The sequence below is a fragment of the Amblyomma maculatum genome, chromosome 11 (assembly GCF_055883805.1).
Source record: "Amblyomma maculatum isolate TAMU_Amacu chromosome 11, ASM5588380v1, whole genome shotgun sequence".
Classification (NCBI taxonomy): domain Eukaryota; kingdom Metazoa; phylum Arthropoda; class Arachnida; order Ixodida; family Ixodidae; genus Amblyomma; species Amblyomma maculatum.
This window is the reverse complement of record NC_139354.1, coordinates 116860191-117436906: the sequence shown is the minus strand read 5'-3', so window position 1 is coordinate 117436906 and position 576716 is coordinate 116860191. Positions and strand designations below refer to the sequence as shown.

The window sequence follows — 576716 nt, the reverse complement described above, 5'->3', positions numbered from 1 at the left end:
CTGCAATGCCTTTTAGACCGCACTCCCTCATCAGACGTCCTTTTTCTCATTGGAGACTGGAATGCTAAGGTGGGGAGTGAAGAAACATCCGGAATTACAGGCAAGTTTGGTCTCGGTGAGGCAAATGAAGCTGGGCAGAGGATAGTAGAGTTTTGTCAAGAAAATAACCTGACCATAGCAAATACTCATTTTCAACAGCACAAGAGGCGCCTGTACACATGGACTTCACCGGACGGTCTGTACAGGAATCAGATTGATTATATTCTTTGCCGACAGAGATAGAGAAGCGCTATACAAGCAGTAAAAACAAGGCCTGGGGCCAATTGTGGCATCGATCGTCAGCTTCTTGTTGCCAAATTTAAGCTTCGATTGAGGAAAACGCAGAAAACTAGAAGGCCTTTCAGGTATGATATGGATCAAATTCCATCAGAATATGCTGTTGAAGTGAGGAATTGATTTCAAGAATTAGATCTAGAAGACAGAGAGCCTGAAGAGATGTGGACTGATGTGCGTGATATAATACAAGAAGTTGCTACTAAGGAATGCATTTCCAAAGCAAAAGAAATGCAAGAAAGCAAAGTGCTTATCTGAAGAGGCTTTGCAAATAGCTGAGGAAAGGAGGATGGCAAAAGTTATGGGGGAAAAAGAAAGATACAAGGCTCTCAATACGGATTTTCAGAAAATCGCAAGAGATAAGAATCCCTTCCTGAACATACAGTGCCAAGCAGTTGAGGACAACAGCCAATTGAGGAACACAAGAGCTCTGTATAAGACAATCAAAGATATCAAAGGAAGTTTCTGTGCTAAGCTGGGCGTGATAAAGGACAAAGGAGGCAGGGACCTCACGGAAGCCTCAGAGATAAAGAAGAGGTGGCAGGAATACACAGAAGAACTGTACAAGAAGGACCCGGATGTGCAAACCTAACATAAGACGGCTGATCTCGAGCCGGGCATCCTGAAGAGAGAAGTTGAATGGGCCTTAGCCAGCCTTGCTAAGAACAAAGCTAGCGGAATTGATGGCATTCCAGCTGAGTTGCTTCAAGACCTCAATCATGATGACGCTGTTAACGTTCTGCATACATTATGTCAGCAAATTTGGACAACCCTGCAGTGGCCACATGATTGGAGGAGGTCAGTTTACATCCCTATTCCAAAGAAAGGCAGGGCCAAATTTTGTTCCAACTACCGCACGATCACGCTTATTTCGCGTGCTAGCAAGGTTGATGTTGAAAATCCTCCTAGGTAGGCTGCAGCAGTATGTGGATCGGGAGCTTCCTTACGTGCAAGCTGGGTTTCGCAAGGGCAGAGGAACTAGAGACCAGATTGCCAACCTTCGCTGGATCATGGAAAAAGCAAGAGTTCCAGAAACCCATCTACTTCTGCTATATTGATTATGCGAAAGCGTTTGACTGCGTAGATCACAGCAGATTGTGCCAAGCTCTCCAAAAGATGGGAGTCCCAAATCACCTCATCTATCTCCTCAGGAACCTGTAGGAAGGCAAGAGGCCACAGTCAGAACTGGGCATTGTCTTACTGATTGGCTTCCGTTTGAGAAAGGAGTGAGACAAGGCTGCATACTGTCGCCCTGCCTATTTAACCTATATGCTGAGTGCATTATGAGGAAGGCCGGTCTGGACGAGTCTTCAGCTGGAGGAAAGATTGCTGGGAAACGTATCAACCAACTTAGATATGTGGATAATACCACTTTAATGGCAGAAAGTGAAGTGGAACTCAAGAGACTTCTGATGCGCGTACAAGAAGAGAGTGAGAAGTTTGTTCTTAAACAGAACATTAAAAAGACAAAGATCATGGCGTCTTGCCCCATCAAGTCCTGGAGCATCAATGGACAAGAAGTGGAAGCTGTGACAGATTTTCTCTTCTTGGGCTCCAAGATTGCCTCGGAAGGAGACTGCAGCCATGAAATTAGGAGGCGCCTGCTTCTGGAAAAGAGAGCCATGGCTAGCCTTGACCGCCTAGTAAAGAGCAGCGACATTAGTCTGCCAACCAAGATCCGTATAACTCGTGCTATGGTATTTCCAGTTGTGATGTATGGATGCGAGAGTTGGACTGTGAAGAAGGCTGACCGCCGAAGAATTGACGCGTTTGAATTGTGGTGCTGGCGGAGAATCTTGAGAGTTCCTTGCGCGGCCAAAGATCAAGTCAGTCGATATTGTCTACCATAAACCCTGACTGCTCAATGGAGGGCCAAATTCTAAAGTCAAAGCTCAGCTACTTTGATCATCTGATGAGAAGAGAGGAGTCGATGGAGAAAGATTTGATGGTGGGAAAGGTTGAGGGTCACAGGAGGAGGGGTAGGCAGCGAACGCGATGGTTAGATGGCATCCTCGAGGCTCTGCAGATGAACTTATGTGATGTTAGGAAGATAGTGAGAGACCACAAATCGTGGCGTGATATGGTCCATAGGGTCACGAATAGTCAGACATGACTGAACGACTGAATTTAACTGAAGGCATAACAACTGTTTGATTGCTAAAACACGTTCCTCAATGTTCTGCTCGGACTGTGGACTTGCATTTCAGAAAAAACAATCAACGCGTTATGCCCAAACACAATGAGTCAACATGGAAAATGGACGAGTGTGAAGAAAGGGCAGGGCCATAAAAATGCAATTTTGTTTGACATAAAACAATGACCTCGATAGTTTTCATTCATGACAGGGATGTGTAAGTCACACAAGCAAATTTCGACAGGAAAGAGCCAACTTGAAGCTATGGTGAATAAAAAGCTAATTGAATTTGACCACCCGTGTGCGTGACAGTTTTTGCTTGAAAACCGCAAAAACCCCCTTCAGAAACATCTGACGAGACAAAAAGCAGTTCGGGTAACGCACACAGAAGAAACATATTTCAACAGGGACTGCAGCTTAAAAAAAAAGGCGATAAGTTCAAAACAATAGGTTCTAGCATTGTGTGCACCCAGCTAGGCGATCATTCAAGAAGGTTGAGAGTGGCTGCAGATGTTACATAAATGCACGGAAACCGAAATGATAATTACTCCTGAAATTGCCTAATTGATTACAAATTCTGAAAAGCTATCACTGCTGGCAACAGCAAACATCAGTGAAGACATATGAGAAGACTAGCACAAAGCGCGCGAGCTGAGCTAGGCAAAATTTAACGCATGTTATACTTCACTGACAATGCACTAATGATGCGTCGTTCGAACGCAGGCGTATAATCATGTAAATAACAAAAGCAACGAGGCCTCAAAACAGTATATCTGCCCTAGTACGCCTCTTTATTCTGTAGCACATTGAATCGCTCTTGAGTACCGGCTTGACGCGATTAGGACGCAACACGGAAAAATAAAATGACATTTGCCGCCCCAAACAGACAAATACAAAACATGTAAAGTGGTATTTCCTGCCCAGAAAGGCACAAGACTGCGTTTCAAGCATATCCTTCAGGTCAGCCATATCAGGGCAGAAATTATCCGCAGGTCAGGAGCGCGACAAAAGGCGCACAAGAACTTGCACCGGTACGAACGCAACTACGTCGTATCAAAGCGAAGCAAAAAGCAACACACCGTTCACGACTGCCCATTCAAGTGAACAGGTCACGCAGGCGTCTTTTCTTTCTCAGTCGCACTTGTAAAAGGTTGGAGGCGGGCGCGATGGTGCCGCCGCTCACGTATCCATTTCAACAGTGGCCGCAGCGAATTCGGACAGTTAGCCGAGCTCACCATGGAGGAGCAATTTGAGAACCTTAACATTAGAACGTTAGGCTTCACTCGATGCAACACGATCCTTAGTGTCACTCACGCAGGCGTGTTTGCACTCTGTCTCATGTCAAACTTGTTGGATGAAAACTCGAATGCGCCGCCGACGATAACTGTTTCAACCGAGGCTGCAGTCAAACGGTGCATGCCACCAGGCTCCATTCAGCGGCGCAATTCAAGATGTCAGGCTTAGCTCTAGGGAGGCTTGCTGATTGCACCGTCGGCCTCGCCGGCCGCGCAACACGATGCCTGCGCTGTCTGCTGTTGAGTGCATCTCTTGCCGAAAACAACACCTAAACTGATAAAACAAATACGCCAGGAAGCTTACTTTCCTTTTGCGTATAGTTATGGAACACAGCGTCACATCGGCCTTTCTTGATCTCAGTTGCCATACGTTCTTTTCCATAGACCGTTAAAATTTAGGATTCAGAGCTCTGTCTAACCTCCGCCAGAGCTCCGCGGAAGACCAGACGAAGTGGCTTCGGGGTTCAGAAGGTCCTGTGCTCTGATAACAGCAGCAGCCGCTGCTATTACGCTACTACCACTACTACTACCACCACTACTACTACTACCAACACTACTACTAATATTATTGTTACTATTGCCGCTGCTGCTGAATTACTGCTCTAAGTACAATGTCAGTTTTACGCAAAATCAAACTTTGCTTTTCTTATTGGCCTAATCCATGTAAAGCTAAAACACGGGTCACGCGCATAGAATTTCACATTTGTTATTGAAGTGTAATTTTGCACGAGAATATAGCTTGGATGTACTGAACTTCCTTTGCCGCCGTTAATAGGACACCCCTCTTTGGCGCATCTGATTATCGATAATATCAGGGACAGTCTGGCGCTTTCGAGAGAGAGCAATGTCGGTGGGTTCGTTTTTTGCCTTTAGTAATGATGCACTATCGGCTGCATGCAGCAACTACGCAGTGTCTGTTGAACAGCTTCATGACAGAGCATGAATTTGGAGCTTGTTCGCTGTGACGGCAGTTTACAGAAATAAATCTTCCTTTTGCAGGTCTTGGAGACAGGTGCACTCACAAAATACTGAGATAATTTGAAGGAAGGGCATAGATTGGTCACTGTCAGGGAACAATGATGAGGCCTGCACGTTTTCGCTTGTTGAATGCAAGAAGCCACTCATGCGCATTGGTGTAAATTATCTGCATGTGGACAGATATTTCACGTTATTTAGTTTGAGGACGAACGTGCTGACTGCTGTTCCTCCTGATCGCTCGCTTGATTCATCTTTTTTTTTTACATTTCCATAGTACAGGGCAGCCAACTGGAACACCCATCTTTAAATTTACTCCTTTGCTCTTTATCTCTTTTGGAACTGTGTTCCGCGAATGCACAGAGTGCTAATGATGAGTCGAACTCAGTAAACGGGTGGGGTTTTCGCAGGTTTCTTTGCAACAGCCGCTGGAATCAGCACTGCAGGGAGCACGGCAGATTGTGCAGTGCCTGAGCCATGGAAGCCTGGAAGTCCAGGATCTCCTGCGGAACGAGTGCAGCATTGTATTCGAGTGTAAAGTCTGCCACTTTTTCTTCCGCAGTTTGGCCAGCCTTCTAGCTCACAAACGTACCGACTGTCAAACGCATCTGTGCGCCAACACGTCGCTCACCATCTCCACCGAAAACGGTGAGAAACAGCCTCTCAACGAGCAACGGCCTGCTAAGTCGACTGATGAATACATATTGGGACTTAACCAGGACCTACAAGAATGCTCAGAAGCAAGCAGAAGTAGCCTATCAGAGTCTCACGGCGATAAAAAAAGCGGGGGCATGTCGTCTCGCCAAGGCAGCCCGTTGGCCCGTCGCTCCTCGAGGGGCCATGCCGACTCATTAAGCCAGGGTTGCTCGTCTGACACAGATGAAACCTTGCCACGGAGCCCTCCATCGAGCTCTAGCGCCATATCAGGAGCACAGCGACTGTCAGCTAGAGAGCAAGGGCTAGAGGACAACCTACTGGTTGACGAAGATACTAAACCTCCTATTGAGCTGCTGCCATCTGCTCGCCCTGTAACGCGCCAGGTGCGTAAACGAGCATACAAAACTGAATATGATGTTGTGCCTGCGAGTCGGCGACTCTCCGCTAATGAGGGAGGGCTGGAGGACAACCTACTGGTTGATGAAGATACTAAACCTCCAATAAAACTGCCGCCATATGCTCGCCCTGTAACGCGCCAGGTGCGTAAACCAGCATACAAAGCTGAATACATATACTATGATGTGCCTAAGCGTCTGCGACAGTCAGCTAGAGAGCCAGGGCTGGAGGACAACCTACTGGTTGATGAAGAGTCTAAACCTCCGGTAGAGCTGCTGCCTTCTGCTCGCCCTGTAACGCACCAGGTGCGTAAACGAGCATGCAAAGCTGAATACGATGTTTTGCCTACGCGTCCTCAACTGCCTAGAGCTGCGAAGAAGGCATCCCTTTGTTATAGGCCTTTTATGCGGTCACAAGCCAAAAGCCGAAAACGGAAGTCTCGTCATCACAAAGCTTCGTGAGACCCTCGAAGGTCGGTCTCGGGACAACTGCCACAGCCAGAGCCAGAGCCACAGCATACACATGCACCTTCACTTTGCATGTGATTGTGGATTCCTTATTATTTCATCTTGTAATGTTCCCGTGCAACAGGTGGCTCTTTGCCTTCCAAATTTTCGTATTCTGAAATAAAGTCAACAGTGCGCGAGCTTCATGTTTGCCTCGTTTTTGACATTTTCACTTTATGGAACTGGCATTTGTGAAACCTGGAGATTTTGATGCTACGTTGGTGAGTAATTGTGTTCTATTTTAATTTCTCTACTGTTTCGACAAGTAACACGCATTATTATCAACATTCCACGAGTGCCTACAGATGTGCCTTGCAAAGCCGCTACTTCACGACATCTAACCGGCTTACCATTCCCTATGCCATCGAGCAGGCAGTCGTAGACAACTTGAGCTTCCCCAATAATGTAGAATGAGACAAAAACCAGCCTTCTAAGGTCATTCAGACCCGAGTTAGATACGCTTTCCCTAGTGCCCGCAGAAGCGTTCGTACTGCGTGGTTTATGCGAGTCTTTATATCTGCATTTCTGGTACCAACTTGGACAACCTGTATCAGGGTTCTCCTCATGAGCATACCTCTGGCAGGCGACGGAGAGAAGACAGCGACAATATATATTTATGTCTAGAATCTGTCTATATAACTATGCCAAACTACTGCATGCTCATATTATACTGGGTTTGGCCATGTTAAAATTCTGCATTTGATCTCGCTGTTTATGAATGGTCTGTGAATCTTACTCCATGTCGCCTCTTTCGTGTAAGCCACTTTAGCACCGTGCGTGCCTTTCGTTCAGTACCGCATGTATGTCTCTCCAGTAATTCCAACTCGGTTAAGCCCTGTCGCTGCTCACTCAATGGCCCCAGTGTGTCCAACAACTGGGAAAACTGGGAATCGTCAGGGAATTTTCATGCACCTGGAAAAATTCAAGATGGTTTAGCTCTGCTATGGCTGGATATACGTAGCGAAATGCAGTGACTACCTCCAGGTCAGAAGAAGTTGCCCACGTTGAGCTATAATGTTTTAAGTTATACATATGTCTGACGCTTGGCTTGCCAAAAATAAAGTGATCATACTGCTGTTGATGTCCAATGGTTGCTTGTGAAGCAAAGGTGCCCTTGCTGTGGGCCGACTTACAGCCTAATTTTAGGGCAACAAGCCTCTTTCAAATAACACAAGAACCTAAGCCATTGTCCTTGTGAATTGTATTCATTGTCTAGATGTGATAAATGTTAGAAGTGTGCATAAAAATTGTAGGCAAGGCTATCTGCTGCTACTGATGATAGAGAAAAGAGATTGTATTCTATACAGCCAATTGAAAGGAGCTTGTTGCCCTAACATTAGGCTGCAAGTTGGCCGACAACAAGGGCACCTTTGTTTCACAAGAAACCACTGTACGTCAACAGCAGTATGATCACTTTGTTTTTGGCAAACCAAGCGTCAGACATTTGTATAACTTTAGAAATTATAGCTCGACGTGGGTTAAGCTGCTTGCAAACAAGTGTTCACATGATGCAGTACTATGGTGAACGCTATTGATTAAGATGTCATATTTTGTCTGTCTTGAGAGCTGCTTGTTGCTGTTAGTTGTGTCGAGATGTGTATCTTAACCTAAATAAAGGCTAGAAACATGCCAACAGCAAGGACATCTTTGCTTCACAAGCAGCCACTGGACGTTGACAACAGTTCCTTCACTTTGTTTTTGGCAAACCTAGCATCAGACATTTATATAACTTTAGAAATTATAGCTCGACGTGGGTTAACCTGGTTGCAAACGTGCTCACATCACGCAGTACTACTGTGAATGCTATTGATAAAGATGTCCTACATTGTCTCTGTTGAGAGGGGCTTGTTGCTTGTAGCCTTTGAACTAGGCTAGAAAAAGACTGACCGCATTGGCACTTTCCATGTTACAGGCAATCACAGGGCCTCGAATTCCTGGACGTTGTCGCCAGCTGGCCTGGCTCAGCCCACGACAGTTGCATTTTTGACAACAGCCATACTAGAGCTCTGTTCGAAGATGGTACTGTGCCAGGAATCTTGGTTGGAGACTGAATATGCATGTCGCCACTATCTCATGACTCCATTTAATTGACCTAAGAACAGTGCAGAACGATGTTGAGCTGCGACTACAGTAGCATTATGTGGAACATTGATGCCATATTGACCACTGTAGTATTTCAGACAACACTTTCTTTTTAAGTACAGCACCTCAGTGATGAGGATCTGGAACAGTTAGAGAGGATTTTCGGTATTTGAAAAAGGCGCTTTCCATGCCTTGATATGAAATTGCAGATCAAGACATCCACTTCTGCGTTAGTTATAACAGCATGTGCTGTTCTCCACAACTTGAGCCTGCACCTATAGGATCCAATCCCTCCCAATGTCCCGCCATATACAATCACACTGCCCTCTCCTGCTCTGCATCCTGCTGGACCAACTGTGGGGACAGCTGCACAGCCACATCCACAGGACACCCAAAATGGATTCAGATTCCGTAACCGGATTGTTCGGCAGCACTTTTCATCCCCATAATGGACATCGAAGTTTGTGCCACTTCATAAAGGGCCAAGGTATTTGTATGGTAAGGAATATTGCTGGCTACATACCATCTATATTAACTTATTAGTCAGACACTTTACGGGAAGACATCCTCACAAAAAACTCGGAATATATATTTTTGACCCTTCTGATACATGTTGTAAAGAATGGTAATTTGGTTTTCAATATCATCGATATAGGGTGAGACAAGCTTACAGTAAACTTTTTCATTTAGTGAATCTTTGGATTTGCTGGATCCTTGATTGATATAAAATTACATGCATACACAACATCTTCAAGCATCACAGGGTTTCATTGTGTAATGTATATTATTGCAAGCTTCTCATGATGAAGGCTGCTGCAAAGAATGAAGTTGGAATAATACAGATGGATCATTGCTTGCTGCCGCACAATCAAGATGCACTCAGATCAAACAGCCTGAACTTGACTTTTTGCTTAAGCAATCATTTATTCAATTTGCTTTTGCTGCAACTGCAACTGGAGCTGCAACATGCAGCTTTTGTTTGTGCATTAAGCAACCTTTGTGTGTTTATTGCTTTTTTTTCCTTTCTTTTGGCACGCATCATCCGCATGCGAAGAAGGTGCTCCTTTTGCCTTTGCTGCTTTTTATCGGAAACAGCTTGCAGCCGTGCTTCAAGCTCTTCTTCAAGAGCTGTCCGGCGTTTTTTAACTTTGCTGGGTGGGGCTGTGCTAGCACTCTGGATGTTGGAGCCAGCATTGTGCCGTAACCTTGTGGTCGGAGCAATAAAATAGGTTGCGGAGTGGAATGCCGTGGTAGTTGCAGTACCGGTCCATCTGTTGGGTCCTCATTGCTGAGTCAGACCTCTGTATCGCCCTCATAGAGGAAGTCTGCTTCATCAGCATCTGGAAAAGAATATCTTGCTATGAGGACCTTGTTCTTGCTCCTTGTTGAGGATAGCACATAATAAAGCATGGTGCCATGAGCAGCCTTCTGTTAGGGATGATTTTACGTGATATAGAACACAAAAACACCACACTATAATGCCATGACAGAATGATGGCAGTGCAGCAACTTGCACTGGCAGCATTTGTCATTTCCATCTTTTTCAATAATGGAGCTGCATATGTGTTTTGAAGGCCAGTCACATGCTTATCTTTCATGCAGATAACAGCATTATAAAGGTATTTTAATGCACTGTTTACTTCAGCCTAATACACTTTCATTTGTCACCTTTTGGCTATAGAGCACGAGGCCATACCTGTAAAATTTCTGAAACATGAGTTACATTTTCTTAGAAACTATGTATTAGCAATTATATGCACCAGCATCCATTAAAATCTATCTATGCAGATATGCAGAACGACAAGGATAGAGAACAAGCTTGGTGCTTTGTATGGTAACCTTTTCGGGTATTTCTGGTTTTAGCTCTTCGGGGAAACTGCCGAGAAATTTGTTCTGAGTCAAATAGTGCAGTGTTTTTGGTGCAGTATAGTACACCTACAAGCTGTCAGTAGATGCATTGCCATTGCATATACAAATAATGCCACAGTGTGGTATTTGAGTTTGCTCGTTTTGATACTGAAGTCAGTGTATAAGAAACTGAACATATAGAATTGATCCTCAATTACAAGTGGATGCAGTGGCTATGCTCCCTGCACCATTGATGAATCAAAACAGTCTTTGTGCGCATTGCCTGAAATGATTTTATTGCTCTGCAGTGCCTGCTTGGTATGCGTTACACATGGTATCCTTAAATAAACATGTGTTTATGCTACATGAAGTCTTTTCATTCAGAAGCAGTACTATCTGCATTCTTGGATTTTTGCCTGGATGGCTCCTGCAAAAAAAAACAAACTCCAGTCGGCTTTGAATCTAGGCCAAAAGAGTGACCAGCGTATTCACAAACGGGCCTTATACTTATGCCAAAAGTGGCATTTTCATAAGTGTATGGTAAGTATAAGGTTTAGGCAAAGCTGAAGTGCATTTCGAAAACCCGTCTTTACGTACCAAAAAAAACCTTATGAAAGTTCCACTTATCGTGGTGGAAAATAGGCCTGAGAACTTGGGAAGGAACTGTGAAAACAAAGTGAAGGAACTGTTGTCGATGTCCAGTGGCTGCTTGTGAAATAAAGATGCCCTTGCTGTTGGCCTGTTTCTAGCCTTTACAGACACATCTCGACGCAGATAACAGCAACAAGCCACTCTCAACGCAGACAATATATGACAACATCTTTATCAATAGCATTCACAATAGTACTGCACGATGTGAACACTTGTTTGCAAGCTGGCTAAGCCCCGTCGAGTTATAATTTCTAAAGTTATACAAATGTCTGATGCTTGGTTTGCTAAAAAGAAAGTGAAGGAACTGTTGTAAATGCCCAGTGGCTGCTTGTGAAACAGATGCCCTTGCTGTCGGCTTGTTTCTAGACTTTATTTAGGTTAACAGACACATCTCGACATGGCTAACAGCAACAAGACACTCTCAACACAGACAATATATGACAACATCTTTATCAATAGCATTCACAATGGTACTGCGTGATCTGAACATTTCTTTGCAAGCTGGCTGACCCCCGTCGTGTTATAATTTCTTAAGGTATATAAATGTCTGACGCTTGGTTTGCCAAAGACAAAGTGAAGGAACTGTTCTCGACGCCCAGTGGCTGCTTGTGAAACAAAGATGCCCTTGCTGTTGGCCTGTTTCTAGCCTTTATTTAGGTTAAGAGACACATCTCGACACGACTAAAAGCAACAAGACACTCTCAACACAGACAATATATGACATCTTTATCAATAGCATTCACAATAGTACTGCGTGATATGAACACTTGTTTACAAGCTGGCTAACCCCCGTCGAGTTATAATTTCTTAACGTATACAAATTTCTGATGCTTGGTTTGCCAAAAACAAAGTGAAGGAACTGTTGTCGACGCCCAGTGGCTGCTTGTGAAAGAAAGATGCCCTTGCTGTTGGCCTGTTTCTAGCCTTTATTTAGGTTAAGGGACACATCTCGACATGGCTAAAAGCAACAAGACACTCTCAACACAGACAATATATGACATCTTTATCAATAGCATTCACAATAGTACTGCGTGATCTGAACACTTGTTTGCAAGCTGGCTGACCCCCGTCGTGTTATAATTTCTTAAGGTATACAAATGTCTGACGCTTGGTTTGCCGAAAATAAAGTGAAGGAACTGTTGTCGACGCCCAGTCGCTGCTTGTGAAACAAAGATGCCTTTGCTGTTGGCCTGTTCCTAGCCTTTATTTAGGTTAAGAGACACATCTCGACACGGCTAAAAGCAACAAGACACTCTCAACAAAGACAATATATGACATCTTTATCAATAGCATTCACAATAGTACTGCGTGATCTGAACACTTCAAGCTGGCTAACCCCCATCGAGTTATAATTTCTTAAGGTATACAAATGTCTGACGCTTGGTTTGCCAAAAACAAAGTGAAGGAACTGTTGTCGACGCCGAGTGGCTGCTTGTGAAACAAAGATGCCCTTGCTGTTGGCCTGTTTCTAGCCTTTATTTAGGTTAAGAGACACATCTCGACACGGCTAAAAGCAACAAGACACTCTCAACACAGAGAATATATGACATCTTTATCAATAGCATTTACAATAGTACTGCGTGATCTGAACACTTGTTTGCAATCTGGCTAACCCCCGTCGAGTTATAATTTCTTAAGGTATACAAATGTCTGATGCTTGGTTTGCCAAAAACAAAGTGAAGGAACTGTTGTCGACGCCCAGTGGCTGCTTGTGAAACAAAGATGCCCTTGCTGTTGGCCTGTTTCTAGCCTTTATTTAGGTTAACAGACACATCTCGACATGGCACTCTCAACACAGACAATATATGACAACATCTTTATCAATAGCATTCACAATAGCATTGCGTGATCTGAACACTTGTTTGCAAGCTGGCTAACCCCCGTCGAGTTATAATTTCTTAAGGTATAAAAATGTCTGACGCTTGGATGCCAAAAACAAAGTGAAGGAACTTTTGTCGACGCCCAGTGGCTGCTTGTGAAACAAAGATGCCCTTGCCGTTGGCCTGTTTCTAGCCTTTATTTAGGTTAAGAGACACATCTCAACATGGCTAAAAGCAACAAGACACTCTCAACATGGACAATATATGACAACCTCTTTATCAATAGCATTCACAATATTACTGCGTGACGTGAACACTTGTTTGCAACCTGATTAACCCTCGTCGAGCTATAATTTCTAAAGTTATACAAATGTCTGGCGCTAGGTTTTCCAAAAACAGTGATCATACTGATGTTGACGTCCAGTGGTCGCCTGTGAAACAAAGGTGCGCTTGCTGTTGGCCAATTTGCAGCCTAATTTTAGGGCAATAAGCCTCTTTCAATTAACACATGACTCTAAGCCATTGTCCTTGTCAGTTTTATACATTGTCTATCCGTGATAAATGTTACAAGTGGGCATAAATATTGTAGGCAAGGGACTCTACGACTACTGATGGTAGAGAAAAGAGATTGTATTCTATACAGCCAATTTGCTAGCTTTTATATAACTGGGACACTTTGATATGACTTGATAACAAACCAGTCACAATGCATAACATCAGTTTCAAAGCACTATTATTTACATCACTTAATGCCGCTTTTCGAAGGAGGTGGAAAGCACGGTGCCCATGTGCTGTGCGATGTCAGTGCACGTTAAAGAACCCCAGCTGGTCGAAATTTCCTGAGTCCTCCACTGCGGCGTCTCTTATAGCCTGAGTCGCTTTGGGATGTTAAACCCCAAAAACGAAACCAAACCAAACCAATTAGAAGGCTGAATAATAAATATTGCAACTGAAAATTTGTATTTTAAATGTTACTGTTTTCAAATTACATTTCACTGCATCTTGAGTTAAAAGAACAAGCGTTTGAGTTTTTTCGAGTAATGTAAACTCAACTGAAATCGGAAATGAAAGACAAACGCAATATTGTTCAAATTTACCCCGTCACGAACATGTAGGAAGTGAGCACATACTTGAACATTGAAAGAAAAGTATTCTTTTCTGTTCCTGAACACTTCGGCATCGTCACCTTTGGGACTCTTGATGCGGACGTGGGTACAATCCAGACACCCTGCCACTCCAGGAAAACCTCCCATCCTGTAAAGTTCCCGCATAACTTGCAGGGCTTCCGTGAACTCTTGGAGCTTTACGAGGGCTGGAAACAGTCTGCCCGCTATCATTGTTGTGACGCGCTCAACAATTTGAGATACCGTGGGCTGTGAAATGTTGACCAGGTCTCCAATGACTACCTGGAAGGTTCCGGCGCCTTAAAAGCGCAATGTCACCAGCACTTGCAGGAGCGGTGGCACAGGGCAGCCACGGTCATCTGTGTTCGCTTGAAGCGGCAGCATTGCCAGCAGCTGCATAATGGCCTCTTTTGAGAATCGGTACCGAAAGAGGAACTCGTCATTGTCGTATTCTTCCATTGGGTTGGTGCGGTCCCTCAGTATGCGCCGTGATGCTGTCTCATGTGGGCGACTTTGCGGCTTTCGATTTTTCTTGCGAGGGCTAGAAAGTCTTTCAGAGTGGGTAGCCATCTTGGATCTCGTAAGGGGCGCATTAAGATAGCTCCTAAGCTAGCTTGAAAATGGCTACTTATTGTTAAGTTTAAGATCGCAGAAAGGTTCGGTTTAAGTAGAAGTTCGGTTTCTGAAACACATTAAGCCACTGTAAGTGCATGGCGTGAAAAGATAAGTGTAAGGCCAGTTTGTGAATACGGCAGTCACTAACCACCGTATTCACAAATGGGCCTTATACATACGCCAAAAGTGACACTTTCATAAATGTACGGTAAGTGTAAGATTTAGGCAAAGATGAAGTGCGTTTCGAAAACCCGTCTTTACGTACCAAAAGAAACCCTTATGAAAGTTCCACTTATTGTAGTGGAAAATAAGTCTGGGAACGAGGGTACAACAAATTTTCATGCTACATTGCAAGCTTTTTCATAAATGAGCAGCTTCCAGCAACAGTAAAAATAAAAGAAGTTTTGATTCTCACGTTCAAGGAAGTTCAATGCAAAATTTGGAAGCACGTTTGCTATTTTTAGCCAATCTTCATTTTCACTCTGGCCACACTTGTTGCGGTTCTTTTGTTGCTGCTGTTCTTTCCCGTTCCTGTTCTTGCTTTTTGATCGTACTTTGCGCATGTTGTTACTGTTCTCCTTTTGTTTTTCTTCCTCCTCGAAGTCAGCTGATTTCGCCGAGTTCAATTTTTTTTTATACTGTACCCTGTCAGTGTATTTTTTCTGCAATGGCATTAAAAAGGAGAAAGATTAACTTTACTGAAGAAGAGCAAGCACTACTAATCAATCTGGCGACACAAAAGAAAGACATAATTGAAAACAAGCGCACGGACGCAGTTTCTGTACAACAGAGAAAAAACTGTGGGCGGAGATCACCCTTCACTTGAACAGCCAGCACGGTGAGCGGCCCCGCAGCAGCCAGCAGTTCCGGAAATGCTGGGAGAACCTAAAAAAAAAAAAAAAGTGGCGTAGAGCTAAGGCCAAGGACACAAAAGAGTTCTGTACAGGTAAGCTGCCTTCTCATCGCATGCTAATAACGCCAAAGTTAACTTGCTTCTCTCTAGTGGGTCCAGATATCATAACAGCTACGCATTCGTTGAGCTCAGTTACTGTCGAGTGCAGTTGTCAGGTAAAATTTATTCAGCTGATCTAACAATATTGAAACTTGCTCTTGATTTTTCAGGTTGTAGCTCAGCGGTCCTGTCATTGCTGATGGAGGAATTGGAAAGGGTTGGCGCGGTGGCATCGCATATGTCTGTGAAGATGGAAAATCCTTTTGATAGTGATAGTACACAACACACCGGTGCCGGAGGGGCCAACGCTGTCGAAGCAGCCTTCGCGGACGAATGTACGGCAGCTGTGGCAAAGCTGTTGGCCCCAATGCAAACCGCAGCAATCGCTGCATTCAATGGAAGCGAAGGTGAGGGTTTGCTCGTGCATTGTGTATTACGCGCACTTAGCTATGCTCTGCATTGGGTTCGTCTGACTGACGAAATGAAAGCATTATAATAAACCAGGGCAGGATAAAAGCGATAACGTGTAGCCTTCTGTAAATTCTGCACCACTGTTGTAGAGTGTGTGAGTGAGGCAAGAAGTGGCTCCTAAATTAGTGTAATGATAGCAGTGGCTGGCAAAGTTGGTCTTGCTCTTTTGGCAGAGGTTCAAAGCCGACTGGAGTTGTTTTTTTTTGAAGAAACCATCCAGGCAAAAATCCAAGAATGCAGATAGTGCTGCTTCTGAATGAAAAGACTTCCGGTAGCATAAACACATTTTTATTTAAAGATACCATGTTCAACGCACCCCGAGCAGACACTGCAGAGCAATAAAATTATTTAGGGCAGCGTGCGAAGAGTCGGATTTCATTCATCTACTGTGCAGGGAACATAACAATAGCATCCAGTTGGAACTGAGGATCAATTCTATATGTTCAGTTTCTTATACATTGACTTGAGTATCAAAATGAGCAAAATCAAATACCACACTGTGGCATTATTTGCATAAAAATGGCAAGGCATCTACTGACAGCGTGTAGGTGTACTGTATTACATCCAAAACACTGCACTATGTGACTGAACAAATTTCTGGGCAGTTTCCCTGAAGTGTTAAAACCAGAAATAACCGAAAAGGTTGCCTTACAATGCATCAAGCATGTTCTCTATCCTTGTCATTTTGCATATCAGCATAAATAGATTTTAATGGGATTCTGGTGCATATAGCTGCTAATACATAATTTCTAAGAAAATGTAACTCATGTTTCAGAAATTTTACAGGCATGGCCTCATGCTCGTTAGCCAAAAGGTGACATATGAAAATATATTAGCTGAAGTAAACAGTGCATTTGCATTAAAATACCTTTATAATGCTGTTATCTGCATGAAAGAAAAGCATGTAACTAGCCTTTGAAACACATATGCAGCTCCAGTATTGAAAAAGATGGAAAATACGAATGCTGCAGTGCAAGTTGCTGCACAGCCATCATTCTGTCATGGCATTACACTGTCGTGTTTGTGTTCTTTATCACGTGAAATCATCCCTAACATAAAGACTGCTCATGGCACCATGCTTTATTAGGTGCTATCCACAGCAAGGAGCAAGAACAATTAAGTCCTCATAGCAAGATATTCTTTTCCAGATGCTCATAAGCAGACTTCCTCTATGAGGGGGATACAGAGATCTGCGTCAGCAACTGGGACCCAACAGATGGTCTGGTAATGCAACCACCACGGCATTCCTCTCCGCAACCCATTGCTCCGACCATAGGGTTACGGCACAACTGTGGCTCCAACAACCAGAGTGCTAGCACAGCCCCACCCATCAAAGCTATCAGATGCTGGACAGCTCTGGAAGAAGAGCTTGAAGCATGGCTGCAAGCTGTTTCCGATGAAAAGCAACAAAAGGCGAAAAGAGCACCTTCTTCGCATGCAGATGATGCATGCCGAAAGAAAGAAAAAAAATGAAATCAACGCACAAAAGTTGCTTAATGTATAGGCAAAAGCTGCCATTTTGCAGCTCCAGTTGCAGTTGCAGCAAAAGCAAATTGAATAAATGACTGGTTCAGCAAAAAGTCAAGTTTGGGCTAATTGATCTGAGTACATCGTAATTGTGCGACAGCAAGCAGTGATCCGTCTGTAATAATCCAACCTCATCCTTTGCAGGAGCCTTCGTCACGAGAAACTTGCAATAACATTCATTATACAATGCAACCCTGTGATGCTTCAAGACGTTGGGTATGGTAACTTTTATCAATCAAGCATCATCCAAGCCACTCTCAACAAAGATGCTATATGACAACATCTTTATCAATAGCATTTACAATAGTACTGCGTGATGTGAACACTTGTTTGCAACCTGATTAATCCATGTCTAGCTATAATTTTTAAAGTTATACAAATGTCTGACGCTAGGTTTTCCAAAACCAAAGTGAAGGAACTGTTGTTGTCACATATGGTGACCTTTGAGGGCTTTCGATTTCTCTTACGAGGGCTAGAAAGTTGACGAACGCCGAGAAACATTCAGAGTGGGTAGGAATCTTGGATCTCGTAAGGGGCGCGTTAAGTTTGCTCCTGAGCTAGCTTGAAAACGGCTACTTATTGTTCAGCTTAAAATCACCGAAAGGTTCGGTTTAAGTAGAAGTGCGCTTTCTGAAACACGTTAAGCCACTGTTAAGTGCATGGAGTGAAAAGATAAGTGTAAGGCCCGTTTGTGAATACGGCGGTGAGTCTGGGAATGAGGGTACAACAAAATTTCACACTACATTGCAAGTTTTTTCATAAATAAACAGCTTCCAGCAAATGTAAACATAAAAGAAGTTTTGAATCTCGCGTTCATGAAAGTTTAATGCAAAAATTGGAAGCAGCTCATTTGCTATTTTAGCCAATCAACATTTTCAGTCTGGCCACACTTGTGGTTCTTTTGTTGCTGCTGTTATTTCCTGTTCCTGTTCTTGCTTTTTGATCGTACTTTGCACGTGTTGTTGCTGTTCTCTATTCATTTTCTTCCTCCCTGAAGTCAGCTTATTTCGCTGAGTTCAATTTTTTTTTATACTGTTGCCTGTCAGTGTATTTTTTTTTGCAATGGCATTCGAAAGGAGAAAGATTAACTTTACTGAAAAAGAGCGAGCACTACTAATCGATGTGGCAACACAAAAGAAAGACATCCTTGAACACAAGCGCACGGACACAGTTTCTGTACAACATAAAAAAAGTGTGGGAGGAGATCGCCCTTCACTTCAACAGCCGGCACGGTGTGTGGCCTCGCAGTAGCCAGCAGCTCCAGAAATGCTGGGAGAACCTCAAAGAAAAGTGGCGTAGAGCTAACGCCAAGGATACGAAGGAGTTGTTCCGTACAGGTAAGCTGCCTTCTCATCGCATGCTAATAACGCCACAGTTAACTTGTTTTTCTCAGGTGTGTCCACATATCATATTAGTTACGCATTCGTTTAGCGCAGAGTTACTGTCGAGAGCAGTTGTCAGGAAAAATGTATCCTGCTGACCAAACGTTGATGAAATTTGCTCTCGATTTTTCAGGTGGCTCAGCGGTTCCGTCATTGCTGAGGGAGGAATTGGAAAGGGTTGGTGCAGTGGCGTTGCATATGTCTGTGGGGATTGAAAATCATGTTGATAGCAACTGCGTGCGACACACCGGTGCCGGTGGAGCCGACGCAGCTGAAACAGTCTCTGCAGATGAATGTTCGGCAGCTGTGGCAAGACTGTTGGCTCCAATGCAAACCTCGCAATTGCTGCATTCAGTGGAAGCAAAGGTGAGGGTTAGCTCGTGCATTGCTTATTATGTGCACTTAACTATGTTCTGCATTGGGTTTGTCTGGCTGATGAAATAAAAGCATTATAATAAACCAGTTCAGCATAAAAGTGATAACGTGTAGCCTTCTGTATATTCTGCAACCACTGTTGTCGAGTGTGCAAGTGAGGCGAGGAGTGGCTCTTAAATAGGTGTAGTGATAGCAGTTGCTGGCAAAGCTGGTCTCACTGATTTGGCCTAGGTTCAAAAGTGACTGGAGTTTTTTTTTTTTTTTTAATGTACTTTCCAGGCAAAAATTCAAGAATGTAGATAGTAGTGCTTCTGAATGAAAAGGCTTCAGGTAGCATAAACACATTTTTATTTAAAGGTACCATGTGTAACGCACACCAAGCAGGCACTGTAGAGCAATGAAATCATTTCAGGCAGTGCACGCGAAGAGTGTTTTGATTCATACACTGTGCAGGCAACATAGCCACTGCATCCAGTTGTAACTGAAGATCAATTCAATATGTTCAGTTTCTTATACATTGACTTGAGTATCAAAATGAGCAAAATCAAATACCACACTGTGGCATTATTTGCATATGCAATGGCAATGCATCTACTGACAGTGTGTAGGTGTACTATACTACACCCAAAACACTGCACTATTTGAGAACAAATTTCTCGGCAGTTTCCCTGAAGTGCTAAAACCAGAAATACCCGAAAAGGTTACCATAAAATGCACCAAGCTTGTTCTCTATCCTTCTCGTTCTGCATATCAGCATAAATAAATTTGAATGGCATGCTGGCGCACATAGCTGCTAATACATAGTTTCTAAGAAAATATAACTCATGTTTCAGAAATTTTACAGGCATGGCCTTATGCTCGTTAGCCAAAAGGTGACATGAAAGAGTATTAGTCTGAAGTAAACAGTGCATTTGCATTAAAATACCGTTATAATGCTGTTATCTGCTTGAAAGATAAGCATGTGACTGGCCTTTGAGACAAATATGCAGCTCCATTATTGAAATAGATGTAAATGACGAATGCTGCCCATTCAAGTTGCTGCACAGCCATCATTCTGTCATATCATTATACTGTTGTGTTCTTGTGTTCTATATCACGTGAAATCATCCCTAACATAAAGACTGCTCATGGCACCATGCTTTATTAGGTGCTATCCACAGCAAGGAGCAAGAACAATTAAGTCCTCATAGCAAGATATTCTTTTCCAGATGCTCATAAGCAGACTTCCTCTATGAGGGGGATACAGAGATCTGCGTCAGCAACTGGGACCCAACAGATGGTCTGGTAATGCAACCACCACGGCATTCCTCTCCGCAACCCATTGCTCCGACCATAGGGTTACGGCACAACTGTGGCTCCAACAACCAGAGCGCTAGCACAGCCCCACCCAGCAAAGCTAACAGACGCCAGACAGCTCTCGAAGAAGAGCTTGAAGCACGGCTGCAAGCTGTTTCCGATGAAAAGCAACAAGAGGCAAAAAGAGCACCTTCTACGCATGCAGATGATGCATGCTCAAGAAAGAAAAAAAAAGCAATAGACACACAAAGGTTGCTTAATACACAAACAAAACTTGCCATTTTGCAGCTCCAGTTGCAGTTGCAGCAAAAGCAAATGATTAAATGACTGCTTCAACAAAAATACAAGTTCAGGGATTTTTATCTGAGTACATCTTGATTGCGTAGCAGCAAGCAACAATCCGTTTGTATTAATCGAACCTCATCCTTTGCACTAGCTTTCGTCACAAGAAATTTGCAATAAGATACATCATAAAATGGAACCCTGTGATGCTTGAAGACGTATGTGGTAATTTTTTATCACTCAAGGATCAACCAAATCCAAAGAATCACTAAATGAAAAAGTTTGCTGTAAGCTTGAGTCACTCTTGATCGATCATATTGAAAACCAAATTACTGTCCTTTACAACATGTTGTATCGGAAGGGTTACAATATATATTGCGAGTTTTTTGTGGGGATGGCTTCCCATAAAGTTTTTGACAAGTAGGTTAATATAGATGGTATGTAGCCAGCAATATTCCTTGCCATACATATATCTTGGCCGTCTATGGATAGTGGCACAAACTTTAGATGACTAATATGGGGACGAAAAGTGCTGCCGAACAATCTGGTTACGGACTCTGAATCCATTTTGGTGTCCTGTGGCTGTAGCTGTGCAGCTGTCCCCACAGTTGGTCCGGCAAGATGCAGAGCATGAGAAGGCAGTGTGATGGTGGATGTCTGGACATTGGCAGGGATTGGATACTGCAGGTGCAGGCTCAAGTTCGGGAGAGCAGCACATGATGTTATTACCAGCACAGAAGTGGATGTCTTGATCTGCAATTTCATATCAAGGCATGAAAAGCACCTTTTGCAAATAACAAAAACCCTCTCTAACTGTTTCAGATCCTCATCACCGAGATGCTGTACTTAAAAAAAAACGTCTGAAATACTACAGTGGTCAATATAGCATCAATGTTCCACACAATGCTATTTAGTTGCAGCTTACCTTCGCTCTGCACTGTTCTTAGTTTCCTTAAATGGAGTCATGAGATAGTGGCGACACGCATATCCGGAGTCTCCTAGCAAGATTCCTGGCACAGTACCATCTTCGAACAGGGCTCTAGCATGGCTGTTGTCAAAAATGCGACTGCCGTGTGCTGAGCCTGGCCTTATCTTGCTATGAGGACTTAATTGTTCTTGCTCCTTGCTGTGGATAGCACCTAATAAAGCATGGTGCCATGAGCAGTCTTTATGTTAGGGATGATTTCACATGATATAGAACACAAAAACACAACAGTATAATGATATGACAGAATGATGGCTGTGCAGCAACTTGAATGGGCAGCATTCGTCATTTACATCTATTTCAATAATGGAGCTGCATATTTGTCTCAAAGGCCAGTCACATGCTTATCTTTCAAGCAGATAACAGCATTATAACGGTATTTTAATGCACTGTTTACTTCAGCCTAATACACTTTAATTTGTCACCTTTTGGCTATAGAGCATGAGGCCATACCTGTAAAATTTCTGAAACATGAGTTACAATTTCTTAGAAACTATGTATTAGCAGTTATATGCACCAGCATCCCATTAAAATCTATGCAGATATGCAGAACGACAAGGATAGAGAACAAGCTTGGTGCTTTGTATGGTAACCTTTTCGGGTATTTCTGGTTTTAACTCTTCGGGGAAACTGCTGAGAAATTTGTTCTGAGTCAAATAGTGCAGTGTTTTGGGTGCAGTATAGTACACCTACAAGCTGTCAGTAGATGCATTGCCATTGCATATGCAAATAATGCCACAGTATGGTATTTGAGTTTGCTCTTTTTGATACTGAAGTCAGTGTATAAGAAACTGAACATATATAATTGATCCTCAATTACAAGTGGATGCAGTGGCCATGTTCCCTGCACCATTGATGAATCAAAACAGTCTTCGTGCGCATTGCCTGAAATGATTTTATTGCTCTGCAGTGCCTGCTTGGTATGCGTTACACATGGTATCCTTAAATAAACATGTGTTTATGCTACCTGAAGTCTTTTCAATCAGATGCAGTACTATCTGCATTCTTGGATTTTCGCCTGGATGGCTCCTTTAAAAAAAAAAACTCCAGTCGGCTTTGAATCTAGGCCAAAAGAGTGACCGCCGTATTCACAAACGGGCCTTATACTTATGCCAAAAGTGGCATTTTCTTTAGTGTATGGTAAGTATAAGGTTTAGGCAAAGCTGAAGTGCATTTCGAAAACCCGTCTTTACGTGCCCAAAAAAAAAACCTTATGAAAGTTCCACTTATCGTGGTGGAAAATAGGCCTGAGAACTTGGTAAGGAACTGTAAAAACAAAGTGAAGGAACTGTTGTCGACGTCCTGTGGCTGCTTGTGAAATAAAGATGCCCTTGCTGTTGCCCTGTTTCTAGCCTTTATTTAGGTTAACAGACACATCTCGACATGGCACTCTAAACACAGACAATATATGACAACATCTTTATCAATAGCATTCACAATAGTACTGCGTGATTTGAACACTTGTTTGCAAGCAGGCTAACCCCCGTCGAGTTATAATTTCTTAAGGTATACAAATGTCTGACGCTTGGTTTGCCAAAAACAAAGTGAAGGAACTATTGTCGACCCCCAGTGGCTGCTTGTGAAAGAAAGATGCCCTCGCTGTTGGCCTGTTTCTAGCCTTTATTTAGGTTAAGGGACACATCTCGACACGGCTAAAAGCAACAAGACACTCTCAACACAGACAATATATGACAACATCTTTATCAATAGCATTCACAATAGTACTGTGTGATCTGAACACTTCAAGCTGGCTGACCCCCGTCGTGTTATAATTTCTTAAGGTATAGAAACGTCTGACGCTTGGTTTGCCAAAAACAAAGTGAAGGAACTATTGTCGACGCCCAGTGGCTGCTTGTGAGACAAAGATTCCCTTGCTGTTGGCCTCTTTCTAGCCTTTATTTAGGTTAAGAGACACATCTTGACATGGCTAAAAGCAACAAGTCACTCTCAACAAAGACAATATATGACAACATCTTTATCAATAGCATTCAAAATAGTACTGCGTGATCTGAGCACTTGTTTGCAAGCTGGCTAACCCCCGTCGAGTTATAAATTCTTAAGGTATACAAATGTCTGACGCTTGGTTTGCCAAAAACAAAGTGAAGGAACTTTTGTCGATGCCCAGCGGCTGCTTGTGAAACAAAGATGCCCTTGCTGTTGGCCTGTTTCTAGCCTTAATTTGGTTAAGGGACACATCTCGACACGGCTAAAAGCAACAAGACACTCTCAACACAGACAATATATGACAACATCTTTATCAATAGCATTCACAGTAGTACTGCGTGATCTGAACACTTGTTTGCAAGCTGGCTGACCCCCGTTGTGTTATAATTTCTTAAGGTATACAAATGTCTGACGCCTGGTTTGCCAAAAACAAAGTGAAGGAACTGCTGTCGACGCCCAGTGGCTGTTTGTGAAACAGAGATGCTCTTGCTGTTGACCTGTTTCTAGCCTTTTTTTAGGTTAAGAGACACATCTCGACACGGCTAAAAGCAACAAGACACTCTCAACACAGACAATATATGACATCTTTATTAATAGCATTCACAATAGTACTGCGTGATCTGAACACTTCAAGCTGGCTAACCCCCGTCGAGTTATAATTTCTTAAGGTATACAAATGTCTGATGCTTCGTTTGCCAAAAACAATGTGAAGGAACTGTTGTCAACGCCCAGTGGCTGCTTGTGAAACAGATGCCCTTGCTGTTGGCCTGTTTCTAGCCTTTATTTAGGTTAAGAGACACATCTCAACATGGCTAAAAGCAACAAGACACACTCAACACAGACAATATATGGCAGCGTCTTTATCAATAGCATTCACAATAGTACTGCGTAATCTGAACACTTGTTTGCAAGCTGGCTATCCCCCGTCGAGTTATAATTTCTTAAGGTAAAGCAACAAGACACACTCAACACAGACAATATATGGCAACATCTTTATCAATAGCATTCACAATAGTACTGCATAATCTGAACACTTGTTTGCAAGCTGGCTAACCCCCGTCGAGTTATAATTTCTTAAGGTATACAAATGTCTGACGCTTGGTTTGCCAAAAACAAAGTGAAGCAACTGTTGTTGACGCCCAGTGGCTGCTTGTGAAACAAAGACGCCCTTGATGTTGGCCGGTTTCTAGCCTTTATTTACGTTAAGAGACACTTCTCAACACCCCTAAAAGCAACAAGACAGTCTCAACACAGACAATATATGACACCTTTATCAATAGTGTAAAAACTTACAGAACTTCGTTTGGTGAACAAGCATTAGCTAATAGACTACCCCGACTGCTTAACAACTTAGCACAAAGCAATACCTGTCTTCCCAGGGCTGCACGTCGGAATTTGTTTCAGTACTTTTTCCATTCAATAGAACAGTTTTGTTCATGTCTGATTTAACCTGTTTTTTTTTTGTTTTTTTTTTACTCGCCGTAAGTGTGGGCTTCTATCTGCTTGTTTTCGTTGTGTACCTTGCGTTGATAACTGTAAACTGACATGAGCTGTATTTATTATCTCAATGTTTCCTCACCCTTTTTTTTTTCTCACCATAAGTGTGGGCCTCTATCTGCTTGTTTTCATTGTGTACTTTGCGTTCATAACTGTACACTGACAAAAGCTGTATTTATTATTTCAATGTTTCCTTACCTTGTGTTTAAATTCACATGACATGTGCTTTTTATATATGCCTGACTACTGTGGTGCTGCCAAAGCGGGGTCCCGTGGCTCTGTCAAGCTGTCAAACGGCAGCTTTTACACCGGGCTCCCGCCATCATTTGTACCAGGATGGCAAATAAATTGAATTGAATTGAATAGCATTCACAATAGTACTGCGTGATCTGAACACTTGTTTGCAGGCTGGCTGACCCTCTTCGTGTTATAATTTCTTAAGGAATACAGATGTCTGACGCTTGGTTTGCCAAAAACAAAGTGAAGGAACTGTTGTCGATGCCCAATGGTTGCTTGTGAAACAAAGATGCCCTTGCTGTTGGCCTGTTTCTAGCCTTTATTTAGGTTAAGAGACACATCTCGACACGGCTAAAAGCAACAAGACACTCTCAACACAGACAATATATGACAAGTATCAATAGCATTCACAATAGTACTAACCCCCGTTGAGTTATAATTTCTCAAGTTACACAAATATCTGATGCTTGGTTTGCCAAAAACAAAGTGAAGGAACTGTTGTCGACGCCAGTGGCTGCTTATGAAACAAAGATGCTCTTGCTGCTGGCTGTTTCTAACATTTATTTAGGTTAAGAGACACATCTCAACATGGCTAAAAGCAACAAGACACTCTCGACATGGACAATATATGACAACCTCTTTATCAATAGCATTCACAATATTACTGCGTGACGTGAACACTTGTTTGCAACCTGATTAACCCTCGTCGAGCTATAATTTCTAAAGTTATACAAATGTCTGGCGCTAGGTTTTCCAAAAACAGTGATCATACTGATGTTGACGTCCAGTGGTCGCCTGTGAAACAAAGGTGCGCTTGCTGTTGGCCAATTTGCAGCCTAATTTTAGGGCAATAAGCCTCTTTCAATTAACACATGACTCTAAGCCATTGTCCTTGTCAGTTTTATACATTGTCTATCCGTGATAAATGTTACAAGTGGGCATAAATATTGTAGGCAAGGGACTCTACGACTACTGATGGTAGAGAAAAGAGATTGTATTCTATACAGCCAATTTGCTAGCTTTTATATAACTGGGACACTTTGATATGACTTGATAACAAACCAGTCACAATGCATAACATCAGTTTCAAAGCACTATTATTTACATCACTTAATGCCGCTTTTCGAAGGAGGTGGAAAGCACGGTGCCCATGTGCTGTGCGATGTCAGTGCACGTTAAAGAACCCCAGCTGGTCGAAATTTCCTGAGTCCTCCACTGCGGCGTCTCTTATAGCCTGAGTCGCTTTGGGATGTTAAACCCCAAAAACGAAACCAAACCAAACCAATTAGAAGGCTGAATAATAAATATTGCAACTGAAAATTTGTATTTTAAATGTTACTGTTTTCAAATTACATTTCACTGCATCTTGAGTTAAAAGAACAAGCGTTTGAGTTTTTTCGAGTAATGTAAACTCAACTGAAATCGGAAATGAAAGACAAACGCAATATTGTTCAAATTTACCCCGTCACGAACATGTAGGAAGTGAGCCCATACTTGAACATTGAAAGAAAAGTATTCTTTTCTGTTCCTGAACACTTCGGCATCGTCACCTTTGGGACTCTTGATGCGGACGTGGGTACAATCCAGACACCCTGCCACTCCAGGAAAACCTCCCATCCTGTAAAGTTCCCGCATAACTTGCAGGGCTTCCGTGAACTCTTGGAGCTTTACGAGGGCTGGAAACAGTCTGCCCGCTATCATTGTTGTGACGCGCTCAACAATTTGAGATACCGTGGGCTGTGAAATGTTGACCAGGTCTCCAATGACTACCTGGAAGGTTCCGGCGCCTTAAAAGCGCAATGTCACCAGCACTTGCAGGAGCGGTGGCACAGGGCAGCCACGGTCATCTGTGTTCGCTTGAAGCGGCAGCATTGCCAGCAGCTGCATAATGGCCTCTTTTGAGAATCGGTACCGAAAGAGGAACTCGTCGTTGTCGTACTCTTCCATTGGGTTGGTGCAGTCCCTCAGTATGCGCCGTGATGCTGTCACATGTGGGCGACCTTTGCGGCTTTAGATTTTTCTTGCGAGGGCTAGAAAGTCTTTCAGAGTGGGTAGCCATCTTGGATCTTGTAAGGGGCGCATTAAGATAGCTCCTAAGCTAGCTTGAAAATGGCTACTTATCGTTAAGTTTAAGATCGCCGAAAGGTTCGGTTTAAGTAGAAGTTCGGTTTCTGAAACACGTTAAGCCACTGTTAAGTGCATGGCGTGAAAAGATAAGTGTAAGGCCAGTTTGTGAATACGGCAGTAGCCGCCGTATTCAGAAACGGGCCTTATACTGATGCAAAAAGTGCTACTTTCATAAGTATATGGGAAGTATAATATTGAGGCAAAGACGAAGTGCGTTTCAAAAACTTGCCTTAATGCACCAAAAGTAAGCCTTATAAAAGTTTCACTTATCGCAATGGAAAAAAGTCTGGGAACGAGGCTAGAAAAAATTTTTCACACTAAATTGCAAGTTTTTTCGCAAATAAACACCTTTTAGCGACTGCAAACGTGAAATACATTTTGATTATTGCATTCATTGAAGCTTAATGCCAAATCGGAAACCGCAAACACTATATTTAACAAACTGTCGTCCTCAGTCTGGCCACCCTTTTTGCCTTCTTTCGCCGTTTCTGTGTTTTGTTGTTCCTGTTCTTGCTTTTTGGTCGTTTTTCGCATGCGCTTTTGATCTGAAGCTTTTGTTTTTCTTCTTCCTCCTGAAGTCAAGTGAAGCCGAACATACGCAAACATGGCAGCCGCCGACGCGACGACTTCTGTAACTTCTGCAGCCACCTCCGCTGAAGGCACGGTTCAGGCTCGAAATCCTCGACGGAGGTTTCGAATCGGCGAAGATCTGTGCCTCCTGCGCGAGGTGGTATCGCTTAACACCTTCCAGAATCCGAGCCTATGGCACACCGTGCTCAAAAACGTGGTGGTCGCCATTCAGCGCAAGCTAACTCTCCGCGGTGTGCGCGAGAGAGTGGATTTGCTGATCGGCTACTACAGGCAGCAGGACAGAGCAAACCTGCGAAAGTAAGTTATCTGCTTATTTTGACTTGCTTGCGCTTATAGCCTTGTGTGTTGGTTGTCTAGCCTTCTCGCAGCCGACCTAGTTGCTTCAGCGCATGTGGTGGCTACGGCACACGTGTTTTTTCGTCCGTCCTTTAACCTGTTTTTTCTTTACACTTCCTCTCAATCGCATGTTCGCAGTTATAGTGGTCCCATTGATTGTAGTCGACAGGTTCATAATGCAGAGTATGATGGAATCCCGTCTGGCCGGGGGGAGGGGATACATTTGTAGAAACAATACGCCGACCACAGATTGTGAGCCGTCTTGGGAGCCGAACGTCGCATTTTGTAGTCGGCGGCGTCTCTGCCTTTTTTTTTTCCTTTTCATACAGTCGACAGTTTCGCGCTCTTTCCTTTTCTTACTGCCCTTTTTACTACTGCTATTTGACCTTCCTGTGTTTCTCCCATTTCCTTCTCAGGTCCGGCACAGAAGAGGATTATAATGAGCTGGAACAGCTGCTGCAGGAGATTTCAGATTTGGCGCGCGAGTTTGCGCATACGCCAAAGGCTCTGCCAAGAAAAGGCAATGGATCGGCGCCGAAACCAAGAGCGCTGACAGCGCGCACATCAGCCGCTGCAGAGATGAGGCTGGCGCAGCAAACTAGGGACGCGGCTTTGGCAGAGTCCGCAGTTGTGGAGCCCAGCCAGACTGAAGACAGTCAGACGAGCGGCAAGTGTTATGTTCTTGTTCACGCATATTCTAACGCGAACCCTTGTGTAGAGCTCGACGGCATACTTCCCTGCATAGAAATCGACGCCTTGTCGCAGTTTTACGATTTGAAGTAAAGTAGAGGAACATGGATAGGCTAACAAAGTTGGCGAAAGCACCTTGCTTGGGGATAGTAGGCTGCTTTCAGTTGTTTATTATTGCGTGATGCACACCGTTTGAGTACTGGAAACGCGGGTGATGCAGACTATGCACCAAACTTGTGCATCTGGAAAAAACTGTGAAAGGTTTTTGTTTCTTGACTATCTCAGCTTACTATCACTTAGCAGCTTTGTTATTTCTTTTATTCACACATCCGCACTGTTGTTTTCTTGTAGGGTCAAGGGCTTCCCAACTGCTGGTGTCCTTGTGCGAGTCGGAGCTGCACCCGCCACATTCCCCACAGAGCCCAATGTCATCGCAGCTTAACGAGCAGGACGACACCACGGCAGATGAGAACGAGGTGCCAGAGGTCCAGAACAGTGCTGTCGCCAGTGCAGCGCATGGAAGGCAGCAGCTTCAACGAAGGCGGCAGTGTATTCAAGGTGGGAAAAAAGGTAAAATAGAGCTCTGCAAAATGACCTAGAGTAGATTGTGAGCAGTATGTTTTGGCAGTAGCCTGAAGCATATCTGCATACATTACCCATGCGGGAAGAGCTTTTCACTGTTAAGAAAGCTGTACATTGTATATTTAGAAGGTGTACCTCGACGGTGTGACACCGTGTCACACCCATGTGTTCCACCTTAAAATTTTAACACTTTGCCAGTTCTTGCATGTATAATACTGTTCCATGTAGACCTACTGTAGTTTAAAAAATCCAGAACGGCACATGAAACAGCTCCTGCAGATTTGCCAAAAATTGTAATGCACACCTCATTACATTCATTTTTCATAACTTGAACAAGCAAAAGTGTTATGGGCACTGATGGAATTTTCTTCGCTGTGGTCAATAAGGCTACTTATTTTCCTTGTTCACATTTCATTCTAGTTGGCTAGTACATCTCTTGTCAGAAGTAACGCCAAAAGGTTTTCTAAGATATGTATTGCAAGTCTCATAGCATTTGTCAAATTCATGGCTTGCCAGGGTTGAGAATAAGGGTTTGCAACACCTTCAACAGACTGGGAAAGCTGGTGACTCTTAAGTACAGTTGAGACTTTCCAAAGAAATGAAGCAAAGTATACAAAATTCAGCACTTGAAATTCACATTTCACCAAAAAATGTCAGTTGAGTATACACAGGCAGTGCAGTTATGCGATTTGAGTTATTGCTCTTCTAACTCTCTAGACCAGACAGACCCATCTCCTTGCAACCTGCCAGCCGAGCAGTGTTGGTTCACGAACATCACCCATTTAAGGCATTTTTTTTATTCGAAGGCTTGCCATGGGCTATAGAAAGAGTCTGTCTTAAATTACAGGAAGTCATGCAGTCTATTTTCTTCAAGGAACTGGAGCAATCTCCGGCTTTCAACAACCAGCAATATCCATAGGATCTTCACAAAAGGTCTCAATATCAAACGTCACTTTTGTACACCCATGAGATGTCCATGCGTCCATTATTAAAAGATCATCTTTTAGTGGATATCCTCATGACCTTACCTTCGTGTGGTCGGGAAGATATCACACAGTGTACATAACTTCGATGTTTTAATGTGACTTTCAGTGGACATGCATAGTTCAGCAGATTTCTGCTTTAAATTTTGATTCGGACTAAGTGGAAAGGCAGACAGCGTCTTCAAGTAAAGCCCCTCAATTTCATCTTCAAGACCCTGTTGTCCCTTCTCTGCCCCCCCCCCCCCCGCGAGCGAGAAGACGCCGTTCACAGATGACTCATGCCGTAGCGCATGATAAAAACGTGGGCAGCTCGTTGCTCGTGCCGGAGAGGTTGAGGAGGACGTTGTACTGGCTGCCTACATTCGCGATCAAGAAATAGTGCATTCTTTGTGGCGAGCGAAAAATATTAAATGGTTTGCCTGCAGGCTTGTTGTATGATACATTTGTTATGAACATGAATAATGCGTTTATTGGGCGACGCGCTGTTACTTTCATATCTTCGGCAACTCTACCACAAAATTAGCGCAGAGTAGCACGCCTTTTTTTTTTTCTTTCATGGCGTCCTTGGCGTTGGTGCAGCCACCACAACACAATCGCACAATGCACGTGTTGTCCTTGCGAGCGAGAAGACGCGGTCAATTTAAGTGCAACGCGGACGTGTGTCCACAAATGACTCATGCCGTAGTACATGCCTATTTCAATACACTCAGCGGTCGAGTGGCATTGTAGTATTTTGGGAACCTCTGCTAATCTTGGCGCTTCCGAGTATTGCAGCTCGCGCTTGGTGCAATAGTTCTGCACCCTACCAGTACATTCCTGTACAACCGGAAGCGATCCCCGGAAGCCGGAAGTTTCATTGTGCCTGGCATGCATATGTTGCATAGCTGACACAAGCTCACATCGCCTCAACCGCTCTCCGAGGTGCTGGCAGCCGCATATCGTCGCACGCGCGTTACATGGCCACATCTTCACTGACGAAGTTGATAGCAGCAGTCATTTCAAGTTGTTAATCGCCCTGTGCATTGCCTTGTTCGTGGAGTATGTACGTTTCTTCAAAGGTACGTACGTTTCAGCTAAGAGCATGACTTTTTCTGCTATGCCTAAAGCAAGAGCAAAGACATGGGCAGCACGCGCAGCTGCGAGGAATACTCGTGCCATGTTTTCAGCTCTTGGTGAACCCGACGAGTGTGCAGAAGTGCATAAACCAGAAATGGTAGTTGTAAAGCTAGCCCGCAATGACAGCCCGGAGCCCACCTCTGTCATGTTTGACCCAGAGTTTATTCCCGCAGCGCAAGGATCACCTGCGTCATCGGAACCTCTAGTTTTTTCTTTAAGCGGCGGGCCATTTTGTGCGCGTCGCCTAGCAAATGTGCGAGCGACATTGCTGATATTGACATAAAGTGCATTTTGCGGGAGTGGATACTAGAAGAGAACATTATGCAGAAGGCCGCGACCTCCCTGCTATATTATTTTTTTAACATCACTTTTTGCATGCCTTCATCGCAGAATGGGTTGCTGCTTTGCCATTTTTTGTTCGTTTTTTTTTTTGTGAAAAGCTAGGCTGGCTCTTATTAGATCACTTCAGAGAATAAGGTTGTTGTCTTGCCATGCGTGAAGTGCCAGCTTGTTCACACAGTATATTTTTCTGGATATTATGAAAAGTGTATAAAACTATTTTCCTTTCTTGCTGTCATTACGCTCTACTTGTCCGTGTTTCCTCTCCTGGTTCCTTTATTTACACTGGCTGCAGCTCAGTACTCAGGTGCTTAATTGGCTGGCAACAATTTTTCCTTCTTTTTAGTATTTTAATAATGAACCACAGCTACTATACTGCTGTATTTGTTTCAGTGGCTGCAAGGTCAAACATGCGGAATGTTGCAACAGTGGATGATGTGCAAGCAGAAAGAAATGGCTCCAACATGCTCCATGCAGTTAAACAGCAACAGGAAAGGCTTGCAAAACAAGGTATGAAAATTTAGCCACTATTTTGTACAAAACTGTGTGTGTACATACCAGTTAGATGCCTGTTTAAGCATGGCTTGAACAAATTTAAATGAGCGAAAGCTCAAGCATGATTTTGCATGGTTTACCAAGGCTGTACACGGTTTGAATTAGGGGGTTGCTCAAGCTTCTCATGAAAAGTAGATGCGAGAGTGCATTAATACCACCTTTTCATTCCGCTATTTTTTTAGTTGGTTTTGGGGGAAAGGAAGACACAGTATGTCTCCCTTTTTAGTGGACACCTATGCTTAATTAGGTTGAAGTCATTCAGTCCCAGCGAGGTGAAATCTGAAGTTGCAGCCTGAATAGTACAGCTTACACTCTAAAACAACTTCCAACCTTAACTGAAAAAGAAGTGAACACAAATTGTTAACTATCTTTGTTACAGAGACAACAGATTGTGAATTTTTTACATTCCTTTAACTACGGGCCCGGTGGAACTACGGGCATGTTAATAGGCTTATTTTCTTCGCACATAAAGGTTTTACATTTTTTTTTTACTGTTGTATAGCTGTAAGTTCTGCTGCCAGCTTTCAGGCAAGTTTGTTTTGTGCATGCGGCATTTTTTTGTGTCTATTTGCTGTTACCTGTCAATTTCTTAATGCCTCACTTTATTGTTCACTTCATCTTTCATATTTTCCAGGAGGCACAAGCACGGACGCAAACTGAAACCCATGGAGAGGGGAAGGTGTTTGAAAGCTTGCAGTCTTTTTGTGAATAAAACTATAATTCACGCTATGTGTTTTGCTCAACAGCTAACCCTAGCTCTGCTAAAAGTGCATGCTTGTACATCTTGGCAATGTCCATGCAATGTCCAGAGACTGATTTAGCAACGTCCTCTAGACATCATAATGAATGTCCATGTGGACGTCCACTGTGAGGCAATAGGGACATCTCTGGAATGTCCACTGGACCAATTGTGGATATTTATAGAGATCCTCTGAATATTAAATATTTTGAGGGGTACATTTTATGGACATCTCCTGGATCTGATATGGTTTCTGGGTAGTGTGTTAAGTATTTATCAACTGCATTTTCCCATATTCTTAACTGCCCTTACCAGGGTCATTTCAGTGAGGCCTTCTACATCTGGAGTTTCACTGTCGACGTTATTGCTTAATCTTTCACTGTACACTGGGACACATGCAGTCTTTGTATGTATTCCAGTGTAGGTTGAACATGAACGTCAAGCCCACATACTTGCTCTCGTGGACTGTTAATTTGCGTAGTGGTGATTAAATAACAATATTGCATTTCTTTTAGTAGCTGAAATGACACTTCCCTGAGAACACTATGGCGGGCAAGTTTATGTAAAGTGGTGGGGAAGGGTCTTATGGGGGGAGGGGGGCATGGACAAAGACTGAAGTTTTACAGACTTGATTTTTTTGTGTGTGCTGTTGCACTGTTTCACTGTCATATTCTTTCAAGGATAAGCACAGCTTGCCACTCAGTACACCAATTTTCTATTCCTTTTGGCTTTGCATTTGACTTGTCTCCTTCAGTTTTGTTCACAACACCATTGTTGGCAAATGGTGACTGCAGCTATGGCGTGTTTCATCAGATCATTCATTGATGGCAGTCAAGAGTAAAAGAGGGCCTGAGATATCTCCTTATGCCACATATTTCGGAGCACATTTAAGTGCGACATTTTGTTTGCTGCACAATCGTGTCATTGCAGCCGAGTTGTGAAGTAACACACAGTCAGTAATATGGTAAATGAGGACACAGACACAAACACAGTAGTATGTCCTGCTCAAATTTATTGAGGCTTAGATGAATGCATTGTTAGGGTGCAATGATGGGTCGAGAAAAATATGAACCACACTAAGAACCCAAAGTAAGGACTAAACATCTACAAGTTAGTACTTGGACATGATGCAGAGTTTAGAATAATATGCACTATTATGGATGGCGTGTACATGTCACTATTACTGACATTACTATTAACATCACTGAGACTTGTGGTGCTCGAAGTGGGGTGCAGCTGGAGAGTGGAAGGGGCGAAGTGGCAACCAATTACTCTGCTAGAACACAGACATGCACAGGATGCCTGTTGCGCAGCAAGCCTTTCATCACCACGCACTGACCATAGAAACGAAGAATGCAGTGAGAAATGAGTTGGCAGAGACTTTTAACGGCGGAATGGAGATGTCAGAAGCGTAATTTAGACAATGCAAAGTAAAAGTATTTCATCTGTGTTGTGTTAGTCTGTGGCTGGTGAAAGGCTCTGCTAGCCCTGCGGATGTGATTGTACAGTCTAACATTGTTGTAGTTCACTGTTCTTCTATTTAAAGTCATTCCTATAAATGCAAGTCCAGTTGTTTTATGGATTTCCAAAACATTAAACGGTCCTTATGTTGAGTTGGTAAAAGCAGTGAAAACAATATTAACTGCAAGATGGCACTTTCTTTGTTTCCCTCCAAACAGGAGTTCGAGGGCTACAAGCCATGGGCCTAGAGCTTCTTCAGTTCAGTTCAGTTCAGGCGTTCAGTCGTGTCCGACTCTTCGTGACCCTATGGACCATGTCACGCCACGCTTTCCGGTCTTTCACTATCTTCTTAACATCACATAGCTTCATCTGCAATGCCTCGAGAATGCCATTTAACCATCGCGTTCGCTGCCTACCCCTTCTCCGGCGACCCTCAACCTTTCCCAACATCAAATCTTTCTCCTGCGACTCCTCTCTTCTCATCAGATGACCAAAGTAGCTGAGCTTTAACTTTAGAATTTGACCCTCCAATGAGCAGTCAGGGTTTATGGTCGACAATATCGACTGATTTGATCGTCTGGCAGTCCAAGGAACTCTTAAGAGTCTTCGCCAGCACCACAATTCAAACGCGTCAATTCTTCGGCGGTCAGCCTTTTTCACAGTCCAACTCTCGCATCCATACATCACTGGGCTAGAGCTTCTAGCCCGCCGGAAAAAATATGAATCCCGAATTAGGGATGGAGAACTGGTTTTAGCTAGGCAACGTCTAGCGCACGATGAGAAGCGCCTGGCTCTCGAAGAACGAAAAGTCCTTCTGGAGGAGGAAAGGATGCGTGCTGACAATCAAATTCGCAATGACCAGCACAACCACCTGCTCAAACAGCTGAAAAGAGTGGAAAATATTCTAACTCTGCAGAGAAGCATTCCTGAATAGGAGCAATAAAAATGTGTTGACTTGATACTGTGTACATTTGTCATGCAGCTGCATCAGGTAGCTTTTTAATTTTATCAAGGAATGTTTATTGACTGCTTGGTGATATTAATGGCATACAGGATAAGTATTACAGACTCAAATGCGATACCTGCTGTAGGTTTCCATGATAAGTGCCCGCTGCAATGGCACCTTTAAAAACAAAGCATGCATGGAGTGGTATGTGCTCGTATGAAACACTAGCGGGGAGTCAAGTACACTTCCAGCGATGGTGGTTCCAGGCCAAAATACTGTGACACTTGGGCACCGTACAGACATGTGTGGCAGTTAGCCAGCAGAGCACTTGCCTTAAATATGCGTGGCACATTTTGGAGAAAGAGCTTCTGATTTTTTTTAAAGTCAACGAAAGCAAAAACTCCAACTACTTTCCCAAAGCCCCATTCTACGGCCTGTCTCACAGCACTCATGGCCTTATTGAAAGCACACTGATGCGCTGTTAAGCTGGCACCACCATATGGCTTCAGAAGGAGGGGTCGCAGTGGGTATGCTGGATCTCCATATATGCAATAGTTGTGTCCTTGCACAAGTTTTTCCAGTTTGGCATACACATTGCTCTTCCCGAAGTTACCTGCAAAGGTATAAAAAGAAATGGTGCATTGAGGCAAAGATGACATCTGGCTTCAAGCTGCAGGAACAGGCAGACTAGCTTGTCCAGACAACTATACTTTTCAATGTTTTACTACTACTAGTTGCATACTTACCAGCGTCATGTTTGCTGCCGGGATAAGAGCCATCCAACTCGCATATTATGCCATTTGGGCACATAATGGCCTGGTATTTCAGGGCATGAAAGCGCTTGTGGCCGCTGAAATACAACTTTTGCTCTCTGGACGGCCGGCATATTGCACGCGCCGTGCCGTCAATAAACCCCCAGCAATTCTTCAGCGGGGCTCCTTTTGCGTGAACAGCCTGAAAACGGAAGTGCGAGTATGTAAGAAATTTTAAGGAACATAAGAGGTCGCTAGATTATGTTACTTACTTGCGAGAATTTCTCCAAAGTGTTGAGATCCAGCCACGAGTGATTATTGACGTCATCCAAAAGGTGGAAGAATGTTTCATCGATGTGTTTCAAAACAATGTTCGTCACCGATGATATTGTTGAACTGTGCCGCCAGAAAAAGTTCTCGAGGTCCAGCAGCCGATTCGGATACGCGAGGCGACGCAGGGTAATACACAGGGCCTCATCCCCAGGCACTATGACTCTTTGGGGTGTGACCACAGCCTCTGGAATGAGCAACGCTCTTTGCAGCCTGTGTATATCGCTTTTCTCAAATTGGAAACAAGTCCGAAATATGCCACTTTCCATCGTGTCGATGTTCAGGAGGCCGTGCACGGAAAGAGGGTCACGGCGGTTTTCTCCGAGCACTTCTAGGCACAAGTCTTCGATATCGGACCACTTCAGCTGAGAGAGCAGAAGCGGGTCCTGAAGAATGCTGTTCGGCATCGTGAACACGGCGTCGGGGGCTTTCAGGACGAACTACAAACTCGCACGAGATGTTTGCCAATGACGCGTAGCAGCTCCAAGCAAAGGCTGGCGAGCAAGGTCAGGTAGAGTCTTGGCTTGACTCGCACTGGCACTTTTTTACATACAGAAAGTTATAACTGGTAACCTAAGTGCACATTTATTATAAAACAGTGCCTAATAAATACTACACAACATTATTCATATATTTAAATATAGAAAGTGAGGCTTACTTATTATTTTTCTAGTAGGTCCGATTATGAATACTAGATAGCGCAGCGAGACGCCCCGCTTGCGCGGACGGTAGATACGCGCCGCTAAAACTCTTGTCTTGCGCGACGTTCCGCTAGCGCTCTGCTGAGGACTGGGAGCGGAGTGAAATGTGAACCCACTCTGCTAAAGGTCTCTACTGTTGTTCCGGTAAGCGATCAGAACATCGTCCTCATTTACACCTCACACCCGAAGATTGCCGATGGGGTCATAGGTGATTTTGCCATAAACTCGCCATGCGGTGTGGTGCCTCTCGTCGGACACCTCCGTTCGGATGATCGCAACACCTGCTACGGGGTAGTCACCATCCGAAGCACCGATACTGAAGCCATGCTCCGTGAGAGCCTCTATTGGCGGGATGGAGAAATCCTACACATAAGAAAACTGGGCGCTTCGAACAAAGCGCGGCTTACCTTCGCCGGCAAAGTGAAGCCGAAGTACGTGCACTATGATGCATTACTTATTCCGGTCCAAACCTATAAAAGAACTGTGCCTGCATGTACACTGTGTGGTGCCATCGGACATCGACAGGACGCGTGCCCAGGCCCAAACACTGAAGCATGCGGACTTTGTGGCTCGGCCGCTAAACTCGTCGACGGTGTGCGCGCACCGCATGAGTGCACGCCAAGATGCTTGTTATTCGCCGGCCCTCATGTCACCGGGGACTGCGCGTGTAAGGCCAGATACCGTAAACCCGCACTTTCGACCCCGGCCCCACCAGGGCCCAACAACAAAGGCAAGAAAAAGAAGAAAAAATCAAGAGCAAAGAAGAAACCGAAACGCGATGGGGGACGCACCGACGATGACCCCCCGTCCAACTCGCTGCCCCAATCCCAGGACCCGCCACCAGGCGCGGGGGAAAAGGAGCAGGCCCGACACGGGCCAAATCATCGTGGACCTACCTCCAAGGTGACAGATGGGAAGCAGGGTCCACCTCCACCTGCTCAAGGACGAGCGGGTGCCGCCAACAAGGCATCCAAACCGGGGAACCAGCAATCTTGGGCAGACCGAGTGCAGCAAGGATCACAGGTGAGCAGTACGGACAGGGTAGCCCCCCCTCTGAACCCCCCACCCCCACCCAAAATGCCATCCAAATCACAAGAGCAACTTGAAATCGCGGCCTTACGCGAACAAGTAGAAAGCTTAACCTGCAAACTGGCTTTGACAGAACAAAGCCAGACAAAATCCGTTCCACCCCCTACCTCTCGGACAGCCGAGACGGGGGAAACCATCCCTTCGGGGCAAGCGGCTCTGCGGCCAGATCAGTGCACTATAGAGGCGAGGTTGAGCGCCATAGAAGCCCAGATCGCGGCACGTTTCAATGCCCAAGAGGCACAATTCACAGCTGCCCTTCAAGCCATAGTAGATGGGATCCCGAGCCTCATAGCAGCTCAGCTTCCTAAACCGCCTGCTAAACCTGTCAGCAAGACCCGCAAGCCGAGGTCTGTTAAGCGCATCTCAACCAACGGCACGCACAGCAAAATCGCCAGAATTCAAACACCCTCGGAGGACGAGGACTCATCGATGGAAAACGAGGCCCTACATACGGCACAGTGGACCGTGGGGCAAACCCTGACGGCTCCCCTCTCCTCCAGGGTGTGTCGCAAAATTTAAGTGAGCAACGTGGCGGGCGACAATAGTAAACGACGGTACTCGCACAAAAATTCGGTCTCAACCACAATTCTTCAGTGGAACTGTAGGGGTTTCCGCGCACGCACTAAGCAGGCCGCCCTTCGGTTACTCTTAACTACACTCCCAGAAATGCCCGCGGTGGTAGCCCTCCAGGAGCCGGGAGAGGGTGCCACACTGACCAATTATACGGTCTATCAGCGGGATGCACAGACTGCCCTCTGCGTCAACAAAAATTTTACGGCTACCCCGGTCGATTTGGACTGCACTACGGCCTGTTCATACGTTATGGTGACCCTCCTTCCGCTTAGGAAACAGGATCCTTCACTACACATACTCAACAATACAGGTCACCTAAACTTCCCAATGTAACATGCACCGACATATTTAGCAAAGCCCTCAAAGTGGCAGGAAGAGAACCCCTCATAATAGCTGGGGATTTCAATGCACCCAGTACTCTCTGGGGCTACCGTAGGGAGAAGAAACGCGGACGAAAGCTGGCGGAGCTTATTTCCACGTTGGGCCTAACCCTCCACACGGATCACGCTCTGCCCACTCGGATAGGTAACTCAGTGACACGGGACACATGCCCAGACCTTACATTTACCAAAAACATAAGATATGCGGAGTGGCACAACACCGAGGAAACACTTGGGAGCGACCACTGCATCCTCATCACAACACTCCGCACTAAGCCTCTTACACGCTCCCACCAAAAAGCTAAACTCCCAGACTGGACACGTTTCCGATCGGAGTATAACTCTGAGCCTATAGCCCAAAAGGGCTATGAATCCTGGTCTCAAAATTTGGTGGCCCAGCTTCATAAGGTTGAAAAACAGGTTCAACTCTCGGAGGCAACGCCAGCGGTGGACAACCACCTCTTGCACCTCTGGGAGGCCTGGCATAGCCTCATCCGCCGATGCGCCGGCAGAAGCATAACCGCAAACTCAAAATTAGAATAGCGGCACTCACCCAAGAGGCAGCCGAGTATGCGACCCAACTCGCTGACTCAAACTGGGTAGACCGCTGCAACACCGCGGCTCGACAAATGTCGAATCGGAGCACATGGCGCCTGTTCCGCGCATTGATTGATCCGAACCAAACACGCAACGAAACCCAGAAACACCTTCAGAGAGCTATTCACGCTTTCCATGGGGACACCACTAAATTGGCTACAACGCTGAGAGACAAATATCTCTGTAGCATCCAGGACTCCCGCGGGTCGGCATACTCATATGCAGGCTCTGAGAATGAGGAGCTGGATAGACCATTCCAGCTCCACGACCTAAAAGCGGCACTGGCAAAAATGAAACGTGGCACAGCCCCCGGACGGGACAGAGTGACGGTTAAGCTCCTTGCTAACCTCCCGGACTCGGCATACCTGAGCCTTCTACACTATTTCAACGCCATATGATGATGATGGACTGATTTTTTATGGCGCAAGGGCATCTTTGGCCAAAGAGCGCCAAAACAAAAGGTGAAGTCACAACTGAATTTAATAAAATGTCCGAGGTGAGGTGTTTAATGAAGTACTTAAATACGATGGTGTATAGGGCCTAAAAGTTTTTCCGGAGTGTGTAGTCTAAAAGCAGTGGTGTATAGGGCCTAAAAACATTGAGTTGAGGTGTTTAGTGGTCTGAGTAAAACTGCAAAGGGTGAAAAGTATGTGTTAAAAGAATAAGTTGCCTCAGCAACAATTTCTTTAAAAGAAAGCCATTTAATTAAAAGAAATGGGCTGCCGCCCATGTTGATAAATGACTCCGTATAAAAAGCCTACTTTTAATAAATATTTAAAAAGTCTTTCTAAAGGAAACACTGGATGGTCGCCAAGAAAGATGGATGGATGTGGCGGTATTTATTTCGTGTATAATTCAGGGAAATGACGTCTCCTATGCTGTTCCAGTCTTTGACATTCAATTAAAATATGGAGTACTGTGAGCCGGCAACCACATCTCGAACAACGTGGTGCAGGAGAGTTCGTTAAAATGTATGAATGTGTTGTGTATGTGTGACCTATACTCATCCTGCACAGAGCTACTTCTTTGAATCTGTTTTGTTTTTCTGTGGTGTATCTGCCTATCCTTGGTTTTATTGTGTGTAGTTTATTCTCCGTTGCCATGTCCCACTCCTCTTGCCATTGTTGTCTGATCGTGTTTTTGATGTGAGGCTTGAGATCCTGATATGATATGTTGTCAGTGTCTGTAGTGTTTCGAAGGGCAGCTGATGCAGCAAGCCTATCTGCTGCCTCGTTTCCTGGTATACAGCGGTGGCCTGGCACCCAACACAGTGTAATATAAGTTCTAGATTATGGGCAGACATAAGGGAGTTATAAAGGGAATTCAGGACTGGGTTCTTATTGTGCCACTTTCGAAAGGATAGGGACATTAAAACACTGAGGGAGTCTGTGTAGATGATCGATGTCTGTATTTTCTTTTCTATAATGTGTCTCACAGCTAAAAGGATACCATGGCATTCAGCGGTAATTATACTAGTATGTCTGTTCAGGGTTTTTGACTGAAAACTGTGGTCCATGTGCTGCGCAGGAGACTTGAGCAGACTTCGAAGCTTCAGTGTAATATTCATCACAAGTGTACTTCTCCTGAAGTGACATGAAGTGCTGCTGTATGGCAATAGGGGATGCATGTTTGCCCACTTCAAGAAACGACAGGTCGCAATTAACAGCATGCATTTCCCAAGGGGCAATTAAGTCTTTTGGTGAAGTTGTATGAAGGCTGTTAATCGGAATGTTCAGTTGTTCAATATGCGTGGCAACTCTGACTGGATATGGCGGTGTTAGAGATGGTTTTCTTGAAAAGAGTGCTGTGCTAGTTTTGTCAAGCAGGAGGCGGCGACATGGATGGTTCAGTTGGCATAGTACCTTCATAGCATAAGTTACACAAGTAAATTCTCTCCTTCGTTGCAGTGACCATAGGTTCGCCTCGACATAAAGGCTAGCAATTGGGCTAGTTCGAAAAGTGCCCGTAGCGAGGCGAAGGCCGAGGTGGTGCACTGGATCGAGTAATTTTAGTGCAGAGGATGATGCTGACCCATAGACCATCGAGCCATAGTCTATGCGTGATAGATCTACACTATTCAGAAGGCTCAGAAGGCAGTCGCGATCTGTACCCCATGACCGGTGAGAGAGAATTTTTAGCAGATTCATTGCTTTGAGACACTTCAGTCGCAACTGTTTTATGTGGGCAATGAAGGAGAGTTTTTCGTCAACAACTACGCCAAGAAATTTATGTTCCTTTTTAAAGGCAGGGCTCTGACCATTCAGTGTAATGTTGAGGTCAGGTCTGACGCCATGCTGCTTAGAGAAAAGTACACAAACGCTTTTTTCAGAGTTAAATTTAAACCCATTGTCATCAGCCCACCTGGACAGTTTGTTAACACCTAGCTGAATCTGTCTTTCACAGATGGCCAAGTTGCAAGATTTGAAGCTTCTCTGAATGTCATCAACATATACAGAGCAAGAAATGGTTTTTGGCAACACACTTTTTAAAGAGTTCATTTTGACTATGAAAAGTGTGCAACTGAGAACACCACCTTGAGGGAGACCATTTTCCTGTATGTACTGCTTTGAGTATGCATTGCCAACACGAACTTTGAAGGCCCGCTCAGACAAGTAACTTCGAATTGTATTCAACATGTTCCCTGTGATGCCAAGAGAGAAGAGGTCGCGGATGATACCATAGCGCCAAGTGGTATCATATGCTTTTTCGAGATCGAAAAAGACAGATAAACAATGCTGTTTATGTACAAAAGCATCCCTTGCGTAAGACTCGAATGCAATGAGCTGATCAGCAGTTGACCGCCCAGCTCTAAAACCAGCTTGGTTTGGATGAAGAAGACCATTGTATTCAAGGAAATGTAGGAGGCGGCGATTTACCATTTTTTCAAAAAGCTTGCATAAGCAGCTGGTTAGAGCAATAGGCCGATAACTGGCAGCAAGAGTAGGTTCTTTTCCGGGTTTTAATATCGGGATAATGATCGCTTCCTTCCATGCTTTAGGAAAGCGTCCTGTGGCCCATATTTTATTATACAGGCAAAGTAGGGTTTCAAGCGTGCCCGTATGCAGGTGTTTAAGCATTCCATATGTGACCCTGTCAGGACCTGGTGCTGTGTTCCCACATGTGCCAAGTGCAATCTTCAGCTCCTGCATGGTGAAAGGGCTATTGTACCCTCCTGTGCACGGTCTTTTATCACATATAGGCTTCCTCTCCTCAGTTACCTTGTGCAGCAAAAAAGAATCTGTATAGTGCGCTGAGCTGAATACATATTCGAAGTGTTGCCCTAGTGTGTCTGCTTGGTGTTCAAGAGAGTCACCACTAGTGCTGACAAGGGGTGTTGGGAGAGTGTTATTTCCTTTGAGTGCTCTTATTCTGTTGTATACTTTGTGAGAATCAGAATAAGAGTTCACAGAAGAAAGGAATGATGACCAGCTTTCTCGCTTGGAGATGCGTCGAACACGTTTGCCATTTGCCTTTGCGCGCTTAAATTCTATTAGGTTTTCAGCCGTGGGGTATCGGCGTAACTTCGACCATGCCTTGTTTTGTGTTTCACGGGCAGTTTTACATTCTGCATTCCACCACGGCCTTCGTTTGTTTCGTGGCTTACTTGATGTTTGTGGAATGTGTTTTTCTGCAGCATCTATAATGTGCAGCGTGATCAAGAGTTGAGATTCGTCAACGCCTAAGCCAGTAACTGATGAACAGGGCAGAGCTGAGTGTTCCCTGAACATCTCCCAGTTGGCCACATATTCTTTAAATTTCCTGGGACTAGATGCATTTACATTTTTATTGCCTCTGTACTTCACAGAGATGGGAAAATGGTCGCTTCCATATAGATTGTCAATAACAACCCACTCTGTAGCTGCCAAGAGCATCGGAGAGCCAATGGCTAAGTCAATGGCTGTGTACGTATTATGAGCTGAGCTGTAGTATGTTGGCTGTTTTGAGTTGAGTAAACATGATCCTGAGGACAACAAGAACTTTTCAATTAGTGCACCTCGGAAGTCCGTTCTTGTACATCCCCATAATGGGTGGTGGGCATTAAAGTCTCCGACCAGCAGCCATGGTTCTGGGAGTTGGTCAATCAGCTTTTCAAAATTGTTGTTGCATAGCCTATGATCTGGCGGAATATACAGCGAACATACCGTTGTTATTTTACCGAATATTAAGGCTTGTATTGCCACTGCCTCTAAGTCTGTGTTAATCGAGATGTTTCGACAAGCGATTGACTTTTGTGTTATAATGGCAACGCCACCGGAGGGGTGAGTACTGCCTTGCCTATCTTTCCTGAATATACGATACTGTTTGAGAAAACTTGTGTCTGTTGGTTTCAGATGCGTTTCTTGCAGACAAACTATGTTTGGTTGGTGTTCGGCGAGGATATCATATACGTCATCCAGATTTTTTAGGAGTCCTCGACAGTTCCAATAAATGATACTCTCGGTAGTCATTTTGGTAGGTGTGGAAGGAATATAGAGTAGGGTTAGGACTCGCCGCCCTTATCAGGGGGCTTAATTGGTGTATGTTTTTTTGATTTGAGACGGTCCAGCAGGCCCCGCCTCTCATTGGCGGACTCCCTAGGCGCCGCTGACGCTGCGAAGTCTCACCTCCATCGCCTCTGGTGAAGGCATGGAGGCAGGAGGTTTTTCAAGAGGAACAAAGTCCCTCTCAGATGTCTTTGGTGTCCCGGACGTCTGGGGGAAAGTGACCTCCGGGATTGCAAAGATTGGTGCAGCCGGTGGCTGCTTACTGAGGAGCCGTGGTGGGAGCACGTCAGCAGCATTGCACTGAGTGCCCACCGTTACTAGACGCGGCCTGGCCCCTCTGCGGGCTGCGTTAGCATAGGGAGCTGAGGAAAGCATTCTGTGCTTTTTTCGGGCCTCTCCGTATGTTATCTTCTCAGTTATCTGTATATTGATTACTTCTTTTTCGGCCTGAAAGGCTGCACAGGACCGTGAGTATGCAGGGTGGGTGCCCTCACAGTTCACACATTTGTAGTCAGTTGCACTGCATTTATTGGTTGCATGGTCATGCGCGCTGCATTTTGCACAGGTAAGGCGTCCTCGACATGTCTGGCTACCATGCCCGTACCGCTGACACTTGAAGCACCTGCGGGGGCTTGGTATGTACGGGCTAACTTTGCATCGGATAAATTCCACATTGACAAATTCAGGAAGTGTGCTCTGGTTGAAGGTGAGAACAATATGTTTCGTTTTTATTTCTTCGTTCTTTCGCCTGATTGTTATTCTTCGTACTGCTGTTACACCTTGGTTCTGTAGGCCCTCAAGGAGATCTGATTCTGTTTCGTTTAGGAGGTCTCGCTCAGAGACAACTCCCTGGCAGCTGTTAAGACTGCGGTGGAGTGATACCTGAACGTCAAGGTGAGCAAACGTTTTTGTTATGAGAAGGTTGTCAGATTGACTTTTGTCTGATACCTCTATTAGCAGGTCACCAGATCCTAGTTTTTTCGCTTTGTAGTTTGCCCCAATGATGGCCTTCAGAGAGTTGGCAATCAGAGACTGACAGTTCATTTACTGGTTGAGATTCGGTTACAGAGTGCAAGACAGGAAATTTCGGAAAGCTCTCAGTTGGTGTACTGATTTTTTGCGTCACTTCGGTGCGACTCCTTTTCGGGGGTCGATCAGGTTTTTTTAAAGGTAGTTTTTCCATGCAGTATGGATTGTTTTAAGGGGTCCTAATATATGTCGCCTCTGGTTCACCCTTATACGCAGAGGAAGGTCCCGGAGCCCCTCGCCTGGTGGACAGGCGAGGAGCCCATCGGCCGAGGCTTGACCATGGCCTCGACCGCCACCGTTCAAGGTTTCTTCCCTTCACCTCTCAACCTATCGCCACGGTACGGATTACAGCTTCGGTATGGGGGCTCAGGGTCCGTGGTGGCACCAAGCACCAACACCTAGTTTACACAAGGTGCCCTTGCGGGATTTCAACGCCATATGGGAAGGGGGCACACCTCTCCCAATGGATTGGAAAACTGCATTAGTCACCTTCATACCGAAACCCAGAAAAGCCATCAACATCGAAAACCTTCGACCCATTTCATTGACTTCTTGTGTGGGGAAGTTGATGGAAACCATGGTCAGGGACCGACTCTCTCAATATCTAGTTTAAACCCGCCTTTGCGGACACAATGTGCGGTTTCCGCCCACACCGGTCCGCGCAGGACGTCCTGCTCCAACTTCACAAAGAAGTCTTGGCTCCGGTCGAATACCCCAGTAGAGACAAGGTGGTCCTCGCCTTGGACCTCAAAGGGGCCTTCGACAATGTAACCCACGACATCAAACCCACGGCAGACAAACTGTGAACACAACACGTTTAGGTACATCCGACAGTTCCTCACTGATCGGCAAACCTATATACGTATCCAAGACCAGGAGCATGGCCCTTACCCTTTGGGTACGCGAGGAACTCCACAGGGAGCGGTCCTCTCTCCCCTCCTCTTTAACCTCGCCATGGCTCACCTCCCCCCATTGCTTAATGATGTCCCAGGCATCAGGCATGCTCTGTATGCCGACGACATCACACTCTGGACAACACATGGGTCGCTAGGGCAGATCGAGGCCAACCTGCAACAAGCGGCGACTATCGTGGACGGATATGCTCGTCGCTGTGGCCTGGAATGCTCTCCGACCAAATCAGAATTCGTACACCTCCGGCCCAACCCGAAGTGTACCACTAAAATTGCCCTTGCCCTTGCTAGCGGCCCCATCCCTGAACGAAATGAGATAGGAGTGTTGGGACTCTTTATTCACTGCAATCGCAAGATTGACACAACCTTGCAGAAGCTCCGCAAGATTGGAGACCAGGTGGGCCGCATGGTCCGTCGGGTATCTAACAAGCGGGGGGGGTTATGATGCAAAGACGCCCTGAGGCTGGCCAATGCATTCGTGACCAGCCGGATACTCTATGCGGCACCCTACCTCCACTTGCGGAAATGCGATGAGAGCGCCCTAGAGGTGATCCTTCGCAAAATTTATAAGCGCGCCCTCGACCTCCCCATAACGACGTCCAATCAAAGGCTCATTGCTCTAGGAATGACCAACACGTTTTCAGAGTTGCAGGAGGCGCACTTCAGCAACCAATACTTGCGGTTAAGCAAATCACCTGAAGGCAAACGCCTCCTAGACCACCTGCACATTGCTTACAATGCGCGAACAGAGGAACGAACCGAAGTTCCAGAGGACTGGCGCTATGCGATCAAGGTTCGACCTCTGCCACAAAACATGACAAAGGAGACTCACGAGGGGCGTCGCATAGCGCGTGCGGCGAACCTAAAAGAGCGCTACGGCTCTCGTCACGGAGTCCTCTACACGGATGCTGCTGGCCCACACCATGGAGGGTGGTACACGGCCGCGGTCATCCACCAGAACACATACATTCAGGGACTCACTTTCCGCGCCCCAAACATCACACATGCAGAGGAGGTCGCCATAGCGCTGGCCGCTGCAGAGCATGACTCCAGGGTTATCATCACTGACTCCCGGGGAGCTTGTCGAAATTTAGAGCAAGGGCGCATTTCGCAACGTGCCGCCGAAATCCTCCGCAGATGCGAGTACCGGGATCGCCCGGACACACGTGTCGTCATCTGGGCCCCAGCACAAGCGGGACTCGAGGGGAGCGAGGCCGCAGACGCCTCAGCCTGCGCGCTTAACCACCGGGCATCACCTCAACTCCCGCCGCTTGAGGAACTGGAACCCAATCCGGCCATTACCTACAAATTGCTGACTTGTGCAAAAATCGACAGTCTTTTTCACCCCCCCCCGCTAAAGGACTAACTAAAACTGAGGAGCGCAGGCTCCTTCGTCTATACACCAATACAGTTCTGTGCCCGGCAGTACTGCAGTATTTCAATCCGGCTTTTAATGGCGAATGCCAGCACTGTGGGTGCGCATTTTCAGATGTGTACCATATGGTGTGGGCTTGCCCCTCTAACCCCGCTTACTCCCCTTTCCCTTCACCCACCCGAGAGAGCTGGGAGGCTGCCCTGCTCGGCTGCTCTACCTTGGAGAGCCAATGTGCTCTCATGGCTAGGGCCCGAGCTGCCGCGGAAGCCACAGGAGTCCCGGACTAGGGGCCCCTCCTAAACTTTGTAAGAGGCTGGCCCTTAAGGCCTGCCTCCCACTTTTTTTTTCTCTCTCTCATGTAAATATTATGTAATAAATGTTTTTCACCACCACCGGCACAGCGGGGCGATCGCAGCCTCCGCCGACGATTGCACAGCAGCTGTGGCGCGGCTTTTGGCGCCAATGCAAACTAGAGCAGTCTCTACATTCAGTGCAAATGAAGGTAAGGGTATCTCTTCACTGCGCGTTATGCGAGCTTTGCACTGTTTTACAATAGGTATGCCTGGCTGACGAAATGAAAACGTGATATTAAACCAACAGCAAGAGTGTTTTGTCAGTACATTGTGTACCTGTCCCATACCAGTCGGTAGTAAAAAAAAAAAAAGAATGCAGCCTTCATTAAATTCTGCGCCACTGTTGTGGAACGTGAGAGTGACTCGAGAAGTGAATAACTTTCGGGTGACAGCCAAACTCGTAGTAATGGTGGCTTTTATTTTTTTTCTCGAACATATTTTGATATCAAAGCCTGACAATAAAAAAATGAACATGAGGGAAAGATAGCACAGTTGCCGGCAAAGGTGGTATTTTTTTCAGCCCAAGTTCGAGACCCACTGGCAGCTAGATTTTTTTTTGCTTGTTTTTCTCGAAAGAAGCTTGAAAACCACTGTGGCGAAAATCAATAAATGTGAAGAGTATTGCTTCTTTATGACAGACTTCTGGCAGCACAAACACGCTTTTATTTCAAGGTAACATACATTATGGTTACACAGCAGTAAACTCGTTTCAGACAGCATGGGGGATGAATTGATTTATCATTTTCAACTGTGCAGGCAGCATATGATTGCATTGTTTTAATTCATTATCAGTGAATAATGTTCAATTTCTTATACATGGACTAGAATGTCGAAATGAGAAAAATAAAATGTCGCACTGTGGCAGTATTTACATACGCAGTGGTCATGCATCTACATACAACATGTAAGTGCACTAAACTAGACCCATAAACACAGAATTGTTGGAGCTGAGAACAAATATATTGGCTAAGTCCTGTCAGAGTTAAAACCACAGACGAGAAAAAGCTTCTCAGATGTCTTTGCAATTCTGCATTTTAATATGAATTCTGATCTTTAATGGGATGCTGCTACATATACTTGCTAATACATAGTTGCGTTAACATGTTAATAATGTAATGACTAACTAAAGGTGTATAGCAGGCTAAAGTAAATAGTGCATTTGTATGAATATACCTTAATAATGCGTGAAAGATAACCATGGGACGGATGGGGCCTTTGACACATCTATGCAGACCCAGTGCTTAAAAAGATAGAAATGGCCGATGCTGCCAGTGCAGGTTTCTCCATGGCCAGTCTGTCATGGCACAGTCTACCATGTGATACTGTGTTTTCGATATCACTTAAGGTTAGCCCTAACAAAAAAAGACTACTCAAAGTGCTCACAGCAAGATTTGTCCTTTCCAGATGCCAGTGAACTGCTTTATGAGGCTGATACCGACATCTGGCCCAGCAGCGAAGGCCAAGACGATGAATCAGTGCCAACACTGCGGCAGCCATCTCCGCAACCACCTGCTCGAGCCTCAGGGACAGAGCAGAACGGTGGCTCAACCACCAAGAACAGCAGCGCAGCCCCGCAGCCTAGAGGGAATCCACGGCGCACAGCTATTGAGGAAGAGCCCGAAGCAAGGCTTCAAGCTGTGTCGGAAGAAAAAACCAGAGGAAGAAAGAACACCTTCTCAGCATGCGTTTAATGCGTGCCGAGAGGAAAGAGAAAAAAGCACTTAACATGCAAAAGCTGCAAAATGCACAGCAAAAAGCTGCCGTTTTGCAGCTGCAATTTCAGTTGCTACAAAAGCAAGTGCAGTAAATCAGCTTTGCAGCAAATATCAAGTTTTGTCTATTTTATCAAAGTACATCTCGGTTCTGTGGCAGCACGCACTAATGCTGACAGCTAACCATATGCATTTTTCAGCCTCCCACTTTGTTGGAAGCCGTTGTCATGAGTACATTGCAATAATGCACATTGGGCAATGACACCTTCTGATGCTTTAGGAGGTTAGCATGCGCATGTAGCATGCATATGCTAACCGTATGCGTATAAGCATGTAACGTCTACTAAACCCAAAGAATCACTAAATGAAAAACTTTACTGCAAGTTTTTTTTTATAGATATATACTGGAAACCAAATTACCATACTCCACTCCGTTATATTGGAAAGCCTATAGTATACATAAAGTTACTTTTGAGTTTTTTATGATGGTCTCTTTTCATAAGGAGTTTCTTTTGTAACAATACTGATTGCCTGAGGACATCAGTAGGGTATGAGATGGATGAGTAAATGATTAAATGAATGGAAAAGGTTGGTTGTTATGTTGGAAAGGCTGTAGTATACATAAAATTGTAAATTTTTGTGCTGGTCTCTTTCCATGAGTGTGACCTAGTGAATGCAGACGATATGCAGCCAACAATGCTCCTTGCCATACATGTACCTTAGCCCTGTATGATTAGTGGCACAAACTTCTGTGAACTCTGTGAAAATGTGAACTCTTGTTTGCAACTTGGTTATCCCAAGTCGAGCTATAATTTCTAAAGTTACAGGTGTGTGAGGCGTCCGGTTAGCCAAAAACAAAGTGAAAATACTGTTGTCGACGTCTAGTGTTTGCTTGTGAAACACTGGTGCCCTTGCTGTAGGCCCATTTCCAGTCTACTTTGAGGGCAAGCGGCACACCTCGGCACGGTTAATGGCAACAAGCCACTCTGAACACAGGAAATGTGTGACATCATCTTTATCAATTGCAATCATAATGGTATTGTGTCATGTGAACTCTTGTTTGCAACTTGGTTATCCCAAGTTGAGCTATAATTTCTAAAGTTACAGGTGTGTGAGGCGTCTGGTTAGCCAGAAACAAAGTGAAAATACTCTTGTCGACGTCGAGTGTTTGCAAGGAATTATACATTGTGACAAAGTCGCCAGAGGCAACAAGGACGATCTGGAACAGTGTGAAACCAGTCAAGCATGGCTACAATTGTTCACGATAAATTTGTGCACAAGACGCCATCAAAGCGAAATATATGTAGGAAAAAGAAAATTAGTTGCTTCACGGCCAATGAAGGCACAAACACAACAAGGAAGTATGATGCTTATGGTGTTTTATTCATGTTGACATACTGTGCAATGTTAGAGAACCATAGGTGGTTTACATTTCTGGATATCCAGGAAATAAAGGTAGAGCAGCGACTAACCAAAAGCTTGATGCAATTGACAAAAAGTTGGAGGGCTTCGGTATGCTTGAGAAACAAGTCGACGAGAGGAATGAAAAAATAGCTGCACTAGTTCTCGACATCTGTGTTCCTCAAAACCTGAGTTGCTTTAGGGCAATGCAAACCAAACCAAATGCATTAATAAATCCCCAGGTGGTCTAAATTCACCAGAAAACTTCTAACATTGGCATAAAAAAAATTGAAATACCAAGCAAATTATAAAACTGAATAATATTCAAAGCAGGACATCGGAATATTGTAATGATGCTGGGGTACAGAGGTTATTATGGATTAGAGATATAAGAGCAAACGTATAAAATTTCTTTACACATCTTGTCGCAAAACAGCTAATCAGTGTATGATGATGATGATGATGGATTTTATTGGCGCAAGGGCGACTCAGGCCAAAGAGCGCCAAACTCAAGGTTAACGGTGTACTCAAGTTTATATAATGGAATAGTTGTGATTTTCCATGAAGGGATAAAAAACACTGGTGTATAGAGCCCAAAAATGTATTCGCTTTGTAATATCACTAAAAGCAATGGTGTATAGGGCCTAAAATTCATTTGCGATATATAATGGATGTGCAATGTATAAGTAGATGTATTAAAAGATCTCATCCGTCCTCTCAAGGAGGAGCGGGCTGAGAGCCACGTCGATAAAAAATTACATGTAAAAAGCCTGCTTGTGATAAAAATTTAAGCACCTGTTTTAAAGGAAACATTGGGTTGTCGCCAATAAAAATGGATGGGTGTGCAGGTATTTGATGAGTGAACAAGGAGGGAAAATGACGTCTTCTTTCTGGTTCCAGTTGTGCACATATGATTAAAACATGAATGACAGTGAGTCGATCACCACATCTTGAGCAGTGTGGTGCAGGTGAGTTGGTTAAAAGATATGCATGGATTATGTATGTGTGACCAATTCTCAGCCTGCACAGGGCTACTTCTTTAAATCTGTCTTGTTTTTCTGTGGTGTACCTGCCTATTTTTGGCTTTATTGTGTGTAGTTTATTTTCTGATGCTGCGTCCCATTCCTCTTTCCATTGTTGTAGAATCATGTTTTTTATGTGTGGTTTGAGGTCATGATAAGTTATCTTATCAATGTCTGTGTCATTTCGAAGGGCAGCTGACGCAGCTAGCCTATCAGCTGCCTCATTACCCAGTATACAGCGGTGGCCTGGCACCCAACACAGTATAATTTTAATTTCTAGTTCATGGGCAAACATAAGGGTGTTATAAAGAGAGTTCAGGACTGGGTTCTTATTATGCCATTTCCGAAAGGATAGGGACGTTAAAACACTGAGGGAGTCTGTGTAGATGATCAACGTCTGTATTTTATTTTCTATAATGTGTCTCACAGCTAAAAGGATACCATGGCATTCAGCGGTAATTATACTAGTATGTCTGTTCAGGGTTTTTGACTGAAAACTGTGGTCCATGTGCTGCGCAGGAGACTTGAGCAGACTTCGAAGCTTCAGTGTAATATTCATCACAAGTGTACTTCTCCTGAAGTGACATGAAGTGCTGCTGTATGGCAATAGGGGATGCATGTTTGCCCACTTCAAGAAACGACAGGTCGCAATTAACACCATGCATTTCCCAAGGAGCAATTAGGTCTTTTATGGAAGTTGTATGAAGACTGGTAACCGAAACATTCAGATATTCAATATGCGTGGCAACTCTGATTGGATATGGTGGTGTTAGAGATGGTTTTTTTTAGAAAAGTGCTGTGCCAGTTTTGTCAAGCAGGAGCCGACAACATGGATGGTCCAGTTGGCATAGTACCTTCATAGCATAAGTTAGAGAAGTAAATTGTCTCCTTCATTGCAGTGACCATCGCTTCGCCTCGACATAGAGGCTAGCAATTGGGCTAGATCGGAGAGCGCCCGTAGCGAGGCGAAGTCCGAGGTGGTGCACGGGATCGAGCAATTTTAGCGCAGAGGATGATGCTGACCCATAAACCATCGAGCAATAGTCAATGCGTGATAGAACTACACTATTCAGAAGGCAGTCGCGGTCTGTGCCCCATGACCGGTGAGAGAGAATTTTTAGCAAATTCATTGCTTTGAGATACTTCAGTCGCAACTGTTTTATGTGGGGAATGAAGGAAAGTTTTTCGTCAACAACTACGCCAAGAAATTTATGTTCCTTTTTAAAGGCAAGGCTCTGACCATTCAGTGTAATGTTGGGGTCAGGCCCGATGCCACGCTGCTTAGAGAAAAGTACACAAACACTCTTTCCAGAGTTAAATTTAAACCCATTGTCATCAGCTCACCCGGACAATTTGTTTACACCTAGCTGAATCTGTTGTTCACAGATGGCCAAGTTGCAAGATTTGAAGCTTATCTGGACGTCATCAACATATACAGAACAAGAAATAGTTTTTGGCAGCACGCTTTTTAAAGAGTTAATTTTGACTACAAAAAGTGTGCAACTGAGAACACCACCTTGAGGGACACAATTTTCCTGAATGTACTGCTTTAAATATGCATTGCCAACACGAACATTGAAGGTCCGTTCAGACAAGTAACTTCGAATTGTGCTCAACGTGTTTCCTGTGATGCCAAGAGAAAAGAGGTCACGGATGATACCATAGCGCCAAGAGGTATCGTATGCTTTTTCAAGATCGAAAAAGACAGATAAACAATGTTGTTTATGTACAAAAGCATCCCTTGCATAAGACTCAAAGGCAATGAGCTGATCAGCTGTTGATCGCCCAGCTCTAAAACCAGCTTGGTTTTTATAAAGAAGACCATTATATTCAAGGAAATGGAGAAGGCGACGATTTACCATTTTCTCAAAAAGCTTGCATGGACAGCTGGTTAGTGCGATAGGCCAATAACTAGCAGCAAGTGTGGGTTCTTTTCCGGGTTTTAATATTGGGATGATGATCGCTTCCTTCCATGCTTTAGGAAAGCGTCCTGTGGCCCATACTTTATTATACAGGTAGAGTAGGGTTTCAAGAGTGTTCACATGCAGATGCCTAAGCATTCCATATGTGATCCTGTCAGGACCTGGTGCTGTGTTACCACATGTGTCTAGTGCAATCTTCAGCTCCTGCATGGTGAATGGGCTATTGTATCCTCCTGAGGATGGCCTTTTATCATGTATGTGCTTCCTCTCCCCTCTTGCCTTGTGCCGCAAAAAGGAATCTGTATAGTGTGCTGAGCTGAATATGTATTCAAAGTGTTGCCCTAGTGTGTCTGCTTGATGTTCAAGAGAGTCACCACTGGTGCTGACAAGGGGCGTTGGGAAATTGCTATATCCTTTAAGTGCTCTTATCCTGTTGAACTTTGTGTGCGTCAGAATAGGAGTTCACTGAAAAAAGGAATGATGACCAGCTTTCTCGCTTGGAGATGCGTCGAATATGCCTGCCATTTGCCTTTGCACGCTTAAAGGCTGTTAGGTTTTCGGCTGTGGGGTATCGGCGTAGTTTCGACCATGCCGTTTTGAGTTTCACGAGCAGGGGCCCGATCCTCGACATTCGCCTTTTCGGCCATGTTGTGACGTACCCGTGACGTGTAAATTGGGGCGGTGCTAAATCGCGTGTACACAGAAATTGATGACGAAATTTAAAAAACAGGGAAAAAAGTTACAAAAAATTAACGCCGTCGTCTGCTACTTGGCGCCGATTACAAAAATGCCAACGCTGCGATGCCGAGAAGCTGAAGGGTCGGTGCGAACCGTGTTTACGCTGCAGGGTAAGGCTGAGGAGATAGTGAGATACTTACGTATACATTGCGGCTGTACTGTACTATTAGTTACGGTCGTTGCGACCACAGTGAATCATAGTACACACGCTGTCGGACGTCCAGCAGCAGCTAGGCTGAGCGAACGGCGGTACTCGACGCAAACCCCACAAACAGCCGGTCGTCAAGTGTGAGCGATGCCTTACTTGAGATGCGTGCATGTGGTTAGCTGTGCGTAAGTTTCATTTATGGACTTAGTCACGCAAAGAAATCGGCGAGTATCAGGATCGAGCTTTGCACATTCACCTCAGCTAGTGGGTATAAAGAAGTTGTTTACGAATACTGAGAATTGGAAGCGTCCAGCAGATTTTCGGGCTGCAGTTGCCACTAGAGAAGAGACACACCTGTTCGACAACAACGCTGACCTTCTCAAGGTATCACTGCCGTTGGAAACTGCCTGCGGCAGCCCACCGTTTCCATCATGTTAAGTCTGTTACGGCTACGTGTCGGCTTCAGTGGCGTAGCGTGCGGATATCGGCCCGGTGAAGCGGCGTAGTGAAAACACGCATAGTGGAGAGCTCGATTAGGCCATATACCTGGCGATCTTAGCCTGCGCTGACATCGGACCACCTTTAGGATGGAATTAACACGCTGGCGTGTTAATTCCATCGAAATGCGATCGTCGTGACTGGGCTACGCACATACTGCGGGTCAGAGCCGGCGTCTGCATGGTTACACTTTTTATTGAGCCATCGCGGCGGGGACGTTTTCACGCAGCCGCAAAAATAAGCAGATAAGATTTTCTGGCAGCAATGAAAATGCAATAAAAAGTGTAACCATGCAGATGCCCACTGGCAGCAACGGGTTAGCTTTCACGCTGATGGCATTTAATGTGCCCTGAATTAGACGTACATAGCACGTTGTATGCACATTTCACCGCATGCAGAGTGTCACTGTGTTGTGGCAGATGTATTAATTATCTCGTTAAAATGAAATAAAAAATCTGTCGGTATTATTGTCCTTGGTTTCTGAGCATGTTGCATAAAAACATTTTATAAAAGTAGCAACACTGCTCGTCTGATGCAGGTACACATCACACCACAATGTCACAAGTGAAACAAAATTTGTCAGGTACAGCCTGTTCCTTTGCTACTGTTTACCAGTTTTGCACTTGCAATAGCATCTGGCACTTTCTTTCAGTGCAGCAAGATTCTTCAGAGGAGAGAAGGGTGAAGAGGTCAGCTAGAGAAATGCCTTCACTTTTTTTATTTGACGCTCAGGAAGTGAAGGAACAGACATGAAGAGTGAATATGATATATGATGCCTAATTACAATGAGCTAGATGCAGTATGGAAACCATTTTCTTGAAGCAATTGTCATTGAATGTAGCATTCATGCACACATTAACCAGTGCACATGCTACACAAAGCCCGAACCTGTCTCTGAGTGAAGCATGGGAGCCAAAGGGGAAAACAAGCGTGACTTTAAGGACACCGTAAGTAAAAAGTAACAGCAACAAAAAAGGAAAACAGAAGTATGCACAGGGACAATATTAGACAAAAAGAAACATGAATTGCAAGGCTGATGTGGCCTGCAGTACATTATTTTTAGGAGAGACAGCAACGCAATCGGGTGGTGTTCTGGATTTTTTGGCAAAGGGTCATTATTGCCAGGTGATAATACTGTATGATTTGTATTGGCTTTGCCATCCCCTGTGTGCTCTTCCAGCAATGCATAATGTCCAACGTGCAACTAACATCCACTCTCTACACTCTGACTCAAAAACATGCTCAAATGAACCTCACCTGAATACGGGCATAAATATGGGAATAAAGCATGGAATTTACTTTTTCGATATTCTGATTGCATATCATTGGAAAACTAAACGTGATGGCTTGTTTAAATGAGCGTATGATTTGCAGCTAGTGTGTCTTGTATGCATGGTTTTTCCAACAGGTTGCAGTATAGCTTCTGTCCTTTATTTTGGCAAAACATGCACACTTTAAGAGGCCTGCTACTCACGCAACACATTCCCTGTAGCTTTAAACAGCTCGCCATTGACTAACAATTGGTGTATTATTTGCTTTCGGTACTTTTTGGCATTTTTTTTACATGCACCTGACATCAAGCCTTGCTTATAAGAAAAATGAAAATTACAATATACAAAACAATACAAAATTTATTTACAGCACTCCACACTCTACAATACACAGCCTAAAAAATGAAAGGCTGTCACACATTCAAGTAATTACAGTATTGTACTTGTACAGCTCATCGCCATATCTGAAAGGTGGCACGGCCTTGGAAACCAAAGAAGAGAAATTAGTTATACAAAGCAAGGGAACACAAGATAGGGTCAAAAACCCATTCTCCAAGTGTTTGGCCCAAGATAACCCCAGCACCAGCAAAGCAAGCACCCACTGTTTTACCAAAGAGTACCCAACACCACTGAGGATTGGTCCCCAAATGCTCAAACCACTAGGCTGCAACTACAGTCAAGGGATGCTATGCGTTCCGCAGTATTACCAGTATCAAAGTGATGTCGTATGTGCCAAGAGTTGATGTATTTAAATTTTCGTTTCTGCCTAAAACAATCATTGAATGAAACAACCTTGACCGAACCGTATTTGAAAAAACTTGTTCTTTAAAACTTTTGATAAAGAGTTGGAAATTTGTTGGGCCGCCTAAATGTACATTACCCACCCTGTAACAGCCCGGAAGGGCTAACAGTACTTGCAAATAAATAAATAAATATGGAACTCGTCATTTAAATGGCAGTCGGCACCTGCGACAGAGCAAGTATTCCCTGATTCTGTTATGGACAGGGCAAAGGTAGTTATAGTGTGTGTAAGAATGATTTTATCTGTGCATAAATGCCTGCCACACCTAGAATGCTCCCTTTATGCAGTCTACCAAAAAGCAGAAATGTTTGTCTCAGGAAGACAAGCCTTAAGCATTATTTCAGCAAGTCACTCAGTGTGACGGCTATCAGGCAAACCAGCACAGCACTTGAAAACTTCATGCTCAAAAAACAATTGTGGGGACACGCAAGCTCAGCATTTACCGCTATGACACAACAGCTTTTATGGCTCCTGTCTGCAGACTCTCATTCGTGTGAATCGACTTTGCTACTGCTAACACCTAGTATTTATTCTATGATACATATCAGTAGCATATACCTGTAAGTTATCCAATTATGTGGAAGACCACTTGTCTAGATACTTATAAAGCCCACTGTAACCAAGCTGTACGGATGCGTTTCCATGGCCTAAGGGTTGCCTGTCCTATTACTCAAAGATCCTGCAAGGTTTATCACCTCACACATTCATCTCAAAGGTGAAGCCAGAGACATCACATTGAGTACTCGGCCATGTCACCTGTCTGAAATGTGCCCAAGATTTTCCCCTCACAACGTCACATTTTGTGCAGAAAAGAGGCTTTAACGTTGCTGCATCAAAAAAAAATGCAAGAAGCCAATAGCTGAACATCTACGCTACATTAGGCTCTGCTGGCTCGCAAGACATTTGACCACGGTGCCAACAGCCAAGTTATAGATGTAGCTGTGGCAGAGGCTGTACCACAGAAACAACAGAAGAATGTGGTCAAGATAAAATGAAATCGCTTTGTTCACAAATTCTTCAATACATCATGAAAAAGAATGGCTCACTTATGGATAGTATGACGTCTACTGTGTTCAATAGGATTGTATCTTCAGGAAGTTATCTTTTGAATGCAATCTTAAGAATATATTGTGGTGTTCAATTTAGGCTGTACACATAGCAGACGTGCAAAATATGGAACACATTCTGAGGGTTAAATGCAGAGGATTGCTGAAGCTGATATAATAGGAAAGCATAGGGATACTAGATAACGTAGAAAACAAATGTGACAATAGGATAGGTGTAAGTGAAACTAGTGCAGCTGTCACTTATGAGAGCACAAAGTTATACAACTCAGTACTAGCACAATGGTACAAAATGTTGAAAAGTGAGGATGAAACAAAAGTGTCCTTGAAAGTGCTTCCACATAAATGAGATGAAAGTGATTGGCATAAAATGTCTGCCCCTTCCTTAAAATTCTCAATTTAAAGCTGACAAAGAACAATGAAGATAAGGCTACAAAAGCAACTAACAGAAAAAAAAATAATGAAGCAGTTATACACAGCTGCAATCATTCGATAAACATCTCGAGTGATGAAGCCATGCTTCAGTGGCTTAGAGCATGAATATGTGAGCTTTACCAACCCTCCTTTAACATATGTGAGTGCCGGAGGGCATGTGGCAGCAGCAAGAATGTGTCAAGAAGCAACTGGCCCAGATAGCAGCCTCATAATAGGGGCATGGAAGGTCTACACACAACGCTATCATGGAGGGAGATATTTTATGGAACAAGATATGTAGCAATGTACAAAAGGAGCAAAGCATTTTGTAGAGCTGCAGTCAAAAATTTATGAAGGACAATCTTATCAAAAAGATTTTATTTCATTCCTGCGCTTGTGCATCATTATTGTGACTATGGGTTATATAGTGAACATGAAATGTCAAGAAATTTATCTCGTACACAAATGAATGCATTCTTTCCCCTGCGAAGCCACCTTCAAGAACTTTTGCCAGTGGGTGCACATGCACATCAATATCACCTAGTTACAAAACAGAGAAGTCAATAGTTGCCTTTGTAAAAAAAAATGAATACAAAAATGTTCATTGATAGCCGAGCCACACAAATGATGCAGAGGTTAAACAGGTTATCTGGGATCTTGATTAACATGACTAAAAAGCATCGGTAATTGCAGTGCAAAGTGAAAATGGCAAATTTTGCAAAAGTGGAATCTAAAATTGCCAAAATGGGTTGACAAGTTGGCGGGGCCCTCATTTTTCGTGCATACAACAATGAAAGACAATGACCACCAAATAGATGCACAGATTAGCCTTGGGAAAACTAGTTGATTGCTGTTCATCTACGTTCAGCATATGAAGGAAGCAATAGAAAACAAGCATAAAGGCAACCAAATACAAAGAAGCACAGCTCGCTTCACTCTACAGTTCGTGGAAAAACACAGTGGGCACCTCACGTTTCACCCTAGTAGCACACAAGATAGGTGTAACGAAATGGACTCTGCTATGGTAAACGACTGCAGACACATCCACCAGGGTACACGTATGTCAAATATTCTCACTGAAGTAGTATGTCGCAGACTGCTTGCTTGCCACAAACACCAAAGTGAATTGTGAACTATATGTGCACGCACGTCCTACTCAGAATGGCACTTCTGGAGGTAGAAGGAGAACGTTTTTGTACCTTCCTGCGTTTCATTGACATGAAGCACTTAATAAAATGCACACTGAGTTTAAGCAGAACACAAAAAAGCAAAGTATACAACAAAGAATGACAGCTCTCAGCGAGGGCCACAGCACTTGTAGAATACACTCAGTATGTCTACAGATGGTAGACAAAAAATTATAGCACCAAAGAAAGGTTTGGTTTGGTTTGTGGGGTTTAACGTCCCAAAGTGACTCAAAGTGACATTGATCACTTGTGGCATATATCAAAATCATGACAGCGAGTGAAAATCTCAAGTGCAGGTGATCAAGTTGTTCTTGTCCAAGTTAATATAAATGTTGCATGTCCTCTTCCTTGTACTTGTCGATGTTCCTGCTGCGATTACCATTTGCAGGTGGCGTCAATGTCATGTGATCTGCACACACTACAAGCTGTAACGATCTTCAAAAAGAGCTGTCCATCTGCATAGCACTTCACATCTGATGTGGCCGTCCAGGGACAAGGCGTGGCCTCCCAGATTCTAGCAGAGAGGTTAATGATGTTGAATATGGCCCCAGGACTTCTCGCCCACATGATGACTCGGATCGGAAGTGCTGCAATGGCTGCACAAGGTCCACACGATCACCTGCAAATGTTTAGTGCCTAAATTATATGCGAATAAAATATCAAACACGCATGGCACAGGAACATTCAAAATCATCAATGCTGCAAGCTAAGCTGCGGTAAAGTGTAATCTATGAATGCAAGAAATGGTCAGTGCAATACCTAAGTGAACCATTTCCGTAACAGGTAAAGACGGGTTGGTGGCGGAAATTGTAGTGCGAAGGTTAACTTTTTTCTATTTTGCAACTAAAGGAACGACTTATATCAGGCGATTTCACATTACTTTCCTTTCTCGGTCGTCGAAACCATTAGCCAAGAAATCTTGACAACTACGAGCACACTCAGTTTTTTTTTTTTTTTTTTTCGCCGCATGCGCCCTGTAAGTATTCCTTTAATCTTCAGTCATTTCCCGCCTGCGCACAACTTGAATGCGAATGACGCTGTATGAACAGTCACCTTTGCAGGTTTTCCTATTGCGCTTACCTCTATGATGCTCGACGTGCTGCAGCATTTCCAGCAGATTGACTGCGTTGCCTTGCTGGCCGACACCCATCGAGAAGCCCGACACATTCCAGGAGCTCGTTGCTCGGCCGAACGAATACATTTCGTGCCATCCTACATCAGAGGCGTTCACCACTGCCGATTCCACCCGAAACACCCGAGCGCAGAGCAATTCTTGCCTCGGAGTTTGCAAAGCCGCCACACTACACTCCTCAGATCTGACTGTACTGACGAGCTATCTTTCAAGGCAATTTGACAGCATTGCTGTGCTGCAGCAAATCCTCGATCACTACTTGCAGACGACGAACTGCACGAAGACCACTCGTAAGCGTACCTCCCTCCATGGCCGCCGCCATTGCTGGGTTATTATAACCGCGCAGACCAATAATTTCTTACCATGGAAGAAAGGGTTTGAAATAAGAAAGCAGTTAGCGCCGTCACGCGGCCGCACGCTTCTGCCCCATTAGAGATTGTCTCAAACATCCTTTATTTCATACGCGCTCATAATTTGCCTTTCTATTCCGTTTAAAAAGCCATACAAGGTGTATATAAAGTTATCCTTTTACTTTTAATAACAAGCTAAGAAACTACGGTAGGCTAACGGCTGCATAAATCAGCTTGCCTGTCGCCATAGTCTCATTAGCATAATTCGGGCACCTCGCCACTCGGCGAAATTATGGCGGCCAAACGTCAGCATTTTCGGTAATGGCGGCACGTCAGTTACGTCATGACGCGTCAATTTGACGTAATCTAAATATGCCTGCGTATCACGTGTTTCACGTGACATAGCTCCAGCCAATCAAATTTGAGCATCCGCTCCTTCCCAGTATGCCATTATTTTCATCACATTGGTTAATCGAGCGTAAGTGTTCTCCAAACCACCATCAGTAACTTTGCTTCCAATCCAAAATCATTCGTATTTGTCATCCAGGCAACAAGGATAGCTCCGGTTGAAATCAATTTTCACGGCTACGTCATTTTGACGTAACCGCTAAAAGTGCTTGCCTCAACTGATGGTTTCGCGCCACAAGTTTGAAGCACGTGACTCTTTTCTGAGCCAATCAGAAAGACAATATGGCGCCGCCAGGGGAAGGCGAATATCGAGGATCGGGCCCCAGTCTTACATTCTGCATTCCACCAGGGTCTTCGTTTATTTCGTGGCTTACTTGACGTCTGCGGAATGTATTTTTCTGCTGTCTCTATGATGTGCAGCGTGATTAAACGTTGAGTTTCATCACCGCCTAAGTCAGTAACTGGTGAACTGGCCAATGATGAGTGTTCCCTGAACAACTCCCAGTTGGCTGCATATTCTTTAAACTTTCTAGGATTAGACGCATTATCATTTTTATTACCTGCATACTTTACAGTGATCGGAAAATGGTCACTTCCATAGAGATTGTTAATTACAACCCACTCTGTAGCTGCTAAGAGCATTGGTGAGCCAATAGCTAAATCTATGGATGTGTATGTGTTATGTAGTGTGTTGTAGTATGTTGACTCTTTTGTGTTAAGTAGGCATGATCCAGAGGACAATAAGAATTTTTCGATTAGCACACCTCGGGAGTCCGTTCTTGTACATCCCCATAATGGATGGTGTGCATTAAAGTCTCCGACCAGCAGCCATGGTTCCAGAAGTTGATCAATTAGCTTTTCAAAACTCGCTACTTAACCTATAATCTGGAGGAATGTACAGAGAACACACTGTTGTTATTTTACCAAAAATTAAGGCTCGTATTGCCACTGCCTCTAGGTCTGTATTAAGTGAGATGCTTCGGCATGGGATTGATTTTTGAGTTACAATGGCAACACTGCCAGAGGGGCGAGTGCTGCCTTGCCTATCCTTCCTGAATACGAGGTAATGCTTGAGGAAACTTGTGTCTGCTGGTTTTAAGTGGGTTTCTTGCAGACAAAATATGTTTGGTTGGTGCTCGGCAAGGATTTCATATACATCATCCAGATTATTTAGTAGTCCCCGACAGTTCCAATAAACGATACTCTCAGTAGCCATTTTTGTAAGTGCGGGATGTGGATGAGACAGTGGGTTTAAGACTCGCCGCCTTTATCAGGTGGCTTAACTGGCGTATGTTTTTTCAATTTGGAGCGGTCCAGCAGGCACCGCCTCTCATTGGCGGACTCCCTAGGCGCCACTGACGCTGTGGAGTCCACGCTAACCTCCATTGCCTCTGGTAAAGGCATGGAGGCAGGAGGTTTTTCCAGAGGAACCAAGTTCCTCTCAGATGTCTTTGATGTCCCGGAGGTCTGGGAGAAAGTGACCTCCGGGACTGCAAAGATTGGGGCAGCCGGTGGCTGCTTAGTGAGGAGCCGTGGTGGGAGCACGTCAGCAGCATTGCACTGCGTGCCCACCGTTCCTAGACGCGGCCTGGCCCCTCTGCGGGCTGCATCAGCATAGGGAGCGGAGGAAAGCATTCTGTGCTTTTTTCACGCCTCTCCGTATGTTATCTTCTCAGTTACCTTTATATTGATTACTTCCTTTTCGGCCTGAAAGGCTGCACAGGACGGAGAGTATGCAGGGTGGGTGCCCTCACAGTTCACGCATTTGTAGTCAGTTGCACTGCATTTATCGGTTGCATGGTCATGTGCGCTGCATTTTGGACATGTAAGGCGTCCTCGACATGTCTGGCTACCATGCCCGTACCGCTGACACTTGAAGCACCTGCGCGGGCTTGGTATGTACGGGCTAACTTTGCATCGGATGAATTCCACATTGATAAATTCAGGAAGTGTGCTCCGGTTGAAGGTGAGAACAATATGTTTCGTTTTTATTTCTTAATTCTTTCGCCTGATTGTTATTCTTCGTACTGCTGTTACACCTTGGTTCTGTAGGCCCTCAAGGAGATCTGATTCTGTTTCGTTTAGGAGGTCTCGCTCAGAAACCTCTCCCTGGCAGCTGTTAAGACTGCGGTGGGGTGATACTTGAACGTCAAGGTGAGCAAATGTTTTTGTTGTGAGGAGGTTGTCAGACTGACTTTTGTCTGATACCTCTATTACCAGGTCACCAGATCCTAGTTTTTTCACTTTATAGTTTGCCCCAATGATGGCCTTCAGAGAGTTGGCAATCAGAAAGACTGACAGTTCATTTACTGGTTTAGATTCGGTTATAGAGTGCAAGACAAGGTATTTTGGAAAGTTCTCAGTTGGTGCCGCGATTTTTTGCGTCACTTCGGTGTGACTCCTTTTCGGGGGTCGATCAGGTTTTTTTAAAGGTAGTTTTTCCATGCAGTATGGATAGTTTAAGGGGTCCTAATATATGTCGCCTCTGGTTCACCCTTATACGCAGAGGAATGTCCCGGAGCCCCTCGCCTGGTGGACAGGCGAGGAGCCCATTGGCTGAGACTTGACCATGGCCTCGACCGCCACCGTTCAAGGTTTCTTCCCTCCACCTCTCAACCTATCGCCACGGTACGGATTACAGCTTCGATATGGGGGCTCAGGGTCCGTGGTGGCATCAAGCACCAACACCTAGTTTACACAAGGTGCCCTTGCGGGGTGCTAATCAGTGTAAAGGAACTTCATGATTGGCAGAAAGAAAGCATAAATATGCGGTCATCACACATGAAAGGAACACAAAAGATTCAAGCAAGAGCTTCAGTTCAGTGATGAGATTGTATTCCTTGCTATATGACGGCTGTATGTTGGTGCGTTCTATCTGCAAATAAAGCAGCTGTGAGCTGCTCAGTCGTGTCTTCCTTCTGTCTGTGTTTCCCACCTTTAATCAAAGATAAAGAATATGGGGTCTAGCATATTGATGCCGCTCAGTGAAAATACCGCGCAATGATCCTTTCTCTGGTTCTGAAACCACTTGTTGTGTGCACCAGTGGCACCAAGGGGGACGGCTGAGCTCCTCCAGAGTTAGGATTAGGCGGAGTATTGTCACGAGTGGCATCATACTGCGCTGCTGGGGGGTTGGGGTCTTTGAGCAGCCTGCCCAGGTTGTGCAGTGCTGCACATGCTGTGATTACTATAGGCACTGTAGCTGTTTTAATCTGCAGCATCATATCGAGGCATGGAAACCTTCTCTTCCATACCCCGAAGGTTCTCACAATGGTGCAGCGTGTCTGTGTTTGTGACTTGTTGTACCTGCAGAAAAATAAGTTTTTCTTTACTGAGCCACTGCACTTGCCTTTGTTAAAGCTACAGCTTCAACTTGTGCTGTGGACTCCCTTGTTGCAGGTAGTGCCTGCACGCATAGCCCATATCACCAAGGAGGACACCAGGAATATTGCCCTGCTCGTACAGGACCATGGCTCGACTGTTATCAAAAATACGGCTGTCATGAGCCGAACCAGGCCAGCTGGTTACCAGGTCCAAAAATTGGAGGATGGGCCCTGTTATTGCCTGCAAGAAGTAAAATGGCTCTTGCAAAATGTACTCCACTCGCATTGCTGCCAGTAATTATGGCCTATATACGAGAACAGTAGTGGTCAGATGAATAAAAATTAAGGCTACTTGCGTAGTGCAAACGTTTGCACACTAGCCCAAGTACTGCCTGTTTTAAGATATTTATATACATTTTAGGTCACTGCACAAAAATGTGGCAACGACACGGGAAATTCGTATAGTACTGTTTTGTTATATCGATGTATACTGACACGAACTGTGAACAGCCTGTTGTATTGCTGAAAGCATGCACAACATATGGAAACCAAGAAAATATGGAAATAAGTTACATTTTGTATCTGAAACAGTGAAAATTATTACTTTATTTATTGCCAGGCAGTTATGGTGAAAACATTTAACTATGCTTAAAATCATGAATTATGCTTGCATACTATAGTTCACAGCTATCACCCCTACTTTTCTGCAATTACTGTAAAATTCGTTGCTTTTGGCACAGTCAACAAAATGAAAAGCTGGCTTCTCCTATCAACTCGCAAGCCTCTTTAAAACTGGTTTATAGCTACCATGAACATATAAAAAAATAACGGTACATTTCGCACTCTTTTCATATCTTGGTAATGAATGAAGCGTGAAGTTCCTTCAGAGCTATCAAAAAATATTGCGTTCTTTTTTTTTTTACTCGATTCGCTGAAATTTAATATTTTCGCTGGAGACATACCTAAACATTGATGGAAAAGTAGCCTTTCCTGTTCCGAAACACTTCCGCATCTTCTCCTCCCGGGCTTTTTATCGGGATGTGGGTGCCATCAATGCACCCGGTGACACCGGGAAAGTTTGCCACTGAATAAAACTGCTGCATTACCGCAAGGGCTTCGGTGGTGCTTGGCAGCTTGACGAGCGTTGGGAACAAAGTGCCGGCGATCATAGACGAAATCCGTGCTATTATGCGGGACACTGTTGGTTGCGACCCATTCACAAGGTCATCGGTGACAACCTGGAAGGTTCCAGCTCCGTAGAACCGCAGGGCCACAAGTAATTGCAGGAGCGGCGGCATGGAGAGACCGCGTTCGTCGCTGTTGGCGCGAAGGGGAAGCCTTCCGAGCAGCTCCATACCGCTTCCTTGGAAAAGCGGTACCTGCTAAGGAATTCGGCGTCGTTGTATACCTCCATTGGGTTCTGCCGATCCCTGAGCACTGGCCGCGGTGCGCGTGCGTACCTGTACGCTCTGTCTTCGGCGATTTCAGTTGTGCGAGCGCAGTAGTCGACAAAATCGGAAAAGCAGCGGTAGGAGTCGGCCATTTTGAATGCGAAAAAGCTGCACTTAAGCTAGGTAGGGAGCTACTTTTGGAAAGTTACCGCCGTATTCAAGAATGGAACTTACACTACCACTTAAGCCTGCATTCTTAAGAACGCGGAAAGTATAAGTGTAACTTCTCTGTGACGAACGTTTCAAAAACAGCACTTATACTCAACTTATCCAAGTAGCCCTTTTAGAAATACAGTAGAATCTCGGTGATACGAACTCGGCTGATACGAAATTCGGTGTGATACGAATTCATAAAATTCCCCGGCCGAATTGCATTGCGTTCAGTGGGCAAAAAATCGGATGTTCCGAACACTTTTTCTTTTCGCTACGGGTGATACGAACTTCAGTATCACGACCGGTCGAGGCCCACGCACACACGCACAGCGAGAAAAGCGTGCGCAGCACTGATAGCACGGATCACGCACACGCGTGCGAAAGAAGAAAAAAAAATACAGCGAGAAAAAACCGGCTTGGCAACCCGCGGCAGCAGCGAAGTTGGCGAAGAAGGCAGCGATATCTTGCCCCCCCCCCCCCCCTCCCGCTCTCTCTTTCTCTCCCCTCCCCCCGCATTTTTTTTTTTATCTCGTTGTTGCTTTCTGCTACTGGTGTTGTGCGCACGGCCTTGCGGCCCTCTCCACATTTCTCCGCCGCCCCGCAGGCCACGCTCTTCCGCTTTCCGGAGTCTCCGCTGCAACAGCAACACGTTGCTTCGTTTTCTCGTTTGTTGAGGCTGACAACGCGTTGATAGCGCGTCGTTTTGTGATCATCTCAGCAACGCGAAAAGGTACATCATACTGCAATGTCATGGAAGAGAAAGGCGCTGACCTTTAAAGACAAATTGGAAATTTTAAATAAGGTGGACAAAGAGCCCAAGAAAAGGCGCACTGACATGGCCAAGGAGCTAGGCCTGCCGCTGTCAACGATCGTTGGTCAGCGCGACCAAATTATGCAGAATGGGCAGCACTTCGCGATGAATTCTAAAGAAGCCAAAACTGCCCACCATGTGAAGTTGGAAGAGGTTCTTCTAACGTGGTTCAGAGAGGTCACGGCGGCCGGCGTCAACATCGACGGAAAAGTGCTTCGTGAGAAGGCAGCGGACATCGCACTCACACTTGGAATTGATGATTTTCAGGCCTCCGGTGGATGGATTCACCGGTTCAAGGTGCGTCATAATCTTTCATACAAGACCGTTTGTGGCGAAGGAAAAAAGGTCGACGCCTCCGCCGTGGAAGACTGGATGACAACCACACTGCCGTCTTACATAGCGGGATATGAGGCACGTGATGTTTTTAATGTAGATGAAGCAGGGCTGTTTTACAATCTCCAGCCCGAAAAAAGTTTGTGCTTTAAAGGCGATGCCTGCCGGGGCGGACAAAAGAGCAAACAACGTATCACAGTTTTGTTTTGTTGCAACGCCGACGGATCGGAAAAGATGCCGCTGACAGTCATTGGCAAATATCAAAAGCCCCGATGCTTTAAGGCAGCCGGTCGATTGCCCTGCGTCTACAAGGCGAACAAAAAAGCATGGATGACGTCTTCTTTGTTTATGGAATTCGTCACGTACCTCAACCGCAAGATGTCTTGCCTCAACAGAAAAATAGTTTTGCTGCTGGACCAGTGCACCGCCCATCCAAAACAAATGACACTACAGAGTGTTAAGGTGGTGTTCCTGCCCCCGAACGCAACAAGTCATTTGCAACCACTGGATGCTGGGATTATAAGGAATGTTAAGCACCATTTTAACCCTTTGTGAGACAGTGGGATCGTGGCATCCCACTTTTTCGCAGCTTGGAATAACGTTCGGAATTCAAATCTCGCGGTACATTCGCACTTTTAGATACCTTGCGCCATCTCTTGAGGAGCTTAGGAAGCTTTTTATATGTTTTTTGATACTTTCCCAACAGATGGCAGCACATTTTTATGTTGTTGTTTTGAGCGTTCCGAAGGTCGCCACAGCGTTCATTTGTTTGGGATTTTCGTCGCTTTACTGCGCAAGTTCTGAATGAAGGGTAAGTGTCAAAAGTTTACTTTTTACTGGTAGCACATTCTAGAGTAAATATAGCCGTATTTTGTGCACCATATTCTCCAAGTTTCATTGAAAATTTGAGCAACGTGTTGTTCAGTGTGTTTTCGGAGGGTATATCGCTAAGCCTAACACTGACACTAGGTTCCCTGGCTTATTCCGCTTTGTTTACATAGCTAGGAAGCAGTGTTTTGACACAGATAACTATTTTTTTTTTACAGGGAGGTCACTGTCAGTCGAGGAGGCAGTGGAGCTCATTTTCAGCCTTCCAGATGATCCAATCCAGAGTGATGTAGAAGTAAGTAGTGATGAAGAGTTCGTCCCCGTGCTTGCGCCTGTGGATAGCGATAGATCCTGTGATGATATTGAGGAACCTTCGACAAGCACAGGAAAAAAAACGGAAGAAATCCTATGTGAGGAAAAAGCCCAAGAAGCGAAAAAGGCGCGTAACTTCTCCACAGCCAGACGAAGACCAAATGACACAAGTGAGCGATGAAGGCACGGAAGGGATTCCCGATCCCTGGTCTACAATCTCGCCAACCATTTGTCGATCTCCTCGTGTGTGGAAGCCGCAATATTCTGATAAGCTCACTGCCGCATCCAGACCATCGGAGGTATTCCAGCTGTACTTCGATGATGAAGTCCTGGACATGATAGTGGTTGAGACAAACCGCTATGCAAGCCAGCGGGCTAGGAAAAGCTGGCGTGAAATAACAAAAGATGAGCTGAAAGCTTACTTAGGGCTCCTCATTCTCATGAGCATCAACCCATCACACCATTTGTACCTCTACTGGAGCAGCGACCCATTCTTCAATGTCACAGAGATTTCAAGTGTCATGAGTTTCAAGCGATTTCAAGCTATTACAAATTGCCTGCATCTCAATGATGACGAGAAAATAAAGCGCAGGGATGAAGGGTTCGATCGCTTAGCCAAAATACGGCCACTAGTGGATGCGATGAACAGGCGCTTTCTATACGAGTACAAGCCATCCAGTCACCAGGCAGTTGACGAAAGCATGGTCCGATTCAAAGGCCGTTCTGCTCTAAAGCAGTATGCACCAATGAAGCCCATAAAAAGAGGATACAAAATATGGTGCCGAGCTGATTCCGCTACTGGGTACCTTTGTGAATTTCAAATATATGAGGGAAAGTCCACAGAACGTGAACCTGATCTTACATTAGGGGAGCACGTTGTTCTGGCCCTTTCAAAGAATGTCAATGCGGAAACTGAGCTATTCTTCGACAACTTTTTTACATCGACTAGGCTCATGGAGAAGCTATCTGAGAGAAACATCCATGCCGCAGGCACAGTTCGTTCGAACCGGAAAGATCTTCCGAAGGAAGTTATGAATGCCCGGCAACTGAAGAGGGGAGAATATGTTTGGCGAGCAAAGGAGCAGGTTTCTGCTTATCAGTGGCGAGACAACCGGAATGTCACAATGCTCTCAAATTTTCATGACCCGTTGGAAGTGGTGGAAGTAAAGCGCACACTTTCGAATGGATGCAAGATAGGCGTCTCGTGCCCTAAAGTCGTGGCTGACTATAACAAGTACATGGGAGGTGTAGACCGCTTTGATCAGAAGCGAAACGCTTATATCGCTGATTGCAGGTCGAAGAAGGGTTGGCACAGGCTGTTTTATTATATCTTGGATGCAGCTGTTGTTAATTCTTTTCAGTATTGTCACCACAAGCCCGTGCAGTACTTGTGGTTCCGTTTGATCCTTGGACGAGAATTAGTCGGGGGCCAGACATTCAAGTCCAGGAGAGGAACACCGGCCTTCAAATACAAGAAAAACGGCCGCCAGAGTGGACAAAAAATGATGGGTGTGCCACATGAAGTCCGTTTTCAAGGAAACGAACATCACCCCATAAAGGTTCTTGGCAGGAGGAGGTGCCGGTGGTGTTCCACCAAAGAAAAGGAAGTGAGAACGGCATTTGTATGTCGAAAGTGTGAAGTGCCTCTTTGTGCAGCTTGTTTCCTGCCATTGCATAATGAAAAGTGAGATGTTTCTGCTATTTTGGCTTGACCTCTTCCTTGATGTCCAAATAAAATGTGTTATTGTGAGCAAATTACAGTTGATGTTATGTTCTTGCTTGCGGCTAGTAGGACGGGGTCGTTCTACTTTTCGCTCAAGGTATTCAAATGCACAACACAATCATCAGCCTCAATGCACCTGAGATAAAATTATTAAAGCAGTTATACATATAGCTTGATAACTGAATATAATTTGCTGAAAATAAAAATATATATACTTGATTACGTCAGTGGGACAATAGCATCCCACTTTGAAAAGTGTTTCATAGGGGCAGTGGGACACTTATGTCCCACTTTTATTATGAAAACTAGAGGGTGTAAAATGATAATTCTTTTTGTTTCCAGTGTAAAAGAAGCCACAGATTTCGATATTGTGATCGAATTGCATGTGATATCCACAGGCACCTTTTGTCCCATAAAGGGTTAAAGCTTTGTTGGTGCGCCGCCTCCTCGCGAAGATTGAAAGGAAGGACGCGAATCTCCAGATCACTCTTCTGGACGCTGTGCATTTTCTTGCAATTGCCTGGGATCGCGTCGTTCCTACGACCATCGCCAATTGTTTCGCGAAGTGTGGGGTTTTCAAATCTGCTGTGGCTACTGCCTCGCAAGTGCCAGACCCGATTCCCATCGATGTCTGGAATCAACTTGACGTCGACTGTTGCGTCGACGATTTCGTCACCGCGGACGACGACCTCGCCACCTGTGGTCTCCGCACGGTTGACGATATTGCGGAGGAAACGTCATCACAGCCTGGCATTCCATGCAGTGACGAAGATGACGACGACCAAAGCGTTGATGACCCACCGCCGACGGCAGCAGAAACGATGCACGCCATCGATGTTCTGCGGCGCGCCGTGACCTCCGAGTCTGTGCGGGAGAAGACAGCGGCCCAATTTTTCAGTTTTCAAAATTCTCTGTTATCAGATCTCGCGGAAAAAAAGGTGCAGAAGGATATACGCGATTTCTTTCAACGAAAATAAATATTTCGTACCTGTTGGAAGGCTTGAAAACGAATTTTGCTCGTTTTTTGGTGATACGAAATTTCGGGTGATACGAAAATTTTCGTCTCCCTTTGAATTTCGTATCACCGAGATTCTACTGTACGTAATCGCCATGGGAGCGAGGGTAAGCAAATATTATTGCATACACAATAAGTTTTTAAATTAATAAGAAACGTAAACGGTCGGACATTATCGAAAATAGGTAGCAAATGTCTTAACTTGCAATTTGACAAAAAAAGAAGTTTATTGGGCTAGATTTACCGAATTATTGTTGCTTGTCTGGCCACAAATGGAGCCATCACAATAGTAGCGCGTCTAGCAAAGCTCCCGTCGAAATTGAAACCACACTTTTTGTTCGCCCGCATTCATCGCTCGCAACGTTCTTCTTTCGTCTCGCTCCCCTGCCCTTTTATTCTAGCTGTTTGTTTTTATTGTATATATTTCGAGTTTTGTATTCATTGGTAGTGTATTGACGTTTGTAGTGTGTTTTATGTTCTCTCATTAACGTAGTTTGCTTCGTGTTCTGTGCTGTGTCACGCGTGGTCGCGATGGAAAAGAGAAAAGCGAACTTTTCAAAAGAGGAGCGGTCCATTCTCCTGAGCATCATTGAAAAGCACCGGCCAGTGATAGAAAACAAGAAGGCTGACGCAGTGAGCGTGGCGAGAAAGTGAAAAGAGTGGGAAATGATGGAACGAGAGTTCAACTCCCACCATAACGTGCGCCCGCGTACATGGCTCCAACTCAAAAAGTGTTGGGAGAACTTGAAAGAGAAGTGGCGGAAAGGAAAAACGGACGATACAAGGGAAAATTTTCGGACTGGTAAGTCCTGTTTTCTTTTATCCTGCGTTTTTTCGTTTTCTTTTTTTGTCTTTGTTGCTGTACCACTGCTCCAATTGCTTGCTGCGTGTACGTCCCGCCTAGCATTCAGCGATAAGCTGCCATGCAGTCTCCTGCTTCATCTCACAAGCTCGAAACTAGAGTATTAAAGGCGTGCAACAGCATGGAACCTCACAAACTACATGAGGAACTATTTTGCTACGATGTAATGCTTAAAGTGGTGAGCACAGTAACGTAGCACAGCGTTTGAAAACAGCTGTAATCTGGATTTTCCTAGCTTTTACTCAGCTGAATAGGGGTTGAAAAGCTTCCACACACTCGCTTTTGGAACGAGTGCTGTTTTACCCCACGAATTACTATGAAACGCACACAAGTATCGTGTGCCTGCTGTAGAGAAAGAATAGAAAGTGAATAGTAAACTTGCATGAATAAACAATTTGCGATTTTATATGTTTTGAGCGTGCCCCAAAGTAACAGCTTCACAGTACAAGCGCTGTGAAAACCGCTTCATTTCTAAACCTTCTTATCGCTTAAGGATTTTCTGTGTAGAATTGCTCCAACTCTACTAACAGCGGTTTCTGCGATTTCCCAGGCAGTGGTTCAGCACCACCGAGCCAGCTGACCAGATGAACTTCAGCGGGTCGGCGCTGTCGCCTCCCACATGGGAGTTAGATTGCCAAACCCATTTGACAGCGACCGGGAGCGCCACCAGCAGGCTACTGAATCTACAGCAGTAACACCATCTGTGGCCACCTTGCTGTCGCAGACACAAGAAACTCCACTAGCAGGACCTAGTGGTATGCCTTTTCATTTTTTTGTACTCGTACTGCAGGAACCGAAAATAAATGCGCCACTAAAATTCGAAATATATTTTTGCTGAGATAACGAAGCTGGTGGGCATGCACTGGTATGCATAACTTTTTCAGCCATTTCCTTTATATAGTAAGAATAGGCTGTCCAGAAAAACAAATTGTAGCATATCCTTGCCTTTCGTGTCTCCCCAGATCTCCTCAGAGCTGGGGAGCTGCTGCTGTAGCTTCACATTTTTTTTTCTTTGCATATAAACTTTTCTTATCAAAGTGTGTAAAGCTGCTCTAACATTCACAGTGCACACCCATGAGCATTTTTACTGTGGCATCTGTGTGGTCTTATAGTATACCTGTGCAACCTTTATAACAAAAGATACATCTAAGTTTCAGATGCTTTACTATAATGGCCTGTGGTCCGAGCTGGTTCATGACTTGAAAATCATTACGGCGCAAAAAAAAAACAATGCAAAACAGAGCATGTGATGTCCTTCTGCATATTGTGTTGTTTTCTTTGCACCGTAGTAGTTTTCAAGTTGCAGATGCACTACATAAACGTATCTGCCAAGCCATTGTCGGTCATATATATATATACGAGAACCATATTCTAGAATTGATTCCCTCCAAAGTATAGACAATATGCCTGGTTTATTTCCATTGATATGTCGTATAAATTGGCTCTAACTGAAACATTGCTTGAGTTACTGCACAATGTAAATGATAAAATGTCTTCTGTAGAACACTGCATCATTGTAAACATGAAACACATCTCTCAGGCTGTCAATGCATTTCACATACTCATTTATTATGAACCATTGAAAGGTTTAAGTGAACTGCTGTGAGAATTGAAGTGTTTCTTGATCCAAAGTATGCACCCTCACTGCGACATCTAATCCCAAGCACTTCTGCCTAAGATGATGCAGAGGACCCACACTGGTCCTGGCATTTCCATCAGGATGAGGTGTCAGAAATGGAGGAGGAGCTGGCCAATGCAGCTACGAGTACCTCTGCTGCTTCTGCCGAGCAACCGAGCCAGGCTGCGTCAAGCATTCTCCCAGCCATCCCACCTACAAGGGCCGTGCCAGCAACATCTGCTGCTCTGCTAGCTGCACTACCTATGACAGCAGCAGCATCCGCTTCCTCAGAAGTGAGGGTAGGAGCGACCAGTCGCTCTGCCAATGCACACAGACAAACACTGATTGAGCGAGAGCTAATGGCTCGCCTCGCAGCCATTGAAAGTGACAAAAAAGATAAGACGCGAGAGCACTGCTTGAGGGTTCGGCTTCTGAAAGCTGAGCGCAAAGATCGGTTAGCGAAACGAGCCCAAGCTCATGACATTGAGATGGAGAATTTAAACTTGGATAGGGAATTGAAAAGGAAAAAAAAACTCCTCCTTGACCTACAAATCAAAAAGCTTAATGGAAAGGAAAACTGAAAAGATCGGGTCAGAAATGGGGTAAGTATACAGAAAGTTTTCAATGAAAGCAGTCAACAGTCTGCGAGCCCAAGGTAAATGTAGGGGATACCTTTTTTATGCTTTTCTAGTTGATATTGAGAATATTGGTTGGTTGGTTTGTGGGGTTTAACGTCCCAAAGCGACTCAGGCTACGAGAGACGCCGTAGTGGAGGACTCCGAAAATTTTGACCACCTGGGCTTCTTTGGCGTGCACTGAAAGTATAAGGAAAAACAATGCGCAAATGGTGGGCTCATTTACAATCGACGCATTGTTTTTCTTTCCACTTTGCATTTAATAATCTTTCTCCCTAAAATCATCACATGACTAATTCAGGTAAATATCAACTACAAACATAAAAAAATATATATCCCCTTGTTGACTTCAGACTTGCAGACTGTTGAATCTTTTAATTGTATCATAACGAGCCTCTTTTTTTCGCTAAAGAGTTTTTTAGTAAAAAGATATCACTGCAACAATGGCGACAAGAGAGAATATTGAACCCGCGCTGACTAGCAACTGAAGATTTTATTAGAAAGAGCACAAATTGCACTCCATCTACAACCAAGAACACGTATGAGCAGTACTAACACCACACTTGTGGCACAAGGGACAAATTTCATTATTGATTTATCTGGCATGCTTTTTTTGTTATTCCTCTTTTTCGTCTTAGTTCTTTTTCTGCCTTGGATATCCTATCAACCATGTTGTAAAATTTGCCTAGCTTATTAGATGCAGAAAAAAACAAAAACATTACACCATATTTGCGGCCTGGTGCGGGTGGAATGTATAATTTTTCCTTCACGTGTGAAAAAAGATGTATAGGTCATACGGGAAGGTGCGTGAATACCCGCATATGTGAGCACAATACTTCTTTGGATGGGGCCCCTCCCTCAAACTTGGCCTTGCACCACTGGGAATGCCACCGTAAAACTCCTAATTCTAACAAACCATGCTGTGTGCTCTTTAAAGATAATATAATCTTGTACAAGCACCACAATGATTAACCAGAGAAACAGCGAAGCCCCCCCCCCCCATTTTGAATTCATAAAAACCGCGACACATGCATTAGCACTCCATCTGTTCTCGTTCGTGACTGTGAACTGCGGTATCTTGATAGTTCAGATTCAAGTTTTTAGGTATCGGTGCTGTTAGTACTCATGCATGCTCTTGGTTGTAGATGAGAGTATATTTGTGTTCTTTACAATAAAATCTTCAGTTGCTAATCAGTGCTGGTCAAGTTTTCTATCTTGTCTCCATTGTTGTGCTTTTCTTTGTCTAAATATGCACCAACTCACTCAACTCGCCATTTTACTGGAGTTTTTTAGTGTTTTGTACAATGATTTTGTCAACTTAGTCTGATTTATAATGTCCATTTTTCTTCATCTTAATTTCTTGCCCATGGTTTGTTTGATAATTTGCATATTCAAGAGTTCAATGGATTTGGACCATGCATTGCAGTGACAAAATGCTGTTACAGATTCCTTTGTAGTTGTTTGGCTGACATGTATGCGAGTGTTTAGAAGTGATTTTGACCTTACCTGAGATGCACTCTACCAAAGGGTTCTCAAGTAAATTGGGTCAAATTACCACTTAATAAGCCACATTCTGAATGTGTATATACTTTTAATGTTCACATAATGACAGTGATGCATAAAAATGTGTACATGCATAGTATACACATGAGGTGTGTCAAGTCTGTTAGAGGCCCCTCAGTGGATAAATTGCAGATCTACAACAAAAAAAACTGAGAACATAAGTTAGTATACAGAAAAGTGTGTGAATAAGAGAATGAACCATGATACAGTGTTCACAGTACAGTAATATATACTATGAAACCAGAAAATGTGTTGTCACAAGAAAATCAGTCTTTCTCTGGTAATAAGGGTACAAATGCAAGCAGCACAGAAATCCAGTACAATGCCTATGAGATACTAATTTTTTCAGCGTAGTGTACAATTTCAGTCAGTGTTAAAAGATTCCAGGTGGGCAAAATTACTGCACATAGCATGAAGGGCTTTATGGCTTTAAATGCGTCAAACAGGCATGATAAACAATCTCCAGGTAACCTAAATTCATATGATGCCTTCCACTAAGGAATTCCTCATAACACGCTACGTCATTTGAAAAGGCATCAGACAGCACATTTTGCTATTTTTTAAATAACACATATTTCATGTACCATGCATTAAAACAAGTAGTATTCAAACCAAAATGGTGTAATCTTAAGGGCCAAGGGGCTACATGTTGAACATGTTGATGCCACTCATTGAAAATACTGTGCAATGATCCTGTCCCTGGTTCTAAAACCACTCGTTGTATCTATCAGTGGCAGTACGGGCAGCGGTGGGGCTCCTACAGAGGCAGGATCAGGTAGAGTATAGTCACGAGTAGCATCATACTGAGCAGCAGGTGGGACAGGGTCCTTGAGAATGCGGCTGAGGTTGTGAAGTGCCGCACGTCGTTATGACAATGGGCACTGTGGACGCTTTAATCTGAAGGGTCATGTCGAGGCACGGAAAACGTCGCTTCCACACCCCGAACGTTCTTTCAATGATGCAGCGAGTCCTTGTCTGTGATTTATTGTATCTGCAGAAAATAGTTTTTTTTTGTATGAGTGCTGCATTTGTGAACACTGCAGCGTCTGCTTACTTGTGCTGCGGGCTTCCTGATGGTACATCATCTCTCAGAGGTGTCAAGTAGGGCCTACATGCGTAGCCCATGTCACCAAGTAGGAAACCGGGCATGATTCCTTGCTCATATTGGACCATGGCTCGACTATTATCAAAAATGCGGCTATCATGAGCCGAACCAGGCCAGCTGGAAACCAGGTCCAGGAATTGGAGGTTGGGCGTCGTGATTGCCTGCAAGAATAATAAATTAGGCTTATAAGACAGACGACCTGCATTACCGCAAGTAATGTTCTTGGCATTTGAAAATAGTGTTTGACAGATTAATAATTGCACTGACTACTGTCAATCAACATACATTTGCTCACCGCACAAAATTATTGCAACAATTAAATATACATTTGTCTCACTTTCATTTTTTATACCTATGTTGACAATATAACTGAACAGCCTATCATATTGTTTAAGGGACGTGGTATGCATGTAAGGTCAGTATTACAACAATTGTAGTTTGACGAACAAAAAGACATTATTGCGAAGAAACAGGCCAGGGAATTGTGGTAAATCCTGGCTCTGCCTTAAAGAATTATGTTTGAGTAGGACACAAAGGACTTCTAGGGTATATAGTTTTGTGCTTTGAAGCAAATTACCAGATTTGAGGATCTCTGATTACTAGTAACATTTCTATGTTTGCTTCCTAATGTTATGGGCATCGGCAGTAACTGCAGAAAGTTGGGAAAGTGACTGATTTATCTTATTTCCGTAAATACACCGAAAAAAAGATGCTCTTAAGAGATCAGAAGAATTTTAAAGCAAACACTACAATCATTGCAATCAAACTACATTGGTTGCCTTCCGACTAGTTATTGCTCGGTAGATAGCTGATGCTTCCCCTAAAAATAAAATGCAAAAATATGAATGCGCCTCTACTCTTCCAGAGCTAGGGGCACTTGCGCGCTCCAGAACCAATCAAAGAAAAGGTTTCGAAATGTAATGCTCGCAGTTATCGCCGCAACCAACCTATAATCTCGATGTTTAAGGCTGCGCAGCACTACACCAGTTTGTTATTCCTTTCCTTGTCTACTTCTTCGAAAAATTCTTGTATTTCTCGATCAGCGGCACGCACTGCATTTTTCTCATATTCATTGAAGCTGTATGCTTTTGCTCGCCGCTTGTTTTGACCCAAGTTGATTGCAAAGCTGGCTTCTCCAACAGGCTTGCACTATATTCTGAAACCATTTTATGATGTTCCACACAATGTATTCAAGGCCCTTGGCACCCATTTCGCGGCGCAGATATACCTGAACGTTGATGGAGAAGTATCTTTTCCTGCAGCGGAAAACTTCTGCGTCCGCACCTCCTGGGCTCTTGATGGGTATGTGCGTGCAATCGATGCAGCCGGTAACGCCAGGAAAGTTCGCTATCTCATAAAAGTCTCGCATCACAGCCGGCGCATCGGCGGCGCTTGGGAGGTTGACGAGCGCCGGGAACAACGTCGCGGCTATCATACCTGAAATTCGCGCAATAATGTGCGACACAGTAGGCTGTGAAACATTTACCAGGTCACCGGTCACAACCTGGAAAATGCCCGTGCCATAGAAACGCAACGCCGGCACAGGATGTCCACGTTCATCAGTGTTGGCATGCAGTGGAAGCCTTGCAAGCAGTTCCACAACAGCCTGCTTGGAGAAGCGGTACCGGCCTAAGAATTCGGCGTCATTATAAATCTCCATCGGGTTCTGACGATCCCTCAGCACAGGCCTCGGTGCACGAGCGTACTTGTAAGCTCTATCCTGGGCGATCTCAGCCGCGCGAGCACAGAAATTCACGAAGTCTGCAAAGCTGCGGTGTGAGTCGGCCATTTTGAATGCGAAAAAGATGCACTTAAGCTAGATAGGGAGCTACTTTTGGAAAGTGGTCGATAAGTGCGCTTTTAAGTGCGGCGTAAGTGCAAGTGTTGTTCATGAAACGCGTTAAGTGCCGATGAGTCACTTAAGTTGCAAGTTTAGTTCAAGTTGCGTTCTTGAATACGGCGGTTAACTTTTGGGGCCGATAAGTGCGGTTTCAAGTGTGGCTTAAGTGCAAGTGTTCATGACATGCGTTGACTCATCGGCACTTAACTTGTAAGTTAAGTTTAAGTTTAGTTCTTGAATAGGGCCCTAAGTATTAGATATTCTACAGTGCTAGAGCTATGTCCGTCACTGTTTCATGGGCCTTTTTTCAGTGGTGCATGTTTGTTATTCTGGCTTGTACAGCTTACATCATTGAAATGCTGACTTTTTTTGCAATGGAGTTGAAGCTACAAAGTCTGAATGTGCTATCTCTTCCTTTCCTGCATAATATAGTACATGGCTATTTTCAGTATATTTTGCAAAAAAAAAAGGTAGCATTTTAAGATACGGCATATTCCTAGAACATTTTTCAGTGCTAGAGTCACAATGAAGACCTTTTCATTACTTAAAATATTTGCTATGGTATGATCTTTCAAGGAGCTTCCATTCATGCCAATAGGGGCTATGCACATGACGTCAGACACAAGGGGCGCTAGTGTCGGTGGCAACTGCGGCCATTTTTGCGGTCGTGACGTGGTGGCGCAGTGCTGCTTGCAGTGAGACGCGCGCAGACGCGACGCCTGTGCCTTCGTCCCGCGCTTGTTACCCTCCGTGAGTGGAATTGTGGATTTTGCACAAAATGCGCTTAAGTGCCTACGCACGCGAGCTGTGTGATGCAGAAAAAACTCGCTACTTGCAAAAGGTGCGTCTTTGTGACGGCGTCGATCCGCTGGACCTTCGAGGCGAAGAACTTTGTCGCGATGTCGCTCTCTACCCGCGCGTCGATTTCACCGATATCAAAGACTACCTTGTTCACACCACAAGCTTTGTGACGCGAGAGGAATTCAAAGCTTACAAGGCAATGGAGGGTCATAACTTCCTGACCAGCGGTTGGGTCCAGCAGCCGTGCCTGAAGGTGCTGTCCGACAACCGCGTCGTCATCGTTTGTCAGGTAAGCGGATTGCCTTTCTTAGTCCCGACGCCTGCAAAATGCTTGTACGATGCGCGTTTTTCGCTGTGAAGCTTACACGTGGCGAGAGCGGGGTGAACAGCAAAGCTTAAATCTAAGAGGCATTGTGACTGATTTCACACAGTTTGCTAATGCAGCGCGCGTAGAGCACAACCTGTTATCACATGCCTGGCCGTCACACGGCTCGGCTTTTTGCGATTTTTGCTATTTACCCCGTTTTACCTCATCGTTTTCGTCATGCATACTTTGCTTTTGGCTTTTCTTGCTTTCTCGTTAGGATCACGGCATCGTTACTGCAGTACACGTTTCAGTGATAGAAAAGCCAAAAGTGTGTAAAAGAGTTCATGTATCGTTCCTAGTTCGCTTTGCTTGTCTGTCGAAACGTTCAGGTGCACAATGGATAAAAAATTTTCAAGGGTGTATGTAGTCTCACGCGCGGAGACTGCGTAAGCTTGCGAAATTTATGACTGGCCCACCTGAATTTTGAAGGCACAACTAAGATGATCATAGTGAAATTAGGTTGAACACCAGTAAGGTAATATGTCAAATTTTGGACGTCTGTTGGGTCAAATTTTGGGATTGGCTCCCTTCAGTTGTGAAGGACACCATTGAGTTTGCCATACTTGAATTAGTTTGCACGCCAAATTTCATCAAATCAAATTGCGGGGTTCGGAGAGCCAATTCTGGGGGTGCGAGCATTTAGCACCATGAGCCTGTTAATCAAAAGCCCTCTGCAAATTACAGTTGGTTAAAACAGCAAAGGAAACATTGAATAAGGAGGTTTCACTAACGCTGTGATTTTAGAGAAAAGGTTAAAGATATGCAATAACGTTTCGGACATTTTTTTTTTTTTTTAATTTCAGTCTCTATTGTAACTGGTGTTTCTAGGAGTAGTTTGTTCTGTGGCATTCAGCACATTTCCATCCTTTATGCAGGTCCGGCATTCCCAGTCAGTCAGTGACAAGCCATTGACACCTTGGCTTATCATCAAGGAAGACGGTGAAGTGCAAGCTGCGCATTGTACATGCAAGGCAGGCCTCGGAGAAGCCTGCTCTCATGTTGCAGCAGTACTTTTTTACATTGATGCTGTTGTCAAGAGACGGGACGGGCAAGTATGTACGGATAAGGAAAACTCATGGCTGCCTCCAACAGTGCGATCCGTAGAGCCAAAAAAGGTTTCGAATGTAAATTTTTCGTCATTAACAATGAGGAAAAGGCTAATGGATGGGGAAGAGCCTCTTCGCAAGAAGAAGCAAAGAAGAGCTGTCAAGGAGACCACAGATGCAGAATGGGCAGTTTCTTCAAGCCTGTCATAGCAGCGGAAGACGGCCGGCACTTCTCTCATTGGAACCCAATTACGCACATCATTATATTCCTGTAGCAGTGAGGTTTCCCCAAGTCATCCTTACAAATTTACAGGAAGAGGACGTTCCGGGCACGTGGAGTGAGACAAGAGAGAAATGCTTTTCCCTGGCTGAAGGCCTGTCAATTGAGCAAGAGGTACAGTAGCTCCAGTCAGCATGTTTCTTACTCTTAGTGAGCTGTTTTCCTGCAGCTGTACTACCCTGCAATATCAAAAATTACTGGGGACGCTTAAGTCTCCTTATGTACTGTGAATGCGTAGTATTGTCATTGAAAAACATTGCTGCTTATCTTCACTGTCTTTCAGGTTGCTGAGTTGATTGAAAAAGAAACCAGAGAGCAGGCAAGGAGCTCCAAGTGGTTTGCCTTTAGAGCTGGCCATATCACAGCTTCAAATGCCAAGGCTGTGTGCAGGACTTCAACGACAAACCCCTCGTTGTCTCTACTAAAGAGGCTGTGCTATCCCGAAGATGCTCAATTTTCAAGCCCACAAACAGCATGGGGAAAGGAACACGAACAAAAGGCCACACAAGCTTATGTTGCTGCATCAAAGAATATTCATGTCAACTTTAAGTTCAGCCAGTCAGGTCTGCATATCTGCAAAGAAAGACCATTTCTTGCTGCAACGCCCGATGGCATGGTCAGCTGTGACTGTTGTGGCCAGGGAGTGCTTGAGGTGAAATGCCCATATAACAGTAGAGAAGAGTCAGTCAGGAGTTATGCAATGTCTGACTCATCATGTCTTTCCATTGAAAATGACAAAGTGATGCTGAAAACAGACCACAGTTACTTCTACCAGGTTCAAATGCAGATTTTTGTGTGCAAGGTGAGATACTGCGATTTTGTTGTTTGGACACTGAAGGATTATATTGTTCTTCGAATCTATGAAGACACACAGTTTTGCAGTAGAATGCTGCAACGTTGTGCGCTTTACTTTAAGCTGGTCATTTTGCCAGAATTATGCTACCGCTATTGGACTGAAAAACTTTGTATACAGCCACAAGAGGTTAGTGATGAAGACTCGGCACCACAGGATGAGGTGTACTGTGTATGTAGCGGTCCCGAATCAGGCAGAATGGTCATGTGTGACAGCAAGACGTGCAAACGTGTTTGGTTCCCCTATCAATGTGTTGGTCTGAACAGGGCACCTAAGGGGAAAAAATGGTACTGCCCCGAGTGCACAGAGCAAAGTGAGAAGGCCTAATTTGTTTGTAGCAACTGACAAACTTTCATCTTTGTGTAAAAGTGAGATGCACGTGGAGAACATGTGAAGGAAATAAACAGTGTGGTATCTGCAGTGTGCATCAGTTTCACTGCTGAGTGCGATTCCCTCTGCCTTTTCGCAGGGAAAGTAACAAAAAAAATTGAGAACACCTTTATCTACAGCCATTTTCTAAGTGTACTTGCATCACTTAAGAAATAAATGTCCCACCATTGCTTGGTGGGACATTGTCATACATAATACAAACAATGGCACATAGCAAGGCTGTAAATTCTTCGAACTTGTAATCTGTGTCGCACAGATTAAATCAATCAGAATCCATGCAGAGAGAATGATGGGACACATTTTATCCTAGCTCACTCTTAGGAGAAATGCACTGTTTTGTGTGCTTTTTGTCCTTCAAATGACTGCTTATGTGAAACAATGGTGTGTGATTTCACCCAAAAAGCACAGTTGAGTTGTTCATATTGCACAGTGCTGCACAAACAAAAACAGTCTTGTCGAGTACTGTTGGCCCATTTTCTTCCGCAGCGAGTACTTCTACAGGGAGTGTGTGCTTTAAGATTTTATACTTGTTACGCACAAGTCCAATCACTCTTTCGACATGGATCCTCACGTTTGCTATTTTTCGAGTCTTTTCTACATCAACAGCAGATAGTTGCTGCTTACCTCTAGTGAAAGCAGGCATGGCCAGCTTTGCACAATGTAAACCTACACTGTCGGCAATTGTGAATCCCCGATCAGCTAGAACTATATCCCCTGGTAAAAGGTTGTTGAGAACACCACATGTCTCTGCAATAACTTTATCGCTAGTCCGGCCGCACCATCCTCTAGATATAAATGTGACAACACCTTGTGGTGCGATACCAATGAGATATTTTACAGTATTGTGGCTTTTGTAGTGTGAATAAGTATGCGATCGGGGTAACATAGATGAAGGCCGCTCAATGAATATCTCAAAGCAGTCGAGGACAACAGCCACTTCCACACCAAATGACTTGCGAAATGTCATGGGCATGGTTGTCCGAAGTGTCTCGCGTTCAGGCCAGTGCACAGTACGGGAAAGCCGCACGTAGGCCATGTCCAGCCACTTGTTGAAAATCCTTGATACTGTGGATTGTGACACATGGAACCTGAAAATATAAAGGCTGTCAGCAACTTGCATCACAAGAAAGCAAATAACAAGGTTATACCTGTAGGCCAAATCTTGAAGAGGAGTGTTGAGCCGAAGGCGGATTAGAAAAATGAAAAATTCTTGGAATGCCGTTAAACTGTTCCGGCTTGAGTGCATCACACCTTCCTTTAGTATGTTGAAGAAGGCAAGCAGTATTGTAAAGTCGGGCAGTCCAGTGTAAAACTGGACCATGTCCTCTCTTGTTTCTAGGATGTCTTCTGATAAAATGTGCATGCCAAGCTTCTCTTTTGTGGATGCAAGCTCTGAGAGGAGATGCCTGTTTTCTTCCTCGAGCTGTCCTAGGTTAGCCATCGTTAACTCGGTGACTTGACTGAAGTCAGCCTTCCCTGAAAAAATGCAGATAAGCATGATCATAGTACCAGGAATTTCTTCCAAACAGAATACATTTCATGCCATTACTTGAACATATGTAACTATCGATTCAGAGTTTGCCAAAATACAGTGCTACTATAAACATGTTTGTATTTGTTGCTACAATAGGATCTTGTTGAAACCTTTATTCCTGTTGACGTAATTCTATATTATTTGAATGTGTACACATTGTCCACTATTGCCTGTTTTTTTTTCATTGCTCACATATCAGGATGCATTCATCAACTGACTTATTTTTATGGTACTTATCTTTATGCTTGTAAAAGGCTACACAATTTTTCGTTATTGACACATGGGTACGCAATTCTGTGCATTTATTGCATGGTCCCAAACTAGCAGCTTGCTAAGGTCGCAGGGGCTTTTGTCACCCGTTCTTGTACCACTATTTCCAAACGGAATAGAGTGAATTGAATTGATATACAGAATAAAACTTGTATTACTTATTACCTGTACTTTCACAGACTTCCATAGAAACCGGCGGCTGAGCCGATTCTTCATCCTCGGCAGATGAAACTGTGTCCTCGGAAAGAACATTATCCGTCATTGTGTTCGGGCTCACTTGACATTCTCTGAGGGGACTGGATCTTCTTTCTGAGCGTCTTTGCTTTCTCTTGTACCTGGAAATATTAATGCATAAGCATGAACAGACTCATGGTGACTGAAAACAGTGCTGCTACACAAGCCCTTCCTCTCGATGAACCAACTAGCCCAACATTTTTTTTTCTTGAAAGTGAAAGTTAATGACCTTGAACATATTTACACAGTGCATAAAAATAGGCAAGGGTCCCATAGCCAGAAGACTGCACTGGAGCCCTCGGCAAAGAAGAGTGCAGGAAATGTCTGGCCGCAACCGCAAAACTGGCCTTCAGGACACACAAAATTTGATTTGATCAAATTAGGTGTCCAACCTAATTTTAGTATTAGTGATAATCTCAAAATTTGGGTGGTCTGACCCCACCCGCAGAATTTGCCCCCTGGTTAGCCAAAATTTCTCCTCGTCATATGACTAGGTATTGAAGTGTTGGTCATAATATGACCAACACTGATGTCTAACCTAAATCAAGTAAGTCCACTGACTTCCATATTTAGGTGGGCCACCCCCAGAACTTGGCCTGCTTACACATTCTTTGTGCAAAGGAGGCTACATACAACCCTAGAATTCTTATCGTCAGTTAAACATGCATGAGCCACCAAAATTAGTGAAGTCCTCAATAATTTTGTGCTGAAGGCATAAACCACTTGAACATAGGAATATTTTTGTAGGGTAACTGGCACCTGGAGAAATAAGAACACCTACCTGGAAGCCAAACTTCCAGAGTCCACATGTTTGCCATGCCCTAAGTGAAGAGATGGTGCCCAGTCTGGGTCTGCCTCGGCCATTGCATATGCTGGTCGGCCTGCAAAAAATAAACTGTCAACCTTTAAACAACTGCATTCATCAGAGTGTTCCATGTATGCTGGAATTTTACATACGAAAACTACAATAAAGTAGAGAGGTCTAGCTTATTCTACTGCTCTAGGTCTCTTTATCGAGTTCTGCACTTTTTCGAGTTGTGCTCATACGTGTTCGCGGAAGTGCAGTCGCGGAAAACGCGAGACGCACGGGTCATCAGTAGAACCGACAAATCTACAGCGCTGGTTCAGAAAGACGCAGTCCGATCTCCTGCCAAAATTAATCGAAACGCGTTTCTCCTTCTACCGTGCATATGTGCACACGTCCGCACAGTGCTACTCAATTGAGGCATAATAACAACGTTTGCTACATTCGGCACAGAGCTTATTCCTTTTTGAAACAATGTACAAAACACAGCAATCATTCAAGCGCTAACATCAATAAATTCGACGAAAGTGCCGTGTCGAGGTCGTCGCGCGGATGCTAGGTTTTAGTAGCGACTGTCGCTGACCCTTGCCACCTACGAGACGGTACTGCTGAGCTGCGCTGGTCATCGTTAAATGTACATCGAACTGGCAATAACTCATCTAGGCATCTTAATTCGCTCACCTGAGATGAAGTGCTTGCCGCAGACTCGGTAGTGATTTGCTGAGTGGTTCAAGTCCTTGCGGTTGATCCGGCGAAACCACTCTGCCCTCCAACGAGCAGTCGTCTCTTCAGTCTTCTGGCACTGGTTTTTTACAACCTTAGGTATGGAAAAGAAGCCCACCTGTGCGACATTTTGGTCGCCAGGCTTCTTTTTTGTGTGGTTGCTGCAGCCAAACACAACGCAGTTCACCATTCTCGCGTGTGCAACACACCGGCACCACAGGTACTCGTGAACATGCAATGATAGTTTTGACACTCGTAACAACCAAAGACGGCAGCACTGCGAACACGTTGCTCACATTGACGGATGCGTGCACGCTAAGACAGGTTGAATGATGAATCCGCGGGCTCCAAAAACACAGCTAGCTCATCCGGACGGCCATATTGCCGGATAACTGGAACGGAATGACCGTAAGCATGGCGCGCAAGCCGGAATGACGGTGGCGCCATCTCGGGGATCAGGCCCCAGTGCATACCCCCTATAGCTACACGGTAAGTCAAGCAATCGCCTAATGGGCAATCAATGTGACAGGTGGCCTGGCCCACACCCTTGCAACCATTTCATTTTGCAGGTTGGCACATTAGGGATGTTATGCATTGCTATCCTTGACCAAATTTTTCTGCCAAGGCTATATTAAGGCACCTTACTAATCTTTAAACTGCAGTTGCCTCAGTTTTACCTTAAGTATATAAGAAGCTTAATTATGGTTTCGTTCCGGGATTTAACATCTCAAAGCGACTCAGGCTATGAGAGACACCGAGTGAAGGGCTCTAAAAATTTCGGCCATCTGGGGTTTAATGTGCACTGATATCACACAGCACATGGGCGCCTAGCTTTTCGGCGCCATCAAAAAGTGGCTGCCGAGGCCGGGATTTGATCCCACATCCTTGGGCACAGTAGTCAAGATCTAAACACTGCACCTTTCTAAATATGAATATTGGCCACAGGGTGCAGCTATTGTTTGCATTAAAATTGGTGTAATGTATTACAAACACCTCAACCCAAGCCAGCAGCTCCTGGAGTCTTGGTTAATGTGGCAGAAGCCCCTCTTCGTGGCTGCCCAGATAACCATGAATATTCAGAGGATGTCCACAAATGATCCTAATGTCCAATGTCACTTGTCGATATTGTGTAGAGATTGAGAGGATTATTCGATGAAAATAATCATTTAGTGGATATTCTGAAGATATTATTTCGTGGATGTTCTTTCAGTGTATAGAAATCTGGGTAAAGTGCTTAAATGCTTTGAGTGGATGTATATTTAACTTGAAGTTATAGCACAAACATATTGCGCATGTGTCGTCTCATACAGGGGAGAGATGTTTACTTAAGGGGGGAGGGAGACGGCTTCTGTGAGCAAAAAAATCGCGAAAAAAATCGATTTTTCAGAACTAGAATTTTTGAAATCTCCACCTCTTTTTCTACTGGTTTATGAATTTTCAGAGCGCTGGAGTCAATATTTCGGTTGTAATACGATTAAAAAATAAATATCCGCGCACACTCGGGGCAGATATTGACGCGAAAACTACGCTCTTTCCGCGATGCGCAGTTGTCATTCCCCGGTAATGACTGCCACCATCTTGGTCTCGTTTGAAAGAGCAGCTTTTCATCTTCAATTTCGCGCCATTGCTGCGCGTTTACGACTATTGGTCGTGGAGAAAAGGCGCCAAAAGAGAGTCTCGACGTGCGCTGCTATTCGTTAGTCGGTGCATGTGACTAAAACCTGTCACCCGATTGGCTGACACGTTTTTCGTCGTCTGCTTCACGCCTGTGGCAAGCGTCAGTGGGCGCCATCTTGTCGGAGTATCGTCGCTGGTGCGTCTTGCAACGATGTCGGCACCGAAGTTCCGAACGACGCACAAGTTCGGAAAAAAGAGGAAGAAATCGCTCATTGACAACTTCAAGAGCAAGAACTCCGCGGAAACTGCAAGCATCGCTGATGTGTCACCGGTTGCATCTAATCGTGATGTGCTGACCGGGTTAGGCCTGACGTCAACGTCGGCGGCGGACGCAGAAGCTTCTGACAGCGGACGCGTTCGCCGCGACACACCGATGCTGCAACCTTCCGATATCGAAGCAGTCGGAAGGAAAGCGCAGGCAAAACTTCAACTGATGGCATCGACCCCTGCAACGGAGCGCAAGGTAGCTTTTGTCGGCGGAACCGAAGACACCGCCGAAGATGCCGCAGCTGCCGAGCCTCTCGACGACGCAACCTTCACCGTTATCAGCTTGAGTTCCGTGAACGCGCTACTAGCGTGTGTGAAGTGTAAAGTGTGCGGCGGTGATGTCAACATCGGTAAATGTGGCAGCGAATATGGCCTTGCAGTGAAGTTGACGATTTCATGCGTGAATTGCGGCGACATTAATTGTGGCTGGAGTTCACCGCGTGTGATCGGCGGACAAAAAAAGAATCCGTTCATTGTGAACATTCTTGCCGCGCGCGCAATGCAAGCAACCGGCAATCAGCGCGGTGCGCTAAATGATATATTGTCAACATCGGTAAATGTGGCAGCGAATATGGCCTTGCAGTGAAGTTGACGATTTCATGCGTGAATTGCGGCGACATTAATTGTGGCTGGAGTTCACCGCGTGTGATCGGCGGACAAAAAAAGAATCCGTTCATTGTGAACATTCTTGCCGCGCGCGCGATGCAAGCAACCGGCAATCAGCGCGGTGCGCTAAATGATATATTCGCAGTGATGAATATATCTCATCAAGGTTTGCATACAAAAACGTGGCAGAAATATGTCAAGGAGAAGTTGACGCCCGCGGTGGACCGTGCAGCCAAAAAGATGACAGCAGACTGCGCACGATCCGTTCGGGAGGTGTACTCCGAGCTGAATTTCGGTCACCCCGGAAATATTGCAGTTTCGTTCGACGGCTCGTGGATGACACGCGGGCATTCATCTCACATCGGAATTGGAACTGTTATCGAGCTTTTCAGCGGACTTGTGCTCGATTACGTCGTGCTGAGCAATTTTTGCGACGCGTGTGAACGAGGCCCAAAAGAGGATGACCCGGCGTATCCGGCGTGGAAACAAGGCCACAAATGCCAGAAAAACACCACCAAGAAGGCTGGTGAAATGGAAGTCGAGGCTGCGCTTATTTTATTCCAGCGGTCCCTACAACAGCACAACCTCCGCTACACGACCATGCTCTCTGATGGGGACAGCCGAACCTTCCTTGCTTTGCAAGAAGCAAAAGTATATGGCTACATAGCAGTTACAAAGGAAGACTGCATAAACCATGTGCAGAAGCGCATGGGAACTGCTCTGCGCAATGTGATCACGAAACAGAGAGGTTCTGGTGGAGAATCCCTTGGTGGCAAAGGAAGGCTTACAGGAGATCTAATTTCCAAGTTGAGCTCTTACTATGCATGGGCTTTGAAGTCACACACTGGTGATGTGGAGGCCACACAGAAGGCTGTGATGGCCACCTACCATCATGTTACATCTAATGATGTAACCTACAATCACAGCTTTTGCCCAACAGGCCCCGAGTCTTGGTGTAAGCAGAATGCTGCAGAGGCCAGAGGTGAGACCATGCCGCATCACCGACACAACCTGCCTCTTCATGTTTGTGAAGCTTTGCTGCCAGTCTATGAAAGGCTTTCTGACAAGAGGCTTCTGGAGCGCGTACAACGAGGCAAAACACAGAACAATAATGAATGTTTGCATTCAATGATTTGGGCACTGGCACGTAAGGAACGCCATGCTTCACTCTTCACGGTCCAGGCCGCTGTGGCTGAGGCTGTGATGAAGTTTAATGCAGGGAGTGAAAGAACTGCTAAAAACGTTCTGAAAGAGCTGCACCTGACTGCCAGCCCCCAGACAACAAAACACATGCAGGAGAAAGACAAGCAAAGGAAGAGTGCATGTGCACAGAAGCAAAAGTCCTCAGAAAATGTGCAGCGCACTCTAAAAAAACACCATTTAAATGCTAATAAGCAGTCTGACTACATTCCAGGAGGCTATTAGTAACTTTCTAAGGTGGCTGGATGGATAATTTAGTACTTTTCCTCAATAAACATCACTCTGCTTGTTTTTCTCATTTTTCTCAGAATGCAAATTTTGGACTCGGAGTGACTTTCAAAGTAGCATATCTCAGCATCTATAGCTGAGAGAACCACAATTCTTTTTTTAGCATGTAGCTAGGTTACCCAAGCATGCAATGTTGGGAGCAGATTTTTAAATTAAGGCTCATAAATTTTTTTAATGATCTAGTTCTTAATTTCATATTAGTCACAATTTTTTGCACAAATTTCATTCTGATGTAAAATCAGTAATAATGGTAAAATTAGAAAATTGTTTCCAACATTGCGTTGCATTTCCTTTCTAGAGTCTAACCATGTGCAATTTGTGAGCTTTTATTGTTTACTTTTCTCTCTATTGTTCTTGTGAATAGGGGGCTAATTAATTGTACCTTGAGAACCAATAGTCCTATCAAAAAACTAATCACATTTTTGAAATCAGCATGAGAAATTAGATAAGGATATGCAATTTCATTGAGTTTGGCGAAGAAATAGAAAAAATTTCTCCAGAAGCAGTCTCCCCCCTTAATGCTTGGTCCTCTTTTTTTTTCTGAAGGAATTATTTAGGCTATCGACTGGCACATTTTTTTTCATGCATGCCAACACGTGCGGAAGACCAAACTTTGTAGAGACTCCTCACGTTGTGTTCACAGTCCCAAACGCCAGTTCCGAAACGAGTGCAGTCACAAACACCAAAGTTCCGAAACGAGAACCAACAACAAAACTCTATCAGCTGGCGGCAGCCTAGTAGCCACGGTCATCGCCACCGGCCGCGCCGCTAGCGCCACAGCCAGCATTGCTGTGGCAGCCGCCTCAGTTAGCTGCGTTGTATTGGTGGTTCGTTCGCTTGTTTCTTTTTTTTTCATTCACGTGTTTGTGTTGTTCTCGCAATGGCGGCCTTTTTGTTGTGTGCTTCACGTAGTCCCATGCCCAAATTCGGCCAAGCACAAGTCAACTGTGCGGGAGAACAGCTAAAATGGCGAGTGTTGATGTTACTGTTTGGCAAACAAAGTGTTAAGGTTCGTTTCTGGTATTATGCATTTTTAGTGGCGGTGATTTTACCAGTCGATTATCATTTCGGTTGGGGGCATACATCGCTAAAAATACACGACGTTTAGTTCGAGCTGAGATGATTGAACCGTCCATGTGGGCAAAATACTCAGTGCCACTTCTTTGCCTCTAGAAAGCAACATGCGTGCGGGCAGATGAGAATTTGGGTGTCTAGAACAGCCTGAACTTAATTAAACACTTTGCAGGGCAGTCCCGCCGCCTACCATATACATTACCTCTTATTAGTAAAGTGGACAGCTTCCTAGCGCAGCTCTAGAAAACAGTTCCGGCCTTGTTTTGTGATAGTGAAAGACTGCCAAGAGCCGCTCTTTCATTGCTACTCTCGAATATATAGCAGGCATTCAAGGGCTTGGGTTTTGATAGCTATTAAATTTCTTATCTTTAAATTTGCTATGTTTTTGCTCTTCTTTGGGAGTCAGCTGCGGTTTTCTGAATTTAATCATTTTTTAAGTCTAAATTTTTCTTGTGTTCATTCCTTGAAATTTTCTTTCGTTCAAGTTGTCATACTTACTGAGATCCTGGTGGTCTTGTATGTTTTTTCTTACACATGTTGCTTTTTAATTTAAGCTGAATGTTGCCCCGGGAACACTGGAAGATTACATCAAAATCCTTTCTACTGTTTGCGAGGCCCAGCATATGCTTACGTTGTACGTATGTGTATATTGTTGGTGTAATTACACCAATGAATAGTTTCCTTCCAGGATACCCACCAATTCACTTTTTTTTTTCCTGTTTATATTAAAAGGACTGTCTTTACCACTTCTTGCAGTGTGTTTACAATATGAGTTTTTGCCATGGCTTTTCAAAATATTTTGTGAATAGAGTGCTGTCTCCACAAGTGTGCTTGTTTAGGATATACTGCCAGTGCATTCCGACTGCTGCTGAGTTCATTTTTCCAAGCTCAGATTGCATCAATGAGCATGCTTAATTTACATCATACCCACCATTCTACTTTTTTCATGTTTGTGATAAATGTGTTGCCGTTACTGTTGTCATGTATTTATATATGTGCATTTGTATATTTGCAGGTCATCAATGTGCACCCGGACCTGATATCACAGAGGCAAAATAAAACATAAATGACCAAATAAACATGACTGTACAACAATAATTTTTCTTGGTGATTTTCAGCAGTCGCTGCAAAGTATGAAATCAATTACTTAGTGCACTCTAAATGTATTTAGGGCACTTCCCCCGAAGAGAAGTATATTTGCAGGATGGTAGTAGCTGCACAGTAACGTCCACTCACCCTACTTTATAATAAGCGAGTAATTGCTCAATAATATCCACCCAGGTGGAGCCATATGGTGCTTGCGTGGGCATTATTGAGCAATTACTCGCTTATTATAAAGTAGGGTACTCCTAATGCACAACTCACAGCACGAAAATATATATTGGTTAATGTCCACACAATATCATTTAATGTCTCATCAATATTGTGTGTGGACATGCTGTGGGCATTATATGGGGGTCCACAAGTGTCAAAATGGACATTCCATGGATGTTATGTCAACATAATATCAACTTCTGTAAACATCATATGGACATCGGATATCTATTGGTGGATGTTCATTGAATGTTCATTGAATACGATATTGCCGCGAAACCTTCAAAACAGTATTTGTTGTTTTTTAACAGCCGCCGGCATACAGGCTTATCACTCTGATTCTGGACCGCGTATCAGTTCCGTAATCTTTGTTTGTTAATGCTCGATGTCGCGAGTCACACCTTTATCAGTTTTGTTGTAGCGCAAGATGCACCGAGATCTGTCTCGAAGGTTCCGGCCACTTGGGTGTCTTTCCACAATGTTTCAGCCCGTGCTGGTAGCTGTTTGCGACGTTATCTAGATTGCTCTGTGCAGCCTTTAAATTGAGCGTTGCCGAGTGTGACGAGCATTCTTTGTCTGACGACCGACGAGCACGTTTGTTGCTATCGCCGCCGCCGAGTTGCTTAGTTCTTTTGCAGGCGCAAGTCAGCCCAATAAAGAGTTTCTTCAGTGCAATCATCGACCCTTCATTTGTGTCGTCGACCTTGTCACCCCTACGTGACAATATGGATTTCTGGGTGTAGATGGAAAGGCAAGTTAACTTCTATGCTCCGTAGTAAAATGCTTTCTACATATTTTTGCTATGGTTATGGTAAAGGATCTAGGGTCGCAACAGATCTTTATTTCATGTTTTCTTCTTGGCGCATTAGTATGCGCAAGACGTTACTATATATGGACATATGAAGGAGCACTGAACAAGGGAAAAGGGGGGACGAGACGCCTTTCGACAAGAGGACTTTCATTGGTTGCCCTGTCTCTTCGATGTATGTTTATCACAGGAGCATTCTAGAAGGTGAATTTAGTATATTGAATTCTAGAACTCCCATGAATATATTTGCTTAAGTTGGCGCAAATGGAGTACGCATACTGGTTCCAAATAACTGCAAATAATCGAATGAATCAAACTCAAAATGTTAAAATTTCTTATTATTTGCAGATATTTGGAACCAATATGGGTACTCCATCCTAATTGTGGCTGACACATCATGGGCACTTCACCTCTCATAGCTGCTGTGAGCGCTTTCACTGAGGTTTAATTATTTCACAACCATATCCTACTCTTCATTTCTTTACTTATAAAAGAGGAACGATCAAGATTGTACAATAGCTAAATTGATTTCCTTGCCATTTTTTGACATGCATGACCCTTCAGTTTTCTTCTAGTTGCATGCAAATATTTGTCCTTCGATGTAACATGACTAAAATTAGCTTTCCATTTTGTATTCTTTATTTGCAGGGGCATATGGTGAATATGTACGAAATCACTCAAGCGATAAACATTCTGAGGAAGACCGGCTAGTCACTCAACAAGCACAATCAATGCTCAGGGATGTGCAATAAAAGAAAAAGCCTGCATCCCATGGCAGCTTTTCAGTCCTTCAAGCTAAGCTTTAAAGCCACTACCTTTGACACACCTGTCATGCATCAGCACTATGATTCATATTTTCAGAACATATTGATGCAAATCAAGAATTGTAATGCTGATTGAAAGGACGTCCAGACATAAATTGTGACATTCCACTCCTGCTATGTGTCAAGGTTCACACTTGACTATGTCGAATTCAAAACAAAAGGCAACGCATCTTCCTAATTCAACCTGCAAAGGTGAAGGTCAAAAGAGGCGGTGATATCCTGAACAAACTTTGAAATGCAGCAGACCTCAATAAGCAGAAGAAAATAGGACGTGAAACATCTGGCCCACAGACTAGTGACAGCTCCTAGGCCCACTGTCCACCCTCCGGGTCAAAAATATTCCCTTCCCCGGTGACTATGAGACTATGCCCCCAGAAAGCAAGGCCGCAAAATGTTTTTGAGAAGAGTAATTAATAACACAGGTACAGCTACCACAATCATCCAATTCTGTCGTGTTTGTCTCCTCCTGTTCCCTCGCAAAGGTGCTTCCCTCTCTCACCCGGTCGTCTAGTCTCCGCAAGCCAAATTCCCCTTCCTTCTCAGAGTTTGGCGGGAAGTAGGGCGTGGTCTCTGCGTGCGCGAAAAACAAAAAAAAGGAACAGGCGCGGGAGCGCACGCCGCTGCATTCAGTTCAACCGTGGTGAGGGAAAAGCGCGCAGCAAGCGGTGGACACAGTGGTGTACGCCCATCCTTCACCCGTCAGTAACGAGATGGACGAATGGATGTCGTTTGCAACTACGACGTCATCCTTGCGGCTCGTAGAGAACAGGGAAGCTGGTTTCCCGAAGGGAAGGATGAGGGAGCTTTGATTTGTATTTTTGCTGCTTTGCGGCACGCGTATCGCTGCCCATTTTGCACAGACTATCTCCGGTACCTAATCTAAGCACTGGGCTCCTTTGCTTAAAAGGTCATTCCCTGGACAGTGGGCCTTGAACATAGAGCTCTGCATCATTACCTGCTTAGTTTTGTGATGGGATTACGCAGTCGTGCATGTCATGTATGTCTCGTACACTTCCCATAGGTTGTACGACCACGTTGGATGTACGTTCACCTAAGCTGTACGTTCTGTAGGTGTACATTCACGTAGGTGTATGCAGCAATAATTGCATGCAGTAGTCTCGTACAAATCTTGTACAATTTTTCCAGCAGGGTCCGAAGTCGAAATAGTTCATCAGTTGTTCTCTAGGCAATAGGAAGACAACACTTTGGATGTCATCGCATGGCGAAGGATACCTATCAGCAGAGCGGCCCAAAGAGTGACCGGAATTGTGCGGCATATGTTCAGGTACTTATCTGTGTTCTTTATATCTGTTGCGTTCTGTAACCAGGAAAGGTAGTTTTATTCGTTATTTAACTGCGTTTTGTAGTTAAACGGGAGCACACGGCCATATCAGCTACACTAGCACAATAAAGATTTCTCTGAAAAAGAGTGCGATCGTGTAGCTGTTTTCGTGACGTCTGAGATTCTTCTCACTGCTTTTCGGAACTCATCTCGAGAATCGTCCCCATGAAGATGAACGCGGCCAAGAGCAGTGCGGTGATTTTGGTATTCGAGACAGCCCAGGCCAATGTATCCTGGACTGAGGAAACCACCCACGCTATTCCGCTAAACAATTAAAGTTTACTCTCTCTCTGCTTTCACCTTGCTATGCTTAACGTCATTGCAGAGGCGTATTCACCCTTTGTTGGCTCGAGTTTACCAAATCACGTGTATTGGCTTGCGATTCATGTGTCCACGGCATCATCCACAACCACCATGGCATTATTTTTGCTGCGCAGTTTAAATATCAATTCATTTGCTTTAGCCAGACATTAAATAGTTGTACAATGAGGTAAATAGCATGAACTGAAGCAAAATAATTCCCTGCCGAGGTAGTCCTCGATCAAAAACTGCATTAAATAAAGATGAATCAGTGATCAAACTGTTGTGATGGTTAGGCTGCTCTAAAGTTCGGCTTTTTGTTCATGTGATATGCTGGGAACTTGCATTTGCTAATTTAACTGTCTGCTTAACGAAATGATTAAGGTAAAGTTCTGGTGTGAGTAATATATTTCTGCTGGTTTGATATTTTAGCCACGCACTACCAAAAGGCTGTTCGAAAGATGTGGATGGAGTGGCGATGCTGTTCCTGATTCCAAAGCTTCGAAGAAAATACGGGACTGGAGAAGTCACTGTCTTGAAAGGTGTACCGTGTCTGTACCAAAATAAATGTTTTTGCCGTCTTCTATATTGCTGCTAATGTGCATGCTGTTCAATTTTACTGACTGCATTTTTTGCGCCGTTTGACACGCACCACGCATTTGGCAATACACACTGGGACAAAACCCACTAGCAGGCCCTATAACTGGTCCCAGCTGGGACCAGCTAGGACCCGTTGGATTTTTTTCATGTGGGCAGTGTCCCCCATGAACCTTTCCTACGTCGAATGAAGAAGCTCAGTATGCCACAGGAGTGGACTAACCTGCTGGACCAAAGTGGTGGCCAAACTCCAGGGCCGGACAAATCTGGGGATGTGTAAACAGAGAATTGTATGTCACTGGCTGATAAGCCCTCTCACAGAAGCAAGACAATAATGAGGATAGGGACATTGGAAGCTACGACAGACATTAGAAGCTGAGCAGGAAACTCACGAAGGAGAGCACTGCCAATGGCAAACCTAAGAGCTCCCCAAAGAAGTTTGCTGGTGAGGAGTCATTGGAACCCAAGAACACTGAACAAACCTCGTGACCAAGCAAAGACAAGTCTGAAAAGGAAAAGCCGCAGAAAAAACGACAAAAACAAACTGCACCCCATGACAAGGATGGGATTACCAAGGCAAAAGTTCGGACTGCATGTGGACGGCAAGAACATCTTTGTCAACAGCTGGGGCGTCAAGCCACCATCGACTTCGCCGCGGCACGCATCAACAAAGCGGCTGTGGACAGCTGTGAACAGAAGGTGCCCTATACGTGGCACGTGAAATGCACCTAAAAGTGAAACCCACCTCTACATCTAATATACTAATCGATATGTTTTGGTTCGTGACCTATGGAATAGTGTGCATGTGCCAGGCCTGACTTGCCAATGCCATCGTGTGCCTCTCTGCCCTCATAAGAGATTGGATCGAGAGCAGACAGCACAAAGTGGGCCAGATAGCGTTGGGCTGTCACGGTCGAGTTGCTGTTGACGCGATTCGGGCGACATGAGATGATCGACTTTCAAAGACCGTGAAGCCCACAGCTAAATCGCATATTAGGCACGCCTACGCATCATTAAAGACATCCGCTGGGCATAGAAGGTGTTCTGCTATGTGCACCTAAAGGGCATCCACACGCAGTGGTGTACCCGCATACAGTCCCTGTGCCAGAAATACGGCTTCTGGTCAAACAGCATAATGGAGGCCACCGAGCGCAAAACTGCCCTGCAGACGCATGTACGCCAAGCGGAGAACACCATGTGAAATGCTTCAGCACAGAAGACACTGACGATGTACCCCGAGCTCAAAGGAACAGTATCCACGGAGCCACTCTACGTCGGTAGCAGGCTGCTATTCGAGGCAGAGGCAGGAGCACTCCGCCTTTTGGCCTAACGCCATCGCTTCAACCCCTCCCCAGAAGTGTGTTGTGTTGTGTTTTTTGGCGCATAAGCAACTAAGGCTATCATGCACCAAGAGCAAGGTTAATTTGTTTTGTGAAAAAAGGGGGAAAACGGGTGTGTTTAAACTAGTTTGTTTAGACAGTCTCCTTTAAGGAAACGGGTTGCATTGGTTTTTATGGCGCATAAGCTGCTAACACAATGATGTGGAAAACCTGAGGTTTTAATTTGTTTACTGATGCACACTTGATTTATTCTACAGTTCGTGTAAGACATTTGCTTCCCTTAGAAAACTGAAAACACACGACAAATCTACAAGTCCATCTTCGCATAAAATCAGTTTTGGTTGAAAAGGAATGCGTTGTTTGTAAAATGGGTTAAAATATTTTTTTCTTAGTATTTCGAGACCTGTGCATGAGAATAAATGGTGGTTGAAAGTTAGTTCTCCACATTCTTCGCATTCAGGTTTGTCTTTTTTTGTCAGCAGAAACTTATGTGTCAGGTGTGTGTCAAATGCAGAGGCGGCATAGTATTACTTCTATGAAACGTTCCTGATGCCGGCACAACATCTATTCTCCCAAAATGGGCTTTACTAAGTGTAGTTTGTTATCCACTTTACTATTCCAGGAAGATTGCCATTTTTTTTTTTGTTCAAGTCTCGGACATTCAATTAAAACATTGAGCACTGTTAGCCGGCCACCGCATCTCGAACAATGTGGTGCAGGAGAGTTTGTTAAAAGTATGAATGTGTTGTATACGGTGACTATTCTCAGCCTGCACAGAGCTAGTTCTTTGAATCTGTTTTGTTTTTCTGTAGTGAAAGATGCGATATAAAGGCGGCTGTCCCCGGTAAATGCACAATGATATATTGCTGCCAACTGACTGTGTGCAGAGCATGATAGCTGCATGGCTTGAGCAATGCAAGAATTGAAAACGACCAACCATTCCAAAGTGTGGATTAAGCAGTGCTTCATGCAGAACAAGTAATCTGGCAGGCAAGCAGACTTGAATATAAGACATGCATGTGCGTAGTCATCGCCCAGCGCAGCCTTGATGTGAACACTGCACCATCTGGTGCAACTTGGAACCAGAGGCAGCTTGGAACAGCACTGCAGCATCTCACAAATTTTCTCATGACCGTATAAGCATAACGAAAAGTCCAGCAAAACTGCTAAGCAGTAATAAAGCAAATGAAGTTTCGAGACTGAATATGGGTGTAAAACACTTGCAGGGCAACATGCCATTTTACGACTGTGGGCCCTATGATCTGGCTTTTTGCATTAAACTGAAGCCATACTAAACACTGCTCCATGTTTACAAATGCGAGTGCATTTAACAGCTTAGCCAGCTGGAAGGTTATTATTGCTGTCAGCCATCGTGCGGGCAAGAGAGCCAATATTTTTAAGAGCAACTTGTTCATATGTAACAGGTCGATGTGCCTCAATAATTTTGCATTGTTGGTTGTACTATGGTACAACTGAAATGTGAGTTTTGTGCGAGTAAGCATGTCATGCATTCTCTTTATGTTGCTTGCTTTCTGGTAGCCTTCTCCAAAAAGCATACAGAAGCAGTGGTGCACTGGCTTCTCGGCTCTGCATCTTCTACCATAGCTTTTTACACTTGCTTTAAAAGCACCTTTACATAGAAATGCAGAAGACCGGTTGCATTTAAATACAGATTGCTTTGGTGCACTTTATGAACCATAAAGGAGGCAGCCACATCTGAAAGCGAACATGAAATTGAAATGTTAAGATTAATAAAAAATGAAGGCAATAAGCCATATGTTCAGTTTTAAAATTCTAGGTAATGATTCCCTGAACTGCGCTATTGCATGGTTCTGAATACAATGTCCAGGGGAGGGGGGAGCTAAGTTTCCAGGAAGAGGTGAGAAATTGCCAGCAGCAATTGTCATGGCTGCCACAGAATACACTGCCTTTTTTTTGTATACAAGGAAATAGCAGATTGTTCCATCTCTGAATGAAATGCATCATTAAGGCTTTTTTGCACACCCCCAAATATTGTGACAAAATTACTTTTTTACAGTGCACATGGCAGACCTCATCAATAGAATGACAAAGAAGAGGAAGCCGATTCCTCGGTCTATAATTGAGGAAGCTGGCTACCAGGGCCCCATTGGAAGTAGCCCTATTAGTCATGTGGTGTATGTAGCATTTGAATCAACATGCTACTGTAATTTTGTTTTCATCTTTGCTTTCCTTTACCAGGCGGACCTCACTGCTAAAGAATAACGGCTATGAATAGCACATGCAAAAAAGCAACAATGAGACGCTTTGCAGAAAAGCGAGCACGAGCTGCTGAGTCGGACACTGACAGTGAAGGTGAGCTAGTGCCAAAAGGCTGCTCCGCAGAGCGGAAAAGAGAATAGTCTCTTGAGGAAAGGTTAAAACTATCTGAAAAGAGCCGGCTTGAGGAAGTGAGGCGGAACCATCGGCTTCAGGACCTTCTGGACACGGGCATCAGTAAGTGGTTGTTACCGCACAAAAATATTCCTAGTCAAAAGAGGAGGAAAACATTTCAAGTAAATATTGAATGCTGTATCCGCTAGATAACACAAGAAAGGTTCACCAGATACATGCTAGCACAAGTATGTGCGCTACTTAATGTTTGGTGAAGCTGGGTCACGTCTCCAGTACTGTTTTACTGCTATTTAGTTGTTCAATACTGTCTAGAAGTGCATCAGGAGGTCATTAAAGCATCCTCTTGTAGTGAAGGGGAACCGCCTGTGAAAGCTCTTGCTGAGTGGGGTTTGTGGCTATTAGTGATTTCTTAGAAATCCACCATTTAATATGATAACATAAAAGCCTAGAGGAGCAAAAAATTGCGGGCATGCCTTGACATGACAGCTCGCAGCTGACATGTCAGGGCACTGATCGGTTGTAGGATTGTGTCAGGAAGTCGATATGACACGACATGGCTGCATTGGCCTGAGTTGCCAAATCAGCTTCTGCCTTTAGATGAGAGGGTGAAGGGAATCGAATCCTCTAGTACCCTTGTATCCAGAGTCACAATTGATACCCATATGCCATGCTGGCACATTTGTAAGGCTTGGTTAAGTGGGGCTTTGGCTTTATATCTACTGAGTGCTTGCACATCATGTGGTAGCTTACAACTATGTGTTAAACAGTATGTGTGAGATATTAAAGGATAAGAATCAGTGTTTGTGAATGAACAGCTATTAAAGTGCACATAGGCAAATGAGGATTCGCAAGAGAAACACAGGAGGAGGTATTAATGGTGTTGCACCATACCTTTAGAAACAAACATAACACCTAATTAAAAATGCACCATTTTCAATAGTTACTTGCATATGTGTTGCACTCTGCAAGCCATACTTAGTTTATTTCTGTGCGGAGAACCTCGGATTGATCTCATTCACATTACCGATTACAATGCTTAGCATGCACTGGTGTACAAAAGCTTTTACTGTGGTGTGTCTGAGTTGTCAGTGCTTTGGCGGCTTGTGCAGAAAAACTGGATCAAAACCTTTCAGTTGCTGTCGAGTGTATGAAAAAATGCACAGACCAAAGGCAGCCTTCAGAGATATTCTTTTCTTTTCTTTTATAGCTGAAGTTAAGTTTGTAGTGAGGACATTTGACTTTTCAAGTACAATTTGTTTTCTTGTCATTTATGAACCAGAAGGTGACTTCATAAAATGGGGTGCAAGAAAATGTTGCTTGCTGTTGAACAATGCTAAAGGTGCTGCATGGAAATTACCGGATGTCTTCCACATGTTCTAGAGCAATGTTCTTTTTATTCTTTTCTGAGCCTACTTTTCAGAGGCAGACTTTATATTTTAGGACAAGTTAAAAAGTGTGCTTTGGAATCTTTAGACCAGGACAAGAAGGCTTACCAAAATCTTTCTTCAAGTCTACATCTTACATATACTTACCATACAGCACAGCAACAGTGCATTCAAATTATTTCCATTTGGTTTTTGATGTGTGCAAGGCTTTCTTCATACTGCTTTCAGGATGCTGATTACGACAAGGTCGTCCCAGGCACAGACAGAGGAATGGCGTGCTCTTTGTGTGTGAAGAGCCACATGGAGGAAGCGGTCTTCCGGAGGCCTGTTACACGCGGACCACCGATTCCACTACTGCCTCTTGCATGTGCGAGCGGAGCTGCAGGCATAGTTACTGAGCAGCCAGATGTCACCTTGCCCTGTGTGTGCTGCAAGAGGATGGGCTAGTGGGTTATGCAGTTTGTAGAATGTAAAAGCAAGGTGATTTATGAAATCCCTCTGACTTGCGGTGCCACATACGTCGGCCAGACCGGGCGATGCGTAAACGACATATTAAGAGAGCACGCAAATGAGGTGAGGACTAGCAAAGCAATAACTCTTGCAAAACACGTGTCTACATGTGGGTGCATTCTTCAGTTCGGGAAGTGTGCAAAGTACTGCACAAATATAATAGCCAGCTAAAACGGGAGCTTTATGAAGCCTTCGTTATCCACTGTCTGAGCGAACCATCTCTTCACTTATCGAGGAAAGAAATAGCCTTTTTAGATAATAACAAATCATATCAGCAGTAATTTTGTGATTTCTTCTGCTTGCTTTCTGTATTTACATTCTTGCACAAAATACACTCAGTTGTAAGTCAGCGCTCGTCTCTGTGCTTCTTTCCTGCCGTCCCATGGTTTTGCACTGTTTTGTTCTAAGACCTGTGTGCTACCCTCCACAGATGGAGATGGCAGGCAGCGTAGCATGCAAGAACCTGAGGTGTGCCACTCCCCACCAAGGAGACAGACTGAAGGGCTCCTGTTTTGAAACATGTATGTCTTTCTGTATTTTTCTCAGGCTGTTAAGCACTTAATGATGGCATACCTACATATATATAATATATATGTATATACTGATTAAAATTTTACTAGTTGGTTGGTTGGTTTGTGGGGTTTAACTTCCCAAAGCGACTAAGGCTATGAGAGACGCCGTAGTGGAGGATTTCGGAAATTTCGGCCACCTGGGGTTCTTTAACGTGCACTGACATCGCACAGCACATGGGCGCCTTGCCTTTCGCCTCCATCGAAAAGCGGCCACCGAGGCCGGGATTCGATCCCGCATCCTTGGGAACAGTAGCCGAGCGCCGTAACCTCTGTGCCACCCCGGCGGGGCAAAAATTTTACCAGAATTCCCTTGGGTGCAGTAGGTGTGTAATAAGGGGTAATTACTTGAGCATCCACTCGAGAGCAGCTGTGCATGCATCTGTGGAGGAAACAAAATGTATACAGCTAGCATTCTCAAGAAATTTGCAGATTAAACAAAAAATGATACCTCAAACCAGGACGAATTTTTAAACCATAAAGTTTCCAAGGAAGCTGTATACTTTGGCTGGCTATTTTTGAGAAAACAAATATTGTGCTAGCAGTTCACAGTGCCAGCAGCCTGTTCCACCCTTTTCGCGTGCTTTGGACACTGTCCGAAGCTTTGGGGCCAAATGGGCAGTGCTCTAAAATTACGCTATTGGCTATTGCACAGTATGAACACAGGGTCGAGGCCATTTTCTTGGGGTTTGCAAAGGTCAAAGACCTTTCTGCTATGAAATCCATACAGGTGTTAGATCTGTTTATCGTCACTATTAACTGCCTCTGGATGCACATGCTGCTTGGCTAGGTAATGTGTTCCTTTCCAAGGTGAAACCGACATGTAGGTGCCTTGACGAGCTATGCCCTACAGTGCATGTAAAACTGAGCACTAGTTGGTGCAGTCATGTTCGTAGAGGTGTGCCGAGCCTTAGGCCTTACCAATTTGTGTGAATCTTTTATGATGTACTGCATTTGGATAAAGTTAGCACAATGTACTCAGCTAACAAGGGTTCTGAAAAAGCTGCAAATAAAGGAGTAAGAAAGAGCACATCATTGTGGCCACTTTTTAAATGCATTCTTAAATGCCATGTAGTAAGATGGAAGTTTGTTGCCATAATTGATTCTCTTTCCTTATGAGAAAACCAAGACAAGAAGTTCTTTGTCTTAAACCTATACCAATCACCATCCATTCTGCCAGCGTTATTTTGCCATCTTTGATCACCCGATCAAATGTCATAGACATTTTGAAATTTAACTGAAGGTGTATTTCCTAATCAGTACAGTAGTGAGAAATGTTTTTTAAGTGGCTCTTGACAAACGAGAAAGGGGAGAACAGGGAAGAGGGCTGGCATTTCCACAAAAACAAAACATTGAGAAGTAATAAGGGGGAATGAAAGCTTAAGAACGCTCTGTGGTTTATAGAGGTAAACCTCAATACAACAAAGTAGGTAAAATCCGCAGTTTACTTTGTCAAATTGAAATTTCGCAGTCAAAAATTCTCTTGGCACGTAGAGAACCCTTTGGAAGATTTCATAGTATTCACAAGGAAAACTAAGTGTGGGGGAAGCGGATATTATGTGCATGATGGGGTGATGAGCCTGTATTGTTTTGGTTTCAACATCGCCATTGGCCTTTTGAACTGTGTCTCCGATAATGTCTCTAATTCATCAGCATTGCAGGAGTAGCCGTGTAAAGAGGAGTCGGGGAAATGAAGGCCGGCAGCAGCAAGTGATGCCGCCTTTCCTGCCTGTCCAGAATGGCAAAACCATTTGCTGTAGTAAAACTTCCCACTGAGGACGATGCGTTGCTGTAGTCCCAGTTGTGTGGCTGAATTCAGATTGGATAGAATGTCAGTGGCCTGTGACCAGGAATTCAGAAATCCCCAGGTTTGCAAAAGAGCAAGCGGAACACTCTGCTGTGCCTGGATGCAGATGGCAAGTCTGTCAAGTGGCAGTTGTCACACCATCTCGTAAGTAGCTGCATTATAAGCAAGTAAGGTCTATGTGATTTGGTGCCTCTGCATGAAGTGTTTCACAATGCTCCACCTAGCCATTCGTTTAAGCAGTGCAGCATGGCACCCTCTGTATCATTCTATTCAATTTAAAAGAGCTGCAGATGTCATGCTGGTCCATTATAAGAAAAATGCACTTCCTTAGCGGTCATTGTTGAAACTGCAGCTCCCACTGCCATGTGAGTAGGCATGATTTGCGTGCTGGCAAATCGGAGAGTCATTGCATGTTGTGAACCAGATGGAAACACCGAACACACACATGACTGCAGGTCTCCGTCTGCCCAGCCAACAGCGACCTTCTGAGAAAAGGCGAAGCCGACAGAGAGCCTCGAATACGAAAAGGGCGTTCCCAGTCATAGGGACAAATGGGAGCGCTTTCCATGAAGGCTACTCACCACCGCCGTTCTGTAAACAGCCGCGCTTATAAATTGTGAGGCCGCGGCGCCAGCGCAGGGGCTGTCGGAGCTGAAGAGGCCAGCGCCTGCAGTAACAGGGAAAGGAGGAAGACGGCGGCCAAGCGTTCAAGTCGGCGACACAAGCCAGAAGCTCTTTGTACCCCATCCTTTTAGGACGTACCATGTATTCGAGTGCAATATAGTCCTCTGTTTTGTTTTCCTCAAAAAACGTAGTTGTCTCTTCACTTATGCCTAATGTTGAATCTAAGTTCAAAAGTTATCTCACATATTGGTGCTGAAACCCGGGAATTAGATCAAAGTTTCGAAACCCACCGCCGGACACCCATCGGTAAACATGGGTACAAGCGTCTCCCGGCCTGGCGCTCGGCTTTTCCAGGAGTGTGCGTTTGGGAGAAGCTCCGTAAACCCCGCTGCGCGCCCCTCCTCCGCAGTGGGCCCAAACCCAGTTTCGAACCTCGCAGCCTGCAAAGGTGGTTCTGTTTGTCTTGCAAAGGTACTTCCTTTGACCCTCACCTGAAGTGCTCCCTTAGAGCCTTAGCTGCAGCACCCTCGTTTATTCGGAAACATGGGAAAAATTACAAACTTCTGGGATAGCATTTATGCTGGAAAACAGTGGCTTTCCACTGTGGGTTCTAGGCCCCTTGCTCATCTAGTTGTGGCGGTGGTTGACGCCACGTAAAAACTAAACCAAACAAAACCGATGGAAAGTACAACACAAGAAGCCAAGTTAGATGAAAACCAGGGCCTGCCTCTACAACTTGCTCAAGCATTTGGGAGCAGTCTCCCACAGGCCATGGAACTTAATGTTGGGGACCCTCCTCAACTAGACCAAATGATCTGCCAGAACATCGCTAAAACACCATCCCAGATGACACCCTGGAGTTGGGCAGATCCATTGACTGTAGGTGGCATCCGTTATACTGCCGATGCTGCTTCACCCCTATCCCTGGTGTTAACATCATATGCCGAGACTTTACCAATGCGATTTGTGAGGGTGAACCCACAATCGCAACCAGGAAAACCCGAACTTGAGACAACTGAAAGGTTCAACACGATTGCATCAATGTTATCGAAGCCAATCGGTGACTTTCAAGCCAACCGTTTCTTCTCCTTCCCTGCCTCGCTTGACACCAAGTTCATGGCAGTAATGGTTGAGGCCGTCCGCTCCTCCCCCGGGGGGCAGTGCGATGAGGCAGCCTATTTACGCTGTATGCCAATGGGCGAGGCGATGGTGAACGCAGGTAAGATGCGAAGTTTGACTCATGTGGCAACAAGTTTTGCCACAGACCTACATGTGTCCAACGTTATGTGCGGGATGGGCATGTACGGCAAGGCGGCGCCTGACGGGCAGGCCGTGGCTGTCGACCTTGCTTTGTTCTCTCTTCTGCTAACGCGGAAGAAGGTCCTTCCCAACTACAACACAACATTTGGAATTGACACCTGGGATGACACAACAGCCGTCATCCCAATCAAAGCCGAACACGGGGGGTCACACGGCATCGCGCCTTACGCCCTCAGTTTTTTGACAACCTTGTACTGGACTCAGCGGGTCCGGTATGCGGTAACTGCCTCCCAGGTCGAGGGTGAAGAGACTTTCATGCTAGACCTCATGTGCACGCCTCGAGTGGCACAGGCACTGGTGCCGGGGCCGGTGAACATTCTGTTCGTCGTCCTCGACATGGAAGTGCATGGAAAGAACGAGTTCAAACTCGAGGTGGCGGGAAATCAAGAAGTCCCGGTCTGGGGGAAGAGCTCATGTGACGGGCCGCCCATCAGGGTCCGTGCTATCGTCGACAGTTGGATGGGCCCTGCATCCACAGACGGTCAGCCGTGGGGAAGGCAGCGCGACGTCTATGAAGCGCTGGACATGCTAAATGCATTGGTGGGGACCGCCAATGCATACGACACCGCTCTGAACCTGACGACAGAGCTGGCCCGGGTGTTTCACCTCGGCGCGAGTGTGTCCCCGGATGGAACAAACACCTGTGGGCTGACTTGCGTCGGGGATGACTTCACCTCGGGTGAGTACTTCGGCAGGGGAGGGCCAAAGGTCAAGAAGATCGGGCCTTTTAAAGTTATTGTGTGTGAGCGGGCGACATCATACCGGCTGCCCCTTTGGAAAAGCCTCAATGAAGACAACGGTGAAGTGACGGAGAACCATGCAAAAACTTAAATAGATGAGGATAGCGCGGCGTGGGCAGAATACAGTCCTGATCAAGGAGATCACAACACCAGTCCAGAGCCGGGATACCAGCGTCGAGACTCTGACGACTCTGTTGTACCGACTGGAATGCAATAATAACGAACTGCAAAGAATCAACGAGGCGTTAGAAGCTTCTATCTCGGAAGAGACGTTCGAGTCGGAGTGCATCGAGACCATCCAATACAACAACAGAGCGATTCACACCATCAGACAGCTGAAAGGAAGAATAGCTGCAGTGGAGACGACTACAGCTTCATCGCGCGACGTGGCTACGACACAATCGATACCATCAGCGCCACCACAAACCGGGATCAAGCTTCCAAAGCTGCAACTAGACATTTAACGATGAGCTGTCCAATTCGCAACCATTTTGGGAATGCTACAGGAGCGCTGTGCATGACAGTGAGGGCCTCTCCAAAGATGAGAAAATGAATTATTTGAGAATGCTGCTCTCCGGATCCACCTTGGCAGCCATCAAGGGACTGTAGGCAACAGAAGCATGCTACAGCAATGCTGTAGAAATACTCGCAAAAAGGTTCGGCGACAAGAACAGGATTGAGCAGGAGCACCTCTCAAGATTAAGAGCATTGCCAGCTGTTTTGTCGTCAAGTGATGTACAGGGGCTCCGCCGTCTGCATGATCACGTGCAAGCTCACTTAGCGGACTCAAAGGACTAAGAGTCAGCCAGTCAAAATATGCAGCAATGTTGATTAAAATCATTTTGTCGGTTTTGCCGATGAACTAGTGGTTGAATTTCATTGGCAGGCTAGCTGAGCGACAAGGAAAAATGTCGAACTCGAACTGGCCACTGATTCCTCAGCTACAAGTGAAAAAAGCGAGGAAAGACTTAGTTTCTCCTAATGGAAACAAAAAGTAGAGAGAGATGCATGGGAAATGCCAATGTTGTGCATGAAAGTCACAAACCCAAGCACAGTGCCCAAGACGACTGTCAAACCCGCGAAAGAAATTCTCCCCGACTGCAAGTGCTGCGGTGCTGCATGCTAATTCCTCCAGGGCTGAAAACTGCTTCTTTCATGCATCTCAAGAGCACATTACAGAAGGTGAAAAAAGGAACAAACTGGCAAAGGCGACGATGCTTTCGCTGCAGAAAGTGGAGCCACCAAGCAAACACTGCAGACGACAGATTAGTTGCATGCACTGCAAAGAGCGGCACACGTCGTCAGTTTGTAATCCCACTTGGATATCGAGGAGCAGCATCACGAAAGCAGAAGACAAATATGGCACCTGCTCATACCACAGCCAACATACACGCTGCTATTGACAAAGAAGAAAATACAGAATTGGCTCTGCAGATGTTCCGCGCATGGGCTGTTGGGGACAGTATGCAGGGCTACATATGCGGAGTGTTGGATGGAGGAAGTCAGCGCACCTTTATCCGAGAAGACGTCTCACGAACGTTGAAACTGAGTCTTGGGAGGGAAGGACTTCCAACTAAACACATTCGGCGGTGCTAACACAGATGTCCGAAAATGCAGAGTTGTCGAACTTCGTCTACGGGGACAATATGACAAAAAAGAAACAAAGGTGGACGCTGTCGAAGTACCATTTATATGCAGCGATGTTATCCAGGTCCCAGTGGAGTACAACTTTGTACTGGGGCATTGATAGCCGACAAATTTCGATGCACCGGCATGCCAGCAGTGCCTGGTATTGGGATACTAATCGGGTAAGACCACCTGTGGAGATTCGTAACACAACCTCGCCATTCCAAAGAGGATGAAGGATTAACTGCCGTGAACACCATCTCAGGATGGACTTTCCGAGGTCCTTTCAACGTCACCAGCGCATTCACTTTGGTAACCAACGTGTGTGTGCTGAAAATTGAAATCGAATCCGCAGACCAAATTACACTACAGAAATTTTGGGAGTTGGATGCAATCAGCATTAATGACAAGCCCGAGAAGCAAACATGTGCACCTTCAGTTCTACATATTGCACGGACAGGCGACCACTACGAGGTTGCACTGCCATGGAAAGAAGTGTGTGCCGAGCTGGCGGATAACAAAACTATGGCGGTACATCGACTACGCAGTTTGACAAAGTGCCTTAGTCGCAGCAAGGAAATGATGGAAAAGTATAAGTCATTGCATGTTGTGAACCAGACAGAAATGCCGAACACAGACACATGTAACGGCTGCAGGTCTCCGTCTTCCCAGACAACAGCGACCTTCTGAGAAAAGGCAAAGCCGACAAAGAATCTCGAATATTAAAAGGGCATTCCCGGTCGTAGGGAGGAATGGGAGCGCTTTCCACAAAGGCTACGCACCAATGCCGCTCTGTAAAAAGCCGCGCTCAAAAATTGTGAGGCCGCGGCGCCGGCAGCGGGCTGTCGGAGCTGAAGAGGCCAACGCTTACAGTAACAGGGAAAGAAGGAGGACGGCGGCCAAGCGTTCAAGCCAGAAACTCTTCGTACCCCGTCCTTTTCGGACGTACTATGTATTCGAGTGTAACATAGTCCTGTTTTGTTTTCCTCAAAAAACGTAGTTGTCTCTTCACTTTTGTCTAATGTCGAATCCAAGTTATCTCACATTGCACTCATCAGTGAGACTGGTGCCCAAATTCTCCAAGGAAACTCCTACACATACTTCATACGATGTTTAAGCAGACATGTGCACGCAACATAATGCGTTTCGTGAGAACATGTGTGTTTCATTAGAGCTGCCATGAGGAGCAGATGTACTGGGGCAGGTTCATGGCGACACTTCAATTGTGGTGTGGTTTTTAAAGATTGGTCAAGTGAATCAAGGTTTTGGCAGCTATTAATGTGGGTGGGACACACCTGCCTAAAGTTAGTCACTTCAAGGCGAGCAGATGAGTAGGTGCGTACTACACATTTGTTTTGAAAAAAGCCAGTACCAACCTGCACTTAACTGCCTGAATAGGTGCTGCACACCTGCTGCAACTCAGAACTGATATAGCAAGGGCAGCTAAATTGTGCTGACCTGCAACGTGGACATAACCTAGCAAGCTTAGGCCCACATTCAATGTCTTAATCTGCAACCTTTTGATTTCTCAAGCTGCAAATCCAACCAAGAAATTTGGTTGAAGCTGTTTATAGGTAATAATGCCGCGAAACCTTCAAAACAGTATTTGTTGTTTTTTAACAGCCGCCGGCATACAGGCTTCTGGACCGCGTATCAGTTCCGTAATCTTTGTTTGTTACTGCTCGATGTCGCGAGTCACACCTTTATCAGTTTTGTTGTAGCGCAAGACGCACCGAGATCTGTCTCGAATGTTCCGGCCACTCGCTTGTCTTTCCACAATGTTCCAGCCCGTGCTGGTAGCTGTTTGCGACGTTATCTAGATTCTTCTGTCCAGCCTTTAAATTGAGCGTTGCCGAGTGTGACGAGCATTCTTTGTTCGACGATCGACAAGCACGTTTGTTTCTATCGCCGCCGCCGAGTTGCTGAGTTCTTTTGCGGGCGCAAGTCAGCCCAAATAAAGAGTTTCTTCAGTGCAATCATTGACCCTTCACTTGTGTCGTCGACCTCGTCACCACTACGTGACAATATTAATATCCCGTCATACAAGCACTTTCAACTAATTGTACGCAAGGGCCGGTTTTTGTTACTCTGCAGCAAAGGCTAAGCAGGAAAGAGAAAGGGATAAGCCTTGTATGTGTGCTGCGGCATATATTATTTGGAACAGGGCGTAGTGGAGTGCAAAGTTGGCCTGGGCTGAGGTAGCCAATTCCTCACAGGGCAGGCACAAAAGCCCGCCTTCCCTTTCCTTCCTATGCTAGAGCCATAGAAAGTTGTCCACAAGTGTAGGGAACTGGGTAATTGGTAGCCCAGTATAAAAGATTACAATGCAAATGGAAAAACTACAAAAAATCTGCTCTGGAGAGAAGAGCTGATGCTTTTGAAAAAGAGAAAAAAAGGAGGAGCGCGACATTGATGTCCTGAAGAAAGCTCTACAGTGCTCTAACAAGAGGGAAAAAAGACTCCTGCCTGGGCTGTCGAGCAGTGTGGACGTGCGTCGCATGGGCTCCCGCCTCGAAGCCAACTTTTGGCGGAACGCTTCGGTTCTTGGACCTGCCACCTATTGGAACATCTCTGAGGGACCACCCAGCACTCGTGGATACCAATTCTTGGCAAGACGACGCCCAGCTTCTGTATTTTTCGGACGTTTTACCTGGACCAAGTGACGGAGGGAGCTAGGCCTAACGCGTAGGCCTTGCTCGGCCCCGTGCCGACGGGTTCCGTGAGCAAGTCAGAGACCTTGCTAACCCCGAAGATGCATTACCCCATCGAAGGGGAAGACATAACGCCAGAGGAGCTAAAAAACTGAGTATGGGAGCCCGTTCTCTGTCTTCGCACCAGACGCTTGAAACAAAGCGCTAACAGCCACGTCGACGAAGCTAGGCTTAAGACGGGTCAGGCCGACGGGAAGTCGAACTCCGACACTATAGCCAAAAAGCAGCGTGGACCATCCGTCATTAAAAACTGGGTACCGTCTCCGAGACTACCAATGGACGACTATAAAACCGTTAGTCGACCGAGAAATTGGGACCTGAGCAGTGTCGCCCCACGTGCCCTCGAGCGTTCCATACGGGCGGCAGCGAGCGTGGCGCCATTGGAGGCACAACGCGTGGACACTACACGTGTAAACATCGTGAACAACACGTTCACCGTAAGCACACCGAACCGCCAAAGAGCATCAGCTTACGCCGGCATGAAAGTCCTCAAGCTTGAAGGGCATGACAAGCAAGTGGCGTCGTACGTCGCGGCGCCGGACGACTCGATTAGAGGAGTAATCTACCGAGCATACGATGGATCCTCGCCTGATGAAGTCCGAGAAGGCTTCGTGAGGAGCAACAAGGACATCAGCATTGTCGACGCAAAACGACTAGGCAAGCCAACAACCCTCCAGATTACTTTCAAAGGGAACAAGATTCCAAGACAAGTAAACTACTGGAACACAGTACTTTGCGTGTTCCCATACAGAGAGCAAGCAACTGTTGCAAGGTCGGCCACAGGGCTGACGTCTGCTACCAACCAAAGGCAAACTTATGCCGCCGCTGCGGTAATGACCACCCGGTCCCTCCAAAAGGGGAACCTTTAACATGCATTCCAGACTGCATAGTGTGCCATGGGGCGCATCATACTGGGAGCTGCAACTGCAAACATCGTCTTGTGATCCAGAAACAAGCGAACAAGCAAAGTGACAACGCGGGGCGACGCCATGCGGAACATCAACCAAGGGACAGAAAGAGGTCCTCGAGCCGGACGAGACGACAGCAAGCCTCGAAACCGATCCAGCTCCTTCCCACCGCTAACGAACAAGGAAGGGGGCAGGTGCAACAGCAAAGAAAGAAGCTCGAGCCGCAGAGGAAGCGGAGACAAGCCCGATAAGGTGAACTGGCCGGATACTGCCTCCCATACTAACAATACTCAAGAGAAGGAACTACAGAAACAGATACAGGCACGCAATGATAAAATTGCCAAACTGAAAAATAGATGGCGGTGCTCCGCCAATTTAGTTAAGAATACTAGGGCGCTAGAACACCCAATAAGTAAGGAGACGCAAACCCCGCCACCGGTGCCGCCGGTAGGGGTGGTAAAGATGGAAACGGATGCTAGTGCCCCGATCAAAAGGCCACCTCCCCTGAGCGGAGAGGAGAACAGTAAACGTGTAGCAGAAGCCTCAGAAACTGACATGCCGCAGCACACGAGAGCCCCGAACAAACTCAGACCGATGTAAATGCACTCACAGAAAGGGTGGACACCATGGAGGTTAAAGTAAACACCCTCTCGGCTAGGGTGGATACACGCACTAATAGGATGGATGTCTTGACCAACGAATTCAGGGTGTTCCAAAATCAGGTAACCATGTCGTTCCAACAAATGCAGAGGCTTCCGCCGTAAGCGGGGGAACTTGCAGCTCCACATACAAAACCTACAGCGTCCACCCGACGTTATTGCTCTACAAGAAGCTAGTGGTGCCATAAAAGTTCCGGGCTACAAAGCGTTCCTACCACCGGGATACGACGCCGGTACCGTCACAGGTGCGTTCAATGCAACGCTGGTGCAGCACAATGTCACTGCAATACAGCACAATATTGACAGCTCCAAGGAAAACTACATTCTCCTCAAAATAAGTGCCAAAAAGTCGAGATGACAAAAATCTCTTTATTCTAAATCTATACAGCTCACCGAGAGATAGAGGAAACGGGTATTCTGGAGCTACTGGTCAGAAGCCTAAGGTTGGCATCCAAAGCGTTGTCAACTTCAATGCCCCGCATCCGGAATGGGGATACGTTAAAGCCAGTCAAAAAGGCAACATAGTATGGCAAGCGATACAGAACATGGGTCTTTCCGTGTTAAACAACCCACAGGAATACACGAGGCTAGGCAATAGCATCAGCGTCGACACATCACCGGACCTCACCCTTACTAGGAATATAATGGGAGCCGAATGGCTAAACACAGGTCACACACTAGGTAGTGACCACTATATTTTAGCCACCACCTTCGTAACGGCTAAGCACAAAACAATAATCAGGAAGACACATATTACGGATTGGGATAAATTCAGGGACCTAAGAGAGCAAACAGCCAAAACAGAAATCACGAATCTCGATGATTGGACCGAGTCACTTAAAAAGGATATTAAGCAAACCACATCGGAGGTGCCGATAGAACAGGAGGGCCAAATCTCCGACTCGCGGCTACTCCATATGTGGGAAGCCCCCCTCAGCCTGCAAAAGAGACTGAGGAAGCAAAAACACCTAAGACAGAGCAGTAGAACGGAAATCTGAGCTAGTTGGTGCATTGCAAGATCAAAAAACTCCGTTATTCTCCTCTCTAAAACACAGCGCTTGTCCGTTATTCTCCTCTCTGTTGGTCCCAAGTAGCCGCGCTGTTTTTTGCTCTTGCAAGACAGAGCAGTGTGTGAGCATCTATACAGGGCTGCCAAGCAAAGCACTTTTTCTCTTTTTTTTGTTTCCCTTTTTCAACATGTGCCAATGTATATCCCCACTGTAGCCGATGTTTTGCTAATTGTACTTATGGAACTGAGGCTCACACTGCTGAACATTGACATCAGCTGCCGTTTTTGGGCTGTCAGAAGCAACAGTCGCAAGGATAATGGTAAGGAATATTCCAATCATCGCTTCAGAACTGAAGCGCTTTATTATTTGGCCTTCACTGGAAGACACATGCTGAACAATGCCCATGATGGTGCACAGAAGATATCCCATATGCAAGTCCATTATCAACTGCACCGAAGTACAAATCGAAAGACCATTAGGGTTTTCTGCTAGATCTAGAACCTATTCACATTACAAAGGCTCCAATACTATCAAATTCATGGTAAGCATCACTCCATGTGGTGCCATTAGCTTTGGCATAAAATGCTGGGGAGGGAGGGCATCCGACAAGGAATGTAGCGATCGTGGAGAACCACGCATCCCTCCGAAACGCCGCGCGCCGCGGAGGATGAAGGGGACAAAAGTATTCCTTCTCTTCCGAGGTTGAGTAAACCAAACGGATTGCTCGATAGCGCCGCGTTTCCCTCTTCCCTCGCCGGGCGCAGAAGCGCACCGCTAGACGCCGCAGACGCGACGCTCATTGGCCGAAAAAGGACAAAGGGCAAGATGCGCCGAGATCGGTGGGGACCGACTACGGCCGCAGAGAGGCGACAGCGAGCCGCGACAACGGAAGGACGCAAGGTAAATACCTCCCCGCTATACTTCTTTGTTGTCGCCATCTTGCCCTTCGAAGTGTCAGGCCCCATCCAAAAGGATAGGGTCGCCAGCAAGAGCTTCACCAGCGTTCTTTTTGGGAAAACCCAATAAACATCTGGTTCCGGGCAAAGTCCTGTTTTGTGTTGTGTCGTACTTAGCATTACCACTTTGTGCCCGTGAGAACAGCTGCCCGCGGTGTGTGATCGCGGGAGCTCTGTGTTTGCGGCCTAGACCTCAGAAGAGGCTCGACGGCTTAGTAAGAACCCCCACAACTGGCGCCCAACGTGGGGCCCGAACCCACGACCCTGAGATTAAGAGCCTCATGCTCTACCGACTTCTTTGCGACGGGCTCCAGCGGCGGCGGCTGAAACGTGGCAACGGCAGTTCCGGTCCGTGGCCACCTGGACGAGCCAGGAGGGTGCCGAGCCGCCGCGACCATACGTAAGCGTGGCGGCCTGGGCAAACCAACTCCAGGTGGCGGCGGACCTCGCCCTGGATCGGGTGTCGCGAGTCTTCCGCGGCCGCACAGTGCGAGAAAGCTTGGCGGCGCACCCGACTTTGGGGATGGCCCCCGATCCAGGTGCCGTCTACTGCGGCACGTGCGGCGTGCTGCTGGTGAACGAGGAGGTGCACAGGGCATCGGCTGTCCACCGGGACTTCGCGGACCGCTGCGACGTGAGGCAGGAGGCGGAGGCGGTACGAGCCAGGATGGCTCACGACCCTGAGTTCGCCGCCCTCATACTCCGGGTGGACGTGCCAGGCGACCAGAACCCGGAGTCCCTCCTGCCTCGCCTCGAGCCCACGTAGGACCGGCTCGTCATCGACGAGGATGGGATAGCTCTGGAAATGGACCTGCTGGGGGGTTTTTAAAGGGAGGCGAGCCTTGACAACCCCCCCCCCCCCCCCCCTTCCCTCTCATCTGGAAGAAGGCGGCAAGGAAGTCGTTGCCGGCCTACCGTCGCCTGAATTCAGGTGACGTTCGGTCTTTAGGGAGGAGTGTAGCGATCGTGGAGAACCACGCATCCCTCCGAAACGCTGCGCGCCGCGGAGGATGAAGGGGACAAAAGTATTCCTTCTCTTCCGAGGTTGAGTAACCCAAACGGGTTGCTCGATAGCGCCGCATTTCCCTCTTTCCTCGCCGGGCGCAGGAGCGCACCGCTAGACGTCGCAGACGCGACGCTCATTGGCCGAAAAAGGACAAAGGGCAAGATGCGCCGAGATCGTCGGGGACCGGCTACGGCCGGAGAGAGACGACGCGACAACGGAAGGACGCAAGGTAAATACCTCCCCGCTATACTTCTTTGTTGTCGCCATCTTGCCCTTCGAAGTGTCAGGCCCCATCCAAAAGGATAGGGTCGCCAGCAAGACCTTCACCAGCGTTCTTTTTGGGAAAACCCAATAAACATCTGGTTCCGGGCAAAGTCCTGTTCTGTGTTGTGTCGTACTTCGCATTACCACTTTGCGGCCGTGAGAACGGCTGCCCGTGGTGTGTGATCGCGGAAGCTCTGTGTTTGCGGCCTAGACCTCAGAAGAGGCTCGACGGCTTAGTAAGAACCCCCACAGGAAATCATATTAAAATCAGGTTTCTCAGACAAACTTGAGGAAGGTGACGTTTTGGCCAACAGGGGTTTTTTAATCAAAGAAGTTACCCAGCGAGGTGCCAGATTAGAAGTTCCCGCGCTGGCAAGGGGCAAAAAACAACTTTCCGCAAAGGAAGTGGAAGATGCTCGGCACATCTCCAAAGTGCGTATTCATGTGGAGCGAGCCATTGGCCACATTAAAGTGTTCCACATTCTTAGGGACCGACTGCCTATCAATATGCTGCAGCATGCTACTGACATCGTCGTGATTTGTGCTGCGATTACGAACCTGAAGCCCCGACTGGCATAAATATGCACAGCAGCACAGCAGCTTTAAGCTGTAGAGTCAAGCCCACTTATAATGAACCGAATAGTCACATAGATAGGGTCGGGTTATGGATTACAGGGTTTAATTTCCCAAATCAACTCAGGCTATGAGAGGCACTATAGTGGAGGACTCCATAAATGTTGACCACGTCGCTTCTTTAACATGCACCGATATCGCACGGTACATAGGTGCCTCGCTTTTCGCTTCCATCGCAGAAAAGCTGCCACAAGCACGGATAGCATTCATTTTATCCAAAGCTCACAGTGTAGTGCACGGCCGAAAAGCCAATGGCAAACAAAAGTGACATTTATTTCTTTGAAAAGTGTGTCCTGCAAATTTCATTCTTCGAAGTAGACCCCTAAGCCATTTTATAAGCTCTCAGGCTCGGTTGTATGGTTCGGGTCGAGCCCTTTCCTGTGGACTAAACTCCCGAAGGACAAGCTTCATTGGACTTTGTGAAGGAAGCCTTCAAACTGGACAGTGATTCGGTAACTTTGAAGGCGATGCCAGGTATCACCACTGTTCACTTAGCTCCCAACAACTTTGAAAAAATGCGAGCGAGTTATGCCTTCCAGCTATTCGGGCACGGTCCACTGCAGGCATTTTTTTTTACCGTACGCAACTTGATAGGCCGTGTGGCAACATTCAAGCTACAGAGAAATTCTTTATGAGAATGAAGTCTTTGATAGCTGTTATGACTGGCAGATATGCCGCAGAAGCCCTGCGGCCAGACTCTGCTAACGTCGAAGTCATAAAAGAAATGCTTGATTTCCTAAATAGATGGGAGGCTCATGCCAATAAGCAGCAGTTTCTAAGTGCATCCACTGCAGAAGGGCTAAGAGTGACCCTTACTAGTTCACTTGAGCTGCTTGACTACCTGAATAAAATGGCTGGCTTTAGTTATGTGCTGACATCCCGGCTCAGCCAGGAGAAGATTGAGAATTTTTTCAGGTGGGCAAAGGTACATGGAAGTTGCAGTCGATGACGAATGGACTTCGAGGCAATGCTTTGCGAAATGATGTTAGCTTTGGACAATGAAGAGCCTCTTAATGGCATGTAATTTTAGTCAAACACATAAGGTGCAGTAAATAAGTTAGATTCGAGTTCATCGTCTTTTCATTGTCTTCAATGAATTTGGTGAACAGTGTTTCAAACTGCAAACTTTGTCGACAGCTGCAGAAGCCAGTGATATGGCAGTGATTGAGAATGCTGCTCAAAGAGCACCAAGGCCAACTATGCTTGAGATCGAACAACTTGCACTGCCCAGCTGCCTTGCACCAGCAATCGAAGATTGACTGCAATGCTAGGTATGTTGTCATTGCTCTCCCAGCATGCTTGTGCGACATCATGGGTCATATCAAGGCTATATAAGAAGCTGCACATTATCTTGGTTGTTCTTCGCGTGCCAGACAGCATCTGAATAAACCCAGGCATATGTCGTGCTCTTGTCATGTGTGTTACTTGGTGAAGACAACAGTGTTTCAAACTGCAAACTTTGTCAACAGCTGCAGAAGCCAGTGATATGGCAGTCATTGAGAATGCTGCTCATCAAAGAACATCAAGACCAACTATGCCTGAGATCGAACAGCTTGCACTGCCCAGCTGCCTTGCACCAGCAATCGAAGATTGACTGCAATGCTAGGTATGTTGTCATTGCTCTCCCAGCATGCTTGTGCGACATCATGGGTCATATCAAGGCTATATAAGAAGCTGCACATTATCTTGGTTGTTCTTCGCGTGCCAGACAGCATCTGAATAAACCCAGGCATATGTCGTGCTCTTGTCATGTGTGTTACTTGGTGAAGACAACAGTGTTTCAAACTGCAAACTTTGTCAACAGCTGCAGAAGCCAGTGATATGGCAGTCATTGAGAATGCTGCTCATCAAAGAACATCAAGACCAACTATGCCTGAGATCGAACAGCTTGCACTGCCCAGCTGCCTTGCACCAGCAATCGAAGATTGACTACAATGATAGGTGTGTTGTCATTGCTCTCCCAGCATGCTTGTGTGACGTCATGGGTCATATCAAGGCTATAAAAGAAGCTGCACTTTATCTTAGTTGTTCTTCGCGTGCCAGACAGCATCTGAATAAACCCAGGCATATGTCGTGCTCTTGTCATGTGTGTTACTTGGTAAAGACAACAGTGTTTCAAACTGCAAACTTTGTCAACAGCTGCAGAAGCCAGTGATATGGCACTCATTGAGAATGCTGCTCATCAAAGAGCCCCAAGGCCAACTACGCCTGTGATCGAACAGCCTGCACTGCCCAGCTGCCTTGCACCAGCAATCGAAGACTGACTACAATGCTAGGCTCGACTGGGCAGTGAAAATGGTTCAGCTGAAGAAGGCATTAAATTTAGCCATCACAATTCTGAAATCAATACCCATAATGTTCAGTATCTTTCTTGTTGAATTCTTGACCTGCTAACAGTAAATATCAATAAACAAACTTTCAGTTCGAAGGAATTTAAATTACTATTCCCAATGTAGAAGAATGCTTTTAAGACAGTCGCAGTGCGCAGTTGCTACAGCTCCGATGATGTTGATTTCGATCTGCTTCAAGCTTTGTTCTGCAACTTGTTTTGCAGATATCTCATGAATTCGCAAAATGAGTGGTGCACATCATTCTGCACTTTGCGAGTAAAAACATTCTTTTCAAATTATTGCGCCGATGGCGATAGATGCACCTTGGCACTAGTGTGGTTTACAGCCTGTGTACAGAGATATCACTTTTTTTTAAGGTGCAAAATGCAAGCTGAGGTCTCTTAATATAACATATCTTTCATAGACTGCAATGATAGTAGCGTCACTTGCTTTTCCCAGGACGGTAACTATGATAGGAGTACAAATGAGTACAAACGTGCCTCTGGGGAACACACTGACGTTGCATGCAATTAAAGCTTTCCGCTGATCACTATTCTTTGACCAATGTGAACAACGCTTGATAATAAATAATTTTATCCAGCGTTATGTTCGGCTAGCATTTGCAGTAATTCAAACAGCTTAGAATGTGTTTCGCAAAAGACTCAAATCACGGCTGCTGGTCGTTTGCAGCAATACTCAGCAATCAAGTCATACTGGCATTTCCTCCAGTTGTGCAAGCCTCCCTGCCCCTTACAAAACTGCCTACTTTACATCACTGTGGCCGGAACTGCATCGCGCCAGCCACCATCTCCATTCATTAAAACTTCTAATTCGCTCCGGCAACCGCTGAAATCACACTAGCGAGTATATAAACATTGTTACAAAGTGGCAATTGGCAAAACTAATTTATTTACAAGGTATCGAGAGGTTGCAGAACGGTCAACAAATGGTCGGCTTCTCAGCCCGCGTGCCTACGCTCTTTCATCTCTTCATCTTTATCCCACTGTTTCCGAGCGCCATATATCAAAAGATGAAGAGGTGATAGAGCGGAGGCACGCGGGCTAAGAAGCTGACCGTTACGCTACGTCCTGATACCCGGTATTTAAATAAATCAGTTCTCCCAATTGCCACTTCGTAACACACACACACACACACACACATATATATATATATATATATATATATATATATATACACTTATAAACAGCTCTATTTTTCTATTTGTTGCAGAAGGGGCTGGGAATCGACTATTTTGGTCTGAAAGTATTAAATCATAAACACGTCCATATTTGAGGTTGCTGCACGAAGCAAGAACCATAATACAAGTAGTACGCTGTTGAAGAAAAGATTGAAGCTTTACAACTTTTCCCATGTTTGCTGTGCTCGTATTAGCGTTTGCTGTGTGTATGTGTTTGCAGCTCCTACTTTCTACAGGAGTGTACAACGATAGCTATCCTCGCATCCGGCATTGAGGTAAAACGGCAATGCAGAACATGACCTACGCTTTCTCTGGCTCTTGACGAAAGTGCCTAGAAGCTAACTAAAGCTGCTCTCCACCGTTGGGTCGCAAGTATCTGGCAAGTAACCTTCGACTGGTACTGCAGTGAACAAACCATTCGTCTTGCCCCCCTCCCTGTATATCAACAAACTGAATTGTGTTGGATGTGAGCTTCTTAGATGGGAACTTTCAACGTGAGCAAGAGTGGTGGTTTTGTAATGATTGTGATAGTGGTGATAGACTGTTCCTGCAACCCTCAGGGGGTGCCATCAATTGATACCCGAAGACAAAGACTGCCTGCACGTACTGTTGCCCCTATCAACCAGCTGGACACACTGAAATCCACACGTTGCTGAACCATAACCAATATTGCAGCCACATCGTTCTCATATGGTGACCGGGTGCAGGTTGCTACTATGAACACTCTTTTTATTTAGTATTGATCCTTTGAGAGAAAGGATGAGGGAGTACAGCGGTTGTCCATCTTTCAAGCTTTACCATTTAAAGCTATTCTGATGTGTAGGTATGTACCAGGAACACCCATGTGTCCCTCTTAGCTGCACTGTCAGTTAAGCATTTCTTGGCAGAGTGTAATCTGCTTTAGTGTTGGCACCAGGTTTCTTATTGTCGTTGTGCTCCAAAGTGCTAACAAATCACTGAGCAGTCAGCAAGGATAGAAGTTGGCAAGCCTAGGAGGAGTAGCAGTTTTTGAAAGGCACCTTGCTTCATGAGGACCATATATTGAGGTTCCAGAGCAAGTGACATGGAAAGTAAGCTCCTAGGTTTAGGTGACTGAAAGGATGTGAACTTGGGAGCGTTGGCGAGGTCTCAGCCTCAGTAAACGTTCTTTGATGCAGACAGTTGAAAAACTGCGTGGATCGAAGTGGGCCAAAACGATCGCCGATCAGGTGTGAGTTGATCGCAAAGTGACAGCAGCGCCCCTCTCGCCCGCTGTGGTAGATTTGTGAGGCCACAGAGCTACTACACAGGCGGAAATTTTAAAATACTACTAACCACTTCTTTTAGCAATGCAACAGAAAATAAAATTGCACTTACATTTTTTAAATACATCTTTGTACGCATGAAATGCCACCATTTCCAGGCATATCTCAAGCAGGCAGGCAGCAGATGATCCACTTGAGCCATGTCTCTTGCTTCAGATGCCTCAGTAAACACAGTGGTTTTCATATGCGTACAAAAGTGTGTTTAGAAATGCAAATGCAATTTTATTATCCATTGCATTGCTACAAGAGGGTTAGTAGTATTTTAACTAGAGGGGAAGGGTGCAAAGTAGCAAGTCGTGGGAAATAGTTTGCTTGGTTAAATCATGCAGGAAAAAAGGAAGCCCTGAACTGCGGCAACCAAATACCATCACTGCTTGCGCGGAAGGAGGTTAGCGGTAAGTTGAGTTGAGGTTCCGGCCACATCATCATAGCATACAGGCTTGAGGTGGTGGTGTGCTCACTGGCTTCAGTGTGGGCACACACACAGTGGCGCTAGGTCGTAGTGCATGTCTGTTGCCAGCATGAGGGGAAGGGTGAGCTTGTGCAGTCAATACCTAGTCACTAGATCTGTCAGAGCTGGTTCTTCATCTTATCTCTGACAGGGTTAAGTTTGCAGGAGTCAAGGGGATGCAGCTACCACAGCATCAAGTTCAGGAATACCGGAGAGGCCTTCACCCTGCATTGAGTATAGACCAGCTGATGGTGAAGGCTGGCTCTAGCTGCCTGGCTCATGCCTCTGGCTCTGCCTGGTTCTAGCCCTGGCTGGCTGTGTCTGGCCAGCTAGCACTGGTTAGCTGACTCTGGCTGGCAGCTCTAGTTCTTGCTGACTAGCTCTTGCTGGCTACCTGTACCTCTCATTGGCTCCAGCTGGATCTTGCTGAATCTTTGACATTTTGCCTCTAACTGACCGCCTCCTTGCTGAGAACTTTCAAGGAGGGCCTATTTTTAAAGTTTTCCAATATGATAATTTTTCAATGAACAAGAACTTTACACCCCTTGAACATGTTTCACTGGTTTTGACAACTTTCATTCAACTAGGCAAAGATTTAGTTTTAACTTGTGAACTTCCAAAAGATCAGGTGTTGTACTTTCTTGACCTTAAGCTGATGTTCTGTGGAAACCATCTTTGCTAGGTTTACTTGCCCCGAGCCAACAAAGAGTTGCTTAGCTATGATTCAGCATATCACAAGGTAGTTAAAAGAGCTATCGCCTCACTTTGCTTAGATTTTGTGCTTCAAAAATCTAGCCCACATAGAATGCAACAGAATGAAGTTCAGGTTTTGTTGGAGCTGTGCCTGGTCCACACCTAGCAAGAAGAGAGGGAGGAGGGAAAGGGGTGAGGCTGCCAAGTGGGATCTTGCAGAACCCACGAAAGCAGCTCGCGGAACCCAGTTCGAGGACCTTTGATATACAGTAGACTGTTCTGAACTGCGCCAGTTTTACTCATGCTAAATATATGTGCAGTGCCCTCAAAGGATAAATAAAATACTGCAGATGAAGGAAATGTCTTGAAAAGTGCCTATAAATTCCTCATTTCCCAGTAATGGAAAGGGATCAGTCGACAGGAGCCCTCCCAGTGCTTGACATTATTCATGCAAGCCCATGAAAAGACAATGAGGCCCTGGGTAAACCCCAACCTATATTGGTATTATGTGGCCTCATATCAGCTTTCATGGAAAGCAGCAAGACACATAAGGTGATTTTGTTCTCTTGTTTCCCTTGAATGTTCTTGCAGCTACAGCAAGAACATGGACATTTCATCATCCAGGAAAAAACTGATTAAGAGATGAACAGAACTTGTGGATCGAGACACGTCAGCATAAAGGGGTCAAGTCTATGAGTACTAACGTGCCATGCCTCGCTTCAGACGGACCTGCCAACTGTGCATGAAAAACATGAGCAGTGCTCGAGTGATCTATTCAGTGCCATACTTTTGGATTTTGCATTGCAACATGCCTCAAGTTACAACTGACGTGAAGGAGAAAGTGACTGGTGGTGCTTTAGAAAACCTAGATGACTACCAGGAGAGCCAAATATAAACTTAAATCCAATGTGAAGAAAAAAGAGGCCGGAGGTGCACATATCTGACAAGATCGGAAATATTTTTATCTGCACCGAAGAACGGAAGGTAGGCCACACTTACTGTATATATACTTGTGTGTAAGCCACACTTTGTTTAATAAAATTTTCTTGGATGTGAGTTATACGTGATGAGGCCTAACTACACATACAGGTGTCACTGAGACTACTGTCACATAATAAAACAATTTCGACACATACAAAAATAGCACCCAAAGCTAGTCGTTCTCTGTGCCATCCTTAGCGTTTGACAACCCTATGACTCTTTTTCTTTGAGATATGTTCACTGACAAGGAACGCCACACATGGATAATTCAAGCACACACTTGTTGGAAGAACGCTCGTTTCAGATGCCCTGTCAGAGTTGTTGCAAGGTTGCCTGCGGCCATCCACTCATAGTAGCACACTCAGTCTTTAGTTAACACAAACATCAAGTGGCTCTACCATGCTTGTCAGGCCATTAGGGATTATGGCCAAGTCCGTATGGCAGTCTGCCTGCCGAGTCTTCACTCAGTCTGTTATGTGCCCTCTAAAGGTGTCAAGGACAAGGGCTTTGCGGTGAGTAGGCCTCTTGGCCAATTATGCCCTACTGTTTTCAGCCAGTCTCCGGGCAATTCATTGGATATCAAAGCTTTTCCTTGCACCCGGACTACAATACCCAGGGGGAACTATTCTCTTGAGTCTTTCTCGTATACAGCGTAATTATGCTTTGCATCACTGTGGACCTTTGCCGTTCAGCACTAATAGTGAACATGACATTTCTGGTTTCAACCATGCAATTTTCAGGGCATCAAACCAGACAGGGGGTCTGATCAGCATTGCCTATCTGTGAAAGGCATACTCGTGCTCCTTCTGCAATTGCTAACAGTGATGAAACTTCATTATTTGGTCCGGGTATTCAGCTGGTAGCTTCTGGCACATCGTTCGAAGACAAATGGAAAGTTGGTGCCATTTCATAAAACATTAAAGCCAAGTTTGACTGACTTTACACACTTGCTGAGTGATAGCGATTGCTTTCATGCTGACCATTTCCATGAACACTATGAAGCCGTTGCTACTAGCAGTTTGAAAGTATTTGACAACATCCTCTTCAAGTTTTTAGAACTTACAGTTTTCCATAGAAAGCCTTCCGGGTTCGGGTAGTCTCTGTGAGGTCTTGCATATGCAGACAAGCGAGCACAATTTTCGTCGACATCAAACTTGTGCCTGGCCTGCCATTTACAGTCAAACCCGGATATATCGAATTTTGGCTATATCGAACTCGCAGAATATCCCCTTGAAAATCCCATGTAAAAGTATGGGAAAGCTGCGTCGTATATCGAACTCCAATTCACTGGTCGTTCGATATATCGAACTCCGCCCCACGCACTGGAAGGCGCGCTGCGCCGTCCACAAAGACTATCGCATCATCCACGGCCGTTTGCCGCATGACGCTTTTCAAGCCGCCGCGCGCGGAATGAGAGAGAACCGGTTCGGCGACGGCCGATCTAGAGCAGCGCCGCGCCCTTTCCCGAAAGCCGCGCGCGTCTGCGGTGACCCGCGCGGCAGCACGTGACGTCTGCAAGCCATGAGCGGGAAGAACAAGAGGGAGCCGTTTTGACGACGGGCGGCCGGTACGGAGCAGACGCAGCCAATGCAGCCGTGGCATTGCGGCGAGGAGAAACGACGGGATAGAGCGAAGCGCAAGGGTGTACCCGTGTACCCATTCTTTCCTTCCTCTTTTTCGGTCTCCGTTCGCTGCAGCGCAGCACGCGCTACGCATGCGCCGGCGCGTGACAGACAGAAAGTCAGACTACCGCCTGATCGTTATCGTGTCGGATGCTATCTGCAGCGCGCGTTTCTCTTTCTTTTGTTTCGCGGCGGGGAGTGTGCGGCGTCGCGTAAGCTATGTCGGCTACGAACGTTAAAAAGCGGAAGAATCTGGATTTCGCAACCAAGTTGGCGGCCATACAGAGCGTCGAAGAGGGCAAGAAGTCATCGGTGGCAGATGCATTTGGCATTTCAAAGAGCACTCTAAGCACGCTGCTAAAAAACAAAGAAGAAATTAAGCTCAAGGCAGGTGAGCAAAGTCGTTCCAGAGTGTGCCGTGTGCGCCCTCCGGCTTTTGAGAAAGTTGAGCAGGCCCTTTATGCATGGTTTCTGGAGGTCCGGGCTAAAACATCCCCGTAGACGGGCCCATGTTAATGGAAAAGGCGCAATGGTTCGCTACTGTTCTCGGCGAGGAAAACTTTTGCGGCGGAACTGGGTGGCTGCACAGGTTTAAAAACCGCCACAGCATCGTGGGAAAAACGATTTCAGGCGAGAGTGAAATTGTCAGCAGCCAAGGAATGCAGCAGTGGCTTTCCGAAGAGTGGCCAAAGATCGCCGAGGAGTTTTCTCCCGCAAAAATCTTTAATGCAGATGAGACTGGCCTTTTTTGGCAGATGTTGCCAAGCAAGACGCTTGACCTCCGAGGGAGCACATGTCACGGAGGGAAGATGAGCAAAGTGCGCATCACTGTTTTGCTTGCGGCAAATATGGACGGATCTTGTAAGTTAAAGCCATTCGTGATTGGGAAAAGTATGTCGCCTCGGTGTTTCAAGAACTGCAAGCAGCTTCCAGTACGCTACGGCTTCAACAGGAAAGCGTGGATGACGCGTCAACTTTTTTCTGAGTGGCTTCAGGCATGGGACACGGAGTTGGGCAAGTCAGGCCGCCGAGTTTGCCTTCTCGTCGACAACTGCTCGGCCCATCACACCACGTGCGAGCTGCATCATGTAGAACTGAAATTTCTTCCGCCTAACACGACAGCGAGGTTGCAGCCACTGGATCAGGGCATTATAAAAGCATTTAAGGTCGGCTACAGAAGGAGACTTGTTCAGCGGCTCCTAATTATTCTTAGAATGGGAGTCGATCTGAAGATTGGCTTGCTGGGGGCCATTCAAATGGTCACTGGCGCCTGGAACGACGTAAAGCAGGACACAGTGGTCGTTTTCGCAAGGCAGGTCTTGCAGTGGCCGCAGGTGACTGTCCAGAAGTTTCGGAGTTCTCGGACGAAGACGGAAGCTTGCATGCGGCATTCCGCGATCTCTCACGTTTTCCGGGTGTCGTCCTGCCCAAAATCACAGTTGACGATTTTGTCAACGTCGAGAGCGACGTTCAAGCCGTGGCCATCTTGGCTGACGAAGACATTGTGGCGGGAGTAGCGAGCACTCACGAGGACGGCGATTCAAGTGATGATGACCACCACTGTGATCTCGATGAAACGCACCCATACACAACCGCGGAGCTGGCTTCGGCGTTCAATTTGATTCGGCGCTGTTGCGGTGAGATGGAGGGCACCGGCCTTTCACATCTGGACAATCTGGACAAGATCGAGACCAGCGTTTTCCGCTTTATTGCCCAGAGGAAGAAGCAGTCGAAGATTAGTGATTTTTTTTCTGTGAAATGAAGCGCATCTTCACGTTGTGTGTACAACTTCAATTCTTGAATGCTCCGAACGGTAAGCTGCCAATATATGTACTCGCATAATGAACCCATTTTTTTTTTTTTTTGAATTGACATCAGCTCGAGAGGAAGGGTTCATTACGGAGGCTTGTTTTTTTTTTTTTTTTTTTTTTTTTTTTTGCGAGAGTCGTTTATTTGGCCATGAATCAACGAAAGCACCCGGCTCGCTGGAATCGCGATGCCGGATTTTAACATCGTTCGCTTCAAATGGCAGTTGCTGCTGTCATGCGTTCCAATTATTTTGTGGCAGTGACGCTGTCCACCCTTAGCGTGACGTGATTAAATCGAACTAGCTGTGCAATCAAGCCATCATGGGCACTCTGCCAAGTTCGCTTCCCACCACTGCAGGAGCTAACGATAAAAGTATAAAATAAATACGTCGTGACGTCTGCACAGCAGCTTGGTGCGTTGCTAACAAAGGCTGTGACCTGTGGTGAAGTGAAATGGAGGGACGCTCCGCCAACTTTTTTTTTTCACATTCTCGGCGGCGAAAGTAGAGGGTGAGTTCATCATTCAAGTGGGTTGGTTACGCGACAAATACAGTATCATTTTTCATGATCGCAAGTGGCATCTTAAGCCGATTTCTGTATATCGAATAGTTCGATATATCGAACTATTTCGCGATCCCCTTCGAGTTCGATATATCCGGGTTCGACTGTATAGTGTTCCTCAGTGTAATATGCAACTTAAGTTTCAAGCCTGCTGTGTAGGACTACCTGTGCTTGCCTACTGCTTTAAATTCATGTTCAAAAGAATGGCAGCCTGCCACATGACAGCACAGGAAACACAACAGATTCTGTTAGGAGTCGGCACACACTTCCAAAAGCAGCACTGGATAACAATGATAAAATGGAATTTGGCAAAGAATCGTGAAAACTGGGAACAGAAAGCCACAGAAATGTGTTGCGCAACAATGATAATGGCGACATCTTGTAGCAGTTTGTGGGACTATGCGTATATTAGATTTTTCAAATTGCGAGTGGCATAGGAAATTAATGCACCTGTGTTCGTTGCTGAAAGATGGTGTGGACGAACTATCGCGCAACAGCATAATTTTTTATCTGTTTCACTACGAAATTAATTCGTTTGTAAATCTGTTAAAAGACTCGCCGTTCGAAACGTTTGTGGACATTGAAGACCAGCGGCGTGTCGTCATGCAATTACCATCGAGCCGAACAAGTGAAAATAATGAAGCAAACATTCACCACCATGTCGTATGAACAAATCACACACTTATTGCTATGGTGCAAAAGCATGAAAGACAGAAAAGACACTGAATATTAATAGTAACGCAATCACTCGGTAAGCAGACATTGCGCGCCGTTTTCTTCGTTAACCCAGCACCCCTGATCTTCGTAATTGTCACTTTTTACGTTAATAAACAAAGCTGACACCCTGAGTTGCCTGGTAATCATCGATCATGCACTGGAGTTCGTCGTATGAGATAACTTTGAGGTCGCAATGCTTTAGTTCGCCGTCAAACGCGTACAGAGTGTATTTGGTGCCGGTTGTTTGACTAAATTCCCCCGTTGTGATTTCTGCAACATTGCTATGAACAATGTAATTATATAAGTTTATAGTACACTGGCAGTTGCCTTTGTAATACTCCTTGTCATTAACGATAGAATCCAGATTTTCGAAACAATTCTGAGAGAATCTACCAGTACTTTGCTCTGCATCACTCCACCACATACAAGGAAACAGAATAATAGCGTCGGTGCACACGTGACAACAGTTGTACATGTGATAGGTATCAATGTTAATGTCATACAGGTAAGTGTCGTCCGTCCAGTACACTATCAAATTATTTAACGAGACTGCGATGCCAGTTAGAGTAGAGTAGTGCATTTGTAACATGAGTACAACTCGTTCTCATAATGCATCCAATTCAAAGTCGGAAACATATTGAATTAACCCGGAAGAGCTTATGAGCCATGTGATCACATACTTGCCTGTCAAATAACTACCTATATCCTTTCTGTGGTTCCACGTAATCGCAGCTTGAATAAAAGCGGTTGGATCGACATACTTTTTGATAGAACCAGACAATATGCAATTGTTACTGTCAAATTCGAACTGAGACATTAAACACACACATGCGATGAGAACCGTCTACCACAGTCAATACACAGTTCTCAATGTCTTATTCGGAATCAGCGACATGCTGGATGAATGGCACGAACGTGCCACCCATGGACTCGTGAGTCACGGTCACTACATTGCAGATGCACTGGAGGACACACGAAATCTTCACCATTGTCGGGATTGTTTGTGAAAAGGGCCGTTTCATCGTCACTGGCACTCATGTGAATAGTATAGTTCTTGTATCTGAATGACATCAAGTAATCCGGTGCGTTCTCAAAGGTCTGCTGAAATACGGACTTGTACTTGATGGTAAGCAGCTTGATTGCGTCGAATGGGGTCGCAGCTTACACGTAGTGCAGGCGACAATATAATCCTTAACGTCATCAATGGATCCGTAACACAAAGTCTCGACAGCATACTGCGCCAGTTTTAGATCATTTCCGCCGGGCTTGAATTTGACTAATTCGTAATCGGTGTAAAACATCGGATTGTCAAACATGTCCACGGTGATAGCAGAAGGCGAGACACGCGGCCCATGCGGTCGTTTGTTGACGACTCCGACAGTCGAATGAGGGGCTATGATAATGCGTTTGGGTTACACCAATTCTTTGGTGCACATGCGAACGGGTATACTAACGTTGCGGTCGAAACGTGCTGAGATTATGTGATTATACTTGTTGCAAGAAGATAATGGTAGCAATAATAGTATTACAAAAATAATGGTAATCATTCTAGAAAGAATGAATAGAAGCTAGATTTTTCCTTACACGACGAAAGGAATCGTTGGCAGCGACCTTAACACTTCCCACTCCAGTCAGTCTGCGTTTTATTCCACATTATCGCGCTCCTAGTAACCACAGAGAAGGGAACAAGATAAGGAAACAATGCCACGCCCAGGGGTGATATAGAAATAAAAATAATATATTGCCACTAGCGTAGCCAGGTGGCGCATGACTGAGGAGTGAAGGAAGACGAAGTTGAAAGGACAACGAAGTGTCGCTTGCACCTTTGCGTCTGTCCTGCTTGCTGCCATTGTGTCTGGGCTAACCCTCATCATAATAGCTATCCTTGGCATCCCGAATCACTGTGTACGTGATATTCTGGTGGAGGTGCTGGGTAAAACGATTACCTATGCAAGAGTCTCCATCTGAAAGATGTCGCGCCAGCCCTGTGCCATTGGACACTCCGGTGCATCGCTCCAATCGACTGCTCCAGGGACTGTCTCCAGAGCTTCAGCCACGTTTCTGCATGTGTCGACAAAGTTGCCATACCTCGGCAAAACACTGACATATGCCCGTTCATTTCTGCCAAAAACAAGCCGCGATTGGAACCGCTTGCCTGCTGCCCTGGTCACTATCGACAACTCTCACTTTCACGCAGCCCTTACAAATATCCTTTAATTATTCCTTTTACACTTTTTCTAGCTTGCGCTTGTTGTTCGGTCTGTTTGCCTTCGACCATTCTTTTAGTATTTTCCATTTTGCTGTTGTAGCCAACTGCAAATTTTGTAGTATCTTTTATTGCTCTGAATATGCGCTATCATTTCCTTTTCTGTTCCCTTGTTTAATTTCTAGTATTGAAGTCAGAGTGTATTTTTTTATTTTTCGCACTCCCCTCTTCAATGCAAAACCTGAGGGTAAAATAAATATGTGAATAAATAATTTTTATGGGACTGGATTACGCAAATGGTTTCCAGTCAACAGCAAGAGAAAGTGGTGGAAGATGATTGCAAATAGAAATACTTGTTGTCGAGCACTCTCTTCACTCTGGACTGAAAGCAATATTATTTTCCAGGACGAGGATCAGCGCCTGCTGCTTTGGACCTTCTCATTAAGTGGGTGGGAGCAGTGGCAGGCCACATGGCCACCCGAATTCACAACGAATTTGACAGTGAAGCAGCACAGTACCAGCCCCCCGTCGACAGTTTACCCGTTGTGAGGCTGCTTCAGGCAATGGTGGACGGCGCTGCTGATGAGGCAGACTTCAACTACACAGGTAGGTTATTTTGCATCAGGGTGTACTGGAGTATCGAGAAAGATGTTTCTTTCCCTGTGCACTATTTTTAATATCGCTGACGGCGTGTACTTTGACAGTTGACATTGTGCCGAGTGTTGCAGCTGTGCAGGACAGAGCGAGTTGCTCCTCGTGGGCAATAACAGTGTATAATTGTTCAATAACGTGAAAGTTTGGGCGTTTTCGTACTTGTGAAAAATGGTGGCTTGCACCTCGACAAGGATGCATGAAGAACGGTATAGATGCGAGAACATTATTTTCATGTATAAAGGTACTGAGCATTGCATTAACGAAAGTGCGATTCCTATGCAGAAAGTTGGGACACTGGTTACAGGAATGTTGCAGTCTGTGGAGGTGTTACACAACACTGGATCACTACTCAGTTGCTTTTTAATGCAGAAGTGGAGCCATAGCCTTGTGTACATTTGGTGGAAGTCAGGAGAAACATTGCACAGTAGCTTGTGCGTGGAGCTAAGAAATGAAAATGGTAGTGTTTCTTGACCTTAGAATTACCTTGTTTTGCATATTTTCCCTTTTTGTCTATTACAGACCAGTGGGAATCCGGCAGCCTCGTGGGACATGGAGGCCACTGTGAACCAGCAGTGAGTGCGGCTAGCTCAGCTCCAGAACCAACTGTGGACGACGACAGCAACTTACTGCCCGTTGTACGGTCTGATGCTGCTTTTGCCAGCACAGTTGATTCTGGAGCTGATGCCAGCTGTGCCACTGCCCTGGAAGCTGCTGCCCGTGGCCACAGGGCACCTTTTAGAGAAGTCGCTGGGAGACGAAAATGAAAAAAGAGCCAGTCTTCTCCAAGAAGAGCACACCGTCAGTCTTCGATTAATGGGCGAGGACCACCATAGTGTGCTCAAACAGTGGGAAATTAAAGCCACACTCGAAGAAAGGGAGCCTGCAGCCCGAATACAGCTTTTAAGAGATGATCACGATGATATGCTTGAAGAGAGGCGCAAGAAAAGAAAATTTGAAGACCAAATGCGTGACATGGAACTGCAGCAGCGCCAACTCGACCTGCAAGAATGGCAGCAGAATCCAAAATACTGTCGCAGCATTATGAAGACGTGTGCAATCCCACCTCCAAGGTAAGAATGCAGCTGCTTTGTCGGAAATGTTCTTGTGTATTGCACATTCGTGAAATCACCTAGTTCATAACGCGTTTTTCTACTCTTTTACAGCACCATTTCGTGGATGCTGCGAAGAGGCCGAGGCTTTCTTTGTACGCAGCAGACCACTACCACGTGGCGAGGGATCGCAGCATCAATCAGCTCTCCAAGATTATCGTCACTGCCCTTGTAAATGTCTACAGTGCAAGTGTTGCTTCAGCATCCAAGGCGGAACCAGGCGCAGTGTACCAGTATCGACAGTGAACGGCAAAGGGCCACAAGACGGACGAGTGCAGGGTGCTCTGTTCACCACTCTGTCACGGTGCTGCAAGCCACCAATAGACTGCAGCGCATCCAAATGGCCCTTTTCAGGGCCATCCCATTCATTCCTAGCAGACCTGCAGACCCGTACTCGTCATCCCATGCTCTCTTTAGAAATGCTGCATGTAGTACTGTTACGTAATGCTTTGTATCATTCGGCCCTAGCCATCAAACTTCTTGTGATAGGCCTCTTTACTAAGTTCATCGAGTGCTGCTGGTACGTAAAAGTACATACTTCATATAACATACGCGTAACCCTGCCTAATTTTGCTTCACGAAATGCTGCGCTTCTTACCTGCTCTGCTCGCACATTCCTCTAAGAGTTAATGCCGCAGGTGTAAAACACATAGCATCACTCTTGTTTGCTGCCTTGACGAATGTTAGGCCTTTGCAAGAGGGTTAACTGAGAACAGGCTTTGTTCCACCGTTAACAGAACCATCACCATTTTATATAACAATACCAAATCATCTCAAATACCACTTCATGTATGTATTGTACCGCTTCATTCCCACTAACCTTGTGCACTCCAATGTAGGACCTCATGCAACAGCTGCAGCAACACATGGCCAGCGTCCTCTATAGCGCTGCCGTGACGACCAACAAGGCCTCGCTACAGGAATATCTTAGAGCGCCTTTGTTACGTCGCGATTTTTTATAAATGCATCACATTTCAAAGGTTACCATAGCTATTCAAGAATCACTTTGACTGCATGGGAAAAGATAGCAGAATTCCATGCAGACTTTTTTTTAATAAATACATTCGATGCGCTACGCCTCGCTATACAAGGATTCAGCGCAGTGTGCATTTGTATTGCAACAATGCATATGGGATGAGGCATTGCCATGTTCTAAGTTCACTTTGGTTGGCTGTTTTTTAAATACAGTAAAAGCTCGTTAATTCAAACTTCAACGACCAAGGAAAAGGCTCGAATTTCCCGATGGTCGAATGGTCTCGAAAAAACTGACACGAATCACTTGCACTGAGGTGAATTTACTGTATTTACTCTGTAACGAGGCCACCTGCATAATGAACCCACCCACCCCCGATTTTTGCCCAAGAATTTGAAAAAAAAAAAAAAGGGGGAGCATCAGTCATTAGCGCGTCCCCCTGTTTTGTGCCATCACATACACAGCGCATTTCTAGGCAGTGCGTCAAGATGCTGCGCAGTGATGACATCATAGTGTGTTTACCTTTTGATGTTGGCTCTAGCAGGAGGAGGGGAAGGGGGGGGGGGAGGGGGGCGATCTTGGCAGAGTGCCAGCGCTTTTCAGTATGTTCACTTCATCACGTCATGGGCGACTGGGGCAGGCGATTTACTGCCACTCAATTATTGGAAGGTTGTCTGCACGTGGATCGCGATCACCTCAAAGTTGGGATGTCTCACTTGAGCAACTGTGGTTGATTTAAGGTATGAAGTGGGTGGTGGTGTGCTTTTCCTATGATGTGTACTGGATAATGCTGCGTGCACTCATGACGTTGAAAGCGCAAACATGTTTTGTTCATGTTTTCCAGGTCCAGAAGACAGAACCTGCAAAGCCAAAGCCTCCCTTTTCGGACCGCCTAAAGGTGCAGCTCAACGCGAACTGTGGTCATGCAATATAAAATGCGCTGACAAGGAGCCGACAACCGAGTGTGCCGTTTGCGAATGTCACTTCGAATTGAGGTAGAACATCGAAAGGACCTTTCGGCATGTCATAAATGAAGACATCGAAATTACACGTGATCGGCCGCAGCCGACTGTTGATGCTATTCCAATATCCTTTCCTGATGCCCTCAAATACTTCACCAAGAAAGTGCCTGTGAAACGAAGGAGAAGATTTGTGCAACCAAAACACACATCCTCCAAAGCAGAAAAGGATAAGTGTAGCCAATGACGCTCAGTCGGCCCAGTCATCAGACTTAGACTATGTAGCTGACTTCTCATCAGGTCTGTCACCAGCACAGGACAAGACAGACAAATGTAGGAAGCATTTGCCAAAATCTTTGGCTGCCTGATAATTCCTGGAGTAAACAGATTTGCAGCAGAACCGCACATTGTTTTCCTTTGGTGTCTGCGAGCTAGACAGAGATGAGATCGGTCACTTGCGGCTGCGAAAAGTCATAACATTCCAAGAAGGTAGCCAGCTGAGGTCAGTGCTGTGCTGCGTCTATGTGCGAGCTGCAAGGCAGTCGGAGCGCATCGTTAAGTCATCTAGTGAAGCACAATCAGTCCTAGAAGCTACGCACTCGCTTGTGATCTGCACAGGTTGTGGACTGACACAGGCAAAATCAAGCAACTGTGTATCGTTTGCTGGTGCCCACTTTTCTGACAAATGCACTCACATGCAAGTGCTAGGACCTTGTATCCATTGCAAATATTTAAGAAAACTGATTCAAAACAAGCAACCACGAAGGAAACTTCCTTCTGCAGCAATCGGCCAGCTTTCTCTGCAAAAGTACTGCTGAAGGACTGCACGTTACCATTCGCAGCCTACAGTCACTTCTGACATACCTGGTAAAACACCTTGTTGGACTAGTTGGTGCACTGCATGAAGAAAGAATAACCAGCCAAGAAGACTTTATTTCCTGTGTGCGTCTTGGCTGTTGGCTGGTTAGCCTTTCTTCATGACATACCTGGTATCTGTACATTTTAAATATTTACCTACTTCAAGGCTAAGTTAGGACAAGTTTGAAAACTTGTTCGGTATTATCAGGCAATACTCGAGGACTAATGATCACCCAAGTCCAGGACAGTTTCTTATAACTGTCAGTTGCCTCAGCTTTTATAACCTTGCCCATCCGCCCAAGTCAGGGAGCAGTCCAACCCAGCTTGTTAGCGCCCTTGTTAGCTCAGCAACAGCTGAAAATAATTACACTTTAACACGCAGGATATAATTGTGGACATGCTAGAGGTTGGAAACCAGCTGTGTCTCACTTTAGACCACGACAGTTATGTGGTTGAGACAAGTGATAGCCGGCTCATTTTTTACATGGCTGGTTAGGTAGCCAGGAGATTTAGAAGAAAAGTTTCTTGCCAGAATTGTGCTTCTGGCCTTACAGTCACCAGAGGAGCAGCTGAACTCAAAGCAGATAGCGTATTCACACAACATTTTGACAAGGGGGCCTATTGTACCCTGTAGCTGATTTGGCTGGGCTTATTAGGGTGTTATAGAATGCATTCACATGTGCTTTTTTTTTTCACAATAAAAGCTCGATGCTTTCAGTATGCACAATTCTGTGCAGTTTCTTAGCAGTGTAACAAGCTGCATCGCAAAGAGCTGATTGCAAAAATTATCCATTTTGTGGTGATAACTAAGCTTCACCTTTTTACTAAGTCTGAATAAGGACAAGGCTCTTCAAAGGGAGCACCACAAACATTTGAAGTTAAGGAGAATGAAATAAAGTATTGTTTTACTCGGTCTGATGTGTGCATCTGGATTACTGTACTATTAATAAAAAAAATTCCTTTATGCTCTTGTGGACATTTTGTACATGTGGATTGCTTTGCTGTGTAATAAAGTATTTCCTCTGGTCTTGCAAACTAGTACAACAAAAGCAGTGATAAGAAATACATAGTGCATGTTGAGGACATGCACTCAAATATGCACCTATATTTTTTTAAAAAGCTACAGCTTCCATAAACGGCATGTTGCCTGCGGATGCAAACGCCAAAAGTGAACAGAGCGATGAAGACAATGTCACTGCCCCGAGTTGTCTCGTGCAGATTTTCTAGTACGTCTTATTTTCCTGTGGCAACTCGCTATGTTTGCGGCGGATGGCCAGACGACAAAGTTTGCATTCCGAATTCTCCTTGTTCAATGTCTACATTCACTTGCACTAACACCAAGCCTTTAACGAAAACCCGCACGTCCAGAACTCAAATGCTATGTTATCTTCCTTTTTTAAATCACATAGCTGAACTTGTTTCGCGTTCCAACAGAGCAAATAATGCATCTTTTCAATCCCTGTTCTAAGCAGAAACTTTGCCCTTCCTCGTAATGCATCTCTCAGCTGCAGACTTCTCATAAAGGCTGCGCTACTTAGTTGGACACGGACAAAGTAATTGGACAAACGCTGAGGTTAAGCGCAACCCGTGTCCAACTAAGCAGTGCAGCCTTTATGAGAAGATGTTCCAACTAACCCAGTCCCAAGCACTTCTCAGCTGCAGAACTTTCGTGATGTTTGCATCACGCATCACAATAAAAATTCAAACGCAATGGAAAGTTCACGTGACACGCGTGCTAAGTGCCGTGCACCGCCCCCTTGAACCGCCGCAACACATGCATGCACACCAGTTGCAAGTAGCGTCATCTACTGCTTTCATCGCTCCCCTGTGTGCCCCGCCGGCCCTCGCCCGTCACACTGCCTCCTTCTAGCCACGATACCCATGCAGCGCAATTTTTCCGTGTGAGGACCAAGTGTTTGTCCGTAGCTATTTGTATGGACCTAAGTGGTTGCCAGGCATTGGTGATGCTGATATGGGGCCCGTGTAGCAGTTGGTTGTTACTAGGAATGGCTGTCTATGATGACGATGTGCTGACCAACTCAAAAGCTGTTCTGCCAGCTGCACATCTGAAGAATTCACTTCCAAAATGTGGGGAAAGGAGGGACTGCTGACCACACTCTGCACCTGGAATTCTGTCAACAAGTCTTAAGGACCGAGAACAACTTGATCAAGGAGAAGCATCAAAAGAGATCAGGACTGCTAGTGCTTAACGGAGTTCCAGTGTGGTGGACCGTGAAGGAAGCGTTCCCAATGTCGAGCACCCAAAGTGTCAACAGTGTCCCATGTATCTGAAGGATTAAGTACTTTGGAAGAAGCAATGTTATAGCAGGATAGCTCAAGAGGCAAAGCCACATGTGAAGTGCGAGGTCACGCAATAGCGGCCTCCCCAACAGTCTGTACCCTGCTTCCAACAATAAATGATGTAATAATGTGTGATGTTCATTGCTAAGTTCAGCGCTGGAATGCCACAAGTGCACTTGAATCCAAGGAGGTGTGAATGGGCCCATTACTAGCCAGAAAATGAGTAAAGGCTAGTTGGGACCTGTTTACTGGTGCACACTCACCTGACAGGGCTGCTCATCAAGGTTGCCTTACCTGTGGTGTGAAAGACATATCCACCCCAATCCCGACCATGGAAGCAACCTGGCTCCTTTATCGCACAAGACTTTGCCAAACCTGCACAGATGCACATCTACTTTAGCAATGAGAGCCGCCGGGGAAAGTTCTTGGTGGAAAGTAGTTTGAAACATAGGTCAGTGTGAGAAAATTAATGCAACAATTTCCACTTGGGTCGAATACACGGCCTTTGTCATGCATGTGTTTGTTTAAACGACAATAACTGGGGCCTTGCACTACGTGCCAACTACGTTTTGAACCAAACTATTGTAAACGAATTGCAGTAGAAAATATGCAAGGTATACTCGGTAACCCGTCCCGTGAATTGTCCCGTTAAACGATGCGGTACCGGAAAAACGTAAATTCCAGTTTTCTTCATTGGAACGGTTTTGCAAATGGATTAACGTTTTTTGTGTACTATCAGAAACGAGCACCCTCCTAAAATGGCACCCGAGAAGTAACAAGTTGACCAACATGTTACCATTCTTTGGGATGTCCACGTTGAAATTCACACAAGACCTGAATGGGACGATGTCCAGCAATGCAGGTGAGGCCAGCACTAAGCGGAACAACATCACTTCTGAGATGCCATGCTTTCCGCCTTTTTATCTGCTGTTCTCAAACGTCTTGCCATGCTACTTCGTATTCAGAAATGTGGCGCAACAAACACACACACAAGAGAAGATACACAACACACGCGCACACTACCATGCTGTTCCTTGGAGTTAGCAAGCCACACCAGGTGATGAATATCAGATTCTTGTGTCCCGAGTACGAAGTGGCACACGTGACAACCTTTGTAGGGACCAAGAGAGAACACGCGCGCATCGCGCACCCCGCATGTTGCTAAGACGATATGACGAGGCTTCCGTGTAGCATCGGTTCACTCAGGCGAAGATTTTAGTTCATGGCTGAAAAGAAACGCAAAGGCCAATGTTTTCCAAATATCCCGCTCCGCACCTCGCTAACACGCCAACCAAGCTAGAGGCCTAGTGATACATCAATGGATAATGGATTGGTCTGAGCGGGTCTGAGGGAGGGTCTGAGTATCATGGGCGGCTGAAAGAACCAGAGTTCTTTGAATCGCCAGCCAGGCGGCGCACGCTACCTAGCCAAGAATAAAAATATATATTTTTGCCATTTCTCACTTAAATGTCGTATACATATTTTGAGCTTATTTTGGCTATGTTTCTTTCACGGAGACACCAAGGTCAATGTACACTTCTTTATTCTTGTTTACCGTTCAATCTGCGCATTGGGTAGGTTATTGGCCTGTGGCCCCTCTGGCGGCACCATAGCAAAGCAGATGTAACGATAGGACGATAGGCCGGATAGAGGGATTGGTGGGGGTCCAGGCAACAACAGCAACTACGTTGTAAACAACGCAACGCGTTTCCTTGCTGCGCGCTTTGAAAGCACGCAGTGCGCGAGCGGTCATGCCGTCCAGAAACTGCGTCGACGAGTTTCAGAAGTTTGTGCTGGCGCATAGAAACCAGCTCGAGACCTCCGGAATACCGCCTCACTTCTGGCCCACTTTGCATTGGAAACTTCAAGAGAGCGTGCGTCCCTCTATCATTTCCCTCCTGACTGCCTCGTGCGCATCGCGATTCGTTCGTTCACGGCGCTGTTCATCGCATGTTTCCTTGCTTCGCAGGTGTTCGACGCTGGCGAGACGTTTCAGATCGTTCAGGTATGTGCAAGATCACTATTCTTTGGTGCTGGTGATAAAGGGCAGCCTTTCTAACGCACGTGGTCGTTGCTCGTGCAAGTTTTTCTCTGCTGGTGCGACAAAACAACCGATTTATTTTCACTCCGTGCGTACACTCCGTAGCGACTACCTGTCATCGTTGGTGACCGAATTTTTCTGGTGATGTTGGAAGCCAAGCTGAAAGAAACCGTGGTTTGACGTCACGTTTTGTGGCATATTCCGCATATAAAGTTCGTAGGCTGTGGGCCAGAGCGCAATTTAGCAGACATTTCCAGCACCATCGGCGTGCCGCGGTATTAAAAAAAGTGAAAGGAAAAAACAAAAGAGCTGGACCGCCAATGCCTCACAGGCCCTGCCCACTCCGCATATTCTTTTTATTCACCTTGTGCTTCATCTCCAGCGTAGCGTATCACGTCCGATTTACGCTTCAAGTTCAATTTATTCAGCATAATGTCTGGATGCTGGAAGGTTTTCAAAGAGGGAACAAAGTAGGTGGCTAGACACCTGTGGCGATGCAGCGACGCCGCATTTTGTTACTGTTAACAGATGGTTGGAAAGCAGAAATCCAAACCAAATCAAATAATGGAACAAGCTGGTGTAATATGCAGGGTTAGTGAAAAGCTCCCAAACCCCAGGGTCTACACTCTAGATATGGGGCAGGGCAGTTATGATGCTGCCATGTCTCGGGGTGTATCAAGGGGTATGAGGAGCAACATTCTCCCCTCTGAACACCTTGGCAGTGTCTAAAGTGCCTGACTATTCGCAACTCTGGAAAAACTTGTGTATCTGGAAACACTGCTCAACAGTACTGTACTATGCGGTACGGTGCTTCTCATTGACAACGTGACACATCGAAAATAGCACCACAGGCAGTGGCTTCCTGTGCAAACCTGTGGCTGGCGTGCTGCTCACCCAATCACTTTGAGTCAATTTCTCGCCTAGGCTGGACGTGGCATCCCCCTAGGTCTGTATTCCTAGTTTTCGTCGTTTTCAGAAATGTTATCTCACCAGTCAGATGACTCAAGGTAAGAAGATAACGACATTTTAAAAACAATGCAAACTGGGAATACGGACCTCAATTTCAAACTGCTTAGGAGACAATGCAGCATATTGTGCTTGAGTGCCCACATCTAACACCACTGCCTCCTCCAACCACACACTCCATGATGGAAGTGGAAGGTGACGGCACGCTGGCAATTCACTCGGGAGTGCATGACACGAATAAGAACAACAATGCAGTGGAAATGACCAAACGACATCTTAGGCACTGGCAGCATGGACAGCTCGCATGAGTCTTACACCAAGGTAGATGTAAAACTTATGCAAACACTGCACTGACATTTTGTGGAAAGCTTTTTGTAGTCTTGACCCAGGCTCTACGGTGATCACCCGATAGGCGATCACCCGATAGAAAACGTGAGAAGCAAAAGATAGTATGAGAAGCTGTAACACCAGAGGAACAGGCTGGAGGCTGACCCCAATACCTAGCTGTTTACGGATTAGTTTGTTGCTCTAAATTTTTCTGGGGAGATCCTTGGCTTTGTTTGCTTCCCTGATAATGTTTCAAAAGATTACTCAAGACATTTTCTTGGAAGGTTTGCGCTTGTTGTTCTACTTGCTTTTGGCAGAAATTTTGCCCTTTCTGTGATATGCACTTGGTGGCCACATTGCCTGGAGACACCACACACTCTGGGTGTCTCTCAAGGACATTCACAGCCAGACAAATCGTTGATGAACTCACAAGAGCAAGGTGGTACTGGCCGTACTATCTCTTGCGCTCATCTCTTCCTAAAGGATCTGTTTCTTTATGTTTAGTCCAGTTTTCGCATTTTAACCCGGCAGCGTTAAAGGCCCTGTTCACCAGTAAATACGGTGGTGGAGGCATTGATGTCAGCGCTGCAACTAAAACATTGAGCATGCGACTGTCAGTTGGTAGCATGCAGCTCACATTGCTGCACACTGATTGGACGTAGGGTTGCCTGTCATTGTGTTTGGCAGGAGCTGCCAACTTGAGCTTCTCCTGTCATATCAGAGGGTGATGTCAGAATCAGCTTGCCAAGACCTTTGCATTCACGTTATTCCTAGGCCACACAGGCACGCTCATGTGATTTGGTTAAAGTAGGGCTTTATATAGGCGTGTAGCCTACATATCTATCATACCCTTATAGGGTCACTGTCCAGGGAATGACCGTTAAAGCAAAGGAGCCCAGTGCTTCAATCAGGTACCGGAGAGAGTCTGTGGGAAATGCTACAGTAATATGCGTGCCTCAAAGCAGCGGAAATACAAATCAAACCTCTCTCATCCTCCCCTTCAGGAAACCAGCTTCCCCGTTCCCTACGAGCCGCAAGGCTGACGTCGGAGTAGTAAACAACATTCATTGTTCCATCTCGCTGACTGAAGGGTGCCACGGCTGGACTGAATGCAGCAGCGCGCGCTCCCTAGCTCATTTTTTTTTTCTTTTTTTTTTTTTTTCGCGCTCGCAAAGTACCACACCTCACCTCCTGCCAAACGCGGAGAAGGAAGGAGAATATGGCTTGCGGAGGCTAGACGACTGGACAGGAGAGTGAAAAACCTTTGCGAGGGAACGAGAGGAGAGAAACATGACAGAATCGGGTGATTGTGGTTGCTGTAACTGCGTTATTAGTTACTTTTTTCAAAAACATTTTGCGGCCTTGTGTTCTGGGGGCGAAGCCTCACAATCACCGGGGAAGAAAATATTTTCGACCAGAGGGTGGACAGTGGGCCTTTAAAGGTGGCGTTTAAGTGTCCCCCATAATTTCATTAACTGTTTGCAAATTGTGTGTATCTCTATATTAGGCAACAGCCATCAAGTATGGAAATGTGAGAGTAAAAATAGACTGAGTGCTTCGTTCTTCCCTGCTCTAGTGATGCCGCTCCATAGCAGCTGATGCCAGATGCATTTTGTACCAACAGAGAGCTGCATCTTTGTTTTTTGCCTTGGCCGATTGGAACTGGCTGTTACTTGTGAAGAAGACATTTTGTGCTCAAGTCCACTGCTGTAAGCTGCAGATATGGTCGAAGGAAAGTGCTGTGATAATTGCAATTCCACGTTTTTTGAGAAGGCAGTGGTGTAATTAAATTTTATCCTCGGCTAAGTTCAACTCTGTGACTGCATTGATGTTGCCAGTTAGTAGCAGAGAACAGATTTCCTGCTGAGAATATTAAGGATCAAATTTAGGGCCTCAGTTTTAAATTAAAACGAATCTATGATCACCAATACTTGGAAGTTGGTAGTGGCGTACCCCAGCCACGGGTATCAGCACGTAAAAACAAAAAGAGTCTTGGCACAACCACAATTTACCTGATGGACAAGCATGCGGTATTAACAGCTGTATTTATGTGTGCTAGCCTTTTCATTTAGCTTGTTCTCGGTGAAAAAAGGTCTTTATTCCGAAAATGCGGTACTGCAGGAAGAAAAAGAGTTTTTTGTCCCTTTGTTTACTACGCCAAGAGAATGCCCACTATGCTCGCCAGTCCGTAGTAGAGCTTATGTATTTTTATAATAGCTGGATGGAGTGTGTAAATAGCAAAATGAGTTTAGCAGGAAGGTCTACAATTGGTGAGGGGGAAAAAGAAGACTTTTAACCATTGGCTCGAAACATTGAGAGGGAAAGAAAATGGGTGATTTGCAACCCAGGTGGAGGAGTGCAGTGATGATGAGGACGGCAAGGAGTGCGGAGACTTGGCAGCCCCTGAGGAGCCCATGGAGACTGCCGAGGAGGGTGCCGAGAAGGACTTGGCAGCAGGGGACGTGGCCGAAGCACACAGTTACTCTGTCAAGGTGGTCGTCACACGGGAGGATGGTGTGCACTGCCAGGACTCGGAACAGTCAGTGTCTCATGCCAAAGTACCTCTTTCTGTTGTGGTTTGAAGCAAGATTCTGTTTTTTTTTCTTTGTTCCCTGCTTGATCTAGTGTAGTGTTGGATGTCGTAGCGGACTGTTTCTTCTCGGCACCGATGGATTGACAATGCCCAGTTGATGTGGCTATCAAAAAAACTCAATTTTGTGCGCTAGGTGCCTACTTTCATATTTCTCAGCAGTGTCGATCGTTGTCACCTGGAGGTCCCCACCATGGCATCTGTCATAACCCATATGGCATTTCAGAACGTTAAACCTCACCTAGCATTCTATACTAGACAAATATCAATTGCTAGTTTAATGCAGGTTGTGTCACGAAAAGAATTGCGACTTGATTTTTGAAATTTAGCAACTCCTGTTAGTGGCTATCAGTCGCACACGCATCCATATCTGCATATCTGTACTTAGGCAAATCCATTTGGTTCCAGCAAGCTGGTTTACTAGGCGCAGTATTGTTATGCTATAGTAGAATCTTGATACCATAAACACGTATGGATATGAATCCCGAAAATTCACTGACACAGAATATTGGATATTCTGAACATCTGTGCTACTGTAGATATGAATGCACGAGCCGTGACTGCGCCCTGCCTGTACACGTCGTTGAAACTACAATTGCTAGCTCCGTCGTGCGCAAAGCGGTCGGTGAACAGGGGCTCGCAACCCGCATACCACCAATGTTGCGATTGCCACTCGTGCTGTACGCATCGCAAGTGGTTAGCAGTGGCCATACAGCCATAAATGAAGAGGTCTGTTTGAATGCATTTGCCATTCTTCTGTATACATATTTTCTTGGTTCAGATGATGCAAAATTTGAATGGTACAGAAATTTCTGCACGACTCTGGGATGTTTGCATAATCGAGGTTCTATTTGAGTGTTGCAAGAAATAAATAATGGAAGTGTGAGTTTATAACCTGCCTGCACACTTGCTTAAAAGGTGCATCTAAAGCTTTTAATAGTCAGCAGCGTTAACTGCTGTGTACCGCTTCAGAGGCTGTAGTTAAAAGTTCACCGCATCCAAGCTGTTTGTCCAGACTTCAGGAGCTGTGCGTTGCATGAGTGTATCACCTGATTTGTACAGCTTCAAAATAAATCTTATGTGACTTTAAAGCAAAAAATAAACATGTTTTCAATGCTTCCAACCTGTTCAAAATGGCAGTCTTACATAATGCTCCCGGGATGGTGGCGAGACTGGCAGATGCAAGTGCCAATCGCAGCCATGTAGGGAAATGAAGTTAAGGAAAGTGTTACCAAAACTACATGACAGCTGTATCCCGACCGCCGGTGGCTGCGTTTTGATGGAGGCAAAAAGAAGTGGCATCCGTGTACTGTACGATTTCAGTGCACACTAAAAATCGCCAGGTGGTCGAAATTACTCCGGAGCCCTCCACTACAGCACCCCTTTCTCTCTTTCCGCTTTCTCTCCCACCTTCCTCCCTTCCCTTACAGGGTGGTTCAGGTGTCCACAGAACAAGTGTGACAGATACTGTGCCTTTCCTTTCCTGTGAACCAATTAATATTATTTTGGAAATAGCATATTTCCGGTCATTGTTGTGCCTACCATAGCGCGCTTGGAGTGGGAGAGCACTACTGTTTCATACAATTCAGGTGTGGGAGTCTATTTTGATGATCGATGGGGATCGCAATCTCACGTCCCAATTAACCGTACTGAGCTTTCTTCATGCCCAAACTAACAAGCATTCAACACCATAATTGTCAGCCAGGGCCACACTCCTAGTTTGAATTATCTCAATTAACATAAATTGAATTAATGCATCTCTATTAAACTTGGAAAACATTACAGAATGATGTTTATTTGAGGAATTTTCCCAATTCTCTCTTAAGATTGTGGTCAAGGAAAGAAATCCTTTCTCTGATGCACCAGCTTGTCATTTTCAATGATAATGATATTCTTAAAAAGTGCAGCCCATGTGAATGAATGTTAGGTGAGGAGGGACGATGGTGTCAGTGCACTGTTGGGGCTGCATGCAGCGTGTACCTGGTGGACCACGCGTGGACGTGCCGGCCCCAGCAGGCGCGTCAGCAGCTGCGAGAGATGCCCCGGCTGCTGCAGCGCATGGCCCAGCTCATGAAGGTTCCTCTGCCCCCGGGATACATTCTGGGACAGGTACACAGCTGTCATTGGAATTTTGCATGAACCTTTCTGCCCATAGCTGTGAAGGGCCATCTTCCCACTTGACATCACCTCACCTGAAAGAGGAGGCCTTCTTCATATTCTAGGTCATGGGTTCTCAAACTCGAGTTCTGAGGGTGGTTTTCTTCCACTCTTTGTGGTAGGCTTCTTGCAGGCGTGTGTGGACCAGAGATCTAGCATTTCACTCTCAAGTTTACGTTCATTATTATCAACCTGCATCTGCATTATCAGCCTTACCACCATGCAAGCTGAGCCATTTTTCAGGCTGTTTAACGACATGGCCGATAAGCCCATCTGTGCCAAAAACCCAGTATCTATCGAAACAAAAGAAAAAGATCACTACGTGCTGTCATCGAAGTGAGAAGTGAAAGGAAGGCAACAGGCAGAAAAACTGTGTTCAGATGAAGGGATTCAAGGCACGCAGGTCCCTGCACGATCCTGCACTAAAGTGTTATATTCCCAATGTTCGCAGCACTGGTAGCCCAGGTTGTGGGGATGGTCTGCATGGCCGGGTCTTTCGAGTGCAGTAGAGTCTCTCAGCCTCTCTCTCTCTCTCTCTGGGGAGTACTCTGGGCCCCACAGAGGAGTATCTGCCAAACATAAGAGCGAATGGGGAGCAAAGCGGCTAAGGATACCGGGCACAGGATACAGGCAGGAGGGATAGTAGAGCTTTAAATGAGGCTAGTTGGTGGTTCAAACTGGCATATAGGTGCGCTTAAACGACTACACAGAGCAATGAGTGCAAACTGTGAACTAGTGTTTATTTTCGAGAAATGCATGTTAATATACCCTTGTTATCTGAGCAATGCACATTCAAAAAAAGTGGAACTGCACAGGTGAAAGCAAAAAAAGAAAAAAACTATGCCAGAAAAATATATAAAAAAAGCAGATTAGCCATCATGAGACAGACCTAGTTATGACGTGCGATGAAGGGATATTCCACTTCTTTTAAAGGTGCATTGCTCAGATAGCAAGGGTATATTAGCACATATTTCTTGAAAATAAAAACTAGTTCACAGTTTGCGCTTGTTGCTTTGTATTGTCGTCGTGTAGGCATTTCAGCGCACCTATATTATAGTAGGAAGGAGTGGCACAGGGTAATGGGTGAGGAAGAGTGTGTGTCAAATCTGTTAAAATGTACTCGGCTTCTATGGTGCTTCCTCTGCAGCCTCATCCACCACGGCTGCGCTCACTTCATCACCTGTGCATGCTGCTTCTACCCGTAAGGCGTCGGGCTCAGCGCCGTAATAGTATTGGTGGAGTGCCTTTACACGGGCTCTGTGGTGCTGGTCGTGGTAGGATGGGTGCATATTCTTCAGGAGTGGCTTCTTGGTGTATATGGCAAAGGATGGGGAAAAGTGTTGGTTCATTAGCCGATATTCCAATTTCAAGGGAGTCTAGGATATACCGACCAGTGGAAGTTTGTGCTAGTCTGATGTATTGTGCCTGTCAGCGGGCTTCTGCAAGCTCCCCAGTCGTGTTGTGGAGTCCTTGGCCTAGTAATCTGTCCATGTGTATGTTGAGGGGAAGGTGAAGTTCGGCATGCCTTGCGGATCAAGGCATCCAAAGCATTTACACCGTGTCTAGATAGTTGCAGGTATGGAGTAGTGTAAAGCACATGGCTGAGGACATAGGCATGGATGAGGTGCGAAAGGTCATGTTCCTTCATGACCCTCTGGTGGCCCAAAACTCTGCGTTAGTTGAGGTACAATTTCGCTCCTGCAACCTGCTAGACTTTCCTAGAGGTGGGGGTGTTTTTACCATCGAAGGGTTTCAACCTCCAGTACCCCCCATTCAGTTCATTTGTTATAGCTAAGTGGAAAAAGTAGCCATTTTTGGGCCAGATGAGAAGTAGGCCAGTCCGCTACTCCGTATGTTACTTTGGGCGAGGGTAGCTGCTTCTGTAAGCTGTCTACTATGCCATCGTCACTGTCATTGGCATGTAGGATGTGCTTGAGATGGGGAATATCTGGCAGTTTTCAGGCAAGGGGGACTAGGTTGATGTTAAACAGGAAGGGGGAAGAGGACCCTTGTAGAGAGGAGGGCAGACACCCTGAAGCTTGTAGGAGGAAGGGGGGGCATTGTGTACCTCAGGTGCGGTCGGTGAGGAATGCTCGAATGCCAGGCGAGTCGTCATGATTCTCTGTGCAGCTCAGCCAGACGAACATAAGTTGCAATCTTGGAGTAACAAGTCTCATCAGCATGAGCAAGAAGTGGGAATTTACCTTAAACCCCCACATATAATATGAGGTTTAATTTCATGATAGCAAAAGCAGGGGAAAAAAAGCTTTATTCGCATGTAATGCGAATGAGGAAAGCTTAGTGAAGGCGGTTTATTTTAACTACATTTTGCGGTCGCCTGCACGCGCTCTGCGTTTGCATATCCAGCACCACCCTGTGCCAGGGGTCGAAAAAGGGCATGCATCATTTGGTTGCTGGTTCGCACTCCCCTTATTGTGCCGTTATGCTTGATCAGAGAATTTCAGGCTGCGAAGAGAAGCACAGCTCACATACACCCCGGCAATCGCGGAGGCCACGTGACCCACGGTTGCTCTAAAACATTATGCCGCTTGCATCTCAAACGCAGAGTAGCAACACACAAGCTGCCGGCTAGCGTAGGCTGCGCTTGCATCTTGCACGGAGATGCACAGTATGTGTGCCCAAGGAGTGTTGGATTTGCTACTTCAGTGGTCTATATCATGCTGTGTATCATCTTCTGAGGGTCCCTTGTTAGGTGCATCTTTCCATAGGCTGTTCTTCGGTACCTCTGAATGCGTTCAGTATCAAGCGTTTCTTGAAAGTGTGACCAACAGGCTCCTCAGGAATGATGGCCAGCTGCGTGCATTCCAATTGTAGCCAGCGTGGCTGGGCCGGCCTTTTTCAGCCATTCATTGACAGTAAGGGGCAGTCTCCCTACTTCATCTAGCCTAGCAGCACTCTACGCAGTGCAGGTGCTTTCGGCAGCTGTGATTACTTTCCTCTGAAATATGCCGAGTTCTGCTTTTGCAGTCCCGGCCGAGGTACCAACATCAAGCGAGTTGCGCTTGTCCTGCTTCCGTTCGTGTGTACGTAGTGAGATCAGTATGGCGAAATTGCGTCGAAGCCGAAACAGTCACCGTTGCCACTGCTAGAGTGTGTCTCTACCTCTCGCTGAAGCCTAATAATAATAGTGCTAAGCAAGAACGAAACCGGAACTGTAAATTTAAGCTGTAAATTTTTTGAGTGTGCATATAACAGGAGACGGTGATCTAACATACTAGTGATATCGGCAAAACAACTTCGTTCTTTATGCGGGTTTTGATGGCCTTGTAAAGATGGATTACGGAAGGCAAGAGATGGTAGAAATGAGACCCCGAGACAAAATCCTCGAATCGAAGCCGACCCCAGAGTTTTATATCTCATTTTTTTTTTTCTTTTTTTTTTTTTTCGGCGGCCTAGATTCGAATAAATATGGCATAGAGTTAATACAAAAACTCTAGAGGGAAAGCTGGGCAGGGAAACGAGCTTCCCACTGGTTCGTCGCCATCATCAAATTTGTCATTGTGGCCAGCTCTGCTCACTGCGTCAAAAATGAATAAAGGTTCGAACAACAGTTTTGAAAATCACTGCAGATAACACAACTGTAGGAAATTTCTATACATTGTTTTCATGTTTCAAGCCCATTATATGATCTTTCAGGCACCTTCTTGGTCGTAAAGGGATGATGTAGAACGATTGGAAACCATGTTTGCGAGCAGACGTAGCAGACGCCCTTTGAGTTTCGGTTTCAAATTTCAGTTTGGAGGGCCTCGAGGTCAGACACTTGAAACAACCAGAAGTTTATAGCAAACAGGTGCTTGCTCTTTCATGCATCGCGATGGCGCCTTTCTGCGCTGTATGCAAGGCAACAGCTATAAAAGTATCCGGCATATCGCTTCACGTGTGAGTAGACGTGCCACATTTTATATTTGCAAATTTCATAATAGCTGTTCATAATAATACCTGTGCCAACTAGAGTTTTCTTTCTAGCAGGTCATGTTATGCTAGATTAGATTTGTATGCTTGATTTTTTCCCCTCTTTCTTTTTTTCTACGTGATCTTAAGTTTTACACTATCTTTTTTTTATGTCAGCTGACAGGCATGTATGCTCAGACTTGTCTTACGCTGCTAAAAACTGCCTTATAAGCCTTCTGTTGGCTTTAGCAGGCCCATATATGCATCATGGCATTCCACGAATGAATCATTATTATGATATACTTACATGATCTCGTTTAATGCTACATGGCTGTGAAATTATGAGATGACTAAAATGTTCAGTCCATAACTTCGGACTGCAACTCGAATAAAAGGTCTTCAGTGATATGCCTTACCGCTGTGTGCATGTCTTGCCATGAGGTGCACAAAAACCATTATGATCCTGTTTATTTTCAGGTATATTCAGCTTCCTTATTGCCATTTCCCCAGCCTGCTAGGGTACACATTATGCTAATTTTAAAAGGTGAATGATCGAGTGTTTTCAGTGGCATCTAAATTTGTTTTAGAGTAATGTTTTGCATCGCTAATACATGCGGTAATAAAGACGATATTATTTAGCGCATTTCTGATTTCTCATAACTGCTACTCCGTATACTGAAGAACCAACAGCTGTTAAAATGGCTGGAGATGATGCTGTGGTGAGATAATCCCATTGCGACATCGTCCCGCACAGAAAAGATACGTCAGCTTAATCCTATATGAAACGCAAGGTAAAAAAATGCACAAGATCCACAGGAGTTAAGGAGCCTTTGAAATTTATAAAAGGAAACAAAATAAAAAATACGCACACAAGGCAAATCAACAGTAAACACACACGAGCACCCTTTTACATTTACTGTATGCAGCACTAGCCATCCGGGGATAGACCAAGAAGGGCCGTTGCTGTGGAATTCGTCGCTGTTTTTTTTTTAATATACTGTGGTCGCAGTCTTGCGCCAAAGCAAATTTCTGACGTGTTTTCAGGTGATCGGGCACAGAGGAGATGCATGTGTCCTCGACAGACGAAATGCATGCGAAGCGCATAACAAACAACTCGGAAGAGGCAGGACACCTATGTGGTGTTACAGTAGGTACGCGACGCAACATACCACCAGAAATGCTCCAGACGCGACAATTCTGCCGTTGTTTACAGCACCTACTCTACAGTAGCACAGTAGCCTCCAGTTAACTGCACGCCGCCATCTTCCCACGATCTACATTGCCAGCTTCAAACCATCTTCATGTGCCCGATTTAGCAAGTAAAAATCATCTGGCAACCATTAAACAGTGTGATGATAGTGACCGCGTGGTTACGCGGTCACTACTCGAATGCATTGACTGAACGGTCAGCTTTCCCTGTAGTCTTTGTATTAACTCTATGAAATACGGTATACACACAGGACAAGGGCATTTTCTTCAGAGCTGGTGAATGGATTGTGTAATTTTAAATGTGCGCCGAACAGCCTTAAGCTGCTCAAGGGCGGCTAAAGAGTCATTTTAAATGTGAACGGTATCAAATGTGGGTTCGAGTGGGAGGGAACTAATTAAAATCGATAGTATTGATACGATGCACAGTATCCTGTGGTAGATCAATCCATTCCCGTGTTGACGTGACGAAAAAAGGTCGAGAATGAGCGGTGGTTCTTGCAGTGGGGCCGTATACAGCCTTATGGTGATTAATACGGCTTGAGAGGTGATAAGCCTGTTCAAGGAGCATAGACATGAAGCATGCATACTGTCTCTCACAAGCAGGTGTCAAGGATGAAGCACAGAAAAAGAATCTACATCGCAAAAGCTCATAGCAGCAGTGAGCTGATTGAAACCGACTGTCTCTGCAGAGTGGGAAAGCCATTATTGTTTCATGCACAGCTATACAGTCAAACCCGGATAATTCAAATTTTGGTTATACCGAACTCACGGAATATCCTCTTGAAAATTCCATGTAAAAGTATAGGAAAGCTGCATAGTATATCGAACTCAATTCCTCCGGTCGTTCAATATATCGAAGTCCGCACCATGCATTGGACGGTGCGCCTTCCCCAAAGACGATTGCATCACCCTCGGCGGTTTGCCGTATGACGTTTTCAAACCACGCGCGGAAGGAATGAAAGGGCACAGTTCGGCGAAAGCTGGTCTGGAGCAGTGCCGCGCCCTTTCCCCAAAGTCGCGTACATCTGCAATGATTGCTGCCGTGCGCCAGCACGTGACGTTTTCAAGCCACGTGCGTGAAGGAACGAGAGGTAGCCAATGCAGCCGTGGTGTTCGGGAGAGGGAAAAGCGCGATAGTGTTTGCATAGAGCGAAGAGCAAGGGTGTGCCTACTCTTCTACCGAGCTTTATCTCTCCCCTTTATCTATTTTTCCCGGGCTTCGTTCGCAGCAGCACGCACTACGCATGTGCGGACAAGCCAGCTTGGCCCGTGTAAGACGCTGTCTCCAGTGTGTGTTGTGAACGCTCTGCGCGCAGCGGCTGACGTGCGATATGTGTTTCGTGTTGTCATGCTAAACGTGCGTAAGCTACGGCGGCTGCAGACGCTAAGCGGCAGTTTTTTTTTCTTTTTGCGGCAGTCGTTCATTCTTGCCATCGTGCTGAACGTGCGGCGTAGCATATGCTATGGCGGCTGCGGATGCTAAGAATCGGCAGGCTTTTTTTTTTTCTTTTTGCAAGTCATCCATTCTTACATCTATGAATCAACGAAAGCACACGGTTGGCTGCGATCATGACACCGGCTTTTAGCAATGTTCGCTTCAAAGGGCACATGCAGCTATCACGCTTTCCGATGATTCTGTGGCAGTGGACTGTGCCCGCTCCAAAGCGCGGCGTGATAAATGAAACCAGGCTTGTGCAATCAAGCCATCATGGGCACTCTGCCAAGTTCGCTCCCTGCCACCGCAGGATCTATCAAAGTATAGTCAAAAGATAAACGTGCCGTGAGGTTATTGCTGCGTAGCATCTTGGCGCGCTGCCAATAAATTAGCTGTAAATGCGGTGGTCGAAACGGAAGGACGTGCCACCAAACTTTTTTTTTTTTTCTTCAAATTCTCGGGGGCAAAAGTGCAGCAGCCATCTGCACAGGATTCCCTTTGTTTGGTCTCTGTCACCACCTTTGCCTTTTTCCCACACCTTCCCGAACTGTCTCTCCAGCACCCCACATCCGCATATCGCATATTGCCGCAATGTTATCTTACTGGCGCCGCCATGTGGCGAGCTCGGGAGACTGGCACGCGCTCGTCTTCTTCGCTCTCGGTGCTCGCCCGCCAGTCGGTTCCGTGCCTGATCTTGCCGGTGCTTTTACTTAATCCTAAGTAAACCTGCTGAACCAGTTTCACTGGCTTCTGTGACATTTTTGGTGGAGGTGCTGGGTACTGATGGCACTGATGGCACTGCTTGGCGGAGCTCTTCGCGCACAATATCCGAGATGCCCCCAACACGTGGATGTTGTTCGAGAGAGGGCAGCTTTTGCAGCTCTTCGCGCACGATGCTTCGGATAAGCTCGCGAAGGGCTTCCCTGTCGTTTCCGGCCATTGGCAAGCGGAAGTCTACAGCAGCAACGTTCGCAGAGCGATCGAAATGTACAAATCGCTGATTCAAGACACGCTCGATGCTTGTTGCTTCTCTCGTAAAATCAGCAACAGTACGTGGAGGATCACGTACAAGGCCAACGAACAGCTGCTCCTTGACGCCTTGCATAAGGTAGCGCACCTTCTTTACTTCCGACATGGACGGGTCCGCCCGGTTGAAAAGCCGAGTCATTTCTTCCACAAACATGGCGACGCTTTCATTAGGCCGCTGTGCTCGGGACTGTAGAGCGAGTTCGGCCATCTCTTTTCTTGCATCGTTGCCGAATGTTGCGAGCAGCTGCCGCCGGAAATCCTGCCAGGTGGAAATAGTAGCCTCATGGTTTTCGAACCACATCTTGGCGGCGTCTTCTAGTGCGAAATAAACATTCTGCAATTTTTGCTCCTCGTCCCACGCATTAAACACAGCGACCCGGTCGTAGCTGGTCAGCCAGTCCTCAACGTCTTCGAACTTGTCGCCATGAAACGGCGTGGGCATACGTGGAGTATGGCAGATCAGCTGCTGGGCACTCACGGGAAACTGAGTGGTGGTCTGAATTGCCGCAGTAGTCATCGTGGTTCGCGGTGGGGAAACAAGAGGACCACACTCGGGTGCTAAGCCTCTCAAGCGACGGCTCGCCTTGTGCACAGGTGTCGTGTCCACGGTGTGTAGATGGGCGTAGGGGGCAGCCAGAGGCTCTTCGTACTAGGGTGCCTCGATGTAGCGCGCCGCCGTACAGGGTGGAGACACCGCCTTCGACGGCGCCATGTTGGGGCAAGGTCAGATGCGGCGGGCTATGGAGCCACGGCCCTATTTCTAATTCAGCACGCGCTTGCGCTAGCAGGCTCGGCTGTGTACCGTTTTTACACACATACTTGCAATCCTGAGCGCTTTTTCGCTCGAAAAAAAAAATGTGAAAGCAACTACTGCTTGCTAGCATGCATAGTTTAAGACGAAATGATCAAATTGCAGATGGTAAGCATTTACTCTTTCGTCGTCTCGGATGTTCAAATGCGGTTATTTTGACGACTGGCTGTTTTATAAAGCAATGCATTTTGCACTGCCGGCCATGATTGAGTTTATGAGGTGCATAACATTCAGTTGCATCTATTGCTATAGATGAACAACCATGTGTACGTTTCAGGGAGCCGTATACTTCACCAAAATTTGGCTTAACCTCAGACGAGTACTTGCGGGGACAACCGGGTGTGAACATCGCCTCGCGATGCGTAATTATTATACAGGGAAGGAAAAGCTGCATTCGGGATGAACTGTTGTACTGCGCAAGAACCTTGCTTCCTCACGACCGTTTTCACAAGATGATGCCGCTACACCTTCCAGCTCACGTACGAGAGAAGTTTCTTTGAGACTTGTCGAGCTGCCAATCATATGCTTAAAACGACCTAATTTTCATGAGAACCCAACTTTTTATATTATTGCGAATCTCAAAAACCTCGCGTAAAACTGCTCCTGTGTATAATTAAAAAAGAACTGTTTCAGAGGACCTGTTATCTCTGTTTCGCTAAATGTTGTACAAGCGATAAGCCCACTTGCCAAATTCCAGCGCGGCCAACTCACGGGTTTTTTTTTTTTTTTTTGCGACCAAAATAACTGTTACAAACTGCGCTTCACTTCATGCTCTATCGCGAGATGACATGCCATCCGTCGCTCTCCATTGTATTATTTCCCGAGAAGGAGAGAGGGAATGTAATCTGTTGAATCTGAAGCGGTTGCCACCACCTTTCAAGATCGAGTGTAAAGGGGAGCGATCGAAAGGGCACAATGGTGCATTCCTTTGACAAATACCAGGCTCGACCTTCTCCACATGTTCTTGGTGCGGCTATGAAGGCAGATCCTCAACAACAGATATTATTGTGTGACACTACGCGAATGATACTAAAGTCGAGTGTCACTCACTGAAAGTTACACTGAATTTCCCCGAGTGACTACAACATAGCAGACGCAATTGTCCATATATTTAGTTTATAAGCCTTCACGTACGCTGAAAATTCAAAATTTACACTTAAAAAACACAGCGCGCTACTCCCGATGCCAGGCAATGCGATGCTTCAACGTTGAAAAAGGCAGACCAAAATCTGTTGCGCACAATGCTAGATGGGGAAGCCAAAAACCGCACAAAGCTCGTGATTACAAGCAGATGGGTGAAGCGCCGTGCGATAATGTCATTCCAAACAGAAGTGCGTAACTGCGTTAGACGAGTACAAGAATATCCTTTAAAACGCTTTCGTATAAACAGATACAGACCGCAAGAAAGACGACACGCGCACATACGCAAGCGCTTGTGTGTGTTTATCATCTTTCTAGTGCTCTGTGTCTGCGCTAGACCTTTTTACACGATTGAAATGCACCTATTCGCTCAAAACAATTTTATGAATGCATAACAGAAGCACAGGTATTGTGGCATACTTCGCAGTCTTCAGGCTTCACTTTCGCGTCCCATACATTTCTCCGTCTCTTATCCCATGGAGAACGAAAACATCTGGCTCCTTTTTTCTTTTTTTTCTTTTTGCTGAGCCAGCATACAATGGAACACAACAGCCTGGCATGCTAGTTTTCGCGACTGAACACAGTTCAATCGCCCAGCACCCAGCGCACAGCACAACCGCTTCGGACACTTCGCAGCAACGGCTTGAAGCGACTTGCCCCAAGATGGCGAGTGCGGAGAAAGCGGCGGCGCGGGGCATGCCAAAGGGTGTCACCACCCTGTACGGCGGCGCTGGTATCGAGGCACCCTACTTCGTACATGAGATCTACCCAGAAGCTCCACCAAAAATGTCACAGAAGCCAGTGAAACTGGTTCAGCAGGTTTACTTAGGATTAGGTAAAAGCACCGGCAAGATCAGGCACGGAACCGACTGGCGGGCGAGCACCGAGAGCGAAGAAGACGAGCGCGTGCCAGTCTCCCGAGCTCGCCACATGGCGGCGCCAGTAAGATAACATTGCGGCAATTTCCGACGAGTACAGACAGCACAACGACGACTACACAGACAGGCCAGTTTTCAGAGTGTGCGACGACCATGTCACTCTACCTCCACGCACCAGCTTGTTTGTTACAGTGCAGTGTGACAACCCTCCTGCCTTGCAAGGCCTCGCGGAAACGAACGTGAATTTATTGTTGAGCCTACAAGTCTGCGTCGCTCGGGGGATCTTTGCCTTGAGAAATAAACGAACTGAACTGCTTTTAACGAACTTTAGCGCCGAATACCGCCATTTACCGCAAGGTACAGCTGTCGCTTATTTTGACGAAGTCAGTGCGCCATCCGCCCATTGCGCCCTTTCGCTGGCCAACGAGAACCCTCCCGAGAGCACTGGACATACTGTTCAAACTGACGTGAACCCAGCTTTGCCTCTTAACCAGAAACGCCGCCTTCAAGCAATTCTGGACACTTACCGTGACTGCTTTGCCGTCACTTCCAAAGTGAAGCAGACGTCAGTAACCAAACATCGAATTATAGTTGATCCCACCGAGCGCCCTATCCGCCAACATCGTTGCCTTGCATCGTTGCCGAATGTTGCGAGCAGCTGCCGCCGGAAATCCTGCCAGGTGGAAATGGTAGCCTCATGGTTTTCGAACCACATCTTGGCGGTGTCTTCTAGTGCGAAATAAACATTCTGCAATTTTCGCTCCTCGTCCCACGCATTAAACAGAGCGACCCGGTCGTAGCTGGTCAGCCAGTCCTCAACGTCTTCGAACTTGTCGCCATGAAACGGCGTGGGCATACGTGGAGTATGGCAGATCAGCTGCTGGGCACTCACGGGAAACTGAGTGGTGGTCTGAATTGCCGCAGTAGTCATCGTGGTTCGCGGTGGGGAAACAAGAGGACCACACTCGGGTGCTAAGCCTCTCAAGCGACGGCTCGCCTTGTGCACAGGTGTCGTGTCCACGGTGTGTAGATGGGCGTAGGGGGCAGCCAGAGGCTCTTCGTACATGAGATCTACCCAGAAGCTCCACCAAAAATGTCACAGAAGCCAGTGAAACTGGTTCAGCAGGTTTACTTAGGATTAGGTAAAAGCACCGGCAAGATCAGGCACGGAACCGACTGGCGGGCGAGCACCGAGAGCGAAGAAGACGAGCGCGTGCCAGTCTCCCGAGCTCGCCACATGGCGGCGCCAGTAAGATAACATTGCGGCAATTTCTGACGAGTACAGACAGCACAACGACGACTACACAGACAGGCCAGTTTTCCGAGTGTGCGACGACCATGTCACTCTACCTCCACGCACCAGCTTGTTTGTTACAGTGCAGTGCGACAACCCTCCTGCCTTGCAAGGCCTCGCGGAAACGAACGTGAATTTATTGTTGAGCCTACAAGTCTGCGTCGCTCGGGGGATCTTTGCCTTGAGAAATAAACGAACTGAACTGCTTTTAACGAACTTTAGCGCCGAATACCGCCATTTCCCGCAAGGTACAGCTGTCGCTTATTTTGACGAAGTCAGTGCGCCATCCGCCCATTGCGCCCTTTCGCTGGCCAACGAGAACCCTCCCGAGAGCACTGGGCATACTGTTCAAACTGACGTGAACCCAGCTTTGCCTCTTAACCAGAAACGCCGCCTTCAAGCAATTCTGGACACTTACCGTGACTGCTTTGCCGTCACTTCCAAAGTGAAGCAGACGTCAGTAACCAAACATCGAATTATAGTTGATCCCACCGAGCGCCCTATCCGCCAACACCCCTACCGAGTATCGCCGAAAGAACGAGAGGCTATTCGGGTGCAAGTTGATGAAATGCTCCGCGATGGTGTCATCCAGCCGTCCACAAGTCCATGGGCCTCACCAGTTGTGCTGGTCGCTAAAAAGGACGGAGCACTCAGATCCTGCGTCGACTATAGGAGGCTTAACAAAATTACGAAAAAGGACATCTACCCACTGCCTCGAATCGATGACTCGTTCGACCAACTTCGCCACGCCCGATACTTTTCATCGCTCGATCTACGCAGCGGGTACTGGCAGATCGAAGTCGATGAACGTGATCGAGAGAAAACCGCATTCATTACTCCTGACGGACTGTACGAATTTAAGGTGCTTCCATTCGGTTTGTGTTCCGCTCCCGCAACCTTTCAAAGAATGATGGACACTGTCCTAGCCGGCCTGAAATGGCAGACGTGCCTCGTCTACCTTGACGACGTTGTCATTTTCTCTGCGACTTACGAAGAGCACCTCAAACGATTGACGGCCGTGCTAAATGCCATCCGCAAGGCCGGACTCTCACTAAAACCAGAAAAATGCCACTTTGCGTTCCAACAGCTCAAGTTCCTGGGTCACGTCGTGAGTGCTGAGGGAATTAGCCCTGATCCAGAGAAGTCTGCTGCCGTAGCTGCTTTCCCGACCCCCACTGATAAAAGTTCCGTGCGTCGGTTTTTGGGCCTCTGTGCATATTACAGGAGATTTGTGCACGACTTCTCCCGAATAGCGGAACCATTGACTCGTCTAACAAAGGACGACCAGCCTTTCATCTGGGCCGACGAGCAGCAAAGGGCCTTCGAGGAGCTTCGCAAGCGCCTTCAAACAACGCCCGTACTTGGCCACTTCGACGAGGAGGCCGACACAGAATTGCATACCGACGCCAGTAACGTTGGCCTCGGTGCAGTTCTCGTTCAGTGGCATGAAGGCGTTGAGCGGGTGATTGCTTATGCCAGCCGCATCCTGTCTCGTTCCGAAGCGAATTATTCTACTACCGAAAAGGAGTGCCTTGCAGTTGTGTGGGCGGTAACAAAATTTTGGCCGTATTTGTATGGTCGGCCGTTTAGAGTGGTCAGCGACCACCACTCACTCTGTTGGTTAGCCAACCTTAAAGATCCTTCAGGCAGGTTTGCCCGCTGGAGTCTCCGCTCACAGGAGTTCGACGTCACTATTGTGTACAAGTCCGGCAAGAAACACAGTGACGCTGACTGCCTATCCCGAAACCCTATCCCGTGCTCTTCAAGTGAAACAGATGACTCCGTCTTTCTCGGCGCTCTCTCGACGCCAGATCTCGCTCAACAGCAGCGAGACGACACCGAACTGCGGCCCCTCATCGATTACCTCGAAGGAACCGCCTCATCGCCTCCTCGCCTTTTCACGCGTGGCCTGTCGTCATTCTGCTTGCGTGACGGCGTCCTCTACAAGAAAAACTACGCTTCCACAGACATTCAGTATCTGCTGGTTGTCCCAACGCCACTCCGTACCGACGTTTTGCAGGCATGCCACGACGAGCTTTCTGCCGGACATCTCGGTTTTTCGCGCACCTTGGCACGAGTACGACAAAAGTACTTCTGGCCCAAGCTTGCCGCTATGGTTCAGCGCTATGTTAGGACGTGCCGTGATTGCCAACATCGGAAGATACCACCTGTTAAGCCGGCCGGCATGCTGCAGCCTATTGTTCCTCCGCGAGTACCTTTTCACCAAGTTGGTATGGACTTGCTCGGGCCATTTCCTACGTCATCATTGGGCAACAGGTACATTATAGTCGCCACAGATTATCTAACCCGCTATTGTGAGACAAAAGCTCTTCCCAGCGGCACGTCTACTGATATTGCGAACTTTTTCATCTTTAATCTGGTCCTTCGTCACGGTGCCCCTGCGATCGTTTTAACTGACAGAGGCACGGCATTTACTTCAGCTCTAACCCAGGAAGTGATGCGGCTCAGTGGCACTTGTCATCGCAGAACAACAGCTTACCACCCTCAGACGAATGGCCTTACTGAGCGACTCAATAAGACCATCGCCGATATGCTTTCTATGTACGTCAACGAAGATCATAAGAACTGGGACCAAATACTACCGTATGCAACATTTGCTTATAACACCGCCGTCCAGGAAACGACCCGCTTTACACCGTTTCGTTTGGTGTACGGTCGCGAAGCTGTTACCATGCTGGATGCAATGCTACTGCCAGATGTTGCCCAACCATCGATTGCCGGTGCCGACCAATTCGTCCAGCATGCTGAGGCCGCTCGCCAGCTGGCTAGACTGAGAGTCCGGACACAGCAAGGTAAAGATGCTCGAAGGTATAACCTTCGTCACAGGGAGGTAATTTACAACCCTGGCGATCAGGTTTGGGTGTGGACACCTGTTCGCCAGCGGGGTCGCTCCGAGAAGCTTCTGCGCCGCTACTTCGGCCCGTACGAAGTACAACGCAAACTTAGCGACGTCACCTACGAAGTGACCCCGCAAGGAACTGTTCGCTCATCCCGACGGCAAGCACAATCGGAAGTCGTACATGTCGCCAGGATGAAGCCCTTCTACTCCCGCTAGGTCAAGCTACATGTGTTTTTTTTTCTTTGCTTCCTTTAACTACTTGATGTGAACGCGCATCCTCGCCGACTACGGTTATCCTCGACCTCGCCACTCGGCATCGGGACGATGCCTTTTCCACCGGGAGGGGCAATGCCGCAATGTTATCTTACTGGCGCCGCCATGTGGCGAGCTCGGGAGACTGGCACGCGCTCGTCTTCTTCGCTCTCGGTGCTCGCCCGCCAGTCGGTTCCGTGCCTGATCTTGCCGGTGCTTTTACCTAATCCTAAGTAAACCTGCTGAACCAGTTTCGCTGGCTTCTGTGACAATATCCTGATTTTTGATTGGCATCGGCGGCTATGTCATGCAGTTTCACTAGACTGAACATGGTCGCGAAATGCGAGCTAATGGTCGAGCTTTGCAATTCCGGATGTTGTGGGCGGCTGTTTTGCTGCTGCCGCCACGCCACCAGCTTTGCTGGAAGGTTCAATCTGTCTTACCCATGGAAGCTGCTTCTGCATCACTTTATCATCTGCACCATCATGGTTGCGCTGCCAGTACGCAGCAGGAGTTCCCTTGAGATCTTGTGTGCTTCTTGCTGTTCAGTCAAGCACCACAGGCTACGCCATTATCGGGCTGCCATGGAGCATCGTTGCTTCTCTGCTAATTGCAGATGAGATGATCGCTCTCTAGGCCAGTAAAAGCGCACAAATTATAATATTCTGCATATTGTGCCATGGACATGGTGGCTGGAACGGTGCTTAGCCGTCAAGGCCTAACAGTGTCACTATCTCAAAATGGGGCCAGGCCACAAGCATTTAGAACCAGCAGCCAACCACTAGTTTTCACTGAAGTTATTCCTTGCTGGCCTCTTCTGACTGTTTTGGGTGTCCTTCTCTTCTTCTCTACTGCCCACAGGACCGTCCTGAGCTGGTGGAGGCAGTGTTTGAGCGCATGTGGCTTCACAACCAGACGTACAGCGTAGTGGGACCAATGGCCACCACAGAGGACTCCGTGCCTGTCTGGTGAGAGCAGCTCTGGCCTATAGCTGTGGCTGTTGTTTGCAGCAGAACCTCGATGATACGTTCCCAGTTCATACGATATCCGGTTTCGTACGCTCAAAATTGTGGGCTTTAAAAAGTCGCTCATGGAGTTACAGTATTTTTCTCCCAGTTAATACATTCTGAGATGATCTGATTTTTCAGTTACTACACTTAAAATTTAGACAAAGGGGTCGACTGGTATGTTTTGTGATCAACCAGACGTGTTAACGTGCGCCCGCGACATGAAAAACTGAACAGAGGGGATTCACCCGCCACAGTTGCTTTAAATCTCTTTCACGCTTAAGGGGGGAGGCTACCTTTGAATACCAACTTTGTTGTTTCTTGAGATGATTGAATGAAATTTTCAGGGTAGACTCATGGCACAGCCATTTGAATAACTGCAAAGTTTCGTGGAGCTGCGCACATTGGTACTCAAGTTAGAGAAGTATATCAGAATGGTTCACATGGGTTCCTTGTTCCATGCCTGGTGAACTTGCAAAATGTGTTGGCACTATGAAATTCATTATGAAGGTGCCTGAATAGGTACCACAGGGCAAGACAGAGCCCTTTTTTTTTATTTCCCTGCCGAAAAATTTTAGCAGTGCATTGAGGTTAGTGCCACTAATTGGACTTGCATTAGCCTAATTTTGATTGTTTATTATAAATTCCAGATTCAATAATTTGAAAAAAATGAGCTTGTCTTGCCCTCGGAAATTTATTCAGGCACACAATAAAAAAAAACAGGTGGGAATCCGATTAGCGGTTCCAGAAATACTGCGGGAATAAGCAACCATACCATGAAAAAAATTCATTCTGAGAAAATGGCCCTTGAAGTTTAAAACAGCATTTTCAAGTCTAAAGTTTGTTTTTCACTGCAGCACGTTGTGCCTCCACCTCCCCGATTCCCTCGGAAAGTGCATTTTCATGCGAACAGCGGACAACGCTGACGACGCGTTATCGCTTGCGATGACAGGCGCGATACGGGAGGCCGAGATCGCCGAGGTTGATATGGTCGGTACAGCAGGCACGCTTCAAACGTCGGCTCCTTACGTTGACGCGAAAGATACGCTGTTGGAAGTGGCAGCGCAGTCGGTCTAGTAGTGATGTAGCAGAAGCAGCACTAATAGAAGCATCTCTGTAGAACTTGTTTTGCTAGCTGCATGAACGAGGACGCAGTGGAAAATGGCCGGAAACCCTCTTGCATCTGGTTGCTGCAGAGATTGCGTAGAGCATGACATAGGCATCCAGAAATTGTGTGAAATCTGGTTGCTCTATTCAGATTCAGTGAAATTCGTAATTTTTATTCTTTGCCCTCGAAGGTATTGAAGGTGAGCATTGAAAATGCACACGCATCGCATGCTCCCGAATCAGCAAACTTAACTCTCCAGAAGCAAACGGTGCTTGCTGTGTTCAACCAGGCTGGGAGCCATAATTGTAAACGCTTGAAAAGCCATGTTTTTTGCTCATTGCTAGTGTTTTTTCTGTAGAACAAGACAACTCACTCACTCCTTCGACAGCGTCATGATATCCAGAGATGCACTTGTCCCGAGGCGATGAGCAAGCCATTACTACCTGCAGCGCAGATGTTCGCACAACACAACTGCGGCTCCGGTGCCCCCCAGCTTTTTCTATGCAATACATAATTCCTCACAAGTGTACTGCCATTCATGGAAACCACCACGCAGAGTGAGCTTCCTATTGGCCATACGGTGTGCTCTACAACACGATGAAATGTTGCTCAGGTATCCGGGGGTGACTTAAAATGTGCCTGCGCCGCAGAAGCGTACTGTGATGATCAGCTACAGCACTGGAGTTGCTGACTCCCTCTTTGCCCATGCTCGGTGCCAGTGGCAGGAATGTCGGGAAGCTATCCATGGTCGCGCGGATAAAACACTGAGCCAGAAACTCTGGCTCAAACAAGTTGAGGCTGTCACTCAGGCAACACTTTGATGCACAGTTCTCTACATCCTCGTAGTATCCACTATTGTGAAAAGCTTGATGTACCGATGGGATGAAGCCAACACGTCGAGGCAACAATACATCTGCCTTGTTTGTTTACAAGCGAAGTGGCAGTTGAGGAGTGCTCAAAGTTGCGACGGTGCTACATCAAGATTCTCAAGGCAGTCCTTAAGTTTTTCCTCCATTCCTCCAGAGTCATTCGAGTGCAGGTGGGTTTTTGAAACGCAAAACAGGTCTTGACGGTTGGTTGCTTGGAGTATAAGCTGAATTTGAGGTATGTTTATATAAATGCAAAGGTCAGTTTGAGTGAACCTGCAGGTTAGCCAAGCTTTCTTCAGTGAGCCTGAGTCAGCACTCATAATTTTGTGAGTTATGTCTAAAGGTGGTGATTAAGATGTGGCAGTGAGGTTTGGTAGCACATTGTTCCTTCATAGATTTGGAAAACACTTTTTAAGGGGGGACGCGGGCTTTGAAAGTCGAAAAATCGCGAAAAAGTCGGCTTTTCAAAAAGTACATATCTCGGCTGTATATGTTATAAACTACCTTTCCTATAATTATAAACGCCTAATTCATCGTGGAACTGCTTTAAATTAAATATATAACTGGGCGCGGCAGCCCCAGAGTCGCGAGCGAACGGCAAAAGTACCCGAACTTCGCGCGGGCGCCATTTCTCTGCCGCTGAACCGAGCGCCGCCATCTTGGTCTTGTTTTGTTTGTGAATGCTTGCACTTTTCCATATTGCCTTCGCCGGCGGCGTCCGTGGCGTAGTAGAAGCATGGCTCGCTTGTGATTGGGGGCCTCACAGGGATTGTTGAGCTTCCCGCGTCTCGAATTCGGGCTGTGATTAGACAAAGCGTGCGCTCCGTGAGAACGCGGGGGATCGCGCGACTGCTATTGGCTGCTGAGCGCGCTGACGCGGTGGCCCCTCCCCGGCGTGTCGTCTGCTCCGGCTGCCTACTGAGCTGGCGTTCTTTGTGCGCTCGCTGAATCGCTTCACGTTTCACCATTTTGAGATCGCCGTGATCATCGCTCGTTACGAATTCTGGTGGCGTGTTTTGAACGGTTATGTGCACTTTGTGGATTATTGCACGGTCAGCCACGATGCGCGCTAAGAAGTTCAAAACACTGCGTACGTCGTCGTTCTGTGAATGCCGTTCGAATCGCGAAGTTAGCGAAAAGCATTGCCAACGGGTGCAGAGACGCTTCTATTAGTGCTGCTTCTGCTACATCACTACTAGACAGACTGCGCTGCCACTTCCAACTGCGTATCTTTCGCGTCAACGTAAGGAGCCGACGTTTGAAGCGTGCCTGCTGTACCGACCATATCAACCTCGGCGATCTCGGCCTCCGTATCGCGTCTGTCATCGCAAGCGATAACGCGTCGTCAGCGTTGTCCGCTGTTCGCATGAAAATGCACTTTCCGAGGGAATCGGGGAGGTGGAGGCACAACGTGCTGCAGTGAAAAACAAACTTTAGACTTGAAAATGCTGTTTTAAACTTCAAGGGCCATTTTCTCAGAATGAATTTTTTTCATGGTATGGTTGCTTATTCCCGCAGTATTTCTGGAACCGCTAATCGGATTCCCACCTGTTTTTTTTTTTATTGTGTGCCTGAATAAATTTCCGAAGGCAAGACAAGCTCATTTTTTTTTCAAATTATTGAATCTGGAATTTATAATAAACAATCAAAATTAGGCTAATGCAAGTCCAATTAGTGGCACTAACCTCAATGGACAGCTAACATTTTTCGGCAGGGAAATTAAAAAAAGGGGCTCTGTCTTGCCCTGTGGTACCTATTCAGGAACCTTCATAATGAATTTCATAGTGCCAACACATTTTGCAAGTTCACCAGGCATGGAACAAGGAACCCATGTGAACCATTCTGATATACTTCTCTAACTTGAGTACCAATGTGCGCAGCTCCATGAAACTTTGCAGTTATTCAAATGGCTGTGCCATGAGTCTACCCTGAAAATTTCATTCAATTATCTCAAGAAACAACGAAGTTGGTATGCAAAGGTAGCCTCCCCCCTTAAAGCGATCATTTCGGACAGTGCATGCTGCTGGGATGCTTCTCCTGTTTTAATTTCAAAGCAGTTTGATTTATTCATTTTTACCTTGTACAGTCAAATCTCGATATAACGAATCCCGCAGAACCACGAAAAATCATTCGTTATTTTTAAATATCGTTATAATGAAAAACAAAATACTTAAGTTTAGGACAACCCAGAGGGCTATGGCACGAAAAATGGTAGGGGTAACATTAAGAGATAGGAAGCGTGCAGAGTGGGTCAGAGAAATAACTCAAGTTACCGACATTCTAGTGGAAATTAAGAAGAAGAAATGGACATGGGCAGGACATGTAGTGCGAAGAGAGGATAACCGACGGTCGCTTAGGGTAACAGACTGGATTCCAAGGGAAGGAAAGCGTTGTAGGGGGCGGCAGAAAGTTAGGTGGGTGGATGAGATTAAGAAGTTCGCAGGGGTCAAGTGGAAGCAGCACAGAACCGGGTTAAGTGGAGAAATAAGGCAGAGGCCTTCGCCCTGCAGTGGGTATAGTCAGGTTGATGATGATGATGATAATGAAAAATCTGCAATCATAAGCCAGTGGTCAAACCTAGGTATGCAAATGACGTACCTTGGATATGGGCACGTGTGTAGACAAGCAAAACCTGAAATGGAAATGTTGCACTTACTCCAAAGCTGATTTATTTGAAGAAATCAATTATTTTCTTCTGTCGCGTGCAGCAAACACGACCGTGCACTATATTACACCACTACAGCACATACACCTTCCACTTTGCGGAGCACCTCGTCGCATGCGTGATTGCACCGAGCGATGGAAGTACGGACTTTGTCCATATGCAAAAAAAAAACTACAAAAGAACAACATAAGAGTTTGATATGACCTCATCTTCAAGCTCCCTGAAGTTAGAAAATCTTGTCTCGGTCTTTCAAAATGATTGCGGCGGTCAGTGAGGCAATGCTACCTGTCTGTAGAGGCCGAATCGCATTTTCCCTGCATCGATTTCTTGCAGTGAAAGCGGCTGCGTTCATATCTTGGCACTTCGCTGGCTAGTATCATCGCTCTCGCACAAACTTCGCAATAAGATAATCCGCGACAAAAAGAAAAAAAATCTTCCAGCATGCTTCAACGCATAAGCGACCGACCCACGTAAGACACACAAGAAAAAAACGCAGGCGGCTAGGCCTGCTGGCTACTGCGTAATAAACCATAAATTCGTGGTGGCACTAGGAGCTGGTACTGGATGTGATGATGATGATAGCTACAGCCCACAGACCATACACACAGAAACGGCGGTTTCTGTTTCACGCGAGCGTTGCAAGCTACGGCGCTGTTAACTTTAGCCGAATTCGTAATACTGATGTTCCAAAATTATAGAAGAAGAAATAAAATAGGTTCGTTATTCTGAAATATACGCAATTTCAAAATTCGTAATTCTGAAATAGTTTTACATTGAAAACATAGCAAATCTGCCGGGGATTCTTAAAAAAATTTGTTAATTTGAAAAATTCGTTTGTGGTGTTCGTAGTAACGAAATTTCATTGTATTTCTAAACTGCGGCCTGATTCTTAAGCCAGGCATATATAGATCACTGCCTTCACACACAAAGGGGGGAATCAAAATGTCTATTAGGTATGCAGTTAAGCCTGGTTATAACAAAATTGAAGTAAGTCCGCAATTTTTTTTTACATTCAAGTTTTATATACAGTTTTCATATTGCGATTAAAAGGATAGTGCAGTATGGAAACCAAAATAAGAAGTAAAGGGGCTAGAAAACATTTACAAACCATCCATTTCTTGACGTTATAAAATTCATGCAACGTTTTGCAATTGCACTGACAGTTGCATGACTATGGCAACAGCCTCTACCGCTCTTGTCACGGCTCACACTAAGTGGCTGCTAATGAAGAGTGGGGATGGTGAAGGCTACCGGAGCCGCCACATCATAGCCAGGCTAGAAAAGGTCACGTCTAGCTGCACCACTACTGCTCCCCGTCATCCCCTCTATCGATGCACGAGACCTGCTCATGCCGGAATCTTGGGCACACATTGCAAACAATGATGTGGTGACGATGGGTGCACACGGCCGGCCCTTGTCTCTTTTCTTTACACTTTTATTTTTCACTGCTTTTGAGCGCGAAATATTGTAGAGTCACATTCCAAAAAAAGAGTGATGGAGACTGCTGCTTTGCTGTGTAGAAATGCCATCGGCACAGGAGCATGGTGCATTGTATCAAGTGCAGTTGCATGTTGAGATCGTAGGCGTTCCTCGTGTTTGTTTGTGTTTTATTGTCATGAAGCTTTTTGTGTGGTGGTGATGGGGAAACTATTTCCAGCTGATATAGACGAGCGAATCGAATGGCCGCCCCTAATTGACGGTTGCTATTCCTTGGGCAGCGGCTGTATTTTCAGCCAGCTCAGTGAGTTTTATCTGTTTCCCCGGGGTCGGGGCTGAGCAGTAGGGCCTCCCAGTGATCAGAGTCACGTATGAAGTGGCTCGCAGCCAGATTTTCAGTAAATCATTACAGTAGCCAACTGACTTTTCGGGCTCCAATAATTCGGACTTGCGCTATATTTCGGACTTTGTTCAGGAACTGTCACGTGCCCCATAGGAGCATGTACGTTTTCACAACCGATATTTTGGACCCTATGGTGTCCAAAAGAGCGCTTGTTTGGAACAAATTTGGCACAAGCAATACTGTTGAGATCTTTTCTTGGCCAAAGGCTGTCTTTTTCGGCATGATAAGTGCAAGTGGACATTGTTGTCGCAAACAACCCGGTTTTGCGCGGCCATGAAAGCTTAGGCGAAGCGAGTGATTCGGATGGACCAGCTTGGCTCTCTCTACAGCGTTGCCATTGGAGGCAGCGGCAATAAGGGAATGCTTGGCTTTGTCATCGCGGTGGCCTACAGCACGCAATCGGATGGAAAAAGGGAGCGCGAGCACCGTCCACTGCGGCGTGCTCTGACGCTGCTGCCCACGAGGAAAAGTGGAAGGGGAAAGAGAGGGGGGGAGGGGGGGTACAGTGCATTCATGTAAGCTCTCGTTCCTCTTGTTTTGTTTTTTCCCTGTGATATTCATCCTGCGGTCTTCCCTACTGTCGTTGGCCATGTTATTCGTTCGACCGCATGCATTCGTTTCCGGCATTAGCATGACCTGCGCGTCACAATATGTCGTGAAGTGGCATGGACATGACAAAAGTATGACTGGTCAAGCTATCTGACTAGAGCGCTATAGTGATTAGTACAACTTAACACGATCCGCTTCTGCGAGGCACCACTGTGCATGCAGCGACTGCCTTGAGCGAGTTACATATGCTCTCCGGCGGCACACATGCCTATGGCATTGCCACCAGTCGGCGCACCTGCACTGGTGGCCGGGCCCACCATATCGAATCGCATGGGCAGCGTGCGGAAACTGATCACAGTAGTGGATTTCACTATCCTATAACTTCCTATTATCAGCATATAAGCGAAACATGGGGAGTTCATGATCTGTAAAGCTGATTTTTCGCAGAAAAGTAATTTTTTTCAAGTTCATGGATTTTTCGGGCTGTTCGATCAATCAGACCATTTCCCGGGTCTCACCGAATCCGAAAAAACAGTCGGCGACTGTACTACTAATGAGTAAGAATTCATTATAACCAGGTCTACCACTGCAAAGCATTCATTTCTTGGTTATTTCAAATACATACGCTTCAGTGGAGATGACATTGGGGAATTGAAAAATTTCATGATAGCGAGGAATTCACTATATGGAGGTTTGAAACATAAAGGTTTAACTGTAAGCATGTTTTCTGACACTCAATTCTTTCTAGGTAAGAACAATTGCAAGCAGTCCCAATTTTTTCACATTTGAAGATTGGTCTCACTTTATTATAAAGCACGCTTTCTGTTTCAGGAGTTGCACTGTACTTATTTTGTCTCTCATCCCGTGGCAAAACCATGAGGGCGCATTCAGACTAAATCACAAAAATTTTGTCAACCTGCAGGCAGACAAGTAGGGTTGCCTTTTAGTTCTCCTGTGTGGGGTTTAGGTTAAGGGTAAGGGCACGATGTGTGGCACTCCGCACTGAAGGCAGGGTCAAAGCGCTTGTTCTTGACGAGGTGGAGGAGCAGACCTTCCTCTGGCGATGGTCGAATAAGCATTGATGGCAGCAACCTCCTTGTAACCCCCTCCTTTCGGAGGCAATAAACACTTTTACCACCACTAACCTGCAGGCTCTTTCAAATTCAGACTCATACATGCCTTGTTCCAACTCATGGCTCATCTGGAGTGGACCACTCATTGCGATTCACAACTCATGTGGGCTTTCAATCATCCTTACTTGTGACTGAATGGGACTCATGCACGGGGTGATTGGAAGAGTAGTCAGAGTTACACAGCACTTCTTTTCTTTTTTTTTAAACTAAGCACTCATCATTAGATGTCAAACAGCATTTGGCAGTGAGTGCGTACTGAGCATGGTCCAAACTCCTGTGGTTGCAGGTACGTGATGGATGAGTTTGGGAGCAGCATCCAGCACAACAGCCAGAGCCCCAGCTTCCGCTGCGTTCCCTTCTACCAGCTGTCCCAGAGGGAGGCCTACAGTATCCTCTTCCCCATCAGGGATCTCGCCTACGGGGGTCAGTAATATGTTCAGCACCACCTATGGTTTTGCTTGTGATGCTTCACGGCAGACCTTGATAGCCACTGCAGCATCTTCGTTCATAATGGTCTAGTGAAATGACTTGACTGGTTTAAAAAATGACAGATCATGCCCTATGGTAGCAATGTGCAAATGTACTAGCAAGCAATTGACCACACTGACGACTGCTTGGTTATTTTTCAGACCACTGCAAGCAACTTTCGTTTGGCCGTTTTCGATAGCGACCCGGTTCAAATCTGGGTGTGAACACGTCAAGCATTGCTTGGTTTCCTCCAAATTTTAGCCAAGGTCAAGTCAGGGTCAAATTTTGGCTGGCCCGGGCGTAATTTAGGTGTGGCCAAGTTAAGACACGCCGAAGCATTGTCCAATATCAATTGGATCCTGTCTCCATCTTTTCAGTCATGCCTTGCTACCATGACAACACACAGTTCCTCTATCATCTTATCACTATTTCCTTGTCACTTTCTATCCTCACCTGAACACCCTTCCTAGTTCCTTACATCACCTTTGTATCATGTTAAATGTAGGAGATAGTGTAAGCCTTTCTTTCACTTGCTAACACACACAAGCTATGTTCTCCTCTAATGGCTGTGAGATTCTGCACTTCGCTTGCCATCAGTTTCATGTGCATTGCTCCCCAAAGTGCAACATCACATTTTGAACAGAGGACTTTGCAAAAATACAAGAAACAGCATGAAAGAGGCACGAAATGCAGAGACGGTGCTTGCTTTGCACTATGTTTAGCATTGGGGAGCAAGAAAAAAAGTGCCCAAAGACGAGGTGTTGTTCAGCCAGTAGGAAGGCCGAATACCAAGTGGATGCACATGGGTGGGAGGCGGGCAGCAATCTTCACAGGGTACAATTACCTTTAGTTTGTTAAGGGTTCAGGATGAGCATAGGGCTACACAGATGGCATGTACAAGCAGCAATGCATGCCCATTGCTGCCTCTCTGTCGCTTGCTTGTTCCAATACTGCTAGGCTTGCGGGCTCTGAAAAGGTGGATAAAAGGAGGGGAGATGCAGAAAGGGTGTTTCATCCATGCATAGCTTTATTGTGCCAGCCTTGCAGCTAACAGGGTTCACTTTGATGTTTGCAGCTGTTTCATACACATTCATTTTTCATTTTTGGTTTCTGTTTTGCATTGCTTTTTGATTTTTCATGTGGAAGCTGCATGTAGGGGGAAATTGCTGAATTTCCAGTATTATGTGCAATATTATTTAATTGCTGTATATTCTCTCTGCTTTAATGGTAATTGTTTCAAAATTGGCTGCTCAATGGATTTTCAAGTGCAGTTAGAATTGCTCCAAGATGCTCGTTTCAATGACCTTCACAAAAGACGGCGGCCAAGTTGGGTTGTTTTATTTTGCAGAGGAAGTGACCCGCGACTATGCGGAGGGACCTCCGTGTGACCTTCTGACCCGTGCCGCCCTGCTACTTCCCTGGGAGCCGTGTGACCTCACGCATGTGGACTGCAGCCCACCTGATCCACATCAGGACTTCCTCAGGGTACGATGATACAGAATGCATGCGGTCACCTTCCCCTCCCCCCTTTCATACCGTTTATTTTTCTTACCAACCTTCATGAGGTATATTGCTTTCCAGATTTGCCAAGTTTCCGAACATTGATTTCTATCTTTAATGGTGCTCTCCTTGGTTTATTGCTGACACACACAAGGTACGCCTTGTAATATGGCATTGGGGCTATATGGAATGTCTCCTCTCTTGACAGTGAGAATGATGCCTTTTCTGAAATGGATTTTGCCTTGTAGAGGAAGTCCGAAACAGACAATAGTTTGTCTTGAGGGGATGCTTACAAGTGGCATTCTGTCACTTCTAGGAGGTGGAGTGAAGAGGCCACCCTAGCAGAAGCTGAAAGAATACACAGGGCATCGCGCTACTGGTCGCATTATTTCACATTGGAGGAATAAGCGTTAGACTTCATATGCCTAGGCAGTCCTAGGTGACATTGCTGAATACTTTCACATTGATCAGCAGAAAAAAAAATGTCCCTATTCTTTTCTTTGTGTCTGGGGCTGTTGCCTCCCTTCGTATTTATCTCATAATGGAGCACATCAGTCTCCCCCTACATTTGTTTGCGGAGGGCTTCGAATCTGGCAACCTTGCTGTCGTAGGTATCCTAAAGAACAACTGCTACGAAATTTTATTTTTGGCTGCAATATGTTTCTGTTAATGAGCTGAGTACGTTTTAAAAATAACTATGTATAGGCAGCCAGTTTTTGTTACAGTCGAGCCCACTTATAACGGCCCCACTTAAGACGAACTTTCGCTTATAACGAACGAGACCGGAGCAACCGCCAAAATATACATTACTTCAATGGCACAAGGTCGCACGTATAACGAACGTCCATGAGCGCTGCCGATCGGTTACAGCGAACGGACGGCGTAAACCCGGCGCCCCGATACGAGATACCGATGGGCTCCCATCCCTTTTGGTCTGTTTTCGCAATCCTCCTCGCAAGCGAGCTACCCTTTGCTCGCCGACGCGCGCTGCCTACGAGTGTCGGCGCGTGGTGTGGCCTCCAAGGCCACACTACCGCCCCTCCTCGCAACTCCGCTCCCCTCTCCTCTCGCCATTCCCTCGTCTTCGCCTGTCTCCACGGCGCCGGCCGCCGGCATAGTCTTCGAAGTTTCGTCGTTTCGTTTCCTGGCTGTTCCATTGAGCGGCCGTGCCAGGGGCGCTGCATTCAGTACGGCGGTGACGGTTCGTGGCCTCCGAGATTTGCGGAGGTAATCTCGGAGGCCATGGGCGGTTGAAAGCAACTACGGTAGGAGCCAACAGGTGGCAGCACTGATGCTCAGGGATTAAAGCCCCTCTATCTGGAAAGTAGTGAAACTCCCCTCCCTTCAGCTGCTTTCCTCCTCAATTCTCCTCTGATTGCACTCTCCCACCGGTGGGAGCGCTGCGCACGGCACGCTGAACCTGCCTGTGCTCGAGGGCGCCGCGGAAGGGTCAATGATAGTGAATGGCGGGGGCTTTTTGTGCTGCCTTTTAAAGCGTTCTTTTAAATCTGCTTTGCGCAGGTAAATAATAATCGATTTGAAAATGTTATGTTTGGTTTTAGCGGCACATATTGTTCGCAATATCAAAGAAGGAAGGAGAAGACACGCTCAAAACGGCAAGAAATGTTTGCATTCAGCATCGCGCTCAGGTACTCTGAAGCATCAAGAACGGGAAATAAACTGAGCAGGCAATTAAGGTGTCATCTGTGTTGGGTGACAGATAGATGACCCTGAATGAGAGCCAATGTCCCCTTCAAGAATCTTCTGCATCTTTGCGCGCGAGCGGCAAACCGGCGAATTCTGACATCGATCGCTTCTGGCTAACCTATAAGCAAAAGCGTCGATTGTTGTATGCTTTCATTTTCAAATCGCATCTGTAAGAAAATAATGAAGCAGTGTTCCTACAGCTGCTAAACAGAGGCAGTGTAGGTGAAAAAAAGTGGCTTTTATTTCTTCGCAAAATCAATTGATCAGCGAAGTGACTCAGGCAAAATAGGGTCTTATTTTATTGGCACAATACTGGTTTGCTTTAAAGGTCGTAAGATGTGGCACATACAAAATACGCAGTTTCAAATACAGAAGAAATGTAGCGATAAACACTGTTGTACATTGGAACCAAGTAGCATCTTTGATTTTACTGACACAGCACTGGTCGCTTTGAAAAGGGTCCTAAGACTGGCGCAGGCACATTAATTCAAAACACACATTTTCAAATAAAAATAAATGCACAGAAAAACATTGTTAGACAATTGGAAGATGCTGAGAACCCTTAACGAAGTGAAAAGATATGAAAACGAAGCGCAAGCAAATAATTTTCGTACAAACATTTTTCACACACGCTGCAATCCAATTTTAATTTCGATGATTATAAGCTTCAGATATGCACGAGAATATCTTTAAAAATGTTGGCAGTTACCAGAAATTTTGAACCATTCAAAGATTCATTCAGGCGACAGGCAAAATATTAATTGTATGCAGATTTTCAAACCACAACTTTCACAAATGTTTCAAATTAATAAAACATGAAATTACGAATGCATACTGTCACCGAATCTGAGCTGCAGCGACCCGCATGCCTACGCTTTTGCTACCGCATTTACTGCTAGTCACTGGAGATATTTTGGAGGCTTCATCTTGGACGAAAATCTGGATCCGTACTTTCACGCAAATACTCACAATCTTCCCACACATCATTAACACAGCACGAGGCGGTCTGCTAGCGGAGACTGCAAGCAGGGACATTCCACAATCTATACATACTACACAAGATGTTCCCTACACAATACAGGAACACATGTCCGTGGTGCGGGGCAACCCCCACACTGTACCACATCACATGGGAATGCGAACGAAACAGAGCCTTCCACAAACTAAATAACCCGAGTGCGGAACAATGGGAGGGTCTGCTGACCGGCAGCGAGCTCACGGCCCAAAGGGCACTGGTGCGGCACGCCTGCGAAGCAGCAATACTCAGCGGTGCCCTGGAATAGGGGCGCCGACCTTGTGAAGAGGCCGAAGATCTGAAGACATCGGCCCGCCGCTAAAACCAGAAACTTTTTAGAGCAATAAATGTTTTCTCTCTCTCTCTCTCTTTTACAACATCATGGCAGGCTGGGAAGCAAGATACCAATGAAATGCTACCTTTTATCCGGGCCTGCAGTTGTGCAGTGCTGATTGAATTTTTGAGGAGACACTCTCTGTTACTGCGCAAAAAGTTATCAGCAATTTTTACAGTTTCGATTACGGCTGGCGATGGGTTCGTCAGTGACACGTGAGACTGTGAAAAGTTCTTCAACTCAATTAACCTTGCCGGTGCCGTGTTGGTAATCAGTAAAGCGCGGCAGTCGTTCTGTTCTACTATTCTATGTTCTGTTTCCGTTCTACTTGAACACTGAAACGCGCAGCAGCACGGCATCGCGTGCACGAAACTGCACGCGCGCAAGCCACAGGAACGGTACGACGAGGCAGTTTAATGGCGGCAGCGAGAAAATAAAAAACAAGCAAAACAAGATTTTGTGTGCGCTGATGACGTATGGTGACGTCTTTGTCACGTCAGGGGGCCCGGCAGCCAACGACAAACCAGAAAACCCGCCCTCACTCTCTCTTTGGAGGGGGGAGCGTAGAGGAGCGAGGAGGAAAGCGCCGGGAGAGGGAAACGGCGGCAAAGATCTTACAATTTCGCTACTTTCCAGAGATAGAGGGGCTTTATCAGGGATGCCTCTCATTGGTCTCCCCGCTGCATACCATGCCCCGCTGTGTGTCCGTTCCGTTCCGTTCCATTCCTTAGGCACTTCCTCGCTTGCCTCGCGTGATTGTCGCACGTGCGCACATGCTCCGTCAGTTGCGGCGCTTTGTTGTCATTTTCGTGTGTGTGGTGTGAGCGCTTCGTCTGTCGGGCCTGAGTCGTATAATTCGGGATGGCGGACGGGAATTGCCTGCCTCCAGCGGTCGCGAAACGAAAAGCGCTGGACATGGCAACGAAGCGAGCAATTGTGACGGAACTGTCTCAAGGTGCTAAACATTGCGAGCTGGTGAAGAAGTACGTGTCGAAATCAACCATCTCGACAATTCTGAAGAATAAGGAAAAGATTGCCAGCTCCGACGCCAACACAGCGGACAGAAAGCGCCTGCGGAAGGCCACCTGTGTGGACGTGGAGGACGCGCTGCTGAAGTGGTTCGTCGACGCAGTACCGGACGTCGGGCCTGGTGCCTCCGATGATGATGATTCCGGCGGCGATTTGTGGCAGCGCGTTGTCGACTCCGACATGGGAGGCCCTGGCATTGGTTGGCAGGATTTTATTTCTGCGGATGAAGACGCGGATATTGAGGAACCGTGCACGGACGAAGGCATCGTTTCTGAAGTGCGGGCCGAGAGCGACGCGGAAGAATCAGATGAAGATGAAACGTCTGAGCCAGCACCCGTAAGCACATCTGTAGCAATGGGCTATATAGAGGGCCTCAGACAACTTGTCTATGCCAAGGGACTCGGCGAAGAGCACGCTAGTGCTTTAAATAAACTGGAGACCGCCCTCATCGCATCCGCACTGCAGAAACAGGCGAGCATCACATACTTTTTTGCTAAGAAATAAATTTCGTGTTTTGACCGCCAACTTTTTTTTTTCTCTTTTTTAGTTTGTGGTCCAGTTACTACGAACTTTGGGATATAACGAACGGACGCCGCGTGACGCTCAGGTTCGTTATAAGCGGGCTCGAATGTATAAGCATTTAGAAAGTTCTGTAGCAGATACACGCTATGATTCAGTCAAATCTTGTTACCACGAGAACGACACTAATGAATTTTTCAAATTGACAAAGATTTTAATAGTTCCCTGCATAGTTCGTATTTTCAGTGTAAAAATGTTTCTGAATTACGGATTTCAATATAGCGTATACAGTCCAGCCCACTTATAACGAACTTGATCGTCACGCGGCATTTGTTCGTTGTATCCAAAGTTGGTAGTAAGTGGACCACCTATAATACGGGCAAAAAGAGCAAGCGAGACGAAAGTTAACTTTATTTTTGAAAAAAGTCCGTGATGCAGGTCTGCTTCTTCAAAGCTGATCGTATCGCTGCCCTTTCTAATTTTTCCAGCGCGGTAATATGTTCATCGCCAAGGCTTCTGCTGCGCACGAGTTCCTTAAGCGACGCGATGTAACCGATCGCGGTCGAAGCGTTCACAGCAACCGGCGGTAGAGCAGCATCCTCGTCATCGTCCTCGTCGGTCTCTGGGCAGTCAGGAAGGGTTCGCACTTCACGCACAATAACTTCGTCAGTGCATGGCTCCGCAATGTCGCCGTTGTCATCAGCAGAAACGAAATCGTCCCAGGCAACGTCAGGTCCGGCCAGCTGCGTGTCAACGACGCGTTGCCACAAGTCCTCGTGCGACCGGCCTTCCGGTGGGTGATCTATGGTGTCCTCGGTGCCTGGGCCCATAAAACCCGCCTTGCGGAAGCATTTGCTATGCACTCCGCGGTGAGTTCCATCCACGCCGCTTTCCACATCTCCACGGCGGCAAGCAAGCTGATGCGAACTGGCATGGCAGCATCAATCGCGATCAACAAGCGTTGGATGACGCGCCGCTGGCAGCACACCTTGAATGCATGAATAATGCCCATATCCAGCGGCTGAATTTTGCAGGTTGCATTGGGAAGCAAGAGCACTGTCAACGCACTCGAGGAAGGCTGCACATGGTGCGCCGCACAGTTATCCAGCACGAGCAGGACCTTCCTGTTTTTTCGTGCCATGTCGCGGTCGAACTCGACAAGCCACTCGGCAAATAAGTCACGACTCATACAGGCTTTTGTATTGTTCCTGTAGCGTACGGGCACGTAGCTTCCAAAGCATCGCGGCTTACGTGACTTGCCAATGACAAAAGGCAGCCGCCGGTCACTGCAGTCCATAATGACACACAGAAGAACGGTTTTACGCAACTTGCTGTTCTTCCCTCCTGCGCACTTGTCGCCTTTCAAGGCATGCGTTTTAGAAGGCAACATCTGATAAAATAACGCAGTCTCGTCGGCATTGTAAACATCCCGTGGAGCATAGCTCGGTATTGTTGGGAGGTTGTCCCACGCATCGACGTCCTCATTGTTCACAGACGCGGCCTCGCCGACGACCACCTTGAAAACAATTCCGTGGCGCGCCTTAAACCGGTGGAGCCATCCATTGCCTGGGCTGAAATCAGGAAAGTCCAAAAGGAAGGTGAAGTCTTTAGCCTTGGAGAGCATCAGCGGTCCACTGATCGGAACGTTGCGAGACCGGGCGTCAGCGAACCACTTCAGCAGTGCGTCCTCAACGTCCGCGTAGGTCGCCTTCCGAAGGCGCTTTCTAGTCGTCGGGTCGGCATTCACGGTAGCACCAAGAATCTTTTCCTTGCCCTTAGCAATGGTTGAAATGGTCGATTTCGACAGTCCGTACTTCTTGACCAGTTCGCAGTTTTTTGCACCTTGAGCAAGTTCATTAACAATGGCCATCTTCGTTGCGATGTCGACAGCTTTCCTTTTAGCACCTGAAGAGGTCGCATACAGTCCTCCATCGCACCAAGCGCAAGTCAAGCCCTTGGGCTCGCGCGTTGAGGCAGCCTTCAACTCCCCGATCTGGGAAAGGCACGGATGCGGCAACGATGTCAACGCAGTGCCATCGCACAGAAAGAATCGACGACGCAATGCCCTCAGCGCGGGGTGGCAACGGAGCAACAAATGGAGAACCGGTTTGAGCCGGTAGAGCAGGCGCCTGACTTTCCGGATTGGCCGACACAGATCACGTGGATGCATCACAGCGACGCGGGCGGCGCCACTTTCTCTTTCGTCACCGCGCCCGCGCGCTTTTTCGTTTTCATTTTTCAACGCGCACTTTTTCTTTTTTTACTTTATTTTACCCGCAAAGGAGCGCCGGGGGATGCTTTGTGCGCTCTGTGTTCGCGTCGTGTCAGGGGAACACAAAGTGCGTGAAATTCGCCTGCCGCGGGTTCGCAGTCGAGCGAAATCGTGCCAGACACCACCGGCTTGGTCAACTACGGGGGCCCGACAGCTTCGCGTTCGCTCTAACCGAGTGTTGAGGCCACAACAGTTCGTTCTATGTGAGACACTGTGCCATTGCCCCAATATATATTTTGACGGTAACACCGCCCTCGTTCGTACTAAGCGAGCGTTCATTATATCTGCGGCTGTTATAAGTGGGCTGGACTGTATTTCAGAATAACATACATTCATTTTTTCTTCCATAATTAAGGAACATCACCATTACGAATTTTGGCTAAAAACAGCGCCACAACCCTCATGTGGAACAGAAACTACCGTTCCTGTGTGGTCTGTGGGCTGTAGCTGTCATAGCTGTCGTCATATACCAAGCCTGCCGTCAGCTCCTAACGCCACCAGAACACCGTGGTTGAATATGCAGTAGCCAGCAGGCCTAGCCACCTGCCCATTCGTGCGTGCGGAAAGCTCTTGTCGCGGAATATTTGCGAAATTCAATCGAGATCCGACGGTGATTACAGTCATTGATGGCACCAAGAAGATGTGAAAGCAGTTTTAGCCGAAAGAAATCGACGCAGGGAAACCGCAAATCATCCTTTGCAGACAGCTTAGCATTGTTCCATTGAATGTCACGATCGTTTTGAAAGGCCGAGACAAGATTTTTGAACTTCACCGAACATTGAAGATGAGTCATATCGAACTCTGATGTTTTATGCGCGCTCGGTGCAATCATGTACCTGATGAAGTGTCGTGCAAAGTGGAAGGTGTAGTGTGCTGTCGTATGTGTTGTACGCGGCAGAAGAAAATAACTGATCTCTTCAGATAAATTAGCTGTGGAAGTTAGTGCAACATTTTCATTTGAGATTTTGCTTGTCTGCGCACGTGCCTACTGCCAATGCACATCATTTTCACGCCTAGGTTTGACCACATGCTCATAACCACAGGTTTTTCATTGCAACGATATTTCAAAATAACAATTTGTTTTTGCGGTCCCTTATGATTCGTTATATCGAGATTTGACCTTACAGACATACTACGTAGCTAGGCAGTGCACCCGACATAGTTGTAGGTTACCAAGATTTTCTGGCCACATTGATAGGAATGAATGGGTTAAAAATGGTGAGTGAAACTTGGCTTGGGAGGCCTTCCCTGCATCATATCATCAATAACTCACCTATTTGCAGATGTCTACATCTAGTAGTCTAGTATTGTCGCACATCGCTTAATAGCGATCAGATCCACTTTCAGTGAAATAAAAAATTGCTGTGAAGTAACAGAGGGGTGCTCAATGACGCTAAATGTGTCCGAATGCAGTTTCATATGAGTATTACAGGAAATGAGATTATAAACTCAAAACTGGTCACGAACTCTCCAGAGTTGCCCTTTGAGCTCACAAAACTACTCAGGCTCTGAACGACGCTGTAGTTGAGGGTTGCAGGTAATTTTGACCACCTGGGGTTCTCTACTTGTGATTGCCTTTTTCATTTTTGTATGTTGGATGATATTACATGTTCCTTTTATGTTTTTTGCTCCCTCCATATGCAATACCACTATAGGCCTTAAGGGATGATGGTGATGATAGTGACAGTGAAGAAGAGTGCTTTCGTCAAAGCTGTCCTAGCTACATTGTCTCCTCACTGTCAGAAGGACAAAAGGAAGCACTCTGCAATGGAAGGTGGCCTTTATTTCTATATATGCACATGCCTGGCCTCTTGCTATGGTTTTCAGGGAATCCTCTGAAATGACGCAACTTTTCAGCAGAGCATCACATCCTTGGGCCGAGTGGTTCATTTTTACATCATCTCCGGTACATAATAGCCCCTTATCTGAGAGTGGGTTTGAAAAACATTGGTTCCTGGAACACTCACTGGTGTTATGATGCCACCTCTTGTTTTTTTGGCCCTCCTTTAGCACGCCGTTAGGCAAAATTTATTATTTCTTTTTCGTGTCAGTTGTCCTTTAACCGCCATTAACAGGAGGTAGATGCGTGGGAACGTCGGTGCGCAGAGTGGTCGCAAGGAAGAGACGGAGCCGGACCCCGAGGCCCCCGTGATAGACGTCCCACGCGACCGAAAACTGCGCGTCTACTCCGACTACCAGCAGGTGCGCCAGTGTCTCACGCATCCCTCCTTCGAGTTGGTGGATGAGGAAAAGGATGCAGACGTGCTCTGGCTCAATTACCACTTCAAGCAATACCGGTGGGCCACTTTTCCTCTGCCCTCTCCCGTCATCCTCACTACACCCGTGGTCTCTTCCATTTCCCTCCTTCCTGTTGCCAGGTCCTATGCCAGCTGCGGTCGTCTCATTCTCTCAGATTTCCCACTTTTATCTGCCCACCTAATCTATCTGTTGACCCCTGCTATGCTTGCTTTCTGTTGGCTGTTGTCAGTTGTTTTTATCAACTGTTGGTTATCTTGACTTCACATTCATGCCCTGTGCATGCCACTTTCTTCTTGATTTTTCAGGAATGTCTGTAACCTGTGTTTGTTCCTTGGCCCACTCTTCTCTCTCCCCATCTCCTAACATTGCACTTATCATTTTCCTTTCCCTAGCTTGCTGAATTCTATTCAGTTTAAGCCAAACCCTTTACGTTAGCCTCTACATTTTTGTCCCTTAGAAGAGTACTGGTAAGGTACAGGTGTTATGGGCTTTGCTTGTGAAGGAAGGCAAGTTAATATAATTGTGAGAATGTGCCCTTTCAGTCCATGGCCCTGCTGCTGGCGGCAGTTGCTTGGGCATGATCAACCAATCACTGCTGATCAACACTCATCGAAACGCGCAAAGCCGCCTTGCAAGAAGCAGAGGTGGTGCCAGGGATCGGATCTTCTCTGCCCGGATGAATATGAACTGAACACTTCCATATTTTGTGGTATAGGGTGGGACGGGATTTACCGCATGCCGGGCATGTGTGTCCCTATTGTGGTGGCCTCAATTTGCGGAGGACTTATGAGTTGCGGAAGGAGAGAGCTTGCAGGTGTCTCTTATCCACCACTCTCATTTCCCGATAAAGCCGATACGGCAGTGCAATGTTGGTCCCTGCCTGCCTGTGATGTTCTATCATGTCAGACAAATTGATGTGCTGGATGAACCACCCTCTGAACTTAGCCTTCGTTGGGATTGGTAAGTTTGCCCGTGGTCCTGGCTGGTGAATGCTTAGGCCTGTGCACTGATGCGCTCATTTCCAGCATTTCCGAAAGCAAAAGCTAGAAGTGTTCTCGGCGTGACCGTGTCTCCATGGTTCAGAATTTTTGTTGCAGCATTGCAAACCTCGCCCCCACAGGAATGCACTTAGAGGATCGCTTAGGGTGGTCATTGTTAGCTGGGAGGAGGGTGCAACGTCTGCCCCTCGTAGCTGCATTCAGGCTAGGGCGCAAGGTTTGCATTTGCTGTCACAGAAGCCTTGAGAGACACTCTCATGAGCGCTGTCTCAGTCTGAGTGCCAGCGCGTCAGCTTTACCAGATGCGTACTGAGGCACATCTGTGTATGGGACTAATTTTTCCCATGCATTCCCTGCATCATAGATTCGAGAGAGAGTTAGATGCATACTGTCTGGCATTCTGAGTGGCTGTAGGCGCCTGTCTTTGGTATCAGGGAAACCGCAGTTGTCTGTCATTACGTCCGAAATGACAGTTGTGGTTTTCTTGCTCTGTTCATCCAAGACATTGTGTTAGGCGCTTCTGAGAGAGAACAAGTCTTTCCTCTCTGGTAGATACAGGTCGTGCCATCTGTACACATTGATGTCCCTCCAGCAGCTGGACAAGTTGTTGTTAGACAGAGCTTCAAGTCGTTTGGTGAAGACGATAAACATTGGTATACTGCTTCACTGTCTTTAGACACTATTGGAGGCAGAGGGGTGTTTACTTTGGTAGTAATGGGCACACAGTCAGACAAAGCTGCAAAGGAAATGAACACCGAATTTAACGGGCATATACAGGTAAGCTTCTAACAACAGATACCTTTTTACAAGTGCCACTTACCATGTGAAGCTTTTCTAAGATGTCCTCAGTGGCCAATTTAAAAAAACAGTCCCTGTAAATCTAAAATTGAGCCTCCCTCTTTGCTGATAACTCCCAGCACATCTCCGATTCCTATGTTTAGATAAAAACTTGAGGGACCAACTTTGTAGCTTTTTCACTGGAGCTTTTTCATCACCCTGGGGACGCCACGATAGCTCTCTGCTGAGCTTAAAGTAGTTCTTCAGCTTTTATCTTCAGCATCTTATTCATGTTCGGTGCAGGCTCTCAACCTACCTCTTCTTTTTGTTTATAACATGTTATCTTTCATCCACTGTGGAGTGCGCCCAATGGAAGTTCTGTGCAGAGATTTTGTTACATTGATCCTTCACGTTCTGTAGTGGTTAGCATAGTGCAGCAATGCTGTCTCAGTCGAAATAGTTACTCGGGCTGTCTTGGACAGTAAGTGCAGCCAGGGAACACACTGAGGAAATTGTGTTGACGCTAACTTTGTGTGAATAAACTATTGTGCTAGAAGGGGAAAGCTGCATACTACCGAAATGTCGCATAACGCTTGCTATGGATGGACATCACTCACCATGGTCTGGGCCCCAAAAGACGTGTCCTAGTAAAGGTACGCGTCCAGTTATGTTGAGTCAAATCGTGGTTCAGTCCATGCAACATTGTTTTAACAAACTGCCGATTCAGTGGGCATGCTTGCACAAAGGTTAGAATATTCAAATGCTGAGTGCAGTTGGCTGGTGTGATCTCTGATTCGCAATTAAATTTGTAGTGAAATGCTAAGCCATTGCTTAACAAACACCTAAGGCGGTTGATTTGCAGCAGCCTTCCATTATCTTGTAGCCATGCCTCAGCTTTTATGATGTTAGACCCTTCAAGCACACGAAATTCTCATGAATATCTGCTCGTTGCACAGTTACGCAAGCGCCGCTTAGTGTGACTAGAAGTTTTTCATGCGCTGGCAACACTTTTCACCAACCCTAATTTTAATAAAAGCTCTCGACATTCTTTTCACTGGAGTGCAGAGTCTGTCCTGTAAAAATTACATACAGGGATTTTTCTTGCGTCACGTTCGTCTTTGAAGTTGTTAGACCTCACGGTAATACAACAACAATGCTTTGGTCAGATATTCTGTCCTGACCCTCTCATTGAGGATGCTGATAGCTTATCCATTAATGCTGATAGCACAGAGTGAAAGTTATGTCCAGCACAGTTGTCTTCAACAACGCAGTGCTAATTGTGAACACTCGTTGCATGTTGTACAGTATGGTCCACTGTTAACCCCTTCACCGTTTTGTTATATTAACGAAATTCTTAACAAAACTGCTTATTTTTTTCGTGCTGATTTCGGTTATTATGCTGCCATACGTAAAAGACGTTTATGTGGTAGAAAAAAACGAAGTTAACAGGTCAGTGCTGCCATCTGTCGAGCAAAATGCCATCTAAGCCACAAACGAGCGCTGCTCGTTCGAAACGCTGAAGGGAAAAACCTATTCAGCGAGGACGAGCTATAGTCGTCCAAAACGGTTTGGGGACGGCTTTGCAAGGACGAGCGCAGCTCGTCCGAAACTGTGAAGGGGTTAAAAAGGGCATGATACCCCATTGCTGTTGCGCTTTACGAAGCACTTCCGCAAGAGCCAGCAATGCACGATTGCACAAGGTGCATGCTCGGCAGACTGCTCTTCCCGAGCATGCACTTGGTGCCGTCCATTCTTGCCAGTGGTTGGCAGCAGCGCTTTGCAAAGTGTTTAGGCCATGCGATCTCATGTTCCCATTAACTGTGGACCGTACTGTACATGCATATTCTAAGCCATGCACCCCACCGTCAAGTGTTTTCAGTGCACAGAGTTTGCTTTCCAGTCAATCAGGAGAGCACTCGAGATGCCTACAAAGCTATGTAAACTTGTACAATGCAAGAAGGACCCTTGCCGAGCAATCGAAAGCCCTCTGGTCTTTTAATGCTGTCGTGAGTGGTTGACATGCAGCTGAAAAGCGGACATTTGGTCATGCCTGTAAGGAAATGGGGTACGCATGCATCCTCTTTACAGCTCAAAGCATCTAGTTCAAGGTAAAGCCCATGCAGCCAAAGTTAATCTGTGATGTGTGCGAGTACTGTAGTAAAATCACATGCTCTCTCATCGAAGGTAGTGCCTGCCCAAATAGTCATCCATGTTTATTTACTGGCTGTGAGAACACAGAGACACTACGTTGACCAAATCAGTGAAACCGACAAAGCGCGAGGCATAGAGAAACACTAATCGTCTGCACTTGTCAACTTCTGGACCAATTGCTGTTTCATGCAAGGAGGATGCCATGGACGTAAAGCAGCCTTTACATACAATGTACCTTTTCGTGTACTGCCTGTTTTCTCCAAGCATCTTCTTTCGAGAATGTGGAATATTACTTGAAACAGAAGCCATACAGTTAATTTGAGTAAAATGGGATCTCTGTTCTGCGAAACTTTTATAAAGACTTTGATGAAGAAATAACACATGTTTTGTCTTAACTGGCTGTGCTGTCCCAGTGCCTTCTGGGGCTTCTTAAAGACAACAACAGTGTGGTATTCTCGTTGGCCAGCTGCTACTCATTTGCACCGTTTCCGGTCGCCTTTAGCTAATTCACAAACTGCTTTAGCAGCTTGAATGGACAGGCTTTTACTGTAAGTTTGCTCTGATATGAAGTCTGTCTCTTTTCTGTTAATGTTTTCCTGCTTCCAGCATCCTCTGTTTGATGGTCTCAAATGATGGCTTTTCCCCTTGGCAGGGAGCTGAGCCACGAAAGCCCCAGCAAGCGGGTGAACCAGTTCCCATTTGAGCACGTGCTGACGGTCAAAGACCTGTTGGCGCTAGTGTGTCGCCGCCGGGGAGAGGGCTCCCCCGTTGTGGACTCGGACACCCTGGCGAGCCGGCCTTCCTGGCTGCCCACCACGTACAACCTGCAGACTGAGCTGCCCCACTTTGTGTCCTACTTCCAGCGGCGACAGCACAGGTAGTCTGCTGTCGGCTTGAAGAAAAAGTAATAATGTTGGGGGGATGACGTTCACAGAATCACAAGCACTTGTGTCTTGGCCCTTTTTGGGCTTCCAACTGCTTCATCACACAATGACCAGAATGGAATTACATTTTAGGAGTGTTACAGCTCTCTTGATCACAGCGAAGCAACTGGCAGACATATCTAGGTATTTTAGCTCTTTAAAGCGTTTTTGCTTAGATAGCATGCAGAGGATGAATATCTTGGCTTTGTCCCGGACATTGTTTAATACACTAATTAGAATGATGACTCCTTGCGTCCTATCCAAGTCAAATCTTTGAAAATGCTTTGAAGTACTACAAAGACCTAGATACACCCACTTGTTGCCTCACTGGGAACTAGGCAGTCATAGTGCCCGCTTGTTGCCTCACTGGGAACGAGGCAGTTCTGCATCTGAAACAGAACTGAACTTCGTCAGCTATGATTCCTGGTATGCCCTAAAACCATTGACTATACTGACCAGAAGCATGGCCAACAGCACACTGAGCGAGGGGCTCTCTTTTCCTTGCATGTGCCGGTATACCAGAGGACTAGACAATGTGTGGATCTGCAAGCCGTGGAATCTGGCCCGTAGCCTAGACACGCATGTCACCAACAACCTGCACTACATTCTTAGGCTACCAGCCACTGGGCCCAAGGTGAGGCCAGTGGCAACTTTCGTGGTGCCCTCTGTTGGTTGCTTAGTAGCACCACCACCTCTCTTTGGTGGCTGTTGGCTCCCTTTTTATGATCTTGTAATGAGTGCCTTATTTTCTCCCATGTTCTTTTGTTGCTCACAGCCTTCCCTGTCATGCCGCTCAATACTGTGTGGTTGCATTGATGCCGTAGCGAAACCACATCTGGTGTTGCCTTGACTGGAGTGACGCAACTTTTCTTGTCCCAGCAGCTTCCTCGCAGTTTACAGGCACGGCATTTCTACACTGTTTTGCACTGCATTGCACTGGGTATCCGTTGCTGCAAATACTAAAAGAAGTCAAAACTCAAGCTTAGAAGTAGCCAAAAGTAGCCAAGCCATTTGATCTGAGCGCAATTTGCAGCCAAATAGAACTGAAGTGATATTGTGAGTACTGTTTTGATTACCAAACACTAAATAATAGCGTTTTCAATCAATTCAAGGAGTAACATGTAAAGATCATCAACGTTAGGCCATTTTTGCTCAGTCAGTGCACGTTAAAGAACCCCAGGTGGTCGAAATTTCCGGAGTCGTTCACTACGGCGTCTCTGATAGCCTGAGTCGCTTTGGGACGTTAAGCCCCACAAACCAAACCAAACCAGATTAACAAACATCAGTAGGGGAGAGCTGCACATACCTGCAATGGAGGAAATGAGGGCTACATCTTGATAGCAAACCTCCTCCTCATGTGAGGGTCCGACAAAGTGCTTAGGACATTTTTCTATGGCCCTCCAGAATATTGGGATGACGTCCTCCATCCACACTTCACAGTCGCTTGGCGCCATCACTGGACTTAGCATGCGCGATCTTCAGGGAGAAAATACTTTCGATGTATAGTGTTACCCAGATGGTGCGCAGGGCTAGCCTCAAGTTACTGCAAGCGTCCACAAGCACGCCTTTGCACCACGCACATATGGGGGCTTCTTAGATATGCCAGTCAAGCGGAGGAGATGGTCAATGCACAGCATCCTCACCAGCACATAATATGCGCACGCATTGTCTACCAGGATAGCAAAGCTTAGAAATAATGAGGTGTCCTTATATGCTTGCTATTTTGTCTGCCGTTACCAAAAATAGCTGATAACTGCACCAGAACAAAATTTTGAAGTAGCCAGGAAGCCAAAGGGAAATTTTCCTAGCCAGACAAGGTCTTAGAGGGACACTAAAGAGACAAAGGAAGTGGGTTTGCATCGATAGAATGCCAGTTCCTGATTACAAAAAGACCACTCTTACTGAAAACAGAGCTGTTATAAGGTAGCAAAAAGAATAACAGAAATACAGGTATCGCCACCACAGCCAAACGGCCGAGGCTCGCAACTACAAATCACGTGACGCGCTAGGGATCCCGGAGGCTGACAAATGCGAATTACGTTGCATGTTTGAATGCGGTAGTACGTTTTTTCTCAAACATGATAACACGCTTTTATCATACGTAAACGACGGCGAAAAGACAACGTAAACGGTGCAAGGCAAATACAAAAATATACTTGGAGGCGCCACAGGCGCCCACTTCAGTTTTGGTTATGTTTCGGCTCAGGCATTTCGTGCGCACTCGGATAGTTTGTTTGAACCTGCAGCGCCTGAATTACGAGCTTGGAGCAGCAGATGCGCCTTGATGGTTCCCATTTGAGCATTCGGAGGCGCGAGCGAGCGAAATCCGCTACCGCCGACACACTCCTTCGTTCACACTTCTACGCCAACATATCGCCGCCATTGCCGCTTCGACTGCGATCTGTCCGCTTGACTGCAGCTACGTACGCCACGAAAAGCATACATATGCTAAGTACCGAAGGAAAAACGCATTATCATTCAATTGTTCACTAAATCATGGCACATCTGACCAACATATACTGCGTCAACAAGACCTTCAACGTGCTATTTGCAGGTGTCGTAAACAAAAGGGGCATACTTGCCGCTCATACCAAGGAGAGCGTCGATATATTGCGCTCGTCGCCCGGCGAAAAAAAGGGCCTCGGGTAAAAAGTAAAAACTAAAAATAACGAAGCACCAGAAATACATTACAAAAGGTTAAAAAAGAAATCGATTTGTAAAACAAAAAAAAAACGCCAGTTGCGGTAAGATTCGAACTCGCCCCTACTAGCTCCGTAACGTTCGGCGCTAACCGCTCGGCTACGCCGCGCCACAAGTACATTGGAAATATTTTAAGTTTTTATGTCATGGCCCCATTTACAATAAAGTGTTTCTGCTGCCGGTCTAAAAATTACAACTTCTTGATCATCGGCGTATGCTGCCTGCTCTCATGTCTTGCAACTAATGTTCTGGATGCCTATGCGCACTATAGTGTGCACTGGATCCATTTTAACATGTGGAATTTCACAGCGCTGGCAAATATAGTGGCGCCGGCACTTCGGTCATGTTCTGCTACCGTGGACGTAATTTTCGCTGAACACGGAGCTGTAGCACAAACCTTGAAGGAAAAAAGTGCGACGAAGCTTCAAAACTGACAAGCGCAGCAGCGAGGACACTATTTTGCTGGTAACTAAATCTTATTTGTATGTAAACATGTCAGGAAGCGTTGCGATGACCGAGGGCTCGGTTTGTTTATACACAGTGCAAGAAGGAGCGCAAAAGCTTGAGAAACATGTAAAGTATTGTGCATTACAAGCGCTCTGTTTTTTTTTTTTCTTCCTTTATGGGCCCATCGCTCGGTAAATTACTCTCTTCATCGTTTTATTTCGGCTGAGGCCGTCATTGCGAGTACGCTGTTGCCAAGTTGGCCCTTGAGAGATGCGACGCCGCGGGCCGCGCTGGCTCGCTAGCTATCACGGAGTCTCCGCTTACGTCATAGTGTGCGTCACTCAACTCCAACTACGTAGTTGGAGGCCACAGTTTGAATTCGACCGGCGGCAACAAGAAAAAACCTCAACTTCTTATCGCAATATCTCAGATTTTCATACCATCTTTGGCTGTCTTTAGTGTCCCTTTAAGAAGCCTTAGCTCATGCACGTCACGAGCGCCCCAGCGTCATGAGGCAAAGATTGAGCAATGGTGGCTGCCAGACCGAGAGCGGGAACATGCGTGAAGGTGCCAAACTGCCAACTGTTTATTGGAAAGAAAGAGGAGTGCGAAGGGGCTATAAACGCCTGAGTGGCAGAGGGTTTAAGGGGGGACACTGGTCTTAAAACTATTTTCGTTATTTACCAATCAAAATTGATGCAACTTGGTGGGTTTGTGTAGTTTTTTGTGCAGATTCCAAAACTGCAATTATTTATTTTGTGATCCGATTATTTCATGAGATAATTACACCAATTAGTCTAATTCTTACAAGAACAATTACAAAATGATCACTGAAGAAAACTTCAGGTGAACAAATTGCTGGATACTAGAAAGAATGAGGAACACAATGTTGCAAGCAGTTTTTTGATTAAGCAATTATTTCTTGTTTTATTGCATAACAAAGTTCAAAGGTCAAAATATAGCATATAACGGTCACAAAAAAAAGCCATTTTAAAAATTTTGAACAAGAAATTAAAAAATCTACTTGCAACATTGTGTGCTCCACATATTTGGCTTCATGCTGAAAAAGAAATTATTACTCTATCAGCAATAGCTGCTGAGATATTAAGGCCACAAAACTGCAAGTGGTCGAGAATGCATGTTTTGAGTAAAGAGCAAAAAAGAAACGGCATTATTTAACAGACATTCACCGGTGCAATGCACACGTTTACAATTTAAAATGGCTATAAACCTCCAGGAATGTAGTCTCTTTGCTTTCCAACGTCCAAGTGTCGCCTCTTTCATTTTGATTTGCAGTTGCAGCACATTCAGTTGTCACTTTTTCGGCTGCGCGAGTCACATGCAGGCAGCATTTTTTTTTTTTTTTTTTTTTTACGTACGTCGTTTTGCCATGTCCTCGCATCAAGACCGCGGTGAGGAACGTTTATTGCAGAAAAGAAATGTAATTTGGAGCTGTTTGCTGCTTCCCAGTGCTCTGCATTGCACTGGAAGCAAGTGAATTCCCTAAGGACTATGAACGAGGTCCGATCGGCGCTAACGCACGGCGAGCTCTACGAAGACGACGTGTCCCGCAGTTTACGCATTGGAGAATAAGTTTGGCGGCGATTCCTTATCCCCGTTCACTTTTTTAATGCCAATATCGCCGCCGTATGTTTTACGCTTCGCCAATCTCGGCAAACTGTTTAGATCTGACGATCGTAACTCCGCATCGCCAAGCGGACTGTCCGCCGCACTGCCGTCATCGTTACGAACACAATCCGTCTACCGCTTCGTTGCTGCAGTTGGCGCGAGTTCAAGCTTTTCCTGTTTTGAGCTTATCTTTCTGCTCATCTGTGGCCTGCGTTATCAGTGTCGCGGCGGGTGCGACCGCTGGCAGTAGCAGTCCCCCGTGCTGGGGAACACGCTAGGCCTACTTCAGGCTCGTACACACGATCGTTCGGCGCACGATTTTTGTTGGCCTGAGCGCGCACAGCCGGGGCAGGGCATCACTTGAGATGATTATTCAACTATTTTTTTTTCACTTTTTTCACAAATTCTTGCCGTGAACGCACCTCGCGATTCGGAACCAAGCGCGGCCGGCGTCACGTCTCCGCCGTCTCCCCGCGGCTCGGGTGGTTCGGGCGCGCCGAGCAGACGCCGTCAGCCCGCTCCACCAATGCGGTGACGCCTTATAGTCACGTGCACCCCGAAAGCCAATGGGATTGCAAATGCCACATTTTCTTTTTTTGCTATTTCTTATGCGACCAATGGGCGAATGTAAACAGCAGAGGCGGCAATTTGAAGACGAAAGGCGGCTCTTTCGAATGAGACCCAGATGGCTACGGTGCCGCGCACAAAATGGGAGCTACGCCTCGCGGAAAATGGTTGTTTCGGGGGTCGTTTTCGGCCCAAATTTGGGCGACATCGATTATATAAATCGGCATTGTGACTAAAATACCGACCCTAGAGATGAAAAATTTAGCAGATAGGTAGATAAGGAGCTACTGATTTCGCAAATCATATTTTCTAAAAAGTGATTTTTTCGCGATTTTTTGGTCCGAAAGACCAGTGTCCCCCCTTAAATATACGTTCCTCTTTCTTTCCAATAAACAGTTGGCAGTTTGCGCTCGTCCTGTACCCTGTTTTGTGTGCGTCTTTGTTCGCGCAACTTAAGATGGGGTCTGAAGTGCCTCCACAATTGGTCCAGCTCATCCTACACGACTCTCTTGTCTACCGTACCACCGCCTCCCCTACTCTTTCTCTTTCTGCCCCGCTTCTACCAACGATGAAATTAAGGGGGACTTGGGTCCTTGCAGCCAAAAATCGGATTTTCTATCTCCTCGTTTTCGCGACCCTGAGATCTTTCCACAGCTTCGTCCGAAGTTTCGTTGAAAAATACTGCCTAATTCACGCGCTACAGCACTCCAAAGACAAGAATCTGCGCGCGTGGTCCTTTAAACTGAGGTCAAATCGCGCCGAATTTCGATCGCCCGCAGTTCGAGAAATATGCGATCCGCGGGCATAATCTTGGTCTTGTTCGAAATAGCGTGATTCAGGCCATTCCAATATTTCGGTTGCCGACCATGAGCGAGCCCACTAAAGCAGAAAACAAAGGAACAAAATCGCGTAAAACGCGCACTGCTATTGGTCTCCCACCGCACGTAGCAAAATGGCGAGTTTTGGTTGGTTGGCGGCGTCGACTGCTCGCGGTCTGGCGCCATTTTGAGAAAGCCTCTCGGTTAGGCCTAGTCGGCACAGCGCCATTCCCTCCTCGTGACCACAGTGCGAAATGCACAATATTTAGATTCGCGCATCGTTGTTAGCCTAACAATGTAACGAAAGGAGGTAAACGCGCCAGGGATGCTGCATCGCCGCATCTGGTTATCTGCAATCAACGACGAAGCGCCGACGCTCCGCGTCTGCGATGGCCTGATAACGGTGTAGCATAGCCGGTCATGCATGACTTTGTCGAGGAAATTCTTGCCGCATACGGGCACCTTAATCATGATGGTGCAGATAAGCAAGTAATGCCTAAGCAGCATTCAACGCCGCGATAGATCATCCTCTGGCCGCAGCGACAGCCGCGAAACAGCATCCCACGCCAAGCGGAATCCCAAACCCTGTCAAAATAAACTTGCTTCTGAATTCTACGCGGTGCAAGACGAGCAATGTTTCACTTATCACTAGTTGCAGGCCGACTGCGTTTACAGCATGAATGTGAGAATCGCGATTGCGTGCCAGAACTTAGCACCAACTTTTGCGGAGGTCACGATGCAATTGAACTCGTCTTGGTGGCGGCCTTTGGACCATACATTCCATTCGTCGGCAATTTCATTCGTTCAAGGCAATTATATGGGTGGTAAATGATGCACTGACATTGGAAGCCAGTTAAAACCCACTTTAATGAGTTGCTGTTAGCTTTAAGCATATTTATATATATGCTTATTGCACTTGGTGACTCTAGATCATTTAGAAAAATCTTCTCCACAAGATCTTACGTTTAATCACTAAGGCTCCTCCAAACAAAAGCGCATCAAGGAAAATGACAGTGATTATGTTTTCGGAGGGTTTTAATACAAAGTGTGTCTGATCTCATGGCCAAGTTTGCAGTATATAAGTTCAGGCTATGTTTTGAAACTTCTTTCTTCGTTTTCTCAAAAGTGTTTTTCTTAGCATGACATGTGCTGTTGCCCAAGGTATCTCTTGATGTAGTGGTTGGATTTCAATCATTCTTGGTGCATGTGAAAGCTTATTCATCCTTCTGTGCAACTATAGTTGAACCCGGTTATATCGAATTTTGGTTATATCGAACTAACGGAATATCCCCTTAAAAATCCCATGTAAAAGCATAGGAAAGCCGCGTCATATATCGAACTCCGCACCACGCACTGGAAAGTGTGACTTCCCCAGAAACGATCGCACCACCCTTGGCTTTTGCCGCGTGACGTTTTCAAGCCACGTGCAGAAGGAATGAGAGGGGACAGTTCGGCGACGGCTGGTCTGGGCAGCGCTGCGCCCATTCCCCAAAGCCGCGCGCATCTGCAGTTATCATTTCCCGCACGCCAGCACATAACGTTTGCAAGCCAAGTGCATGAGTATGCCCATTCTTTTGCTGAGCTATCTCTCTCCTTCAGCACGCGCTATATATAGGCATGTGCCAAGCCAACTCAGCCCGTTTCCAGGCAGACGTCTGACGCTTTCTCTAGCGTGTGTTGCGAACCCTCTGCGCGCGGCGCCTGACGTGGCTATGCGCCTGCGGACGTAAGAAGCGGCAGATCTCTCTCTCTCTTCTTTTATTTTTTTTTCGAAAGTCATCCATTTTTATCGCTGTGCTGTATGCGCGGCGTAGCATAAGATGTGGACGTTAAGAAGCGGCAGGTGTTTTTTTGTTTTTTGTATTTTTTTTTGTTTTGTTTTTTTTTATCGAAAAAAAACACCGCGAACAAACGGGGATGACAGGAAGTTTGTTCGCGCTGTTTTTTTTTTTTTCGATGATGTATCACCAACTCGCCCGCTTAACTATCCTGTCGTTTTTTTTTTGGTGGGAATCGTTTATTTTTGCATGTATGAAGCAACGAAAACACGCTTTCTCTAGCGTGTGTTCACAACACACGCTGGAGAAAGCGTCGGACGTCTACCGTAATTACTCGCATAATGATCGCACTTTTTTTTAAAATACTGATGCAAATTTCGGGGTGCGATCATTACGCGGGGTAAATTTTCTACAAAAAAATTTTCGAGCACCGAAAACGCAAACAAGTTGCAGGTCAGACGTCTTAGAACATATATCTCGATTACAACCAAAAATAAAAGCTGAGTAAGGCTTACCTTCGCAATAAACACGCACATTAAGCATCACATGGAGTGCACAATGCCCATTTATTTTTTTTTTCGCATTTTTCGCGAAGCCTAGTGACGAAGTGATGGAAGTCTATCACTTTGCTTTCATACGCGGCTGGGAGCCGCTGGCACAACGACGTCCGCCGCCTCAGGGAAAGTCCATTCCGTCACATAAAGCGAGTCGTCCAACTGGAGCTAGCGCGGAAATTCTTTGCGGCGATTCCCAGCTTCCTGGCAGTTGTGCGCGCCTGCGTCTGTATCATTTCTAATGACACTGCACAACCATCCTTGTGCAGGTCCCTAACGTATTCTAGGACCGCCTCCTCAACACGAGGGAACTTGCCCGTTTTGGGTCCACGGAAAGCCCGCCGTGTCTTGTTCGTAGCCATCAGCTTCTCGCGCTGCTTCTTCCAATAGCGTATCCTCATTTCGTCCTCGCCGAAATGCCTACCAGCAGCGCGGTTGCCGTGCTCCAGTGCATAGTCGACAGCCTTGAGCTTGAACGCGGCGGTGTAACTGGCATACCGCCCCATGGTGAAATGGCGTAAACTCGCACAAAAACACAAAGCACGCTACGACGCTGCCAAATTGCAAAATGGCGAACGCCGCAAAGCATGGAATCATGGGAACTCCAACGTTACTAGACTAGGTTGGGAACTCGTCGGAATGCATTCACTGCGGGATGACTGCAGATCAACCACCAGGCGGCTCCATGTTCGGGGTGCGATCATTACGCGGGGAATTTAAAAAATGGAATTTTGACCTCAAAATTCAGGGGTGCGATCATTATGCGAGTAAATACGGTATGTGAAAACGGGCTGAGCTGGCTTGGCATCAAATGATCAGCTGCTGCGATCATGACGCCCGCCCTAAGCGCGGCGTGATAAATCGAACCAGGCTTGTGCAATCAAGCCATCACAGGCACTCTGCCAAGTTCGCTCCCCGCCACCGCAGGAGCTATAAAAAGATAAACGCGCCCTGACGTTATCGCTGCGCAGCATCTTGGCACGCTGTCAGGAAATGAGCTGTGGATGAGACCACCGAAACGAAGTGACGTGCGCCATCGACATGCAAGCGAAAACTCTCGCGATTTCTGCCGCGGCGGCACAGAAACCTTTTTTTGATGTGCCGTGGTGGCTGAAGCGGTGAGAGGGACGTAGTTCCAACAATTTTGAAATTTTGTACTCTGTCGCTGCCGCTCGCTCCTCGCTGAGATCGCTTAATCGCTTGCATGTGAGCGAGCTGGCCTTATGTTTTTTTTTTTTTTTTTTTTCAAATTCTCGGGTGCAAAAGTGGAGGGTGGATTCATTATGTGAGTGGGTTGATTACACGACAAATACAGTATCGTTGTTTCGTAAGTGCCGTGCCAAGCCGATTTCTGAATATCGAATTATCTATATATCGAACTATTTCATGATCCCCTTCGAGTTCGATATATCCAGGTTCGACTGTATAACAAAATACTACTAGTTTGTTTTGGCAAAATTGAATTAATTTAGCACTTCCATAGAAAAAAAAATTGACAAATTTATGCACAGCTTATGACAAGCTACGTACGACCTTTGAACTGCTGCTGCTAAAATTATGGTGATGATATAGTTGCACTCTGGAGTTACAGTAGAACAAGTAGACATAAAATTTTTGCCAGTCATCAATGTACGAATCATTAAAACTTGGGCAGAATGCTGATCAATTAAAGCTTTAAATCTTAAAATCTATCGGAGAGAGGCAAACATTGATTGCATATTTGTTTTTAGGATGCCAAAATACACTACCCACAAAAGTTTCATCTCTCTAAGTTAAATATTAACAAAATTTGGTCAAAGACCAGGGTCTCCCCGTAACAGCTATGCTGTCAGTGTTATTGCAAAATGTTTTTTCGTGTTTATGCCATTGCAGCATGTGGTTTTACTGTAAACATCTTCAAGTAGACAGTATCTGCATTTATCAATTTGCTTTTAATTTCTAAGTTGTTCTGTTGAGTCTTCATGGGGAAAATGCATATAACGGAAACATAGATGTAAAGAAAAAATTTATTGCAATCCTCTTTCAGTTCCATTAAAACCATATTTAACTGCATGCTACTCCACGGGTTCATTTGAAAATGTAAGCATTCAGGAAGGTCTCTTGCACCACTCTGGCTAGAGGTTTATTTCTGCCCGATGCCATGTCGAGGACAAAAGTCCCTTGAACACACGAATATCAACCAATGCACATAGCTTTCTTATCAGCCAATAGTTTCGGGCTGTTCTTGTGGATTCGAAAGTTTGACTTGAGTTCTCTCATGTTTGCTGTAGAAATAAGACAATTATTCATTCACATCGGGCTTCTAGTCCAAAATTGCCAGATGCGTGTTCTGGAGACTTCTCTGATAGTATGGTGCCATTTCATTACAGCAAAACCTTGTTAATTATATCTTTGAGGGAATGCAAAAAGTATCCAAATTATCCAAACATCAAATTATTCAATGGCACCCAAGTATGCCAAAAAATCCATTTGTATGATAGTGAAAATTATTTCGGGAAAAACTGGGACCGATGGTGACCTCCGTTCTAGGGGGAATGTCTACAACAGTGGCACTTTTTCGTAGTTGCATCAGATGCTTTTATTTATACATACATTTGGGACTAACGGTACCAGGACTGCTCTGTATTGGCAAAGGCCTTCTCAGCTTTTTTCACCTTGACTTAGTGGAGTGCTAACAAAATACTAAAAATGGACAGTGCAAGACACACTTCATACTTATCTTCAGCAACACCAGTGAGGATTAGACAAAAAGAAATAATTAAGAGAAGAAAAACGAAACCAGAAGTAAAAATGCTTTAAAAAACCTGCAACTGCCGTGACATCACCCTCCCTTTCTGTTCGAACAGAAGCACTTTTTCTTTCTATGTCAACACAACTGAAGGATCGCTCATGTAACCTTTTCATTTTTCAAGACATTGAAAAAGCCTCCCATCTCTCACCTGTGACCTGATTTCTTGATCTCAGCAAGATGGATGTTCTCTTCAATAGGGCTTCACATTTATGCCTTCACCGCCCAAAAAAAGAATGGGAATACAAGCTGTAAAACAGTTGTTCTAAACCGCATGCAGCTATGAGCTCTGCTAGCTTGCTGATATGCATGGCTGATAGCCTCCACCGCCGCATGCTGCTGGCAAAGCTCTGATAATGAATTTTTGCGGCCGACCTGTGGACGAGGGTGTTCTATTGTGTCCACATCAGAGGAGGACAAGAAGCAATGTAATAAGCAATTCAAGCTCCATCGAGAATCTGAATTAGCCCAATGCCAGTCCCAGGTTACCTTAACAAAATGCCCTTCTGCCACTATAAACCTGCATGGCCGTTTGGTGGGAGTCTGGTGACAGCTTGATTTATGCAAATTTTCAGACTAATGGGGGTTAAATGAGTGAGGCTTTACTTTATAAAGATTATTGTTTGCTTTGAGAAGCCTGCATTCTCCTTTCTTGCAAAATTGGTAGAAAAGAACCGAGCATTGTCATTTATTTATGGCTGCCTCACTGCAGCTGAATGCGCTCTGAGGATTGTGCCGTCTAGTTCTATGGCATTTATTTGGCAGCTAAAAACGTAGTTTTTGCAGAGGCTGTGTGGAACTTGAGTAGGTCTCACTTTTCGTTTGCATGACTTCCATATTGATGAGGTGGAGTGTGGGGTCATTGTGAGGAAGGGAATGCCAAGTCTCAGGGATCTTGAAGACGACAACTTTCTTCGGGTGGCAAAAAAACTGCTTTCTTTATGACTGCAACCTTGCAATCTATTGATGTCCTTTTAGTAGTAGGCAAGTTATTCTTTTCTGCAAAGAAAGGGGGGAGGGAAATTTACATGTTGCATTGCTGCTCCCTGGCAGGTAGCATGCAAGTATGTCTCCGATCCAGTGCTGTACCCTCGGGAAGGCATCGGGATGGTCAAGTTTGACTTCCGCTACGTGGTCGTCCTGTTGAGCGTGCAGCCACTGCGGCTGTATGCCTACCGCCACTTCTGGTTGCGCTTTGCAAACAGGTGTGTACACATTGTAATCCTTATCTGACACCTGTGGTTCAAAAAGGTCCACTAGCTGACACATTATTACAAGTTTTGGTACTAGGTCAGATGCCACAGAACCCTGGCATCAATGATTGTTGCACTTTTGCCTAGCTAGCTAATCATGTGACTCTGGCTTGTCTGGCTCAGCATATCTATCTCCCATGTTCAGAAATGCACCTCGACTCAACACTCCACCTCCACACCGTAGAGTAGAGAAAACAGCCGCTACTCCATTCAAGGACCGATTTGGATTCATGAACGCCCTTGGACGTTTCCTCCGACAAAGTTTCCTCGAGAGTACTTCCTCCACTTGAAGCAGCGCAAGAGGTGTATGAAGATGAGATTAAGGCCAACATTTGGCCCGAAAACTGCGTGCTGCAATGTGTAACACATTCATTTCTTAGAAACCTCGACATTTACAGTATAGTAAAACTTGTTTTGCAGACTGCATGAAAAAGGTGGCTGAAAAAATTGGCCGAAAGCGCTTTTATGTCTGGCAACAGTCACGACTGGTGACAAGGAGCTTACGTAGAGTTTGAATTAGACTTTGAGAAAGGGTGTGAATTCTTGGGTTTATTTATTCAGATTTGTTGTGAAATCCCAGATACACTCTCCCTTTGCCTTCGGAGGGCTCGAGGGTGAACGGTGAAAACAAGCAGCGCATGCACGCTCAGTTCGATTCTCCAGAAGCAAATGCCGCCTGCAGTTGGCAAACAAGTTGGGCGCCATAACTGAAAATGGTTTGAAAAGCCGTGCCCCTCAGCAACCGGAATTATCTCTCCGTACGACAAGCAAATCAATGCGCACTCTCGACAGCACCGCTCATCCGATGTACGTATATACCCTCAGGCGACAGGCAAGCCATTGATGCATGGGGTGCAGCACAGATGTCTGAACAGCTCCATCACGCCTCCGGTGGCCCCCAGATTACTGCTCCACAGGTTCACAACTGTGCAGCGGAAGCCGCCGCTGCTGAAGTGTGGCCACGGGCGAGCTCACCATTAGCCGTCACATGCGTGCCTCAACTCTGCACTCAGTAGGCTCCGAAACGTTGTTATCCGCCGATAAGTTGAAATGTGTCCGCACCACAGAAGCGTAATGCGATGATCAACTGCAGCACTGATGCCACGGCTGAACGCGGTTATTCATGCTCGGTGTGAGCGGCAGGGACGGCAGGAGGCTAGCCATGGCCGCAAACGTAAAACAATAATGTGCTAGAAGTTTTGGGTTACTGCCACTCTGAGCCGATGCTTTAGAGAAAGGTTCGGGGCACCCTCTTTGTATCCTCTTATGGGAAAAGCCTGGTATACGATTAGAGTGAAGTCAACACAGCATTCGAACAATTCCACGTCCACCATGTTTACAAGTAGAGTTGTAGTCAAGGAACTACCAAGGTGGCGTCATCGCTGACTCAAGATTGTGTTGAGGTTGGACGCTGCTTTGTGAAACGAAAAACAGGCCTCGAGGGCCACTTGGGAATAGAAACACGAGTGAAGACGTTTTTGTGAATATAGCGCAATATCTGTTACCTATTGCACATAGTGCCGGTATCTGGCCATCTCTGCACCACTGTAATGCTTGTTACAACACTGTGTCAGCTGAGAATGCAGATTTTAATGCCTCACTAACAACGAGCAGACGCACTTTGTGTCTTACAATTGTGTCTTGTAGTTGACAGGAGGCAGTGAATCGTCCAAGATGACAGCGCAGTCACTATGGTGCTCTGCCTTTTCCACACCGGCAAATGAAGTCTTACCCCCCTCTTTTTCAAGATAGTGAGCTCCTGCAAGGCTGCTTTTCTGCAGTCCTCCGCGAAGATGTGCAGAAGCCACGCTGTGTGTGTGGGCTTTTTTGTGCTGAAGCATTTTACATTGTTTTTTCTTTCCTTCACTACGGAAGCCAACCAATGGTCTCTCGTTGTTCATCTTGTCTGAGAATTTGCCTCAACTGTGTTCGCCTTAAAGGGAGTCTGCTGTATGCGCACAGCTAAGCCCTCGTAAGCACTCTTGGTAAGTACAATTTACGGTGTTGGATTCCAGATAGGCAGACGCAAGACTCAGCTGCATTGAACATGCATGTGCTAAGAATTTTTCACCAATATTATAACCAGTCCCCTTTTATTTCCATTCAGTTCATTCACTATCTTTGTAGCTTGACTGTGATTTACTGCAAGAATCTACATATATCGAACAAAAGGTGCATGATAGTCATGTTCGTTATGTATAGAGCTGTGCGAATATTTGCAGAAAATCATTGGTATTCGATAGTTCAAGGTGTTCAATACGAGTGAATAGTGCCTGCGAAGCGCTTGTTTTAGGTAGTTTTCATCCTGTACTACACCCGGTAGCTTTCGCACTGAGACATTAGTGACAGTTAAGACATACCATGCCAAGCCACAAGACTAGAAGCGCCTCTCTAAACCATGCTAAAGTGACTGATGACTGAATATGGCAGCTTTCTTGTTGGGATGTGTCGCCATGGAGGGGTTCTGTTTGAGCTTTGTAATCATGGACGGCATACATATATCTTGAAATCCTCCTGTAGAAGTATTAAATACTAAATATTTTGTCCAGTTCGAGTACAGATACGATAACAACACTAGTAGTGGGCCTAAAGAGTCGCGCAGACATGTTAAAGCATTCCAAGAATATCGCCAGGTGTAAGCTGAAGCCAAGTTGAAGAAAGTTTGCCGACCAACCATTCGACTGCCGTTGGCATAGAGTTAATACAAATACTCTAGAGGGAAAGCTGGGCAGGGAAACGAGCTTCCCACTGGTTCGTCGCCATCATGAAATTCGTCATTGTGTCCAGCACAGTTTCTGATCACTGCGTAAAAAATGAATAAAGGTTTGAACAAAAGTTTTAAAAACCGCTGCAGATAACACGACTGTAGGAAATTTCTATACATTGTTTTCAAGTTTCAAGCACATCATATGATCTTTCAGGCACCTTCTTAGTCGTAAAGGAATGATGTAGAACGATTGAAAAACCATGTTTGCGAGCAGACGTAGCAGATGCCCTTTGAATTTCGGTTTCAAATTTCAGTTTTCGAGCGCCTCGAGATCAGACACTTGAAACAACGAGATGTTTATAGCAAACAGGTGCTTGCTCTTTCATGCATCGCGATGGCGCCTTCCTGCACTGTATGCAAGGCAACAGCTATAAAAGGATCCGGCATATCGCTTCACGTGTGAGTAGACGTGCCACATCTTATATTTGCAAATTTCATAATAGGTGTTCATAATAATACCTTCTACAAGGAGAGGTATGCGTGAAAGTCGAAACTATGGACTGCAAGGCGTGTATGTGAACAAAAACCTTCCTGTCTTTGAACTGTTTCTTAAAGGCAAATAAATGACACCAGGCGAGCTGAACATTTTATTTGCAGCTTTCCTCACAGGAATAAGGAACAGCTGGCAGGATATACTTACATGGTCTCGTTTAATGCTACATTGCTGTGAAATTGCACACTATGAGATGACTAAAATGCTCAGTCCTTAACTTTGGGCTGCAACTCGAATAAAAGGTCTTAAGTGATATGCCTTACCGCTGTGTGCATGTCTTGCCATGAGATGCACAAAAACCATTATGATCCTGTTTATTTTTAAGTATATTCAGCTTCCTCATCGCCATTTCCCCAGCCTGCTAGGGGACACATTATGCTAATTTTAAAAGGTGAATGATCGAGTGTTTTCAGTGGCATCTAAATTTGTTTTAGAGCCATGTTTTGCATCGCTAATACATGCGGTACTAAAGACGATATTATTTAGTGCATTTCTGATTTCTCATAACTGCTACTCCGTATACTGAAGAACAAACAGCTGTTAAAAATGGCTGGAGATGATGCTGTGGTGAGATAATCCCATTGCGACATCGTCCCGCGCAGAAAAGATACGTCAGCTTAATCCTATACGAAACGCAAGGTAAAAAAATTCACAAGATCGACAGGAGTTAAGGAGCCTTTGAAATTTATAAAAGGAAACAAAATAAAAAATACGCACACAAGGCAAATCAACAGTAAACACACACGAGCGCCCTTTGACATTTACTGTATGCAGCACTAGCCATCCAGGGATAGACCAAGAAGGGCCGTTGCTGTGGAATTCGTCACTGTTTTTTTTTTTTTTTTAATATACTGTGGTTGTCGTCTTGCGCCAAAGCAAATTTCTGACGTGTTTTCAGGTGGTCGGGTACAGAGGAGATGCATGTGTCCTCTACAGATGAAATGCATGCAAAGCGCGTAACGATCGCAGGGATAGCCCTACGATAACAACTCAGAAGAGGCAGGACACCTATGTGATGTTACAGTAGGTACGCGACATAACATACCACCAGAAATGCTCTAGACGCGACGATTCTGCCGTTGTTTACAGCACCTACTCTACAGTAGCACAGTAGCCGCCAGTTAACTGCACGCCGCCATCTTCCCACGATCTACGTTGCCAGCTTCAAACCATCTTCATGTGCCCGATTTAGCAAGTAAAAATCATCTGGCAACCATTAAACAGTGTGATGATGGCGGCAATCACGCGGTCACCACTCGAATGCATTGACTGAACGGGCAGCTTTCCCTCTAGAGTCTTTGTATTAACTCTATGGCCGTAGGTATCCCAGTGTTTCAAGCCCACAATGAAAACAATGGCACTGAGAACTCTGGAGGCAAAAAAATTCTGAGAGCACTGTTTAATCAACACTGCAGAAATGCAAAAGCCTGAGCGTTGCTGCTGCACAGGGTGCATCATGTTTGTTTTCATTATCATTATCAACTAAATGCAGTGTCACTATCATTGCTACTGTCATCATTGTCATCACTAATTGCAGCGTCATTGTCATCACTTCTATCATCCTCCTAGTAGATGAGAATTATGATGTGTGTTTCATGATCCCAGGCATGGTGTAGTTAGTTAAAGTGCTCAGCTCAGGATCCGTGAGATGGAGGCTCGATTCCCGGTGGACAGGATTTTTATTTTTCTGATGACGTCATTTGACTGACAGCTACAGTGTGACCGGACAGATGCGGACAGTATGAGCCATTAAGGGCTTTCGCCTTTGTATGGCCCTGTTCTTAGCATGTGGTATGCACCCATACAACATTGTTGAAGAACCGCCTTTCCTTGACATGCTAAGGTCCCCACGCCATGCCTGCGCAGTGCCATCAAAGGCAGCCTTTTCGACAGTTGTCATTGCTAACCTCTAGACACCGAAGAAAAAAGGGACAAAGATGAAGCCCGGTCAAATTTTCACTGCTCAGAATCAGTTAGAATCAAGTTCTTCACTACTAGGGCTTGATATGAGTGCAGATTGTTGGATGGTGGTCAGTGACTGCCTGGAAAAGCCGATACTATTGTGCCCACGAAATTTTTCACGGGGTTCAAAACTGAAAATGAGTAGTGTCCTGCACACGCGAAAACTCAAAAAAGCATTGAAGTTTCAAGTTTGAAACGTTCCAAACCAGCGTGTCGGAAGACGTAAAGGTTCACTGTCACTGATGAAGTTCACTTCTTAGAGAATCACTGAAGTCCTGGGCAAGTCCGAATTTCCGGCTGTCTGACTTTGCAAGAAAAAAAAAAAAAAAACTTATGAAGCCGTTAACTCATAATAAACTGCCATTTTATTCCTACTGCCCCAATTTCCCAGTAATAAGGCTTGGTGCTGCGAAACACAAATTATCAGTGCCACGTGAGGTCACAGTATGTTAGCTAACATTACGTGACAGTTCCCCTGTGTCTGTGTTTATAAGCTTGAAAGATTGAGAACATAATGTTACATGTTACAACATTACTGCTTTACTTTTCTCTGTTTCTGCACACAGGTCATTGCTTAACAAAAATAAATTTTTTTTTGAAAACACTGCGCCACATTTTCCGTCTGAGCCTGACATAAAAATTTATTCAACTTCACTATTTGAAAGGCATTACAATTCACTTCGAATTTGCTTCAAGCCAAAAGATCACTCTTCGCACACCCCTCATTGTAATATAACTAGAATATATTACAACTGCAGCACTGCTTGAAGTACTGAGCTATTTGTACATTGCTTAAAAGAAAATCTGATAGACTGCATTTCTGCCTTGTGATGTTTTGGTGAGTGATCTTACGGATAGTATGTAAAGTTTGGTGCGAAGCTAGCACAGGGTTGTTGCTGATGGGTGCAGAGGCTGCATTCGTACGAGGCTGTCCGAGGCCTTGCAGGCAGCTTTCTAGAGTAAAAATCTGGCAGAAAATGGGACAAAGGACTAGAAAAAGGCATGCGCACGAATTCATTGGATTAAGTCCGGCAAATACATGGGTGCCCCTGCATCTTGCTCTCTGGCGATTCTCTTGTTGTTAGGTAAAACTGAACCAACTCACCTAGCATTTACTGCTTCTGAACAGACAGGTTGTGTATAAAAAACCAAGTGACCAGAGCAGATTGTGTAAGTAAAGTAATGCTCCTGCTGTTTTTTACGCAGGCCTTTCTCATTGAGCGACTTTGATGACTACGAGAAGCACTTCACAGTGATGAACTACACTGCATCGGGACCACAGCAGGTAAGTGTAACCCGTATTACAGGCCAGTGATAATAAACAGTGTAAGTAATGGCTCTGTCATCAGACCATACAGTAGTAAATTTTGTACTGCATTGTTGTCAGCAAAATTGCCATATGTCACCACTAGGTGTGTGCAAATATTCTAAATTTTAAATACGAATTGAACATGTTTACTATTAGATTCGTATTCGAAAAAACCAAACGCAAGGAAATCTTTTAATTCACAGTTTCACTGCACTGCACACTTCACCACAATGCTTGACTGCGTGGTCTCTGTAGTCAAAGATCCTCAAAACATTACAGGGTCGTTTTGTGAAGAGGGCTCTCCCGACAGTGTGCACAAGCCAAGCACTAGACGAAACCAGGAAAAAGATTGTTCTCACATCAGTTTCATTTTATATGCTGACAGCCATCCTGCAGGTGTTCATCAGATACGGTTACTCTGATTGAAACAGTTTTCAGCAATTTTTTCAGGCCCATTTGGTAATTCAAGCTTTCAGTTACCATAAATGCCCACTTATAATACAAGGTGTAATTTCGGGATGGGAAAAAAAAAAAAAGTAAACTTTTCATCTGTGTAAACTAATGCGAGCGAAAAAAAAATCAGTAAAAGTATTTATTTGCACTACATTTCATGGCTGCCCCACGAGACGTGCTCTCCATACGTACGAGTCTAACGCCACCCCGCAACGAGCGCCGAATGTTGCCACGAACCTTCATGTGCTGGTCCTGGTTCACTCCTGTTCTCGCGTCTACACGTTTCGTCGGAGAATTTCAAGCATCGTGAGAAGTGCATCTCACAATCACCCTAGCAGTTGCGGAAGACTCATTGTGCTCAGTTCTAAAATCAGTAGGCCGCTTCCAGCTTGGCTGCGGGATGGCAGCGCTCAAGCTGTCAGCTAGCATGCGCTGCGCTCGCGCCTCTTCGCGTCTAGCACCTCGCGCAGCCACAGGGCGTATGTGTCCAGGAAATGTTCTCGGATTCCGGGTTTTCACAATCATTGCCGTCTAGTATACAGTCTTCCCACAGTCCCTTATTAAAGACTATTTCTTCAATACCTCTAAGCACGTCCGGTATCCGACATTTCTTGAGCGACGAGTGCTGGTCGAGTGTCCGCGATTCGGCTTTAGGTAGGGGTTGGACCTTTTGGTTTAAACTTAAAAACACTGATAAAAATATGCCGAAAGCATTTTAAAAGGTTCGGTTGAAACCGAAAAAGGCCAGTACATTTTCATGTACACCGTGAACTCTCTATGAGGGGAGAAAATTACAACTGCATTGAATCCAGAGGCATGATGTGAGACAGTAGGATCGTTGGTTTTAGTACAATGGCTTAGGGTTTTGAGGCATTGTTCATGGCCGCACGAATGGGGAAAGAATGGCAACCCTGCTTCCGGACCCTCATAAACACATCAAGCATCCAAGGAGGCGCCCTGCAGCAAGGCAGGCACTTCGAGGGGCGAAGAACTGACCAGAGCATTTGCAGCGCAATTGCTTCCAGGAAATCGCAAAGACCAAAGCCCGCCAGTTTCTTTCCACGTGACATTGCTCAGACACGAACCGAGAGAAGCACTTTTGTTTTTTAAATTATTTGGTTTATGCAAAAATTTGATGGTTATAAATAACACTTCGGTTAATCCTTTGTCTAACGTGTGAATTTTTGTTTTACACATGCGTTTTGTCATAACGGAAATTTTCATCATGGCAATAGCATTTTCTTCCAGGAGCGTAGCTGTATATATGACAAACTGTACATTAAATAAAAGTGCATAAAACAAAATGCAATAAAAAATCCAAAATGAACACTACGTCACTTTTAACAGTACATGGATGCCTCTTATCTCACCGAAGAAAAACGATATTTCTTCAGCAGAAAATAATATTAACCGAAAAAAAAAAAAAAGGAACTTTTGTTTGCAAATAAACACTGAAAAAAGTCAGCTGAATTTCTGAAAATAAAAATCGAGAACTCCAACCCATAGCTATAGGGCATGGCCACATGGCTGGAGAGGCCCATACAACATGCCGAGTGATCCTTTCGCTATCACTACATCCTGCGAGGTGCGATCGACCTCCTTCCGGCCGTGTGTGCGTCGCGGTCACTGTGGTCGCGAGGCTCGCGGGGTCAGAGTGCTGAAACCTTCGAAACAATCAGCTGATGCCATTGCTAGGTAGCGGCAGTTCTTGCTGATAGCACTGGTTATAATGAGGCCGGAACTGCGATTTTAGGCTGAAATTTGTTTGGATCCGCTTATGCGTGGTGCCAATCGTATCAGATCTTCGCTAGCAGAGGCGCAGTGGTGCCCTGCGTTTTCCACATCAGCAAGAACGCTTCCGAGCAAGACAACTTCCCGACAGTTTTTCACAAAAGGGCGCAGAAGCCATCTTGTGGTGTTGTACTCCCTTGTCTGGAAGCGCAGTGTGTATCTTTTTTCTGCTTTGACATCAGCTATCAGAGGACAGTTAGTGTAACCAGCGTGGAAGCATACTTATGCTTGCCACTGTTACCAACCCGAGGGCAGCTGTCTTTTTTTTTTTTTTTTTTACAAAGTGTACTATGTACCATAATTAAACCTTGTGCTCGCTTTGGGTTCAGCCACTGTCATGCATTTAAATTCACCATACCCACGGTGAAAAGGTAGACGTTCCACGCTCAAACACAATTGCCTATTTCAGGTCGTTTCTTAAGTATACCTGCAATGATTGGAATGGCATGTCTGAATCACTGACAAGTCTAACTGCAAATGAGAACTTTAAACCATTTGTGGAATGTGTGTTCAGGGGTGCTTTGCATTGTGTTGGGTTTATACAGTCGAATCTTGATATAATGAGCCTCAATGTAACGAAATTTGCAATGTAACGCATTTTTTTTATTTTCTGTTCTCTGCCCTATTGAAAACCACGTAATTTTTTTTTTCACGATTTAGTGAAGTAATTTTATGCTGCGCTTTTGATTTAACGAATTCTTCATGCATGGCATGCATGTATCAGCAGCCACTTTGACAATGGGATAAGAACAAAAATTTAGCTGAGACACACCACATTGTGCATTTGCCTCAGTTTGAGGGGAGGGTTCAATATGCGAGAAGAAGTGCACTGTTCTTTCTTTACGACAGTTGTCTATCTTTCCACCCTCTACTTGTCTAAGAAAGCATGCGGTCAGCCGTAATCATGATGCGGGCATTTTAGCATCGTTCGCGTTCGCTTCAGAAGGTGTTTGCTGCTACACACATTCTAATGATTTTGTGGCAGCGGACGGTGCCCACCCCAATCGTTCTCCATGATAAAGGGAAGGCACTGAGCAACTGGACCGGCCCAGCAAGCCACTCTGAAGCTAGCGCACACTGTGACGTTCTCCCTTCTCAGAATCTTGGCGCCCTGCCAAGAAATACACTACAGAGAAACATGCTAACGGCTAGCGCTTTTCTTTTTACGTTGTCGGCAGCAGAAGTGGGAGGCAAGTTCATTACGCGTATGAATATGGTACGTGTACGTGCGGCCTGTACAAAAAGTTGCCACTCAAAGGCAGTCGCGGCGGCATGGGCAATGCGCTTGCTCTTTGCTAGCATTAAGAAAAATGATGCATTCAGGTCGGTTTGGTATCACCCATTACCGTATTTACTCGCATAATGTTTGCACTTTTTTTCGCGGAAAATTGATGCTTAGTTTGGGGGGGGGGGGGGGGGGGGGGATAGTTATGCGGGGATAGTTATGCGGGGAAAATTTTTGAGCAAATGTTTTGGAGCGCTAAAAGCAAATTTAAATAGGTGCAAATTTGGATTCGTAGGTCAGCTATTGTAAATATAACCAAAACATTAGTTTCAAGCAGAACTTACCCTTGTTATAAAAGTACAGGGTCGCCAAAAGCACTTTATTTACCGCATGCAGCCTCATCATCACTCCCCGCGTTCCATGGTATAATGCTCACAGCACACCATACAGTTCTACTCTTGATCAGAGCCTTGATCCGAGTCCGTGTTGGCACTGCAGTCGCTGTCTTCGTACTACGCTGAACTCGTTGACGCTGAAGTGCCTGCTGGCAGCGCGGTTGCCATGCTGTAGCCTGTAGGCGAAAGCTTTCAGCTTAAAAGTAGCTGTATAACTTGCGTACCACCCCACCGCGATGCTGCACCAAGAACACGGTAGACTGTGGAACAAAGCAAGCAACACGGACTGAACGAAGGAACAATGACCACGAGACACGGAGACAACTCGCAAAAGGGCGACGACTACGAGTATCATGGAGGTAAAAAAAAAAAAAAATGACGAGCATAACCGATGATGATATACCCGAGCACGCTATCGCCACCTGGTAGCGTGTGCATACGAGGCCAGCAAGGTTCAGTAGCGCTCCAAAGATGGCGCTTGTTACTATACTAGCAGACGACTCTTGCGGTGGTAAAATTGGTGGTGCGATGATTATGTGAGGAAAAAAAATTCCAATTTTTGACACCCAATGTTGGGGGTGCGAGCGTTACGCGAGTAAATACGGTATCCACCTGATATACAAAACAACATCCGGTTCCCTTGTTAGCGCTATTATTGCTAGAATTTCATGCTTATTTATCGCATTCTTAATTTACATGTTTCCATCTACTAGCAATGTTCCACAAACCTGTTACTTTATTTTGGCTGCTAAAATGCGGTAACCTCAACGCAACGAAATTTGCATTTTAATTGAATTTTTGGCTGCAAGTAAGACTTTGCTATCTTGAGGTTCGACTGTACTGCAGTAGACTGGAACAGTGCTGGGCCATTTAAGGAATCACTTCAGCCAGCCAGTTTGTTGGACAGCCTTAGAAGACTTATTGTGCAGAAATAGGTATATTCATGTTCTTATTAAGTTCGCAGAGCACCACTCTTGCACCATGTGTGCCAAACTGCATTAATCCAGAAAAGCTGCTTCACACCAGAAAAATTGTTCCAGCTGCTCCAGACTCACTACGCTCGAAATCAGCAGCGCCATGCACCGGCAATTCAGTGAGGATTAACTTAATTGTCATCCCCGTTTCAAAATGTTAATGTTTGTTGACGCCTACCTATAAAGGGCATGACTGTCTCGCGGCAAAGTGATCTTGCATGCTGTAGTTTTAAAGTCCAAGGTGCGTGCACCACGATTGATCTGGCAAAGTTTCGAGCTGCTTTCTTTTTCCCTCACTGAGAAGACTCAATGAGAGTGCACAGCGAGATGAAGGCTGATTAAAGTCATCAGACTTGTGTCTCTGAATCTAACTTTTATTGGCATGATTTCGACTAGGCAACTGATTAAACCTAGTGCTAGTCAGTGTATCGAAGATTGCATCTAGTTGTGGTGGAACAGTAATTTGCCGTTGTAATACTTATGTGCAGATCTGATGATTTCTGCATATGCAGCACACTGTGTCTGCCAGAATATTGTCTTTGCTGAGCACTGACCGGTGACAGTTATTGAGAAGAGGCTGCACCAATGTTATGGGCAGCATTCCATGCTGTGCAGCCAAATATGTGGACCAAATTAGTCGCAAGTGGCATTCGCTCGTGTGAAGTCTGAAAATGATTGAGAAGTCTCTGAAAATCTCAGTCAGTGTCGACAGTGGCAGAAATTGCTAGTAGATGCATTCTTCCAGTCAAGATTGAGCTGCTGTATTCAAACTTGTTTTGCCACTTGTTTCAGTTGTGCAACATGGTGACCCTGGTGGACCACCGCTTGTTTTAAAAACTGACAATTGGGAAGGGCTAGTGGAAACTTTGTGCACGCAGCGATGATGAAGTTTGCAATGAAAATGACATTGTGTTCCAGAAGGAAAAGATGGCGTCATTTTTTAAAATAATTAGTATGGAGTTCTAAAAGCAACGAAATTGTTTCTAGCTGCGTATCTGGTGAGATTAGTCATCAGGATAAGTTAGATCAAATCTTTCAGGACTGTGGCAAAAAGCAAGTAATTGTTAGGTGTCTTGTAAAGAAACTGCCCTAACAATAAATTGGGTCCTTAACACTATTGCGTTGAAACCATAGTTCATGTAGGAACTATGGCTTGTGGGGTAGTCGACAAGGAGTTAAAAATCTCAAGGCAGTGGTGAAACGATGGTGGATTGATGGGACGTTTGGATCACACAACAAGAAACGCACATTATTAGTAGGGAAAGAGGTATGCGTAAGCATGCAGATGTACTATTTGGCCTCCTGCAGCAGTGGTGTATGTGACATGTCTGTGTGTAATGGAGGTAGGATGACACTGTGTTGCAAAAGGGAAAGTGTGGAGAAAGCTTTAATAAGAGCTTCTTTTTTGCGTATGCAGACGACATGTGCAGAGTTCCTGGAGCGTTTTGACCGCCATTACAGCACGCACCCATGGGAAAAGGTGCAGGTGAGCAAACTTAATGCAACTCTCCCACTGGACATCGCTAAAGCAGGCCTGTGTGGGCTCTGCACAAAGCAGTCCTCCAGTTGCCTGCTTGTTTTGTCATCTTCAAAGAGAATGCATGAAAATGTTAACGGTGGAGCAATATTCAGGGTCGAAATCGAAGACAGTTGAACCTCAATATAATGAAGTAATACATTCTGAGAAAAAAACTTCCATATACCGCGAACTTCATTGTGTCAAAGTTCTTGTCTTTCAGTGGTGCAAATGGCATTGCACATCCTTGAAGCCTTCCTTTTCATTTTTGCCTATCTTTGTTTTTGAGGCTAGTACAGGCGATTTTAGAAAAAGGTTCAAGTAAAATGGGAGGGGCGACAATAGTGCAATAAGAATTTGTTGACTGGAAATTGCATACAGTACAGTCCACTTACAACGATACCAGATATAGCAATATATCGCTTATAACAATCAAATTCCTGAGATTTATCATTTTTCCCATCGCCCCTTTGTAAAAATAAACCAGATATAATGATCGGTTACGGCGGTATATCGGATACAACAATAGCTTTATTACCGCTTGGGAGGTGTTTATCGCGAAAAGTTGACTAAATATTCAATAAAAGATACAATATTAGAAGACAATGATGTGAAAACTCGACATATGCGGCGAGAACGGAAGGAAATGAGCATTATCATCATCACAATCGCTGCCGCACAAAGTTTGCTGCTGCGGCCGTATCGCCATTGCTGATTCTGCGTTCGTGGAAGGTGGCAGCGCCACATTGACGGGCGGCGCGATAGCTCACAAGATGAAATGGCAGATTCATCGGGATTTTTGGCAGGGTTTCAAGGTTAGAAGCTTCGTAAAAAATACGGACATTTGCACTCTACAATTTTAATGATCATCAAGGCTGGGGATGTTCTTCAATTCATCCAGTCGCTAATTGGTTTCGTGCATGCAAAAAAGACAGCCGCCAGCATACACGCTACTGGAAGCGATGCTCACAGCGATTGTTAAGCTTCAACTGCTGCTCAAGCGAGCTCGAATTTCTGACTTCTTTAAGTAAGCTTAAGTTATTTTATGGCTATTGATGTATACTGTAATAAAATGTTTAGTGCTCTTTACAATGATTAGTGTTGTTCAACCCGATTTACTCATCGCTAGTAAGTGGGCAAGCCTACATGGATGGGAAAAACATGGGTGTGCTTTTTTTTTTTTTTTTTTTTTTTGCTGGTCCAGATATAACGACAATCGGTTTTAACGATCGAATTTTTCAGGTTTTCTCAATATTTTTATAAGTAGACTGCACTCTACCTCAAAATATGATATCATTCCGGGTTTTCTGCAGAGCTGGGCAGCTCTCCATTAGCGCAGTCGAACACGGATAATTCGAATTTTGGTTGCATCGAACTCATGGAATATCAGCTTTAAAAATCCCATGTAAAAATTTAGGAAGGCTGCATCGTATATCGAACTCCAATTTCACCCATCGTTCGATATATCGAACTCCGCACCACGCACTGAATTGTGAGCCTTCCCCAAAAGACGATTGCGTCACCCTCAGTCTTTTGCTGCATGATGTTTTCAAGCCACGCGTGGAAGGAACGAGAGAGAGCAGCTTCGGCGACAGTTGTTCTAAAGCAGCACCACGTCCTTTTCCCCAAAGGCACTTGCATCTGCAGTGAACGTTTGCCTCGCGACAGCACGTGACGTTTGCAAGCCATGTGCGTAAGGAACGAGAGGGAACCAGCTTGGCAACGGCCAGTACAGAGCAGACGTAGCCAATGCAGCCGTGGTGCTCGGGAGAGGGGAAAAACGCAATAGAGCGAAGTGCAAGGGTGTGCCTATTCTGCTGAGCTTTCTCTCTCCTTCCTCTCTCTTACCTTCATTCGCAGTAGCACTCGCTGCACATGCGCCAAACCATCTCAGCCCGTGGCAGACAGAACGTCGGTTGCTTTCTCCATGGCACGCAGTGGATGGCGTGCGATGCGCGTCTCATGTCGTCGTACTGCACGTACGTAAGCTATGGTCGCTGCGGACATTAAGAAATGGCAGATATGATTTTTATTTCTGTTTTCCTTATGACAGTCGACCATCCTTGTCGTGCTGAAACTGTGGCATATAGCGTAAGTTATGGCGGGTGCGGATGTAAGAAGCGGCGGATTTTTTATTTTTTTTTTGCGAGAGTCGTCCATCCTTGCATCTATGAACCAACGCCATCACGTTGTCAGCTGCGATCATGACACTGGCTTTTAGCATTATTCGCTTCAAACGGAATCTGCAGCTATCACGCTTTCCAGTGATTTTGCGACAGTGGACTACGCCCGCTCCAAGCGCGGCGTGATAAATCGAACCAGGCTTGGGCAATCAAGCCATCACGGGCACTCGCTCCCCATCACCACAGGAGCTATCAAAAGATAAACACGCGGTGACGTTATCGCTGCACAGCATCTTGGCGCGCTGCCAATAAATGAGCTGTGGATGCGATGGCCGAAACGGAGGGACGTGGCACCAACTAAAGGCTGTTTCATATGCAAGCGAAAATACACGCGATTTCTGCCGCGGCGATGTAAAAACCTGTTTTTAGCTGTCGCAGCAGCTCGAGCAGGTTGAGCGACGCAGTTTCAACAAGTTGGAAATTTTTCGCTCTGTCGCTGCCGCTCCTCGCTGAGTTCGCTCAATTGCTTGCATGTGAACCGGCCTTAATGCTTTTTTTTTTTTCAAATTCTCGGGGGCAAAAGTGGAGGGTGGGTTCATTATGCGAGTGGGTTGATTACACAACAAATGCGGTATCATTTTTCACGATCGCAAGCAGCATCTCGAGCCGATTTCTGTATATCGAATTACCGATATATCGAACTATTTCACGATCCCCTTCGAGTTCGATATACCCGGGTTCGACTGTATAGTATGCTGGGCCATGTTATACATGAGCTTTTTAAGGTACATCAAATTGAGAGGAACTGAAATGAAAAACGTTTGTTGCATCGCAATGTTCGTTGACTGAGGTTTATTATATCAACGTTCAACAACATAATTTGAGTCAGTCAAAAAGTGAGAGGAACTGAAATGAAAAACGTTTGTTGCATCGCAATGTTCGTTGACTGAGGTTTATTATATCAACGTTCAACAACATAATTTGAGTCAGTCAAATATTTTTAATGTAGCGTGTGCTCTTTGGACCCCACATAATCCAAGCACTAAATGGTTAGTCCTGTACAATTGACGTCAGAGACCAGTGTTCACTCAGTTTCGAAGGTGGCTGTGGCTGCTCTACCAACGTTCGACCCAACTCATGGATGTCTGCCATGTGCAGAACCTTCTAATTGTACTATGTGCCACATCTGTTAGTTTCCCTGCTTAGAGCACAGCTGTTACTAGCTGCAGTTTTGTGGCATCATTGTTTGTGCCCACACCACAAGCAACCACACTGATTGGTCAACACACCCCTGGATATCACTGCCACATGCCATGGGAACAATTTCTCGCTTCTCATAAAAGATCCGCTGTTCTTGAAGCTGTGCTGGGAATTCTTTCCTAAATGCTTAAGCTTGCGCTATGGCTTAAAAATGCAAAGCTTGTATTGTGAAATATTCTTGACCACCTGGCAGCAAGGTTGACAGGATATTGGTGGCCACACACACCCTCAGTCAAGTCTTGCAGTGCACAGTCGTCGAGAGGAGCAGTCAGTACCAAGGAATGGCTTTGGCTTTGGTCAGGGTTCCCAGTGATGTCAGCCGCATAGTGTTAAATAAGGAACCTAGATTAGCCACCAATGTTTAATGAGGAACGTGCAATTTCTCAGACTCACAGGAGGCATTGGGGACTGGAAGTCATGCTTTTTTTGCAGTGTGAGCCTGGAGTGATATTCAGCACATTGGTCGGTGAAAATGGTATTGGCAGCATGTTCTGACCTTCACCGGCACATAAAATTCACTCAACGTTCAGAGCCCATTTGCAATAAGTAACTGAATGTAGTACTGACTTCCTCGAAGGTGCTGCTTCCGTAGGTCATGTAATGTTGATGTTTCATTCTGTACCACACACAAGGGCCTATCTGTTTCTGTCAGGGATTCAATAGAGCACAGATCTCAAACTGTTCTGCTCTAAGGAATTGGAGCTGCACTATCATAGCTAAACAAAAGCGGGTGGTGTGTAGCATCTTGGCACGATGCCAAAGTCTGTGTTATGGACGGTGCCTACGCTGACGGTACCACTTAGGAACGAGCTAGGATAGGAAAGTCCAGTGGTTTCAAATGGGTTCAAACCATGCGCTGCGTCTGGCCTGCTAGCGTAGCAAGAATTGGGACAGCACTGGGGGGGAGGCAAGGAGGTGGAAGTCCAGTAGGAGTTTCCGGATTCCAGTTTGAGAACCCTTGCAATAGTGAGAAGTGATGCTGTTGCACTTTGGAACAATTGTCAGGCGGTAACTTCATGGTTCTGCTTTAGCCTTAGCTCAGAACTTTTTGGTCTCCTAACAACAGATTTTTTCTTCAAGTACATGGGATCTGCATTGGGTTTTGCATTGCCCTTCTGCTTCGTAATATATTATGACTGCCTTTTGACCGTGCCCTAGAAGACAGTTTCAGTGGCTAGAAAGCACTGATTTCAGGCATGACAATATTTTGACTGTACCTAAAAAGCGAGGTAAGTTTGCCCTGGCTGCATTCCGCGGGTAGTCTCTTTGCTAGCTTTGATCAAAATCCGGGTGATTTTTATCTGGCCAGGATAGTTGGTGACTCATTCTTTGAATGCAAAGGTATCACTTTAATATAAAAGAATGGGTGGAGGACACGCGGCAAAGAACACTTTGTCACATTGTCCTTCACCCGATGCTTTTCTATTTCAGCACAGCCCTTATTGTCAGCGAGTGCATGACTTCCGATCACTAACCATGAATGTCTCCTCTCCTGCTGCACCCAGACAGAAGTGTTCCGAGTCCTGAGGCGGGTGTTTGAGCTGGCCTGCAGCGAACCACCACCCGCGGGACTGGCGCACAGCCCCCAATCGCGAGCCATGTACGCGGCCGACCTCATGCTCGAGTGGGACCGCTCCTCTTCCACAGGTAAGAGGAAAAGCTCTACCGGCGCTCCGCTATTTTGTCAAAGCAGTACAGTATTGGGTGTTGTATGGATGGTTAAATTAAAACACTGTGCCACGGGAATGCGGAGTAAAAATAAATATAAACAATTGTACAGAAGGACTGTTCTCGTTGCAACACTCATGTCCGCATAAACCAAAATATAGGTCCAGACTTCCCCCCTCTCCCCCCCCCCCCCCCCCCACCCAAAAAAGCAAGTCGCCCCTTGTCTTATATAACGATCTTTAGCAGAATTTGAGGCACAGTCTGGCAACAAGTGGCATGCCTGCTCGTGGATGGACAGCCAAAACCGTATCGACATCTTGCAGTTGCTGGCATTTTTGTTTTCCATCCCATGCGCATTGATATTTGTGTTAATCTCGTTCAATATATGGGGGTATGAAACGACTTTTTAGCAGTGAATAACGGCATGTGGAGGCAGTTTACAATGGCTTTCCAGGAAAGGTGATGTTCACTGAAGCGAACGGCAACATGGCTGCTCTGTCAGCAACGGTTTGGTGGTTCAGCAGAAGAGCATGTGGTGCCTTGGACAAGATCAACTGTTCGCATGCAGCCTTACAATGCTGTTTAAGCAACATGCTTGATGGAACTAGATAACACGCTCTGGGAGGTGGTGAACAGCAAAAAGTCGTCTTCCGACGACGCTGCTGAAAGTTTGGAGTGATATTGTAGCTCCGGTGATACAGGGACACAACCGTATTGTAAATATATGTGCTCCACTTATTTTTTTTTTTTTTTCACTTCACAGTAAGGGGGTCGATCTGTATTCCCACTTGACCTATACAGTGAAATCTCGTTACTACGAACACCACATTAACGAACTTTTCAAATTAACGAATTTTTTAAGAATCCCCGGCAGATTTGCCATGTTTTCAATGTAAAACTATTTCAGAATTACGAATTTCAAAATAGCGTATATTTCAGAATAACGAACGTATTTTATTTCTTGTTCTATAATTTTGGAACATCAGTATTTCGAATTTGGCTAAAATTAACAGCACCGCAGCTTGCAACTCTCGCGTGAAACGAAACAGAAACCGCCGTTACTGTGTGTATGGTCCGTGGGCTGTAGCTGTCATCATCAGGACATCTAGGACCAGCTCCTAGCGCCACCATGAAGCTATGGTTTATTGCGCAGTAGCCAGCAGGCCTACCTGCCTGCGTTTTTTTTTCTTCCTGTGTTGTGTGCCGTACGCAACTCGGTCGTTCGTGCGTTCGCACGTGCGGGACGGTATTTTTTTTTTTTTTTTTTTTTTTGCCGTTGATTATCTTATTGCGAAGTTTGTGCGAGATTGGCTATGATATTAGTCAGCAAAGTGCCAAGAAGATATGAACGCAGCTGCTTTCACTGCAAGAAATCGACGCAGGGAAAAAGCGATTTGGCCTCTACGGACAGCTAGCATTGCCCCATCGACTGCCGCGATCATTATGAAAGACCGAGACAAGGTTTTCAAAGCTCAGGGAGCATTGAAGATGGGGTCATAAAAAACTCTGATGTTGTTTTTCTGTTTGTTTGTGCAATCACGCACGCGATGAAGTGTTCCGGAAAGCGGAAAGTGTATGTGCTGTAGTGGTGTAATGTAGTGCGCGGTCGTATTTGCTGCACACGGCAGAAGAAAATAATGGATTTCTTCAAATAAATCAGCTTTGGAGTTAGTGCAACCTTTTCACTTGAGGTTTTGCTTGTCTACACACGTGCCTACTGCCAAGGTACCTCATTTTCATACCTAGGTTTGACCACTGGCTTAAAATCGCAGATTTTTCATTACAACGATATTTCAAAATAACAAATGATTTTTCGCAGTCCCGCGGGATTTGTTATATCGAAATTTGACTGTAATACGATTTATGCAATATGACACGTGTGGGATGTCCGGGTGTAAGCAAAACATCAAGTTATTGAGAGGGGCTACAGACTTAGAACAAGCGTTTGATTGCGCTTGTTACACGTATGTGTTGGCAACACAAGTGTGTGGCCATTTGTGATATTGCGAAGCATGCATTTACGTTAGGAGAAATTCTCAACTGCTGTAGCCGCACTCGTGTCTTTCATTCACCACCACCCACCACATCTGGGTAAACAGCTGCGACACACACTGCTTGTTGCACATTGCCTAGTGTTAGTTGCTTTCCTTTTTTTTAATAAAAGGAAGGGGCTGTCATGAAACAAGATGAGCACATATGCAGGACAGTCAGTTGTAGAGGCACTGCCAATTTTAAGCAGGGGTGAGCAGTGATTACTTAACCAAGCCATGCAGTCACTAGTGGGAACCAAAGGCGCTGCAGCACGTCGCCACAGCAAGGTTGTAGTGGCTTTCCTTGCGAAACACTTGACTTGTCCGCTGCAACACACTTGCACTTGGAGCATTCAAGGTCACATGAATGTGATGCCAGAGAGAAGAGTAGAAAAGCGCCCTCCATCAGTAAGAAATCAAAACGTGCGCTGCAAGAGTTTGGCTATGGGTGAACAGAGGAGGGGACCAAGGTGACAGCACTGGTATGACCGGGACAAGGTGAATTATTTTTTGGAAGGATGCAATGAATTTAACTGTGCCGACTACTGACACAGCTGGAGACACAAATTAATTTTGTGGCAGTAGGATTTTTTTAATACGAAAGTAGTTTCCCATTTGTATTTATCTGAAAATTACGTTGGATTTACGAACCATTTAAGTGCCCAGTGTTTTGCGTGTCGTTGAGTCATCGTCCTCTGCTTGCTGTATTCAGGGGAGAAGATGCAGCCCAAGCTGCTGGAAGTGAACTGGGCGCCCGACTGCCAGCGTGCCTGCCAGTTCTACCCAGACTTCTTCAACGAAGTGTTTGCGGCCATGTTTCTGGACGAGGCGGCCTCCAGCGCAAACTTTGTGCCCCTCTGACCGTCAGCAGTGATCTCACACGTACGCAGCTGCCAACTGCGGCAGAGAATTACGGGTCGACAGTCGGGAAAGTTTTTCACTTCTCTGAGCTGCAATTGGCTTGAAAAAGGAGGCCATGCTTTTGTTCTGTACACTCCACAGCACACATCGCCAAGATAGCAATGTTTTTTTTTTTTTGAGCTGTACAGTGACGCAAATTTTCTATTGACTATCTAAAGTCAATAGAAGATACAGTAGACATCAAAATCACGTAAGGCGGCTGCATTTTCTAAAGCTGAAACAGTATGGGTGACCCCCTCTTCAGAACCTGCTTACCAGAGGGCTTCACGAGGGGGTTAGCAAGCGATATGCTGGGCAACCAGCGGCTATTTTCGACAACAGAGCCAACATTGTGAGTGATACCCACATTTTTTGGTGACAGTTTGGCAGCGGTGAGTCTTCAAGTGGAACCTATTTACGTATAATTGCCACTGATGGATGGCACCTTTCAATCAGGGCAGCATAGTATGTGGTGGCAGTTAGCCTCATGAGGTCGTGATTCTGTTGGACAAACAAGGTGACTTTGACGAATGCATAGCAGTGATCAGCAGAAGCCTTTGCTTCCAATGACGTTGCACGCGTCTCCTGGTTTGCTGCATCCATTAGCTAACAGCAGCAGCTGAAACAGCAAGCTGCTCAAACCTTTTAGCTCACTTTTAACTGAGTGTGAACACAAAATTTTCAATCGCTTGTTTTTGTTGTTTCTTTATGGTGCATGCAATGCCAGCATACAGGCAGTATTTACCTACAACCACTGAATAATTTATTATAGGAGAGTTTCCAAAGTTTGAGTTTGCTTCTCTGCAGCGTACTTTGCCTAACCATAGGTGGAGAAAGCATCTTTTCAAGCAGGCAGTGTGAACACATTTCTTTGAACGTGTAGCATTAACTCCACTTCATTATCAATATCTTCTTTGTTCAAAAAGGTAAGAACTGTGCTTATATCTTTCGTTACACTATTGAGTACAATGTATTGGCAACTTGAGGTTTGGGAAAAACTCCAATTCTATTTCTCCTGCCATGCTGCTTTTTTCTTGACGTTCTAATGGTGGCTGTGACGTTCAGGGTGATTATAGGTCGCACGAGATACAGGAAAAAAATGATTAATTGCTGGTTCACTGTATAACACTGCCTTCTCACAAACTAGATTGGCAACAAATGAAAGAGCAGCGCTTATACCGCATGGAGGAAGGGAAGAACTTAGGAGAGGCCCTGACGTCTTTTTTTGTAAACCGGCGCAGCCGCGCCACGACTGGACGGTCTCTCCTCCTCCTTTACCCTCCACATTTTCTTTCTCCGCGATGCTCATGTACCTAGGGCTCTTAGCAACGCTGTTGCCAGTGGCCCGAGTTTTCATAGCAACAGCGTCACCGTTGCTAATGGCCCGACTTGGCTAACCCTAAATTTTGACGTCACTTCCGCCACACTTTCTCCAATGCCTTGGGAATGGTAAGGGCCTCTCCTAAGTTGTTTCCTTCCTCCATGTTATACCGCAATTTTTTTGTGCCTGATGTGACCTCAACAGCACTCAGCTGCATGCACATAGCTGCCGTAATCACTACCGTTCACCCCCCAATTTTTTTTTTCTCGAACTTGATTTTTTTACCTTCCCACAACATCTTCCCCTCAAAACAGGTGAAGCAGCCTCATGGATACATTGCTTTGTTGGCCGTGTGCAGTTCAAATTGTCGATGGCGGAATTGACTCTGGTTTCACTTCATGGGCTAATTTACACGTCCGCTGTGACGAAGCTTGAGTGGACTCTGTTGCGCCATTGGAATTTACCAAAAATTTGAATGGACATAGTTGGAATGACCATTTACACTGTCCTTGGGCTCAAAACCAAGCATATTGTTTTGCACCACGATCAGTGCCCTTTCGCCAGCACACAGAGTGTGTGCTTTACATGATCCCAGTTGAGTTTAGCCGCCCATTCGCTTCTCGTCGCAACTATGGCTGGGCAAACAAAGAGAGTGGGAGCCTTAGGCAGTGTTCATTTCATAGCAACAAGGTGTCACGACAAGCATGGCTGCTGCTTCGTTTCAGGTAGCGTTTTTCTGTCAGAAGAGAACAGAGCTTGCTGTCTTTTACTCGGCTGGCAACATTGAGGCACAAAATGAACTGCTGTGCCTGCCAGCCAGTTTTTAAAAAGCTTTCTTCTACGTCCAGTTCGGTGCAAAGAACCAAGTGTTTAGGCACTCCGTAAACACACGATCCAACAAATTTTATGCCGTCATCAACTCACACGCACATACATGCTTTGTACACAACTTCTGACAAAGCGAGATAGCAGCTCTATGCAAATTATGGGGAGCTGAGCTTACAAAATAACATTTTATCCTCAGCAAAGAAGAAAAAAAAAATTATTCTCAAAGTAACAAAAATATTTTACTCTATTCAAAAATCAACACTTCCCTTTTCCCAGTCCCTGCCGCAGTGGTGCTGTGGTTAGACGCCCGACTACTGTGCCGGAGTACCTGGGTTCGAACCCGACCGCGGCGGCTGCGTTTCGAAGGAGGCAAAACGAAGAGGCGTCGGTGTGCTATGCGATGTCAGCGCATGTTAAAGATCCCCAAGTGGTTGAAATTACTCCGTAGCCCTCAACTACGGCTCCTTTCTCTCTTTCCACTTTCACTCCCACCTTCTTCCCTTCCCTTAGAGTGAGGTTCAGGTGTCCACAGAAACAAGTGTGACAGATATTGCATCTTTCCTCCTGGGAACTAATTATTATTATTATTATTCCCAGTGTTGCCGTGAGGGGAAAGCAGTACTTGTTGATTTTTCATATGGTTTAGGCTTCTCAACAGAATGAATATTTTAGTGCATTTCTCAAAGTGTTGTCTCATAATGAACAGGTTCAAAACATTGCGTTTGGCTGTAGCTGTGTATCTGAATTAAAATCCAGTGTGACCTATGAGCTGCCTGAGAGTTTGTTAACACAGGCCAGAGTATTGTGCGAGTCTGTTAGTAGTGTGAAGAATTAGCTGGATACTATAGATCAGTATATATCTGCATTGGATACTGCAGCACAGTTTGCCTACAGTCACCTGATGCCGGGCTAGTAGTCTATGTCGCCCTCTCTGTGCATGAATTATGAGGGGTGTTCAAAAGTAATGGCCCTAAAATTTTTAAACAGTGCAGCGGTATACGGGCCAGACCTGTACAGTCAAACCTCAATATAATGAACCACGATACAATGAAGTTCGCGATTCAACAAAGTTTTAGGGTGTTATCTCTACTGCTCACATTCATCAAGGTCATTTTACACCGCACTTTGACCTTGAACTACATATGTTGCTAGATGCTTACGCTCCACCACACGCCAGCTGCCGTGATGACGAGGAGGGGCGAGGGTTGGCTATGGAGCCTGCATACTAACTTGTTCTTGAGGTGGTGCAAAAAGGCGCAGCATCTTTCACACTTCTGGGTGGGCACCTCAACCATTCTACAAGAAAATTAAGGAAGGGGGGACTGACAGGAAGAGCTCCCAAAGTGGGTGCTCATCATCCTGGTTCAAACTAGGATCATTCTTATGAACGCCATTACTTATAGTTGTTACCAACTCGAATAGGAGTGGCGCAAGCGGGTGCCAGATTTGGTGGGCCAGACACACAGAGCAGACAGTGACCGCTAAACTTGGTGGGCGACCACCATTTTCCAGAGTCCTCCACTATGGTAGCCATTCCTATCTTTCTCTTCTTTCAGTCCCTCCTTACTCCCTTTACAGCATTGTCAGGTGTCCACGCGGAAGTGTAACAGATGCTGCACCTTTCTTTTCATCCAGACCAATTTGCAATTTTGCTAATTAACAGTAACCATGGCAGCTTACTATCTGAAGGCTCTGTTTGTAGTCGTTAATGCATGAAAGAAATTCATAAAATAAGCATTGCAGCCAGCCTTGTCTTGTATGTCAGCAGAGCTGTCACTCAACATTCCGGTGAGCAGCGTTGAACCCCCGCTAGATTTTTTTTTTTTTTTTCATTTTTTTGCTTGCGTAGCAATTGAAATTTATGTATTTTTTCCCTGCCCCGCCACTGTGGCTCAGTGGTTAAATGCCTGGTTGCTGAACTGAAGTACTCGGGTTCGAACCTGACTACCGCCAGCTGAAACAGAGAGATGTCCGTGTGCTGTGCGATGTCATTGCATGGTAAAGATCCCCAAGTGGTCGAAATTATTCCGCAGTACTCCACTACGGCTCCTCTTTCTCTCTCTCTCAACTTTTGCTCTCACCTTTATCCCTTACATTACAGCATGGTTCAGGTGTCCAGAGAGAAGTGTAACAGATACAATGCTTTTCCTTTCCTATACGCGTAATTCCGTCTCGTCAACGGTAGGGTCCCGCAACTTCTTTCTCGTCACTGGTTGCCTCTGAGCGGGTTAAGCGGAGATTGTTACCGAGATGTGTGACTGAACGTAACCTAAGGGTAACATACAGTCACTAAAGGCAGGAAATGATAACGTTGAAAATAAAGAAATAGTGTTAGCGTTGTCATGCTGTTGTCTCGTGGCTGTGCTCACGGTTGGTTTTGTGGCTATTAAGAAATAAAAACATCACATGATGCAACCTAAAGGGGAACACCCCCCAGGAAAGATAGTGATAGCTTATTTTATTGTTGCAATTTAAAAACAAATTCAGAAAAAAAGTTACAAACACAGGATTCGAACATATATTTTATTCGCTAGGTGCTCAGGTAAGTATTGCTAATCCATTGCGCCACTGAGGCAACGAGTACGGCAGGCTTTAAATGTGCTCTTATTCATTTTCACAATGTTTCCGCTACTGTCGCCAGGTGACGCTGCTCAGAGGACCCAACCGTTGAGAGAACGGAATCACGCTTCCTATACACCACTTAAAGGAGGACGCAGGTCTTAAACTGGTCAAAAATGGGCGAAAAATTGATTTTGAGACAAACGCATTTTCGGAATGTTTGTACCTTTGAGCACTAGCCTTCAAAATAACACTGAATTCGGATGGGAAATACGATAAAATAGACTTTTAAAACGCCACGGGAGCCTCGAAATGGCCAAAAAGGAGTAAAAATTGTTCAAACTTCCCGTATGCGCCCCGCGGGTGAAGCAATTGGCTGGTTGGCGCTATCTTGGACTTATTTTGAAGCTTATTTCTTTGTGCGCATTTTGCGGCATCTTCAAATGATATTGCTCAAGCAGAACGACCACCGTCGCGGGTTTTCCAAGAGCCGTTTCCAGTCCGCTAATTGGCTAGAGCGCGCGCTCGTGAAGCGAGCCCCTCGTCTCGCGCTTCCCATTGACCAGCGCGACTGACTTGCCTTTTTTTTTTAACGTTCGCCATCGCGGCTGCTGCTTCGCACGTTTATGATGCGCTTTCGCAATCGTATCAATCGTTCTCGCGGCCGATGTGGGTCTTTAGACGTAGCACGGTGGACGTAGCCGTATCAAGAGTGTATTAAAAACAAAACCGCCTAGCCAGTGCGTGTCGAAGAACGAGTACGGTGGCGCGTTGCCAGAGTCGCATGTCGCATCCTAAGCGGCGTGTTCTCGGCCTAGCTGCAGCACATCCGGCGGCATATAATCGTTTGCGAACGGTTCAGAGGCATCCAAGATAGCATCAATAGATTGCACTGTGCAGCTGATACTCATGGTCCCCACCAACGCGACCACTTTGTCGCTGCGCTCAAGGGGTGTGGAAGTTCGAGCTTGAGCTCCAGCATGGGACCCTGCGTGCGGCCCTGCATGCGCTGTACAGCAAAGTAGCAAAGTTTCATTCTGGAACATTAGTCATTTTATTAGGTCATTCTAGTACGCCGCCATGTTTTAGCCTTAAACTTTGTGCAAGTTTATTAATGTTGCAAGACCGTTTTATCGTAGATTTTGAGTATTTGTTTGCCTTGAAGGGCACTGCCACAGGCATATGAAGTGATAAATGAAGCTTCTCACGCTGGTTCTAGTGGTGGTATATTTTGACTTTGTGGCAAGCTCCTAATTTGCCAGTATTTGGGGAGGGTACTATTATATGTTTAGGATATAGCCTTTCTCATAAAGAACAAAGCCTCACAACGATTCCATTTATATTGCCATAGCTGCGGTTTAGCAAAAGTTAAAGGTTGTCTCAAATTGCAAATACGTTTTTCTCAGTGCTTTTTTGGGACACTGCACTCAGCTTTATTGTGCTTTTTTCTCTACATTCTCATTGAGTGACAAAAACAAATTTAGCATCACTGCAGTCATATTGAAAAGATGAGGGGGTCATCCAATATTTACATCACTCTATCGCGATTTTACAAATTGGCATTAAAATAATATTGCATGTCCAAAAATTTTGCTGATTTCCTAATGGCGTAACACTACCTCATACATAGCTTCAGTTTTAGTTGACCTATTCAAAATCCAAAGACAGTTTTGAAAATAGGAAGAGCATGTCATTTTTGTGAGAAATATCACAGTGAGGCTACTGATTGTTCAAGTTATAATGAAGTAATACACTCTGAAGGGCTAGTTAGTTCATTCTTATTAAACGAGTAAAACTGCGCGAAAAAGACGAGACTTAAGAAACACACAGGCACAAACAAGGTGCAGACTTCCAACTTCACAGACTTCACAAAACAGCTGGCTTATATAGCCTCTCAACAAAACAAACACTATCGGGAAAAACAAAACGCTCAACAGTTACAACAGAACATTATAGCAGAATCAGAGCGACTCAAAGCGAGTCAAAGCAGCTTCCACAGTCGCATTGATTCTGCTATAATGTTCTGTTGTAACTGTCGAGCGTTTTTTTTTTTTTTTTTTTTCTTGATAGTGTCTTTGTTTTGTTGAGAGGCTATATAAGCCAGCTGTTTCGTGAATAAAACTAGTTGGAAGTCTGCGCCTTGTTTGTGCCTGTGTGTTTCTTACGTCTCATCTTTTTCACGCAGTTTTACTCGTTCAAGTTATAACATGTGGTCAAACTTCAAATGCCGTTTTCTCAGTTTCATATTTTTTGTTGATCTCTACAGTCTTACGCAGGGTTTTGATAACTTCTTTTTAGTTCACACAAATTAGGTACCCGATGACATTTTTAATTTTTTATTTAAGCAATGAATAAATGTCAGTTTGATGATGTGCCTTTTCGAGGAAAGTGAAGGATGTGATCGGATATGGAAAGTCTTTGGCTATCAATCTATGTAATTAAAAGCAATGAAATGCAATGAGAAAGTTCATTAAAGCTGCATAAGAAATTCACTCATTATGCTCTAGACTTTGTTAGATAACTTTTGATCTAAGACCACCAGCTCAATTATGATTACATTTTTGAAATCGGGGCAGAAAACCACATCTCTGTGCAAAGTTTTGTGAGATTCTAGCCATAACTCATAAAATTAATTTTATGACCCTCATCCCCCCTTAATTTATTTTCTCAATTTAACGAAGTAGTTTTGTGCCACTGTTTCGATACTACAAAGTTCTTGTGAGCGTGAAAATATCAAATTTAAGAAATTTCTACCAGGTTGAAGGTAAAGTGATTTTCTCTGTTGTAGAAACATGAAGGCTATTCGGAGATAATGCAACAGAGACAAAAGTTTCCTTCCTTGATGCCCTTGGCATACGAATGTTGAAATATGCATTATTTTTCGATAACGCATAATTGCTTTCTCTTGTAATCGTGCTGCTTGTACTTTTGTGCTTGAGATAACTGGTCCTGACCCCGCCCTACAACGGTGGCTCATTGGTTAGGGAGCTCAACAGTTCGGCTGCCAATTCTGAGGCTGTCGTTTTGATCCTGGCCATGGCCGCTTATCGATGGCGGGAAAATGTAGTCCCCATGTGCTCTGAAATGTCTGTTCACGTTAAAAACTTCATGTTATCAAAATTTCAGGAGCCTTTCACTGCGCCATCCCTTACAGCCTGAATCACTTTGGGATGCTGAAATGCCGTACATGCGCAAAATGCGGACAGAGTTGGCGATCTGTAAATCACATCCTGTGCATGGACGCGTAAGGTGCACGCATAAAAACCAAATTACTTGCACTATTTTTTGGGGACCCCCGGCTTGCAGGACCCAATCCCATCAGCCTGCAAGAGTATGTGACAAGTTGCGGGGCTGATTAAAATGGACTTCACAGTGCTGCTTGGTTTCATATTGGGTGAATGTACCTGCTTCGTGGCAGTCGCTGCATTGTTGTGCAAAGCCCGTGATCATTTTTGGTGGCAGTGTTTACACTTCACCCATCACCTAAGGTTTCAAGATATCTGCATTAGGGTCATAAAATACTTCGAGGGCGAAATGAAATTTACGGCACCTGTGAGGAGTTGCTTGGCTCCACAGAACATTTCAACTGAACTGATATTCTGAGATATGCAATTTTGAGCTAAGCTTTAGTGTGCTGCTTTCGCCGCTAGTTTTGCTTGGTGCTTCTTCTGAGACCGTTCTTTTTATCTTCACAAACGCACATAAGCAAAATGAAGCGGAATGGGAAGGCTTCAGGAAAATGTGATATTGTTTGCGCCACCTAGAGGGAGCAAGGTTAATGCAACAACGTTGGCATATAACAGTGTTTCATAACACTGTTTCTTTCAAACAAGTATTACCTGGTTGTGTCGAGGTCTGACTGTACAACCTTTGAGTGTGGCCTCCGCCAACATGTTTGGCTTCATGTGATTGATGAAAAGCTGCACATATGCGACCCCTCGTTCACCTTTTTCGGTGCGCGAGGTGCAAAGACTGGCGACAATATACCAGTCTGAAATCAAAAGAGGACAAATATAGCTGGGTTGTACTAACTGCTCCATCTTCCTCATAAATCTTGACTGCGCTGTCTCATTTTAACCTCCTTGGGCAGCCACTCTCCGAACACTGGAGAGTCTCAATGCTTGCCACTGCACGGATGCCTCTGCTTGCCTTTACGAGATTCCACCCAGAGTTAGGTGTGGAAGCTTGGCCACAGGGACTCCTGGTATTGGTCGTTGATAGCAACACCTGTTCGTCATCTTTTGAAGTTTTCTAGCCACAAAGCACTGGTCTCAACGGAACCCTTGCTGTCAGCAGGCAGTAACCCATCGGCCAGCTTCGACTGGTCCTTTAAGGCTCACCATAACCTGTCTGTCAGTAAATATCAGAGCATGTCATCTTTACAGTTGCGTTACCATATTCTCAGGTATACAACAGTCAGGCTGAATAGGCCAGCATGGAGTGAACTGATGAGAAACATGACATTTTATATTAAAGTCATGTGTACACTTTGAATGTGAGCAATAATTTGTCCGCACTCAGAGATTGTGGCATACTTTCCCGACTGAGGATTACCGTGTGTTTTTCAGAGGGGAACAGGAGTCATTTTATCTGATTTCATTTCATCGCTATTGCCATTCCATCGAATGGCCATTCTTGTGGCAGGAGGGACAGCATTGCAAAATGGCGGAGCTATAGTACCTTGTGTGCCTTATATGCGTCGGTATTTTTATTAGGCAGCAGCTGGGCTGGCTACTGCTAGTGTGGCTCATTTCTTTTTTTCCAGTTTTCATTGCAGTAACGCTGATTTGTGTGCTTTCACAACCGTGTAAAAATTTCATTTGCCCTGCTCACCATGAGGTCTCATGTTCCTCCTTGCCCCTTCCCTTCTCGCTGTGTGCCACGTGTTATTGAGTGAATGTGGACTGTGCCACACCATCTGTGTCCAAAAAATGCCTAGACACTAGTAGGTGGTACTGGGCTCTTCTCCCTCTCTCATGTACATGTTCTCGTATTTCTCCTTCGCCCCATGAAGTAGTTCCCTCAAAGCAGGGACACTGCATGGCAAAGCCTCCCATTCTGGCCCTGGAGAATGCCCTTCTTATTAAAGACAAAGTTAACAGTGCCAGACCCATATTTCTGCAACACCGGCTGTACTTAATTAAGCCAGCAGTATGTGCCAATCGTGTCTTTGTACTGTATGGAGTAGCAATAAAGCCATTGCCTGCTTCTGTCGTCGACCTAATTGCTCTTATTTCTGCCAGCATGCAGGTAAAATTAGAACGACTAATTTACTTTTTTTAAATGACAATAAAATAAAGGCAATCAGTATACCAGTGACATTTCGTTAATAATGTACAACGCAGAAGGGAACTTCCAGCGCATCGGTGTTTTACCTGTTTTCAGTCTTGATTTGCAGTCTATCTCCTCCTCATCCCTTGTTTAGGCACGTGTGCACTCTGCCTCTATAAGCCTCAATGACTTGACTAAAACTAATTGAGAGTTTGCGCTCTTTCTGACCTCTTCGTTTTCTTCCTGTGACTATGGTAACCTTGTGGAAACACCGATTTATGAAATGACGCTGGATTACTTTTGGGAGAGGCTGGAAGCAATTGCAGAGGATTGAACTGCTGTGAAATTGATGCGAAATTATGCCAAATGGTAGCTCATGTTACATACTACAAAATGAGTTTGTGCACACTTCAATAAATGGTCACTGCAAGAATGAAATCGAAATTTAAGGCTGCACTCTTAAAGCATTGGCTGCGCTGTCCTTCAACATACCTGCCAACTCTGGAAAATTTTTCATAAATATTAACTAATTCTAGCCAGTCTCATAATTTCAGTTTCTCACATTTTAAGTTTTTGTGCAGAATAAAATTGCAATATGGAAAAAAATTTCAAATATTGTAAAAGCAGGCTTACTCCTGGTGCCATGTGCTCTCGGGAAGGTGTCTTCTGCAACATTTTAAGGACTATTTTTGTCTTAACTGCTGGTGTATCAGTGGTATTTTTTCCTAACCGAATATAGAATATGAGTAATGTAGCTTTATTACCGAATGAAAACTGGAGTTATTTAGCTAGAACTGAAATATGAATAGAGTACTTTCACAAATATTCATTCCTGTGCAAACGTGCTATTATACAGTTACAGCCTACGTCCATAGCCATAGCTCTCGATACGGGCGGCAGTTGGTGTACAGACTTCCGAAATTATCAAAATTATCATTGTTAAGTTATATATACAAGATAAGAACCTTTTGCTGTTGTCGGTGACGAGAAGGTCAATGGCACCACATCCTCCGAGTACATGAGACGAGAGGTTGGCAGACATCAAGGCTAGATCAAAGAGGTTATATTTAATAGAACCTCCTTGGGCTAGATATACATGCTGGGCTCGGCTGACGTTGATATTTATAGACCAATACCGTGTTTACAAAGGGGGCACTCGCGGCGCCGCTGCCGACTGGGGGTGAAAAGCAGGGTTAGCCCCCATAGGAATACTTAGAATCGAATTATTCCAAAGCAGTTTTCTCATTTCACGGGGCACCTATGATGTCGTTATTCGGTGCAAAGCAACTATAAACATCCTTGAATAGATCGCGAAAATATAAAACCTCATTACCGAAGTATTTTTAAAATACTGTGAAACATATGGTGGTGCGAGTTGGAAGGGCGACCTGCAGAAACACAAACACAACTTACCACAACATTTTTCTTGTTTCGCAGAGCATCAGAAGTGGTGGCTGGTCGTTAAACATTACCAGCGCTTTGTAGAAGTGTTTGATAAAGTATGCTGCATCATTACGTAGCCAGTTTTTAAAACTCCCCGAATAACCTGTGTTATGAATCCAGACACCTCCAAAAGGCAAGCTGGGTGTAATGAATCGCGCAGTTTTGTTTACATCTGATATGGTGCCGCATAGTGTAAATAAGCTTGATACGTAACACTGTCGCTCCAGTGATACGTCCTAGACAGAATTACATATAAAAAGCAATTGTCAAATGCCATACGACAATATGGACCGAGCGATAATCGCGAATTACAGCAGACGGCACAGCTGGCGATAATCGCCGCGGCCGCCTTCAATTTCGGAGCGTCTGCTAGTGGCGCCGCCGGTGGTGCATGGTCGTCTGCAACTGTGCACGGTCGGTTTATCATGCTATGAGCAGTCCCGTAAATCTTCAGTGTTACAGTACTTGCAAGGGAATGTAGTGTGCGATGCAACAATGTCAGACTATAGGAAAAGCTTGTCGGAATAAGATACACAATGCTACAATGAAAAGCTGCACATTGAGTCGTCCACCAGGACCCATATGCTACGCCTGAAACACATTGGGAAGTCCTCCAGACTGACGCTGGCACTCTGACACTAATGGGCATGGCAAACATTTTAGTGTATTTGATTTTTTCTCCGAGTCACTTCACTACAGAGACCGTCCAGGCATACAAGTCTCTGGAGGCATACAGTTATTTTGAATCAGGTGGGTGCGCGCAAGCTCATCAACGGGCATATATGCTAGGAAAATTTCTTTTTCGTTTATTTTTTTTCCCCGTGGCATCGCTATGACTCTCATATATTCTACGCTTTCTATGCGGTTTCCTTGTCTTATTTTGCTTCTTTCCGTACGGCGCAGATCATGCAGCGTGAGTATGGACATCTGAATATAAAGCCTGTCAAAATGTTTGCTCACGACTTCCTCACTGCATGCATATATCGCTCCTCAATTACATCTTCATTCATTTTAATGCTTACCGCCTCTACTTAGACTCAATCGATGTTTTCAGAATTTGCGTTATGATTCCTCTCAGTCTCCAAAATGAACCGTGTCTCAATGTCATTATTGCTGCCTTACGCGGCTCGTATGCGTCGCCAGCCCTTGCAATGTTTTTTTTACTTCCGCCATGCAAAATGATGTCAGGGCATGGTACAAGACGTTCACCAAAAAAAGAAAGCCACTTGGGCGTCTCGCCTTCTAGACATGGGGGTTCGTCTGGAAATGCGCCGCATATATTTATTGATGGATAAATATGTTTTACAGAGATGTCAGAGGCGAAATGTTGTTGCACACGTATATTAATGGTCTTAAAATAGTGCACCAGCTCTCAACAAAAGACTGATTTCAGAGCTGCGAAGTCAGCTTTTTTGCTAAGTGTTCTTTAAATATATTTTGTTCGCGCAGCGCTCCCGCAATGCATTTCTACCTCGGATTCTATAAAAACAAGGAGTTTTAAAAGCAGATTGCCTCCGCAATGGCGCAGCACACTTTTTCACACATTTCTTCAAAGCACTGGCCGATGTTTAATGACTGGCCACCACTACCGGTGCTCTGCGAAACGAGAAAAATGTTGCGGTAAGTTGTGTTTGCATATGTTCTATGTGTCACCCTCCCAACTCGCACACTCGTACGTTTCTGGGCAGTTTAAGCTTGCTTTGCCTCAGGAATGAGATTTCATACTTTACACGATCTGTTCTAGGATGTTCATGGTTGCTCTGTACCGAATAAAAACATCATAGATGTCCCATGAAATTAGAAAACTGCTTTGAAATATTTTGTTTCCTTGTACTCCTATGGGCGCCGCTAAGCCTACTTTTCATCCCCAGTCGGCCTAGCCTGACGACAGAAGCGCCACCGCATCGCGCTTACGTCCCAGATCGTTGTTGGTCTATAAATGGGTGCATGTGGCACTGCTTCCTTTGTAGTTGCGTGGGCTCAAGTGCTATCCTTCCCACAGATCTTTGATTTATTTCTAACGACTACTGGACTTCTGCCCTGAACCACAAAACCATGTTCATGAAGGTAAGCCCTGGTACCATTATTGTTTTTCAAATACCTTTAAGTACTAATTCATATCTGTTCTATTCCCATAAAGTCCTGTGCTTCATTATCGCGGCATCCCTTCGCCCTGGTGGCCTGCTCCTGTTTTTCCATGTATACCTGTCCTTCATTTATCCATACCATGAGATATTTATAATCTGCCAGTCTTGGTATCTTACTCCCTTGTAAGCATTTTGTCACTGAGGTCATTAAATACCATTAGACCCGACTTAATTGCGCTGAAGGTAAACCCAACTGCATCCACATATATTGCTTGCAAATCTTCCTGGCTATTGGCTAATAGAACAATGTTGTCTTCATACATTATTCTTGCAAGCATTTGTTCTACCACGGCCGCTCGATGGAAGCGCACTAGGTGCGGCCTGCTACGTTGCCCGAAACCGGCGGGAGGCGCCTACTTCCAGTCGCCACCGCCGCGGCGCCACCGTTCGGGGACAGCCGCGCGCAGAGAGCTGCGCCTGGCTGCGCTTTGAGGGAGGCGTCGGCGTGGTAGAAGCCTTTTATTTTAAGGATATAAGAGCTCCGTTTCACACAATTTGGCAACACGAATTAGTATATGCTGTCATGTCTAGTGTGACCATGTCAGCACTTAGCGCTTGCTCGGCAAGGATGTATACTGGAGTGTACCCTGAAAAACTTATAATGACGGTGGTTCAAGGCCACTCGATTGGAGAGCTCACATTACCGTGATGTTGCATTCGGATCCAGCTGTTTGTCACATGAAAATGTGCCCGGCTGTGAAAAATTCGAAGCTGTTCAGCTGCCATGGTAGCATAATGCATAACCACTTAATTAACTATGCCGCGAATTCCGTATGCCATTTTCATACCATTTACTCATTCCTGCATACAGCTTTTATACACAAATTGATGTCAACCTGTTCTAAGCTGCCAGTGCTATCCAATAAAAAAACGTCCTACTATGAGCAACCTCTATGAAAATGCGACATGTAACCAACCTTTCTATCTCATTCTGACAAATGCTACAGTGGAAATATGAAGATGTTTATTAGGTTAAATATAGATGATAACCTGGGATCTTCGACTCAGTTGGAGACCTTAAACTTTGCACGCCAGAACGCTATCCGTCATGGCTTCCCGCATTTTGCATGACCGGACAAAGTAAGCGCGCTTGATAGAGCCGGTCTGCCTCAAGGTGCTACATATATGCGCCGAAAGTTTTATTACTATTTTTATTGGCTGCTCGCAAACCCATACAATTTTGCTGGTTCGTAATTTTCAATGGAAGAACGCGCATCGAGTGTTCCTGTTGTGAAACTCTTAGCTGCGATCACAAGAATGTTCACGCTTAGCTGCGATCACAAGAATGTTCACGCTTAGAGCGCAACTGCAGCCGAGATGCAGCGAGCAGCCGAGTACACTTACTTAATGGCCACACAAAAGAAAGGAAGAAAGTTACCAATCGCAGACGGAAAACCTTTCTTGAGAGAGGTTTATGCCATAGCCATAAACGGCGCTCCACTGTTGAGTTGACATTTCCAGCCCAGCTCGCTATCAGTGGGGGCAGCAACTTAACGATATCTTGCATAGCGCCTTAGCATGGGCACCATCATTGTTTTTATAGATTGGCTGCAGGTACTGTGTACAGTGAGAAAACAATGATGAAATCAAATGTTTACACAGCTTTCTACTTCGCCGAACCTCTTCAGACTTCATCATACAGTAAAAGAAGGTGCTCGTAAGCTGACAAAGCTTGATTACTTCCTTTGCGGAGTACATCAAGCCTCCATTGTCCTTGGTTTTCATTAACCTGTAACTGGTCCAGTTGACTCATATTTCCTGCAACAGGCTCTTGCATGACTGACATGTCGCCTCAAAGCCATTACCAAATATCGCATAAATTAAGCAACAACCTGGTAGTGATAAACAAAACTTGGGGTTCTTAAGTCTTCTTGAGGAGACTCGTTAGAGTGCCCGCACTTTACTACCTGCTTATTCACCGTATCCCGTAAAAGCTGCCTCTGTCGCATATCATTAGAATGCATCCTTAAGCCACCGCATTGTATGAAATAGCACCCTACACATAGCTGTATAAAGACCCTCTTTACCGAAGCCATACGAGCGGGCCCTATGACTTGGGATCTAAGGGTCCCGCTTTCAATAATTCCCATTTCACCCTTACATCTTATTGACTCTCTCTGGTCTGTCAGCTCCTGCCACATTGAACACGTCATGTGTTCTCATTGCGCCAAAGGTGTCTGGCCATATCACCAACTAAAGTGCCTCTTACCAGAGAGGTTTTTTTCCGACTTTCCGCCGGCAGAGCGGGCGCCGAATTTTCTGTGGAACGTGGCTTTTCATTTTATTGCATCGGCTCAAACAGTCTCAAGAGTATAAACAAATGTTGTATGCACAGGCTCCTTTACTTGCAAGGCCACTCAGACTAGCGCGGCAAAATTTAGAACAAATTGCATGCTTATATATATATATATATAAAAAAACAATTCTTAGCTTTTTCTGATATGTCCTCGCAACATAACCTGCGAGAAAAGTTTCTGGTGCTACCTCATCGTGTTCATCTGCTTCACAACACATCGTTAAAAAGCCTAGTTCACTGGCCAGCTCCCTGGTAACTAAATAGGTTAAACAACGTGACGGGAACACAGGAAAAGAGGACGACACACCTAGTGCGGTTGTGCCGTATGTCTTCTTCTCCTGTGTTCCCGTCACGTTGTTTGCACTGTTAACCTATAATTAATCACCAACAAGTCCAATGTGCTGCCCCTTGTAGCAAATTCAATGGCAGAACAAGTCCAATGTGCTGCCCCTTGTAGCAAATTCAATGGCAGCTGATAGCGCATTATGATTCAGCATCTGGACTTTTTAACCTCAGCGCCGCTTTCATTTCAGAGGAAGCGAATGCATTTCCACTCCTCGCTGCTGTCTTTGCCTGAAGCGAGCTCAGAAGATAAAATTAGAGGATCTTTTAGATTTCTCTTAAGCGGAGGATGGCGAAAGCCTACCTTTCTCCTATCATTTGCCTCTCATCGTTTGCCACAGTTCGTCATTTCAAGTTGTCGTTTGATATGTTGGTCGTTTCCCTGTGCCTGCATGGTCATTGTAGCCCTTATCACTCATAACTAAGCAGGTTACTCATTTAGAATCAGCGGTAGTCATTACATGTTGTTTCACATATTGGTCATTTCGTAGTCATTAACAGTAATGATGAGTCATGTCTAGCTATTATAGTCATTAGCACACATCGCTAAACGCTTTTACTCATTTCTAATAAATTGCGGTCATTACAGGAGGAGGGAGGAGGAGGAAACAACTTTATTTAACGCATTACATTAAGCGTTAAGAATGTCCTGGGCCAGGGTCACCAAGGCCAACTGATCTTGCAGCTGGTCAGAGGCTAACCAAGCCCGCCACGTTGGGGGAGGAGGGTGTGGAAAGTGAGGAGATTGGAGGGCGACAGGGCATGAAAAGATGCAATGCTCCAAGTTTGCATAGTGTTCTGGGCAATTTGGGCATGCAGGAGAATGTATGATTCTGTATAGAAAAGATTGGGCAGGAGTAAGCAGTGTATTTAGTTGTATGCGTCTAAGAATGCGGATTTGCGTGGTAGTGAGAGATTTATCAGAAAGAGGAAGTGTACGGAGAGTTTCTCTAATGTTGTCGTAGTGAACGTTGATTTCTTTTCTGTAGTGAAGAGTAGTGTCCCACGTTGGTGGATAAGGCCAGGGAATCCCAGGCGCCCGGTGTTGAAGTTCGCGGGCGAGGCGATGCACTACCTCATTGCCTGGGATTCCAGCGTGACCAGGAATCCACCTCAGTGTTACAGTGTGGGGACGTAGTTTGGTAAGAGCTCTGTGTAGATCATCGTGTAGTTATTCAGGAATGCGACCCGTGTGAATGGCGCGTATAGCTTGTATTGAATCAGTGTATATGGTATATCCTGAAGGGTTAGGGGGTGCTTGTGCGAGGTCTTGAATACTGGTAACTATTGGTAGGGTCTCGAGAGTCGCTGTAGGAGGAGGATCTATGTAAGGACCGAGGGTATGCGTCACTACATTGCTACAGCTCTGAATTGAGTAAGCAGCCGCTCCAACGTTAGTTCGTGATGCATCTGTGTAGATGATCGTGGAATCTGTTGGGTGAACATGGTTGGAAACGCGAGCGGAACGTCTGCCTGTGTTAGTGTCAAGTGCAACGTTTTTTGGAATGGGGATTATTCTGAGGTTATCCGGGAGCGAAGAAGGAAGGGTGATTATAGGGAGGTCTATAGGTATGAGTGCAACCTGCTGCAGTATCCAATGTCCTTGTTTGGTGCTAGAAAGACGTGCCATTTGCCGGTCGCGATGTTGTTGTATGAGGTCTCCCAGGGGCAAGAACAGCACCGTAGAGTATAGGCGCTCCGTGGACGTATGTACAGGGACGTTAAAAAGGTCGTGAAACGTTTTCCGGAAATTTTGCACGGCTTAGTTAAATGGAATCCTTGTCCTGCATCATATTGCCACCTGACGGTTCGAGGTAGCGCTAAAACGACAAAGAAGTTGGAGACTCTCGCGCGCTTCGGCTAGTTAACCCTTGTGGACTCTTGAGCTTGTGTCTTCGTGCTACCGTTTCTCGGGAACCTCTCTCTCGACTGTGTGTATCTGCCCCTGTTGCCGATACCCCTAAATCCCTGTCTTCGTGACAGTTTTGGTGGAGCCGCTGGGTAATTGTCCTCTCAATGTCGCACACCCCTCCGCGAACCAACGACACCGAGCTTTTGCCTGTGGACACGCCAGTTCATCGCGTCAGCCGGAGGAACCTGGGCCTTCCTCCCGAACACGGGCCCTTGGAGTCCACTTCAACAACGAGCCTCCGGCCAGCCACGCAAAGCACTACGACAGTCATGCAAGGTACTCCTGTTTACGTTCAAAACCCCCGAGTGCCGAAATCGTTCCATGGCACTGCGCATGAAGACGTTGAGGATTGGCTAACTCAGTTCGAACGAGTCGCATCCTTTAATCAGTGGGACGACAGCTTAAAGCTACGGAACGCCATTTTCTGCCTGGAAGACCATGCTTTGACATGGTATGAGAACCGAGAAGGCACGATAACATCATGGCCTCAGTTCCGCCGTCTTATCGAAGAGGCGTATATCAGCCTTGATAAGCGCGAACGAGCAGAACGTGCTCTACAATCTCGAAAACAGATGCCAAACGAGTCCGTCATGATGTATGTTGAGGACATGAGGAAACTATTTCGACGTGCGGATCCCAACATGTCTGAAGAGAGAAAGCTGCGCCACCTCATGCATGGGGTTAAAGAACAGCTTTTTGCTGGTCTTGTACGTAGCCCACCAACTACAGTTACCTCATTTTTAACAGAGGCGGTCACCATGGAAAAGATCCTACACCAGCGCCGCTCGGCGGTCTACGACAGCCCAATCCTCGCTACGACTGCTGCCGAGCCTCTTACAGCTGCTGTAAGAAATACTGAACAGCTCCGAGATCTTATTCGTGCGATTGTACGCGAGGAACTGCAGAAGGTTTGTGGCACGTTCCAACCCAGGGGTGATTCTCTCGCACATATGATCCGTGAAGAGATTCAGCAAGTCACGCAGCCATCTCTGCATGTTGCTGAAGCTCAAAGTACCCCTGTTCCTGATTATTCTCGTCCGACTTACGCTGACGTTCTCCGACGCCCAGTTCCCGTCCAAGCTCCGTTGTCCCCGTTACCACCAACCCAGTGCATGCCCATCCAGGAGCCAATGCAATACATTCCTGTACAGCAGCCTACGCGGTACGTGCGGCCACCGCGATCAAACTTTCGACGAACGGACGTCTGGCAGGCACCTCGGAGCCGTCGCCTTTGCTACCACTGTGGGGAACCTGGTCACATTTTCCGGTGGTGCCCTTATCGGGAACTCGGACAGGAGGGCTTTTACACCAACGCACCTAGACGCACGTTCGGACAACTACCTCGTGACATTGGAGACAACCTCGCACAAGAGAGCCTCCGGATGGCGCGCCGACGATCCAGGTCTCCATCCCCACGTCGGCAAACCGCTTCAACAACTGGCAACTTCCCGCGAGCACCTCCTGGTCGCTCGCCAAGCCCCCACCGGGAAAACTGAGTACAGCGACCTCCGGGGGCGGGGCCGCTAAATGTCAGCACAAAGAAGTCCCCCCAATGAGAACAGATGTGGATTTTGGAGCAGAAACGACAGCATTTGGTTCACGAGACCGGCTATCGCTGGACATCCCTGTGTGCATCGATGGTCATAATGTCAGCGCTTTAGTGGATACCGGAGCAGACTTTTCGATTTTGAGTGGGAAACTGGCAGCGACCCTTAGGAAGGTTATGACACCATGGTGTAGCACACAAATACGCACGGCTGGGGGGCATGTAATTACTCCTATTGGACAGTGCACGGCTAGAATCCAGATTCGTACTTCAACGTTCGTTGTCAGCTGCGTCGTTCTCCGGGAATGTTCTCGTGATTTGATTCTCGGTGTGGATTTCCTGCGGGAATATGGCGCCATCATCGATCTCCGACAGCGAACGGTCTCGTTCTCAACGGAGAAAGCGGCTGCCAGCCCCACCGATGGCCAACGTACGTGCGCCCTACGGGTTTCAGCCGAGTGTGTTTCAGTGCCTCCCCGCTCCAGCGTGTTTGTGAGTGTTGTGTGCGACGGGCTTCGTGACGGGCCGATAATAGCTGAAAGCAACCGTTCTCTTTTATTTTCTCATGGCATCTGTGCAGCTCGAAGCTTAATTATTCTCAGCAATGGTCACTCTGAGCTTCTCGTCACGAACTTCACGAATGAATCTCGCCACCTCTATCGCTCTACTGCCATCGCTTTCGGCGAACTGTTAAATGAAGTTTCTGAATGTTTTGCGTTTGACGTTATCGATACTCCCAGTGTTCTAGACCGCATCGATGTTAGCAGTGACCTTTCTTTCTGTCAACAACGCGCCCTGCGTGCCCTACTGCTGGAGTACGCCCCGTGCTTTGCCTCATCATCGAAAGTCCGGCAAACTTCTATCGCCAAGCATCGCATCATAACGTCTGACGATGCCCGACCTATTCGACAGCAGCCGTACCGTATTTCGGCCAAAGAACGTGAGGCAATTCGGACACAAGTCCAGGAAATGCTTAATGATGATGTTATTCAGCCGTCTAAAAGTCCGTGGTCGTCGCCCGTCGTGTTGGTTAAGAAAAAGGATGGCACGCTGCGTTTTTGCGTTGATTACAGGAAACTGAATGACATCACAAAAAAAGATGTATATCCGTTGCCCCGTATCGACGATTCACTCGATCGACTTCGCAACGCCAAGTTCTTTTCCTCAATTGATTTAAAAAGTGGTTATTGGCAGATAGAAGTGGATGAGCGCGATCGGGAAAAGACTGCCTTTGTGACACCCGATGGCTTATATGAATTTAAAGTATTGCCTTTCGGTCTGTGTTCAGCGCCAGCGACGTTCCAGAGAATGATGGACACCGTACTTGCTGGTCTTAAATGGCAAACCTGTTTGGTTTATTTGGACGACGTCATCGTGTTTTCAGAAACGTTTGACCAACATCTTAAGCGGCTGCGAACGGTATTGGACGCTCTTCGCTCGGCCGATTTGACACTCAAACCGGAAAAATGTCACTTTGGATATCAGCAGCTAAAATTTCTCGGTCATGTGGTTAGCGCTGACGGTGTCCGGCCTGACCCTGATAAAACAGCCGCTGTAGCCAATTTTCCCATCCCTACCACGAAGAAAGCAGTCCGACGTTTCTTGGGCCTGTGTGCGTACTATCGCCGTTTCATTGCCGATTTTGCCAAGATTGCAGAACCTTTGACGCGCCTGACACGTGATGACGTCCCGTATGTCTGGTCTTCCGAGCAGCAGGAGGCATTCACCGAGCTGCGCCAACGGCTGCACAACCCTCCCGTTCTTGCACACTTCGATGAGGACGCTGCCACCGAAATTCACACCGACGCCAGCAATGTCGGTCTGGGTGCTGTTCTGGTCCAGCACCAGCAAGGCGAGGAAAAAGTGATCGCTTATGCCAGCCGCACCCTTTCTCGGGCAGAATCAAACTATTCAACTTCTGAAAAGGAGTGTCTCGCCGTCGTTTGGGCCACAATGAAATTCCGACCTTACCTCTACGGCCGTAAATTTAAAGTTGTGACAGACCATCATGCTTTGTGTTGGCTAGCTAGTCTTCGAGATCCATCAGGACGTCTTGCACGGTGGAGCCTTCGTATGCAGGAGTTTGATTACTCTATCGTTTATAAATCCGGACGCAAACATGAAGATGCTGACACGCTGTCTCGATCACCCGTGGAGTTGGCCCATGACAGTACGGATGAAGACGCCCATTTTCTTGGCATTATCAGTTCCTCTGATTTAAAGGCCCGGCAACGGGCTGACCCAGACCTCAAAACTGTGATCGATCATCTGGAGGGTTTCGATTCTACAGTATCTCGACTGTTTGCTAAGAACTTGTCATCCTTCTGTACGCGCGACGGAATCCTCTACAAGAAAAGCGCCGGCAACAGTGACCGAGCCTATCTTCTAGTCATCCCTGAAGATCTCCGCGATGAAATCCTTCATGCTTGCCATGATGAACCCACCGCTGGACACTTGGGCTTTGCACGCACTCTAACGAGAGTGCGCCAGGCCTACTACTGGCCCAAACTTACCGCCACCGTTCATCGATATGTTAGAGGTTGCCGCGAGTGCCAGCGACGAAAGACACCGCCATTGAAGCCAGCGGGTTTCCTGCAGCCTATTCCCCCACCGCTAGTACCATTCGACCAAATTGGTATGGACTTTCTTGGCCCTTTTCCTCTATCGTCAGCTGGCAATAAGTGGATTATCGTGGCTACAGACTATCTGACACGTTACGCGGAAACTATGGCAGTGCCACGTGCAACATCCTCCGAAGTGGCACAATTTTTCATGACGCAGATTGTCCTCCGCCATGGCGCCCCTTCATACGTCATTACTGATCGTGGCAAGGCATTTACAGCGCGTCTTGAAGAAGTTTTCCAACTAAGCCAGACACATCACCGAAAGACTACTGCTTACCATCCTCAGTCTAATGGCCTTACTGAGCGACTAAACAAAACAATAGCGGACATGCTCGCCATGTATGTCGATGTCCGGCATAAAACATGGGACGAGATATTGCCTTATGTCACATTTGCATATAACACGGCCGTCCAAGAAACAACTCGATTCACTCCGTTTCGCCTAGTATACGGACGCGATGTACAGACCATGCTCGACGCTATGCTGCCATGTGCGGCTGACGACCAGCTGCTTACCGCTGACGCAGAAGAATTCACCACCTACGCTGAGGAAGCTCGCCAACTCGCCCGTAATCACATTACAAAACAGCAAGCAACAGATGCACGCCGATATAACGACCGCCATCGCTATGTCGTGTTCCAGCCTGGTGACAAAGTCTGGGTGTGGACACCTGTCCGGCGCCCAGGCTTGTCAGAAAAACTTCTCAATCGTTACTTCGGACCTTACAGAGTGTTGCGTCGCCTCTCAGAAGTTACGTACGAGGTTATTCCAGACGGAACTGTACCGAGTTCTAGTCGTCAGTGCTCGTCTGACCTGGTGCATGTGCTTCGCATGAAGCCGTATTTTACCCGCTGAAAGTCATATTTGCCATCCGGAGCAGTTTTTTTTTCTGTGAACTTGCGGTTTTTTTTTTTCGAGGGGGGGAATAATGCCACCTGACGGTTCGAGGTAGCGCTAAAACGACAAAGAAGTTGGAGACTCTCGCGCGCTTCGGCTAGTTAACCCTTGTGGACTCTTGAGCTTGTGTCTTCGTGCTACCGTTTCTCGGGAACCTCTCTCTCGACTGTGTGTATCTGCCCCTGTTGCCGATACCCCTAAATCCCTGTCTTCGTGACAATATAATATACCTCGATTCGTTTCATCGCCCGCGTTGATTTAATAGCGACAAAAACAGAATTTCGGTTTCCTAGCGCGCGTCCTCCTCAACTCAACTGATACGTCATAGCGCTTAGCCAATGAGAAGCTCCCTTTGCCGGAGCCTGCTGAGCCAAAGTTGACCAAGCTCGGTGTATTTTAGAGGTTTTAATTGTGCCCTACTCTACGCTCACGCAGGGTTTTTTAATATGGCCGACGCATAGGTTCCTCCGTAGGTTCCAGCGTCGCTGTGCTGCTATAGTGAACTAGAATATAGTCGCTACTGTTAAAACATGGTTACATCGTGGGCTTTGAGCCTTACGCCGACGCAACTTTTCGGGTGCCAGGTTGGCGAAGATGGACCCTGCGAGCGACCGGTACAGTAACACTTGTGTCGAGAGGCCGCGGTAACCGCGGCACAACTCCGGCTTGCAGAAGCCCCGACCGCCAGCCTCCCGATCCCAGCCGTTTCGGAACTACGCATTGGTATGTATGTCCGAGTCTTGCAGCCTAGCCTACGTTTGACCGTTGCGAGAGTGCGCAATCGCTAACCGAAGCTTTCGAACAGGTGCAGCTGCGGGCGGTGCGTGCCGATGCCGACTGCTCTTGAGAGCATCTGGCGAGATCCCGGCGGCGAATTGAAGCAGCCGTCTGGGTGTTACAGATCATCCGCATTTACTCCAAATGCTTCTTGATCATGGACTGCTAGTCGAGAACACAAGGTAAGAACCTTGAGCGAAAGGCGACATAACTTGAACAAGCGGCACCTGTTTTTCATTTTCTCGAGCAAGAAATGCTGTAATGAAATCTATTGCGGAAGGCAGTGTTAATAAAATAAAGCTTCCCCTTTAACGTTACTTACCTGCGATCATCTACACTGTCTACAGTGTTGATATTGCGCCACGTTAGCGCGAACACATCGCTGGTTTTCATATTTTTCTTGTTTACGTAGAAGCGCATGAGCATGACGTTTCACCATGCAAATTACTGGTTTGCTTAATTCCATGCACGAGTAAATGAGAAAACACGCATCATCTGATAGTGCGAACTTGCTAAATGGAAAGGGCATGCACATTGATGTGAAGTAACTGGGGGGGGGGGGGGGGGGGGACGCTGTCCGGACACATTTGCTTGTTTTATTAGCCAGGTATGACCTTCAGCAAGTGCAGCACTTCAAAACATAAATACATAAGGAATGCCACAAGAAATGCAGTAAATAAGTACAAAAGCAATCTCATTTCGGAGGACTCTGTGCTAAGTGAAATTGCATGCAGTGAAGTAGCCTGTCTCCTGCGGAAGCCGTGGGAAAATGCACTAAAAAACGACACAGAAGAGAAAAACACACAGAGCAGGACTGGCTTCTGCAGACGATCACTAACTAGCCCGACAACTCTTGTTATAGCCTGTCCCCACTTGCTGCCAGAACAATCACCATACCAGCACTCAAAGTTTTATTTGCATTTTTTTTTTTTTACCCACTTGCATTAGGTGAGTGTTGTATAGTGTGCAAATATAATTAAAAAAATTGACTTCACTGATACCATCATCAACACCTGCACACAGTAAACCTCTCCAAAATGCTTTGACACTGACATTTTACATGTGCTGAAATGTAACAACCAAAAGAAAAAAAAAAGAAAGACGTTCTCCCAAAGGCCAGTACACCGAAACTTCCACAGTTTGAGTAAGTGTTGGAAATTTTACCGTTAGCAAATGAAGTTATAGAGTAGTTTTGCGGCACGTGCAGAAAGTTTGGCACGTGCCGTGTTGTGGGAAAACAACTGAGAGCTTTTGACAGAAGTGCACTTGTAGTTTATGGCTCCTTCGAATAGAATGACTCCATGCACAGAGCTGCTTAATGCATAAGTCGCATACTTAACATCTTCGTGCTATGCGGATGATATCAGCGTGGACATTGACATCGGCCACAACACTAGTATAGAGGGTGTAAGACGACTACCAGGTTTTGTCAGTCAAAAGCTGCATTGCCTTCAGGCATTATTTTGCTGCAGTAGCAAATTGTGATTGCACTGGAGTTCTAATATTGGGTGGGTCTCATTCTCTCTCAATCACCTGCAGCAGAATTCAAAGTTTGCCATACTTCCAGGGAGAATAAATTGACAGTGAAAGTTACACTGTACAGCTTCTGTTAGACGGGAATTAATTGTACAGATGCATGAATAACTTTCAAATTTGTAAAAGACCTAAATCATATTTTCATTTTGCTATGCTGAAAAGTGAATATTGCTTTTTCTCTTGTCAACAGGAGGCACCACTACATCTGCTACAGCCAGCTTGCGCACTGGCTTTGGGGATGCCTCGGCAGACATCACAGTAAAGTCCTCCCTATTTGTAATGCAAGCCAAATAAGGGAAAGGTTTCCATCTGACAGTTACACTGGTTTCCAGTTTGTGCAAGGTTTGTAGAGTCATCACCTTATTCATTCTGAAACAAGCCGGAAAATATGAGAAGAAAGAATTGCAGGACAGCTGGACTAATAACTGGAATTTTACTAAAGGATAGAGGCAAAAGAAGACTTGCACAGAGATGCACATGTAAAAAAGGCCCCAAAAGACTGTTGACCGATTTCTTAGCCAGAACAGCCTTTGCAGTATAGTGTGCCTTTGGACTTGGATCTGTGGCTTCCCTTTTGTAACTAGTGGTTCTTGACCATAAGGAATTTGCTTTCTTTAGATTTTGATTTTTTAGACCCTTTCTGCTTTCCACGCTTTCACTGCTTTGGGGGTTTTTCGTGCACATGCATTTCTGTGCGAATCTTCTTTTGCCTCTTTCCTTCAGTAACATTTCAGTTGTTAGTCAAACTTTGTCTTGTGCTCCTCTCACGTGTTTCGTCTTCTGGCTGGTTTTAAGATGAATCAGTACCAACTCATCCAGTTGTTAGTCTTGTTGATATCACTAGCCTGACTGCACCCACTGCTGGGCAAATGCTTCTCCCATATCCATCCGAATAACCCGATCCTGTGCCAGGTGCATGATTCTCGCAAACTTCCTAATTTCATCTGCCTGCCCGAGTTTCTGCCACCCCCTGCTAAACTTGCCTTCCCTTGGAATCTAAAAGACATATATAGGCTCACTTAGAATGAATTTTGTGTACTCACTCCCTTCCTTTACCTTTGACGGGTAGAATTTTTCTTCTTTTGGAACTGACCGCAGATACATCAGCTGCATCCATATGATCCCCGCAGACTTCCTAATCTCATCTGTCTGCCCGAATTTCTGCCGCCCCCTGCTACGCTTGCCTTCCCCTGCAATCTACAAGACATATATAGGCTCACTTAGAATGAATTTTGTGTACTCACTCCCCACCTATACCTTTGATGGGTGGAATTTTTTTTAGCACTGACCGCAAATGCATCATAATTGTGCAGTTGTGTATATACCTGCTTGTATAGATGTCTCTCCCATATCTATCCAAATAACCCGATCCTCTGTCAGCTGCATCCATCTGATCCCCGCAAACTTTTTATCTGCCTGCCTGAGTTTCTGCTGCCCCCTGCTATACTTGCCTTCCCTTGGAATCTACAAGACATATATAGGCTCACTTAGAATGAATTTTGTGTACTCAATCTCTAACTATACCTTTGTCGGATGCATTTTTTTTTTTTATTTAGCACTGACCTCAACACATCATGATTGTGAAGCTGTATATACACATTTGTATATTTAGGGGAGAGGAAGACAGCAAAGAAGCGTGAATAAAAGATGTCTTGCTCTAGGTCAACTTCCTTCTAGCCTAAAAATTTTGTATGCACTGATGAACCTGCGGCCAACCAATAAATTATTTTGAAAGCAACGTGTCTCTAACACTCATTTGGTAACATTAGATAATGCCCAAATGTACTACAAAGTGGTGGTCCTTGTGGCACTGACAAACCTAGATTTTCTAGTTGCCGCGTTCACCTTTACACGGCCTCGAAAAATAGTGGCTCATGGGGAATAGAAAAATCAAACCGTTTTCTGCAAAAGCTGTTTTGAAAGGTGGCCACTGTTTTCAGCATTTTGCAGTCTCATTCAGAAGCAAGCCAGCATAATCTGCAATCTATAGACATGCATACAATAATATGTGCCTTATACTTTAAAATGTACCAGACTTTAACCAGTCATAAAACAGCGTGCTGAAAAGGTATGTATTCATATTTTGTTAACCTTCGAAATACAATAAACTTCAAACTTCAGTAAAGCCTCCTTCGTTGCTGATACCCGTAGTTTGCATGAAAACATCTGCACTAGAACCTGCATGACGTTGAGTTAATTGGCCTGTTGGTTGAATATGTCACCAAAATGCTGGTAATACAATGAACTTTGTCGGTGCTGGGGTCAAGTCTAGAAATATAAAGTTGGGATGATTTAATTGTGAAACCTTGCTGCTGAATTCACTGCAGGCTAGAATGTAACAGGATTAAAGGGCAGCTGTAGACGTAAGGGCAGTCCACATTGTCACGGCATCTTATGCGTCCTAGTACACATATCTACATACCGTGCATGTTTTGCTAGTAAACAATGTAACCACAGATTTGCGAAGCTCCAAGAATGCTACACTGATGCTGTCTGAGTAGCTGCTTGTGTCGCTGAATATTGTGAAAGCCTTTTGATGGAATGAAAACTGCTTGGTGAATACTTATGCAGAGTGAGGTTGGTCAGGAGCGCAGGTGATATGTACACCCTCGCAATTTAACCATACAAGCACAGACTGTATGATACTCATACAAATTGAAAAATATAAGGGAAGAAATTGAACTGAAGACTTCGCGGTTCGACAGTCCAAACTTCTACTACATGTGCTTTGGGCTGTGTGTGCTAGCCCGCCTGCAATCTGATTGCCCGAGCCAGGAAAATGGTACACACTCTTTAACATGTACATAGAAGTGCAGGTGCTTGGGATAAACCTTGGCTGCCGCAATGCACCTCAAACAATGGCATGTTAGCCAGAATAGCAGGTTGGGCTTGTTGGTTTTCCATCCTGAGGTAACAGCGCAAAATGTAGACGGGAGCACAAGACGAGAAGACGATGAGACATTGTGTCATCTTCTCGTCTTGTGCTCCCATCCACGTTTTGCGCTGTTACTTCAGAATGTCACGTGCCTGCCCAATATCTACATAATTGTCACACGAACCACTTTGTTTGTATTTACGACTACTTGCACAACACCATTGCCACCCACTGATGATGAGCAGCTGAACAGCAGTTTTTCACGTACACTCCGCTGCCATTAATTACAAATGCTATCACGCTACGACTTCCCATACCACCCCACCCAACCTCTGTGTGTAATGACTCAACCTTTGGTGCGTTTGCATGTTCTCGGGATACTGGAGAAATCCAAGATATCAATTAGTAGATTCAAGCAACTTAATCTGACTTACATCTGGTGATAATATTACAACTCTATCCATGTATACACAGATCTGTATCACCACAAGCGTCGCCTACAATTGTGGTGATGCCGCTCAGAACATGACTCATCTTTTTTTTAAGGGCATAATTCTCCACAAACCGCTGCTGAGCTTGTACCCCCTTGGTAAGAGGCTTTCCACATCTGTGGGATTAGAAGTGGTGTGAATTCACAGTTTCAAAGCCTGCATTACAAATTTTTTGAAGTTTTTAACACCACACCCTTACCAGCCTTTGGCACTACACATCACTGAGTTCCTTATATCTACTTGTGCTCAATGCCACAAGGTAGTGCTTTAGTGGATCCATACCCACTTGCCAATTATATGCCATTATGCATGCTTTCTCCATAGACTGCATCTAAATGTGGTTTCACACACAAATATTTATACTTAATTGGACAGGCGGACTGCCCAGAACGTTCCACATGTGACATTACGGAGACTCTGGAGCGTGTATTAGTGGTGTGTCCCAGTATGTGCGTGCAAAACAATAACTCGAGTTACTTCTTTGAAGTGTTTTGGCAACAGGCCTCTCTCAGAGGACTTATTGGCCGGTTGGCCAGAAATGGAAAGCTCTACAGGCAGTGCAGGCTTTCTGCTGCTTCTTGCATGACACAGGACTTGACTCGTGACTGTGGTGCAAGTTACTATTCCTGTATATATTTTAATCAAGTCACGACCCTCTTTGTTCTCTTTCTGTAGCAGGTCAGATATTAAACTTTTAAGCCAATCTATCCGCCTTTTCAATCAATAACACTTGCGTGAATGCATTTCTCCTGGATGGTTGATCTGGTAATCACACCATCGTAATGCAAGGACATGGGGCGTATGAGCTTTTGAGGTGAACAATTTTTACCCTAAAATGTCTTTTAAATGATGTGAAGGATTCTGAGCTCTGCTCAACATATGATCCTCCTCTTTGGAGTCTTCAACAGGTTCTATGGGACTAGATGAGTGCTGTGGAAAGAACGTGATCGAAGTGGAACCAAGGGGCCTGTTCTGGGTGGTACGATATGCTGGTAGGGGCCCCTATTGTGCTGGCCTCACGGTATCGTTCAAAATAAAAAAAATCCAAAATGCGCATATTACTGCTATGAGGGCAATCTGGCAGGAAACAATCAAATAGAACTGGTGGCTTCTGCGAGTCGAGTAGTTCTCAAATAAGCATATCTGTAAGGCTACAAATCGCAACTACATTTACTGCCTTTATCACGCGACCTACACTTTTTTTTGCCAATGCACTGGGCCAGCGGTTTTGCGTCGGTACGACGCATCGTTTGAGGTGAGCTTTCTTCGTTTCCGGTCCATGCCGAGGCTTCGAATGACGCCGAGGTTCATTTAGGACTTCCAGTAGAAAGTAGTACGAACACATGAACCCAATCGGTGTGCCAAAACTTGTGAAAGCGAACTTTACTTCCACTCGGAGAAGCCGTGCTGCAATCGATCGCGACGTACACGGTTGGCATAGCAAGCACTCAAACCCGCACAACACGCCTAAACCCAGAACCTAACGGTGACAGGAAAAATAGGCGAAGTCTGAGCACTGTAGACGTTGTAAAAAGTATGCTTCCTTTTCTTTTTTTTTTTTTTTTTGAGAAAGGTTACGAAAGAGGCATCGGGAAAGTGGGGGAGCAAAGCTGCGACAATGCGTAGGGTGAAAGGGCCACCCAAGTACATTGTAGCAACCTTTTTTTTTTTTTCGGTGTCCGGCTTTCCGTGCAGTGCCATAGTTCAGGTCATCCGGCCGAAATAAAGGAAGCGAAGCTCGACACGCTATTCTCAGTGATGCAGCGCGGAGGCGAGCAACTAATATACGAGTACGCGCCGCGGCGCCCGCTCCTGAAACACTCCACCCACCACTCGGATTGAGCACACTCGTCGATTTCTTTGACCTGAAACCGTATTTAGATCGTATCTTTAATGACGCCAAGAATAATAATAAAAAAAAAAATTGCAGCAGCGGCCGCACAACCAAGTTGTACCGGTGGTATGAGGCTGCTCAAGACGTTGTGCTCCATCACGAATGTTCACAAAAAAAGAAAAAGAAAATAACAACAAATTAGATTGGAACAATTGTCATTTGGAGTACCCGGCGGAGCGAGGTATAGTCGTCGTTACCGAAAATCTGAACTTGAGCGTCACCGCTCGCTCTGTTCCAGAGCGCAGCGAGAAGCAGACACCACCCGTAAAGTGAGCTTTACCACCCGTCCTGCTCCGCCGCCGCCGCCGACCGTGCGTCACGTGACAGTATTGTTGAAGAAATGCGTTTGCGTGAGCGAATAATTGATATACTATATTTTTATTTGCTAACTTTAACAGCAACCTATTATTGTATGGGAAATAATGATTATATCTGCGTTTCCAAACGGCTAAACATGACGTAGGCGAGTACTTCTAATTCCGGCCTACAGGGTCGCATGGTCGCTTCAGGAATGCAAAAATGCTTTGATTTCAGAATGGTATTATTAAATGCAGAAGCAATATTTCGACGAGATATTTTGGAATAGGCATTCCTAATGTTTACTGAAGCAAGGAAAATTGCAACTGGGCTGCTACATTTTTGTTTCACGACCCCTTTAAGGGCGGCCTTGTACAATATGTGAAGCGCAACCTCAATCTGATGTCTTTGGCGACAAGTTAGTGTAAGGTAAGGAATCGTATACAAAATTTTGCTAAATGCTGATGCGTGGACAAGCTGCCTGACTTGACCCTCGCGTAGCCCGGCGTGCTTATTGACTATGCGGCGAACTAGATGCGTAAGCTGATTGCAAACTTTTAACGGTTGTAGATACATTGGCCTGATTGGTTGACTCATGGATATGAAGTCCGAGGATCCGGCAGGATGATACACGACGGATGGGGTGACCTGCCATTGTGAGATTGATCAGCTGGTTATGTTGGCATTGATAGCGAGTTTTTGCAATCAGCAGCAATTCGGATTTTTCAGGTGCGGGAGATAGCCCTACTTTATCAAGGTAACTAGCGACTGCATCGATACCTTGCTGTAGGGTCTCCTCTACTGCTCCAGGAGACCCAGAAGTGCACCAAAGAGTAAGGTCGTCTGCATAGAATGTGTGTTTTAGGTTTGGGATAGACGCTAAAGTACGAGATAGGGGAGCCATTGCAAGGTTAAAAAGGGTGGGTGACAGAATAGCGCCCTGAGGAGTACCACGTGTGAGGGGGAAAGGATCAGATATCGAATCGGGGAGACGGAACTTAGCCGTACGGTCGCGGAGAAATGCTGTGAGGTTGCCATACATCTTTGGACCACAGCCGGTAGAGGCAAGGATGTTTAATAGAGGATCGTGGGCAAGGTTATCAAAAGCTTTTCGCACATCAAGGGCCACTATGGCTTGGATCTGGGAAGTGGGCGGAGGGTCAAATTCGTGCATGAGGAGAAAAAATAGGTCCTGAGTAGACACCTTTTCGGAAGCCAATTTGTTGAGGGGGAAAGAAATTTATGGATTCAAGATGAGTCTCGAGCCGATTGAGCACCATCCGCTCCATGGTTTTTCCCAAGCATGATGTTAAAGAAACTGGGCGGAGGTTTTGAAGCGCAGGTTTTTTTTGCCTGGCTTTGGAAGTAGGGTTATAAGTGATTGTTTCCAAGATGGAGTGTGCTTTCTTCCCAATGTAAGTTTATAATGCTCAGAAAATGTTCTTTGTCCTTGTCAGAGAGATTTCGAATGAGTGAGTAAGCGGTCATTACATGTCGTAGTTTGATATACTGGTCATTACAAATCATTTTAGTCATTATTAACCATTATCAGTCCTTAGCATTAGACATTACCTCTACCAATTTCTATTTATACCTTTTATCGATTACCTATCACCATCAATAATTTTCATTCTGAATCCCTCCTTGCACGTCCGCTTTTGCGACTGACACACCAGAGCACAGATGCGACGCACAGATTAAAGGCACAGCTTTTGCGCACAGATTTTCGCTCCATGAGTCTAGAACGGTTGCACACGCGCACAAAAAAAAAAGTTTGCGCTTACCACTCAGACGCGAGGCGGACGCGCCCAGAAAGAAAGCAAACCGCGCGCTCAGAGCCGGCGACCCCGGCGGCATGTCCCCGAACAGTGGCGCCCTCAGCAGAAATAGCGGGCACAACTGTAAACTCCCCAAGGACGCGCTTGCCCATTGACGGCGGCTCGACGCAGCAGGCCGCACCTTGTGCGCTTCCACTGAGCGGCCGTGGTTCTACCACGGCCGCTCAATGGAAGCGCACTTGGTGCGGCCCGTCGCGTTGCGCCTCAATGGCTGGGGAAGCGCGTATTGGGAGAAGTTACAGTTTCCGCCGCCATTCTCCGCGAGGGCGCCACCACTCCATGACGAGGCGCCGCCGGCACGGGCGAGCAGACGACGCGGAAGGAGCGCGCTGGCTGTGTTGGCGCGTGTTATCGTTTTGACTACTCAGCATAACCGCGTGGTTCTGATAGTTCTGCATGCGTGTCATCGGTGCCTGCGTCCTAAGCGTATGCAGCACCATGCCAGGCAACTGCTGTGTGCCGCTGTGCACTACGAAAGCAATTGGAAAGATCGGTTACCACGAGTTCCCGTGCGATTTACAACGTCAAGCAGATGGCTGAAAAACATATCTCGGGAGGGCTAGGATGGAAAAGGAAGGCGGTGGGAGCCTAGTGACAAGTCACTGATATACTCACTGCATTTCACAGATGACGATTACAGGAAGAACATAAAACTGAAGACCCTGCTTCCTTCAGCTGTCCCCTCCATGTTCCCGAACTGCCCAGATTACAAGTTAAGTTACTCACGCGGGCTCAGGTTGAGCCAAACAACCTTGAAAAAATTAATGTGCATAGGTCAATAGATATATTTTCCCCACTTAGCTACACTTCATTTCCTGCTGGACAACCCACCGTGTCACACTGAAGCATGTGTGTTTCAAGATAGCTCCGCCACGATGACTTTTATGAAAATGATATCAAAATGCTTACCCAACATAGCGAAGCCATGGAGACACCAGGAGGAGCCGCTCTATTTGTCAGATGACGAGCGATTCTCTTGGTTAGAGAGTTGGACTTTGCCATATCGAAGACATTTAGGTCCAAGGAGGCACGTCGAAGCAAAGGCTAACCAAACAAACGTACGAAGCAACAATCATGACAACTAGATCCACAGTGGCGCAAATTAAGTACCTTCTTGATCACATCAAGTATCTTACAACAATGTCTTCTGTGTGCCTTACTAGTGCATCGCATTTAACCGAATCTTATTTTCAGCTTCCGATACGAAGCAGGCTCAGAAAGCGGGTCTATAGTATCGCTTTTTAGCAGCCTAAGGCAATTCAAAGGCGGGAACGACAAAGTTGACGCAAGGGCTGCAGTTTTCACCTCGGAGAAAATACTGAAGGTACCACTAGCGGAGGAACAGGCTGAACAATAATGTTGAACGCTACGTCCTGAATTGTAAGTTTGCAGAAAAGTGCACGCTGAATAAATGGCCCCAAACCATGTCTCGATTTCAAGATTGCAATATATAACATGTTATTACAGTGGTTGAAACGCAACTTGGGTGCGCACTCAGCGAAGCACACGACTGCCTCGTTCTCGTTGTAAACGGGAGACCACGTACGAATGACTTGGAAAAGCCTAGTGATGATGACTTGCCGCTATCACCTTATCAATAGCAAGCTTGCACATAGCATCACATACTGTGTGAAACGTCGATCATAATCCTAAACTGAGCAAGCGCCGACCACGCGGACGCCGAAACGAAAGTACAGCCACAGCCGCTGCGCGCAGCTGTCCGCCCGGACTCGTCCCGGAGCGGTGGCGCCGCAGCGGTGGCGATGAGAACTAGGCGCAATACGGCTCTTCTGGGCGACGCGACGGGCCGCACCCAAGTGCGCCTCCATTGAGCGGCCGTGGTTCTACATCCATTCTACCTAGCTTATACGAGAGATTAAAACCAAGGTTGCTGCCTTGCACACTCTTTCCATATTCTTCAAATTATGAACAATAGTGGTGATAGGGGACATCCTTGCCTTAGTCCTTTACCTCAACAGTAGACGTATACTTACTAACCCCTCCAATGCAATCTCAACTTCATTATCTCTATATTTCATTTAGTAGTTCAGTTACTTCTTTACTGATGCCTTCAGATTTAAGTATGTTCCACAGAAGTTTCCTATTTACGCTGGCGTATGCACCGCTTATGTCCAGAAAGGCTACATAAAGCAGTCTGCTTTCTGCTCTGGCTATTTTTATGCACTAGGTTATTACGAAAATGCTATCATCTAGGCGTCTATCATTCCTGCACCCGTTCTGCAGTTCGCCCGTACATTATTACTTGTCTAGCACCAGATAGCGCCACCAGTGCGATTGCTGGGCCTGCGGCTTGTATTGCTTTGACCCCGCCGCATACGATGGGAACATTCGACAAGTGCCCCAAACAAATTTGGTATTAGAAAATACTCGTGAACAAATGCCACTTCTGTGTGAAATTTGAGTATATGCAAGGATTCAGCGGTTTAGCTGAGAGAAGCACTGTGCGGCACTGAGAAGCACTGGTTTATGGAGAGCAATGGACCTTTTTCCAGTAGCGCGTGAGTCATCTGTGAGCAACCTAGCTGGACGCACTAACCCGCCCTCTACAATGAATTTGGAAGAAGTTCTGAGGTTTGAATTTCATGTCTTGTACCAATAATAATTCATGATCTCAGGCGTCGCCAGAGCTCACTGCTGGTATCCGTTGGGTAGGCAGAAGTGCACGGATCGCGACCATTTCCAAAGTAATATCTGCCGCCGAAGGGGCAGATGGCGCAGGACAGTTCCAACTAGACGGGAGCGCACAGCGGCACTCCCTAACTGAATTCCGTCGTCTATAATTGAACAATGATGCTATAGTTTCACTCGTCGCCATGGGGCGAAGTGCAGGGTTGTTTGTGGAAATGCCCGTGGCGCGAACATTGCATGGCGCAACATGCCGAGATCGATGTCTGGCACCGCCGAAGTAATAAGCAATTGCCCCAGGGAGGCTTGAAGCGTTAGAGAGAGCCGCGCAGCAAGGCTTGACTTTGTCGCTCGTTTGTGTTCTGAGCGTAATGAAAGTGAGGAGATCTCGACCAAGCTTGTTTTCCCTGTCATCTTTGTGGTGGCGGGTCTATTAGGAGGGAGCGGGAAAAATTGAGAGGTAACTGCAGAAACTGCACATGGGTGGTTTGGGCGTCCGTCTCGGCTGCGGCTCCTGGCACTGAGTGGTTTTCGCAATTTTTACTTTTTAATGTGAATATTGTTATTTTATTTGCCGTTTTATGTCTTTAATAACTGAATAGGTTACAGTAAAACAAAAAAGGCGCAGTATCTGTCACACTTTTCTGGGGACACCTGAACCGCTCCGTAATGGAAGGGAGCGAGATGGGAGTGAAAGCGGAAAGAGAAGGGTGCCGTTGAGGAGCGGCTGCGGAGTAATTTGGTCCACCTTGGAATCTAACGTGTACTGATATTGCACAGCGCGCGGATGATGGTTTACTTTATTTACTCCCAAAGAAGGGGAACCAGCTGAAAGACTGGTTGCACTGCTTGGAGAAGGTCAGCAGGGATCCCTTGGGACTCTGCGGCCTCCAATGCGCGCAAAATGATCTGGCGCTGTTGGGCGAGCTCGGTGGTACGCAGAAGGGACTCCCACGCATCCACTTGTTGTGTATCGTGGTACTGCCGCTCCAACTGTGTATCGCACATGCTGCCGCTCCAAGCGCCGCTTCCCGTGCTGTACTTTGTCTGGCCTGAGCATGGTATTTCGCTCAACACCCCATCCCCGCGGCTCTTCGGTCCTAGCATGTACGAAGCTACGCGAGGACACTGAACTCTATTTACTCCCTCTCTCTCTCTGTCTGGACTGTCTACCCTGCTTGTACGCTTTCGCTGGAATAAACAGTTTTGCCTCAGACTCTGACGTGAGAACACTTCACCACTGTAGCTGACTTGTCTGCGTTGTGTTGTGTACGTGTCCACATCATGTGAATGAATGTGGCCGCGGTTGTATTCTAGAGCACTATAGCGGTTGTGAGCAGTGTTTTCATGTAGGTGCAATAACATATGGGAAAAATTTTGCTATATAGGCATAGAAAGAGAGAGAGAGAGATGATTATTTACACCGACATGGACCTCAGGGCAGAGGCTCAGCGAGTGGGAGGGTTTGAGAAGGTTCCTGTTTGTATTTTGCGACAATGGACGGCCTCGCGCCGGGATAGTTCCCGGAGTGCAGGGGGGTATAGGCACCGTTCGAGCCGATAATGTTGGATGATGTCCGTGCACGTTACAAGGCGTGAATGAGCGCATTGAAGAGTGCCAGAGGAAGCGGCAGGCTGAGGAGGGCGCTCCGCCCGGTAGTTGAGTTCTCGGGCTAGAGCATGCGCCTGTCCGTTCCCGCTGAGCGCCTCATTGGCTAGGGCCTATATGAGAAGACGAGGTGTAGACGGTAAGCGGAGAGATCGGAGGATATTGTGTGCCTGTCGGGATATACGACTTGCATCGCAGTTACGAATTACTTGTCGAGAATCGCTAACGACTTCTCTGTTGAAGGGGTCGGTCAGAGCTAACGCGATGGCAAGGTGTTCTGCAGTGGTAAAAGTGCTGGTGTTAAGGATGCTGCAGGCACGGTGCCAGTTTCGGTGTGGTGCCAATACAACCGCAACCGCAGCGGAGCGAAGGGGGTGGTGGGAGGCATCTGTCGGGGCGACCGGCAAAATGTAGCGCACGGACTCCACTTCTTTTCGCCTCCATTGAAATGCAGCCGCTGGCGATCGGGATCGACAGTAGTCGGGCACCTTAACGTCTGAACCACCGTGGTAACGGCGGCCGGTAGCCGCGTTTGACCTTTAGAATGACCTCTGACGTCATACCAGGGTGAGAGACGGGCTACCAAGTCGAGTCGTCGCGTAGCGGCGGCCGGTAGCCACGGCAAGCCGCGCTCCTCCCGCTAGAGGCACTGCGCGCTAGTCCCCTGACGTCATACCAGGAGCGAGAGACGGTCGAGACGGTGGTGGTCCCTCAGTTATTGATCCTTTGGGGAGGAGGGGGAGGGTGTATTGGGATCACTGTCGAGGGAGTTTTGTTTTGTGACTTTAGGGCAGAAATTTCCTGTTCTTGCTATGTCAGTTGTTTAAGGCGGGTTATTTCTGACCGTAGGGCCTGAAGCTCTGCGCTGTGTGTGCTGTTATGGTCACTCTGCGTGTTGCGAGAGGCCGCGTGTGCCCAGCTCATCTGTTTTTCGGCCGGTGGAAGACTGTTTGCTGAGTCTTGTCGGCTCTCCAGGGGCGGAAAGGACTGGGACCGGGAACGGCTGCGGGGCCCTGTCGTCTGACGTCCTCGAGAGCCCGAGCGGCTTCCAGATCTACTGGCAGAAGCGAGTCGCGTCCGGGGGATGCTCATGTGGTCGCCGCATTGGCGTCTTGTGCCACCTGGCTTTGGCGCTGTTGGCGGGTCGCTGGAGGCTTGAATCGATGCTTGCATTAAGCAGATGCCGTAATGTGCGTCCCGGAGCATATTGCCGCAATGTTACCGTACTGGCGCCGCCATGTGGCGAGCTCGGGAGACTGGCACGCGCTCGTCTTCTTCGCTCTCGGTGCTCGCCCGCCAGTCGGTTCCGTGCCTGATCTTGCCGGTGCGTTTACTTAGTCCTAGTAAACCTGCTGAACCAGTTTCACTGGCTTCTGTGACATTTTTGGTGGAGGTGCTGGGTAGATCCCATGTACGAAGAGCCTCTGGCTGCCCCCTACGCCCATCTACACACCGTGGACACGACACCTGTGCACAAGGTGAGCCGTCGCTTGAGAGGCTTAGCACCCGAGTGTGGTCCTCTTGTTTCCCCACCGCGAACCACGATGACTACAGCGGCAATTCAGACCACCACTCGGCTTCCCGTGAGTGTCCAGCAGCTGATCTGCCATACTCCACGTATGCCCACGCCGTTTCATGGCGACAAGTTCGAAGACGTTGAGGACTGGCTGACCAGCTACGACCGGGTCGCTCTGTTTAATGCGTGGGACGAGGCGCGAAAATTGCAGAATGTTTATTTCGCTCTAGAAGACGCCGCCAAGATGTGGTTCGAAAACCATGAGGCTACCATTTCCACCTGGCAGGATTTCCGGCGGCAGCTGCTCGCTACATTCGGCAACGATACAAGAAAAGAGATGGCCGAACTCGCTCTACAGTCCCGAGCACAGCGGCCTAATGAAAGCGTCGCCATGTTTGTGGAAGAAATGATTCGCCTTTTCAACCGGGCAGATCCGTCCATGTCGGAGGTAAAGAAGGTGCGCTACCTTATGCAAGGCGTCAAGGAGCAGCTGTTCGTGGGCCTTGTACGTGACCCTCCACGTACTGTTGCTGATTTTACGAAAGAAGCAACAAGCATCGAGCGTGCCTTGAATCAGCGATTTGTACATTTTGATCGCTCTGCGAACATCGCTGCCGTAGACTTCCGCTTGCCAATGGTCGGAAACGACAGGGAAGCCCTTCGCGAACTTATCCGAAGCATCGTGCGTGAAGAGCTGCAAAAGCTGCCCTCTCTCGAACAACATCCACGTGTTGGGGGCATCTCGGATATTGTGCGCGAAGAGCTCCGCCAAGCAGTACCATCAGTACCGTCGCCCCAGCCGCCTGCGCCACAGATCATGACGTACAGCGACGTGTTGCGTACCCCTGCGCCTGAACTATTGGCACCCTGCAACCCTGCTGCTCCCGCTCGTCCTCCGCCCCAATATCCAGTTTCGACTGGTGCGCCTGAAGCTCGACCACCCGTTCGCAAAGCACACGCGTGGCGCACGCCGAACAATATGCCTTTGTGTTTTCACTGCGGCGAAGCCGGTCACGTTCTGCGCCACTGCCCGTACCGTCGGATGGGCTTGCGCGGATTTTCCCCGGATGCCCCTCGGCCGCGCTATGGCGAGCGACCTCGGGACATCGACCAATACCTCAGCCACCACGTCCCACCTGCGTCCCTCCAGCGACGCCAGTCCAGGTCACCACCGCCGAGACAGTTTTCCACCAGCCGCCGTTCTTTCCTCAGGCAGTCCCCAAGTCCGCACCGGGAAAACTGAAGACGGCGACCCTCGGGGGTAGGGCCGCCGTCGATGGACACTACGACCAACATCCTCCGCTCACCGATTCGATCACACAGACCGACCTCCGACCCTTCGCTCCGACGAACAGTCCGACCACTTTTCGACGATCGCCGAAGCTTTCCTCCGACGCCCCCAATCGACGCACCGCACGACCAACGAGTCCGACGACCTCCCGACGATCACAGAAGCTTACCTTCGACCACCTTCGACGCCGTAATTCGACGCAACGAACGACCCGTCAGTCCGACGATCCCTGACACGCCGCACTTTGTCGACGGTGAGCTACATTCCGCCGAGATACCGATCGTCGTTGATAACCACAACACGACTGCTCTTGTAGATACCGGCGCTGATTTTTGCGTTATGAGTCATGGCCTGGCTACCATTCTGCGAAAAGTCCTGACTCCTTGGCACGGAGCCCCGATAAGGACAGCCGGAGGGCATGTGGTAACGCCGCTCGGAGTGTGCACCGCTCGCGTTGAGATTCACCACGTAACTTTCTCGTGTTGCTTTGTTGTGCTAGCAGAGTGCTCCAAGGACCTGATTCTCGGCCTTGATTTTCTTAGAGAAAACGACGCAATCATCGACCTCCGTGACTTCATGGTGACTTTCTCCACTCACCGCGCAATTTCCGACGAGTACACACAGCACAGCGACGACTACACAGACAGGCCAATTTTCCGAGTGTGCGACGATCATGTCACTCTACCTCCACGCACCAGCTTGTTTGTTACAGTGCAGTGCGACAAACCCCCCGCCTTGCAAGGCCTCGCGGAAACGAACCTGAATTTATTGTTGAGCCTACAAGTCTGCGCCGCTCGGGGGATCTTTGCCTTGAGAAATAAACGAACTGAGCTACTTTTAACGAACTTTAGTGCCGAATACCGCCATTTACCACAAGGTACAGCTATCGCTTATTTTGACGAAGTCAGTGCGCCATCCGCCCATTGCGCCCTTTCGCTGGCCAACGAGAACCCTCCCGAGAGCACTGGACATACTGTAAAAACTGACGTGAACCCAGCTTTGTCTCTTACCCAGAAACGCCGCCTTCAAGCAATTCTGGACACTTACCGTGACTGCTTTGCCGTCACTTCCAAAGTGAAACAGACGTCAGTAACCAAACATCGAATTATAGTTGATCCCACCGAGCGCCCTATCCGCCAACACCCCTACCGAGTATAGCCGAAAGAACGAGAGGCTATTCGGGCGCAAGTTGATGAAATGCTCCGCGATGATGTGATCCAGCCTTCCACAAGTCCATGGGCCTCACCAGTTGTGCTGGTCGCTAAAAAGGACGGAGCACTCAGATTCTGCGTCGACTATAGGAGGCTTAACAAAATTACGAAAAAGGACGTCTATCCATTGCCTCGAATCGATGACTCGTTCGACCGACTTCGCCACGCCCGATACTTTTCATCGCTCGATCTACGCAGTGGGTACTGGCAGATCGAAGTCAATGAACGTGATCGAGAGAAAACCGCATTCATTACTCCTGACGGACTGTACGAATTTAAGGTGCTTCCCTTCGGTTTGCGTTCCGCTCCCGCAACCTTTCAAAGAATAATGGACACTGTCCTAGCCGGCCTGAAATGGCAGACGTGCCTCGTCTACCTTGACGACGTTGTCATTTTCTCTGCGACCTACGAAAAGCACCTCAAACGATTGACGGCCGTGCTAAATGCCATCCGCGGCGCCGGACTCTCACTAAAACCAGAAAAATGCCACTTTGCATTCCAACAGCTCAAGTTCCTGGGTCACGTCGTGAGTGCTGAGGGAATTAGCCCTGATCCAGAGAAGACGGCTGCCGTAGCTGCTTTCCCGACCCCCACTGATAAAAGTTCCGTGCGTCGGTTTTTGGGCCTCTGTGCATATTACAGGAGATTTGTGCACGACTTCTCCCGAATAGCGGAACCATTGACTCGTCTAACAAAGGACGACCAGCCTTTCATCTGGGCCGACGAGCAGCAAAGGGCCTTCGAGGAGCTTCGCAAGCGCCTTCAAACAACGTCCGTACTTGGCCACTTCGACGAGGAGGCCGACACAGAATTGCATACCGACGCCAGTAACGTTGGACTCGGTGCAGTTCTCGTTCAGTGGCAAGAAGGCGTTGAGCGGGTGATTGCTTACGCCAGCCGCACCTTATCTCGTTCCGAAGCGAATTATTCTACGACCGAAAAGGAGTGCCTTGCAGTTGTGTGGGCGGTAACAAAATTTCGGCCGTATTTGTATGGTCGGCCGTTTAGAGTGGTCAGCGACCACCACTCTGTTGGTTAACGAACCGTAAAGATCCTTCAGGCAGGTTAGCCCGCTGGAGTCTCCGCTTACAGGAGTTCGACGTCACTATTGTGTGCAAGTCCGGCAAGAAACACAGTGACGCTGACTGCCTATCCCGAGACCCTATCCCGTGTTCTTCAAGTGAAACAGGTGACTCCATCTTCCTGGGCGCTCCCTCGACGCCAGATCTCGCTCAACAGCAGCGAGACGACACCGAACTGCGGCCCCTCATCGATTACCTCGAAGGAACCGCCTCATCGCCGCCTCGCCTTTTCACGCGTGGCCTGTCGTCATTCTGCTTGCGTGACGGCGTCCTCTACAAGAAAAACTACGCTTCCACAGACATTCAGTATCTGCTGGTTGTCCCAACGCCGCTCCGTACCGACGTTTTGCAGGCATGCCACGACGAGCTTTCTGCCGGACATCTCGGTTTTTCGCGCACCTTGGAACGAGTACGACAAAAGTACTACTGGCCCAAGTTTGCCGCTATGGTTCAGCGCTATGTTAGGACGTGCCGTGATTGCCAACGTCGGAAGATTCCACCTGTCAAGCCGGCCGGCCTGCTGCAGCCTATTGTTCCTCCGCGAGTACCTTTTCACCAAGTCGGTATGGACTTGCTCGGGCCATTTTCTACGTCATCATTGGGCAACAGGTACATTATAGTCGCCACAGATTATTTAACCCGCTATTGTGAGACGAAAGCTCTTCCCAGCGGCACGTCTACTGATATTGCGAACTTTTTCATCTTTAATCTGGTCCTTCGTCACGGTGCCCCTGCGATCGTTTTAACTGACAGAGGCACGGCATTTACTTCAGCTCTAACCCAGGAAGTGATGCGGCTCAGTGGCACTTGTCATCGCAGAACAACAGCTTACCACCCTCAGACGAATGGTCTTACTGAGCGACTCAATAAGACCATCGCCGATATGCTTTCTATGTACGTCAACGAAGATCATAAGAACTGGGACCAGATACTACCGTATGCAACATTTGCTTCTAACACCGCCGTCCAGGAAACGACCCGCTTTACACCGTTTCGTTTGGTGTACGGTCGCGAAGCTGTCACCATGCTGGATGCAATGCTACTGCCAGATGTTGCCCACCCATCGATTGCCGGTGCCGACCAATTCGTCCAGCATGCCGAGGCCGCTCGCCAGCTGGCTAGACTGAGAGTCCAGACACAGCAAGTTAAAGATGCTCGACGTTATAACCTTCGTCACAGGGAGGTAATTTACAACCCTGGCGATCAGGTTTGGGTGTGGACACCTGTTCGCCAGCGGGGTCGCTCCGAGAAGCTTCTGCGCCGCTACTTCGGCCCGTACGAAGTACAACGCAAACTCAGCGACGTCACCTACGAAGTGACCCCGCAAGGAACTGTTCGCTCATCCCGACGGCAAACACAATCGGAAGTCGTACATGTCGCCAGGATGAAGCCCTTCTACTCCCGCGAGGTCAAGCTACATGTGTTTTTTTTCTTTGCTTCCTTTAACTACTTGATGTGAACGCGCACCCTCGCCGACTACGGTTATCCTCGACCTCGCCACTCGGCATCGGGACGATGCCTTTTCCACCGGGAGGGGCAATGCCGCAATGTTACCGTACTGGCGCCGCCATGTGGCGAGCTCGGGGGACTGGCACGCGCTCGTCTTCTTCGCTCTCGGTGCTCGCCCGCCAGTCGGTTCCGTGCCTGATCTTGCCGGTGCGTTTACTTAGTCCTAGTAAACCTGCTGAACCAGTTTCACTGGCTTCTGTGACAATATGACGCAGATGGGATCACATTTGTGTTTATTCGGGCGGGTTAAGACCACAACTCGAACATTTGAGAACTTTAGGGGTTGGGAAGACGTCATCACGGTGGCCGCATTTACGGCAAATTGTGCATGCTTCTACTTTTTCTCTTGAAAATGCGGCATTGGTACGTGGAGCTTCCGTAGCTGATCCATTATGTGACTTTGGTACTGTCAAAGACAATATGTACCGAGTTGGTTTGACACAACCGGCGAGCGTTAGGGTTATGTGGGGCGGTATTGTATTCCTTTAGACTTCTGGAGATGTCTTCGGGGGTTAAGTTAAATTGGTTCACGGGAAGGGAAAGGCGCCGTAACTGTCACACTTGCTCTGTGGACACCCGAACCGCACCGTAAGGGAAGGGAGGGAGGTGGGAATGAAAGTGGAAAGAGAGAAAGGGGAGCCGTAGTGGAGGGCTACGGAGTAATTTCGACCACCTGGGGATCTTTAACGTGCGCTGACATCGCACAGCACACGGACGCCACTTCGTTTCGCCTCCATCGAAACGCAGCCGCCGCGGTCGGGTTCGAACCCGGGAACTCCGGCACAGTAGTCGGGCGTCTTACCACTGCACCACCCCGGCGGGGCCTTCGGGGGTATAGTAATGTGGAATATCGTGGGCCCACGCGCTACCTCCCGCAACCTCCCGACTCTTCATTTCTCCGACCACAAAGCTTCAAGAACTGTTAGTGGAGTGTTTCTTGAAGGAATATGTCTGAAAAATAAAATAGTTGTCTGTAATTTTACATACATGTCTTGCTCGAAATTTGCCTCAATCTATCCAAAAAGGTGAAACAGCTGATGAGCTGCGCTCAAATTTCTCTTTAGGAATTAACGTAATCGCGGGCAAATGTTTTTCTTGTATATTATGCATTAGTATAAAAGAAAGTCAAAGTATCTGTCAGTCTTGAGGGAACGAAGATTGGAGTTTGACTTTTGAAGGTGCTTTACGTTGATAACCTCCGTGACGCTGACGGCTCGAAAAGCTGATGTAGTGAGGCTCTCGCTTCAAACTGGATACAAGTGTCCCCTGCCGCGACGCCCGGCTTTCACAGTGGAGTGCCTTGGAAGATGCTCCGCAATACATGCTTCGCCCTTTCGGGGGCAAAACAGTTTCGAACACTGCACCTGCAAAAGGTGATTGGGGCTGCGCTTCGACGGAAGCGAAACGGTGAGGCGACTGTGTGCAGCGCAACGTGAGTTCGCGTAAAGCTCCCCACGTGGTTCAAATTACTCACAGCCCTCCACAACTGTTCATGTCTCTCTTTGCACTCCGACGACCTTCGGCGCTGCATGGTTATACACAAAAACAGCGCCGGAGGTCGTCGGAGTCGTATAGCCAACTAGCCCGCTCGCAAGTACTACCGATCTCTTCGCACTTTCACTCTACTTCCGTCCCCTACAGCGCGGTACCGGTGTTGTTGTTGTTGTGGCTGTAGAAAAAAATTAGCTGGGGCTGGCTGGGGCTTAGCTTTAGTCAATCCTGAAAATTGTGAAAGCAATGTCCGCTTGGGTACGCAGTGTTTCGCTTGTGGTGGTGCACATTGCTAATCTCCTGTGTACCCACGAAATGAAAGTTATATTTTTGAGACGTCTCCAAACTTTATTATTCATTCACCGATTCTTTCTGTAGCCCAATGAACCGCAGCAAGGCCTGTAAGCTCTTGCAACTTAATTGTATAACGTCAATCGCTTGCCGCCGTTCGCAGGTGGTCGACCGGCCTTGGAGCGTAGCTGCGGCGCGCTGAAGAGCCGACTTGGTCCCTCGTCTCTCGCTCTGGTATTCCACAAGAAGAAAGACACAAAAGGACAGAAGCGCTTCTGTCCTTTTGTGTCTTTCTTCCTGTGGTGTTTCGTCAGCGCTATAAGAATCAAGATCATGTACCAACTAACCCGTCAAAAAGTCGCTCTGGTATGACGTCAGTAGTCACGTGACCGACCACCGCCGCCGCTCGACTGTGGAGCGTAGCTACGGCGCGCCGAAGAGCCGACTTGCTACCACATCTCTCGCTCTGGTAGGACGTCAGTAATAACGTGACCGACCTCCGACGGTGACGGGTAGGCTCCGATACGGATAAAAGGCGAAGCCCGGCGTAGTATTGCTTTCGCAATAAAAGAAAAGAAAATGCGTGGGCCTTAGGCGCCTAATACATTAATGGCCTGGTGGACGAGCAGGCGCTGTTCTTTGTTTGTTTGTTTGTTTTTATTTCTTTCTTTTACAAGAAAGGGGAAGCCAAGGCAAAAGGCGGCAAGCCTGACTGGGCCTTGGCTCCCAAAACAGATAACAACAGACAACAGCACACACCTCTAGTGTATATAAAATAAAAAAAATTATGCAACACTTACATACGATATGTAAAATATATGAATACATGCAGTATTCATTGGATATACAAATCAACCGATCACGCCCCAGATCTTCACCCTCAGTGCCAAGCCAGTCCACCCAGGTCCAGATAGTATGGTAGGAGGTGGGAAAGAATCCCGATTGCAATGCAACCGGACATGAAAAATAGGCAGTGTTAAAGGTTGGCATAAGGCGAAGGGCAGTTGGGGCATGATGGATCACGACGGAATTTGTAGAGATATAGCCGTGCAGAGGTTATGAGTGTGTTCAACTGTATTTGCCGAAGGATATGGGCCTCCCGAACGGAAAGATTAGGATGAGGGTCGGGGTAGAGCTTGCGGTCTAAGGGAGCAGGTCGCAGGCCCGCTACCTCGCGTCGCGCACGCATGTACGCGTGGCACCTCGGCTCCGGCAGTTTTGGCAAGAGCCACGGACCAATTCGTCAAACCCCGCAAATTTGGCATCCATCGGACGCAGCAAGTTGCCCGGCACACAGGGACACCACTTCAATCCCGGTGGGCAAATTTTTCACCACTTTAGAGCGGACTTTCACTCGCGCTCGGTGGCGCCGCCGCTAAGCCTAACTGCTGCGCCGGCGTCCGGCGGCGAGGAAGCCACTCTCCGCATTAACATGGCGAACGCCCTGCCTCAACGCGACTACGACCCGGACGCCATGACCTGGTCGACGGTTCCTCAAGCCGGGGAACCCAATTCGGCACCATCAGACCAGCTCCGGGACTCAAATCTCCTCCGTCTCTTGAGAGCCGCTCTTAGCGCCGGAAAGCTGAGATGACGGCAGACGCCAGGTTGACATCCGGCAAGTCAACCCCACCTCAGCACGACCGCGTCTCGCACGCGGCCAAGGATCGCCAACCCAAGTCATCGTGGAGGCCCAGACGTCTACACAAATTCCGCCCCGACGATTTCGTCGTGATCATTAAGCCCCGAACCGCTGTGGCCATCGGGACTGTCTTCCAATGTGGTGAGCTGGGCTTAGCCTTGCGTGCCTATCTCGGCGTGCAAATGCCGTCCGAACTCAGCTTCGTCGTTTCCCGCGAGCAAAATGTACTCATTGGGAGCACCGAAAACGAATACGTGGAGGACCGTCTGCTTGGTGATTTCGCGATCAAATCAGCTCAGGGAGATGTGCCGCTGCGAGGCAATCTCAAGCAAAATGGCGAAGAAATTTGCTACGGCGTCATCACTGTGGCAAATCACGAAACAGCGGAAACTGTGTAAGATGGTGTCCAGTGGAGGCATGGCACTATCTTGGAAATTCGTAAATTTGGAACCTCCAATAAGGCTCGTCTGACTTTTGCCGGAAAAGTGAAGCCAGGGACGGTTACCTACAACTCAGAAATTGTCCAAGTGCAGCCCTACCTGCGCACTGTCCCAACCTGCGGTGTGTGTGGCACCGTGGGCCACAGGGCAGACACATGCCCAAATCCACTGCAAGATAAGTGCGGCCTGTGTGGACTACAGGCTCCTTTCGTCGAGGGAGTGCGGGCCCCTCATGAGTGTAAGCTGAAATGTGCTGTTTGTGGTGGCGGCCATGCCACAAACTCCAGAGACTGTACCGCCAAGTACCGCCTCGACACCAATACGATTGCCCAAAGGGCTGCAAAACTGGCGCAACGGGCAAGAAGCCACGTCAACAGGATCACGTCACCGGCGGTGACGCCAACAATTCGAAGAAGCAAGCGCCTTCAAGCGGGCGTGACATCAAAGGCGACCAAGCGCCACCACCGCCCCCACACGGTGGATCGGGGAAGCAAGCCCACTCCCAACTCAAGGAAGGCGAAAGCGGTGCCTGGGCAAATGCGGTCAAGAAAGGAAAACAGGTGAGCGGCTCGGGTAGCGTTGCCTCCTCCTCCCACCCCCCTTCTCCTCATGCTCGCTCGGTGGCCGACGCCGAACTTCATAACCTGGTAGCTTTTCCCCGGGTCCAAAACGAGATGCTACTTGCCAAAATTGAAGCCCCAGAAACTAAAACTTCTCCCTCACAACCTGCCCCCCAAGCAGAAGCCATGGAGAGCGATGCGGCGGCACCGGTGACCTCGGACTCCTCCGTGGCCATTCTTGAGGCCCGCCTTAACGCCAAATTCGAAACCCTTATCGGGACGGCAATGGAGCGTATCATTGCCAATGTCATGGAGGCCCTTCCTACCATGATCGCTCAACATGTCGCGAATCGCCTCCGCACGTCTCGCCGGGCCGCTCCTCTCAGAAACGTATCCAACCGGCCCTCAAAATTTTCGCGTCGAGAAATTGACATCGAAAAGGAGGAAGATAGCTGCTCCCCCCCCCCCCCCCCAGGAGCTGAATTTCAGCCCCGGTTTGATGGCTGTGGGGTATCTACCTTCCCTCCTCTAACCCCAAAACATGAACATGGCGGGTCAACCTCGGTATAGGCGTTCCCCCTTATCTAAGTTGGCCTCCCCCATCGCTGTAACTCAACAGAACTGCCGAGGGCTGCGGTCTCGCACTAAGCGGGCCGACCTTCGGCTTTTCCTCTCAACTTTCGAGCATATGCCCGCCGTGGTGGCCCTTCAGGAGCCAGGAAGAGGCGCCACCCTAATAAACTATACGACGTTTCAGCAGGACCCCTCGTCTTGTCTATGCAATCATAAAAGTTACACAGCAAATATTGTCGACTTGAACCTCCAAATTGGCTATTACCATGTAATGATGACTCCTCCCCCTCCGCAAGCAGGGCCCACCAGTGCACATTCTAAATGTCTACTGCCCACCCAAATTGCCGAATGTATCATTCTCGGACCTTTTCAGCCATGCGCTGAAAGCTGCGGGTCGGGACCCCCTCTTGATTGCGGGCGATTTTAACGCCCCCAGTCGAGTCTAGGGATACCGCCATGCAGAGACACGGGGACGCAAGTTGGCGGAGCTTGCGTTTACGTTGGGCCTCACTCTTCACACAGACCCCGTCCGCCCAACACGTATAGGTAACTCCGTGACTCGGGATACGTGTCCGGATTTAACCTTTACCCGCAACATTCAGTATGCTGACTGGGTCAACACTGAGAAAACCCTCGGTAGCGACCACGGTATACTAAATACTACAATTCGGACCAGACCATTAGCAAAACCCACAACACAGGCTCTACTCCCAGACTGGTCCAAATTTAGGAAACATTATAACACAGCTACACCTATACTCGAGCAAGGCTACCAGTCATGGTCCGAGCAATCGGTTTCTAGCCTTCGCCCCACCGAAACCAAACTTCAGCTTTCTGAGGCGGTATCAGACGTGGATAACCACCTCCTCCACCTCTGGGAAGCACGGCATTGTCTTGTCCGCCGGTGGCGCCAACAAAAGCATAACTGTAAACTTAAGGCTCGAATTTCAGAGCTCACCCAGCAGGCGGCCGAGTATGCGGGCCTGCTCGCAGACGCCAACTGGGTGGATCGTTGCAACACGGCGGCGCGGGAGATGTCCAGCAGGAACACCTGGCGGCTCTTCCGCGCTCTTATCGACCCAACGCAGACACACACAGAAACACAGAAACATCTACAACGTGCCATACACAGCTTTCAGGGCAACACAACTCAGCTAGCACACAAGTTGCGGGACCAATACTTGTGCACTACCCAGGACCCCCGCGGACCGGCGCACTCTTATGCAGGTTCGGAGAACGCTGAGCTGGATCAGCTGTTCCAGCTCCACGATGTGCGGGCGGCCCTGGCGAAAATGAAACGTAGCACAGCCCCGGGTCGGGACAAAATTACAGTCAAATTACTAGCTAACTTACCCGACCCGGCCTACCAGTCCTTATTGGATTACATCAATTCAATTTGGCTTGGGGACGCGCCACTCCCCATCGATTGGAAGACTGCTCTGGTCACTTTCATCCCAAAAGCTGGCAAGGCTATTAACACGGACAACCTTCGCCCCATCTCTCTAACCTCGTGTGCGGGCAAACTAATGGAGACGATGGTGCGTGACAGATTGTCCGAGTTCATGGAAAATCAACACATCTTCGCAGACTCCATGTTCGGATTTCGCCCGTGTAGGTCCGCACAGGATGTTTTGCTACAACTTAATCGGGACGTTCCTGACCCGGTCGAATTCCCTCACAACGACAGGGTCATTAGTAGTACTTGCGAGCGGGCTAGTTGGCTATACGACTCCGAAGACCTCCGGCGCTGCATGGTTATACACAAAAAACAATACACACACAAGAGAATTGAACCAGGACGTTAACAAATATGATGCGCTCATCTGTGTTAACGTCCTGGTTCAATTCTTTTGTGTGTGTATTGTTTTTTTGTGTATAACCATGCAGCGCCGGAGGTCTTTGGAGACAGGGTCATACTCGCCTTAGACTTGAAAGGAGCATTCGACAACGTTACTCATGAGGTAATACTCACTCATCTTTCACAAACCGGTTGCGGACGCAACGCGTTCAGATACATTCGGCAATTTTTTACAGATCGCCAATCCTACATTAAAATCCAGGACACCGAACATGGCCCGTTCCAACTTGGAACCAGAGGAACACCACAGGGTGCAGTGCTGTCTCCTCTTCAATCTGGCTATGATGCACCTGCCGGCCCAGTTGGGTGCGGTCGCTGGTGTGCAGCATGCTCTGTATGCCGATGACATCACCCTGTGGGCCACGCAAGGTTCTCTTGGAGATATTGAGGCCAACCTGCAGCAAGCGGCAACCATAGTGGACCGTTATGCTCGCCGCTGCGGCCTTCAATGCTCCCCTCAAAAATCTGAATTTGTACACATACGCCCCTCACCAAAGTGTACAGCCAAAATTGAGCTCTTTTTAGAGACAGGATCAATTCCTGAACGCACAGAAGTCCGGGTACTGGGACTCTTCATTCATCAACATAGACGGTCGGACAATACCTTGGCAAAACTCCGTAAGGTGGGGGACCAGGTGGGCCGCATGGTCCGCCGGGTTTCTAACAAACGTGGGGGGTTGCGGTGCAAAGACGCCTTGCGGCTGGCGCATGCATTCGTGACCAGTCGAATCTTGTATTCGACTCCTTACCTCCACCTTCGGAAACAAGACGAGGATGCACTCGAAGTCGTCCTGCGCAAAATTTTTAAGAGAGCCCTAGATCTCCCCGTGAACACCTCCAACCAGCGTCTACTGGGCCTGGGCATGGTGAATACGTTCCGGGAGATCCGAGAGGCTCACTTAACTAACCGATACACACGTCTTTCTAAGACACTGTCGGGTCGCCGCCTCCTTGCCCGGCTACACATCCAACATATCACCCTTATGGAAGATCGTGTACGCCTTCCTGTCGAGTGGAGATGCGCCCTCCACGTACGCCCTCTTCCTAAAAACATGACACGTGAAGACCACAATGGCCGGCGCCTGGCGCGGGCGGAAGCCCTGGGCCGCCAGTATGGGTCGAAACCCGGCATTTACTACGTGGACGCCTCCGGCCCCCTACCATGGGGGATGGTCACAGCCGCAGTGGTCCACCAGTCCAAAACTGTTAACGGGCTTACATTTCGCGCCCATGACATAACCCACGCGGAGGAGGTCGCCATTGCGCTGGCAGCTACTTACACTGATTTTAAAACAATTATCTCCGACTCTCGAGAGCCCCGCCGGGGTGGTGCAGTGGTAAGACGCCCGACTACTGTGCCGGAGTTCCCGGGATCGAATCCTGGCCTCGGCGGCTGCGTTTCGATGGAGGCGAAACGAAGTGGCGTCCGTGTGCTGTGCGATGTCAGCGCACGTTAAAGATCCCCAGGTGGCCGAAATTACTCCGTAGCCCTCCACTACGACCCCCCCCCCCCCCCTTCTCTCTATCCACTTTCACTCCCACCTTCATCCCTTCCCTTACGGCGCGGTTCAGGTGTCCACAGAGCAAGTGTGACAGATACTGCGCCTTTCCCTTCCTATGAACCAAAACTAAACTAACTCTCGAGGGCCTGTCGGAACGTCGAGCAAGGCTGGGCGCCATACTTAGCCTACCGACTACTTCAAAATTGCACCTATACCGGGGACCCCGCTTACCGGAAAATAGTATGGGCTCCTATCCTGCTCATATGGGTCTCGAGGGGAATGAGGCAGCCGACGACGCCGCCCTCGCGCTCTCTTTCCGGGCTTCCCATCTCGACCCCCTAGATCAGGATCTCGAATTCGAACCTTTTAAAGACATTGTTCTTTACTATCAATATTGCCATAGCTTTTACCCTCGCTCGAGTAAAGGTCTATCTAAGACGGAGGAGCGGCTTCTACTCCGTCTGTATACCAATACTCTGCTGTGCCCGGCAGCACTAAAACATTTTAATCCCTCCTTCACGGGCAGTTGTCCGCACTGTGCGGAGAAGTCTTCGGACATCTACCACATGGTGTGGGCTTGCCCATCCAACCCAGCTATTCCTCCTCACCCCACCCCACTCGGGAGGACTGGGAGGTGACCCTGCTCGGCTGCTATGACCTGCAGGCCCTAAAGGCCTTGGTCGAGCGCGCCCGGGCAGCAGTCGACATCACTGTGGTCCCGTACTGGGGACTCCACCTAGTATCTGTAAGGGCTGGGTATTCAAAGATCTGGCCCAAGCATACATTCACCCCTTTTAAATCAATAAACGTTTGTCACCACCACCATAAGGGAGCTGCATTGTAATATTCGCTGATGGTGGCGCGAAGAGATGGCTAGCCCCCGGTGCAAGTGGCGTTGACCTACCGTCCCAGCCCCGTAGGGCCAGGAACAGCCACCCTTCACCACCTCCAACCTCTGTAGATACTCTCCTTTTATGTTCTGTGCCTGAGGACGCAGGATCGAATACCGGCCGCAGCGGCGGCATTTCGATGGAGCCGAAATCAAATCGTCTGTGTGCTGTGTGGTGTCAGAATTTCCGGAGTCCTCTACGGCGTTCCTCCTTGCCTGAGTCGCTTTGTTAAACCACCTAAACCAAACCAAAACAATGATTAATACAAATACCAAAACATGAACTTGACCTGATTAATTGGACTTCAAGACTCCAGGAGCTTCGGTCGGGGTTCGTTATGAGCGGACGTGTGATGCATGAGCTCCGTTGAAATTATCTGTTTTGGCGGATTGGAGCAGTGCATCATCAAATGTTCATGATCAGCGGGCTCCCTTCTGCACTCGGCATCGCCAGGAACCTCCAGCGAGCGTGTGAGTGACTTTATTTTCGGCGTTGAACCTGTTGGACTCCTCGTAAAGCGGGACAAGTGCTAACCCCAACAGCCGTGGAGACGCAGGGTAGCGACTGCGGATGCGCGGCGTGGAGTTCGCGCAAAACTGAGCAGCGTTCGCTCAAAGCCAGCCTGTAGCTCTGCCAATGGAGCCTTCCTGGGCGTCTCGCGGCAGGGCTCGCAAAAGCAAGGCTGAGGTCACCACAGCCAGGAGAGCCCTGAGCGCGTGCCGCCCGGCGATTGAAGAGTGCTCCGATCTGCTTCAGCAGTTCCTTGTCGCTGCACAACGGAAGATGCTGGCGACCCAGTCAGCGGAGGCCGCCAAGAACGCACTCCGCTCTTTGCGCTCGTCCAACATCCCGTCTGCTGTCGTCACGCGACACGGGCTAAGTGTATGCGCCCCCGATCAAGCCTCGCGCGGCGCACCAGAGACAGAAAATGCACAACCAGACACTGTAGTTCCCACTTCAGTGCACAACACGGCGTCCCAAGACGAAGACGCAGGTACCGCAATGGATACTTCCGTGTTGCGCAAGATGCGGCGTTCGCCCAGCCCCAGACGAAGCGACACTGACAGTCTAGAGGCAGCAGGTGGCAAGAAGGAGGCCCACCGGCCCCCTGATTCTGGCTCCCCCCGCTTAACCCCACCGGAGGGAATTGCAGGCCCAGTAGAAGCCGCTCCAGTCATGGGCATATCCAGCACCCTGCCTGCTGGAGCGATGCCTTTGGTGCAGCAGGAGCGACCGGCAACCTCCAGCACCTGCTCCACGGCGGAGACCAGCACAAAACGGCAGCTGCCTAGCGCGTGTGTCCAGGCAGCAGTGGACCCCACCAACCTGGTGCCTTGGACAATCAAGACAACCAAGGCCCAGCGGCGCCGTCAGGGGGCCCTCCGTAGGGCTGCGTCGGCTGTGGTGGCCCCCACCGCGCTGCCACACAAGACGGTGCTTTTCCGCCCTGCAGTCCGGGGTACTGGGTTCACCAGAGAACAAGGCTGGGACCTGGCGGAGGAGCTTCATCCACTTCCTGGCGTGCTAGCAGTGAACGTGAACACGCGTCGCAACGTAGTGGCCGTAGACGTGGCCAACGAGGGCGATTTCAATGCCCTCTTGGCCACAACGGTCATCCGTGGCCTGCCCGTGCGGGCCAAGGAACCAGTCCCGCTCAACGAGTGCAGCGGGCTGGTATTCGGTGTCGACACCCGCCGCACGGCCGAACAGCTCCTTGCAGCGGTGGACTCTGCTGTGACAGTGAAAGCGGCCTCATTGGACGGCAGCACCCTGAGGCTCAGGTTCGCCGCTACTGCCCCGCCGCCACATATATCCATCCACGGCCGGGTCTTGCCGGTCCGACCATGTCGTCCTCGCCCACTACAGTGTGCTCGGTGTTCTAGCCTGGCCCACGCAACCGAAGCCTGTCTCGCCATGGAGCGTTGTGCCCGTTGCGGCGGGCCACATCCAAGTGCGGAATGTGCCAGAGCCAAGCCGCGGTGCTCAAACTGTGGAGGCCGCCATGCTGCCACGAATCCAGTCTGCCCTGCGTGGCAGAGAGAGAGGCACGTGGCCACTATCCTCGCGACGTCAGAAGTGCCCCTCTCCCGGCGGGCCGTTCGCGCGGTTGTCTGTGAGGGAACTATTCCTTCGGGTGGCCAGCAGCACCAGCATGCTCCCAGCTATGCGCAAATGGCCTCCCGTGGCGCGCACCAGCGCCCGCCCCAGCAGCCCCGACAGGACCAGGGACCGCGCCAGCAGCAGGGGCGTCAGCAGCGGCCATGCCAGCAGCAACGCCAGCAGCACCCCGGGGGCTCCCAGACCACAGCTCGCACCGCACAACCCATTTTCGGTGCGGGCAACATCCACGCCACCTCTCCGGACGAGCGAGACAAAAAGATCGAGCACTGCTTAGAAGCAGCAGGCGCCTCCTTACAGGATGTCCAACATCATGGCTAGTCGCCGGACACCTCCCCGAATTCCTTCCATCCTGCAGTGGAACGTCGTTCTCTTGCCGCGCGCTATTCAGAGCTGCGCTTACGGGTGTCTAACGAGTCTCCTGAGGTTGTAGCGCTGCAGGAGACGTACGTTCGTGCACAAGAGGGGGACCCTCAAATGCGGCTGCCCGGCTACGTCGGATACCACTCCCCGACAACCTGTGAGGAGGTTACATGTGCTGCAGTGCCGTGCAGTGATCCCCAGCACAAACCAGGGAAATCTCGGTGCGCGGTTTATGAGCGGCGCGATGTCCAACATGTCCTCGTTGACTCGGCGGCGGCGACGAGTGATGTGCAGGAGTGTGTTGTTGTTACAGTCCGCATACGTGGTGTGGACACGTCTGTGGCTAGTGTTTACGTGCGCCCAGCTGTGCAGTGGAATGCCCAGTGGTTCAGTGCAGTCTCTTCGTGTTGTGCCACCCGACAAATCATCCTCGGAGATTTCAATGCCCATCATTGTGCGTGGGGAAGTGCCCGAAACACCGCGCGAGGAGACGACCTACACGCCATGGTAACACAGCTGGGACTCACACCGCTGAACACCGGCGAGCCCACCTTCCGGCGACGCGGCACACCCGGCTCCTGCATAGACGTTGCGTTCGCGTCCAGCAGCATCGAGGCGACCTGGAATCGCGCACCATCACTTTGGGGCTCTGATCACTTCTCTATCCTCCTTGAGCCCACTGCCAAGGAAGCTCGCGCCACGCGCACTTACTCCATTGTCAACTGGAACCGCTTCCGCAGCGAAGTAGAAGCCGCAGCTATGTCCGGCGCGGATTTCTTCTCCAGTCTCGTCCGTAGCGCATTCGCAGCCACTCGCCGCGTAGAGGTTCGGACAGGGCAACCAACGCCCGACAACAAGCTGCTCGACCTGAGACAAAAACGCGACAAAGCTGAGCGACGAGCACGGCGGACGGACCGACCAACCGACTGGACAGTATACAATCGGCTGGACGCAGCAGCGAGGCGGCATTCCAACAAACTTTACCGCCGACAGTGGGCATCGCTCTGCAGGAAGATGGAGGAGGACTGTAGCTCGCGGCGGCTCTTTACCATCCTGCGACGCATCACAACGCCACAAGCGAACCCGCAGCCGCTGGCCGCTCTCGCCATCTCTAGCGGCCTTAGCTACGAGGAGCTAGCTGAGCGGTTTGCGGACCGCTTTGCACCGCAAAGCCCCGTGAACGCAGGCAGCCAAACTTCACCTGTGAGTCCCGGAGACAGAGCCAGCGCTCCTACCCCTGGTGACCTTTGTGATGCCCTCTTCACAGTGACAGAGCTCAACAATGCGCTACAGCGCTGCCACCGTCGCTCGGCGCCAGGGCCGGATCGGGTGACCTACCAGATGCTGCGCAACCTGGACGCAGATCAACGGCTGGTTCTCCTGCAGCAGATCAACCTAGTGTGGGAACGCGGGACCCTCCCGGAGGACTGGCGCACGGCAGTGGTCTGCCCCATCCTCAAGCCAGAACGCCCACCACCCCAGCTCGCGGGATACCGTCCAGTGGCGCTAACATCTGCGGCTGGTAAGCTCATGGAACACATCGCTTTACATCGCCTTAACGAGCAGGCTGCGGCGGCGGATTTGTTTGATGAGCAGCAGACGGGCTTTCGCGGAATGCGGTGCACTGCGGATTCCATCTCCGATGTTGTCAGCGCGCTCGAGCACGCGAAGGCAGTGAGGCAGGTTGCGTTGCTTCTACTGCTGGACGTGTCGGGCGCGTTTGATAACGTCTGCCGCGCTCCCATTCTAGCGACGCTTGAGAGGGCTGGCGTGGGCGGACGCTTGCTACAATACGTTCGGAGCTTTTTCCAGGCGCGCTCCATGCGCGTTCGCGTGGGGGGGGTGCTCTCTCGGCGCCTCGCCTGGTCGGGCTAGGCGTGCCGCAGGGCTCTGTCCTGTCACCTTTTCTGTTCAATGTGGCGATGTCGGTGGTGCCGGGCTGCCTGCCTGCAGGCAGCCGGCATCATGTGTACATCTCCATATACGCATATGACATTGCTCTGTGGTGCCTGGGACCGCCGGGCGAGACAGCACGGGTGCGTGCGTGCCTGCAGGCAGCTCTGACGGCGGTGAGCGACTGTTTGCGCGGCCTAGGTCTCTCGCTCAGCGCGGACAAATCCGTCGCAATGGCCTGTGTTCCGAGCTCGCGCAAACGACCACCGCCGCTCACACTGGACGGGACCCTCTTGCCGTGGCGACGTTCGGTGCAGGACCTGGGGTTGGACATAGACCAGCGCCTTTCCTTCCGATCCGCGGCGATCAAGGCCTGCCTGCAGATGAAGAGAACCACCGCCGCCGTACACAGGCTCACTGCTCGAGGCCAGGGCATCTCCCAGCAAGCAGCGTTACGGCTGTACAACTCCGCGGCTCTGGGGGCAATACTCTACGCGCTACCGCTCGTCACACTGCGCAAACCATGCTGGAAGAAGCTAGAGGTCGAGCATCGCAAGGCGTTCCGCATTTGCCTCGGCCTTCCTCAAAACTCTCAATGCGCAGCTACTTTGGCCGAGGCAGGTGCGTGGCCTTTACAACTTCAGGCCACGCGGCGGGCACTCCGACACATCGATCGCCTACAGCGCGCAAAGGACGGCGGCCCGCTATTACATCGGTTGCGACATCATCGCCACTCGCGCATGGGAGCGGCACTGCTCGAGTACGAGCAGCTCACCAATGCAACGCCTCCCTACGACCTATTCTCGCCCTGGCCCGCTGCTACGGAGGTTCAGCGAGAGATTGTCGGAATCGCGGGGAAACGCACCACACCGCCCTGTGCAGTGCAGCAGCTGACCAGAGCCGTCATCTACGAGGAACTCCAACACCACCTCCTCGTTTACACCCACGGCTCCGTGGCCAGAGACAGTTGCTCGCTAGCAGCGGCGGCTACCATCCCCGCGCTGCAACTGCACAGACAGCTGCACCTGTCATACCTGGGTTCTTCCACCACGGCGGAGCTGCTGGGCCTACGCCTAGGCCTGGATCTACTGCTTGAACTGACTCCGCCGCCACCCAGGTGTGCCGTGCTATGTGACTCCCGCGCTGCCCTCAGCCGCCTTCGAACCACCGGCCGGGGAACTCCGCTGCTGTGCCAAATTCGCGCACGTCTCAAGCACTTGGCGGAGCGTGGCTGCGCTATACGGGCACAGTGGATCCCCGGGCACTGCGGCATAGAGGGCAACGAACGTGCCGACGAGCTCGCGACCGCAGCACATGAACTTCCTCCTAGCGATGAGCAACTCGCTTTGGAGGATGTGCGTGCGGTAATCGACGATCACCTCCGGACGCAGCACCCCGACCCACGCATCGCAAGAGGTGAGCGCATTCACAGTGTCAGCGGCCGCTCGCTGACTCGGCTGCAACGCGCAATGATCCTCCGTGCACGCATTGGATGTGTGTGGCCTGGGGAACGACGGATGCGCCACGGACTTGCCAATAGTGACGTGTGTGACGGCTGTGGCGAGGTAGAAACTCTCGAACATCTTCTACTGCGCTGCACCGCGCTAGCCGAACCACGACGTGAGTTGCTGGCGGCTTACAGAGCGCAGGGGGTAATCCCGGACAGCGTAGCTGTGCTCCTGTGGCCACCGGGCTGTGCGCGCGCCCACGAGCGAGCTCACGTGAGCTTGTGTGAGTACATCGAACAGGCGGGCTTGATGACCCGCCTATTTCACCTCGCCAGATAGTGCGCGCTGGGACTGAACGCTCCACGTGTGCTATTTCCCACAATAACGGCTGATCGCCCACGACAGCCGTCAGTGTTTTGTACAGTGTGCAAGTGCGTGCGTAGTGAACAGTTGCCTGGACGTGGAGCTATTGCGGAGGCCCGCCCGATGTGCCGAGTACTCAGGGACCTAAGACATTTGCGGGTGGGCCTCAAGCAAACTACTGTATACTGTACCATAGTGTATATATTTCTTTTATTTTTACCTACTCTTTTCTTTCTCCCTATCACTCACCTCTTTCATTTCCTCTACCTTCTCCTCGCTACCCCTTTATTTTCGCCGCCCCAGTTCAGGTGCTTCAGATATAAGATAGCAGATACCGGGGCTGGCAAACATCTTTTCTTTCCTTTTGTACATACAATAAATAACCACTACAACAACGACCTGATTAACTGTAGATATATCCACCCTTTCATGAGTGTCCACCGAAAAGTATACCGCGCCACCCTTTCCATATTTCCTGTTCACACTGGCACTCTCGGGCCCCGCCGCAGTGGTGCAGTGGCAAGACACCCGACTACTGTGCCGCAGTATCCGGGTCGATTCCGACCGCAGGCGGCTGTTTCGATGGAGGCGAAACGAAGTGGCGTTCGTGTGCTTTGTGATGTCAGTGCACGTTAGACATTCCCCCGAATTACTCCGGAGCCCTCCACTACGACACTCCTTTCTTTCTTTCCGTTTTCACTCCCGCTTTCCTCATTTATATTATGGGGCGGTTCAGGTGTCCACAGCAACAAGTGTGATAGATACTGCGCCTTTCGTTTCCTATGAACCAATTATTATTATTATTATTATTATTATTATTATTATTATTATTATTATTATTATTATTATTATTATTATTATTATAAAATTCTCGGCTATGTTTCGATGGGGGCGAAACGAAGATGCTTGTTTGTTTTGGTTTGGTTCGTAGGGTTTAACGTAACAAAGCGGCCCAGGCTATGAGAAATGCCGTAGCGAAGGGCTCCGGAAAGTTCGGCCACCTGGGGCTCTTTACGCGCGATGAAGCGATGTTACTCCCCTGATGGGGCTGGGACAGGTAGGTCACCGCCGCTTGCGGCGGGGGCTTGCCTGCCACCGAATGTTTATCCGTTGTAGGCCGTCATTGCACTCGCCACCGCTTCGGTGGTGGACGACGGCTGTTGTTGCGGTGCGCGTCTTTCTCTCCCTCTTCCTTTTCTTTCTTCTCTATTTTCTCTTCTGTCTGCCCCCAGGTGGTCGAAATTACTTCGTAGCCCTTCACTACGGCTCCTCTTTCTCTCTTTCCACTTTCACTCCCACCTTCCTCCCTTCCCTAACGGCGCGGTTGAAGTGTAAATAGAAAACAAGTGAGGCAGTTACCGCGCCTTTCCCTTCCTATAAATGAATCGGTTTTTCTCTTCTGTCTGCACGAGACAGCGGAGGTGGCTCAGATACTGAGAGTATCAGGCCCGTGCATTTTCTTTTCCTTCTTCCTACAGCCACAACAACAACAACTGACATCGCACAGCACCCGAACGCCATTTTATTTTGCCTACATGCAAAACGCAGCCGCCGCCGGCGGGGACAAACCTGGGAATCCGGCACGCTTCGGTACAGTAGTCGCGCATCTTGACCACTTGCACCACCACAGCGGGGGAAACGAAGTCTTCCGTGTGGTGTACGATGTTTGTTGTTGTTGTGGCTGTAGGAAGAAAGAAAAGGAAATGCACGGGCCTGCTACTGGCTGTAGCAGAGCCAACTCCGCTGCCTCGTGCGAACTAAAACTGATTTATTTATAGGAAGGGAAAGGCGCGGTAACTGTCTCACTTGTTTTTCTGTGGACACCGCAACCGCGCCGCAAGGGAAGGAAGATGGAAGTGAAAGTGGAAAGAGAGAAAGAGGAGCCAAAGTGGAGGGCTACGGAGTAATTTCGACCACCTGGGGATCTTTAACGTGCGCTGTCATCGCACAGCACGTGACGCCTCTTCGTTTCGCCTCCATTGAAACGCAGCCGCCGAGGTCGGGTTTGAACCCGGGTACTCCGGCACAGTAGTCGGGCGTCATACCCCTGCACCACCCCGGCGGGGCCTCGTAAAGTAGAGAAGAGAGAAAGAAAGACGCGCGCCGCAACAGCCGTCGTCCACCACCTAAGCGGTGGCGGTTGCAATGACGGCCTACAACACATAAAATTTCGGTTGCTGGCTAGCCCCGCCGCAAGCGGCGTTGACCTACCTTCCCAGCCCCGTAGCGCGGCCTCCGCGATCGGCTCCGTCGCAGCGCCGTGAGGGAGCCGATCGCGGAGGCCACGCCCGTAGGGCCAGGAGCAGCCACGTTAAGATCCCGAGATGTTAGAAATTACTCCGCAGCGCTCCACTACGGCTGAAGAGGAGGTGGTGAAGGGCGACAGTTCCTGGCCCGACGGGGCTTGGACGGTGGGTCGACGCCGCTTGCGGTGGGGGCTGTTCGGCCACCGAATTTTGTATTTTGTGGGCCGTCGTTGCACCCGCCGCTGCTTCGGTGGTGGACGACGGCTGTTGTTGCGGCGCGCTTATTTCTCTCCCTCTTCCTGTTCTTTCTTTTCTGTTTTCTCTTCTGTCCGCGCGAGGCGGCGGTGGTGGCTCAGCCGCAGAGCCGGTTGCGGGCCAGTGCATTTTCTTTTCCTTCTTCCTACAGACACAACAACTCCACTCCGGCTCCTGCTTTTCTCTTTCCACATTCACTCCCACATTCTTCCCTGCCGTTATGGCGCTGTTCAGGTGTCCACAGAAGCAGGTCTGACAGATACTACACCTTTTTCTTCCTGTGAGTCAGTTAATATTATTACTCTGGTTGCTTCGCGATCTAAGTGTTGGTATAGCTAGGATCGGTTTGGAGGAGGTTGTAGTGAGAGGCAACATGGCCAAAATGCCACTCTCACACATACTTTGGGCTTGCCCTCGGGATGCATTCCCGCAGGTTTACAGTTCTCGAAGTAAGACCAGTGGGAGGCTGCATTGGTCAGCTTCCACTTGGATACACAGATCCGGGTCGTGATAAGAGCCATAGAAGTCGCCGAGCGCCACGGGCTCATAGCCACTTGGAGCTATAACCCCAAAATATTGGACTACTTCCTCCCAACGGAAATGAATTTTATCCTCCTCTCGTTTCTCCATTGATAATGTCAGTCTTTCATTTGGAGGAACTTCGAATTCTGCGTACGTGCTGTCGAAACCTCCCACATAGCTTGCCATGCGGCAGCCGGGGGAGCTTTGCTTACTATAAGCATTCTCGGCCGGTAGCCTGTAAACCGAGCGAGCCATTGTTTCTGCGCAACCGCATCAATAAGCGCTTTGTTGGTGGTGAAATACCTTTATTAACCCGAAATGAGCGGGAACAGGGTTGTGCGAATGGATCAACCTTTAAGGTGCTGGTCACGAGCACTAAGCGGGGTCTCTAGTACAGGAGCCCAAGGGCCTCGGCCGCTGTCCGGGCGCGCTCCAGCAAGGCTCGAGGTCTCACTTTCCAGGCTGAGGAGGAACAGTCTTTCTCAGATGCCGGGGAGTGCCCGCTATCCTTTCGTGACATCCTTACCTACCACAGCAAAAATAGGAGGACTTACGCACCCCCTGCCCCGAATCGTACAATAACACAGGCTGCTCATTGGCGCAAGCTACAAACACGCACAGCCCCATATCCTATCCTTCTCCACACCCGCTTTCCTGACCAGTTTTCTTCTTCCTGCAAGCTCTGTGGCAAATACACACACTACTTACCTGTCCCTTATTCCCTCATATTCCTTCACCAGAGGTGGCCCTAGATTACATGGGGAAGCTACTCACCAGTACCTCCTATAAGGGCCAGTGCAAGATTATTACATGCGCTCTCGCTCGGATAGCGCTCCAAGGGCTTTCCTTTGCTTTGTAAGAGGGCCCTCCGTACATAGAGGGGGCTCTCAAATGCCGTGTAGGAAGCAACACCCCCACCCTCTGTAAGGAGGCTATGGTAATACTGGCAGTACATGTTTCTACCACCACCACCAAGGCCTTTTGGGCCTGTAGGTCGGAGCAGCCAAGTAGGATCGCGACAGCAGGGCTGTAGCGGCAGCAAGCAAATCTGCAAGCACAGCAGTACACAGCAGCACTTAAAAAAAGACAACACGCCATTATTTGACTTCTGATACGGCTATTTGAGCTTCTGTTTAGGAAACTGTACCACTACAAAATTGTGCAAAGGAAAACGCGAGAGGGGTATATCAGACAAGAAAAGGTATATTCTGAGAATTGCGCGAGCGCAATACTGAGTTTTGCCAACCAACTTTAACGGTCCAAGCACGTTTCATGATGCTGCTGCGCCACGATCACAACCGTTCGCAAGGAGCGAGTAACGCACTAGCGAATGCACTTGACAGCAGTCGCACAAAGGCAAAAATTGTCGCGGCAGTTCCGCAGAATTGGTCACTAGTATCACCTCGTTGCAATCAGAGTGCTGGAATGCCACACTAGATGCGCACGGCACAATTAACTAGTCCTCGTCGCAGCTGGAGTAATCGCTGTTGTAGCAGGGGTTTTCCAGTCGTCTTGTGATGTGGCTCATCTCTTCTTGCTTGGTGTTCACGTAGAAGTAAAACATAATCTTGTTTTCCAGCGCTATTCGCCGCAGTTCGATGTGCTTGGCAGAGTCTTCTTGTTGGTTCTCCAAGGCTCGCATATGTAGGCTTTCCAAGGCGTTGATTGTTCGGTCGAGGAGGGCAATCTGCCGAAGGGCATCGTCGATCCGCTTTCGAAGGGTAGAAATACGAAATAAATGCCGGTCAGTCCTGGTGGTCGGCTCGATATTTCCTAGCGGTGACCCCATTTTGCGACAGGTCTTTTTCCTCTTCTTTTGCTCTCTGTGATGTGATGTGCTAGCTCGCTGAGAGAGTCGAAACGCCAAATCATAGCCTCCTCTATATAAATGGCTAAGGCCAAACATTTTTAAGTCCATTAAAGGAGTTAATGTTTTCTAGTCATACGTCGAGTGAGCACCAAGAAGAGAATATTTCATTAGTTGGAGAATCGAATGGGTCAGGAATTTCCAGCAAAAAATGTCTTTAAAAGAGAAATAGGTAAAAGGCGGCCATCACTATAAGAGCCGGAAACTACGTAGAAACGAGGGCAATGGAACCTTGATAGGATAGGAAATACAATAATTTCTCTAGGAAGGACTTATGCTAGTAGCAGAAAAGGTCCATCTTCCTTCTTCTATGGAACCTTGAGTATGCCAGCTCGACGGCGGCGAGGGTGGGTGGAACGCCCTCGTGTTTCCGCCTGTTGTGGCGTGTTGGCTCCCGACGCGTCTCAAGCACTATAGAACGGATTTTGCACGTTTTATGGAGAATCAGTAACCGCACCCGCGGAATACAGGAAGACGAAACTCGGTAATTTGTAAGAGCTTTTCTCGCCTCCCGCATAATGTACGGGTTGCTTATCATTCTGGTAGCCGTACTCGGGTGCTCACTGTCGACCGCTTACTTAACAAGGCCAAACTCTGTCAAATGACTTCCAAGGTGCACACACACACCTGATTGCATTCAAGAGCTGCAGCAAGCTCAGTGACATGTATCATCCCTACTGAAAAAAATGTATGAGGCAATAACCTCACAATTTCTCACACAATCTCACTCAATTCATGTAACAAATCACATACAAGTCGCATATAATTGCATAAGGTCTCATAGTTTCTTGCACATTATCATAAATTATGTACGATATTTTATGATAATGATGTGCACCGTATGAGAGTCTATGCGATTAGATGAGACTTTATGAGGTTATTGTCCGGTAGAACTTGGTTTTTCAGTAGGGCAGTGCTCCTCAATATGCACGCCCACACTCAGCACAGGAGACTTGGCGGCACAAACGCCGGACGGCACACAATCTTGCTCCTCGGGCACGATGTACCACACACGTTGCCCAGTTTAGCCAGCAAGACGGCGCCATGGGATATCGCGCAACTCAGTGAGGATGGGCCACTTCCACAACATATGAATGCGCATCAGCAACTGCGGCGTCAGCCTTATACCAAGAGGCATGCTAAGGCTCACTCCCCTGAACTGAACGTGTTGTGTGCACGGACTCCCGAGCTCTTCGCGAATGATTTTGCGGACGTTGGCGAGGCCAGCACCACTAGGGCCAGGTGAGGCAAAGCTCGAGACGTTGGGGTAGGTGCCCAGTCGCTGAAACCTGTTCGTTCTCGTGGCCAATGCGCACTCAATGTTAGTCGCTTCGGCCACGAAACTGGCTACTGCAATCGGCGGATGGCATATATATGACCGCCAAAAACCTAATTTCGAACGCCCCGCATCAAGGCGCGCACTTTTATTTCCCAGTAGCCTGTGGGTCTGCTCAAGCACGTATGCGTGGCACGTTCTCTACAAAGTTTCTCACACTTTCGGTAGGTCCCTGAATTCGAGCTTGGAGGAGATCTTCGGCATGCTGTCGCCGGTGCTGGTTCGCGAACGTGCGTACCAATTCATTTTTGTCCAGCTCCTAAGAGGTCGTTGACCGATCGTGGTTCTCGAACCAGTACCTCGCCGTTGCCTCCAGAGAGAAGTAGATGTTCTGCAGGCATTGATCGGGGGTTCATCCGTTGTGACGCGCAACCATTCGTAATGTTGGACGCACTCTTCATCATCGTCCAGGCCATATCGCCACAGAACGGGATGACAACCCTCAGGGTCAACAGCACGTAGGTAAAGGTGTATCCACACGACGGACCACGGACCTGTTTTGGTCCGCGGACCAAGCGTCACGTGACGTTCCACTTCCGGTTTTTGAGGTCCGCGGACCGGAGCGGGCGAAAATGGCTGGGCATTTTTCTCGGACCGCGGACCACGGACCTGGCGGCGTCTGTGAGCGGAGGAGGCGCGTTTGTGCCCGATTAAAGCGCATGAGCTCGCCCACATCAACAAAGTGCACTTCGAGCATATTTTGAAGAGCACCAAGTAACATAGGCAGTGTCTAGAGTGGCGTACGACGGTGTTTTTATGCAGCCTTCGAGTACCACGCACCATGGTACGTGCAGCACTACGTACTGCTGCCACGTCACGTCCCGGACAAGTGTTTTACAGCGGCGTGTTTAGTGAGAAGTGTCAAAAAACATCGGGCCCCAGCTACATCATGAAAGAGAAGTTCCCAAATGAACACGTGCTACGCCAAATGCCGCGAGTTTGCCTTAGTAGCGCCGCCGCTAGCGCGGTAGACGACGGCGCACTGGCCCTAGTCGTCACTAGGCCTATAGATTGTTTCGCATCGAAGCCACCGCGAACGCTGCTTTCGATTTGATCAGCACTGCTGTAAATGGCCTGCCCAGTGTAAAAAATAAAAAAAGGTCTACCTACTGTCTTGTAAAAAAAAAAGGATACGGCCATATATGAGCCAGGCCTTAGCAGCGGAGATAGCGTACAAGAAGGCCGGGTGAGCCAGCGCTGCACATGCGCGGCAGCTGTTATGCAGAAACTTGCTTGTTATCAAAGTGATTCTCACGAAGTGGTCAGTTTGGATACGAGGCTTGTTATTCTAAGAAAGACTATTTCACTACGCACGCTAGTGCAAGAGATATCCGCCACTGCCGTAGCACGCCTCGACGCGGCGGTAGGACGATGCTTGAGCGCGCTATTGACGCCTGAGTCGGAAGCAGCTCCACGCACGGTGTTATAAAAATGATTAGGATATTTGTAACCGCAGCTTCGTTATGCAACTGTTGCGCGCTGTGCAGCAGTGGTGAGCTGCTATTTGCGTTACCTGCGGCTAAGTTCGGTCCTCAGTTAAGGCGTCCGCGTATGTTGATGTGGTCCTTATTGATCATCTTCATCTTTGCGTCTGGAATTCAACGGATTAAGTGGAATGCTGTCAACTCAGGTACGTTCTTAGGGCTGCACATTAGCGTCCATCCATGTTTATATGAAGCCCCTATAGATGAAGGCCGTACCTGAATATTGCCAAAATGCACGCCAAATTCGGCATTGTGAAATAATGTAAAAAAAAAAAACGGAGGCAGTGTCCAACGAGCGCATCGCGAAACGGCGAGGTAAATAGCATATACCTTTGGCCGGCCTCGTGGTCCGGCTTGTCGGCTGCTATTTTGGCCCGCCGTGTGGATGCTGTCGCGGGCCGGACCTAGCCGGACCATGCGCGATCGACACCACGTGACCGGTCCGCGGCCCAGTCCGTGGTCCGTCGTGTGGATACACCTTAATCCGCGCAGCGCCGCATTATCAAGTTGGTGCGGCTGGAAGGCCATGATGACGTTAGCCCTGGCAGTCTTCCCTTCGGGCAAGAGTTCGAATTCCGGAGCTCCTCGCTGATGTCGGCTAGCGTGGCTTTCAGGCTTTTCCACAGACTCTTAGAAAATTTGGCGGGCTGGACTTAAGACCGGGCTGGAATTACTTGTAGGCTAGGCTGCATGGTATTCGTTCCCAGCGCCTCCACCAATGTCACGTCATAGCCTAAGGATAGGACGACAGTAGGGACCGCAGGTCACCAGGGCGGCAGCGGGAACCAGCGCGACGGCCGGGAGCCGCAGAAAACGCAGAAAGGACCACCCGCACCAGCGTCTTCTTTTTTCAAAAACACTTGAACTGCCTCTTCGGCTACAAAATTGCCCATCATGCTTTGGTATACACACGGCATTCAAGGCAGACATCAGCAGTAGCACTGCAAGACATAATTACAGCAAGATTAACGCCCGCCCGGTGCGTTTTTCTAGATTTAGTCAACGCCCTGCCCGTAGTCCCACCTGCGACTGCGCACCTCGCCTCCGTGACATCATGCATGTTTCGATCTACAACTCCGGTGCAGAGGATTACTGCAAGCAAATTTAATCCCGCAAACTATTCTATTGCGTATGCATTTTAGTTTATGGACTTCACTGTGTACCAAAAAACATATAGGTTTACTGACTTCCTTTTTTTTTGTGTTCTAGTTTTTAGGGACGCACCCGGAACTTCCGTTGCTGCAGTTTTCGGGGAATGGCAATACGTTCCCGTGCAGCCCACAGAAGGAAGCACACATGTGAGCAACGAATGTTAGCCCTGCTGCAGTCACGCAGTTGGTCAGAAAATGTACGTTCTAAGGTTGAACCCGTTGTGTTTTTATGTGTTGTGTTTTTTACTGTGGGATTGTCCGCGAGTAAGACAGAAAGATTTTATATTTTCCTCCACTGCGATATAGAGAGTTGTTCTGACGTGTTTACAGTGACCAACACAGGCATCATAGGACTTGAACGATCACATGTGCCATGGAGCGCGGCAGAGGTGTGCATTTGTGTTGGCAGCTAGCATCGCATCCGGTTTGTTTGTAATCCTCGAAGGTTCGTGGCCACCGTCGGTCTGTGTGGACAGTTTCCTCTGTAATATGCGATGTTACGTGATCCATGGGTAAGGTTACAGTGGATAAAAACACTGACATCACTTCTAACAAATTGGAAAGCTTGAAACAGATTTCAGAGGAGCTTGAATTTTTCTATTTTAGTTTTTCTCTAGAAGGTTTGGGGGATATATTTCCATTTAATGGCCATCGCAATGAGTTTTACTTGGCTTGTCTGAGGCTAGACGAGCAGACCCTGTGCTTTAGTAGCCGCGCAGAGGGCTCGCAGAGCGGCCAGAGTTTGTCCATTGCAAGTTGTTAATACTTTTTTACGTATTTCATGCTTATAAATCAATTCACTTTGATCGCTCTCGATATGCCGTAAGACATGTAAACCCGAAGAAAAGGAGAACGGATAAAAGGAGCTCATCTCCTCTGCGGTGGTCTGCATGCCTTTTCTCACGTTGTCAACATTCTTGCTGCCAGCCATTCCATCGTCGCAAGGTGGAGCGCGTACATTATCTGCGCCAGTTGGTTGACCGTATCACTGCCCACGGGATTTTCATGAACAGTGCGAAGAGTTCATTCGGTGTATCCCATTCTTTACTTCCCTATAGTCGCCACGCCTGCTGAATGTCATTCGACCTTCCGCCTCCAAGGTAGAAGAGATCATGGGTTTTTAAGTACTTCAAGTACTGCCGCAGGCTGTGTCCTCAAAGAGCGCCTGGCAGCCTTTGGCATTATTCTCCTAATGGATAACTCCTGCACAGACGCGTGACAGCGTGCTTGGCCAGAAGTTACTCGCCACATACAATCTGTTAAAAGTACAGAGTTCAGGGGACCTGCTCCTAAGCCGTGTAGTGGCACTCCTTTAGTATTTGTAAAAGTCGTTCCCGTTGGAGTGGGTAGAAGGAAACCTCTTTTGTGTTTAGGAGATTAAAAAGTGTGAGAATGAAATATAAACATATGATTGGTTCAGAGGAAGTAACACTCCTGTGCTCCAAACTTTTGACAAAGACCGTAGCTTGCCGTTCGGCACTTCTGTCACCTTCTTGAAGGTCATGCCTTCACCACATTTACCGACCATGATCCCGACCACTACGACAACCCTTACACACGGTGGGAAGTTCAACAGCTGAAATATATGTCGGAATTTGCTACCGACATTCGACACCTCAGTTCACCGTCCGCATTTCTGCTGTCGCCACCAGTCATGCGGCACACTGTGTGTCATCCGATTTCATTTTCCTCCTATCGCTGATGCTACTGGCCTTCAGTGTGCGCGATTGCACTATTTTCAGAACGGAAGACGTTACTGTGACCTTCGATACCTTCACGGGTCTTCCCCGACCATATGCGCCTGGTTTTTTTTTCGCAAGCATGTCTTCGAAACCCTCCGCAATTTAGCCCAACCTGACATTCGCGCCATGCGAAATTCCTGGGCGTCTCGTTACTCGAGACTGCGAATGAACGCTAATGTTTTTGGTTGTGTGAACGCTTCCGCCGCTTGTCAACGAGTCAAGGTTCGCTACCGCCCCGTTTCCCCTGCCACTTCCACCTTACGCCTGTTTTCACAAGGTCCATATTGACCTGGTCGAACTCTCCCCACCTTGTCAGGTACTGCCCAGTCGAAAAAAAACTACAGCACTGTGTCAAAAATACGACAAAATATCCCGTAGTTCTGTCGTAACCATCAGATTATTCTGTAGTTCTGTAGTACTTTTCTGTAGTTCTGTAGTTTTTATGTAATATATTTATGTTGTCTGTAGTTCTGTAGCACTTTTCTGTTGTAACCACAGAAATTGCTGATGTTACTACAGAATGTTCTGTTGTCACAATAGGTTTCCCGTCAAAAACCGAACAGAAATTCTGTCGTAACATCAGAAAATTTTCTGTGGTTTTTTTCGACTGGGTGCTACACATTTACCGGCGTTTACAGGTACATCCGTTGGCCTCAAGCCACACCACAGTCAGTTATTCATCTACCATTATCACAGACTGGGGCTTCAAGTTCAAGTAGTCTCTGTTCGCTCAGTACCTTCACCTTCTCGGCATGACTCGCCTGCGGACTACCGTATAGCATCACCAGAACAATGGCGTGGTCGAACGCATCCCCTCAAGGGTACGCAGACCACCCAAGCATTACTAGCAGCAGAGCCGATTCAGCGCCTGCATTTCACCTTATTTACTTTCACTGCATCTTCAAGTGATATATGCGCAGTTTGAGCTTGCTTATGGCACTTTCATACACCCCCATGCTGATCTCCTGGACATTTAACCATCATATGTTCATCCTAGCGATTGTTTCCCAACCACCTATTTACCGTCGTTTGCTGAGCCACCCCGTCAAGTCTCCCCGAATCTCAGGACTGATATCCATGTTTTTGTGCAGCAAGACTCATCGAGCCCCTTCAACCACTTTACCTCATAGCACATTACCTCATACCACACTTTGCCGGCCGACACCGGCTGGCACTTAGTAATGGCTGAAGCTCGCCTAGTTTCTCAACGACGCAACCTCTCCTTACACACTTGGTCTCACCGCTGCCATTACGGCACTCCGCCGAGTTCACTGGAACTCTGACATTCGTCTCACTCGGCGCCCTGGTTCCCACTTGCGGGGGAGGGGGATGGATGGATAACAACTTTTATTGTTCATCTCTACAGGTGGAGGACAAAACATCTTTATTCATTTAGTCAGCGGAGGGACCCTCAGTCCAGGGTCCCGTTGGCCGTGGCTGCAGTAACAGCGCGGCGAGCCAGTCATTGCTGACGCTCCGGGCAGGGGTCCTGCAGGGCGGCCTCCTAATCTTTCATGCAGGAATGGTGGAGTGGGCTTAGAGAAGGGACAACTTGGCACGCCCAAACCATGTGGTAGAGCGTTGTCCGCTCACCGCAATGTGGGCAGTCAGGGGAATAAAGGGAAGGGTACCAGAGGTTTAGGAGAAATGGGTGATTCGAGTGCGCGAGCAACACTGAGGGTAATCAGCCGATCGGTAAAAGACGCTAGGGTCGGCTCTCGGAGATGGATATAAACCAAATCTATTCGAGTCCAGCAGACGGCTGGTTTAGGTCTCGTCTCTGTCAGCGCTATGCAGTGTCCGTACTTGTAGCAACAGCTTAACAGCTCGTTCGGCCGAAACGCCGTCGGCGTCGTAGTAATAGTTGTAAGCTTAGCTGTTGTCGGAAATAATCGAGGACTGCGTAAACAATGTGTCATGGTAATTTGTAGCAGTAGCAGCAGTTGTAGTCAGCACTGCGTGTCCGAAAAATTGGGGACTGCGTAAAAAATTGTATTATGGTAATTTGTGATTCCAGTGTTTGATGGTTTGTTATAGGCGACGACGTGCTAATGAAATCATTGTAATAATTTATTGATGAAATGAAGAAAATAAAAAAATCTAGAAAAAGAGACTCAACGCAGTCAAAATGCTAAAATAATAAGCCAATGACTGATGATGCTAATTAAAAAGTTTAGAGCGCGTAATTGATTAATTAACTAAACAATGGATAAATTGTAAAAATTGGAAAAATGGGCTTCAACCGTATGAAATCGCCCAGATTAGAAAATCAATAACTGTTAACGCTAACTAAGAAAATATAGAGTGTGTAATTGATCAAAAACTTTATTGAAATAACTAAGAAAAGTATAAAAAATTGAAAACGAGGTTACAAAAGTGCCAAAATGGTCAGATAAAAGGCCAACGCTTGCTGACGCTGAGTATATGTGTATCAAAAACTATACAAAAATCAAAAACTTTAAAGCGCAGTAAGTGAAAAACAAACATTATATGTGTGGTGGAACGCAATTCCGTCAACGGTGGTGTCTCCCGGCGATACACTGAACGCAAACAGCGCGTTCCGCTGAAGGCGTAACGGAGCGCATTAAGTTTTCAGAAGCGGCGTTCGAGCTCATCGGTGACGTCATCGCCTGGCACAGGCTATGAGAAAAATAAAATAAAAATGCTTTAGGAATTAAACTAGATGAAAAACATTGTCGATCAAGTTTGCTAGCGCGTCATATCCCGTAAAGGCGGAGCTTAGGTGTCCCTCTAATCTTATGATATGCTACTGCTATAAGATTGCTGGTCAAACATATCCCGGCACGGCTTCAAGCCGTCGCCATCAATCTGCATAGGTTTTTAAAAGAATCGCATGCAAACGGGTACAAATGTCAAAACGTTCGTACCCGCTTGACGATCCTTTACCTCATTCGCGCCAGAGTTGACAAAGAGAAAGTCAGAACAGAATAAATGGAGTGAAAAGCACCGTTTATTCGCAAACGACTTTGATAGGAGCAAGGGTCCGTATCGCTGAATTTCCGATTCCTCACGCAGCCTTCTCATGGCAAAGCCAGCGGCAGGTCTTCCATGCAGCGACTATGTTCCACGCCGCAATGTGGTCTTTTGAAACCTGCCGGCGCGCAGGCTGTCGTCCCGGACTCTTCGGCACTGCTCTTTGAGAGCCTCTGCGTTTCGAAAAGAATCACTGGTGATATTTTCTCTGCAGAGCTCCATTACGACGGTTGTATCATGCTGGTCCGAAATGTTTAAATTGAGCAATAAATGCAGCTTAATTTTCTTCTCGACTACTGCACCTCGTATTGCTCGTGGAGATTTACATAAGTTTATCATTCATACACTTTAGATTTACAGAGTGTAGCACTCTGGAATACCTAAGCCGATCATCGGCGGCCGCCGAAAACGCATAGCATGCGGACATTTTTCCATTACAGTGCTATTAGTGCTCCGTCTAGCGACAGAGGGGTCGGTAGCCATCGCCATAAAGCCACCATGATTTGTTAAAGTTAGCAAAATGAAAATTAACCCTTTCGGCAGTACAAAAGCGAATTATTCGCAACGTTGCGCGAAAATGATTTCTAATATCTCTTATAAGAAATATTTGAATTTTCTTCGTCGAAGCCGTATATCATATGCTTACAGCGACGCACTTTGCTACACAGTCGATTGATTTAAAACATCTTTATTTATTCAGTATTCTCAGAACATGTGGGTGGGCCGCCTAGTCCGGTAGTCCATTGGCTGCTGCTGCTGCGCTGGCCCTCCCCACCAGCCAGTGCTGACGGTCAGGATCATCGCTGAGCAGAATAGCCTCCCACTGCTCCTCCGAGGGGTTGGGAATGGGGTCGACTAAGGGATTAAATTGGCATGCCCACACCATATGGTAGAGGTTAGCTACCTCTCCACAGTGTGGGCACTGCGGAGAGTATAGTGTAGGGTACCACAGGTGTAATTTAGCTGGTGTTGGGTATGTGTTGGTTTGTAGTCTCCTAAGGATGTTCTCTTCTAACTTATTGAGGGATTTGTGTGGTGTTGGGTACTCCTTTCTGGCTGTTCTGTATGGCGCGAGATTGTCAGCATACACTGCTAAACCTATCAGGTCACGGCACCCTTTATGGTCATCAGGGGGAGACGCCCGGTATAGAAGAGCTCGGGCATGCCTGTGAGCGGCTTCGTTTCCTCCTGGTAGTTCCAGGTGACCGGGAAACCAGATGATTGATGCTTGGTTGGGTGGGTGCTTAGTTAGCAATGACAACCCTGACTTATGAATTAATCCGTAATTGAAGTTGCGACAGGCGTTTTGAGAATCAGTGAGCACAACGGCGTTGGGGTTAGATGCTACAGCTAATGCAATAGCTGCCTCCTCTGCGTGAGTGGGGTTAGATGTTTTCACCGAGGCGCAGTTCACCATCGACCCCGCAGGCGTTGAGACTACGATAGTCATGACTCCATTGTGTGGTCCTGCTGCGTCCACGTAAAGGGTGTTAGTCTGCTTGTCCCATTTCTTCTGCAGGGCTTCCCCTCTTGCTATCCTCCTCTCGATGTTATATGCGGGATGCATATTCCGCGGAATGGGGTACACGTTGATGCGTCTTCTCACATCGCGTGGGACCTCTTCCCTTTGGTCAATTGTATAGGGCTGATTAACATGGATCTTCTCGAGCAGTTCTCTGCCGGGTGTTGTAAGTGCGAGCCTATTGAGTTGTGAGAGCCATTGTGCTTCCCACATCTCTTCGAGGGTATTATGTACTCCTAGAGCCATGAGCTTGGCCGTTGGCGTGGAGTTCGGTAGCCCCAGGGCCGTCTTGTAGGCTTTCCTGATGAGTGTCTCCAACTTTTCAATTTCCGACCTGGAGAGGTTAAGGAATGCCGTCCCGTACATTATCCGCGAGATCACGAAAGCTTGTACCAAGCGGATGGTGTCCCTTTCCTTCATGCCATGGTGTTTATTTCGGATACGATGTATCATCCGGAGGATTTGCTCGGTGGATGTTGTAAGCTTCTTCATTGTGGTGGTGTTCTGTCGCCCCTGCGGGATATACTGCCCTAGGATCTTGATCTCCGTGGGTTTCTGTACTGGGTGGCTCTCTATATACACCGAGATGTTCTGTGCTAGGGGTGTCCTCGGGTTCTTCAGAATTAGCAACTCGGACTTTTCCGGCGCACACTGGAGGCCTCTCTCCCTGGCGTACCGGGCCACCGTGTCCGCTGCTGCTTGAAGACGCTCCTCGATCTCGGCGTCACTCCCCGAGTTGCACCAGACAGTGATATCATCCGCATACAATGTGTGTTTGATGCCGGGAATTTCGGAAAGAAGGCCTGGTAGATCTTTCATAGCTAAGTTGAGAAATCTCATATGAAGGGAGATCCTCGAAACCGTGCATTATTTAAACTCTAATATTGTCACCCAATCTGCCTCCGACACTTTGTAAACAACTAAAATAATACGCCGAATTCAATTTTCGCAATTTAGGCTTTAAACGAAACGAGAGAGGTCTGCGTCTTTAACAAACACGCCAGAACTAACTCGCTACTCTTTCTGTAAGGTATAGAACCTACTTGATTGCCGAAATTGAAAATAGTTCCAAATTTGCATTAATATATGAATTATGAAAATACGAAGCCAAAACTGTATTTGGTAGCTCTTAGTTTGACCACTTTTTTTCAGTTGTCAGCCCTCACCGTTTTCTTCTCGCAACAGCCGCACTTCGTCCTCCAGGAATCGCTCCCTCTCACTGGCGGCCTGCAAGTCACGCCGTAGTTGCGCCGAGTCCTGTCGAGGAGAAGCAGTTTAAAAGTAAATGAAATCGTTGTGACAACCAGACAGTCTGGTTGACGCAGAAACGTGACATCTGGATGCTTTTGCGAAAAAGCCGCCCGTATACGTTGAATAAAAGTTTTCGGTATCTGTAACCAGCTACGCAGTTAGAAGTTTGGGCTTAAACTGAACATTAAATAGACAAAGATCATTGCGTCTTGCCCTATCAAGTTCTGGAGCATCAAGGGACAAGAAGTGGAAGCTGTGACAGATTTTCTCTTCTTGGGCTCCAAGATTACCTCGGAAGGAGACTGCAGCCATGAAATTAGGAGACGCCTGCTTCTGGGAAAGAGAGCAATGGTTAGCCTTGACCACCTAGTAAAGAGCAGAGACATTAGTCTGCCAACCAAGATCCGTATAACTCGTGCTATGGTCTTTCCAGTTGTGATGTATGGATGCGAGAGTTGGACTGTGAAAAAGGCTGACCGCCGAAGAATTGACGCGTTTGAATTGTGGTGCTGGCGAAGACTCTTGAGAGTTCCTTGGACTGCCAGGAGATCAAATCAGTCAATATTGTTGACCATAAACCCTGACTGCTCATTGGAGGGTCAAATTCTAAAGTTAAAGCTCACCTACTTTGGTCATCTGATGAGAAGAGAGGAGTCGCTGGAGAAAGATTTGATGTTGGGAAAGGGTGAGGGTCACCGGAGAAGGGGTAGGCAGCGAACGCGATGGTTAGATGGCATCCTCGAGGCACTGCAGATGAAGTTATGTGATGTTAGGAAGATAGTGAGAGACCGGAAAGCGTGGCGTGACATGGTCCATAGGGTCACGAAGAGTCGGACACGACTGAACGACTGAACTGAACTGAACGCCTAAATGCTCCGCATACATAAAAAATGACGAGAAGGGGAGAAAAAAAGCAGTGTACCCCAATTGCTGGAATGGTTTCGCCAATTCTGAATCGCAGCCTTCAAAGTACAACCTCAACATTTAGCAAACAAAATTTGTGCACACTCATCGCGCAGTCAAAGTTACAAGCGCAAGGTGAATGCTTTTTAGTACCGAATTTGCTTTTTTATGCAGTTAAGGGGCATTTAGGCTCTCTACATGCACATCTAGTAGCGCACAATACAAATTAGAGGCACAGCAGATATGGAGATTTCGGTTGATCAAAAAACATCACAATGCTTATCGCTTTCGCTAACTCGGGAAAAGCAGCTTGCTTCTAATCCGATAATTAAATTTATCAAGGCAGAGACAAAAGCGCTATTCACTCTTATTACAATTCGTTCATAAAATCATATTGTAGCATGCGTTGACGACAAAGAAGCGCAGAAGTGTGAGAGGAAGAAGTGTGCTAACCTCGAGCCTGAACTCTGACGCTGTTTGTCCTTTGCCACGCCTTGGACCTCGGACGCAACTGTAAAGGTCGCTGTTTACGCGACATCTGGTGGAGGTGCTGGGTACGATTTTCATGAGCCGGACGCCCCCTACAAGCCCAGGACGCACCCCTAAGGTGGAGACCCCAGTACACCAGAGCAGCCGCCGACTGCAAGGTCTGCCTCCCGAGTGTGGTCCTCTCCCTGACCACAGACCAACAAGGAGCGTTTCTCTCAGCGCGATGAATCCCCCGGTATTGACAACTCCTGTCCTGCTCAACCACCAGCGGGATCCACCACATTTCCACGGTCTGCCACATGAGGATGCTGAAGACTGGCTGGAGCAGTTCGACCGGGTGGCTGCCTTCAACGCCTGGAACGCTGACTCGAAGCTTCGCCATGTCTACTTCGCACTGGAGGATTCTGCGAGGACATGGTTCGAAAATCAAGAAGCCGGACTCCGAACGTGGGATACATTCAAGGCAGAATTCTTGCGTATGTTTACCAACACGCTTCGCAAGGAAAAAGCGCAATTGCTTTTAAATAGCCGTATACAACATCCGAATGAAACTGTTACGGCCTACGCCGAAGAGATGAAGCGACTCTTTCGACGCGCGGACCCAACCATGTCGGAAGAGAAAAAAGTGCGCTTTTTGATGCAAGGTGTTAAAGAGCAGTTATTTGCAGGCCTGGTGCGAAGTCCCCCAACAACTGTCGCCGAATTCATAAGTGAGGCGTCTACCATCGAGAAGGCACTTGAGATGCGCGCCCGGCAATACCAGCGCACTACAGTGTCTATGAACGCCGCGAGTGCAGGTGAAGCCGGACAGTTTTCGTCAGAATCGCTGCGTGATACGATCCGGGCGATAGTCCGGGAAGAGGTGGCCAAATACCTGCGGATTCCTCCACAGCCACAGGTTGCCACAGTTTCCGATATCATCCGTGAGGAAGTACAACAGGCGCTGGGTGTTCCCGCACCCGTCACCGTGCACGCACCCGTCACCGGGCCCGCACACGTCGCCGCGCCTGAACCCGTCGTAGCTACACCGCTGCCCCAGACCCTGAGCTACGCCGCGGTCACCAGCCGCTACCTGCCGCCTTCGACAGCATCCTACGAGCCTCGCGCACCGGTCGCCCATGTGTCTTCACGGCCGAGCGTACGCCGCCGAAGGACCGATATCTGGCGAACGCCCGATCACCAACCGTTGTGCTACCATTGCGGCGAAGCTGGACACCTGTGTCGCCGCTGCCCCTACAGGGAACTCGGCCTCCGTGGGTTTTCTTTTGATGCCCGTCGTCCGTTGCCTGGTCAGCAGCCACGCGAAATCGCAGAATATATTTCGCGTTCCAACACAGGCCCAAGCCGCCTCCGATCGCCGTCGCCTCGCCGTTACAGCTCTCCTGGACGCCAGGAGCAACTCCAAAGTCCCCATAGGGGAAACTAGATGCAGCAGCCTCTGGAGGTGCGGCTGCTACAGTGCGAAAATTTCAAGATCCTCCACAGACCCACGACAGTTCTTCACTGCAAACTACAGTTCGTTACATACGGCCACCAGCAGAATCGACGCCGCTACGAAATTCCGCTGATCCTCAACGTAACCACGACGCCGACAGTCGCCCCACCACTCCTTCAGAGCATCGAAGTCGAGACCGAACCCCACGAAGCTGTCGCCGCCCGACACAACAAACTGCCGACCTGCAGATCTCCGTTGATGGCGTAGACGTCACTGCTCTAGTCGACACTGGCGCTGATTATTCAATTCTAAGTGCACACTTCGCCAAAGCTCTCAGAAAGGTCACAACATCATGGGGTGGCCCGCAAATACGCACAGCTGGCGGACATTTAATTATGCCCACGGGAGTGTGCACGTCGAGGATCACTGTACAAGGGCAAACTTTTCTGGCGACGTTCATCGTATTGGCTCAGTGTTCCCGTGACGTCATCCTCGGTATGGACTTTTTAACCGAAAATGGCGCCATTATCGATCTGCAGAATAAGTCCGTGAGATTTTCAGTTGAGAATGCTATCGAATCCAACAGCCTGCTCCCCGCTGCACTCCACATTATTGATGACCATGTTAGTGTGCCCCCACGTTCAAGCATTATGGTCTCCGTGGGTTCCCTCCCAATCCAAGATACAGAAGGCGTCGTCGAGACAAAACAGAAACTGCTTATTGAAAGAGGCATCGCCGTTGCCAGGGCAGTTGTTTTTGTTGAAAATGGCAAAGTTGATGTTCTTCTCACGAACTTCAGCAATGAACATCAACATCTGAACAGAGGGACAACTGTCGCATATCTCGACGCCATAACTGACACTAGTTATGAATGCAATTTCACCAGCGCTTCAGCAACAGAACCCTCCGACAACACTGAACCTCTGTACGATATAAACCCGGCCTTACCTCGAAAGTATCGAGAGAAACTACGGCACCTCCTCCGTCGCTACTCTAATGCATTTGCCAAATCATCACGCGTCGGTCGAACCCACCTTGCAAAGCACCGCGTCATTACAGACGAAACTGTTCGACCACTCCGCCAGTCGCCTTATCGAGTTTCCCCTAAAGAACGTACTGCCATCCGAGACCAAGTGAAGGAAATGCTCGATAACGATGTCATTCGCCCTTCCCGCAGCCCCTGGGCTGCACCTGTGGTACTTGTGAAGAAAAAAGATGGCACACTTCGTTTCTGCGTAGACTATCGCCGACTGAACAACGTTACGAAAAAAGATGTTTACCCTTTGCCCAGAATAGATGACGCCTTAGATCGTCTGTGCAACACAAGATACTTCTCCTCCATGGATCTCAAGTCTGGATACTGGCAGATAGAGGTCGATGAAAGGGACCGCGAAAAGACTGCTTTCATTACACCTGACGGGCTATACGAATTCCAAGTCATGCCCTTCGGCCTTTGCTCCGCGCCCGCAACCTTTCAGAGACTCATGGACAGCGTTCTTGGAGATCTGAAGTGGACGACATGTCTTGTATACTTGGACGACGTAATTGTGTTTGCCCCGAATTTCGAGGAGCACCTCCGTCGCCTAGACGCAGTACTAGACGCCATCCAAACGTCGGGCCTCACTCTGAAAGCCGAAAAATGCCATTTTGCTTATGAAGAGCTGAAGTTTTTGGGCCATGTCGTGAACCAAGCGGGAGTTCTGCCGGATCCTGAAAAAACAGTTGCCATCGCCAATTTTCCGACGCCGCGGGACCAGAAAGAGGTGCGACGCTTTCTTGGACTATGTGCATATTATCGACGTTTCGTGAAAAACTTTTCTAAAATAGCCGCCCCCCTTACACTTCTTACTAAGGCTGATATGCCGTTCACATGGGGCGACCAGCAAATGGACGCATTTCAGGAGCTTCAACGTCGCCTGCAGTCACCTCCAGTTCTAGCACATTTCGATGAAACCGCAGACACCGAACTCCACACGGATGCAAGCAATGTCGGTTTGGGCGCTGTCCTAGTCCAGATACGGAACAGTGAACAACGTGTGATCGCCTACGCTAGTCGGGCTTTGTCTAGGGCTGAGACAAACTACTCTGCCACTGAAAAGGAATGCCTGGCCATCGTGTGGTCTATTTCGAAGTTTCGACCATACCTGTACGGCAGACCCTTCAAAGTGGTGACCGACCATCACGCGCTTTGTTGGCTGACAAGCCTTAAAGATCCTTCTGCACGTCTCGCCAGGTGGAGCCTACAACTTCAAGAATACGACATCACGGTAACCTACAAGTCAGGTCGTAAGCATTTAGACGCTGACTGCCTGTCTCGTGCTCCTGTACAACCAGCTTCGGACGCCTCAGGTGACGACGACGCATTTCTGAGTGCAATTAGTTCAGACAATTTTGCCGATGCCCAACGGAATGATCCCGAACTTCGCCAGGTAATCGACTTTCTTCAAGGTGCCGGCAGCATGGTCCCTAGCCCTTTCCGTCGTACTTTGTCTTCTCTGTGTCTCCGTGATGGCGTTCTCGTCAAGAAGAATTTTACAGCCAACAGTCGCCAATATCTCCTCGTTGTACCAGCAAGCTTAAGGGATGAGATTTTTCAAGCCTGCCACGACGAACCCACATCCGGCCACCTGGGAGTCACTCGGACGATATCCAGAATTAAAGAACGGTATTACTGGCCTCGTTTGCCAAGCGATGTAACGCATTATGTTCGAAGTTGCCGTGACTGCCAACGTCGAAAGGTTCCGCCTCTGAGGCCAGCCGGTCTTTTAAAGCCCATTACGCCACCGTCCAGACCATTCCAGCTAATAGGGATGGACTTGCTCGGACCGTTCCCTACTTCCACCTGTGGGAACAGGTGTATTATAGTAGCTACTGACTACCTGACTCGCTACGCAGAAACCGCTGCTCTTCCTTGTGCTACCGCTTTTGAAGTTGCGAAATTTTTCGTTCTTCAAATTGTCCTGAGACATGGCGCACCAGAAGTACTCATTACTGACAGAGGAGCTGCATTTTCTGCAGAGCTCATCCAGCATATCCTTGTTCTTAGTCGCACCAATCATCGTCGCACGACTGCATACCACCCGCAAACAAACGGCCTGACAGAACGTTTGAACAAGACCATTGCCGATATGTTGTCAATGTATGTGGACGTCCATCACAAGACATGGGACGAAGTATTGCCGTATGTAACATTCGCATACAATACCGCCGTTCAGGAAACTACCAGCATGACTCCATTCAGCCTAGTTTACGGCCGACAAGTGACGACCACGCTCGACGCCATGCTGCCCCACATAGACGAAGGTCCAAATGATGATGTCGCCTCTTTTCTACAGCGTGCCGAAGAGGCCCGTCAACTTGCACGGGTGCGAATACAGCAGCAGCAAGGCCGAGATGCACAACGCTACAACCTGCGGCGGCGGACTGCAGACTATCTGCCAGGTGACCTTGTCTGGGTTTGGTACCCCATTCGACGACGCGGACTTAGCGAAAAACTCTTGCGCCGTTATTTCGGCCCCTACCGCGTTCTTCGACGCGTCAGTGAACTGGACTATGAAGTCGTTCCGCACGAGGAACCAGAGCCCCGGCGTCCCAAGCGTTCTGAAGTGGTCCACGTGGTCCGCTTGAAGCCTTTTCATGCCAGATAGTGGCCCCTTTTACTTTGTCCCTCTTTCAATATAGCATCGGGACGATGCTTTTCGCACGGGGGGGCTAATGTAGCATGCGTTGACGACAAAGAAGCGCAGAAGTGTGAGAGGAAGAAGTGTGCTAACCTCGAGCCTGAACTCTGACGCTGTTTGTCCTTTGCCACGCCTTGGACCTCGGACGCAACTGTAAAGGTCGCTGTTTACGCGACAATATGCTGATCTAAATGAATAAACCTCTCGATGGAACAATGCTATGCAAAAAATACTTCAGTGGTACCTGTCATCCCCCTGGGAAGTGTGTTGTGTAGTGATTCTACTGTGAAGTGTTTTGCGCGTTTGTTTGCTAAGCTTCCGGCAACAAAGGTGGTCAGAAGCAGAATTTTCTACCAATGTTCACTAAAGACCGTCTACAGAGAGCAGTTTTACTGGCGCAAACCAGGTGGCGCCAGTGTGTACAGGCACCCACTGTATGTCGCCATTAACCTGCCAACCACGGACCGCTGCTGTACTGCTCTTGTCGCAAGTCAAGTGAGGCCGGTAACTATTAATAATAAATCGTCAAGTGATTTCTTTTTGCAATGCTCGCTCTCAACCTCCAACGCACGGTCGGTGAATGAAATGAGATAAATATACTGCTCGGTCTGGCATGCACTTGGGCTCGTGTTCGTGTTTTACAAACGGACGAAACGTCTTGTTTCTCCTCTTCCACCATACATAAAGCACCTGGCCAGGGTTTCTGATTTTTCCTTTTTGGCGCAGTGTCTACTGGCAGGCGTAGACCTTCCATCACCTCACTATGTGTAGCGATGCACAACATGAAAAAAGAGAGACCAGAAAGAAAGTAATGCCTCCGTCCCTCCGTAGCAGGGGCGTGTGCTCTTATAGAGCTTATTCACGTGACGTCATTGTAGCTTTACTGACAACCGTGGCGCGCACAACGCAACATTGGAGAGAGGGAAAGAAAGAGAGCCTACCGCGAATCATGACACGGCATCGGTGAAACCCGAGCTCTGGTTGGACAAGTGTACGTCAAATGAACGGAGCGAGCAGCAGGGAGGACGCCGGTATACCAGCGCCGACGCGTCGGAAACTATTTTTTCGTGCTTTTAGTTTCGAACCGCCCAACGTTATGGCGTCTCCACAATATAGGGTTCCCACAACTGCCGCCTGCTATACCTGATAGTGAATAGGGTCCACAGCGTCCTCAAAAAGGCAGCTACTTTAAGATGACAAAGAAAGAAAGAAAGAAAAGCCGATACCCCATCTACGTTCACAAATGCACATACACGAAGCTCCCTCGTAATCCTCGTAATGACGCCCACGCATGCGTTTCTCACTCCACACAATAATTAAGCGTTTTACTATGCATCTGATCATGCATTTCTGACTGGTTTATGAAAGGCTAGACATTTTTTCGCCAGCGATAAGGCACCACGGACGTCATGTTCATCATTACCGATAACTTTAATAGCTGCCGCTAAAATCCTCAGCGTCAAGAAGTGGTCGCTTGTTAATTATGACTTTTATTCCTAAAGTAATGCACAATGAGGTCGAGAACAATGTTCGGATCGCTCGGTCATTCGACAAGGAATTTTACGTAGTACAGTGGTTTTCGCGGCTCACGCTTGCTTTTCTGAGTTCTTGTGCGGTACGGTGGCGAGTTGTTAGTGCCGGAAAAGAAATTGTAGATATGCCAGAAATTATACGCGGTGGCAAATATCAGCGCTGCAGACTGTGTAAGGACGAACGAGTCGTTATCAAGCGACCAGCTGTGGTATGATATGCTCTGATGCCGCACCACTCTCGAACGTTTCCGGAAGTCTTGCTATTTCCAATCCTCTGAGAACCTATATGAAGTGAAATTATGCGGTGTACACATGGAAAGCGTATTTTGTTTTTCGGGTAAAGCGCAAGGTATTTCCTTGTTTAATTGGCGGAGTGGTGGGGCCTCGACCTACTTTTACCTCTTCGTCCTTAAACGCATGTCACAATGTTCATGTCCTTAACCTTCAATGGCCATACACCTCCGACAACACTGTTCATAAAAAGCAAGAAGGTTATTTGAGGTGTAGAGGTGACGTTTCGGACGACAGCATTTTGCATGCTCAACTGATTTCCTGAAATAAAGATGCGGGCTACGCAGTCATATGCAGATGATACCACTTTAATGGCAGAAATTGAAGCGGAACTCAAGAGACTTCTGATGCGCGTACAAGAAGAGAGTGAGAAGTTTGGGCTTAAACTGAACATTAAAAAGACAAAGATCATGGCGTCTTGCCCTATCAAGTTCTGGAGCATCAAGAGACAAGAAGTGGAAGCTGTGACAGATTTTCTCTTTTTGGGCTCCAAGATTACCCCGGAAGGAGACTGCAGCCATAAAATTAGGAGACGCCTGTTTCTGGGAAAAAGAGCAATGGTTAGCCTTGACCGCCTAGTAAAGAGCAGAGACATTAGTCTGCCAACCAAGATCCGTATAACTCGTGCTATGGTCTTTCCAGCTGTGATGTATGGATGCGAGAGTTGGACTGTGAAGAAGGCTGACCGCCGAAGAATTGACGCGTTTGAATTGTGGTGCTGGCGGAGACTCTTGAGAGTTCCTTGGACTGCCAGAAGATCAAATCAGTCGATATTGTCGACCATAAACCCTGACTGCTTATTGGAGGGTGAAATTCTAAAGTGAAAGCTCAGCTACTTTGGTTATCTGAAAGAGAGGAGTCGCTGCAGAAAGCTTTGATGTTGGGAAAGGTTGAGGGTCACCGGAGAAGGGCTATACGCAGCGAACGCGATTGTTAGATGGCATGCATCCTCGAGGCGCTGCAGATGAAGTTATGTGACGTTAGGAAGATAGTGAGAGACCGGAAAGCGTGGCGTGATATGGTCCATAGGGTCGCGAAGAGTCGGACACGACTGAACGACTGAACTGAACTGAACACAGTCATACATGATTAATTCTACCGCAACAGATAGCACACATGTAGTCGAGGGACTAAAATCTGAGGGAAGCACTTTTGTTTCAGATTTTAATGTATCTTAACACGAATAACACCTCTCGGGCTAGTTGGTTCATCAGAAGGCAGATCAGTGGCAATCAGCGCTGCTTGTCTCGTCCTCCCTTTTTAGTCCTGCGCTGTTCTGCCTATTTGAACAGCTGAGTATATACATCCTTTTTCAAGCACCTTCAGTTTTCCTTTAAAAGCTGGCCAGGACGTTACTGTGAGCTGAAATAATAGTGCGGGCTGTAACTGGGCAATCACGTGCACGCCCATGTTAACATATAAATTTCACGCAGTTCAAACACTGCAATTTTCTGTCTACATTTCTTCTAGCGGCTAAAATACGGAGCACTGGAAAAAAAAAACCTGTCAAATTGCGATGTGCTTGTAATTTACATTGCTTTCCACAACGACCATCTAATGAAGAACTGATAAAAAAAAAAGGTGGCTGATTGTTTGACGCCAGATTCGTACCGATCCAGCTAGTCAGGATATAAATACATTGTTGACCTAACGCAACCATTGAAAGCCACTAACACATACAAACACGTCTCTGCACAAACATTTGTGCCTCCCGTGGGTTGCGAGAGCTCGGAGAGCGCCTTGCTGACCTACCCGATCGCACTGGCGTTTATTTATTTATTTATTAGTACCTCAAAGGCCTTCGAGAGGCATTACATGAGGGGTGGGCTTACATCGTTATATTTTCAATGAATGATTTGAAGCGCGCGTTGTCGAAATCAGTCACAGTTTCGGCAGGCAAACAGTTCCAATCTTTTGCTGTTAAAACAAAAAATGACTTGAGATGAGATGAGAGATTGTGACCAAATATGGCGGCGCCCGTGCTCCCCCACTGTAGACTGTGTAGTTCTATATAACCTCCTTGATATGAAAACTGAGAGGATCTAGATCGAGTTGACTAGTTGAGAGAAAGAGCTAGTTTTAAAAAGGAAATATATGCAGGAATTTTCCAGTCTTCTGCTCTCTTCTCGTTCTTAGACTCACTATTAAGGACGTGGCTCGACTTCTGCCGAGTTCATGTAAACGTGCTCAAAATTGTTGTCTCACCTCGAAAGCTGTCATGCGCTGTTGGCGCCACAGGCACACGATCACACAATAAACAGTTTGAGTAACACGGCACCCTAGTGAAAAAATTGTATGAGACAGTAACCTAACATTTTCTCACATAGTCTCACTCCATTCACGTAAGAAATCACATACAAGTCGCATAAAATTGCGTAAGATCTCATAGTTTCTTGTACATTAACATAAATTATGGAAGATATTTTATGGTTGGCTGGTTGATAGGGGTTTAACTTCCCAAAGCGACTCAGGCTATGAGGGACGCCGTAGTGGAGGACTCCGGAAATTCAGACCACCTGGGGTTTTTTAACGTGCACTGAAATCGCACAGCACACGAGCGCCTTGCTTTTCGCCTCCATCGAAAAGCGGCCGCCGAGGCCGGGATTCGATCCCGCGTCCTTGGGAACGGTAGTCAAGCGCCGTAACCACTGCGCCACCCCGGCGGGGTAGAAATTTTATGATAATGATGTACACCGTATGAGAGTCTATGTGATTTGATGAGATTGTGTGAGGTTATTGCCCCATAGAACTTTTCGTTTTTAAGTAGGGCAGCGTTACATCTTCCGTCCACACTCAGCCTCTTTGGACACCACAGCCACCACGTAACACTATTTCTTGTTCGTAAAGAAATAATGCTTCTGTTCAAGCAGGCGTGGCCACAAAGTGATTCACCTATTTTATGCAAATTCTGTGGTTATACAGACAAAGTAAACTGTTAGATGCTTGCAAAGCAGAGGACGTAGGTGTCGCATTTCACTTAATTATGACATAATTATTCACATGTATACACGTAACCTTCAGCTGCTAATTAATTGCGCGTGTATCTGGAAAAAATCTGAACATTAGCCATTTATTGATTAGAAATTGCTCGTTAAACAAATTTCTTCAAAGGCGTGATATGGCAAATCTGAGGAAACTTGCGAAGCATAAAAGTATTTGTAACAACAAATCGTTATACTGAACATTTTTTCCACGTGTTTCAGAACAACTTCAGGTGGACTATGGCGAAATCTTAGTCTGGCTATATGCCACATCATTCAGCGAACTGTTTATATACGTGAACATATAATAAAAGATGATCACAACAACCTTAATGCTAATTAGCCACCTATCGTTTCCAAAAGCTTGAGATCTGCCACGTATTATATCCCTCCTTAAAAAAAAAAGCAAAACGTATAATTGATGACCAGCATTACTAATGCCATCCTGAAAAGAGTTCCGCTGGCACACGAAAGAGAAGACCGAATTCCTCCCTTGTCCTCCTTGGTTTTAACTAAACTAAGCAACTCGCCCAGCAACGCACTTTTCCGCATAAAATAAATGGTAAAAATCGTTCCTGTGGTGTTGTTACAGAAGACAAGAAGCAGACGTGCAAGCTGGGCTTGCCTCGCGTCCCATCGTTGATGAAAAACGGAGATCCGTCCGTCGATCTGTTTGTTTTGCTACCAAGCCTTGCTTGAGAGCTGCCTGTATCACTCGCGCGGTGGTACAGTGCAATCCAGGAGGCACAAATCATCGGCCCAATATAGGTACGATGCTGTAAATTGACTGGCCTGATGACGGGCCGGGCATTGCCAATACAGTGTCAAAATTGGGCCAATATATTGTGCTGCCTGGGAAGGCAGCACAACATGCAGTTCGGTTGTCGACCACTCACCCTTTGCTCTCCATCGTCTTCACTGCAGGCGACAGCGCTGAGCTCCGCGGAGCGAATCATTTCAGCACGGAGTTCCACCAGGGCTTGACTCAGAGCCTGCAATCGCCCAAAGGACACGCAGTTGTGGCGAAAATACCCAGCGTTGATTATTATGAAGAAATCTCGTTATAAGTGGGAGATCAATCTTTTATGTCACGCTTCCTGGAGAGTACAGTATGCATATCATTAAAACACAGTATAGTGATTAATGAAAGTATTTCTTTCCGAGGAATAAGAACTAAGACATTGTATACATATTATAGATATACCAGGACCGATGACAAACACTGTTTTGCGCGTGGGGGGATAATGCCTGGAGAAAATCGATGGGACACTGCATTTCCAAAGCCCGCGAGGAATGCTGCGCTGGGATGCACCCTATTTTTTTTTACGCTTAACTTGGACCGTCAAAACTGGTGAACAAAACCTAGACCCGGGCCGTCTTCCAATGCGGCCTGTCTGAAAGAGCTTTGGCATTTCTAGAAAGCACACGTGCACGTACGTGCTCGGCAACTTTCAAAGTGCCTTCATGGGAACAAAGTAGTAAAACAAAGGGCGTGACGTCGGCCCTGTTCCAAGCAAGAGCTCTGCAAACGCAAGTTCACTGCACACAATTGATATGGCCACTCCTAGCCTCACGGGGCTGAGAATGGTAGGCTCCCGCCGTTTGTAGCGGGGGCTCGCCTGCCACCGGCGGTCGTACCTGTTGTAGGCCGTCATTGCACCCGCCACCGGAGGTAGTGAACGGTGGCTGTTCCTGGCCCTACGGGGCTGAGGCGGTAGGTCAACGCCGCTTGCGGCGGGGGATAGCCAGCCACCGAATGTTATCGTTTGTAGACCGTCATGCACCTGCCACCGCTTCGGTGATGGACAACGGCTGTTGTTGAGGCGCGCATCTTTCTCTCCCTCTTTTTCTTTCTTCTTTATTTTCTCTTCTGTCCACATGAGGCAGCGGAGGTTCTCTTCTGTCCGCATGAGGCAGCGGAGGGAGCCCCGCCGGGGTGGTGCAGTGGTAAGACGCCCGACTACTGTGCCGGAGTACCCGGGTTCGAACCCGACCTCTGCGGCTGCGTTTCGATGGAGGCGAAACGAAGAGGCGTCGTCTGCTGTGCGATGTCAGCGCACGTTAAAGATCCCCAGGTGGTCGAAATTACTCCGTAGCCCTCCACTACTGCTCCTCTTTCTCTCTTTCCACTTTCACTCCCACCTTCCTCCCTTCCCTTACGGCACGGTTGCGGTGTCCACAGAAATCAAGTGAGACAGTTACCGCGCCTTTCCCTTCCTATAAATAAATCAGTTAAATCAGCAGCGGAGGTGCCCCGCCGGGGTGGTGTAGTGGTAAGACGCCCGACTACTGCGCCGGAGCACCCGGGTTCGAACCCGACCTCGGCGGCTGCGTTTCGATGGAGGCGAAACGAAGAGGCGTCCGTGTGCTGTGCGACGTCAGCGCACGTTAAAGATCCCCAGGTGGTCGAAATAACTGCGTAGCCCTCCACTACGGCTCCTCTTTCTCTCATTCCACTTTCACTCCCTTCCCTAACGGCGCGGTTGCGGTGTCCACAAAAGAAAAAAACAAGTGAGAGAGTTACCGCGCCTTCCTCTTCCTATAAAATAAATCAGGCAGCGGAGATGCCCCGCCCCGTATTTGGGTTTGCACGGTACGGTGGCTCCGCAAGGGACAAAACGACAGAAGAGACGAAGAAAGCGGGCTGTTCCGACTAGCATCTACCGCCCCCAGGCCCCGAGCAGCCTAGCGATTAGCGGCGCATGCTTTTTCAATGGGCGTCAAGTTGGACGCGGCACTAGCTTGAGAAAGCCTATACTACTACAACTACTGTTACTACTACCACTAGTACTACTACTACTACTACTATCATTATTATTATTATTATTATTATTATTATTATTATTATTATTATTATTATTATTATTATTATTATTATTATTATTATTAGATGGCGCCCAGTAAGGACGCATGTGCGCTGTGCTCCCGCCCGTTTTTTGGCAAGCAGCAGTTTTTACGATGTGCCGACTGTGCGAAACGTGTTCACACGAAGTGCGTCACCTGGGCGGATGACGAGCTGCAACTTCTGAAGTCCGGCTCTCGGCCATTCTTGTGTAATTTGTGTGCGTCGTCGTCGTCTGACGGTGTTAGTCTTAGCGACGGTGGTGCTAGAGTCCCTGGTGCCCCGCTCCTGCCCAGCCACCCGACCGGTTTTCCCCCTTCAGCCGCGACCGGCGAACATGGCGGTGAGTTTGCCTCGCTACGGGCTCTCCTCCTCGACGCGCTTGAGGGAATCTCTTTTCTGAGCGATGAGGTTGTCCAGCTACGGGAAGAGAACGAGCGCCTTCGTGTAGAGAACTCGCGGGCTTTCGTACAACAAGCCGAGGTTATCGCCTCTTTACGTGCCGATGTTCGAGGCCTACGCCAGGAGCTTGTGCGGTGCGCTGCTTCGCAGTGTGAGCGTCCTCTCGTCGAGCGTCCTCTCGTTGTCTCCGTGGGCAATCCTACCCGTGAGGAGCAGCCATCTGTGGACTACTCCGCCGCTCTTCATCGAGGGATGACTCCTGGAGATATTCCCTGTTCATCTTCTGCCTCTGCTCCTCGCCGTGCGGTTGACTTACCCAGTGAGATGAAGAAGCACCGAAGTCGAGCCATTACTGGCGCATCGAGCTCATCTGTCCTGAACGTTGCCATTTACCAAAAGAAGCGTCCGAAGACTATTTTCGTCTCTAAACTCAGTCCCGATACTACATCGGTAGACCTTACCAACCATCTAAAATCAGTGAATATTACTCCCATTTCCTGCCGGCAGCTGAAAACAAGGTACGACTCCTACTCGTCCTTCCATATTGAAGTTGATGAAGAATCCTACAGTAAGCTTGTTGAGCCTTCGATGTGGCCGATGGGTTGCATATACAAGGACTTTCGTGGGAAGCTTTACGACGATATGCTTCATCCCTCTGAACTGACGCAAAATTGCAGTGGCCCCTAATTTGGATATCTATTATCAAAACGCCCGAGGTCTTCGGACTAAGGGATCAGAATTTTTTTCTAGCGTCTTGTCCTCTTGTTATACCGCTGTTGTGGTTACCGAAACCTGGCTGTCAAGTGATATTCCTTCCAATGATTTCTTTCCAAATACTCTGTTTTTCGTAGCGACCGCCCTGAAACAGGTCCCAAATCAAGAGGAGGTGGAGTGCTCATTGCTATTGACAGTTTTGTGAAGTGTGTTCGACGTTCCGATCTGGAAACTGTTGAAGAATGTGTGTGGCTCGAGCTCACTTTAAATCGACATGAAAAACTTTTACTTGCAGCTTTCTACATTCCTCCGAATCTACCTCCTTCAGCCTATGATGATGTTCTGCTCTCAATCGAACATGTTATAACCCGTCATAGCAAACACAAACTTCTTATTTTAGGTGATTTTAATACTCCTGGTATCAACTGGAACTCACTTATTTCTTCTCACAACAATCATTACATATTAAGTAAGTGTAACGCTCTACTTGATTTCATAGCCTTTAACTCTTTGCAGCAACACAATTTCATTGAAAACTGTTGCGGTAATATTCTTGACATCTGTCTATCGAATTTTGAAAGTGTTCGAGTCTCGAGTTCGGACATACCGCTGACTCGCTGTGACAAATTTCACCCTCCGCTTCTAGTTACTACTGCTGTCTCTGCCTCACCTTCTACTAACTCAGATCGGGTGGGGAATTCGCCCCGTTTCGCGTATGCACGTGGTGATTATGTCGGTCTTTTCAATTTCTTCTCTTCCGTCGACTGGTCCCTTTTAAATGACATTAATGATTCAGATGGACAAGTCAGTCGCTTTACAGAAATAGTTCTTGATGGTATGCGTCGGTACATACCTTTGCATACTCCTACGCGTAGGAAGTTCCCTTCCTGGTTTTCAAGGGAACTAATAACGGCGTTAAAGCTCAAGGAACGGGCCCATCGTAAAGCGAAACGCCCTGGGTTTCACAATTGGGCAGATGAGTTTCGCCGTGTGCGTTCTCTTTGCAAACGCTTATACAAGCGGGACTACGACTCCTATCTTGAGTCTTTAGAGAGGTATGCCTCAAATCGTCCTAGTCAGTTCTGGCGTTACGTTCGCAAGCGTTCCATTAAATCAGATTTAAGTATCAGCTTAGTTGACTCTCAGGGTTCGGAAATTCGGGATGTTGCCGACAGTTTTGCACAACATTTTTCCTCCGTTTACAAACATCCACATTGTGATTCCGTTTGCCTCCCATCTGGTGCACTATCTAATTCCATTCTCTTTGACGAGGAGTTGATAACTGAGAGTCTTAAGCGTCTGAGACCATCTTTGTCTCCTGGACCTGATGGCATTCCAGCTGCCATAATAAAAGCCTTCAGTTATATCTTCGTACCAGTACTGACTGCCATATTTAATAACTGTTTAAAAAATGCTGCCTTTCCTCGCGTGTGGAAAATGGCACGCGTGTTTCCTGTCTTCAAGTCTGGAAACAAAACTGATGTTTCCAATTATCGTCCGATTTCTCTTCTATGTGCAACCTCTAAGCTTTTCGAATTAGCTTTGCACAGCGTACTTTCCTTCCATCTCAAACATATCATAGTACCGAATCAACATGGCTTCATGTCGGGTCGCTCTACTTCCACCAACCTAGTCACGTTTATGACGTATGCCTCTGCAGCAGTCCTTCAGAGGGGTCAGGTTGACACTGTGTACTGTGATATGAGCAAAGCTTTCGACGTTGTTACTCACTCACTACTTCTTGAAAAACTTCTACTCTCTGGCGTTGAAGTCTCTCTCGTAGCCCTCCTACGCAACTATCTCCTTGATCGCTTCTGCTTTGTCAGTGTCAATGGACAGACTTCTTTCGTTTACCCTGCAACGAGTGGAGTTCCTCAAGGTTCAGTACTAGGCCCGCTTCTCTTCTCCGTTTTTATTAATGATGTTTCCTCGGCGATAAAGAACTCCTCGTTTCTTCTTTATGCTGATGATATAAAAATATTCAAGGTAATACATTCTTTTCAAGATTGCGTGTTGTTGCAATCGGACATATCTGCTTTTTCTGATTGGTGTGCGATGAATCGACTTACCCTCAATTCTTCCAAAACTAGGGTTGTGTCCTTTACTCGTAAAACACATAGCTTTCTCTACCATTATTCTGTCAATTCTGTGCTGTTGGATAGGGTTGATGAAATTAATGACCTTGGTGTACTTTTTGACCGCACCCTCAGCTTCTCCTCTCACACTAAACGCATTGCTCAGCGGGCTATGCGCACACTCGGATTCGTTTGCAGACTTTCGAGAGAGTTCCATACTCCACTTCCGTTCCTAAAACTGTACCTGTCCATATGCCTCCCGGTCTTGGAGTATGCGTCGGTTGTTTGGAATGGCACTTGCAAATCGAACTTGGACAAGGTTGACAGAGTACAAAAAAAATTTTTACGGATATTTCATTATCGCTTTCCTTTCGCAACTTCCCCCTCTCGCTCCACCAGGAGCGCCCAACTGAATCTTCCTTCCCTTCACTGCCGTCGTATCAGACTTGATATCATATTTCTGTACAAACTCCTTCATGGCCACATTATGTGCCCTCAGCTCTTAGAGTACATCCTACTGCGCGTTCCGCGAAAGAGCATGAGGGAATTCAGACCATTTCAGGTTTCTCCTCTTCATTCCCACTCCCCTCTGGACAGGATGCAGTGGTTATTTAACTCTTTTTGTCCTCACCTTGACATCTTCCAAAACTCGCTCTGTTCATTTACATTGGATGTTCGTAGCGTTGTATTCTAAATAGTACTTTATCACATATAACTCCCACTTTCTAGCCCTAAATTGTATTTACTTCACTTTTTGCTTTTTCTCCTGTTCAATGCTGTCTGTATCTTGAACTACTTTTTATCCGTTTCTTGCTTATATTTCAACTTTAAACTTTATATTCGAATCTTACTGTCCCTTGTTCAATTTTACTTCTTTATTGTATTATTCTGTATTTCTAGCCTGTGTTTTAAGTACCATGCACTTGTTGCGCCTGGAGTGGTTGTTTATTTTATGTATATTTCTATATTACTATAATCAATGTCAGTTATCTGTTTGTTTGTTTTTTCTCTTCTACCTACCGTTCTTTTTTTTTTTCTTTATTTCCTGGTGTGCTAAAAAATTCTCTCACTGTGTATATAAGTGATGATACTCATTGTTTGCTTAATTTCCGTGATACTTTTCGTCTCAGTTTCATTTCATGTATTATTTATTTCTTTTTTTTGTGTTCTCTCTGTGTGTGTAAACATGTTTGTGCTTTTTCATTTTTTTTTTTGTGCTGCAGCACAAAGACCACATGGTTGTTCCTGCGCACATTAAATAAAGATTGATTGATTGATTGATTGATTGATTGATTGATTAGTAGTAGTAGTAGTAGTAGTAGTAGTAGTAGTAGTAGTAGTAGTAGTAGTAGTAGTAGTAGTAGTAGTAGGAGTATAGAGGAAGACTCGTTTAACTAAGTTGGCACTGAATTGTCCAATAATAATAATAATAATAATAATAATAATAATAATAATAATAATAATAATAATAATAATAATAATAATAATAATAATAATAATAATAATAATATTAATAATAATAATTATTATTATTATTAGTAGGAGTAGTAGTAGTAGCAGTAGTAGTCGTAGTAGTAGTAGTATAGAGGAAGACTCGTTTCTCTAAGTTGGCACTGAATTGTCTGTAGGTAACGTCCAAATTAACTGGCTAAATATTATCTTCCCAGATTTAATTATTGATGATAATAATATTAATTGGTTCACAGGAAGGGAAAGGCGCAGTATCCGTTACACTTGTGTCTGTGGACACACACAAGGGAGGAAGAGAGAAAGAGGAGCCATAGCGGAGGGCTACGGAGTAGTTCAGGTGCCCACAGACACAAGTGTGACAGATACTGCGCCTTTCCCTTCCTGTGAAGCAATCATTATTATTATTATTATTATTATTTAAAACTGTGAAGATATTTAGCAAGTTAATTCGGCCTTTAACTAGACAATTCAGTGCCAACTTCATGAAACGAGTCTTTTTCTATACTACTACTACTACTACTACTACTACTACTACTACTACTAATAATAATAATAATAATAATAATAATAATAATAATAATAATAATAATAATATAATAATAATTAGCAACGAAATATTACTGTGTATTATTATTATTATTTAGTAGTAGTAGTAGTAATAGTAGTAGTAGTAGTAGTAGTAGTATAGTATTATAGGCTCTCTCAAGCTAGTTCCGCGTCCAACGTGACGCGCACTGAAAAAGCAAGCGCCGCTAATCGCTAGGCTGCTCGGCTCCTGGGGGCGGTAGATGTTAGTCGGAACAGCCAGTTTTCTTCGTCTCTTCTGTTGCTTTGTCCCTTGCGGAGCCACCGTACCGAGCAAACCCAAATACGCTGCCCCGCTGGGGTGGTGCAGTGGTAAGGCGCCCGACTACTGTGCCGGAGTACCTGGGTTCGAACCTGACCTCGGCATCTGCGTTTCGATGGAGGCGAAACGAAGAGGCGTCCGTGTGCTGTGCGATGTCAGCGCACGTTAAAGATCCCCAAGTGGTCGAAATTACTCTGTAGCCCTCCACTACGGCCCCCCTCTTTCTCTCTTTCCACTTTCACTCTCACCTTCCTCCCTTCCATTACGGCGCGGTTGAGGTGTCCACAGAAAACAAGTGAGACAGTTACCGCGCCTTCCCCTTCCTATAAATCAAAACAGGCAGCGGAGGTGGCTCAGCTACAGAGCCAGTAGCAGGCCCGCGCATTTTCCTTTTCCTTCTTCCTACAGCTACAACAGCGGAGGTGGCTCAGCTACAGTAGCAGGCCCTCGCATTTTCTTTTTATTAAGGCGAAAGCCTTTAATGGCTCATACTGTCGTGGACAAAGTGTGTCCCACTTTTGCGGCGGCTGTCACTTGGCATTCTTTGGCGCTTTCAAGTGTGGGATTGCAGATGGCAGGAACGCTAGACAAGATGAGACCTCAGGCTTTCGCCTTTCACTATTTTATTCGCTAGTCCCTCGTAATTATTTTTCCTACAGTCGCAACATTCTTCAAGCAGGAGATCTGCGAACGCAAGTTGATTGCAGACAATTCTGACATCACGAAATAGCTTTTAAGCGAAATCGTGGCTGAAAGAGCTTTTTGCTGCTGCCTTCTTTTGGAGCCCAAGTCCTACTAATAGGGGTATGTGCCACAACGGATTTCTCTTTTCTGATTTTTTTTATTCCTGTTGACAATGAAAATTGCAGTGCCATAAAAGTACTGCTTCAAAGACGTTATAGGTTAGCCACCTAAATCAAAACAGGCTTCCATTAAGCTTTCTGTCTTTGAACATTATACCTTGCTTTGAGATAAGTAGTACTTTAAGTGAAATAATCTCCCGCTGAGCAAGCCGAACATTAACGTGAGCGTGTCTCAAAGCTATTATAGGTTTCCATACACTGTGGAGGAAAAGCAATATGATTAAAGGTCTATTCACACTTGCGACTCGCGAAGGACGTGCGACCGGCTGTCGCATGCGACCAGAGAGCCGCTCAGCGCGACTGTTCACACTTGCGAATGCGACCTGCGGGTCGCTTTACATATTTTGTAAATCTTGACTGTTTACCACATAGAGTAAAGCTAACCCCTGTTCACTGCAGCTGAACCGTTGATTGGTTACCGGTTTGCGACTAGTAGTCGCGCGGCTGGAAAATCGAGCAGTGCCCGAACGGCCCGCGACTGTGGCTTTTCGACTGATGTGACCATTTGCGACAGTCGCTTTTCGACCAAAACGGTCGCACGACTTCCTCGAGTCCAAGTGTGAACGGGCCTTAAGTCTTATGGAACCCCCTCTTGAGTATGGACGAACAAAAAATCCGTATACCATGCGGCGTGATTAGCAAATTCTTTTTTAAAGTCCTCTGCAAACCATCACAGAAACGGCGGCAGGTTACTACAGTGGTCACAAGGCCCCATTTGTTATCGCTACAACGTGAAAGAAATCAACGGAATAAACATTGAAACCAGGCTTGTGTTATATCCACAAAGATATCGCTTGGCAGTCGGTTCAGCAGCGTTGAACCCCACAAGAGTATTATGCGATAACTTATAAGCTAGTTCGGTCGAAAAGCCGTCAGCTTAAGTCGGCAACGTGCGTCGAAAATAATCGGCGGCTGCGTAAAAGCATCGTATCATGGTAAATTGTGGTAGTATAGTGATTAATTATTAGCTGGGGCGTAATAAGCGATGACAGATGAAAAAGGGGGTCCAAAGGTTTCAAAATGATCAGAATGAAAGTCAATACTTGACGATGCTAAATGAGAAAATTCAGTGTAAGTTCTCAACTAATTCACTGAAATAATTAAAAACGAAAAAAAATGCGTTCAACGAACTGCTCAGAATGGGAAGCTAATGTTTGTTGATGCCAAGTATCGGTGTGTAAGAGTACACAAAATCAACAAGTAAAAAAAAGCACCGTCTCTGTATGTGAAACGCTATCGCGTCATACCCTTCATGGCGGAGCTTATGTCCCCCTAGTTTTTATTTCAGAAACCTGAAAGGCATCACTCTCGAACTTTTCGCTTTCCATCAGAACACAGGTAGCCTTATAGTGGGGCCACTCCGCGAACGAGACTCTTCTCCACAGCCCTAGACGTGAACCTGTTTTAAGCAAATAGTGTCAACGATAGCATATCGGCATAACGCGCTGGCCCGAGAAAACGGTAACCTAGCAACATGACATCTCTGATCACGGGGTTTAAGCGGACTGTCTTAAGCTGACCAGTGCATAGCCGTGGTTCTTGTTCGGATGGCGTGCACAGCTTTCGCCTGATGTGAAAACTAGTGCGTCGTTTGCGGCTCACAAGGAATCATCCGCATTGGCAGGAGCTACGCGAGAGATCTGGTAAGTACGCCGCGCCGTGGGCAGCAAATAATTATTCCTCAAAGGTGTTTTTAATCGATGCATATCAGCTACCTGTATACTGCCTTACTTTAGGCTTGAAATAGGCCCTGTTTACACTGTGTATTATGCAGGGCTTGAGAACATGAACCTGCCAACACTGAAGCCCACCTTTGTTTGATTTCTATAAGTTTCAAGATATTATTGATAATGTGCCAGCCCAGAAGGAAATCTTGCCGGTCTGTAACTTCGGCATGTATTGCTGTATTTAGTATGGAACCGAACGAGGCAACCTGGCAAGCAGACACGCACCTTGAGCTGCTTCTCCTTGTCATCCATCTGCGCCTTGAGCGAGTGCACCAGGCTGCCCAAGTCTTTCCTCCGGCCGGCTTCCTCCAGCTGGGAGCCAAGGTCTGCCAACTTCGCCTCCAGCTTGGAGATGGCAGTCTCCTTCTCACTCAGCAGAGCATCTTTCTCGTCGACGAGCTTCTGCAGAGACTCCACGAGACTAAAGGAAGGCTGCGGGATAGTGTCCGGTTCTTTATCCCTGGGAAGACTACGGATGACGACCACGAATTACAAGAGGAACACTTGATAGTGAATAAGCAGCGGTGGCGTAACACCCCCTTGCGGTATAGGGTGCCTCGATGCTCCCGCTTTCCCCCGCCGCTGTTGCAAGGGGGCACGCTCATCGAGGCACCCTACTGCGATAGTTCTTCCGCAAGCAACGTCGGTACGCATGACGTGACCGGAACGCGCTCCGCAGAGTGCTTCAAAAATGACAGCGTCATTGGCGATAGTGACATAATAATAATAATAATAATAATAATAATAATAATAATAATAATAATAATAATAATAATAATAATAATAATAATAATAATAATAATAATAATAATAATAATAATAAGAGAAATAATACGAGAATATCACTGACAAATGTCAGGTACATTGTCACGGAATCTCAAGTTCATTTTTAGTTGACTGTCTGTTTAACGGAATTCAAGTAAAACAATATTCGAAGTAGGTGTAACAGGAGACTTGTATCCCTGCCCTTCTAATGCAGCCAGTTTAACTGCATAACAATCACTCGTTTTAGCCGTAAATAACTGTTTGCCGTTTTACGCGAGAGCGTAACGGCCCGGGTCGCAGAAAAGCCGGTGTCGGCGTTGTTCCGTTGCAATAGGAATATCCACAATCATCGAAAAAAAAAAATGTGGGAAAAATTGGCGACGATTACGGTACTTCCTAAAGCGAAATTTGGGCGTAGCTCGTCAGCAGTTTCAGCTTTTTGATAGATTGAGGCAAATAATTCGAGCAAGACATGTATGCACAATTACAGACAACTGGTTACGAGGGACAACGGCGATGGCGATGACGAGGCAAAACCGAAGAACAGTACCGCGCCACGTTTGGCCTTTCAGCGTCAACCGTGGATGACCTATGACGTCATACCAGCTGCGAGAGATGGGCTACTAAGTCGAGTCATCGGGCGATCCCGTATCGTGCCACGCCGGCCGGCGGTTCTCGCGCTAGAGGTGCCGCGTTCGCTATGACGTCATACCAGCTGCGAGAGATGGGCTACTAAGTCGAGTCATCGGGCGATCCCGTATCGTGCCACGCCGGCCGGCGGTTCTCGCGCTAGAGGTGCCGCGTTCGCTATGACGTCATACCAGCTGCGAGAGATGGGCTACCAGGTCTAGTCGTCGGGCGATCCTTGCACTCTTAAATAAAGTGTTTTTCTCTCTCTCTCTCTCGGATCGTGCCACGCCGGCTGGCTGTTCTCCCGCTAGAGGTGCTGCGCTTCCACTTTGAGTGACGGTATAAGAGAGGACCCTGTGCACATATTCTCCCAGTGTCTTCTTCCTGAAGCGCTTCTCCGTCGTGTAGCTAATCTCTTCCAGCTTCCGGGTACACCGTACCAGACCGTGCAATATCGGCGTATCCGTTAACCAGTTCGTACTCCTGCTCGTGGAGTGCGCGTACGAAGTATGGCTGGCACGCTGCGCGGCCGCATACAACAGCAGAGTTCCGGGCTTCAATGAAGTAACTGCAAATGTACGGAAGGAGGTCTGATTCTGCCTGCAGCGGGAACGTCGCATTCTTGGCGAGCGGAGGTTCTCGAAGATTTGGTGCGGGCCGTCTGTGATCTTCTCGGTTAAAGGTGGAACACTCTCTGTGTCGCTATGACTCTATTACAGGGAATGTTCGTCCTTAATGACACTCGTTGAGTTGTCATGAAGGTCCGCCTCGTTGGCTCGATGCCACGATGGCGCTGCAAGTCGTCTTTGCGTAAGATGCCACTCACTTTTTTTTTTTTTGGGGGGGGGGGGGGCATCGCGCGGCGGCCCCCTTGTCCGGGTAGGGCCCACACCTCGAACTGAACTTTTTAGTTCGAGGTGTGGGCCCTGGTAGGGAGCCCACTTGGCCTTGAATGGGGGGGGGGGACGTAGGTTTTGAATGGATGATGATAGGCTGATCAGTTATGTGTGACTGGGGCACGGCACTTCCGGGTGTCAGTCCCCCTCCCCATCTGACAACGGCAAGAGGCGCGCTGCTTCTCGTTAGACAGACGTAATGGACAAGGAGAAAGAAATATTGCGCCAGGTCGCCGCATTTCTTTCGCAACCTATCAGGCTTAACCAACACTAAGCCCCAGCTAATTTTTTTTCATGTGTTTTATTTGGTTCGTCACCGAGGCTTTCGGCTTTCTGCAATCGGAAGCCACTCCTGGCTTGTGCACCAACGTCACTAGTTGTTTTTGCACAGCACGTGCCAAACTTAACCAAACCCGTAGAACGAGGCTTTCCAACATGGAGGAATGAAAACTAAGGAGGGAGTGCATGGCAATACTATCGAAGCCTAGTCATAAAAATAAAAGGGAGCGAGTCGGTCTCCACGTGATTAGACCACGTGATTGCGTGCTGGGATCTAGTAACGTTGACATCTACTACCGTTCCACATCGCGCATGCGCGAATCGGCGCCGCGCGGGATTTGCCGTGCGCGCAGCACCGGGGAATCGGCGGATAACCCGCGCTCGCCACAGCAGACACAGCCACGCGCCCGCGCCAAGGCAGACGCGCGCATTAAAACAGCGACATAAAACATAGGGAAAGACTGGGAGAGAGAAAAAAACGGAGGAGGGAACGGCTTCCTCAGCGCTTGGCTTGCGAAGGTTGATCACTGACGTCACGCTCTCTCCTTACTTTTCTTACCTTCATGCTTTCCAACATGCGAGCGCGTGGCTTGCCACTCGAGTGCGCTGTCCTCGAAGCGAAACGAGTGAAAACGGCCCTAATTATGCGTTTTATAAAAGAAATCTTGCTTATTCACATATCCTCAATATATAGATCTGCGCAATTTGCATTAAATATTTCAGTGAACCCAATTTCCGCAGTACCACGCCGGGTGCTTAGAAGCACTTCTTAAGCGAACAGTTGTTGCCCCCGAGGAAACATAGGCGGACGCTATAGGTTGGGTCAACGCGGGCAGCTCTCCGGGAGTGTAATTACGTGGTGCTGGGATTCCGGTGATCAAGAAGGCCGGTCCCCGGGTGAAGGCTGTCCAATTGCACTACGGACAGCTGAATCCCGCCACTTCCCCAAACTGGGGAGGCTGGGGCATCCAATTTTTGGTAGTGGGGGTTCGGCGTCCGCGTCAACCCCCTCAAATATCAAATACAAAGTTAGTCTCAAACTGTTCCTGGGAGAACGCTCTCCTCAGGCCGCCGGGCGCCGGCGCCGCTCGGAGCTGCCGCGGGGCGGCCGGCCAGACCCGGCAGGGAGATCGGCCGCGCGCAGTACTAAGCTTGCTCACGTGTATGCGTTCATGTTTGGCTGCATTCGCGCTTCTCCCAAGCTTTTGTAAGTACGCATTCCGCACGCTGTCTGTTCGATTGTGCCGCAAATGTGACTTATTTATATTTGATTACATTGGTGCTTTTTTCGGGGCTTATTGCACGCCCGTGTTCCGCATGCAGTCTGTCCGGTCAGGCTAACATTGAGAAATTTGCATTCGTGTTTTACGCGCACACGTCGCAGAAAAGCTGGCGTCGGTATTGTTGTAATGCGAAAATCAGCACGAAGCAAATGATTAAGAAGTCTTGGAATCTTACGGAATCGAGCTCGCGGTTTACGCACGTGGTTTCGAAATGACGTAACCGTTCTTTGTGAGCGGTCAGAATGCTGTCATACCAATTTGGATCCCATTTAGCATCCATCTATTACAGCATGGCAGACTAATTTGTGATAGGAATTTGAACCTGTGGCATATGTACCTCCCATTGTATGTCGTTGATGTAAGTGTACGCATCCACCGACTGCACCTATAGCTTTCTTTCCGCCCATCAAAGCGTCCCCTTATACTTTTCTTTTTCGGGCTTTTTGAAGAACTTGCCCCGCATGCCTCAGTATGTCATACTGTTGTGTGCCATTGTGCACATCGAACGGAAAGAAAAAAGTTGCCGGGCTGTCCTTCCATGAAATACCAGCCGCCACCGGTATACGAGAAAAGTGGCTTGCAGTAATTCGGCGGGATAATTGGAGCCCCAATACGACATCAAATTACACTCGAGTATGCAGCCGCCATTTCAGAGCTGAAGACTTCATAGAAGAAAAAAAGCGGTGGTTCAAGAGGGATGCTGTGCCGTCTTCACCGATGCTGGCTTTCCGACGAGCTGTAGTCACTGTTTCCGGAGGTTGCCGTCTTGAGGAACTTTATGCAGAATGTTATTTCCTGCCGTCACTAGCAATACCTTCGCAGCCAGGGACTGCAAACTGTAGCAACCTCCCGCTCATGTCCCGTCAAAACAACAATTCAACGCTTCGATAACTGCCTTCGCGAACTCGAGAGAGTGGCCAGTCTAGCCCAGAGCTGTCCTGCACTCGTCGCGCACACGACGTAACACAAAATCGAGGATGAGGTCAACGCCAGGCATGAATAGCGTGGCAACAAAACTTCCGAGTTGCGCCGCAGACGATGAGATACCCCCGGCATCGCATCGGTACAGTGAACTAGAATATTCTAGTTCACTGTAATATCGGTATAGCATCGGCAAGCAAGCGCGCCTAAACGGAAGTTGCGGCGTTCCGCGCTAAGCAAAAAAAGTAAAAGCGCAAATGCGTCATTTGTGACGTGTCAGTGGGTAAGGCACGTGGAGGAGGGCCAGCCTTTGCGCGCGCTAAAAAGTGAAATTCAAGGTCCCAGACCTTGAATTTCATTTGGCTCAAAGAACCAGCGAGCCTGTTATGTCCCCTTCTGCGCACGGAGCATGTATTTGCTTAATACTACCAGGGTTTTCTCTCTACTATCATTTTTGATCAAGCAGAAACACTTCTTTTGATCTGTGTATTCATTCTACGACTGGAAAATATGCTTTATTAAAGTCTCTTATTAAAGACCTACTCGTAATATACCAAACCAAACGCAGCATGCTACAAACGAAAACGATGGTTGGCGAATGTTCCGCTTTATTTCACAGAGGTGATAACACTCTTGAATAATAAAAGAAGTTATTAAACGCGATAATATGATTATATAGCTAATTGAACTCGAGGTGCGCGTCGTACGCGATGTCGCTCATGTCGGAAATGCATTTTGCTGTCAAATAAAACTCATGATCGCCGATTGCCTGCTCTACTCGGTAGACGAGATTAAGTTCCTTCCCGTCAAAAATGCTTCCTTCGCGGAAATTCGCGGCAGTCTGGCTGATCTGCAATGCGCAGTGTGGGCAACACATAACAACACGACAGCGCAAGCGTTGCATGTGGAAAAGAAACGCGCGGTGCACGTGCCTAAAGCGGCGAGCGATGTAGTCAGCGCATACATACTATAGTGCCTATAGCACTAAGGACGGCGCGAGTTGGTCGCCCAGCTTTGAGGCGTGACGTCATAACATCTGTGGCACTCCTGGCGGAGAGAGCGGGAGTATATTCTAGGCACTGTATACATAGTGTTTGTACTATCTCCTTGCAGAAGGCTATGTAGTACACCAGGAGCTGCAGCGCCGTTCAGTGACGATATACGGCGAGTATACAGTTTAGATACTATAGTGATGCTTTGGCGCCTATAGGCGTCCTTTCGTTCTTTTTTTTTTTTTCAATCGAACAACGTGGAAGTGATTTTCGTAACACTTCGATGACGAAGTAAGCTTAAAATTTATGAAAAGGATCCATTACGCAAAGCGCACTACTTGACAGTGTTTTGACCAACCAGCTAGTGAAGTCTCTTCATGGAAAGACGTTTTGATCGCTTCCATACCATGCGAGCGTGCCCACCCACCCAGTATCGGGGGCAGCAGGCTCTGCCACTGCTCTGGGCTCTTCCTGCACCGGCACCTGCTGTGTCCTGAAGAGCAGAAACCGGAGTGCCTCCGTGTGAGCTTCGTCCAAGCTGCGTAGCTGTTCCAGCTGCAAAACACAAGAAAACAGCCAAGTTAGGTGCCGGCTGCCGCCAGCTAGGGCGCAGCATGTTATGAACTGATGCGGATAATGTCGTCTGTTTGCCAGCGTCAACATGGGGACAGTCATGTGTTCAGAAAATGAAGCAGCGGTTAAGAAATGATGTCTTCGCAAATGTCACTGAACATGAAAAAGATCACGCGTTAATATTGTTTCCGCAGTTCAACGAGAGCTTGGGCAAAAGCACCAGCTGGTTATTGTGGGCGTGGTGCAAATTGTAGCCTTGGCAGCGTTTATGAACACGAAACATTGCCGCCGAAACCCAGCTGATATTCCATTCAAGAACGACGCTAAATCTAGCCAGTTTTTGCTGACAACGAACTTTTGTCTCGAGGCACGTACCCCTTCGTCTCAAAGCACAAACACACTGAAAAATAGCAAGCTCATCGTATCCCAGGCTTGTGGAGAGCTTCAAGAACCTTGAGTAAGACACTGGAAAATAGAGCGACTACTCTTATTCAGCGCGTGGCGGCAGTATGCACATCGGCGGACAAATGCAAGCGCTGCGGAGTTTTAACAATTTGCACGGGCTGTCCAATTGAAGTTGGTAGCCATGGTGTCTTGCAAGAAGAAACTAGTTCCCCTTGAACAATGCTCCTTTATTTTCGACAGAGAAGGCATGGTAGCGCCTAGAAATGAAATGCGCGGGCTGTTTGTTTATCTTTGCACATTTTCATAAACAATTACAAAGCGAATTCATCAGCTATTGGCAGTTTGTCAATAGGAGACGGGGTTTTCCAGCGATGCTAAGCCTACCTCTGATTACTAGAATGCTGGGCTTAACACGTTGCAATCTTAAGAGCGCACAGTTCCTTAACGCCTATTGTCAAAAAGTATAATTGTTAGATTCTAATGTTCTAATCGCGTCAATCCCTTCCTATGCCCTTTTTCGGCTCTACTTCCTGTTGTGTGACGTCACATCCTTGACAGCATATCCACTACCGGCACCCCTTTCACTCTTTCCACTTTCACTCCCACCTTCCTCGCTTCTCTTACGGCGCGATTCAGGTGTGAAAAAATCCACGGGACGGCTGTGCGATTGCTGCTGATGGGAAATGCGTTAACAAACGGATAATTTTTTTGATTGCATTTACTCGTGGTGCCCTCTTTCCGCAGTCACTTAAACTAGAGCGCGCATCAGCATCGTGCGCAGCAGCGCCAACTATCGGGCCTGTACGACACGCTGGTAGTTTAATACACAGAGAGAAAGACTGCTTGTATTGTCTAGTGATTCTTTTTAATTATTTGGCATACTTTCCAATTTGCTGAAATGAGATGTCCACTTGGATCAGTCATGTGTCAAGTGTCATCGAGTGTAAGTTTCAAACCTGGCGCATGTTCTAATTTTGTCTTCTACGAGCAAATGCGGCCGACTTTGTTTCCGATACCCTGGATTGAACGCAACCGATTGTTTTTACACAGACGTTTTAATGGTGAGCCTTAAAAAGGCGATTTCTTTTGTCAAGTTTGTGAAATTCTTCAGTTGGCATTGTAGCGCTGTGGAGACCTGACTGTCTGCCAAAATAAGAATGGAAAATTTCTTGCTTGTGAAAACAATTTCTCAATTTATCGTTATGATTGGGAGATGATGTGCGCATGAAGAATATTACTTTGCCTAGATGGTAATCTTGCATCTAATGTGGTCCTAATGAGCATTTGTTCTGAAATAATATGTGTAATATACAATATGTTATCATAATTTATTCACGCGTCCACGCTGCCTATCACCTTTTTTGTTGCATCTACATTTAATGATTATTGGGGTACCATTTGAACAACTAATTTTAAACATTTCGCATGCCACGATATGTTATAAGGCGATTTAGCTTTAGAAAAATAAACTAGAAATCATACTACGGTGAATGAGCCATCATCTGAATGTCAATCGTTTATTTAATAAATTAATAAGCGACCGCAGCTAGTTCATACGCCTACCAGACCGGGTCCTTGCTTCAGGAAATGAGCTAGATTTGCTTGTCACCACTTCTATGGGGATTTCAGCATAAATATTTGAATTTCTACTCGAATTACTTGCTCTGAAAGACTCTCAGAAACTACAGTAGAAACCTACTTAAAAAGAACAAACCTTAAATTTCTAGGCAAGCACATGTACCACGCGGTTATCCACTTACAACAAAAGAGGTTTGGTCATGAACAAAGCAGTTTTGCGCGAGCTCCATAACGTCGTGCACAGAGGCCACGCGCCCTTTCTGTCAACCACGAGCGTGTGAGCAACTCAAGTTTCTATGGTGTCAAGCGCAAGAGATAAGGTACGGGCGATCAGGCAATGCAACTTTTTTTCGCGTACAGACTGAGAAGACACCCGCAGGTCAGTGAGCAATACAGCTAGCCGCGGGATGAACTGCAGGCCCAAAAGGCCTTGGACGAGCGCTTCTCGGGCAGCGTTCAATGCCACTGGAGACCCGTACTATGACCCACCTAGCATTTGTAAAGGCCGAACCTTACGGACCGGCTCATGCACAGCTCCAGTGCTTCTCGATCGGGGTCAATTAAAGTTCTTCAACCCCCCCCCCTCCCCCCCCCCTCCCCGCCCCCCCCCCCCCTCCCATCGGCCCACGGCTGGTATCGAGCGAAGCGCATTTCTTCGCCTTCACCTTAGGGCCTTCCCTCTTCACTTGGTGGAATGGTCACCGCCCCACTGGTCCACTGCTTACACCACCATTCATGCGCAGCAGATCGCGCACATGTTTCCACACCTGCCCTCATCAACTGCGGAAGCTTCTGACTCAGCCTTAGAGTTACCACAAAAACCGAACAATAAGCGTCTAAAATGTGCCGTGCGTCCGCTTGCCTTGTTTAAGGCCATTGTCGCATGAGCTTTCTTGTACATAAATGAGTCAACACTTTCTGACGCTAAATTGTACAAAACATAAAGCTATCAATATATGCTGTTTCCCCTTTGGCAGGCAATATTCACTGTTTACAAATATACGCTTTCTGAGGCCTTACCAAGACAACCTTGTAGGGAGTGGGGAATCTTTAGCGCAGGTGAAGCTCCTGAAAATTTCAATCGCTGCTGATTTTATTATGCACTAATGTAGCATGAGCAATAATATGTGACGCTTGACTATGAGAGGTAAAGGTCGCAGGTTCGCAGGTCGAGCCAACGTTTCGACATGTGGACTTGTCGAAACGTTGGCCCGACCTGCGAACTGAGGCGTAACCCCTTTACTCTTGTTCAGTGCTCCTTCATAACGTGTAAACCATCTTCTTCCTCTCGTTCTACCTTGAGAATCATAGTAACATACATACAGTTAGTCACACTCAATATTACGGCTGGCCGATTCAGGGCATTTTAACCATTAACGTATATATGGGTTACATTTACAACACGTCAGCAGAATGAGATGTATATACCGAGTGTGTGTTTTTAGAAGGTCGAAAATTTTAAGGCGGAGGCGACTAGCTTTACATTTATATTAGACCAATGGCTATACGGATGCTACGGCAGAGACAATGTAAGAGGGGGACTGCGTCTATTATTTTGCTAATTAACGAATTGTGTTAACTATTTTTTTTTATTTTCATTTTACGCAGTATGAGCATTTGCACAATTGGAGCCGGTTTCTAAATAGTATAGCCGCGAACAAAAAAAAAAAAACATTTCCTAAAGGAACTGTAGCGCGCGTTACAAGACCCATAAATGTTACCCTAATAGGCAACTTCACACAGTAACACAGCGCCTGTCACGCAGTTTCTCCACCCATAAATTTCGTCACTCTGCTGGCACCACGTGAGTGCCAGACATGCGCGAACCAGTTCACTGTCAGTCTCATTTCGACCACAACCTCACGGATAGCAGCTGCGTCGTATACCCAATGCGCGCAGTCATTGCGATTGCGGTCCGGCTTCAAAGTGTACATTGGCCGAGCGATCTGCGCTGGACGCGTCACTGGCACTGTGTTACTGAGCGAAGCCGCCTGCCAGAGGGACATTTGTAAACCTCGTGACGCCTGCAATGAATTCATCTTAGATAGACATCCCGCAAGGAAGTTAGTAAATACGTACAGCTAGAAGCAATATGAAAGAGAACATGGGGACGCGTAGCCTCTACGCTGTACAGAGCGTTGCCGCCGACAGGCGACAAGAGTCAGCAATAAAGGTGCACGTAAATTAAACTTGGTCGGCTGCTCTTTCCGAGCTTTCCACTGGTGCCATCCATTCCCGTCTTCTGTTGGTGGCAGCGCGCATTGCGAAATGCGAAGGCCACGTGCTCAGGTGTTCCCTCTAATATTGCATTTAGCTGTATTGTACTATTCGGGACAAAAGATTCTGGTCCGAAGGTCTGGCGATTTTGGCCTAGGAGCGGGATATTATGACCTTATTTCTCTATCACAAGTAGAAGAGCTTAAGTCCAACTTTTCACACCGGCAAGTATGGTCCTAGACTACTGGCTGATAAGAAAGATATGCGCTCTAGTTGCAGTTTGTGTGTTCTACATACTTTTGTCTCCGATAGTACGCATTTGGAGACAATATTGAAGAGCTTGACTTTAAAACTGAGTTTTCATTTCTTTTTTCTCGCATTAATCAGGTTTAGTTTCGGATGTTGGTGCTCGTTATTACCACCAATTTCAGTATAAGGACTTTATCCACGTGTGGGCTACATTGATGTCGTGCAGAATATCTATCTGCATGGTTTTCATTTATTTTTGTACTGCGGTCACCAAAAAAATCAGCGGGGAAAGAGTGAAACCGGGCGTACACCTCCCGCAATCGCCGAATTAGGCCGAGAGCAATAAATGCGGTCGTCGGGCCCCTAGTGGCGGCTAAAGACGTAACTCGCAGAGAAAACCTCCCATTTCTTTCTCGGATACCTCAAAGACCGTAGAAAACAGCGCCCCCCTCCCCTCCCCCCACTTCAAAATCGGCCATGACGTGCCTGACCAATCACGTGGGCTCGCTCGGGCAGCATGGTCTTCAATGACGTCAGCCGAGTCACCCTGCGTTTCCGTCGAGGCTAACGACGATCGCCTTGCGGTACCTCAGGTGGTATGTGAAACCTCATCGAACGCTGAGAAGGGTAGTTAGTTGTTCGATAACCCGACCATATGTCACCACGCAGACAGACGGGACACTACCGCAAAACGAAGCCTTTCCCTTTGAGTAATTTGCTACTGTTTCTTTATAGATTTGTCCCGCCAACTGCCGCTTCCGACTGTACTGTGCGCAATGGAGTATCCCGCTCGCTCGATTGGCCGCGCACCTTTTCTTCGAAGTCAGTCGCGGCTGGCCCCTCGCTGTCGCCTTCGTCATCGCCGCGCGGCCTACTGCTGTCCAGCAGTTGAGCGCGCAATGCGTGCGTCTCGGTGGTCAGCCTTTGGCCCTGAAGCTGCAGCTCGTCACGCAAGCTGGCCACGCAACAACGGTAGCGCTCCACTGAGGCCTCCTTCTGGCGGAGAAGAGCCTGCAACCAGCGTTCAGTTGCCCGTGCTGTCAGACAATCTATCCAGCAATGAATAATTAAAACAGTCATCCTTAAACCAACTACTCAGTCAAAATTTTCATCAATAACTAAATGAGACCTTTTAGCAAAATAGGACATAGCCGCCAATGAAAATTTTAACAAAATAGGAAGAAAACGGCATTAGAACAATGATAGCGGAGCACTGAACACTGAGGAACATTTACTGATGGGGGTATCGGATCGTAGGCATCTAATGTCACGTAGACAATATCATCTTCCTCACAACCAAACAACAGCATCAAAGAGGCCGCGTGGGTGGTGCTTTTGAGAACTAATCGGAATCGCTTTAGGAGGTATGTGATGTACGTATCAACACGTGATTTGCAACGCCTGCGACGGTGCTCGCTCTTGGTACGCTGTATATGAGATCTGCCTACCGAGAGCACTGGCAGCCCTCAAGATGCTTACCTGCAGGGAAGTAATGGTCAGCATGGCCACGCGCAGAGACTTCCTCAGCTTCCTCTGGTCCCAAGGCGTGGCGTTCTCGATGGCAGCGCGAGACAGCGCGCTCCTCAGCTCCCGGACGATGGTGTCCTTCGCCCGCAGCGAGTTGGCCGAGATCTGCAGGTTGCGCCTCTCCTCGTCCAGCATCTGCGCGCAAGTGCCGACACTAGTCCCCGCCTACTTTCTTTTGGACATTGAAGGACCATTTCCGCCGGACCCAGCTAGCTACCGATTCGTGTATCCATTCTCTCGGTTACATAGCTGGGCAATACCCCAGGAATGTCGATTTGCGAGGACGTTGCTGTTATTGGCACTGCGCTGCTCACACACCGATTCATTATTTCACCATTTCCTGTGTGGTTCAAAACAGTGTAGGGAATTTGTCTGTTCTGGCGCCAATAGGATTAGCATTTGCTTTTCCATCTGTGGAAGGCGAGTAATACATCCTACGCAGATGTGGTGGTAAAGAAAGTGAGGAAAAATAGTGCAGCTTGAGCACGCATACACTGAGCGAGTACACAAGGCCTGTGACCAGTCCTTAATGTCAGCTGAATTTAAGTTTATATGAGGAGCATCAATGCGCTTTGAGGCACTGTATACAAGTTGAGGACTGCCATAGGTGACGCTGAATCGCGAAGTAAAATGCCCTATTGTTTCCAACAAAGTCACGTCTCATGCTATCCGCCCGGCGTTCTAGGGTCACCTTCAGAACACCATCCTCAAAAGATACTAGTCATCTTTACTGGACAAGTTAATAACGGCGACCACGATTCGCAGAAATAAAAATTTCGAGAGCATTGTAAAATGTACACTGCAGAAATGCCAAATCCTGAGCATTGCTGCTGCAAACGGTGCATCACGTTTGTTCACATTGCCATTATAAACTAAACGCACCGTCATTATCATCGGTGCTTTGATGTAATTATCACTAATGCATTGTCATTATCATCGCTGCTATCATCATCGCGGTAGACAAGGAGAATCATGATGCTCGTTTCACGCTCCCGGGTGTCACGCAGTGGATAAAGTGCTCGGCTATGGGATCCATCCTTACAAGAGAGGAGTGACACATCGGCCTATGAGTGGTCCGCAGTGGAGGGCCCCAGATCTCGTTGAGCACATATGGGTTCTTTAAAAGGAGGATTGTGGACTTCACGCCCTTAAAATTTGCATGCCGCAGCCGTGATTCAATTGTCAGTTCTGCGAAACAGTATTCTGTCGCCAAATCCTGGGAAGTAGTCAGCAGCCATTGCCAAGAGGAATTCTTTCCTGGCACGTGGCACTCGAATTTTCAGTTTTTATCAGCGAGGCCCACACGAGCCAGATGAGCATGTGCAAATAAAAGACAGTTTGCGGGCCGACGTCAAGCATCCTACTGCTCCCTTCTAACGTAGTGCACATAATTTTTAATTTTAACCTACCCTGTTCTTCCTGTCGATCACCTCATTTATTTCCTGTCCGTCTCCTTACATTTCTTTTATTGCGAAAGCAATACTACTTTCACTTTCAAGCCTTTGCGGTGTGACGGCGGTGCACATGAAATGACCTTTCGCATGACCTCTGTGTGACGACACGCCTCAAAGCTGGGCGACCAACTCGCGCTGTCCGTGAGAGACGGCGGTGCGCATGAACGGCGGCCTAACTCCCGCTCTCTCCGCCAGGAGCGCCACAGGTGTTGTGACGTTATGCAGCTGTATAAAGCGGCGACCGACTCGCGCCGTCCGTGAGAGACGGCGGTGCGCATGAACGGCGGCCTAACTCCCGCTCTCTCCGCCAGGAACGCCACAGGTGTTGTGACGTCACGCCCCAAAGCTGGGCGACCAACTCGCGCTGTCCGTGAGAGACGGCGGCCTAACTCCCGCTCTCTCCGCCAGGAGTGCCACAGGTGTTATGACGTCACGCCTCAAAGCTGGGCGACCAACTCGCGCCGTCCGTGAGAGACGGCGGTGCGCATGAACGGCGGCCTAACTCCCGCTCTCTCCGCCAGGAGCGCCACAGGTGTTGTGACGTTATACAGCTGTATAAAGCGACGACCGACTCGCGCCGTCCGTGAGAGACGGCGGTGGGCATGACTACGATGCTGCTTACTGCTAAGGATGCTTTCGCAACCTACCGGGCTTAAGCAAGCTAAGTCACTGCCAATTTTTTACTTCCGCCATCCAGTTACCGGAGCTGACAAACATCTTTTGAAGCGAAAAGCTTCACTAGGCTAGTCGACTCTGAGTCTTGCGTGTGCTCCGTCGTTAGAAAAAGCCCCAGCTGCGCATGCGCAAACCACGTGGGCGGCGTCACAGGAGAGGCGCAGGTGGTCGGAGCCGCCGCTGCCGCCGTAACCGCTGCTGCGACATCGCCGGTTGACCTTTAGAGGGTGCCGCGCGCTTCTGCGCATGCGCGGCTGTAGTTTGCTGCGACTCTGTCGGTATATATATAGGAGCGCTCTGAGAAGAACGTAGGAGGCATTCGCTATGGAAGACGATGTGGAATCGGAATAAAGTTTATTCTTATGTGATGTACGAATGTAATCAATGTTTCATCGCGATGATACGCCATGGAATATCTATAAGGTGCAATTGTGAACAAGGTAAGCCACAACTACGCCAAGGAACCACAAGCTAATCCGTGGCATCGCAGAAGCTTTTCGCTTCTGATATCTAGGCTTAACCAAGCTAAGCCACCACCAATTTTTTTACTTCCGTTTTTGTTTGGAGTGAAAGCGGAAAGAGAGAAATAGGAGCCGTAGTGGAAGGCTGCGGAGTAATTTCAACCATCCGGGGATCTTTAACTTTATCAATTACTTCCTCCGAGTTCATCACTCTATCATCGATGCCTCCTGAGTTGACTGACCCACAAAAAAAAAGGGAAAGCGTTGCGTTTTTACTCCTTTCCAGACATTCCAAAGGGAGGCGCTGCTGGACTATGTGATAATTTTCCTTTCGTATACTTATGTGCGCCAATGCTACTTCTACTAACGCACGACATGCAGAGCAAATTGGTGCGACAAATGCTCGAAATTTAGAAGAGGGAGTTTGCAAGCTAATGGGTTCCACGTGGGGATGTAACGACACAAAGGACGGGACTCAAGAAAACGCTTTGCAGTTTTACACACAGCCCGTGAGTGTCCGTTTCCTTGTGTCCCATTCCTTGCGCTGTTCTATCACTATCGAAAGCTCAGCACTACTAAAATGACAAAGGTAAGTGACGGACGCCAACCCAACATCATCATCGTCATTATTAACCTGGACTATACCCACTGCAGGGCCTCCCATATTCCTCCAATTATTTCGGTCATGTGCTAGCTGCATCCACTTGATCCCTGCCAACGTCTTAACCTCATCCACCCACCTGGCATTCAGCCGCCCCCTGCTACCTTTTCCTTCCCTTGGAATCCAACTTGTTACCCTAAGCGACCATCGGTTATCCTTTCTTCGAGCTACATGTCCTGTTCGTGCCCATTCCTTCTTCTTGATTTCCATTAGAATGCCATTAACTACAGTTATTTCTCTGATCCAATATGCACGCTTTCTATCTCTTAACGTTACACCTACCACTGTTCGTTCCACAGCCCTCTGCGTTGTCCTCAACTTAAGTAGAACCCTCTTGGTTAGCCTCCACGTTTCAGCTCCATAAGTGAGCACAGGTAAGATGCAACTGTTACATACTTCCCTCTTGAGCGATACCGGTAAGCCTCTAGCTATAATCTGCGAGTACTTACCAAATGCTCTCCACCTAAATCTTATCTCGTAGTTATATCGCTTTCATGACCTCAATCTGCATTTACACAACCTGTCATAAATAGACATATTCACCTACCACTTTCAGTGCTTCGCTACCTATGGTAAACCGCTGTTCTTTCCCGAGGCTGTTGAGCGTTACTTTAGTCTTTAATGCCAGGCCTAACTTTCTGCTTTAGCTGTCTAGGTCATCCATTATTCTTTGCAGTTCATCTCCTGAGTTATTGAGCAAGACAATGTCATGAGCGAACCGCACATTAATGGGGTATTCTCCATCTGCTCGTATCCCTAACTGCTCCCAATCCAAGTCTGTGAATACTGCCTCTAAGCAAGCTGTGAATAGTACTGGGGAGATCGTGTCTCCTTGCGTAACACCTTCCTTTATAGAAATTTTGTTATTTTATGCAGAACTATGGTTGCTGCGCAGCCACTATATATATTTTTTCCAGTAATTTCGCATACGGTTCGTCGACACCCTGATTTCGCAATGCCTGTATGACTGGCGAGGTTTCGACTGAGTTAAATGCTTTTTCATAATCAGTGAATAATATGTATAGGAGCTGGTTAAAATCCGAGTATATTTCTATCACCTTGTTGATAGTACGGATATGAAGGATAGTAGATTACCCTTTCCTAAATAATGCTTGATTGCCGACTACCGACAGCTTTATCAGCCACAGCCCCAAGCGCGCTGTTTTCACTTATAAAAATAGTGGCCAGTAGTGTGTTCGAAGCGGAGGAAATGCCAAAGATTACGACACTACGAGCACATTGAAGACTTTCGTTATATCTATGATTTGTTATAGCTGATATTTGGGAGATGTTGCCGTCTACGTTTTGCCACCTGTAAACCGTTGCAGGTAGGTCTTCAGTGTATCAGCCGTGGTGGGAGGCAGGTAGCTCTTCACTCATACCAGGTGACAAGTTGTAGATACCTTAGACTTGCGGGGGCCAGTTTCTGCCTTCAGGGTGCTCCCAGTGCTTTCGAATTACGAGGAAATAGGAGAAAAGAACCCAATACAGGCAAAAACCTTTTCGCGACAGGAACGGAGCCCATGCTGGTAACGATGACTGCATGCAAGGAAAAGTGGTCTTTCTAACCAGCGAGGCAACAAAAGAAACTATTCCTGAAACTAATGGGATCCGATTTTCTTTTGTCGTCTCCCTCTCTACGCCTGTTTTATCACGGCGCAGAATATCAATTGATTACAGTTGATAACACAGAATTCATAAGCAGCGCCAGGATTGAAACACGGCGCACCCCGCCGAGGTGGGTCTCTTAGGGCGCTCGGCTACTGAGCCCTAGGATGCGGGAGGGAATCCCGGTCGTAGCGGCCGCTTTTCGGTGGAGCCGAAAAACAAGACGCTTGTGTACTGTGCGATATCAGTGCACGTTAAAGGACCCCCGGTGGTCGAAATTTCCAGAGTCTTCCACTACGGTGCCCCTCATAGTCTGAGTCGCTTTGGGACGTTAAACCCCATTTTAATACATTTAATTACCCTAAAGACCCCGTTAGGAGTATTACATAAAGGGTGGTACGAAAATACAACTTCCTTGTACATGATGCGCGGCAACACTTTGTCGGAACATCAAGGGACACGTGATGCCAACAATGTGGTGGGGAAGGTCGTTTCAATCGGCTGCTGTTCTAGGAAAGAATGACTTTGAAAAGATTGTAGTACGGGCGCGTGAACGTGAAACTTGAAGAGGATGGCCGGTACGATAAGAAAAACGGGAAGAAGGTGCGCAGATGTAGGGTTCCTGATGAAGTGCAGAATAGTAAAAGTTGTGAAAGACAGAGACTGGCGATACGGCGGCAGAGTGAAAGATGCTGTAGATCTGATTGATTTTTTAGGGATGAAATGCGTACATTGCGTGAGTAGCATGAATGTATGAATCTAGAGGCTCTGTTTTGAACCCCCTCGAGGGCATTAGCAAGGTGTAATTGATAGGGATTCAAATTGCAGATGAATATTCTAATTTCGGTCGGACCAATGCTGTGTAAGCAAGTTGTCCTACATAGGGTGGGGCACTACGGAGGTGACGCTTTAAGAAACCTGATGATTTGTTAGCAGAGGAGATTATGTTCATTACATATGCATGCCAGGTTAGATCAGAAGACAGAAAGACACCCAAGTACTTATACGATGGTACGAAATCAATTGGGACTAGATCAATAAAAAACCTTACTGTTTGATGTTCTTTATGTGTATTATGCCCCTTTTGCGCCATCTTGATAAAATACGTATGCCCACTGATGCCTAAGTAGCAATTTGCTTCTCTCATGTAAATTGCCCTTGGAAGAAAGCCTACACCTCTAACTAAGGCCCTTCCTTTTTCATCCTTTAAAGCTTCACAAAACATTCAACTCCAATCGTGCGCTCACCTTTTGAAGCAGCTTTGCGTTCTGCTTTGCAGTGAGTAGCTCTTCTGCTCGCATCTTCAGCGTCTCACGCAGTGCCTCGCACTTCTTGCAGGGTTTGGCATCCTGGGAGATAAAATTCCGCCACCGATTTGCTACGTTTCGAATCCTTCCTCGCTTCGTAGCGCAATGCAACCAAACCAACTCCTTATGGGATGTTTGTTTCGTTCCTCATGCATTAAAGAGCGGTCTCACCTCGCTGCTCGGGCGCAGCTCCTTCTGTTTGTCTTCCCTGGCCTGTGAACTGAAGGGAACACTGCACTGGATCCTCAGCTGGGTCAACGCTTGCTCCTGTTCTTCGACGCGGCTGTGGAATTCCAAATGCGCTTTGACTAGCTCCCGGTCCTTCTCCTGATACCTGTGGCAGGAAAAAATAGCAGTGATTCAGCTAGGTTAAACCGATGGTCAAAAGATTGCTGTTCATAATATTCTAGGTTTTGCTGTGGTGATGCAGGCGCCAGCGTTCAACTTGTTCAGGTCCTGGTCCATGACTGGCGAGAGAGAGGCTCGGCAGCCGATTATACAACCGAATCATGTCGTCTATTGAAGTTTTTAATTAAGCGATTCTTTGACATATTGTTTGTCCAGATGGCGTCAATTATTGTGAAATTCGAAGTGCTGCGTCAAGCTAAAAGGTCAAAGATTAAGGTCTTTGTGAAGGTCAAATGTGATCGGTGAGATCTTGTTACTGCGGCTTGACTTCAAAATTATGACCACGAGGCTGGCTGAAGGCCGAATGACCAATTTCTGCGTTAAGTAGACCAGCACTAAAACGTGGAGGGGCGATCTTAATTACTTTTCCGAAAGCGTAAAACTCCTCAAGCTGTTTGTATTGATTCGTGCGAAACGCACAGGAAAAGAAGCCGAAACATATATTTCTCGAACGGTCCCGCCAGGTTCGCTCTGTGAGAACCCCTTTGCACAGCATGATGTCCACCGTACAAATGGCGAACTGTCTTGCCACGTTAATCTCAATCTAGAGAGGGTAGGTTTTCTTAGTTCATCATTATTGTGTCAGTCATGTCCAGCCAATGCATAGCAATTGGAAATTTTGATTCCACAAGATGGAAAACCGGGTTCTTTCTGCTTCTAACGTAGCTCACACGGCTGTTACATACAGGTCGGTGCGGTGCGTAGGTCATGAGTTCATCTACAGCCGGTCGCCCGTGGCGTTCTTCCCCGGCTTCTTGCCAATAGCATGACAGTCTAAAATAACCATCAATGCAGTTTTGCCTTCTTGTAACGAACACCACATAGCGAAATTCCGAAGATTTCCTTTCACTGATCTCTCAACCTCTTCGCTTCATTCGTTTATGAACCGTTCACCAGAGCTAGCTTTACTTTAAGGGCACTGCCGCAGTGCTAATATGAAGCGAAACCCTAAAAGTCAAACAAAACCATATTTAATAGTGAGATTTTGTCGATTCACGCCGCGTACAATAAAAAGCTGCTGGTAACTAGGCATGTGCGTTCCGAAACGTCTGCAAATGGTGGAGCTCGCTTCAGTTTACCAGGACGAAGAACTACTGCAGCGTTAATTAGAAGCTTTGAAATGTACAATGCACACACATCATGAACACCTAAGCAAGAGGGAGGGATAGTATAATTAAAATTGGCGTCTCTTCTACCAATAACCTTAATTGGGCTAGTTGCTGAACATATTCTGACATAGTGGCTAGCGCACAGGAAAGACGTACACAGAAGGTAGGGGGACAAGACACGCTAGGGGACAGTACTAGCGTGTGTCCTGTCTCCCTACCTCCTGTGTGCGTCTTTCTTGCGCGTTAGCCACTGTCAGAATCCTATTCTAGGGTGATAACTGTGTGCATGCTGCAGGTTATCTGGCGCTTTCTTTGTCTAGAGTGCACTAGTTACCTCACGTAAAGATCATGAGTGGTGAATTGTGTAAACGGTACACAATGCCGGCGAAGCGGCAAAGGCCCCGCGAACCAGCGAATGTAGTTGTACGCGTTGAGAAACACCACGCCTACATTTTCTCGTTGGGCTTTGTGTGACAATCGAGGGCGGGCAATGCATATAATATGCTGCTCAATTATGAAGATGCCCTTTCTTGTACATAATTATGCAGGGTATGAATGGGAGATAGTTTACGACACATATGGCCATCACAACTAATATCACGTGTTTGGAGCGCGCATTGCAAGCGATGCAAAAATTTCCACCTTGGCACGCCCTCGGCGTTCTTTCCAGCTGGTACCAAATTAGTTCAACTGTGCCCACCCGTCAATTTGTCTTCGTCCAGTTAGAAAACAAAAAAGCATGCTTGTTAGGAAGCAATTTTTTTCAGAACAAAAATAGCGTACACCAATAAAGCATTTACTCCGAGTGCAATGGCAGTGTGCTGTTCTTTCTTTTTCTCTTCGTAATCGTGTGGTGGTTGCGGCATGAATGTAGCAGTGGCTACCCTCCAGCCAACAGTGCTAAACGAAGCTACTGTATTTTCAATCATTCACTCAGAAATTTATTTGTGAGGCTTGAACTGAAAAAGGAACTAATCAACATTGAAGCACAATTCACGTCAGTTGGTTTGGTGGAAACGTTATTGAATGCTGAGTCATACACATTTAAGAAAGGAGCACAATTCAAGCCTGGAGCGTCTATATGGCAAGGACGTGTTATCGGGATACTAGTTTACTGTATTAAGAAGGGAGCCCGTTATACTTGGTGGCACGGGCAGGGGCTTTTTATTTTTCTTTCCTCTTGCATGCCTCAGCATAATATATGTATTAAGAAGGGGAAAACAGACAAGGACAAGAATTTTGATACATATTTTTGTATGTTATCTCCAAATTCTTCTGTGTTAGATCATCTAGTGCGGCACATCGCCAACGGGGCATACCAAGCATGCGATTATGCTTTCTGCCGTGGTTGTAGTGGTAATTTTTAATCTCCAACCGATACAAGAAAGGCAATAACCTATCCGTCTGGACAGCGGCCTGAAGTCCTTTGGACCCGGATGGCGTGTTTGGCCAGTCGGATTACACCTTGCCGAGTTTCGGGGTGAGAACCCAACAGTGCAGTCTCCCAAGCTTCTTCTGTTTTTGTCTCTTGATTTATATTTTCGATTTCTAGACACGTCCATATCATAAGTACTAGATCCGCCTTATACTGACATAATTTGCATCTATCTGAGAACTGTTCTGGGTATCACTCGGTAGTTGTATTTGGAAATGTCCTTGTTTGTAAGCGCCTCCTAATGCTTTCTTGGCTCTTATATAGTGTCCTATCTGCCGGTGGTATTCTAACCAGTTTAGTCGATAGTGCTCAGTAATATCTTTATATCAGACTAGCCTGTCCCCACGGAGAATGTACTGAGGGTCAGAGCACAAGCGGAAGGTGAGACTGCGGGCAAGCTTATTAGCTCCTTAATTTCACTGAAGCTAGAAAAGGGTTGGTTCCTATTTCAGCCGCGCTTACTATGTCATACTGACATGTTTCCAGTATCCTGTTTGCCTGTGGAAAGACCCTTCTCTCGAGAAAATTGCATATTGCTGCTTTCTAATCACTTATAATTGAAACAGCCATTATCCCTGCTATCGTAAAGTGAATGAATGACCACGTCTTCAGCTGTGTCAGTTAAGCTCGTCCTGACCGAGCAGCTTATTCTTAGGTCTCGTTCATCATCTGTTACTACCGCAACCATAACACGCCTGTTCTCATACTCGGCGGCGTAGACATAGACCACGTCTTGTCTTCCTTGATATATATTCTCCAGATTTTCCTCCCCTTTCTTCCTTGTGTCCTTATTGATGCCCTGGATGCATCTTCCGTGGCGGCGGGGGAATTTTAGTTGCTTCCAGGCTTCCGTCGGACATCCGTCTTCTGGTCCCCTTGCCTTTCATATTGAACGCCTAGCCTAATCAGTATGCTTCTTCCCATCCGGGTTGACATCAGCCTTTCATTTTTCAAGATTTGGTTGGCCTCTGCCACTTCTGCCAGCGTATAGTGCAACCCCAGCTTAACTAGCCGGTTCGTAGACGTACTGATGGGGCGACCAAGGGCTATTTTTATGCTCTTCCTGATGATTGCTTCAATCTCAGTCTCTTCGCAAGGCTCCGTCGTGATGGCGCAGTGGTTAAGATGCCCGGCTACTCTGCCGGAATAGTTCCGGTTTCAACCCGACCATAGGCGGCTGCGTTTCGCTGGAGGCGAAGTGAAGACGTGTCTGTTTGTTGCGCGATGCTAGTGTACGTTAAGATCACCATGTGGTCGTAGTTACTCTGCAGCTCTCCCCTACGGCTCCTTTTTCTCTCCACTTTCACTCCCACCTTCCTCCCCTCACAGCGCGGGAAGGGTGCGAAGTATTTCCTTTGAGCCAAGTCCCGCTGTGCTTGACGCTCCTAGCTTCCGCGTTCAGCTGTTTTTTTTTTTTGTGTGTGTACGTGCTTTCAGCGACCGAGAGCGTTGTTTTACAAGCTCCTAAATTATTGGAAGACCGAAGATGGTAAAATTTCGCATCCAGGGGTAATAACTTGGGAAAAACACTTGTACTCACATGCATGCACGCGCACACGCACAGACACACTCACATACATGTATGTGCACACAATGCCCAATGAAAAGGGCGCGATTTTCGGAAAGGAAAGCGGCAACCTTTCTTGCAGCTCTTGGTATTGTGCCCACAGCCTCTCCAGGAGAGTCTTGAGGCTTTCCACGTCGTGGTCCGTCGTGTCCACACATTGTCGAGCTGAGCCCGCTTCTGGATCAAAAAGGGATAAAAACCGCACTGGGCGCGACTCTATTTGACTGTTGTGCGCGCCACAACCCTCATGCATGCGCTGATGCAGCAAACGGGGCTTCCACAAACGTCACAATGGCACAGAGCAATCAGAAACAAAATGCTGAGGAATTTTCAGTGATTGATTAGCTGTCTAATCATTCATTTGGTGCCTTTTTCAAATGAATTGTGAAAGTATCAAATATCTGTCATTACTAAGTTACCCCGGTGCCACTCTTCTGAAAAATTTCTTCTCATTTCCAATGGTTCATTTCACCCAGGCTGATTTTACACTCGAGAGTCTGCACTATAACATTCTGGGACTGCTCCTGTGCAAGCTAGATATTACTCATGTCATCAATGTTAGTAAGAATGAGGTTCCCATCATTTATGCCGATGACACTAGTCTGACGTTTGTTAGCGATGGCACAACTGAACTTATCGAAACAGCAAACAGTACGCTTTAAAAACTTGACCACTTGGCAGATTTAATGCATTATTGACCAATGTCTCTAAAAAAATAACTACGTTTTTCAGGGCTTAGGGTAAAATTGTTGCTATGCTTCTCAGGAAGCTGAAGTTCTGCCAACTTTCAAACTGCTCGATGTTTGGTACCCAAAAAAGCTCCTTCGCAACAAACATGTCGATTAATAAGCCCTAAGGTTGCTGGTGTAGTACACGCAGTGTTAATTCTGCACTACAGTCATCTCCCGGGCGGCGTAACACTCCTGCTGCTTAAATCCTCTTATGTGTCGCGGTTATACTACAGCCACCTCGTCTTGAAAAATTCTGGCCAAACAATTCTTTAATATATTTACCCTATGCAGAAACGAGCTATGAAAATAATTTAAAGTCAGCCTTGGGGCCATCTCACGTATGAGCTATATAACATGTTACTTATATGCCTAAGGAGTTCGGTTTTGTTTATGGTGTTAATGCACCAATAATACTCGGGCTTGAGACACGCCGTAGTGAAGGATTCCGGAAATTTCGACCTCCTTGGGTTCTTTACCGTACGCTAATATCATAGAGTGCACTGACGCCTTGCTTTTCGCCTTCAATGAAAAAAGGCCGTCGTAGCCCGGAACGAACCCGCGTCCTCTGGATCAGCAGTAGAGCGCCCTAAACACTGAGAAACTGTGGCGAGGAGCCAAGGAGTTGAATAGTAAGCGCAGAAAGCTGGGCTAGTTTGTTTCTAGTAGAATTGTGCGATGTTATTCCAGCGCACGAAAAACACCACGGAGGAATGTAAAAGAGCGTGACGAGAGTCGAAGAAGGATTCACACACACAAAAGGAGAAATGATGGCACTCAGTCTACCAGAAAGTATATCATTAGATGTGGAAAACAAGGCTAGTGGGTTTCTAGTACAATTATGAGACATTATTCCAGCGCACGCTTAGTGATATATTTTCTGGTACACTGGGTCCTGTAGTTCCTACTTTTATGTGCGGGAATCCTTCTTCGACACTCGTCACAGACGTTTGTAGTGTGTCCTCTACCTTCGTCCATGTGTTTTTCGTGTCCTGCCAACAGATATTTCAATAGCACTTTATGGCTGACTATAAAAGTTCATAGATAGACATAACTGACCACAAACTTTCCATTCAAGCATATAGACCATTTTTATGGGTGGAGGTTATAGAGGTTATAGGTTGTAGAAGTTATATAATGTGCTCAAAACTGCGTTAAGAACGCTGTCCCAGAAATTGTCCCAGCATCATATATGTTAACAGCAGTTGGTGTCGCAAAGCGCACGCGCATTTTCTGCGTCTCGCCTTTAGCGAAATAAGGCCACCACGGCTGAAATCGGTTCTGTCCCCACTGGATTTGCATCTGAACGCCAACAATCATTGTGGAGCGTCACCGAAATGACGCCTTCTACAACGCAAGTATGGAAGCGAAGGACGCTCAATACCAGCGAATGCAGTTCGAATTGGTAGGCTGGCTGCTGCGCTAGGCACGGCGGCGTCTACTTAAGACAGCTCGTGCACCTGTTAGCTGCAAATAAAATGGCTCATAAATCACCACCATCATCATCATTATCAGGATGCGAAAGTCCAATAACGAGAGGGGCGCCGAACAGAACCTCACCGAACGAAAACTCGCTTAATGTCGAATGGCTTGGAGAACTTCCTGGAACAGAACCTCCACCCTTATACCTCACCGTTTAAAAACGAACGGATCTCTAAATATAACAGCTTAACCTTCAACGATGCTTACCTCAAATAGATGTGTCGCACACTGGCATAAGCTGAAACGTTATTTAACCTAGCTATATAAACTTAACCTCGCTAGCTAGTCAAACCTCATCTATCGAAAAATGTCCCAAATTCACGGAATTAATCGTCAACAGTTAACTAGCGTAACATTGACCGCAACCAGCTGCAACGGCAAACCTCCATAAAGCCAGAATGAGGCGGGTTTTAAGAGAGCAGCCTCTAGGAAACCAGTATGAGTTAATTAGTTTACGCGTTTCTGCCGTAAGGTCCTATTTGCGGTAATTGATGACGTCTGGGTGCATGTACCTTTAGAGCTTTCTTCGCGTCGCATGGCGGCCATTTTTCCCTGCAGTAGTTGCACGGTGCCTGCCTGTTTGGCCACCTCGGAGCGCAGCCGCTCATTCTCTTCCTGGATGGCGGACAGCTTCACGTCATCAGTGGCCGCCGATGGAAACAGGCCTGTTGGGAAGTCACACCACGGCGCTCACGGGTCCACTCGAAACAAGCGGCATGATGGACAACGCAGAGCGCACAGTGAAAAATATGCGACCAACAGTTGCCACTACTGCATCTTGCAGCCCCAGCAAGTCCACCACCGAAAGCTGGTAGTCACCAATACTCGATTTTAAGTTCACTTCTATTGCGAAAGCAATACTACGACAGGTCTAACCGCTCGTCGTTGTGTGCCGTGTCCGCGCCCGTGGTCCCTTGTAAAAAAAAAAAAAAATCGGCCTGCCATGATGAATTCACGTTACTCCTATGCCACGGGCAGGAGCTGCCAACTCGGTTCGCTCCTTTTATATGGGAGGGTGATATCAGAATCAGCCTGCCAGAACCGTTGGCATTCTCGTTACCCCTACGACACGCAAGCACGTAGGAGAATAATGTAGCAGGCAAAGAAGCTTCCTCCTTTGCTTTCGCAATTCAACTAGGGTTAACCAGAGCTAAACCACAACTAGTTTTTTCTAGTAGTATACGTTCGACAACCGTCCTCAACAATTAAAACGGCCCAATTCGTTACCGCGCTGAACAAAGGTGAACCAGCTGATGAGCTGCGCTCAAATTTTGCATTAGGAAGTAACGTAGTCATCAGCAAATATTTGATTTACCTTTTATATGCTCTGTCCACAGAGCTGTGTCAAACAGTTCAAGGTAGGCGAGAAAAGCGGGAGATTGTACCCTTAATTTGTTATCTCTCACAACATCTCTCTCACATGGTAATAATTCTTCACACAAAAAAGTTTGGAAGCAATCCTGTTTTGGAAAAACAAAAGAATGGAATGGTGTCATATCTGATCACAATATTTCTCGTTTGAAGACCTTTTGCGCGGCAAAGCTAGCCTAGCTAGTTTTGCAACCTGCTAATTCTAGAGCGGCCGAAAAAGTAGCCGCACATCAGAAACCTATGTGTATATATATATATATATATATATATATATATATATATATATATATATATATATATATATATATATATATATATATATATATATATATATATAGTTTAAGCCGTCGTAATCACCATCATCAGCGGCAATATCAACACTTGTGGTTGGCAATATGCTGGATAATACGGACCTATGCCAAAACCAGGCGCTAATAAAAGTAAACACAAAAACCATATTAAGCATAAAAAACCATGATACATGCTTTCGCACAAAATTAGCGCATGACAGGTAAACGTGTTCTCATAGTGATATCTTTTCACGTGCATCATACACTTCACGTCTGCTTATTTCTCCTGTGGGCTACGAAAAACACTTTGGTTTTTCTTGGGCTTGCAGTCGAACACCTCCTTTAGTTCCTTTCGAAAACAAAGGTGAGCAAAACCGACATTTCTTCAACATAAACCATCTTCTAGGTGAGCTGGCCATTGCTTTTTTGCCACCGACTGATCGCATACCACTAAATGCATCCATTTCCGAATTCTTCATCCAAACTACCACCATAGACGACAGTGTTTACATGCTTCCTGGAGCAGAGTCGAGGGAATCAACCTGCCCCTTGCGGCGAAGTCGACTGGGGTCGACCAATAGACTCCCCTGGTCGACTCGGTGGCGCTTACATGAACCCAGTAAACTCAACTCAACCCAGACTTGGCAGGTTCATGTACACGGCGCTATTGTTCGTTTCCAACTAGTGTGCTTGGTTGGTTGGTTTGTGGGGTTTAACGTCCCAAAGCGACTAAGGCTATGAGAGACGCCGTAGTGGAGGTCTCCGGAAATTTAGACCACCTGGGATTCTTTAACGTGCACTGACATCGCACAGCACACGGACGCCACTCCGTTTCGCCTCCATCGAAACGCAGCCACCGAGGTCGGGTTCGAACCCGGGTACTCCGGCACAGTGGTCGGGCGTCTTACCACTGCACCACCCCGGCGGGGTCCAACTAGTGTGACTCAATCGCTAGCAATAACACCTTTCGACGGAACAGTGGCAGTTGTCAAAGCGCGTCTTGCTCTCACCGAATCAACGCCAAAGGAGCTGAATGGGAGCCGAAACACTGGTTTCTCTTTACTACTTTTGTCGGAGTATTGCAATATTTTCTCTCCATCGCCTGTGGTGCACCGTTTGTCCTTTTATTGTGGTAAAAAAAGTCATGACATTTGGCCTTAAAGAAGGAGTCCTGAAAACGCGGCTGTACACCATTGGACGTACCTTTGTCTGGCATGCCGCTGATCTTGACCGAAATCTCGTTTCCCTGCAGTAAACAGCACAACATACAACATGAGCAATATATAATTACAACATTTACGCTTCGTGCTTAAACTACCATTATATGTGAGAGTAAAAGCTTTTATATCTCTTCCCCTATCAGTCCTTCTTTTCCCGTGTTGTCAATGCTCCCGCCTACTTCAAAAATGTCACCGCTTTCCTTTCATAATACCTTCTCATAACCCCTACACTGACGCTCAACTCAAATGACTTCGTCGGAGCGAAGGTGCTCACCCTTCAGGTTACCCCGCCAACCCCGCCACCCCGGCGGGGTTGTATCTCAAACGTCTCAAACGCAGCCTTTCTTTGCACAGGCTGCAGGGTTATGTAATATAACACTTGAATATAACTTAGATTCCCATTTGGATGATGTCAGCGCACGTTAAAGATCAACCCCGCCGGGGTGGCGCAGTGGTTACGGCGCTCGACTACTGTTCCCAAGGACGCGGGATCGAATCCCGGCCTCGGCGGCCGCTTTTCGATGGAGGCGAAAAGCAAGGCGCCCGTGTGCTGTGCGATGTCAGTGCACGTTAAAGAACCCCAGGTGGTCGAAATTTCCGGAGGCCTCCACTACGGCGTCTCTCATAGCCTGAGTTGCTTAGGGACGTTAAACCCCACAAACCAACCAACCGTTAAAGATCCCCAGGTGGTCGAAATTACTCCGTAGCCCTCCACTACGACTCCTGTTTCTCTCTTTCCACTTTCACTCCCACCTTCCTTTCTTCCTTCCCTTACGGTGCGGTTTAGGTGTCGAGAGAAACAAGTGTGACAGATACTGCGACTTTCTCTTCCTCTGAACCAATTAATATTATTATTATTATTATTATTATTATTATTATGCTCGTCAAATTGGAGGCTACTTTGCGATATGGATTCGAACCGACGACATATGCAAATGTGCTTGTAGATCCTCGTGTCCACCAAGAAGTGAGACATATAGTGCGTCTTCCATTGGTTGGTTGGTTGGTTGGTTGGTTCATAGGAAGGGAAAGGCGCAGTAACTGTCACACTTGCTCTGTGGACACCCGAACCGCGCCGTAAGGGAAGGGGGAAGGTGGGAGTGAAAGTGGAAAGAGAGAAAGGGGAGCCGTAGTGGAGGGCTACGGAGTAATTTCGACCACCTGGGGATCTTTAACGTACGCTGACATCGCACAGCACACGGACGCCACTTCGTTTCGCCTCCATCGAAACGCCTTCCATTCCCAAAAGACAAAATAACCAGAGTACCCGGGTTCGATTCCTACCGCTGGTGACTACGTTTTTATGAAGGCGAAACGAATAGGTGTTCGTGTGCTGTGCAATGGCAGTGCACGTTAAGAATCCCCAGGTGGTCGAAAGTACTCCGTAGCCCTCCACTATCCAGCACCACTTTCTCTCTTTGCGCTTTCATACCCTCCATCCTTTTAAAGCTGGGTTCAGGTGTCCACATAACAAGTGATAGATACTGCGCCTTCCCGTTCCTGTGAATCAATTATGTTATTACTATTAATAGTCTACAAACCCCGGAGAACCCGAGCACAATGTCAAAAATGTATATATCATCATCACCATCAGCATCAGCCTAACTATGCCCACTGCAGGGCGAAGGCCTCTGCCATATTCCTTCAGTTAACCCGGTCCTGCGCTAGCTGCATCCACTTGACCCCTGCGAACTTCTTAACCTCATCCGTCCACCTAACTTTCTGCCGCCCCCTGCTACACTTTCCTTCCCTTGGAATCCAGTTTGTTACCCTAAGCGACCATCGGTTATCCTCTCTTCGCACTGCATGTCCTGTCCATGTAGTGTATATAATGTATATATGATTATCCAAGTAAACACTAAAAAAAAGGACATAAAGTAACATCCCCTACGCTTTCCTTGGCCTCGCCGACTGTTGGCTTCTTTCCTTCATATATATATATATATATAATATTGTGAGCCCTCCACGGATCTTCTTTCATTTGTACATACCATGACCTTCTTCTTCCTCTTGTACATACCATCATCATCGTCCCGCAGCGCCGGCTCCGGTACGCGCTTGGGTTTTCTCCATCAGATTAAACGCTGACACGGCATACAGAACGAGCGACGTGGTTATGACGCCTTCGAAAGTGACATACCTGCATATTATCAGCGACGACCAATTCTCAGCCAACCTCGGCGATTCTCTCCACCGCCGGTATCCTCGTCTGAACCAAGTGGGGCCCATGTATCCCGACGCCGGTCCCCTTCCCCATACCGCCGCTCTGTTTCGCCCCTTCGACCAGCAACAACTCTCCCTGTCCGTAATTCGGAAAACTAAGCGATGCAGTTTCCGGAGGTGAAACTGCACTTTGCGAACTTACAAAAAGTCCTCCTCATCGCCCGTATAATATGATTTCCGTTTTAGCTGAAGGATTACCGGTCGAAGCTTTGATTGACACAGGGGTTGCACTTTCTGTTATTCACGCTGATTTGTGCCACCGTTTGCGGAAAGTAACGACACCATATGATGGACCTGAACTTCGTGGAGCAAATAGCGTCCCTCTGCACCCTTCAGCAAAGTGTACAGTTCGAGTTGTTATAGACGGCGTCCGCCACCATGTGCAGTTTGCTGTGCTTTCACCGTGTGCGCATTAGATGATTTTTGGATGGGATTTTTTGTCAACCACTTCAGCGTTAATTTCTTGTGGCGACCGTGTCATTCATATGACAGGCAGTGATTTTTCATCTCACATTTCTGCACAGCATCATTCCCTCATTGCTGCAGCTGATACCGTATTGCCTCCGCAGTGGGAAACACTTATTACCGTTGTTTCTGAACACATTACTGACGGGGATGTACTCATCGCACCATCTCATCGTCATCTTGTACGTGGAATCGCCTTCCCATCAAGTATTGTACGATTCCGCAGCAGCTCAGCGATAATAGCTGCCACGAACACTTCCCGTGAATCCCTCGTGCTGACTAAAGGAACTTCCCTGTCTTGCATAGTGGATGCTCACCCTATATCCGTGATGGTGCTCACTGCCCCGCTACCTCCGCAATGTGATTCATCGCAAGTCTCTCTTTCCATGCTGTCGAATACAATCAATTCGAACCTCATGCCGCACCAACGCCAAAGAATTGCTGCAATTGCTTCAAGCCCACCAAGCCATTTTTGATGCCACTTCCCCACCACTGGGACGGACTAGTGTTGCACATCACCGCATCATTACTGAAGGTAACTGAATTGTACGCCGACAACCTTATCGGATTTATCTCTCGGAACGAAAAGTAATTAAAGAAAATGTCAATGACATGCTCCGTCGCGATATTATTCGTCCATCAGCAAGCCCATGGTCCTCCCCAGTAGTATTAGCTAAAAAAAAGGACGGAGTCGGTACGATTTTGTGTTGATTATCGCGCACTCAACAAAATTACCCGCAAAGATGTCTACCCGATGCCGCGCATTGATGACGCCCTTGACTCTCTCCAAGGCGCCGAATATTTCTCGACCTTGGACCTCTGCTCAGGTTATTGGCAAATACCAATGCACGAGGACGACAAAGAAAAAACCGCTTTCGCAACTCCCGACGGACTTTACGAGTTTAATGTTATGCCCTTCGGCCTTTGCAACGCACCCGCAACATTTGAAAGAATGATCGATACTGTACTTCGTAGCCTCAAATGGAGAACCTGTTTCTGTTACTTGGATGACATTGTTATCTTTTCGTCAACTTTTACCGACCATCTCAATCGCCTGAATGAAGTCCTCACGTGCCTTGCTTCAGCGGGCCTTCAGCTCAACACAAAGAAGTGCCACTTTGCAGAGAAGGAAATTAAAATATTGGGACATCTGGTTAGCCATGACGGCATTCGCCCAGACCCTGAAAAAATAATCGCGGTCTTGAACTTTCCTCGTCCGCAACGGACTACAGATTTGCGCAGTATCCTCGGCCTGGCGCCCTATTTTCGGTGATTTATAAGGCATTTTGCAACAATTGCTGCGCCACTTCATGAACTACGTAAAGCGCGCAGCCCTTTCGTGTGGACTGAACAGTGCAACACTGCTTTTAACGACCTAAAGCACGCCCTCACATCAGATCCCGTTCTTGGCCACTTCAGCGACAGCGCTCCTACCATTCTGCACACTGATGCCAGCGATCACGGTCTTGGCGCTGTCCTTCTGCAGCGCGATGCAACTTCGCGTGAGAAAGTGATTGCCTTCGCCAGTCGGACCATGACTCCAGCTGAGGAAAACTACACCATTACCGAGCAGGAATGTCTCGCCGTCGTCTGGGCTGTTCAAAAGGTTCGCCCTTACCTATATGGTCGGTATTTCACAGTTGTGACCGATCACCATGCTCTTTGCTGGTTATCTTCACTGAAAAATTTGACAGGCAGGCTTGGCCGTTGGATTCTACGCCTGCAAGAATGCCATTTCGACGTAGTTTATAAATCGGGTCGCCAACACCAAGACGCCGACGCTCTTTCTCGCTGCCCGGTTTCGGAATCAGCTTGCTGGTTTTCTTCACAATGCATTTCCACCTCTGACCACAGCCGACCATCGCTTCCATCGACGCATATCACTGCAGTTTCTTTTGACGGCTCTGAGAAGAAGCACGCTCTCCGCTCACTGCAATTAGCTGATGCCTACTGCCGGCCCATCATCGACCGCCTTATCGGCACCTCGAGCCCACCCAACGCTAGGCTTCGCCGACAGCTTCGCAATTTCAAGCTTGAAGATGGCATACTACGCCGCTACGTGTATTATCCTGATAGAACTCGCTGGCTCCCAGTCGTACCGCGTGTGCTTCGCCCACGTATACTAGCGGCTTTCCACGATGACGCTACTGCAGGTCACCTTGGTTTTGACAAAACATACGACCGCGCGAAAAGATTTTTCTTTTGGCCTGGCCTGTCTACCACAGTAGCTAAATACGTTGCTTCCTGCAACCTGTGCCAACGTCGCAAGCGGCCGACTTCTTCCCCCGCTGGCCTCCTGTCCCGCCACACCATTCGACGCAGTCGGCATCGACTTATATGGTCCCCTACCTCTCTCCAATGGGGTTAACCACTGGATTATAACAACTGTGATCACCTTACACGCTATGTTGAGACGGCCCCTGTACCGACTGGTACCGCTGAAGAGGTAGCTAATTTCCTTTTGCGGTCAATTGTATTGCGTCATGGCGCTCCTCGGGTGCTTCTAAGTAACCGCAGGACGGCCTTCTTATCGACAGTCGTATCCAAAGTTCTTCGTGCATCATCTACCCTCCATAAGACAACCTCAAGCTACCATCCCCAGACTAACGGTCTGACAGCGATTTCATGGCCCCCTATCGGATATGATATCCATGTACATCACACCGGATCATCAAAATTGGGATACTGTTCTACCATTCGTCACAATCGCCTATAATACTGCAGTACAGGGGACTACCGGTTACTCCCCATTTTTCCTCGTTTTTGGCCGTCCTCCCACTACAATCCTCGACACTTCCTTCTTCTCTACGCCCGACTACTCTTCATCATTACCAGCGCAGTTCTTATCCCGTGTGGCCAGATGCCGTCATCTTCTTGGAAATCAAACTAGCGCACTTCAAAACAAAGACACAGGAAGAGAACGACAACACAGCGCTGTGTTGTCGTTCTCTTCCTGTGTCTTTGTTTTGAAGTGCGCTAGTTTGATTTCCAAGATGATTCACCAACTAGCCCGTTCTTCCACCCTTGCCGTCATCTTGCCTGCCTCAACATAGAAGCGTGCCAGCAAGACCGCAAGAGTCGCTACGATTCGAAGCATCGCGTGGTCTCTTTTCGTCCTGGCGACGAAGTACTGCTCTATACACCACTGCGCACCCCTGACCTTAGTGATAAATTTCAGCGCCGCTATCTTGGTCCCTACAAGGTCATCAACCAAACTTCTTCAGTAAACTACCAAGCCATACCTGTTGATCCCCTAGCCGACCGACGCCACCTTGGAAGTGAAATTTTTCATGTATCTCGCTTGAAGCCGTTTGTGCGCCGCGGTACATCGGTTGGTTAGGAGCGGCCAGGCTGGCCGCTCCTGGGCAGATTGTGTGAGCCCTCCACGGATCTTCTTTCATTTGTACATACCATGATCTTCTTCTTCCTCTTGTCATCATCATCGTCCAGCGGCGCCGGCTCCGGCACGCGCTTGGGTTTTCTCCATCAGGTTAAACGCTGACACGGCATACCTTGCCTCGCCTTCACGACATTGCCGTCTGGACCTGGCCTTCTTTCACAATATATATATATATATATATATATATATATATATATATATATATATATATATATATATATATATATATATATATATATATATATTGAAAGGGGGTGTTTACTGTCCTTTAACAGGGATAATAGCCCTCTCCAAGTTGCACAAAGAACCACACAAGAGCACAGCCAGTCTAGGCCTTCCACAAGCGAGCTCGAGCAGCGCAGCGGCACTTTGTCGTCCTTATCCTCGTCTTCGTGGTATTCTCGCCTACTTCATCCTTGTCTTCGTATATCCTCGCGTAGTTCACTACAATTTCCCCCGGGGCGAGGTGGAGCCATCCTGGCGACCTATGGTGAGGGCAAGAGGAGCGGATCGTAGTACGTTTTAAGGCGGCTCACGTGCACAGTTTCGCGGCCGCGATGACGCATGTCCGAAGAGGTAGTGAGTGGCTCCACGATGTAATTCACAGGGGAGGTTTGACGGATAATGCGGTAGGGGCCGTGATACTCGGTTCGAAATTTTGATGACAGTTCCGGTGGGGTGCCGGGAACCCAAAGCCAAACAAGGGATCCTGCAGGAAAAACGTGTGGCGTCTCATCTTTGTCGTGGTGATGCTTTTGGCGGCCTTGAGATTCCGATGTAAAACACCGGGCCAACTGGCGACATTCCTCCGCATGTTTGGCAACGTCTGAAAGGAGAGTACACTCGGAGGAGTCAGGACGATATGGTAAAATAGTGTCCATCGTGGACGACGCCTCACGCCCATAAAGGAGGAAAAAAGGGCTAAATCCAGTAGTTGACTGCGTGGCGGTGTTGTAAGCGTATGTCACGAAAGGAAGAACAGCGTCCAAGTTCGTCTGATCGGCGGCAACGTACATCGTCAGCATATTTCCGAGAGTACGATTGAAACGCTCAGTCAGCCCGTTAGTTTGAGGGTGGTAGGCCGTTGTGGTCCGATGTATGACGCGAAATTCGGCCAGTAGAGCTTCAACGACGTTGGATAGGAAGACGCGTCCTCGGTCACCTAGCAGCTCTTGCGGTGCGCCGTGGCGAAGAACAAAATGATGGAGTAAGAACAGGGCAACTTCACGGGCAGTAGCGGCGGGTAAAGCGGCGGTCTCGGCATACCGGGTGAGGTGGTCGATGCCGGCGATAATCCACCGGTTCCCAGAAACCGTGCAGGGAAGTGGCCCGTAAAGGTCAAAGCCAATACGGTCTAAAGGGCGGGCCGGGCATGGAAGTGGTTGTAAGGGGCCAGAAGCACGAGGTGTGGATGACTTCCGGTGCTGACAGGCAATGCAGGAGCGGACGTATTTGCGAATATAACCGTACATGCCGCGCCAATAGTAGCGTTGAGAGATTCTTTAAACGTCTTGACGACACCAGGATGGGCACACTGAGGGTCGGCATGGAAAGAGGCGCAAATTTCATGTCGTAAATGGCGAGGAATGACGAGAAGCCATCGTCGACCATCAGTCATATAATTGCGGCGGTAGAGAAGACCATCTCGTAGGGCAAAGTGTGGTGCTTGACGGCGTAAAGCCCGAGAAGGTGCAGCAGCGTTAGAAATGGACACGACGTCGATAAGAGAGGCGAGCCACGGGTCTTTGCGCTGCTCCGCAGGCATGTCAGCGATGGTTAGAGAGGAGAGGACGGGATCAGCCGCCGTAGAGCAAGCAGGTTCGTTGGAGAGGGGAGAACGAGACAGTGCGTCGGCGTCCATGTGTTTACGGCCAGAGCGATATATAACGCGGATGTCAAATTCCTGTAGGCGGAGAGCCCATCGTGCGAAGCGGCCGGACGGGTCTTTAAGAGAGGACAGCCAACATAACGCGTGGTGGTCCGTGACGACGTCAAACTGGTGACCGTAAAGGTAGGGTCGGAATTTCGTCAATGCCCGCACAATTGCCAAACACTCCTTTTCCGTAACTGAGTAGTTGCATTCGGCTTTAGAGAGGACACGACTCGCGTACGCGACGACGTATTCGTGAAAACCGTTTTTCCGTTGTGCCAAGACAGTTCCGAGGCCAACGCCACTCGCATCAGTATGGACCTCGGTGGGTGCTGTAGGGTCGTAGTGGCGAAGGATTGGTGGCGAAGTCAAAAGACGGCGCAATGCGTTGAACGCTTCGTCGCACTCGACCGACCACGCAGTTAAGTCATTGTTTCCTCCGAGCAGTTTCGTCAGAGGTGCAGTTATTGAAGCAAAATTCTGCACGAAGCGCCGAAAATAGGAGCATAGACCTATGAAGCTTCGAAGTTGCTTGAGCGAAACCGGCTTAGGAAACTCCGCCACTGCGCGCAGCTTGGCCGGATCAGGGCGAACACCTTCCTTAGAGACGATGTGCCCCAAAATAGTCAACTCCCTGGCACCGAAGTGACACTTCTTGAGGTTCAGTTGCAGGCCGGCGTCAGTAAGGCAAACCAAAACTTGCCGCAAGCGCTCTAGGTGCGTAGCGAAGTCGGTGGAAAAGACAACAATGTCGTCCAAGTAGCAGAGGCAGATGTGCCACTTGAACTTCCGCAAGATGTTATCCATCATCCTTTCGAATGTGGCGGGCGCATTGCACAGACCGAAGGGCATCACATTAAATTCATAGAGGCCATCCGGCGTCACAAATGCGGTCTTCTCTCTGTCACAGGCGGCCATTGGTACTTGCCAGTAACCTGAACGTAAATCAAGAGATGAAAAGTACTCGGCACCTTGGAGGCAAGAGCGTCGTCTATACGCGGAAGGGGGTAATTGTCCTTGTGGGTAATTTTGTTGAGGCGCCGGTAGTCGATACAAAAGCGAAACGAGCCATCTTTCTTTTTCACTAGCACCACTGGTGAAGACCAGGGGCTTTGTGATGGACGGATTACACCACGTTGTAGCATGTCCTCGACTTGCTCATTGATCACGCGACGCTCTGCCGCTGACACACGATAGGGGCGCTGTCGAAAAGGCGAGTTAGAGCCGGTCTGAATGTGATGCGCGACTGTGGAAGTACGGCCGAGAGGTGTGTGGGCGGCGTCGAAGGCGAAGCGAAATGTCTGTAAAAGGGCCACAAGCTGAGTCCGCTAGGTGGAAGGAAGAGCGTCATCGATGGCGGTTCGGAAGAAGTCGTCTGGCAACGAATCAGGCGTCGGATCGGACTGCAGAGCATCAATGTAGTTGCTGCGGTAGGTCTCGGAGGCGTCCAGGTCAGAGAGAAGGTGGGCTGGTTGAATAGAACCCGGAGATTCTCCACGTAGCAGAGTAATCGGGTGCGGAGACGGATTGTAGATGAGTAGCTTCGTGAAGCCACCGTGAACATCGAGAACAGCAGATGGCAGCGGCAGGTGCTTGCGGTGGATGAAGGATGCAGACGGCGTAAATAAAACACTAACGTCTGACACAGCAGGACACAAAAGAGGCACAAGGGCACAAGCCTCTTGTGCTACGTCGACATCTTCAGCGATGGTGAGCTTTTGAGGACACACTGAACGGTTGTCGTCGGGAAGTGCGTCGCACAGTGCAGAAAATTCTACTTCAGCTCGGGCGCAATCGATCACGGCGTTATGTTTAGACAAGAAGTCCCATCCGAGGATCACGTCGTGGGAACAAGATGACAAAACGACGAACTCGACACTGTACAAAATACCTTCAATGACGACACGCGCTGTACATGCTGCTAAAGGTGCAATTCTCTCTTCACTGGCAGTGCGGAGTGACAAACCGTTAAATGACGTCGTAACTTTTCGTAATCGTCGGCAGAGTTGCTCATGAATCACTGACACTGCAGCACCCGTATCGACCAGCGCATATACGGACAGACCATCGATAGAAATCATTATAACGTTCGTGGGAGAAATATGAGGCCTTGAGCTTTTCGCAGAGTACGCAGTTCTTGCCTCAGGAACCGCGGAGCTTAGTTTCCCTCATCAGCAGGGGGTGGTCGCCGGCACATTGGTGACAGTGACCTGCGACGTGGAGAAGGAGAACGATTGGTCATGTACGAACGCTGTTCGGCGGCGTATGCAGGAGAAGACGGAGCAGAACGAAGCAGCGGTGGGGAGTACTCCGAAGACGCAGACTCGGGACGCGCAGCCATGCGGCGACGGCACCGACGGGCCACGTGTCCAGGGCAACCACAGTAGTAACAAATTGGGCGATTGTCAGAAGTACGCCACGGGTTGTAATAGCGCGGAGTCGCAGGATGAAGCGGAGCCGTTTGAGGAAGCGGTGCATGGCGTAGGACAGGCTGCACGGGTGGTAACGGCTCAGGCGGAGGCCGCGCAGCCACTGCCGCGTAGGTCAAAGGGGCTGGGACAGACGGTTGGCTATATTGTAGTGGTGCTCCGACGTATGTCAAAGGAGCGACGGCAGGAGCTTCTAGAAGCGTAGGAAGTGCTCCTGCGACTTGTTCGCGGATGACTTGCTGCAACTTTGGCGCCAAAGAAGAGGAAGCGTCAGGACGATGGGGAACGAGGGACAGTTGACGGGCAACTTCTTCTCGAATGAACTGCTTGATTTGTTGCAGCAAGGGGGACTGTTCTGCGTCAGCTGTTAAAGCTGCAAGAGGCTCCTGGTGTGAGAGCGAAGAACGAGTGATTTGACGGCGCTTGCGTAATTCCTCAAAATTTTGGCATGCATTGATGACGTCGACCACGGTTGCTGGGTTTCTGGCCAGAAGCATCTGGCACGCGTCATCGTCGATTCCTTGTAAAATATGACTAATCTTGGCCTGTTCTGTCATTGAAGCGTCCACGCGCTTGCACAGATCTACAACATCTTCAATATAACTCGTAAAATTTTCGCCGGGTAGCTGTGCACGGCGGCGCAAGCGTTGCTCAGCGCGCAGCTTGCGCACTGCAGGCCTACCGAAGATATCGGAAAAAGTAGTCTTGAAAGCAGACCACGAGGAGATATCGGCCTCGTGGTTGCGGAACCACAGGTTGGCAATGTCCGTCAGGTAGAATATCACGTTATTTAATTTGAGACCGTCGTCCCATTTGTTGGGCGTACTGACCCGCTCATATGATGACAGCCAATCTTCCACGTCGTGGTCGCCGGTTCCGCTGAAGATAGGAGGATCACGCTGGCGCAAAGCTCCAGCGCAAAACACGGCGGATGAGGGGCCGGTTGGACTGGGGGTGGTAGCGTCGGTCATTGCTTGTGTTGGGAGTGTGCGGCTTCGAAGCTCCAGGACGGCAGGAAATCCTGACCTCCACCAAGTGAAAGGGGGTGTTTACTGTCCTTTAACAGGGATAATAGCCCTCTCCAAGTTGCACAAAGAACCACACAAGAGCACAGCCAGTCTAGGCCTTCCACAAGCGAGCTCGAGCAGCGCAGCGGCACTTTGTCGTCCTTATCCTCGTCTTCGTGGTATTCTCGCCTACTTCATCCTTGTCTTCGTATATCCTCGTGTAGTTCACTACAATATATATGAGTGCAAAGCAAGCGATAGTTTTTTTTATACCATTGACATTTACAGGAATTTGTCTTATAGTGATTATTGGAATAAAGAGCATTAAATGCAAAGCGGAAGGAAGAACTTTCCTTCCCCTTTACATTCAATGCTCTTACACACACACACACACACACACACACACACACACACACACACACACACACACACACACACACACACACACACACACACACACACACACACACACACACACACACACACACACACACACACACACACACACACACACACACACACACACACACACACACACACACACACACACACACACACACACACACACACACACACACACACACACACACACACACACACACACACACACACACACACACACACACACACACACACACACACACACACACACACACATATATATATATATATATATATGCGTGTGTCGATGGAACTGCATAAACAGGTTCGGGGTGAGACCTAAATGCCGGTGAACACCTCCGGCAACGCACTCCCTCACCAGAACAGTAGTTGGCCACCCTGGTGCAGTAATTGGCCGCAACCTCTCATGATAAGCTGCACACCAGTGGAGAAATATGGGAGAGGCCTTCGCCCTGCAGTGGGTATAGTCAGGCTGATGATGATGATATATATATATATATATATATATATATATATATATATACAGAAGAAATAGAGAGAGAGAGGGGGGGGAGTTGAAGCTCGAATGGGTCTGGTAGGGCATAAACGTAAACATAAGAAAAACTGGCCACCCCGTATACGCAGTGTCTGGTGTCATCGACGGTACCGGAACCATGGAAGAATGCAAACATTATCCTCATTCACAAGAAAGGGGACTCTAAGGACCTTAAAAATTACAGACCAATCAGCTTACTGTCTGTTACGTATACGGTATTTACTAAGGTAATCGCTAATAGAATCAGGACAACCTTAGACTGCAATCAAGCAAAGGATCAAGCAGGGTTTCGGAAACGGTACTCTACTATCGATCATATACATGCCATCAATTAGGTGATAGAAAAATGCTCGGAATATAACCAGCCCTTATACATAGCATTCATTGATTACGAAAAAGTATTTGACTCAGTTGAAACCTCGGCGGTGATGCAGGCATTGCAAAATCAAGGGGTAGACGAGCCGTACGTGAAAGTGCTGGAAGATATATATAGTGGCTGCACAGCAACCATAGTTCTGCATAAAGAAAGTAACAAAATTCCCATAAAGAAAGGTGTTAGGCAAGGAGACACAATCTCCCCAGTACTATTCACAGCTTGTTTAGAGGAAGTATTCAGAGACTTGGAATGGGAGAAGTTAGGGATAAGGGTAGATGGAGAATACTTCAGTAATCTGCGATTTGCTGATAACATTGCCTTGCTAAGCAACTCGGGGGATGAACTGCAAATAATGATTGATGACCTAGACAGGAAAAGTAGAAAGGTAGGCTTGAAAATCAATATGCAGAAGACTAAGGTAATGTTCAACAGCCTCGGGAAGGAACAGCAGTTTACATTAGGTAGCGAAATACTGGAAATAGTAGGCGAATATGTCTACTTAGGACAGGTAGTAACCGCAGATCCGGACCACGAAAAGGAAATAATAAGAAGAATACGATTGGGATGGAGCGCATTTGGCAAGCACTCGCAGATTATGACTAGCAGCTTACCGGTATCGCTCAAGAGGAAATTATACAACGGTTGCATCTTGCCTGTACTCACCTATGGGGCTGAAACGTGGAGGCTAACCAAGAGAGTTCTACTTAAGTTGAGGACAACCCAGAGGGCTATGGAACGAAACATGGTAGGGGTGACATTAAGAGATAGAAAGCGTGCAGAGTGGGTCTGAGAAATAACTCAAGTTACCGACATTCCAGTAGAAATTAAGAAGAAGAAATGGACATGGGCAGGACATGTAGTGCGAAGAGAGGATAACCGATGGTCGCTGAGGGTAACAAACTGGATTCCAAGGGAAGGAAAGCGTAGCAGGGGGCGGCAGAAAGTTAGGTGGGCGGATGAGATTAAGAAGTTCGCAGGGGTCAAGTGGATGCAGCTGGCACAGAACCGGGTTAAGTGGAGAAATATGGGAGAGGCCTTCGCCCTGCAGTGGGTATAGTCAGGCTGATGATGATGATGATGAAACGTAAAGGAGATGACACACGGTAGAAAAACAGTAAACGTTAAGGATTGTAGCCTACACTCCTTGGCAAAGGCCGGACCCCGGCTCAAACCTCGGATTAAAGTTTACTGTTTTTCTACCGTGTGTGTGTGTGTGTGTGTGTGTGTGTGTGTGTGTGTGTGTGTGTGTGTGTGTGTGTGTGTGTGTGTGTGTGTGTGTGTGTGTGTGTGTGTGTGTGTGTGTGTGTGTGTGTGTGTGTGTGTGTGTGTGTGTGTGTGTGTGTGTGTGTGTGTGTGTGTGTGTGTGTGTGTGTGTGTGTGTGTGTGTGTGTGTGTGTGTGTGTGTGTGTGTGTGTGTGTGTGTGTGTGTGTGTGTGTGTGTGTGTGTGTGTGTGTGTGTGTGTGTGTGTGTGTGTGTGTGTGTGTGTGTGTGTGTGTGTGTGTGTGTGTGTGTGTGTGTGTGTGTGTGTGTGTGTGTGTGTGTGTGTGTGTGTGTGTGTGTGTGTGTGTGTGTGTGTACAAGCGCTACTGCGTCTCAAGGCAAAACTTGAGCGATACCCCCAAGTTCATCGCTATTACTGTATTTATTATTGCAAATACAACTAATTTATTCGAAGAAACAAGGGCTGTTTAGTGGTTAACGTACTTGGGTGGTGATTAAAATTATGCATGAATTCAGGCGTAGAGGGTTTATTTTTCATTTTTAATGTAGCCGTATTGTTTACAACTCTGAACATCACAGCCCGTGCTCGCTTTCTTCCTCAAAAACACGAGCCGCCGATTAATACATGGCGATGTTACATGATAGCTGCACCTAGTTTCCTGCCATATTCGTGAAACCAAATGCAGCGTAACACAAGGGATGACGAAAGGACAGCGGGACCGCGCACAGCGGGTTGGTTATTGTCACACCATGATTAGCTTTCGTCGCTTAATAACCGCAGTACGCATATTCGGAAGATGTCATCCTGCTGCCAGAATCCCAGTTACGCTAGTCAAGTGCACTGTAAATTTGAACTTCTCATTTCATTAAGGATAGTATTTTGGCTGGACCTTTAGTGTGTTCTTTTCTAGCCCGTGTTTGCCGCTGTTGTTCATTTTCCTGTTCACGAATGTGCTATAACGAGAACCGAGAAGATGATTGTTGAGGCCGAAACGAACGCCATCAGTTTGGCATCTAAGAACTAGTTGGTTAAATAGACAGCTGTTCCGATTAGGAAGCGCATGCTATAGTTATTCATTTCAATAAATAGCACGCTGTTTTCGTGGGTTAAAGATCCTAAAGCGATCGAAATTATTTCGGAGTCATCCACTACGACACCATTTTCTCTTTCCGCTTTCACTACCACCTTCCTCCCTTCTCTTACGGTGCGATTCAGGTGTGCACTGAACAAGTATTACAGATACTGCGTCTTTTCTGTGAACCAATTATTATTATTGCCGCGGTCTCACATCACTGCCTCATGGTTGGTTGGTTTGTGGGGTTTAACGTCCCAAATCGACTCAGGATATGAGAGACGCCGTAGAGGAGGACTCCGGAAATTTCGACCACCTGAGGTTCTTTAACGCGCACTGTCATCGCACAGCACACGGACACCTTGCTTTTCGCCGCCATCGAAAAGCTGCCGCCGAGGCCGGCATTAGATCCCGCATCCTTGGGAACAGTAGTCGAGCGCCGTAACCACTGCGCCACCCCGGCGGGGCTCACTGCCCAGTGGCGGCTGTTGTGGGCCGCCGGTGGGCACCAGACACCGCTTCCGTGGTGGTGGACGACGGCCTGTTGCGGCGCGCGTCTTTCTCTCCCTCTTCTTTTTTTCCTTTTCTCCTCTATTTTCTTTTTTGTCCGCACGAGGCAGCGGAGGTGGCTCAGCTACAGAGCCAGTAGCAGGCCCGTGCATTTGCTATCCCTTCTTCCTACTGCCATAACAACAACAACCAGTGGCGGTGCATCAGGGCCGGTCAGACAGTTGCACATATTGATGCGTCACTGCCTAATGGCGAGTCAATATGTGCAACTGTCTGACCAGCCCTGATGCACCTCATTAAAACGCTGCCGGCCGTGGCCGACGGCATGATGCAAGGCCAGCACAATGCGGTACTTACCGTCCTCGCGCTGTCTGCGAGACTTGCCGCCAGCGTGGAGTAGGCGTCACAAAGTTGTCTGTACACCTCCCTCGGGACACTCTCATCAAGGCGTCGCTGGAGGCACTGAACACGGAGGGCGCATGTCTCCTGCAAGCAAGGCGCTCTTCAATTTTAAGGCGAAAGCCATGATAGGCTATGTTGGTGAGGCCTAAGAAGGACGGAAAAGGCGGACGCAACATGTGTGGCCAGGAGAGTTACCGCGGAGTAGAAGTAGGACTTTCCCTTACTTAGCGGATCAGGTGTCCACAGAAAAAGATGTGACAGATAGTGCGCCTTTTCTTTCATGTGTGTTAAGCGAAATCGTTAAAAAGCTCAGTAAAAATAATGGTAATTTGTGATGACTGTCATAATAATAATTTTTATTCGTGATGCTCATCAGTTATAGTGGTAAAAAGTAATAAATAACCATCAGAAATAAACAACTTAAGAGTTACCAAATACAAAAAAAATAAAAGAACAAGTAAAAATTACAACAACGTCGCTTAAGCACCAATGCTTTTGGAGTCTCCCAAAGCCGTTTAAGCATTCACCTCTAATTTTTTTGTTCAGCGTATGTCGATGCAGCAGATTCCTCGCCTGGAAACATGGTAGCTGTGGTTACCACAGAACATGGTGCAGTCGTAACTGGGGGCACTATACGTACTCAACACAAACATGTTGGAGAAGAAGCAGCCATTACTCTTGTCATTGTGGGATTCTAGACAGAAACCATAGTCAGCGACTCAAAACTGGCAATACGTAATTACAAGTTGGAAATAATCTCCCGACAATCAGCGCGTATTGTACAAAATTGTCAGCCCTCATCGCACATTCGCTTAATCTGGACGCCTGCTCATGCCTCCCTTGCTGGTAATGAGGCTCCTCATAACCTAGCTCGAGAACTGTCCCGCCGAGCTGGGTCATGCAGCCCCCTCACTATAAACTCCGGAAAGGACAGGTTGTTTTGTTATTGAGAAATCATGCAGCATTACAGGTTTGCCAGACTCAGATTCCCCCCTGCAGACAAAACACTCCAAACGCCAGGCCAAAGCATGGCGTAACTGCTACCTATCCAAATCCACAGTTCTGTTACCTATATTCTGAAGGACTCTATTAAGACAAATGCAAAAATTGTGATGCCAAGGCCGATCTAAATCATATCAACTGAAATAAAGTTTGCCCACCACCACTGCGACGACGATGCTCTCTTGTCGCATGACGGCATCGCCCTTGGCGTAGCACAGGATAGAGTCACAGCGACAGTAACGTCACCATCACGTGACCAGCCACATGGCATAGCATGGCAGCGATGTCGCAAACAGCATGTTACCCATCTGACAGCGCGTTTGAAGTGTCTACCGACGAGTTACATTGTTTTACTCATAAGTTTTCCGCCACCAATATTTGCGGCTGCGGTGGCGCAGTGGTTAAGAGCCTTGGCTGCTGACCAAAATACCCGGGCTGGAACCTGACAGAGAACGCCGCATTTCGATGGAGGCGAAAAAAAATGCATCCATGCGCTGTGCGATGTCAATGTGGAATAAAGATCCTGATGCAGAAGATTGTTCTGTAGCTATCGAAAACGGCACCTGTTCCACTGCTTCTTTTCTCCCTTCTTCAGAGTGTGATTAAGTGCCCTCTGAGAAGTAAGTCAGGCACTGCAATTTTCTTTTCATCAAAAATCAAAACCACCCCGGGTTCTAACCCGACCGCCGGCGGCTGCATTTCGCGCAGAATAAAAAGCTCTGCAACGAGGAGGCCATAGATCTGAGGCGGCTACAGACGGGCACCTTCATTAATTTACACATATTACACATGATGCATCCCACGACATTCAGAGACGAGTGCCCGTGGTGCGGGAAGACCCCTACCCTGTACCACATAACATGGGAATGCAGCTCACATCAACTACAAAAAATCGAAAACCCAAATGAAAGACAGTGGGAGGCTTTGCTGGCCAGCTCTGACCCGGAGGCTCAGCTCTACCTGGTCACAAGAGCTCGCAAACTGGCGAAAGCCAGTGGTGCCCTGGACTGGGGGCGCCAACCGCTCGTCAGCCTCGGTTGAAGAGGCGAAGAAAAAGATCCCCGAGCAGTTAATAAAGTTCACTCACTCACTCACTCACTCACTCACTCACTCACTCACTCACTCACTCACTCACTCACTCACTCACTCACTCACTCACTCACTCACTCACTCACTCACTCACTCACTAGCGCAGAATCGCCGCCAGTCATACTGGAAGGTTTGAGGATAGCCGGAAATGATGGGCTCGGTTGGCAGGCCCAAATCATGTGGTAGGTGTCAGCTATCTGCCCATGGTACTGGCACCGCCCAGTGAATTGGGGATCGAAATGTTTAAGCACTACAGGGAACAGCGTCGTTTTGGTGAAGACAGGCCGCCTGAACCCGGCGTGCGGGGGCGGTGCCAAGCGCCAATAGGGTCCCTGTCTAGGGACTGCACCCAGTGTTTGTAAGGCCAGGGTATACAAGGCTCTGTGTCAAGATAATGCCCGTGTGTACATACGCTCTGAATAAATATTTTCAACACCGTCGCCGTTTCGTTAGAGGCCGAAACAGAGAGGCATCCGTGTGCTGTTTGATGTCAGTGCACGTTAAAACTCCCCGGGTGGCCGACATTACTATGTGACCATCCACTACGGAACCCCTTAAACCAAATCAAACCAAGTATATCTTGGAGGAATACCCGCCGCTGTGGCTCAGTGGTTAACACGATGCACCACAGAGCCCGAGTATCCGACTGCGGCGGCCGCGTTTCATTGCAGGCGAAATATAAATACGTCCATGTGCTGTGCGAAGTCAGTGCACGTTAAAAAACCCCATTCGGTCGAAATTATTCCCGAGCCCTTCACTACTGCAGCCTCTCAATGTAGCCTCATGCAAGTAATCGGGCCTGATCGTTAGCGACGGCGAATACCATGTTTTAGCCCGACGGGAATCTCTGCACCCAGCACTCCCGTGATGGGCTGGGACAGGTAGGTCACCACCGCTTGCGGCGGGGGCTTGCCTGCCACCGAATTTTTATCTGTTGTAGGCCGTCATTGCACCCGCCACCGCTTGGGTGGTGGACGACGGCTGTTGTTGCGACGCGCGTCTTTCTCTCCCTTTTTCTTTCCTTTCCTTTATTCTCTATTTTCTCTTCTGTCTGCACGAGGCAGGTGGCTCAGCTACAGAGCCAGTAGCAGGCCCGTGCATTTTCTTTTCCTTCTTCCTACAGCCACAACAACAACAACAACTCTGCCACGTTCACGTAGTTTACATCGGAACTGTCGGTGTACTCCTTGCGCAGAGCTTTGCATCGGAACGCTGCATTCACGTCATTGTAGATTTGTGATAATGTGTGCCATATCAGCGCGCCGCCGCTCCCTTTTCGTCACAGCGATGGAGTATGTGTCTGCAAGACCCCCTTTGGAACCTGGTGGGTCGGCAGCGGCCAACCAGAAAAAGCGCCTCTACCACACGGGCGACTCACGGAGCCAGGGCACTGATGTGTACTCGGCGCCAAGTGATGAATCCTCGACTGATGACGGGTTCGTACCGGTCGTCAGTAAGAAAGCCAAGCGTAGGATGCGCAGACAAGTGGAATCGTCCTCTTCAAGCACGCCAACGTTAATTACGGCGCGAAGTGCCCCGGTACATACAGATTTGCTTGTGCCACAGCAACTGGCGGGCATTTTGAACTTCCTGAAAAGGCGAGCGATCTCCATATATTTGAAAGCCTATGGAGCAAAGACATAAGGATAAACTCTTATAAAAATGTCATTGCCACTGATGTCACGGAGCGACGCGCACTTGACAGTTTGTCCAGCATCACTAAATTCGGCAACGTTAGCATAGGTCCTCTTACTCTTCAAGAAAAGGAAACTGCGTCTGGCGTAATTTACAACGTTGACATCGCCCCCTGTGACTCTGATTTACCTATGTTAATCAAGCCGGCGGCCAATGACATCTCAATAATCCCAGATCAGCGCATAGCTAGATTTACTTGCATCAAGCTGACTTTCAAGGGTGACTGCATACCATCGTTCGTGAAGTTTGGGCACTTTCGACACCCAGTTAGACCTTTCGTGCCTGAGCCTCTACAGGGCAGGAAGTGCATGAGGATTGGCCACGTGAGTTCTGCGTGTAACAACTCCATCGTGTGCCCGAGATGTTCCATGCCACACAGCGGTGACATCTGCCGCGCCACTACCTTAAAGGGCGTCATCTGCCGTGGCCCTCACGATTCTTCATCTAGAGATTGCCCCCGTCTGAAGACCGAGCGGGCGGTACTGAAACAAATGGTACGAGATCATTCTACGCACAAAGAAGTCGCTGCTAATATACGGCGACGTCATTCGCGCCACCGAAGGTCTTCGAAGAAATGGATAGCATTTTGAGCGAAACTCCCAAGCACCATTGAAACTGCTCCTACTCCACCAACAATTTTACTAAACCAAGGGAACCCCATGTCGGATGACTAGGGACCTACTGCACCATGAAAATCATTGCCACCCCTACCATAGCCTTTTACAACCACCGGGGCTGGAATTTTGCCCCACTCCAAGTATTCAACGCCTACGACTGATCCATGGAAAATGCATGCTTCGGACGTTGACCAAAACCTGCAAGTGATCGCAATGCTCACGTCATTGACGAATTTCATGCGTGCTCTGCTTTCCGACTTGCGCACGCCAGCAGCGCACAACGCACTGAAAATACTAGACACACTGCATCCGGTTCTTGCGGCTCTACAGCAGAAGGCATCACGGCTCCGCCAAATATACTTTTTAAAAACAAAGTGAAGCGTGCTTTCATTTTTGAATGGAATTCCCGTAAACTCCAGCTCCGAATTTCAGATATTCGGTAGTATTTTTACAAATATTGCTTCCCCACTTTGGTTATTTGCAACAGAATCTAACAAAAATTTTGCGAATATCCGGTTATCAGGCGCTTGCATCGCCAACACGCAACATAAATAGCAAGGTCATCGTTTACATTCGACGTTAACTTACATATGTACTACATTCTGTTCTCTTTAACAACTAGAATGAGTATGTTTGCTTGACAGTGAAGAGCTGGGACTTCATATACGCTTTTAGCTGTGTACTTGGCACCATCAAGCCTCATTGACGCCGAAAGGTTGAGTGATATTTTCGGCAGTCACATCAGGCCCACTGATAGTTATAGGTGATATGAACGCTCACCCCGCCATGGAGAAGTGTTATCATGAATCTTAGAAGACTAAAGCTTGTCGCTTTCGCCTCTGACCATGGCCCTCAGTGCCTTAACGACGGAACTCCAACTTATAATCATGGAGTGACTTACGGAAGCTGCTTGGACTTGACATTCGTTTCGGAATGCCTTACTAGCAGAGTCCAGTGGTTTTCAAATTAAATTTTTATTCGCATCAGGTGCTACAGATGAAAGGCTACGGAAAGAAAGCTGCCACTTGGCGGCTTGACGAGTCCGCGGCCCCATATATGAGGCAGCGTCTAGACAGCACCAGAGAATGAAGACGCGATAAACAAATCAAGACACTTTCTCAATGCAGTATAAACGAAAAAGTCCCGAGCCAGATAAAAGAAACACCGCCAGCACCAAAGAATGAACAAGCGATAAGCATATCAAGACACTTGATCAATGCTGAAGAAAAGAAAAAGTTCTGAGCTAGATAAAACGAATACCAAAATAGATGAAATCAGGTTATTAGTTTAAAAGAGAGAAACGCTCCATAAAATAATTCAAGCGTGGTGCAGTAACCTTCCAGTTTTCTTCACGTCGAGTATTAAAACATTTTTTATTTCTTTCTAAATGTGCCAAGGCATCCACAAACTGAATATTGTTTCTCTTCATATTTAAACCGACCACTCAAACGGTAGTGGTATAGCTTATGATCTCTCATGAGCACTGTGAAAACAATCTGCAGTGGTTGCATTATAGCAATCATCGTACTCTTGGCGTAGATGCCGTTTTGCATATGGAGAGAGAGAAATAACATTTATTGGCACCCGTAAGAAGGCAATATTTTTTGCGTGTTAGAGACTGTATTTGTGCCCCAGGCAAGTTGGCAGTAGTTACGTGCGGATAGAACAGAGAAATATAGACCAATATTTTTGTTTTAGTAGAAAGCATGCAACGGAGTCCACCGATTACACCGGTTATTCGAGCAAGTTTGGCTAATAGAAAATTCCCATCAGACTCCCAGGGTAGATTGGCAGTGAATATCACACCTTCACATTTGAAATGGTCAACAATGTCAACAGGATGAGAGTTTAAAACAATATCGGCCTGAGGAGGAACAGGTTAGGTTTTCGGCAGAAACACAATTGCTTTTGTTTTATTTTCGTTAATATACATGTAAATGCATGAAGACCATTGCTGCAGTTGGACTATGGTGCCATTTCAATCATTAATGAGTTTGTCGATGGTATTACCAGAACCATATGCTGGTATTCTATGCATATATAATAAATTTGGTGTTCTGAATAATGTTACGATGTCACGAAATCGGCGCCCATTTTCATCAAGCCGGTACGGCGCGAGGCCCGCACGGCGTCGCGTGGAAGGCATGGAGAGAAAAGCCCCCTTCCCCGCGCGGGAGAGCGCGTAGTTTTGTACGCGTTGCCGTGACCCTCTTTCCCATTGCCCGGGGAGGACGGTGGTTGATCGGACTGGAATCAGCCGGAACATTCCAGCATCTTCTATTTGACCTGGCCAATGGCGACGCGCGGCTCGACGGGAGGAAGAGAGAGCGCTATAACCAGCGAAGTTAAGTGTGTGTGCGCGCTAGCTTTGGCGCGTGTTAACAAACAGACGCGGCGCGCCCTATTTAAAGAGACCGCGCCGCTTGATGAGCCAGTCAGTCAGTTCTTCAGTGCTTTGCGACGTGTTCGCCTGTGCTTCGGCTCGACTCCCGGGGATCACCCGCTGCTGGCAAGCCCACGGACTTTCAAGGGAGCGGCGCTCGTCTCGTATGGCGGCCACATCGTGACTCTTGAGGCGTCGGACTGCAACAGTGCCCGGTGAACAAAAAATGGTGTTTGTTTATGTAACTCTCTCGTGTTTAATCTGCTGTAAAGCCTGTGTTATTGAATCATTCTGTAGTTGCATGCTTAGCATTCGTATTCTGTGAACCTCTCGTCTGTTGTATTTCAAGTGACCTTGTGTATTCCTTTGTATCGTCTCTTGCTGTGCATAAATTGTGTTTTGTTTGTTACTTCTGACTCCGATCCTTACTCTGGTTTGAACCGGCGACCGCTGGGCACCAAACGACCACCCCCTTCTGTCACTACAAGGTAGTTGAATCCCCGCTGAGATTGCCACGCAAGTCGAGGGCATCTCCTTTGCGACCGGAACAGCTACCCCCACTCACTCTAAGGGTGTCTGGGAGTGTGCGAACCGTTAATGGCGCATCGTTAATAATAGCCCCTAATTATTAACGGGTGACAATTATTCTGGCGTCCGCGACAGGACGTTTGGTGCACTCAAGCTCAGAGGACGGAGAACGAGTTAGAAGACTTTACGAAGAGGTCGTAAACTGTGTAGCAGCAGAGCGATAGCGAGAGGTTGTGCCGCGCGGAAGCGTTTAGGCGAGGTTCGCTAAGCAGTATTTAGGTTACACCCAGACGGTTCGCGCTTCAGATAAGAATCTGAAAGAGTTGATTGAGGCTGGCACCCAGCTGGGGTTGTCCGGTGCCGAACTGCGCAAATGGGTTAGCCAGAGAGAAAAAGAAGAAAGAGAGAGAGAGAAGAAAAGGAACGAGAGAGAGCAGAAAAAGAACGAGAGAGGGCTCGAAAGGAAGCCGAGGAAGAAAGAGAGAAGGCTCGAAAGGAGCGTGAAGAGGAATTTCAGCGAGAAAAGGAATTACTTACTATGAAACTTCAGCTCCAAAACTCAGGGAACAACAACGGTTTAACTGAAGTGCATAGCTCCAGTGAAGGACATAGCAGCTTGCGGATAGACGCAAGCAAATTGATCCCGAAATACGACGAGAGAAGAGACGATCTCGACGCGTTCCTCTTGCGTTTTGAAAGGGTCGCCATAAATGCAAATTGGACAGACAGAGAATGTGCTACCATCTTGAGCACTTGCCTTAGCGGCGAAGCATTAAGTGTGTTTGGAAGACTTCCTCCTGAGGATGCAGGCAGCTATAACAAAGTGAAAGCTGCATTACTTAAAAGGTTTAGATTTACGACGGATGGGTTTCGTGAGAAGTTCAGGACTGGGAAACCTATGGACGGTGAAACGGCAACACAGTATGTTGCGCGACTGAGTCATTATTTTGACCGTTGGACTGAACTCTCAAACATTAAACTAGAGTATGGCGCACTTCGCGAACTCCTAATTAAGGAGCAATTCCTGGGCAGCTGTCACCCTGGTCTGTCGCTTTATTTAAAAGAAAGAAAAGCGGATAACCTGGAAGAAATGATGGAACTTGCGGACCAATTCCTAGAAGCCCAAGGAGGAGTGAATTTGACCAAGATTAAAAACATAAATGCTGACAACCCAGAGAAACCCGACTTCCGCAATACCCGAACAAGCTCAAAGTCACCGCCGAAGTGCTTCCTGTGCAACAAGGTTGGACATTACGCATTTAACTGCCGGAACCGGTTCACAAATAATATCCCGACGGGGTGTTCAAATTGTGGACGGAAGGGCCATAGAGCAAGCATATGTCCTAACAAGTCCACCCCCCAGATAGCCTGCGTATACACTCCATCGGAGTACCACTTGGAAGAAGAAGATGCTGACGGCTTCGTGGAACTAAAAAGTGACAAGAAGGTACCAGTTGTGAACGCGGCCATGGGAACATGGGCTGAGGTTTTACAGCAGAAGATGCCTGTCGTCACAGGGAAAGTAGGAGGAAGATCCATCTCGGTGTTGCGAGATACTGGCTGTAGCACGGCAATGATAAGAAAAGAATTAGTTCGAAGCGACCAACTTACTGGGAAGAAGAGGCCTGTATATCTTGCCGATGGAACGATTAGAGTTCTGCCCGAAGCCCGAGTGAAGGTACAGACGCCCTACTATAGTGGAGAGGTAACGGCACTATGTGCAGAACGCCCCCTGTACGATCTTATCTTGGGGAACATTGCCGGAGTAAGAGCGGCGGACGACCCAGAAGATTCGCTCAGCTGTGAATTGGAACCGTCAGCGACGACGAAAATTGAACCGAAGGAAGAAACGACAGAAGATAGCGTTGCTGCCGTAACACGAGCACAAGCCAAAGCTCAGGGAAGGAACTTTCCCACACTGAAGACTCCCGATGTGACTAAAGCGGCTGAAGACAGAAGCTATAAAGAAGAACAAGAGCAAGACGAGACACTAAAAACGTGCTTCATGAAAATGGGCAAAACATCTAAATGTCGAGATGGGAAAAGTAGCATAGAGTTCCGTAAGGAGAATGGGCTGTTGTATCGATTTTATACCGACGCGACAGGGAGACGACTGCGACAGCTGGTAGTACCAGAGAAACATCGGAACACAGTCCTACAGACGGCACATGACGCCATAATGGCCGGTCACCTCGGATGTGAAAAAACGAAAGCTCGAATATTGGAGGAATTCTTCTGGCCTGGTATCTGCGCAGACGTTAAGCGATACGTCGCTTCATGTGACATTTGCCAGAGAACGATTCCGAAGGGACGCGTACCCTGTGTCCCTCTCGGGAAGGCGCCTATAATTGAAACTCCATTTTCGAGAGTGGCGATAGACGTAGTAGGACCAATTCAACCACCATACAAAAGCGGAAATCGGTATATTCTTACTCTGATAGATTATGCCACCCGCTATCCAGATGCGGTCGCACTCCCCAGTGTCGAGACCGAGCGGGTCGCGGAAGCGCTGGTCGAGATGTTCTCCAGGGTCGGGGTGCCTAGGGAAGTACTTAGCGACCGGGGAAGTAACTTCACCTCGGATCTCATGAAGGAAGTACCTAGACTTCTATCGCTACGCCAACTGCACACAACTCCGTACCACCCTATGGCTAATGGCCTAGTCGAAAGATTCAATGGGACACTCAAGATGACGTTGAAGCGTATGTGCGCGGAAAAGCCCAGCGATTGGGACCGCTACGTGGCTCCATTACTCTTTGCATACAGAGAGGTGCCCCAGGCCAGCTTGGGATTTTCTCCTTTCGAACTCCTCTACGGCCGTCACGTGAGAGGTCCTCTGACGATCCTCAAAGAAGTTTGGACTAACGAAGATTTGGATGAGGAAGTAAAAACCACGTACCAACACGTACTCGACCTTCGGAACCGACTTGAAGAGACGTGCCGTCTAGCACATGAAGAGCTGGAAAAAGCAGGTGTCCGCTATGCTAAGGTGTACAACCGAAGGGCTAAAGACCGGCAGTTCAGACCGGGCGACAAGGTGCTTGTGCTGCTCCCGACCGATAAAAATAAACTACTCCTACAGTGGAAGGGGCCCTTCGAGGTAAAGGACAGAAATAGCGAGGTAGACTACACTATCGAAACGCCAAGTGGTCTCAAGCTATTTCATGCTAATTTGTTAAAACGATACGACGAAATAGTAGACCCGACAGGAAAACCTCAATGCCTAACTATTGCAGTGTCTGACCTGGACGAAGAACAGAGCATCCCAGTTCCCGAATTTAAAAAGACCGAAGGGTTGGAAGATGTAAGGCTTGGACCCAAATTATCTGTAGTACAGAAAACTGAAATTGTAGAGGTGATGACTAAACACCACGCGATTTTCTCTAATGTGCCAGGAAAAACGGACTGGATCGAATGTCATCTAGAACTTACAAATGACATCCCAATACATGTGCGGCAGTATCCACTGCCTTTCACTACGCGTGAAAACGTGGAAAAGGAAGTACGAGAGATGAAGACCCTGGGAATAACTGAGGAATCCTTATCACCATACAACTCACCCATACTACTCGTACGAAAACCAGACGAGACAAACAGGTTCGTGGTAGACTTCCGACTGCTGAACACTGTGTTGGTGGCCGATTCGGAACCCATGCCGAGGGCAGACTCGGTATTCGCCAGCGTCGGAACAGCCAAGTACTTTTCCAAAGTGGATTTCGTGAAGGGATACTGGCAAATCCCGCTCTCTGAAGCTTCGAAACCTAAAACGGCGTTCTCGACCACGTCTGGACTTTATCAGTTTCGCTACATGCCTTTTGGTATCAAAACCGCACCAGCCGTTTTCGCGAAACTCATGCGACGAATCACAGAGGATCTTCCCGATGTATATCATTACTATGATGACGTCCTCGTGGCCAGCAAAACGTGGGAAGAACACCTCATGACACTAGAACAACTTTTCACGAGGATTGAGGCCGCTGGACTAACAATTCGCCCCAGCAAGTGTGAACTCGGAGCAGAGGAAATAGACTTTTTAGGACACCGAATCGGAAGGGGACAACTAGCGCCACTGGGGAAAACTCTAGAAAAGATTCAGGCAGCACCAGCCCCAAAAACAAAGCGGCAAGTGCGTTCTTTCCTGGGGCTCACCGGATACTATCGGGAATTCATTCCAAACTACGCCGAAATCAGTGCTCCACTTACGCGACTCACTAAGAAAAGGGAAAGTAACCTCGTCAAGTGGACACCAGAACACGAGATAGCTTTCACAGAATTGAAACGGCACATAGCTAACCCTCCAATTCTGCGGCTTCCAGACTTTGAACAACCCTTCGTGTTACGCACAGATGCGTCCGACACCAGCCTTGGGGCGGTTCTGCTGCAACCTCACAATGGTACACTTCACCCCATAGCCTATGCTAGCAGAAAGCTGCTCTCCAGAGAGGTTGCATACAGTACCATTGAGAAAGAGTGCTTAGCACTTGTGTGGGGAATTCAGAAGTTTAACACGTACCTCTATGGAACATCTTTCATAGTACAAACCGACTACCAGCCGCTCCGGTACCTCCAGCAGGCAAAACACTTGAACAGCCGGGTGTTACGTTGGAGCTTGCTTCTACAAGAATATCAGTTTAGGGTAGAACACATAAAAGGTAACGAAAATGTGGGAGCCGACTATTTAAGTCGACTCTAGAAGAGACCAATGAAGGCGGGAACCAAAATAACTGTCTGAAAGTTCATCTTGAGTTCGAGGACAGCTCGTTGAAGAAAAAAAAATAATAATAATAATAAAGCGTGGGGCACTTTTAGGTTGTTGATTCCTAGGTGTATTCGACGGCAGTGTGTTGTCATGTTTGTGAATTTCATGGCATTGATGTATGAATTTTGTAATGTGTTATTACAGTTTGTGAAATTTGTGCAATATGTGTGATGTGAACATTTGCCCCATACAATTGTGAGCGCATGCATGTGCGCGCGATGTTCGTGGTTGTTGTGAATACTGTGGAACAGTATTCTTTAAGGGGGGGGGGCAGTGTCACGAAATTGGCGCCCATTTTCATCAAGCCGGTACGGCGCGAGGCCCGCACGGCGTCGCGTGGAAGCCATAGAGAGAAAAGCCCCCTTCCCCGCGCGGGAGAGCGCGTAGCTTTGTACGCGTTGCCGTCACCCTCTTTCCCATTGCCCGCGGAGGACGGTGGTTGATCGGACTGGAATCAGCCAGAAATTTCCAGCATGTTCTATGGGACCTGGCCAATGGCGACGCGCGGCTCGACGGGAGGAAGAGAGAGCGCTATAACCAGCGAAGCTAAGTGTGTGTGCGCGCTAGCTTTGACGCGTGCTAACAAACAGACGCGGCGCGCCCTATTTAAAGAGACCGCGCCGCTTGATGAGCCAGTCAGTCAGTTCGTCAGTGCTTTGCGACGTGTTCGCCTGTGCTTCGGCTGGACTCCCGGGGATCACCCGCTGCTGGCAAGCCCACGGACTTTCAAGGGAGCGGCGCTCGTCTCGTATGTCGGCCACATCGTGACTCTTGAGGCGTCGGACTGCAACAGTGCCCGGTGAACAATTTGGTGTTTGTTTATGTAACTCTCTCCTGTTTAATCTGTTGTAAAGCCTGTGTTATTGAATCATTCTGTAGTTGCATGCTTAGCATTCGTATTCTGTGAACCTCTCGTCTGTTGTATTTCAAGTGACCTTGTGTATTCCTTTGTATCGTCTCTTGCTGTGCATAAATTGTGTTTTGTTTGTTACTTCTGACTCCGATCCTTACTCTGGTTTGAACCGGCGACCGCTGGGCACCAAACGACCACCCCCTTCTGTCACTACAAGGTAGTTGAATCCCCGCTGAGATTGCCACGCAAGTCGAGGGCATCTCCTTTGCGACCGGAACAGCTACCCCCCCCTCACTCTAAGGGTGTCTGGGAGTGTGCGCACCTTAAGGGCGCATCGTTAATAATACCCCCTAATTATTAACGGGTGACAATTATTCTGGCGTCCGCGACAGGACGTTTGGTGCACTCAAGCTCAGAGGACGGAGAACGAGTTAGAAGAGTTTACGAAGAGGTCGTAAACTGTGTTGCAGCAGAGCGATAGCGAGAGGTTGTGCCGCGCGGAAGCGTTTAGGCGAGGTTCGCTAAGCAGTCTAGGTTACACCCAGACGGTTCGCGCTTCAGATATGAATCTGAAAGAGTTGATTGAGGCTGGCACCCAGCTGGGGTTGTCCGGTGCCGAACTGCGCAAATGGGTTAGCCAGAGAGAAAAAGAAGAAAGAGAGAGAGAAAAAGAAGAAAGAGAGAGAGAAAAAGAAGAAAGTGAGAGAGAAGAAAAGGAACGAGAGAGAGCAGAAAAAGAACGAGAGAGGGCTCGAAAGGAAGCCGAGGAAGAAAGAAAGAAGGCTCGAAAGGAGCGTAACTCATTGTAGGTGGTTGTGGAGGGCTTGCAAGAAGCGGCGTGGCACCCAAAGCTTGATGCACCTCTTCGTGAACAACATCGATGACTAATGCAACTTGCGGCTGCGCCGGCGTAGGCATGAGTTTCGCCAGCAGTTCGCGCACAATGGCTCGAATGGTCTCGCACAGTGAGTCTCCTGATGACACGGCGGATCTCTCATTACATATGGACAGCATTGACACAGTCGAGCGCTCGTGCCCGCATGTCAAGCGCTCACTCGATGGGAGTAGCTTCCATGTCAAAAGCATCTACGGTCACTGGCTGAATGCGAATGAGGCCGGCGAAGAGCAGTTCTTTCACACCTCTCATCATTAATCGCACTTTCCGCTTTTCCGACATATTTGGATCTGCGCGGTGGAAGAAGAGCTTCATCTCCTCCGCGTACACCATCACACTTTCGTTCGGATGCTAGATGCGATTTTGTAGTAGAAGATCGGCCTTTTCTTTACGAAATGCACCAATAATGCCTGCGAAAATTCTGCTTTGAACGTGTCCCATGTTTGCAGGCGAGATTCATGATTGACATACCAGGTCCTCACCGAGTCCTCCAGGGTGAAGTAGACATGGCGTACCTTCGCGTTCGCGTCTCAGGAATTAAAGGTGGCCACCCATTCCAACTGGTCCAGCCAGTCCTCGGCGTCTTCATGGGGAAGGCCATGAAATCGAGGGGGGTCTCGCTTGTGAAGCAGGATATTAGCAGCTATCTCTTGTGTGTTCATAGTGATAGTATGTGTGCTTGTAGACCGTAGATCAGATTAAAGGTGGCCACCCGTTCCAACTGGTCCAGCCAGTCCTCGGCGTCTTCATGGGGAAGACCATGAAATCGAGGGGGGTCTCGCTTGTGAAGCAGGATATTAGCAGCTATCTCTTGTGTGTTCATAGGGATAGTATGTGTGCTTGTAGACCGTAGATCAGGAAGAGGACCGAATTCGGGAGATAGGATACGTAGTCGCCGGCTGCACTGGTGAACAGGCGTTTCTACCCTGGAAGTGCGTCCTTGGCTGCAGTCACTGAAAGGCTGCTTGAAAGGAGCGTCCGGTACATAAGATATCCAGCACTTCTCCACCAGATGTCACGTTGGCAAAAAGGCGTGTGAAGGCCGCAGAGCCTGTAACACAGAGAGCCCGGTGTTGGCAAAGTCCAGGGGCGTACGGTCCGGGCGCGAGCCGGGAACTTCGTCAACCTCTGCTTCTCTCCCTTGTCTTCCTCATACTGGCATCAATATGCCCTCTTGCACTCTCAGCTCCCCTTCCCTCACGGCGCGATTCAAATGCTCACTAGAATTCGCTGTGGTTGGAGCATGAACATTCCCAGTAGAATTGCGGAAGCGCACTTTTCGTTTTTCCGGTGTCTCCTCTGCACTCTTGGCTTTCTCTTGTCTAGCTTTCTTTGCCAGGCTGCAACTTCTGGATACACCGAATTACGAAGATTTGCTTGCCTAAGGCGCTCAGTCACTGATCGGCTCCACTTCCTGCAAAAATCTTTCCCGACTTAGTAAATCCGTACTGCCAACTGTGCGACGAGCCTACCACCTTAGACCATATAATCTGGGAATGCGCGGAGGATCCGCCTCCGGTAGATCTAGTACCATCTCCCTCGCTAGAAAACTGAGAAGCAGTTCTCGCCAGCCGGGACCCAGATGTCTAGACCCGGGCCTCGGCAAGAGCGCAAGAGGTCGCTGACAGACTTGGACTGCCGGCCACCTGGAGCAGCTGAATGCAGCCCAAGGCACAAACAACCTAAATCGCTGAAGAATAAAGATTTTTTTTCTCTCTCTCTTCCATGGCTGACTGCTCCGATACCGGCGCGATGCAACATAAATACACTCGCTCCGACACATCGGAGCATCAATGACGTCACTGCGCAGGTGCAGCGCGGCAATCGAAGCGGCGGCGGCACCTCTGAGTGACCCTCGTAGCGGAGGAGTCGGCGGTTGCCCCCATCGTTTGCCTCTTATCGGTGTTGGTTGCAGTCCTACATATAATTGGTTTACAGGAAAGAAAAGGAGCAGTACCTGTCACTATAGGGTCATTTGTTTAACACCAGTGCAGGAAATCTTCAATACCTACAATGAATTTTTGCTGCACTGATGTAGCTGGTGTAGATTAAAAAATGGCCCTTATTCTACGCGGACACCTTAACAAAGCCGTAATACCTGATTGTTAAAAACTGATTGTTATAGGAAAGGCAAGGCGCGGTAACTGTTTCACTTGTTTTCTGTGGACACCTCAACCGCGCCGTAAGGGAAGGGAGGAAGGTGGGAGTGAAAGTGGATAGAGAGAAAGAGGAGCCGTAGTTGAGGGCTACGGAGTAATTTCGACCACCTGGGGATCTTTAACGTGCGCTGACGTCGCACAGCATACGGACGCCTCTTCATTTCGCCTCCATCGAAACGCCAAGTCGTAATAACCTTAACCAAGCCGTAAGAAAACCATAGGAGAAATCGTAAGAAAAATTAGGAAGGGGAGAGTGAAAAAACAGAGAAAGAGGTGGTCGTAGTGGAGGGCACAGCCAATCAGGACAGGGCGCCGAGTGCCGCGTTTGAGAGGTTGGAGTGCCACCCACTAGACACTGCCTATGACAACTGCAAGAGCGTCCTGGGTAACCATTGCCTTACAGTGGTGACACAACGTTCGATCCATCACAAGCCATGTGCACGGCATAGGCAGAGACTCTCTGTTCAGCGCTGCTGACGTTCTTGTCTTTACCGAAACAGGAGTCGCCGAAGATACGGTCCCGCTAATTCCCGAATTTAAACTGATTGTCGCGGCCAGACGGATAGACAACTGCGCAACGCTGGGTTATGCGTCTATGTAAAAGAGAGTGTACAGGCCATGCGTCTCATTCCGACCGTTCTCATTGAACGCGGCGAAACTTCATGCGTTAAACTTTGCAAGAGCGGCATGGTCGTGACGTAAGCCGTGCGTCTTACTTTCAGGCGAAACCTAAGCGTAGCCACGGGTATCTCGCTCTCGCTTCTCTAGCAGGTTTAACCAGACCTTACCCACAGCCCATTTTTGTATAAGCTTATTTAACCAGCGTGTAGTGAATCAAGACGCTTGACCCATTATTTACTGCATGAGCAGTGCAAGATGTAGGCAGCCGGGATTGACGCACAGAGTCGTTACGGTGCTTCTTAGTGTTAGCATATCAGTTTCCTTCCCTGTTCTCCGCTTTAGAGCCGTATTTTTCTCCCAGGAGTGCCAATTGATGTTTAAAGCACTCCCTGCATAAGACAACTTCCTTCGGACGGCTTGTGAAGTTCTCGGCGAAAATACTAAACCTGGACATAATTAACAACAACATAGAGGGTTACGTATTCGCCTAAAAAGCCATTATCTTTGAATAATGTATGCAACCTTATTTTCACAGCAATTTAGCAAGAACCTATATTTTATTGAGTTCATTGGTGGTACCCTAGGCACGATATTTACGATATAAGCAATGTGCACGTCAGGAAACATAGTGCGAGCGTTATGGTATTAACCACAAGACTCCAATCAATTTTCTGCAGGTGTTTAAAAATGTGAATGTTTTTCTTACATTTGCAGGTCTCGTTCACTGGCATGGACTGTGTGCGCCTGCGACAACGGCTTGGCTGCATTATTAGTGTTCCGAGCGTCAACTCTTTTGGCACCTTTGTTACGTACCTCGAATCATGAGGAAGTGTATTGCCATATAAGATTTAATGATCTGTCATTAAGCTTTTCATTGTAACTCCTTTTGAGCTTATGCTCTGTGGGTATTGATGAACTATTAATATGTGATTGTTGCTAGTTAGGGAGATTATCGCACCTTTCGTTGTTCTCCCATGTATGTACTGCAGTGCGTGTTTGTGTATACACAAGTACCTATGTGTGTGGAAGTCAATTCCCTCTACGATCGACCCGCGCATAGAATGAAGCTGTTCACGAACAACGCGAGCTCTCGCTGACGACATGCGGTTCGCTGCCACTTAGGTCTAAGCTCGCGGTAGTGAAGGCATGCGCACTCGAGTCTGCGTCTTTGCTCTGGTTTCTATATTTGCCAATATGTACCAACTAGCTCTGCTCTCTGCTCCACTGATCGAGTCCTTCATAAGCGCGCTCGTGTGGGATGGTGACAAGGCCCCCGTTGCGTGCAACGTCCTGCACCCACCGACTAGCCGGGGATGTCTCGGCCTGTTTTGCATCAACACGGCAGCAGCTCGAGTCCTCACGGCTAAGTTAGTTACGACACTGCTAGGCAGTGAGTGGTAACTGGGGAGTTCGTTCTTACTCTATACTGAATGAGCAGATCTCGTCGAGAGTTCACCGCGGATCGACATACTGGCCCGCAGACCGAAAGGCCACACCCGTTCTACCGCGTCACAGCAGGTTTCAGGCCGACCCTAACCGCTGACCTACCCGAGGTGGCATAGGTGCTGTTCCACCGACGGTAATTAGTGAGATGGTCGCCAGCGTGCGACTCTGCCCGGAGAATCAGCGGTGCACCTAGACCTTGGGCAGTCAGCCGCCTGACCCCCGAGTTCAGGGACTTTGAGTGACGGCGGCGCTGGGGAATTTTGTCCACGCGTCAGCGCCTCACTTTATGGAGCGTTGTGTCCAACGACAGCTGCCCCAACTGCGGCGAACGGATAAAAATTCACCATGTAGTGTTTGTTCACTGGTGTGAGTCATGTGGCACCTCGTGAGCGTACGTTTTGAATCGAAAAGCTTCATTACGAGGGTCGGAGTCGAGCTTCGCGTATGCCTTATGCCGTGTGCCATGGCGTCACAGCTATGGTCAGCTGCGCAGCCCCCTCGCCAAGCTCTGCCAGCGTTGCCTAGTAACGGTTAAGAGGTGTGCGACTCCTCATTAAAAAAAAGTTCGCCTTCATCCGGGAATCGAACCTCCATTCCTTCCATCCCCAGCCGAGCACCGTACCGCTGCGCCACGCCCCGGGTTCTTTTTTTCTGACATGGTATTTATTACACGTGATTATGTACAGAAACGGTTATGTAGACAAGCTATTTACAAAGCACTCAGTCGTTGTTTAGCTGCACAACAGAAAACACAACTAAAAGGCAGGCAAAGATAAACACCGTGTCACCAGCGGAAACCAATCAGATTGAAAGTAATTTTTATCATAAATGTTTTTCAGTTGCAGCATCAATCTGCTAAAATAGAGTCTAGGTGTAACAACAGGTCCAGCGCTGGGATCCAGCATGCGTGTCTTCCACAAGCTATGAAGTCCAATAGGGAAAAACATGTCATATGGTTCGTAATTAGATTGTGTGATAGCAAGATACCGCAAACAATACGAATTTAGAACAACGCCTTTCTTTAGTGTTCTTTGCAGCACGTCCCAAAAGAGAATTGTGTCTTTGCAATCAATGAATCAGTGCTCGGTTATTTCAGGCACATCACAGAGACGGCAGTTTACAGAAGATAGAAAAATATTTTTCCTATGGAGCCATGTGGTAACAGGTAGAGCTTTGGTATGTAATTTAAAGAAAAATGTTTTTGTGCATGGATAAATCTGCATTTTACCCACCCTCTTTAACACATCATGACACTTACGACCAAAGTATAAATTACGATACAGTGGTGGCGGAAAAAGCATTGCTACCAAATCCTTGTATCGTATCTTGCGCGAAACAGAATATAAGTACTCATTCGAGAATCGTACTGTCAAAAACCTCACCGAAGCATAAACTTCCTGCATAAATCCTAGTAACTGTGGGCGATCCGTAAAATCTGAAGAAACCATTAAGTCGAGAAGCAGATTCATGAAATTAACTTGTAGAAATGCTCTAATAATCGGATGTGAACAATCACAAAAAAAAAAAAGAAGAAACGGGCAACTAACTGCCTTACATACAGATGCACTAAGCCGAGCCACCCTGCATAAACAGGTCTGAATAGGTTATCACGTCGTATCGGTTCAAAATTTGATGACCAAATAAAAGTCGCAAATATTGGGTGAAAATGCTGGAAGTAATGTCTAGAACAGTGGAGGACCTGAAGCACGTAATAAAGTCTTGTCGCCAAAAAGATATTGCAGGCCTGAGCCCTACCGAAGATTGAGAGCCGATAGGGGACAAATGTATTAGCATAACGCTGGACGACTGGAACTCGCTCTTTCCAGTAATTTGCACTTGACTTAAATGCATGCAGTGGAACGCCCAGATATTTAGGGGCACACATGACCATTCAGCTCCTGCATACAGGGGCGGTGTTGAGCCCCACGAACCAAACCAAAGGCCGGAACTCTTGCAGTGATTCATCTGAGCACTAGAAACAATGCCAAGTTATACTATGCTGGATATAACGTTTTCTATGCTTGGTTTGTCAGTGCACAAAAACGCAAGATCATCCGCATATGCAAGCACTTTAACCTCATTTCCAAGGAGAGGGAGCCATGGATACTACTGCTATGTAAAACACTCTGACAAAGTGGTTCTAAGTAAAGAGCAAAAGGCAGTGGAAACATCGGACAGCCTTGCTTCACAGCAGAGTTGATTGGTACGGGGCTTGATAGGTGGCCATTTACAATCAGGCAAGTCGAACAATTCTTATAGCAAAGTTGCACCCTCTTCAGTACTACAGAACCAACATTCGCTCGCTCCAGAAGAGAAAACAGGAATGAATGACGAACTCGATCAAATGCTTTTGCGAGGTCGACCTGAAGTGAAGCAATCTGATCATGAGAGCAGGAGCACGATTCGAGGATTGTGCGCGCAATATGTAGTACATTACTTTGTATGGCTCGGCCCCTCAATCCGCACGTCTGGTGAGGGCCATTGAGGCTTGACATTGCGAACTGTAGGCGACTTGATAAGATTTTGGCGAAAATCTTGTAATCCACATTTGCCAATGTGATTGGTCTATAGCCTTCGACTGAGCGTAATTTTTCTTCATCCATGCTCTTTGGAATTAGGAGTGTGTAGCATTTTGTAAAAGTCTCGGGAAGGGCTTCTAGATCAAAACTCATCACGAAGACATCAAGCAGGATAGGAGCAAGAACAGTTCTAAAAGCTTTGTAAAATTGAGGGGAAATGCCATCAGGACCAGGCGTTTTAGAGAGAGGTAACTGATCAATTGCCATTTCTACCTCCTCCTGCGTGAAAGAGCTACTAATTACAGAGTAATCATCTTCTGATAAAGGGGTCACCAGGGATGTGAAACGGGAGATAATTTCAAAATTTCTCACAGAAGGAGTGGCACTAAACAACATCGAGTAATAATCCACAAATTCGCTTCCTTGGTACTCGTCACAAATGTGCCATTACGCATTAAACCAGGAATCAGCTTTGCAGTCGCATGATGACGTTCATCAAGCAAAGCTTGCCGCTGCGGGCGTTCGCAATGCAAAGCACGCTTGACACGAGATCGAATTTAAGGCACCCTGTATCGTTCGGCATCATGCCTTTGTAATTCACTTTTAACACTAGCAATTTCGTCCGCATATGAGCCAGGGGATTCACATTGTAGTTCATACAGGTTACAAGATTGTGTTAGGTGCCTGCTCCTGATGTTTCCTGTAGAAAGAATAAATTGAGCTAAGTTCAACTGCTATGGTTGGTTGATGGTTGGTTCACAGGAAGGGAAAGGCGCAGTATCTGTCACACTTGCTCTGTGGACACCGCAACCGCGCCGTAAGGGAAGGGAGGAAGATGGGAGTGAAGGTGGAAAGAGAGAAAGAGGAGCCGTAGTGGAGGGCTACGGAGTAATTTCGACCACCTGGGGATCTTTAACGTGCGCTGACATCGCACAGCACACGGACGCCTATTCGTTTCGCCTCCATCGAAATGCAGCCGCCGTGGTCGGGTTCGAACCCGGGAACTCCGGCGCAGTAGTCGGGCGTCTTACCACTGCGCCACCCCGGCGGGGCCAACTGCTATCCACGTACTTCCTGCTTGAACATTTCCCAAGCGGCGAACAATGGTACACTTCCGGAAAAACATGATTGTAGCAATGAGCGCACACGAATGATCAATTCTCGGTCATTTACCAGATATGAGTTCAACTTCCAAAGTTCCCACTGCGGCCTAACCTTTGAATGGTCATTGCCACCGAGCCGGGCCTATACGATGCAATGATCAGAAAACGAAACAGGTATAGTTTCACATACAAGCCCGCGGGAAACTAATGTACAAGATGCATAAATCCGGTCTCTACGAGCGTGAGAATGCCCCTAGAGACCTTGAATATTGAATACCTCTGTAGTTGCATGCTTAGCGTTTGTATTCTGTGAACCTCTCATCTGTGTATTTCAAGTGTTCTTGTGTATTCCTTTGTATCGTCTCTTGCTGTGCATAAATTGTGTTTTGTTTGTTACTTCTGACTCCGAACCTTACTCTGGCTTGAACCGGCGACAGCTGGGCACCAAACGGCCACTCCCTTCTGTCACTACAAGGTGGTTGAATTCCGGCTGAGCTTGGCACGCAGGTCGAGAGAATCTCCTTTGCGACCGGAACAGCTACCCCCACTCACTGTAACGGTGTCTGGGAGTGTGCGCACCGTTAAGGGCGCATCGTTAATAATACCTCATAATTATTCACGGGTGACACCAGCGCTCCCTGGTAACGTTGTTTTTCAATTAGTTCTAGGTTTAGATCGCATCTATGCCTCCGTCGATATCGTACCACAATGCAACAGGTATGAAGTAGTGCCAATGGTCTGAAAACGACACCGCATTGTTACTCCTGCGTGTACTTCTGCGTAGGCATTGTTAAGCGTGGGAATGGTGTTTTGTGGGAAATGTGGAAGTTAAACAACAAACTAGTTGAGGATGGATTGTACAGTCGAGGAGTGAGAGAAGAAATAGCAAAAATAGATCCACGAAAAAACATAAAGGTTTGGCAGCAGTGGGAGCTCTTTAAAGAAGCCTTGAAATTGAAAGCAATTGAAAGATCTGCTGTTATAAGTCACGAAGAGAAACAAAATGAAGTGCAGTTAAGGACACTACTTCATAAAATGGTACAACAGGAAAGCCGAGCACCGGGTGAATGGATGGAGAACATAAGGAAAAACCAAACAACAGTCGTGCGCTCGTGCTGCCGTGCCCGCATGTCAAGCGCTCACTCGATGGAAGTAGCTTCCGTGTCAAAAGCATCTACGGTCACTGGCGAAATGCGAACGAGACCGGCGATGCGCTGTTCTTTCACACCTCTCATCACTAATCGCACTTTCCGCTCTTCCGACATATTTGGATCTGCGCGGTTGAACAAGAGCTTCATCTCCTCCACGTACACCATCACACTTTCGTTCGGATGCTGGATGCGATTTTGAAGGTGATGCTCGGCCTTTTCTTTACGAAATGTACTATTAATGCCTGTGAAAATTCTGCTTTGAACGTGTCCCATGTTTGCAGGCGAGATTCATGATTGACATACCAGGTCCTCGCCGAGTCCTCCAGGCCAACGTAGACGCGGCGCATCTTCGTGTTCGCGTCCCAGGCATTAAAGGTGGCCACCCGGTCAAACTGGTCTAGCCAGTCCTCCGCGTCTTCATGGGGAAGACCATGAAATCGAGGGGGGTCTCGCTGGTGAAGCAGGATATTAGCAGCTATCTCTTGTGTGTTTATAGTGATAGTATGTGTGATTGTAGACCATAGATCAGGAAGAGGACTGAATTCGGGAGATAGGCCACGTAGTCGCCGGCTGCCCTGGTGAACAGGCGTTTCTGCCCTGGGAGTGCGTCCTTGGCTGAAGTCACTAAAAGGCTGCTTGAAAGGGGCGCCCTGTACATAAAGATTCACCCTGCACCTCTACCAGATGTCATGTTGGCAAAAAGGCGTGTGAAGGCCGCAGAGCCTGTAACACAGGCAGCCCGGTGTTGGCGAAGTCCAGGGACGTATGGTCCAAGCGCGAATCGGGAACTTCGTCGACTTCTGCTCCTCTTTCTTGCCTTCCTCATACTGGCATCAATATTTCCTCTTGCACCTCAGCTCCCCTTCCCTCACGGCACGATTCAAATGCCCACTAGAATTTGCTGTGGTTGGTTTGGCTTGGTAAAACTTTATTTCCCACAGTAGGGGTACTGAAGGACACTTGGCTATGCGCCAGGTGTAGAGGGCAGCTCCCACGTAGCACAGAGAGCCCGAAGCTCACCGCCGCCGCGCGGGCCTCCTGGACAGCCCGAAGCTGATCATGTAGTGAAGCTTTTTTAAACCCTTTTCCGAATGTGCCTTGTTCTTGGCGTAGGCGCCGCTCGATGCACAACCACACAGCATATGGTTTAAGTCTACACGGTCACTGCACCGTTCACACACATCCGCCGTAGTCGGGGTCGATGTGCTTCATGCGCCAGGGGTTGGGGTATGAGTTCGTTTGGAGCAAGCGTAACGTGACTGACCGGCTGCGGGTTAATTTCTTATCCGCGAAGGGAAATGCTCGTCTGCGCAGATAAAAATGCATATTGAGCTCGTTGTACGCGAATAATTGATCTATTTACTCGATATGTGGAGTAGCGGGGGAAACCGGAGGGACGCGGTCGATGAGCCCTCGCGCCGCCTTGTGTGCGATCTCGTTAAGATTCCGCAGGCCGCCCCCTAAGCTGCCCATGTGTGCCGGGAACCATACAATGAAGTGATCGGTGAGGTTACTTCCGCCTAAGATCCGTAGCGTCATATCGTCTATCCCACCCTTGGCGAAAGCTCGAGTGGCTGCTCTAGAGTCGCTGTATACAGTTGTGAAATTCGAGTCGTTTAGAGTGTTATCGCTGCTTGTTCAGTTACCTCTGGCTTCTTGGTGTAAAGTGTGATTGAGTTGAGCGTACGCCCTTGTCCGTCGACTACTGCTACCGAGTAGGCATGCTTTCCCGGTATGTACGCTGCATCCACGAAAGCTGTCTGGTCGGGAAACTGTGCCGCGTCCGCAGCGAAGGCTTTGGCGCGGGCGAGACTTCTTCCATGATTGTGGATCGGGTGTACGTTTCTTGGGAAGGGGGACACTTTGATTGCTTCTCGCACAACTTAAGGTAACTGCAGGACGTTGTCCCTTTCTGCTATTGTGTTCAGGCCGAGCTTGATGAGAATCTCTCTGCCCGCTTTCGTGCTTGATAGGCGTGATATCTGTGCAGTGTGCTGTGCCTCGATGATTTCGGCAAGGGTATTGTGCACTCCTAGCTGTAAGAGTAGTTCAGTGGAGGCATTATCGGGGAGCCCCAACGCTGTCTTGAAAGCTCGGCGTATGTGTACCTCAAGCCTTCTCTGATGTTCCTTTTTCCAGTTGAGCATTGCAGCCACGTATGTGATGTGACAGAGTACAAAAGCATGGACCATTTGAATAGCGTTGTCCTCGCTCAGTCCCTTGTGCCTATTCATGATGCGCCGAAACATCCGGATTGCGTTTGCAATCTTGATCGTGATGCTGTCGAGCACCGCCCAGTTGGACCCGTTGCTTTGGACTATTAATGCGAGAATTCGTATTTTGTCGACCGTAGGTATGCGATTTCCATCCCTGTCGTGTAACTCTATGTATGGTGTGTATTGCCGGCGCCAGTCGTTGGACGGGCGCCCTGTTCTTGGGGGGTGATAGATGAGTAGCTCGGATTTTCTAGAAGAGCAGCGAAGTCCCATTGGGGCAAGATGGGCCTCGGTAACCGTGATGGCTTCTTGCATGCGCGCTTCTAATTCGGCATCGCTGCCACCGGTGCTCCAGATGGTAACATCGTCTGCGTATATAATGTACTCCACATCAGCAAATACACCCAGTGCGCGAGAAAGCTTTGTCAACGCCAAGTTAAATAAGAATGGTGAAAGTACTGAGCCTTGTGGAGTTCTCTTATCGCGCAGATTAAAGCACTTCGTGATGTGCTCGCCTATCCGGAGAGTAGCCGTTCGATCCTCCAGAAACGCCTTGACGTAGTGGTAGAAGCGTGTTCCGAGATTGTGATCAGATATGGCTTTGAGAATGGCTTGATGTTGGATGTTGTCAAAAGCTTGCTCCACGTCGAGTCCCAGTAGCGCCTTGGTGTTTCGTGTGAGGCGATCCAACAGACTTCTCTTGATTCGTAGCATAGCGTCTTGCGTTGAGATACCTGGCCTGTGGCCGATCATACTGTAAGGGAAGTCCTCCTTTTCTTCTACGTATTCCGATAGGGTATTCAGGATCACGTGTTCGGCTAGCTTTCCTAGGCAGGACGTCAGCGAGATCGGCCTTAGCTGGGTAGGCCGAGTGGCTTGCCCGGTTTTGGGATGAGAACCGTATTGGTATGTTTCCACTCTGCAGGTAGTTGGCTAGTTTTCCAGGCTTCATTGATTTGTTGCGTTAGGAACGTGACCGAGTCGTCCTCTAAGTTTCGGAGAGCCCATTTGTGATAGCATCGGGGCCAGCTGCAGAGTTACTGTTGAGTTCGTGAATTGCGAAGCGTACTTCGCTTTCTGTGAAGTCCGTATCTAGCTCTGAGTTTGGGGCACCGTCATAGCTCTTCCTTTGTAAGGTACTGGGTAGCCCTGATTTAAGCGGTAGGTACGTTTGGCAAGGCCATCCAGACGGGCTTCGGCGGTACTGGTTAGCTTCGCGCTGTTGGACGAATGAACATTCCCAGTAGAATTGCGGAAGCGCTCTTCTCGTTGTGTCGGTGTCTCCGCTGCACTGTCGGCTTTTCTCTTGTCTAGCTTCCTCCAATCTATTGTCCTTTACCATGCTGCAACTTCTGGATACGCCGAATTACAAAGATTTGCTTGCTTAAGGCGCTCAGTCACTGATCGGCTCAACTTTCTGAAAAAATCTTTCCCGACTTAGTAAATCCGTACTTCCAGCTGTGCGGCGAGCCTGCCACCTTAGACCATATAATCTGGGACTGCGTGGAGGATCCGCCTCCGGTAGATATAGTACCATTTCCCTCGCTGGAAAACTGAGAAGCTGTTCTCGCCAGCCGGGATCCAGACGTCCAGTCTCGGGCCTCGGCAAGACCGCAAGAGGTCACTGACAGACTTGGACTGCCGGCCACCTGGAGCAGCTGAATGCAGCCCAAGGCAAAAACAACATAAATCGCGGACGAATAGTTTTTTTTTTCTCTCTGTCTCTTCCACGGCTGACGGCTCCAGCACCGGTGCGATGCAGCATAAGTACACTCGCTCCGACAAATCGGAAGAGCAATGACGTCACTGCGCAGGTGCAGTGCAGCAATCGCAGCGGCGGGGCACCTCTGAGTTACCCTCTTAGCAGAGGAGTCGGCGGTGGCCCCCATCGTTTGCCTCTTATCGGTGTTGGTTGCAGTGCTACATATAATTGGTTTACAGGAAAGAAAAGGCGCAGTATCTGTCACTATAGGGTCAGTTTAACCTACACCTGCTACACCAGTGTAGGGAATCTCCTATGCCTACAATGACTTTTTGCTGCACTGATGTAGCTGGTGTAGAATAAAAAATGGCCGTAATTCTACGCGTACACCTTAACCAAGCCGTAGGTATGGATTGCATTGCAAAACATTTATTTCGTCGCTCAAGCAGGTCTAAGGAGAGACGTACTAGATTTCCGCTAGTCCATGGCTGGCGGCGACCTCATTAGCCCGCTCGATGGCACGTAGTTGAATCTTCGGGTCCGAGCTGACCAGCACGGCTTCCCACTGCTCGAGAGAAGGGAGCTGTACTAATTTCACCGCAGGTGAATCATTTGCGCAGTCCTAGAGAATGTGATCGTATGTCGCTCTTTCGCCGCATTTACTGCAGTTTGAGTTCTACTGGCCTGGGTACATCAGGGCAAGCACCGCCGGATTTAGCAGGTGCGCCTTCCTGCGCCTTTTTTAAAGATTTGTGTGTGTGGGGGGGGGGGGGTGGCAGATACGTGCGCCTTTCCAGCCTGAAGTTATGGGTAATGTCATGAAAAGAAATTAACCCGTCCCTCGTGAAATTCGGGTCGGAGGGCGCGCTCACTGGCCGGTCGACGAAACCTCGGGCTTGCGCGTGAGCCGCCTTTTTCCCCGGATTAGACGAGTGGGCCGGGACCCAGATTAGCTCAATTTGCCTAATCGGAGCAGGGGTGCTTTGGAGGATGCGAAGAGAGGTAGACGTGATGCGGCCCCTCACGAAATTGCAAATGGCTGTTTTAGAATCACTGATTATAATATCGGCGGACGCGTTTGCAATAGCTAAGGCTATGGCCGCTAACTCCGCCGTCTCGGAGGAGGTGGTTGCGATTGATGCGGCCGCCAACGGGAAACCGTTCATATTCACAGCGAACGCTTGTCTCTGGGTATGCCTATATTCCGCCGTGTCCACGTATGCTCCATTGACGTGTCGGCCGTACTTGGCATGTAGGGCGCGAGCCCTAGCCATGCGTCGGCCTTCGTGGCGCGCGGGGTGTATATTCTTGGGCAAGGGTTTAATGAATAGAGCTGTTCCTAACGTGTGTAGGTAACTGTGTTTTCGCGTCCTTCTCTGGAAGTTGTTCACACATATGTGTAGTCTGTACAGGATGGACCTTCCCGCATTCGTGCGAGTGAGTCGTCGGAGCTGGGAAAATAAGGAAGGGGAGAGTGAAAAAACAGAGAAAGAGGTGGCCGTAGCGGAGGGCACCGCCAATCAGGACAATGCGCCGAGTGCCGCGTTTGAGAGGTTGGCGTGCCACCCACTAGACACTGCCTATGACCACTGCAAGAGTGTTCTGGGTAACCATTGCCTTACAGTGGTGACACAACGTTCGATCCATCACAAGCCATGCGCACGACATAGGCAGAGACTCTCTGTTCAGGGCTGCTGACGTTCTTGTCTTTACCGAAACGGGTGTCGCCGAATATACGACCCCGTTAATTCCCGAATTCAAACTGATTGTCGCGGCCAGACGGATAGAAAAGTGCGCAACGCCGGGTTATGCGTCTATGTAAAAGAGAGTGTACAGAGAATGCGTCTGATTCCGACCGTTTTAATTGAACCCCGCTGGGGTGGCGCAGTGGTTACGGCGCTCGACTACTGTTCCCAAGGACGCGGGATCTAATGCCGGCCTCGGCGGCCGCTTTTCGATGGAGGCGAAAAGCAAGGCGCCCGTGCGCTGTGCGATGTCAGTGCACGTTAAGAACCCCAAGTGGTCGAAATTTCCGGAGCCCTCCACTACGGCGTCTCTCATAGCCTGAGTCGCTTTTTGGATGTTAAACCCAACAAACCAAACCAAACCAAACGTTTTAATTGAACACGGTGAAACTCCATGTGTTAAACTTTGCGAGAGCAGCGTCGTTGTGACGTAAGCCGTGCGTCTTACTTTCAATCGAAACCTAAGCGTAGCCACGGGTATCTCGCTCTCGCTTCTCTAGCAGGTTTAACCAGATCTTAACCACAGCCCATTTTTATATACGCTTATTTAACCAGCGTGTAGTGAATCAAGACGCTTGACCCATTATTTACTGTATGAACAGTGCAAGATGTAGGCAGCCGGGATTGACCCACAGAGTCGTTACGGTGCTTCTTAGTGTTAACATATCAGTTTCCTTCCCTGTTTTCCGCTTTAGAGCCGTATTTTTCTCTCAGGAGTGCCAATTGATGTTTAAAGCACTCTCTGCATAAGACAACTTCCTTCGGACGGCTTGTGAGGTTCTCGGCGAAAATACTAAACCTGGACATAATTAACAACAAACAGGGTTACGCATTCGCCTAAAGAGTCATTACATTTGAATAATGTATGCAACCTTATTTTCACAGCAATTTAGTAAGAACCTATATTTTATTGAGTTCATTTGTTGTACCTAGGCATGATATTTACGATATAAGCAATGTGCAGGTCAGGAAACATAGTGCGAGCGTTATGGTATTAGCACCGACTCCAATCAATTTTCTGCAGGTGTTCAAAAATGTGAAGGTTTCTCTTAAATTTGCAGGCGCGTTCACTGGCCTGGACTGTGATCGCCTGCGACAACGGCTTGGATGCATTATTAGTGTTTCGTGCTTCAATTCTATTGTCACCTTTGTTACGTACCTCGTATCATGAGGAAGTGTATTGCCATATCAGATTTAATGATCTCTTATTAAGTTCTTCATTGTAATTCCTTTTGTGCTTGTGTTCTGTTGGTATTGGCGAACGCGGAATGACTATTAATATGTGATTGTTGCTAGTATCGCACCTTTCGGTGTCCTCCCATGTATGTACTGCAGTGCGTGTGTGTGTATATACAAGTACCTATGTGTGTGGAAGACAATAAATTCCCTCTACGATCGACCCGCGCATAGGATGAAGCTGTTCACGAACAACGCGAGCTCTCGCTGACGACACGCGGTTCGCTGCCACTTAGGTCTAAGGTCGCGGTAGTGAAGGCATGCGCACTCGATTCTGCGTCTTTGCTCTGGTTTCTATCTTTGCCAATATGTACCAACTAGCTCTGCTCTCCGCTCCAATGATCGAGTGAAGTGTTGCCGCGCCGCAAGGCGCGTCTTTCATAGGCGCGTTCGTGTGGGATGGTGAGGAGGCCCCCGTTGCGTGCAACGTCCTGCACCCACCGACTAGCCGGGGAGGGCTCGGCCTGTTTTGCATCAATACGGCAGCTCGAGTCCTCATGGCTAAGTTAGTTACGACACTGGTAGGCAGTGAGTGGTAACCGGGGCGTTCGCTCTTGCTCTATACTGGATGAGCACATCTCGTCGAGAGCTCACCGCGGATCGACATACTGGTCCGCAGACCGAAAGGCCACACCCGTTCTACCGCGTCACAACGGGTTTCAGGCAGACCCTAACCGCTGACCTACCCGAGGTGGCATAGGTGCTGTTCCACCGACGGTAATTAGTGAGATCGTCGCCAGCGTGCGACTCAGCCCGGACAATCAGCGGTGCATCTAGACCTTGGGCCGTCAGCCGCCTGGCCCCCGAGTTCAAGGACTTTGAGTGGCGGCGGCGCTGGGGAAGTTTGTCCACGCGTCAGCACCTCGCTTTATGGAGCGTCGTGTCCAACGACAGCTGCCCCAACTGCGGCGAACGGATAAAAATTAACCATGTAGTGTTTGTTCACTGGCGCGAGTCATGTGGCACCTCGTGAGCGTACGTTTTGAAGCGAAAAGCTTCACTACGAGGGTCGGAGTTGAGCTTCGCGTATGCCTTATGCCGTGTGCCGTGGCGTCACAGCCAAGGCCAGTTGCGCAGCCCCCCCCCCCCCGCCAAGCTCTGCCGGCGTTGCCTAGTAAAGCTTAAGAGGTGTGCGACTCCTAATTAAAAAAAAAAAAGTTTGCCTTCATCCGGGAATCCAACCTCCATTCCTTCTATCCCCAGCCGAGCGCCGTACCGCTGCGCCATTTCCCGGTTTTTTTTTTTCTTCTGACATGGTATTTATTACACGTGGTTATGTACAGAAACGGTTATGTACACAGTCTATTTACAAAGCACTCTGCCGTTGTTGAGCTGCACAACAGAAAACACAATTAAAAGGCAGGCAAAGATAAACACCGTGTCACCAGCGGAAACCAATCAGGTTGAAAGTAATTTTTATCATAAATGTCCTTCAGTTGCAGCATCATTCTGCTAAAATAGAGTCTTGGTGGAACAAGAGGTTCAGCGTTGATATCCAACATGCGTGTCTTCCACAAGCTGCCGGGCCTTCGGTCCTCGGCCGCGGCAATACAGTCATGCACTTAAAACTCGCGCCAAATGCAGGCGCGGCAGCATATACGCGTGAGAGCGAATCCGCGCGTTGGAAGCCGGGATAGTGGTTTCCCGATAAGAAGGCCGCGCGACAAGGGGGAAGGGCTTTTTTTGCTTCGTCCGGCGTGGACAACGTTTGGCGGGGCGTACCTGGACGGAGTGTTATTTCGTCGTGTCGTGTTTGGACGGGGATTCCGGACTTTCGGCGTGAGTGCCTGATTGTGCTATTGTTCCTTTCAATTTTTCTCTTCCGTGAAGATTGTTACCTTCACACTGCCGCGGTTTTCTTTGTTTCTGTTTATCGCAAAAGTAGCGACTTCGTTATTCTCCTTGTGTTTGCCCAAAGTAAAAGCGGTTCCCCAATATTTGGTCTGTGGTTGTCCGTTGTACGGATTATTGCGCCTCGCGGACCCTCCCCCTTTCCGGGGCGAAGGCAGTGACCTTCATCTGGCGCCCAACTGGTGATTTCTTTCTTTCTTTTTCTTTTCACACTGCTTTGCCGTTGTGCTTGCTTTAGTTTTTTCTTTTCATTTTTTCGAGACGCCTCCGTACTTCGTGGCTACCAGCACCGGGAACCGCCCCCCTCCCAGAGCCGGTCGTGGACACTTCTGCAGCGCTCCTTTCGACGTCGGACGGTACGGCATTTGCGTCAAAAAAGCTCTCGACAACATAAGCTACGCAAATTTTTCTGTCCATCAGCCCTCGCCACATCCATCCATTGTTTAATTGCCGGTAACATTTTGCGGGTGTTTTGTTCGCCCATTTACTGTGCCAGACATGCATTGCCGCTAATTCGATGCACTTACGTTCCGAAAAGGTTGCGCGAACCACTACTGCGATGTCTGACGACGACAAAGCTACCTCCCCACCGGATATGTCCGGCATCGTCACCCAGTTAGCCACAATACTAGAACGTCAATTGCAGGTGACACCGAGAGATAGCTTCCGCTTGCAGCTCGCAGTGCCAACTTATGACGGCCACACTGATGAAAAATCTGTGGCAGACTTTCTTCAAGAGATGGCTGATTAACGCAACGCGCAAGCCGTAACTGACTTCTTCAGCGCGTTCTGTCAGTGGCCATAACGGGCTCCGCCGCCCGTTGGCGGCGTCGTCAGTCATTTCAAAGTTGGTCTCACTTCGAGCATGCTCCTCCGGGCAGAGTTCCTCCCCCTAGACTATGCGGTCCGTATGAAAGACGAACATCGCGCTCGCACTCAAGCAGAGGACGAAAGCCTCCAGGAATACATACGGTCATTTCAGGAGCTTGTGTATTGTGTATCAGCAAGATACCGCGAACTGTACGAATTTAGAACAATGTCTTTCTTTAGTGTTCTTTGCAGCACATCCCAAAAGAGAATTGCGTCTTTGCAATCAATGAATCAGCGCTCAGTTATTTCAGGCACATCACACAGACGGCAGTTTACAGAAGATAGAAAAATATTTTTCCTATGGAGCCATGTGTTAACCGGTAGAGCTTCGGTATGTAATTTAAAGAAAAATGTTTTCGTGCAAGGAGAAATTTCATTTTAACCACCCTCTTTAACACATCATCACCCTTACGACCAAAGTATAAAGAACGATACGGTGGTGGCGGAAAAAGCATTGCTATCAATTCCTTGTATAGAATCTTGCGCGAAACAGAATATAAGTACTCATTCGAGAATCGTACTGTCAAAAACATCACCGAAGCATAAACTTCCTGCATAAATCCTAGTAACTGCGGGCGATCAGTAAAATCTGAAGAAACCTGTAAGTCGGGAAGCAGATTCATGAAATTAACCTGTAGAAATGCTGTAATAATCGGATGTGAACAATCACAACAAAAAAAGAAGAAACGGGCAACTAACTGCCTTACATACAGATGCACTAAGCCGAGCCACCCTGCACAAACAGGTCTGAATAGGTTATCACGTCGAATCGGTTCAAAATTTGATGACCAAATAAAAGCCGCAAATATTCGATGAAAATGCTGGAAGTAATGTCTAGCACAGTGGAGGACCTGAAGCACGTAATAAATGTTTGTCGCCAAAAACATATTACAGGCCTGAGCCCTACCGAAGATTGAGAGCCGATAGGGGACAAATGTATTAGCATAACGCTGGACGACTGGAACTTGCTCTTTCCAGTAATTTGCACTTGACTTAAATGCATGCAGTGGAACGCCTAGATATTTAGGGGACACACATGACCATTCAATTCCTGCATATAGGGGCGGTGTTGAGCCCCACGAAACAAACCAAAGGCCGGAACTCTTGGAGTGATTCATCTGAGCACCAGAAACAACGCCAAATTCTTCTATGCTGGATATAAATTTTTCTATGCTTGGCTTGTCAGTGCACAGAACCGCAAGATTATCCGCATATTCAAGCACTTTAACCTCATTTCCAAGGAGAAGGAAGTCATGGATACTACTGGCATGTAAAACACTCAGACAAAGTGGCTCCAAGTAAAGAGCAGAAAGCAGCGGAGACATCGGACAGCCTTGCTTCACAGAAGCGTTGATTGGTACGGGGCTTGATAGGTGGCCATTTCCAATCAGGCAAAAAGAACAATTCCTATAGCAAAGTTGCACCCCCTTAACTGCTACAGAATCAACATTTGCTCGCTCCAGAAGAGAAAACAGGAATGAATGACGAACTCGATCAAACGCTTTTGCGGGGTCGACCTGAAGTGAAGCAACCTGATCATGAGAGCAGGAGCACGATTCGGAGATTGTGCGCGCAATATGTAGTACAGTAGAGCGCGATTTGAAGGTTATCGCGCGAGCGTCGACTGATAATATGAACAGCGCCATGGCCCAGAATTCTCTGGCGAGGCGAGGGAGGCATCAGGCCAGCTTCCCTCACTCTTTTTGCTGTTCCTTCAGCAGCCTTCACTCCCTACTGAGCTATCAGTTTCGTTTTTTTATTCTGCGAACAGGCAGTTATCGTGGTGATCATGACGTAATCTAGGTATTATCTGAAATTGGACACTTTATCGCAACAAATGAAACGCTTATAACACAGAAAAAGGACATTGAGTTTATTTCGGGGGTCATGACTGTTGTACAGAACAGCGAACGAGGAAGAGAAGAGTGCGTAATCATGTTTTTTTTTCGATTCCACAACCGGCCGCCAGGTGCCTGGAGTGCTAGGCTATTCGACGCTCGCGCGATAACCTTCAAATCGCGCTTGACTGTATATTACTTTGAATGGCGCAGCCCCTCAAGCCGCACGTCTGCTGAGGGCCAATGAGAACCGACATAACGAACATAAGATTTTGGCGAAATTTTTGTGATCCACATTTGCCAGTGTGATCGGTCTATAGCTTTCCGCTGACTGGATTAGGAGAACGCGCTGTGGATATAGCCTTCCGCTGATTGGTCTATTGCCTTCCGATGCTTAAATGCGGGCACAGGAGGGTGAAGTGGGAGGCGTCGCGCCTCCGCACCGGGTGCGGGTGGCCCCAGTGACGCCACTGGGAATTCTTACCGGCGTCTCAATTGAAGCTATTGAAAACGAGGGTACATAATACGTGGCGTGAAATCGCTACAGCAGTGAGGGAGGCGCAACTCAGCAGACTGAGTTCCACGAAGGCAGGAAGAACGATCCTGGCCAGCATAGAGAAAAACTAGAGGGAGCTGTCATACGTGGCAGCATAAATAGATTTTTAGGTCCGAAAAAGACTGAAGATCGCTCTATATTTTGCCCCGCCGAGGTGGTGCAGTGGTAAGATGCCCGACTACTGTCCGGAGTGCCCGGGTTCGAATCCGACCTCGACGGCTGCGTTTCGATGGAGGCGAAATGAAGAGGCGTCCGTGTGCTGTGCGATGTCAGCGCACGTTAAAGATCCCCAGGTGGTCGAAATTACTCCGAAGCCCTCCATTACGGCTCCTCTTTCTCTTTCCACCTTCACTTCCACCTTCATACCTACCCTTACGGCGCGGCTCAGGTGTCCACAGAAACAAGTGTGACAGATACTGCGCCTTTCCCTTCCTGTGAACCAACCAACCAACCAATCGTTCTATTTTTCAAGAACATGCACCCGACATACAGTAAGGAGCGCAGGGTACATAAATTCAAAGGCATAATAAAATGGCTACGAAGAGTAGACTGTACTCAAATTGCATACTGCGATGCGGCCTGCGGCCTAAAAGGGGCGGCTATAATGGTAATAATCGATGGCGACTACGAGACAGCGGTCACCGGATTCCTAAACACTAGAAACTCGCTCATATCAGAAGAAGCTGCTCTGGCGTTAGCCTGCAGGAGCAGCAAAGCCAAATTCATACTTCGCGACAGCAAGATAGCAGTAAAGAACTTTAGTAAAGCAGTTAGGATACTTGGAAAATCGGTATTGGATAGAGAGATTTCCATCATGTGGGTCCCGGCTCGCGAGAAGACTCCAGGCAATGAGGCTGCTTTACAGTCGCGCCCGAGATATCTACACCCGTGCGGCCGTGGAAATACCTTTACGCGGGTCGCGTATTTGGCTTTACTCGGGGGCCCCGCCGAGATGGTGCAATGGTAAGACGCCCGACTACTGTGCCGGAGTACCCGGGGTCGAACCCGACCTCGGCGGCTGCGTTTCGATGGAGGCGGAACGAAGAGGCGTCCGTGTGCTGTGCGATGTCAGTTCAGTTCAGTTCAGGCGTTCAGTCGTGTCCGACTCTTCGTGACCCTATGGACCATGTCACGCCACGCTTTCCGGTCTCTCACTATCTTCTTAACATCACATAGCTTCATCTGCAATGCCTCGAGAATGCCATCTAACCATCGCGTTCGCTGCCTACCCCTTCTCAGGCGACCCTCAACCTTTCCCAACATCAAATCTTTCTCCAGCGACTCCTCTCTTCTCATCAGATGACCAAAGTAGCTGAGCTTTAACTTTAGAATTTGACCCTCCAATGAGCAGTCAGGGATTATGGTCGACAATATCAACTGATTTGATCTTCTGGCAGTCCAAGGAACTCTTAAGAGTCTTCGCCAGCACCACAATTCAAACGCGTATATTCTTCGGCGGTCAGCCTTTTTCACAGTCCAACTCTCGCATCCATACATCACAACTGGAAAGACCATAGCAGGGGTTATACGGATCTTGGTTGGCAGACTAATGTCTCTGCTCTCTACTAGGCGGTCAAGGCTAACCATTGTTCTCTTTCCCAGAAGCAGGCGTCTCCTAATTTCATGGCTGCAGTCTCCTTCCGAGGTAATCTTGGCGCCCAAGAACAGAAAATCTGTCACAGCTTCCACTTCTTGTCCAGTGATGCTCCAGGACTTGATAGGGCAAGACGCCATGATCTTCGTCTTTTTAATGTTCAGTTTAAGCCCGAACTTCTCACTCTCTTCTTGTACGCGCATCAGAAGTCTCTTGAGTTCCACTTCGCTTTCTGCCATTAAAGTGGTATCATCCGCATATCTAAGGTTGTTGATACGTTTTCCAGCAATCTTCACTCCAGCTGAAGACTCGTCCAGACCGGCCTTCCTCATTATGCACTCTGCATGTAGGTTAAATAGGCAGGGCGACAGTATGCAGCCTTGCCTCACCCCTTTCTCAATCGGAAACCAATCAGTAAGACCATGCCCAGTTCTGACTGTGGCCTCTTGCCCTTCATAAAGGTTCCTGAGGAGACAGATGAGGTGAATTGGAACTCCCATCTCTTGGAGAGCTTGCCACAATCTGCTGTGATCTACGCAGTCAAACGCTTTCGCATAATCAATAAAGCAGAAGTAAATGGGTTTCTGGAACTCTCTTGCTTTTTCCATGATCCAGCGAAGGTTGGCAATTTGGTCTCTAGTTCGTCTGCCCTTGCGAAACCCAGCTTGCACGTCCGGAAGCTCCCGATCCACATACTGCTGCAGCCTACCTTGCAGGATTTTTAACATCACCTTGCTAGCATGCGAAATAAGCGCGATCGTGCGGTAGTTGGAACAATCTTTGGCACTGCCTTTCTTTGGAATGGGGATGTAAACTGACCTCCTCCAATCCTGTGGCCACTGCAGGGTTGTCCAAATCTTTCGACATAATGTATGCAGTGTGTTTACAGCGTCGTGGTTGAGGTTTTGAAGCAACTCAGCTGGAATACCATCAATTCCGCTAGCTTTGTTCTTAGCAAGGCTGGCTAAGGCCCATTCAACTTCACTCTTCAGGATGCCCGGCTCGAGATCAGTAATCACAACAGTCCTATGTTGGGTTTGCACATCCGGGTCCTTCTTGTACAGTTCTTCTGTGTATTCCTGCCTCCTCTTCTTTATCTCTGAGGCTTCAGTGAGGTCCTTGCCTTGTTTGTCCTTTATCACGCCCAGCTTAGCACAGAAGCTTCCTTTGATATCTTTGATTGTCTTATACAGAGCTCTTGTGTTCCTTAATTGGCTGTTGTCCTCAACTGCTTGACACTGTATGTTCAGGAAGGCATTCTTATCTCTCCTTGCTATTTTCTGGAAATCCGCATTGAGAACCTTGTATCTTTCTCTTTCCCCCATACCTTTTGCCATCCTCCTTTCCTCAGCTATTTGCAAAGCCTCTTCAGATAACCAGTTTGCTTTTGCTTTGGAACTACCTTAGTAGCAACTTCTTGTATTATATTACGAACATCAGTCCACATCTCTTCGGGCTCTTTGTCTTCTAGATCTAATTCTTGAAATCGATTCCTCACTTCCACAGCATATTCTAATGGAATCTGATCCAGATCATACCTGAAAGGCCTTCTAGTTTTCTGCGTTTTCCTCAATCGAAGCTTAGTTTTGGCAACAAGAAGCTGATGATCGGTGCCACAATCGGCCCCAGGCCTTGTTTTTACTGCTTGTATAGCGCTTCTCCATCTCTGCCGGCAAATAATATAATCGATCTGATTCCTGTACAGACCGTCCGGTGAAATCCATGTGTACAGGCGCCTCTTGTGCTGTTGAAAATGAGTATTCGCTATGGTCAGGTTGTTTTCTTGACAGAACTCTCCTAGCCTCTGCCCAGCTTCATTTGGCTCACCAAGACCGAACTTGCCTGTAATTCCGGATATTTCTTCACTCCCGACCTTAGCATTCCAGTCTCCTATGAGAAAAACGACGTCTGATGATGGGATGCGGTCTAAAAGGCATTGTAGGTCCGCATAAAATCTCTCAACGTCAGCTTCTTCAGCAGCAGTGGTCGGTGCATAGACTTGGATAACTGTTATGTTGAAAGGGTGACCTTGGATCCGAAGTGAAATCATTCGGTCGTTTTTGGGGTTGTACCCTAGCACTGCTTTGCCCATTCTTCTGTTTACTATGAGAGCGACCCCATTCCTTCTCTTGGATTCGTGCCCACAATAAAAGACATAATGGTCGCCGGAGTTAAATTCTCCCATTCCGGTCCACTTGAGCTCGCTGATACCCAAGATATCAATGTTCAATCTGTCCATTTCTCGCTTGACGATATCCAGTTTACCTTGCGTCATAGATCTTACATTCCATGTTGCTATGTGATATATCTCCTTGCAACATCGGACTTTCCGGTCGCTTCCCGACACATCCACAACTGAGCGTCCTTTTGGCTTTAGCCCAGCCGCTTCATTTGTCCTGGAGCTACTAGGAATCGCCCTTTGTTCATCCCCAGTAACATGTGGGACGCCTTCCAACCTGGGGGGGGGGGGGGCTCATCTTCCGGCGCCATGTCGATAATGGTATTGTGACTGGCCATAGGGTTTTCTTGGCAGGAAATACTGGAGTGGGTTGCCATTACCTTCTCCAGTGAATCACATTTTGTCAGAACTCTCTGCCGTGACCAGTCTATCTTGGGTGGCCCTACACAGCAGAGCTCACGACTTCATCGAGTTTCGCAAGCCCCTCCGCCACGACAAGGCAGTGATCCATGTCAGTGCACGTTAAAAATCCCCAGGTGGTCAAAATTATTCCGTAGCCCCCACTACGGCTCCCCGTTCTCTCTTTCCACTCCCACCTTCCTGTTTTCACTTACGGCGCGGTTGAGGTGTCCACAGAAAACAACTGAGACAGTTACCGCGCCTTTCCCTTCCTATAAATAAATATATTTGGTTCACAGGAAGGGAAAGACGCAGTATCTGTCACACTTGCTCTGTGGAGACCTGAACCGCGCCGTAAGGGAAGGGAGGAAGGTGGGAGTGAAGGTGGATAGAGAGAAGGGGGAGCCGCAGTGGGGGGCTACGCAGTAATTTCGACCACCTGGGGATCTTTCCGCTGCGTCCGCTGTGCGCTGACATTGCACAGCGGACGCTTCTTCTTTTCGCCTCCATCAAAACGCCGCCGCCGAGGTCGGGTTCGAACCCGGGAGCTCCGGACACTAGTCGGGCGTCTTACCACTGCGCCACCCCTATATCAATTCCCTCTTTTAAGCTTCACAGCTTCAAGTCTGACAGGTGAAAGTCGTGACCTTGCAGTGCGACACCAAAGTGTTCCACAAGTTTACACTTTAATAATAAGTGGATGACAGGAAGGGAAAGGCGCAGTATTTGTCACACTCGTTTCCGTGGAAAGGAAAGTAAGGTGGAGAGTGAAAGTGGCAAAAGAGAGAGAGAGAGAGGAGCCGTAGTGGAGGGCTGCGGAGTAATTTCGACTCCCGGGGACCTTTATTGTGCATTGACAATGTACCTCGTTTGAGTGGTGAAATAAAGAAGATTGTGCGGAATGGCCGCCTCTTATAAGCGTGTGTAGAGGTGTGGTTTATTCAGTGAACCCAGATGGATCCAGCCGCTCAGGAGGAACTCGCAGCGGAGCGTCAAGCGAGGCGAATCAGCAATGCAGCGACCAACTTCTTCGTCCTCGAGTGCGCCAGCACGCGATGCATGGCAGTGGCTATGATGACACAGATTACCACACTACATTCCCCCCCCCCCCCCCCCCCCGAGTAGAGAAGGAGCCATGCTGGCGACGAATGGAGCCGGGAGGACAGAGAGTACTTGACAGCGTAGTGGGTGTGCATAGATATCGGGGAGATTGCCCCTCGTCTGGTTAACGACATTCGTGGTGGTCTCTATGTAAAAGGATTCCAAAAGTAATCGGGAAGATGGAGTTTCCTTCATGTCCAAGTTTGTGGCGCGGTCCCAATCTTGGACACGAAGAAAACCTTATATTCATGATTTCTTCTGCAATCATTTTACATACAGACCATGACGAATGTCATTAACTGGACAAATGGGAATCTCCCCAACATCTATGCACACCCACTAGGCTGTCAAACACGCTTATAAGAACCGGCCCATTGAGCACATTCTTCTTTGTGAACAAGGGACCCGTAGGGATCCGGAAATGTCATGTTTTAAACTTTTTTTCACTACTTGAAAGTGTACGTTTTCTTCTGCCACTATGTTTGCCCCTCACCAGACAGGCTTTTGTCGAACCCTTGAATACTCTCCGTTAAAAGTCAGATTAATTTATTGCAGCACTGGGATAAATAGTTAACCTTTCCAGAAGTGTCCTCGAGTAATGTGATTGAGCAACATCGAACCTGCAAGACGTCAAGCATCCTAAAACCCATCATCATCAACATATTTTCCTCTATAAGATCCAGAGGGAAAATCAACTGCACCGTTAAAACATCTACCGCGAGACCAGACCAGCATGCCTCAGCAGTGACACGCCTGCCCTCAACCCAGAAGACAACATATCATCAACTGTGCGGCAACCCGTGCACCGAGGGATCATATGAGTGGAGACCCATGTGCACCCTGTGCAAGGGGGCTCACGAGATCGGTTCCAATGAATATGAAAGAAGTTTTACTCTCCCAAAACTGACAGTTCATCACCGAAAGGAACACCCTCAGAAGGCCACAGCCAAAACTCAGAAGAGCACGTCCACTCTTCGCAAGGGAGACCATGGAGAAGAGAATAGCCACACGAAAGGAGGGGCACGTCGCTGAAGTCCCTCAATCACTTTGGCACCGCGAGCAGAATGCGATCTAACACGAGACCACGAGATGCAGTGGAGGGGGGTCGAGAATGACAGGGAGGTGAACGGCGGGAATACAACGGGAACGCACAAAACCAGAACTCCTCGAGCCAACCTCCCAGTTCCATAGGCCAATCCCAGACACCCAAAACCCGAGCTACGAACACCAAGGTGAGCTGGACAGAATAGCCTCCGCTCCCCGCTTCCTCTTCCTTCTCACAGGCCCCGCCGGGGTGGCACAGTGGTAAGACGCTCGACTACTGTGCCGGAGTTCCCTGGTTCGAACCCGACCACGGCGGCTGCGTTTCGATGGAGGCGAAACGAAGTGGCGTCCGTGTGCTGTGCGATGTCAGCGCACGTTAAAGATCCCCAGGTGGTCGAAATTACTCCGTAGCCCTCCACTACGGCTCCTCTTTCTCTCTTTCCGCTTTCACTCCCACATTCCTCCCTTCCCTTACGGCGCGGTTCAGGTGTCCACAGAGCAAGTGTGACAGATACTGCGCCTTTCCCTTCCTGTGAACCAACCAACTTCCTTCTCACAGAAAGATAACATCATAGAGTCACCCCAGGAAGAAAACAAAAACACAGGCAAAGGGGACTACACTCACCACACGCCTCAACGCCATACAATAGATCATGCACACCTAAACAAACCTGAACCCACAACCGAATTTCGGGCCTCAAAACGGACCTACAACCCAACCCATGCTGGGGATATATATCAGCAAACCATTCAGGAACTCAGATCCTTCAGAGAAGAGTTCCGAACCTACCAACAATATAGTAAAACACCAAACACTTGAAACACGCGAAAGCGTTCCGAACACCAAAAGCTGTATTGAAGGAGCAATCTCAGACATCCGCAACGGGCTGCCTGAGAAAAGACAAATCTCGAAGCATTAGACATTTATCTCATATGATCCATCAGACAGTGAGTACACATCTCATCTGAATAAAGACAAACACTGTAGAAGTGGACCTTGCGGGGATTTAAGCGGAAGGAAGCGGCCCTTGTCCTTTACATTTCGCTAGGGATGTAAAAGCAAGAACCACTTACAACAAGAATAAAACTCATAAGTACCTCATCTAATACTACTAACCTCATAGGAATACGTACCAGCAGGACCAATTCTCCACAATACTAGTGCACAGGCATACATGGCCGTACTGCACGAACAGATAATCGAGGACATAAGACACTGCTGTATCACCCTCTTGCTGCTATGAAGAGGCGAGGAAAGTGTTCATATATTAAATGTCCACAGCCCACCTAAAGACCGGCACCTTAGGTTAGACCTCAATAAAAGGTTCCCGGCGCTGGCGAGAAAAGCTCCGTGCTTGATTGAGAGGTACTTCAACATCCCGCACTCTTTGTGGGGATAACCGAAGGCCACACCTAAGGGTCGAAAATTGGGCGAAATTTTTACCCAACAGCGAATCACGCTCTTAAAGGACCCTGCGTTCCCCACAAGAGTGGATAGCGGCGTCTCCTGAGATACCTGCCCAGATCTTACGCTTGTAGAAAACGCAGCTAATCTGAATTGGAGTAATACGGACCAGCACCTGGGTAGTGACCACTGTATCCTCACCACGAGCCTAACTACCGGCAGATACAAAAAGAAGATAGGAACTGCGTGACTAACCGACGGGGAAAAATGGAGGGAAACTCGCCCCCTTTCGAGCAGTCTCATTGGGAACGTAAATGAGTGGATTCGGGACATCAGGAACAGCTTACCCAGTTCACAAAAAAGACCCAGTACAGAGAAGACTGCCCTGTGGTCGAATCGCACCTGCTTATCTGTGGGAGGCGTGGCGCTCACTCACGGAGATGGAGAAAACAGCTACATAATCCCAAGTTACGGCTACACATTGCGCACATCAACACCTAAGCTGAAAAGTGCGCATGTAAAAGTACGCAGAAAAAAAAAAGGCGCCGTATCTGTCACAATTTCTCAAGAAGAAAGTATACAATAGTTGCATCCCAGTCGAAAAAAAACTACAGAACTGTGTCAAAAATACGACAAAATATCCTGTAGTTCTGTCGTAACCATCAAATTTTTCTGTACTTCTATAGTACTTTTCTGTAGTTCTGTAGTTATTCTCTAGTATATTTCTGTTGCCTGTTGTTCTGTAGCACTTTTCTGTAGTAACTACAGAACTTTCTGATGTTACTACAGAATGTTCTGTTGTCACAACAAGTTTTCCGTCCAAAACAGCACAGAAATTCTGTCGTAACATCAGAAAATTTTCTGTAGTTTTTTTCCGACTGGGATATTACCTATATACTCACCTATATGGGGCTGAAACGTGGAGGCTACCAAAGAGGGTTCTACTTAAGTTGAGGACAACACAGGACATGTAGAATTTCATCCTCAAATAGATTCGTTCATGCCTCGGCTGTCAACGTCGCAAGTCTCCTCCTCGTCGTTCTCCTGGCGAGCTGCAGCCGTTACCGTGCCCTCCACGCCCATTTGATCGCATCGGTATTGATTTATACGGCCCGCTCCCGTACACTGCCTCTGGAAATCGTTGGGCCATCGTTGCGGTTGACCACTTGACGAGATATGCTGAAACCGCTGCCTTCCATCCTCCACAGCGTCAGACGCATATTGCCTCATTCATTTTGCAGTGATTCGTCCTTCGCCACGGCGCACCTAGTGAGCTACTCAGTGACAGAGGACGCGTCTTTTTATCTGACGTTGTTGAAGCTCTCCTGAACAAGTGCCACATGACTCATCGAACCTCTACCGCATGTCATCCGCAGACTAACGGACTCACCGAACGCCTTAACCGTACCCTTGGTGACATGCTTTTTAAGTACGTCACCTCCGACCACGCTGACTGGGATGTCCTCCTTACATGTGTGACGCACGCATACAATACTGCTACACAATCAACTACCGGTTTCTCTCATTTCTATCTTCTTTACGGCCGTCACCCTTCTGCTCCACTAGATACCAGTCTTCCCTATCAACCAGACGCACCTGAGTATACCGCTGCTTCTGAAGCCGCTCGACACGCAGAGGAGTGCCGCCAAATTGTACTGGTCTCTCACAACTGACACCTAGTCCCACCAGAAATCCCGCCACGCAACCATCAGACGACACCGCAATTCTCTTCTGGCAGCCTTGTGTGGTTCTGGGTTTCATCAGGTACTCCCGGACTATTTCCAAGTGTCACGGCCCCTGTCGTGTCCTGGAGCGCATCTCTCTTGTCAATTACATTGTGGAACCCCTGACACCCTCACCTGATCTCCGTCGACGAGACTGCGAAACTGTCCACGTCCAGCGCCTTAAACAATATTACGACCCTGCCATTTTGCCCACGCCGTAAGTTGCAAGGGTGGCTCCTCTTCTCCCCGGAGTCCCTTGTAAAGATGAAGATGCGCGTGCGAAGATAAAGAAGAAGCTTCCGAGCGCTGTCGCCAGTGACATCGCTATCGGTGTGTGCGCTAGATCTGCTTGTACGCTGACTGTTCCTGACGTGCTTCTAGGTCGCGTCCCAGTACCTCAATAAACCCCCAACCTACGCTATGAACATGCGCACCTCATTGCGGAACCATTCTGTGTATCAGTGTGTGTTCTTTAGAATAAACTCGACTGATAATCAGCGCTCTTCTCATCTTCTTTCTTGTCCGATGTGTTTCGCGCTGTATCCACAAAACGTCACAACTACTCGGCTTTCCGTGCTACTAAAGTCAACCTGTAGTAAACTGCTACACATTTCCGTTACGTTGGAAGCTATATCAATATTGATAAGATATTCCACTCCTTTTTCTGTTCTGTGTGTTGAAACACGATAGCGGATACGAATAGCTGCTCTACGATTTCAATAAACGGTTGAATAACTACTGTGCTTAGTTCGGATAGGCAGTTTGAAACCTGAGGGGATTTAGACGAAACACGAATAAGTTCTTCTTATTTAGTTTCGGAAAGAACCGATGGCTTTTCTAACGCAGTTTCTATAAGAAATGACTAATGTCTTTCCAAAAAAGACAAAACATCGCTTAGAGTGAGTGCGAACTCGTACGTTTCAGTGTGTTCCCTGTGTTTTCCACATACGCCATACGGAACACTAGTAAATTACAGGAGTGCTCATATAAAACAGTTTACCAGTGATCGGCTGACGATGATACGTGCTCACAGTCAGTGTGTTGTCCAATCACATTTAAAAGCAGAAGCAATTAAAGTTGTACGGTTCGCGAGAAATGGGGAGCATATCAAACAACCTGACCAAAAGAAAACAGGCTTCGCAGATATCTTTGGAGGAAGGGGCCCTGTCCTCGTACCGCTGAGGAGAGACACCCACCTGGAGGGCCTCGAGGATTCCTAGTTGATCCATTATGATGGCGTCCTTCAACCGGTCCAGAGCGGTCCAGCGGCGGGCCTGGGCGCGTACTAGTGCCCCCTCGCTGGCGGCCTCCTGCACGGGGTAACATCGGATTAGGAGAACGCGCTGTGTCAATACACAGTACAGCAAGAGCATAGCAACGCTGTATACAGCACCGTCTGTTCCTTCCTGTGTTGGTGAATGCTGCTTATTCATTAGTGTTTTGTCAATCGCGACGACGCAGTTTTTGTCTCAGCGTGATTGGTTGGCATGACAGGTTGCAGTGACGTCATGCGCGTCACTGAGCACGGAATCAATCAAACCACTGTTAAGCAATGACTTCTTATTTGAAAATTCAAGTTTCATGAATTGGTTTCATAAAATTCAATGACTGCGTACAAATTGGCCGCGATAGCAAAACATCCATTGAAGTCCGACATACCTTAGACGAGTTCAGTTCAGTTCACTTTATTTCCTTAAATATCCCTCGTGAGTGGGCATTACATAAAAGGCAAGATTATACTGAAAATTCAAACAACTCGTAATAAACAATCACTGAACTAAATAGTTGGTTAAAAGGGCTAAAAATGTTGATGGGTATGCAGTATGAAGGCAGTGAATCGAGCGCGTGGGCGCGCAACTTGAAACGGACGGCTGATGTGGTGTGATATGAGGGATACCGTTCAGATGTGTGGCTGTTGTGTATGGTATGGCTGTGATTGGAGAACGTATGGGATACTACTAGTATTTACCTCACCGGAGTGGCGAAATGGTTAGGGCGCACGACTACTGCACCCAAGGTGCGGGATCGAATCCCGGCCTCGGCGGCCGCTTTTCGAGTGAGGCAAAAAGCAAGGCGCCCCTGTGCTGTGCGATGTCAGTGCACGTTAAAGAACCCAAGGTGGTTGAAATTTACGTAGCCCTCCACTACGGCGTCTGTCATAGCCTGAGTTGCTTTGCGACATTAAACACCATAAACCAAACCAAACCAAACCAAACTTGTGTTTCTCGAATAGCTGTTTCCCTGGTTTCAGTTAATTTCTCGAGGGCTGTCCAAGCTGGCCACCTTTATCTTCTGTTTGCCCTTTTAAGTGCATAGATGACAAAGCTTAGGAAAGCGTTTCGAGTTCTGAGGTCTGCTGCTGTTAGCTCATAGGGTAAATAAAGTGGCTATGAGAATAATGTAACAAACCAGGGGCATTACTGCACTGATTTGTCAAATTTCTGTTTGGTTAAAATTGTGAGCACTAATCAATATCACGTTTTTAATTAGTACCTCGTCGTTTTTATCTCAGTAGCGGTGCTTTTTGTATTTACTTACTCTTTGACAAAGTAATGAAGTAGCCTCTTGGCTGGCAAGGCTAAGTGAAGTGGTCTTGGAAGCCCAGCCAGGCGGGCTACAACTAAGCGACACAGGCAACGTCATACGGCTTGGTTAAAATGAGGTCTTATATGCTTTAAAATGAGCATGCGAAGAGCTCAATGGTGAGACTAAATATGAACTAGACTACACGGCAAAAATGGTAAGGGTAACATTAAGAGATAGGAAGCATGCAGAGTGGGTCAGAGAAATAACTCAAGTTACCGACATTCTAGTGGAAATTAAGAAGAAATGGGCATGGGCAGGACATGTAGTGCGAAGAGAGGATAACCGATGGTCGCTTAGGGTAACAAACTGGATTCCAAGGGAAGGAAAGCGTAGCAGGGGGCGGCAGAAAGTTAGGTGGTCGGATGAGGTCAAGAAGTTCGCAGGGGTCAAGTGGATGCAGCTAGCACAGAACCGGGTTAAGTGGAGAAATATGGGAGAGGCCTTCGCCCTATAGTCAGGCTGATGATAATGATGATGATGACACACGGCGCGAGCTCACCCTGACCTCGCGTCCGGTCCGATAGACGTTTTCCCGAACCTCGGCGAAACCGGTTTAAGTGGGCTGTGGAGCGGGGTTTGGAGAGATAATCCTCACGTTCCCTGAGCTACGAGCACAGCCCAATATCCAATGTGGCAGAGCCCACGACCACTTTTGTGAAAAGGAAGGTGTGATGCAGTGACCACAGCATGGTAAGAGGGACTCAAGAAACTAGTAAGGAAGCAGTCTATAAAAGAGTAATCGCTATTCGGGATCTTCCCCCAGAACAAATATTCGCCTTTAAACGGTAAGAACGACCATGAAATTGCAAAAAAATGAGTGGTTATCTTACAGTAGTCATTAGCGATTGCGCAGTAGAAGGCGGCAGGATAGTTATACGCACGTTTTCTCGGAAGGCGAAATATGTGATTAATAAATTGATAAGCGTGAGTGCATCAAACCCCCCAAGGAGAAATAATTCATACAGCTATCAAAGTTCATAGAACACTGAAGGTAAGAGAGTCAATGAAGTACACCAAAATCAAATATGACCTGCAGAACAAGGGAGTAATTACTCAGTAACATCCACCCAAGCTCAGCCATACGGCTACAAAGGAAATCTAAACAGCTTTCTCAGAAACTTCGTAGTTAAAGAAATATTAGTCCTAATCCAGGGGTCGAACTTGGCGCCACCGCCTTTCCGGGGCAGTCGCTCTACCGACTGAGCTAAGCAGGATGGCTAGCAGATCTGAGGGTAGGGCGAAAGGGAATTGATATATAATTCGAAGTGATAATGGTGTTGGTCATATATTTAGGGGCATCCCCCAAGGGGACCAACACCATTCCCACTTCGAGTTATAGATCAATTCGCTCTAGCCGTACCATCTGATCTGCTAGCCGTCCTGGTTAGCTCAGTCGGTAGAGCGACTGCCCCGGAAAGGTGGTGGCGCCAGGTTCTATCCCTGGATCAGGATGAATTTTATTGCGAAAGCAATACTACTCGCACTTTCAAGCCGTCGCGTGACCCAGCCGCAGTTACGTCTTACCCACGTAACGCTGTGACGTCACACCCCACATGACACACGGGCTGACAGGAGCTGTCAGCTTAGGTCTCTCGTTTCACATGGAACGGTTATGTCAGAATCAGCCTGCTAGGACCCTGGCGTTCACGTTACCCCTATAGGCCGCTAAGGCACATTCATACGGCTTGGTTAAAGCGGGGATTAATATGTGGGCTGAGGACGAAGAAAAAGAGAAGAAGAAGAACACTTGGTCACCCGCAGCTAATGCTTTCGCTCAATATTTGGTTCAGCAGCGTTGAACCCTTGTAAAGTTTTTTCTTTAACTACGAAGTTTCTAGGAAAACTGTTTAGCTTTCTTTTGTTGCCGTATGGCCGCGCTTGGATGGATGTCACTGTGTAATTACTCCCTTAATGGAAATCTACTACACCTTGGGCGATTCCCTTAAATATTTGACCGGCTCTACAGAACAGAGGTAAGCTAAAATCTGTCAGACGAAAACTGTTTATAGGCAAACAACAGATGTACGCGTTAAGAAAAGGAGGGAAATACAATTACTGAAATGAATAATGGCGTTCAGAAAACCGACGAATTTTGCACTGATCAATACAGCACATGAAGTAATCAGTACGATAATTTTGGAGGCTGTAGCGATGAAGATTTTGATATAGCCTTTATATATAATCAAAGAGAAAGTACAATGCAAAAGGCTAGAACAGCAGGTGAGGATGAAGTTACTGTAATCTGTTGAGGACGGTGGAGCGTTTGTGCTAGAAAAACGGGTCACCTGGTGTGCGCAATACCTCAAAATCAGGAGTGTACATGAACCTTAAAAAAAAGTCTATATTATCTTAATCCGCAAGAATAGGGATCCAAGGCCGATAAATATCACAGACCACGTGTGATCATGCTGTTTACTAAGGTGGTCGCTAATATAAGCAGAGCAACCTTAGACTTGATTGAGCCAAAGGACCAGCCAGGCTTTCATAAAGGCTAGTCAGAAATAGATCAAATCCGCCCTACAACGCTGGTAATGGAGAATGCGCTGAATAGACAACTTTATATATTCCGAGAAAGCAATTGGATCAGTCGAAATTCCAGGAGTGATGCAGGCACTGTGAACCAGTGCGTAGATTAACGATATGCGAAAGTAAACTAAGATATCTAAAGTGACTGCACAACAACCTCAGTCCTCCATCAAAATGAATGACATTTCCATAAGCAGAGAGTTAGGCAAGCAGACGCTATATCTCAAGTGTTATCTACTGCTTGCTTACATGAAGTCATGAAGTAGTCAGAAATTTGCATTGAAACAGGGAGCGATAAGCGTAAATGGATCCTAATATATCGATACGATTCACTTTTGACATTGCCTTGCTAAGTAACTCAGGAACCCAGTTGCAAAAAATTATCAGTGAACTAGACAGGAAAGCAGAACAGTGGGTATAAAAATTAATATGGAGAGAAATAAAGTAATGATCAACAACCGCAACAGAGAACAGCATTTTATGAAGGGCCGGCTGGAAGCGCTAATACAAAATGCCTATTTGGACGTGTAGTAAATACAAATGTGGACACTTAACAGGAAACAACGAGAAAACCAAAAACAGGGTAGATTGGATCAGACAGGTTCTCTCAGATCATCATTGGTTTTTTATCAATGTATCTGAAAAAAAAAACAAAAAAACAGTGCTGTCACCTCGCGCAGCACACCAATGAGATAGAAACATGGAAGTGAACTGAAAGGATTCAACGTAAGTTGAAAACGCTGTGAACTACGGAAGAGAAAAAGATTGTCATAACGTTAAAATATTGCTGATTTTGGCGAAGCTTGAAGCGCGAAGAAAAGACAGGGACTAGCCCAAGAATCAGCCTTGCTAAATTATTGGTTATAAATTTACAGGGTTTGACGACCCAAAGCAACCCATGCTATGAGCGACACCGTATTGGAGGGTTCTGGAAATTTCGACCGCCTAGGTTGACCGACTGGCTCCGTCGGACCGCACCGGAAACCGCCGAACGCGCCGGTGTCGTGCGCCGACGGAGTGTAGCAGGTCGAGTTTTTCCCGACGAGACGTCGCCGTGCCGATCGCGCACTACGTCGTCGCGTACCTTGTCTTCCCCATCCACGTCCCTCGCAGATGTCAGCCGAAGCATGCCGCTTCTCCATGCGTCGGCGGCGCGAATCGTGGCCTCGTACAGATGGACCAGAGACGTCGAATTTCCTTGACGCGGCTGAAAAAGTGAAGGATGAAAAATTGATGGAGCAAATCAAAGTTAGCAGATTTGAACTTCGTGTAACAGAATTTGATATTTTATGTCCAAAAGCGGCGCGGGAGAAACGTAACTTAATAACAAAACGTGGTTGTGGGCCTGTTTGTGGGGCATCGTAAGGAACAAAGCCGCAAAAGCGACAGAGCAGAGGCCTCTGTCCTGTCGATAATGCGGTTTTGTTCTTTATACGTGACAAATAAACGAAGTTGTGGTAGGGAGCCGCATATTAATCTGTTACGGGTTACTAGGTAGAAAGTTGAGCGAGTTGGTAATTAGACATGATTGACATGACTGGTTACTTAATTGCCGAAAACTTGACATACATCGCATAACAGTAGACGAGACAAGCTCTCGATTCGTCCACGTATATGAAAATAGCCGCCAATGTCTGAAGCTATAGCTTCCCTTCCGATTTGCGTGTTCCCATCGTCCGCCTTTTCTGGCTTTTGCGTTCAAATTTAATTTCGGAAGCACTATGATTTTAAAATTTATTTTTCTAGCTGATAAATATGCCTTTTGCTGGTGAAAAACATCAACATAGACTGTAAGTACACTTGTAATTTATTGCGCACACTAATTTTTGCTGCACCTTTGTATATTGCACTGCCTTCACTCCCATGCCTCGACACCCGCATTTAATCGCCGCCAGCCATAAATAGCTTGACAAACATTGCATCCTATTGTAGTCGAACGACAAGATTAAGGTCCCGTGTCCCTATAAATCCGGTACCGCCGTTAGCAGCGGTGTTGGACGTAAGTGAAAAATCATGATTGGTTGAAAAAGTCACCACGTCTTATCAGCGTGAGCTCACCTTAAAACCAGCACGAAGACAGAACATACGAAAAGAGAAGAGCACGAGTCGAGACTGGACTAACAAGTGAATCTTTATTGAAGGAAATGGGGAGAAGAAAACTCGCACAAAGATGCGCGCTCCTCTGCAAGTTTTTATTTGTCTCTTTGCATCAATAAAATTTCACTTGTCAGACCATTCTCGACTTGTGCTCTTTTCTTCTCGTGTGTTCTCTCTTTCGGCTGGTTTTAAGGTGAATCAGTGCCAACGCGCCCAGTCGTCAGCCTAGGCAGAACACGAGCGGCAATTTAAAACACTTCTCAATGCTCACGTTGAATGTTGCATCACGTGTGAAATGAAATGAGCTAAAGCATTGCATACATGCGAAATAAAGCGTCGATTACTTTATTTATGTGCGCTAGTCGGTTCGTCACCCCTTGTCGCATTGATTTATTGTTCTTTATTGGCGCCTCCAATCTTTCCACGCTGTCTAATATTTCGCGCAAAACGATAGCTGCATTATATGATTTAACTTTCTAAAGAAATATTGAATACCTTTAATGGAGATTTTAGGAATTCTTCAAGTAAGTGCAAAGGCAAGAATTTTTCTTGCGCTCTCATTGCTTGCAACAAACTTTCGTCATAATCGTAATAATTTTTAAAAAAGATCCCGATCCCTAACGTGGTAGGAATCATCCATCTCAATTAAACGATCCGGAGCTCCCACTCGAGACTTGTTCATTTACGGCTGAAATTCCAAAGTAGATTTCCTCCCGTACTGAGAACTCGCATTTTACCGCACGGTAGATAAGTGTAACATGGACTGCTGGACTAGGAGGTCCACCAGTTATGACTCTAAAAGAGCCTTTTGGTACTTATTAAAAGGTATTTATCGATCCATCTATCCATCCAGAAGAAATAGTTGTGATTGCGCACCGACCAAGCGCGCGCCTTTCGTGGGAACGCCTACGAGGGCGTCGTCTGGTGGGAAGAGAAGGAAATAGGCTGTGCATTGACTTTTTCTTGACACTGGAGAGGGGCGAGTTTTTCATAAATACTTCTTGCTTCTTGGTACCTATCTATGGACAAAAGACAATTTGAGCGGGGTGATAAAAACCGTGCTACCTAAGCCGCCACGATAGTCTTATGACTAGCATGTTCTGTGCCCACATTTTGAGTCCGAATACGTAATATATAGTTGGTCTACCTATAAGATATTAGGCGCTTGTCGTAGGCTAGTCGTCACCTCTCGGTTATGCGTTATACCAAACATTTCCCTTTCGGTATCAGTAGCTGTCCGGACCTTCTATAAAGCACAAGTGAAAATATTTTGTCTGCGTAGCTGACAACATCTTGCGTCGGTGCTCTTTTATGGTTCGGTGAGCGCAGACAGACATGTCAGGGTTTTATTCCCAATCTGCAGTCGTGTCAGAGCACACGGGAAATAGTGAAAAAAGAAATCAGCCACTTACGTCCTCAACGGCCTCAAAATGTTCACTCATTGGGCTGCTCGCTGGAAAGAGAAAACTGAAATCAACCGCCAAGCGACCCAGCGATTCTTGGGAGGCGCATTGTGCTGCTGCTCTCACCTCGATGAACGATGCTTGCTCTTCTTTTGGGCGGACTCGGAGAAGCCCTGGTGGTCCCGGCTGGTGAACCTTTCCCAGAGACGTCATCTTTGGCAACGTTCCACACCTGAGAACGAACATTCGCAAACAGCCTTCTTGTATTACTTCTGTGCATTCGGCCCATTATTCAACACCACCCGGCCTTTTTCAAAATCTCAAACACAAAGCCAATCACGAAATGCAACGAGAAGGAGAATGTGGTAGCACATAATTTTTGTTTCCAAGCTTTTTAAGTGGTAGGTCTCTACTCTAGGTAGAAACCCACAAAGCATGCCTGGCCACAAGCCTCACTGAGTACATAGTGTGCTATGTGGAGCTCGCACATGACCACTTGACTTACTGACCCTTTATAACCACATAACTGAGCGCTCTACAAATTGCACATCATAATTATGTACATTAATTATCTCATTTTGATTACAATTGAACTTTGCGGTAAATCAAGTCATAATTACCTTATTGAGCTTCGGGACTCACATATACCACGCACTTAAATCAAAACTTAACGTTATAAAAAAAGAGCCTTGCGCTTTATACGTAGAGCAAACCCATACACGGACGCACTCCAATCTTCCGTGAGTTTAGTAAAAGGCGTTTTTGCTGCCAGAGATTACAGATAAGCATGTGCGGCTATAGACAAAAGTAATCATTACTCTTCTATACAATCTTCTGCTCTCATACACCCGTCTCATGAAACATCATTTTGAATTCTGTTTTAACCTTCAAATCATTAATAACGTCTATGCTAAACGAACCCCCATCTATGCTGCTAACACAACTTGGAATAAGCTTCCTGTAAATTCAAAAACAGGCCACACTTCTGTCGCTGGACTTAAAGTAGTTCTACCGGTTTGTCCAGTATTAAACGCCTTTATAAATTAGGGTAGCACTATTATCATTTAACATTTTTTTTTAATTTTGGTGAGCAACTATTTGTATACGTTTTGCCAGCAGGCTACCTCATTCTATACGAGTGTTGTCGTATGTGCACTTCCTTTTTATCTTATTTTTTTCATTCTGTGCTTAACTGCTCTATATTTTTGTTTGAGTCATCCTCTGAGTTTGTCTGGCTACTTACTTTTCTGTAGATATTGCATGGGTCCAAGTCTAGCCAAGAATGCAAAGGGTTCTGTTGACTTATATGTATGTATGTTTGTTTAAGTACTTCCAGCAAAATAAAATTCAGTTGAATATATTGTTGGATAACTTATGTCAAGTGTATTTGCACTGAACTGTAGGTGTTAACTACATTCAATTAGTTAATTTTGCATGAAAGTTCCACTTTCCTCTACAGCATCGCCATATATCATTTAATAGCCTATGTCAAGTACGTTTTTTTTGCGAAGTTTATTGCCTCAGGGCATAAAAGGAATGTTATGATGGATGAAGGGTGTGGTCAAATAAATGAAAAAAGGTTGGCTGATGCAATGAAATCGAGGAGTGAACGATTATGCGGTCCCAGTGTCCAAACAGCATATGACTGCGGGCTATGGGGGGAGAGGCCAGCTGCCACCAGGTGCCGGATCCGCGTTGGCTTCAACGCTGGACAATCCACACAGTAGGTGATGGATGTCAGCTTCTATATTTCTAGACTGGCAGATGGGGCACCCAGGGTGTGAATATAAATACCGAAATTGTGGCCACTTTCGGGTCACTGCTGGTGTTAGTGCCACCCCAACTGTAATCCTCCGAAGCGCCACCTCCTCTGCACGGGTTAGACCGCGGGGGAGGCTTACCGTACACGGAGGTATAAGAGCACGTGTACGGCGCCGGAGGTGCTTCTTTCTTGTTAAAAGCAGGGTGGCATTATCCAATTTTATGAGGTTTGGCGATGTCGAGGTTGAGTTTGAAAGGCGGGTCGCAGAATCCACTTGGCTTTGAGCACTTACAAGGTCACGTGGAGTACATTCAATACGAGTTAGATGTGGTATGCGAGCCGCTAGACTGTGTATGTTTTGGTAGATTTCTGGGCTACTACTAACGTGTCTAAGTAGCTTTGTCACCTGGAGGGCATCAGTACATATGACAATACGGGCCGTGGGAAGCATGGGAATGGCGGTCACAGAGCGAAGCGCCTCTTGCACTGCAAGCAGTTCCGCACGAAAAAAAAAAAGATGGAGGTTCCGGTAATTAAAACGTTGATGTCTTGTTCAGTGAAGACTTGCTAGGACAGTAAATGTCGAATTCTTGCACTGACTTACTTGCATATCCTAAATATATACTGTTAATTGTGTATAAAATTTAGCTTTCAGCTATAAACTCAACTCATATATTGTTGGATACTTTATATCGGGCATGACTCTACTGTGCTCATTGCAGGTCTTAACTAAAAAGTTCATTTTGATTAAAAATAAAATTTTGTATGTATTGTTGAAAAGGTCTCGAAGGGTGGAATCCCAAATCAAGCGCAAAATTGTGCAAAAAAAATTTGTAAACTCGATCTCATGATCATCTAACTTGGTCCCACCATGGCCAATCCGTTGCCAGTATTTTTTTTTTTCAGCTTGCTCTGCACTATGAATTCGCGTGAGAACCTGACAAATGTCTTACACGCCCTTCCGTATTCATACGCAAACATGCGGGTTCCGAAATTTTCCTCCCAGTGAGGCGCAAAGGATAACCAGCCTTCAGCCGGCATATAGCTCTATGGTTCTATCATGCTTCGATAACCAGGCCCTGTGGGATACCTAGACGCGCCTTTTTTTATTGCTATTGCTGTATTGCTTGTTAACTTTCCGAGGTAGGTACTAGTATAGGCTTCCATGCACCCTGCATTTAAGTTACTATTTGCCTGCAGATTCATCGTCATGACCAACTCCCATTACTATGATCGCCACCGCAGGACAAATGTCACTCCTATTTATTCTCCTGAGCCATGTCATTTGCTAATAGCAGCAAATCTACGCTCACATTTGCTAGTCTCGCGATATGGGAGAAAAGGAATTTTCGCTCAGCTACACAAAGGGTTCCTGGAAAATGAGCATGTGCCAATCTAGGCCGAGAGCCAGGTATGATGTGACCTCTGCTCGCGCAGGTGAACTGGAATAAATAGACAGGCATTTTTCCACAACTGAATGAAGTTAAGCTAAAGACGATAACTGTGTAGTTTTCATAAATGTAGCGAGCCACACTACCCCCATCAAGCTGGAATATGAGCACTGTCCGTGTAGCCATCAAGGGGACTCACCTCGGCTTGCGCCGTATCCTCAAGCGGTGAAGTCTGTGCGCTCCTATCCAAGAGGCTTATCGGCGCCTGTGAGGTCCACCTGAAATTGCCGGTGTTCACGATCACGTCTGTGTGATAAGTGAAACCTGCACATTATTGAGAAGAATGCTGAATAATTTACCAGGAGCTTTCGAGAATTCCGTAATGCATGGTAAAAAGCAAGGCACATTTTAAGTGATCTCAGGCGCATTGCAAGGATTCGCGTCATCCGCGTCGTTGCTCAGAAGCATGAATTACTTTGCATTTTAGGAGTGCAAAGAGCCAGCGAAAAAAAAAAGTGGCAGTGACTTAGCTCGGCTACACCATGATATACGTTGCGAGAGCTGCTTTCCTCTGGTTTGGCATGTTGCCGAGGCTTGTGAGCATATATTGATTAGCAATGAATCGACATTGGTCGTCACATATCATTTTCTTCCTTTCATGCACAGAAGGAAAGACGGCCGGGTGATCAGTCAAGAAACATGCGGCTGTTGAATCTTTTATGCGGCTGTTTTAATGTATAGATTATCTTTGATATATGAGATCAATGGCAGCCCCCACTTTGTGGTTGGGACTTTAGGATTTGTTGCCACATTAAGTCTAATTTCTGTTTCATATGATGATTGAATGAGTCCTCCTCCCTGTGTTGATGCCCCCCCCCCCCCCTCCACGTCTTCTTGATCTTCTGAAGGTAGCATCTGAGCTGCTATGCGCCGCCAGTTACGCTCTGCATCCTGGCGTCTCCGCTTGGCGAGACGTTCTTCTCTCCGTTCAGGAATGTCTGCTGCTTGCTTCAGTTCAGTTCAGTCGTGTCCGACTCTTCGTGACCCTATGGACCATATCACGCCACGCTTTCCGGTCTCTCACTATCTTCCTAACATCACATAACTTCATCTGCAGCGCACCGAGGATGCCATCTAAGCATCGCGTTCGCTGCCAACCCCTTCTCCGGTGACCCTCAACCTTTCCCAACATCAGGGACTCCTCTCTTGTCATCAGATGACCAAAGTAGCTGAGCTTTAGCTTTAGAATTTGACCCTCCAATGAGCAGTCAAGGTTTATGGTCGGCAATATCGACTGATTTGATCTTCTGGCAGTCCAAGGAACTCTCAAGAATCTCCGCCAGCACCACAATTCAAACGCGTCAATTCCTCGGAAGGCGCTTAGCCTTTCGCTATTCATTCTATCTCTGCTGAATGACCAATTGCCAGCCGACAACTACTGGATCCGGGGAATTGAGCTTTTTCTGTCGATGCCGCGCTAAGCGGCGGCCCGACTGCCTTTCATGGGAAATAACTGTGCTGCGGCTGCCGCGTCTCGCCTCCGTTGTGCATGCGCAGTTATGCGCATAGCTAGCACGTGGCATCCACGTGACGTCAAGCGCAACTCCGAGGGTGATGTGGGCACGTGGCCCTCGCTGCGACAGCCCGCCAGCTGCTCCTCTTTAGTTGCCGCGCATGCGTATAACTGCGCGCCGATAGCACCTGCTTCTCCACTCCGTGGCGCATTCCACACATTCCAGAGCGGCTCCACAGCAACGTGCTCGACTGCAGTAGCCGCATATAGCTCTCGCTCAAGAACAGAACACTACACTACGCGAAAACACGCGCCCATATTCCATTACGAATGCATGTACGTGTCCTCTACTGGTCCAGCACCTTGTCTTCCACGCATTTTTCTTTGGCGTAATCGACCACATTTCAGCCATGGCATATTGTAGCCGAGCTAAGCGACAGCTTCCGCGGCTAGCAGTTAGAAGAGCGCGAAGGTGGGAATTCCCTTCCCATATTTAAGAGAAGGTGAAGGGGACAGATGGTAAGAGGTGACTTATTGATTTGGAGGGTACGACAGGTGCAAAAGAATGCGCAACCAGAAGCTAGCAGCCATAGTACGAACCCGGAGGGTGGATACTATGGAAAGATAAAGTTATGACGTGGACCGATGCATGCGCAACCTAAAGGAAGAAGCGGAAAGGTGACTGCTGATAAAGAAGCACATGGCGAGGTTGGAAGAATGGCAAAGCAGGAAGACTACGGTGAAACATGGAGGACGGGATATATGACAGGAAAGTTAGACGTGCAGTGACGGAAAAATGAAAGGAGAAAGCGTAGGTGGAACTTGGAGGACGAGAGTAGACAGGAAGAGATATCACACGCAGTTAGCGACGGCTGATGCTTAAAATGGCGCGGTGAAATGCAATTGCAAGAGAAATGCGCACAATTCGCAGCACGTGAAGCCTGAGACGGGCTCATCAGCTGTGGCCCCTTCTTGTTATAATACCTAGACTCGTCATTGAGAACCTGGCATTGGTCCAGAACCTGGAAAACAACACCTTTAAGGCGAAAGCCCTTAATGGCTCATGCTCGTGGCCACGGCCTTGTCTGTTCGTCCGTCCGTAACGCTTTAGTTTGATGATGTAATCAGTGTTGTAGCATGTTGTACCTTGAAATTATTGATGACGTCATCAGTGGTGTAGTTTTTCGTACTTCGAAAATAACGACTTCATCAGTAGTGTAGTATGTCTTGCCTTGAAATAAATGATGACGTCATCAGTGGCATAGTGTGGCGTGCCTTGAAACTTATGATGACATCATAAGTGACGTAGTTTGTCCTACCTTGAAATTGATGACGTCATCAGTAGAGAAGTATGTCGTACTTCACATAAATGATGACGTCATCAGTGGTGTAGTATGTTTTACCTTGGAATAAATGACGTCATCAGAGGTGTAGTATATGGTGAGTTGAAATCAGTGTGAATATGATGTTAACGCATGGTGACGTCAAGACAAGTGATGACGTCTCCAGGCGACTCACGCCGCCTGATTGCGATGAGATGGACGAGAGGCTGCAAATGTATAAGGAAATCTTAAAACACTACAAACCGAGCAGTAGGTCCCTGCCACCACCGGTTCAATTCAGTCGTTCAGTCGTGTCCGACTCTTCGTGACCCTATGGATCATATCACGCCACGCTTTCCGGTCTCTATCTTCCTAACATCACATAACTCCATCTGCAGCGCCTCGAGGATGCCATCTAACCATCGCGTTCGCTGCCTACCCCTTCTCCGGTGACCCTCAACCTTTCCCAACATGAAATCTTTCTCTAACGACTCCTCTTTTCTTATCAAATGACCAAAGTAGCTGAGCTTTAACTTTAGAATTTGACCCTTCAAATAGCAGTCGGGGTTTATGGTCGACAATATCGACTGATTTAATCTTCTGGCCGTCTAAGGAACTCTCAAGAGTCTCCACCAGCACCACAATTCAAACTTGTCAATTCTTCGGCGGTCAGCCTTCTTCACAGTCCAACTCTTGCATCCATACATCACAACTGGAAAGACCATAGCACGAGTTATACGGATCTTGGTTGGCAGACTAATGTCTCTGCTCTTTACTAGGCGGTCAAGGCTAGTCATGGCTCTCTTTTCCAGAAGCAGACGTCTCCTAAGTTCATGGCTGCAGTCTCCTTCCGGGGTAATCTTGGAGCCCAAGAAGAGAAAATCTGTCCACTTCCACTTGTCCCTTGATGCTCGAGGACTTGATAGGGCAAGACGCCATGATCTTTGTCTTTTTAATGTTTAGTTTAAGCCCAAACTTCTCACTCTCTTCTTGTACGCGGATAAGAAGTCTCTTTAGTTCCACTTCACTTTCTGCCATTAAAGTGGTATCATCCGCATATCTAAGGTTGTTGATACGTTTTCCAGCAATCTTCACTCCCGCTGAAGACTCGTACAGACCGGCCTTCCTCATGATGGACTCGGCATATAGGTTAATTGACAGGGCGACAGTATGCAGCCTTGTCTCACTCCTTTCTCAATCGGAAACCAATCAGTAAGACCATGCCCAGTTCTGACTGTGGCCTTTTGCCCTTCATACAGCTTCCTGAGGAGACAGATGAGGTGAATTGGAACTCTCATCTCTTGGAGGGCTTGCCACAATCTGCTGTGATCTACGCAGTCAAACGCTTTCGCATAATCAATAAAGCAGAAGTAGATGGGTTCTGGAACTCTCTTGCTTTTTTCATGATCCAGCGAAGGTTGGCAATCTGGTCTCTAGTTCCTCTGCCTTTGCGAAACCCAGCTTGCACGTCCGGAAGCTCCCGATCTACGTAGTGCTGCAGCCTACCTTGGAGGATTTTCAACATCACCTTGCTAGCATGCAAAATAAGCGCGATCGCGCGGTAGTTGGAACAATCTTTGGCACTGCCTTTCTTTGGGATGGGGATGCAAACTGACCTCCTCCAATCCTGTGGCCACTGCAGGAGGCCACCACCGGACCGAACGTTAAATAACCAGAAGGCCGTCTCTTGGCGGCGCCTGCAAGCTGAGAATTTTCCGAGTCCCGTCTGGCTGCTCCACACACAAGTGGAGGAAAAGGCGGATGATAAATGCGAAACCTGTGGAGAAAGCGGTACTCTGGATCATATAATCTGGCAATGCCTTCATTCCCCTGGTGCCAAGGAAAACATAAATAGTAGGGAAGCCTAGGAACTGCTACTAGGGAGCGAGTCCCCCGCCAACCAGCAGCAAGCTGTCCGCCTGGCGGCTGAAGCCGCGAAGAAACACTGTCACTTCGCCTGTCTTTAGTCGCGGAGGCCCCGGCCTCCGTCCCATAGGCCTGCATGCCGGGGGCGGGGAGTAGGGGGCCTCCTACATCTGGGGAAAAATAAAGTTCTTAACAACAACGGAGCACACGCGAGACTCGGAGTTGACTAGCCTAGTGAAGCTTTTCGCTTCAAAAGCGCTTCGAGTCACCGGACAGTAAGACAGTTGAATGCGTAGATGCGGCGAGTGGGATGTTGGGTGTAGCGGTCGCCTCGGTAGTCGACGGCCGAGGCGCCCCAGTATCGGCAGCCACTATCATAAGCCGCAACTCCGTAACAGGTGAAGAAGTTGCGATAGCGATCGCTTGCGTTTGAATGGAAGCCAAATTCTTAAATAGTGATCGAATAACAGCCGTCTACAATTACGGAAAGGGCTGTATTGCACCGGAAGGGATGAGAATCTCAACCGCGAAACAGATGAATAGAAAAGTTAGCTTAATATGAACTCCAGCGCACGCGTCTGTTTCTGGTAACGAGCGGGACACGAGTTAGCCGGAGCTCTCTACTTCCGGGTAAAGGCCCGTTCACACTTGCGACTAGCAGCGGTCGCGCGACCGTTTTGGTCGAAAAGCGACAGTCGCAAATGGTCGCATCGGTCGAAAAGCGACTGCCGCGGGGCGATCGGGCACTGCTCGAATTTTCAGTCGCGCGACTACTAGTCGCAAACCATTTCACCAATCAGCGAGGTCCCGGAGTACTCGATCGAGCACCTTCTCAATGCAATTAAAGAATACCCCTACCTTTTCAACAAACGGCACCCGGAATTCAAAGGCAGGGAGAAGGATATGGCCTGGGAGGAGATTGGAAAGATATTCGAACTATCCGGTAAGTACCATGGACTTTTGAGAAATGGGTTTTTCACGCAGGCGCAACATTTTATATTGACACCACGGTGAATGACACAGTCTATTCGGCGTCGGCGTTCTCCTGAAAGCAGGAGAGCGCGGTATGCGCACGGGCTCGCCTGAAAAAGCTGAAGTGTCTGGCAAGCGGCCGCTACCGACGTTCGCTGTCATCGCTCCCAACTGTGCCTGACGAACGAGAAGGCGACAGTCGCAAGTGTGAACATCGGTAGTGGCGAGCTCCTCTCCTCTGGTCGCGCGACTGGTAGACGCGCGACCTCATATAGTCGCAAGTGTGAATAGACCTTAACAGTGGAGCCGCCCGATTTGCAGAACATAGACGAAGGTCTATTAAATTTTACAGAAATAGTCGAAAATTATAGACAAAGCAGAAAACTGGCGCCACCACCAATAGTGTGCGCTACAGTCTAAGTAATAAGAGTTTGAGCAACAAATGGGAGACCGCATTGCGACGTCTGCAGGTAAGGAATTACATATAAGAGTTTGAGCAACAAAGGGGAGACCGCATTGCGGCGGCTGCAGGTAAGGAATTACATACACTCGGTCTGGGACTACCTCGTCCAGAAAGATGAGACAGGACGATAAATGCAAGCCACGTGGCGAGAGAGGGACTTCGGGAATGTGCTATCTCCCCAGGGGCAAATATAAAAATAGATAGTAGAGAATCCTGGGAAAGCCTTCTGTGGAGCAAGGTCTCAACTCAGCAGGCGCAAGCCACCCGCTTGGCGGAAGAGGCCGCGGGGAACTAAGACCTCTTTGCCTGCCTCTACTGCGGATGTTCCGGCCCCCGTCCCCTAGGCCTGCGTGCCGGAGGCGGGGAGTAGAGGACCTTTTTTTCTGGTGGAAATAGTTGTTCACACACGCACACGCATATACGAAGCTGACCCCGCCGGGCGTTCGATCCAGGCGTCCGTGCGGCGCCTTTCATTTGGCGCTTCCTCGAATGCCACCCCACAGAGCATATAGAAGCAGACGCAGTACAGCAGGCAGCAGCGACGTTTGTAATAATAATAATTGGTTCACATGAAGACAAAGTAGCAGTAATAATAATAATAATAATAATAATAATAATTGGTTCATAGGAAGGGAAAGGCGCAGTATCTGTCACACTTGCTCTGTGGACACCTGAACCGCGCAGTAAGGGAAGGGAGGAAGGTGGGAGTGAAAGTGGATAGTGAGAAAGGGGAGCCGTAGTGGAAGGCTACGGAGTAATTTCGACCACCTGGGGATCTTCACAGCACACGGACGCCTCTTCGTTTCGCCTCCGGACAGAAGGGAGAAAGCAGAGAAGAAATAAACGAAGAGGGAGAGAAAGAGCGCGCCGCAACAGCCGTCGCCCACCACCTTAGCGGTGGAGGGTGCAATGACGGCCTACAACAGATAAAAATTCGGTGACAGGCTATATATCAGCGCATGTTAAAGATCCCCAGGCGACCTTTTAACGCGGTAGCGTTAAGGAGCTCGTGTCGCAGAAAAGCCGGTGTCGTCGGCGTCCAGTGAGCGATAAATCCCGGCATGCACTTCATAAATAAACATGCACTTCATAAATAAAAAGCAAGTTCCAAGATGGGCTGGGTGGGAATCGAACCAGGGTCTCCGGAGTGTGAGACGGAGACGCTACCACTCAGCCACGAGCTTTTTTTTTTCTTTACTGCCTGTTTTGAGTTCACATCAATTCAAAAAAGATCCACAATAATGGTAAAACTCGCAACAACCAGACTTCAGCTGTCACGAAAGGTTTAAAATTTTTTGAGGACAGCCAGTTCATCGAGCACACTGATCCAGTCAGGTGGATCAGAAAGCACCCGATACGTTTCTCTAAGGAGCAGCACACTCTCGATAAAGTTCTCGCGTACAGAACGCGTGTTGACATCTGCATGTTGCACTTGCATCCTTGTTTTCCACAGGCTGTGGAGGCCCAAGACCATGACTAAATCCAAAGGAATACCCTCACTCTCGACTGGAAGGAACCGTATGCCATACGGATCTAACGGAAGGTCTTTCTTTAGTGTTCTCTGGAGAACATCCCAGTGAAAGACTGGGTCCCAGCAATCCAGAATTCTGGATTGCTGGGCACTCAGCCACGAGTTCGATACCTGAAAGCGGTACAAAAGCGCTTCTAGTGAATGCGGTGTTGCCTTAGAAACATGCCGTAGAACGTTATACTGCAGTGTATATCGGTAATTATGAGCATATTACTTACAGAAGTCGCAGTTACACGAGTAGCGAAGTACGTTTCCGCTACATTTCTTCTGCGCACATGCAGAGCCATCTTGCGGCAAACACAGAAGAACCCCTCCTCGCAATGTGCGGCGCTGCCCCGACACGTGGCGCGCCACTCGCCCCTGACGTTTGGCCGTGCACCCTCACAGGTTGTAGAATCAAGCGTCTTTCCTTTCTTTAGATCACTATCTTCGCTCACCCGCTTCTCCCCTTCGGGCCGCGCGGGTACCGGTGCGAGGATGCCCCAATACCCTTGCGTTTAGTAAGTTTTCTCGACGAGGTGCAATAACGCTATCGCGTTCCACTCTTGAAGGCGAAGCTTAAGCGTCCTCCAAATTTTTGTGAAGTTCTTTCTGTGATTCCGATATGCCAGGACAACAACGCTCGTGTTACGCGATAAGGAAGGCGACGCAAGGACAGATACCTTACTAAAGGGGTGAGTTGGCCAGCTGGCCCTGTGATTTGGTTATTGGGCGTCCACGCCGCCATTCTTGCAAGGCTCGCGTCGCTGCGAGGGCACTTGCGCGTTCTCGCAATGCCAGGAGCCAAGCGGCTGAAGCCTTTTACGTTTTTCGGCCGTGTGCCGCAAGGCACCACAATGCTAGAACTGACGAAGATCCTAATAATAATAATAATTGGTTCACAGGAAGGGAAAGGCGCAGTATCTGTCACACTTGTGTCTGTGGACACCTGAACCACGCCGTAAGGGAAGGGAGGAAGGTGGGAGTTAAAGTGGAATGAGAGAAAGAGGAGCCGTAGTGGAGGCTACGGAGAATTTCGACCACCTGGGGATCTTTAACGTGCGCTGACATCGCACAGCACACGGACGCCTCCTCGTTTCGCCTGCCATCGAAACGCTGCCGCCGAGGTCGGGTTCGAACCCGGGTATTCCGGACAGTAGTCGAGCGTCTTTACCACTGCCCCACCCCGGGACGAAGATCCAAGTGAAACGTTTTTCGAAAACGGAACTTGGTGGCATTCAAGATTTCACAGGCGGGGAGTTCGAGATTTTCCTGAAGACTCTGGCTGCTGTTAAGAGATTCCTGAAGGATCCCGTCATAGATGTTTAGGGAACCGCAGTGACTTTTTAGTATCGGGGCACGCGCGCGAATCTGGTGCGCGTCTTTGGCTACTCATCGGAACACCATGACATCGAGTTGGCAAGTCCACTGCAGCCCTTTGGAAAAATGGTCAGCGTTGCTCGCGAGACCGTCCCCGGTTTCCCGTTCGTCACTACGGGGATCCGACGGATCAAGATAGAGATGAAGTCTGAGATTCCGAACTTCCTGGATGTGATTGATACAACCATCCAGTGCGAGTATGAAGGAGTCAAGAGGGTATGTCGCAAGTGCGGATAGGAAGGCCACATGGGCGCGAATTGCAACACGCCACAGTGCGAGCGTTGCGGCGCGTATGGGCATGAAATGTGTGATGCCGTGTGCCCTAAGTGTGGTGAGGACCACGCTGTAAAGGCACGTAAGAAGAGGACGTTTGCATCTGTGTTAGGGAATGAAGACGTGAATGAACAGCCAGCCGATTATTGGGAGCAGCCGCACGAGCACTCGCGCTGGCATCCCCTGAGAACCCGAATGAAACCGAGACGCAGGGTGACGCGTCCACAAACGCCATCACCGAGGAAGATAGCAAGGAGGCGACGGCTGCGGCCGCGCCATCTGAAGAATTAGAGGACAAGCAAGCAGAAGTTGTCTATGAAGACCACGAGGTGCCCCCAACCTCCGCTGCCGGGATTGCGGTTACGGACATTGCCGCACCCTCTACAGCACTCGAACAGAACCCCAGAAAGAAAACTAAAACTGGGCACTGCCAGATGCCCTCAGTGGCCGCCACGGTAGAGGAACAAGAGTGTGCAGCCGGCGTCGCTGCCGCAACAAAAGACCGATCGGCTGAAACTGAAGATGAAGAGAGGGACATGGATACCACCACAGTGCGCCCCAAGCGCAGTCCCAGAAAGAAGAAAACCAAAAAATCAGCGCCATCAACATCATCGGAATCTTCCGCAGACGCGTCGTTGACGAAGTGTGCGTTTTTGAAAAACCCTCCACCAATAGGGAACCAAAGCTCAAGTTTCGCCGCGCGATGGCAGCGCCGTATTCCTGGCATGGTGGCGAAATGTGAAACGATGGGACGTCGCCGGAGCAGACGCTCCGCTAGCTTCCTGTGCGCGTGCGGCGATCGCGTTGCGCCTGGCGGTTATTTGGCGATACAAAAACGCTTCCGCTGACGCGAAACGGAGGTACTAAGTAGCATTGTGTCATGGGCAGCCACAATAGTAGGCGAAGCGCCAAAAGACGAGGCTCATGTGTGAAACTTTGCAGATTCCTTTGGAAGCGTTTCCACAAGACCTGTTTTCCAACCGCGTGACAGCGTTCTAAGAAGTGTTGCGTTCTTTGTGGAAACGAAAAGAGCTAATTTCCTCCTTCTCCATAAACTCAGAAATGTCGACAGTTGATAAAGACGGCTTGGAGAGGCATCGAAAGAGTACAGTGGTTTAACACCATGCATACAAAGCGAAGGGGGTGAAGGAATATCCAGCTCTTCGCTACCCGCGTGTCTTGCTTTGTTCTGTGCTCTCTCCCTGCTTTGCGAGTGCTCTGAAAGCAACCAAATCAACAGATATCCAGCGTGCGACGTCCACGATCGACAATGTTGTGTGAATGTACCCTAAGACCAAGAAAATATCTAGGAACGAGACCTTTTTTTTTTTCTTGGAAAGGGGGGAGGGGGGTGGGGACATGCCTTGCTGAGCTGAAACTCTTTTACAGATTTCCGCAAATTAGCCAGTAAATGAACCAACATTATTATTATTCATAACGAAAATATGTCGGAAGTGCAATACAAAAGCGATCCTAGTTATGGCTCGATTGACAATACTCGCGCGGAGCACCCTATTCGCGTCACAGGTTTCGGTAATGCAAACCAAATAGAAATGAAGCACAACCATTTAATAAGAACCGAAATAAAACACTATGCAGTACAAGCTTGGATCTCACCTGCCTCCCGAGCCAGCGAGCCGGTTATGTCGCGTGCAGCACACGTGTGCTTTTGAGACTGCTAGCGTTCGTGCCTTTGAAGAAACACCTCCTTCGGACTATAACTCATTCTTCTACTGCAAGATTTGCGTTAGCAACGTCGTTATAATAAAAACAAAACCGTATACAGATCTAATGCTACAGGCCAAAACGATGATCAACGAGCGAGCCTCTTTATTTCAGAGTACTGATAATACGTTTGCAGTTTTTAAACATTTTATATACAATAATATAATTACATAGCAGACTTACGTCGAAATACACTTCCTACGTTTTCGCTAACGAGGGAAACGCATTCACAATCAGTATTTACTCATTGCCGTCTGTCGTCTGCTGTGCAGTACAAACGTGAATAAAAGTTTTCTCGCCTATAATTACGCTTCCTCCATGGAAATACGCGGCAGGTTGTCCAATAATCAAGACGGAATGCAGGCGGCATGTCGCGATGCGCCTGCGGGGGCGCGTCAGGGCGCGTGCTCGTGCGAGAGAAAGCGCGCGGCGCACGCCGCAAAGGCAGCGAGCCAAGCCGGCGGCGCCCCACTGTGTATTTTTCTGCCACAGATGGCGCTGCCCATCAGGAGCCGCAGCGCCGCCCAGCGATGCTTTGGGAGCCTATAAGCGAGAGCAGCTCTGACACTGAAACAGAAATGCTGAGCCAACCTCCCTGTCACATTTGCAACACAACGAATTGTGATTGCTACTCGGACATCTCGGACAACATCTACGACGGCGATTCCACAGCGGAGTCACCTTCCGCTTCCCCACTGCCCATGACACCACTCCCTCCTCATGAGGTGGTCGTGCATTCCCTCCCTTCTTTCCTTCAGCCACATCCTGGCCTTTTCATTCGTTCTCGCAACGCTAAACATTCGCGGCTTTACTAAAGCTGCGAAACAACCTGAAACAATAAACATAGCCCGCGCCAAAAAGATCGACATCCTCGCACTTTAAGAAAATTATGTTTAACGGCAAGAACAAATTGAAAATTTTGACCTCCATTTCAGCACAAAATCCTATTGGAGTTTCGGAAGGAAGGGCTCAGGGGCAGTTGCGCTCATCTTCCTAAGCGACGCCGGCCCGTCAGTTACGCCATGATCGGGACAACGTAGGACGCTTTGTCTCGATTGACCTTAACAATGGTATGCGCATCGTTAATGTATATGCCCCATGCCGTTTTGGACAGAGAGAAGTTTTTGAGGGGCTAGAAGAGATATTTATTGGCCCAGCCAAAATAGTGTTATTGGGCGATTTTAACTGTGTCTTCTTCAAGGAAGACCGCCGCTCTCTTCGGGGTACACCGCGGCGGCTTAGACGAGACCCCAATGGCGCAAAGGCCTTGCGTGATCTGGTGGAGGAGTTAGACTTAACCGATGCTTGGCGCGCACTCCAACCTGGTCGCGCCGGCATGACCTAGTCTGGCCGTTATCTCGAAAGCCGTATTGACCGCGTCGATGTCTCTGCTAGCGTAGCTGGTTCCCTGCACTCTGTGTGGGTATTCTCCAATGCCCTATGTGATCACAGGCTGCTTATCACGCGCTTGTGTGCGGCTGATATTACTCCACGAGAAAAGGGTTGTTGGAAATTAAACACGCGACTTCTGGATGACGAACGTGTCCAGCAGGAAGTCGTCAAAGTTATAAAGCGTTACGTCTGCCCTAACATGGCTGCAGAAAGCTCGGATAATATGAAAACCTCCATCAAGATTTGCCTCCAAGAGTTGGGGAAGGAGATGGCGCGGGAAGAGAAGGAAGAAATCCGAATAGTCTCGGATGCCATCATCGCGCTATCGGCCCCATTTTCTCAGGCACCAAGCATCCCCGCGGCGTTGGCCACACTGCGTAAGAAGCTCCATCGTCTTCTAAATCGGCGCTGGGACAGACTTTGCGCAACAGCACGCGCTGAACGATGGGAAACCGAGGCATGGTGTTCGCGTCATCTGCTACGCCATCACCTTGCCAGAAAGAACGATACCCTCTCTGCAGTCGAAGCTCCACTCACCGGCCATATTGTTACGAACCCTGAGCAGGTATTGAGTTTAGCTCGCGATTTCTACATCGAACTTTATGCTGCTGAGCCCTACACCCCCACTCGTTCCAGCTGGAGGCAGCAACTGACGCACCTAACCTGGACGACACATGGCTGTCGTCTGAAGAGCTACACACAGCCCTAAAACAGATGAAGCCAAACAGAAGCCCGGGTATGGACGGACTCCCGCCAGCCTTTTACATAAAGTTTTGGCCGTCGCTAAAGGCCGCTTTCACCAACTTAGCAAACGACGCCCTAAAGCGAGGGGAACTACTCCAAGTATGAACGAAGGCCTCATCACACTCCTGTGCAAGGACACCTCCAAGAGCAGCGACCTTAAAGCTTAGAGGCCAAAAACCCTTCTAAATACGGACTACAAGGCAATTGCCAAATGTCTCTCCTTACGCCTGACGCCTGCTCTATCGTCAATAGTAGGCCCGCAACAGGTTTGCTGTGTCCCAGGCCGCTCGGTATAACTCCATGGGATGGCTCTGAGAGACCTTTTGACATGGATGGAATCGCGCAGCCTCAATGGCTTTCTTTGCTTCCTGGACCAAGAGAAGGCATTCGACCGCCTGAGTCGCGTGTACCTTTTTAGGACACTTGAGCTCGCGCGTATTCCCGTACAATACATAAATATGTGCAAGGCGATTTATGCCGCACCACAAGCAGCAGTCATTGTACAGGGGCGCATCTCAATGCCCTTCCCCGTGGAAATGGGCGTCCGTCAAGGTTGTTCCCTCTCCCCATTGCTCTATGTCATAGCGATTGACCCCTCCTGCAAAAGATTGTTAGAGATGGCGACATTCGCAAAACACTATTGCCAGCAGGCCCACCCTGCACTCCAGTGTTCGCCTACGCGGATGACGTTTCTGTGGTGATGCCAGACACAACTTAAGTGGAGAGACTACTTGAATTAACTACGGAGTACTGCCAAGCGAGTGGGGCTCGCCTCAATCACCAGAAGTCCACTGTCATGGCCTTGAACACGACCCCCTCCCCTACCACTATCCAATCGATCTCTGTAACTCGCGAGACACGAATCCTCGGATATTTCTTCGATTCGGCTGAACCAGCGCCTAGAAATTGGGATAGGGCTGAAGAGCAACTAAGAATCAAAACCCACAATCTTGGTGCTCTAAAATGTCCCCTGAATGCGCAGGCCACCACCATCAAGAGAATGCTGATTTCTACCCTGAGCTTTGTGGCCAGCATTCTTGACATCCCCCCAGACAAGAAAAAACAGCTCCAGAAACATATATACCGCTTTCTGTGGCAGGGAGCCCCCGATAAGGTAAAGCGAGTCATTTTCTGCCTGCCCAGATTCAAAGGTGGCCTGGGGCTGCCCGACCTGGATATTCTCGCAAGGGCTCTGCACATCAAATGGACATTCAGAGCCGTCGAATGCGACATGCCGCTAACAAAAACGATGGCTTCGTACTATATGTCGACACGGCTGCGAACATTCACTGAGAAGGCCCTACATCACAATACCCCGCATACAGGGTCACTCCTATCAATTTACCGAACCGCAGCCACAGACTAAGAGTACCTGAAAGAAAACTGGTCTGACGTTGACCTACGAACCATGCACCTGAAATATATTATCTATTTGATCACCCCTCCGCTCCCTGCCCGCCTATCAAGCTATATGCTATGTGCACAAAGACCCAGTTGGCAGTACATAACCGCTCACTTCCTCGATGCACACCGAGCCTCCCTCATGTGGAGGCTCGCAAGAGGCATTTTACCAATCAGAAGGTGTGGTTTCGTCCCTGCGACGTCAGGAATGATTGACCTGAGTCCCTTCTGCTTGACCCGAGAGACAGCGGAGCACATCTTTCTTGACTGCCTAATTCCCGCCGCACTCCTAGAGCGTCTGAGAGTTACGTTCGGCCTCCCCGGGATCTCATACCCCACCGTGCGCTACTTCAACCCGCTTTCAAAGGAATGGCGCAAGCAGTTTGTCTTGACACTGGCAGAGGTCAACTATCAGGTGTGGTTGGCCCGCTGCAAAGCGGCCTACTCGATCAAGACTCCGAGCCTCCATGAAGTGAAGGCCAAAATCAGAAAAGAACTATGGTTCCACCTAGAGAGGTAGAGACGCCACTTAGAGAGAAAGAAGTTTTTTGAAGAATGGGGACACCCCATGGTGATCTTCAAAGAAGGAAACGGAAACCTGGACGTGAGATACTAGATGCATGATTTGCTCGCGTGAGGCTTCGACCCACCGGGGTGGTGCGGATGTGGTGCATGTGCACTGCGACCCCGCCCCGGTGGGAACAGGCCGGATTGCATGAGCCCCTCGGCTAGGAAAAGCCCGCTCCCCGAAACAACAAAACCCCCAAACCTTATGGTGCGAGAGGCCTTGCCTGGGGTAGCCGTAGGATGATGATGATCGCAGGTTGAGGTCTGTACCCTCACAGGAGTATAGCACCTAGTGCATCCTTCCTTCCATCTGACAAGACAAAGACTATGGCGTACGCCTACGCGCTCTAGGTTTCGTGCGTTGCGGTGATTCCGCGTCCAACGGCAGGTCGCACCTCCTTGGCTGGGGCGTTTGTCTGGGATGGCGGGACAGCTTTTGTCGCACGCCGTTTCCTTCACCTACACGCAAGAACGGAGAGGCATCAGGCTGCCATGCGTCAACACGGTGGGCCGAGTGCTCGCGTCGAAACTGGTCGCCACGCTGCTCAATGATCCGCTCTACCCGGGGCGCTCCCTGTTACAGTACTGGCTGAGCACAGCTCGCCGGGCCTTTACTGCAGACCGGCACCTGGGCCCACGGGCCGAAAGGCCTCACAGGTTCTTCCAAACAGTAGCAGGCTTTAAGACAGCGGTCGACAGCGACCTGCCTGACCTCAATATTTTTGAGGTGCCCGCAATGCAAGTCAGCGAGATGGTTGCTTCCTCGCGTCTAAACCGCGACGACCAGCTCCACACGGCCGTCAACAAGTGGCGTCGATGGGCGGTGAGCCGTGTGCCTTCCGAAGTTCGCGATTTCGAGTGGCGCCGGCGATGGGGCGCGTCACCCATGCGAGAACGCCCCGCCATGTGGCATGTCGTGCCGAATGGCCAATGCCCAAACTGCGGCCCCACGGAAACCATGAGGCACGTGTTCTTTGAATGCCCGGTCGCGCTGGTCATGTGGCGCTTGGTGAGAGGGATGTTCTCCGTGCACGGTGGCCCTGGCGCCAGGCCACCACGCGGATGTTTTGCGCGGCTAGTAGTCGCCTGTGTATACTTTCTGCTGTGGAAGAGGCGTTGCCTTGCTGAAGTCCGTAGAAAACCAGCCAGGGCCGTGTACCCAGCGCTGCAGCGACTGCGTCTTCTATTGTGGAAGTATCTCTCTGATCAACTGGACAGAGATGGAGAGGCGCGGTTTCTGCAGCGCTGGCACACTCGTTTCTTCGTCGTTCGGGACGGCAGGCTTGTTATGCCAGCTTTGCCATACTACCCCCCCCCCCTCCCCTTTTGTTACGTACCTCGAATCATGAGGAGTGTATTGCCATATAAGATTTAATCATCTGTCATTAACTTTATCGTTGTTACTCCTTTTGTGCTTGTGTTCTGTGATGTTGCTAGTATCGCACCTTTCGTTGTCCTCCCATGTATGTACTACAGTGCGTGTGTGTGTATATACAAGTACCTATGTGTGTGGAAGACAATAAATTCCCTCTATTGTACACCGACTTGTTACGTTTGTGCCTGTCGTTTGCTGAGGAGGCTGCTGCGCACCGAATTGTTCCTGCACTCCCCCTGGAGGGTCCGCCTGTCCGGCGCCGCGTTCGTCGCGGCTTCCCAGGCCCTGGATCATGGTACGACCTACACCGGCACTGCGCCCGTCCAAGGCGCAATGCTCCACATTCACGGTGTCGGAACCTGTTCCGGCGGACAGCCCCATCGACACTATATATATATTGAGGTGGTTGGCGGAGTAGGGGGGCTCGGAGGTCCATTTCCTGGCCGCCGTGTGCTCCATGGTGGAAACAACCGAAATGGTGGCGAGAGGTGGTCAGCGTCTCACCGAAAAAGAAGTGCCGCTGGAGCAGATGGGATCTGCTTTGGTTTATGTGACAGTTTACCGTCTTCCCGCGTGCGTTAGCGACGAGGCTCTCGCTGCGGCGCTTTCCCCGTATGGAAAGGTGCGATCCTTCTCAGAAGTAGCGTTCCAGTCTAGGAGCCACCTCCGGAACGGGACGCAGCTCCTACGCGGGAAATGACGCGGTCACCCCCCAACTTCCTGATGGTGACTGGGACCCGCGTGATGCTAGAGTATCGAGGAATGAAACGCGTGTGTTCCAGGGGCGGCGTTGAGGGCCACATTGGCGCTGCTTGTTCGGCGGTGCGCTGCGGTCGTTGCAGCGCTTACGGCCATGATAGTGCGATTTGCCGCTTCGCGTGCAAGCGCTGTGGCGGCGAGCATCCAACGGTGGATTGTGTTCTAACGCGCTCTTGTGCAGCGGCTGCCAATTTGTCCTCGGAGCCTGGCGTGCAACCCGAAAAGGCCGCGAACCTGGAGCTGTCCGGCGGCACCCAGGAGCCCAGCAGGGACGCAGAGAGCGACGCCGACGAGGCCTTGGCGACCACGTCTGAGACCCTCTCTGACGGGGCAACCATGGAGCCCTCCCCCGATGGCGAGCCCGTGACGGAAGTGACAACCTCTCAGAGCGACTCCGAGATTTCCTCAGATGTACCCGGCTCTGAGTACCGAGCATTAGAGTCGCAACCCGTGGCGGGCCAGCGCACGCACGGCGACAAGCTGCAGACCCGCTCCACATGTGAAGCCAGCGAATCTGGAGGCTCTGCTGAACGCCCCGCGGCTCCTGCATTCGGCGGCTTCCGCCCCAGTCCTCCCAAGTCCTCCCGAAGGAGGTCACCCTGTCTGGCGTTACGGTGGCAAGACGCTCTGGCTCCGCGAGGCTGCAACGCCTGAGTGCGGGCTGCGCTATGAAAACGCCTTTGGCGGACGACGGCAAGCGTCACTTTCACGGCACAGAGAGCTGCGCGAACGCATCAGCGCCGCATATGAAGGTGCGGAAGGCATCAGACGGCTCCGAGATGGGCTTCTCGGACGCCGAGTCGTAACCACCATGGCGCCGCCTCTCAGGCTCAACGGCCGCTGCGGCCACATCCTCATCCCCCTCTTCGCCTGCCTAGCGGTGGCTTTGACGTGGCTCACTCGGCGCCGACCAGCGGTCACCGCTTCTCAATCCCGGCTAATAATCGCATTGGCTTCTTTGCTGTGTGGCCTGCGAACGGTGAACTGCGTGCGTTCCGCGCAGTGAGTGGGTGTTTGTGTGTTTGACTATGGTTTCGGTTGCACAGACGCGCGCGCCACAGGACAATGTCGCGGCCCGGGCCCGCAGCAATCAGCACTTCGTCGCATCCTGGCCGCCTCTACAGAGCTATTAGCTGAGGCTTCAGCACCAAGCCTCAACTCCCCGAGCGCATTCCTAGTGCTAATGTACGGACACGTTTACAGACTTTGCCCGACGAACTTTGTCGTGAGTTTGTTATGTTCTCCTCCGTTCCTTTGTTTCTGTGATATGTATAGTCGTCTTTGTTCCTCCTCCATTTATTGCGAAAGCAATACTACGCCATATTTCGCGTTTTCGCCGTACCGGAGCCTACCCTCCACGGTCGGTGGTCGGTCATGTGACAACTGACGTCATACTAGAGCGAGAGACAGGGTAGCAAGTCGGCTCTTCAGCGCGCCGTAGCTACGCTCCACGTTCGAGCGGCGGCGGTGGTCGGTCACGTGACTACTGACTTCATACTAGAGCGAGAGACGGGGAACCAAGTCGGCTCTTCGGCGCGCCGTAGCTACGCTCCACGGCCGGTCAACCACCTGCGAACGGCGGCACGCGATTGACCTCATACAAGTTGCAAGAGCTTGCAGGCCTTGCTTCGGTCCTTTGAGCTACATAAAGAAGAATCTGTGAATGAATAATAAAGTTTGGAGACGTCTAAAAATATGCCTTTCATTTCGTGGGTACACAGGAGATTAGTAATGTGTACCACCACAAGCGAAACGCTTTGCATAGCCAAGCGAACATTGCTTTCGCAATTTCAAGGCTTAACCAAAGCTAAGCTCCAGCAAATTTTTTATGATGTCTTTTTCGTTTTGCTTCCTTTAATGCGCAATTCTTTCGCCACCCTGACAAGCAGAGGGAGGTGCTTCATCTTGCGCGTTCGCATCGAGTAGATGTTTTGTTTTTCTTCTGCACTCCCGCCGATGTCCTTTCCTTTCGTTCTCGATTTAATGTTGAGGCCTTTTTTTCGTTAACGGACTCACGGTGTTGTGGCGTAGGCGTGATCTTTCTTTCACCAGCACACAGAGCATGTGCTCATTTTACATATGGCATAGATGGGCGCGTGATTGTCGCTGACGTTTTTCTGGATGGCCGCAGGACTCGTTTTGTCAGCGTGTACGCACTAGTCACGCGTAGTATGACAAACGAGTTCTTTCGGTCCATCATGACATACCTTCTCGACGACGTGCCCCACTTTCTCCTCGGGGATTTCAATTGTTTTAGACACGATGCGCGACATCAGGGAGCCTGGTCAGGGCGCCTCCAATTACCACGCGAAAGAACTTGGAAAGCTAGTGCGATCATTACGTTTAGAGGACGCATGGGTCACTCTTCACAGAGACCATTTCGAGGCAACCCGAGTCTGGGGCCAGAGCGCGAGCCGAATAGATCGAGTTAACATCCCCTCCGTCATAGCACCTGACTTGCTACAGTGTGAGGTATTGCCTTTCCCACCAGGCTTTAAACTTAGTGTTCACTTCCCGGTCACGGTTACTCTGCGGGCAGCCTCGGGCCGTGCAAACATCCCCCTCATATGGCGCATGGATACAGCGGTACTACGCCATGAACAGTGCTTCACTGATATACGCCGAGAGGTGTGCTTGTCTGAGGCCGCAGTTAGTGACATCATACCTGCTACCGGGGAAGCGCTGAAAACACGCTAGCACAATGTTCTTGTGTCTGCGGCGAAGGTGCGGCGTGTCCGCATTATGACCATGCTGAATGACGTTCTGCGCCGTATGCGCATCATACGTGGCGGCGAAACGCTTACGTTCGCGATGTGCGAATATCTTGAGACGCTGCGCGAGCGTTATCACCGCATCCTCGAAGACATTTCACGCGCATCACTCTCCGCGGGACCATCAAACGTGCCGCTTGAGGATGCCGCGGACCTCGGACAGGCCCGAGCCGTTGGCCAGCGCAGTTACAGGCGAACTCTCCTGGAGAGCGTCACACTTGCGGACGGTAGGACGCCTTCGGAACCCGCGGACATCCGCAACTCGTTTAGCGAGCATTTTGTGGCCCTCTTTTCGTCGCAAGAACCAGGAGGAGCATTTTCAAGAAGCTGTCGGCTCCTTCTGTGGGTCTCTCCCTCAGCTTCCAGGAGACGCATGTTCGGCACTTAAGGAGCCGGCAACTTTGGAGGAGGTGCGTTGTGCCTTAGGCGCCATGAACCAGTCTAGTAACCGTTTTTTATTCCACTTTCTTTGACATCCTCGATCCTTCGTTACTTAGGCTCGCAAATTGTTTCCTCGAGAGCGGCGCCAAGCCACCCTCGTTCAGTGTCCGCCGTACCGTTCTAATTCCGAAGGAGGGCATGACGCCGTCGAATCCCTCATCGTGGCGACCGATTACCCTCCTTAACACCGACTATAAACTTGTAGCCACATTGCTGGTCCATAGGGTGCGAATCTACATTCTGGATTTGGTTAGCCCATACCAGTCCTGTTCGGTACCTGGACGATCGGTGTTCGCTTCGCTGACACTGACAAGAGACGTCTTCGAATACGCCTGTGCCAAACGAATCACTAGAGCTTCCGTTTCCTTGGATCAGGCAAAGGCCGTCGACTGCGCAGAACATGGTTACTTGTTCGCCGTGCTCCGCTCATTTGGTTTTCAAGACGAATTCGTTCAACTCCTACGCGGCCTTTACACAGATCTTAGCAGTGAACTAGTACTGAATGGCCAAATTGCCGGCAGCTTTCCGATCACGCGGGGAGTGTGTCAGGGGTGCCCGCTCTCGCTGGTACTCTTCATACTTTCGCTCGACCAGCTGCTGTGCAAGGTCGACGCGGATAGGCGTATTCGAGGTTTTCCATCAGTAGGACAGGAGACTGTCGTTGTATCTGCATACGCGGGCAACATTTCACTCTTCGTGCGTGACAATGACAGCTTGATTGTTGTTTTTTTTATTATTTTTATCTCTTCAGAATACGCAGCTGTATCTGGAGCGCAGCTCAACACGAAAAAACGTAACGCACTTCGCATCGGTCAGTTCAGGGGCCCTTTAGCCTTTTGGCTCAAACAGCACGCCAAGTACACGCGCTGCGTCCACAAACGGTACGTTTGGTTTGTGGACGCAGTGCGTGTACTTGGCGTGCTGTTTGAGCCAAGCGGTGCCTTCCTGCGGACATGGGACGTAGTTCTCTCGGGAGCCACGCACGCCCTTTCTGACGCAGTGCGTTTCAACCTCACGCTCAAGGCTAACGTTGGTGTCAAGACACGAGCGTACGCTTTCACCCTTTCTGTGGCGCGTATCGCGACAATCCCGCGCCGTAAAGTGAACAGATTCGCGTCCCTTATAGAGACTTTTGTTCGGGATGGCAGGACAGCGCTAGTCGCATGCCACATCCTACACCTTCCGAGGAGCAGGGGAGGCCTTGGCTTGCCGTGCATCTCGACAGTGGCTCGAGTACTCGCGTTAAGGCTGGTGGAGAGGCTATTTGCTGACGAGTCTTACCGTGGTCACTCGCTCATCCTGTACTGGATGAGCACGGCGCGTTGTGTGCTTACACCCGAACAATACCTCGGTCCACAGGCGGACAGACCTCTGTCTTTTTACCACGAGGTTGCCGAGATAAAGTCGACTCTCGATGCAGACCTGTCAGATGTTAATGTAGGCGACCTACCAGCCATACGCATCAGCGAACTAGAGCGGTTCGCAGGCTTTCAGCTGATGAGCAACGAGAGACGGATGTACCAAATTGGCGAGCGTGGGCAGCTTGTCGGCTGCTGAATGAAGTGCGAGATTCTGACTGGCTTAGGTGCTGGGCCGTCTTCCCCACGAGACAGCGCCTTGCCAGATGGGGTATTGTACCTAATGACCAGTGTGCCAACTGTGGTGCTCCCGAGAGCCTCGCGCATGTTTTTTTTTTTTCGAATGTGTAGTTGCGAGAACAATGTGGCGGCTCGCATATAGGGTGTTTAACGTCCTCATGAACCCCGGCGTCAGGCGCCGAAGCAACCTTTTTGAACACCTTGTGTTCACTGTGGTTCTGTTTGTGTTGTGGCGTCGCAGGTGCCTCGCTGAGGCGCGCCGCACTCCCGCCCCAGAAATGTACCGAGCCTTGCAGCGGGTGCGCCTCGTCGTCCGGAAGTATCTGTCTGGACAGTTAGAAACGGACGGCGAGACGCGGTTTCTGCGGCGCTGGCACACGCGCTTCTATGTTATACGGGGGAGCAGACTTGAGATGCATGTCTTCCTTTATTAGAACCCTCCCCGTTTGTACTGTTTCCCCCTCTATGGGGAATCATGTTATTTTTAGTTTATTATGCATATGTAACCTATAGTGTTTTGTATAGTGCTTTGTTTTGTGAGTAATGTGCGTTTTTGTATTTATGTATGTATGTACCCAATAAATTCTCTTTTTGTGGTCAGCTGTTATGTTAGCTAATTGTCACGGTGAACTGGAGAGGCGTCTCTTTGAGGCCCCGTGTTTGCATTGTTGTCTTTTTGAGGCCGCAGTCTCTTTCTCGTGCCGGGGGCGGGGAGTAGGGGGCTTCCTACATCGGTGAAAAAATAAAGTTCTTAACAACAACGGAGCACATGCGAGACTCGGAGTTTATTAGCCTAGTGAAGCTTTTCGCTTCAAAAACGCTTCCAGCCACTGGACAGTAAGACAGTTGAATGCGTAGATGCGGCGAGTGGGAAGTTGGGTGCGGCGGTCGCCTCGGTAGTCGACGGCCGAGGCGCCCCAGTATCGGCAGCCACTATCAGAAGCCGCAACTCCGAAACAGGTGAAGAAGTTGTGATAGCGATCGCTTGCGTTTGAATGGAAGCCAAATTCTTAAATAGTGATCGAAGAACAGCCGTCTACAATTACAGAAAGGGCTGTATTGCACCGGAAGGGGTGAGAATCCCAACCGCGAAAAAGATGAATAGAAAAGTTAGCTTAATATGAACTCCAGCGCACGCGCCTGTTTCTGGTAACGAGCGGAACACGAGTTAGCCGGAGCACTCTACTTCCGGGTAACAGTGGAGCCGCCCGATTTGCAGAACATAAACGAAGGTCTATTAAAGTTTACAGAAATAGTCGAAAATTATAGACAAAGCAGAAAACTGGTGCCACCACCAATAGTCTGCGCTACAGAGTCTGAGTAATAAGAGTCTGAGCAACAAAGGGGAGACCGCATTGCGGCGCCTGCAGGTAAGGAATTACATACACTCGGTCTAGGACTATCACGTTCGGAAAGATGAGACAGGACGATAAATGCAAGCCATGAGGCGAGAGCGGGACTTTGTGAATGTGCTACCTCCCCAGGGGCAAATATAAAAATAGAGAGTAGAGAATCCTGGGAAAGCCTTCTGCGGAGCGAGGTCTCAACTCAGCAGACGCAAGCCATCCGCCTGGCGGAAGAGGCCGCGAGGAACCAAGACCTCTTTGCCTGTCTCTAACTGCGGATGTTCCGGCCCCCGTCCCCTAGGCCTGCGTGCCGGAGGCGGAGAGTAGAGGACCTTTTTACATGTGGAAATAGAAGTTGTTCACAACACACACGCTTATACGAAGCTGACCCCGCCGGGAGCTCGATCCAGCGTCCGTGCGGCGCCTTTGATTTGGCGCTTCCTCGAACGCCGATCCACACAGCATATAGAAGCAGACGCAGTGCAGCAGGCATCAGCCGCGTTTGTAATAGTTGGTTAACATGAAGACAAAATAGCAGTATCTGTCACAATTATATTTGTGGACACCTGAACCGCGCCGTGAGGAAAGGAAGGGAGGTGGACAGAAAATGCAGAGAGACAAAGAGGAGCTGTAGTGGAGGGCTGTGGAATAATTTCGACCACCTGCGGATATTTAACTTGTCGACACGGACGCCACTTCGTTTCGCCTCCATTGAAACGCAGCCGCCGGCGACCGGGATCGTACCCTGGTACATCGGCACAGTAGTCGGGCGCCTTACCCCTGCACTACCGCGGCGGGGCATCAGTGGCGTTTCAAATTCGTTTACAGGAAAGAGAAGGCGCAGCACCTGTCACAATTCTCCGCCGATACCTTAACCAAGCCGTAATGAAAATGAGTAATGTGGGAGTGAAAGTAAATTAGTTGTGGTTTAGCTCTGGTTAACCCTAGTTGAATAGCGAAAGCAACAGTGGAAGCTTCTTTTGCCTGCTACATTTTTCTCTATCACGCCCTATCAGTGTAAGGTGCTACATAATTGAGGACACTTAAGCTCATCCTTCAAGGGTACGACGCGAAAGCGTAAGTTACCAGCCCACATACAGTCACGCTTAAACCAAGGCATATGGACGTGTCTGAGTGTCGTAGGGGTAAAGGGAATCCAAGGATTTTGGCAGGGTGATTCTGATATCACCCTCCCATATTAAAGGAACGACCGAGTTGGCAGCTCCTGCCCGAGGCATAGGGGTAATGTGAATTCAAATGTCATAGCAGGCCTACTCCTCTACGAGGAGACCGTAGGTACGTCTCTTCACGGCATAGCTGTTTGACTGTCGGAGTATTGCTTTCGCAATAAAAGAAAGAGGTGCCGTAGTGGAGGGTTCCGGACCACAGCACAATAGACGCTGTTGCTGTGGCAGTAGGAAGAAGGAAAAGAAAACTTTAGAGGACGCTTAAGTTTCGCCTTCAAGAGTGGAACGCGATAGCGTTATTGCACCTCGGGAGAGAGCGAGAAAGCTTATTAAACGCAAGGGTATTGGGGCATCCTCGCACCGGTACCCGCGCGGCCCGAAGGGGAGAAGCGGGTGAGCGAAGATAGTGATCTAAAGAAAGGAAGACGCTTGATTCTACAACCCGTGAGGGTGCACGGCGAAACGTCAGGGGCGAGTGGCGCGCCACGTGTCGGGGCAGCGCCGCACATTGCGAGGAGGGGTTCTTCTGTGTTTGCCGCAAGATGGCTCTGCATGTGCGCAGAGCGCAGAAGAAATGTAGCGGAAACGTACTTCGCTACTCGTGTAACTGCGACTTCTGTAAGTAACATGCTCATAATTACCGATATACACCGCAGTATAACGTTCTACGGCACGTTTCTAAGGCAACACCGCCTTCACTAGAAGGGCTTTTGTACCGCTTTCAAGTACCGAACTCGTGGCTGAGTGGTAGCGTCTCCGTCTCACACTCCGGAGACCCTGGTTCGATTCCCACCCAGCCCATCCTGGAAGTTGCTTTTTATTTATGAAGTGCATGCCGGGAATTATCACTCACGGCCAACGACGCCGACGACACCGGCTTTTCTGCGACACGAGCTCCTTAACGCTGCCGCGTTAAAATGCACGGGCCTGCTACTGGCTCTGTAGCTGAGCCACCTCCGCTGCCCCGTGCTGACAGAAGGGAGAATTGATTGGTTTACAGGAAGGGAAAGGCGCGGTAACTGTCTCACTTGTTCTCTGCGGACACCTCAACCACGTAGTAAGAGAACAGAGCAAGGTGGGAGTGAAAGTGGAAAGAGAGAAAGAGGAGCCGTAGTGGAGGGCGATGGAGTAATTTCGACCACCTGGGGATCTTTAACGCGCGTAGACATCGCACAGCACACGGCCGCCTCTTCGTTTCGCCTCCGGACAGAAGGGAGAAAGCAGAGAAGAAATAAAAGAAGAGGGAGAGAAAGAGCGCGCTGCAACAGCCGTCGTCCACCACCTTAGCGGTGGCGGGCGCAATGACGGCCTACAACAGATAAAAATTCGGTGACAGGCTACATATCAGCGCGCGTTAAAGATCCCCAGGTGGTCGAAATTACTCCGTAGCCCTCCACTACGGCTCCCCTTTCTCTCTCCACTTTTACTCCCACCTTCATCCCTTCCTTACGGCGTGGTTCAGGTGTCCACGTAGCAAGTGTGACAGATACTGCGCCTTTCCCTTCCTGTGAACCAATTATTATAATAATAATAATAATAATAATAATTATTACTATTATTATTAGCCCCCGCCGCGTACGACGTTCGTCCCAGCTCCGTAGGGCCAGGAACCGCCCCCCTTCCTCATCGCACTTGTGTTTCAAAGTACACCCTAGAATTTTTTTCATTTTATGTTTGGCCATAAGCTAATTTTAGCGCACTACTGAGAGGCACAGACAATGTAAAGCTGCAGGTAGCTAGTACCCCGCTGCACACCGCAATTTTTTGAGAAAGTGCTAATTATTTACTTCATTTTTGGTGTTCTACGCAGCATTTACGATATAAGCAATTTGAAAGTGATCGAAGAGAATGCAAGCGTTTTGCATTAGCACTGTCTCTGCATAATTTTATCCAGAGTTCTCTGTACATGCAATCTTCCTTGAAGCGCATGTACATGTTTACTGTCATGGCGAACGAGCACCAAGAATGGCACCAGAGTGCTCCCAAAGTGCTCCACTATCACTTGTAACTGACTGTGCACTTTCAGTAAGGACAAAAGTCGCGGTCGTAAAGTATCGCTTAGGTGCTCGAGCTGTGCGGACGTGCGCCGCATGGGCTCTGGTCTCGCGACTTTTCTGTGATTCCGATATGCCAGGACAACAACGCTCGTGTTACGCGATAAGGAAGGCGACGCAAGGACAGATACCTTACTAAAGGGGTGAGTTGGCCAGCTGGCCCTGTGATTTGGTTATTGGGCGTCCACGCCGCCATTCTTGCAAGGCTCGCGTCGCTGCGAGGGCACTTGCGCGTTCTCGCAATGCCAGGAGCCAAGCGGCTGAAGCCTTTTACGTTTTTCGGCCGTGTGCCGCAAGGCACCACAATGCTAGAACTGACGAAGATCCTAATAATAATAATAATTGGTTCACAGGAAGGGAAAGGCGCAGTATCTGTCACACTTGTGTCTGTGGACACCTGAACCACGCCGTAAGGGAAGGGAGGAAGGTGGGAGTTAAAGTGGAATGAGAGAAAGAGGAGCCGTAGTGGAGGCTACGGAGAATTTCGACCACCTGGGGATCTTTAACGTGCGCTGACATCGCACAGCACACGGACGCCTCCTCGTTTCGCCTGCCATCGAAACGCTGCCGCCGAGGTCGGGTTCGAACCCGGGTATTCCGGACAGTAGTCGAGCGTCTTTACCACTGCCCCACCCCGGGACGAAGATCCAAGTGAAACGTTTTTCGAAAACGGAACTTGGTGGCGTTCAAGATTTCACAGGCGGGGAGTTCGAGATTTTCCTGAAGACTCTGGCTGCTGTTAAGAGATTCCTGAAGGATCCCGTCATAGATGTTAAGGGAACCGCAGTGACTTTTTAGTATCGGGGCACGCGCGCGAATCTGGTGCGCGTCTTTGGCTACTCATCGGAACACCATAGCCCTGTATACATGGACTCGACAAAGTCGGGTCGAGTAAGCCTGTCGAGTAAAAAACCAGTTGTCGGATTCATGTATACCCAGTCGGGTCGAGTAAAATAGCCGCGGAGCGGGTCGCGTTAACTCGCTTGCAGGGGGTAGGTTAACTCGCTTGACCCGCTTGTCTAAAAGCATGTAGACGCTGTCGAGTCAGCGAGTCGAGTTATGGCGAGCTCAGGGATAAAAAAGCAACCGGAGCGGCGATGAGCGTCAGCGATGTTGAATGCTTTTTAGCCCTCATCAACGATAAAAAAGAATAATCGAAGCTCTCAATAGTAAAAGACAACGGAATCAAATACGAGTAAAAAACTTGCACAATAACTACAAATCTCGACGCTACGCGCCGCTGCGATACTTACTCGCTGGAAAGCGAGTTCGTGTAGACACCAATCGGGTCGAGTAATGGTGACCTCACTTACTCGACGCTTACTCGACCCGGTGCTGTCGAGTTCATGTATACAAGGCTCATGACATCGAGTTGGCAAGTCCACTGCAGCCCTTTGGAAAAATGGTCAGCGTTGCTCGCGAGACCGTCCCCGGTTTCCCGTTCGTCACCACGGGGATCCGACGGATCAAGATAGAGATGAAGTCTGAGATTCCGAACTTCCTGGATGTGATTGATACAACCATCCAGTGCGAGTATGAAGGTTTGGTTTGGTTTGGTTTGTGGGGTTTAACGTCCCAAAGCAACTCAGGCTATGAGAGACGCCGTAGTGAAGGACTCCGGAAATTTCGACCACCTGGGGTTCTTTAACGTGCGCTGACATCGCACGTTAAAGAACCCCAGGTAGTCGAAATTTCCGGAGGAGTTAAGAGGGTATGTCGCAAGTGCGGATACGAAGGCCACATGGGCGCGAGTTGCAACACGCCACAGTGCGAGCGTTGCGGCGCGTATGGGCATGAAGTGTGTGATGCCGTGTGCCCTAAGTGTGGTGAGGACCACGCTGTAAATGCGTGTAAGAAGAGGACATTTGTGTCTGTGTTAGGGAATGAAGACGTGAATGAACAGCCAGCCGATTATTGGGAGTAGCCCGCACCAGCACTCGTGCTGGCAACTCCTGAGAACCCGAAAGATAACGAGACGCATGGTGATGCGTCTACAAACGCCACCACCCAGGAAGATAGCAAGGAGGCGACGGATGCGGCCGCGCCATCTGAAGAAATAGAGGAAAAACAAGCAGAAATTGTCTACGAAGACCACGAGGTGCCCCCAACTTCCGCTGCCGGGAAAGCGGTTACGGACATTGCCGCACCCTCTACAGCGCCCAAACAGAACCCCGAAAAGAAAACTGAAACTGGGCACTGCCAGATGCCCTCAGTGGCCGCCACGGTAGAGGAACAAGAGTGTGCAGCCGGCGTCGCTGCCGCAACAAAAGACCGATCGGCTGAAACTGAAGATGAAGAGAGGGACATGGATACCACCACAGTGCGCCCCAAGCGCAGTCCCAGAAAGAAGAAAACCAAAAAATCATCGCCATCAACATCATCGGAATCTTCCGCCGACGCGCCGTTGAGGAAGCATGCGTTTCTGAAAAACCCTCCACCAATAAGCGAGAGCAGCTCTGACACTGAAACAGAAATGCCGAGCCAACCTCCCTGTCACATTTGCAACACAACGAATTGTGATTGCTACTCGGACATCTCGGACATCTCATCCACAGCGGAGTCACCTTCTGCTTCTCCCACATCTCATGTCACCACTCCCTCCTCATGAGGTGGTCGCGCATTCCCCCTTCCTTCTTTTAGCTACATCCTGGCCTTTTCCTCGTTCTCGCAACGCTAAACATTCGCGGCTTTACTAAACCTGCGAAACAACCTGAAACAACAGACATAGCCCGCGCCAAAAAGATCGACATCCTCGCACTTCAAGAAATTTATATTCACCGGCAAGAACAAATTGAAAATTTTGACCTCCGTTTTAGCACAAAATCCTATTTGAGTTTCGCAAGGAAGGGTTCAGGGGGAGTTGCGCTCATCTTCCTAAGCGACGCCGGCCTGTCAGTCCTACACCATGATCGGGACAACGCAGGACGCTTTGTCTCGATTGACCTTAACAATGGCATGCGCATCATTAATGTATATGCCCCATGCCGTTTTGGACAGGGAAAATTTTTTGAGGGGCTAGAAGAGATATTTATTGGCCCAGCCAAAATAGTGTTATTGGGCGATTTTAACTGTGTCCTCTTCAAGGAAGACCGCCGCTCTCTTCGGGGTACACCGCGGCGGTTTAGACGAGACCACAATGGCGGACAGGCCTTGCGTGATCTGGTGGAGGAGTTAGACCTAACCGATGCTTGGCGCGCACTCCAACCTGGCCGTGCCGGCATGACCTGGTCTGGCCGTGGTCTCGAAGGCCGTATTGACCGCGTCTATGTCTCTGCTGGCGTAGCTGGTTCCCTGCACTCTGTGTGGGTATTCCCCAATGCCCTAAGTGATCACAGGCTGCTTATCACGCGCTTGTGTGCGGCTGATATTTCTCCACGAGAAAAGGGTTGTTGGAAATTAAACACGCGACTTCTGGATGACGAACGTGTCCAGCAGGAAGTCGTCAAAATTGTAAAGCGTTACGTCTCCTCTAACATGGATGCAGAAAGCTGGGATAATATGAAAACCTCCATCAAGATTTGCCTCCAAGAGTGGGGGAAGAAGATGGCGCGGGAGGAGAGGGAAGAAATTCGAATAGTCTCGGATGCCATCATCGCGCTATCGGCCCCATTTTCTCAGGGACCAAGCATCCCCGCGGCGTTGGCCACCCTGCGTAAGGAGCTCCATCGTCTTCTAAATCGGCGCTGGGACAGACTTTGCGCAACAGCACGCGCTGAACGATGGGAAACCGAGGCATTGTGTTCGCGTCATCTGCTACGCCATCACCTTGCCAGAAAGAACGAAACCCTCTCTGCAGTCGAAGCTCCACTCACCGGCCATATTGTTACGAACCCTGAGCAGGTATTGAGTTTAGCTCGCGATTTCTACATCGAAATTTATGCTGCTGAGCCCTGCACCCCCACACGTTCCAGCTGGAGGCAGCAACTGACGCACCGAACCTGGACGACACATGGCTGTCATCTGAAGAGCTACATCACATCACTTTATTTTCCTTAAAGACCCCTTGCGGGGTGTTACATAAGGGGTGGGTTTTTATGAAGTACAGGAGTTCAATGCAGTCATGAATGTTCCAGGGCAGGTGATGGCAGCAATATCGTGGGGAAGGCCGTTCCAGTCAGCTGCTACTCGACAAAAAATGAATTAGAGAAAACAGTGGTACGGGCACGAGGGCGCAAAACTTGAAGAGGGTGACTGAAGCGATGGGATCTGCGCGGCGGGGGTGCGCAGATGTAGGGTTCTTGTCTGAGTGGCCAAAAAAAAAATCATGTGAAATAAGACGAGACTGGCAGTGGGACGGCGAGCAGAAAGATTAGATAGACCTGACTGTAATTTTAGAGATGATATGCTAACGTCGTATGTATACGAGGAATGAATGAATCTGGTGGCCCTGTTCTGCACAGCTTCGAGGGCGTTTGTTAGATATGCTTGGTGAGGGTTCCAGATGGCCGATGCGAATTCCAGTTTAGTTCTGATGAGTGAAATGTATGCTTGTAGTCTTACATGTTGAGGGGCATCCCGCAGGTGACGTTTCAAGAAGCCAAGTGTTTTATTAGCTGATGATATCAGGTTAGTCACATGCAGACGCCAGGATAAATCATTAGAAATGGTGATAACTAAGTATTTGTACGACTGGACGAGGTCGACAGAGGAGTTAGAAATTGTGTACTGGAAAACAAAAGGATTTCGGCGGCGGTGAAACGACATATACTTACATTTGTTAGGGTTGAGTGTCATCAGCCGCTGCAAGCACCAGTTTTGCACATGGTTTAAGTCAGCCTGGTTTGCCATGGTTTAAGTCATGGTTTAAGTCAGCTACACACAGCCCTAAAACAGATGAAGCCAAACAGAAGCCCGGGTATGGACGGACTCCCGCCAGCCTTTTACATAAAGTTTTGGCCGTCGCTAAAACCGCTTTCACCAACTTAGCAAACGACGCCGTAGAGCGAGGGGAACTAACTCCAAGTATGAACGAAGGCCTCATCACACTCCTGTGCAAGGACACCTCCAAGAGCAGCTACCTTAAAGCTTGGAGGCCAATAACCAAGCTTCTAAATACGGACTACAATGCAATTGCCAAATGTCTCTCCTTACGCCTGACGCCTGCTCTATCGTCAATAGTAGGCCCGCACCAGGTTTGCTGTGTCCCAGGCCGCTCGTTATAACTCCATGGCATGGCTCTGAGAGACCTTTTGACATGGATGGAATCGCGCAGCCGCAATGGCTTTCTTTGCTCCCTAGACCAAGAGAAGGCATTCGACCGCCTGAGTCACGCGTACCTTTTTCGGACACTTGAGCTCGCGCGCATTCCCGTACAATACATAAATATGTGCAAGACGCTTTATGCCACACCACAAGCAGCACTCATTGTACAGGGGCGCATCTCAATGCCCTTCCCCGTGAAAATGGGTGTCCGTCAAGGTTGTCCCCTCTCCCCGTTGCTCTATGTCATAGCGATTGACCCCTCCTGCAAAAGATTGTTAGAGATGGCGACATTCGCAAAACACTATTGCCAGCAGGCCCACCCTGCACTCCAGTGTTCGCCTACGCGGATGACGTTTCTGTGGTGATGCCAGACACAACATAAGTGGAGAGACTACTTGAATTAACTACGGAGTACTGCCAAGCGAGTGGGGCTCGCCTCAATCACAAGAAGTCCACTGTTATGGCCTTGAACACGACTCCCTCCCCTACCACTATCCAAACGATCTCTGTAACTCGCGAGACACGAATCCTCGGATATTTCTTCGATTCGGCTGGACCAGCGCCTAGAAAAGGGCTGAAGAGCAACTAAGAATCAAAACCCACAATCTTGGTGCTCTAAAATGTCCCCTGAATGCGCAGGCCACCATCATCAAGAGAATGCTGATTTCTACCCTCAGCTTTGTGGCCAGCATTCTTGACACCCCCCCAGACAAGAAAAAACAGCTCCAGAAACATATATACCGCTTTTTGTGGCAGGGACCCCCCGATAAGGTAAAGCGAGTCATTGACTGCCTGCCCAGATTCAAAGGTGGCCTGGGGCTGCCCGACCTGGATATTCTCGCAAGGGCTCTGCACATCAAATGGACATTCAGAGCCGTCGAATGCGACATGCCGCTAACAAAAACGATGGCTTTGTACTATCTGTCGACACGGCTGCGAACATTCACTGAGAAGGCCCTACATCACAATACCCCGCATACAGGGTCACCCCTATCATTTTACCGAACCGCAGCCACAGACTTAGAGTACCTGAAAGAAAACTGGTCTGACGTTGACCTACGAACCATGCACCTGAAATATATTATCTATTTTATCACCCCTCCGCTCCCTGCCCGCCTATCAAGCTATATGCTATGTGCACAAAGACCCAGTTGGCAGTACATAACCGCTCACTTCCTCGATGCACACCGAGCCTCCCTCATGTGGAGGTTCGCAAGAGGCATTTTACCAATCAGAAGGTGTGCTTTCGTCCCTGCGACGTCAGGAATGATTGACCTGAGTCCCTTCTGCTTGACCCGAGAGACAGCGGAGCACATCTTTCTTGACTGCCTAATTCCCGCCGCACTCCTAGAGCGTCTGAGAGTTATGTTCGGCCTCCCCGGGATCTCATACCCCACCGTGCGCTACTTCAACCCGCTTTCAAAGGAATGGCGCAAGCAGTTTGTCTTGACACTGGCAGAGGTCAACTATCAGGTGTGGTTGGCCCGCTGCAAAGCGGCCTACTCGATCAAGACTCCGAGCCTCCATGAAGTGAAGGCCAAAATCAGAAAAGAACTATGGTTCCACCTAGACAGGGAGAGACGCCACTTAGAGAGAAAGAAGTTTTTTGAAGAATGGGTACACCCCATGGTGATCTTCAAAGAAGGAAACGGAAACCTGGACGTGAGATACTAGATGCATGATTTGCTCGCGTGAGGCTTCGACCCACCGGGGTGGTGCGGACGTGGTGCATGTGCACTGCGACCCCGCGCCGGTGGGAACAGGCCGGATTGCATGAGCCCCTAGGCTGGGAAAAGCCCGCTCCCCGAAACAACAAAACCCCCAAACCTTATGGTGCGAGAGGCCTTGCCTGGGGTAGGCGTAGGATGATGATGGTCGCAGGTTGAGATCTGTACCCTCACAGGAGGATAGCACCTAGTGCATCCTTCCTTCCATCTGATGCGCTCTAGGTTTCGCGCGTCGCGGTGACTCCGCGTCAAACGGCAGGTCGCACCTCCATGGCTGGGGTGTTTGTCTGGGATGGCGGGACAGCTTTTGTCGCACACCGTTTCCTTCACCTACACGCAAGAACGGAGAGGCATCAGGCTGCCATGCGTCAACACGGTGGGCCGAGTGCTCGCGTCGAAACTGGTCGCCACGCTGCTCAATGATCCGCTCTACCCGGGGCGCTCCCTGTTACAGTACTGGCTGAGCACAGCTCGCCGGGCCTTTACTGCAGACCGGCACCTGGGCCCACGGGCCGAAAGGCCTCACAGGTTCTTCCAAACAGTAGCAGGCTTTAAGACAGCGGTCGACAGCGACCTGCCTGACCTCAATATTTTTGAGGTGCCCGCAATGCAAGTCAGCGAGATGGTTGCTTCCTCGCGTCTAAACCGCGACGACCAGCTCCACACGGCCGTCAACAAGTGGCGTCGATGGGCGGTGAGCCGTGTGCCTTCCGAAGTTCGCGATTTCGAGTGGCGCCGGCGATGGGGCGCGTCACCCATGCGAGAACGCCTCGCCATGTGGCATGTCGTGCCGAATGGCCAATGCCCAAACTGCGGCCCCACGGAAACCATGAGGCACGTGTTCTTTGAATGCCCGGTCGCGCTGGTCATGTGGCGCTTGGTGAGAGGGATGTTCTCATTGCACGGTGGCCCTGGTGCCAGGCCACCACGCGCATGTTTTGCGCGGCTAGTAGTCGCCTGTGTATATTTTGCGCTGTGGCAGAGGCATTGCCTTGACGAAGTCCGTAGACAACCAGCCAGGGCCACGTATCCAGCGCTGCAGAGACTGCGTCTTCTATTGTGGAAGCACCTCCCTGGTCAACTGCACAGAGATGTAGAGGCGCGGTTTCTGCAGCGCTAGCAAGCCCGTTTCTTCATCGTTCGGGAGGGCAGGCTTTTTATGCCAGCTTCGCCATATAAACCCCTCCCCCCTTTGTTACGTACCTCGAATCATGAGGAAGTGTATTGCCATATAAGATTTAATCATCTGTCATTAAGTTTCTCATTGTAACTCCTTTTGAGCTTGTGTTCTGTGGGTATTGATGAACACGGAATGACTAGTAATATGTGATTGTTGCTCGTTAGGGAGATTATCGCACCTTTCGTTGTCCTCCCATGTATGTACTACAGTGCGTGTGTGTGTATATACAAGTACCTATGTGTGTGGAAGACAATAAATTCCCTCTATTGTACACCGACTTGTTACGTTTGTGCCTGTCGTTTGCTGAGGAGGCTGCTGCGCACCGAATTGTTCCTGCACTCCCCCTGGAGGGTCCGCCTGTCCGGCGCCGCGTTCGTCGCGGCTGCCCAGGCCCTGGATCATGGTACGACCTACACCGGCACTGCGCCCGTCCAAGGCGCAATGCTCCACATTCACGGTGTCGGAACCTGTTCCGGCGGACAGCCCCATCGACACTATGTATATATTGAGGTGGTTGGCGGAGTAGGGGGGCTCGGAGGTCCATTTCCTGGCCGCCGTGTCCTCCATGGTGGAAACAACCGAAATGGTGGCGAGAGGTGGTCAGCGTCTCACCGAAAAAGAAGTGCCGCTGGAGCAGATGGGATCTGCTTTGGCTTATGTGACGGTTTACCGTCTTCCCGCGTGCGTTAGCGACGAGGCTCTCGCTGCGGCGCTTTCCCCGTATGGAAAGGTGCGATCCTTCTCAGAAGTAGCGTTCCAGTCTAGGAGCCACCTCCGGAACGGGACGCAGCTCCTACGCGGGAAATGACGCGGTCACCCCCCAACTTCCTGATGGTGACTGGGACCCGCGTGATGCTAGAGTATCGAGGAATGAAACGCGTGTGTTCCAGGGGCGGCGTTGAGGGCCACATTGGCGCTGCTTGTTGGCGGTGCGCTGCGGTCGTTGCAGCGCTTACGGCCATGATAGTGCGATTTGCCGCTTCGCGTGCAAGCGCTGTGGCGGCGAGCATCCAACGGTGGATTGTGTTCTAACGCGCTCTTGTGCAGCGGCTGCCAATTTGTCCTCGGAGCCTGGTGTGCAACCCGAAAAGGCCGCGAACCTGGAGCTGTCCGGCGGCACCCAGGAGCCCAGCAGGGACGCAGAGAGCGACGCCGACGAGGCCTTGGCGACCACGTCTGAGACCCTCTCTGACGGGGCAACCATGGAGCCCTCCCCCGATGGCGAGCCCGTGACGGAAGTGACAACCTCTCAGAGCGACTCCGAGATTTCCTCAGATGTACCCGGCTCTGAGTACCGAGCATTAGAGTCGCAACCCGTGGCGGGCCAGCGCACGCACGGCGACAAGCTGCAGACCCGCTCCACATGTGAAGCCAGCGAATCTGGAGGCTCTGCTGAACGCCCCGCGGCTCCTGCACTCGGCGGCTTCCGCCCCAGTCCTCCCAAGTCCTCCCGAAGGAGGTCACCCTGTCTGGCGTTACGGTGGCAAGACGCTCTGGCTCCGCGAGGCTGCAACGCCTGAGTGCGGGCTGCGCTATGAAAACGCCTTTGGCGGACGACGGCAAGCGTCACTTTCACGGCACAGAGAGCTGCGCGAACGCATCAGCGCCGCATATGAAGGTGCGGAAGGCATCAGACGGCTCCGAGATGGGCTTCTCGGACGCCGAGTCGTAACCACCATGGCGCCGCCTCTCAGGCTCAACGGCCGCTGCGGCCACATCCTCATCCCCCTCTTCGCCTGCCTAGCGGTGGCTTTGACGTGGCTCACTCGGCGCCGACCAGCGGTCACCGCTTCTCAATCCCGGCTAATAATCGCATTGGCTTCTTTGCTGTGTGGCCTGCGAACGGTGAACTGCGTGCGTTCCGCGCAGTGAGTGGGTGTTTGTGTGTTTGACTATGGTTTTGGTTGCACAGACGCGCGCGCCACACGGACAATGTCGCGGCCCGGGCCCGCAGCAATCAGCACTTCGTCGCATCCTGGCCGCCTCTGCAGAGCTATTAGCTGTGGCTTCAACACCAAGCCTCAACTCCCCGAGCGCATTCCTAGTGCTAATGTACGGACACGTTTACAGACTTTGCCCGACGAACTTTGTCGTGAGTTTGTTATGTTCTCCTCCGTTCCTTTGTTTCTGTGATATGTATAGTCGTCTTTGTTCCTCCTCCATTTATTGCGAAAGCAATACTACGCCATATTTCGCGTTTTCGCCGTACCGGAGCCTACCCTCCACGGTCGGTGGTCGGTCATGTGACAACTGACTTCATACTAGAGCGAGAGACGGGGAACCAAGTCGGCTCTTCGGCGCGCCGTAGCTACGCTCCACGGCCGGTCAACCACCTGCGAACGGCGGCACGCGATTGACCTCATACAAGTTGCAAGAGCTTGCAGGCCTTGCTTCGGTCCTTTGAGCTACATAAAGAAGAATCTGTGAATGAATAATAAAGTTTGGAGACGTCTAAAAATATGCCTTTCATTTCGTGGGTACACAGGAGATTAGTAATGTGTACCACCACAAGCGAAACACTTTGCATAGCCAAGCGAACATTGCTTTCGCAATTTCAAGGCTTAACCAAAGCTAAGCTCCAGCAAATTTTTTATGATGTCTTTTTCGTTTTGCTTCCTTTAATGCGCAATTCTTTCGCCACCCTGACAAGCAGAGGGAGGTGCTTCATCTTGCGCGTTCGCATCGAGTAGATGTTTTGTTTTTCTTCTGCACTCCCGCCGATGTCCTTTCCTTTCGTTCTCGATTTAATGTTGAGGCCTTTTTTTCGTTAACGGACTCACGGTGTTGTGGCGTAGGCGTGATCTTTCTTTCACCAGCACACAGAGCATGTGCTCATTTTACATATGGCATAGATGGGCGCGTGATTGTCGCTGACGTTTTTCTGGATGGCCGCAGGACTCGTTTTGTCAGCGTGTACGCACTAGTCACGCGTAGTATGACAAACGAGTTCTTTCGGTCCATCATGACATACCTTCTCGACGACGTGCCCCACTTTCTCCTCGGGGATTTCAATTGTTTTAGACACGATGCGCGACATCAGGGAGCCTGGTCAGGGCGCCTCCAATTACCACGCGAAAGAACTTGGAAAGCTAGTGCGATCATTACGTTTAGAGGACGCATGGGTCACTCTTCACAGAGACCATTTCGAGGCAACCCGAGTCTGGGGCCAGAGCGCGAGCCGAATAGATCGAGTTAACATCCCCTCCGTCATGGCACCTGACTTGCTACAGTGTGAGGTATTGCCTTTCCCACCAGGCTTTAAACTTAGTGTTCACTTCCCGGTCACGGTTACTCTGCGGGCAGCCTCGGGCCGTGCAAACATCCCCCTCATATGGCGCATGGATACAGCGGTACTACGCCATGAACAGTGCTTCACTGATATACGCCGAGAGGTGTGCTTGTCTGAGGCCGCAGTTAGTGACATCATACCTGCTACCGGGGAAGCGCTGAAAACATGCTAGCACAATGTTCTTGTGTCTGCGGCGAAGGTGCGGCGTGTCCGCATTATGACCATGCTGAATGACGTTCTGCGCCGTATGCGCATCATACGTGGCGGCGAAACGCTTACGTTCGCGATGTGCGAATATCTTGAGACGCTGCGCGAGCGTTATCACCGCATCCTCGAAGACATTTCACGCGCATCACTCTCCGCGGGACCATCAAACGTGCCGCTTGAGGATGCCGCGGACCTCGGACAGGCCCGAGCCGTTGGCCAGCGCAGCTACAGGCGAACTCTCCTGGAGAGCGTCACACTTGCGGACGGTAGGACGCCTTCGGAACCCGCGGACATCCGCAACTCGTTTAGCGAGCATTTTGTGGCCCTCTTTTCGTCGCAAGGACCAGGAGGAGCATTTTCAAGAAGCTGTCGGCTCCTTCTGTGGGTCTCTCCCTCAGCTTCCAGGAGACGCATGTTCGGCACTTAAGGAGCCGGCAACTTTGGAGGAGGTGCGTTGTGCCTTAGGCGCCATGAACCAGTCTAGTAACCGGTTTTTATTCCACTTTCTTTGACATCCTCGATCCTTCGTTACTTAGGCTCGCAAATTGTTTCCTCGAGAGCGGCGCCAAGCCACCCTCGTTCAGTGTCCGCCGTACCGTTCTAATTCCGAAGGAGGGCATGACGCCGTCGAATCCCTCATCGTGGCGACCGATTACCCTCCTTAACACCGACTATAAACTTGTAGCCACATTGCTGGTCCATAGGGTGCGAATCTACATTCTGGATTTGGTTAGCCCATACCAGTCCTGTTCGGTACCTGGACGATCGGTGTTCGCTTCGCTGACACTGACAAGAGACGTCTTCGAATACGCCTGTGCCAAACGAATCACTAGAGCTTCCGTTTCCTTGGATCAGGCAAAGGCCGTCGACTGCGCAGAACATGGTTACTTGTTCGCCGTGCTCCGCTCATTTGGTTTTCAAGACGAATTCGTTCAACTCCTACGCGGCCTTTACACAGATCTTAGCAGTGAACTAGTACTGAATGGCCAAATTGCCGGCAGCTTTCCGATCACGCGGGGAGTGTGTCAGGGGTGCCCGCTCTCGCTGGTACTCTTCATACTTTCGCTCGACCAGCTGCTGTGCAAGGTCGACGCGGATAGGCGTATTCGAGGTTTTCCATCAGTAGGACAGGAGACTGTCGTTGTATCTGCATACGCGGGCAACATTTCACTCTTCGTGTGTGACAATGACAGCTTGATTGTTGTTTTTTTTATTATTTTTATCTCTTCAGAATACGCAGCTGTATCTGGAGCGCAGCTCAACACGAAAAAACGTAACGCACTTCGCATCGGTCAGTTCAGGGGCCCTTTAGCCTTTTGGCTCAAACAGCACGCCAAGTACACGCGCTGCGTCCACAAACGGTACGTTTGGTTTGTGGACGCAGTGCGTGTACTTGGCGTGCTGTTTGAGCCAAGCGGTGCCTTCCTGCGGACATGGGACGTAGTTCTCTCGGGAGCCACGCACGCCCTTTCTGACGCAGTGCGTTTCAACCTCACGCTCAAGGCTAACGTTGGTGTCAAGACACGAGCGTACGCTTTCACCCTTTCTGTGGCGCGTATCGCGACAATCCCGCGCCGTAAAGTGAACAGATTCGCGTCCCTTATAGAGACTTTTGTTCGGGATGGCAGGACAGCGCTAGTCGCATGCCACATCCTACACCTTCCGAGGAGCAGGGGAGGCCTTGGCTTGCCGTGCATCTCGACAGTGGCTCGAGTACTCGCGTTAAGGCTGGTGGAGAGGCTATTTGCTGACGAGTCTTACCGTGGTCACTCGCTCATCCTGTACTGGATGAGCACGGCGCGTTGTGTGCTTACACCCGAACAATACCTCGGTCCACAGGCGGACAGACCTCTGTCTTTTTACCACGAGGTTGCCGAGATAAAGTCGACTCTCGATGCAGACCTGTCAGATGTTAATGTAGGCGACCTACCAGCCATACGCATCAGCGAACTAGAGCGGTTCGCAGGCTTTCAGCTGATGAGCAACGAGAGACGGATGTACCAAATTGGCGAGCGTGGGCAGCTTGTCGGCTGCTGAATGAAGTGCGAGATTCTGACTGGCTTAGGTGCTGGGCCGTCTTCCCCACGAGACAGCGCCTTGCCAGATGGGGTATTGTACCTAATGACCAGTGTGCCAACTGTGGTGCTCCCGAGAGCCTCGCGCATGTTTTTTTTTTTTTCGAATGTGTAGTTGCGAGAACAATGTGGCGGCTCGCATATAGGGTGTTTAACGTCCTCATGAACCCCGGCGTCAGGCGCCGAAGCAACCTTTTTGAACACCTTGTGTTCACTGTGGTTCTGTTTGTGTTGTGGCGTCGCAGGTGCCTCGCTGAGGCGCGCCGCACTCCCGCCCCAGAAATGTACCGAGCCTTGCAGCGGGTGCGCCTCGTCGTCTGGAAGTATCTGTCTGGACAGTTAGAAACGGACGGCGAGACGCGGTTTCTGCGGCGCTGGCACACGCGCTTCTATGTTATACGGGGGAGCAGACTTGAGATGCATGTCGTCCTTTATTAGAACCCTCCCCGTTTGTACTGTTTCCCCCTCTATGGGGAATCATGTTATTTTTAGTTTATTATGCATATGTAACCTATAGTGTTTTGTATAGTGCTTTGTTTTGTGAGTAATGTGCGTTTTTGTATTTATGTATGTATGTACCCAATAAATTCTCTTTTTGTGGTCAGCTGTTATGTTAGCTAATTGTCACGGTGAACTGGAGAGGCGTCTCTTTGAGGCCCCGTGTTTGCATTGTTGTCTTTTTGAGGCCGCAGTCTCTTTCTCGTGCCGGGGGCGGGGAGTAGGGGGCTTCCTACATCGGTGAAAAAATAAAGTTCTTAACAACAACGGAGCACATGCGAGACTCGGAGTTTATTAGCCTAGTGAAGCTTTTCGCTTCAAAAACGCTTCCAGCCACTGGACAGTAAGACAGTTGAATGCGTATATGCGGCGAGTGGGAAGTTGGGTGCGGCGGTCGCCTCGGTAGTCGACGGCCGAGGCGCCCCAGTATCGGCAGCCACTATCAGAAGCCGCAACTCCGAAACAGGTGAAGAAGTTGCGATAGCGATCGCTTGCGTTTGAATGGAAGCCAAATTCTTAAATAGTGATCGAAGAACAGCCGTCTACAATTACGGAAAGGGCTGTATTGCACCGGAAGGGGTGAGAATCCCAACCGCGAAAAAGATGAATAGAAAAGTTAGCTTAATATGAACTCCAGCGCACGCGTCTGTTTCTGGTAACGAGCGGAACACGCACTCTACTTCCGGGTAACAGTGGAGCCGCCCGATTTGCAGAACATAGACGAAGGTCTATTAAAGTTTACAGAAATAGTCGGAAAATTATAGACAAAGCAGAAAACTGGTGCCACCACCAATAGTCTGCGCTACAGAGTCTGAGTAATAAGAGTCTGAGCAACAAAGGGGAGACCGCATTGCGGCGCCTGCAGGTAAGGAATTACATATAAGAGTTTGAGCAACAAAGGGGAGACCGCATTGCGGCGGCTGCAGGTAAGGAATTACATACACTCGGTCTAGGACTATCACGTTCGGAAAGATGAGACAGGACGATAAATGCAAGCCATGAGGCGAGAGCGGGACTTTGTGAATGTGCTACCTCCCCAGGGGCAAATATAAAAATAGATAGTAGAGAATCCTGGGAAAGCCTTCTGCGGAGCGAGGTCTCAACTCAGCAGACGCAAGCCATCCGCCTGGCGGAAGAGGCCGCGAGGAACCAAGACCTCTTTGCCTGTCTCTAACTGCGGATGTTCCGGCCCCCGTCCCCTAGGCCTGCGTGCCGGAGGCGGGGAGTAGAGGACCTTTTTACAGGTGGAAATCGAAGTTGTTCACAACACACACGCTTATACGAAGCTGACCCCGCCGGGAGCTCGATCCAGCGTCCGTGCGGCGCCTTTGATTTGGCGCTTCCTCGAACGCCGATCCACACAGCATATAGAAGCAGACGCAGTGCAGCAGGCATCAGCCGCGTTTGTAATAGTTGGTTAACATGAAGACAAAATAGCAGTATCTGTCACAATTATATTTGTGGACACCTGAACCGCGCCGTGAAGAAAGGAAGGGAGGTGGACAGAAAATGCAGAGAGACAAAGAGGAGCTGTAGTGGAGGGCTGTGGAATAATTTCGACCACCTGCGGATATTTAACTTGTCGACACGGACGCCACTTCGTTTCGCCTCCATTGAAACGCAGCCGCCGGCGACCGGGATCGTACCCTGGTACATCGGCACAGTAGTCGGGCGCCTTACTCCTGCACTACCGCGGCGGGGCATCAGTGGCGTTTCAAATTCGTTTACAGGAAAGAGAAGGCGCAGCACCTGTCACAATTCTCCGCCGATACCTTAACCAAGCCGTAAGGAAAATGAGTAATGTGGGAGTGAAAGTAAATTAGTTGTGGTTTAGCTCTGGTTAACCCTAGTTGAATAGCGAAAGCAACAGTGGAAGCTTCTTTTGCCTGCTACATTTTTCTCTATCACGCCCTATCAGTGTAAGGTGCTACATAATTGAGGACACTTAAGCTCATCCTTCAAGGGTACGACGCGAAAGCGTAAGTTACCAGCCCACATACAGTCACGCTTAAACCAAGGCATATGGACGTGTCTGAGTGTCGTAGGGGTAAAGGGAATCCAAGGATTTTGGCAGGGTGATTCTGATATCACCCTCCCATATTAAAGGAACGACCGAGTTGGCAGCTCCTGCCCGAGGCATAGGGGTAATGTGAATTCAAATGTCATAGCAGGCCTACTCCTCTACGAGGAGACCGTAGGTACGTCTCTTCACGGCATAGCTGTTTGACTGTCGGAGTATTGCTTTCGCAATAAAAGAAAGAGGTGCCGTAGTGGAGGGTTCCGGACCACAGCACAATAGACGCTGTTGCTGTGGCAGTAGGAAGAAGGAAAACTTTAGAGGACGCTTAAGCTTCGCCTTCAAGAGTGGAACGCGATAGCGTTATTGCACCTCGGGAGAGAGCGAGAAAACTTATTAAACGCAAGGGTATTGGGGCATCCTCGCACCGGTACCCGTGCGGCCCGAAGGGGAGAAGCGGGTGAGCGAAGATAGTGATCTAAAGAAAGGAAGACGCTTGATTCTACAACCCGTGAGGGTGGACGGCGAAATTTCAGGGGCGAGTGGCGCGCCACGTGTCGGGGCAGCGCCGCACATTGCGAGGAGGGTTTCTTCTGTGTTTGCCGCAAGATGGCTCTGCATGTGCGCAGAGCGCAGAAGAAATGTAGCGGAAACGTACTTCGCTACTCGTGTAACTGCGACTTCTGTAAGTAACATGCTCATAATTACCGATATACACCGCAGTATAACGTTCTACGGCACGTTTCTAAGGCAACACCGCCTTCACTAGAAGGGCTTTTGTACCGCTTTCAAGTACCGAACTCGTGGCTGAGTGGTAGCGTCTCCGTCTCACACTCCGGAGACCCTGGTTCGATTCCCACCCAGCCCATCCTGGAAGTTGCTTTTTATTTATGAAGTGCATGCCGGGAATTATCACTCACGGCCAACGACGCCGACGACACCGGCTTTTCTGCGACACGAGCTCCTTAACGCTGCCGCGTTAAAATGCACGGGCCTGCTACTGGCTCTGTAGCTGAGCCACCTTCGCTGCCCCGTGCTGACAGAAGGGAGATTTGATTGGTTTACAGGAAGGGAAAGGCGCGGTAACTGTCTCACTTGTTCTCTGCGGACACCTCAACCACGTAGTAAGAGAACAGAGGAAGGTGAAAGTGGAAAGAGAGAAAGAGGAGCCGTAGTGGAGGGCGATGGAGTAATTTCGACCACCTGGGGATCTTTAACGCGCGTAGACATCGCACAGCACACGGCCGCCTCTTCGTTTCGCCTCCGGACAGAAGGGAGAAAGCAGAGAAGAAATAAAAGAAGAGGGAGAGAAAGAGCGCGCTGCAACAGCCGTCGTCCACCACCTTAGCGGTGGCGGGCGCAATGACGGCCTACAACAGATAAAAATTCGGTGACAGGCTACATATCAGCGCGCGTTAAAGATCCCCAGGTGGTCGAAATTACTCCGTAGCCCTCCACTACGGCTCCCCTTTCTCTCTCCACTTTTACTCCCACCTTCATCCCTTCCTTACGGCGTGGTTCAGGTGTCCACATAGCAAGTGTGACAGATACTGCGCCTTTCCCTTCCTGTGAACCAATTATTATAATAATAATAATTATTATTATTATTATTATTATTAGCCCCCGCCGCGTACGACGTTCGTCCCAGCTCCGTAGGGCCAGGAACCGCCCCCCTTCCTCATCGCACTTGTGTTTCAAAGTACACCCTAGAATTTTTTTCATTTTATGTTTGGCCATAAGCTAATTTTAGCGCACTACTGAGAGGCACAGACAATGTAAAGCTGCAGGTAGCTAGTACCCCGCTGCACACCGCAATTTTTGAGAAAGTGCTAATTATTTACTTCATTTTTGGTGTTCTACGCAGCATTTACGATATAAGCAATTTGAAAGTGATCTAAGAGAATGCAAGCGTTTTGCATTAGCACTGTCTCTGCATAATTTTATCCAGAGTTCTCTGTACATGCAATCTTCCTTGAAGCGCATGTACATGTTTACTGTCATGGCGAACGAGCACCAAGAATGGCACCAGAGTGCTCCCAAAGTGCTCCACTATCACTTGTAACTGACTGTGCACTTTCAGTAAGGACAAAAGTCGCGGTCGTAAAGTATCGCTTAGGTGCTCGAGCTGTGCGGACGTGCGCCGCATGGGCTCTGGTCTCGCGACTTTTCTGTGAAGTTCTGTGATTCCTATGTGCCAGGACAACAACGCTCGTGTTACGCGATAAGGAAGGCGACGCAAGGACAGATACCTTACTAAAGGGGTGAGTTGGCCAGCTGGCCCTGTGATTTGGTTATTGGGCGTCCACGCCGCCATTCTTGCAAGGCTCGCGTCGCTGCGAGGGCACTTGCGCGTTCTCGCAATGCCAGGAGCCAAGCGGCTGAAGCCTTTTATGTTTTTCGGCCGTGTGCCGCAAGGCACCACAATGCTAGAACTGACGAAGATCCTAATAATAATAATAATTGGTTCACAGGAAGGGAAAGGCGCAGTATCTGTCACACTTGTGTTTGTGGACACCTGAACCACGCCGTAAGGGAAGGGAGGAAGGTGGGAGTTAAAGTGGAATGAGAGAAAGAGGAGCCGTAGTGGAGGCTACGGAGAATTTCGACCACCTGGGGATCTTTAACGTGCGCTGACATCGCACAGCACACGGACGCCTCCTCGTTTCGCCTGCCATCGAAACGCTGCCGCCGAGGTCGGGTTCGAACCCGGGTATTCCGGACAGTAGTCGAGCGTCTTTACCACTGCCCCACCCCGGGACGAAGATCCAAGTGAAACGTTTTTCGAAAACGGAACTTGGTGGCGTTCAAGATTTCACAGGCGGGGAGTTCGAGATTTTCCTGAAGACTCTGGCTGCTGTTAAGAGATTCCTGAAGGATCCCGTCATAGATGTTAAGGGAACCGCAGTGACTTTTTAGTATCGGGGCACGCGCGCGAATCTGGTGCGCGTCTTTGGCTACTCATCGGAACACCATAGCCCTGTATACATGGACTCGACAAAGTCGGGTCGAGTAAGCCTGTCGAGTAAAAAACCAGTTGTCGGGTTCATGTATACCCAGTCGGGTCGAGTAAAATAGCCGCGGAGCGGGTCGCGTTAACTCGCTTGCAGGGGGTAGGTTAACTCGCTTGACCCGCTTGTCTAAAAGCATGTAGACGCTGTCGAGTCAGCGAGTCGAGTTATGGCGAGCTCAGGGATAAAAAAGCAACCGGAGCGGCGATGAGCGTCAGCGAAGTTGAATGCTTTTTAGCCCTCATCAACGATAAAAAAAGAATAATCGAAGCTCTCAATAGTAAAAGACAACGGAATCAAATACGAGTAAAAAACTTGCACAATAACTACAAATCTCGACGCTACGCGCCGCTGCGATACTTACTCGCTGGAAAGCGAGTTCGTGTAGACACCAATCGGGTCGAGTAATGGTGACCTCACTTACTCGACGCTTACTCGACCCGGTGCTGTCGAGTTCATGTATACAAGGCTCATGACATCGAGTTGGCAAGTCCACTGCAGCCCTTTGGAAAAATGGTCAGCGTTGCTCGCGAGACCGTCCCCGGTTTCCCGTTCGTCACCACGGGGATCCGACGGATCAAGATAGAGATGAAGTCTGAGATTCCGAACTTCCTGGATGTGATTGATACAACCATCCAGTGCGAGTATGAAGGAGTTAAGAGGGTATGTCGCAAGTGCGGATACGAAGGCCACATGGGCGCGAGTTGCAACACGCCACAGTGCGAGCGTTGCGGCGCGTATGGGCATGAAGTGTGTGATGCCGTGTGCCCTAAGTGTGGTGAGGACCACGCTGTAAATGCGTGTAAGAAGAGGACATTTGTGTCTGTGTTAGGGAATGAAGACGTGAATGAACAGCCAGCCGATTATTGGGAGTAGCCCGCACCAGCACTCGTGCTGGCAACTCCTGAGAACCCGAAAGATAACGAGACGCATGGTGATGCGTCTACAAACGCCACCACCCAGGAAGATAGCAAGGAGGCGACGGATGCGGCCGCGCCATCTGAAGAAATAGAGGAAAAACAAGCAGAAGTTGTCTACGAAGACCACGAGGTGCCCCCAACTTCCGCTGCCGGGAAAGCGGTTACGGACATTGCCGCACCCTCTACAGCGCCCAAACAGAACCCCGAAAAGAAAACTGAAACTGGGCACTGCCAGATGCCCTCAGTGGCCGCCACGGTAGAGGAACAAGAGTGTGCAGCCGGCGTCGCTGCCGCAACAAAAGACCGATCGGCTGAAACTGAAGATGAAGAGAGGGACATGGATACCACCACAGTGCGCCCCAAGCGCAGTCCCAGAAAGAAGAAAACCAAAAAATCAGCGCCATCAACATCATCGGAATCTTCCGCCGACGCGCCGTTGAGGAAGCATGCGTTTCTGAAAAACCCTCCACCAATAAGCGAGAGCAGCTCTGACACTGAAACAGAAATGCCGAGCCAACCTCCCTGTCACATTTGCAACACAACGAATTGTGATTGCTACTCGGACATCTCGGACATCTCATCCACAGCGGAGTCACCTTCTGCTTCTCCCACATCTCATGTCACCACTCCCTCCTCATGAGGTGGTCGCGCATTCCCCCTTCCTTCTTTTAGCTACATCCTGGCCTTTTCCTCGTTCTCGCAACGCTAAACATTCGCGGCTTTACTAAACCTGCGAAACAACCTGAAACAACAGACATAGCCCGCGCCAAAAAGATCGACATCCTCGCACTTCAAGAAATTTATATTCACCGGCAAGAACAAATTGAAAATTTTGACCTCCGTTTCAGCACAAAATCCTATTTGAGTTTCGCAAGGAAGGGTTCAGGGGGAGTTCCGCTCATCTTCCTAAGCGACGCCGGCCTGTCAGTCCTACACCATGATCGGGACAACGCAGGACGCTTTGTCTCGATTGACCTTAACAATGGCATGCGCATCATTAATGTATATGCCCCATGCCGTTTTGGACAGGGAAAATTTTTTGAGGGGCTAGAAGAGATATTTATTGGCCCAGCCAAAATAGTGTTATTGGGCGATTTTAACTGTGTCCTCTTCAAGGAAGACCGCCGCTCTCTTCGGGGTACACCGCGGCGGCTTAGACGAGACCACAATGGCGGACAGGCCTTGCGTGATCTGGTGGAGGAGTTAGACCTAACCGATGCTTGGCGCGCACTCCAACCTGGCCGTGCCGGCATGACCTGGTCTGGCCGTGGTCTCGAAGGCCGTATTGACCGCGTCTATGTCTCTGCTAGCGTAGCTGGTTCCCTGCACTCTGTGTGGGTATTCCCCAATGCCCTAAGTAATCACAGCCTACTTATCACGCGCTTGTGTGCGGCTGATATTTCTCCACGAGAAAAGGGTTGTTGGAAATTAAACACGCGACTTCTGGATGACGAACGTGTCCAGCAGGAAGTCGTCAAAATTGTAAAGCGTTACGTCTCCTCTAACATGGATGCAGAAATCTGGGATAATATGAAAACCTTCATCAAGATTTGCCTCCAAGAGTGGGGGAAGAAGATGGCGCGGGAGGAGAGGGAAGAAATCCGAATAGTCTCGGATGCCATCATCGCGCTATCGGCCCCATTTTCTCAGGGACCAAGCATCCCCGCGGCGTTGGCCACCCTGCGTAAGGAGCTCCATCGTCTTCTAAATCGGCGCTGGGACAGACTTTGCGCAACAGCACGCGCTGAACGATGGGAAACCGAGGCATTGTGTTCGCGTCATCTGCTACGCCATCACCTTGCCAGAAAGAACGAAACCCTCTCTGCAGTCGAAGCTCCACTCACCGGCCATATTGTTACGAACCCTGAGCAGGTATTGAGTTTAGCTCGCGATTTCTACATCGAAATTTATGCTGCTGAGCCCTGCACCCCCACACGTTCCAGCTGGAGGCAGCAACTGACGTACCGAACCTGGACGACACATGGCTGTCGTCTGAAGAGCTACATCACATCACTTTATTTTCCTTAAAGACCCCTTGCGGGGTGTTACATAAGGGGTGGGTTTTTATGAAGTACAGGAGTTCAATGCAGTCATGAATGTTCCAGGGCAGGTGATGGCAGCAATATCGTGGGGAAGGCCGTTCCAGTCAGCTGTTACTCGGCAAAAAATGAATTAGAGAAAACAGTGGTACGGGCACGTGGGCGCAAAACTTGAAGAGGGTGACTGAAGCGATGGGATCTGCGCGGCGGGGGTGCGCAGATGTAGGGTTCTTGTCTGAGTGGCCAAAAAAAATCATGTGAAATAAGACGAGACGGGCAGTGCGACGGCGAGCAGAAAGATTAGATAGACCTGATTGTAATTTTAGAGATGATATGCTAACGTCGTATGTATACGAGGAATGAATGAATCTGGTGGCCCTGTTCTGCACAGCTTCGAGGGCGTTTGTTAGATATGCTTGGTGAGGGTTCCAGATGGCCGATGCGAATTCCAGTTTAGTTCTGATGAGTGAAATGTATGCTTGTAGTCTTACATGTTGAGGGGCATCCCGCAGGTGACGTTTCAAGAAGCCAAGTGTTTTATTAGCTGATGATATCAGGTTAGTCACATGCAGACGCCAGGATAAATCATTAGAAATGGTGATAACTAAGTATTTGTACGACTGGACGAGGTCGACAGAGGAGTTAGAAATTGTGTACTGGAAAAAAGGATTTCGGTGGCGGTGAAAAGACATATACTTACATTTGTTAGGGTTGAGTGTCATCAGCCGCTGCAAGCACCAGTTTTGCACATGGTTTAAGTCAGCCTGGTTTGCCATGGTTTAAGTCATGGTTTAAGTCAGCTACACACAGCCCTAAAACAGATGAAGCCAAACAGAAGCCCGGGTATGGACGGACTCCCGCCAGCCTTTTACATAAGGTTTTGGCCGTCGCTAAAACCGCTTTCACCAACTTAGCAAACGACGCCGTAGAGCGAGGGGAACTAACTCCAAGTATGAACGAAGGCCTCATCACACTCCTGTGCAAGGACACCTCCAAGAGCAGCGACCTTAAAGCTTGGAGGCCAATAACCCTGCTAAATACGGACTACAATGCAATTGCCAAATGTCTCTCCTTACGCCTGACGCCTGCTCTATCGTCAATAGTAGGCCCGCACCAGGTTTGCTGTGTCCCAGGCCGCTCGGTATAACTCCATGGCATGGCTCTGAGAGACCTTTTGACATGGATGGAATCGCGCAGCCTCAATGGCTTTCTTTGCTCCCTAGACCAAGAGAAGGCATTCGACCGCCTGAGTCACGCGTACCTTTTTCGGACACTTGAGCTCGCGCGCATTCCCGTACAAAACATAAATATGTGCAAGACGCTTTATGCCACACCACAAGCAGCACTCATTGTACAGGGGCGCATCTCAATGCCCTTCCCCGTGGAAATGGGTGTCCGTCAAGGTTGTCCCCTCTCCCCGTTGCTCTATTATCATAGCGATTGACCCCTCCTGCAAAAGATTGTTAGAGATGGCGACATTCGCAAAACACTATTGCCAGCAGGCCCACCCTGCACTCCAGTGTTCGCCTACGCGGATGACGTTTCTGTGGTGACGCCAGACACAACATAAGTGGAGAGACTACTTGAATTAACTACGGAGTACTGCCAAGCGAGTGGGGCTCGCCTCAATCACAAGAAGTCCACTGTTATGGGCTTGAACACGACTCCCTCCCCTACCACTATCCAATCGATCTCTGTAACTCGCGAGACACGAATCCTCGGATATTTCTTCGATTCGGCTGGACCAGCGCCTAGAAAAGGGCTGAAGAGCAACTAAGAATCAAAACCCACAATCTTGGTGCTCTAAAATGTCCCCTGAATGCGCAGGCCACCATCATCAAGAGAATGCTGATTTCTACCCTCAGCTTTGTGGCCAGCATTCTTGACACCCCCCCAGACAAGAAAAAACAGCTCCAGAAACATATATACCGCTTTTTGTGGCAGGGAGCCCCCGATAAGGTAAAGCGAGTCATTTTCTGCCTGCCCAGATTCAAAGGTGGCCTGGGGCTGCCCGACCTGGATATTCTCGCAAGGGCTCTGCACATCAAATGGACATTCAGAGCCGTCGAATGCGACATGCCGCTAACAAAAACGATGGCTTTGTACTATCTGTCGACACGGCTGCGAACATTCACTGAGAAGGCCCTACATCACAATACCCCGCATACAGGGTCACCCCTATCATTTTACCGAACCGCAGCCACAGACTTAGAGTACCTGAAAGAAAACTGGTCTGACGTTGACCTACGAACCATGCACCTGAAATATATTATCTATTTGATCACCCCTCCGCTCCCTGCCCGCCTATCAAGCTATATGATATGTGCACAAAGACCCAGATGGCAGTACATAACCGCTCACTTCCTCGATGCACACCGAGCCTCCCTCATGTGGAGGTTCGCAAGAGGCATTTTACCAATCAGAAGGTTTGCTTTCGTCCCTGCGACGTCAGGAATGATTGACCTGAGTTCCTTCTGCTTGACCCGAGAGACAGCGGAGCACATCTTTCTTGACTGCCTAATTCCCGCCGCACTCCTAGAGCGTCTGAGAGTTATGTTCGGCCTCCCCGGGATCTCATACCCCACCGTGCGCTACTTCAACCCGCTTTCAAAGGAATGGCGCAAGCAGTTTGTCTTGACACTGGCAGAGGTCAACTATCAGGTGTGGTTGGCCCGCTGCAAAGCGGCCTACTCGATCAAGACTCCGAGCCTCCATGAAGTGAAGGCCAAAATCAGAAAAGAACTATGGTTCCACCTAGACAGGGAGAGACGCCACTTAGAGAGAAAGAAGTTTTTTGAAGAATGGGTACACCCCATGGTGATCTTCAAAGAAGGAAACGGAAACCTGGACGTGAGATACTAGATGCATGATTTGCTCGCGTGAGGCTTCGACCCACCGGGGTGGTGCGGACGTGGTGCATGTGCACTGCGACCCCGCGCCGGTGGGAACAGGCCGGATTGCATGAGCCCCTCGGCTGGGAAAAGCCCGCTCCCCGAAACAACAAAACCCCCAAACCTTATGGTGCGAGAGGCCTTGCCTGGGGTAGCCGTAGGATGATGATGGTCGCAGGTTGAGATCTGTACCCTCACAGGAGGATAGCACCTAGTGCATCCTTCCTTCCATCTGATGCGCTCTAGGTTTCACGCGTCGCGGTGACTCCGCGTCAAACGGCAGGTCGCACCTCCATGGCTGGGGTGTTTGTCTGGGATGGCGGGACAGCTTTTGTCGCACACCGTTTCCTTCAACTACACGCAAGAAAGGAGAGGCATCGGGCTGCCATGCGTCAACACGGTGGGCCGAGTGCTCGCGTCGAAACTGGTCGCCACGCTGCTCAATGATCCGCTGTACCCGGGGCGCTCCCTGTTACAGTACTGGCTGAGCACAGCTCGCCGGGCTTTTACTGCAGACCGGCACCTGGGCCCGCAGGCCGAAAGGCCTCACAGGTTCTTCCAAACAGTAGCAGGCTTTAAGACTGCGGTCAACGGCGACCTGCCTGACCTCAATATTTTTTAGGTGCCCGCAATGCAAGTCAGCGAGATGGTTGCTTCCTCGCGTCTAAACCGCGACGACCAGCTCCGCACGGCCGTCAACAAGTGGCGTCGATGGGCGGTGAGTCGTGTACCTTCCGAGGTTCGCGATTTCGAGTGGCGCCGGTGATGGGGCGTGTCACCTATGCGAGAACGCCTCGCCATGTGGCATGTCGTGCCGAATGGCCAATGGCCAAACTGCGGCCGCACGGAAACCATGAGGCACGTGTTCTTTGAATGCCCGGTCGCGCTGTTCATGTGGCGCTTGGTGAGAAGGATGTTCTCCGTGCACGGTGGCCCTGGCGCCAGGCCACCACGCGCATGTTTTGCGCGGCTAGTAGTCGCCTGTGTATATTTTGTGCTGTGGCAGAGGCATTGTCTTGATGAAGTCCGTAGACAACCATCCAGGGCCACGTATCCAGCGCTGCAGAGACTGCGTCTTCTACTGTGGAAGCACCTCCCTGGTCAACTGGACAGAGATGTAGAGGCGCGGTTTCTGCAGCGCTAGCACGCCCGTTTCTTCATCGTTCGGGACGGCAGGCTTTTTATGCCAGCTTCGCCATATAAACCCCTCCCCCCTTTGTTACGTACCTCGAATCATGAGGAAGTGTATTGCCATATAAGAATTAATCATCTGTCATTAAGTTTCTCATTGTAACTCCTTTTGAGCTTGTGTTCTGTGGGTATTGGTGAACACGGAATGACTATTAATTTGTGATTGTTGCTAGTTAGGGAGATTATCGCACCTTTCGTTGTCCTCCCATGTATGTACTACAGTGCGTGTGTGTGTGTATATACAAGTACCTATGTGTGTGGAAGACAATAAATGCCCTCTATTGTATACCGACTTGTTACGTTTGTGCCTGTAGTTTGCTGAGGAGGCTGCTGCGCACCGAATTGTTCCTGCACTCCCCCGGAGGGTCCGCCTGTCCGGCGCCGCGTTCGTCGCGGCTGCCCAGGCCCTGGACCATGGTACGACCTACATCGGCACTGCGCCCGTCCAAGGCGCAATGCTCCACATTCACGATGCCGGAACCTGTTCCGGCGGACAGCTCCATCGACACTATATATATATATATATATATATATATATATATATCGAGGTGGTTGGCGGAGTAGGGGGCTCGGAGGTCCATTTCCTGGTCGCCGTGTCCTCCATGGTGGAAACAACCGAAATGGTGGCGAGAGGTGGCCTGCGTCTCACCGGAAAGGAAGTGCCGCTGGAGCAGATAGGAGCTGCTGTGGTTTATGTAACGGTTTACCATCTTCCCCCGTGCGTCAGCGACGAGGCTCTCGCTGCGGCGCTTTCCTCGTATGGAAAGGTGCGATCAGTCTCAGAAGTAGCGTTCCAGTCTAGGAGCCACGTCCGGAACGGGGCGCAGCTCCTACGCGGGAATTGACGCGGTCACCCCCCAACTTCCTGATGGTGACTGGGACCCGCGTGATGCTAGAGTATCGATGAATGAAACGCGTGTGTTCCAGGGGCGGCGTTGAGGGCCACATTGGCGCTGCTTGTTCGGCGGTGCGCTGCGTTCGTTGCAGCGCTAAAGGCCATGATAGTGCGAGTTGCCGCTTCGCGTGCAAGCGCTGTGGCGGCGAGCATCCAACGGTGGATTGTGTTCTAACGCGCTCTTATGCAAAGGCTGCCGATTTGTCCTCTGAGCCTGGCGTGCAACCCGAAAAGGCCGCGAACCTGGAGCTGTCCGGCGGCACCCAGGAGCCCAGCAGGGACGTAGAGAGGGACGCCGACGAGGCCTTGGCGACCACGTCTGAGACCCTCTCTGACGGGGCAACCATGGAGCCCTCCCCCGATGGCAAGCCCGTGACGGAAGTGACAACCTCTCAGAGCGACTCCGAGATTTCCTCAGGTGTACCCGGCTCTGAGTCCCGAGCATTAGAGTCGCAACCCGTGGCGGGCCAGCGCACGCACGACGACAAGCTGCAGACGACACCCGCTCCACATGTGAAGCCGGCCAATCTGGAGGCTCTGCTGAACGCCCCGCGGCTCCTGCACTCGGCGGCTTCCGCCCCCGTCCTCTCAAGTCCTCCCGAAGGAGGTCACCCTGTCTGGCGTTACGGTGGCAAGACGCTCTGGCTCCGCGAGGCTGCAACGCCTGAGTGCGGGCTGCGCTATGAAAACGCCTTTGGCGGACGAGGGGCAAGCGTCACTTTCACGGCACAGAGAGCTGCGCGAACGCATCAGCGCCGCATATGAAGGTGCGGAAGGCATCAGATGGCTCCGAGATGGGCTTCTCGGACGCCGAGTCGTAACCACCATGGCGCCGCCTCTCAGGCTCAACGGCCGCTGCGGCCACATCCTCCTCCTCCTCTTCGCCTGCCTAGCGGTGGCTTTGACGTGGCTCACTCGGCGCCGACCAGCGGTCACCGCTTCTCAATCCCGGCTAATAATCGCATTGGCTTCTTTGCTGTGTGGCCTGCGAACGGTGAACTGCGTGCGTTCCGCGCAGTGAGTGGGTGTTTGTGTGTTTGACTGGTTTTGGTTGCACAGACGCGCGCGCCACACGGACCATGTCGCGGCCCGGGCCCGCAGCAATCAGCACTTCGTCGCATTCTGGCCGCCTCTGCAGAGCTATTAGCTGAGGCTTCAACACCCAGCCTCAACTCCCCGAGCGCCTCCCTAGTGCTAATGTACGGACACGTTTACAGACTTTGCCCGACGAACTTTTTCGTGAGCCTGTTATGTTCTCCTCCGTTCCTTTGTTTCTGTGATATGTATAGTCGTCTTTGTTCCTCCTCCATTTATTGCGAAAGCAATACTACGCCATATTTCACGTTTTCGCCGTACCGGAGCCTACCCTCCACGGTCGGTGGTCGGTCATGTGACAACTGACGTCATACTAGAGCGAGAGACAGGGTAGCAAGTCGGCTCTTCAGCGCGCCGTAGCTACGCTCCACGGTCGAGCGGCGGCGGTGGTCGGTCACGTGACTACTGACTTATACTAGAGCGAGAGACGGGGGACCAAGTCGGCTCTTCGGCGTGCAGTAGCTACGCTCCACGGCCGGTCGACCACCTGCGAACGGCGGCAAGCGATTGAAGTCATAAGGTTGCAAGAGCTTTCAGGCCTTGCTGCGATCCTTTGAGCTACAGAAAGAAGAATCTGTGAATGAATAATAAAGTTTGGAGACGTCTAAAAATATGCCTTTCATTTCATGGGTACACAGGAGATTAGTAATGTGCACCACCACAAGCGAAACACTTTGCGTAGCCAAGCGGACATTGGTTTCGCAATTTCAAGGCTTAACCAAAGCTAAGCTCCAGCTAATTTTTTATGATGTCTCTTTTTCGTTTTGCTTCCTTTAACGCGCAAGCCTTTCGACACCCTGACAAGCAAAGGTAGGTGCTTTATCTTGCGCGTTCGCATCGAGTAGAAGATCCTAAGGCTCCACTGATGGGGCTGGGGCAGGTGGGTCGCCACCGCTTGCGGCGGGGCCCAGCCTGCCACCGAATGTTTATCTGTTGTAGGCCGTCATTGCACCCGCCACCGCTTCGGTGGTGGACGACGGCTGTTGTTACGGCGCGAGTCTTTCTTTCTCTCTTCCTTTTCTTTCTCTCTATTTTCTCTTCTGTCTGCACGAGGCAGCGGAGGTGGCTCAGCTAAAGAGCCAGTAGCAGGCCCGTGCATTTTCTTTTCCTTCTTCCTACAGCCACAACAACGCATCGAGTAGATGTTTTGTTTTTGCAGGAATGCAACTTCCGCACTCCCGCCAATGTCCTTTCCTTTCGTTCTCGTTTTAATGTTGAGGCCTCTTTTTTTCGTTAATGGACTCACGGTGTTGTGGCGTAGGCATGATCTTTCTTTCACCAGCACACAGGGCATGTGCTCATTGTACATATGGCATAGATTGGCGCGTGATTGTCGTTGACGTTTTTCTGGATCGCCGCAGGACTCGTTTTGTCAACGTGTACGCACCTGCAGTCACGCGTAGCCTAACAAACGAGTTCTTTCGGCCCATCATGACATACCTTCTGGATGACGTGCCCCACTTTCTGCTCAGGGATTTCAATTGTGTTTTAGACACAATGCGCGACATCAGGGGGCCTGGTCAGGGCTCCTCTAATTACCACGCCAAAGAACTTGGAACGCTAGTGCGATCATTACGTTTAGAGGACGCATGGGTCACTCTTCACAAAGACCATTTTGAGGCAACGCGAGTCTGGGGCCAGAGCGCGAGCCGAATAGATCGAGTTTACATCCCCTCCGTCATGGCACCTGACTTGCTACAGTGTGAGGTATTGCCTTTCTCACCAGGCCTTAAACTTAGTGTTCCCTTCCCGGTCACGATTAGTCTGCGGGCAGCCTCGGGCCGTGCAAACAGCCCCCTGATGTGGCGCATGGATACAGCGGTACTACGCGACGAACAGTACTTCACTGATATACGCCGAGAGTTGTGCTTGTCTGTGGCCGCAGTTAGTGACATAATACCTGCTACCTGGGACGCGCTGAAAACACGCTGGCGCGATGTTCTTGCGTGTGCGGGGAAGGCGCGGCGTGTCCGCATTACGACCATGCTGAATGACGTTCTGCTCCGTATGCGCATCGTACGTGGCGGCGAAACGCTTACGTTCGCGATGTGCGAATATCTCGAGACGCTGCGCGAGTGTTATCACCGCGTCCTCGAAGACAGTTCACGCGCATCACTCTCCGCGGGACCATCAAACGTGCCTCTTGAGGATGCCGCGGACCTCGGACACGCCCGAGCCGTTTGCCAGCGCAGTTACAGGTGAACTCGCCTGGAGAGCGTCACGCTTGCGGACGGTAGGAAGCCTTCGGAACCCGCGGGCATCCGCAACTCATTTAGCGAGCATTTCAGCCCTCTTTTCGTCGCAACGACAAGGAGGAGCATTTTCAAGAAGCTGTCGGCTCCTTCTGTGGGCCTCTTCCTCAACTTCCAGAAGACGCATGTTCGGCACTTAAAGAGCCGGCAACTTTGGAGGAGGTGCGTTGTGCCCTAGGCGGCATGAACCAGTCGACCGCTCCCAGTCCTGACGGACTAGTAACCGGATTTTATTCCACTTTCTTTGGCATCCTCGATCCTTCTTTACTTAGGCTCGTAAATTGTTTCCTCGAGGAGCAGGGAAGGCCTTGGCCTGCCGTGCATCTCGACAGTGGCTCCAGTATTCGCGTTAAGGCTGGTGGAGAGGCTATTAGCTGACGAGTCTTACCCTGGTAGCTCGCTCATCCTGTACTGGATGAGCACGGCGCGTCGTGTGCTTACGCCCGAACAAAACCTCGGTCCACAGGCGGACAGACCTCTGTCTTTTTACCGCGAGCTGCCAGATGTTAATGTAGGCCACCTACCAGCCATACGCATCAGCGAATTAGTAGCCGTTCGCAGTCTTTCAAGTGATGAGCAACGAGAGACCGCTGTACCAAATTGGCGAGCATGCATGGGCAGCTTGTCGGCTGCCAAATGAAGTGCGAGATTTTGACTGGCTTAGGCGCTGGGCCGTCCTCCCCACGAGATAGCGCCTTGCCAGATGGGGTATTGTACCTAATGACCAGTGTGCCAACTGTGGTGCTCCCGAGAGCCTCGCGCATGTGTTTTGTTTTTCGAATGTGTATTTTCGAGAAGAATGTGGCGGCTCGCATATAGGATGTTTAACGTCCGCATGAACCCCGGCGTCAGGCGCCGACGCAACCCTTTTGAACACCTTGTGTTCACTGTGTTCTGTTTGTGTTGTGGCGTCGCAGGTGCCTCGCTGAGGCGTGCCGCACTCCCGCCCAAGCATTGTACCCAGCCTTGCAGAGGCTGCGCCTCGTCATCTGGAAGTATCTGTCTGGACAGTTAGAAATGGACGGCGAGACGCGGTTTTTGCGGCGCTGGCGCACGCGCTGCTTCTATGTTGTGCGGGGGAGTAGACTTGAGATGGCAGTCGTCCTTTATTACACCCCCCCCCCCCGTTATACTGTTTTCCCCTTTCTGGGGAATCATGTTTTTTTTTTAGTTTAATATGTATATGTAACTTATAGTGCTTTGGTGTGTGAGTAATATGCATATTTGTATGTATGTATGTATGTACCCAATAAATTCTCTTTATGTGATAACCCTCCCGTTTTTGCCCCCCTTTTTGTGGGGGGGGGGAGGGATGTTGAAGTCTTAACGCGTGCATGTTGCGTGCTTTCTAGCTTGGCATTAGTGCAATGGTTGTTGTGCAGGACAGACGTGTAGCTTGTACATCATTGTTTTATATAGCTTTATAGTATAGTATATAGTGTGTATATGAGCATGTATACGAGTATATGTGTATATGAGTTGCAATAAACTTCTCTTCAGTGATATCAGTTGAAGGATGGTATGTATTAAAAACTAAGGAGTAGTGACATGTCTGTCTATATCAAATTCGTTACCTCAGCATATCGAAGAACGATATACCTGGAGGACTGCAAATAACTAACAGACAAAATAATGTGGTGATCCCGACTGCACCTTATTTCAGCCCTCATCCCTACTGCTGTAGCGAGCGCAAAATTAGACTGCGAAGTCCAAGGCGGTCAGCATCTAGAACCGTTCTTGAAACTTTTGAATCGGAATTGTGCTGTGAGAGACAGAATGCAATAAAAAACAGACGCTTTTCAAGTAGCTGGCTTTTGCACCCAGCACATTTTTTCAAACCATTTGATCCGTCCGCAACACTTATCAAGTGGTCTCGGTAGTGTTCCCCAGGTTCCCCACTACTATAGGAGCCGCCATAGAAGGCCTGCAACACACGCTGAACCATTACACGGTGTTGTGAGGCGGATATGTTGGATTGTGGTTCTGGTGAACACTATCGCAGTTAGGCGATATGTAGCAAGATTGCACCTAAAGGAAGAATATGGAACATACACCTCCTTAGTGCAGTTTGTGGACCTCTGCACGCGACATGCAGGATTCACAGTGACGCAAGAAGGCGGGCTATTTACAGCGCAGCCATTCATCGCCTATTTATCGGTTGAGGAGCTGGGGGCGGAGTGAGCAGGGAGCGCAAAAGAGGATGAAAGTACAATAATCCCTTTCGGAGCTGAAATCATTTAATAAATGACGTGCCATTTCTTTATGGCTTCCTTAGTTTTATTCGCTGGCTGATGAAGGCGGCATCAACGTTCAACTCTGTGCTTAGTGTCCGTGAATAAAGTCACTCCGTCTCAATACGCCCCATCTGATTCGCAGGGTACAACAATAGCATATTTCATTTACGTGACTTTCAAAGTCTTTGGAAGGAATACCTATCAAGTGAGCGGCCAACTCAGCGCTCTCCCCACTGCGGTTCAAACGGCTATGGAGTCACTGGAGAGATTGGAATTTCGCCGAGATCCCTGACTTCCGTGTGGTGTCAGTGTGCGCTGAGTAGGCCCTCAAAGCAGTGCAACGAAAAATGACACTGCAGCAATATTAATCACCAAGAGGTAACCTGTCTTAGAAATAGTATTGTGCTGAAGAAAATGCAAGCCAGCCACAAGACACTGCAGCAAGCACAGCAGGAAAACACGCGACATATTTACTTCATCAAAAATGCGCCATTGATGCTATGATTTTTCCAAAGCGAAATAATCAGCTGGAATATTCAGCGTGGCTGCAACAAATATGAACTTTGATTTTTCCCTGTTCAGAATACATTATGGCTTAATTATTTGCATACGAGCGAAATAATTTTTGTGCGAATTGTGGTGCAACAATCACTGAATATGGAATACCAAAATATCTTGACGGCGACCGAGTATGTCGTGTGGATGCGGCACAAGTCCGAGTTCGATCATGGTTGACGCTCTCGAAGGCGTTCGGCTTAGTGAAGTTGCCGCATGAAATGGCACGGGAACACACGACTATTTTGGGGTTTTCTGCGCTTACCTTCGGCTACTGCGTTGGGCAGCCAACCACAGCCTCTGGCGCCTGTTTTCCCTCTCAAGCATCGCCACCTGCGAACACAGCGGACGCAGTGAATGCATAATAGGAGCAGTGACGATATGCACCAATTATTTGCACAGAGCCCTCAATGAGAAGGTGAGCGGGGGAGCACCAAGAACAACACATATTTTGTGACACCTGCGTCTCTACTCAGAACAGACGAGATAAACAAAATAATCAGCAGACGTTCTATTAACGTTGAGAAGAAAGCACCACTTGATGTAGCACTCGCAATGCAACTAGTTCATGCGTTCCATTAACGTTTGCTCGATTGTTTGTTGATATTGTACTGAATGATTACCTTACATTTTTTCCTTTTCCTTTTGTCATTTCTTAAAATATGCACTCCTCCACTCCACTCCTGCTATAGCTCCAGATGCAGCTGCAGTGTGTATAAATAAAGTAAATAAAAATTCTCAACGGTCATCGAAATTACTATAGACATGAAAAGCATTGCATTTTTCACAGCGAATTTGCACAACTTAAAATCGTAGGTACCTGGGTTGCATTTGTAAAAAGGTTGCTGCACAAAGCGTGTGAATTCAGTACTAACATATAAAAATAAACAGAGTGACAATGTTCTAGATGCGATGCGTTTCGGCCAATACCAAGCTTTTCAGATTGAAAGACTATAGTTCGTATTTGACGTATTTCACGTACAGTGTTCTTAAGCTTTATCGGAACCGTTTTGAAAAATTCTCCCTCCTAAACCGGAGGCTCAATTTCTGCTGAAATTGCGCATAAAGCTTGTGAGTTGTTAACCCTTTTGTTACGTAGTAAGTTTTACCATGGTGCTTACCTGGTTTGGCCGCGCAAAATGAAACACCATTCAGATGCGTTTACGACGAGATTGAGCAGCAAAAGACGCAAACGCAGTTTCCGCACGCAGCAGTTGTGGCGCCATCTGGCATCACTAGAGTACAGCGTTGCGGTTTTAAAGCGGCCAGGCAAGCGTGGCACGTTTTCGTAATGATGCTAGATGGCGTCACCGCTGCCCATCGCTAACAAATAGGAGTTTGCGTATTTGTTCCTTCAATCTGATCAGAGATGGTTTTAGTCTTTCATCATGGAGAGCCACATCAGGTAAACACCACTTCAAGATGTCCTACACAAGAAAAGGGAAAACAACGCGAAAGCTTTCTGCGCGATTTCACCGCAAACGTGCCTCTGGTTGAGGCGGGAAAGTTTTGGAAATGGTTCCGATAAAATCGCAGAATACTGTATATTACGCACTACATGAGTGCCGAATGTAAGAAAAGAAAGTTTCCTGCACTATTGTACGTTCATGTGTCCGTGCGCTGTAAAGTCATTCCTATCTGGGCATTACTGCAGAGGCGGGCCCTGTGAAAGCAGTTAAAGCATTATTTCCTCAACGCATGCCAGTCTGAGGCGATCGAGTACATACACTGGCTATGTCCCCTCCATCCGTTAGACAACTAGCTTATGAAGCATACATCCGCCCTAAAATAGAATATGGCTCAGCAATATGGAACCCCCATCAGGCCTACTTGATCTACTCCCTCGAAGCCGTCCAGAATCGTGCAGCACGCTTCATAACTTACCAGTCTTCAGCTCGACACAGCGTTACTAACTTGAAATCATCTCTCGGCCTTCAAACCTTAGCGCTTCATCGGAACCTTGCGATCATTTGTCTTTTACGTAAATTATATTTCAACTTTCCTGCGCTCCGAGAAAACTTATTATGTGCTCCTTTCCGCTCATCTCGGCACTTATTTAACTCCCGTAGTATACAACGTTTGCATGGTTTCACAAACGCCTTAAGCAAATTCTTCCTCCCCATTGCCATAGATGAATGGAACATACTTCCCGAAAGCATAGTTACTGAGTCTAATCCCTCTAAATTTAGGCAGCTACTAACTGATCATTTCGACCTGCCATAGACACTTTTTCTTGCGCTCCATTATTAGCAATTCGATTTGCGTGCACTGTTGCGTTAACGTCTGTTCTTGGGTATTTCATCTTTTTGCCACTTTTGCTTACTATAGTTGACTTTACCGCATGTTCTTATTTTGTTATGCTTTGCTACATGATTATTCATATTTAGTGTGCACTGTCTCGATTGTCTGACTATTCTTTCTTTAACGTTTTTTTTTACCCAATTAATAATGTTATACATTTTTGTATTCTTTTCCTTTGTTTGTATGCTAATGTATGGCTCCTACTCACCGTTTTCTCCCTCCCCTTAAGTAATGTCCCTGATAGGGATTTTTAAGGGAATAATAAATGATGATGATGATGATCGAGTACAACGTAATAAGGCCAGCTTTTGAGGTCGAACGGAGATGTGAAAAACGCATGGGAAGCCCGTCGATGACTTGTAACTATTTCCAGGCGAATGTGACAACTGCCACTTGACAGGATCCTGGCGGTCTTGATTTTTTTTCATGTGTTCATGTTGCCAGCTGTGCAAAATCCCATTCGGCTCCATTCCTGCACCTCCACATGCAGCGTCCACCTTCTCTTCAACGACCTAACTGGTTAATGACCTAACTTCAGATCCAGCCGGCCGAGGGAACTGCCGAGTTTGAAGATCCGGTTTCGTAAAGCCGAAATACCAAAGATACTCATGTGCAGTCCGAATTGAGGAACCCGGGGGGTCATTCCAGTATCTCTTATCACGACGCCCTTCATAGCCCATGTGTCGCACGGAACCGCTAATCCTGGACTTATCACATAATCGTCTTCCAGAATATGGCATCGGCGCTTCTCACAACACCACAGTTTGGCGCTATTTGACATTTGTTATGAGGCTTGGAGTACGCAATTCCTTAATGCACTTTGGAAAAAGTTCGAATTAAAGCAATAAAAAAATCTTCAACAGCACCCCCCTGAATTTAAAATTTCAGTGAGTACTACTAAAGCTTTCTGAGATGAATTGGAGGTAGAAATCGAAGCCTGCATTCCTTGCCACCTTATACCTTCTTTCTATGGAAGTCCTTCTTAAACCAGCTTGGGAACACTGTAATCTGATGGGGCTGAAGTGGCGTGCTCCAATTAATTCAATAAATAAGTTATCAAGAACCTTTGCTGCTGGTAAACTAGTGCAGGGCTGTAAGAACTAGATTTGCATGATGATGAAAAACACGGAAATTAGAATGAAAAAGAGCTTGATTTCTGCCATTCTGTGAGTCGTAGCGCTGTTTTCGCTTATAATTCCTCAGATAGCGAAAGTCACCTCCAAATATCACATAATTTTGGAGACAGGAACAAGCCAGTATTTCTCACTGTCACGCCACGGCCGTCATGACTTAGAAAACGCGGTGCGCCAAACTCAGTCAACTCACCTTCTCCTCAAGCTGCCTTCTTGTGGCGCGGAAGGGGGAGCCGTCTTCCTGCACTTCCATCTCAATCTCGTTCAGTTGGCCGGTCAGTTTCTCGATTTCCCTGAATGACCAGAGAAGCGCTTTCGTCAACCGCGAGGGCTAGCAGAGACTGTGAGTATTCAAAAAAGGAATGAAGACAAGAGGAAGAAAAAAGACGCGCGCCTGTTCGATCACTTGAGCACCTGATCTAAAAAAAAAGGTTAAAAAAAAGGAACGAGATCAGAACGACACCCAGGAAAGACTGGAAATACAGCTGCATTTGAGTGGAACGTCGGCACCCACACGCACACAAACGAAGCGAAGCGATCCCCTGCTCGCCAAAACGCCTCTCATATCACATTTCTGTACTGAGCGCGAGCGGTCCTTTACACACACACACACACACACACACACACACACACACACACACACACACACACACACACACACACACACACACACACACACACACACACACACACACACACACACACACACACACACACACACACACACACACACACACACACACACACACACACACACACACACACACACACACACACACACACACACACACACACACACACACACACACACACACACACACACACACACACACACACACACACACACACACACACACACACACACACACACACACACACACACACACACACACACACACACACACACACACACACACACACACACACACACACACACACACACACACACACACACACACACACACACACACACACACACACACACACACACACACACACACACACACACACACACACACACACACACACACACACACACACACACACACACACACACACACACACACACACACACACACACACACACACACACACACACACACACACACACACACACACACACACACACACACACACACACACACACACACACACACACACACACACACACACACACACACACACACACACACACACACACACACACACACACACACACACACACACACACACACACAACAATCTGCTGTAGGACTTTGACATTCGTCGCTTCGATCCTGTCTGGCCCGATGCAGTTCTTCGATACACGAGATCCGAGTATGCATACACGCACAATAAGGTTTTGGTTCGAAGCCTAGGCCCAGCGCAAGAACTCTATACGAAGTTCTGCTCCAAGTCGCCTGCCTATCATGTCGTTATGCAAAGTACGGCTGTTTACTCAGGAGGGTTATACTGTTAACGACCAGCACGCACAGAGTGAGCTTTGGATTTTTGAATGGCAAGAGTAGCAGGTGGCTTGAACGGGCAACAATGCGGCAACTTGCTACTCGTATAACTACATCCCACCTCCGTCGGGGTGCTACTCATCTAACATAAAGTATTAGCTCCGTTTAAAGACGACCGCAGCGTTCCGCAGTGACGGCGTATTTAGTAGATGCTACATCGTTGCATTGAACAGACAGAACAATTTGTGATAATATATACAAAATTACCAATTGACTATTCCGGCAATACGAAAACCATCGCAAAATCTCCTCAATCCACAACCCTTTCATTGCATCTGCAGTGCATGAACGACTATGCCTACTAAAAGATTAAGGAGCAATCAGTCGATATGCGCAGCCAAGCCGCGTTCTTGAAAAAATGGGGGGGGGGGGGGGGCGGAGGGACAGCGCGCACATTCTCGGCCTACGGGGGGGGGGGGGGGGGGTTCTTGCGGCGAAAAAAATTGCTGGCTGTGGCCTGTGGGTGCGCATTCGTAGATATTTCATGCGTCAGTTACACAGTGCCCATGAGTGGCCATTTAAGAGTGAGAAAATAACTGGCCGATGAGGCCAGCAGTGAATGGCTTCGGTCAGCGGAGTTGCGCGATGTAGGCTTAATACCGCTTTGTGAAGTTAGGCTTAACGATGTAGTCTTAGCAGGGCTCACCTGTCGCGAATGGACAGCTGCTTCCGGAGGTCTCGGATCTCGGCCACGGCGTCCGAGAGCCCGTACTCGCCCTGCAAGCGATCGAGCGGTGCACTTAGAAACATCGCTGCACTCTCGGTTTGCCCGCTATCATAGTCAACACTTTGTGAGAAGCTTGCACGCCTCGGCAAGAAAGCTGTGCATCCCGCAACATTTACGTAGGCCGCAGGGCCAAATCAGCCAGACTAGAATAACAGTTCCATTTTTCCAAGTGACATAAGAATGGTGTGCAGCAGACGCGATCACTTTTTCCATCCTGTCTTAGTATTCCTCCTCATTTTAACGCTTTCGCGTTAAAATTCGCCTTGCTAAATAATCCGGCTTTGATTTTGATACATGACTCAGGAGTCGCCTTCGCAACGATCAGGGTCAATTATGAGCACGATCGGCAAAAAAAGAAAGTTTTGATAGATTTCTCCACCTGTAAGCAAGTCTCTATGTAAGCCAAAAACATTTCTTATTTTTCCAGTTCGACTAGACTAGCTTCCTCCTAACTCCTGATTTAAAACACTACTGAAAAAGTTGTATGATGCAATTACCGCATACGGACTTTATCACACAATATCACACAAATAAAATACCCGCTGTCTTACACAGCTTAAAATATCATACGTAACATATGACAGCCTATGGCATTGCGTGACATTTGTATGATATCTGTTAGGTATTATATGGCACAACTTTTATAAGGTCATAACATCTCGTTGTTGCTCGTGCCTTCTGAAGAGGCAGCTCCGAAGCAGACATTAGCATGCTTTCCATATAAGATTGTTGGCTATTTCCTTTCAACAATTTGAGGAGAATGCCCTCAAACATTCATTTTCTGATAACACATAATTAGAATAATTGTCACAGCAGGATTTGACTAAGGATTCAACACCTAAAATTCTGTGTTTTTGTGCTCCGAATGGGGCGCTTACCTGTATGCGCGGTACAGTCTAAAATGCACGCGAGTGCCATCAAGCTGTAAATAGTGAAAAGGTGCATATCACGCAGAAACGTTTTCCGTAACTTTTTTTGTCTGTTATTTCTATTGGCCTCGAGGTCGAGCAGAGTCACCACCTAGCGGCATAGCGGCGAACCCTACCTAGTGAGGATGCGTGTTCGCGTCGCGTGCTAGCACGCAGTGATTTACGTGCGCGCATGCGACGCGTACAAAAGTGTTCTTTGTTTGTTTAGCAATTCCTGCGTGATTTTGCTTACCTATCTGCCTCTTGCAAAAGAAATATTAACATGCTATTACTCCACGCTCCATTAAAAAAACAAAAAAACAAAACATAATTGTCCATATCGAGTACGTCACGCTGGAAAGAACGTCACCAGTCGCGGTCTTCAGCGCTTGAGATTCTTTGACAAGTGGTGTCTCAAACGAAGCGGTGCTGTTGTTAGGCGCCATGTCAAAGCAAAGCAGGTTGCTGCAGTCAATAAAACTTAATGCAAACGCTAAAAAATCGTACATTCCCGTTTCTGTTTGAAATACCGCAACTACTGAAGCATGCGACCGCTGACTGCTGCATAGCAAAATCCAGTTTGAACAAGACACTCTGCGCCTTCTGTATCCACGATAGTATTGTCTGAGTTTTTTGTTTGTTTGTTTTTTCCTGGTAAACTTCTGTCGCTATGTCTCAGTGGTAGGGCGCTCGACTGTTGACTTCGAGAAAGGGGGATTCGGTCCCAGCCGTTTCGAAAGGCGCTCCTCGGGTGTGGGATTTGTCTGTAGGCTAAACAATCCCACTTGGTCAACGACACCGAGGTCCGCCCCTACATCCTCAGTCATATAGCCGATGTCGCATTGCGCGTTAAGCCCACATATGCATTTCTTGTCTTTTTCTTTTTTTTCTGTTGCAGGATTCTGCGCATCCGTAACAGTGGTAATGAGCACATTTCACTTTTGAAAGATGCTCGAACGCTTGAGAAACAAATCTTCGCAGCACCTATTACACTAAATATTACGTAATACACATAGATCAATGTATACTGGTAGCTCATTCAAATCATTACAACCCGTTTTCGTCTGTGCTGTCTTTCTAGCAAACTGGTTGTTTCTAACAAGGGGAGTAAAATAGCTTCATCTGGGCTTAACCATCGGTGTTTAGTTCGGAAATAAATACATAATTATAGTCACATGACAAGATATGGACTCCATTTCTTTCAGGATATTTTCATATCCGGCAGCTGTTTTGGAAGTAAGTAAACGACAGAAAAGCCCCAATTGTCACTGCTCAACAATAATTACAATGATAAAGAAATATTCAACCTTTAAAATTCCTTTCCAAAACATGACAGCGACCAAGCGCAGTTTTTACGATGTCTTCGCAGCTACTAATTATTAGCTTGCAATTTAAGGTTACTGAAAAATTAATCGCCGATAGTCCTAAATTTTGTCAAGTGTAAACGTTCTGTCACAAATGTGAAATTCATTACCACTGAAAAAAAAAATAATTACGCTACTTATTTACCATTTATACATCACACACATCTGAAATTCCTTATACTTCCCTCGGTTTCAGGAAATCATTGAATCATTTCACAGTTCAACACTACCAGGTTATCTTGCTTAAGAAGCATCCGCCTTGTTGTGAGCTCGGCAAACTCAATCCACTCACCGCTCTACACGTGAGCAGTCAGCTCTCCTGTGCGACGAGGTTTCCTGTACAGTGTTTGCGTAATCTCATTTTTGGGGAATACTTGTTCCTGATTGTCTAGCCAGAGTTGATGTCCACTCAGTCTACGGCAACCCGCCTGGCAGTATGCTGTCAGTGCTACATTTAACCTGCTTAATCCTCGAGTCAAGTACGATGTAATGAACCAGGATGCCTTGATTTATTCTAAAGTACTGCAGGTCAGAGCACGGCCCTTGATCTCTCGTGGGCTTGGCACTAAATTTGCCTGTATCACTCGTATAAGACGCACGCACGCTGTTTAAAAGGCGATATGTCATGTTCAGGCCCAAGCGCCGTACAACGCAAAAAGTGTGCAGAGCAATGCCAGTTAATCTAAAAGACGCTCGTGAGAAAACGAGGTTGCGTGCCTTGTTTTCCTAAAATCCGCGCACCTTTTTTTTTTTTTTTTTTGCTGCATTGGCGAAATCCACGGATTTCTTTTTCTGCAATGTTAGAACACTCTAAAGAGTAAATTGCTAATGCATTGCATAAGGCACGTTTTCATCGCCAACAAACCCGCCGTAAACTCGGAAGTAGACAGGTAGACATACGCCGCGTGCGTTTCTACGAGCGCCGCCAGCTGCCGATCTAAACTATCGGAGCGACGGTGGCGCCACCTCTAGATCGATCTCGCGGTGAATACCGTCGCCGAAATGCACCTTAACGCTTCGGTGATTAGCGTGTAGGAGGAACCAGAGCGCTCTACCACTGTTATCACGATCCCGCACGACATTTTCAATGCTTTTAGAAGTCCGTACAGACTATGAGCAGTATAATCTTTACAAAGGCGACTGGCAACTCTAAGGTTGTATACTATATAATAGGTGAAGTCGTGCAGAAATGCTCGCACCTGCGAACATTCACAAATTGAAAAGTTCTTTAAAATCAATTACTTAACTGCACCCTTTCTAGTCATTTCAAATTTGAACCTCATTCATTACTTTTTGTTTTGCACTTAAACGCACATCCTGCATCAAATCAAAAACGACAAAATTGTATTTTTCCCAATACATCATTACATTTCTGCTTTATTGCATTAGTAGTGTCTCAAAACTTGCATAATAATTTTATCAAAATTCTAAATAATTCCATGTTCAAAAGCATGTTTTATTATTTGACCAAATAGACGAGGACAGGGCGTTGTTCTGTACACTGAATCACACCTGAGTATATAATTTTAGTGCACCGACTCGTCAAAATGAAACACTCGCCATTTTAACTCTTTCAGTGGTGTACTATCCTACTGATGGCGATATTGAATACGTTATATACGTCTTTCATTCTTTATTATTTTCCCTGAAACGTTAACGCCTTTTTGGGTGAGCGATTTCATTATTGTTGAGTGCGGAGGACAACTCCATAGACTGCATAGATCAGCAGAGTGGCGTGGTCCAAAAATTAACTCATGAGTGCAGTGAAACGCCCACAGAAAAAAAAAATAGTCAGCTCGGAAGCGGAGATAGTAGCAATCGTTCTAGGCGGTCAACAGTCATCAGAGAATAGAATCATCGTTGCTGTCAGGCGCAATAAATATCGTGGGCAGGCCTAAAGCATAAAGATGAAATGTTCCGCACCATACATCGTGTTTTTCAGGCCATTCATTGCTTTCCTGTAGATTCAACGGATGTCGCAAGCGCGACGACAAACATTGGATTATTCGACAGTCATCAAGCGCTGCAGTCAAAGTGGCCATTTGTAATCGGTGAAAAGTTAAGCCTACCCGGCTCATCCAGCTGCGATAACTGCGGAGTCTAGGCGTAGTGCGGATACGGCGAATGCCTCATGATTGTATGTTCAGAATCATACATTTCATTTTTCGAGTTAGTAAACTTGGGAATCCTTTTTAAGAGCGATGATTGCTATACGTATTGAGGATGAGCTGGAAAAGGGTGAAAACAGAGAACGACTAGGGTCAGGCTAGTCGCCGCTCGAATCACCAACGTGCTGCCTTCTACTCTACACCTCATGCGCCGCATAATTGGCGGAACACTTCTCCACGGGAAGCCGAAGCTCGTCCTCAAGCGAGTCGAGAATACCTATAAGAGCAGCATTTTAATCGAGCCTCGTCAGAGACCTGCGTCTTTCGCCAGCAGCGATTGGTCTAGGTCACTTTAGCGATGACACAGGTAGGTCACTCAGCTGTCTAATGACGACAAATGGTCCGGCATATTACCATAACAGCTTCTGATACAAGGCTTGGCATTGAAATGGCATCAGAAGCCAAACGTATATGCGGGTTTGCAGCTGATTGTAATATGTGCTGTGTCGTATCGGACTTCGATACCGTCTCGAGATGCTACAATTCGCAGACGAGCAAGACAAGGAGCTTCCTCGGCGAGGCAGAAATGTTGCGATACTGAAGGGCCATCATGCACGGAGAAGGAAAAAACTTGTGCCCGGGGAGGTTAGCGGTAAGCGTAAATAGAGAAGGAGAAAAAGATAATACCAAGCTACTTCATGTTTACCTACGTTACGTCACAAACGGCTAGATGACGTTTTCGAACAACATCGTCATGTGAAGGCCCGCTCAGCTAAAATCATTCACAGATTTTGGAATAGCAACAACTGCTCAAAACATGGATTAGGGACATTTTCAGAAGCGAAGACGTATATAACGATTCACTGAATCGTCACTAGCATTTTCGGCTGCTTCTAACCTAATCTTAAATAACCATCAAGCAACTGTGGCCAGTTACAACGCCACCTGCAGCATTGTATACAAAAAGAGCTGCTAGGCTCCTTCGTCTCGCAGTACGGAAACCTTCTGAATGATTCGCGTAATATGTGTTAATCTGCCTTTCTTCGGTATACCCCAGACGCCAGGCTGCCATTTTCAGCGACTGCCCAGCGCACTATGCCTAGATACTTTAATAAATATTGCGGTATAGACACTTCTGTGAGGCACTATAGAGGCACGTATGGGACGTTCCATCTTTTTCTGAGGACATTCCAAGAGAACGGTCTCTTCACGACATGACCGATTTCTTTTTGATTGTTCACACTCACCAGCTCGTACTTTCGGGCGGTAGCCACGGCGTCGGCCAGTTGTTTGTCCTTCTGCCTGGCCTCCTCCTCGACTTTGTCAAGCATCTGCTGAACGCTCCTGCGCAGCAAAAAGGGGTCGTGTTTATTTTTATTTTTTTTGCGACACATGTGAAATGTTCGCACGTGAAAAGAGCATGTCCTTTATAACGCGAAGCGCATAAGCTCGTTCAGCAGAGAAGCCACCAACCAGTTTCAGTTCGGGTGTTGTCTGGAGTTGTCAGTGGTGTTCGGAATGTGGCAGCGGAAATGAAGGCGTGTAGTTCATTGATGAGTGCTAAGCAATTATTGAAAAGTGTTATGGGCGATTAGTGATTAATACTAAAGCCATAATTGGTTGAATAGTTACAGATAATGAGAAATAATTAATATGAAATATTAACAAATAGGAATTATGATTAAAGAATAAAACAAAATAACTGATAAACTTAAAGAAAGAAAAAATTACAACAACTAAATAATGTCGAATCATTAAAATAAAACAAAAATAAATAATAAAATTAAAGAAGAAAAAAAATTTACATGAATTTACAAGGCGTCGTCGCCCTTTATAACTAAAATTAAAAGTCATTAGGCGTAGTCCACCATGATAAAAGTGCTGAGTCACTGCGTCGCAGTCTGTCGTAGCTATAAAAAAAGTAGATCAAGATTAAAAATGTAGTAAAAAAGTAGATGCAGCAAACAAAAACACGCGCGGGAGGGACGGAGGACGAGCACAAGACGGGATAAGCGCTTGTCCTGTCTGCCCAACAAACCGACCTGTCCGAGCCTTTTCCCTTCTGAACATGCTATTCTTCTACTCTTATGTCCTCCTATTTTTTTGCTACACGCCTGCCCTTTAAATTGAAAAAAAAAAAGAAATTATCAGCGCGAAAGCCCGCCACGGTGGCGCAATGATTTGGGCGCGCTCGACTACAGTTCCCAAGAGCGCGGTTCGGCGGCCGCTTTTCGGTGGAGGCAAAAAGCAAGGCGCCCGTGTGCTGTGCGATGTCAGTGCACGTTAAAGAACCCCAGGTGGTCGAAATTTCCGGAGTCCTCCACTACGGCGTCTCTCATAGCCTGAGTCACTTTGGGACATTAAACTCCAAAACGAAGCCGTATGAGCACGGAAGACACCCCAATGTTTTGAAAAAATGAGGTGGCGGTTAAGCTTGATTAAGCATGGATATAGTTGCGACGCAATATTTAGCACTCATTTCGCTCCGTGCTGCATCATTTAAATTGCTTCGCCACTTATGCCACACGCAGCCGAGTTTTGCATCGTTTGACTGCTACTCCTTCTCTTACAACACCGTCGTCATCACAGCCACCAGAAGTGACGCAACAGCACAGCAGCGACGAAGTGACTGACTATAGGCAAGTAACCGAAGCTCGCTTAATATAGAATCACTTTGCTTTGCCACGTTTTGACATGTTTAGCTAACTGAGTTAGACATTTTACGAGGATGAAGGAGGCCTGATTAAGGTCTTTAGTGAAACTTTGTCAGAACAGATGAAGCCGGTGAGGACAACAACATCCCAAGACAGTGTGAAAGACTGCAGCTTAGCTCGTACACCATTGCGGTAACCGCGTTCTTCAAACCGGTTCAGCGAAGTTAGACTGAAGATCTGAATTAGGCTTCCTCCATCCTAATTGAAGTCTAACATGCCCATTAAGTACTACAATGCAAAAAAGAGAGAACCCTGGATGGATGCCAGTTTTGATCGATCTGGCTAATCTTAACGATTTTAAATCACTGTGAAGACTGTTTTTTCTGCTGCTTTCAGTGTTACTGTACATCGTTTTTGAATTTCAGCCCGCTGTACTTCTCCTTGTAAACAGAAATTTAAAAAAAAATAACGACAGACTTCAGAGGTATAATGGAGTGGTCAGTGAAGCCGATCTCCATGCATCGGCCAGGTTCAAAATCTACCTGCGGGGAGGTTTCTTTAAAACAGTCGCTGAATTTCTAAACTTATTAAATGTATTCTATTATTTCAACTAAAAGATTTCAGCAGTCGTCGGGTAACAGCTAGCGGCTGAATGCAAGATAGGTAAGGTGGTTTTTGTTGTTTAATCTGGTAATAAACACTCCCTTTTGGCTATCGACCGATATCTATTACGAGCATTTCATACAAAATATTCAATATTTTTTACACATTGTCAGTTTTCTTGAATCACACTCGTTTTTTCATTCCTCTCAGCATGGTTCTAGAAGCCCTCTCCCTACGAAAACGATGATGCCTTTAATATATTAATGATTGCCTCCGAGTCGGCCTCGCGCCCACAGTTTTTGTTTCGGGCCCGTTCAAATGTAGTTTTTATTCTTAATATTTTAATGTTAATATCGAACGCAGAAGTAGCTGAGTAGAGTAAAACAAAATTCAAGAATTAGCTTGGCGCGCATTTATGGCCACAAGCGAAATGACAGAGCTGCATGTTGGAGCTTTTGAGCATAAGAATGACAAACTTGTCATCAATCTCCCTAGTCCCAATCGAAGATGAGGAGCAAATATCTACGCTTCCCGCTTGGTCCTGTCAGGCATTCCAATCGTTGACTTGGTTTTCTTTACAACGTGATGAAGTTTCTGCTCCTTCGCAGATCGCTCATTTAAGTACCACCCCCAAATAGTGATACAAATATTGAACAAATCGATAAAGCAAACGAGTGGCGGAAAGGGGTAATCCTCCAACCTCAGTAGAAGGCTCTTGTCGCGGAGCTTGCGCTGCAGGTCAAGCCAGCGGCCAGTTCCCTTCTTTGCCGCCGGTTCGTCGTCATCCCCCTTCCGCTCCAGCTGCAGGGCCTCGATGATGGCACTCTGGTCCTCCAGGTCTCGCGTCGCCTGTGCCAGGGACTGGGACAGCTGCGACAGCTGCCGGTCTCGCTCCTCCAGGGCCTGCACGTGAACCACTCCGCTTTCGGCCTGTCTCTACAAAGAAAGCTGTACCGTGCAAATTACAGCTGGCAACCGTGGACGCATGCCACAAGCATTTGTCAGTGCGGTTGCTAGCGATAGGCACCTCTATTACGCGGTATTTTATCGAATTTCTTCGGCCAAAAAGCTATCGCCGAATACCAGAATTTAGAAACCTGCGTCGGTAGAAAGGAAGTGATTTCGTATTAAAACTGACGCTAGCGTTATTTGTGCAGAGTTTAGTGTGGCGCCATAGCATTTCGCTTCCCATTTAAAATCAATCTGCTAGAAGGCTAGTTTGTGACAGGGATTCGAACCGGCGAAATATATGCACCAACAGTTGCATATCGTTCATTTCCAGCGTGTGCGTCCCCCGAGAAGTGGAGCAGATGCTGAGACTTCTTTTTCCGCGAAGACAAACTTACTAAAGAGTCTGGGCCAGTCTCCGGATGGAAAACATTCGTGGAATGAAAATGTGATGTTAAAGGCCCTTTTCCGCGTGCTCTTAACTGAAGCTTAAGCGTTCTGCTATATCTTTGCCCTGTCATTTGCATAGAGAGCAAAAACTTCTCTAGAAATCGTAAGCTGCGTGCTCCGGAATTCGAAAATGGCTCCAAACGCCACGCCAAGCAGCCAAGCAAAAAAGGATGGCGTAAGCATATGAGCCTAATTAGGCATGCTTATACCAAAACCACCCCGCCGGGGTGGCGCAGTGGTTACGGCGCTCGACTATTGTTCCCAAGAACGCAGGATTGAATCCCGGCCTCGTCGGCAGCTTTTCGATGGAGGCGAAAAGCTAGGCGCCCATGTGCTGTGCGATGTCAGTGCACGTTAAAGAACCCCAGGTGGTCGAAATTTCCGGAGTCCTCCACTACGGCGTATCTCATAGCATGAGTTGCTTTGGGACGTTAAACCCTCAAACCAAACCAAACCTTATACCAAAACCATTCGGAACGTGGAGCTATCGCTAGATACCACATGGGTTCCGGATAATGATCAGATTGTGCAGTTTAGTTGTTCTATACAAGCATTATGAACTCTGTACAAAGTTAGAGATTTTTAACAAGATTGCGAGAGCGTCGATCTCTAGACTCTGCGAGGCCCAAGGAAAGTAGAACTGAAATCTGAACCGGGAACAAGCATTGGACATCCCGATAGGAGGAGAACCACGTGCTCGGCTGTTCCACTTCATTCGAAACAACCCCCTTGAAGCAGATGTGTTGATAAAAGGTGTTATTAAACGCTGGCATAGGAAAGGTGATAAATGACCAGAAAAAAACAAACACGAAGGAATGGACAGGGGACAGTGCAGGTAACACACCTCAGATGTTATCGCCGAATTCTGATAACCTCAATCTTATGTTCCATCTGCGAGTATCTGACTTTATATAGCAATGCAAACTCTCCACGTTGCAGGCAGACGACATCCTCCGACTGTGTTGACGGATAGAGCGTTTGTTTAAATCATTGACTTTGTTTGGGTAAAGGGCCTGACGTCCTAAAGCGTCTCAGAATATAAGGGACGCCTCCACTGAAAATGACCGCCGCGGATGGGATAGAATACGCGTCCATGAGTTCAGTAGAGCGCTTTAATCACTGAGCCAGCTCGGCGGGGCTGCTGGAATTGTCCCTGAGTAATCACTATCTTACTGCAAATCTACCCCCCCCCCCCTCCACAGACTTACACTTCGTGTTCTTTGTAAATTCTTTCTCGGAACAACGTCTCATATTCCGGGTTAGCTCAGCTGGTGGACGGACTAGGCCAGATTGAATGTATTTTTCTTGAAATACAGCAAGGACTCGATTTAACGAAACAATTTAACAGAAATATCCCAATTCCTCCTAGGCGGCCCAAGGTCAAATTATTTCATTAATTCAAAGTAACGAAATCATTTGCATGAACTGTGTCGATTCAACGAACCTTTCTTTTATTGAAAACTGAAGGTGAAAAAGTGCTAATTTTTGGTTGTTTAGTAGAGAACGCCTATATATTTATAATTCCGAGGAACGGTAATATCGCTGAGCACCTTCCTCCTGCTTTTACTAAAGTGTGCTGTGCAAAAAGAGATTTATAATTTTGAATTGAATTCACCAGGTGTCAGGTCACGTGGTGTTCTCGATCAATATTCTTCTCAGTGTCGCCCTCACTACATGTAACGGATGAAACAATAGCATCTTTTGGGGGCTCCGATGCATATCATCCGATGATTGGCAGGGGCTGCTATACTCAGATATACAGCCTACCAGATGACGCTATCTTCAACAACAGGAATTACGTTTCCATCTTTCCTTTCGCCATACTTTGTCATTTCCTTTGTCCACACCATACGCGTTATTCAAACTAAATTTCCTCACAACCTATTACTTTGTGTACCAAAAGAATATGAATTCACCAGGTGCCAGGTCACGTGGTGTTCTCGATCAATATTCTTCTCAGTGTCGCCCTCACTACATGTAACGGATGAAACAATAGCATCTTTTGGGGGCTCCGATGCATATCATCCGATGATTGGCAGGGGCTGCTATACTCAGATATACAGCCTACCAGATGACGCTATCTTCAACAACAGGAATTACGTTTCCACCTTTCCTTTCGCCATAATTTGTCATTTCCTTTGTCCACACCATACGCGTTATTCAAACTAAATTTCCTCACAACCTATTACTTTGTGTACCAAAAGAATATGGGCCAGCGCGTATGCATTCCTGCAGTGGAATAATCTAGGTGTGGTACGGATTGTACCGCGATTTTTTACAGTGGCTTTATGTTGCCTATCAAAATCTATTACCATGGGAGGTCCCACCTGCGGTCGTGTACCATGGGACCTCTCGCTGTACATTCTTGTATGTTGTTCTTTGATTCGAAAAAAAAACTTTCAACTTCAACTTCAACTTCAACGAGTATGCGTGTCTGTCAGGCAGCCGGCCGAGGCGCTCTCGGTCGAATCACGAGAGACTCGTTCGACATGTGTGCGTCTTCCATTTGCCCGCTTAATGTCTTTACCCCATCTGCAAGTCGTGCAGCGTCGACCGGAGCCGTGAACATGTGCACATGTTCCCCGCTTGAAAGAGATCCACTCTGGCACATAGATACTAAACATACCCGTTCTTTGAAGGGCCACTTTACCTTAAGATACTTGCGAGACGGCATTTCGATGAGTATTCACTATCACAAATGAAAGGAACGCAAAATAAATAAAACATGCACCAGAGAAATAACACGTACAAACAAAATTGAGCACTCATACACAAGGTAACGGAAGTTGCACAAGCGATATCCTCTGCAAAGAGAAAGCTCCTGCTTAACGAGATCGTCTGCTGAAGGCTGAGACAGGTATGGCCGTTCTCTTGTATAGCAATAAATTATAATGTTCTAAATTTAGCCCACAAAAAAATATAAAAGTGAAATATAAAACATTTTATACCAAACGTTGTTTATAAAATGACGATGATGTCTTAGCACACTAACTGTTCGCAGCGCCCTCAATTACCGACTTGTGGCAGTCATTGTAAACTAAGCCACCCCCTACTTTGGGGAAGTTCCGACGCGCGGCACACTAATCAGTATATTCTAGGCACCGTAGTCACAGTAGTGTGGAAACGACTCCGCCAACTGAGCGGCGATCACGCACAGCATAGCCTTTGGGAGTTGGATAGCTAGATGAGTGCTTCGCGATAATATTCTAGTTTGCGCGGAAACCATGAATCAACGGCTAAGTTGTGTAGCTTGCCTCTCTAAGCAGCCCGATGGTGGAGTGCTCGGTGCCGGCGCTCATCTCTGCCAGTCGGTCCTCCAGGGCTGACAACCGGGCACGGTACACGTCCAGCTCTTCCTCCTTGCGCACCATCTCCTCCTGCACCAACCGGTGTAGAGGCTGCATCACGGAAATGCCTCGTGTCTTCCCTAATCGGAAAAATGTAATTCATTCAACCTGAAAATGCAACACACGATTTCTGAAAACTTAATGCGGCAGCAGAGGGTTACATTCCATTTTTCTGTTCTTTTGCGGAGTATGCATTTTCAGTGTTATAATCTACGTGAACACAGAGAATCAAGACAAGGACGAGCGTTAGCACAGAGCTGGCTGTGAGGCGGTAATCCCTGTCGGGCTTAGCACAATGCATGTCGGTTATGCAACTGGTGCCAAGATGGACCCCTTTTGAGCTTGCCACAGATCCCTCGATTGGTTCCAATCGTTTACTCGCTTACTCTGAGGGCGACGACCTCCGTTTGTTCGGACTCGCTGTGGACACCAATCTGGGCTTGAGCCTCGGACAGTGAATCCTGCAGGCTGTTCACCTGCGGGGAGAGGAAAGTCAGCGTAGTAGAGAAGCCATCATCATCATCACCACATGGACAATAACTAGTGTAGGGCGAAGGCCTCTCCCATATTCCTCCAATTAACCCAGTCCTGTGCTAGCTGAATCCAATTGACTCCTGCGAACTTAACTTTAACGACCTACCTAATTTTCGCCGCCCCTTGTGCTGCTCTTTCCGAGCCGTAGTGGGCGGTTTAGGGCTGGATTCAATCAGCTGTCTTTTAAACGTTCCCATTGAATTACATTTTAACGTTCACTGTTTCCTTGCAGAGTCTAACATTCACATATGCGCTCAAGCTGTACGAGCCCGTTCAATGCGATGCCAAAACGCTGTGAACTGATATGTGTCCACAGTAAACGAATTGCTTGCAGGTCGTTTCAGACTCAACTCAATGTGTGTCAACAGGAAGCCAATTATCTGCAGGTCAATGGAGTCTGAATAAATGTTCAATCAACAGATAATCAATTTCCGGAGACAGAACTGAGGCGCCTTAGTTAACTTCATTCTGTAATGATTTCCCTAGACTTAATTTTGTTGTGGGATGCTCAATAAAAGGCTGGTCCCTGAGCGTTACAAGTAAAACGTTGAAGCATTGCTTGAAAAATACTTACTTGATCTATCAATATTTTTCCGCAAACAAAAAAAAGGTGCCTTCGATACAAGTAAACGTCTAGATCAAACATCGATTTCAAAAACTAGACTTTGCTTTCTTTGAAGTTTCTGCTCCAAAACTTCTTCACCTAACGCAATTTAAAAGTTAAACGTCTTGGCTCGAGCCATCCATATATTGCGCGAAAGGCGCAGAAAAGCTCTTCTAAATTTGCGGTCATAAAAACTCGCCACTAATGTCAACTAACAGACCCCTTATTATAGCAAGTACGTGAGCATGAGCACATAGGTTTCATGATAGTTAATATATGATGGCATGCACATGCTGCGCTGTATGACCGTCTTCGTTAACTTCTTTCTTGCTGCTTCTAAAGACATGGCTGAAAGCAAGCTCTGTAGGAATGAGGATGGAACGCAAACGCCACCACACATGGTCACGATCACTGTTAAGTTTTAACGATGCAGCCGCCACAGTGCACGAAGCAGGCGCAGTCATATTGTCAGCACTACACCTAAGCACACTCGGCCCCGAAGCAGTCACGTCAGAATCGAAATACCGCATGTACATGCCCCACCCAAAGCAATTCTGTTCCCGCAGAGTCTCATATACTTGTATGTCCTACAAGAGATGCGTCTGGATCCAAGGGTTTCGATCGAATAACTTCGCATTTTACCGCCCCATCTCAAAGGAGCAATCCTTGTTGACAGCCTTGCCAACTCTGTCATGTCGTGCTTCCTCATGACGCCACACAATCCGCCGACCAATCAGTGGCCAGACGCGCTTACCTGCCTACTACCACTTGCCAGTGGCATGATCGGGATGTATCGTTCGCAACGGCGGAAACACTGACGTCACGAACTTTCTGGAAAACAAGCCCTTTAACGCTGTCGCGTTAATAGAGACTTCTAGTTTACCGCTACCGCGCAGGTCACACTGATGACGGCAGGTGGAGCCACGTTCCAGTCAAATGCCAGTGGATTCGGCAGGCAGGGGCCAATCAGTGCGTGAGCGGTTGACGGCGCGCGGTAGCGGTAGACGGTAGCGGTAAGCGGTAGCGCTAAACTAAAAGTCTCTACTGTATCACTGCCCCGTCACAGCGGCTGTATAATACCGTTACCGGAATTGCCACCTTCACCTGGCGAGTCAACGAAGCACGCTCCTCGTGGGTGGTCCGCAGCTCTTCGCGCAGCGAGTCCAGCTCCTCCTGCGGAAGCCAAGACAAGTCACACTCGGTACTAGAGCAGCGACAATAAAGCATTTGCTGCCATGCAGCGAGAGCATCCCAAAATTTATCTAGTTCTTGCTCACTGCACATGGTCCTTTTTTTTTTATATAAGTCGTTTATGTCACCCTTAGCGGCTAAGTTGACCTTTTATTTGTATCGACAAGAGTGGAAAAATGAGATTTTGGACCCCGAAAGCGACGCCGGCTACTGCTTTTCGCATGATCGCAGACACCCACTTGAAAAAGTCGATATAAAGCTTCACCAACACGCGAAATTAACAGCACACGTCTGTAATGCTAACACAAAGTAGAAAATGGGCCACAAGCAGTGATATGTCTCCATCACAGAAACCGGGAGATGACTCGTAAATGCACAACTGCAAACGCCAGCAGTGCAAACACAAAATGCAGAATATGAATTGAGGAATACGATGCCTGAGTCACAGTAAACGTAGATAACTCATAAATACAGGGATAAAGAAGCAATGAGCTATAAAGAATACAAAGTAATGCCAAATTATTGCTCTCCACATTTACGAAAATGCAGAGTAGTCCGACCGCGCTGCTGGAAACGCGAATGGGTAGCGAACCTGTCCCACTCACAAGCTAACCCTTCTAGCTTAGGCGGGCTGAAAAATGGTTTTGTAAATTGAGATAAGTGAAAAGTTATTACCATTATTTCAATAGCGTATCTTGGTGGGCTGGTTGGTTTTACATCATTTAAAACTTAGGAAAAGGCCTTGGCGCCAAACATTCCCACACAAAAGGGAGAGGCGGAGGAACAACGGACAGGCGCCAACTTCCAATTGTTTATTGCATAAGAGAGGCACATGTATGTATACCCTCAGTCTACGCCCACATTCACTCGAGGTGCTTTATCACAGCAATGGCTTATCGCCTCGCACTACCTTGACATAGAAAACCGTAATCAGTCACATACAAGTTCACTTAAGTATCGCTGACGGATATGGTTGCCGGTTTCCTTATATGAAAGGCTTCCAGCAATAGTCTTACCAAGTCAAAGTTTATTAAAACGTAATAATGTTTCGGAAGCCCTACGGCTTCCTTGTTCACAATGAAGAAACCAGACATAAAGCATGAGTTTATAGCTTCTTCAAAATGCATTGTAATGATCTTGCATAATCAGATGGTAGATTCCCTTGCGTTCGATTGAGTGTGCAATGAGTGGTCTGAATTATCAAAGACTAGACACAAACGCCTAGAAGCGATTCATTCTCTGGCAAGCACACGTGCCAGAGAACGTTCTTTGTCACTACCTGACCAGACGATGTTTCGTCGAACTCTTGATTACAACAATAGTCTGACATCTTTGTTCATGCGTCTGCCTAGAATCCTCGCTTCTTCTTGTCGAGGCTCGCACTTGCACGTGTTGACATGGCTGACCAAGGTGCCATTACCATTACCATTAGTTACCATTATTTGCACGCGAACCCGCAGTTTTCCAGGTGTACCTTTCATTGTGTGTTTCGAGTCACGTTCTTCTTATTTGCCGCGACCAGCGGAGTAACTCACCTGTGTTCGCAGCAGCTGGTCGCTAGCGTCATCCATCTGTCGCGCTGCATCGGCCACCTTCGCCGCCAGTTCGCTCACCTGTGACTGCAGAGACTGGCGGTCCGCGTCGGCGTCCTGCGACGCAGAAACATTTAGCGGCTCTCTGTCCCATTCCTGCTCATTCGCTTCCCTTCTAAAAGGGCACGATTCTAAAGACAGACATCTCCCTGGTTAGGGTTGGGCTATAAAACGGGCAATAGAAGCTTATCCGCCAAGCCGCTTCCGGCATTGTAGAGGTTTTGAAATTGTGGGGATTTAACGGGGCGTTTGAAACATGAAAACGGCGCGAATGGGACAAGTACAAGAAGAAACATAAACCAACAAGACATTTGGCGATAGTCCTGTTCGTTTACGTTCCTTCTTGCCCTTGTCCCACTCGCGGCATTTTCTTATTAATTCGTGGCTAAGAATTAAGTAGCCCAAACCAAAGTACTTATTTAACAGGGCGACTGATTCGTAGGCCACAGCGGGATATGAAAAGTCCCCTTCCGGGCGGCGCTCCCCCTAAGAGAACCGGCCGCCAGGTGGGGGAAAGGCAGTGCCCATTTATTACCGGTTGGGTGGTCGGCCGTGGGTTCCGAACCTGTGACCTCCCGAAGCCGAGGCGGTCGACCAAACTGGGCCATTACTGGGACGCTAGAAGGCTGCGTATCGAGATTTCCCGCGTCTAGGCTGGAAACTCAGACGAGGGCTATGTGCCCTATCCCGCTCTCTTTCTCGCAACAAATTCAAATTCACTTTCAGCATCTTTTACATCGATACTGGGCACCGTAAAGTAAAAGGTGCACAAACGGATTGGTGAGGTGAAGGATCCCATACACTTGACACAGGCTGACACAGCAAGAAAAAAGCAGTGGTTGAACTATCATCACACCAACGCTTATTGGACTAATCCTTTTTCATGTAGGCAAGAAAAGAAAAAAAGGAAAACAAAAATAAAATAAATAATAACTTGTTCATAGGGAAAGAAAGGCGCAGTATCTGTCACACTTGTTCTGTGGACACCTGAACCGCGCCGTAAAAGAAGGGAGAGAGTTAAAGTGGAACGAGAGAAGGGGTGCCGTAGTGGAGGGCTCCGAGTAATTTCGACTATCTGGGGGTGCGTGTAGGTGCCTGCTCCTGGCCCTAAGGGGCTGGGACTGGTAGGTCGCTGCCACTTGCGGCAGGGGCAGCCTGCCACCATATGTTTATCTGTTATAGTTCGTCACTGCATTCGCTACATTTTCGGTGGTAGATATCACCTGGCCCGTATTTCGAGTTTGCGGCGTTTTTCAAAAATGAACGAAGCGCTAACAACACATTCACATGAAAGAAGACACGGACAAGCGCTCACTGACAACTGATCTTTTATTGAAGGGAAACACACATTATATAGCGCCGCCCCGGTGTGCCTATATAATGTGTGTTTCCCTTCAATAAAAGATCAGTTGTCAGTGAGCGCTTGTCCGTGTCTTCTTTCATGTGAATGTGTTGTTAGCGCTTCGTCCATTTTTGAAAAATGCTGCACCAACTAGCCCAATAACAAGTCCTTGAATACCTTTGCGGCGTTATCGAAAGTGTCGCTATCTCTCCGACCTCGAGTCACCTGATTGGAGGAAACGCCGGAGCATGATTTTGCCACCTCTTCCGGTTCCGCAGTGGCAACACTCAGTTCCGGCGTTTTGACCAATCAGATGGCTCGAGGTCACGTGAGATATCGACACTTGGATAACAACGCAAACTCGGAATATGGGCCCTGTTGCGACGCGCGTCTTTCTGCCCCTATTCTTTTGCTTTCTTCTCTATTTTCCCTTCTGTCCGCACGAGGCAGCTGAGGTGGCTCAGCTACAGAGCCAGTAGCAGACCCGTGCATTTTCTTTTCGTTTCCTCCTTCAGCCGCAACAGCTGTGCGATGTCAGTGCACGTTAAAAAACAAAAAGAAATGAACACAAGTTTACACTGAGAAAGCTTGCACAATCGTATTGAAACAACTGGCAAGAGGAAAACGTAGCTTTGGTGTAGTTGGTGCGAGTGCGCGGAATTTCGCACCCTTGCAACATTGGATGCTAAGTGCTTTTCTTCTTTCTTTTTTTCAGATGGCAAACGGCACTCAAAAAAATCGTCGTTGTGGGATACGCAGCGACCAAGCGTAATCCGCCAACCGGCATGCACCCTCAGTGCTGTATGACTGGTGCTCCTTTTTGACCTACAGGGTGAGGTGAAAGCGCCCTCCAGGCGCCCTCCCTGCGGCTCGAAGGCCGCAGGCATTAAGACGAGGACCGAAGCGAAGCGTTTTCGCGGCCGTGTAACCACTGCCAAGAGGTCGTCAGGTCGTCGCAAGCGTGCTTAGGGGAAAACAACTCAACGGTGACCCGATGGCGCAGCAATTGCAATAAACAGCTTGACTCGCAGGAAGTGTTTGTGTCACCATTTCATCTTACGCCGAAGAGGCGCTCCGCGAGTGCGATAGTGTCGTTGACCTACTGCCTTTCCGGGCCAGTTCATAGAGGAACCCGCTTCAGGTTTTACAGTACAGCTAGACTCATCTGATTGGGGCCCATTGTGCTGTGACAGGTGCATTGGTACAAGATTTCGCGCAGCCTGGAAAAGAAGAATTGTCTATAGTCTACATTGTCAACAAAATTTCTTACCATTCGACGACTGCAATGTTGCCATTTCTGGTAATTGTCTGCACTTTCTGGCAATATCAATTACAAGCTCGCGTGTGATCCGCCACGGCTGCATGTACTCAATTTTTTAAAGATCACAAGCATATTCAAGTTTCTTCGCTTTTAGCCTGTGGCCTGTTCTAAAGATATATCTACATACATCTTATAATAAAAATTGCAAGCCTTAAAAAACGAAAACAAAAAAGCGCTTATAAGCTGGTCAAGAACAGTATAGTTGGTGAGGCTCTGCTAAACGCATTGAGTTTCTTGTCCCTGCAGGTCAATATAAGTAGGCCTTCCGTAAAATATCCAAGTCGTAAGCCTGGCACTACATGGGGAAGGGCCTTTTAGTTACTGTGAACTACTATTTAAAGCGCTTAGACTCTTGCAAAGACCACAGTCATTATCATGCTCTGTTTACTACTAACAGCCGTCTTTACAGCATTCTCGTCGTAAGTTGGGCAAGCTGGCACGTATTCATTGTTTCGAACGCAAAAGTATATGACAAAGACAAAGGTTTTAATTTTCATTGTGTATTTGTCTTTCGCTGTATATACTGTTGTTGCTTTTAGAATAAACGTAGAGATGTGAGTGAGCGCTTCTTTACATTGTAGTCTCCCTTCACGTCCTCTTAGTGCTCGCTAGCAATGATTAAAGCTTTCTTGCCCGGTTTGAGCGTAGTAGAAGAGAGTGGAGCGTAAACACCCTGCACGTATTCGCAGCTCAGTCATTAGTTATTGCGCGAAGTTCGAGAAAATGCTTTTTTTATGAGATTGGGGCAGTATGTGGATAAAAAAGAATGGCCAATTTAGAACGCGTAAAAAACAATCTTTTTTTTTTTGCAAATATGACACCAATTTAGTACGCGTAACTATCTATCATTTCTTTTGCAGATATGTCGCAGTAATACGAAGATCTTACTTCAGTATTTCCAACTATAAAACATTAGGAAGACTTGAGATCGCACTTCTGCGGCACTGTCGAGCGCGGCCAGCACAGCATTGGGGTAGTAGCGGTTCGCAAGTGGGTACTGAAACCGTTAAAATTTAGAATGTACGGCTGTAGACTGAAGTTACTTAGAATTCACAAAACTAATCGTCATTCAACCCAAAAATATGTGGTTATTAAACCTCTAAAATCTCCTCTCCCGTTCTGAATTGACAAAGAGCACCCACGCTTTTCGCAAATTTTTTTACAGACGGCCATACTCGCTGAATTCGGTGGCAAATGGTTTTGGCAACGAAGCGAACATTGAATGAATATCTGTCTCACTTCGTTGCGCACTTGTTTCGCCCTATCGCTGGTGTAGCTGGCACAAAATCTGGAAGCTTCCCGAACGGAGCGTACCAAAACAAGCCGTTGAAATCAAAGCAACATCTTTCCATATTGCAGTCTAGCCTTGAAAGTTTGCAGTTATACTGGACTCATGCCTTTTACAGCGAATCTATGACCACGATTTCAAATACGATTGATGGTCGACTGATAGTGCTAATATCGCGACATGATAGCGTTCGTTTCGGGCTGTGTGCAATGACCTTGGTGTTCGGCCTTGATGACCCTATATATGCTTTCCTTGAGTTTGCTAGCTGTTGGCTTCCTTGATGTCAAAACTCTTCTGACCGTCGTTGGCCCTTGGTATGTCGCCTACTCCGCATCACGCAGGCCGGCGGTCCCTGTTGTGCGAGTATCCGTGGGTGTTTTACTAGAGTGGCCAATAAAAAACTTCCCAAGGTTAAGCCTCTGTCGTTATCCTCCTTTCACGTCTCTTTTTTATTTATAGAAAATTGTGAATCCCCGGTTACCTTAGAGACAGCAGAAGGCAAGTGCGTCTTTAAAGTTCTACTGATGCTCTACTTTACTCTACTTTGAAGCGTCGTGACGAATATTCACCCAAACAGCTACCATGAAATTAGGATACCCGCAGAGGTAAGGCGACACGTGGCTATTAAGGGGTTTGGTGGGAGATTATATCTCCAGTTAGACAGACGAGGAAGCTGCTACTGCGTAACAGACCTGCAGGTCGGCCAGCAGCTGCGCCACCTGGGCGTTCTTCTCGCGAAGCTTGGCGCTCGCCTGGCGGTCGGTCTCCATCCTGGAGCGGTCCAGTTGGCTCGACAGCTGCTCCAGCTCGCGCTCCAGCCGAGACACCTGCACGCACAGACACGCTCATCTAGGGCAATGCGCCAAACAAGCGAGCATAAAAATTACACCAATTAGGCAGTCTGCCTCATTGGCGACTATAATGCAGTGATAATTGCAACACAAGCATCGCTCTAGCGAAAAAAAATGCACATAGTAACACTCAACGGTTCGACGAAAATTTGAGACGACAGGGCAATGCGGCAGAGGCTAGGCAGGAAAGGGAAGGAGGCAGGCTTTTGTCCTCTTGTCATGGTCAGCGTATTGTCGACCCACTCCCAACCTCCCATTTTCCCTTGCCCGCTATTGTTCTGCAAAAAGTAAACTATCACGGCAGCTGTGGAAATACTCGAAAGTGAAAACAACTGATATAATGAGACATAGACCAAGCTACTGGATGTGTCACTAAAAGTGAATGAATAAGAGAAGGGATACCGAAAGCTTTGTCCGATGAATGAGCAAAAGCACATTCATGTACAACGTTGCGAAGCAAGTCCCCCTTGGATCCAATGGACATCGTCCCGACACGATTCTGACATTGCTGCATGTGATGAGACCTGACCTTGTGCGTTTTGCGCTCTGCCATTTTGTCCACGTAATCGAAAACGAAAGCTTTTTCTGCCGTCGCGACAAGAAATGCTTCTTCGGGAGACCAATGTGTCTCATGAGGACAGAGCTACAAGTTTACTTACAGCGCAAGTTGGAAAATTTTCGCCACACTGCTACCGCTTGTCGAAGAGTTCATTTAGTCACGTCCATATGAGCCAGCCTCAATGCTCCGAACACCAAATGTGAAAGATCGAGGACGAATGTCACAGTAACCGACACCAAAAGGCTTTCGCCGTAAATTAGCTGCAGTCGTGGCGTCGACAGGCAGGTGTTTTATACGTGTTTGAGTTTCGAGCACGCCCACTCCGGCTCCCGACCTCTTTCTGTGGGAGTTCGTTTCCCGGATTACGTCCTTCCTCCCCTGCGTAGCACCACAGAAAGGCCGAACTAAAATATAAAAGGATGCTTCGGCGATCCGGAGAAAACAACACGTGTTCCTCTATACCGCTGTTTGCTCATTTGCGGTCGACTCGCAGAAGCCGCTCGTGGTCGCCTTGAAAACTGGAACCTGCTTCTTAGCAGGGTGTGGGGAGAGGAACAAAAGCGATGATGCTGATTGCGCTAAATTCGTCCTTGAACACCAGTGCAGACGATTAAGATGCCAACCTTGCGCTAGAAGTGGCGACAGAGCTGTAGTGTTGCAGCCGCTATTCGTCGATGCAAAAAAAAAAAAAAGGCTGTGGCTAAAGTTACGTCCGACGGACCCGGTGCGTTTTTCTTCGGGATCCGTCCGACGGATCCGGGAAATATTTTTCAGAGGTACGGCGGACGGACCCGATCGGTAGGGTTCTTCCGACGGACCCAACGCATTTTTCTCCGATATGGGCCTTGGGATCCGTCGGGAAAGCCGGACGGATCCGAGATCCCCAGATGTGGTTGTAGGTTGTAGCACGGTTGTAGCAACCAACGTTTTTAGATGCAGCAACAACATGGTAGCCATATGTAGCCAAATCGAAGTTGGTATGAGGTGTACGTGCGAGGGGCAAGAAGTATGTACTGCATACTGAATGCGTGAAATGTGAAATTACAAAGAATAGTACAGTGGCAAGAATAGTGCCTAAAATGGGTGATATAATACGTGATGGCATGATGATAGGTTTACGTGAGTTGGACCGCGGCAGGGTGGCAAGCACGACCAGAGCGCAAGCGCATGTAATCGCGGTGTTGACAGCCAGCCCGCGGCCCGCACGCCCGCTCATTTGGTCCTCGTTATTATGTGGATTAACGTCTACGGCGGTCGTTATGTGATTATGTAGTTTTGATTCTTCAAAGTTTCCTCACTTCCATCTGTGATGAGATGCGTCACGTAACGCATCGCTTTCTGCTCGCATTGAGGTTTGGTGCTGCAAGTTCTACGTAGTACAAGCGGCGCTGAAAAAGCTGGGCACCGCCGGCGTGTCTCTAGCCTAAGCATCGCGTCATTCGTGTTTGTTGTACAACTGGAGGTGTGGTTTGTGCTTACCGTGAGATGCTGTGATTACGGATTACGTCCTACTAGAGTGCTGTGTGAGACTATACGAAGAGTGCTGTGATGAGTGCGCCGATGTCCGGACGGACATGAGTGTGTCCGTTTATGATCGGCGATGTTGCGCGTGCATGTCAGTGTTTATTAGGTGCAGTGGTAATTTATTTACACGCGCTGTGCAACAATCAGACGAAAATAAGTCATCGACAATTTGTTAGCCTGTACTACAGAGCTCAAAACTCGGAAAATGGGAATGCACATGACGCAGTTTTCGCATGTTGGAGTGGACCGAAAAATAAGTGCCCAGCCCACACCGCCGGGATGCGCATTACTACAGGTGAAATGGTTCAGGTTTCTGTAAAATAGCTGCCTGGCACAGCACCTTTCTAAATGTTCAAGCTTTGTACTATTGTTGAAGGCCACTTTATCATTAATAAAGGAACGAATATGCTTTATGTGTTAATGACTAGTGCTTTTTCAACATATTATGTTCATTTTTTTTCGTTTTTCCTTAGTTTCCTTTGTTTTTCTTGCTAGACAAACACAAATAGTACACTTTTAAACTTGTCAGTCCAAAGCTGAACATGAATATCTGCCATGCATGTGACAGCTTTATTGCTAGAAAGGTTGACATGTATAGCATGTACGTACACGCTGCGACATCTTAGTGGCACGTTAGGCTACTTGCCCCAAGGTCGTGATGTTTAATACCAGTGATGGCAGTCGCACTTTGGTGCAGGTGAAATGCAAATGCTTCTGTTTTCTGCAAGATGTCAATGCAAAGTACAAAGCCCGGGCAGTCAAATTAGTCTGGAGCTCTCCACTACGGTATTCTTCATAGCTACATATGTCACTTTAGGATGTGAAACCCTACATGCCACAGGTAGGCTGCATTGTTTTTTTAGATTTTGTAACCTCTCATCTATTTTTTGCAACATTTGGCTAATTTTAGTTCCCAAACAGTTGCTAAAGATGAAACCGAAGCAGTTCTTGGCATGGTTTGCTGCTTAGATTAATTTGCTAATTGCAGTTCTTTGAAACTTGCATCAATGCTGGACAGTTCAAATAGCAAGCAGTTGAATTACAGAAATGATGTGGATCATGCATTTCAGTGCTGACAAGTGGAAAGTAACGGTCCCCTCCTTGCATGCATAAGTGCCTTTAGACAAATACATACTCGGATGTGTGATTGTGACGCATATCAAGGGTCAACAGAAGGCCATGTGGAGCCAGTGTGATATTCTTCATGAAGGCTAAAGTAAAATTGTACAACAGCCGTGCCGTGCAGAAAAAAATTGATCATTTAGTGCATGGTTAACTGACCATGAATAGCATCTTACTCAGAGTATGATGTGATATATATCTGGTTTAGCATCCCAAAATAACTACGGCTATGAGGAACACAATAGTTGAGGGCTCCGGTATAATTTCGACCATCTGGGGTTCTTTTACATGCACTGACACCGCACGGTGCATAACGGCCTATTGTTTCGCCTCTATTGAAATGCCCGTGCTGTGGCTGGAACCAAATCTGCATCTTTGGGTTCAGCAGCCAAGCACTCTAACTACTGAGCCAGCACAACGGGGCCAAGTATCAAAATGCATGCCATTACATTTCTTTCTAGCCTGTGGTTTTCTTGACAGAACTAATGTATACAAGGAAAAGTAAACAGCAAGAAAACACTAGTTTTATTGCACATTATATTCACATTTCAGCAAACATTCTCTAGGAAAAAATTTCTCATAATGTTTTCATGGAAACCATGAACAAAACAAAACAATGCACTTACTCCACTCGAATTATTAATGGGCAAGGTTGCATCTATGCTACTACACTGCACTTATCACAAAACCACAAGCCCCATCTGCTTTGGCCAATCACTTGATGAAACTAACGAAGACAGATGTCGCACACCTCAGACTGGTCATCTCGCAACATATCTCTGCATATGTTGCATTTCAATTTCATGCCTTTCTACTTAGTTTCAACTGTTGCCAGCATTACTAGTCACCCATCTTTTCTGAAATTCCTTTTTACGCTGTTGGGATCAGCATCCTTGTTAACGATGGTTTCTGGCATTTTGGATGCTATCATTTTCACATCTTCCTCATCTGGAAGAACGAAGGAAATGACAAGCTTTGAGCAGACAAAAAATTAGGGAGACTCCTAATCTCCTGTGCGTCCTACCTTTCCTTCGTCCGTGTCTGATTAGCACAGCTTTTTATTGCATTGAACCTAATCTCCACCTGTAAGGGTATGGTGTGCCAGCGTTAATGGTTCTTGTCTGCACATCCCACTGTGGATTCTCGTTAATTTACATGCCCTTTGCTACAAACATTATTACTAATTCCTTATTTCACGTCTCTGTTATCTCAGATATACTCATTAGCATACGGTCGTAGGCTGCCCTGTTAGGTGATAGACAACCTGGCATAGACCTCTGTAAGCCTCAACCTTTCTTAATTGGAGCTGAAACGTTGAAGCTGAAATATTTCAAATATAACTTTGAAAGCTTGGCTTTAGAGCTCCTGCCATGTCGTGTGGCCTCGTGACATTTGGCTCGTGGCACTTTTGGCTTGTGCACAGGGGTCATCTGTTAAATACTGGTTAACATGCATGAAAAATACATTTTCACACAAACTGGTGGCAAATGGTCAAGTGGTGCACTGCAGATTCTGAAATGTATACCTATATTCATGCAAGGATCGCATCATCACATAACATGATCAAGAGTTCTATCAGTACCTGTAGTTACATAGCATTTCAATGCCCATTAAAGGACCACCTCAGACAATGGTTGTTGTTATCTCAAGACCTGTTCTAACAGCGTACTGACGCCATTCCACTGAGCGATGGACATGTATATGCATACCCTAGATATCTCATGATTGTGGATCTCATTTATTTCTATGACTTCCAAGGAGTTCCTGTCGTCGGAAACTTTATAAAATCGGGACAGTAGTCTTGAAAGGTGATGAAAAGAAATAACCAGGTTACCTTGACGCAATGCTAAATTACAGAGGGTGAATATGCTGCATGAAGATACCAAGAAGCTTGTACAAAGAAAAGTGAGAGTGAAATGGCAGGATTTTTGAAACATTGAAATAAACTACAAACTATACTTGTCAAACCTGTCATTAAGGAATGGAAATCATGCAGTAATCAAAAACACAACATGGAGGACATTTTAGGTCATCTTCACAAAACACATACCCAAACCTCACACACAGCTTCATACTTATGAAAGAGGACAAACCAATATGCAAGGAGTGTGGAGATGAACTAACAATAAACCATATCTTACACGTGCGCCAGAGTCGAGAAAAGAGGAAACATTTTGTACAATTTGCAACAGATCCCTTTCCATCCCAGCATGATCCTAGGAGAGACGTGCAAATTTCCTGCATTTTTGGTTTCCTAAAATGTTCCTAAACAAGCTACATCCTAAAGAACATTTTAGTCATTACACACAAAATAAATACATTAAACCTTGTTCTTGGTGCATGGCAGCATTAGTCGCTTAGGCACCATAAAAATCAACACAATGCTGTAAGGTATACCTTGGTTAGCTATGTTATATGAGACAAGCTTTCGGCCTGGTGTGATCCTTATTCACGTGACAGCGCTGTCATGAGGGTCTATGTCCCAGCGATCGGAAAGTGACCTATTCCAATAATTTTACAAACTGAAGGTGATTGTACAGATTTCTAAAGACTGGAGTGCTCAACTGTGTTATCAACGTCCGCCTGCTTTGACAGCCTGGAGTGAAACTGTTGAAGAGAATACATTTTTGAACATTTAACGCGTTTCTGAAGGCGTTGCTTTCAATTACGGGGCCAACAAAAAGCAGGTGAATGTCAAACGCCGCCTAGATAGACTTTCTAGCAAGACAGCGGTGTAGCGTGGAAAATCGCTCCGCCGATCCATCGCTGGCGCCGCTGACTTGAAAGGCGAACTGTTCAAACTTATCTACTGACCACACCTGAAACACTGAATTGCGCATGATCAAGGCAGAATTTCTCTAACACTGAGCACTGGTAGCTATCGATTTCGCGCCCAATATTGTGAAAATCTGTCCTCTCTCCGATCATTGATACGCCCACGGTTGAACATTTATGCGCCTCGGGGTAGGCCAGCCGTGAGAGCATGGATGCGTGGTTGTAGCAACGATCACTTGCATGGCACACTCTGCAAAATTCCAAGAGTCAGCTTCTTCAACGAAATGTGCAGCGCACATTTTCTACCGCGTACCTAAGTCCGGCGATGCATGCATATCGATCCCGATCGTTTCAAAGCTGCGCGGCCGTTCAGTCGGGTCACGCTAACCTCGAGCATGCGGGGGTTTAAACTACATGTACGCAAACTTCAACGACAAGGAAAAGATGCAGCCTAAGCACTTTAGTCTAGTCTTCCCCTATATACCAAAGAACATTGCTGTTTACAGGGGATTCGAATCATTCATGCTTCCGGCTTTCCGGTTGTGCACTCTTGCGGTGCGGTGCAGTAGGTCTTCGCCTCGACGAGTCGATGTGCAGGCCTCTAGTAGATTCGGCATGTCTTCTGCCACGGCTCTGAGGTAGAATTTAAACGAAGAATTTAGCTAAAAACATCCTGTTTCCTCGGTCTGCATGTCAGGAACGAGCATAATGCCATTTCACATACATACTTTGGACTGCCGAATGGTCAGCTGCACGGCGAGGTGTGTGTGTGTGTGTTGTGCCGGCGCTAGATCTTCGGAGGTCGATGCAGGACTTAAGACAGCGTAAATGCTAGGTATAGCTCGCTCGCATTACGGGCAGATCGAGGTGATAGTTTAGTGCGAAGCGAAAGCTGCTCGTGAATGTGCGTATCTCGATGCCAGCTGGTGGAGCTGGTGCAGTACGTAGTATATCGCCTGCAGCTATGTGCTTGACAGCGATGTTTGCCGTACACAACCCTAGGTGAAGACCGTGATCTATGTTAGAACGGATGCACTCTTCGTAGCACCCCATCGAGAGTCGCGGCTAGCTGATATCATTATAGAGGATGAGATCCATTCACGCGTAGCAAGCGGAATGTGGCCGCGTTCGACGTGCATATAGCCATGAGCCTGTATATCGACGTCCGCCGTATCTTTACGAGAATCGAATGGATACGTCGGACGTACCTTTAGACACTTCGAAAAAAAAAAAGACTCTTGGACTTAAGATCAACGTTTAAACCTGGCGCATTGAATCTCTTGAGGGTGGCTGTCATTCATCAGGCCACTGAGAATCCCTCCGTATGATGTTGAGAACCGATTCTGGTCGGCTCTTGATGTCCTGGCCGTTATGCTTACGTCCGCAGCAACATATAATGAGATGGCACCTTTCACCGGGGCGAAGCAGTCTTTCGCAGCGAATGTTCGACCTCTGCATATGAATTTCCACTTATTTTCTACCAGCTGATCCGCCCCACCCACCCATTGCGTACACTTTATGGCGGCAAAGCGCGTGCCACAGTTCGAACCCTCACTCGCACGTACACGCATGTCCCAGTGTATACAGGCGGCGCTCGTTGCTGTCGTCTTGAAAGCTTTGCCGTCTTCTAGCCATGATGTTGGGCAACAGCGTGGCCCCATGTAAGTTTTATGCTCTGTTCAAGTTTTCCGCAGTTTCAAATTCCAGCTGTCTTTCTAGGCCGCTAGGTGGCGTTTTCTCTGCCCAGCAACGCAGAAATGCGGTTTTGAGCCTAAAATCAGAGGTACAGTAGTCATTAGAAATAAATCAGAGAGCCGTTGGACGATTAGCACTAGGTGCCCACGGTAAAACCACAAATGAGGCGGTACAGGGATATATGGGCTGGGCATCTTTCGAAGTACGGGAAGCTCAGAGTAAAACATTATATCAGGAACGCCTGAGGAAATTGGACAGTAACAGATGGGCAGCTAAAGTATTTTAGATACCTGTACTTCAAAAGCGTTGACTCACAATGGAGGAAAGAACTAGGAAACTAACTAGTAAGTATGCTAGTAAGTATGCTAGTCACAAAGACGGAGAAATAAAGAGCTTTAAGCAACAGGTGAAAAACACAGAAGGTAAAAATCGGATAAATTCGATGGAAAAGAAACAGAGTGTGGAATTATAACGAAAGTGGAAAATGCAGATCAGGGAGGAAGCTTTCTTTGATAACTCAAGAGGCAGTGCCCTACTTTTTGAAGCTAGATCAGGGTGCCTTAGAACACGCAGCTACAAAAAGAAATTTAACAATAGAGATGACGCATGTGCTGTATGTGGTAACTCCAGTGAAACAATTGACAATATTATACTCGAATATAATGGTATCTATCCGGAAGTTGATGCAGGCGCAGTCACTGTTCCTGAAGCTCTAGGGTTTAGAGATACCAGTGGCCGGGTGAATAAACCGGCGGTGGAAACTAGCAAAAAACGACTGGAAGATAGGTGGCTTAAAAGCAGAGAAGTGACATAATGTTAGTAATGTAGGAACAAAAGTTTAATAATTAGAATGTTGGTTTAGTTAACCATTCTAAATCAATAATTAAGATATAGGGAGAAAAATGAGCACAATAGCTACTGCTACCACCCCGTTTCAAAGAGGACGCTCCTATATTCCATCCATCCATCCGCTTGTGTGTGTGCGTATGTGGGTGACCAATGTGACTTATGTGCGTGTGTGTGTGTGTGTGTGTGTGTGTGTGTGTGTGTGTGTGTGTGTGTGTGTGTGTGTGTGTGTGTGTGTGTGTGTGTGTGTGTGTGTGTGTGTGTGTGTGTGTGTGTGTGTGTGTGTGTGTGTGTGTGTGTGTGTGTGTGTGTGTGTGTGTGTGTGTGTGTGTGTGTGTGTGTGTGTGTGTAACTGCGCAACTATGTGTACGCGTAACTGTGTAACTCTGCACTCTGGCCGGATACTGTGTGAGTGTCCACCCGATTCAAAGGGCATGGCCACCAGTTCATCATCATCATCAGCGCGCTTACTGCGCTCACGAGATCCGCTTATTCTGTCTGCTCAATCGAACCAACCCTCTACGTTCCCCACCACCTCCCAGGCATATGCCCTGCTTTTTGTTTGACATTAATATGGACCCCAGCTCATGCGGGGAATCCGGGAAATGAGGCTGCCCACCAGTACGTTCGGGAATTAGCCGGCCGAGCGGTGACGCAAAATTACGAACCGGAACTTTTCGGTGAGCCAGCCGTGTCATACCACGAACTCACCCCACATTACAAAGCAATAAGAACACTCCTACCACTCCATAATACACTGACCAGACAGCAACAAGTCATATGGAGGCAGCTACAAACGGGGACCCTCCCCAACCCAAACTACATATCAAAATTCATAAATAAGGATTTGAATCCCTTCTGCCGATTTTGCGGGGAGAAAGATAACTTTGAGCATATCATCTGGGCGTGCAAAGCCCATAAGCCTCCCTCAGAACTCTTGCCTGATCCCTCTAAAGAAGCTTGGGACAAGCTAAGGTCCAGCGATGACCCTGGCATTCAGTTCAAGGTCATCGAATGGGCCGGCGTCGCCAAAGGTCTCCACGGCCTGCGGCACGCTAGCTGACTTCTCTATTCCTCCCACTTATTGTCAATAATGTTTTATGAGCCAGTCTTTGACATCTTAGCTCTGCTTCTAACCACTGTTCAAGTGGTTAGAAGAATTAGTAACCGACGCAAATGTGCAAACACCTGTTATCAATTTTAAAGTTCAAATCCGGTCTACCGGCCGCAAAGGCCGAGCCTTATCTGCATTATAAATTTTCGGTAAAAGTGTTCTCCATTTAATCCTTTTCGAATCCTTTCAAACAAAATAAATAATTTGCACCCCAATAAAAATCTACACACATTTTTCTCTTGTTACAACAGAAGTTAAGTAGAGTTTTTGACAGAGAGCTTGCTATGACTGCTGTAACTATGACTACAAATGTTTCTGCACTTAAATCACAAATTTGCGTAGTGAGCACAGAAAGGTACTACAGAACTGCGGACAACTAAGACCCCCAAAAGAGAAAGACCACTATTGAAAACACTACACAACAGTAAAAACTCCTGGCCTTAGGACAAGATTGTATAGTATTTTGTCTATTTTGACAGTTGTGTAGCTTTTCCTACTGGGGCGAACGACAATTTAGAACTAAGAATAAGAGCTAAAATTATGAGCCAGTGCATGCTGTTGTGCCTGGCCAAAGCCGCCCAGAAATTCAGCCGGACGCCAAACTTCTTTGGCGAACGCCTCCTTCACAAAATCCGGATACTTCTCTGCAAAGCACTAATGCACTGGAGGCGAGCCGTACCAAAGGGAGAGAAGCGACGTGTTTCAACATGAGCTGAGCGCCCAGACAGCACGGCGCCGTGGCCCTGGCAGTGGACCCCTTCTCGCCCCGCGGCATATTTGAAGCAAGAGCGCAGCAAGCTCTCCCATTGGCCCTGCGAAAGTGCTGCCGTCGGATTGGACCATTTTGAGCGTCAACGGTTTCTCGGTTACGGAGACTCAAGTGCTTCCGTTCGAGACTCCGAGTGTGAGTTCGTCACTAGCGTCCATCGGGAGCAGTTTGCTCCCTGAGAGAGCGGACGCGGCGGAATCTCCCCGGCCGTCGCTGCGCGAGAACAGTCGCGTACGGCTATGTTAGCTTTCGGCCCCCGAGCCGAATTCGTTGTGTAAATACCTGTAAATAGTGTACAAAGCCTTTTTTTCATCTCACCAGCGCCGACTCGGATTCATCGCTACCGGCCAGAGAGCTGACAGCCCTCGTTCACGAAACGGGTGACGAGCGCTACGCAACCAACTCCTTGGCACAACCCTGTTGACGGTGGGCTACTGTGTGATAACCCCACCGGCACAACAGCAGCTACTTTAGTCCTTGTTATTTCCGCTGCCGTCATCTGGTTAACCATAAACCAACTGTCCCGAACAGCCACTCTGGAAGCCCTAAATATCCTAGCTACCGGTTGATATGGTCTGGCTACAAGAGCATTATTAGTGCTTGACACCATGTGGAATCCAAGAGCTGCTGATCTTGCGCCTCACCGCACGGCAGCAACTTCTCAACACGAGTACGGCGTCCAGCTGCACCGTGAGACTCTCCTGCATTCTCAGTGGCTGCAGAGGAAATCGTACACTTCCTCCTCATTCCTTTTTCCTCGCTCTGGCTGAAGCTCTTCCTATAACTCGGGAGCAGTTGGCCATAGCTAGAATTTTCTCCGCTTCCCTTGCTCTGTGGAAATCATTTCGCCTGAAGACGTACATTCAAGTACAAAATGCACGGCTAAACAAGTTTATAACAGCACTCTTGATAAAACATTGAAGAAGATTTTGCTATGCTCTAATGGGGAAGAAACAGAGCATTCGCCTAATCAGGCTGGCCCACTAATGTGTGTGTTGTCTTCCTTACGAAAACCAGCGAATTTAGAAGCAACTAGAGCAAATGGCACTGAGAAATAAGTGGCGCAACCAAAAATGCAGGGAAAGAGCGGACACAAGGCTCACAGAACATCTACACAACGCTGGGCGAGTGTATTTTCCTGATTTTGTGCCATTTCGTATTTATTCGCATTATGTACCAACAAGCCCAAACGTGAAGCCTTTAGAGGCATCAAAGTACGGAATAGTGAAAAAAATAGCTGGGGCTTCGCATTAGTTAAGCCCGGTAGGTTGCGAAAGCAATAATAACGTGGCTCCTTTTCAAGCTGTCGTTGCCGTTCTTCTTCTGTTTCCTGAACGCATCGTTGCCTCCTAGTTACATTCCTACGTTCTCGACTGCTGAGTGAACACGTCGACAAAGAGTCTTCACTGTTCAGAGCGTCCATTACATTCCATTCAGAGTCGTCACCGGTTGAGGACGATTCAAGTGGAGCGCGACACACTCGTCTAGCTGCATACTGAGCGCGCCGCCTAGCGTGACGCTGTTCCCGGTCATCATGTCTCTGTAGACCGCTGTCGTTTCCAGGCTTCATGGAGATGGCGTGACTTTTCTTTCTGTTTATCAGGATGGATAGCAAGTGCCCCAGCTGAGCAAGCGCGAGCATTTATATACCTATCATTTTCCTCCTCCTCCTCTCAACTGCGAGATAAGAGGTAACAGCAGCGCCTCGACTCGCTAGCAGCGCGGCTCGAGCTGCAGCGCGCCGTGCCTACCGACCGCCGCCACCCGACGACTTGACTTGGTAGCCTATCGCGCGCAGCTGATATGACGTCACAATGACGTCATCATCTCATCCGCGGCGCGTCGTGCCTACCGACAGCCGCCACCCGACGACTCGACTTGGCAACCCATCTCTCGCAGCTGGTATGACGTCACAGTCATCTGGGGTCATTAAAGATCAAACGTGCCTACCCCCGTGGCTACGCGAAAGGCTTTCGCAATAAAATAGAGGTGACTGCGATAGCCATCTATCAGGCAAAGTGGGTCTCTGACAGGAGAGGCTCACGCATTCAGGCTCCACAATGAGCTGGGAGATTTGCTTCCCCTTTCTTTAGTAAGAAGAGTTGATGCTTCCCCACGTTACCACGAGAGGCCACATGGTTGTCTTACGATCACACTGATACACGTAATTCAGTTAAACACTCCTGTTCTGCACTTCATTGACGGTAAAATAAGAAAAGCGAAATTCCCACTAGATTTTCACCCGATCCCGCGCACGTCATGATGGCGTTATTAAACGAGTAACAATAGAAAGGGTGCCATCACTCCAACCGAAACGAGGAATAAAAATACACACCTGTTTTTCCAGCGCCCTGTTCTCCTCACGGAGTCTTGCTAGCTGTGACGCTTGCTGCGAGGAGAAAAAGACAAGAAGCATCAAAGGTGGTTCGGCCTTCTCCCCGCCGGGCACAAACCTTCTCGGCTGAGGCCAGCCGCTGCTTCAGCTCGGCGAGCTCCTCTTCATCCTCCTGCGATCAGCGGCGTACGCTTTTAAGACACTCCTCACAAAGCGTTTTCTCTTTCAAGAAACGCAAAAAAAAAAAAAAAAATATGGACATGTCCTCTTTCACAATTCCACGTTCATCAATCATCTAAATGTTCCTCTCGCTGACTTCTGCGCGTGTTTGGTGCCACGGGTCGTCTATCTATGGCTGGTCCATAATGGAGCTATGCGCCTAAACTCGCCCCCACGTTGTCGCAGTGGGCTGAAACGAGTCACACGCCACTACCACGAAAGGTGACGACAGCCGGCATGTCTCTACTGAGGGCCTTGATGCACTGTGCTAGCTCGCAGCGCCCGAATAGGTCAACGAACGAAGTTGATTTTCCTTCCTTGAAACGTAGGCACCCGCTCATTCATAGTGCTTACAGCAAAAGTGGAAGACAGCACTTCATAGCAAGACTACGAACGAAAGCGAACGAAGCGTATCCCTTTTCCCAACAGAGTAAATTTAAGTCCAACGAAACGCAGTGACTGTTGCTCAAAATGTCACTAAATGGAGCGTCTGAAAGGCCGCATATGTGTACCGTAAAATAGCAACAAACAAAAAACACGTGCGGAGTATAGGCAATAGATCAAACGTTTTATAAAAATATGTTTTAAGGATAATGAAATGCAATCAACAGATAACGACAAGCACAAGGAAGAAACTGCATGGGACATCAAATTAATATAGCTTTGATGATATTATTTTGAGTAGATTAGCATAAAAAAACGTAAAGGATTTTAAAAACATTGAAGAGCACAATTTGCCATAAAAGACGATGCTCAACTGGGCCCCCCATAATTCAAAGAGGATATCAAGATTATCTACCGGCCTGCGCAAGATTTATCTACCATGCGCGTTGTCGTAGGTGAACCCGAGTTTCTTGCGCAGAGTTTTTGAAGATTGACCTTAGTGTTATGAGCGGTGCATAACGAGTGATCGAAAATGCGTGCATCAAGTCACCGCGAACGTCACTGTGAGCTACCGTCACGTCGAATAAAGTCGGCCGCAACCCCGCGACCTTCATGTTTGCCCTGATTAGGCAGGACATGACGGGGCGTACCTGCGAGCGATGTTGCATTCTCGCTGTCTCCTCCGAAGCCAGTTCGTCGATCCGCATCTGCACGGAGGAAACAGTCAACGATACACTCGAACGTCACCATGGAAATGCAACCAATGCTCTGTGGTTGTATACTCTCTGTAAGAGTGCTGGCTTTGAAATTAGGCAGCTGATTCTACAGCGACAGCTGTCCATATCTGAGGTGCGCGGCGTTGGCGCTATGTCCCCCACTTGATCAGACGTCGTGTATGACGTCGCTGAAATTCGTCATGCTCAGAGTCTGAACACAGTGACTTGACACGTTGCGCGCACTTCATCACAGATCAGAAAACCATTTTTGGAGCTAAGCTTAACACGAAGTTCAGCCTTGTTATCAGGTCATGATTTAGAAAAAGGAGCTTAGATTAGCGTCCGTGTCTCATCGCCTTTTTGTTTTGTCGCGCTAAGCGTCCTCTAAATTGTCTTAGCGAAACCTGTTATAGAATACACTTTTAATCTCGTTCCACATAAGTTCCAGTATTAAGTGGAACTTTTTTTAAAGTTCTACTTATAGCCGGATCGTATGTGCAACCAGTTTAAGAGCGTAGGTATAGACACTTAGCCACAAACATTTTTCAGAAGCACTAATCGCTTGTGGGAACGTAATAAGATATTGTTATTATGTGGCATAGTGCGTGTGAGGGAGGGGTCGGGATCATAATATGGCGCGCCCTGATGAAAGATGACTTGTTTATCATCATCAAGCTTATACGAATGTTGCGACTCGTTGTTGGTTGTGACGTATCCGAAGCCAAAATAAGCTCCAAGTTTGTCAGGGCTTCGATAGAGGCCGTGCACGACCTCCCTTCCTTAAGAGGACGCCATTATTCGACCTCCGTTCACGCGGCAATCACCCTCCGGTTGCGCAGTCCTCCTCCCCCGCCACCTTAATTCCTCCTCCCTATATTTCCTAGTTTCCTCTCCGCTTTTTCACTAGGCATTAAAGTGATTGCACTGAATTGAATTTTTAAAAGATTAATTGCTAGCGACCATATTACGCGAAAATCAACAGACAGGTATAAAGCCCCCCTTTAATCAAGCTGTGCACGATTATGATCAGGTGGCAGCGAAAAACGGACAGGGACTTAGATAAACCAACAAGGGCGGTCCTGAACTCCCTACAACTCTTGTCTCGAGCGAATCACGTATACCTTTATACGCTCTGAACAATCCGGCGTCATCGTTAACGCATGCACAAATAGGTCAGCTTTTTTGGAGAGAGTAGTAGTAACGGAACTGACACATGCTTCCCCCAGATTTTATATCAGTTCCGATTCCAAGATTTCTCCTGTTACGCGTTCTTTGTTCTTGTCTCTAGTAAAGGTGCTCCGAAGATCAGGGAAATGGTCCTTGCAATTCAGGCACTGAGTGGCCAGAAAACATTCAATATTTTTCCCCTTACAAGAATTTTGGTTCCCAATAAATTCTATCACTCCGCTCTCACCCACCAATATCAAGGGAAAAGTTCCAGTTGGCAGCGTCTGCCAACCTGTATACGCCACGTAGTCTCGTGACGCCACATCCCGCCACCCAATCAGTGTCCAGCTGTGTAACCTGGCAACAACAGCGCCAACGCCGGATTTTCTAGTGAACGGCGGGGGCCTCTCATTATACTCTCATGCTATCATGGTGAAACCAGTGCCTGCGAGCCTTGCGCAGCTCTCGACGAACCTGACGCTATAACTCATTTTAACTTAATTATCCCACGAATCTAGCATTCATGCGGTCAAACGTGCGTGTCGATGCTGATAAAAAATGTTTCTCGCACGCGACTATTAGAGCGGATCCCCCAGGTTCATTCTACACAGTTAATGTTTAGCATAAAATTTTAAAACTAAGCTATCTTCCTGCAGCTTAAGCCTTTGTTACAAAGAGAAGAAATGCACTCAGGGCATAATCCCGCTTTCGAAAACGCCATTTAATTGTGGGACACCTGAGGGATATTGTAATATATTATTATGCACGCGTTGACGAGAATTGGTCTAAGCGTGGTTTGATGACACTTATCGGTCGCACTACAAAGCGGGTGTGCAAAGAAGTCAACAGCAAAGGCTGGAAGAAGGAAACGAGGCTCGGAGTTTAAAAACTTTTCTCTATACTTCTAAAGAAACCAGCAGGAAAACTTGAATAACTCACAATGGAGACAAAACGAACCTAATTGTCGCATGCCATCAGTCGTGGCCGCAGTACTTTTTCGCTTTTTCTCTGCTTCGAATTCAAACTTCTCTTGTAGCTAGTGCCCAAGCTCTTTCAATAACCATGCCGCGGCATCCAATCCGAACGTCGAAGATGCCTCCTATGCTTTTTAGTGAGACCCGAAGACGTCTGATGGTCCCCTTCTTTTCCTGATCTATTAACGAACTGTTTGATAACATTTCTTTTAAAATCTGCCTCTTGCTGTCGTTTGCGTCATATATATCGCCCAATAACATTTCAGGTAGATGCTACCGGCCTGCAAGAGGATCGTAACAAAGTGTTATACCATGGTGTGAAGCATGGCTCATGATGTTCCGTGCGTGTAATAATTTCCAGCTATCCCTCCATCGCCGTCTTTGCTATGTCATAGCCGCTATTGCCTGTATTTATTTGGTTAACGATAGCCTCATTGCTCTTACAGACACCTGCAAAAGCTTAGGTGTCCATAATTCTACTGACTTAATTTGTAGGCGTTATTTAAACAACGCCAAAATTCGGCTAACTGGGTATTATTAGGCGAAAGGCGTCGCTATCCGGAGATTGCACCAGTACCTTCTGTTAGGCAGGGTCCTTGCTAAATCCTAATCTTTCTTAAACTAGAATACGCTAAATCCTGATTATATTATTTGTGATCCTCAGATCCATTCAGAATCGTGACACTAGATTTCTTTTACTTCATAATTCTAGCAGAAACAATATTATGGGAATGAAAGTACACCTTGATCTACCCTTAACCCCATTCACCTCTTGAATTAAGTCGTAAAATATCCTGAATCGCTCATTTTCACAGATTTTATGTTTCGTTTCAACTAGGTAACGAGATTATGATTCCCCATTTTGCCACAACGCCCTCCCCACACGCACGCACAGTCACCGAAGTTCGTTTACGTCCGCACTTACAGTGACTGAAATAATCTCCTGCCAGAATATATCGCCGCCACCAGTGTGGCCTGTCACGCTTCAAAAGCGCAATCCATATGCATCATCCAAGCCCTCAAATTAACGCATCATTCTAGCCACGTTATGTCCACGTGCACAGTTTAACCGTCCTGGCAGGGAAATAGAATGTATATTCCCAGGTATTACACCTCCCTCAGGCTACAGACTCCCAGCTGGATGGAAAGACCATGAACCTAAAATTCTCCAACACCGTCGCTGAATTCAAAGAAGCCTAACTTCTCGCTCAAAGAAAATGATTACTCGAAGCAATTGCAGGAGGCACCCTCTCCACCATTTGGGCACTCGCACAATGCAATTAAGATGAAGGATGCCCCAGACGTCCCTGACCGTATAAACGACGCCTATACGGTACCTATAGCGAACACCTACATGCCCTAAGACGAGTGATCAACGGGTCCCGCATAGCCACAGCAGGAGCAGACATGGTGTCCTCGCGTTATGTGTCGAATAATATTCCTTGACTGGTTGAGCTGTGAAGGTCCTCAAGGTCAAAAGACATAAAGGAATCAATGATGCCATGGTACCTAATTTGAAAATGAACCAGTGACTACGAAAACTTACCAGGCGGCCTAACCACCAAAACGTTGACCGATCATATAAATTGTCACGCTCACCCACCAATTTGTTGGACGACACCAACATTTTTGAATAGATACGGATTAGTGAGTAGGTAAATGTCGGAAAAGTTTAATTTGTCAAGTAATCAAAACTTCAAGGAATCAAGACGGACATCTTGACAGATTTAAGTTTCAGATTAAAATAGTTCGTCCATTTAACCGAATGGAAGGTCCTAGAGCATTGAGAAAGACGTATCTCATGCATGCCAATAAGTTATCGCTTTACTTATTAAGTTTTTGCTTAAAAAGGCTCATTATTTTATTGAACTGATCCCCGCTTTAGGTATAACAATTAAATGAACAAATAAATGAAATCCAACACCGTGACTGTTTTGTGATGCAGCACTAGCCGGCACACATTAAATCGGCGCTGAACTGCTTGCGAGCTGCACAGACATTTTAGACTGCAATAGTCATGCATAGGAATTATAGTGAGGCGTCAAATCTTAATGAGGGCTGGTGGCATCAGATGCAACGCGAAAGAGAAATGGACGAACCTTCATGATGTGCCGAGCAGCGTCGAACAGCTCTCGCAAATCATCAGGATCATCCAAGTCATTGGGATCCACCTGTGGAAGATCAAAGGGGCATTTCAGTCAGCGAGCATGCAGGCGACTGAGGCTCGCATGCCTCCCTCAAGCCAAGGTCCCCTGCAATATAACCCCGCTGCAGTAATTACGCGTGCAGTAAAAATGAGCGCTCATCCCACGCATGAGTCCTTGTTAAGCGTTTATAAAAACAAGTCCGCTCGGCCACCTTTTAATTGTGAGGTAAATGGGGAATGTTACAAGACATTGTTAGCACATGTTAATGGGAATGATGAAGCTCACGAAGTATAGAAAAAGTTTGCTTATGTTTATTTTCTTCTACAGTTTATTCTGAATTTTGTTTCTGAACACTGCCATAAAAAAACAGATTGGGTGCGTTTTTGAAATAAAGGAACTGTTGAATATCGATCGTAAGACGCTGTTACGAACATTAAATTATTTATTTTCAGAGCAGTTACAAAACAACTCTGAATGGCCCCTGGGCTAAAAGTTGCACTCAGCAACTTGACGACGGCCCAGGGGCCAAAGTACAAGACAGGAGTCGACGCAGTTTTCAGTGTATATAAACAATAATAAATGCAATCCACTCATCAAAACCACAAAAATATGTACAAAATATGTACCTACAAAGTACAAGACAGGAGTCGACGCAATTAGTGCCAAACGCAGATGCATATAAAATAGAAACTTTTATAATACAGAAGCACATCAAAAACCAAAACTAACAACTACATCGTCTTACCTAGACAAGGCAAATAAACAGAAAGTTCGAGAAGATGAAAGTGGCGCGTATTATTTTAGCACAGATTACAAAAGAATATTTTTAGTTATTTATTAGATGAAAACGCCTGTTTAGGGTATTTGTTGAGAAGGGATGGTAGATCATGTTTTAATGACTGAAATTTGTATTGGGTGCAGAAATTGGGAACTAACCAGTGAGGGAGGTTTCTAATGCATACATCCGTTATCCAGTGTTGTAATGATGCAACAAGCTTAATAGAATTGGCAGATTCTGCATACGAAAAATAGAGTTGGTTTAACAATTTAGATTCATAACTGTGTGTGATTCGAATAATGTCATACTTCGGAAATAGGTCTTTTGTAGTTGTGCCTATGCCAACGTTTGCAACATAGCGCAATACTTTTTTCTGAAGCACATTGATGTTATTAATATTCCGTTTGGTTGTTGTGCTCCAAACAAGAGTACAGTAGTTTATGTGAGGTGCAATTAGCGCATGATATAACTGCGGTTTAACTCGTTGTGGCAGTATATTTCTGCAGTAGGACAGAGTGCCGGCTACCACTGAGAGCTTTTTGCACATATTGTTAATGTGGTGATCCCAGCTTAGATGACAGTTTAGTGCAATGCCCAGAACCTCGTGCTCATCTATCATTGTGATGCGATCGTTCATAATGCTGATTGAATTTTTGAGTGTGGTACATACTGGTAGGAAACGTGTAAGCCTCAGATGCGTATCCAGTGTTTGCTTCTGCTGTTTTTCCTGCATGCGCTCACAACGATTCAGTCAGGGTCACGTCCGGAGGGAAGCGTCATGCCGCTCGTTTCGTCAGGTGCCTGACGGGTGTTGTGTACGAAATCCCCCTTACCTGTGACAGCGTATACACCGGCCAGACGGGCCGATGTTTGAATGAGCGCATAAAAGAACATCAGCTTTCGTTGAAATCAGGAACTGGGTTGAATTTACCGCTGCACTGTGGCGCATGCCCAGATGCAACACGCGATAAGCCATGCCTGCCTTTCCTGGAAGATACGAAAGCATTGAGGAGGAGCCGTAACCAGATGGCACGTGAGGTAAAGATGGCAAAGATGGCAAAAAGATGGCACGAAGGCTAAATATTGTGTAAGTGACTGATCGATCAAACTGTATCAGAATGAAATCAGGTTTTTGTACTGCGCGTAGGCAGTGACTTTACCATGCATATTAAATCATTTTAACATACACAACCCAAACATCTTTACCGCCTCAATTAAGGACTTTAAGCTATTTTTTATCAATTCCGCACTGTCTCTCTGTACTTTCCGTTCCTTGCCTTAAACATTATTAAAAGAACAGTCACTTCATTTTCATTACGTTTTGCCATGTTTCGTGCATACTGTTACATTATTGTGTACCGTTAATTTACTGTGCTGGTTTTTAACTTGCTGTTCCATTTTTATATATGCGCTCTTTCTGTCCTTCATAATTTTCATGGTATATATTTATATCTTCGCCTTAATGTCACACGTCTTGTTGCTCTGTCAATACTGGGCCTCGGGCATCTCTCAAGCTATCGTTGTAGCTATTCGCCCAAGGCCAGTTTCCTGTATATTACTAGAAATAATTTTTTTTTTCAATTTAATTCAAATATGCCACTTTGAAGATATTAAAGGTGCGTCTTTTTTTCAGATAACCTTAGTCACGAGTCTGTGCTTGTTGTGTTCCCATCTTGTCCCTGTTTTTTTGTGCGCAGTACCACCCTTTATTCACCGTGAGGATAATATATACGCAGATCTTGTATGGGCAGGCATCTAGTTTTAAAGGGATAGCTTCACTACGCAAGGTAAAGCCAAGATCATCGTGTGCTTCCGATGACCTTCAGACAGCTTCGAGGTCAAGTTGGCCCTTAAGCCACAACCACTTTGTGTAGCTACGTTCTCAACAAAGGCTAAAGTCAAATGACAACTGACGTGGGAAGTAGCTTAAAGCGTGAGCAGTTGTATGGCGAGACATGATCGCTGACGTCAATCTCGAGTATAATAGAGGCGTGCCGCGCGCCTCGGCCGGAGCCGCCGCATGGACTCGGAGGAAGAGCAACTGAGCAGCCCTACTCGTTACGATCGTCGGTTGGCTGCATCTGACGGTCCGGAGGACATTGCATTGCAAGCTGCGAGATTGCGCCGGAGAAGAGAAGGGGCTAAAGCCAAATGAGCGGCAGAAGTAACCATGCTTCAGCTATCGCTTCACACTAGGTGTAACCGAAGCTAAACCACAGTAAATATTTTTTTTTCTGCTATTAATTTTCAAAAACGCGCCCCAACTCGCACGGGGCCGTAGAAAAAAAAAACGGCATGCCGGGACAGTGGCCGTTCTAAGAAAATTAGGCCAGCGCTTCTATACCTTACGTGCACAGGATTTCCGACAATCTGAAGAATGCAGCACACCGTACGGTTACGCTGCATTCTTCAGGTTATGGGAAATCATGTCTGGGAAGCATAATTTCAGGGTCTTCTACAGAAAAAAAAAAGAACTGACATTGCTCTTGCAAAAACGCACGCTCTGTTTCAATCAAGCAACTGTTCATTTCTTGCGATGTCTATAAATATTCAATGGACTTTATTCAGTTCATCAGTATGTCACGCGTTTGTTACAGAAAAGGAAATTAACTCCTCAAGGATCAACTGAATCTCAGTTGCACTTTGCTCAAAAAACAAAAATACAAAGCTGGTTACTAACGCAGAAGCTAGACTAAACCAAATAATTTCCAAACTAGCTGTGTAGCATGTGAACACAACACGTGTTCGTGCGTGCGTGTATATGTGTGTGTCTGTGTGCGTGTCTGTGTGTGTGCGTGCGTGCGTGCGTGCGTGCGTGCGTGCGTGCGTGCGTGCGTGCGTGCGTGCGTGCGTGCGTGCGTGCGTGCGTGCGTGCGTGCGTGCGTGCGCGCGCGCGCGCGCGCGCGCACGTTGAACAACTTACTACAACGTTTCAATTGAGCTTGCAAATGCGTCGCTTCATTTGCGATTCGTTAAAGTAATTTTATAAACCATTACCTTGACGGTTCTGTGGTCATATTTCAGAAACGCTAGCGAAAACCATTAGGGAGAAGACTAGGCTCCGTTTAAGGGCACCACTCGAAAGCTTCCTGAAGTCCTCTATTGTCATGCCTATTCGCCGCGAGATCGACCTAGAGGTGGCGCTACCGTCGCTCCGATAGTGGGGATCGGCAGCCGGCGGCGCGCAGAAACGCGCGCGGCGTATGTCTGCTTCCGAGTTTACGGCGGGTTTGTTTGCGATGAAAGCGTGCCTTTACAATGCATTAGCGATTTACTGTTTAGAGTGTTCCGATATTAAGGAAGAAAATCCGTGAATTTCGCCATTGCAGCAAAAATAAAAAAAACAATGTGCGGATTTTAGGAAAACAAGGCACGCAACCACCCTGCCTTTTAGATTTACTGGCATTGCTCTGCACACGTTTTGCGTTGTACGGCACTCACAGGTCCGATACTTGGGCCTGAACATGACATATCGCCTTTTCAACAGTGTGCGCGTATCTTATACGAGTGAGACAGGCTAATTTAGTGTCAAGCCCACGGAGATACAAGGTTCGTGCTCTGACCTGCAGTACTTTAGAATGAATTGAAGCAGCCTGGTTCATTATATCGTTCTGAACTCGAGGATTACGCAGGTTAAATGTAGCACTAACAGCGTACTGCCCGGCCAATTGCCGTAGACTGAGTGATCATCAACTCTGGCTAGACAACCAGGCATAAGTATTGATAATGATAATGAATTTCAGCTTTGGCAGAAATTTTACACTTGACAAGATTTAGGACTATCCACTATTAATTTTAAGCAACTTAAAGGGCAATCTACGAATCAGTAGCTGCGAAGACATCGTAAAAACTGCACTTGGTCGCTGTCGTGTTCTGGCAAGGAATTTTGAAGGTTGAATATTTCTTTACCGCTTCAATTATTGCAGTTCTGTTGTGTACTTCCAAACCAGGTGCCGGATATACAACTATCCTAAAAGAAATGAAGTTCATCTTATCTTGTGGCTATAAATATGTATTTATTCCCGAACTAAACACCGATGGTCAAACCCGTATGAAGCTATTTTACTCCCCTTGTCAGAAACAACCAGTTTGCTCGATAGACAGTACCGACGAAAAGGGGTTCTAATAATTCTAATTGGCTACCAGTGTACATTGATCACTGTGTATTATGTAATATTTAAAGCAAGAGATGCTGCTCTCTCCATTTTTTTCATCTTTTCATTCATTTTTTGTCTACCTCATATATTTATCTGCGGTTTTAAACAAGTTCTTATAAAAAAACGTTCTCTGCACATCCACTTTTTTAGCCATTGTTGCTTGTTAAGGACTGGGAATGTTTCTTGATTTTTTCACGCACTTTCGCCACGGGCACTATTATCATGTTATGCCGCTTTCTGATGTTAATCGTGTGTTAGTCATTTATATTTATTGATATTTTTATACTTGCGGTTGTTCAATTCGATGCCTTGATTTTGTTGCACCTATGTTTCGCCACGTGTTTAGATTTTGTCCCTTCTTTGGGCGTTTCTCTGTGATATGACATGGTTGGCTGACTACCAAGTTGCAGTTCAGCGCCTGTGAGTCTTACCTGTTCCTCCGTCTTTGTCCTTGTATGGCTACGTGCTGCAAAAACTATGGAAAACCAACTAGCCCGACACCTTGTCCTATTCAGTAGCCTGTTTATCTCGCAACCAGACGGTTCTGGGTTCGAATTCAGCGTAAATATTCAAGAAATTTTCATTCAGCGAGTTCAATTTCTTCTTACGATTTGAGACATGCAGCGACATTTATTTCGCCCAATTTTTCAATGACCTCCGCTCCACGCGTGACGTCACGTTTAATATGAGCGTTGTGAGATGGATGAAATTTCCATGCGCGGTTACGTGGCCATGACGTCATGATCACGGAGAGCGATCAGAATTCTTCGCTTTCGTCCAATGCCGCCTAATCGGATGACGACGCTGCATTTTCTACAACTCAGGAACCTTAACACTGTACTCTTAGAACTGAAAGGCAGCACACTGAGTTCAACACAAATTTATAAAGTTATAACGCATTGGTCCTAGCTGGAAGGGCTCAAACCCTGTCCTAAAGTCCGCTCAAAGCTTATTGATCGGTAGGATTACAGCAGCATAATGCACTGCTCCGAGTGTATCGTGAAAGGGCACTACTCCCCGTATTCATTGCGATATATGGCCAGAACACTAACATTCATTTCTATCTCGTTCCGTATTCAGCAAATACTATCAATTAATTCCTCTTCGAACAATAGACCATGAAAGACAGTCCGTACCAATTTTTGTCAGCGCATTACGTAAAGTCATTACAATACCACGTTATTCGCGAAGGGACGTGTTGTGTGAACTGCATTGCTGCATTGCGCAGTGAAATAGAAAGAGACTTTCGTAAAGACCACTGAGAACTGACCACTAGCGTTGAGTATTGCAGCTCCCAGTTTGATGACTTAAAGGCTGAAATCTCGGTTCTAAAGGAGGAGAACAAGGCGCTCAGAAATGAAAATGCAGCACTGGCCACTGAACAGGATTCCTTGAAAAAGCTACTGTCCACCTACGAACAGCGCCTGACTGAGCTTGAGCAATATTCAAGGCAAAAAAATGTCGAAATCAAGGGTCTTCCTCTCGAACAGAACGAACGTTTGCCTGAGATCCTTTCGAAAGTTGGCGAAGCTATTCAAGAACCAATAACAATGGATGATATAGATGTCTGCCACCGTGTCCCGGCAAAGAATAACCAATGTCCAAACATAATCGTGCAATTCCGGTATCGGTCAAAACGTGATGCTGTACTTGATAAAGCTCGACATGCAAAAATTACCACTGACAGTCTTGAACTCTGAACAAGTGAGCAAACTAGCGTCGCAACAGCGAATTCAAACTGTGAAGCTGATCTAAACAACAGCATGTCCCGGACTTCGGCAGCAATTTATCTTAATGAGCACCTTTACCCCACGTTGAAAAAAAACGGCTGGGATCTGCCATCACTCGAAAGAAAGAAAAAAAAAATGGAAATTCGTCTGGACGAGAAATGGACGCATTTTCGCAAGAAAGGATGAATTGTCCAATGCAAGCCGCATTGCCTGTGTAGACGACCTGGATAAAATAGTTTAATGAAAGCACGTTTTCGTAGTGCTTTTACAACTTCACCATGACCCTGCAGTTTTTCTTGCCCACTGATGTTTCAAATATACATATGAGTAACAAAAAAGCCACTTCTTTTTTTTTCATTTGAACGCTCAGTCCTTACATAATAAAGAAGACGTAGTGTTTGCTTTTCTCAAGTCTCTCGAGCTCTCATTTGATGTAATTATGATAACAGAAACTTGGTATAGGGAGGACGAGGAAGTTTTAACTCACGAAGATCACAATACGCAATCAATAAAAGAGGAGGTGGTGTGATGCTAATGTTAAACAAATCATTTAATGGCTCTGTCATTCCTCGCTTCTCGATAGTGGTGGATGACTACGAAATACTGTCCTACAGTTGTGGTTCAAATGTGTTTTCAGTTGTATATCGTCCTCCTGGCGGCAATGTGTCTTCGTTTCTTTTGTTCCTTGATTGCGTTTTATCGCGGATAACTGAAAATAGGCTGAACCTAATATTAGGAGGGGACATCAATATCGATTCCCTAACTTCATTCAATGAACAGCATGAATAAAACATGGTTTTGAACTGTGATGGTTTCCAAAATGTGATCTTGGAAGCAACACGAATGCATACACGCTCATCAATTGATGTTTTTATCACCAATATTCAGGATACACAATCTGGTGTAATCTGTGCCCAACTGAGTGACCACGTATACCATTTTTTCTGTTTGCTGATTGTGTGAAACAGCGTCAACGGAAGAAGCCAGTAGTTCAAACGGAGCAAACAATAAATGCAGATACCTTAGAACTTTTCAGAACCAAACTCAAGGAAGTGTCCTGGGAGTGCGTGTACAAAATTAGGGACCTAGATGACGTGTGCAATCTCTTCATTAAAATAGTAAAAAATATATATAGAGAGTGCTTTCCCGAAATAACTTCCAAAAAACTAAGAAAAGCTCGCAAACCTTGGATAAATAGAGATTGTCTTAAAATGATAAAAAGGAAAAACAAGCTATACAACCAATTTACTTCTTCTAGAGCTTCCGATGACCTCGTAGCTTTTAAAGGATTTAGAAATCGGGTAACTTTGTTCCTTCGCCAAGCAAAGAAGGACTATATGAATAGTGTTCAACTACAATACAGTAAAACGAAGTGACCTTGTGTGAAAGGAAATTAACAACATCTTAAACCCTCAAAGGCAGCTACAGACTTGTACTTCGATAACGATTGACGACCACACACTATCTGGAAAGCAGTTGGCTAATCGTTTTAACGATTACTTTCTTACAGTTGTGAGCAGCGCTCATAATCGCCGCTCTGCAGAGTATTTAAAATTTCGCAACCCTCATATTGAATTTCTGTCACCGACAGATAAACATGAAATTGAAAGTCACTTTACAACCCTTCGCACAGCCGGTCCCGTGATATAGATGGTTTCCAGGTACAACCCTTTAAATACGTCACTGATATTATCAGCAAAGCTTTGGAGTACATATTCAATGCCTGTCTAGAAAAAGGAGTATTCCCAAAGCGAATGCAAATGGCTATAGTTTCTATTATATTTAAAAGCGGTGACAGAAATGACCTTTCAAACTATCGTCCGATATCGATTATTCCCGTCTTCTCAAAATGTCTGGAAAAGGTTATGTTTCAGCGCATTGCTGGGTTTAATGGAAAACATAACTTTCTATGTACATGCCAACATGGTTTTGGAAAGGGGCGGTCAACAGAGAGCGCCCTTCTTGTACAGAAAGAATTAATACTAGAATCATTTGAAAACAAACAGCTTATCCTGGGCATATTTGTAGATTTTTCAAAAGCCTTTGATGGGATCGATTATGAGACTTTGTTAGGCAAGCTAGACACATAAGGTTTTCGGGGAGTTTTTCTCCAATTGATCCGACCTTACCTAACCTTCCGTTGCCAGCAAGATAAAATTGACAATCACTTTTATGACATACAGGCCGTGCGAAACGGCGTCCACTCTTATTTAACCTATACATAAATGACATTACCAGTATAGATAACAAATGCACATTTATAATGTACGCTGGCGGCACAAGCATTTTCTTTAAATCAACAGATGTATATGACCTGTTTGGGCAAGCAAATAGGTGTTTGCGTTCCTTTCATGAATGGACAACCATTAATTCTTTAGAACTAAATACCAAAAAAACAAAAGCTGCCCTTTTCCGGCCGAGAAACAGGATCGTTGACTTCTCGGGCTTCTCACTGTGGCTAGGGTCAGCTGAAATCGAGCTCGCCTCGGATTTCAAAAGCCTTGGAGTATATTTCAATCTGTGGGCTCGGTAGCTGTGCGACAGCGCAGTCTACTAATCCTCTGCTTTTCACAATGCAGGTATTTACCCTCGCACTACACCTGCTTCTCGCCGCTGTGCCGTCTGCAGCCTGCACGTCCGTCTCTCCCGTGACCCTGATGCGCCATGAAGATGAAATTTTTTGTCAACCTGCGCGATCACCATTGTTGCACCTGCCTTCACCGCCGCCAGAGTACGTCATCGAGGATCTTCATTGGCCAGTCCCATCACCAGGAACATCAACACACCTGATCTTTATAAAGAGCATGCTGTCATCACCGCCGCTCTGTGGGCTCGGTAGCTGTGCGACAGCGCAGTCTACTAATCCTCTGTTTTTCACAATGCAGGTATTTACCCTCGCACTACACCTGCTTCTCGCCGCTGTGCCGTCTGCAGCCTGCACGTCCGTCTCTCCCGTGACCCTGATGCGCCATGAAGATGAAATTTTTTGTCAACCTGCGCGATCACCATTGTTGCACCTGCCTTCACCGCCGCCAGAGTACGTCATCGAGGATCTTCATTGGCCAGTCCCATCACCAGGAACATCAACACACCTGATCTTTATAAAGAGCATGCTGTCATCACCGCCGCTCTGTGGGCTCGGTAGCTGTGCGACAGCGCAGTCTACTAATCCTCTGTTTTTCACAATGCAGGTTAGTAATAAGTTTTCTCTATTTGCTAAAAAAAACAGTAACTACTTCTTAATGCAGCTGCCGAGCCCTCAGTGCTGCTGTGATATTGTTGCCGAATGTTTGCGTGTTATCCGTCTTCTCTTGCTATTGTCAGGGGATGTTGAAACTAACCCCGGCCCCGACCATACCGACAGCGTACTTTCCGAGCTCCAGAAACTAACTGCCGGCCAAGCTACAGTAATCTGCGATCTACAGGACATTAAAATACAACTGAAGACTACTGAAACAACCTTAAGTGACTTAAACAAACGCATGGACGCTCTGGAATCACGCTACGCTTCACTTTCCACTCTCCATTCCGAAATAGACGCCCTGAAAACTCTGAACTCTGAACTTACCTGCAAGATTGACAAGCTGGAAGCACGTATGGACGATGCTGAAAATCGCTCTCGTCGCAACAACCTCATATTTTACAACATACCCGACACTAACCCCGCTGAAACATATGCAGACTCGGAAGAAACAGTCATTCGCCATTGCTCCACCCAACTAGATTTTGCCATCGAACCTAATCTAATCGAGCGTGCTCACCGCCTTGGACGCCACTCCACTGATCGTAAAAGGCCGATTATCGTGAAATTCACCTCATCCAAAACCAAAGAAAACATCCTTTCCTTAGGCACCAAACTAAAAGGCACTGACTACAGTATTGGCGAAGATTTTTCCCTTCCTATACGTAACGCTCGCAAACATCTTGTAGCCTTTGCCAGATCGGTAACCGACAAGTTCTCCTTGCGCTTCAAAACTTTGCACATTGGTCCCAAACGATACACGTTCGATGAATCCTCACAAACCGTAAAAGAGGTAAAATAGCAACCACCTCATCACCAATCGACAGGCTGTTCTAAACATGCACAACAAGCACTTTCATTGTCAGCGATCTTTACTAACATCCGAAGTTTGATTTCAAAGCGCGACATTATTTCCAATATCGTCACATCATCCTCCAGCAACCTACTAATCTTGACAGAAACGTGGCTGAGTAGTGACGTTTCTGATAGTGAAGTCCTTGCCGACTTGCCCAAATTCCGTGTTTTCCGTAAAGATCGTCCAGATAGAAGGGGAGGGGGGATACTTATTGCAACTGCACAGGAGCTATCATGCACGGCCATTCACCTTTCATCGGATATTGAAATATTATGGGTCTTGTGTCATGCCTCACCAAAGTCAGTTGTGATAGGCGTTTGCTACAGGCCTCCTAGCAGCCCAGACTTTCCTCAAAAACTTAATCACGCATTAAATGAAATTAAAACCAAGCACCCTAACACATGCACTATCCTATTCGGAGATTTTAATTTTCCCAGTATCGACTGGCATAATCTAACCGCTACAGGTAACAGGGATGCTAATGATTTTCTTGACGTTTGCCTTAATTTTAATCTCGTTCAACTAATATCCGAACCAACCCGTGTAACGGATGTCTGCGCTAACATTCTCGACCTAATATTAACGGATAGCCCTGACTGCGTTCATTCTATCACCTATCTACCAGGTATCAGCGATCACCAAGTCATACATGCCGGCTTCACGATTAAACCATCTTCACGCGCAACATGTAAGCGAACAATCCGACTTTACGATAAAGGGAACTATATTGCTATAAATAATGAACTTCGTGCATTTTTACCAGATTTCCAATTTAACTTTCATCAAAGATCCGTCCACGAAAACTGGTTCATGTTTAAGAAGAAAATCGAAGATTTGGTCGACAGGTTTATTCCCAACATAAATATACGAACTAACCCTCAAACCCCTTGGTTCACAAACACACTCAAACGTCTTGAAAATAAAAAGAAGCGTCTTTTCCGTTCGGCCAAGTCACGCCCTAGTCAAAACGCTTGGAACAAATATTACGCAGCTGAAAAAACGTATTTATTAAACATTCGAGAAGCTAAACGCACGTTTTTCCATACCGATCTGCCCAAAATGTTGACTACTAACCCTCGAAGGTTCTGGCAGGTCATTAACCCCCAGCACACGCGCATTATTTCCCTCACCGACGCATCAGGTGCTACCATCTGTGAAACTGAATGCGCCAATATGTTCAACACAGCCTTTTCATCCATATTTACTAATGAAACAGATCCGATATTTCCTTCAAACCCGGTTATTATCCAGGATACCATGCCCTCTCTTACATTTTCTTCAACAGGAATTTTGTCACTAATAGAAAACATTAAACTGTCATCCTCGGCTGGAATTGACAATATTAGTGCCAAAATACTGATTAACACCAAAGGTATATGTTCATCCCTGTTGTGCTTGTTATTCACTCAGTCACTCCTCAAAGGTCAACTGCCCAAAGAATGGAAACATGGGAAGGTTGTTCCAGTCTACAAATCAGGTAACAAGAACTCACCGCTAAATTACCGTCCCATCTCGCTAACTAGTATCCCTTGCAAAATCATGGAACATGTCATCTATACCCACATCATGGCATTTCTTGATTCCAACGACTTTTTCCATCCTGCTCAGCACGGTTTTCGCCGAGGTTACTCCTGCGAGACCCAACTTTCTACATTCATTCATGACCTGCATGTTAACCTTGATTCTAACCTACAAACTGATGTCATATTTTTAGATTTCGCTAAAGCTTTTGATAAAGTACCTCATAAACGCCTACTGATAAAACTTTCCCGATTAAATTTACACCCCGATATATTGAAGTGGATTGAAGAGTTCTTAACTAATCGTTCTCAGTTTGTCTCCGTTAACAATGTGAACTCTAACTCACTCTTAGTAACGTCAGGCGTCCCCCAGGGGTCTGTGCTTGGCCCGCTACTCTTTCTAATATACATTAATGATCTGCCCTCAAACGTAACATCTAGCATACGTATGTTTGCTGACGACTGTGTACTGTATCGTGCTATTCTCACCACCGCTGACCAATCTTCTCTTCAAAACGATCTTAATGCTGTTCAAGACTGGTGTAACGAGTGGCTAATGGAACTTAACCCACGTAAGTGTAATCTTTTGTCTATTAACCGTCGCCGTAACCCTCTTGTTTTTCCTTACGTAATCTCTGAAGTTCCCGTACAGCTAGTTCCATCATATAAGTATTTAGGCATAACAATTTGTAGCGATCTTTCTTGGAGTATGCATGTTACTAACATAATATCGTCAGCTAACAGGACGCTAGGTTTCTTAAAGCGCCATCTTCATCATGCTCCCGAACACGTAAAGTTATTAGCCTACAAATCATTCGTCAGGTCCAAACTAGAATTTGCATCGCCCATTTGGAATCCTCATCAAGCTTACCTCATTAGTGCCCTCGAATCTGTTCAAAATCGCGCCGCTCGTTTTATTCATTCATCATATTCTTATGAAATCAGCGTTTCCTCCTTAAAAACAGCATCCGGATTATCCCCCTTATCGCTCCGTCGTCGCATTGCCAGCCTATCTTTATTTCACAAACTTTTCCACAGTCCTATGCGCATCGCACCTTATATTCTTCCCCCCACACGCATATCTCATCGCAACAGCCATCAGCTACAAGTTGCCCGTCCACGTTCACGTACCGTCACGTTTTCAAATTCCTTTTTTCCTCGAACAGCTGCAGACTGGAACGGCCTTCCGGACAACATTGCTCTCATCACTTGCTCACCACAGTTCATCGATAGTGTCAAAACTTTCCTGTTATTGTGATTATGTATTTTTGCTCTTGCCACCCCTTATGTAACACCTCTTTTTAGGGGCCTTTAAGGTAATAAAATGAAATGAAATGAAACAATTATCATGGAATACACATATAGATGCCACGATAAACAAAACAGCTAAGGTAGTAGGTATTCTGTCAAGGCTCCGGTATTTTTTACCACAGTGTGTTAAAAAAATTATATTTCAGTCCCTATTCTCTTCCGTTACAGGTTACTGCTTTTTGGTTTGGGAAACCACCACATTTTCTAATATTACCAAGCTTTTCAAACTGCAAAAATGTGCCCTTAGAATACTCGTCGACGTTTCCACAGACACACCTACGGCATCAGTTTTTCAAAAACTGAATGTAATTTCTCTCCCGCAGCAATACAAGCAAACCTTATTAAGTCGCTACAGGACTGCAGCAATAAATCCAGTCCTTTTCTTCAGAGAAATGTTCAGGCTCGAGCACAAAACTCATAACTATCACACGCGTACTAAAAATAATTTCATCCTTCAGCAAACCCGAACAAATTACGGACGACAAAGCGTTAATTTTAACTTGCCACTTCTGTTAAACACAATATATTGATCACACTATGCAGATTCCATACCCTTTATGAACTGACTGAAACTGTATTTCTACAAAAATGCCTTCTGTTTTGCGTGTATGTTGTTTCATCATTATTTGGAAGTGTCGCTTTGCCGTGTTTCTGTTTCTGTAAAAAAAAAGAAAATAAGACAAAGAAATGTATATCTGTATTGTTATCTGTCGCACCAAAGTTGTCAAGTGTTTTTATGGGGGGGTAGCCCCTCGTCAAGCCTTTGTTAGGCTTTTTGGCTACGCCCCTAACATCTCTGCGATGTTGAAATAAAGATGAATCGACTTGACTTGACTATAAACATTTTAGTACAACCGCAGCCTTCATTCTGTAGCAGCTGCCGCATGCAGTTGTCTCGATAATTCCATTGCAAGAACTATTAGCAGCAAACGTTTACGTGACGCGTTTGGACGCAAAAAAGTAATATTGTGGTGGAGCCACATGGAGGGGGGGGGGGGGGGGGTATCCTGGAGCCTGATATGTGGCAATGTATGGCGGGAAGCACGTGTTCTATATATGGTAACAATACAAAGCGACAAGGTCGCGAAGCCGAGATGGAATTGTTATTTCTGTTTTTTGTCCGGGAACACGCTTTCGGTACACTTTTGCAACCGATAGTATGGCCCCCGCAGAGCAAAGGGAACACAGTGTAAGAACCAAATATATTCCCGTCATTCGCTTATTAAAAATAACATCACCGACCACGCCACCCACTTCTGCGCCGACCCAGCAAGTCCGCCTAACAAGCAGTATATACGAATTATACAACAGCAACCTGGGGGCCTTGTCCGCCATCCTCATAGACGTGCTGAGTTCATGTTTCCGCGGCAGAGCCAGCAAATGCTCATTTCTTAGCATGCATTGGATATCTGTGGGATAGAATATTTCATGGCATCCATGGACGTGGTTGAGCCCGTTCTACGCTCGCTAATTAACTCCAGTTCTTTACAATGCTTCTTATATCGTAATTCATTCATTCGTTTACTTCATCATACTGTCAGTTCTTCGGACACAGATAAAGGTGGACACTAAGAAAACGACAAAGAAAATGCGCATAGAGCTGTATATGCATGTAGAAATTAGGTCTGCTATTTAGAGAAGCTCAGAAAACTAAAACTGGAAACAGGAGGTATACAAATATAGTGAAAACGCGATCTCAATTAGTATTTTTATGCACATCATCAGTACGAGTACAACAGAATGGCAAAGCGGGCGAGTTGGTGATACATGGTTTAAAAATAAAACAGCGCAAAACACACAGACGAAAGAATAGAAACAGACACCACAAGCGCTGATGAAGCGCTTGTGGTGTCTGTTTCTATTTTTTCGTCTGTGTGTTTTGCGCTGTTTTATTTTTAAATGAGTACGAGATCAAAATTGTCGGCGATTGGCCGATGCCACAACATTTTCTGGAAGTTTATTCCAGTGTCATGCTGCAGACAGAAAGTACGAATGTTTGAAGAACTCTTCCACAAATTTCACTTGTATAATATGTCTCCAGTGCCTATAACGGGCGGCGGATGATGCGTCACGGTGTATGCAATGCTGTTTTTCGGCACGCGCCAGGCCGCTCCTTATGTCAACGAACAAATATATACCCGCGTAAGTTCAAAGATGAGGGAGGAGAGATACCGCTGGTATGTAAAGCAGGAAAACAGGATCTTGCCTACGGTACAACGAATAGGTACAAGAAAAGCAAAGAGTATGGCGAAATTTGTTCACTTTTCAAAGTCATCATTTTGACATGCGTGCATATACCATGCTTCACATGGGTATACCTATATGGGACGGACCTTTTATGGAGATAATTTGACTGCGAAAGGGTGTACTTGTGCTAAGCATTCACCCGAATGCTTATTCGGTGGTTGCCTAATTGTTCTCCGCTGCTGAATGCAGTTAGTAGCGCGAAGTTTGAGGATGGACGCGAATAAACGTCTCCCTCGTTGAATCGTTATCGCACGTGAACCGCTCGTGATAGTGTTCGCTTTAGCTGAACCAGAAGAAGCGTCGACGCAATAAATCGACACTCCCCTTGGCGACGGTCTACCAGAATGTTCAGAAGGTGGGCAGAATCACTCACCTGCAGCACGTGCTCGTACGCTTCTTGTTGGTCGTCTGCACTCCGCAGCAGCTCCCAATCCACGGCCATGGCTCTGACTCCGTAACCTGGCCCGACGCGACCGCGGGCCCGCGCTGTTGACGGCGCGGTCGCCGAGCGACGGCCTCCTCTCCCCTTTTCGGCGTCGATGCGTTCGCCGGAGCGAATCGGTAGTCGCCGGATAGACCGGTCGGTCTGAAAGAGAGAAACCATCGACAGTGTTTCGTGCGCGGCTTATTCTAAAGGCTAACAAGCATTGCACACGCGAAGCCCGGGCTGAAGCGAAAGCCAGAGTTTAATAGACGTCCCGGGCCAGTTAGGGACGCAAAATATGTTCCTTTTCGCTAGCAAAGCTCGATATTAAGTTGTGGGAGCAGGTAAGGCTTGGGAATGGGCACACTCGCTGCAAAGCACGCGGCGAGAATGAAGCAGCGGCCTTGGTGCGAACTTCAAAACAAAGAAAAAAAAAATGTAAGCAATGTTTATTTTGAAGGTTGGGATGTCATAGTTACGTCCTTATCACGCGGGCAAGGATGCAAACTATCTTTCATTGTTTTTTTTTGTTTGTTTCGCGTACCATTTGTAACGTTTCAGCAATGCTTCTGACGGAAGCAGGGAAGTTGTTCCGCCTCAAGCATTTTCTTCACACTCTTGCATGCTAGCAAATTGTGTTCTGCACACATTACTGACCACTTCATCTTTTTTCTGCCCTTGTATAGTAACCCGTCTGCCGCGCTCATCGATGAAGAATTTAGATACCGTGGAAGATTTTATCAATTTTCTAGTTGAGCACTTCATTCTGATAATACCGGTTCTGAGTCTTCTAAATTCCCATTGTTGTGTGTGTGTGTGTGTGTGTGTGTGTGTGTGTGTGTGTGTGTGTGTGTGTGTGTGTGTGTGTGTGTGTGTGTGTGTGTGTGTGTGTGTGTGTGTGTGTGTGTGTGTGTGTGTGTGTGTGTGTGTGTGTGTGTGTGTTTCTACCCTCGCATTTTTCTCTGCCGCCTTTCCTGGTGTCGGATTTGGCAGTCGTCGGAGGAACTCATCACGGAAGCAGTACATGTCGCTGTTCGTACAGCTCGCACCTACACCGCAGCTCAAACTAACATTCGCAACTTCAGACTGTCGCAACTGTCCGGCAGTCAGAGTATATTAATGTACTCTCACCTAACACTGCCCTCACTTCTCCCGATTTTCCTTACCTTTCCCTCAGCTTTCTTGAGTGCTCGGCTCCCCTCGGCAGATGACCAACAGGCCTTAGCGAAGAAAGCGCGCTTTTTCTGAATGGACCTAAACGTTAGCCTTGAATGAAGTTTTCTTTCCTCATATTCCTGTGTGGCCATTAACATACTCGGATTTCAGACTCTTTTATCCTTTTGTATTCTTGCACCGTAGCGTAACTATACTTCTGATAGCCCGCAATTAGGCAACATATCTTCCCCCTTTTAACCCCTTTCCCAACTAAAGGTATGTGCTTGTTTCCCTAAATAAAGTACGGTTGTTATGCAGCCTCATGTTTGTGTGCTTCCCTCTTCACCTGTATTTGTCGTCTGTAGTCCTCTTGTACCATAAGCCAGCAAGGTAATGTAATATTCATGTAACTCCTGTCAGTAGCTGTCACTATGCTCTTAAGGTCGCGTGTCAAACATTTGCCCATGCTCAACACATTCGGAATACACCTCGCCATTTCGGTCATTTCATCAGTTCATAATCGCACTGCCCGTTTCATCTAAAAAAAAATAGTCCTCATTCGGATATATAAACAATAAAGGGGCGCTCCCTTTCTATGCAGCAAATTGCCACGATTATTCATCCTAATCTGCCGTTCTCATAAGACAGTGCCAGCCATTCAACTCCGCCTAAAATGTCTAACCTTTACTGTACCTCATGCAGTTGAATAACCCTCTAAGCTTAGATCGCCTTTCTGGTCAAACTTTTGCATTTGATAATTTCGCCTTGCCGCAGGCTACTAAAATGTTCTTCCTGAACAACGTGAATGTTTGTAACCCAGCGACGTTTTCAGCAGAAACAGCGACACTCTTCTTATTTATTGCATATACTGCGAAGCTCAGTGACAACTGCGTCAGTGAACAATGTATAATTTTTTTTTTTTTACTTTTCAGAGTTAGGTGCTATCAGTGATTAAGCTTGTGTAACCGTGCTACATGTGTTTTGATAATTGTGTATTAGCCCCTCCCTCGGCATAATTCTTCGTCTGTTTGAGCCTGTGAGGCACCATGAATAAATAATTAGGAAAAATATCCTGCTTCCATTGAAAGCCAGGAAAATAAAATCTGCTTTCCCAAAAGAGATCTTGTGTTGAGAATTATTTAGTAGAATCTATCAACGATTTTTTGTTCTCGGAATAAGAAATCAATTAAAGATGACCGTCACAAAAAAAAAAGAGAAAAACTGATGTTGAGGTATGCGTGGATGAACTGTTGAGAAATATTCGCAAGAGGTGAATTGAAATCTGAAGTTAGATGCCGGGTTGTTTTTGTTTTCTTTTTAAATGAAACAGTGCTTATATAACGATCGGCCTCAAAGGATACGTGAAATGGTACCTTCTCCAATATACTAGTGGAACAAATCCATAGACATGGTCGTCGTGAGTATTTGAGCCAAATTTAAAATATTTGCGTGAAGCCTATAATTTACAAATAATTGTTAAAACGTATTCCTGGCGACCGTTCGCAACCGATTAGGGTGACAATTTTCCCCCACGCAAACATCCCTTATGACGCAAACCTCGCATGTGACGTCACTGAGGCTTTCTGCGCTCGCCCAATCATTAGAGACCTTTAACTTAGCGCTATCGCTTACCGTCTACCGCTACCGCACGTTCCTGCCAATTCCGGCGGACTCTGCATGCAGGGACCAACCAGCGCGTGCTGTGCTGACGGCGACATCATCTTCACACATTTGTCGCAGACAAACTGTGGACACAACACGTTTAGGTACATCCGACAGTTCCTCACTGATCGGCAAACCTATATACGTATCCAAGACCAGGAGCACGGCCCTTACCCTTTGGGTACGCGAGGAACTCCACAGGGAGCGGTCCTCTCTCCCCTCCTCTTTAACCTCGCCATGGCTCATCTCCCCCCATTGCTTAATGATGTCCCAGGCATCAGGCATGCTCTGTGTGCCGACGACATCACGCTCTGGGCAACACATGGGTCGCTAGGGCAGATCGAGGCCAACCTGCAACAAGCGGCGACTATCGTGGACGGATATGCTCGTCGCTGTGGCCTGGAATGCTCTCCGACCAAATCAGAATTCGTACACCTCCGGCCCAACCCGAAGTGTACCACTAAAATTGCCCTTGCCCTTGCTAGCGGCCCCATCCCTGAACGAAATGAGATAAGAGTGTTGGGACTCTTTATTCACTGCAATCGCAAGATTGACACAACCTTGCAGAAGCTCCGCAAGATTGGAGACCAGGTGGGCCGCATGGTCCGTCGGGTATCTAAAAAGCGGGAGGGGGGGGGGGGGGGTTACGATGCAAAGACGCCCTGAGGCTGGCCAATGCATTCGTGACCAGCGGGATACTCTATGCGGCACCCTACCTCCACTTGCGGAAATGCGATGAGAGCGCCCTAGAGGTGATCCTTCGCAAAATTTATAAGCGCGCCCTCGACCTCCCCATAACGACGTCCAATCAAAGGCTCATTGCTCTAGGAATGACCAACACGTTTTCAGAGTTGCAGGAGGCGCACTTAAGCAACCAATACTTGCGGTTAAACAAATCACCTGCAGGCAAACGCCTCCTAGGCCGCCTGCACATTTCTTACAATGCGCGAACAGAGGAACGAACCGAAGTTCCAGAGGACTGGCGCTACGCGCTCAAGGTTCGACCTCTGCCACAAAACATGACAAAGGAGACTCACGAGGGGCGTCGCATAGCGCGTGCGGCGAACCTAAAAGAGCGCTACGGCTCTCGTCACGGAGTCCTCTACACGGATGCTGCTGGCCCACCCCATGGAGGGTGGTACACGGCCGCGGTCATCCACCAGAACACATACATTCAGGGACTCACTTTCCGCGCCCCAAACATCACACACGCAGAGGAGGTCGCCATAGCGCTGGCCGCTGCAGAGCATGACTCCAGGGTTATCATCACTGACTCTCGGGGAGCTTGTCGAAATTTAGAGCAAGGGCGCATTTCGCAACGCGCTGCCGAAATCCTCCGCAGATGCGAGTACCGGGATCGCCTGGACACACGTGTCGTCATCTGGGCCCCAGCACATGCGGGACTCGAGGGCAGCGAGGCCGCAGACGCCTCAGCCCGCGCGCTTAACCACCGGGCATCGCCTCAACTCCCGCCGCTTGAGGAACTGGAACCCAATCCGGCCATTACCTACAAAGAAATTGCTGACTTGTACAAAACTCGACACTGTCTTTTTCACCCCCCCGCTAAAGGACTAACTAAAACTGAGGAGCGCTGGCTCCTTCGTCTGTACACCTATGCAGTTCTGTGCCCGGCAGTACTGCAGTATTTCAATCCGGCTTTTAATGGCGAATGCCCGCACTGTGGGTGTGCATTTTCAGATGTGTACCATATGGTGTGGGCTTGCCCCTCTAACCCCGCTTACTCCCCTTTCCCTTCACTCACCCGAGAGAGCTGGGAGGCTGCCCTGCTCGGCTGCTCTACCTTGGAGAGCCAACGTGCTCTCGTGGCTAGGCCCCGAGCTGCCGCGGAAGCCACAGGAGTCCCGGACTAGGGGCCCTTCCTAAACTTTGTAAGAGGCTGGCCCTTAAGGCCTGCCTCCCACTTTTTTTTCTCTCTATCTCATGTAAATATTTCTAATAAATGTTTTTCACCACCCTCGACATCAGTGGGCTTGGCGAAGCAAAATCAACCATGTTGTTGACGAGACCTATGCCTTTCGTTATTCAGGTTAGTTATACATATTCCATCAAATCTAGTAACAGAATCATTGTTATCTTGCCAAGCCCACATACATGCTTGTGTATTATGCATGACTGCCTATATGTGTGCAAATTACTGCTCTGTGGCGACGTTGAGATGAACCCTGGACTGAGCTCTGGCCTTACCTTCGCAAATGTTTTAGAGGGACAGGCTGCAATACTTAAAGGCATTGACGAACTAAAATCGCAGTTGTCTGTTTCCAATGCATCAATAGCTGCCCTCAGTGTTAAACTATGTGAAATAGAAAAAACTGTGGATTACATAAGCTCGTCCACATGTAAAATTGATAGCCTAGACCAATCTTTACATCATGTCCAATCTGCCATAACACTGCATTCAGAGAAACTCGTTGACCTAGAAGATTACACCCGCCGCTCGAACTTGGTTATTTATGGAATTCCGGAAGATGAAAATGGAACAGTATCCCAGCTTAAAGATAAAGCAATCGCCGATCTGTTTGAAAACAAGCTCGCTGTGCAATGCCCTTCTGTTGGAAGAATTCATAGGCTAGGAAGGACAGGAGTAAACCGTCCTGTTATTTTGTATCTTCAGAACTATAGCGAAAAACAAGCAGTGCTGAAGAACGCTAAAAAACTGAAGGGAACTAATGTTTTCATTGAAAATGACTATTCACGCTGCACACTTCGAAGGCGCAGATTACTTTGGGAAAGTGCTAAGGGCGAAAAAGACAGTGGGAAAAGGGTGTTTTTGCTGAATGATAAGCTGCGGATAGATAACGACATATTTGTATGGGACCACCAAAGTAACACTCGGGTAAAAATTCCGTGCTCACCTGCTTTAACGGAACACGCATGACCAGTCCCTTCATTGCACCAGACTATCTGCGCCTTCTAAACATTAACGCTCGAAGTATAGTAAATAAAACTACTGAACTTGAAAGTATTCTTTTATGCTATGATCCTCATGTGACCGTAATTACTGAAACGTGGCTTCACGAAGAAATAAGCGACCAAGACGTCCCGAATTCATATTCCATTTTTAGACGAGACAAACCTTCTCGTGGTGGTGGGGTTGCTGTCATACTATCCAATGGCACAAAAGGTACATTGTTAGAGCAAATAGATGATCATGAAAGTCTATGTCTTCGAGTTGACTGCTATGGAGATTCGTTTATATTGTTTGCGACGTACCGCCCTCCTTCCGCCAGAATTGATTTTCTAACTAAAATGCATGACCTTCCTGTGATGTACACCAGAAAGTGTATAATAATTGCCGGAGATCTTAACTTACCTGAATTCCCTTGGCCCAACCTTTCATCGAACTCACCTCATGAAAGCGTTGTCTCGGACATTATGTTGGCTTGTGATCTCACACAAGCTGTTAATATTCCAACGAGAGTACAGGGCACATCATCCTCAGTATTAGATCTGATTTTCCACAGCCGATCACTTAGTGATGTTAGTGTTGAAGTAGCAGATGGCATCTCCGATCACAAGTTGGTACTGTTTACATGCAATATGCGTATAGCTAATTGCCCACCAGTTCGGTGCAGGAAGACCGTTAGGGATTTTACCAGGGCTAACGATGAATCTGTTCTTGATTACCTCGAAATGGCGCTAGATAACTTTTCTGAGGGCGATGTGAATGACCTATGGAACAAATTTAAGTCCCATTGCCACTTTTGCTTAGATAACTTCATCCCAAGTAAAACTGAAACTGTTCGCCGAAAAACTCCGTAGATTACCCGCGAAATAATTCATTTAATTCGCAAAGTCAAACGGCTTAGAAGACGCAAGGCTAGTAATTGTGTACTTCTAAACCTAAGGCGTGCATTGGCAGAAAAACTTCGTGTCAGCAAACAATATTTTTATTCCAATACATTAGCTGAATTCATCAAAAGTAACCCTGCCAAATTTTGACGCCACCTTAATCATGAAGGACGCAGAACCGTCGATCGTGTCAAAGTCGGCGAAAACGTTGTTCGCGACAGGTTACAAATAGCCAAGGAGTTCAATCATTTCTTTCAGTCAGTTTTCTCGAATCCCCGTCCCCACCCTAGTTTTTACAATAACACGACCAGCGTTAGCCCGGAATTCATAACATATGAAGGAATTTTTTCAATGCTTCTCAATTTGAAGCCAAAATCGTCTTGTGAACCTGATGGCATCCCAAACGTATTCCTGCGACGTTACGCTGAATCACTAGCACACTTTCTTGTTATTATATTTCATTCATCACTTTCTACTGGCGATGTTCCATCTGACTGGAGGCTTGCCCGTGTTGTGCCTGTTTTCAAGAAAGGCAACCGCGATCAGTTAACCAACTACCGCCCGATATCTCTCACCAGCACTGCATGCAAACTTATGGAACATATTATTTCAAACTACCTATCTGACTTCCTAGATAAGAACAACGTTCTCTCCCCATTTCAGCATGGTTTTCGCAAAGGGTTGTCGACAACTACTCAACTGGTTTCCACAATACATTCCTTTTCTTCGGTACTCGATAATGCTGGCCAAATTGATGTAATATTTCTCGATTTTAGCAAAGCATTCGACATGGTTACGCATTCCGGTCTATTATATAAACTTGACGAGCTGGGTATACCTCAAACTGTGCTTAATTGGATTTCATCATATCTAGACATGCGCCAGCAGTTTGTCGATTTTGAAGGCCATTATTCAGACTGCCTTTCCGTAACCTCCGGTGTTCCGCAAGGAAGCGTGATAGGTCCTCTTCTTTTTTTAATTTATGCGAATGACTTGACTGCCTCTATACATGAAAGTGTGAATATTTGTTTATTTGCGGACGACTGCCTGCTCTTCAGGGCTATTAATAATACAAGTGATCAAGTGGTTTTAAATAAAAGTATTAACGCTGTTTCTGACTGCTGTGAAAAGTGGGATATGAAACTTAACGTCAATAAAACCGCGTTCATGCACATCACGAACAAAAAATCGTACCGTTCTTACCGATACACTATCGAGGACACCCTTATAACAGAAACCGACAGCTTCAAATACTTAGGAGTTACAATCAACGATCACTTGAACTGGTCCCCCAATATTCAGAACATCTGCTCGTCTGCCCGTCGCAAACTAGGCCAACTGAGACATAGGCTCAAGCACTGCACCTCCGATGTAAAGCGTCTAGCATACAATTGTTTAGTCCGTTCGAAGCTACAATATGCCTGCGAAGTCTGGGATCCTTATACAAAGCAGGATATAAATAAGTTAGAACAAAAACAAAGATCAGCAGTACGCTTCATATATAACCGCTTCCGCAGACATGATTCACCATCACAGTTGATAAGAAAAAATGAAATCGAATCATTAGCATCTCGGAGAAGGCTAGCAAGAATAAAATTCCTCTTCAACATCTATTATCGCACGCTCCGTATGAATCCTTCGTTGTATTTTCAACCCTCATCGTCCAGAGTTACGAGGCGTCATCATCCTCATAAACTAACTCCTGTATTTGCCCGCACAAACCAATTTAAATATTCATTTTCCCAATGACTTTAACCGAGTGGAATGGTTTGCCTTCGCATGTGTTTGAAGGTACAAATGTCCTCTCCGCAATTCAACAATTTTTGAAGCAATAACGTCTATTTTTTGTAATATATCAAAATGTGTTCTTGTTCTTTCCTTCTGCTCTCTTCTTTCCACGGAAAAATGTACTGTACATAGGTGTGTATAACGATGCTCGATTGTGCCCCATTCCTGCCAGGGCCTTTTTATGGCCTGCAGTATTGTATAAATAAAATAAATAAATAAATAAATAAATAAATTTCTTCCGCGCCGGCGTGCGTTGTTTTGTAAGGGTGGGAGAGGAGGAGAGTCATTTTTGGTTGCCGATATATTCGGTGCGGTCACTCTAAATTCAAAATTTTTGCGTTGAGGAGAGGACTGATGGGATGCCTATCAGTCGTGAGCGTTTTCTGGTTTTACTGAATCGCTTTTCATGGGCTGCTTTAATGGATGTTTTACGACAGAATAGCTACGACAGTCTCTCTGCCGCAGTCGCCATGCAACAGGCCGGAAAACGAGATGCTTGCGCACATTTGCAGTTCTCCAAAACTTGGTAGCTTAAATGATTCTGCGATGTTGTTAGGCCCGATGCTATGCGACCTATTTTCTCAATTAGTGTTCAAGTAATTACGGAGAACATGTTGCTAACTTCTGTCGCAGTGCTTCTTTGCTGCTCGTGACTTATTCACTGTGCGCTTCAGTACATAACAATGTTCTTATACAAACCAAAAATCAATTCAGCGGTCATGACACATGCTAACCACCACCTGGCAAAGACGGGGGTATAGCCAGGTCGGTATTCCGAGTCTGCGTCGTTATCGAAGGTGTCGCTATCTCTCTCACCTCGAGTCATCTGATTGGTGGAAACGCCAGAACCGTAAGTGGTGGCAATCAAATTAACATCCGGTTCCAGTGTTACCACCAATCAGATCACTCGAGATGAGGGAGATAGCGAGACTTTCGATTACGATGATAACGACGCGAACAAGGAATACGGACCCAGCCAGGAGGGTGTTTGGGTGTCAGAACACCCAAACACCCAAGCTATGTGATGTTAAGAAGATAGTGAGAGACCGGAAAGCGTGGCGTGACATGGTCCATAGGGTCACGAAGAGTCGGACACGACTGAACGCCTGAACTGAACTGAACTGAACACCCCCGAAATGTTCTAGGTGCGGCATCCCTTCCTATTATGGACATTTTATCGCCCATTGTTTTTCTTTTTCAACCTGTGGCGTATAACACCCTCTGAGAAATTACTGGGGCTGTGCCACTGGCCACAGGCGCGGCCGTATATATTATTTTTTTCGCTCACAAAGCTGACGACGACATCGAATTTTCTGGAGAACGCGGCCTTCAACGCTGTCACGTTAGAATCTTAACCTCGAGTAAAGATTCGTATTTGTTGTTTTTTATTCCCCAAGCATTTACACAGCACGACGACAGACATGAGCAAGAGAGTAGACACCACAAAGCACCAACTTCAAGATAGATTTATTGATGCGCGCAGCCTTTACGTGCATATTGTAAGGTAACGCGAAGGTCGGACTTGGGGAATCAGGCTTTATTGCAGACCTGAAGCCTTGGTCGCACACTGCAGCCAAACACACTCCGCGATGACGATGGGTATCTACAAGAGGGAGCAGGATGAAGATGAAGCAGCACGTTCAGCCGTGTGGAATATGAAGCGCCACACAGTGCTCACACTATTAATATATTACGTTCGCGCATAAGACTTCGTTCTCCAAAATAGTGAATATAATTTGTGCTAATGCGCCTCGTGCTGCTCGGGCGACTGACCGAAGACGGCTACATCGATTAGACATTCACACAGGTATTCTTCATACGGAGCCAACACGCTGTTCATATCCCTCTGGAAAGTGGCAGCTGCATTTTTCAAGCCGAAGGGCATAGCTATCCATTTTTTTTAGTCGATATTTATTGCCTCAGGGCATCAGTAGGTTATGCGATGAAGGATGAATAAATGATTAAATGAATGGAAAAAGGTTGGCTGATTTTATGGCAATAACTGATATGACCATCCCGTTAGATATATCCATCAGCTCGAGTCTCTGATTAGTGTCGATGCAGAACGAATCGACTCATCTTTTTAAGCGCGCGAATGATCGGATGTACGAATGGGCTTTCAAGTCGATCTATGACATCCATATCATCATCAGCCTGACTATACCCACTGCAGGGCGAAGGCCTCTCCCATATTTCTCTAATTAACCCGGTTCTGTGCTAGCTACATCGCCTTGACCCCTGCGAACTTCTTAACCTCATCCGCCCACCTAACTTTCTGCCGCCCCCTGCTACGCTTTCTTCTCTTTGGAATCCAGTTTGGTACCCTAAGCGACCATCGGTTATCCTCTCTTCGCACTACATGTCCTGCCTATGCCCATTTCTTCTTGATTTCCACTAGAATGTCAGTAACTTGAGTTATTTCTCTGACCCACTCTGCACGCTTCCTATCTCCTAACGTTGCCCCTACCATTTTTCGTTCCATAGCCCTCTGGGTTGTCCCCAACTTAAGCAGAACTCTCTTGGTTAGCCTCCACGTTTCAGCCCCATATGTGGCTACAGGTAAGATGCAACTGTTGTATACTTTCACTTGAGCCATACCGGTAAGCTGCTAGTCATAATCTGCGAGTGCTTGCCAAATGCGCTCCATCCCAATCTTATTCTTCTTGTTATTTTATTTCCATGGTCCGGATCTGCGGTTACTACCTGTCCTAAGTAGACATATTCGCCTACTACTTCCAGTGCTTCGCTACCTAACGTAAACTGCAGTTCCTTCCCGAGGCTGTTGAACATTACCTTAGTCTTCTGCATATTGATTGTCAGGCCTACCTATTTAACTTTTCCTGTCTAGGTCATCAATCATTATTTGCAGTTCATCCCCCGAAATGCTTAGCAAGGCGTCATCAGCAAATCCTCCATCTACCCTTATCCCTAACCGCTCCCATTCCAAGTGTATCTGAATACTTCCTCTAAGCAAGCTGTGAATAGTACCGGGGAGATCGTTTCTCTTTGCCTAACACCTTTCTTTATGGGAATTTTGTTACTTTCTTTATGCAGAACTATGGTTGCTGTGCAGCCACTATATATATTTTCCAGCCGTTTCACGTACGGCTCATCTACCCCCTGATTTCGCAATGCCCGCATCACCGCCGAGGTTTTACCTGAGTCAAATGCTTTTTCGTAATCAATGAATGCTATGTATAAGGGCTGGTTATATGCCGAGCATTTTTCTATCACCTGGTTGATGGTATGGATATGATCGATAGTAGAGTACCGTTTCCGAAAACCCGCTTGATCCTTTGCTTGATTATAGTCTAAGGTTGTCATGACTCTATTAGCGATTACCTTAGTAAATACCTTATACGTAACAGACAGCAAGCTTATTGGTCTGTAATTTTTAAGGTCCTTAGCATCCCCTTTCTTATGAATGAGGATAATATTTGCGTTCTTCCATGGTTCCGGTACCTTCGATGACACCAGACACTGCGTATACAGGGTGGCCAGTTTTTATAGCACGATATCCCCCTCGTCCTTCAACAAATCGATAGTTGTCTGATCCTCTCCAGCCCCCTTTTCATAATTTTTATTGCTTTCTTAACCTCGTCCTTCGTTACTGGTGGAACGTCTGACGGTTTTTCCCTACCGTCAATCTCATTATGGTCCTGACTACTTGGGCTCCATATCCATATCTATTAGTAATTTGGTTGGCGACTTCCTCTTCTTGAGCCTCAGGGATTCTATACTTGGCGGCTGCGTTTGAGTTTGGTTCCCGCCATAACCTTCACATGCGCAGACACGTGCAGTGCTCGGTTTCGTCGCAGAGACTACCCGGTGCTGGTCGAAAACAACACTTCAAGAGCCGCCTTTATATCGAAGCATCCTGTCTTTTCTAGCCCGAGGGCTATGCCTGACATTTCGCCCTCGACTGCACGAGGAGTCTACTCCACCCCTCCAAAGTCACTGTCATCATGAAATATATGATACTCACATGACGTCACCTTGCTGACGTAAGGGCGAATTTCGAGTTTATACTAGTCTCTGGTGACATTCGAAAGTCTGGATGTATGAGTACTCACGGTATGCAGTTCCTTGTAGCAACTACTTTGGGTGCAATTTCCCTGTACGGGTTACATCGAAGATCAGTGGTGTGTCGGCCTCACGGAATGTCTGCATAGAAGCGTTCATATTTACATGAGAGGAGTAATTAAATTTCTTGTTTTGTAGTCGTCAGCTCTGCAGTACTATAGCAATGGATACATAAGAAACTTTTGCACAACATTCCTGCAGTATGAGTAAGCGCAATCAGGGATCCTAAAATAAAAATGCCTACAACCAGAACAAATTATGGTGGCCAGCACTGTCCTTCCAGGTTAACAAAAATGCACAATAGAAGAGATATCCCATAAATTGACATCAATCTTTTTCTGCATTTAAAAAAGATTGCAAGAGAGTTCTTTTATGCAGTGATATTGTATGTACTCAGTAATAATTACTCCGCCCGCGCATGTTCTTGATGATTTGTTGGCCAGTGTTTATTTGTTTCCTTGTTTACTTACTAGCGCGTTATTGTACTCAAATCGTTCGTCCGGTGTATATATTTGATTGTATTATTTGTTTACGTGACCTATTGTTGAAATGTAAAAAAAACTCATCACTCTAATATAGCGTTTTGTACTGTGTATATTTCTTTTCATTTATTTTTTATTTTTTGCGTGCCTGTGATACTCACCGTTAAATTGTACCTGTTAATTGTGTCATCACGCTATTCATATTCTACCTACATATACATTTTACACACTTTGCGCACAAATGTCACTATTTTTTGTTTTCTCCCTTTTATATCCTGGTCAAGGATACTGCTGTGTGGCAGCCTGCCGTTATATTCTATTTCCCATGCTTATACTGATCCTGTAGCAGGGCGCTGAGATCCCGCCAGGCCACCGAGCCTTTAGCGTCAGCCCACTCTTAGGCAAATGTGTAAAGAAAGAAAGAAAGAAAGAAAGAAAGAAAGAAAGAAAGAAAGAAAGAAAGAAAGAAAGAAAGAAAGAAGGAAAGAAAGAAGGAAAGAAAGAAAGAAAGAAGAAAGAAAGAAGAAAGAAAGAAAGAAAGAAAGAAAGAAAGAAAGAAAGAAAGAAAGAAAGAAAGAAAGAAAGGAAGAAAGAAAGAAAGAAAGAAAGAAAGAAAGAAAGAAAGAAAGAAAGAAAGAAAGAAAGAAAGAAAGAAAGAAAGAAAGAAAGAAAGAAAGAAAGAAAGCTGCGGGACAGAATGTATTTAAACTAGTGAAAGGTAGTATAACCAGCATGCGGGGCCCATAAAAAAATTTCTGGAGGGCACTTTGGGACACTAATGTGCGATGAGGTTAAAGCCATTATCGTCCGCTTTCTCATCTGCTATTTGCCATATATATAGAACCGTTTTGCTTTATGATTAAAAATGAACGGATCCGAGGATTTAGACTCGTGGAAAGCGAAGTAAAGATATTGTCATATGCTGACGACATAGCCGTTTTCTGTCAAGATCAAGACAGCGTTTCAGAAGCAATCAATCAATGATGTTACTCGATTTTGTAGGCAAATGGCCAGTGAAGTCAACTGGGAGAAATTTTTGGGGCTGTGGCATGGGGTTTGGTGCAACGCACCTTCCCTTTCCGGAAATGTTTCTTGGTTGGTCACACCTACGAGGTACCTTGGAGTACTACTGGAACACTACAAGCATACGAAAGATTGCTGGAATGCTGAACTTAAACGTGTCCAGTCGAAAACAACAAAGTGGGGTGGCCTTGATTTATCAATGTTCTCGCGTTCAACTGTATGCAATTTGTTCATTATTGCGAAAGTCTGGTGTGTGTTGCAAGCATTATCCATTCCAAAGGTTGGCGTCCAGACATTTCACAGATTGCTGGCGATGTTCGTCTGGGGTTCGGTTTGGGAGAGAACAAGTCGTAGAAATTTGTTTCGCTCAGTAAAAAGTAGAGGACTTGGTTTGGCCCATTTACTTTTACGACAAATAGTATCCAGGTTTATGTTCTTACGGAAACAAACCGACTGTTTCCTGCATACGGTTTTCCAGGTTCAACTGAACCAAGACTTAACCGATTTTTCGGTGTCCTCTAGCAACTTTAAACATAGAAGACTGAGTCCAAGAGAGCATTTTGGCAGGCTACCCTACTGAAAAAACTGTAAGGGTCAATAACCTCACATTTTCTCACACAATCTCCCTCAATTCACATAAGAAATCACGTACAAATCGCATATAATTGCATAGGTTCTCATAGTTTCTTGTGCATTATCATATATTATGTACGATATTTTATGATAATGATGTGCACCGTATGAGACTTTATGCGATTAAATGAGATTTTATGAGGTTCTTGCCCCATAGAACTTTTAGTTTTTCAGAAGGGTAGTTGGTGCATAATAGAAGTTGCAACACACACCGTCTTCCCTTTCCTTACGGCTCGGGTCAGGTGTCCATAGAGCAAGTGTGAGATATTGCGTCTTTGCTTTCCAATTCAACCAATTATTAATGGAGAAGCAGCCTAGTAGATTATGCGACGTCCGTAGCCTTCCACTACCGAACCTCTTTGTCTCCACTTCCACTTCCATCTTCCTGTCTGACTTGACAGATACGGCACTTTTCCTTTCTTATAAACCAACGTACAATATACAAAAAATATGCAAACGATCTTGAACTGGTTAGGTGTTCAGTTCAGTTCAGTCGTTCAGTAGTGTCCGACTCTTCGTGACCCTATGGACCATATCATGCCACGCTTTCCGGTCTCTCACTGTCTTTCTAACATCACATAACTTCATCTGCAGCGCCTCGAGGATGCCATCTAACCATCGCGTTCGCTGCCTACCCCTTCTCCGGTGACCCTCAACCTTTCCCAACATCATAGCTTTCTCCAGCGACTCCTCTCTTCTCATCAGATGACCAAATTAGCTGAGCTTTAACTTTAGAATTTGACCCTCCAATGAGCAGTCAGGGTTAATGGTCGACAATATCGACTGATTTGATCTTCTGGCCGTCCAAGGAACTCTCAAGAGTCTCCGCCAGCACCACATTTCAAACGCGTCAATTCTTCTTCGGCCGTCAGCCTTCTTCACAGTCCAACTCTCGTATCCATACATCACAACTGGAAAGACCATAGCACGGGTTATACGGATCTTGGTTGGCAGACTAATGTCTCTGCTCTTTACTAGGCGGTCAAGGCTAGCCATTGCTCTCTTTCCCAGAAGCAGGCGTCTCCTAATTTCATGGCTGCAGTCTCCTTCCGAGGTAATCTTGGCGCCCAAGAACAGAAAATCTGTCACAGCTTCCACTTCTTGTCCCTTGATGCTCCAGGACTTGATAGGGCAAGACGCCATGATCTTCGTCATTTTAATGTTCAGTTTAAGCCCAAACATCTCACTCTCTTCTTGTACGCACATCAGAAGACTCTCGAGTTCCACTTCACTTTCTGCCATTAAAGTGGTATAATCCGCATATCTAAGGTTGTTGATACGTTTACCAGCAATCTTCACTCCAGCTGAAGACTCGTCCAGACCGGCATTCCTCATGATGCACTCAACATATAGGTTAAATAGGCAGGGCGACAGTATGCAACCTTGTCTCACTCCTTTCTCAATCCGAAACCAATCAGTAAGACCATGCCCAGTTCTGACTGTGGCCTCTTGCCCTTCATACAGGTTCCTGAGGATACCGATGAGGTGAATTGGAACTCCCATCTCTTGGAGAGCTTGCCACAATCTGCTGTGATCTACGCAGTCCAACGCGTTCGCGTAATCAATAAAGCAGAAGTAGATGGGTTTCTGGAACTCTCTTGCTTTTTCCATGATCCAGCGAAGGTTGGCAATCTGGTCTCTAGTTCCTCTGTCCTTGCGAAACCCAGCTTGCACGTCCGGAAGCTCCCGATCCACATACTGCTGCAGCCTACCTTGGAGGGTTTTCAACATCGCCTTGCTAGCATGCGAAAAAGCGCGATCGTGCGGTAGTTGGAACAATCTTTGGCACTGCCTTTCTTTGTAGTGGGGATGTGAACTGACCTCCTCCAATCCTGTGGCCACTACAGGGTTGTCCAAATTTGCTGACATAATGTATACAGAACGTAAACAGCATCGTCATAGTTGAGGTTTTGAAGCAACTCAGCTGGAATACCATCAATTCCGCTAGCTTTGTTCTTAGCAAGGCTGGCTAAGGCCCATTCAACTTCACTCTTCAGGATGCCCGGCTCGAGATGAGTAATCACAACCGTCCTATGTTGGGTTTGCACATCCGGGTCCTTCTTGTACAGTTCTGTGTATTCCTGCCACCTCTTCTTTATCTCAGAGGCTTCAGTGAGGTCCTTGCCTCGTTTGTCCTTTATCACGCCCAGCTTAGCACAGAAGCTTCCTTTGATATCTTTGATTGTCTTATACACAGCTCTTGTGTTCTTTAATTGGCTGTTGTCCTCAACTGCTTGGCACTGTATGTTCAGGAAGGCATTCTTATCTTTTCTTGCTATTTTCTGAAATTCCGCATTGAGAACCTTGTATCTTTCTCTTTCCCCCATAACTTTTGTCATCCTCCTTTCCTCAGCTATTTGCAAAGCCTCTTCAGATAACCAGTTTACTTTCTTGCATTTCTTTTGCTTTGGAGCTACCTTAGTAGCAACTTCTTGTATTATAGCACGAATATCAGTTCACATCTCTTCAGGCTCTCTGTCCTCTAGATCTAGTTCTTGAAATCGATTCCTCACTTCCACAGCATATTCTGATGGAATTTGATCCAGATCATACCTGAAAGGCCTTCTAGTCTTCTGCGTTTTCCTCAATCGAAGCTTAAATTTGGCAGCAAGAAGCTGATGATCGGTGCCGCAATCGGCCCCAGGCCTTGTTTTTACTGCTTGTATAGCGCTTCTCCATCTATGCCGGCAAAGAATATAATCAATCTGATTCCTGTACAGACCGTTCGGTGAAGTCCATGTGTACAGGCGCCTCTTGTGCTGTTGAAAATGAGTATTGTTGTTTTCTTGACAAAACTCTATTAGCCTCTGCCCAGCTTCATTTGGCTCACCAAGACCGAACTTGCCTGTAATTCCGGATATTTCTTCACTCTCCACCTTAGTATTCCAGTCAGCTATGAGGAAAGGACGTCTGATGATGGAGTGCGGTCTAAAAGGCATTGCAGGTCAGCATAAAATATCTCAACGTCAGCTCCTTCAGCAGTAGTGGTTGGTGCATAGAATTTGATAACTGTTATGTTGAAAGGGTGACCTTGGATCCGAAGTCAAATCATTCGGTCGTTTTTGGGGTTGTACCCCAGCACTGCTTTGCCCATTCTTCTGTTTACTATGAGAGCGACCCCATTCCTTCTCTTGGATTCGTGCCCACAATAAAAGACACAACGGTCACCGGAAATGAATTCTCCCATTCCGGTCCATTTCATCTCACTGATACCCAAGATATCAATGTGCAATCTGTCCATTTCACGCTTGACGACATCCAATTTACCTTGCGCCGTAGATCTTACATTCCATATTGCTATGTGATATATTTTCCGGTCGTTTCCCGACACATCCACAACTGAGCGTCCTTTTGGCTTTAGCGCAGCCACTTCATTCGTCCTAGAGCTACTAGGAATCCCCCTTTGCTCATCCCCAGTAACATGTGGAACGCCTTCCAACCTGGGGAGGCTCACCTTCCGGGGCCATATCCTTAATGCTATTGTGACTGGTCATAGGGTTTTCTTGGCAGGAAATAGTGGAGTGGGTTGCCATTACCTTCTCCAGTGAATCACATCTTGTCAGAACTCTAGGCCGGGACCTGTCTATCTTGGGTGGCCCTACACAGCAGAGCTCACGACTTCGAGTTTCACAAGCCCCTCCGACACGACAAGGCAGTGATCCATGAAGGTGTCCACAATTTCGTGGCATCCACTCAAAAGTATAAGGCTCCTTCCTTTTCTCAAAACGTAATTTAAATAAAAATTATGGAAAAACTGCTAATTAAAAAGCGGGTGTTAAAGTGGTTATCGCTGCAACACTAAGAGTTTTCGCTCTGTCACTAGGTTCAAGCCATGCTTAAACCACCACAATTGGACCCCATTAGTTTAAAACTGGTTTATAGGGAAGACGCAGTATCTCTCGCTTCTCGGTGGAAACATGAACCGCGCCGTAAGGGAAAGGAGGAATGTAGAGAAAGTGTAGTGGGAAGGTTCCGGAGTGCTACAAAATACTTTCGACCACCTGGGAATCTCTTACTATCTGTCATTTCTGGGTGGAGACCTTAACCGCGCCGCGAGAGAAGAGAGTGAAAGAAGGAGGCCGTAGTGAACTTCAAAATAGTGAACCCATTATACCAACCACTCTGTATAGGCCATCTAGGGATTTTCAACTTGCTGACAGAAGCAGGTGGTGAAGGGTGGCTGACCCTGGCTCTGATGGGGCTGGGACAGATAGGTCACCGCCCCTTGCTGCGGGGGCTAGCCTGCCACCGATATTTATCTGTTGTAGACCGTCATTGCACCCGCCACTGCTTCGGTTGCGGTGGACGACGGCTGTTGTTGCGGCGCGCGTCTTTCTCCCCCTCTTCTTTTTTTTCTTCTCTATTTTCTCTTCTGTCCGCACAAGGCAGCGGAGGTGGCTCAGCTACAGAGTCAGTAGCAGGCCTATGCATTTTCTTTTCCTTCTTCCTACAGCCATAACACAACTTACGACACCGCCCAGCACGTACACACTCCTTTCGTTTCGCCTCCATCGAAACGCGGTCACCAATTTAAGCTTTTGAAATACTTTAAATTTTGAAATAGGATGCCCTATGCTCTAATGCGCTGCGCGTAAAAAAAAGTAAACTATACAGAGAGCGCGTGTTGCGCTCCAGTACACACAAGCGCTATCTAGCTCAAAGGGCGTTATGTTATAAATTTTGAGTCGACAAGTGGTTGGTGAACTATATTAAACGGTAGCAGCTTTTATAGCCTCTTGGCTCGTGGCGTCGCCGCACCCACTGCCACATGTGAATTGCCTGTGTGGCGCATGTAGGTATACAAAATGCTGTGAAGCGGTCAGTGCGCCGTGGCTACCGCTTTCACATAGCAGTGTCACTTCAGTGCCACGCGGCCACCTTGCTTCGTTTGCACTGTCCTGGGCTTGCGCACTGTCAGTGATCTTACAGAAACTGCGGCTTTCCTTTCTTAAAAACCAATTTACAATGGAATCGAAAGCTTCACTGTTGTTGTTGTGGCTGTGGGAAGAAGAAAAAGAAAATGCACGGCCCAGCTATTGGCTCTGTAGCTGAGCCACCTCCGCTGCCTCGTGCGGACAGAAGAGATTGATTGATTTATAGGAAGGGAAAGGCGCGGTAACTGTCTCACTTGTTCTCTGTGTACACCTCAACCGCACCGTAAGGGAAGGGAGGAAGGTGGGAGTGAAAGTGGAAAGAGAGAAAGAGGAGCCGTAGTGGAGGGCTATGGAGTAATTTCGACCACCTGGGGATCTTTAACGTGCGCTGACATTGCACAGCGGAGGCCTCTTCTTTTCGCCTCCATCGAAACGCAGCCACCGAGGTCGGGTTCGAACCCGGGTACTCCGGCACAGTAGTCGGGCGTCTTACCACTGCACGGAGGCAGCCCGCGCATATCCGCGCATGTCAAAGGCCCAAAGTTGGCTAAATTACTCTGTAGCCTTCCACTACGGGACAGCTTTCTCTCCACTTACACTGTTATCTTCCTTCTCTCAAGGTACTGCGCATTTCCTTTCTTGTACAATATACAAGAAAAAGTATGAAGACATATTCTTGACCTGGTTAGGTGTAGGTGCCCACAATTCTGTGGTGTCCACTCAAAAGTATAAGCTGCTTTCTCCAAAACCTATTTTAAATAATTATGAAAAAAACGCGAATTGAAAAGGGGGTGTTAAAGAGGCTATCACTGCAATACACAGCTTTCGCTCTATCACAAAGTCCAAGCTGTGCTTAAACTCCTACATTTTTTCTGTGGACACCCAAACCACGCCGTAAGGGAAGGGAAGGTGGGAGTGAAAGTGTAAATACGAGCTACTACTCTCGCCCGCCTGGGGTATTTAACGTACGCTGACACCAGCAGACAAAGCCTCGGATCCGTATCGCCTCCATCGGAACGCAGCTGGCGGCGGTCGGGTTCAAACCTAGGTATTTTGGCGCAGTAGTCGAGCATATTAACCACTGCGCCACCACGGCGGGGCTGAAGCTCACTTGAAGCGCGGCTCTACCTAGCGTAGTGAAACTTTCGCTTCAAAAATGTCCAAAAAGGAGCTTGCAAACTACCGTGCTCTTGTTTAACCCGTGCTGCACAGTCCATACCGCCTTTGCCACCAGACTGTGAGACTGCGGCTTGTAGTGAGCTGACCGCAGATGAGTGATGTGTGATGCCATTCACTCTAAATTATATGCCCTGAACTCCTTACCAGTAAACTGCGGCCCATTGTCCGTACATCTCAAAGGGCAAGCCAAACTCACTGAACATTGTCATTGTCCTTACATCTAAAAGGGCAGGCCAAACTCACTGAACATTGTCTGCAGCGCTTCAAATGTTTGTGAGAACTCGCATCCTTTACAGCAGTTACATCGATCCGTTTAGTATTAAAATCAACCACACTCATATCCAATCCCCGACCTCGGCGGCCGCTTTTCGATGCAAGCGAAAAGCCAGGCGCCCGTGTGCTGTGCGATGTCAGCGCACGCTAAAGAACCCCAGGTAGTCGAAATTTCCGTAGTCCTCCACTACGGCGTTTCTCATAGCCTGAGTCGCTTTGGGACGTTAAACCCCACAAAGTAAACCAAACCAAACAGCTGACCTTCCAAAAAGGACCTCGAGAATCGACATGGATTCTAGATCACAGCTCCTTTCTTTCTGGCCAAGGATTGTCGGACAGGGGACATATACTGGCTCATTCCATGCAACTTGGGTGCATTGACCAGCTTCTCAATGTCCCAATCGAGTCCTGGGTATCTGAATATGGAGCGGGCCAAGTTCTACCTACCTGTTATTCTTTTATGCGCATCATGCGGCATACGCAGCATTGGTACCCGCACAGCCATCGGAATTACCGCACCATAGCCCCAGCGCACAATTCCATGGCTGCATGTCAGTTCGTTTCTCCTGTACGTGTATGTGCGTAACAGCTCCCGGGCAAATTGGAAGTATCGTGGCCAGCCATTGTGATTGTAAGCAGTGACTTGCGTGAGTGGTCAAGTCACTCGCTGACAGCGGATCGGAGTTTAGGTAATTGGTTACAGTACCCACAAGTGTAATCTTCTGCAGCCTTAGCACTGTGCTCCTGCCGTATAAGTATAAGGCTGAGGTATAGGCCGGAATGCCTTAGCTTAATTTTGTAGTTGCAAGCACTTAGCAAGAGACCACCGCTGAATCCGTGCGGCGGTCACGGCTGGAAAGAACTTGTCGGGGGATATACATTTCAGACCCGCTTTTTTTTTTTTTGTCAGAACAAGACCTAGCAAACACACTGAGTGAAAAAATGGCGGGGATATAAGCTTGACTTGCACCTTCTTATATGAACGAAAATCCAACTAATCGAAAATCTCTGTTAAAAGGTCCCTGAAATTCTACCTGCGGTAAAATTCTAGTGCAAGAAATCCATAGATGTGGTCTTTGTGAGTAGTCGAACCAAATTTAGGAAGTCTGCGTGGAGTCGATAATTTACAAATGATTTTTAAATTTGACAGATAAAGCACTTTTCCTTTTCTATAAATCGACTTATAACTTGTCTGGCTTATTTAGTTAACACGTGGTTTGACGGTTAAAATTACGAGGATGCTGAAGGTTCCCTTCGTCTTTAATGCCCATTCTGCTGATTTTAAGGTGGCTAATCTTTGATCGTTCTTCTTGTCGCAGTTTGCAATGTCAAGTACTCGCGGTGGAGGAGCGGTTCGTTTGGTGTGCAACACGTTGCAGAGGAGAAACACAGATGGGCGGACTTCTTGGCACAAATGAAGAACTGATGAATTTATTTACACTGTTATATACTATTAACATTACGACCGGTGTGGTCGCTGCCACAAGAGGCAAACGAGAACGCCAGGCCACTGTGCGCCCGCAACAACACCCTGTCCTGCCTGGCCGACGACTTAACACGCATCGCACTACTAGTAGCGGTTCTTTGGAGCGAGTCAGCGCATGGCCTAACCCGGTCCGAACCTCTCTTTCCGACTCTCCACCGAGAGAGTCCCTCCAAGTCTCCATTACAAGTCTCCCTTGGAGCCAAAAAATGGCTGAGGCTTAGCTTGGTTAAGTCTGGTCAGATGCGAAGCATATTGATTGCTAAACTCGGCTTTCTATGGTTACACTTGGCTAAACTTTTCTTTCCATGGTTACACGTGCTTTTACACGGTTTAAACTTGGAATGCACAATGTTTTCCCATCGCATAAAACTAGGTAATAGCATGACTCCTTCATATCTAATTTAACTGTGTTACCGACACGCACAACGAACATGTCGTCCCCGTCTCTCCTCTTTCGTGACGTAAGCGTATCACGTGGTGTGACGTCACCATACCACGTGGTCCGCACGGCGTGCTACCTCAGCCGACGGCGCGAGCTGGACCCCCGTCTCTCCTGTCGTGACGTCAGCGTATCACGTGGTGTGACGTCACCATACCACGTGGTCCGCACGGCGTGCAACCGCAGCCGACGGCGCGAGCCGGTACCCCGTTGTTGTTGTTGAAAAGCTTTATTTCCACCGAGAAGAAGCTCCGTTTCGGACTCCCCGGCACGCAGGCCTGATGGAGCCTTACTCAGGAGCCTCGCGAACTAAGGTCTGGTGAATATGCATTGTTGCTTCACGGCCTCAGCCGCCAGGCGGATGGCTTGCTGCTGCTGAGCGGGGTCCTCGCTTCACAGCAGGGTCTCCCAGGCGTCTCTATCTATATTTTCTTTAGCTCCTGGGCTGTTGTTACATTCCCAAATAATATGGTCTAGAGTGCCCCATCTCCCACATGTTATGCAATGTAGATCCTTTTCATCTTTTGAAATTGTTGCATATACCCAAAAGGGACTAATATGATTGCCCCCTTGCAGTCCCCTCCATGCAATTGCCTCCCCGTTTCCGAGGAAACGGTCTGGCGGCGGATAGACCCTTCTGCTTAGTTTATAGTGCTCTGTAACCTCTTTATACGAGATTAGGCTATCTTTTATATCCATGCAAGAGGGCTGCTCGGCAGCCGCCCGGTGACAGAGAGCTCGGGCAAACTCGTGAGCAGCCTCATTCCCTGCGATGGATTCATGTGCTGGTATCCATATAATTTCCACGTTGCGCTCAAGCGGCCTCGTTTCGAGGACTCGTTTAGCTTCTTCTGATATTCTTCCCTTCCCAAAATTTCTGACCGCATTTTTGCTATCGCATAGTATGAATTTAGCCTTGGTACCGACACAAGCGAGCGCTACTGCCAATTCCTCCGCCGCGTTGGCGTTTCTCGTGCGGCTTGAAGCCGATACTACAGGTGCTCCTGTTCCGTCGACTACTGCGGATACGGCTGCTCCTTGCCGTCCACATGCAGCATCTACGTAGGCCACTTGTTCTGCTGGTTGTTCTCCCATTCTTTTCTCGTAGGTTCAGGCTCTATGCCCCCGCCTCTCTTTGTTATATTCGGGGTGCATATTTTTTGGCATAGGCGGGACACGTACCCTGGCTCTTATCTCTTCCGAGATATCCACTGTCTTATGAGCAGTGTATCCCGGTTGGATGTCTATCCATTCTGGTATTTTTCTTCCTGTTTCAGATTGGCTAAGTCGCTCCAGCTAGCTCGGCCCATCTGTTGTGGATACCCATTTTCTCAAGACGTTCCGTTGATGTGGATATGGGAAGTCCCAGAGCCCTCTTGGCACATTTCCTCAGTATCCTGTCTAGTTTATCTATGTTCTCTTAGTTCATATTTAAGTACGGCGTTGCATAGCAGATTCTGCTTGTTATGTACGCCTGTGATATTCTTAGGAGGCTTCTCTCTTTTAGGCCTCTCCCTTTTACTGTTATCCTTCTGAATATGCCTTGCACTTGATCCGCATATGTTGCTAATTTCTTTATGGTATTGGTATTGTTGCCTTTATGATTGATAACCATACCCAGGACCTTCATCTCCTCGACCTTCGGCACCTCTAAGCCCTCTACTACCACTTTGATTTTTATTGGCTTTTTGTCTCTGCTGTTGGTGTTGTACCTAAAGAGATCCGACTTCTGCGGTGAGCATGCTAGTAGTCTGTCGGCTGCGTACTTCACCACGGCGTCTGCAGCTCTCTGCAGGCTCCACTCAATTTCTGCATCACTTCCATTGTTCATCCAGATGTTAATATTGTCAGCATACATGCTGAACTTTATTCCAGAGATCTCATTCAGCTTAGCTGGGAGGCCTCTCATTGCTATGTTGAATAGAAATGGAGATAACACGGCACTTTGAGGGGTTCCTTTGCTTCCTAGCCTTATGCTGGGAGACTCTGCGTCCTGATATTTAATCACCGCCCTTCTGCCCTGAAGAAAGTTTTTAATGTAATTGTATGTTCTTTTGCCTACGTTTACTTCCTCAAGACCTTTTAGTACCGCGTCATGTCTGATAATATCGAAGGCCTTCGTGAGGTCTAGGCCTAGGATCACCTTAGTGTCTAGCCCTTTCTTGTCTATGATATCATGTCTTAGTCTGAGCATTATGTCCTGCGTGCTGAGCTTAGGTCTGAAGCCTACCATCTCATCCGGCCATAGGTTTTCATCCTCCATGTATTTTGATAATCTCGCTTGCACTACGTGTTCCATGAGCTTCCCCACACACGATGTCAGAGAGATTGGTCTTAGGTTTTCTAACTTTGGTTCTTTCACCGGCTTAGGAATGAGAATCACTTCTGCCTTTTTCCATTCGTCCGGTAATTTACTTTCTTTTCATACTTTGTTTATGTATCGTGTGATTGCTCCCACCGAGCCTTCATCTAGATTTCTAAGCATGACATTTGATATCTTATCTGGTCCACAGGCCAAGCGAGTTCTTAACCCCGCAATAGCTGCTCTGATTTCTGCTACCGTGATATCTGCATCTAGTTTGCCATTCTCTAGACCCCCATATTCCGCTTGTTTAATTTCTGTTGTTTCTATGTATATTTATTTGAGTCTCTCCATTAGTTGCTTATCCGTCCCATGGAAAGCGTGTCTCGCCTTCACTTGGTTGACGCTAGCTGTCTGTTTTGATTTGTTCGGGTCTAGGAGGTGCCTCAGTTGGTTCCACGTTTTGGCTAAGCTCATATTCCTATCCATTTCGTCACACGTGCAGCACCAGTTTTGCTCCTTTAGTTTTATCGCGTAGGTTTCCATGTCTTTCATATGCCTGGCTAGCGTTCTTCTTAGGTTTCTGTTCCATTTTTGGGATTTCAGTTTTTTTCCAAGTCTCTCCTTCTCCTTCCACATACTCATTAGTTTGATGTCCATTATTTCCGGCGTGTCTTCCCCTTCGGCAGCCATTTCCGCGCTCTTAGCATCCTCTCTAAGCTGTTAAGCCCAGGTATTTATATCCTCGATTTCTTCAATTCCGTGGTCTCCCCGAATTGCTCGGAATTTATCCCACTCCGTTATTTTGCTCTTTTTTATCTTCCTCAGTTCCACCCCTTCTCCCACTTTGGTGGCTATTATGTAGTGATCACTGCCCAGGTTCTCCATGGTGTTGCTCCACTCGACTTTACTAGCACTTTTACTGAAAGTGAGGTCTGGCGCCGTGTCTCTGGTTACACTGCCTCCGACTCTAGTGGGCGCACACGGGTCTGTGTGTAAGGTTAGGCGAAGAGTTTGGGACTCTTCCAGGATAAGTCTACCTTTTAGGTCCTGCCTTACATACCCCCACTCCTGATGCGCCGCATTAAAGTCTCCCACTATCACCAGCGGGTTCAACCCGGCCAATTTGATGGCTTTCTTGAATATCGTTCCGAATTTGGTTTTCTTTTGTCTTGGGCTGCTATACATGTTAAGCAAAAAGATACTTTTTGCTTTCTTCCGCCCTGTTATCATTTCTACCAAGACTGCTTCTATGCTTCCAGTGCTAACATCGTGCTCTAAGGTTGCTATGTGTCTCTTGACCAGCGTGGCCACCCTGCATTTTTCTCCCAGATTGCTGCAAAAACTTTGGTTGGTTGGTTGGTTCATAGGAAGGGAAAGGCGCAGTATCTGTCACACTTGCTCTGTGGACACCTGAACCGCGCCGTAAGGGAAGGCATGAAGGTGGGAGTGAAAGTGGATAGAGAGAAAGGGGGCCGTAGTGGAGGGCTACGGAGTAATTTCGACCACCTGGGGATCTTTAACGTGCGCTGACATCGCACAGCACACGGCCGCCACTTCGCTTCGCCTCCATCGAAACGCAGCCGCCGAGGCCGGGATTCGATCCCGGGAACTCCGGCACAGTAGTCGGGCGTCTTACCACTGCACCACCCCGGCGGGGCAAAACTTTGATATCCGGTCAATTTGACTTGATAACCTCCGGTCTCCTGCAGTGCTACAGCAATCGGTTTGTCGTCTAGATTTTCTAGGTGCTGCTGCGTTAGTGCCGTTTTGCGTCGGTACCCCCGGCAATTCCATTGCCATATGGTAGCGTTTCTTTCTTATTTCGGTTCTTGTCCATTGTTGGAGTATACTATTTGTTCTAGTTTCGTCATCCTATCAGCGATGCTGCTTAGCGCCACAAGGATTTGGTCTATCGACCCCTTTATGTCGTCCAAGGCGTTAAACCTGTTATTAATTTCTTGCATTTGTGCATCTATTCGTCCCTCTAGCTGTGTGAACCGCGTGCTTAGTTCTACTCGCGTTTCTAGCTTTTCAATTTTGCTGCCGAATCTGCTTGTTAGTTTCCTTTCGAGTACCAAGAGAGGGTCTGACTCGCCCGCCTTCCGTTTTACTGGTGAGGGTTTAGTTACCTCCGCGTCCATTTTAGAGCGCAGCTCTTTGGCGCTCGTTCCTGGGTTTCGCGTCGGCGTCGGTCTCGTAACCAGCGCCTCCCCACTTTCATCCCCCCAGTTCGCGCCGGCGCTTGGCAACCGAAGCCTCGCAGGAAGCGCGGAGCAGCCGGAGAACACAAGGAAAGGTAGGGGGTTTGGGGGGGAGAACACAAGGAAAGGAGGGGGTTTGGGGGGGGGGGGAGGGGTCGCCGGAGGAAGCGCTAGCAGCGACTGTCTGATGCCGCTGCCGCCGCTAGCGAGTCAAGACAACGTGACCGCGTAGATAATAATAATTGGTTCACAGGAAGGGAAAAGCGCAGTATCTGTCACACGAGTTTGTGGACACCTGAACCGCGCCGTAAGGGAAGGAAGGAAGGTGGGAGTTAAAGTGTAAAGAGAGAAAGAGGAGCCGTAGTGAAGGGCTACGGAGCAATTTCGACCACTTGGGGATCTTTAACGTGCGCTGACATCGCACAGCACACGGACGCCTCTTCGTTTCGCCTCCATCGAAACGCAGTCGCCGAGGTCGGGTTCGAACCCGGGTATTCCGGACAGTAGTCGGGCGTCTTACCACTGTACCACGCCCGCGGGGCATGACCGCGTAGAAAAACTGATTTATTTTTTATAGAAAGGGAAAGGCGCGGTAACTGTCTCACTTGTTTTCTGTGGACACCGCAACCAAGCCGTAAGGGAAGAGAGGAAGGCGAGAGTGAAAGTGGAAAGAGAGAAAGAGGAGTCGTAGTGGAGGGCTACGGAGTAATTTCGACCACCTGGGGATCTTTAACGCGCGCTGACATCGCACAGCACACGGACGCCTCTTCGTATCCCGTTCCTCTCGCTCGTAACGCGTCCCACGGCTGTGACAACCTCGCGAGGCACTTGTATAGATCTCGCCTTTGAGAATCAAGCATTAGTGTACCAAGTCGAACATATATCAGTCTATTTCTCCGACCACAAAGCTTCCTTCATGACTGTCAAGAACTGTTAGTGGAGTCTTTGTTAAAGGAATACGTGTAAAAAATAAAAAAAAAAATTCTGTGATAGCGCATACATGTGTTGCTCGATTTCTTTGCCTCAATCTATCGAAAAGGTGAAACAGCTTATTTGCTGCGCTCAAATTTCGCATTAGGAAGTAACGTAATCGTCGGTAATTTTTTTTCTTCTCCATTTTCTGTTACCTGTTTCGCCTCTGCTGGTTTTTGTATTACCGCAACGTGAACAGGAGGCGTTTCCGGTCTAGATCTGTTATTGATAAGTTCTGCCATCATTTTTCTTAGCTCTGCAATTTCTGATCCTTGCCTTTTTATATCGGCTTCCTGTTTTCCTATTTTTGTTTTTAGCTCTGCGTTTTCTTTTTTTAGCGCTATAGTTTCTGGGCTAGCCTGGGAGGCCTTGCTCGCGTAGCTTACCGCTGCCTTTTGGTGCCCCGTCTTGGGCAGTCGCAAGTCCTCCCTGGAGGGTAGGCACGGGAACTCCTTGTCGTCCGCAAGTACCACACTCGGCCGGGGGTTGGGTTTCCCGGAGTTGGGTCTCCTTCCTGATGCAGGCCCTCCTTTGGGCCCACTCTTGGGTAGCGTAGCCTCGCCTTTCTCATCTTCCAGCCTGTTCGTCAGCACGAATGGCTTCCTGTATATTTTTCTGCACTTGCTGTCGCCCAGCATGTGGTCTCCCCCGCACAGTTGGCATACGGGGGTGCAGGTGTGTCCTTGCTCCGGGTCTTCTTTCCCGCAGCCGCGACACTTTATTTTCGTCGGGTCCAGGCATACGTCGGCTCGGTGTCCGAGTCGGCCACACGTCACACACACCTCCAGCTTCTTCTTGTATCTCCAGCATCTTTTAAATCAGAGAGACGCTGGATTGCGTCGCTAACCCACCGGTATTAGGCGCACGGAGACTCGGGGACTCCGGCTCGCTGCTGATTCTATTCGAGGGGAGCGAGGTGCCTGACCCGGTCCCCCGTCTCTCCTCTGTCGTGACGTCAGCGTATCACGTGGTGTGACGTCACCACACCAAGTGGTCCGCACGGCGTGCAACCGCAGCCGACGGCGCGAGCTGGACCCCCGTCTCTCCCCTGTCGTGACGTCAGTGTACCGCGTGGTGTGACGTAGCATTCCACATTCTTTGCACGGCGTGTAACCGTCACGAAGGGCTGTGGTTTACCTCTAGCAATATGCTTCGCATAAAAAATTAGAGGGTCTATTAGATGTCTTTAAAAGGAGAATGGCGAAAGCCTACCGTTCCTATCCTATAATTTGCCTCCCATCGTTAGCCTCTTATCGGCATTCGTTGCAGTGCTACATATAATTATAACTGGTTTACAGGAAAGGTAAGGCGCAGTATCTATCACACATTCTACGGCAAGTGTGTTTGTTTGGACGGTACACCATCGCTCCTGTCGCGTGGTGGCGTTCTTTGGCGCGCGCTCCGGGTGCAGCTCTCCCCTGATGGGGCTGGGACAGGTGGGTCACCGCCGCTTGCGGCGGGGGCTCGCCTGGCACCGAATTTTAACGCGGTAGCGTTAAGGAGCTCGTGTCGCAGAAAAGCCGGTGTCGTCTGCGTCCAGTGAGCGATAAATACAGGCATGCACTTCATAAATAAACATGCACTTCATAAATAAAAAGCAAGTTCCAAGATTGGCTGGGTGGGAATCGAACCAGGGTCTCCGGAGTGTGAGACAAAGACGCTACCACTCAGCAACGAGTTTTTTTTTCTTTATTGACCACTCAGCCACGAGTTCGATGCTTGAAAGCGGTACAAAAGCGCTTCTAGTGAATGCGGTGTTGCCTTAGAAACATGCCGTAGAACGTTATACTGCTGTGTACATCGGTAATTATGAGCATGTTACTTACAGAAGTCGCAGTTACACGAGTAGCGAAGTACGTTTCCGCTAGATTTCTTCTGCGCTCTGCGCACATGCAGAGCCATCTTGCGGCAAACACAGAAGAACCCCTCCTCGCAATGTGCGGCGCTGCCCCGACACGTGGCGCGCCACTCGCCCCTGACGTTTCGCCGTGCACCCTCACAGGTTGTAGAATCAAGCGTCTTTCCTTTCTTTAGATCACTATCTTCGCTCACCCGCTTCTCCCCTTCGGGCCGCGCGGGTACCGGTGCGAGGATGCCCCAATACCCTTGCATTTAGTAAGTTTTCTCGACGAGGTGCAATAACGCTATCGCGTTCCACTCTTGAAGGCGAAGCTTAAGCGTCCTCCAAATTTTTTTATCTGTTCAGGCCGTCATTGCACACGCCACCGCTGGTGGTGGACGACGGCTGCTGTTGCGGCGCGCGTCTTTCTTTCCCTCTTCCTTTTCTTTCATCTCTATATCCTCTTCTATCTGCACGAGGCAGCGGAGGTGGCTCAGCTACAGAGCCAGCAGCAGGCCCGTGCATTTTCTTTTCCTTCTTCTTACAGCCACAACAAGTGTGGCATTGCAGATGGCTGGGATGCATCCCGCGGTGAAGGGTGGCTGATCCCGGCCCTGATGAGGCTAGAACAGGTAGGTCACCGCTGTTTGCAGCGGGATTAAGCCTGCCATTGAATTTTTATCTGTTCTAGGCCGTCATTGCATCCGCCACCGCTTCGGTGGTGGTGAATGGTGGTGGTGGTAAATACTTTATTCAGTGAGGGCCAAAAAAAATTATGTTGCCGACGTTCCGTGGGTGGCCTCCCGGCTGCTGGTCGTTGTGTCCAGGTCACGCCTGGAGGCGACTTCCGCTGCCCAGGTCGTAAGCCGCTGTTGAATATGCGACTCCGAACTGGCCAAAGCAGCCTCCCACAGCTGCGGGCTGTTTATTTGGCAGGAGACGGGGGAAAGTGCGCCGGACAAGAGTAAAGAATGTGAGCATAGTCTGCTCGGGCACAGCTGCAAAGCGTGCATTCGGGTGAGAAGGCACCGGGGTGAATAAAGGCAAGGCGTGCAGGGGAGAGGAAAGTGTAGGCCTTTAAATGGCGCCACGTATTCTGTTCCAATTAGATAGGGACTTGTGAGGGGGAGGGAGGGATAATCGGGAGTTGCGGTAGTGGAGGGTGATGTCATGGAAGGTGAGGCGGGAGTCACGCGTGTCCATCCGGGCATGGAGGGGGCCAGCTCGGTCGGTCATCACACGAGCGACAGAATTTGCCGCCTCATTTCCAGGGTGCCCGCATGAGCCGGAACCCAGAAGATTTGGATAGGACGGGAAGGGGGGGGGGAGGAGTGCTTAAGAATATTGAGTACAGAGGAAGAGATTCTACCCTTTGCAAAGTTGCGGACTGCGGTCTTAGAGTCGCTAAATATAAAAAGAGCCGGTGTGCTGACAATGGCTGCTTCCTCTGCGGTAGTGGAAGTGAGAGCAGGGATAGTGGCGATGGAGAAGGGGGTTCGTGTATTGGAAAAATTGGCCAGGGCATAGGCGGGATGCGAGAGGTAGGGTGCCGCATCAACATACACGGCGTCAGACCGTGTACCGTACTGGCACTAGAGCGTGGAGGCAGATCGGCGAGCGGCATGACGCTCAGGGTGCATGTTCTTGGGAAGGGGCTTGACAGTGAGCATGAAGAAGAGGGAACTGGGCAAGGGATGAATGACACAGACAGGGGAGACAGGGTTCAAGCGAAGGGAAGTAAGAAGGGCTCTGCCAGGGGTGGTGCGAGATAAACTATCGAGTTGTGCCACGCGATGGGCCCCCACAAGTTCTGAAAGAGTATTGTGGCCCGTCGCCGGCAGACGAGAAGTGGAGGTGGAAGTGGGAAGCCCGAGAGCCAACTTATAGGTTTGGCGGATGAGACAGTTGACCTTGTCTTCGTCGGCATGAGACAGAAAGAGGTAGGGGAGGGCGGCTTAGCACAAAGGCTTGCAAAAGACGACGGAGGTCGTGCTCGCGCATGCCGTAGTGTCGGTTAGCGACCCGCCGGATCAACCGTACCGTCTGCTGGACGGTGGTAGTAAGGCGGGAAAGGACAGTAGTGTGTTTTCCATTGGATTGGAGATAGAGACCGAGAATACGTATGCAAGAGACAGAAGAGATTGGATGTCCGTCGATAGTGACGTTAAGGTTAGAAGATGAGGTTGGAATTATGCCTCGAGCTATGACTTGGACGGGGAACAAGCTAGCCCGACCGTGCGATCATAATCGGCGACCGTTTTAGCGCCCGCTTAGAGAGCGGCTTCCATCTCTCCAAGATTGCCGGTAGTCACCCAGAGGGTGATATCATCAGCGTAGAAAACATGGGAGAGGTTAGGAATGGTAGCTAGAGCACATGCCATAGGAAAAAGGGTGATGTTGAAAAGAAGGGGAGAGAGAACAGAACCCTGGGGGGTACCTCGATTTCCAAGAGGAAAAGCGGGAGAAGTGAGGGTGCCGAATGAGATATCAGCTGTGCGATGGGCAAGAAGCCTTGATGTAACCATGGATCCGGGAACCCATCTTAAGGGTAGAAAGGGCGTCAAAGATGTCTGTATGGAAGACATTGTCAAATGCTTTCGTCAAGTCCAGTGCCATGATCGCGCGAGTGCACTTGGCGTGAAGAGGGTGAAGGACCTCTTCGGAGAGCTGGAGCATGACATCCTGGGTAGATAGGGATGGGCGAAAGCCGAATATTGAATCGGGGAAAAGATGGTTGTCCTCGAGGAAGCTCTGCAAGCGCTCTAGAACGATGTGCTCAGAGCTTACCAAGACAAGAGGTGAGGGAAATAGGACGGAGATTTTGAATGTCTATGCGTTTGCCGGGCTTGGGGATGAAGGTTACTTTAGCGTGGGTCCACTCAGAACTCAGAGTGGCTTCGTGCAAATGTTTGTTAAAGGGCCCCTGAAACGCCATTTACGGCCGTATTTTGATGCTACATGTGTTTAGAGGTGGTCTTAGTGAGCATCGAGATCACATTCAAAAAGCTCTGCGTGTTAGCTGTAATTTACAAATAATTTTGGAAAATTGCCGCTCGCAGCCGATTTGGGCGACACACCACCGTGCGTTTTCAGCCGCCCAGCCCATGCGACGTCATTGGGGTTACGTTATCATTGGCCATGGCCATATGACGTCACGTGTAATTTTTGCAATTATAGATTTTAAAATTAGCACTATTCTTCCTGAAAGAAGTATTTTATTCGTTAGTTATTATTGTACATCAAAGAAAGGTAAGAATTCTGCGCGCATCTTGATAGAAGCGGAACACTTCCGGCCGAGAGAGATCCGTCTGCTCGCAAAAGCACGTGTTGCCCGGTTGTCAGTCTTGAAATCTCGCGATCTCAACTGCTGCTGCTTTTTTTCTGGTCTGCAATGGACCACCATTGCTGTGTAGTTGGCTGTAAAGCCGAGGACAGGAAAGATGTTATAATGCGACATCGTGTCCCTACAAAGCAAGGTGTCACGCGGGAAAGCTGGCTCCAACGCGTCGGGCTGTCATCGTCGGACAAGCGCCAGGAGCTCAGAGTTTGTGGCCGCCACTTTTCCCGTGACGCATACCAGTATAATCCCAGTTTGGCGCAGCAAACTGGCCTCAACGTGAGACGTCAACGCCTAAAGTCCGACGCTTTGCCGACGCAGTTTCTCCCTGGAATGGTAAGTTTTCTGGGTTGCGAGTTATTGTGGAAACACGCGTAGCATGGCTCGGAGTCTCGCATGGAAGTGCATGAAGCCTAGCGCAAGTTTTGCAGGCGCAGATTCCTTGCGCGCAAACCGCTCTTGCGAGAGGACCACAACAAGTTAAGGCGCTCAAAATGTATGAAAGGGAGCTCTCGCCCTGCAGCGCGCGGATAAGGAAAAAAAAAATAAGGCGACCTGCGCACATGGAACCATGAATTAACATACACTAACGTGTACGCGATCACAACAATCGCAGTATAATTTGCCTGGGTGGTGCAGTGGGTTAGGGTGGTCGACTGCTGTGCCCAAGGCACAGCGGCCGCTTTTCGACGGAAGCGCAAGCAAGGTGCCCGCGTACCGGTGCGGACAAAAGTAAACGGAGCACGCTTTTTCTTCATTTTTCACTCGGTGCATATTTGAAACTGGTAGTCGTGGGATGCGTGGACCGGTAGTAGACGCAAGTGCCCTTTCACAGACAAATATTTCCTGATCTCCAGTGAGGAAGGCAATTTGACTGAAAAAGCCTAGCTGCTCCGTTTACTTACGTCCGCACCTGTACATGTGCTGTGCGATGTCACTCAGTGCTGTGCGGCGCCTCGTCTGAGTCGAATTTGGGGCGTTGAACCCCATAAACCAAGCCTGACTTGTAATAAAAAAATACCAGCACACTAATAACAATACAGATCAACTGCATCCCCCCCTCCCCCACCCCCCATCCACCTAAAGATATGCTTATTTTACAGTGCGTTTAGTCTGCTCTTGATCTTTGCCTTTTAACACCTGTATATGCATGTCTTTCTCATTCATGAAGCGGAAAATTGAAGGGGAAATTGGCTCGTTATGATACAATTAATGAAAGGAGCCAACAGTCGAGTCCAAGGTAAATGTAGGTTTTTTTTAAATACTTTTGTGGTGATATTGATCAGAATTAGTCCTGTAACGATTTTAGGCAGAAAGATCATTAAATACCAAGTGGAAGGAAAAATAACATGTGGTATGTAGATAAAAAAAAAAAAGAAGGTATCCCAATGACCTTGCACTTGCAGACTTTTGTCTCCTTTCATTCTCATTCATGTGCAGAATAATAAAACTGCCATTAACACAATGTTGATTACGCACAAATTTCCTTTCTTTTCCTAGCATGGCAAACCATCATCGCCAGGAAGCCCGAAAGACCTCAGCACTACACAGGTTTCCTCTGGGCAGGTTAGTACTGTTATCATGGTATTAATAACAATGTATATATACTTTTATATTTATATTTATGAATATTTATGCCACATATATAACTTTGGAATATGTTGCACGCATATATGATGGCTCTATTGCTAGAAGCTATATAAACTAGCACAACTGTTGCTATGTCATTATGCTTTCATGCAGTTAGTTACGTGTTCAACCATTGCTTCAGGCACCTACCGGAGGTGATCCAAATACCACAGCTCTTCCTGTAGAGGTGAGAATATTTTGGATAGTTCATTTTGTCCAGTGGATGATGCAAGTGTTTTGACATATGTACACACTTAATTTTCAACTGTACTGAACAGCTTTGTATTATATTGCATATGATGGCTCTATTGCCCGAGTAAGTAAGCTATGCAAATTAGTGCAAATGTTATGTCTGCTTCCATGCACAAGATCGATCATCGCTTGAGGCACCTTCTGGAAGCAATTAAAATGTAGCTCTTCCTGTATAGATGAGATTATTTTGGAGTTAAAATAGTTAATTTTGTTTAGTGGATGATGCAAGGCTTTGGTGTGCACTGGCACACCAAAAAAAGAAACTCGGAGCACATATATTAACTGGATTAACATGGGAGACCCGACGTTCAAAAATAATGAGCTGCTGGATTGGTTCATGGAATAGTGTATTAGTCGACTGTCCTGCACTGTGTCTTTTGTTTGTGCTGCTAACATGCCTCCAAATTTTTCAGGGCTCTTGAAACTCCACAAACTACAGCTTGTCTGTGCAAATTTTTTAGTCATATCAGTTCTCCACTTTCAGAATATTTGTGTATGTGTAGCAAGTTGACAATGTTTGCATTTTGTTACGGGCAGTTCTCTATACAGCACCTGAAAATGAAAGCATGAAAAATTTCAAATCTGCAACCATCATTATAATTATGAATATCTGTCTGCAGGAAGAATCACCAGCGGGGCCTTCAACTACTCGCACGCATACTGTGGCAACACAATGTGGGAGTGCCATTCTGTTGGTAAGTCATTATTGATAAAGATGTAGTGTTGTGAAAATGTATTAAAGAGCTATATGATTGATTACATTAAACGTAGATGGGGTGCTTGCGAATAATTTTAAATATATGAAATTTTTCCAGGCACACAGGTGTCTATTGGATTTAAATCTCTAGTCAGCACCAAGGTTTAAACAGAGAAGCCTGCCACCAGAGAAATCGGTGGCAGGCTGCTATCACTGGCCAGTTACTGCTATCACTGGCCGCTCGTTAGAACTTCTTTCATCCACTTTTGTACATTTGCTGTCTATGGCAGGCAAGAAAATTTGTCATTTAAGCACTGTTCATTAGGCAAAAAAAAAAAAAAAAGAAAACTTGACGAAATACGTCACCTATGTGTCACATATTCACTCATTCAAACCTGCAAATATACCCTCCCTGTGACACAGTCCATTCGAATGATAGCGTTCATAACTCTCATGCATGGCTTGACATGATTAAGGATGTGGTAATACTCACAATGGGTCAACAAATATTGCCTTGATGAGTCTATAGAGACCATGCCTCATACTTACCTTGCACACCACTAATCTCGGACGTGGTGTTAGGTTATTCACAGTTGCGTCAGGTAGCAAAAGGGCAATTTTTCCTTACATAATATGGTCATGCTGTGTCTGCCTAGTGTACATTAGTGCTGTCTTTAGAGCTACTACGGAGCCATCACATGCACTTTGAAGTTTAATTTTGCACAAATATTTGAACAAGTCACTAAGATGCACAAGGATATTTGATTCTGTTGTGAAAAAAATATACGTTGCGTAGCCCTAAAGTGTACCTAATTTGCCATGGCCTTTTTTCTGTTCCCTGTTGATAGAATGAAAAAAAAAAATGCATACCTACTATAAACTTTGACAGCAGCTTTATTTAGCACATTTTACAGCCAAGACATTCCGAGATGAACATCCACGGCTGCTACGTATTAGTTCATAATATTAACAATCACATGGCACCAATCGCTGACATCACTGCACTTCTTTTGCAGCGACCATCAGGATGAAACGGCCCAGTCAGCGATTGAGGAACCCCTCTACAAAGAGCGAAAATTCCTTGTGTTCGAGGGTTGCCTGCGGCGGCTTCTTGAGACCTGAACAATGTGCGGGCAAACAAGAACCCTTTACTTTAGCATAGCGGG

General features: G+C 47.4%; 8 protein-coding genes, 2 long non-coding RNA genes, 1 other non-coding gene and 5 pseudogenes across 11 annotated transcripts; 11 read left to right on the top strand and 5 right to left on the bottom strand.

Moving 5' to 3' along the window:
• Positions 1 to 28115: 28115 nt before the first annotated feature.
• On the top strand, positions 28116 to 35837 carry LOC146174827 (uncharacterized). Its single transcript, XM_084585463.1, has 4 exons — positions 28116 to 28399; positions 28855 to 29165; positions 29480 to 29686; positions 35599 to 35837. The coding sequence occupies exons 1-4, from the start codon at positions 28116 to 28118 to the stop codon at positions 35835 to 35837; spliced, it is 1041 nt and encodes a 346-aa protein (XP_084441589.1).
• A 2119-nt stretch (positions 35838 to 37956) lies between these two features.
• Positions 37957 to 48357, top strand: LOC146174826 (uncharacterized; annotated as a pseudogene).
• Positions 48358 to 65852: 17495 nt separating this feature from the next.
• LOC146174825 (uncharacterized) lies at positions 65853 to 67170 on the bottom strand. Its single transcript, XM_084585462.1, has 2 exons — positions 66922 to 67170; positions 65853 to 66056 (listed from the first exon to the last, which is right to left on the bottom strand). Exons 1-2 carry the CDS (start codon positions 67168 to 67170, stop codon positions 65853 to 65855), a joined length of 453 nt encoding a protein of 150 aa, XP_084441588.1.
• Positions 67171 to 80842: 13672 nt separating this feature from the next.
• On the top strand, positions 80843 to 83738 carry LOC146174824 (uncharacterized; annotated as a pseudogene).
• Positions 83739 to 84177: 439 nt separating this feature from the next.
• On the bottom strand, positions 84178 to 89002 carry LOC146174823 (uncharacterized). The gene is made up of 5 exons (XM_084583992.1): positions 87326 to 89002; positions 86621 to 86720; positions 85771 to 85940; positions 84950 to 85277; positions 84178 to 84889 (listed from the first exon to the last, which is right to left on the bottom strand). The coding sequence occupies exons 1-5, from the start codon at positions 87555 to 87557 to the stop codon at positions 84193 to 84195; spliced, it is 1527 nt and encodes a 508-aa protein (XP_084440118.1). The 5' UTR covers positions 87558 to 89002; the 3' UTR covers positions 84178 to 84192.
• Positions 89003 to 90013: 1011 nt separating this feature from the next.
• LOC146174822 (uncharacterized) lies at positions 90014 to 91612 on the top strand. Its single transcript, XM_084585461.1, has one exon. The coding sequence runs from the start codon at positions 90014 to 90016 to the stop codon at positions 91340 to 91342; it is 1329 nt and encodes a 442-aa protein (XP_084441587.1). The 3' UTR covers positions 91343 to 91612.
• A 48860-nt stretch (positions 91613 to 140472) lies between these two features.
• TTLL12 (Tubulin tyrosine ligase-like 12) lies at positions 140473 to 226812 on the top strand. Its single transcript, XM_084583991.1, has 15 exons — positions 140473 to 140704; positions 140800 to 140835; positions 144513 to 144703; positions 146728 to 146863; positions 162593 to 162699; positions 171189 to 171325; positions 172719 to 172855; positions 181853 to 182043; positions 186584 to 186808; positions 187377 to 187488; positions 199189 to 199340; positions 205817 to 205895; positions 212175 to 212243; positions 217162 to 217303; positions 220067 to 226812. The coding sequence occupies exons 1-15, from the start codon at positions 140582 to 140584 to the stop codon at positions 220213 to 220215; spliced, it is 1986 nt and encodes a 661-aa protein (XP_084440117.1). The 5' UTR covers positions 140473 to 140581; the 3' UTR covers positions 220216 to 226812.
• A 17104-nt stretch (positions 226813 to 243916) lies between these two features.
• On the top strand, positions 243917 to 247487 carry LOC146174820 (uncharacterized). The gene is made up of 3 exons (XR_014702397.1): positions 243917 to 244164; positions 244247 to 244400; positions 245945 to 247487. It is a non-coding gene; the product is annotated as an uncharacterized LOC146174820 (long non-coding RNA).
• A 21490-nt stretch (positions 247488 to 268977) lies between these two features.
• On the top strand, positions 268978 to 285944 carry LOC146174819 (uncharacterized; annotated as a pseudogene).
• Positions 285945 to 293007: 7063 nt separating this feature from the next.
• Positions 293008 to 505304, bottom strand: LOC146174816 (uncharacterized). The gene is made up of 29 exons (XM_084585459.1): positions 505266 to 505304; positions 504662 to 504796; positions 499962 to 500075; positions 498340 to 498408; positions 496484 to 496573; positions 496005 to 496127; positions 492053 to 492255; positions 489343 to 489439; positions 483635 to 483705; positions 481677 to 481776; positions 478315 to 478382; positions 418315 to 418393; positions 415089 to 415194; positions 414972 to 415012; positions 412547 to 412669; positions 407547 to 407660; positions 362026 to 362154; positions 346140 to 346182; positions 343788 to 343940; positions 341137 to 341242; positions 336718 to 336880; positions 336487 to 336588; positions 330333 to 330515; positions 329664 to 329864; positions 324259 to 324386; positions 318291 to 318534; positions 308022 to 308117; positions 295730 to 295820; positions 293008 to 293214 (listed from the first exon to the last, which is right to left on the bottom strand). Exons 1-29 carry the CDS (start codon positions 505302 to 505304, stop codon positions 293126 to 293128), a joined length of 3300 nt encoding a protein of 1099 aa, XP_084441585.1. The 3' UTR covers positions 293008 to 293125.
• LOC146174818 (U1 spliceosomal RNA) lies at positions 321484 to 321646 on the top strand. Its single transcript, XR_014702408.1, has one exon. It is a non-coding gene; the product is annotated as a U1 spliceosomal RNA (small nuclear RNA).
• On the bottom strand, positions 380873 to 388995 carry LOC146174817 (uncharacterized; annotated as a pseudogene).
• Positions 505305 to 517584: 12280 nt separating the features above from the next.
• LOC146174814 (uncharacterized) lies at positions 517585 to 539572 on the bottom strand. The gene is made up of 4 exons (XM_084585458.1): positions 539380 to 539572; positions 523119 to 523190; positions 518813 to 518869; positions 517585 to 517731 (listed from the first exon to the last, which is right to left on the bottom strand). The coding sequence occupies exons 1-4, from the start codon at positions 539446 to 539448 to the stop codon at positions 517585 to 517587; spliced, it is 345 nt and encodes a 114-aa protein (XP_084441584.1). The 5' UTR covers positions 539449 to 539572.
• LOC146174815 (uncharacterized) lies at positions 532363 to 534496 on the top strand. The gene has a single exon (XM_084585683.1). It carries the CDS (start codon positions 532405 to 532407, stop codon positions 533872 to 533874), a length of 1470 nt encoding a protein of 489 aa, XP_084441809.1. The 5' UTR covers positions 532363 to 532404; the 3' UTR covers positions 533875 to 534496.
• A 2912-nt stretch (positions 539573 to 542484) lies between the features above and the next one.
• On the top strand, positions 542485 to 544118 carry LOC146174813 (uncharacterized; annotated as a pseudogene).
• Positions 544119 to 574675: 30557 nt separating this feature from the next.
• Positions 574676 to 576653, top strand: LOC146174812 (uncharacterized). Its single transcript, XR_014702396.1, has 3 exons — positions 574676 to 574788; positions 575474 to 575548; positions 576567 to 576653. It is a non-coding gene; the product is annotated as an uncharacterized LOC146174812 (long non-coding RNA).
• The last annotated feature ends 63 nt before the right edge of the window (positions 576654 to 576716 follow it).

Coding starts and splice junctions, on each gene's coding strand:
- LOC146174827 (XM_084585463.1), top strand. CDS start 28,116: ATGGCAGCCGCCGACGCGACGACTTCTGTAACTTCTGCAGCCACCTCC. Junction 29,166..29,479: donor CCCTTGTGTAGAGCTCGACG/GCATACTTCCCT, acceptor GTTTTCTTGTAG/GGTCAAGGGCTTCCCAACTG. Junction 29,687..35,598: donor AAGGCGGCAGTGTATTCAAG/GTGGGAAAAAAG, acceptor TCACTGGGCTAG/AGCTTCTAGCCCGCCGGAAA.
- LOC146174825 (XM_084585462.1), bottom strand. CDS start 67,170: ATGGAGCTGCTCGGAAGGCTTCCCCTTCGCGCCAACAGCGACGAACGC. Junction 66,057..66,921: donor GCACCACCGAAGCCCTTGCG/GTAATGCAGCAG, acceptor TACTTCTTGCAG/GCAATAACAGGGCCCATCCT.
- LOC146174823 (XM_084583992.1), bottom strand. CDS start 87,557: ATGGTGAACTGCGTTGTGTTTGGCTGCAGCAACCACACAAAAAAGAAG. Junction 86,721..87,325: donor CGGCAAGCACTTCATCTCAG/GTGAGCGAATTA, acceptor TATTTTTTGCAG/GCCGACCAGCATATGCAATG. Junction 85,941..86,620: donor TCTGGAAGTTTGGCTTCCAG/GTAGGTGTTCTT, acceptor TAATATTTCCAG/GTACAAGAGAAAGCAAAGAC.
- LOC146174822 (XM_084585461.1), top strand. CDS start 90,014: ATGCAAGCAACCGGCAATCAGCGCGGTGCGCTAAATGATATATTCGCA.
- TTLL12 (XM_084583991.1), top strand. CDS start 140,582: ATGCCGTCCAGAAACTGCGTCGACGAGTTTCAGAAGTTTGTGCTGGCG. Junction 140,705..140,799: donor ATTGGAAACTTCAAGAGAGC/GTGCGTCCCTCT, acceptor CTTGCTTCGCAG/GTGTTCGACGCTGGCGAGAC. Junction 212,244..217,161: donor ACCCATGGGAAAAGGTGCAG/GTGAGCAAACTT, acceptor TGCTGCACCCAG/ACAGAAGTGTTCCGAGTCCT.
- LOC146174816 (XM_084585459.1), bottom strand. CDS start 505,304: ATGTCCATTGGATCCAAGGGGGACTTGCTTCGCAACGTT. Junction 478,383..481,676: donor GAAGGCAGCTTGAGGAGAAG/GTGAGTTGACTG, acceptor CTGTGTTCGCAG/GTGGCGATGCTTGAGAGGGA. Junction 318,535..324,258: donor CCTGCTGCCCCCGATACTGG/GTGGGTGGGCAC, acceptor CGTCATCCGTAG/TCTTCCCAGGGATAAAGAAC.
- LOC146174815 (XM_084585683.1), top strand. CDS start 532,405: ATGCAGGTATTTACCCTCGCACTACACCTGCTTCTCGCCGCTGTGCCG.
- LOC146174814 (XM_084585458.1), bottom strand. CDS start 539,448: ATGGCCGTGGATTGGGAGCTGCTGCGGAGTGCAGACGACCAACAAGAA. Junction 523,191..539,379: donor CGTACGAGCACGTGCTGCAG/GTGAGTGATTCT, acceptor GATCTTCCACAG/GTGGATCCCAATGACTTGGA. Junction 517,732..518,812: donor GAATGCAACATCGCTCGCAG/GTACGCCCCGTC, acceptor CGCTGATCGCAG/GAGGATGAAGAGGAGCTCGC.